The 576,716-nt window shown below is 44.9% G+C and overlaps 9 protein-coding genes, 4 long non-coding RNA genes and 2 pseudogenes across 43 annotated transcripts in view; 8 read left to right on the forward strand and 7 right to left on the reverse strand.

Moving 5' to 3' along the window:
* PCBP2 (poly(rC) binding protein 2) overlaps positions 1–114 on the reverse strand; it is a 25,598-nt gene extending 25,484 nt beyond the window's left edge. For 14 of the 19 annotated variants that reach the window (XM_080994758.1, XM_080994757.1, XM_080994756.1 and 11 more), the window contains exon 1: positions 1–113. This exon is cut by the window's left edge and continues 42 nt beyond it. The gene's annotated coding sequence lies outside the window, so the exon portion shown is untranslated. The other 5 variants (XM_080994762.1, XM_080994761.1, XM_080994760.1 and 2 more) reach the window with 2 other exon arrangements.
* A 9,563-nt stretch (positions 115–9,677) lies between these two features.
* PRR13 (proline rich 13) lies at positions 9,678–20,930 on the reverse strand. 2 transcript variants are annotated; one of them, XM_080995501.1, is made up of 4 exons: positions 20,819–20,930; positions 17,230–17,276; positions 14,146–14,561; positions 9,678–12,106 (listed from the first exon to the last, which is right to left on the reverse strand). In XM_080995501.1, exons 2-4 carry the CDS (start codon positions 17,246–17,248, stop codon positions 12,068–12,070), a joined length of 474 nt encoding a protein of 157 aa, XP_080851627.1. In that variant the 5' UTR covers positions 17,249–17,276; positions 20,819–20,930; the 3' UTR covers positions 9,678–12,067. The 2 variants fall into 2 exon arrangements, with proteins under 2 accessions (XP_080851627.1, XP_080851628.1); XM_080995502.1 differs by having other exon boundaries at positions 20,829–20,902.
* Positions 20,931–25,177: 4,247 nt separating this feature from the next.
* AMHR2 (anti-Mullerian hormone receptor type 2) lies at positions 25,178–60,834 on the reverse strand. Its single transcript, XM_080994699.1, has 11 exons — positions 60,217–60,834; positions 52,912–52,998; positions 46,443–46,523; positions 41,330–41,469; positions 37,471–37,698; positions 36,739–36,853; positions 35,103–35,263; positions 33,785–33,932; positions 29,112–29,248; positions 26,485–26,676; positions 25,178–26,334 (listed from the first exon to the last, which is right to left on the reverse strand). Exons 1-10 carry the CDS (start codon positions 60,470–60,472, stop codon positions 26,548–26,550), a joined length of 1,482 nt encoding a protein of 493 aa, XP_080850825.1. The 5' UTR covers positions 60,473–60,834; the 3' UTR covers positions 25,178–26,334; positions 26,485–26,547.
* Positions 29,942–66,868, forward strand: LOC308471154. Its single transcript, XR_013982717.1, has 4 exons — positions 29,942–31,543; positions 46,434–46,611; positions 59,777–59,886; positions 63,725–66,868. It is a non-coding gene; the product is annotated as an uncharacterized lncRNA (long non-coding RNA).
* On the reverse strand, positions 64,232–92,974 carry SP1 (Sp1 transcription factor). Of its 3 annotated transcripts, none has more exons than XM_080994507.1 (6): positions 92,843–92,974; positions 90,301–90,389; positions 88,011–89,454; positions 74,788–74,956; positions 73,086–73,285; positions 64,232–71,471 (listed from the first exon to the last, which is right to left on the reverse strand). In XM_080994507.1, exons 1-6 carry the CDS (start codon positions 92,847–92,849, stop codon positions 71,158–71,160), a joined length of 2,223 nt encoding a protein of 740 aa, XP_080850633.1. In that variant the 5' UTR covers positions 92,850–92,974; the 3' UTR covers positions 64,232–71,157. The 3 variants fall into 3 exon arrangements, with proteins under 3 accessions (XP_080850633.1, XP_080850634.1, XP_080850632.1); XM_080994508.1 differs by lacking the exon at positions 92,843–92,974 and adding an exon at positions 92,289–92,424; XM_080994506.1 differs by lacking the exon at positions 92,843–92,974 and adding an exon at positions 91,640–91,755.
* LOC308471099 (leucine-rich repeat-containing protein 3 pseudogene) lies at positions 87,429–314,280 on the reverse strand (annotated as a pseudogene). The gene is made up of 4 exons (XR_013991575.1): positions 313,851–314,280; positions 307,232–310,606; positions 210,032–210,058; positions 87,429–87,688 (listed from the first exon to the last, which is right to left on the reverse strand). The product of XR_013991575.1 is annotated as a leucine-rich repeat-containing protein 3 pseudogene (transcript).
* LOC308472441 (small ribosomal subunit protein eS21 pseudogene) lies at positions 165,278–165,635 on the forward strand (annotated as a pseudogene). Its single transcript has one exon. The product of its transcript is annotated as a small ribosomal subunit protein eS21 pseudogene (transcript).
* SP7 (Sp7 transcription factor) lies at positions 224,138–228,313 on the forward strand. The gene is given in 2 exon segments (XM_080994834.1): positions 224,138–224,224; positions 224,226–228,313. Coding segments are annotated over 2 exon segments (1,224 nt in total). The 5' UTR covers positions 224,138–224,164; the 3' UTR covers positions 225,390–228,313.
* On the forward strand, positions 248,049–248,626 carry LOC308466636. Its single transcript, XR_013980922.1, has 2 exons — positions 248,049–248,258; positions 248,290–248,626. It is a non-coding gene; the product is annotated as an uncharacterized lncRNA (long non-coding RNA).
* LOC308471138 (rho guanine nucleotide exchange factor 11-like) lies at positions 266,730–279,811 on the forward strand. Of its 4 annotated transcripts, XM_080995129.1 has the most exons (7): positions 266,730–267,587; positions 269,825–269,920; positions 270,701–270,780; positions 270,934–271,059; positions 272,094–272,258; positions 275,559–275,630; positions 276,450–279,811. In XM_080995129.1, exons 3-5 carry the CDS (start codon positions 270,718–270,720, stop codon positions 272,238–272,240), a joined length of 336 nt encoding a protein of 111 aa, XP_080851255.1. In that variant the 5' UTR covers positions 266,730–267,587; positions 269,825–269,920; positions 270,701–270,717; the 3' UTR covers positions 272,241–272,258; positions 275,559–275,630; positions 276,450–279,811. The 4 variants fall into 4 exon arrangements, 3 of the variants coding, with proteins under 3 accessions (XP_080851255.1, XP_080851254.1, XP_080851256.1); XR_013982705.1 differs by lacking the exon at positions 266,730–267,587 and having other exon boundaries at positions 269,275–269,920; positions 270,934–271,112; XM_080995128.1 differs by lacking the exon at positions 266,730–267,587 and having other exon boundaries at positions 269,277–269,920; positions 275,556–275,630.
* Positions 283,119–306,505, forward strand: AAAS (aladin WD repeat nucleoporin). Its single transcript, XM_080994664.1, has 17 exons — positions 283,119–283,249; positions 285,879–286,005; positions 286,898–287,025; positions 287,838–287,950; positions 288,324–288,415; positions 288,732–288,778; positions 289,766–289,864; positions 291,528–291,671; positions 293,035–293,155; positions 294,149–294,273; positions 294,753–294,813; positions 295,401–295,491; positions 298,753–298,846; positions 300,469–300,536; positions 302,868–302,949; positions 303,957–304,041; positions 306,071–306,505. The coding sequence occupies exons 2-17, from the start codon at positions 285,883–285,885 to the stop codon at positions 306,212–306,214; spliced, it is 1,617 nt and encodes a 538-aa protein (XP_080850790.1). The 5' UTR covers positions 283,119–283,249; positions 285,879–285,882; the 3' UTR covers positions 306,215–306,505.
* Positions 314,281–319,150: 4,870 nt separating the features above from the next.
* Positions 319,151–332,495, reverse strand: MYG1 (MYG1 exonuclease). Its single transcript, XM_080994902.1, has 7 exons — positions 332,296–332,495; positions 329,949–330,061; positions 327,588–327,747; positions 325,689–325,838; positions 323,966–324,088; positions 322,174–322,355; positions 319,151–319,419 (listed from the first exon to the last, which is right to left on the reverse strand). Exons 1-7 carry the CDS (start codon positions 332,455–332,457, stop codon positions 319,233–319,235), a joined length of 1,077 nt encoding a protein of 358 aa, XP_080851028.1. The 5' UTR covers positions 332,458–332,495; the 3' UTR covers positions 319,151–319,232.
* A 3,097-nt stretch (positions 332,496–335,592) lies between these two features.
* On the reverse strand, positions 335,593–424,279 carry VDR (vitamin D receptor). Of its 3 annotated transcripts, none has more exons than XM_080994801.1 (11): positions 424,217–424,279; positions 408,327–408,420; positions 380,681–380,752; positions 376,378–376,528; positions 370,073–370,203; positions 350,831–351,015; positions 345,621–345,732; positions 345,139–345,301; positions 343,961–344,112; positions 342,562–342,678; positions 335,593–339,724 (listed from the first exon to the last, which is right to left on the reverse strand). In XM_080994801.1, exons 2-11 carry the CDS (start codon positions 408,334–408,336, stop codon positions 339,465–339,467), a joined length of 1,353 nt encoding a protein of 450 aa, XP_080850927.1. In that variant the 5' UTR covers positions 408,337–408,420; positions 424,217–424,279; the 3' UTR covers positions 335,593–339,464. The 3 variants fall into 3 exon arrangements, with proteins under 3 accessions (XP_080850927.1, XP_080850928.1, XP_080850929.1); XM_080994802.1 differs by lacking the exon at positions 424,217–424,279 and adding an exon at positions 424,190–424,208; XM_080994803.1 differs by lacking the exons at positions 408,327–408,420; positions 424,217–424,279 and adding an exon at positions 402,758–402,900.
* Positions 424,280–453,846: 29,567 nt separating this feature from the next.
* Positions 453,847–463,429, forward strand: LOC308471216. 2 transcript variants are annotated; one of them, XR_013982803.1, is made up of 4 exons: positions 453,847–456,428; positions 456,714–456,927; positions 460,751–460,875; positions 462,672–463,429. It is a non-coding gene; the product is annotated as an uncharacterized lncRNA (long non-coding RNA). The 2 variants fall into 2 exon arrangements; XR_013982802.1 differs by having other exon boundaries at positions 453,847–456,927.
* A 6,496-nt stretch (positions 463,430–469,925) lies between these two features.
* LOC308471163 lies at positions 469,926–478,687 on the forward strand. Of its 2 annotated transcripts, none has more exons than XR_013982730.1 (3): positions 469,926–469,938; positions 474,786–474,879; positions 477,513–478,687. It is a non-coding gene; the product is annotated as an uncharacterized lncRNA (long non-coding RNA). The 2 variants fall into 2 exon arrangements; XR_013982731.1 differs by lacking the exon at positions 469,926–469,938 and adding an exon at positions 470,353–470,698.
* Positions 478,688–576,716: the final 98,029 nt, after the last annotated feature.

Below are 576,716 nucleotides of genomic sequence, written 5' to 3' on the forward strand. Positions count from 1 at the left end.
TCCCTCGCTGGGGCGGGGAAGGGGACGGGACGGGGGGGAGCGGGAGGAGGGAGGGCGGGTGGTGCGCGGGTCTCCGGGGCGGGCGGAGGGAGCGGGACGGGGGGAGGGGAGGAGGAGAGAGCCGGGGCGGGCGGGCGGGATGGCGGCGGCGGGAGGAGGGCAAGGGCAGCGGGAAGGGGCTGCGGCAGCTGCTCTTGCGGCGGCGGCCTCGGCGGGTCTGGGAGGGGGAGCTGGAGAGCGGGGCGATTTCAACCCCGCCTTGACCCGGAAACGATAAGAGCCCTCCCCTCTCCTCCCCCGTGCAGACCTCTTCCGCGCTGGAACGACAGAGACGCCCCGGCCAGCGCGTCTTTTCCCCGGCGGACGTTGCAATGCCGACCAGAGAGAGGGGGCCGTTGGAAGCGAGCCGGGGGCGCTGGCTAGAGCGTCGCCCAGCGAAAGAGCGGCGAGGTACCCCCTGCAGGCCGCGTGCTGCGTAGTCTTCCAAAAGCAGCGTGGCTCCAGTAGGGAACTATGGAGAAGAGGAGGAGGAAAGGGACGGAGGGAGGAAGAAAGGAGGCAGCCATCTCTCGCGCGCTGCGCTTGTGCATATGCAGATACAAAGGCTGTTCCCAACATCCCTTCAGGACTTCAGCATAATTGAGAGAGAGGAACCAGGAGGAGGTGGAAGGGGCAGAAGTGGCTCAGAGGAGCTCCTGTTAAGTTTTATAGGACAAAGTAAACTGACAAAAAGAGCTGGGACGGAATCGGATTGGGGGTTGAGAAGAGTCCCTCGCCCCCGGCCCTGTTCTCCAGGGCGCCCTTGTCAGTGCCTTTGCTTCCATTAGGACATGTGCTTTGGGACGCCTTTGTGAGGGGGAAACCTGGGACCCCACCGACTCACGTCCCCTTGTGACATATATTCCACACCCATCACCATGACGGTGTCTCTAGTCAAAGCACACAAATTTTACCATTGACTTTTACACATGTGATGTACAGTGGTACCTCGGGTTACATACGCTTCAGGTTACAGACTCTGCTAACCCATAAATAGTACCTCGGGTTAAGAACTTTGCTTCAGGATGAGAACAGAATTCGTGCAGCGGCGGTGCAGCAGCAGCGGGAGGCCCCATTAGCTAAAGTGGTGCTTCAGGTTAAGAACAGTTTCAGGTTAAGAATGGACCTCCAAACGAATTAAGTGGTACCACTGTATCTGAACTGTATGTGTGTGTAGATGTAGTCTGGCTTACTCAAAAGGTTTGAGATTGGTAATGCGATTTAAACAACATAAAGCATCTGAATAAAACGATACAGTAAAAATCTACCACCGCCAGCCATTAAAAGAAGCTCTTCAATAAATGGGTCTTGCAGTGCTTCTGAAACATTCTTTGTCGTTTAGTCGTGTCCAACTCTTCGTGACCCCATGGACCAGAGCACGCCAGGCACTCCTGTCTTCCACTGCCTCCCGCAGTTTGGTCAAACTCATGCTAGTAGCTTCGAGAACATTGTCCAACCATCTTGTCTTCTGTCGTCCCCTTCTCCTTGTGCCCTCCATCTTTCCCAACATCAGGGTCTTTTCTAGAGAGTCTTCTCTTCTCATGAGGTGGCCAAAGTACTGGAGCCTCAGCTTCAGGATCTGTCCTTCCAGTGAGCACTCAGGGCTGATTTCCTGAAGAATGGATAGGTTTGATCTTCTTGCAGTCCATGGGACTCTCAAGAGTCTCCTGCAGCACCGTAATTCAAAAGCATCAATTCTCCAGCGATCAGCCTTCTTTATGGTCCAGCTCTCACTTCCATACATCACTACTGGGAAAACCATAGCTTTGACTATACGGACCTTTGTCAGCAAGGCAATGTCTCTGCTTTATAAGATGCTGTCTAGGTTTGTCATTGCTTTTCTCCCAAGAAGCAGGCATCTTTTAATTTCGTGACTGCTGCTTAGGCTCTGGCTAATCTCCAGGAGCTCTGCCTTTTAGGGAGCAGGGTGCACAAGTTGGCTACCAGTCATCACATTTTAGAAGGAGAGGTGTTTCCAAGGATCAGGCCTGCCAAGAAGCCACATTCTCTGAAACTGACCTTGGAATTCCACCCACATTCCCACAGTGTGCTTTGAATGGGATTGCTCAGTGACAAATGAGTTTGGGCAGAATCTGACATTTGGAAACATAATCCAAGCCATGTTCTTCATGAGACTTGACAGCCGCCCCCCCAAAATACCTGGTCTTGTAGCCTTGTTCTGCTGGCTTAGTACACAGATGGTAGTGTTTTCAACTTTGCACAAAAATATGGATGGACTTGAGCCATCTCTAGCCATTAGCCCCTTTGACAAGTAATTGAGATATTACAACTAGAGAGCTCTAAACTTTGAAGGGTTTTTTCAGTCATGGTGCCCCAGGCAGGCCAGCTAACATAGTTGACTATTCCATGCAATTTTTGAAGATACCGTATTTTTCGCTCTATAAGACGCACCAGACCACAAGACGCACCTAGTTTTTAGAGGAGGAAAACAAGAAAAAAAATATTCTGAATCTCAGAAGCCAGAACAGCAAGAGGGATCACTGTGCAGTGAAAGCAGCAATCCCTCTTGCTGTTCTGGCTCCTGGGATAGCTGTGCATCCTGCATTCGCTCCATAAGACGCACACACATTTCCCCTTACTTTTTAGGAGGGAAAAAGTGAGTCTTATAGAGCAAAAAATACGGTAATTGAAGCTGCTGTGTCTTAGATGGCTTCCCTCCCCCTTCTTATAGTATTTTAATGTTTTAGGAAGAGCGACATAATTATTTTGTTGTGTTTACACTCAGTATGTACATCACCTTAAAGGTAAAGGTAAAGAACCCCTGACAGTTAAGTCCAGTTGCGAACGACTCTGGGGTTGCGGCGCTCATCTCGCTTTACTGGCCGAGGGAGCCGACATTTGTCCGCAGTTTTTCCAGGTCATGTAGCCAGCATGACTAAGCTGCTTCTAGTGAAACCAGAGCCGCGCACGGAAACGCCGTTTACCTTCCTGCCAGAGCAGTACCTATTTATCTACTTGCACTTTGACGTGCTTTTGAACTGCTAGGTTGGCAGGAGCTGGGACTGAGCAACGGGAGCGCACTCCGTCGCGGGGATTCGAACTGCCGACCTTCCGATCGGCAAGCCCTAGGCTCAGTGGTTTAGACCACAGCGCCACCCGCGTCCTTGTACATCACCTTAGGCAAGTGTAAAAAAATAAAACTAAATAATTAAAGAATATTGGGTTGTAGCCAGCATTAATCACACTCACAATAAGCCCATTTAAATTAATGGACATGACAAATTTAGGCTCACTAATTTCAACAGGTCTATTCTAAGTAAATGTTAGTTGGCTACAGTTTTATATGAATCAGTCTGACGCAGAAACACTGTCCCCAAATCCCAGATTTATGAAGGGCAGCAATGATTATGCAGTGATGAAGGAAATACTTCTTTAAAAAACAACAACCCTAAGGGACATTGCAGAGAGGCAAAACAGAATCTGTGAATTAGCCCTAAGAAAAAAGATAATTTGTCCACACCATGGAACAAACACTTCCTTTGACTCATAATAAAGGGTTCAGTAACAAAGTACTGATGGAAGTGTGCTCTGATCCACGAAAGCTTCTGTCTCTTAGTCTTCAAGGTGCTTTTTTGTGGCAATCACTTCAGTAGTTCTTTTTGGGGGGAGAGGACTGAAAAAAGCCTCTGTGTTTCATTGTGCTGAACACCTTCGTGTGCAATTGCAGCAAAATAGACATCCATGTGATCTGTACTCTTGCTGGTATACATTCGTTTCCCTATGTGAACGCTGCATCCTTGTAGGAAAAAGTCCTCAGTTTGCTTAGTTGTGCAAACCCGGGGGTGAATGTGTAGAAATACATGAAGGAAACTGACAGTGGCATAAAACAGATCAGAGTGTGAACAGCCTTCTTTATTTTAACAGGTGTTAACTCTCACACAATGTCGGTGCTATTTCAATTTGCTAATTTATTCTCAATCTCACAGGAACATTCAGCTATTCAAGGATACAGAGGTAAATCCTGCTCTGTGTCCTTGTTGCTAAAGAAAGGCTGTACCTGTCTTTATGACAAGGATATGAAAATGATCCATTAAAAAAAACAGCTAGGAGAAGGAAGTCCATGCTTCATAATGTGTATGCAAACAAGCCCTTACTATGTCTGCATATGGAGAAAATTATTTTAAGTTGACACTTGAGAGACAAAGGGATCTAAATAATAAAATTGGAACAAGTGCAGTTAAAAAAAGAAAACTGACTATGGTTGTGCACTTGCTTGTACCTTTAAAGCAGTTTCAAAGCTCAAAGAATTCTGGGCCCTGTAGTTCACCTCTCACAATTTCCAGGTGCCCCAAATTCTTTGAGGGGGGAAATGTACCGGTACTTTTAATCTGTTTTAAACGTATAATGTGTAAGGAACGTAAGAGATAAACTAAAACTAACCCCCTCCTTAGTAGCATGTAAGCATGCTTCCATGGACTATTCATTCTGATTTGTTTGCAGGGAGATTAGCCAACTTTGGCTATTTAAGGAGCATGCACTCAGGGAGGTGAGGTTATTTTGCATCAAAGCAAGTCCGTTCCAGTACAGTACATTTTTCCACAGAACTTTACCTATCACAAAAAGTCCAATCTTTTGAGGAAGTGAGTTTGTTTCACAAGACTGCCTTATCAACTATAATTGCTAACCTGAAATGTCCAGTACAGTATGTGGCTGAACCCCAACTGAAAATAGTGAAGAGTCTGGAAGCAACCCTGTTTGGCAAGAGCTTGTCTAAATCACTGCATCTCCATCTTTCTGAAAAGCAATTGAGTATGACACTGATGGGCTTCTGTGGAGTGTGAATACAACAAGGGCACAACTACCAAAATATTGAATTGGTTAAAAACAATATGTGCAAAGATGTGTTTTTATTTTAAATAGGGCTCATAGCTGTAGCCAAATCAATTCCAGTCTTCCCTGTTGTGTGAAAAGATAGTTCAATTGACTCAGCTTCCCTTTTTTAACATTCTGGGTGGAGGGTAGAAGAAAAAGAAGGGGCAGTTCTTTTCAGAGCACTTGAAAACAAAGTCTCCCTCCCATCCCACTCAGCTTCCTCAATACCCAGGATTGTCGCCAGCAAGAACTCCCAGTTCCCAGACAGAGCCACACAATCAAGCCGGCTAGAGAACACGCCTCACCTTGCCTTCATTTGCAACACCTGGCAGATCACAATGCCTTGCAGGTGGGCTGTGCTTCTAACTTGGATGGTTTTCCAAAGGTGGGTGGGGAGCCTTTTTTTCACTCCAAAGGTTGCATTCCCTTCTGGGCCATCTTCAGAGGACCACTTCCCATTCATTGGTCAGCAGGGACAATTAAAGCAGATTTTACATTTCTTTTACAGTGAGCCTGTGTCTATACACACTGTGCTCCCCTCTGCATCCTCCATTGAGACAATGAGAGGTATTATCAGAGAGTTCAAGGACACATTCCAGCCAGGCAAAAACAGCTGGAATGGAGCAGCGCCAGTGAGGGAGGGATCAAGGGTCAGTCAGAAGTTGTGGGGGCTGCCTTTCACGTCTTGAACCCGAGGTTCATCACCCTTGCTTTAAAAGAAAATTCCTGATACAGTTTTGCCAATAGCAGCTAATAACGATGGCTATGGAATACAGTAGTACCTCCAGTTACAGATGCTTCAGGTTACAGACTCTGCTAACCCAGAAATAGTACCTCGGGTTAAGAACTTTGCTTCAGGATGAGAACAGAAATCCCGCGGCGGCAGCGGGAGGCCCCATTAGCTAAAGTGGTACCTCAGGTTAAGAACAGTTTGAGGTTAAGAACGGACCTCCAGTACGAATTAAGTTCTTAACCTGAGGTACCGCTGTATAGAATACAGTGGTACCTTGGTTGTCAAACGTAATCCGTCCGGAAGACTGTTCGACTTCTGAAACATTCAACAACTGAGGTGCAAATGGCAGTCAGAAAAATCAGTGGAGAAAATTGAAACAAACGCAGCGGAAGCCGTTCAGCTTCCGAGGTGTGTTCGAAAACGGAAGCATTTCCTTCCGGGTTTTTGAAACCTGGGCGTTCGAAACCCAAAGCGTTCGGCTTCTGAGACGCTTGAAAACCGAGTTACCACTGTATACATTCAAAACACCATAATTAACAGGAAACTTAAAATATTGTCTTAAAAGATGTCAAAATAAAACATAACTGAAGGAGGTCAAATATAGAATGCACCTTTAAAACAGCACAGTGGCTCATGCCTTGGTAACCTCAAGGCTTGATTGCTGTAACATGCTTTTTTGTGGGGCTGCCCCAGTTTCTGGTTCAGAAGCCGCCATTAGCCAAGGTGCTCATAGGAACAGGGGGCTGGCAACATGTTACTTTGCTGATGAGCCAGCAGAGCAGAGCAGACCAGGGGGTGTGGGGTTCCCCACACCCCCTGAGGGTCACTTGGCTATCACTAGGGATCGTGCCTTGAGTGACGCAGGCCCTGCAGTGTGGAACTCCCTAAAGTTGAGGGCACGGGTGGCACTGTGGTCTAAACCACCTAGCCTCTTGGGCTTGCTGATCAGAAAGTTGGTGGTTCGAATCTGCACGACGAGTTCCTGTTGCTCTGTCTCAGCTCCTGCCAACCTAGCAGTTCAAAAGCATACCAGTACAAGTAGATAAATAGGTACCACTGCAACGGGAAGGTAAACGGCGTTTCCATGCACTCCGGCACTTGTCACGGTCCTCCGTGCACCAGTAGCAGTTTAGTCCTGCTGGCCACATGACCCAGAAAACTGTCTGTGGACAAATGCCGGCTACCTCGGCCTGAAAGCGAGATGAGCGCTGCAACCCCATAGTCGCCTTTGACTGGATTAACCGTCCGGGGTCCTTTACCTTTTACCCTTAGCAGAAACTACCCGGTCTTGCATGCCTTTACAGCACGCTCTCCCCAGAGAGGCTCACCTGGTGCCATCATTACATGTCTTTAGGCGCCAGGCAAAAACATTCCTCTTTCCCCAGGCCTATGGCCGTTAAATCATCCGTGGCCTGTGAAAGTGTGGGGAAGAGGAGTGTTATTAATTATTTTACTATCTGTCCTTCTGTCAGTATGCTTTTTACTATGTTTTTATTACTGATGTTCTGTAATGCGTTTTTAATGTTGTGCACTGCCCTGGGATCTTTTGAGAAAGGGTGGCATAAATTGAATACATGATAATAATAATTATGATGATTTTCTAATTAATTTGAAACCAGTCAGTATTGATTGATGTTCTTAGGGTTGTTGTTTTTAAATAGCCTTATATGTTGTACTGCACAGCTTAGATGAGCACCTTGCTATTTTTTCGTTAGCAAACAAATAAAATGAAAGGGAGGTCTTTGGGTCTGATCAAGCAGGACTTTTCTGTTGCTGGGGGGTCTCAAACTGAGGAGGCCTGCTTTAGGCACTCGGCTGTGGTAGCAGAGGAGCCTCTCAGCATGCTTTTCTATTTTCGTCCTGCTATTTAAAGTGTGTGTGTGTGTGTGTGTATATATATATATATATATATATATATATATATATATATTCATGTCATCAGTCCCTTAATGTGACTTAAAAATTTAAGCCGCTCTAGGGAGAACAGTTCAAAAAATTGGGAATACCATTTACCCATCCAATAGAGTCCGCCTTTTGAAAGGCTAATGTCAATGACCCGTTTTTCTAAACAACACAAGTCACGGGGGAGCAGGTTTTTGAGCTGGTGGTCCGCTGGGCTGGGCTGGGGAAAGAAGGCAGCTGTCCGCAGCGAAGAGGCGAAGGTTGGCAGCCAGCCATATGTATATGGAGATTGTACATCCATGCCACATATTTTGATATTATATCAGTTTAACAATCATGGCTTACCCCCAAACCTCGAAGTTTGGTGAAGATGTTGAGACTATTCTGCTAGAGAGTCATTAGCTCCTTCTTGAAGGAAGAGGGAAAGGGAACCTCAGAATTAGGACCCAAATGTAGCACTTCCTATGTCCGCCTTATCTGGCCCCTGGGAGTCTCCCTAGGTCACCCTCTCCCCCTCGCCACACCCCTCACCCATCCCAATTTGCACCATCCTTGGCCTGGTTTGGCATGCGCCCTTTGCCATTCATCTGTTTGTTGTGCTGCTGCAATGATGGTTCGGCTTTGCGTTTTGTCTGAACCCAGACCCACGGTTTAGCTGTCTCCAGAAAAAAACACAAGCTACAACCAAGGTTTGTTCCGGAAGACACAAGACTTACCCACACTGGAGGAATGGCAGATGAAACTGATGGACTATATGGAATTGGCGGAAATGACTGGCAGAATCCGAGACCAGGGAGAAGAGTCGGTGGAAGAAGATTGGAAGAAATTTAAAGACTATTTACAGAAATATTGCAAAATTAATGAATGTTAGAATGATGTTGGATTGAAGTTAAGTGGTTTCTAGCGGTATAGGTACAAAAGAATATGGAAAAATTGGTTTTTAATATGTAAAAATTTAATCTTATAATATATCAAGATTAAAGATTAGGATTAAAAAGGAGGGAAAGGAATTGTTGGATTAACAAATTGAATTGGAATACAAAAGAGGGAGGTATGAGGAGGTCCGGGAAACAAGTAAACGTAAAAGAAGTGAAGAAAAGATGGAATTGTTTTTAACTGTTTTTTCTTTTTTCTACTTTGTATTTTTTCTTTTTATTGTTAATTTTTTTATTAATGTGATTTTTCTTCTTTTGAAACTTTAATAAATATTACTTAAAAAACAAAACAAAAAAAACCCAAGGTTTGTTCCATAGTTTACCGCTCATGGGGTTAAGAGAGAGCTAAACCACGAGTCTAGGACCAGACCAAATGCTAAACCAAACCATGGCTTAGCCACGCCGAGGAGGAGCAAGCCAACAGCCACCTCCTGTTTAAAGGTAAAGGGTAAAGGTCCAGTTGTGGCTGACTCTGGGGTTGCGGTGCTCATCTCGCTTTATTGGCCGAGGGAGCCGACGTACAGCTTCCGGGTTATGTGGCCAGCATGACTAAACCGCTTCTGGCGAACCAGAGCAGCGCACGGAAACGCCGTTTACCTTCCCACCAGAGTGGTACCTATTTATCTACTTGCACTTTGACATGCTTTCGAACTGCTAGGTGGGCAGGAGCAGGGACCGAGCAACGGGAGCTCACCCCGTCACGGGGATTCAAACCGCTGACCTTCTGATCGGCAAGCCCTAGGCTCTGTGGTTTAACCCACAGCTCCACCCGCGTCCCTACCTCCTGTTTGGGAGCCCGCAAATTTGCAGCTTGTTCATATTAAACCATATCTGCAAACAAGGTGGTGCAGCCAGAGCCTTTGTTTTCATAAACACAGTGCTTTGCATCGGTTACGATAGAACAGCAGCAGAGGGCTTTGGGCATCCCTGCCATTCCCCTTCTCCCATGTCTGACGTGGTACAAATATCTTCTGGAATGGGCCTGCACAAACTGTGCCCCATCAAGCCTTGCACAGCCCCCCAACTCTGTGCAGTGACCCACTAGTGGCCAAACAAACCTGCCTGGGCTGCTACCCTAGAATGGCAAATGGAGGCTGTCAAAAAGGCAGCCAGTCATGCTACTCGGCGGTTGGGCCAAATGGTCAACAGTGGCGCTGGTTTGTTTTGGAAGAATCACAAGACCTTTTCATTCAGATAATGTTTTGGGCAGCTTTGCCAACACATCCACAAAAGGATACTATCCCCAAATAAAAATGTTTATTAGCCTGTTTACCCACACACATCTGTGTAAAACGTATACATATTGAACCTAAAAGCAGGGGTCAGGTAGAGAGAACAAATGTCTTCCTTAACAAAAGCTGGATAAGCTTGCCTGGTTACCTGGAGACAAGTCTAACTCCCCACAGGTCATTAGGCAAATTGACTCTTTACAAGCCTAATTTTAGGAGGGGAAAGGGGATTTCAACTTTCATGTTGAAATATTCTAGCCTTTCAGTCCATTACTTTTAATGCTTCCTACTGCTGGACCTTTGGATATAAGGCAAGATAGAAATCTAAACGAATAATTATGCACTTCCCATTCTGGCTCCACAAACGAGCCCAAAGGGTGACATTTGCATTTATTGGACCGGTTTTAAGAGACTGACGTGGGGAAGGCACAAGGCAAATGTACTTTTTATCCACAAATGTTGTTGTTTGTCAGCAAGGTCCGCGTGTGGAGATTGTGTCAATGTACAAAACAGTATCTGCTTTACCCCAGCACAGGATTAGGCCCAGGATTAGCCTAGTCATTTTTGTAACTGCCGTTATTCAGCTGCTGAATTATAATAGCAAAATGTCAAAAGGAAATAAACAAGCAGAAGATGATTCATCCCGATACACAGTAATTAGCATGTTGACAATTATGATCTGCTAATGTGCGCTGGATATTGCACAGCGATGCTCCCCCTTTCCTTTGTCGAACAATCTGGAGAATCCCTGACACGCTTAAACTTGCTGTTTATACTCCACAAAGCTTTCCCTCGCACTCTCAAAACATGCACCAAGATATTAAAGAACATTTTAAAAAATGATTTATTTGGAACTTTTGTAACCCGCTCTTCCTGCAAAGATCCCAGGGTGGCCTTTAATATGCATTTAATACATATTAAACTAAAATACTAAAACACTAACAATTGTCAGAACAAGGAAGAGTTTTAAAGGATAGCTGTGTGAAGTCATTTTGCTTGGAATCTCTTTGCACTTTTTAACTGGTTGGTCAACTGCAACTTGTTCCTTTTATTCTCCAAGCACATCTGATTGTTCCCTAAGTAGCCCCTTTCTGCAGGGAAAAAGAGCAATTGTGAGTTAAAAAGAGAACATGCTCCCTCCAAGTGCAGCGGCTTAGAGTCTTCTATCATTACAGGGAAGGATGTGCGATTCTAGTTTTTTTGGCAATTCATTAAGATACTCCAGCCATCTTGGATCAGATACCCACTTTAATCCACCAAAAACTGTGCCCATGGTTATAGCATTACAATCAAACATGACGCAAACGACCGATGTGTTATTTCCCCATGTTTAAGTTCAGTATTTAAGCTTTCTGAAACACGCCCCTAACAAGATTTTCCTCCTCAGTTATATTAAAAAAATGAATCATGCCTCTGAAATAATGTAATAAAGCTACTGAAATGTTTGCACAATGGAGCATAATCATCCCTGATCAAGCACATTTTATCTGCAATATTAAGAAACCTATCATTCAACCTTATATTAAATAAGCAACACACACTTTCCGAATCTCTTCGCTTCTATCTGCCATTTCCCCAGATAGCACAGGAAAGACGATCGAATTGAGGAGCGGGAGCCATTTTTTGAAATTCTTGGGCCAATTTGGATCCATCACCTCCCGTTCAAACCTCAGCCGAAAGTAAGGGTGGCTATGCTTTGGCACTCTAGATCAGGGTTTCCCAAACTTGGCCCTCCAGCTGTTTTGGGACTGCAACTCCCATCATCCCTAGCTAGCAGGACCAGTGGTCAGGGATGATGGGAATTGTAGTCCAAAAACAGGTGGAGCCCCAAGTTTGCAAAACCCTGACCTAGATGTTGTTGCAACTACAATTCCCATCAGTCCCAGCCAGCATGGCCAATGATAAGGGATGATGGGAGGTCTAGTACAACGCCATCTGAAGGCCCACTTCTTTGTCACTTAAAGCACATCTTATCCATTCAATTGGACCCCAAGTGCCTGAGGAAGCCAATCAGAAAGCTTCGGGGTGCTTGAGAAGCAACCTGATTGGCTGCCATTTTGAACAGCCTACATTTCAGAAGAGCAAAGGCATTTGCAGATGAACTTTACTTAAGCCAATTGGTGGCCTCACATTCTGACTTTCTTAAGACTCATTTGCTGACCCCACCAACCCTGCTTAAATCATCAGCACCAGAGTTCCCATCAGACTTTGCAGGAGGTTGCGCATGCCGTTGGGATAAACTTTGGCCAAACCCTGTAAATAATGGGTGACCCACAAGCAGCCCTCATTGTTATCTGGTGACAGTTAAGTAGATCAGCGCTTGTTGGAAGCAGGAAAACTGGCGCAAGGGTCAGCGTTTGCGGGAAGAGGATACGTCTGGGAGGTAGGAACAGGCCTCAGTCGGAGTCGCTGCTGCTGGAAGAGGAGGAGGAATGCTGTAAACAGAAGAAGAGGGAGGCTCATGAGACTTCAATTCTGACTCAGTGTAACTGCTACCGAAATCTAATCAGGGCTTTAATCTATCCCAGAGCTCAGCTCAAGAAAATGTCAATTGGGGATATTAATGCCTCATTATCAGCTGAAATTACTGTTTCCTATACACACAGATTGGATGAAGGAAAAGACAGACTCTGAACAAGTACTGCAGGGGAGGGGAAACTCCCCCCCCCCCCCACTGCGAAGGGCCGTTTGCCATGGACAAAGACAACTGGAGTTTGCAGCCGATGGTGGGAGAAGCCGGAGTTAACGGGAACTTGCAGCGTTGAATAGTGCTCCCCCCCCAGTGTCACTATTCGGCTGCTGCCTCCCACCGCCCTCCATCATGGTCCATTTTACTGACCCATCCCCAGTTAACAAGCGGTCCAAACTGACTACTTGCAAAGGACTTTCCCCACCCTCTTCATCACTCTGTTTGGGATCCATTTCCATTTTGCAGAAGGCTTTCCCCCACCCTTTCGGTTCCATTTTTTTCTTCTCCCATTCTCTCTCTCGGGACTCCTTTTCCCACCAACTGGCACAATTGCTCCTTTCTGAAGACAGCCAATACGCATGTCCACAATTTGACTGAGGACCAGGCTGTCAGAGGTCAAAGCTCTTCCCTGCAGAAAGGAGTACCTCTCCCCAACCACGCGATGTACCCTCCTCCAGCATCACTCCCCATAATTTACAGCTACACCCCAAAATAATTCTAATCATGAACCCCACAGACCCTGTCTAGCTCATGGTTGAAGGCCCAGCGACCATTTACCTCAGACCACCAGGCCTTCTCTCCTCTACCTCCATGGCAACCTCCCTCAACATAATGCCCCCCAGTAGGGCAGGGCGATACCTGGTTTTCAACGTTGTGATATATCGCCAGCTAAACATCGCAATGGGATGCGGGTGGCGCTGTGGGTTAAACCACAGAGCCTAGGACTTGCCGATCAGAAGGTCGGCGGTTTGAATCCCCGCAACGGGGTGAGCTCCCATTGCTCGGTCCCTGCTCCTGCCAACCTAGCAGTTCGAAAGCACGTCAAAGTGCAAGTAGATAAATAGGTACCGCTCCGGCGGGAAGGTAAACGGCGTTTCCGTGCGCTGCTCAGGTTCACCAGAAGCAGCTTAGTTATGCTGGCCACATGACCCGGAAGCTGTACGCCGGCTCCCTCAGCCAATAAAGCGAGATGAGCGCCGCAACCTCAGAGTCGGTCACGACTGGACCAAATGGTCAGGGGTCCCTTTACCTTTTAAACATTGCAATATACTGATATAATCGCAATGCCTGTAATAAGGATGGAGCTACGTAGAGGCATTGGCTGGCTTCACAGTTTTTCCTGCATCGTGATTTTTGCAAAGCACACACACAATCATGATTTACAATATACAACCAGGTCAAATATTATGAAGCTGATATCACGATATGGAATTCAAACTGGCTTTGGACAATACATTGCCCAGCCCTAACATATATAATGACTCATGTTATATCGCAAGGTCAAAAATTATGAAGCTGATATCACAATATGGACTTCAAACCAGTTTTGGACGAAATATCGCCCAGTCCTAGCCCTTAGATGTTACTGAATTCCAACTCCCATCAGCCCCATCTAGCATGGACAACAGTCAGGGATGATGTGAATCCAGCAATCTGAAGAAGAAGAGTTTGGATTTGATATCCTGCTTTATCACTACCCTAAGGAGTCTCAAAGCGGCTAACATTTTCCTTTCCCTTCCTCCCCCACAACAAACACTCTGTGAGGTGAGTGGGGCTGAGAGACTTCAGAGAAGTGTGACTGGCCCAAGGTCACCCAGCAGCTGCATGTGGAGGAGCGGGTAATAAAACCCAGTTCACCAGATTATGAGTCTACCACTCTTAACCACTACACCACACTGGCTCTCTGAAGAGCACCAGATTGGCTAGCGTCTTGAGACACAGCAACAAGTAAAGAAAGTCCAAGTTTCCTGTTCTTCCCCAACCTTCCCTTCCTCTTCCACACACCTTCCCATGCATCTTGTGGTGCTTGTGTGGCTTGTTCATCTTGTGCGCCTTCTTCATCTTCTTCTTCATCTTCTTCGCTGCCTTCTTATCCATCCCATGGGTCCCCATGGCCACAGCCCCGGGCAGCAAAGGATTCACCCCCATCCCTCCAGGCATACCCGGGGCAGGTGGGGGGTAAGGACCGCCAGGGGGGACAGGGTAACCAGGTTGGTGCCCAGCATATGGCGGCAGGATAGAATGACCTGGTGGGTATGCAGGTTGCCCGGGGATCCCTGCTGGGGGCCCAGGATATGGGCCAACAGGTACTGGACCGGGGGGAAAGGCAGGATTCACAGGAGGGGGGTGGGCAGGGTTGAAGCCCGCTGGATAAGAAGGGTTGGGAGGATAGGCAGCTCCTGGGTAGGAGCCTGGCTGGCCTAAAACAAAAAAGGGAGGGGTGAAAAAAGAAAATCTTATCAGTTGCAAGGCTAAATGAAACATGCAGCAGTGCTTCAGTCAACCTGAAGCATCTTACCATTCCATCTACGTCATGGGTAGGCAACCTAAGGCCCAGGGGCCGGATCCGGCCCAATCGCCTTCTAAATCCAGCCCACGGACGGTCCAGGAATCAGCGTGTTTTTACATGAGTAGAATGTCTCCTTTTATTTAAAATGCATCTCTGGGTTATTTGTGGGGCATAGGAATTCGTTCATATTTTTTTTTCAAAATATAGTCCGGCCCCCCACAAGGTCTGAGGGACGGTGGACCGGCCCCTGGTTTGCCTACCCCTGGTCTATGTATACTAGGCAACACGAGCTCAAGAAACCATCTCCACAACATAGGAAACGGTCTTATACCAAGTCAGAGGAGTGATCCATCCAGCTCAGAATTTTCCAAACAAAGGGGTCTTTGCAAGGCCTACTTGGAGCTGCCATCATGGTATTGCATACAGAGTTTGGCTCCCTAAGAATCTCAGCTTTCATTTGGGTCGGGGTGCAAGCCCTTATGAATTGTGAAGACATAGCTGAAACTGTGTGGGGCGCATTGGGCTAGTGATTTTGGGTATACAGTGGTGCCCCGCAAGACGAATGCCTCGCAAGACGGAAAACCCGCTAGACGAAAGGGTTTTCCGTTTTGGAGGTGCTTCGCAAAACGAATTTTCTATGTGCTTGCTTCGCAAGACGAAAATGTCTTGCGAGTTCCTGCGGGGTTTTTTCCCTTCCCCCCCCCCTTTTTCCCAAGCCGCTAAACCGCTTATCAGCTGATGGCTAAGCCGCTTAACAGCTGATGCTAAGCCACTTATCAGCTGATCGTTAAGCCGCTTATCAGCTTATCGTTAAGCCGCTTATCAGCTGATCGTTAAGCCGCTTATCAGCTTATCGTTAAGCCGCTTATCAGCTGATCCACTAAGCCCGCTAAGCCGCTAATACAGTACTGTAGCACTAATCCGCTAATGGGCTTGCTTCGCAAGACGAAAAAACCCGCAAGACGAAGAGACTCACGGAACGGATTCTTTTCGTCTTGCGAGGCACCACTGTAATATCCAACTTTCATCTTGGGAAAAGTTGTGGAGAGAAGAAATAAAATTTACAGCATGCTGTGCGTTGAAAGAAAATCACATGAAAATGATGACCATTGGTATCTAACACCAAGTAAGATTGCAAAAATGTATAAAACTAAATCAAATGTATGTTGGAACTGTAAAGAGAAAGAAGGTACTTTTTCCATATGTGGTGGTCATGTTGTAAGGTAAACAGCTTCTGGGAAAGGATTTATAATGAATTAAAGAAAATGTTTACAAATACATTTGTTAAAAAACCAGAAGCCTTTCTTTTAGGTTTAATAGGGGAAGAAGTAGCAAGAGAAGATAAAAGACTTTTTATGTATGCAACGACGGCAGCGAGAATGCTACTGGGAAGAAGAAGCATTACCAACAAAGGAAGAATGGCAAACAAAATTGATGGATTATGCAGAAATGGCGAAACTGATGGGGAAGATCAGAAACCCAGGATCTTCTGTTTGCAAAGCCTGGGCTCTGCCAGTGAGCTATAGATCTCCTACAACAGTTCAGCTGCTCCCTTAACTGGGCACATCTACACATGTTCCGCTACCAACCTCAGCCCATCAAGCTTGCAAGGAGAAGCAGTTCTTCTTCCTTCCACATTCCTGCATGTTCTCTAGAGGAGCATTTCCCAACCTTGGGTTTCCAGCTGTTTTTGGACTACAACTCCCATCATCCCTTGCTAGGAAGACCAGTGGTCATGGATGATGGGAACTGTGGTCCAAAAACTGCCAAAGACCAAAGGTTGGGAAACACTGCTCTAGAGGAGCAGCCCCTGCGCTTTTGGCCACACAAGTTTCAACTTCAATCAACCCAAGGACCTCCAACGTTCAGAAAGCAAGTCTCCACTAACGGGAGAAGGAAATTCGGATTCAGGAGGTCCAAGGAGGCCATGTGGTTGGCCGCGGAGAAAGCACAGGGTCTTTCAAAAGCAACAACACATCACTAGTGACAGCTAGCAATGTCAAACTGAGCCTTCTGCTGAATCGCTGAGGACAACTCACAGGCAGTGAGGTCAGGCAAAACAAATGGCTCTCCTTGACTTGAGACAACCTAGTTCTGTTGCAGAAAGCAAGACTGGCCCAAGCCAATTGTGACTGGACTTAAAATGCCTTCTGTTTTTCCACTTGGCAGGACTTCCCTCACAGAGAACTTGCAAGATCTTTGCCATCCAGGTGAGTTTTAATGCTGATTAGGTACACCAGCACAATGGCATGAGAGGTGCCTTGGGAGCTACCAAGTCAGCTAACTCTCTTTTCTTTTCTTTTCTTTTCTTTTCTTTTCTTTTCTTTTCTTTTCTTTTCTTTTCCTTTCTTAAAAACATAGTGTGGCAGCTATTTAATGCATGGATACAGGCACATGACTCAGTGCGCAGAAAGCACTCAGGGCCCTTTCTGGAGGCAGCCAAAGCCTAGTAAAAAAATGCCCTCCTGCCCAGGGGTAGCTCACATGCAATATAATAGTTGCCACCTCTGTGCCCATCCCTATGCATATTCCCTAGAGAGGTACCCCAGATAAACCCATCAATCCTTCTTCCCACTTACCTGCATTGGGATTCCACATGGTTCTCAAGGAGAGGAGAATGTGTCACCTGGGTAGGGAAAGATATTGTTAGCATAAACCACATAAAGTTAAAGGCCATCAATTACTGCATAAACAAGCTCATAAATCAAGTAGGCGGGAAAGATTTCTACTCATAACAAAGTCCATACCATAAGGTCAAATTGCAAAAAGACAAGCGCTACAGGCTACACAGACAGAGCTACACAGATTCTACTACAGAGAATTTAATTTAAGACAAGGATTATCCATGGACAATAGTATGCGGTACACAGACTGAAATTCAAGTTTCTGACAGCTTGTTTTTTAAAATAATAAGTCCCTAGCCGTCATGAATATGGATCTAGTTATGTATGTTTGAAAGCATGTGAGGGCCCACACTAAATTATTGGAAGGCAAGAGAAAAGTATAACCATGTGTATTTAATTTTTCCCTTCCAACTCACGTTTTTTCTAATTTGATTTTTCCATCTTTAAAATCAGTATGAAATTAGGTTTATCTGAATCTTAAGTATCTAAATAAGGTTATTTTGGAGATCTAAACCATACATCATCACTGTGTTACTCATACAAGATTCAAAACTAGATAGGTCAATTATATCATTTCACGTTTATAATTTCCAGGCTGTCTTTCCGTCATGCAATCCTCAAGGTTTATCTACATTTTAAATATGAAGTTTTTAAGATAATATTTTAGCTTCCTGTTAATTAAGTTGCTTTGAATGTATACTTTATATTTGATTTTCTTTGGTAATGTTATATTCCATATTGTTTTATTTGGTGTTTTAAACCTCTCTTGAGTTTTTTTCTTAAAAACATAAAGTGGTATAGAAATGGAATTAATAAATAATAATAAATATGGTTATTTTACAAAACTAAACAATCTATCATCAGTGTGTTGCTCATGAGATTAAAACATTCAAACGATGTTACAAAGTTACTGTTATTAATTCTAAGTGCAGCAATATTTCAAGAGATAATGGGGCACAAGTGTATAACCAACCAAACTGCCTGAGCTAAAGGAAGTTTCCATAAACGCTAACTGACTTATGATCAACAGGAACTTAACAGAACAAATTATTATCCCACATCTGGTCCAAGAAGGCCAAAATCCCCAGCCTTGATGCGTACGAAGTGGCCAGGCTCTCTTTCATTCATATATAGAAGTATGGTTTAAAGATGATAATAATAATAATAATAATAATAATAATAATAATAATAATAATTTATTTATACCCCACCCATCTGGCTGGGTTTCCCCAGCCACTCTGGGCGGATTCCAAGACAATATTAAAATACAGTAATGCATCAAATATTAAAAGCTTCCCTAAACAGGGCTGACTTCAGATGTCATCTAAAAGTCTGGTAGTTGTTCTCTTTGACATCTGGTGGGAGGGCGTTCCACAGGGCGGATGCCACTACCGAGAAGGCCCTCTGCCTGGTTCCTTGTAACTTGGCTTCTCACAGCGAGGGAACCGCCAGAAGGCCCTCAGCGCTGGACCTCAGTGTCCGGGTAGAACGATGGGGGTGGAGACGCTCCTTCAGGTCTACTGGACCGAGGCCGTTTAGGGCTTTAAAGGTCAGCACCAACACTTTGAATTGTGCTCAGAAACATACTGGGAGCCAATGTAGGTCTTTCAAAGCTGGTGTTATGTGGTCTTGGTGGCCACTCCCAGTCCCCAGTTTAGCTGCCGCATTCTGTATTAGTTGTAGTTTCCGGGCCACCTTCAAAGGTAGCCACACAAAGAGCGCATTGCAGTAGTCCAAGCAAGAGATAACTAGAGCATGCACCACTCTGGCAAGACAGTCTGCGGGCAGGTAGCTTCTCAGCCTGCGTACCAGATGGAGCTGGTAAACAGCTGCCCTGGACACAGAACTGACCTGCGCCTCCACGGACAGCGGCGAGTCCAAAATGACTCCCAGGCTGCGCACCTAGTCCTTCAGGGGCACAGTTACCCCATTCAGGACCAGAGTCCTCCACACCCGCCCGCCTTCTGTCCCCCAAAAACAGTACTTGTCAGGATTCAGCTCCCTTTCATAGGGTTTCTGAACATGCCCCTAAGTGGTGGGCCCGGCAGCAAGGGGGAGGGCAAAATGAGTGGGATAGCATTGCTGTCATCTCCACAGCCCTTCAACACACCCTCTCCTGAACACCCAAGTCTCATCTTAATGGTTCTTCTTTCCTCCCGCTTATCAATGTCTCTCTTTCTATCTTCTCTGCCTAACATTAGAGTCCAGTCACACTAAGCAAGAAGGCACCCAAAATAATTTGCATAGCCTGTACAGACAAATGGGAACAGCAACCAAATGTTGCAGTGTTGAGTGGTCCTGTTCAGGGTTTCAACCAACCAGCTAGCTATTCCTTTTCCAGGATACTCTATTCCATCCCCACCCCTGTTTTCCAGTCGTTGTCCCCCCAACAACCAAGTCAGCAATGCGTTCTATGCCTACTGAGCATGCTCTTCACTGAATTGTTTGTGGGTGTCCACATCCCCATTTATGAGTTCTCTCCCCCTTTAAAATGCTTGTACAGTGGTACCTCGGGTTAAGTACTTAATTCGTTCTGGAAGTCCATTCTTAACCTGAAACTGTTCTTAACCTGAAGCACCACTTTAGCTAATGGGGCCTCTTGCTGCTGCCGCGCCACCGAAGCACGATTTCTGTTCTCATCCTGAAGCAAAGTTCTTAACCTGAAGCACTATTTCTGGATTAGCGGAGTCTGTAACCTGAAGCATATGTAACCTGAAGCGTATGTAACCTGAGGTACCACTGTACTCCTGCAGATCTTGGGATTTGCCCACAGATGGTGCCATTTTGGCTACAGCCCAGACTCATCGAGGATGAGTCTGCTATTAGTATTCAGCACTGACTAAAAGCTAAGAGTCTCCGAAGTGGTCCAAGAAGATCCTGATTCGAGTCTCACCTGCATCACAAACCCACCAGATATCTCAAGCCTTAACACCACTGAGGCAAGTGAATGGAAAACGTTCCCACACTACATACATACAAGTGATGTGCCCTTTTATGTATATGCTATTGATGAGCATTTTAGGAGGCTTTTAACTCTTATTTTTAAAAGGCCTTCTCGGTGGCGGCCCCCACCCTGTGGAACGCCCTCCCATCAGATGTCAAGGGGATAAGTAACTACGCAACCTTTAGAAGACACCTGAAGGCAGCCCTGTATAGGGAAGGTTTTAATGTTTCATTACGTTTTTTATATATGCTGGAAGCCGCCCAGAGTAGCTGGGGCAACCCAGTCAGATGGGTGGGGTACAAATAATAAAATTATTGTTAATAATAATGTTAGTTTTTGTAAGCCGCTTTGAGTTCACCTCAAATAAACTCACAAATAAAACAACAATAAAAGTAAAATTATAAATGGAAGACGAAAGATGGGATATTGCTCCAATCGTAAATTCACTGCCGTGCAGCGAATGCTCCAGCATGAATACCCCTTAAAAGTTTAAACTTTTTACAGCCCATTTATACATCCAGACATAGAAAACCCTTCCACAAATTGCAAAAATTGCAAGAAATCCTACCAGATTGCAAGGATCCCGTCCCACCCACCTACCTTCCTTCACCTTTGCAACCTCTCTCCGCCTTCTGCCCTCACTCCCTTCCAAGTTCTGCAGCAGCAGCAGCAGCTACTTCCTGGAAGCCTTCCTGGCGGCTGGGCTCCGTTTCGCATGTCCCTCCAGCCCATTGGCTCTCGGCCGCCACCGCCACTTCCCATAGGAGAGGCTGCATGTCCATCAGAAGCTGCGGTTCAAGCAGGCGGGAGAGGCGGCGCCTTCCACCAATGACTGCTCGGGCGCGGGCTGCAGATAGGGAAGGAAGGGACCAGCCTTGATCTGGGATTATTCCAGACCCTCCAAGTTTCCCTATTTTCCAGGGACATCCCTGATTTAGAGAAGCTGTTTTTGATTTGATCCCGGAATGTCCCACTTTCCCTATTTTTATTGGAGAAATGTTGGAGGGTATGGTAGGATGTCCCTGTTTTAATTGGATAAATGTTGGAGGGTGTGTTATTCCACTTATTATTTCGGCCTGCAAACTTAAAAGAATCTTTCATTCCAACTGAGACTCTTGTTTCTTTTCATATTTGTAATAATTTTGGCATGCAGAATACACTTGGTCAATATATTTGCATGCGTTCATCTGAACGTTTAATTTTTAATTTTTATGTAATGGTTGCAGTCAAAGATGCAACTCAGTGCAACTAGGCTAAACAGTTTAAAGATGAAAACATTCTGTTATACGGAGTAGAAGTAAACTTATTAACTGGGTTGTGAAGTTCTTTAAAAATGCTGCAGCTTTGAAACTTTAAAAAGGCAGCAATGGTTGTCTCAGGGCACCTCTCTTGACTGTCTCCCACCACTTCCAGGGATTCAGGCACTTTTGGTTTGCTCAATTAAATTGGATTAATTTATTATTTATTGAATTATATACTGCCCTATACCCGGAGGTCTCACGGCAGTTCATAGAAGAAAATCAGCAATGATTTGCCTTAGCACAACTAATCCATTACAAACGGGATCAGAGTTGTTTGCGTTTTGAAAAGTTATGGGAGGAATGCACTGAAAAGTGTGGGATGAAAAATGGTGGGAAAATATATGAATACCCTAGAAGTAAATTAGTCTTATTGTCTTAAAACTGCCCATCAATAAAGGCTGGATATAGCATATCCAACTCTATACATTATACATACACAATAAAAACCATGTAAAAAAATTAAATCACAGATCATCAGCTAACTATTACAGTGGTACCTTGGGTTACATACGCTTCAGGTTACATACGCTTCAGGTTACAGACTCCGCTAACCCAGAAATACAGTGGTACCTCGGGTTAAGAACTTAATTCGTTCCGGAGGTCCGTTCTTAACCTGAAACTGTTCTTAACCTGAAGCACCACTTTAGCTAATGGGGCCTCCCGCTGCTGCCGCGCCGCGAGAGCCCGATTTCTGTTCTCATCCTGAAGCAAAGTTCTTAACCTGAGGTACTATTTCTGGGTTAGCGGAGTCTGTAACCTGAAGCGTATGTAACCAGAAGCGTATGTAACCTGAGGTACCACTGTGGTACCTCGGGTTAAGAACTTTGCTTCAGGATAAGAACAGAAATCGGGCTCCGGCGGCGTGGCGGCAGCAGGAGGCCCCATTAGCTAAAGTGGTGCTTCAGGTTAAGAACGGACCTCCGGAACGAATGTTTTCTTAATTTGTACAGATGTTTTCTTAATTGCAAGCATAAGCCTGGCAGCACAGACAAATCTTTGAAGGTTAAAATATAAGATGCCTGCTGAAACTTTATTAGGAGAGCATTCCACAGGACTGGGCAAATGACGCTAAAGACTTGGTTTTCTGCTGATGCGAAATGAGCTGCACCAACTTGTGGGATGGCCAGTGATGCTCCAGATGGTTTCAGCAATTGAGCTAGGATATAAGGGCTCAGGCAGTCCCTAAGGTACCCCGGAACTAAGTTGTTCAGGGGTTTGTAAATTAATACAAGACACCCAATTGCAGGGATGCAGTTGAGTCACTTTGCATCTGGCTCAAAGCCCAGCCACTATTTTGCATGTGAGTGATGGGTGGATCTCTATTAAAAGAACAGGGGCAAAACTGGTTTTGCAGTCCTGAAGTCTATCCAACTCTCTCATGTTGCTTTCAGGATGGGCAGCTGTACACGCCAATATTTGTTTGCTTCTTTCTTTGTTTAAAAGATTAATAAACTATCTTTTAGAGTAGCTACCATAGAAGGTAGCTTCTAAAGTATAACCTCACGGAAACGCCGTTCACCTTCCCACCGGAGCGGTACCTATTTATCTACTTGCACTTTGACATGCTTTCGAATTGCTAGGTTGGCAGGAGCAGGGACCGAGCAACGGGAGCTCACTCCGTCACGGGGATTCGAACTGCCATCCTTCTGATCGGCAAGTCCTAGGCTCTGTGGTTTAACCCACAGCGCCACCCGCGTCCCGATATATTGGTTTACCTGGTGATATATCACAATCTTGAGAACCAGTTATCGCCCAGCCCTACTCCACATCTTCAGCTGCAGAACCAGGGTGGGGGGAAAGAAATGGGTGACATAATGATGCCAAGTTGCATGTTTCCATAAGTTCACAGTGCGGAGTGAGGAGGGAGAACATGACACAGGGCTGCCATTTTTAGTAGCAACCTTATGTTCGTTCGTCATTGCGTCTAGTTATGCCCTTAGAATATGCCCTCTACATCACTCTTGATCAGCTTCCCGAACATTTAAAAAAATGTTCATATACAACCTTTAAATAGTGTTTGCCTAACATCGTCCCAAATAGCAACCATTGGGGGGGGGATCACTGTGTGGAAAAGGCTCTAAGTCAAGTTTCGTTTAAAAAGTGACTAATCGACCTTCCCAGCTATAAATAAGACGCCGGGCTCCAGTGTGCAGAGCCGAGCCTGTGTGTGCAAGTGAGCACCTGTGCCAAGGACACAGGCCATGCACTTCTGACAGATTCTGGCATGCAGCCAAGCAGCTCGGTGCATAATGTAGGAAAAAGCCACCCTTTCTCTTCTGATGAGGCTGCAGGAATGCAATTCCGCTTGACAGCTGAATGTCAAAAGGAGAACATCGCTGAGCAGCAGAAGCTTCTGCTCTCTTTATTTCGAGCGCTTGAAGGAGATCACAAACAGATCCTTTATTTGATTCCATTTGTATCCCCATCCTCCCACCAAGGACACATTTTTATTTGCACAACAACCCTGAGAGTCAGATTTATTGCAGATATTAATATTGCACACTTTGATGCATGAAAACGGACTCGTTTTTTGGGAAATAAAACATTGTCAAGGCCCATAAGTTTAATTAAAGCCTTACTTGCAGAACATTCATCATAACATAACAGAAACATCCAAATAACTCCATAAGACATATGGCAGTCCAAGGCATAAACTCAGCATCTTCTTACAAAATATGAAATAATTCCAACAGACCTAGAAGCAGAGATCTGTTTCTCCCCGCAGTCTGCATCCTGCCTTAGGTTGTTTACCTGGAGAACTTCATTTTCACCCACACTCTCACAGTCTGGGAACCAAGAACTTCTTCCAAGATGGCGAATTTGCAATTTAATACCTTTCATGTGATCTAAGGTTAAAACACCACGTCATAGCTACCTGAGAACAAAAATAGTTAAGTATCAACCTATCAATGAGTTCAGAGAGTCCTTTTTGCTCTTAATTTATCTGCAATGGAATCTTCCAGTTAAACTCTTTTACCAATATACATAGCCATTCCCATTTCAGTGTGAATTAAATCAATTATACTTACCAAGATTAGGCTGACCTTCCCAAAGCTACTCCAGTGTGGTTCTTGAATGAGTGAGGATTTGAACCCAATTATTTCCTTTGCAAGTTTAAAACTCAATCCAGCACACCAGCTTTTACCCTGACTTGTGTATGGAAAGAGGCAAAATAGATCCACTTCCATTAGAGTCCATCTTGAAAGCAACTGAATTTCCATGTAACAGGGCTGTCTTTGGGAAAATGTTTATTATCTTTGCCCCACTTACTATGTTTATTGCAATTACTGTATGAAATAGTCTTGTACAAGTGCCGCAGCCACTTATTGGCTAGTGCCTGTAACATCATCATGGCAAGCTAGCATATGCCCACACCATTTTACGTACTTTCTTAAAAGTGTATTGCCATTGTGAATGTAGTATAGTGGCCATGAGACTGAGCTACGAACCAGTTCCAGGCTCACCTCTCTCACGAACCCTGAGCAGGCATTAGTCTCTCTGTCACAATCTGTATTATGGGGATAATAGCACTGACCAACCTACGGTACAATGCAAGGAATGCGTTGTAATTTTATTACATAATTTCATTCCGGGAACATAAGCTACTATCTGGCCATAATATATATATACTTAAATAAATAAGATGATGCATGTGAAGGACTTTGTATATTTAATATTTTATTGATTTTGTTTTAAAAAGTGCAAACATTACAAAAAGAGAGTAAACAAAGAATAAAAAATGTAAACCATAAAACGTCACAGCCAGGAGGGACAAAAGCACAAAGATACAGCTCAGCTTCAAAGGGATAATAATAAAGTACTGACTCATAGAATGATTCCCTTTACAAGATATATAAAAATAAAAGTACTCTCCACCTGGGAGTTCCATCATTATTAAGAATCAAGGTTCCACAAAGTCTCAGATGAGCCAGGCATTTTGCATATACCAGTAATACTGGGGGACAATGTGCCTCAATATTTGTATAAGAAATAAAATCATGCCGTATAGCAAAAAATGGTCATTCGAGCTCTGCCCTTTGGACCCGTTTAGATTACAAGATACCTGTTCAAAGAGGGCAATTTGCCAAACCTTTGAGTACCAGCAATATGTGAAGGACTTTGAAGTCCTGGCAGCAGTTATGTGGGGTATCAGGCCAAATGCCTTGTATAAACTTATTGTGTGTGTGGCAAATGTGCATATATTTGTTTTATTGCTACTGGACAAAGAGCGGCAAGAAGCTCCACTGAACACTGAAGCCCACCCATCAGCCCTCCCTTAACTAGCCATTGCACATATCCTTTTAAGCCTATTTTTACTGCATGAAAGGATAGGGACTTGTATTTTGCTTGACAGAAAACAGACATTCTTAGGATCCTGAATTCTGTGCCCAGTACCAGTTTCTTCATTTTGGGCATCTTACACGGCAGTCCTATGTAAATCTACTAAGAAATTAAGTCCCAGTGATCCGTACTCCTAGGAAAATATGCCTAGGTTCCCAGCCCAAGTCATAGTATATAAATGGCTTTTGCTGTGCTGCAGGAAGTGATGTAGGAATGGGAAGATTCAAGTGATTGAGAGCCCAAGAATGGCTGGATGAGACAAGATGCAGGTTGGGACCCACTGGTAAACAAGTGCAATTCAAGTTGACTAAGTGGACAGAGCTCATTGAGTTGATTAAGTGGACAAAGTTTATAAAAACAAAGGAAAAGAAACACATCCATTCCACTCTGATGAGGTCCAAAATCATGGTGAGAAGCCATGCTTGGTGGGACTTTCCTTCATGGCCGCTTATTCTTGACAAAAGGCAAAAGAACTACCCGTATTTTTCGCTCTATAACACGCACTCGACCATAACACGCACGTAGTTTTTAGAGGAGGAAAATCCGTAGGCATGCCACCCGTAGGCATTCCCTCCATAACACGCACAGAGGAAAAAAGTGAGTGTTATGGTGCAAAAAATACGGTATTTTAAGCAAGGGCTGATGTCTCGGTAAACAGACTGTGAAGAATAATGTGTTTCAGCCTTGTCACAACTCTTTCACAAGGCCCTCAGCATACAGCTTCTGCAACCTCTGATGGGCACATTCAGCTTGCAAGCGAGCCTCTGGTTCAGGATCCCAGCAGTCCTCGAGGAGCTCCTGTAGACAGGCAGCAGCCTAGGGAGAAACACAGAGAAGCGGCAATGGGTGTCAGGAGACACAGAGAACTGGAAGAATCATTAGAGTGGGAAGGCATTGCAGGGGCAGATGTTTGGAACTGTATGTGCTCCAGAAGATTAAATGTTGCCTTTAAACATGACTGCAAAAAAACAACAACCTATTTGTCTGCAAGTGAGATGGGCCTCTTCACATCCCTCCACTGGCTTGCTTCCTCCTCTCACCTCCAGCTCAACAGTCCTTGCTTTTGCCTTCAAGGTTTTCCTCAGGCTTGCCACACCCTCTTCCCATTCTTATCTCCGTACATATCCCTGCCTTAGACCTTCGCTCCCAGATCTCTGCCATCTTCAGCTTCCGAAAGATCTCTGGCTGTCTTAAAATGAATGCTCTTTTTGCTGACCTCAAGCCGACTCCAAGGTTTTGTGTTGGCCCCCCTGCCAGGGAAAAGGTTGGAACAGGAGATCGCTGAAATGTCCGGGGAAAATCTGGACATATGGCAACTGATGTCAGAAGTCTAGATGTCTAGGCTTTGGCGGATTTCGAGTTTTGCTCAACAACTTTGTGTCCGGATTTTCACTTTTTCAAATATGACAACCCTACTTTAATGGCTAGCAAGCAGGCTTCTAAGTAACACAGTGGCTGACATTTTATATATTTAAAAAGACTGGCAGCCATTTTGTCATCCCCTTTGCAGTACCATAAACGACTGACAGGGACGCGGGTGGCGCTGTGGGTAAAACCTCAGCGCCTAGGACTTGCCGATCGTATGGTCGGCGGTTCGAATCCCCGCGATGGGGTGAGCTCCTGTTGTTCGGTCCCTGCTCCTGCCCACCTAGCAGTTCAAAAGCACCCCTAAGTACAAGTAGATAAATAGGTACCGCTTTATAGCGGGAAGGTAAATGGCGTTTCCGTGTGCTGCGCTGGTGCAGGTTCGCCAGAGCAGCTTCGTCACGCTGGCCACGTGACCCGGAAGTGTCTCCGGACAGCGCTGGCCCCCGGCCTCTTAAGTGAGATGGGCGCACAACCCTAGAGTTGGACACGACTGGCCCGTACGGGCAGGGGTACCCTAAACGACTGACATACTTCCATGTGGGCAGACAATGTTTTCGTTTCAATCATCTGCTAATATCGGTAGGCTGATTCACAAAGTTGCTATAAACTGCGAGAGATTCCGAGTCTTTCTGCCTCCGTATTAAAAACACTTCCCTCCCTCCTCTCCCACCTGCAGTTCAAGTTTTCATTATCATTCCTTGACCAAAAATGACTCTGCCGCACTGGGGCGAGATTTGTTGCCCTAGAATGACAGAGCTCTTTGAATCCACTTTAATTGTGCAAACCCAAAGTTCTGCTTCGCAACTGAATCGCTCTCGCAAAATACTGACGTTCTGGAGGCGTCTCAAGATTTCAAAACCCTTAGCAGATTCTCAAGCAGGACCCTTTGGGAGAGTGTTGTAAACAAAAATTGCCCTTTTCCCTTATGGGGTATCCAAGAGCCCATATAGAGTCCTTACATAGGTTCCCTATTGGTAGGAGAAGATAACAGAGGCCAACCAGAGAATATTGAGAAGCAAAGCAGCTAGTAAGCCTGATCTTTATTGATCTGTTGCAACAGGGTGCTCCCCTCACCCGCAGGAGAGGAGGAGGAACCCCGAAAAATGGTGCGCAAGGCCTTATAAAGACTTTTGAAATTGCCACCCTGTAGATGGCACCCCCAGAAATATCATACATACATCACAGAAGGGGTGTAACCTAAGACCACCCCTCAAATATATCATATCTACATCACAGAAAAGGCGGTCTTAAAACAGAAATTTGAATGTTGTTTTTCTCCTGTCATTGTTTATCTCCTGTCTGGCAGGTTACTTGATTGGATTGCCTGGGTAGCCTGGCCAGTCTTTTGTAATGATAAATACTTCGTTCCTGGGCCAGGTCACAGGCTCACACCCTATTCATATCTTAAATGTGCCCTTAAGACAGGATTTCTGAGGAAAGATACAATGGGAGGTTTCCCACTTTGACCTTGCAGAGAAAACATTTGCTCACTTTAGGAATCAAAATGGTTCCAGGTCGGTCTTCCTGTGCTGATCTATGTACGTGCTTGGATGGTACGTGTTATGTACTGAAGTTCTCACCCTGGGCCAGCAGGGGGATACTGTAGATAGTTATGCAAATAAGGGATCGAAAGTGACGTTCAGTGATTGGATAGTTTTAGAAAATTGTTACAGTTACGTTGTACTGGAGCTCTATATAAGCAGGCTGACTGAACCCTTCAGTTCAGTTCTGTTCTGGCCTGTGAATAAGCAAGAGCTGTTTGAAGAATCGCTGTGTCGTCTGATATGTTCGCCCACAACTTAACAGTACACTTATGAACATTTAACATATATCTAAGACCTCAAAATTCCTATCACAAGAGCAAAGACCTTTCTTTACCTTACCTGCCCAATTCTCCTCCAAGCAGCTGGAATGGCCGGCCGACCTCTTTCCACAACAGCCAGACTCCGCAGTTGACTATATGTAGGGTTGCTGCCCAGTTCTGCTTCATAGGCCAGCTGGAACTCAGGAACCCTGTTTTCTGGAGAGAGGCAGAAGCCGGTGAGGTTGAAGACGGGGCTCACTGCACTACCCAGCATCCCACAATCTAGAACCTGTTCATACTTCAGAGCCCCCGTTCAGAGACTGCTAAATATTATTTCTGCATGGCAGCTGTAACGTCTGAAACGGCTTTCAGTGAGCTCAGCCTAGTTGTGTGAGGGCGAGTGAGTGTCCATGCCAGCATCTCTCAGCCCTGCTGTGAATTAGGTCAAATCACAGAGGTTATCCAGTGTTATAGTTAGTGTGTTGAGTCCCACCAAGTGGAAAGGATTTTTTTTTTTTAAGCTTTCATGCAGGAGCTCCATAAAGTGCCTGTAGTCTAGATTTGGAGGCTTAATCACTCTACTAACCCAAATATCAGTGGTAGATACAGGACTGGATTTAGGTTTGATGAGGCCCTAAAGCTACTGAAGGTAATGGGGCCATTTATATGTCCAGCTGTCCTTCTGTCAACAACAAATTGTGTTGAATATATGCTATATGGTAATTTATGGACCTAAAGCTAAAGCCATTTGCTTTAATATCTAAATATTAAATATCTATTAAATATTATTAAATTTAAATATCTATTAAAGCCATTTGCTTAATATCTAAAGCCATTTGCACACAAAAAATAATATGTATTTTATCAAAGTAATTGTTGAACTGAAATACAATTGGAAATGTGCACCCAGGGTTTTTTTCCTTTAATTTTTTGGGGGGGCCACAAGAGAGTGGAGCCCTAAGCTATAGCTTATTTAGCTTATACGTAAATCCAGCACTAGGTAGGTAGAACCAAAAAACAGACATCTTCCCTCACGGAAGCACTTCAGCTTGGAGGATACGGCATGTTCCCAGCATTCAAGCTCCAACATATTTACTGGGGGGGTGGGGAGTCCTTCTTTGCCCAACTAGTGGAGCTGCTGTGTATTGAGGTTCCTGTCTTGAATATCTTTGGTGAGTGTCATGAACAAACATTGGATGCTACCTTTGATAGTGTGGCCTGAAGCAGGGTGGTGTTGCTTACTGCTGGTAACCAAGAGGCAAGGAATCCAGTGCGGTGTGGACACAGCAGCAGACCCAACTAGGTACTCCTGCCACTGCGCTCACACCACACAGACACCCCAACCGCCACTGCTTTGGGCCCTGATCCCTCTTAGCTACTCGCAACAACCTGAACATGGGGAAGCTTGATGAGCACTACCATACGACTGGCCTTTGACATCACTGATGGCATCCCTGCCCCTCCTGGGTAGACACTCTGGGCCAGCTCCAGTTTTGAGAGGACAAAGTGCTCTCTTGGGATCCCTCTGCTTTGCCAGTGAACAGGCCCAATGGCAGGCTTACCTGGTGATGATGGGCAGCAGCTCATCAATGAGAACCAGGTAGTGTGGAGCTGCCGTTTAAATCTGCTACAATGCCCTTCCCATAGCAATCATTCTGGGTCACTGTAGGAAATTTAAGAGGCCTGCAGATATAGGGCAGTATAGAAATTTAATGAATAATAAATAAATTTAAATGGTGGCTCCACGCTTCCTGGTGCTCCCTGTGTGGGATGGGTTTTCATGGGCAGAAGAGGATCTATTAATTGCAACTTATCCCTTCAGGCACCTATGTGTGCCGGTTGAATAGTTTCAAAATCCCATCCTTGGCAGCAAAATTAAAAGCACAGGAATTGTTTTGAGCACGTGAAGCTAAGAAAGTAATCTGGTTTCCTTCCCCCTTCTCACCCTGCTTAACAAAGAATTAGGCGAAAACTTGGAAAGTAAGTTTAAAATTGAGATTTACTTATATGCATCAGTTCACAGCAATGGCAGCAGTAAAACCTATGCAGGCAAAATACTTATGTTTACAGTATAACCAGTGTCAGGCATGTGCCAGGAGATGGAGCAAGCACAAGACATGGCTGCCCTCATGGCTGGTCAAAAGGAAGTGAGAGAGGAACAGGAAGCACTATATGCTCCTTCCTTTCCAGGAGAGAAGGGGAAATGACATCACACAGAGCCCTCTCTACCAATTGTATTTCTATAGTCTGAGTCTATATATTATAGTCCGCCTATCAGCAATACAGCTCTGTAGAACTAACTCCTCCTCGTGCTAACTAGCAAAAATATGCATTCTTAGGTTTGGCTGTTTCCACACCTTAAGCACTGTAAAACTGAGGCTCAGGGCAGGCTTTAGCGGTGGGGCCCCAGCCCCCGGGCCCTAGGAACAGGCCGGGGACTCCAGGTGCCAACCATGTTGTGACTCAGCAAAGCCATGACTCATAAGGCTGATGAACAGGACAACTATCAAGGTAAAGTGAGAAGGCTCTTGTCAGGAACAATATAAATGTCTGAAGAATAGAGAGAGGGAAAGGATCCAGAAAACTGTGTGAGAATGGGAGATAGTGTGAATACCAGGATACAGTCATACCTCGGGTTGAAGTTGCTTCAGGTTGAGTGCTTTTGGGTTGTGCTCGCACGGCGACCCGGAAGTAACGGAACGTGTTACTTCCGGGTTTCACCGCTCACGCATGCGCAGACGGTCAAAACGACGTCACACGCATGCGCAGAAGCGGCGAACCGCAACCCGCGCACGCACAGGTGTGGGTTGCGTTTACTTCAGGATGTGAACGGGGCTCTGGAACGGATCCTGTTTGCATCCAGAGGTACCACTGTATAGGGCTGCCATATTTCAAAAAGTGAAAATCTGGACACAGCTATTTTAAAGGAAATTCACCAACATCTACACTTCTGACATGGTGATTTCCAATTCCCGCCAGGACACTGTTTCCGGCTATGTCCTGGAAATTCTGGGCATATGGCAACCCTCCCAAGATACCCTCACGCCTGGAGCTCAATCCCGTCCCAAAAGCTGAGTGCGTGAGCAGAAAACGCTTGTTTTTCATCAACAGCATGCCATGCCCTGGAACTGTCACCAGGTGGTAGCACAATCCACACCATCACCCTCACTTCAGAAGCCATCCTGTTTCCCTGCATCTGGCAGTGGGACCTTGAGATGGAAGTTGAGGCCACTGTCAAATGGCGGAAGCATCTGCAAACCAGGTGACAGTATGCCTCAGGGAGCAGAACCCACCTCCTAACTGTGCCAGCGGATCAAATAGCTATAGATCAGGAATGAGGAATCTGTGGCCCTCCAAGTGTTGCTGGAGTCCATCATTCCTGCCCATTGGCTCTGCTAGCTGGGGCTGATGGGAGATGGAGCTCAACAGCAACTGGAGGCAGGGCCGGCTCTACCTAGAGGCAGAGTGTGGCAGCTGCCTCAGGTGGCAAATTTTGAGGGGTGGAAAGTCGCTAGAAAGGTGCATCATGTAGTCTGCCCTGCAGCTCCTAAGCTAGCTTGCTGCCCTGGCATGGCCAGTGCACCAGTGAAGCAACCCTCCTCAGGCAGCATACTCCTGTCACCCCACCAGGGTGTGGGCCCAGATTTTGGGGGCAGGGGAGCACTGCTGGCACATCTTGCCTCAGGCACCAAAAGGTCTCAGGCCAGCCCTGTCTGGAGAGCACACAGGCTTGTCACTGACGCTGCTGACGGCCAGTGTGCAAGAGAGCCAGACCACTCTGCAGCCATGGGCAAGGGCTTTAGGAGTTAAAAGAGCACTTGTCCCATGAGAGCTTTTTGAACTCCCCAAGGTGGAGCAGGTGGGGAGTGAGCCAGAAGCTGCTACAACTGCAATGCTCTGTGCTCAGCCTCACCATTTGTTGGCTTGTTGCATTTGTGAAAAGCTACAAACATTTTTTGTGGAATGACAGAGGCTGCTTCCAGATGACCTGTTTATTGGGCCTTCCCCCAAACTTGTTTGCAGGGAGATTAGACAACAGTCAGCTATTGGATTTATTTGCAGTGAGGTTAGACGATGTGTTATCCTCCACTTTCCTGCTTGTTTCCCTGTGACTTTCCTTATTGCAAAATGTCTAGCCTTTTGGTGGCTCTGTTGTGACATACCCTTCTCCCCAACTCTAACTGCACAATCCAAATTTGCCGGTATGTGACTGAATCCCACCCAAAAATAGAGACAGCCTGGAAGCGCCCAGAAATAGGAATAATGTTGATAAAAAAGATGCATGGGGTGATGAAAAAAGGTAAAGGACCCCTAGACGGTTAAGTCCAGTCAAAGGCGACTATGGGGTTGCGGCGCTCATCTCGCTTTCAGGCTGAGGGAGCCGGTGTTTGTCTCCAGACAGCTTTCCAGGTCATGTGGCCAGCATGACTAAACCGCTTCTGGCACAACGGGACACCGTGACGGAAACCAGAGCACACGGAAATGCTGTTTACCTTCCCACCACAGTGGTACCTATTTATCTACTTGCACTGGTGTGCTTTCAAACTGCTAGGTTAGCAGGCGCTGGGACAGAGCAATGGGAGCTCACCCTGACATGCGGATTCGAACCGCCAAACTTCTGACTGGCAAGCCCAAGAGGCTCAGTGGTTTAGACCACTGCGCCACCCGTGTTCTGTAATGGGGTGATGACCTTTGGGGCTGTGGATGAGCAGTACTAGGCTGCCTCTCTCATCCTCTCTTTCGTTTGCTCACCTGGGAAGAGTGCAGAGCATCTCATCAGGCTTTCCCACAGCACCAGTGCCATGGAGTAGACGTCAGCCTGCCTCAGTGCCGAGCCCAAGTCTTGCAGGTTCAAGCTCTCGTCCAGAATTTCAGGAGCCATGTAGCGTGGAGCCCCTGCCTAGGGAGAATGTGGGTGAATTATGACACCAGCTGCTTAATGCAAGCTTTGGATAGGAAATGGTAATGCTCAGAGTTGGCACATCCTGCCCTTGTACACCCTGGGCCAAAGCTAAATGGAAGGAATTGAAATCAAATTTGCAGGTGACACCTAACTGGGAGGGGTAGTTAATGCTGCAGAAGACAGAATTAGAATTCAAAATGACCTTAACAGATGGGAGAACTGGGCGCAAGCTAACAAAATGAATTTCAATAGGGACAAATGTAAGGTTCTGCACATGGGCAGGAAGAACCAGGTGCACAAATATAGGGTGGGGGATACCTGGCTTGCTAGCAGTACATGTGGAAAGCATCTAGGGGTTTGGGTGGACCACAAGCTGAACATGAGTCAACAGTGTGATGCAGCAGCAAAAAAGGCTAATGCTATTCTAGGCTGCATCAGCAGAAGGATTGTGCCCAGATCAAGGGAAGTAATAGTACGCTCTATTCTGCCTTAGTCAGACCACACTAGAAATACTGTGTGCAGAAGAGGGCAACCAAGATGATACAGGCATCATGTTTTAGAGTTCTGTCTTCCAGCCAGAGAGAGACTTGACTTCAAACCCCTGCTGAAATGAATCACATGGTGATGATGGGCCTGTTCTGCTCTCTCAGCCTAAACTACCTCACAAGGTTGTTGTTGCTGTTATCACTACAATTTATTACCTGACCTTCACCCTAAAGTCCCAGGGCAGGTTGCAGCAATTAAAATACAACAGGAGAGAAAACTGGGACAACCCTGAGTGGCTTGGAGGAAAGGTGGGGTGTAAATGTGAGAAGGAAATAAATTCTGTGAACTGAATAAAGGAAGCAGACTTTGCATATTTTGAGCAATTTCCTTAGCCAGAGCAGCAGGCAGTAAGTTTTGCAAAGCACTGAGGACTCCCTTGCCCTACGCAGCCCAGTTCCAAGGCAGCTTATAGAATCAATATTTATGTCATGTGGCACATAGCTGTGTCCTCTATCGCTTTGCTGCTGCTTTGTCCCCGCAACATCTCCCTCTGTCTAATGGTTGAGCAGCCCTGCAATTGCCACCCCCACAATCTTCTTGTACCCCGATATTGCCAAGCCTTGATGCTACCCCTATCCAAACTGCTTCTCGTTCCGTTCAACCCCTTAGCGATGCAGGTACCTTGCGGACAATGCCTTCCGTGGGGCCCTCTCTCCACGCCTCGTGGCGCGCAGGTAAAGTCATGGCGAGGCCGAAATCCGTGATGACGCAGGTCCTGTCCTCCCGCACCAGCACATTCTGGCTGCTCAGGTCTCGGTGTGCCACCCCAGGTTTATGCAGGCCTGGTACCAAGACAAAGGGTGTTAGCGGTGGCATGGCTGACCCAAAGCTCAGGCTTCACCCACCATGAATTTATCAAGACAATGAGCAGCGGGGAGAAAGCAGAGAGAGGAAGAAACAGAGCACAGGGTTGCATGGGAAAAGGTTTGACCCCCCAAGCATTCCCACTTAAAAGATTTCAGGTAGACGGGCGACTTTCCCAGGTTGATGAGTCCCATCCGACTGTTATAAGAATCTTAAGGTCTCAAACACAGAATATTCATAATGCACACATATCTAAATATATGAACCATGTTTCTGAAATAGCATGGGAGAGCAATCCTGAAGCCATTTTGACTCTCCCAATGACCTCAAATATTCCTCTGCAGTAAGGGAGGCAAATGGGGAAAGCCTACCCATTGTCTTTTTGTTTGCAAAGCCTGTTTTAAGGGCGTATTTGCGTATGAATAAGGTGAGTCTGTGACCTGGATTCAGGAGCTAAAGTATTAACCATCACAAAAGAATGGCCAGTCAGCCCAGGCAATGCAATCAGTGACCATTATCAGGTATCTTGGCAAGCAGGATTTTTGCTGTAGACCGCCTCCTTCTGTGATGTATGTATGATATTTAGGGGTGTTGGTCTTGGGCTGCAGGGTGGGCAATTTCAAAAGTCTATAGAAGTGCTTGCGCACCATTGTTCAGGGTTCACCTCCCTCCTGCGTGTGGTGAGTGGGGACCCTGTTGCAACAGTTTAATAAAGATCAGGCTTACTAGCCGCTTTGCTTCTCAGTACAATGGTACCTCGGGTTAAGAACTTAATTCATTTTGGAGGTCCATTCTTAACCTGAAACTGTTCTTAACCTGAGGTACCACTTTAGCTAATGGGGCCTCTTGCTGCTGCTGCGCCGCTGCACGATTTCTGTTCTCATCCTGAAGCAAAGTTCTTAACCCGAGGTACTATTTCTGGGTTAGTGGAGTCTGTAACCTGAAGCGTCTGTAACCCGAGGTACCACTGTATATTCTGGCTGGCCTCTGTTATTTTCTCCTACCAATAGGGAACCCACTTAAGATCTCTATACCGGCTCCAGAATACGCCATAAGGGAAAAGGAACAGTTTTTCTTACAACATGACCCTCATTTTCCTCTACAACTCGTGCAGAAAGCGCCTTCTTGTCCATTGGGCCCACTATTGGTCTCACCCACTCCTTCCACTGGAACCTGTCCTTGCATGTAGGGGAATCCGTAACTCACCGTTTAAGACCCATCAGTTGCCCTCACCTGGTTTAGCCAGCTAGTCACAGCTGTTCCCACGGGGTGGCTGCTGTCGCTCACAGCTTCTTGGAGCCACAGATTAGAGCAATGAGAACATTGGTGGATAAACTACCCAGAAGGAGGACAACATGTTCCCCACCACAGGTACCGCCCCTTCCCATACATCTAAGGAACAATAAAACACATGATGATGATGATGAGCACCCCTGGGCCCACTGCCTCTTACCTTCCTTCCACAGCTCCTTGTGTAAGAAAGCAAGGCCCTTGGCAAGGGAGGACCCTAGCTTGAGAGTGACGTCCCAGGAACAAACATGTTGCATGAGGAAATGCCGTAGGGACCCCTGTGAAGAAAGCACCATGCAACTCAATGCACATAAACTAGAGCAGTCCGACAACTGCAAATGTGTGAGAATTGCAGAACTGAGAAGACTGCTGACTGTGAGAATAAGGCTTTAGCTGGGGACTACTGTACTCCTTTAGAGGGATGCAGGTGGCGCTGTGGTCTAAACCACAGAGCCTAGGGCTTGCTGATCGGAAGGTTGGTGGTTCAAATCCCCGAGACAGGGTGAGCTCCCTGCCAACATAGCAGTTTGAAACACATCAAAGTGCAAGTAGATAAATAGGTACCGCTCCGGCGGGAAGGTAAATGGCGTTTCGTGCACTGCTCTGGTTTGCCAGAAGCAGCTTAGTCATGCTGGCCACAGGATCCGGAAGCTGTACGCCGGCTCCCTCGGCCAATAAAGTGAGATGAGCGCTGCAACCCCAGAGTCGTTCCAACTTATAGAACAAGAAGGTAAGCACATAAAATGCACCGTGCTGTGCTTGTAATCAGGCAAATAATGTTTGTGCATTATTTTATGCAGGCAAATATTTGCTCCAGACACACATGTATAAATTGCCACTTGTGTGCACCATTGCCTGGGCACAACCTGAATCATATCACTAGTATGGCACTCACCAACGGGTAGAGTGTCAGCACCAGGAGGCCCCCCTGTTCCTTGTGTGGTCCTCCACACCCGGCAGCCACAAGCTGCACAACGTTGTCATGGCTCATCAGCGGGAGGCTGTGCACAGCCCACTCGGATGCAAATTGCCGGTAGCACAAAGCAGGGAAGGCTTTAATGGCCACAGGCTGCTGGCGGAATGTTCCTTGCCACAGCTTGGAGAACTGCCCCTCATGGAGAACCTGTGGGGCAAAAAGAATTTGGGTGAAAGAGCCTTCCTCAACCCGGCGCCCTTCAGATGCTTTGGAATACAATTCCCACCACCCCCATCTGGCATGAGCAATAGTAAGAACCGACCTGGCCCATCATCGGAGGCCCTTCTTTGTGTGCCTCCTCCATGAGAGGTCCATAGGGCAGCAACAAGAGAACGGGCCTTTTCTGTGGTGGCCCCCTGGTTGTGGAATGCTCTCCCCAGGGAGGTTCACTCGGTGCCTTTGTTAGATATTTTTAGGTGCCAGGCAAAAATATTCCTCTTCTCCCGGGCCTTTGTGTGGTGTAGAGCCAGGGTGGTGTAGTGGTCAAGAGCGGTAGACTTGTAATCTGGTGAACCGGGTTCGCTTCCCCGCTCCTCCACATGCAGCTGCTGGGTGAACTTGGGCTAGTCACACTTCTCTGAAGTCTCTCAGCCTCTTTCACCTCACAGAGTGTTTGTTGTGGGGGAGGAAGGGAAAGGAGAATGTTAGCCACTTTGAGACTCCTTCGGGTTGTGATAAAGCGGGAGATCAAATCCAAACTCTTCTTCTTTGCCTAATTAATTAATTATAAACTCGTGTGTGTGTGTTATTGTTTTAGTTTGTTACTGTGCTATGTATTTTTGTGTTTTTATATTGTAAACCACCCTGGGATCCTTGGATGAAGGGCAGTATAAAAATGTAATATAATAATAATAATAATAATAATAATAATAATAATAATAATGCTGCAATACATCTGGAGAGGACCAGTTGGGGGAAGGCTATGGCAAATTTTAGCATACACTTCCTAACTCTAAGCACAGCCCTGTTTGTTGTTGTTGTTTAGTCGTGTCTGACTCTTTGTGGCCCCATGGACCAAAGCACACCAGGCACTCCTGTCCTCCACTGCCTCCCGCAGTTTGGTCAAACTCATGCTGGTAGCTTCAAGAACACTGTCCAACCATCCCATCCTCTGTCGTCCCCTTCTCCTTGTGCCCTTAATCTTTCCCAACATCAGGGTCTTTTCCAGGGCGTCTTCTCTTCTCATGAGGTGGCCAAAGTATTGGAGCCTCAGCTTCACGATCTGTCCTTCCAGTGAGCACTCAGGGCTGATTTCCTTAAGAATGGATAGGTTTGATCTTCTTGCAGTCCATGGGACTCTCAAGAGTCTTCTCCAGCACCATAATTCAAAAGCATCCATTCTTCAGCGATCAGTCTTCTTTATGGTCCAGCTCTCACTTCCATACATCACTACTGGGAAAACCATAGCTTTTACTATACGGACCTTTGTTGGCAAGGTGATGTCTCTGCTTTGCCCTGTATAGCAGATCCCATTATTCTTGAAATGCACAATTTAAGTTCAAAAAGCTGTTAATCTGGAAGACATTTTGAAACTGAGCATACCTTGCTTTCTACCCCATGTGATCGTCATCTCACAAACCGTGCAAGCTTCTAGTCTTTGTGGTTAGAGTGGGGAAAGACAGAAGGGCAGCGACCCTCAGGGCATAAATACAAGCTTAACAGCAAAGGCAACCCCTCTCCCCCACTTCCTAGAGAATAATTCTGGGAACTGTAGTTTTTTGCCGGTATTCAGAATTCTGAGTTTAGCCGTTCACAGAATGCCTCCACACAGATGAACCTTAAACTGGATTTTGCTCCAATCAGTTTGCAGCACAACTGTTCACAGTGGTTGGAATATATAATCAGTTTAAAAATGGCTTTCTTCTGCTTTCTGTACCAGATGAACAACTCTCATACACGGCACAAATAGCACACTAGTCATCAAAGGGTGCTTTCTTTCCTTCCGGGTGTCTGTTGGGACAACACTGCCATCACAAGTCAAGCCTTCTCTTTTGCAATCATGACAAAGAAATACAACAGCAGGGGTGTGGGGGTGTGGAGCTACTTTTATGCCATTGATGCGTCAACATTAGATAGATGGATGTCAAACAGGAAGTCGAGGAGAGCCTTTATGAGTAAGGCAAATGGACATTCCTCTGGCCCATATCAGTTGTATGACAATAAGGTTACCAGATTTTTTTCAAAGAATTCAGGGACACTTTTTAACTTCAATGGGTTTTGTATGGGGACTTATTTGTAAATCCTGGGGCTGTCCCCGGGAAACGGGGACGTCTGGTAACCTTATATTACAAAGCAATTAAGAAACAGCCCCTTTAACTAGGGCTGCTATATGTCCGGGATCTACCGGACATAGCCAGGATTCGTCCATCAATAATGGTGTCCAGGTGGAATTTCAGAAAAGCCACCACAGTGTCTGGGGACTCCCGGGCGTATGGCAGCCCATATTGGAAGTGTTGATTTTTTGGTGAATTTCTGAAAAAATAGTTATAAAGCTTAAAAAAAAATGGAGATCTTTCTTTCTATTTCTTTCTTTCTTTCTTTTCTTTCTTCATCTTTATTGGAAGTACAAAAAGTGCATAATTATATGTGCACTAAACATGGTGAGACGTAAAGAAAAAGCAAAAGAGAAACAGAAGGGAAAATAAAGGGGGGAGGAACCCAAAACTATATATTTTACAAGGTTGTTATTATACTTCACCTGATCTTAACCTATTACAGTATTTTTAAGAATGGATTCCAAATGTGACTGAATTTGTCCATGGCAAGCCTGCGTTTATATGCAAGTGGTTCATATGTTGCAAGTTTGTATAAGCCTTCAATCCAATCGTAGAAGGGAACTGCGTTTTTTATTTTTCCAATTCATCGGTATGAGATCCAGCGCCGAGGGCCTTCTGGTGGTTCCCTCATTGCGAGAAGTGAGGTTACAGGGAACCAGACAGAAGGCCTTCTCGGTAGTGGCGCCCGCCCTGTGGAACATCCTCCCTTCAGATGTGAAGGAAATAAGCAGCTATCCTATCTTTAAAAGACATCTAAAGGCAGCCCTGTTTAGGGAAGTTTTTAATATTTAATGCTGTATTGTTTTTAACACTTGATTGGGAGCCGCCCAGAGTGGCTAGGGAAACTCAGCCAGATGGGCAGGGTATAAATAATAAATTATTATTATAATATTATTATTAATATATTGGTCTTTTTGCTGTGGTAAGGGCATGGAGATTGTCCGGATTTTCAGTTTTTGAAAAACGGCAACCCTACTTTAACGTAACTTGAAGCAATTGGGATTGTAAGGAGAAGGCAAAAACGACACAGGAGCGTGCAGCAAGGTCAGATGCAAAAGAGAACAGGGCTACTGCACCAGAGCCTGCCCACCTATGAAGCAAAGTGAGGCAACTGCCTCAGGCGGCAGGATCCACATGAGCAGCAGATCTGGCCTCCAAGAAATGCACTGTCTGCGCTGCCATGGTGCCAGCAACAGCTGCAATGCACTCCTTGGAGGCTGGATCTGCCGTCTCCTCAGTAGTGTTCCCTCCTTTTGGAAAAGAGGAGATGCTACTGGTCTGCTCCCACCCTGTTCCTCGTGTTTATATTTATTGCCTGCTTGTTACTGACGTAGATCTTCCCTCATCCCTTCTTCCCCTGTGGGGAGGAGCGCCATTTTGTGTTTTGCCTCACGTGCCCAAATGCATTGGGCTGCCTCCGAAACCAGGTTGGCGTTTCCCACGGATAAAGCAAGCAAACTAGGGTGACTCTCAGTGGGCCCATGGTCCCCCACAACTGATACCTGAAGGAACTGGAGATCTGGAAGCTCCTGTGTGGGCAGTTTCCTCTCGGTTTTTGGCTCCGAGCTCGTAGTCACCTTGGTGAGCTCACCGCTTTCTTCTGGGCTCAGGAGCACAGCAAGGACTTTCCACTGCCTTAGAACTACAAGGAAAGAAAAATATATTTGCTCCTGCAGCAAGACACGCGTCCCAAAATTATCAAAGTCCTGCACAAATTACGCAGGCGTTCATATGTTTGCCTAATTTGTACTGCTGGTCATGGGGAGGGGCAAAGGCAACGAAGAGCCATGATCCCTGGCCACTAGAAATCCTGCTCAGCCTTTCCTCACCCAAACTTGAAATTTCAGTGAGGTATGTAGTGGTTTTGGGACGCGGGTGGCGCTGTGGGTTAAACCACAGAGCCTAGGACTTGCCAATCAGGTCGGCGGTTTGAATCCATGCGACGGGGTGAGCTCCCGTTGCTTGGTCCCAGCTCCTGCCAACCTAGCACGTCAAAGTGCAAGTAGATAAATAGGTACCGCTCCGGCGGGAAGGTAAACGGCGTTTCCATGCTCTGCTCTGGTTCGCCAGAAGCGGCTTAATAATGACCCAGAAGCTGTATGCCGGCTCCCTCGGCCAATAAAGCGAGATGAGCACCGCAACCCCAGAGTCGGCCACGACTGGACCTAATGGTCAGGGGTCCCTTTACCTTTATGTAGTGGTTAAAGTGTCAGACTAGGACCTGGGAGCAGCCAAGGTTCAAATCTTCACTTGACCATGAAGCTCACTGGGTGACTTTGGGCCGGTCACTGACTCTCAGCATAACCTACCTCACATGGTTTGTTATGTACTAAGCTTAGATCCTAGAACAATAGGCAAGTAGGATCGTAGAATGCAACAACTGATTGGCCTGCAGGAAAAGACCAATCAGGCCCCAGGAAGGAAGCAGAATCAGCCATTGTGTAAATAATGTATATAAAAGCCTGAGGTTTGGGGGGCAATTAAATCACTGTTTTACAAGCTGCAATAAAGAGCATGAAATCACTACAGGATTCCGAGTATATTTCAGGGTTGTTGTGGGAATTAAAAGGGGATGGGGAGAATCACACACCCCACCTTGAGCTCCTCAGAGAAAAAGGTGGGGCATAATAAATAATAAATACATTCAGGGCTTTTTTTCAGCCAGAACTCACAGGAACTCAGTTCCAGCACCTCTCAGGTGTGCGCCACTGCCTTTACAAGACAACAAGTTCACGGTGAGTTCTGGCACCTCTTTTTCTAGAAAAATAGCCACGAATACAATGCATTGCTCCCATATCTTGGCTACTTTTAAAAGATCACATTTGGTGAAGTCTTGGCTTGTGGCTGCTACATGAGAGTGTGTTTGCTTCTCAGAAATAAACTACACACACATACCCATTCCTAATGTAATGCCTGTAATAATGACAAGCACAGCGTGTGAGAGATCCTTTGAGAGGATCTAAGTGCGACAGTGTTCGGGATTGTGCCAGGTTCCAGATTCTGTGGAAGCCTTTGTACGTACTGTATTTTTCGCCCTATAGGGCGCACCTAGGTTTGGGGGGGGGGAAATAAAGGAAAAAAATTTATTTCCCCCCCCCCCCAGGCTTGGGGCTGGGGATGCCCGAGCTTCCCCTGACCCTAGCCCCCAGAACAGGCTGCTATCTGCAAGCCTTGGAAGCCCGGCGGGAACTCCCGCCGGGCTCTCCAGGCTTGCGTATATCTGCCCGAAGCCCGGGGTGCGCTGCTCAGCGCACCCCAGGCTTCGAGGTGCAGGCTGCTGTCCGCAAGCCTAGGGAGCCCGGTGGGAACTTCCGCAGGCTCCCATGGCTTGCGGATAGCTTCCTGAAGCCTGGAGAGCGAGAGGGGTCCGTGCGCACCGACCCCTCTCGCTCTCCAGGCTTCAGTGAAAGCCTGCATTCGCCCCATAGGACGCACACACATTTCCCCTTCATTTTTGGAGGGGGAAAAGTGTGTCCTATAGGGCGAAAAATACGGTATGTTTGTACACACAGAACTCCTCTCAGTGCAGACTGTTTGGGCCGTAGGCATGGATATCGGAGTCAGGGCTGGTCAGCACTCCCTACTGGTCTAGTCAGCACCGCCCTGCTCCTGCCTCTCTAAATAAGAACACCAGAACAGCTGCTGGATCAGGCCAATAGTCCACGTACTCCATGGTGTTCTCATGGTGGCCAACCAAAAGCCTGTGGAAAACCCACAAGCAGGATCCAAGCGTTCTGCTGGCTTCCAGTGGTACAGTTGTACCTTGGTTCTAAAACACCTTGGTTCTCAAACGCCGAAAACCCGGAAGTGTTCTGGTTTTCGAACGTTTCTCAGAAGCCGAACGTCCGATGCAGCTGTCAGCTATTGTTTCCGGGGCGTCTGCACCAATCGGAAGCTGCGCCTTGGTTTTCAAACATTTTGGAAGTCAAATGGACTTCTGCAACGGATTAAGTTTGGCGCTTTTGTTTTTGCTATTTATTTTGCGTTTTTGAGGCTTTTTCGGTTAATTTGTTTTTGTGACTATATGAAACCCAGTTCAGCTACTGATTGATTGATTGATTGTGTGACTGCAGAAATGGATAAAAGCGCTCCCCCCCCCCATCCAAACAACGACTATCATCAGTGCAGGTAATAAAAAAGTTTGATTTTAATTTTTATCATCTACAATACTGTCTTATTTATTTTATAGTACAGTACTTTGATTATTACTTTCATTTTATGGCTCAATGGTCTCGCTAGATAGTAAAATTTATGTTAAATTGCTGTTTTAGGGGTTGTTTTTAAAAGCATGGAACGCATTAATCCGTTTTGTATTATTTTCTATGGGAAAGCGCGCCTTGGTTCTGGAACGCTTTGGTTTTGGAATGGACTTCCGGAACGGATTAAGTTTGAGAACCAAGGTACCACTGTATTCAGAAGCATTGTGCTGCCTCCCATAGACTTCTCTTCCATGCGTTTGCCTCATTCTCTTTTAAAGCCATCCAAGTTGGGAGTCATCACTGCCTCTCCTGTGGGTGGGAGTTCCATAGTTAAGCCATGTGTTGTGTGATAGGAATTTTATGGTCTTAGATATATGGTAATGTTCATAAGCGTACCAACCAAGCACGTACATAGATCAGCACAGGAAGACCAACCTGGAACCATTTTGATTCCTAAACTGAGCAAATGTTTTCTCTGCAAGGTCAAAGTGGGAAACCTCCCATTGTCTCTTTCCTCACAAATCCTGTCTTAAGGACACATTTAAGATATGAATAGGGTGTGAGCCTGTGACCTGGCCCAGGAACTAAGTATTTATCATTACAAAAGACTGGCCAGGCTTCCCAGGCAATCCAATCAAGTGACCTGCCAGACAGGAGATAAACAATGACAGGAGAAAAACAACATTCAAATTTCTGTTTTAAGACCGCCTTTTCTGTGATGTAGGTAGGATGTATCTGAGGGGTGGTCTTAGGTTACACCCCTTCTGTGATGTATGTATGATGTTTCTGGGGGTGGTCTTGATCTACAGTGTGGCAATTTCAACAGTCTTTATAAGGCCTTGCGCGCCATTTTTCTGGGCTCCTCCTCTCTCCTGGGGGTGAGGGGAGCACCCTGTTGCAACAGATAATAAAGATCAGGCTTACTAGCTGCTTTGCTTCTCAATATACTCTGGCTGGCCTCTGTTATTCTCTCCTACCAATAGGGAACCTATGTAAGGACTCTATATGGGCTCTTATCCAGTCCATATCACTAGCCCAATCTGCATTGCTACCCAGAAGACAGCAAAACAGAAGTCACTGTTTACATGCTTGGAGAGAGCTGGCTGGAGGTAGTGCAAGGCCAGTGGGTTTGGGGGGTCATCACTGGAGCCCCTGCTGAGTTTTGGGCATCAGCTGGTGCCCAGCAATGCTGACTCCTGGCGCCCATTCTGTGCGTTTGGGTTTTCTATGCAAGGCAAGCAGAGAGTATGCTGTCGCCGTTCTCTGAGCAGCCTGCAGATGTGCTCCCTTCTTCCCTCACCTCTAGCTGAATGTTGCTGTGTAGCAACCCTTATTGCAAATGATATACAATGAATTGAAGAAAATGTTCCATTTAACATTTGTTTAAAAACCCGAGGCATTTTTGTTGGGGATCATAGGGAAAAACCTGCCAAAAAAGTTGAAAAACATTTTCATGTATGCGACAAAGGAGTTCTGGTAGCACAAGGATGGAAGACTGAAGAAACCCCAACTAAAGAATCATGGCAAGAAAAATTGACGGACTATGCAGAACTGGCAAAATTGACATATAAGCTACGGGACAAGGATAACTGTGATTTTAAGAATGAATGGGAACCTTTCGCAAAGTATCTGAAGACGCAACAAAGCGAACTGGACTCCTTGGCAGGTTTTGAATAAACATTCACAATTTTTTTACTGATAATAATCAGCTAAACAGTTTGAGGATCTATACAACTTTGTAACATGCAGAAAATAGCATTATTGGAGAAACCAAAGACTGGAACTGAGGGAAGTCGGGGGGTGGGGTAGGGGGTGGGTTCTGTGGGGGGGGGCAGGGAGGAAAAATGGGGGGGAATGATATGTTTTTGGATAATATGTTTTGTTATAACTTTGAATTTAAAAAAAAAATGTTTTTTAAAAAAGCAAATGCCTTGCTCCCACCCAGCGGCGTAGCGTGAGTTGTCAGCACCCGGGGCAAGGCAAGTAATTTGCGCCCCCCCCCCAACCCCTAACCTGCCGATCTGAGTCGAGTTGCTGCTGGCGCTGCCGCCCAAACCACGCCGCTTGCCCGGAGGAGGAGGGGGGCAGAGAGGCGAGGAAAATGCAACATGGCCCAGCAGCTGCAGCAGCAGCAGCGGAGGCGGGGCTGTGAGGAGGGGCTGCCTGGCACGTCCTCCGCGGCCCTGACGCGCGGGGCTGAGAGCCGCTGCCTGCCGGACGCCTTCAGCCCGGGCGCGCGCACAGCTCGTCGGTTCCACGAGACATGGGGCTCTGCTACAGCCTGCGCCCGAGGCTCTTCGGCGACTCTGGAGGCAGCGAGCGCGCCCCCCCAGATGTTGCGCCCGGTGCGGCCGGCCCCCCTGGCACCCCCCACGCTACGCCACTGCTCCCACCCCCACCCCCAAAGTCACAATACCTAGAAACGCCAGACAGCCCAGGAAGAGCAGAAGAATGCAGGAGGTAATGATCCAGATGTTCCCACTGGGCAGTGACGCAGCTGCAGAGATAAGAGGGGAAGGTGATCACAAACATCTCCACTGCGGTGGGAGAATCGGTTCAGCGCGTTCCACATTTCGGAGGAGGCGGTAGGAGAACAATCTCTTGTAAACCCGTTTCCCAGGGTGTGCACTCCCAAGCCTCTTGGCTCCAAGCCTCGGGCTTCGATCCCACCAGCCGCTCCTCCTCCCTCCCTCCAGGTGCTCTCGGGCCTCTGGCATGTCCTTCTCCAAAACCTCTCTGCCCAACCCTGGCATCAGCTTCCCTCCATCTCCACGGCACTTTCCTCTGATGTTTTAATTAAAATTAAAATTGGGCAGGGGGGGAAAGGACATCTCCCACTCCATAGGCAGCCCCCTTCTCATCTCGACAGCCAACATTCCTGCATCCTCCCTGTTGCCTTCCCACTTTTGAAGGCCTTGATGTGGTAACTACATTGCTCTGGCAGGGAGAACCAGGAAAGGCAATCGCTGCAACACTTTGTGCAAACTTGTGCAAAAGAAGCAACAGTGCAAGGCCCGTACACATTCTATCTGGGGCTGGTGGGAGTTGCACATGGCCGCAAATAGCTGGAAGGGACCTGCTAGCAAAGGCTGCAATCGATTGTAAAGCTTCTTGAGGGCAGGGGCCTGCCTTTTCCTTGCGCTATTCTGCAAAGAGTAGAACATATACCAGGGCTCAGCAAACTTTTTCAGCAGGGGGCCGGTCCACTCTCCCTCAGACCTTGTGGGGGGCCGGACTATACAGTGGTACCTCAGGTTACATACGTTTCAGGTTACATACGCTTCAGGTTACAGACTCCGCTAACCCAGAAATAGTGCTTCAGGTTAAGAATGGTTTCAGGTTAAGTACGGACCTCCGGAACGAATTAAGTACTTAACCTGAGGTACCACTGTATTTTGGAGAGGAAAAAATGAACGAATTCCTATGCCCCACAAATAACGCAGAGATGCATTTTAAATAAAAGCACACATTCTACTCATGTAAAAACACCAGACAGGCCCCACAAATAACCAGAGATGCATTTTAAATAAAAGGACACATTCTACTCATGTAAAAACACCAGGCAGGCCCCACAAATAACCAGAGATGCATTTTAAATAAAAGCACACATTCTACTCATGTAAAAACACACTGATTCCCAGACCGCCTGTGGGCCAGATTTAGAAGGTGATTGGGCCGGATCCGGCCCTTGGGCCTTAGTTTGCCTACCCATGGTGTACACTGTATAAAATAAAATGCAGCCTGGGTTGCACTCTGCAAAGATATCTTCAGTTTCGCGAAGCAATGCTTAATTTGTTTCCTTTCTTTATCTGGCCAAGGCCTAGTGTAGCACTCTTGAGGTGAAAAGAGTGTCCTGTGTAGTCTAGTTTCTCTGAGGGAACATGGCTGTTTTCTTTTCTCATTCTTTTGTCTCTGGGGATGTTTGCAAAACAGTTTGCTTTCAGCAAAGCTATACTGCCAAGACGAGAGAGCCAGGTTCAGTTCCTCCCTCAGCCCTGACACTCAGAGGATGGTTTGGGTCAAATGCTGTATCTCAGCCTAAGCCAGGGGTGAGCAAAATGTCAGTCTGCTGCTGACATATTTCAGGGTGATTCGTACTCAGTGCTTTTTTCTATTAAAAAATGTTTAGGGGTACTCTCATTTTGACTCAAGAAAATCATCATTTTATAGTTCAAATTGGGGAACATAAATACAGTGGTACCTCAGGTTACATACGCTTCAGGTTACATACGCTTCAGGTTACAAACTCCGCTAACCCAGAAATAGTGCTTCAAGTTAAGAACTTTGCTTCAGGATGAGAACAGAAATCATGTGGCGGCAGCAGGAGGCCCCATTAGCTAAAGTGGTGCTTCAGGTTAAGAACAGTTTCAGGTTAAGAACGGACATCCAGAACGAATTAAGTACTTAACTCCTTCAGTACCACTGTACAGTAAATGGACAAAAGTACAAAGATTCACAAAATGTTTAGGGGCATGCGTACCCCCAGAAAAAAAGCACTGTTCGTAGTACAGTGGTACCTTGGGTTAAGTACTTAATTTGTTCCAGAGGTCCGTTCTTAACCTGAAACTGTTCTTAACCTGAAGCACCACTTTAGCTAATGGGGCCTCCTGCTGCCACCGCACCACCGGAGCACGATTTCTGTTCTCATCCTGAAGCAAAGTTCTTAACCTGAAGCACTATTTCTGGGTTAGCGGAGTCTGTAACCTGAAGTGTATGTAACCTGAAGCGTATGTAACCCGAGGTACCACTGTAGTAACTGTTTCTGCACTCCCAATTGTTTAACAATAGCAACAACGAAAAGATTGGTTTCCCCCCAGAGTTAGGTGGCTGAAAAGCAGAAAAAATGGGAAGTGGAGAGGGGGAAGCAGGAGTGGTTTGTGTGTGAAAGGGCTGGGAGGTCATGTCTGGTTGCAAAAACAAATTCCTGGACTGAGCATGTCTTGTGAGACACCCTTAATTCTAAGCATGCAGAGCTCCCCTGTTCCGTCGCGTTGCTTCTGTGACTGGTTAGTGGATTTAAGAGTTTTAGTAAAACAAAAACAAAAAAACAATGTAGGTACGTCAAGCTTGAAATCTGCCTACTCCTGGCTGAACCCACCTCACAGGGTTGCTGTGAGGATAATATATTAGGCCACAACAATGCACACCTCTCCAAGTTCCTTGGAAGGGCAGGATAGAAGTATAACAAATGAATAAATACTCAGATTCCCTGAGATTCCCTGCTCATTTGCGTACATTATACAGTCATACCTCTTGTTACGTTTGCTTCAGGTTAAATCTTTTCAGGTTGCGTCCTGAGGCGACCCGGAAGTACCGGAAAGGGTTACTTTCGGGTTTCGCCGCTTGCGCATGCGCAGACGCTTAAAATGATGTCACACGCATGCGCAGAAGCAGCAAATCGCGATGTGCAAATGCGGGTTGCATTCTGCTCATGTTGCGAATGGGGCTCTGGAACGGATCCCGTTCACAACCAGAGGTACCACTGTACTAGATTTGGTTCAGTTATGTCCATAAAAGTAGTGGCTTCGTTTCGGCCAGAAGGAGGCAGTGTTCCCCATTTTCGCAAACTGCAAGTTTACATCTTGTTAAAATGGCACAAGAACAAGCCAGGAATTTTTTTACTCCTGCTCTGGGGGATCATATACAAACCAATGGCTTCAAGTTAAGAGAAAAGAGATTCTGACTGAACATCAGGAAGAACTTTCTGGCTGTAACTGTTGTTCGATAGTGGAATGGTCTCCCTCCGAAGGTGGTAGACTCGCCTTCCTTGGTGATTTTTAAGCAGCAGTTGGATGGTTCTCTGTCACTGATGCTTGAGCTGAGATTCCTGCATTGCAGGGGGTTGGACTAGATGACTCTTGGGGTCCCAACTCTACGATTCTATGATACTAGTCAACTGGCAACTCTAAGGCCTCTAAATACACCTTATTTCTCCCTTCACTCTCTCCATCCGCGTGCTTTGAACAGCTGCCCACCAAGAGAACATCGTGTGAGGCAAACAGTTTGTTGTTCTATGATTGTTACATTGAGGTTGCATAGATGTTTTATGAACAAAGGAACCAACTTTGAAAATCCCTGTGTTACAAGAGTTCAAGGTCAAATTCAGGTTCAAAAGAACTCTTGAGGTAGGGACCCTTTCAGGATTAAAAAGCAAGGGCCACCACATCTCAAGGAGTGGCTGTAATAATGTGTTGACATTTATATCAACATATTTAATGAATATTGTTATAGATTTGGGGGGACCCCCCTAAACCCTAGAAAACCCTGGTAGGATTTTGATTAATTGGGATATGGATGAAAGTACAAGCTGCAGAGGAATCTCTGGGCTGGCTTAAGTAAACCAGCCCGGCTGGCCTGGTGAAGAGGAAATCTGTTAACTTGACAAAAGGGATTGGTGGGCCAGCCAAGAGGAATCCTTTGGCCTGGGGAGACAGATGTTGCCAAGGCGATGGGATGTGTGTTTGAAGTGACAGGAAAATAGAGTTTTTAGCATGATGTTCTGGAAAGAAGGAGGAGGAAGAAAGACTGGGATCCATCTTGGGCAGGCTGGCTGAAGGCAGGCTGGGAGAGATGCCTTTGACTCCAGGGCTGCACGACTGTCTCAAATACCAGAGTAGGACCGACAGAGAAAAGATGTACTTTCACACTGTACATATGGTTGTCTGGGAGCCATGGCCAAGCCTAGCATTCTGTGCCTTGATCCCATGCAGGCGTTAAGCACTGTTGCTGTTGTGTACACATCAAATCGGAAGGAGTACATAGAATGTAAGACCCCATGTGCACTATACATTTAAAGCCGAATCATACCACTTTGTGAAGTCATAGCTTCCCCCAAGGAATCCTGGGAATGTAGTTGAAGGGTGCTGAAAGTTGTCAGGAGACCTCTATTTCCTGCACAGAACTACAGTCCCCAGGTTCTCTGGGAAGAGGGGTTGATAGTTAAACTACTCTTGAGAACTGTAGCTCTGTATACGTCTCAAAAATTTAATGGGTGAAATGCAGGGCCGGCCCAAGTCATTTTGGCACCTGAGGCAAACTGCAAAATGCCACCTCCCTCCCCCACAGGGAAGAAGGGGTGAGTGAAGATCTATATTGGGAACAAAGGGAGAATAAAGTTCTACATCGGAATATGTAGCCCCTTTGTATCCTGCTGCCTGAGGCAGGATACACTTAACCTTGCCTCATGCTTGGGCCGGCACAACCATGGTTCTAGGACTCAGGCTTAGAATGTGTGCTCTTGTTGTGCTTACCCATAGACACCCCTGTGCTTCCAGCGCTAGAAAACCAGAGACTTAGAGCCAGTTCTGCCCTCCCTTCCATGTGAACCCCCATATGGGTTCAGGACATTTCTTGGAGGAGATGTTTTGGAAGGGAGCCCTAGTCCTGCAATCTGATGGTTCCCATCGGAGCAAGCAGCTCCCGCTTCTCCAAATTGTACTTATCGGTCTGACTCAGAAATGTGCTGTGCGAGACTCTCAAGGTCTTTGCTGAGTGAGTGGGTCACCCCCACCCCTGATATGCAGGAGTGCACCTGTGGGTGGGATGTGGGAGGGGAGACACAACTTTTCTCACAGGGGTTTGGAGAAAGCCTGGGCAGGAAACAGCAGCAAAAAGAAAAGAGAACTGTAAAGGAGGAAGAAAAGACATGGGAAGGGAATACAGTGGTACCTCAGGTTACATACGCTTCAGGTTACAGACTCCGTTAGCCCAGAAATAGTACCTAGGGTTAAGAACATTGCTTCAGGATGAGAACAGAAATCGTGCTCCGGCGGCACAGCAGCAGCAGGAGGCCCCGTTAGCTAAAGTGGTTTTCAGGTTAAGAACAATTTCAGGTTAAGAATGGACCTCCAGAACGAATTAAGTTCTTAACCCAAGGTACCACTGTATTAGGGACGCGGGTGGCGCTGTGGGTTAAACCACAGAGCCTAGGACTTGCTGATCAGAAGGTCGGCGGTTCGAATCCCCGCGACGGGGTGAGCTCTCGTTGCTCAGTCCCTGCTCCTGCCAACCTAGCAGTTCAAAAGCACGTCAAAGTGCAAGTAGATAAATAGGTACCGCTCCAGCGGGAAGGTAAACGGCGTTTCCGTGCGCTGCTCTGGTTCGCCAGAAGCGGCTTAGTCATGCTGGCCACATGACCCGGAAGCTGTACACCGGCTCTCTCAGCCAATAAAGCGAGATGAGCGCCGCAACCCCAGAGTCGGTCACGACTGGACCTAATGGTCAGGGGTCCCTTACTTCATCACTGTATTAGAGTTACACCCCTATGGTTGCAATCCTAACTTCTCCAAAAGAATCCCAGGAACTGTAGCTACAATGCCAAGCATCCTTAACAAAGTATGTTGCCCAGATTTTTTTGTAGGGTAGACAATGCTTTAATGCATGTTGTTAGGATTGTGCTGTTTGTTTCTATTCTAGGGTTGCTATAGATCCGGAATTTAAATGCTGGAAGTAGTATTTGGGTGGGGGGACTGGGAAAACTGGGGAAATGTCTGAATTCCCCCCCCCCAAAAAAAGCTCAGCAACTTCCCCCCAAAAAAGCTTCTTTTGTGCCCGGATTTATCTCACTTTAATGGTCCTAACATTTGCCGCTCAGTTGCAATCCATGTCCTGCCTCCTTCTCCTCCTCCTCTCGACTCCCAGGCATCCCCAAACTCCGCCCTCCAGTTGTTTTGGGACTACAATTCCCATCATCCCTGACCACCGGTCCTGTTAGCTAGGGATGATGGGAGTTGTAGTCCCAAAACAGCTGGAGGGTCGAGTTTGGGGGTGCCTGTTCTATCCTGTAACTCCCCACCGACCCCTGACCCCATAGACCTCCTTACCCTTCCTCTTTCCAGGCCCAACATGGCTGATGTTAGCATTACACAAATCAGATCTGCACCTACAGGACAAAGTAACCGTTTTGGCATCCTCAGAAGATCGAGACTCACAGGCTGCAGAATCGCAGGCATCTTTTTCACTGATCCAGCAACCTGGATGGGCAGAAGACAGGGAGAAGAGGGAGTTCAGATAAACAGTTTAATCAGGGGAACATCGCATCTCCGTAACCTTGAGAGCTAGATTCCAGGCAGACCCTCCTTGTATGCCAGTTTTATCTGCTTTGTTTGCATAGTTTAAATGTTATTTTGTTTTTCTGCTTTTCACGGATTTGCAAGTGCCCCAGACAGCTATAAATTTAACAGAAAAACATGGAAAGGGGGGAAAACAACATTAGAAGCAGCAGCATACAAATACAGAGAACAATGAGAAGGAAAAGGGGTTTCAAATTCAGCCTGCAGGTCCTTCAGTGTCTTAAAAATATATATGCCACTATGAAATTAACACCGTAGAAAATAGGAAAGGGACCAAGAGAGAACAGCTTCTTCAAGGCTATCCAAGGAAGCCCATAATTGTGCTGGGATTTGAATTCAGGATCTGATTTCCACCGTTCCTCCCATTTCCCCCAGCCAACCCTCACTTAGTCCTTGTGGGACCTGGGGTCCTCCCCCCACATATTTTGTAGGGACTAGAATTCAAATAAATTGAATTTTTGCGTCTCGGTCCTGTATACCTGAAGGAGTGTCTCCACCCCCATCGTTCAGCCCGGACACTGTGATCCAGCGCCAAGGGCCTTCTGGCAGTTCCCTCCCTGTGAGAAGTGAGGTTACAGGGAACCAGACAGAGGGCCTTCTCGGTAGTGGCGCCCGCCCTGTGGAACACCCTCCCTTCAGATGTGAAGGAAATAAGCAGCTATCCTATCTTTAAAAGACATCTGAAGGCAGCCCTGTTCAGGGAAGTTTTTAATATTTAACGCTGTACTGTTTTTAACACTTGATTGGGAGCTGCCCAGAGCAACTGGGGAAACTCAGCCAGATGGGTGGGGTATAAATAATAAATTATTATTATTATTATTATTATTATTATTATTATTATTATTAACTATTGGCCCATATCCTGATTCTCACCCTGCATTTGGACATTGCATTGTGGGCATGCGTCTCTCATCTCCAAGCATCCACACTGGTTTGCCCTGAATTAGTGCCCAGCCCACACTAATAACCATGAGAGAAGCCTCCAACTTGAAAGAACCCATAGCAGCATTCTATGGAAACCAATAGCCCAGGGCCAAAGAGCTGGGTGCAAAGTTGTGCTCAATATTGGTCTCCCCTGAGCTACTGCTCCACCTCCTTTGGTTGCTGCCAGGGCCTCCTTGCAGAGCCAGGCAGAGGCCCAGACCAGGTAGATAATGTGCCCCCCCCCTTTTTTTACCCTGGGGATAACTGAAGACTTATAAATAAGTAAGTCCAATGGTACCTCAGGTAACATACGCTTCAGGTTACACACTCCACTAAGCCAGAAAGAGTGCTTCAGGTTAAGAACTTTGCTTCGGGATAAGAACAGAAAACGTGCTCCAACAGCACGGCAGCAGCGGGAGGCCTCATTAGCTAAAGTGGTGCTTCAGGTTAATAACAGTTTCAGGTTAAGTACGGACCTCCGGAACGAATTAAGTACTTAACCCGAGGTACCACTGTATATAAATAATTTTCACAAAAGTTATGCTGGCAAATACCGTATTTTTTGCTCTATAAGACTCACTTTTTCCCTACTAAAAAGTAAGGGGAAATGTGTGTGCGTCTTATGGAGCGAATGCAGGCTGCGCAGCTATCCCAGAAGCCAGAACAGCAAGAGGGATCACTGCTTTCGCTGCGCAGCGATCCCTCTTGCTGTTCTGGCTTCTGGGATTCAGAATATTTTTTTTCTTGTTTTCCTCCTCCAAAAACTAGGTGTGTCTTATGGTCTGGTGCGTCTTATAGAGCGAAAAATACGGTGATTTTATTTCAAGGCTTGAACCGCATCTGCATATAAAGACATTATGGAAAGTATAGCTATACAATAGTGCTTTTTAAAAATACATAGGGGAAAGGATTATTTTAAGTATTTACATTTAAAAATGCTTTCCTAGCTTTCTTTTCTGCGAATTCTTGAATGACGCAGGAAAAATCAAGCAACTTCACCTTGAATATGCTGACTGAGGCCCCCTTTGGAATTGGAGGCCCGGGCCAAGTGGCCTATATGCCCCCCCCCCCCCTTTCTGGGCCTGGTTGCTGCTGGCCCACAGCCTGCAAAATCTGCCTGTACTTTTAAAATGTGTTGGGGAGGAGGGGGGGATAATTGGGTGGTTCTTGTTCCTATTATGCATTTTGTGTTTTAATCCTGTGATTTTATCTTGTGAACTGCCCTGATATCTGTGGGTATAGGATGGTATACAAATTAAATCAATCGATCAATCAATCAATCAATCAATCAATTATAGCAATAGTAATAATAATACTTTCACTACTGCCCGCCCCCAATAGATGCTAACAAATAACAAAACTGAAAAAAGCTCAACAACTTTGGTGCCCCCCAACAAGAACAAAAATCCTGGCTACACCCATGTTCCTCACTGGCCCTATTTTGCATTCTGTATATTTTTGCTTGGCTGGAATGTGCCCTTGAACTCTGATAGTGCCTTTTGCTTCTCTGGATGGAGGAAGAGAAGAGAGACAGAATGGTACCTCAGGTTAAGAACTTAATTCGTTCTGGAGGTCCGTTCTTAACCTGAAACTGTTCTTAACCTGAAGCACCACTTTAGCTAATGGGGCTTCCCGCTGCTGCTGTGCCGCCGGAGCACAATTTCTGTTCTCATCCTGAAGCAAAGTTCTTAACCCGAGGTACTATTTCTGGGTTAGCAGAGTCTGTAACCTGAAGGGTCTGTAACCCGAAGTACCACTGTAGTAGTCTACTGAAAAAAGATATAGAGTGGTACCTCGGTTTAAGAACAGGCCGGTTTAAGAATGATTTGGTTTACAAACTCCGCAAAACTGGAAATAGTGTCCCGGTTTGAGAACTTTACCTCAGTCTAAGAACAGAATCCGAACGGTGTAAGGGCACCGGTGGCAGGAGGCCTCATTAGGGAAAGCGCACCTTGGTTTAAGAACTGACTTCCGGAATGGATTAAGTTGGTAAACCGAGGTACCACTGTAATTCGCACCTAGTGCTTTGCCCACCGATTGCCTCTGGCCCCACTCACTACTGGCATGTGGCCCTTGGAAGGCTGCCTAGCAAGAAATGTGGCCCCCAGTTACCCAGCCCTGACGCAAGGTTTTGCTTCAGGCCTGCTCTCTCTCACCTGCCATCAGATTTAGGGAGATGCCCCTCTTTCCTTGCAGCGGCTCTCTCTCTTTTTTTTTTAAAAAAATATTTATTCCAATTTTAAAATTACAAAAAAAGAAAAAAGTAGAAAAAACAAACAAATCACATACATCTTACAAAAAACAGACAGTAAAAAGAGAAATACAAAAGACAAAAAATCACAATAGAAAATAACAAAAATCAATTAAACCATTACAACCGTCTTCCCATTTACTTGTTTCCATGACTTCCTCTCACCTCCCTGCTTTGTATTCTAATTTGAATCGTATCTCCAGCAAATCCTTCTAACCTTCTTTTCTTTTACTTATTTTAACATTCGAAAGTATTTAATTCTCCTCTATCTTTATTTTACACTTCATATTTACTTATTCCATTATACCCTGTCTGCCAATACGGTCTAATATTCTTCTCCAACCTTTTCTAACATTCTTTTATATTACAGTGTTTCTGAAGATATATTTTACATTTTTTCCAGTCTTCTTCCATCAACCCTTCTTCCTGATCTCGAGCAGCGGCTCTCAACCTGTGGGTCCCCAGATGTTGTTGGACTACAACTCCCATCATCCCTAACTAGCAAGGCCAGAGCTCAGGGTTGATGGGAGTTGTAGTCCAACAACATCTGGGGAGCCACAGGTTGGGAACCGCTGCGAGTCACATGCTCTCCTTAACATCCTTGGGAAGTCTGGGGTTGTGGGGTGTTTTTTTTTGCAGAGTTGAGCAGGAGAACATCACAGCCTACCGTATTTTTCGCTCTATAGGGCGCACCTGACCATAGGGCGCACCTAGTTTTCAGAGGGGAAAATCAAGGGGGAAAAAATGATCGCTTCTCCCAGACCTTTTCCCTGCTTTTGCGGGAGGTGGGGGAATTCCCCCATCTCCCGCAAATGCCCACAGGAGCCGCGCACCCTTTAAGGAGCGCACGGCTCCTGCGGGCTTTTCGACCAGGAGGGAGAAGGGACTGACACGGCCAGTCAGTCCCTTCTCCCTCCTCGGGGAAAAGCCTCAAAGAGGTCGGGGAGTAGCGCAAAGGCGGCGCGCCGCCTTCCCGCTGCCCCCCGAGCTTGTGGGGCTCACGGTGGCTTCGCGTTGCTATCGCTGAAGCCAAGGAGCCTGCATTCGCTCCATAGGACGCACACACATTTCCCCTTAATTTTTGGAGGGGAAAAAGTGTGTCCTATAGAGTGAAAAATAAGGTAACTAGCCGAGGAGTGAAAGCAGGTGGGATTCTGTGGTGAGGAAGGGAATGCCAGGCTCCCAGCGGGGAATCCGCGACTGGTGAGCTCTCACTCTCAGCCACAGGTAGTTGCACGAGTGGCAACGAAAAGGTTCCTCTCCCGGCCAAACTGCAGGAGGAAAGGTGGGAGTTGCTGCTTTTTTGGTACACGCTCGCGCAAGGTGCACTCTGACCTCATCTTCCTCGTCTCTCCCCATAGCAACCGCCAGCTCCCCAGCCCTCTTTGGAAGGGAGGGAAGAAGGGTCAGCGTGTGAGAACGCTGGCCGGGAGCTTTCTCTTCGTCTTTTAAAACTTCTCTTTTATCTTTTCAAACAGCTACAATGAGGGACTAAAGGCTTGTAGCGATACATTTCATAAGCTGGAGTCTGATATATGTTGGCTGGGAGCGATTTCTAAGGCAAACACCCCCAGCTATCTGTTCTCCACTAGTTTTTTTTTCTGCTCTCATATTCTGAGGAAGGAAGGAAGTGTGGCATAGTGGTTAAAGTGCTGGACTACAGCAGAGGAGAACCCAACTTAAAATTCTCACTCAGCCCTGAAGCTCAGTGGGTAGCCTTCAGCCAGTCACTGTCTCTTAGCCCATAACAGGGTTGTTGTGAGGATAAAACAGGGTAGCTGGAGAAAAATGATGTTCTTGGAAAATAATGGGATGGAAAATGCAATATATAAATAAATGAGGGCTCCAAGTGATCATTGGGCAGAGCCACACCACACTTTTAAGGCGCCATTCAAAGCCCGTGACTTACCACAAATATTCGTGGGAACTGTAGTTTTCCCTCACCCTCCCCAGCACCCTTAACAAACTATGGTTCACAGGATGTTTTGAGGGAAGCAACATGCTTTAAATGTGCGTTGAATGTGCATTAAACGTGTGGTGAAGTGCAACTCTTTCTGAGCATAACGTGGTTCATGCGCAGTTTGTTTTGGGAAGCCTAGATACCAAAATCACCACACAACGTAAAACTGAATACGCAGGAAATGTTTGGCATGCTTGTAAGGTAAAGGTAAAGGGACCCCTGACCATTAGGTCCAGTCGTGGCCGACTCTGGGGTTGCGGCGCTCATCTCGCTTTATTGGCCGAGGGAGCCGGCATACAGCTTCCGGGTCATGTGGTCAGCATGACTAAGCCGCTTCTGGCGAACCAGAGCAGTGCACGGAAACGCCGTTTACCTTCCCGCCAGAGCGGTACCTATTTATCTACTTGCACTTTGACGTGCTTTCGAACTGCTAGGTGGGCAGGAGCAGGGACCGAGCAACAGGAGCTCACCCCATCGCGGGGATTCGAACCGCCGACCTTCTGATTGGCAAACCCTAGGCTCTGTGGTTTAACCCACAGCGCCACCCACGTCCCTGTTCGTGGAAGCCTAGGTACCAAAATCACCACACAATGTAAAACTGAATACGCAGGAAACATTTGGCATGCTTGTAACCTGCCATATATCAGGGTGGGTGAGTCCAGGCAAGCATGTATACAAATTGAAAAAGCCTTTTCACATTTTTAGTTAATCTGAAGGCTCTGCCTTAGCCCCTCAGCTGTGATCAGTTGCACCGACAAGCCGTTATGTGACAGTACTCATTCCTACATTGGATGCTTTTGCTGAGATTCCTGCTTTGCAGGGGGTTGGACTAGATGACCCATGGGATCCCTTCCAACTCTACAGTTCTGTGATTTCATATCTTCTCACTTATTATCAAGCAGAGCACTGCGACCGGGTGGTGGTGGAAGCAATTCACTCATTCGGCTGCAAATCATCCAGCAAATGAGACATCGGATGATGAATGTGCTTGCAAATCAGCCAGTAGAATCTACCATGTACACACAGAAACAGGCTCCATACACACCATACATTTGAAGTGCATTCCCCAACCCAAGACACCTGGAAATTGTAGTTTTACACACACCCCCGAGCTACAGTTCCCAGCACCCAGCCACAAAGCTATGGTGCAGAGCTGTTCTTCCACTAGCCCCTCAACCCCTTCTCCAACAAATCAACCTGGGAAATCCATCAAATCCCGGAAGCAGAAGGCAGCACACTCCTCTGAAGTCACTATAAAAACTCTCAGATCATTTGTGCTACAGTCCATGCTGCAAGGAATCACTTTTGATGAATTTCCGTGCCTTTTAATTTGGCAGAAATCAACAGCAGCGAGTAGAGGCTGCTGCTCCCTTTCTCCCTTTCTCATGGTGCTAATTTCCCAGGCTTCATTTCCACCCCGGTGCCAATCTATTTTTGCTTGAACATTCAGTCTAGCACAGTAGTTTTTAAGGGGTGGCAGGGAAGAGCTCCTGCATTAGGGACACTCAGGTATACTTGATGACCCTTTGATCTCTCTCTTGCAGGCTTATGGATCTAGAGATGAAATGTGTGCATCGCTGGGGAAGACTGTAGCTCAGTGATAAGAGCATCTGCTTTTCTTGCAGGTCCTGGGTTCAGTTCCCAGGATTTCCAGGTAAGACTGGGTGAGAACCGTGTCTGAAATCATGGAGAGCTTCTGCCAGGCAGTATAGACAATACTGAACCAAATGGACCCATAATTGGACATGGCATAAAGAAAACCCCTTTGTTCTAAGCTTGTAGAGTCCCCACCATCTCATTCCCACACCATGCAGCAGAGTCCTTGTCTATGTGCTCTAAAATCCCACCTCCCTTTGGATCCGAAATCACGTGAGCTTTGGGCTTTCCGTCTTCCTGCAAACCACCACATCCCATCCTGCCTCCTTTCCCACCCGACCCCTAAGAATGAATTGTAGCAGCTCCTCCGTCCACCTTTGGTCCTCACCTTGCAACTTGGCTTGGAGATGTCCTTGGGTCAGGTTCCAGATACCAAAGCAGCACTGGTTGTGAGGGCACTGGATGGTTCTGTTGTGACCGTCCTCTGAAATTAAGCCCTTGAGATGCTCCATGCCTTCCATCAGGGCATTAGATCCATAGGAGACGCAGCTGCGGTTTTTACTCAGGGCACTCGTGCTCACCGTTTGGCATCTCAGTAGTATTAGCCAGGCAGACAATCTCCAAAGCAGCCTGCAGGGCCCCATCTACCCTCCAAGAGCACCTGAACTGGATATGCAAACCTAGCTTGCCCGCCTAGGAGTTCCTCCTCCGGGCCCAGGTGGGAAGGACTTGGCTGGCTTCAGCGTGTGGGATGGGGCTGGTTGCTGTCAGCGAGTGACCGCAAGCGCTGAAGCAGGCGAGGGAGGCAGCACATCTAGGCAAGGAGGGACAAGACAGATTTCCAGTGGGTCTGCCTTCATGCCTAAGCAGATTGGGTATAACAGCTTCCAATGCCACCATACAAAAACACCTCCCACGAGACAGCAAAACAACTCCCTGCAAACTCCAGGAGGGAGATCTTAGATGCCCTAGCCTGGGGTGCCCCCCTAGGCAGCTCAAGGACAGAGTTTCAGATTTGAAGAATATTGTTATGGGAGGAGGGGGAGAGACAAGGAGGTTTGAAGTGGGTGGAACAAGATTCTCAGCAATATTCATTCAAGGTCCATTCGAATGGGTATGTTCAACATCAAACTGAATATGTGCAAAAGCACTCAGCACTGCATGTCGAGATACTGTTGGGGTCATTTTTGTGCTTTGTTAAAAAAACACAGAAATGGGATCACATCAACACCCTCCTCCCCCACTCCAAGGGAAGGGATCTGTGCTATAGGCATTAATATATAGTGTGGGTAGGTGGACAGAGGTGGTTAATTGGCAGAATTGTGTGCTTACATCCCATTGAATTTCCAAGAGGACAAAAACTTTAAATAAGAACGGGGGGAAATTATATTTTATTTAAAGAGACCACTGCAAGCAGATGAAAACATTAGCAGGATTTTAATCTCACTTGTAATGTAACAAAATTATGGACAATATGGATTAATATAAAATATAGACTATGGAATAAAATGCAATTGTAAATGTTGACAATAGGACCCATGAAGGGGATGGGAGGGAGGGGAGTCCCAAGATTCAGAGTAATCTCTGTATATGGATATGCATTTGGATAGTTATAAAATTATATTTGTAAAATCAAATAAAAGTGATTTTAAAAAAAGAATTTCCTTTTGTGGGGGTGGACATATCAGCATCCTTGAGGCCTTCCTTCCAGATGTTCAGGAGAGGGTTTACTTTTCATTTGCGATGGTATGACAGTGCTAGGACAGAGCGCATGCTTTGCATCCAAAGTTCAATCTTCAGCATCTCGCGTTCAAGGATCTCAGGCAGTAAACCAGGAAAAGATCTTGAGAACTTATGAGAACTGCTACCCGTCTGAGCAGATCATATTGAGCTGGTAAGGGGTTGAATCAACAGTCCGACTCAGCAAAACACAGCTTCATATGGTCACAACACAACCCACTTGTAAATGCAACCCAATGAATGAGTGGGCTAAACTTTTGTGAGCTAAAGGATCCAGGGGGCAGTGGGGTGGGGGACTCACTTGGGGCCCAGTAGATGGAAGCTTACATCTCATGCAAAGTGTCTTGCCCTCTATGTCACCACCCCTGGGCTGGCTGCAGGCTGCTGTTTTGTTCAGAAGACCACCTTAAAACATACCGGTGTCTCCACCAGACTAAATATCGAGCAGATGAAATGATAAAAGCTTCCGCTTTGATGGCATAGATTAACAATCATTTTGCCAACTTTCTCACCCGGGGCAGAGCAATTAGAAGATGCAAAAGCTCCTCAGCCTTCCGCTTGAATATAGCTCAGTTGGTAGAACATATGACTCTTAATCTCAGGGCTGTGGGTTTGAGCCCCCTGTTGGGCAAAATATTTCTGAATTTCAGGGGGTTGGACAAGATGAACCCTCCTGGTCCCTTCCAACTCTACCGTTCTTATGATTCTATATTTAACTACCACCGGTACACGTGAGCAGCACTGGCAGTATTTGGTTGCATAAACAGTTCTGCTGGTGGTACTGAGACTGCCAGCACCGCCGTCAGGACTGCGGTCGACAACTTCAGCCTTGTTTTCAACAACCAGGCTGATAAAGGGCTCTCTCTGTAGACATAGCAAAGTCCACTTCCTGGATGCCTCTTATCTGCTCAGAAACAAGAGATGTCAAGTAGGTGCATTAGCAGTACAGCAGATATAGGCTTCCAATCTTCATAGTCCATGACTGTGCTGTAAATTTAAAGCAGGAGTGTAGACTCAAGATCTTTGGTCACAGATTATCTATGCTTTAGCTCTTAAGTGACCCTGCCTGTGCATTCTTGCTTAAAAGCATTAGCACCATGTTCATGCATTCAAAAACACCCCACATTTTATTATTATTATTATTATTACCCAGCCCATCTGGCTGGGTTTCCCCAGCCACTCCGGGCAGCTCCCAACAGAACACTAAAAACAGAATAAAACTTCAAACATTAAAAACTTCCCTAAACAGGGCTGCCTTCAGGTGTCATCTAAAATTCAGATACAGTAGTACCTTGGGTTAAGAACGTAATTTGTTCCGGAGGTCCGTTCATAACCTGAAACTGTTCTTAACCTGAAGCACCACTTTAGCTAATGGGGCCTCCCGCTGCTGCTGCCGCGCCGCCGGAGCCCGATTTCTGTTCTCATCCTGAAGCAAAGTACCCGAGGTACTACTTCTGGGTTAGCGGAGTCTGTAACCAGAAGTGTCTGTAACCTGAGGTACCACTGTAGTGGTTTATTTCCTTGACATCTGATGGGAGTGCATTCCACATAGCAGGTGCCACTACAGAGGCGGCCCTCTGCCTGGTTCTCTGTAACCTCATTTCTCGCAGTGAGGGAAATGCCAGAAAGCCCTTGGAGCTGGACCTCAGTGTCCGGGCAGAACGATGGGGATGGAGACGCTCCTTCAGGTATCCTGGGCCAAAGCCGTTTAGGGCTTTAAAGGTCAGCACCAACACTTTGAATTGTGCTTGGAAACGTACTAGGAGATAATGTAGGTCTTTAAGGACTGATGTAATATGTTCTCGGTGGCCACTCCAGTCACCAGTCTGGCTGCCACATTGACGCTCAAATATTCAAACACGCTTTTGGGAACTAACGGCTTTTAATGGAACAGCTAAATGCCTTGTTTTTATTGTAATTATTTATATTGTTTTATTAGTTTTGTGTGTGTCGTTTTAATTGTATCAATGTTTAATTGTTCTTTAATGATCTCCCCATGTATTTAGCTGTTCTTATTTTTATCTGTAAGCTGCCTTGTGTCAGGGAAAAAGGTGAGGTATAATTAGGGTTGTCATATTTTAAGAATTGAAAATCCAGACACAAAAGTTGTTAAGCTTTTTTTTAAAAAAATAATAATAAAATGCTGCCCTTTTCAGTTAATAAGAATGCAGAGAAGCAAGCCACAAAAGGTTCGTGCTGAGTGTCCACAGATATGGATACATTGTTGAATGCGGAAGGCCAGGCTGCAGCAATGGTCAGAAGTGATTTATGTCAACTTTGTTTTGCGAGAAGGTCACAATCCGCCCACTCTCCCCCTGGATTTTCACTAGTCCTTTTAACACTACATGGGTCTTGCAGGAGGAACATCAAAGGGCAAGGATGGAGCTAAAAGGATAGAGAGTCCTGCTGTCAACATGAATCTTGACCTAACACGTGAGGACTGGAAAAACAGGACTAAAGAAGCCTGAGAAAAAGGTTAGAAATCAGAGTTATTCAAGGCGGAATGATTGGGGGCTAAGCACGCATACCATAAAATATTAAAGGAAGGCACATGTTTATGTTTGTGTGTGCAATATATACTGCTCGTGTGACTAGGCAGATTAAAAACAAACTCTGTAAATACTTGTTTTATTCCTTTCATTTAAAAAAAATTGTAATCAGTATACAAAGGAGCCAAACTACTTTAATCTTTGTACAAAAATAGCACTTTTAAAAAGTGTTTCAGACATCATTACATCGGGAATTGGATTTTTTTTTTAAAAAAGAAGCACATACATTATTACAAGATAAAACAGTCTTTTACACAGCTAGACAAGAATTATTTTATTGCCAGTGTTACAGGTTGGCTTTAAGTGTCTGCAGAACTGTGCTGTTAAGCACCAAAGACGACTTAGATTGCTACCCACCTTCCCCCTTCCTGGGAGAGGTGACAGAGGCAGCCAGGTTACTAAGGAAGAGGATTACAAGCCACTGAACATAATGAAAAACGTTTATGAAACGTTAGCGGAACCTGGGAATGGCAACTGGGCAGAAACTCTCATTCCCCTCCACAACCGCCCCTTTCCATTGCAGAGCATGCAAAAAGTCAGCGCTCTCATCCTTTTACCTTTGGGTTGGTGGGTGGGGGAATAAGTTAACTGCTGAACTCCAGCTGCCCATTTAGACTGGACTGTGACAAGATTAAAGCTAGACAAAGCTGTTCGAAGGCACAGAACGCGACAGAAGAGCCACTGAAGGCTGATGGCACTGGCTTGGCTATATAGAACCCTTGTATATAAAGGAAAAGGCACGTCTGATTCCAGAAAGAACATTGTAAGTTATTTTAAGAAAATATAAAATAATAATAATATACAGTCGTCCCCCCCTCTCCTTTCGCTTTGCACGTTTCGGATTTTGGGCCACTTTACACAAAATCAGAGGAATCAAATAGTAAAGCTTTTCCTAGATCCACTTTGCAGTTGCATCTCTGAATGATTCTCCACAAATAAAGCCACCCGAACCTAAAATTTATTTAAAGTAACAAACAAAAAGCCACAAATGATCCAGCATGTCAGGTGTGGATTCCTCTCCTGGACATGCTAATTTCCTAAAGACGTGGATCTTCCTCCGCCCTCCATTGGGGGAGCAATCAATAAGGCAATTCTCCAACACACCCAAACCCCATCAGCAGCCTGAAGAGGTAGCCCAGGGAAAAAAAAACCAACCACTTGTGACTTGTTTCGAGTCTTTTGTTTTCAGTGTGCATACAGCAAATGATGCTTCTATCTAAGTATGCCACTAGGCAGTGTGTGTATGGGCTCAAGCAGTGACAAGTCATGAGAGACCCTCACAACCGGCACAGACAGGCAAGAGTCACGGTGCCATTCTGGCATAGGTCATAATCCTGCACTAGCCATAAAGCAGACACATGTGGCAATTTGGACTGGCGTTCTCCAGCCTTGAGGTCCCTAGATGATGTGGGGACTGCCGCTTCCATCATCCCTGAGCGTTGGGCTACGCTCATCTGGGGATGGGGGGAGTTATAGCCCAATATTGTACTGGGGACCCCAAGGTTGAAGAACACTGGTGCAGACGAATCCCTCACAGGAAGTTTAAGATGCTTCCGGTCTCTCCCCACCCCACCCTGTTGTGCCACAGAAGCAGGCGGTGTGAGCAGGCATGGCTAGGAATGAAGACTTCCGGAAACAGAGCCCTGACCTGTGTGGGGGACAGGGAGTAGACCAGGGGTCGGCAAAGTTTTTGTGGCTTGGGCCGGTTCACGGTCCCGCAGACGCCATGGTGGGCCTGAGTGCGAGTGTGCGCAAATGCTATTTCCAGCGCTCCTTCCGGTGCGGAGGAGGCGTGTGCAGCTTCCCATTGGCTGCAGGAGCTTCCTGCAGCCAATGGGAAGCTGGCCAGCATCGTGGAAGGCAGCCTCCGCTCTGCTCCGCGCCGGTTTAGCGTGGCGCACGGGAGCCAAGCGGGTGGGCGGCGGGGGTCCATGGGCCGGTTAAACGGCCCCCATGGGCCTTAGATTGCCGACCCCTGGAGTAGACACTAGGTAAGTAACATCAACTCCAGCTTGGCAACAGGAGAAGCAGGAGAGATGCGGAGGACACAGGTGGAAGTCCATGTCTCCTGGGCACCACTGGCACGATGCAACCACAGCACGATGCTAATAAAATAGTGCCACTCTGTCCTTTACCAGGCTGTCTCAACTTAACAGCCACTTCCATGAGAAAACTAAAAAGTTTTAAAAAGCAAGCGTCATTTTAGAACTCCCCACAAAAGGCACCCATAGTATGTCTTTTTCCTTACAGTAAAACTTTTGCTGCTGCTTTGCTTAAAGATGGGGCACGATAACACATTTCAGATAACTTGCTATATTGAGAGGACAGGTAGGTGGGATACTACCTGAGTGGAGGGCATTTTCTAGGGAATGGATGGATGGATGGATGAAGCAACATACTTGGGAAAAACAACATAAGTCTGGTAAGAGAGCAACCCTGGAGGTTCTGCTAAATATTTGGAATACTGCCGCAGATAAAGCCACTTTGGAAGATGCCTAGAACACCTTGGCTTGTTTTGGACTTCAGTTCTTGCAAACAGATGAACAGAGAGAACCAGTGGCATTCTGCAAGCAGGTGCAACAAACTGCTGCCCCTGGGGCATCTCAAGTTAAGGCACCGTTTGTAAAACATTGGGAGAAAATTAATACTGCATTCTACCAAGGGATCTAGAATTTCCGCTATTTCCAAAACATTACCCTTCCAATGCATCTAGTTTTGAAAGATCATTAAGATTGTTGGTGTTTTGTTTTTGTTTTTTTAAAAAATACAAATACTTTCAATAAAGTAGAGGGATTTATAGCAAGAGCTACTTCCTTCCTTAGGGTTATAGCCAATGCCAATCATACTCAGAGCAGAGCCACTGAAATTCATAAACATGACTAACAGGTCTATGCATTTAAATGAGTGTACTTTGAGCAGGACTAGCATTGAACAAAACAACCCTTAGTGTTCAAGTTTCACAGTTTTCCTATACTTCTATCACGGGCTGAAAACACCTGGTTTCTACTTTGTGACCCCTGTGGTATAAGCTGGACAATATTGCTCTTTAAAAAGAAAAAAACACTGCGAAGATTCAGCAAGTAAGACCAATATATCCTTTGGGGTGGGCAATTTGCTACACAACACTCCTGATATAATTGACAACATGACAAAATTCCAGCTATTGGCTACCAATGGATTCTTCTCCTATGCCACACTGAGCCTGAGATTGAACAAACCACACTCAGAATAAAGAAGAAAATGTCCTATGGATTTTAAAAGAAAATAAGTTTCCTTAGCTGCAGAAAATCTGTACAAGAAGATGAATAGGCAAGATGAATAGATTGACAAGGCAGCAGACCTATAATGCAGTCCACAAGGATGACTGGGACAGACCACAGCGATGCTCACTGTTTTCTAAACAGTGAACATATGAAGTTCCATTAATTCCTTAAGGAAAAGCAGCTTGAAAATGGGTGCTGAAGACAACTGATTAGAAACCAACACCTTCTGGGCATTCTAGAAGACACAACATGGCTTTCTGGCAAAAGGGGAAGCATTCAATGTACAGCGTATTAAAAAGAGATCCTTACCATCTCTGTCAATATAAATTTGAAGCACTGGGACTGAAATGGCAGACCCAGAAAAAACTAAAATTAAGGACCAGAGGTTTCTGTATTATTGCTTATCATGTGGTATTTTACTTACCAAGGACATATCCTGTCTCCACCTTCCCAAAGCCTGTGTTCAGTCATTTCAGTAACAACATGGTTAACCTGACTTTCATGGAACGCTTAAGATCCATCACTGTAAAAGCAGACTTGCTCAGAATAAACAGCCACTCATACTTTTAAAATCCTTACTTCCTTGGGACAATCTATCTCTGACCTGACTGTACCCATAAAGTCCTTTTGGCACAGAAAAACGTCTTGCTTTTGAAGCAACACTGGTTTGGAAAAGGTGCCATATAAGCTGATCTTGCAGCAAGATCAATCTGTTTGCCAGATCAAATCCAGCAGAGATACTAGAACGTTTTCAAGAGACAGTTTTCATTCACTCATGCTGAAATAAAACCCCTTTAAGCCATAACATTTACTACTTACAATTTCACTGGTCTTTCTACAAGCGAGTGAATGCATAGCGTGTACAAAGTGATAATCATACTTGCTTTCACACTGGGGCGCAAGTTTTACAGGTGCAATTCCGAATCTTATAAAACTTGACAGAAGGATGTTTCTAGCAGAGGCTCATCAATTTATTTTGATGCGCATCTCTGAGGATTTGGTGCATACGCACTGAAGTGAAAATCTAATCAAAGGTTTTTCACTGGTATGGAGGAAGAAGCCAAGGTACTGGCATGCCAATGCCTCGTTTTCTATGCTGGCACAGGAAGTTCCTATTTAATAATGCTCAAAACACGCCCACAATTTCTGGCATGAACTGTTTCGTATGGTACAGCCCTGCTCTTTGCAACCCAATATCTGCATGACAAGATATAGTGACTGAACTAAGAGCAAAATGATAAAAGCACCAAGCTTCACAGAACCATAAGCAAGAGAGGGGAGTCCTTAATACTTTTGTCTCAGTGAAAAGAAAGCTAAACCGAAGAGCTAAGCTCACAGGCCAAAAAAACTGGATAATTCATCTGTGCTGCAGAACTCATAACATAATCTCATACCAGTTCCTTTTTTTCCTAATACGGACAGTTTCCTGCCTTATACCTTTGATCTAAAGACGGGTTCCCATTCTCCCTCAGCTCAACAAATACTGCAGGCCATGCAGGAGATGTCCTTATGTTCTGAAACTGCATATCATTAAAGCATGGCTCTGTGCACCAGGGGCCTTGCAGACACAGCCACCCGGTCAGCAGCAGCAACTACAAGCTTGATTCTGGCAAACTCCTGAGGAAGTGAGATGGCAGAGTCATTTCCTCCACCTCTGCCCAACAGAAACACAGCTCTATGCCAGTCTTGCTAAAACACGGCATGCTAGCATCAAGAACTGATGGCTGGAATAGGGACAGAAGAGAAACTGGCTGGTAATTTAGAGCATAGTGCGTATTTTCTGGTGCTACTGGTGTGCAGGGGGAGGTGGCAAAGTGAAATAAAGCTGGAAGACAGAGGTAGAACAAGGCAGAGAAAGGAAGGCAGTTGGGGGTGCCGGAGAGTGGAAAAGCAGGTAGAAATGATGTGACTTGGCCACTGCTCGTGAAAAGAACATTTTAGGCAGGACTTGGGGCCATGGAAATGGCAGCCAAACATAATGGCTGGCTACCAAGTCACGGACCCCTGTGAGCACTCTAAGGCAAAGAAGGGTGGCCTAGGCACTGCAGGAAGCATCATTCTCCTGCTGAAGGATGTTAAAAAGAGACAGGATGCCTGTAAAAGCTGTCACCTTCCTGAAATTCAGTATTTGCTATTTTCCCTTCACTACTTGAAGCGAAAGCAGTTTGCTTCAATAGCCCAAGGGGAGAAGAGATGACTTTTAGTTAACAGCTGGGTACGACGAAGAGGAAAAAGAAAGGGTAAGGCACTGGCGGAGTATGGCCAACTGTGGTGCTGCATAGAATGTCAGGCTGGTTCACACTGAAGCCCAGGGCTCTGGGGAAATGTCCAAATACTGCTAAGATCAAAAGGCCCTGTTGCTCCTCAAAAGGCACCCTCTTCCTTCTTCATTTATTTTGGCTCTCACACATCTTCTGTAGCTTGCTGATAGCCAACAACATCCAGTCCCAGCTGCTGCATTTCCTATTCATACTGCACCCACATGGGGATGCACAATATTGCAAGGGAGCTGAATGCTACCAAAGGCAGTTTAAATAGAACCGGAGAAGTGCAATGCATTTGCTTGAGGTTTTAAAAAATAAACACAAATCCAAGATACCCATCTTCTTTTCCTATTTGGTATAGCATTCACCTACCAAACAGACAAAAACACAACGGGATACAAAGCTCTAGATCTATCTTGTCCCACAGTACACACTTCCTTGGCTGAGTATAGAGCTCACCCTTTCAAAACACACACCACCATATATGTAACATGCTTGGCACATCATCTGCATGTGTACCAGGTTACTTGGGCCTCAGTTCCATTGCAGGTTTTATTATATGAGATTTTGACTGATTCAAATCAGAAAGTGAATAGGGCTTGTGCCAAATGTACAGGCCTAGAAGTGACTGCAGCAGCAGGATACATCTTAATTGCTTACCTCCTGCAACAAAATCAGAATAGAACATGTTTCAGGTCATGGACCCTGCCACATGGCGGCGTGCGGGGTGGGGGGAATAGCTGATGTGCACAGATGCACTTCTCTCCAAAAGGAGAAAAATAAGAATTAAAACCAAACAAAAAACAAACCCAAGGAAATAAAGTTAAACAAACAAACAAAAAAAGTACCCAAATTATTGTTTTTTCTTTAAATGGGGGTTGGAGAGAAGAAAGACAAACCTAAAAGCCAAGCATACAAAAAGCTAAATTTATGTTTTTATACTTACAATGTAAAATGCAATATAGCATCTGAACATAGGCTTGAGCACCACCTAACAGCTCAAGGAGTTCCAAGTTAAGGCATCTGAACAACGACCAAAGACTTTGGTCACAGCAATTTTAACCTCTCATCAAAATGAACATATTTTATAGCTTTATATAATTACAATAATAATAATAATAATAATATAGATTTTTTTTCTGCTAAAAAGTATTTCAATGATCATATACATTTAGAACCAAGGCATGATGGCATGTGGGGTACCTAACAAGGGGGTGGACTTTTATGGGGGTGGGGGGAGAGCAAAACAAAACGAGTCAAACAGCTCAGGGCCATCTCCATCATTTCCCCAGGTAATCACATCAGGCATCTGAGGGTTGACCTGGACAGCAAGCAGGCCTTATTTTGCAAGCAGTATTCCTGGGAGACCACAATGGGGGTTGGAGGCTGGGTGGTGCAGCTGAGTCCCTAATCTTTCACCTTTTGTATAATGAAAGATCTCATCCCTTGGACCCATTGCTACCTTGAGTATCCCACGTTTGCACAACACCTCCACCACGCAGTCCGCGGTGCCTCAAAATCCATTGCCGCTGATGTTGATTGACTGGAGATCTGCCACTTGCATGACGTTGATGCCGCTGCTGGCAAGGCGCGCAATGCTTTCGGAGCAGATTGCCTCCATGGCCACCATGTTGGTCGCAATTAGGGTCGAGGGTGTTGCCCCACTAGTGCCCTCTGCTGAAGCACCGGTGTCCATGGAGACGGCAGAGACGTCCATGGCCACGTTGTTGGGCCCCTTCTTGTTTTGGTGGGTCTTGATGTGCTTAGAGAGGTGGTCGCTCCTCATGAAGCGCTTGGGGCACTCTGGACAGGCAAACTTCTTCTCCCCTGCAGAAAAGAAATGAGGATGAGACTGCATAGACCTCCCTCCACACTCAAAAGGCTAGAGATCAAAGCCCTTCCACCAGCAAGCACTTGCTTATAGCAAGTGAGCAAGTGGTACTCCAAACCAGCTGGAATCTGGCCCCTACCACCATCCATGCTCTTGTGTCCTTGTCTGGATTACTGTAAGACACTCTCAAAGTGGCCTTTGAAGATGGATCTAAAGCTTCAACTAGTGTGGAATGCAAGTGCTTGTGTGTTGACAATGTCTAGCTATACACAGCACCTATTTTAGCAGATGAAATTCTTGCCCATTTCCTTCTGTGTCCAAGTCAAGTGCTGGTTATTACTTTTATGATCCTAAATAACTAAGAACCAGTGTTGTCTCAAGAGAAGCCTTATCCCAGCAAACTTCCTTAAGATCTGCAGAGAGGGCTTCACTTTGGGGAACACCCATGTGCAAAGTGAGATGAGCTAGCACGCAAGGCATGGCCTTCTCTGAAACAGCATCCATTCTAACTGTCTTTCTCAGTGATATCTGCCTTACACCATCTGCATATGCCTGTTGCTGGGTGTGGTCTTTTTTTAAAAAACAACAACAACATATTTTCATAAGTATTTCCATTATTGCTCAAGTTTATTTGCTGATTTATAGTAACTTTCATCTACCATTATAGGAAACACGTTTTTAGTAGCGTTTGTTTTAGCTTCAGCAAATTTTGGAAAGCAACTGTGTTTTTACAAATGATATGCAAAGGAGCATCTGAAAAAGAAGCTTCTAAAGGAATGTGCGTAGTGCAACATTTAAATTGCAATGTTCTGGCATACAGTTACTCCACTAGCTGTAGTTCTTAATGTGTTATATTTCTGCTCTAATTGGGACACAGCTGAAATGTGGAGTGAGCAAGGGTACGGATGCTATAAAAATAACATCTCCCCTTTTCTTAAACCTGGGCAATATCCAACGAATGTGTTCTGTCAGCACAATGATTTCTGTTTGTGCAACAGAACTTCCCCCAAATCTGTTCTAGGGAATCCCCCAAATCTTCCACAGCAGATTTAGGGAGGATGCAGTGTATGGGGGGGAGGAGGAGGAAAGTGGGGGGATTCCTCACTGCACAAGCAGTAATCCTTGTGCTGGCAGGACACATTTGCTGGATACTGTTCCTGTGTTTGTGAGACCATAGCCTGAAGACTCACTATATTTTAGTAAGATCTAATTTATATATTTTTAACTGCTGCTCTATCTGTACTGTCCCTGTTATACCGAACTGCAAATTTAAATGTATCCCTATTGTGTTTCATGACTTCCCTGATTTTGTATGCGAGCTGGAACTGGTCTGTGACCAAAATAATTAATTCATTCATTCATAGCCTGAAGAAGGGTCTTCAATCCACAGCAGAGAGGATGACTATCTGCCCTTTAGCAAGGACTCTGTAGCAGCTGGAGTCCGGAGTTTATAAGAAACACATCACTAGGGAATTCTGGGGTTCCGCTGGATGAGATCAGCCTTGCATTCACGAAGGGTTCCAACATTCCTACAGCACTTGTTCCAATCATTCCTTTGCCCTGAGCTGATGGTGCTGCTTGTTCAAACCACACCAGATCCTTGCACTTACCTGTATGTGTCCGCTTGTGTCGCTGCAGTTCATCGCTGCGTGTGAAGCGCTTGCCACAAAACATCCAGGAACACACAAACGGCCGCTCTCCAGTATGCCACCGAAGATGGGCACGCAGATGAGATGTCTTCCCATACACTTTCCCACAGCCTGGGATGTGGCAGATGTGCTGCTTCTTTTTCCCTGGATCCCCAGTGCCCCTAAAAATAGTTCCATACATAGAATCCTTTTAGTATTTTTTGCAAATACTCAGTGTATTTTCACTAGACATGTCTAAGTGAATAAATCCCAGTTATATTAATGTGCTTTCTCAGTCTCTTACGTCTTCTGAATCCCTTCCCAATTCTGTCTTTACCTTGAGACCAGCATCATGTTACATCCTGCAAGTCTCTAAAACGTGTGTGTGTGTGTGTTTTGTGTACTTCTAACCCACTTTAAACCAATAAAATAATATAACAGGGATCTCCCTTTAAAATTAGATGCTTTACAGCTACACAAATAATAAGGCCAACGAGACCACTTACTATCAGCCTTGCAATCAGATTCCCACACTAGTGGACAGTTATTTTTCAAGTCTCTCGAGCAGATTTATAGACCAGCCTGTTCTAAGAGATCAGGAAGAGAGTCAATAGCTCCTGTAACTACAAGGAGACAATTCCCTATCTCAAATACGTGTGCTTTAAATTTTTCTTTGCTGGTTTAAGTGATGGTTATTTCAATTGAAAGCCACCTTGAGAGGCCTCTAGTGGGCTGAAAGGCAAAATGCTGAACAAACATATCTAAGCAGGTGCTCTCTGCTCATCTATGGCTAATATTTTAAACAATGGCCATAAATTACCTCATTCCCACCCCTACCTTTACTTTACACTAATTGCTTGTGCAGGTTTCATGTCCTGAATACAGGCAGTTTATGTTTAATTGCTACAACAAGGAAGTTGAGTTTCTGTAGCACAGTTAATTACGCTCATTCATTGGATTGGTATAGGCAGATGCTACATTATTCGGCTCTGGAAATGTGATTTATTTATTTTAAGCCCAGATCCATAATTGGGCGGGGAAATGTAGGAAATAAATGGGACAGCAAAATAAACGCAGATGGTAATGGAGGAATCGTGCTGGAGAAGAGGTGGAGGAAAGAATCCATGGGTACTGTTGGAAGGCTCCCCATTGGTTCCTAGCACCCAGAAAATGAACACCTCATTTCCCATGAGCGCCAGGAGATGCTTGATTTGGTTAGTATTGCAAAGGCAACATAAGCAAAGGCAACATAAGCCTGATTGTAGCTCCCCGTCATGTAACCCTGGCAAAACTTTGGTCTACATGGAGCTACAAGATGCACAACTTCGCCTGAAACCACCAACATCCTACCCAGGCAGCTCTAAGCACTGAAATCTTGCAGCAGGGTGAATGTGGCTAAGACTCTTGTCACAGCAAATAAAATGGTTGAACAAATCATTCTCTCCCACCCCATCCACATGGAACCCAGGAATTTTGGGAGGGAACAAGGAGGGCTGGCTACCCTCCTGCAGATATTTCTCCTCCTCCTCAAAACAGTTCCCAGTATTCTTTGAGGATGTATACTTGCTGCTATGAAAGTCCTGAATGCAAAAGGTGACAAAAGAACTCCAAACCAACTCCATCCCTCACTTGCACCACAGCGCACAACACTTTAATGACACATGCTATGCCTGCACAACCTTACCTTCCTTCGTTGTCTTTGCAGTAGGGGCAAGTGCATGCTTCTCTGCGCATTCTTCGACCTTGCTGCGGCTGAGCGTCGGGGCTGGCCTCTCCTTCTTCAACGGTTGCCCCATCATCAGCCAGCCCGTCGCCACCGGTGCCATGAAGGCTGAGGTGGGTGTTATGATCACCTGCGGGAAAACAATTTTGCTTTGTATTTCACTATCAAAATGGCAATGGTACATACAACCTACAGAAAAAGGACAATCCGGTTAAAACCAACACCACATTTAGCTTTTCAGTTTAGCTGTCTGGGTAGTTTCTCTCCCCATCCCGCCCCAAAGGAAATGAGAAAATTACTCTTTGGAGAGCAAATGGAGAGCTTTCACATTTTCCAATGAGGAACAGTTCTTGCATCTCCCACAGGCAACTTCCAAAAAAATTCCCATTCGCATGTTGCCCAATGGTTCTTTCCCCTCCTCTCCCCTGCAGCCCCCATGCACTCTCAAAATCTGCTATAGGGGCTTGGAGGTCCCTCCAGAGCAGATTCCGAGTGCTTGTGCAAGGAGGAAGGCAAAGTCCTGCTGTGTGCACAGTGCTTCTCTGTTTGACTAACTGCAGTTCATCATTAAGCTTGAAACTGTGGTTCATCTTAACTAAGGTTTGTCAAAAGTTAGCTACCTTCATTTAAACCACAGCTGAGATTAACCGCAGCTTCTTGGGTTCAGAAGACACAAACTGCTGCTGATCCAAAACGAAGTGAACACTTCCTAACTCCTTGTAGCCACCCTGGAGGACAAAGCAGTACTTACTCAGTACTGTTGTCTAAGAATATGAAAAATATCTGAAGCTACTAAATCCCCACCACTACAGTAGGTTGCACTGGGGCCTAGATTCTTTTGAAGTTGAAAGTTTTCACCTTATGTATTACACATTACAGCTTTGTTCAAGTTTCTTTGTTTGGGAACTTACAAAGTGCTGGGCTTAACAGAAAGATTTTTTAAAGTATCCGTTTAACGGGAAATGATTGTAGTAGCACCCGGGGAGCTAATCTGCAAAACAGATGCGAACCATCCCAATAATAGAGAGAGAAAAGGCAATAAATACAGCAGGCTGGGAGAGAGAATAGTTTAAGTAGTGCTTCTCCTAAGGAAGATATCAGGGGGGTTTTTTTCCTGGGAGCCTGCTAGCTGGCTAATTACTATGATCACAGAAAGCATACATAAAGTTGAAAAATCATCTGTTAACAGCCCATGCACCATATTCTTTCCTCCTCTCTCTCAAAAGCCAATATCCAATTACAAAAACCATAGGAATTATAGCACAACACTGATGAGTTTTCAAATGCAGGCAAGGATATAAAACATTTTGTAAAGGGAGGGGAACCCTGAATGAGTGGGACACTTTCAAGCCTATCAATTTTAGTTTCCATTTTATTGGGCCATTCTTATGCTGTCATCTAATTGCTTCTTCCATAACTCCCCGCTACACTTCCCAAATAGTTTATTTTCCTACAAGCTTCGCTGCTTGATTATTTTCACGCATTGGGGGGAGTGAGGAGGGGAGAGGAATATCACGCAAATCGTAACAGATGCAAAACGCAGCAGGCTGAGCAATCTGTTTTCAGAGGCAATTAGCATATGCCAGTAGTATGGTCCAGCTCACTCATTTCCATCGGACCAAGGCATTCATAAAGCCGTTAGGAGTCTGCAATACAAATTGCGCAGTTAGCTCTGCAACGCGGCTTCCATTTAAAAGATACACAATCGCTCCTTAAAGCCATTGCTGTCAATCAACCTGCAATGCATATGCCATCACAGTACTCAAGAATATGGGACAAACATGCACCGTTGTCTAAGGTGGGTGTGATTCTCAGGTAATGCTTGGGGGGGGGTGACTATGCCATAGGGGTTATCTAGTAAAACGCACACACACTCTGGTCCCAGGTTAGACACTCAGCATGTTATATAGTGTTTTGAAGTTTTCAAAGTATTTCAAATGAATTATCTTGATAATCTTGTAACAGCACAGGCCAAGGCTAGTGTATTATTCTACACTGAAAAGGGGGTGGAGGGCTGAACACCCTCACAAACAACTGGTGCATTATACAATTGTGAACTAGGCGTTAGGACACTCATCTCCACTGCCAGCTATCAACAGCTACCTCTGACAACCCTTTGTTGTGGAACAACAGAAAGAGAAGGCTGCTGCCCTCATGCCCGGGCATCTGAGCTTACTAGAGACATCTGGTGGGCACTGTGAGGAACAGGATGCTGGCCTGCATAGATCTTTGATCTGACCCAGCAAAGAATATTTGTTTATGCCTGGGGATTTTTTTGAGGTGGGGGGATTTACTGAATACAAGGGTGTGTTGGAAACATAGAATTGTAGCGTTGGAAAGGATCCCCTGAGGGTGATCTAGTCCAACCACCTGCACAAAGCAGGAATCCTGCGCACAGCCATCCCTGGGTGGACTCGAACCACCAACTTTCTGGTTAGTAGCCAGACACACTGACCTATTGCACCACTGGAATTATTTTATCTCTTCAATGCATTTTGGTCTAAGTAACATGTTCTCGCCTCCCTATTAACAAGCTTATGTGTTGCCCTGAGTAGTCACATGCCGTACAAGGAAGTTCTGACATCGGTAACACCGGATAGTTGCGCAAACATGAGACCTGCTAAACCAGTATGTCTGAATTGTAAACTGGACTAAAGTACAACTCTCAAGTTTTTGTTTATTAGCTCGCCACACTAAAGAAAAATCTGGTTCCAGGTGGAAATTTAAAAATGGTACAATACCAGGACTGTAAGCAAAGAGACATGGGATAAATGTGAGGAAATGACGCATTAAAATAAATGAAGTACTGGTGATGAGGCAGAAGATTTACATTACTACATTAGCTGCCCTGAGCCCAGTCTTGGCTGGGAAGGGCAGGGTATAAATAAAATTTTATTATTATTATTAATAATAATACACTATTTTAGGAAGAGGCAAGCATATGAAAGAAATACTTATTGCTGTGTAAAACTTTATTCTGTTTACTCTGTGAATAGTAATAATGAGCTTCAAATCTAGTTTGATTCATGTGCCAAGTAAATTGCAATATTAGGTACCGGGATCCAACATGAGTTAAAATGTGCCCATTCTTTTTTATTTGCTGTTTCTTGTAGACATAGAAACATCTGACAAAACTAGTGGAGCTAGTTCTGAGTAAGATTACTTCACTTTAGTTACTGAACCTTTTTTTGAGGACTACACTGAGATTTGAGACCTACTGAAGACAGTGGCGTTGTCATACACCAGTCTTCAGAATCTGTGCTGGGCTTCTAGCTCTCAATAAAACTTATATGTGTCCAGATGCCTGACTTAATTTACTTCCAGTTAGGACTATGAAGTTTCTCAAGATTGCGTATCTTGTTTCTAACACCAGGGGAGAGTTTGGGGGGCGGGAATCTATGGAAAATGAGAACCTGACGCTGGCTTCTAGGAATCTGAATTCTGCCCTCCAGCGTCTGTTGCTGTACACTTGTAAACAAGTTGCATTTTAAGGCTTATTTGCCTTGCCTTTTGTCCCCACATTACCTTACATTAGAGGCAGGAACCTTTTTCAACTTGAGGGCTGTATTTCCTTGTGAGTTACTTGGTGGGGAGTGCATGCCAGTGGTGGGCGGGCAGGGCCAGAATAAAGGCTGCATTCCAGCCACAGATGTTTCTACACACCTCTCCATCCAGGCAAGCAAAGTACTTAAGGAGGGCTGGTAGCAGATATGGATTGGAGAGAATCCTAAATGCCACATACACAATTGTGGAGGGCCATGCCTGTCACCTGCTCTTGCACCTAATGTTCTCAGTCCATGCCTTTGGTGCAGATGGTAGTTGTTTCTTGACAAATCCTCACTTATCTCTGGGCAAATTGCCCCGGATTGTCTCTTTTGTTAATTCTTATTTTGTTGAGAGTTTATCTTGAAGTCAAAACTGGCAATGCCCTCTAGCAGCCAAGGGATAAAGTGCAGTGTCTGCACAAGCCCTGGCATGCCCCAACTCCCGTTTCAATTTCCAAGCCTCAAAATAAGATACGCAAAGAGGGATACGGAAAATTCTAGATCCCACTTATTCGACTACCTTCCAGCACTAAAGTAGAAGTCACAGGTGTTCTCTTATCAGGCATTTGCTCTTCTGCTTTTCACAGAATGCCCGTGTTCATCTGGACAATAATACACCTCACTTCCTTAAGGTTCCCTATACCAGCTCACAATCCAGGTCCAATTCATTGCAAGTAGCAAAGATGATGGCTGAAGAAAAAATATTATGAACAAGCTTTAAACCACAGATTAATCAAAGCTTTGGCTGATTCATCTGCAGGGGCAATTCTAAACAAAGTGAGGCTGAGAGTTAAGGGCACACACATTTTTATTTCTTAAGGCTATTTCCATTACATTACATCATCACTAAATAGAATGGAGACAATATTATGCCCTCCACTCAAAAACTATGTGATATTCTTTGCTTATAAAGTCCCCAGTTCCCTTTCTTTTTAATATCTCAAAAGGAACCTATATTGAAGTCTGACTTGTAAGAGGCAGATGACAGATCAGTTAATTTTTTTTTCCAGGTGACAGCTCTATGGAAAAACTCCATAGTTTATAATCAATGAGAACGAGAGAAACTACCAAGTCAATTCATGTACTTTTCAAAACCCTCTGTAGAATTCTGTGACAGCCAGAATACTCTGACTGCAGCAGATTTTCTACACCCATCAACCTTGAATTACCTGCACCATCAAGGCAAAATGAGTGGATACCACAGTTTGCCACCCAGAAAAATTTAAAGAATAAAGAAGCTAGGAAGTGCCCACATGGCTATCAATTACAGGCGAACCCTTCCAGCAACGTCATGGATAGTTTTTGGCTAGCTAGACCAAAGTAGTAGCAAATGGCTAATTGGACAAAAAACAGATTCAATGCAACTGGAGCTGGAAGAGAAGCAGGATGCCCTAGGGAAGTCTGAACTCTAACCTCTTAGGGTGAGGTGGGGCTACGGTTAAATCCAACAAGGGCATCTGTAGAGTTGGCCACGGTGCAGGGAGGGCTGCAACTTAAGGCCTTCAAAGGCTACAGCTGCTAGCTTGGGGAGGTCAGGAACAAGCAACTTCCCCAGTCACTGAGGCCACTTCTCTTGTCAGGCAAGCTGAAACCAGCTAATCCTCAAAACCAAGAAGCCTAATTCCCTCCCTCTCTCATGGTGTCTTTCCTGCTTATCATCCACTGAGCAGAGAACTGAAAGGAGAAAATGTGGGCATGCTAAAGAGGGCAGTTCTTGCCCAAGAATCCTCTGGTCGAAGTTCACAAAGTTGCTAAACACCGATCTCTCTACTTTATTGCATACACACACAAAATTAACACTTTCTTCATTCTGAATGAAGTGCTAGACTCGAAGCTTAAAAGTTTGCAGAGTCATCAATAAGAAAAATTTGGTAACTTGGGACTAAAAGCCAAAAACCTGTCAACGCTGTGTCAAATGACTAGATGTTCTGAGAACCTCTCCTCCAAATAAAGTGAGTTTTGCTCAACTGCTTTATTTTAGGGTTGGTGCCAGCACACATGTTCACAAAGTAGACTGGAGTGTTACAACAACAAAAGAAGCCAATATTGCCCCATACTTCAAGTATGAGTTAAGGAAGAATACAAGAGGAAGGATTAAAATGTGTCAGGTTGTTATTTTTTTTACCATGTGTTACCAGGATTCCTTTAACTTTTTGTTTAATGCGGTGATCACGGCCAGCCGTTTTGGAAAGTTTGCCATGAGCAAGACAGCACGAATTCAGTGCTTGCTGTGTTATATACGAACTCCCCCCCGCCAACTGCCATCCAAGACATCAGGAGAGTAAGGTAAAGGTAAAGGGACCCCTGACCATTAGGTCTAGTCGCGGACGACTCTGGGGTTGTGGCGCTCATCTCGCTTTATTGGCCGAGGGAGCTGGCGTACAGCTTCCGGGTCATGTGGTCAGCATGGCTAAGCTGCTTCTGGCGAACCAGAGCAGCACACGGAACGCCGTTTACCTTCCCGCCAGAGCGGTACCTATTTATCTACTTGCACTTTGATGTGCCTTCAAACTGCTAGGTTGGCAGGAGCAGGGACCAAGCAATGGGAGCTCACCCCGTTGCGGGGATTCGAACCGCCAACCTTCTGATCGGCAAGCCCTGGGCACCACCGGCATCCCTATCAGGAGAGTAGGTGGGGGCAATTCTGTGTCAATGCAAAGCTCATGAGTCTCTCCTGCACTCCAATCCAAGGGAACCATGTGGCTTCCCATTGATGAACTTACCCAAAGCACATCCCTTACAGAAAGCATAGAATCATAGCATTGGAATTGACCCTGAGGATCATCCAGTCCAACCCGATATGCAGCTGTTTCATATGGGGATCAAATCTGCGACCTTGGTGTTATCAGCACTATGCTCTGACCCAGAGGTATTCAACCTTTTTGAGTCCACAGCTCCCTTTACCAACTGCATTCTTTCTGTGGCACCCCTATGAGGCTCAGGAGCCCAGTTATGTCACCCCTTGCCTGCACAGCTGACAGCCTCTCACCCTTTTTCGAACACCCTCCCTTGTGGAGTGTTCCCTCAGCCTCCTCTCCCTTCTCCTTGGGAGTCCTCTGGGCAGCTACTGCTGCCGCCCCTGGTCTCTGAACTGCACCCCCACCCCCACCCCAAAGAGAGGTGCCTCCCAGAGACATCATTCGTCTGTGGAGCTTATAGCCAGGGCTGCTGCAATAAACAGCTGTGCAAGCCTTTGGGAGACAGAGATGTGAGAAGGCTTCAGAAGAGGGAGGGAAGGAAAGAGGGACAGAGGCCAGTGCTGCCCGTGGCACCCCTGACCATCATTCAAGGCACCCCAGGGTGCCATGGCACACTGGTTAAAAACCACTGGTCTAACCAACTTAGCTATCCAGCTGTGAAGAAATATCTATGCCAAGATAACTTTTTAAAGTCCCACCCCTTGCACAACAGTTTTACAAATAAATGTCTTCCACTGGACTATCAACACGATCAAATGCCAACATTAGCTTATGGGAGTTGTAGTCCAATAACATCTGGAGGGTCACAGATTCCTAGTCACCTTTGGGTTGAAAGGAAGCAAGCACCCAAACTGGAACACAGTCATGCAATTTTCCTTAGTGCCTTGTTCATGGCCTAACGGCACAATGAACGTTTGTGCAGAGCCACTGAAAGAACAGAGTTGTCTTCGGGCCTAGACATTCTGTGTACTCAAACACTCTTTCCTTATTTAAAAAAACATTTCACTTATTAAATATCTTGTGCACTAAGAAGAGGCAAGAGCCCCACATCTCGCCACAGAGCAAGTTGAAAGTTGCACTGTTAGCTCCTGAACAAACAACTTGATTTCAGAAGCTTAACTTTCTAGCTTGCTTTATTTGAAGAACCATGCCAGAAAGAATTAGGACACAACACGTATGTGTTGTGATCTGCAAAACTTGCTTATTTTTTTCACAAGCATGATGAACTGCAGCTCATATATATGCTCCCTTTGATGTATTTTTTTAGTTTTTAAATAAAACATAATAATTGTTCTAAACCTCACACATGGCTACCATGAATTATCCCTTAGAATACATTTGCTCTCTAGTTGAGCAGAATGAATTAAAGATAATTTTTGCCTTTTGGCTCACTGTTGTTTCTTTAACCAACATCCTCGTCTCTCTTCAAACTTGCCATTCAGTGTGTTTTAATTTCGCAAACTAGCTCAGTGTTGGCTAATCACCATGCTGAATATTAGTAAGTCATACTCAATGTGGTGTTCTATCACCGGAAGTGGCCTGGATTACACTAAAACAGTAGTTTGACTAGTCTCACCTACATGATGAATCACAGCTTAAGATGGCCAAAAGTGACAGGTGGATGGGACCCCAAATTTGGGTCTCCAGCTCTTTTTGGACTACAATTCCAATCATCCCTGCTAGCTATGGATGATGGGAGTTGTGGTCCAAAAACAGCTGGAAACCCAAGTTGAGAAACCCTGCATCAGGGCAATAGGATGCTGGCAACTCGAAGGGAAGTCAGAGAAGAGGAAAGGAAATGAACGGCTAAAAGCAGCTATAACATGAAAGACTGTGTCAAAACAAGCATTCAAAGAAACCAAAATAAGGCATGTACTGGAGGCACGACAACCATGCCCTGTTCCCAACTACCCCATACTCTACCATCACATTCAGTAGGCTCAAAACGGGCTGTGCACATGCAGGAATGCAGAAAAGTGGCAATGGGCATTGAATTCAGCTTTGTAGGGAAATGAGCTCTCCCCCCCCCCCCTTTTTATAACAAAGGTGTTTTAATCTACCCCTTGCGGCTGTGAAGATATGTTTGAAGTGTGTGGGCAATGCCTGTAGAAATCTCAGCAGCCAGACAAATTGCTCAATAAGGCTTCCTGTGGTCAGAAGGCAGAACTTTACTGCCCTGGAAACATCCTTGCCCACAATTTACAGAATGAGAAACTGTTAATCAAAAATAAATTAAGTAAATATGCCATTTTTGTGAGCTACAGAATTTCACTTTTCTTGGTGCAGAGTTCAGACTGCCTCAACGTATTTTTGAGGACACAATATTCTTATAATAATCTGAATGTGATCTAGCCCTCTCAGCATGAAAATCTGATACACCACAATGTGAGAGAAGCAGGATGTACACTAAACCATGACTACTAATGAGGGACACATTTGCAAACAAGCAGCTATGTGGAAAGATGCCAAGAACAAAAACCTCACCTGCAGTTCTGCACGTTACAAAAACAGTTTCCCCAAAGCAGCTTAATTACCCTTTGTGAAAGAAAGAGAAGCTAAACTAGGCAACACTTAAAAATCATTCTCTGGTTCTCCAACTCACTGGAGAGACTTCTTTTCAAATGCACTACTTAATGTTTAAACATGCACCATTCCCAGAAACCAATGCAAAATAGGAGCAAGAACAAACAAGACAGGCTCTCCAAACAGAATTACTTTTTCCAAGCAGTATTAGATCTCTTTCAAAACAAGGCTGCACATTTTGAGTGCCAACAGCTAGTTTTAGAGTACCTTCATACAAATCTATGGCCTTGTTTTTAATCTACTGTCTTAAGAGTAGACTGTTTGCAACAGAATCATGCTTTTTGCTCACCAGTGGCCCTTTGTAACAAATGGCAGCCTTTGTGCCATTCTGAATGCTACACATTTCAAGTGATATCATAGCCATACTACATCCTTCCTTTGTCTTTCTAAATATACATTCAAACTACCTCCACACTGTATAACTGTGTAAAAATCTCCTTTATCTTATTTATTTACTTACAGCATTTGTACCCCACACCCTACCCACAAGGTGACACTAGAGGGACAGGGAGGGAAGAGGAAAATCTAAACCTGAACTAAGGCACCAATTATTAAACAGCTGTCTATTAAACAGCTGTCTATTATGATGACCAGCTGTCAGTTCAGGGGCAGGAGGTGCCTGATGGAGCTGGTCTCTCACCCCAGAACTGATGGAGTGAGCAAGAAGGCCTGATGGAGTTGGCCTGTCCAATATGGTTCTGGGGCTGATAGGAACTGTAGTTTGAAATATCCGGAGGGCACCCAGTCAGCAAAAGCTGCTGTATGCAATGCCCTGTCTGTGCTGGACTGATTATGAATCCAATTGGTGGGGTTCAGCTATGAGTCAGCCGTTCCTAGTTCAAATCTCAACTTAGCTCACACAACTATCCTTTGTCCAATTGCCTAAGAGACTTGTAGGAGAAAGAGATAGAAACTGCACAGCTCAGGACCAGTGGTGTCCAAATTTTTTAAAAAGAGGGCCAGATTTGATGAAGTGAAGGGCTCTGAGGGCCAACCAAAGTTTTTGACCTTTTTTTTAGGGTTGAAGTTGTCGAGGGTTTTTTAGGATTTTACCCCAGGAAATAAACTGCCACAGGAGCCAGATTAAACCGACCGGCGGCCAGATTAGCCCCCCCCCCAAACAGACTTTGGACATGCCTGTACTACTGGAAAACTTAAGGTCAGACACTTCAGTGGTGGCCAAACTTGGCCCTCCAGCTGTTTTTGGACTAGAACTCCCATCATCCCTAGCTCACAGGACCAGTGGCCAGGGATTATGGGAACTGTAGTCCCAAAACAATTGAACGGCCAAGTTTGGTCAGCACTGCTTTAGGGTTTATTTTGTCTACAACAAAAAGGGCTAAAACACTTTATTCTCATTTTTAAGAAATGCAAATGCAAAACAAGGGTTGTATTTGCAGATAATGTGACACAAAAACCCAGTTATTACCCACAACCTGACACCTATCATATGTAACAGGCAGGCTGAGGCTGGACTGCATTGCAACCAAGTGTTATTTATACCCACATCTGCATTCATGAGGGCAATGCACCTACCAGCTACATCTTAGCAATAGCAACCTTCCTTGATTTCTGTGCATGTTTCAGAGCAAGGGTATGGAACCTTTGGCCCTCCAGATGTTACTGGGCTCCAGCTCCAATCAGCACTAGCCAGAATGGCTAACAAGTCAGTGGCGATGTAAATTGGGAGTCCAGAAACATCTGCAGATGAAATGATTCCCCATCCCTGTTTAAGCATTACAGATCCTGGGAGTAGCCATGGCCAAGGACAATGAGCTGTTGGTTCACACATTATTTTGCTTCTATGATTGAAGACATAGGTCAGACATCTACAACAACAAAGAGCGTCACAGTGGCATGTGGTCTATCCTTGGACTATCTATCAAGGTCTGGTGAAGGACATAATCTTTTTTTGGTAAAAGCAGCACTCCCCTCCAGCCGTGCCCCTGGAGCTACTCCTCCTCAAAAAGAGGAAAACTTTTTGGATTAAACCACTTTAAGTCCACACGTTTTTCCACTTATAATCAATAGCAGCTGAGGTGTTTGAGTAATAGCTGAGTAGCACTAAGGCAGGCACCCCCAAACTCAAGCTGTTTTCCCCAGGCTGTTTTGGGACTACAACTCCCATCATCCCTAGCTAACAGGACCAGTGGTCAGGGATGATGGGAACTGTACTGTAGTCCCAAAACATCTGGAGGGCCGCGTTTGGGGGTGCCTGCACTAAGGTATATGGGAGATTATATCTCCCTCTCAGCAGCCCATACCTCAGACTTTAGAAAAGGGGAATTATGTTAGGAACTCTAAATACTAAGCTTCACTGTAACATGCAGTTTAGCCCTGTGTCAACAGCATACAATTTATTCATTTTAAAAGCTACAATTCTGCTGCTTCCAAGTCCCAGAGGTCTCATCCTAAAGTAAATGTAATAAATATCTATTATCTTATGGTTTCAGATCTTTTGAATTCCACATCACGTCACAAGAATGAATGTAACACAGCCAGGCTACAACCCTGGACACACTTATTTGAGAGTTACTCTGAGCTCATTGGCATTTGTGACTCAACACAGCATGTTTATTCTTTTCCCCCACCCCTCCTCTTCAGCTTCTGGAATTTCTCTTATGCCCAGGCCACAAGGGTTTTACTTGCACATTCTTTGCCATCCACTGATATCACTGAGCAAGGGAGGAGTTCACAATGCATAAAGCATCCTCAGTGAACTTTGGAAACAGTGATCTCAGAAAGCGGGAACACAGTGACTGGATCCCTAACCAGTGGCTGTATTTATAAATCTTGTGTTATACTGTTACGTTACATGAACAAAGGGAGGGAAATTCCACATTTAAATGACTGATTGTACACAGGGAGCCTCAAAAAGAATAAATAAACCACAGCTTGGTTAATGCAACCAGGTGGAGAGCCAATCACTTATGGCATCAATTTCTCCCCATGCCCTCAGACCCTCCAAACATGGCAAAGCCTAAGACATTCAGCCATCTCTGTAGATCTTGGGGGCAAGGGTTTGCTTTAGGACATTTTCTGCAGCTGGGTGGAAGGTGTTTCCCTGTAGCACTACTTAATCATGCTGTGGTGTGTGTGTGCTGCAGCTTTGTGGATCCAGCCAAACTTGAGGGTCTTTTCCATCTGGTCATCACTCCACCAGGAAGGAGGGAAGTGACTGGATGGAAAAGATCTAGGTGTTGGGTTCAGATTTGGTATTTACACATTTTGCAGCTACATGAGATCATACTACACAAAAGCAGCTTCTGTGGAGAAATAAATAAGAGAAGCATTTTTTTACACTCCTCCACAACTCCATTATTTCAAAAATGGTTGCTGGAAGTGTGCCAGATCTGCTTTGCCACTTGGCTGGCCACTCCAGAAATGGCCAGCTCTCTACATAGTCGCAAGCATTATAAAGTATATTTATAGGCAGCCAGCCATCATAGCATTAACAGCAATCTAAATCTACCTAGAATATTAATGGGGAAACCCAGCCAGATGGTCAGGGTATAAAGAATAAATTATTATTATTATTATTATTATTATTATTATTATTATTACTAGTGAAATAAAATGAGAAGTAATAAATAGTCTTCTGTATGGAAGGTCCCAACGTAAATTTATGATGTTATTATAACTGGCATTAGTGCCATGGTATACTGCAAGATGAGGGACGCGGGTGGCGCTGTGGGTAAAAGCCTCAGCACCTAGGGCTTGCCGATCGAAAGGTCGGCGGTTCGAATCCCCACGGCGGGGTGCGCTCCCGTTGCTCGGTCCCAGCGCCTGCCAACCTAGCAGTTCGAAAGCACCCCCGGGTGCAAGTAGATAAATAGGGACCGCTTACTGGCGGGAAGGTAAACGGTGTTTCTGTGTGCTGCGCTGGCTCACCAGATGCAGCTTGTCACACTGGCCACGTGACCCGGAAGTGTCTCCGGACAGCGCTGGCCCCCGGCCTCTTGAGTGAGATGGGCGCACAACCCTAGAGTCTGGCAAGACTGGCCCGTACAGGCAGGGGTACCTTTACCTTTTATACTGCAAGATATGGACATTCTACATTTTTACATTTTTAAAACTTTCTGAAACAGTGGTCCTCAAATATGAAACAACCTGCAACTGGGCATACCGTAATAGTACGGCAAAGCCTTGAAAATTCTGATACACTGAATTGGACATTCTCAGAACTGGAAAGGCAACTGTACGTTTTGTAGTTTGCGTCCTCATTTGCAATCTTCAGCATGTTTGCACTGACACTTCCAATGCATTTCCACTAGCAATGAAGGGCAGAAACTTGCCCTTCTAAAATAGAAACTGATCTCAACCCCAAGCATATGCCTTACTAAAATCTCCCACTTACCTGTGGCATTTGTTATAGTGAGTGGAAGCCCTTGCAGCTGATGAAGCTGGATCCCAGATCCCAGGGCCCCCAGGTTAATGGTCTGAAGGCCTGGCACAGAGGAAAGCTGAGCGGCATTTACAGTGACAGTGCCACTGGGCAGAGAGGCAGAAGCGATGGGGGTCAGTGTCGTGTTGGTGCTCCCTGTCTGCCCCAGGGAGACTCCTTGCACGGGAGCCAAGGCGATTGTCTGAGCTTGAGGGTTCTGAACCTGGAGATTCTGCAGCTGAATCGTCTGCCAGCTCACCTGCCCATTTGGCCCCATAGTGGGTGTTCGAATAAAGATTGGACCAGTATTGGGGAGAGCCTGGATCTGCAGGTTCTGCAAGGCATCTTGGGTAGTAAAAGTCTGGCCAGCTTGCCCTCCTTGAACAAGCTGAGGCTGCACCAGAATCTGCTGTTGTTGCTGCTGCTGCTGCTGGTTTTGATCAGCATCTTTCTGCTGCCCTTGCTGGACTGTCACTCCAGCCAACTGCAGAGCATCAGTATTTTGAGCACTTCCTGTCCTCTGAGGCGCCTGCACCTGAACGTTTGTTCCCAGAGTGCCGCTGGTGGAAAAATTCATGATGCTCAAATTACCTGTTGTGGTAGTGGTATTGTAGCTGTTGGCATTGGTAAAGAAAGCGGCAGAATTGGCCTGGGACACAGCCGTGCTGGAGGAACTGACAGAGGCGCCAGATGTTGCTGGTTGAGAGCCACTCTCACTAGAGCCAGAGGTGCTTAGAGTAACCGACTGAGAAGTGGGTGCCAAACTGGCTGCAATGCTATTGACAGGCAACAAAGTGATATTGCCATTCAAAGCCAGTGGCACATTAGTGACATACTGAGTCTGCCCTGACAGGGCATTCACTCCCTGAATGGGGACAGCCTGCTGCAGAAGATTTGGCATGGCAGCCAGGATATTGCCTGTCCCCGACTGATTTGCAATGAGCTGCTGGTTCGTCCCAGGGATAATCTGCAATTGGCCATTGGCATCCTGTTGGACGCTGACTTGGGTAGGGGTGGTGGCAAACTGCAACTGTTGGCCATCCACAGTTTGAAACTGGGGAATCACCCGGTACTGAATACTGGGTATCATTCCTGGCAAGCCCGTGAGGACTTGCTGGCCCTGCATGTTAGGGGTGGTAGTAACCACATACTGCCCTGTGGTAGCAGGTCGGTTTTTGGATGACGAATCATTCTCATCATTGCTTGTGTTCCCTTGGTCTTTGGGGGAGTCAGAAGTCCCAGAGGGAGTAGAAATTAGTTGCCAGCCATTTGCATTCTGGGAGATGTGAGTTGCAGCAGTGAGGTCCAGTTCATTTGAGCCTCCTTGTTGTCCCTGTGATCCATCAGCATTCTCATTGGGAGATTCAATCCTGCTGCATGTTGCAGCCAGCAGAGCCAGAGGGGAAGGCTGGGACTCCTATCAGGAAACACAAGACAGAGAGAGGAGGAGTCAGGCACTTGCCTCACTTTCCGGGGGTTTGTACAAAACAAGGAAAAGCTAAGGAGGAGCATACAAGCAAGGCAGCCTATTGGAAGCTGTTGAACCACCCACTACAAGCAGCAGAGACTGCAAACATCAGACTCACAAGCACAGTACAGATCAGCTGCAGGGAGAACAGCTTTCACCTCCAAGAAGATTTCTAACAAATACATCCTCCACCACGGTGTGACTTTCAATCACAAACAGCCTTCAAAACCCACAGAAGGCAGTGATGGCCACCAACCTAGATGGCTTTAAAAGAGGATTAGGCAGATTCATGGAGGATAGGACTATCAAAGGCTACTAGCCAAGATGGCTATCCTTTGCCTCCACAGTTGGAGGCAGCAATACTTCTAAATACCAGATGCTGGAAGCCATCTTCTTGTGCTCAAATCCTGCTTGCTGGTCTCCCACAGGCATCTGATCAGACACTGAACCCACAAACCAAAGGCACCCTGGGCAAGACAGCTGCACAGTCCAACAATTCTTAAATGAGGAAGTTCAAATTATAAAGCTCACAGGGGCACTGCTAGAATTTGGAGGAGCAGCCTTTAATTAACCCACCATCTTCTATGACTGCAAAAATTGCTCTCTATTTCCCCCCTACTCAGTCTCCAAGCACAAAAGGCTGCAAGAATTATAACATTTTAGAGCATGTTCATGAGGAATGCAAATGAAACTTCCATCCAATGAAACTGAAAACGAGAACGTTTCATCATAATATTCATCAAAGCTCCACGCATACACACAGAAACCGTTGCCTATTTTAGAACCCACACTTACCTGGCCCTCACAGTTCCGTCCATCATTACTGCAGCTTTCTTCTACCTTCTCAGTTTTGACAATAACCATTTCTTCTGAAATATCATGGTCTGCATGGGAATTGGGGGTGCAGGAAGGAAAAAAGAAAAGAGTGAAGACAGAATGGTCAAACACGCACTACAAAGCAAGCAGCTCTACCAGGCGGAAGGACACAGTTTGAAAATACAGATTTAAAAAATAGGGACTTTGAGCATTCTAAGTACGTAGTTACTGTTAAGTAATTCACTTCACTGCAGACAACTCAAAAGTATTATGGTTACGCACCTGGTGTTGTATTGGATAATGGAAAATATAAGTACCTTGCCTTTGGAAAATATGCTGAAAAGCATCTAGCACCCTGAAGAGCTAACCCTGAGTTAAGATCTGGGGGCTGGGGAGCAGAAGAAAGAGTGTGTGTTATGGGGCAGATGTTAGAGAAAACAGAGAGCACTAGTGTAGTGAACAGTGCTGGGATTGGACCAGGAAGACCCATACGCCAATTCCTGCTTAGCTACGAAGTTTATGAGCGTCCCTGAGCAAGTCTCAGCTTGACATACCTCACAGAACTGTTCAGAGGATGAGAAGGAATGATATCATGAACTCCTTCAAGAAAGGGCAGGGTACAAATGCAACAGTAACATCTCAGTTAGCCTTTAAAGGGCACCAACCAACATACCAGAAGGGGGTGATATGCATCATGTATCATCAATGAAAAATTAAGTCAGATGGAGGTGGCAGAGTAGTGGGAGGAGAAGCTGCTGTCACATATGTGAAAATAAGATGGCCTCTCCTCACTGAACCAAGCTGTTGTTAATCATAATTGTTGCTCTACAAACTCACAACCACCACATAAAGCAGGCTAGGCAAAGAAATGGTGACTCAAGCATTGTCATATCTCTTGCACCACAAGGATCACTTCCTCCTCACTACTGGTATAGAAGCAATTTTTCAAGCTCTAGAGACGCACATTAAATAGCAAATCTGGCAAACAACTCAGGCTGAAAGCCATGTGGAAAACAATCTTCTTAGCAGATCCAATAGACTCTGTGCTCCCATACTACCATATACAACATGAACAGCTTTTTCCCTGTTTCAGTATTTAAAACTCAGTTGGGAATACCACCCAGTATTCTCAGAGTGCCCTTTACATCTGCATATTGGGGGTTTTTTGCCCCCAAGGGAAATTATCAAGCCTATTTTTAACAGCCTTCCCCATAACATGTCACTAAAATTATAATTTTCAGTGGCATGCTGCTATAAGAAAAACACACTTCTTTATTTGGTAGTGATGTATCAAGATACCCTGGAACCCCCTTCATACCTTTCAGGTATGAAGCCATAAAAAAAAAAAAATCATCTGTCTGGACCTGGGGAAGCAGCTGCATGAGTCAGTCCCAAGTGGCGCAGGAGTTATGCAAACTTCTGACTTGCAGTTGACCCAACAAGGAGCTCTGCACTGCTCTAAGCCTTGCATACGCTTAGTGTATAGCAAAGCTTGCCAAGCAAAGTTTTATGTCCTAATCATCGAAAAGTTCCAAGTGAATACAACCTTATTTTAAGGCCCCAAACAGTTTATGGAAAAGACAGCACAGGAGAAATTATCTGGGAAATCCAAGTGTGCATGGGTTTGTTTTAAAAAAGAAGCAGCAGTAAGTTACTGAAGACTGCCTTCCTATATTTAGGAGATGTGTGTCTGGCCTATGGGCCTAGGCCTCTCTTGAGTTTCTGTCAACCAAATCGTAGAGTTGGAAGGGACCACGAGGCTCTCCAGCCCAAACCCCATTGCAATGCGGGAATCTTTCGCCCAACGTGGGGCTCGAACCCACCACCTTCTTGCTCCACCTCGGAAGCAAAGTGCTTAGCCCAGCTATACTTACTCCTGCCACCCTCCCCCCGCCCCATGCGGGCAACCTCGTGAGGGAAAGCAACTCTGCACATGCTCAGGAACGCTCCTCCGCTCCTTCACTAACCTCGGTTATTCTGAGAATTACCGCAGCTTGAGCCCCAGCTCAAGTCGCGCAGTGAAGGAAACCTATTTTCCCTTTCTTTTAAACACAAGACAAGCGCCTGCTTCTGCCTCACGGCTTTGGGCCGCACGGCGACGGAGGCTCCTCCGGTGGTGGAGGAGGAGCGGCGGCTGCGGCTGCTACGGCGGAGGCTGCTCCTTCCTTCCCGCCGGGAAATTCCCACCCCCAGCCGTATTCCTGCCCCCACCTGGTCCCGCCCTGGACACCCCCCCGGCACACCCGCGCGCTGGGCCCTGCCCTGGTCCCTGAGGCGACTTGCCGCCCTCCTCCTCCTGCGCTTCCTCCACCCCCCAATGCACTAGCCCCGCTCCCCTTCCCGCGGGCCCCTCCCCGAAGGGCTTCCCCTGCCCTCGGCGGCTCCCGCCCGGCTTGCCCTCCCCTCAGCCGGGCTCGTTACCCCTCCCCCGCCCGGGTCCCTCCGCCCGGGGGGCTGGGCGGGGCGGGGCGCGGGGCGGGAGGCGGCGCCCCCCGCCCGCCCGCGATGGTCCCGTCCTTACCGCTCATGTTGGCCGACGGGGGGAGGCGAACCCAAGTGGCGCCAGAGGGGTGGGCGGGGCGGGGGGCAGCGAAGTCGGTGACGAGGCAGCCTAACCCCGCCGGTGACCGCCAAAGGGTTGGCGAGGGGAGGGAGCTGGCGCCGACACGGCCCCGAACTCGAGGGCACGCCTCCCGCCGCGGCGCCCAATCACGGAGCCAGGAGGGGACGGGGGGAGGCGGGGGTTAGCCCTGAGTGGCGTGACGCCCGGCCATTAGGGCGGAAACGAGGCGGGGTTTTGTCGCGGGGCGGGAGGGGGAAGTGAGAGAGGAGCAGGAGTAATTTACGAAAAGCTCCGCGGCGGTAGGCCTTTCGGGAAACGCCTCTAGGTGAGGCCCCACCCAATGGCGGGAGGGCGTGGGAGGCGGGGCTTGGCCGACAGCTCTTCTGAACTAGCTGTTCCGAGTGGGGCGGGCAGGAGGCAAAGCTAATAACAGGCGGCGCCTACGGCCAATCGCGGGAGGGGGGTTCTGAGGCCTGAACGGGCGTGATGAAATTGTGCGGCTTAACTCGTGATTGAATTGCCTGTAATCCAATCACGGCTGAGGCTCTCCCCTCCGCCCACAAGACTGTTTCGCAAAGTGGGTTTGGGGAGGCCTGGGATAATGCGGGGAATGGCACGGAATGTAGCCAATCAGCTTCCGCAGAGAGAATGGTGAGGGGAAGACGCGTTTCAGAGTGATGGAACGCTTAGCCAAACAGCGCCAAGAAGAGACAGGAGAAAAACAGTCTGCCCCAATGAGGAAGAGGGACCTCCTTAAATTGGCCAATGGGCGAGGCGGTCCCTGCGGTGTGTGGTTGTTTTTTGAGGAAAAGGTGACGGATGTTGGCGCCATTTTAGCTCAGGCGCAGAGGGCGACGTCCCGCCTTTTTCCTCCATTTAATGAAGCGATTATGTAACAAGTGACGCGAGTGGGGTTTTTTTTTCTTCCTGGGAACTGGCGAAAGGTCTCACATCCGGTCATAACTTGAGTGGCTGGGCGAGACGGTTAATTTTGTTTTTGCGCTAATTGCCAGCGAAAAGAAGATGGAGACCCGGGGAAGAGGAAGGGTCAGGTGTTTTTCTTTTCTCACGTGTTGCGCATAACACGCTTTTTAGAGCAGCAGCCACAGAAATTAGAAACGGTGCCCTTCAGAAAAGGAGCGGGTCAATCTGCACGTGCTCAGAGGCACGTGAGTTTAAGGGCCAAGGTTTCTAGGCGGATCTGGTTCTTCTGTATTATTTTTGTTACCAAAATCAATAGTTAAAGGTGTTCGTTTTCCCCACAGCCTCTTTTTCTCCTGGTTTCATCCGTGTTCTGGTCTACACTGAAACTCCACTGTTGTCAGTGGAAGCTGAATTTCAGTTCCACACATGTTTACCCAAATACCCAGTGGGTCAGTTACAGGTGACACTTAATATCTGTCATGCAATTGTAAGAAATCAATCTTGTAGTGTGGCAGCACCTAAACTTTGGAACTCGCTGCCGGTTGACATCAGGCAGGCACCTGCTAAAAGTATTTTGGGTTAGACAAACCCGCATTGCAGGGGGTTGGACTAGATGACCGTCAGGATCCCTTCGAGCTCTACAACTGCTTCTACACAAATGTCTGTTTTGATTTGATTTTAGTTTATCACTGAATGTTGTTTTGAATAGCTGTTTTTAACTGTTTTGCCAATACAGTAATTCATTTCATTTTAGGTTTACAATCAAGTTACATCCAATCAGAGCTACCTTGTGCAATAATTTCCTTTTGGTCTTAACTCTGGCTAATGCAAACTGGTCAGTGTAGGGTGAAAAGGTCAGCAAAATGAAATCCATCTAAGCAAGTGTTTAGATAACCAGACCCTCAAGGATTGCATAGAGTTTTCCATATAATAGGAACAATATCTTCAAATAAAGCTTTAGGTGTTGGTCAGATAACTCATGTCTGAATCCTGTATCTGTTATCTCACCTTAAGAATGTAAAAAAGCTGCTGCTGGACCAAAACAAAGACCCATCCTGTTCTCAGTGGCCAGCCAGAAGTCTATAAGAAGCCCAAGAGCAGGACCTGAGTGGAATAGCACCATCTCTACTTGTAATTCCCAGCAATTTTTATCCAGAGATTGCCTCTGGCACTAGACATAGAGCCATCATGACAAGTAGTCATTGATAGCTTTATCCTCCATGAATTTGTTTGATCCTCTTTTAAAGCCATCCAAGCTGGTGGCCACCACATCTCATGGAAGCAAGTATGCACTGTGAAAAAGTACCTTCTTTTGGCTGTCCTAGATCCATACCATGCATTGTCTTACAGACTTCTATCATGTCCCACCCCCTGTTGTTTTCCAAACTAAAAAGTTGCAACCTTTCCTCCTAGGGAAGTTGCTCCAGCATTCCCCCCCCCCCTTTCTGAATCTGGTAATCCCTTCTTCCTCCAAATTGAAAGGAGGATCTGACCAAGTGTCCTGCGTTAATCTGTAGCTGGGATTTCCCTGGTTGGACCCACTTTGCCTTCCTCTTCCATTCCAGGGATGGATAAATCATTTCACATGGACTTAGAGAAACTTTTTATACCACAAGGTCAAATATTTTCATCTCTGGATAAGTTAAGGGAGGAAATGTTGAGCTAAGAAATAAATATCCATGCAGGCCTTCATTTGCACCCGTGTGAAAACAAAATAAAAGTGAGGCTCTGGTGCCCTGCAGCAAAAAGAAATATAAGCAGGATATTTACTGCTTCATAAACTTTATAACGCAGATGAAGTGAAGTTATTTTTCCCCTTGTAAGTGTTGGAAGCTTCAGGAAAGACGCAAAGGATAGGACAAAATTCTGCTATTTCAGTGTTGCACTGGATATCCTCTTGGAGAAAGCCCAAAATGAGCGTGAGAGCAGCTGCTGTCTATGTTAAACCAGCAGCTGGAAAATTCTGCCTCTACCAAGTATGACCTCACGCCCCCATTCCCATCCGAGGGAATTGTTTTCATTTCACTTCTGGAGATCAGAGGGCAACCAAAATAACAGTGTTTCTTAGTCAACCATTCAAGTTTTGAAGAGAAGGAAAAGCCTCTAGACAGAAATTCAGAGGATGCAGAACCCATAAAAGCAAAGAAACAGCAGCTACAAAAAAACAACATGGAAACTTCTGCTGCTGCCTGGTTTCATATCTAAGTGCTTTGAAGAGTTGCGAGGGGCAGGGCTATAGTTGCTGATCCAGAGACATCATCGAAAAGCTCTTCAGCAGGAACTGGAGCCACTGGTTAAGTGGATATAAGCAGATCTGCTTGAGCTGCAGGCCATCTTGATATTCAGGATCCACTTTGCCCTGTTGGTTTCCTGGGTAGAGGGCCCTGTGGCGCAGTTGTACTGTCCCCAGTTTGTCATGTTAAGATCACCCAGCCCTCCATCATGTATAAGCAAAGCAGAGGAGTCAAGTGCCCAATACACAACCAGAAGAAAGGCTTCTGTCTCACACAGTGACAGCCCCTACCTCCTGGCATTGTCACGCTTCTTGCTTCATCCCTGAGTGCCCCCTGGACATCTTCCAGACTAGGTGACTGCCTGGAAAATGACACCTGTCAATCAGCACCCACCTGGGCCATGGATCTTGAAAGTCACTGATTACCAAAATACCCATATTCTGGTACTGTGTTTTATTTCAGTTTTTATCTACATACTTGCTATTTCTCCCCATCTTCCTTATTACCTATACTTTTGAATAAACTGATGGATTGGATTCTCGAGGTGTACTGGTTTCTGGACACACTCAAGAGCTGGTTGTCCTCCCACATTCCTTAGACATCTTGGGCTATGTAACTGGTAGTCACACAGTGCTGGGAGAGCAGGAGGGGAAGCAGACTGAAGTTTCTAAGCAGGAGATTTGGAATTCAGCTGTCTGTTAACATACCATAACCCCTTGCTGTGTGTGACACATAAGCAGGTAGTGGCAGTAGCAAGAATATGATGGGTCACCCAGTGCCGCTAGGCTACCTTGTAGGCTTGGTGCTGGAGCGGGGCCACCCTACCATTACAGCACAAACACAATGAGCACTCAGGTTGGTTGGCCAGCTGGCATCCAATTACCATGCAACTCTGGTTCAGTAACTTGTGTCTGACAGACTTCGAAATGGATGATTTCTTGCAAAGGGACTTATGCTTTTCTTTATTAGCTTGCTTTGGACTCTCAGCATCTGGTAGGATTGCAGTTTTAAAAAGATTTGGTAGAATGCTTGTGCCAAAAAACAGCATTGCAGGCAAAAAAGAACAACAGCTTTTCCTGGCATTGCATGAGGAAGGGGGAGTTCAACTTCATGTTGGTCTGTCATGCAGCTTTTAAAGGCACAGAACCCTTGTTTTTGGAAGGAGATTGCCAAGATGGTTTGTAACACTTCAGGATTACTGCCACAAGAACTATTGAACCAGTTGCTGCATAATCCTGGGCTGAGGCCTAACTCAGGCAGCTACCTAGAAGCAGGTGTGCTTTGGTCCCAGAGCTTCCTTTGGGTACAGAAAGGAATATAACCTCATCCAAGAACTGGAAAGGAAAACTAGGATCTAGAAATTGGAAAGGCCTTATATACCGTATTTTTCGCTCCATTGGACGCACCGGACCATAGGACGCACCGGATCATAGGAGGGGGAGAACAGGGAAAAATTTTTTTTTCTTGTTCTCCCCCTCTAAAACAAGGTGCGTTCAAGGTACCTTCACCAGAGCTTGTGGGGCTGGCGGTGGGGGGAAGCGCTGCTTTCCCCCACCGCCAGCCTTAAAGATCCCTGAAGCCTCTGGAGCGCAGCGCCCCGCTGCCCTGCACAGGTTTGCGTGCAGCTGTCCCCAAGCTAGAGCAGCGAGACAGAGCTCTCCGTCTCGCTGTTCTGGCTTGGGAACAGCCTTGCTAGCTTCTACAGGACAGCGGGGTGAAGGCACCCCGCTGCCCTGCAGAGGTTTGCGTGCAGCCGTCCCCAAGCTAGAGCAGCGAGATGGAGCCCTCTGTCTCGCTGTTCTGGCTTGGGAACAGCCTTGCTAGCTTCTGCAGGACAGCGGGGTGAAGGCACCCCGCTGCCCTGGAGAGGCTGAGCGCGCAGCCGCCCCCAAGCTAGAGCAGCGAGACGGAGCGCTCCGCAGTGCTCCGTCTTCCTGTTCTGGCTTTGGGCTTAGCGGCGCAGCCTGCATTCGCTCTATAGGACGCACACACATTTCCCCTTAATTTTTGGAGGGGGAAATGTGCGTCCTATAGAACGAAAAATACGGTAAATAATATTTCTTCTGCCCTTGCCTTGTCAAAATGGCAAAGAGTTCTGTTCTTCAAGCACCTAGAATGATGAATCTACACCCTAGGTCCAGTACCTGGTATGGCTGCCTATGGCCCTTACTTGGACTGGCCTGGATCTCGACCAAAGTAACTTCTATCCAAGTTTCACTGGCTGCAACTAGATTTTTGCTTGTTTCATAAGAGCCCCACTGGATCAGACCAAATGCCAATCAAGTCCAGCATACCTTCAGATGAAAATAGGGACATTCTATTCTCCACCAGTAATACTGATGGCATCCTGTTCTTATGGTGGCCAACCAGATATGTACGTCAGTTGTTCCCAAACTCCCCCTTCCCCACAGGCCACCTGAAGGTGGCTGAGGGTCTTGACGAACCACTTAAGGGTTTTCCTGCTCGTCATAGCAATTGCAATGTGCTCTGCTAGACGTTGCATGATTTTTAATTGTCTTCGGTGGACATGCTGCAAACCACGCAAATGAAGCTCATGAAAGACCAGCAGACCACAGTTTGAGAACCCTTCACCGATGGGAAGCCTGCAAAGCAGAACATGAGCACAACAGCACTCTCCCTGCTTGGGATCTCCCAGCAACTGGTATTCAGCAATATAGCAAGCAGCAGAAGGCACGAGAACAGATCATTCGAGCATCATCTGAGCACTAGGACTGGTGGGGGCTGCTGCTATCTCTTTTCTCTGGGTCAGTAATTCTGCTGCTATCTCTTTTCTCTGGGTCTTGTAATTCTGCTGTAGAACTGCCCCATTGACAATTCCAGCTTGGGAATGAGACGCTTAAAGAACATTTTGTCATCTAGCTTGCGGTTAAGTAGCTTTTATATTAGTCTGGAGCCAATGAGTCATAATTACAACTAATTGCCTGTTTACTGAAAATGCAGATTTTACTCAGCATCTTCTTCAGCAACTAGTTCTCACCAGGGAGGCGGTTCAGAAACTTAACTGATTTTAGTTATCTTCCTCTGTTATTATTACATTAAATAAATATAATTGAGGAAAGGAAGGATGCCGTCTGTGTAAAAGAAATGGGAATCAGCGGACCACATCCTGTTCATCTTCATAGAGGTGAGAGGGAGATTAACACATGTATCCATTTTTATTTAAGTTGTACTGTATACCAACTTTGTATTTCAAGAACTCACAAAGCAATTTACATCTCAACAAAAACCAAAGTAGATTACATATATAAAAATACAAATTCTACACAGCAGATGGCAATAATAACAAAAACAGCATTATACATTTTAAGTAACAAAATTGAGCAATAAATCTCTAAACATTGGGCTGTATCCAACATTTTCTGTCCACTAGCATGGATAGGTGAGTTTTAATGTTCTGCTGGTGGAAACTTGTTGTGCAACAGATTGCACAATTTATTGTGCAACAGAGTTACCAGCAAACTGCTTATGCAGTCTCTTGCACAACACATTTCTGCTGGCGCAAAAATCCATAGAACACGTTTACCATTAAGTGACTTTAATGTAGCACTACATTGGATACAACCCAATATTCATGAGTATGCAAGTAAAATGAACGCAAAAGTGAATCATACCAAATAAAGAAGCAAGAGCGTACAACATAATTACAATATATAGCTTTTAAAAGTCCCTGAATATTGCAAAAAAGCATCCTCACATTTAATAATACAAATCAGGAATTCAAGAACCATAGCAAGAACCCACTCATTAAACAATCACCTTTCACCCACTCACATTTTATTGACTTATTTATCGCTCCTCTCAATTCTCACTTCAGCAAACCTCTCAAAGATTCAACAGCCAATAAGCATGCCCAAATCCAACAGGTGAAAACAACTCTCACCTAGGGAGATCAGGAGCCCTTCCTCCTTCAACCCACTGTCACCCCAGGAGGATTTAGCCGTGGCCAGCAACAAAATTCTGGGTCACAAGCTCACGAGGAGCATCTCAGTTGATCAAACAGCAATAAAGCATTTCTCTGTTCAAAGAACAATAGTGCCCCAAGGAAAAAAGACATTGGCAAAGGACAAACCCTAGCAGGACTAATCTTCACGCCATTTATAATCCTTTAATCTTGTCTATGACTAGAGACTGGCTGTGGTTGTACTAACTCAGAAGCTACTTGTGAAAATTCATGGAAAATACAGAACTACATTTATTTAATTGTAAATAAATGTACAGTGGTACCTCGGGTTAAGAACTTAATTCGTTCCAGAGGTCCGTTCTTAACCTGAAACTGTTCTTAACCTGAAGCACCACTTTAGCTAATGGGGCCTCCTGCTGCCACCGTGCCGCCAGAGCACGTTTTCTGTTCTCATCCTGAAGCAAAGTTCTTAACCTGAGGTAATATTTCTGGGTTAGCGGAGTCTGTAACCTGAAGCGTATGTAACTTGAAGCGTCTGTAACCTGAGGTACCACTGTAATTGCAACTTGAATTGTCCTATTATTTTTGCTTAAATGATAATGTGGGTGTCTATACCGGTTCTGGATCTCACCGCATACAACTCCAGCATCTTCCCAGCTCCTGAATCTAACCCAGATTTTCTTCTTTCACAGTGTGGTTATGCAGGGTCATTAGATAAGAATAAACACTGTGACGCGCGTCTGAGTGAGAGAGACCTGTACTGTGAAGTGGTAAGTGAATACCCCACTAAAAATTATGAGAACAGCTTCAGAATTTAATACTCATTTCATTTATTCATCTTAGGACTGGTACGCAACTTTTCATTTTTTTAAAAATGAAGACTGAAAATATACTTTAAATTCTCAGTTATGGTTTTACTTCATAGCAATCACCCCCCTATGAGATAGGTCACTGATATTCCCATTTCACAGATACGCGAGGTTGAGAACCAGTTGTGGTGTAGAGGTTAAGTGTGTTGGACTAGGACGACCAGGATTCAAATTCCTGCTCAGCCGTGGAACTCACTGGGTGTTCTTAGGGCCAGTGGCAATCTCTCTGCCTAGCCCACCTCACAGGGTTGTTGAGCGGATTAAAACGGGAAGACAACCATGTCACACACCACCTTGAGCCTGGAGGAAAGGTGGGCTAGGAATGCAATAAAGAAACAAACAAACAAAAGATGACCTAACCTAACCTGGGGAGAAAACAGCAAAGACCTGATGAAGAGAGCACAGCAGAGGTTATATTTTCTGAGAATCCTCTGGAAAAACAATCTCTCAAAGGACCTGTTGATGGCATTTTACCATTGCACTGTGGAGAGTGTATTAACTTATGGTCTGTGTGTGTGGTTTGGGAGCTGCACGGCCAGCAAAAAAACAATGCTGTCCAGGGTTGTAAAGACTGCAGAGAGAATAATTGGGTGCACTCTTCCCAGCTTAGATCAAATCTATGCTGTCAGGTGCCATAAGAAAGCGGCAGAGATAGCGCAGGATAGTACGCACCCCGGAAATGATCTCTTTCAGCTTCAGCCTTCTGGAAGAAGGTATAGGGTTATAAAGGCCAGGACTAGCCGCCTGAGAAACAGTTTCTAGGCAAATGCAATTCTGGTTCTAAACGCAGCATAAGGGGTCTCTGTAGTATAGTGTATTTTAAAATGGGGTTTCAGAGTTTTTAGGAGGTTTTGAATGTTTTATGTAGTTTTTCAATTTCATTGTTCTGCATGGGACAATGACAATAAAGATATCGTATATCGTTTATGAGTATGCCCATTGAATACCAAAGACAGAATCCATCCCATGAGAAGCGTAGCGTGAGGATCTTTATCAGAAAAATGTCACCTGGGCAGGTTGGGGGTGGGTGAGGGAGTAATGTTGCACTCAAGCCCCTCTGCCTATGGTGTTCCCCGCCTTAACTATTAGCAGCAGTGATGTGGGATGAATCACTTTTTTTCAGCCGGAACTCAAACTCCTTTCCAGTACCTCTTAGGTGGGTGCCATTGCCATTATAGGAGAGCAAGGAAGGCGTTCATGGTGAGTTCCGTCACCTCTTGTTCTAGAAAAATAGCACTGGATCAATCAGTGGAAAAAGCAGCTCTCACAGCACCTCCGTGAAGTTTTAAAGAGTTTGTTGCCTAGGGCAGCACAATACCCCCCCTTCCCATGATCCATGCAATCAGTGGCCATTGTCAGGTATCCTGGCAGACAGGATTTCTGCTGTAGACCACCTCCTCTGCTGTAGATCACCTTCTGTGATGTATGTATGATGTTTTAGGGGGTTGGTCTTGGTCTACAAGGTGGGCAATTTCAAAAGTCTATATAAGGGCTTGCGCAGCATTGTTCAGGGTTCTCCCTTTTGCGTGTGGTGAGTGAGGACCCTGTTGCAGCAGTTTAATAAAGATCAGGCTTACTAGCCATTTTGCTTCTCAATATACAGTCGTACCTTGGAAGTCGAACGGAATCCGTTCCAGAAGTCCGTTTGACTTCCAAAACATTTGGAAACCAGAATGCGGCTTCTGATTGCAGCCAGTCAGAAGCCACGTCGGACGTTTGGCTTCCAAAAATAGTTCACAAATCGGAACACTCACTTCTGGATTTGCGGCATTTGGGAGCCAAAATGTTTGAGAACCAAGCTGTTTGAAAACCAAGGTACGACTGTATTCTGGTTGGCCTCTGTTGTTTTCTCCAACAAATAGGGAAGCCACTATATGGGCCCTTGGATACCCCATAAGGGCAAGGAGCAGTTTTTCTTCTTCTTATAACACATGCATTGACTGAACGGGAAGCAGCATCACATCCACTGACCCCATCCCTGACCGCCACGCATTCACCAGAAGGTGAGGTTCTATATGTGCACATCTGTCCGTGCGCAGAATCCTCTGTTTTGCCACCTTCCACTGTGTAGAGATGGGACAAGACAGTGGACAAAGTCTATTCCAGTATACCTGAAGGAGCGTCTCCACCTCCATCGTTCTGCCCGGACACTGAGGTCTAGTGCCGAGGGCCTTCTGGCGGTCCCCTTGCTGCAAGAAGCCAAGTCACAGGGAACCAGGCAGAGGGCCTTCTCGGTAGTGGCCCTGTGGAACGCCCTCCCACCAGATGTCAAAGAGCAAAACAACTACCAAACTTTTAGAAGACATCTGAAGGCAGCCCTGTTTAGGGAAGCTTTTAATGTTTAATAGGTTATTGTATTTTAGTGTTTTGTTGGAAGCTGCCAGAGTGGCTGGGGAAACCCAGCCAGATGGGCGGGGTATAAATAATAAATAATAATAATAATAATAATAATAATAATAATAATTATTATTCCACCTCCATGCATGATGACAGAATTGGAGGAGGAGACTAAGTGGTCTGCTTTTGAGATGGCACTTGTACCCAGATCTTTCACATACGAGCCCAGCTTCCTGCCTCTTCTCAGATCCTAGAGAAATAAATTCTAAATTCTCCCCAGTCCAAGGGAACACAAACCAAGCTGCTGGCTTCTCCCTGTGAAAGGCCTGTAATTTAAACCAGCAGTTCAGATCTATGGCAATTCTCTTCTCAGGAAGAAAACAGACCCATGTCAAAGCAGAGCCAGCCCACAGAGAGGAGGGCGGCCTCGTTTAGGGGTTGAGCTTTCTCAGTCAGCTACCCTGGTGTGCCCTGAGTTGCGCTTAGGAACGTCCCTCTGGGGTGTGGCTTGTTTGCCCGATCTGCTCCAACTTGCCCAGGGAGAGGCTTGCAGATGTGGGCCGGCAGCTACTGGGTGGCCTAGGAGCTATTTTAGGGAGGCTGTTTTGTTAATGTTACCTTTCAGAATGAGGGAAGGGCGTACACAGCACGCCAACCCCAGCAAAATTCAGGCATAGAATGTGCTTGGCAGCCAAGCTCGGATTCCTATCTGACAGGCATAGGCTTGTGTTTGTCCCCATCCACTAGACTAAAGTTACCAGATCAACAATTTGAAATAAGGGAAGTTAGCAAGCTGCGGCGGCGCCGTGACCCGCCATACCATTGCAATAGAGGTTCTGTAGGCAGTAGTCCTAACCCCACTTCCCTGGGAGTTAGTCTCCTTGAATTCAGTGGAATTTCCTTCTGAGTAGGGCACATACCCTTAAATCCAATTGGGAATCACTGGGGTTCGGCCTGGAACAGTTCCTTAAGGGTCGCAAGCTAACAGAGGCACGCGAAAAGTCACAGGCTTTTTCATTTTGTGTGGAATCACTTTTGTGCTCGCCTTAATCACACATACAGCAGACCCACCCGCTTGCATTGGCTCCTGGGCCAAGTAAAACAAAGCTTGCCTCCTTGACTCTGGCCCCTTAGTCCAAGGGCTGCATTTCTGAAACGAAGACCCAGCTGCCCTACTAGCAGCGGTGGGTTAGCAGTCAGGGGATGGAGATACATTTGGGCTGGTGGAAGAGAGTGCAGCCAAACCCCCATGGCCTGGGGAAGGGGCTTGTGCTGAGCTGGCAGGGGAGCTTGATACACTCAATTTTAGCTCACTAGTAGAGCATAGAGCTGAGATGGACTTACATTGTGCTTTTCAGAATTGTTCACGTTTTGAACCAATGCTGTTTTTAACACAGTAGCCTACTTACCGTATTTTTCCGCCTACAAGACGCCCCCATGTATAAGACGCCCCCTATCTTTGGGGACTCTGATTTGAGAAAATGGGGGGAGGTACTATCCATGTAGGGACGCAGGTGGCGCTGTGGGTTAAACCACAGAGCCTAGGACTTGCCGATCAGAAGGTCGGCGGTTCAAATCCCTGCAACAGGGTGAGCTCCCATTGCTCGGTCCCTGCTCCTGCCAACCTAGCAGTTCAAAAGCACGTCAAAGTGCAAGTAGATAAATAGGTACCACTCCGGTGGGAAGGCAAATGGTGTTTCCGTGTGCTGCTCTGGTTCGCCAGAAGTGGCTTAGTCATGCTGGCCACATGACCCGGAAGCTGTACGCCGGCTCCCTCAGCCAATAAAGCGAGATGAGCGCCGCAACCCCAGAGTCGGTCACGACTAGACCTAATGGTCAGGGGTCCCTTTACCTTTACATTTTACTATCCATGTATAAGACAAGCCCAGATTCTGAACGTTATTTTAGAGTAAAAGAACGTAGTCTTATACGCGGAAAGGTACGGTAATTGTTTTTTAAAAATATTTACAACTGGTGTGTTTTTAGTTCTTAAAAAGGTAAAGGGACCCCTGACCATTAGGTCCAGTCGTGACCGACTCTGGGGTTGCGGCACTCATCTCGCTTTATTGGCCGAGGGAGCCTGCGTACAGCTTCCGGGTCATGTGGCCAGCATGACTAAGCTGCTTCTGGCAAACCAGAGCAGCGCACAGAAACGCCATTTACCTTCCCGCCGGAGTGGTACCTATTTATCTACTTGCACTCTGACGTGCTTTCGAACTGCTAGGTTGGCAGGAGCAGGGACTGAGTGATGGGAGCTCACTCCATAGCGGGGATTCGAACCACCGACCTTCTGATCGGCAAGTCCTAGGCTCTGTGGTTTAACCCACAGCGCCACCCGCGTTTTAGTTCTTACCTGTTTTTAATTCAGGTTGTCAGGCACCTTGGGTCCTGCACAGGGAGAAAGGCAGGATGTAAATAAAAACAAAAAACAAAAGCACATACTAAAATGCAGGTTTCAGTTTCCCCCCTTTAAAAAAGAAACACTGGTTTGAAAATTGTGGGGAAATGCACTGATGCAGTTTGGAAAGGATGTGGAAATGTATGTGGGGCAAGCAACTAAGAGGAAGTCTATATATAAACACCCTGCAAGTAAATCAGAATGAATGCTCAGTAAACAGGTCATCAATGGTGCTTTAGCCAAAGGCATACAGAAATGACCCATGTTGTTTTGGAGGGAGTAACTTATCAAAAGAGAAGTGCTGGGGTTCAGCCTGCATGGACTCAGGTGCAACCTGACTGCTTTGAGGTGGGCTTCACTCCCAGTCTCCTCCTGCTCCCAGTTCAGGCAGGGCATTTGCCTGGAGTTCAATCTCAGCCTAAAGGATGTTGCTGATGGGTCCCAGGGCATCCCCTCTTCTGGAGCTGTGATATTTTGTGGGTTGGCCGCTTCACTGGGGTTTGTTGCTCAGGAGCCCCTGACATGAACCACTCTGGCAACTTTCTCGATCACTGGCGCCTCGCTTTATAGCTCTCTCAGCCACTCCTCTCTCCTGTTAATCAGCAGCAGGAAGGGCAGGCAGGAGAACGGATCCAGCGGTCTTATCTTCCCCCAGCACAGGACCCAGGGTGTGGCATGGACTTCCCCCGTCTGCCGAGGCTGAACATGCCCTCCCCCTGGCCTGAAGAGAAGGAACCAGGGAGGCTGGCTCAGAGAGAGGCGTCCTGCCCACCAACCATGTTCCTTCTGCGCTCTGAAAAATGGTGAGGCCTGCTCCCGCTCCCTGCTGGATTTCAGAATCTTTAGCGCTGTTGCTCTGCCCAAACATCAGGCTCTCTGTCCTTGAAGCTTGGGTGCTTGAGCCGGAAAGGGGAATGCAGGTGCCCAGCACAAAAGCACTCCAGGCATGCTCAGAGGAGCTGGTTTTCTTAGTGTAACTTTTAAAATTATTATTACATTTTTCAAGGCTGCTCCTAAGATTGGAAAAGAGGTGTGGTGGTTTTCCAGGAGAACTCCTTCTTTGCATACCTCAGCTTCAGTTGCAGAGCAGGAAGCCAGGCAGGCTTTGGGAAGGTAGCAGGAGGGCTCTTGGACCCTGTCAGATCCCTCCAAAGCTGGACAGAAGCTTCCAGGGCTTTGGGAAGGAGCTGCCAGGGGAATGTTTAGGGGACTAGCCTAGTCCCCCTAGTCCACTGCCTGCACACCACTGTTTTGAAGGATGGTATGCAAAGTGGGAGGGACGCGGGTGGCGCTGTGGATTAAACCACAGAGCCTAGGACTTGCCGATCAGTAGGTCGGTGGTTCGAATCCCCACAACGGAGTGAGCTCCCGTTGCTCGGTCCCTGCTCCTGCCAACCTAGCAGTTCGAAAGCACATCAAAGTGCAAGTAGATAAATAGGTACCGCTCCGGCGGGAAGGTAAACGGCGTTTCCGTGCGCTGCTCTGGTTCGCCAGAAGCAGCTTAGTCATGCTGGCCACATGACCCGGAAGCTGTACGCCGGTTTCCTCGGCCAATAAAGCGAGATGAGCGCCGCAACCCCAGAGTCGGTCACGACTGGACCTAATGGTCAGGGGTCCCTTTATCTTTACCTTTTTATGCAAAGTGGAGTGGATTGTGTGGTGGCAAGAGGCATTCCATGAGGTTTAGTTACCAAAAGGTTATACAGTAGAGTACACCCTAAGGCAGGTGTACTTTATAAGGTGTACTAAGACGCGGGTGGCGCTGTGGTCTAAACCACATAGCCTTGGGCTTGCCGATCAGAAGGCTAGCAGTTCGAATCCCCGCGACGGGGTGAGCGCCCATTGCTCAGTCCCAGCTCCTGCCAACCTAGCAGTTCGAAAGCACGTCAAAGTACATGTAGATAAATAGGTACCACTCCGGCGGGAAGGTAAACAGTGTTTCCATGCGCTGCTCTGGTTCACCAGAAGCGGCTTACTCATTCCGGCCACATGACCCAGAAAAACTGTGGACAAATGCCACCTCCCTCGGCTAATAAAGCGAGATGAGTGCCGCAACCTCAGAGTCATCCATGACTGGACTTAACGTTCAGGGGTCCCTTTACCTTTACCTTTAAGGCAGGGTAGCCTTAGTTTGGAGATGTTTTGAATTACCACTTCTATTCGCCTCATTCAGCATGACCAATGATCAGGGGGGTCTGGAGGGCAACATGCCCTGAAGCAAGGTAACGGGCAGGCTTCAGGTTTGCAGGACCTACCTTGCTTTTTTGCTAGAAATCACCAAATCCAACAACTGGAGCCAGGCTCCTTGGCTACACCCGTCACACAACAAAGGAACTGTAGAACTGCTCCATCCAACATCTTTAAGAAAAGAGGTCTTTCCACTTTAAATGGCAGACTATTATTATTATTAATAATAATCAATTCCCCTTATTTCCATTTTGCAGCTTCCGAGTAAAAAAACCCTTTAATCTAACTCGCTCCCAAATCTCTGTTCTCTGGATCCCGGCCATTCCTCTTCCTCCCCCAATTCCATGTCCTCTCCAAAACAGTAATCGTTGTTTGCAACCATGGAATGCCAGGTGGCCTGATTTGTTCTGCCCCACGAATGTTCACACAAAGTTAGACTCTAGTTGAAGCTACCACAGAGTTCCTGGTCTGGAGCATCAGTGCATTGATGGGGGTCTCTCTGGATGGGGAGCGATGGAGGGGAAGCAACTTCAATGCGAAAAGGATGAGCCTCCCGCTTTGATCTCGCGCCAGAGTTGTAAAGCATCTGGGGCTGCCTTGTCAGCTTCCTCCTCTCCCCCTGCCATTTTTTGTGTGGCTCTGTTCAGTCTCAACTTAGTTTTGTAGCCACAAACATGCTGGCAATATCAGGGGAAGTTGCCCTGGGACTGAACTACGTGTGACGGCCTTGGCAGACCTGTTGTGTGTCTGCATCAGTTAACGCTCAGTGATGAGGGGGTTTCATTTAAAGAACAGAAGGGGGATATTGAGTTCTTGAGTTAAGGGGGACCAGAAGCGACCTGGCTCCCTTATTTTTCTTGCAGTGGTGCCATCAGGGCAGACGTCCAAGGCAGAATAAGAGGAGGGCCCCCAAACACAGCAGAGCTGGCTTAACATACTGTGAGGAAGTACACATTACCATGTAAAGAGGGTGGCCCTAGGTAAAGGTAAAGGGACCCCTGACCATTAGGTCCAGTTGTGGCCGACTCGGGGGTTGCAGTGCTCATCTCGCTTTATTGGCTGAGGGAGCCGGCGTATAGCTTCCGGGTCATGCGCTGTCTGGTGAACCAGAGCAGCGCACGGAAACACCGCTTACTTTCTCGCCGGAGCGGTACCTATTTATCTACTTGCACTTTGACGTGCTTTCGAACTGCTAGGTTGGCAGGAGCCGGGACCGAGCAACGGGAGCTCACCCCGTCGCAGGGATTCGAACCGCCGACCTTCTGATCAGCAAGTCCTAGGCTCTGTGGTTTAACCCACAGCACCACCCGCGTCCCTTCGGGTGGCCCTACAGGATAATTAAAAACAGGGGTTATCACTGTTCCCATAGGTGCCAGGGTATTCATGAGCACCTCCTACGGCACCCGCAAAATGTTTGAGTAAATGTTCCTGTATACCTGAAGGAGCGTCTCCACCCCCATCGTTCAGCCCGGACACTGAGATCCAGCGCCGAGGGCCTTCTGGCGGTTCCCTCATTGCGAGAAGGGAGTTTACAGGGAACCAGACAGAGGGCCTTCTCGGTAGTGGCACCCGCCCTGTGGAACGCCCTCCCTTCAGATGTGAAAGAAATAAGTAGCTATCTTATCTTTAAAAGACATCTGAAGGCAGCCCTGTTTAGGGAAGTTTTTAATATTTAATGCTGTATTGTTTTTAACATTCGATTGGAAGCCGCCCAGAGTGGCTGGGGAAACTCAGCCAGATGGGCGGGGTATAAATAATATATTATTATTATTACTATTAATGAATACCCTCTCAAAAATCCACAATGCCATACCCCACAACATTTCTCCAATGAAAATTGGGACATCCTATTCAATCACCACCACCACCACCGTCATCATCATTATTATATGTAATAATAATAATAATAACAATTTATTATTTATACCCTGCCCATCTGACTGGGCTGCCCAAGCCACTCCGGGCAGCTTCCCACATATATAAAAACATAATAAAACATTAAGCATTAAGAAACTTCCCTACACAGGGCTGCCTTCAGATGTCTTCTAAAGGGTGTATAATGTATCTCCTTGGCTCAGGGGCACATAACTCCATACCGTCCAACTTTTCTCCAATGAAAAAGGGAAAGTGGGGCATTCTGGGATCCAATAGAAACCGGGATGGCTTCTGTAAATCCGGGCCTGTCCCTGGAAAATAGGGGCACTTGGAGGTCTGCAATGCATGAGAGACTGTTTACTCTTCCTGTTCAGTTTCTGTTAGCTTAGCAGCGACTTGGTCTCTCTTGCATTGAACATGCTCCCTTAAACATGGCCACATTCCACTGGATGCCATGACTGGATGCCCACCTTCTGAACAGACGAGAGGCACAAAGAGCTTCTCTTTGTGAGCAAGCGTGGTGATAGCTGATGTCGGTGCCCTTCTCTGCATTGGTTGATGGGGGAATGTGACCATACAATGTTGTGGCCTTGTCACTTCTTTGGCTTTTTTTAGATGTGGCATTCATTTTGTGTTATGCCACAACCTCCGCAGCAGCCATTTCGTGACTTGCTCCCATCCCCCAAATTATATATGTCGCCATTGGCCCAAAAGAAGGTTGGTGATCAGTGGTCTGAAAGATCACCACTGGTATGGCTTTCAAAAGCTACAAGGGAGCCATGATTTGGACAAAATTGCAGGAACGATGCTTGTAGATTTAATTACGAATCCCCTCCCATCCTAATTTGAACACAGGACACGTGGGTGAGAGCTTCTGAAGAAATGCAGTCCATTAGGGCAAACAGGGCACTGCCCTATAACCTCAGACAGCCTCCACATGCCTGCCTTCTTATTTACCAATCTAGAGGAAGAATCTGTCTTGCTTCACCCTTAGGCTGTGTCCATACCACACCTTTACAGCACATTCAAAACACTTTCTTTCCTTCAGAGAATTCTGGGCACTGTAGTTTGCTGCTGGGAATTGTAGCTCTGTGAGGACTAAACTACAGTATCCAGTATTATTTGAGGGGAAGAATGAGCTTTGAATGTGCTTTAAATGTATAGTGAGTACAGTGGTGCCCCGCAAGACGAATGCCTCGCAAGACGAAAAACTCGCTAGACGAAAGGGTTTTTCGTTTTTGAGCTGCTTCGCAAGACGATTTCCCCTATGGGCTTGCTTCGCAAGACGGAAACGTCTTGCAAGTTTGTTTCCTTTTTCTTAACACCGTTAATACAGTTGCGACTTGACTTCGAGGAGCATCTCATAGAACGCGGTATGGTAGCCTTTTTTGAGGTTTTTAAAGACTTTGGTGATTTTTGATGCTTTTCCAAAACTTTCCTGACACCGTGCTTCGCAAGACGAAAAAAATCGCAAGACGACAAAACTTGCGGAACGAATTAATTTCGTCTTGCGAGGCACCACTGTACTCAGTCTCAGCCTCATCATACCCATTGTCCTCTAAACATCAAAGCTAAGAACACAAAGTTCATACCACGCGAGTAATGTAGGTTGCAATCCTAATTGTGCTTACTGGCGAGGAAGCCCCAGTGGATTCAGTAACACTTAGCTGTGTGTAGTCGTGATTAGCATTTCACTGTTACTTATACATGCACTTAAAAAATAATAATAGCAGTACACCAATTCTCATACGCTATTAACATCTCCTAAAAATAGCAGCTGCAAGATTATTAAATGACACCCTCATTCGCCAGCTGAACACATCCCTCAGTCAAACCCTCCCTCCTAAAAGGGGGAGCCAACACATTTCCAAATAGCTGTTAAACAGATAAGTCATTCTTCAGGTAGCCACATGCCTGCATTCTAATTTCAACGTATAGCCAATAGATTGCTGTTAATTCAGCATCTAAAAAGTGTGTGTGTGGTTATATTCCATATGCTCAGTTGTGGGGTGTCAAAACATGCATACATACAGGGCTTTTTTCAGCTGGAACTCGCCGGAACTCAGTCCTGGCACCTCTCAGGTGGGTGCCATTGCCATTCTAAGAGAAGGGAGGCGTTCAGGGTGAGTTCCAGCACCTCTTTTTTCCTAGAAAAATAGCACCGCATACATATTAGTTGCCCCACAAGATGCATACTATAGAATCTACTCACATTTTTTCCTTGTTAACTGCATTATGAAATAATCTAATCCATGGGTAGGCAAGCTAAGGCCCAGGGGACGGATGCAGCCCAATTGCCTTCTAAATCCGGCCTGCGGAGAGTCCGGGAATCAGCATGTTTTTACATGAGTAGAATGTGTCCTTTTATTTAAAATGCATCTCTGGGTTATTTGTTGGGCCTGCCTGGTGTTTTTACAGGAGTAGAATGTGTGCTTTTATTTAAAATGCATCTCTGGGTTATTTGTGGGACATGGGAATTCATTCTCCCCCCCCCCCCAAAATATAGTCCGGCCCCCCACATGGTCTGAGGGACAGTGGACCAGCCCCCTGCTGAAAAAGTTTGCTGACCCCTTATCTAATCTGTGTTCCACAGGAATAATGCTCCAGGGCTGAAGCAGACATTGTGAAAACTAATTTCCCCCTCCCACATTGGTAAAGAGTAAATTCAATTAACTGTGGGTGTAGCCATGAAAACACGCAATTTAAATGTTTGGTCACACCTTGAAACCGAGCAAATGGGTCAGCTGAGCCTGCAATTATTTTTGTCCAATGGGAGGAAGCCTCAAGGCTTAGTGGCTGGCACCCTAGGAAGGGACACAGAAGATTTGTCTCCTGCACTGAAGTGCTGGATGGCCTGGGGCTTTCCTCCTCCTCAGCTTATGCTTCTCACTACTTTTATATTTGTCTCTTCAGCTCTGCTTTCGCGAAGCTATAAAGTGAACAGGCTGCAGATTCATGAAGCTTAATCCAAACAGCTCTGTTGAAGACAGATCTGAGTTAATGGTTATCCACAGTTACCTTTCCTCTGCTCTTTCCGGTCCATGATTTAAAGCGCCGTATCCGAGCGCTTCACCCTTCTCTCTTCCTCTCCCTCTCTCCCCCCCACCGGAGCTTTCCCCACAAAAACCCACTCTCTAAAGCTCAATCGGAGTTCACAGCAATCCACGGAAAACCCGAATAGACGTTTGCTCCGATTTAGCTTTAAAGAGCAGATTTTCACAGGGAATGCTCAGGGCAGCAAACCACACACATGTTAAAGAGCAGGCCCCTGCCTGGAAAGAAAGGGGCAAATGGTTAGTGTGAATAAGCCCCCTCTCCTAGGCATGAAATGATTTGCTGCCACCTCGGGTATTGTACGTTGCTATCATAGGCTGGCCCCTTCTGGTGCCTGGCATTTGGGTATGGCTAATGCTCCCTTCCAGAACAGGCTGAGTGTGGGGGAGCCTGCAGGAAGAAAGCATCATCACCCAACCATATTTATATTGTGTCCTCCATACGACAATCACAGGGCAGAAATACATAAAAACAAAGCAAAATGGTAGTACTGTTAAAACGTGCATAGTAAACATGAATTCCATACAAAACAGCAGCAGGAATTAAAAAAAAAACCCAACAGTCCAATATACCTCACCCATCTCCTATGCATGCATTCCTCTTTGTCATTTGCATTTATCCTTGTTTTTATTGTTCCTATTGTTTTGTTGGCTGCCTTGAAGCACTGCCTAGCCTGTCTAGATGTGGATGTAAATTTCTATAAGAACAGTTAACAGCTTAGATCCTAAGCTATTTTAGTAGAAACAATCAAAGAACCTTACAGACTAACAAATTTTGTTGCCTAACCATTGGGAGACTTAAACCCAGGCATATAAAGGAGGTGGGAGTTGAATGGCAATGAGATGCAAAATTTATAGCCGGTGATCATTAGAGCTTAAAGCTATGTTAAATAGGTCCACCTTTGACCTTTTATGTTGGCTGATAAGGGATGATTGTTGACTTGATTGTATTAACACTTGTAAGGGGTTAGCTAACCATCTGCACGAAGCAGTCATAGATGGCAAAATGCTGACTGGATCAACCTCATTTTTCCTCCAGGACCAAGTTTGAAGGGGCTCTGGACAAAGTGTCCTCCATGAGCTCCTTGCTAGTTGGTTCTCACCACCAGAGATGGGCTTCCCTAGCTGCAGCAATGGGGCAGCTACAAGCATCTATTTAAATGAGAGAGAGAGAGAGAGAAAGAAGAAGAAGAAGAAGAAGTGGAGGAGGAGGAGTTTGGATTTGATATCCCGTTTTATCACAATGACAAACCTAGACAGCATCTTAAAAAGCAGAGACATCACCTTGCCAACAAAGGTCCGTATAGTTAAAGCTATGGTTTTCCCAGTAGTGATGTATGGAAGCGAGAGCTGGACCATAAAGAAGGCTGATCGCCGAAGAATTGATGCTTTTGAATTCTGGTGCTGGAGGAGACTCTTGAGAGTCCCATAGACTGCAAGAAGATCAAACCTCTCCACTCTGAAGGAAATCAGCCCTGAGTACTCACTGGAAGGACAGATCTTGAAGCTGAGGCTCCAATACTTTGGCCACCTCATGAGAAGAGAAGACTCCCTGGAAAAGACCCTGATGTTGGGAAAGATGGAGGGCACAAGGAGAAGGGGAGGACAGAGGGCGAGATGGTTGGACAGTGTTCTCGAAGCTACCAGCATGAGTTTGACCAAATTGCGGGAGGCAGTGGAAGACAGAAGTGCCTGGCGTGCTCTGGTCCAGGGGGTCACGAAGAGTCGGACACGACTAAACGACTAAACAACAACAAAAGGAGTCTCAAAGCGGCTAGCAATCTCCTTTCCCCTCCTCCCCCACAACAAATACTCTGTGATGTGAGTGGGGCTGAGAGACTTCAGAGAAGTATGGCTACCCCAAGGTCACCCAGCAGCTGCATGTGGAGGAGCGGAGACGCGAACCTGGTTCCGCAGATTACGAGTCTACCGCTCTTAACCACTACACCACTCCTTCATGACCTGCACTTTAGTACACAGACACAGAGGAAAGACTCAGGCGACAGCATCCCTTGGCATGTCTCCTTTTTGTGGACCCAGGAATGAAGGTGCTCTGTGCTGATCTGGAGATCAGTGGAACAGGGCAGCTGTAACACACAAGAGGTCTTGGTTTTGACCCCTGGCTAGGGTCTCCCAGAATGTGCACACCTGAGGCAAGGCAGTGTGATGACAGCCCATCTCCCTAGAGGCCTGGTATGAAAGCAGTAGAGTAGACTTTCAAAGACATCAACTGGAGTGTTTATGCCAGGAAGATCCAACCCTTTTGGGTCCAGGGTCACATTTGGGAATCAAAGAAACTGTCATGCATGGGCATAACCAGGATTTATGATGGGGAGGGGACGGTACAGGACACCCGCCTGACATCATCCTCTGTCTGGCTCTGTCTGGCAGATTCGAAATGAAATGTCTCAGTGACAGTTTTAAATTGCTTTCTTTTGACCCCAAGTGCTCAGAAAAATCTGTCAAAATCTTTCTACAATTTCTACTTTAGTTAATTATTTTTATTTACTCACTTGATTTAGTGGGGGCAGCTGCCCCCCATTCCCTCCCCCCCCCCGGCTATGGCCATGCTGTCATGGACAGCACAGAACACATGTTTCACAGAAGAAACCCACCTTCCCCCCCCCAAAAAAAACCCCCAGGCAAAACAAATAAAACAGACAAAAAAAGTGAGCAGTACCTGACAAGAATATGGGGACGTGGGTGGCGCTGTGGGTAAAACCTCAGTGCCTAGGACTTGCTGATCGTAAGGTCGGCGGTTCGAATCCCCGTGGCGGGGTGATCTCCCATCGTTCGGTCCCAGCTCCTGCCAACCTAGCAGTTCGAAAGCACCCCTAAGTGCAAGTAGATAAATAGGGACCGCTTTATAGCGGGAAGGTAAACGGCGTTTCTGTGTGCGGCGCTGGCTTGCCAGATGCAGCTCCGTCACGCTGGCCACGTGACCCGGAAGTGTCTTCGGACAGCGCCGGCTCCCGGCCTCTTGAGCGAGATGAGCACGCAACCCTAGAGTCGGTCACGACTGGCCTTCGGGCAGGGGTACCTTTACCTTTACCTTACCTGACAAGAAACAGAGTTCCCCAAACAAGCAACCAAAAAAAGGAAAATCACTCATTAAAAAAAAAAATGTTGAGCAGGAAAGCAAACATATGGTAGCCAATCCCTAGGGGCTGAAGTCTCACTCCCCCCATAAAATGTTTGAGGTGACTGCCCCCCAAAGTTGATGGGCACTGCCATTCCAGTGGTGTGTGTGCTGTGTCTTGCAATCAGTTACGCAAGGCAGGGCTTACCTGCCCCCCATACTTTATTGAAAGTTGGCACCTCTGAAAGCAGATATCGCTAGGCACCAATTAGGGGGCATCTGCCATTGTGCCCACAGACACCACGCTGGGGACCCTCAGTTCAAGTTGTGCCTCTGCCTCACCTGTATTTTTGTAAATAAACTCAAACTTTACAAAATGCCCGTAAGCCTCCCGTGAGCGAACTCCTTCCAAAGGGAACCGAACCTGGATGAATGTGACAACTTCTTGGGGCTTGGAGATGTGGGGTACACATAACTATATGCCAAAGGTTTCTTCTGAAATCTGTGGGGCTTAAAAGCACTTAATACGGGCTGGATTGTGCGCTATGAGGAATTGTGTTTCTGCTATGAACATATTTTGCTAGAGGCTGGTGTTTTCCTTCAAAGCTGAGAGGGAGGGGTGCCTCCCACTCTTCTCCCCCTGTTAATTTGAGGAGGGCATGTGCGCATATATATTTGCATTGTTTGATCTCTAGTGTCATCCATTTTTTAGTGTTATCCACTTCATCTCAGAAAATCCTCCCCCCTCCAACCAAAGAGTTTTGGAAGAATTCTTTGAAAGCTGCTTGCTTGAGCTCCCAGACACTCCTCCCCAAAGCTGGCAGGGGGATCAATGAGCTACTCAGCCCTGCCAGATCGATGGTTGCATTCATGTGTCTGGGCTGGGACGGAGGCCCGCTTGCACTTGGCTCACAGAGTGGCGCCACAGATGGATCCTCCTTCAGAGCTGTCTGCGCACAGCCAGTGTTTATGAAAGAAGGGGGGGAAGTCTCCTGGAAATTGTGCAGAAAATGAATTTGGCACAAGAGGATGTGCCACCGTGCTTCTTCCAGGCCAGTCCCTGGCTCACATACAAAGTGGGCAGTGCGCTGCTATCCTCCAAATTGCCGGGGCAACCCATAAATTCATTGGCGGGAAGAGAATTGAGCACCTGCCTCTGTTTCCCCCGCTTTCCAAAATGCTGACCAAGTTCAGGAGAGAAACAAACCAACCATAGGAAAGGCAGGTCAACAGAGCAGCGATATTCCTCATGCGACAAAATGGCAGCTGTCGTACAATAGCTTGGTTCTGCAAAATGGCTGTCACAGATAAGCCCTCCTGGGCAGAGTTTTCTTATCAGGGCAAACATACGGTATTCGCTTTATTTGTCCTAAAGATCTAAGGAGAGTCCACCCGGCCGGAATAAAACTTAGTCTAGTCCTGTTTTCTATCAGTGGGCCACCAGACAAGGGTTTCTGGACAGCTTACAAGCAGGACATAAAGGCAGCTGGTTCCCCCTGTGACTTGTCTTTTGTGCCTGGTATTCTTCTCTTGAGCATGGAGGTTCTACACCATGAGGCCAGTCGCTGTAGCATAGCGATTGGAAATAGTAAAGGTAAAGGGACCCCTGACCATTAGGTCCAGTCGTGACCGACTCTGGGGTTGCGGTGCTCATCTCTCTCTATAGGCCATGGGAGCCGGCATTTGTCCGCAGACAGCTTCCGGGTCATGTGGCCAGCATGACTAAGCCACTTCTGACGAACCAGAGCAGCGCACAGAAACGCCGTTTACCTTCCCGCCAGAGCGGTACCTATTTATCTACTTGCACTTTGATGTGCTTTCAAACTGCTAAGTTGGCAGGAGCAGGGACCAAACAACGGGAGCTCACCCCGTCATGGGGATTCGAACTGCCGACCTTCTGATCGGCAAGTCCTAGGCTCTGTGGTTTAACCCACAGCGCCACCCGTGTCCCTAGCGATTGGAAATAGCTGGGTCCAAATCTGGACTCAGTATCCATGAAGCACTCTCAGGAAGTCATTATCTGCCTGAGCCACCATGCCACACTTCATCCTGTTCCTGTTAAACAGAGAGGTGGAATCTGTGACCTTCCAGCTGTTGTTAAACTCCAACTCCTATCCGCCCCGGCCAGCGTGGCCAATGGTCAGGCATGGGAGGCTGGACGGCCATCTGTCATGTATGATCTAGCTGAGATTCCTGCATTGCAGTGGGTAGGACCCTGAAGACCCCCTTCCAACTCTACAAGTCTACCTTGAATTTGTAGTCTAGCAATGTCTAGAGGGCTACAGGTTCCCACTCCCTGCTGTTAATATCTGGGGCCGTCTCTAAAAGGGTTTGCTCTGCCAGATTCCACAATGTCACAGAAGACTACAGTGGTACCTTGGGTTACATACGCTTCAGGCTGCATACTCTGCAAGAGCCTCCCTGGTCTTCTGCTGAGGTTAAGAACTTTGCTTCAGGATGAGAACAGAAATTGTGCTCCAGCGGCGTGGCAGCAGCGGGAGGCCCCATTAGCTAAAGTGGTGCTTCAGCCTCTTGAAATGTAACTTCCTATATGGAAAGCTTCTGGTGTAAGTCCAGTACAGTGGTACCTCTGGTTGCAAACGGGATCCGTTCCGGAGGCCCGTTCGCAACATGAAAAGAGCGCAACCCACAGCGGCGCATCTGCGCCCACGCAGGTTGCGATTCACCACTTCTGTGCATGTGCGAGCGGCGAAAACTGGAAGTAACCCTTTCCGGTACTTCCGGGTCACCGCGGGACGTAACCTGAAAGAACGTAACATGAAGCGGACATAACATGAGGTATGACTGTAGACTGTTGTGGCTGTTTTGCTTTTAACCATTTGATACTCGATAAAAAAAAACCTGCCACCAAACGGCAGCATAATCATCGCTATTTTGAAGAGAGAGAGTAATGAATGTAGTCTAATGGGTTTCTGAAAACTGTACAGTGGTACTTCTGGTTAAGAACTTAATTCGTTCTGGAGGTCCGTTCTTAACCTGAAACTGTTCTTAACCTGAAGAACTTTAGCTAATGGGGCCTCCCGTTGCTGCTGCGCCGCCGAAGCACGATTTCTGTTCTCATCCTGAAGTAAAGTTCTTAACCCGAGGTACTACTTCCGGGTTAGCGGAGTCTGTAACCTGAAGCGTTTGTAACCCGAAGCTTTTGTAACCCGAGGTACCACTGTATTTTGTTATGCGTCACATTGACAGCAGCCTTGCCTTCAGATCAGTAAAATTTGGCAACTAGGCGCCATCATGAGTCCTAAACGCGGTGCTGTTCAGTGGTGGAGGCAAATAACATTTGACTCACACTGCGTTGGGCAGAGGAAACAGCAGTGTAATTGAAACAAAAACAAAAGCAAGGTCTGGTGGGGAAATATTATTTTCTAGCCATATCCCATGGTTTCAGTGACATCTACTGGTCAAGGTCTAAAACTAGCTCTGAACAATTGAACGTATCTGAAATTCCTTTTTGTTTATCCATTGTGGAACTCGAGTCAAGAAAAATAAAGGGATGGGGGAAAGAAACCGAGAGCGCCTGAAACAGGAGGTCAGCATTTGTTTTTGTTTTTAGGAAGACATTTTTGGGAACAGTTTATTAAGAAACCAAGAGGAAATAAGCTGAACACTTCTGGAAGTAAAGTGATGCAAGAAAAGCCAGCAGTTTGCTTCCCTGCCCTTCAGGAGAACCTACTATAGACAAATTTTTTTTCTTCCTTTCCTTAGCCCCCGCCTCAAGGACTAAACCAAGAGGTGGAAGAAAGAGGGAACCAAAAGTAGTTTCAGACACAGATAAAAAGGCACAAACATTTTAAGGATAAACTGGAAAAGGTTCTCGGGAGAAGCTAGAGGTGATATTCAGCTGCTCAGAACCATCCGCACCAACTCTTCATAGTGAATGCAGCCATTGCTGTCTTCATGGCCAGCCACAAGCATCTCTACTTCTTCCTCGGTCATCTTCTCCCCCAGGGTGACAAGCACATGGAGTATCTCCGCTCCCATGACCGTCCTGTTGCCCTCCTGGTCAAAGACCCTCAGCCCCTCCACCTAATCCTCAAAGCAGCCTTGATCCTTGTTCTTGGCAATGGTTTGCATCATGGGCAGGTGAAATATACTCGGGAGTCGAGTGTGGATTTCATGCTCTTTATTCAGCTCATAGTAGTGAGGAATGGAAGTTTCCCCGAACTGTCTGGTTTATATACATTATTTACACAATGGGCCCCACATGATTGGTGGCTAATTCCGGGATTCTCCTGTAGGCCAATCAGGTTGCGGATTCACTTCCACCTGGAGTTGGATTGGGTGGTTCCTGCTGCATTCTGGATCCTATTGCTCTAGGACCAATCAGACTGCTGCATTCTGGATCCTATTGTTCTAGGACCAATCAGACTGCTGCATTCTGAATCCTATTGTTCTAGGACCTATCAGACTGCTGCAGTTTGGATCCTATTCAACTCAGTACATAACAGCAGGAATTGCTCGAAGCTCAGGGTCTTTACATTCATTTCATCACTCTTAAGGTAAAGGTAAAGGGACCCCTGACCATTAGGTCCAGTCGTGGCCGACTCTGGGGTTGCAGCGCTCATCTCGCTTTATTGGCCGAGGGAGCCAGCGTACAGCTTCCGGGTCATGTGGCCAGCATGACTAAGCCGCTTTTGGCGAACCAGAGCACGCACGGAAACGACGTTTACCTTCCCGCCAGAGGGGTACCTATTTATCTACTTGCACTTTGACGTGCTTTCGAACTGCTAGGTGGGCAGGAGCAGGGACCGAGCAGCGGGAGCTCACCCCGTCGCGGGGATTCGAACTGCCGACCTTCTGATCGGCAAGTCCTAGGCTCTGTGGTTTAACCCACAGCGCCACCCATATGCCCCTGATATTTGCTTTAATTTTTAAAAAATAAAACACCTCTGAGTGGTTTGCAAGAAATATTAAAATTATAAATAAATGAGGAACAATCACATGCCATGCCTCTTTTAAGAGCTGTTGTATGTCTGCAGCCTTACACTGTTGAAGCAATCCTAGAAATCATAGGAAATCATAGGAAATCATAGGAAGACTCATAGGGACCGATCCTAGAAATCATAGGAAAAATCATAGGGACTGAGCAGCGGGAGCTCACCCCGTCGCGGGGATTCGAACCGCCAACCTTCTGATCGGCAAGTCCTAGGCTCTGTGGTTTAACCCACAGCGCCACCTGTGTCGCTCTTAGGATTCTTAGGGTTCTTAGAACTCTTAGGGTTCCCCAGAACTTTCATGACTTCAGCATTGGCAGGTTTCTTGCCCAGGGCTCTCATGACATCACCAAACTGGCTGTACAGGATCTTGCCATCTTCAGTTCTGTCAAAGAAAGCCTCCTTGAGCTCAGAGGTCTGATCTTCCGAGAAGTCACACATAATTCAAGCTGCTCGCAGTTCTCTCAGCCTGGTGCTCTGACACTTCCCTCCTTCGGCCCTGAATGCGTGCAAAGTCTTTCTGCTGGTTGGGCTCTGAGGTCAGCAGGCAGACACTCGCCCCGGATTGGCTGACGCGTAGCAAAAATGGATCGACTGAAGGTCAGCCTTTGTGTAGTCGTAGAGAACGAAGAACACAGCCGCACAGCGCAGAGATAACATCTTCCATTTGACATCCTGATGTCGCTGAACGCCCGGCTCCACGTTCGGCCTGAATAGTGGGGGCCCCTCAAGAAAATATTGAGGGGCCCTAAAGAGCCTCAACCCCCTGGAGATGGTGCCTATGAGCCCCTTTCACCTCCCTCTCTGAAATCATCCCCACTGCTTTACAGCAGTTCAACACAGCCTACATTTTAAGAGACATTTCCTGTGACGGTCATGTATATTGGTTACCCAACCAAACAGCTTTTCCGACCCGGACCAACAAGACACAATTCCCCTGTGACCTGAACTAAGCATCCCTCCATTATTTTGGGGGCTACATATGAAGTGGCGTTGGGAACAGGCGCATGGCGGCTGCAAGCCTAGATGCACCTGAGAATAGGGCCCGTGGGGCAAAGTGGGACTTACTGCTGAGTTAGCAAGGATGGGATCAGGCTGCACAGCTTAACTACCGTATTTTTTGCTCTATAGGACGCACCGGACCATAGGACGTACCTTGTTTTAGAGGGGGAGAACAGGGGAAAAAAATCTCTCCCTCTCTGCTCAGCGCCCCTTTAGCGAAGTGGCAGGAGAAACGGAGCCCCTTCCATTTCTCCTCCCGCTTCGCTGAAGGGGTGCTGTGCAGAGAGGGGAAAATGGGCAGCGCCTCTCCAGCGGAGTGAAGCCTGGAGAGCAAGAGGGATTGGTGTGCACCGACCCCTCTCGCTCTCCAGGCTTCAGTGAAGGCAACCCGAAGCCTCCAGAGCGCAGCAGGAGTTCCTGTTGCACTCGGGAGGCTTCAGGCGGCTATCCCCAAGCCTTCGGAGCGCAGCGGGAACTCCTGCTGTGCTCCGAAGGCTTGGGGATAGCTGCCTGAAGCCTCCAGAGCGCAGCGGGAGTTCCTGCTGCACTCCGGAGGCTTCAGGTTTCTTTTGCTGAAGCCAAGAGAGTCTTGTTCTCCCGGCTTCAGCAAAAGGAACCTGAAGCCTCTGGAGCGCAGCGGGAACTCGCGCTGCACGCCGAAGGCTTCAGGCGACCATCCCTGAAGCCTGGAGAGCGAGAGGGGTCGGTGCGCACCAACCCCTCTTGCTCTCCAGGCTTCAGCGAAAGCGATGCGAAGCCTCCAGAGCGCAGAGGGAGCACTCCCTCTGCGCTTCGGAGGCTTCATGTTGCTATCGCTGAAGCCAAGGAGCCTGCATTCGCTCCATAGGACGCACACACATTTCCCCTTAATTTTTGGAGGGGAAAAAGTGCGTCCTATAGAGCAGAAAATACGGTATTTGCTCTGGTAAATAGAGATCTGGGTTCAAACCCCACCTCTGCCCTGGGCCTGTTAAGCGCTCTTGGGTAAATCATAGCTCCTCGGTTCCCCATCTGCGAAATGGGAATAATGGTGATCCACCTCAGAGAGAAGGTAAAAGCGACAAAGACAGCTAAGTATCTGCGGGATTAAAGGTTCTATATATAAATGGCTAGAAAGGATAGAATTATCCCAAACTTTATCCTGCCAATATTTGCAATTGGAGAATGGGTTGAAAAGTAAGCCTTTGCTGCCACCTAGTGTACAAATCCTCTTGTTTTCACTTTAGAGCATACAAGATAAGAACAGCAATACTTTGTCGTCGTTTAGTCATGTCCGACTCTTTGTGACCCCATGGACCAGAGCACTCCAGGCACTCCTGTCTTCGACTGCCTCCTGCAGTTTGGTCAAACTCATGCTGGTAGCTTCAAGAACATTGTCCAACCATCTCGTCCTCTGTCCTCCCCTTCTCCTTGTGCCCTCCATCTTTCCCAACATCAGGGTCTTTTCCAGGGAGTCTTCTCTTCTCATGAGGTGGCCAAAGTATTGGAGCCTCAGCTTCAGGATCTGCCCTTCCAGTGAGTACTCAGGGCTGATTTCCTTCAGAGTGGAGAGGTTTGATCTTCTTGCAGTCCATGGGACTCTCAAGAGTCTCCTCCAGCACCAGAATTCAAAAGCATTAATTCTTTGGTGATCAGCCTTCTTTATGGTCTAGCTCTCCCTTCCATACATTACTACTGGGAAAACCATAGCTTTAACTATACGGACCTTTGTTGGCAAGGTGATGTCTCTGCTTTTAAAGATCCTGTCTAGGTTTGTCATTGCTTTTCTCCCAAGAAGCAGGCGTTAGAATCTTATAATTAAACTGCTCGTCGTTTTGATAAGTGGAGCTTGCAGGGGAGAAAGTCCCGGGTATTACAGTGATTCCTGGAGGGTTGTTGCAGTGCCTAGGAAGACACCCCAAACCCATTTGCAGATAGCTCAACAATGTCAGGGGTGGAAGCACATTTTGCCCTTACTGCAGTGCAGTGATCTATTTACCCCTGCCCCCCACACACACAACAAACCGATACCAGTCAATATGAGTGGCTGTACACACACCCCATATTTAGGCTGTATGCACACTGTATCTTTAAAGCCCACTCAAAACCCATTCTTTCCTGCAAAGAATTCTGGGTGCTGTAGTTTGTTAAAGGCTGCTGGGAATTGGAACTCTGTCAGGGGGGAACTACAGTGTCCAGAATTCTTTGCAGGAAAGAATGGGCTTCTTTAAAGGTATATCATGTTTAGACAGCTTAAGGCTTCTCTCAAAGAGGTAAACTACAGTTCCCAGGATTCGAGGCGTGTGCTTTAAATGTATGGTATGCTATCAGAGTCAAGTCTGCTTCTTTTTACATAGCAGTATCCCAGATTCTGGTTTGCCAGAAGGTGGTGGCATGTTGTGGAAACTAGCTTTAGATAACAACCACCCTACTACTAGCAATTGAAATACTTTATTGTCACCTGTACAACTTGTATACAGTGAGATTACACGAGCACCCCCCACTCAGCTCTCTTAGTCTTAATTCCCCTCGTTTACTGACGCACACCCACCAAACCCGAAAGTCAGTTGCCCTGTTGTTATCTTTTCGTTCAGCAGCCTAACAGCCCACGGATAGAAGCTGTTCTGTTGGTGCGACTAATCATGCTTCTATATCTTCTGCCTGAGGGTGAATCATCCCTGAGAATTTTCCTCACTCTCCTGAGGCAACTTTCTTCCACGATGTCATCCAGCGGATTCACGGGACAGCCCATAATATCTTGTGCTGTATTCACCACCCTCTGTAGGCACTTCCTATCAGATGATGTCAAACCGGCGTACCACACCGTGATGCAGTATGAAAGGACACTTTCTGTTGTTGACCGGTAGAAGGAGATCATCAGATGTTGATTGACATTGTTCTTCCGCAAGACTCTGAGGAGATGGAGTCTCTGTTGGGCTTTCTTAACCACCTGGGTTGTATTTATTTTCCAAGTAAGGTCTTCACTGAGATAAACTTCTAGGAATTTAAAAGAAGAGACTCTCTTCTCTATAGTATTAAGTTCTATACCACTATCAACATGCTTTACAGAGCAACATGAATTAAAAAAGATCCATGTTCCCTTGCTCCTAGGAGCTTCCAGTCTAAATTTTGCCATGAGGGAGGCAGCAGAGGCAGAGTGGGGAGATGGACAGTCAACAGTGGATATTCTGTGCACCTCTCAGTTCAAGAACTGATTGACAAGGCCTCACGCAGGCCAACTTCAGGGCAATGCATGTGCCATTCAGCAAACACTGGATTGCTTTTAGGGTTGCCAACTGACTATACAAAAACAGGCCCAGCCTGTGCTTCTGCTTTTAACAGCAGCTTGATCGGGGGGGGGGGGGGAGGGAAATCCACAAGCAAAGCTTTTCACAGCCTGGAAAGAAAGTTTATTGCCTGCTGACATCAATAGCCATTCAGCAACTTTGAGGCAAGGAAGACGCCATTGGTAAAAGCCACACATTGTTTCAAGCAATCAGAAAGTTGACCTGGAATCCTCTTACGTGGGTCAGAGAATATCGGAGCAAGGAAGTTTGCTGGGCTAATATTTATCCCTCGCCTTCAGTTTAGCATGGGCTAAACCCTGTCTGATCCTCAGGAAGCTCAGTTCCTGACAGCAAGAAGTTAACATCTCAAGCTTCTCTTGGCCTCAGATGGTGACCAGAGAAAACAGACTGAGGTTTCTCTAGGATGTAAAGATGATCTAATAGGATTAATCCCACAGGCTTGGGGGTTATGTCACTGCTCAGCAACTGGAAGGAATTCCAAGCCGAGGCCAGAAAGATTAGACCGCGGGGCAGATTTAGGGGAGAAATGAAGTGGCCCTTAGCCATCTCTGAGTTGTCCTCAGCAGTGGAATATGTGAAGCTTGTCGTGGTGGAAATCAGGATGCTGAGCAGGGAATTTCTCATGTCAGGACCTTGCTGAAGCTTTGCACTTTTTAAAGAAACTAGAGACCATCCAGAGAAACTGTGGGATGCAGAGCAAATGGGGTAGCTAGCTTTATTTGCTGATTTTTATGAACAGGGTGGCCAGGTGCCCCACTTTGTGTAGGACAGTCCTCTGTGTTGATGGCGCACTCCTCTGTTTGAACACACCCTCTGTTTGAGGGCTATCCAGTCCAAGTCTGTTTTTAAGATGAGGAATGATAGAAAGTGAGAGCAGGAGCCACAGAGTTGACCACCGACAGTAAGGCTGTGTAGACACCAGAAATTTTATTCTAGAATCAATGGAAACTTCTTGTTTTGTGTGTGTAGTCCACACACTAGATCCATTTCGTACCCTCCAACATTTCTCCAATGGAAATAGAGACGTCCTATTCAATAGTTATCATAATAATTTTATTCTTTATACCCCAACCACTCTGTGTGGCTTCCAACATATAAAAAAAGATAATAAAACATTAAACACTAAAAAAAGCTTCCCTAGACAGGGCTGCCTTCAGATGTCTTCTAAAGGTTGTATACTTACTTATCTCCTTGGCTCGGGTGTGTGTGTGTGTGTGTGTGTGTCACGTAACTGATATATTTTATAATTTTAAATCCAGGAATCATAGGGGATGAAATATTCTTGGAGTCGAGAGTGGATTTCATGCTCTTTATTCAGCTCATAGTGGTGAGGAGGAATGGAAGTTCCCCCAGAATGTCTGCTTTATATACATTATTTACACAATGGGCCCCACGTGATTGGCTGATTCCGGGATTCTCCTGTAGGCCAATCAGGTTGCGGATTCACTTCCACCTGGAGCTGGATTGGGTGGCTCCTGTGCTCTAGGACCAATCAGACTGCTGCATTCTGGATCCTATTGCTCTAGGACCAATCAGACTGCTGCATTCTGAATCCTGTTGTTCTAGAACCAATCAGACTGCTGCATTCTGAATCCTGTTGTTCTAGAACCAATCAGACTGCTGCCTTTTGGATCCTATTAAACTCAGTACATAACAGGGGATATGAGTTTTAGAGGAGGCAGCAGCTGTAATGGCTTTATAGAGCAAGACTGTGATGGGCTCTGCTGCCATTTGCCCTGGGGGGAGAGGAGCCCTGCCCCATAACACTGGGCTCCTCCAGGTGACCTATTTAGGGAAGAGCTATAGCTCAGGGATAGAGCACCAGGCTCCCGTTTCAATTCCTGGCATCTCCAGGTAGGGCTAAGAAAGATTTCTGCCTGAAATCCTAAAGAGCTGCTATTAGTCATTGAAAACAGTACAGACCTAGATGGACCCAGTGGCCCGACTCTGTGTAAGGAAATTCCCTATGTTATTATGTTTAGAGAGTTTTCATTCTGATTTGCTTACTTGAAGGATACAGTGGTACCTCGGGTTAAGAACTTAATTCGTTCCGGAGGTCCGTTCTTAACCTGAAACTGTTCTTAACCTGAAGCACCACTTTAGCTAATGGGGCCTCCTGCTGCTGCCGTGCCGCCAGAGCACGATTTCTGTTCTCATCCTGAAGCAAAGTTCTTAACCCGAGGTACTATTTCTGGGTTAGCGGAGTCTGTAACCTGAAGCGTCTGTAACCTGAACCCGAGGTACCACTGTATATCCTTCCAATTACTTCCAATCTTCCCACTGTTCATCCATTCATCCCGCACTTTTCAGTGTGTTTCCCCATCACTTTCCTAACCTCAAAAGGTCCATTTTTATTTTTTAAGTGGATTTGTTGTACTGAGGTGGCAGATCCCTTTAACCCACTTCAACTGCACAAACCTACATTTCCGGTATGTGCGTGTATCCCTCCTGCAAAAATACCGGTCTTCACACGACCTCTTAAGGGTATGGGGATTGCCTGTAGTAGCTCAGTGGTCCAGATAAAGCCACTCTGCACATGCTCGGAAATACTTTTCCTCTATGTAAAAGGAGGATCTCGTGCTCCTTTCTTTCTTTACGGAAGTGGTGTGCCCACAGACGGGACTGAGTTATGATCAGTGGGTGTGGCTAGAGGAGGAGGGGCGGGGCTACAAGACAAAGACTGACAGCCCTTGCCAGAGATGCCTCTTACCCAACCCACTGGTTGCAATATGCATGTATTCTGTATATATCGCAAGGCATGCACCTCTGGTTAGAGCACTCTCTGCAGAGATTTCTCCCACTGGCTGCCTTTGCATTAGCGATTTCCTATGCATGTCGAATATTAGTGCCTGCCTGTGTGTGTGTGTGTGTGTGTGTTGTCGTACAAGCTTGTCCCCCTCCCTGTCGTCTCCCTGCCCAGCCCACCATCTGGCTTTGATCACCCTCCCCTCCCCGCTGGCGGCGGGGGCCCTCTCCTGTGGTTTCGGATGTAGAAAATGTTCCAGGAAGTGGCTTCTCTCTTTGGATTGATTCAGGCAGCCCAATCGGAAATTGTTACAAAGGCAAAAGGGGTGCAGAGTGTGGCCTGCTTGGCGGCTCTCCCCGGCTCATGCACTCCTCATGGCTTGTGGCCTGGGCTGCTGGTCTTCCCCATTGGCCCAGGGATTGTGGCTCTGGAAAAAAAGCTATTCCCCTTGGCGTCAGTGCAAGGGAACTCAGGGGAAGGGAGCAGAGTATGGTTATAGGACCCAGACCAAGCGTGGGGTGGGCAGCCCTGGGTGGCAGTCCTCCCTGCCCTCCCTCTTTGGGTGGTAAAGCAACACTACAAAGCCAATCTGTTCCTTTACCATGTTTGGATCTTATCGGCTACCTCCCAGAAGATCTCCGGTCAGCAATTTATTCTGCTGGCCGGCCATTTTGCATATTGCAAAGATTGAAGTGGTGATGACCCCCTAAACCAGGAGTAGGCAACCTAAGGCCTGGGGGCTGGATGCGGCCCAATCGCATTCTCAATCCGGCCCGCGGACGGTCCGGGAATCAGTGTGTTTTTACATGAGTAAAAGGTGTCCTTTTATTTAACATGCATCTCTGGGTGATTTGTGGGGCATAGGAATTTGTTCATATTTTCCCCAAAAAATATAGTCCGGCCCACCACATGGTCTGAGGGACAGTGGACTGGCCCATGGCTGAAAAAGGATGCTGACCCCTGCCCTAAACCACAGAAATTAATACAGTGGTACCTCTGGATACGAACGGAATCCATTTCGGAGCCCCGTTCACATCTAGAAGCGAACGCAACCTGTGTTTGCGTGGGTCACGATTCTCCGCTTCTGCACTTAGTGTGACATCATTTTGACCATCTGTGCATGCATGAGCAGCGAAAGCCGGAAGTAACACGCTCCGTTACTTCCGGGTCGCTGTGGAGCGCAACCCGAAAATACTCATCCCGAAGCTACTTCAACCCGAGGTATGACTGTAAATGCTAGGATTTTGAGTTTTGGGGATATGAAGGAAGGAAATAATCTGCAGAGGAATTCCTGGGCTAGCCTATGCAAAATGACTTGGGCAAGCTAGGGCCATTAAGGGCCACTGAGGGCCATTGACATTGCAAGAGAACTGTCCTTCCCCCCCTTGTCCTGAAGTGTGAACAGAGACTCAGTTTGGAAGGTTGCCAAGGTAACTGAGTGTGATGTGACAGGAAAAGAGAGTTTTGAGGAAGGGTTGCTGGGAAGAAGAACGAAGAAGGTATGGGATCCATGTTGGGCAGGCTGGCTGAAGGGCTGGCTGCATGGCTGTGAGGGACAAACCCTTCTTGAAATGACCACGCTGTAAGATGGTCTGTTTGTGGTCTAGGTAGCTCTCTATAATCGGTGGTCTTATGAAGCAGATGGAGGACAGATGAAGATGCACCCATTATCCTAGATGGCAGGATATGATAGTTCACCATGGGTATGAGAGTTCCAATGTTACAAGCCGGGCGAGTACTCTCAGAAAGTGGAATTGCTTTTTCTGAATTATAACCAAGATAGATGGTAAATGGTGAGCCAATTGCAGGTAAGCCAAGAGGAATTTGCCCACCATCAGGTTTTAGTTATAAAATGCGGTGCAATGCGGTGAAGAGTAGCTGATTGAAACTGACTGTTTCATTGTAACAACAACAACAACAACAACAACAACAACAACATGTTTTGCTACTGCTACTTCCAGCATGAATTTAGGAGTAGCTATGCTGCAGACTGCACAGGAAAGAAGGTTTCAGGCTGAGTTACGTCATCAGCAAACTCCCTGGATGTAATTGATGCTAGACACCTTATTGCTATTGCTATTGCTATTTATTATTATTATTTCTTGCCCATCCTTCTCAGTCCAGCCCAACAAATAAAGAAATAAATATACAGTGGTACCTTGGGTTACAGATGCTTCAGGTTACATACGCTTCAGGTTACAGACTCCGCTAACCCAGAAATAGTACCTCAGGTAAAGAACTTTGCTTCAGGATGAGAACAGAAATCACATGACGGCAGCAGCGGGAGGCCCCATTAGCTAAAGTAGTACCTCAGGTTAAGAACAGTTTCAGGTTAAGCATGGGCCTCTGGAACGAATTAAGTTCTTAACTCGAGGTACCACTGTAGTTTATATACAAATATAATAAACAAGTAAAGCAATTCCAAACAAAAGCAGCAAAGTGTAGTTGAACCAAAACAGCAGTCTGCTTTTGACTGCAGGTGTCAGAGTCCAGGCAGTCAATAAATACATCATGAGATTTTGCTGATCATGTAGCTCAGGTCATGTAGCCCTCCATAAGGATATTTAAAAATGTTTACAACAGTCCATCAAGCCCAGATTCAGCTTAGAGAAGTGTTTTCATGTGTGAGGGCTTAACATCTCGCTTACTGTTCTTTGCTTTTCACACAGAAAGTCCTTTCATACTGATTGTCACGTGGATATCTAATATACACCCAGCTCCCCCATGCAGGAACGCTTCAACTGAGAGTGCTTCCAGACTGTTCCTACTTTCGGGTGGGATTAAGTATCGTACTGGCAAATGCAGGCTGCGCAAGTAGAGTTGACCGGGCCTGGGGCTCCCAGTACGTTTCCGAGCACGATTCGAAGTGTTGGTGCTGACCTTTAAAGCCCTAAACGGCCTCGGTCCTGTATACCTGAAGGAGCGTCTCCACCCCCATCGTTCAGCCCAGACACTGAGATCCAGTGCCGAGGGCCTTCTGGCGGTTCCCTCATTGCGAGAAGTGAGGTTACAGGGAACCAGACAGAGGGCCTTTTCAGTAATGGCGCCCGCCCTGTGGAACGCCCTCCCACCAGATGTCAAAGCGATAAACAATTACCTGACATTCAGAAGACATCAGGGAAGTTTTTAATATGTAACGCTGTACTGTTTTTAACACATTGATTGGGAGCCGCCCAGAGTGGCTGGGGAAACTCAGCCAGATGGGCGGGGTATAAATAATAAATTATTATTATTATTATTATTATTATTATTATTATGGGGGTGATCTTGCGCAACAAACCCACTTCCCCCAAAGACTGGACTTTTTGCAATAAAGGAAAGCGGCAGAAGAATGCGCCGGAAATGGTGGTGTTGCGCTTGCTTCGATGGGACATCAGCTGACTTCCTTGCAAACAAATCAGAATGGGATGGTAGCTCAGAGGCGGAGCAGAAGGCCCCAGGTTCCATCCCTGGTGGCTGGGTACCGGTACTTGCCCTACCTGAAATCCCAGAGGGCTGCTGTCAGTCAGAGTAGACATACTGAGCTCACAGGTGGACCAATGGTCAGATGGATGAATGCTCAATAAAGAGGATGTTTGGAAGCGCCCTGACTGTGGCTTGCAGGCCTGCGACCAGTGCATGCACTTGAAGAGAAGAAAAGGTCCCTGATGTTTGTTCCTGCATTGCAGGTGTTTGGACTAGATGACCCTTGGGGTCCTTTCCAGCTTTACCATTCTATGATTCTATATCTCTAGGTAGGACTGGGACTGCTGCTGTCAGTCAGTGTCAGAAGACAATACTGGACAACAGAGACTAGGGGAGTGACTTAGTCTATGCAAGACAGTTCTTTTTTAAAAAACACAAAAAACAACCTTTTTTTAATTGCGTTTCACATTGCACATTTAAATTCAAACATTAAACATCATCATCATCATCATCATCATCATCATTTAGGATTCCCTCCACCCTTCCACAGTTACCATTTCCAGTCTTTTTCAACTGCTTCACATATTTTCTCTATTTTTCTTAAATCATCCATTTTTCCTTAGTTTTCAGTTCATTACAAGCGTTACTCAAATCCTACCAAAGTTTTTAGTTGTTTACAGTGTTCTCTTAAGTATATTGTAAATTTTCCCCATTCCTTCTTAAAGTTCCTCTCTTCCTGGTTTCTGATTTTCCCGGTCATTTTCGCCATTTCAGCGTAGTCCATCACCTTCATCAGCCATTCATCTCTGGTCGGGACGATCTTCTTTCCATCTCTGGACCAGTAGTATCCACGCTGCTGTCGGCGCATACATAAATACAGTCATACCTCATGTTACGTTTGCTTCATGATACGTTTTTTCAGGTTGCATTCCGTGGCATCCCAGAAGTACCGGAAAGGGTTACTTCCGGGTTTCTTCCGGGATTTAGCAGAAGCGCTAAATCGTGCTTCGCGCATGTGCACAAGCACCAAATCACGCCGCGCATCTGCGCAGATGCGGCGCTTCAGGTTGTGGGCTTTTCATGTTGCAAACGCACCTCCGGAATGGATCCTGTTCGCAACCAGAGGTATCGCTGTAATTGCTTCTGCTCCTTTGGTATCTCTGCACCTAAAAAGGCATCTGGTTTTTTCACAAACGTTATTTTAAACATTGTTTTCAACTCATTATATATCATTTCCCAGAATGCTTTTGTTATCTTGCACGTCCACCACATGCGGTAGAACATGCATGCAAGGCAGTTCTTAAGCTCTTGATAGCTTTGCATCTGCAGTGCCCAAAGGAAGGAACTCTTAGCTTTCTTGGTCTAGCTAAGCGCATAAACAAAGAAGGAGCATGTGCAGACCAGCCAATCCCCCACAGAGGCCCGTCACTCACAACCACTCGATTTTAGGCTGATAACCTATGACCCTCCAACTCTCATCAGGCCCAGCCAACATGGCCAATAGCAGGGGGGAGTTGTCATTTGATGGGAGTTGTCATTCGACAGCTTAGTAGCCACCCTTAACTCACAGAATATACCTGCACAGCTGGAGAGGCTGTTTGCACTCATGTGCCCCTGAGCTCCTTCTCTGCAACGAGAGGTAGGGCAGCAAGCACACAGAGGAGGATTCGCTGTTGCAAACTGGGGGGACCCTTTCCCATTATTTGAAAAGGAGCCTGGGGGGTGGGAGGGAGGGAGGGAGGGAGAATGCCTGGTACCGGGGCTGTAACCACCAAAGGCTGGGCCGTGGGCAAGGCAGCGCCATTGGGCTCCGCCACTTGGTTCCAGCAATTTTGGTTAGAACCACAGAAATGCAGTTCCTGGATATATCAAGAGTCAGAACCCCTCCCCTGTGCTGCTGTTGGCAAGAGTTACGCAGGGGGGTGCGGAGAGAGGCAGCCCTGAACCCAGTCACTTTAACTTTCTCTCTCGTGAGCACAGAGAGAGGACAAGGCCTCTCGCACATCTGGAGACCAAAGAACCGTCTAGAGAGGGAACACCTCTCCCAGGTTGGAGGCCCGTGGGAGGAATAGTCACTGTTGCTGCACACACAATGGCATTTAGATATATGCATCTTTAAAAGGACGGAGGGGAGATAGCTCTGCTGGTTAGTGTGTGGTGCTGATAACGTCAAGGTTGCAGGTTCGATTCCTATATGGGACAGCTGCATATTCTTGCATTGCAGGGGGTTGGACTAGATGACCCTCTGGGTCCCTTCTAGTGCTACAAAAACAGCACTAATTATTATTATGGCATAGGACGCTCCTATTTTCATTGGGTAAATATCGGAGGGTGCAGTCAAACCTCGGTTCCCGAACGCCTCCATTATTGTACGCTTCGGCTCCCGAACACCGAAAGCCCGGAAGTAAATGCTCCAGTTTTCGAATGTTTTTCGGAACCCGAATGTCCGACGCGACTTCCGCTTGAGGGCAAGAAGCTCTTGCAACCAATCGGAAGCTACGCCTTGGCTGTCGAATGTTTTGGAAGTTGAACGGTCTTCCAGAACATACAGTGGACGCTCGTGTTGCGAATGTGATCCGTGCATTCGCAACCCTCAGCGTTCGCAACCCTCAGCGGCGTGTCTGCGCATGCGTGGGTTGTGATTCGGCACTTCTGCACATGCGCAAAGCGCAATTTAGTGCTTCTGCACATGCGTGACTGCCAAAACCCGGAAGTAACCCATTCCTCTACTTTTGGGTTTCGGCGGGTCCGTATCCCAAAAAAACCGCAACCTGAAGCATCTGTAACCTGAGGTATGACTGTATTACGTTGGACATCCGAGGTTTGACTGTATACTGAAATAGCCTTCTTGCTGCAAAGTTAGCTGAGCACTTCTTCGCTGCTGAGATCTCGCCATGCACGCTCCCTCCTCTTCCTCCTCACCCCACACCATCACTGTCAGGCCCATCTTGGGGGCTTGAAGAGCTGGGAAATGTGCTTCCTTGAACGTGAAAGCTGAGATTCTTGGGATGCAGGGTTTTGCACGCCTCCGCACCCCCCCGAAGCCCAGTTCCTCCTGGGAAGGGGCCTGGCTCTCGCTGACAGGCTCACAGAAGCAGCCCATTGTCAGAAGAAGGGGTGGAAAGCTGCCAAGGGAATGCTATCTTGCGAAAGGAAAGTTGCAAAGCGTTGGGATTAACACGCCGGAGAGGGACACGCACGTGCGGGAGTCTCTGCCTGTCAGCATGTGGCTTATAATTGCAGGCTTCGCTCTCTTCCTGACATCGGCACTCCTCTTAGCCGAACCCTTCAGGCTGGCTCTCGATCCGATGTGTTACAGCGCGAGCGTGCCTCAGCTGGCGAAGGCAGCTTCAGATGAGAAGGGTGTCAAGCCTTTGATCGCATGGCATTCGTAAATAAATGCGGCGGCACTGCAGAGGGGCTAGAGAGGCTCAGGGGATTGCCACAGTCAGGGCCGGCCCTACCGTTAGGTAGAGTGAGGCAGCTGCCTCAGGCAGCAGATGCTGCAGGGTGAGCAGAAATGGGAAGACACCTGAGCACGTTACACAGACAACCCTAATCTAGCCAGCATCTCTCGGATGTAGCGGAGGACGCTGCCCCGTCGACGGCATTGAAGTACAACGCAGCTGCTTGCCTTTTGCGCATGGACTAGGGTTATCTTGCCCTGCGCCTCAGGCGGCAAAATGTCTTGGGCTCTGCGGAATTGGTTGGTATGAGAAGGCATATATAATGTCTGATAAAGAGTCCCTATGGCCGGCTGAAGGTATTTTGTCGCCTGAGGTGGAAAAACACATGCCTTCCCGGAGTTTAGGTGCATGTTATAATATGCACCTAAATTCAGGGAAGGCATGTGTTTATAGATGGCTATAATTTCTGACCCCAGAAGTGGGGGCAGTAAATTTAGGGCATGATGACTGTGGCATACTTTTCAAGCCATATATATATATATATTTGCATTTGCTTATTTAGTGAGCAAATAATAAAGCTATAAGCTATCGTGTTCTTATCGCAATCATGTGCATGTATGCATAAATAAATAAATAAATAAATCTAAGAACTGGGAGGACAGATCCTGAAGCTGAGGCTCCAGTACTTTGGCCACCTCATGAGAAGAGAAGACTCCCTGGAAAAGACCCTGATGCTGGTAAAGATGGAGAAGGGGATGACAGAGGACGAGATGGTTGGACAGTGTTCTCGAAGCTACCAGCATGAGTTTGACCAAACTGCAGGAGGCAGTGGAAGACAGGAGTGCCTGGCGTGCTCTGGTCCATGGGGTCACGAAGAGTCGGACACGACTAAACAACTAAACAACAAGAACTAGTAGCTGATCAAAGCAGAAATTGCAGAACATCAGTCAGCCTTCCTTCAGCAGTAGGAGTCTTTTGTTGTCTGATTGTCCCCGGCCCAATCTTAAGGGAATGGGGGGGCATCTGGAGTTCACGGCTCTCCAATAACATATGCAGAATAATTGGTGCCCATGTATTTGTATTCCACATACGCCTCTCATTTGAGAAAGCTTTTTGGTACTTAATCTAGATAGGGAGATAGAAGGTGAGACACAGGATGAATCACAACAGCAAGAGTGTAAGGGAACCCAACCATTTAATGTACCTACACCGTCTAGATGAGGAGAGAATAAGCTTTGGCCCTCTGGATGTTGCTGAATTACAACTCCCATCTGATGGGAGTTGTAGTTCAGTAACATCCATGAAATATACTTGGAGTCGAGAGTGGATATCATGCTCTTTATTCAGTTCATAGTGGTGAGGAGGAATGGAAGTTCCCCCAGAATGTCTGCTTTATATACATTATTTACACAATGGGCCCCACGTGATTGGCTAATTCTGGGATTCTCCTGTAGGCCAATCAGGTTGTGGATTCACTTCCACCTGGAGCTGGATTGGGTGGCTCCTGTGGACCAATCAGACTGCTGCATTCTGAATCCTATTGTTCTAAGACCAATCAGACTGCTGCATTTTGGATCCTATTCAACTCAGTACATAACAGTCCAGAAGGCTAATGCTTCCCTGCTCCTCATCTAGACGGTGTAGGTTCAAAGCCATGTGGTGCAGATTCAAAACCAACTGGTCCTGTACATGTATATGCAAAAAAAATCCCAATCCATGCTTTTTGTGCATGGACGCGGGTGGCGCTGTGGGTTAAACCACAGAGCCTAGGACTCGCTGATCAGAAGGTCGGCGGTTCGAATCCCCGCGACGGGGTGAGCTCCCGTTGCTCGGTCCCTGCTTCTGCCAACCTAGCAGTTCGAAAGCACCCATAAGTGCAAGTAGATAAATAGGAACCTCTCCGGCGGAAAGGTAAACGGCGTATCCGTGCGCTGCTCTGGTTCACCAGAAGCGGCTTAGTCATGCTGGCCACATGACCCGGAAGCTGTCTGTGGACAAACGCCGGCTCCCTCAGCCCATAGAGCGAGATGAGCGCCGCAACCCCAGAGTCGGTCACGACTGGACCTAATGGTCAGGGGTACCTTTACCTTTTTATGCTTTTTGTGCACTTCTGCCTGTTACTGGAAAAATCCGAGGGCTCCCTTGGACAAAATAAAGACACCAACCAGGATAACTTGGAGCAAAACAGCAGCCTGTAGGCTTGGCCTTTATTGAACTGTTGCAACAGGGTGTTCCCCTCACTTGCAAGAGAGAGGAAAGACACAGAAAATGGTGTGCAAGACCTTATAAAAACTTTTGAAATTCCCATCCTCTAGGTCAAGCCCACCCCCAGAAACATCATGCATACATTACAGAAAGGAGGGGTTGAGGGAGGAGTTGTGGTGGTAACCTGAGTGTCCTGTCACCTGGCTGGTTCCTCCTTTCCCCCTCCCCATGAGTCACTTCCAGGAGACAAAGGGGAGTTGGCAGTTTCCTGCCCCCAGAGGGAAGATCTGATCATTGTCCTTTGTTTCAGTCCATGCTGAATCCACTCCCATATGCAAGTTCTTTGTGATCTTGATGGTCTTCTGTCTAGGACCATCAGGGTTGGCATAGCAACTGGGCAGGGCTCCTGTGGATGTGCTGGGATGGTGAAGGGATTATGGCTGACCAGAACCAAGCCACCCCCCTTTGATAGTCCTTGTCATATGGAGTAAAATAAAAATGGAACAGTGCAAATCCGATGTATGGTTGATTTTTCTATGAATTTATAACAGAAGTGTGGCATATGTAGTGTGTGAGTGTGTGAAGTTTGTACAAACTGAATGATTGGGGTGGGGGGTTCCTGCTACATGCCCTCTATAGGAAGTTATTACACTAGCTCAGCTGGGTGCAAAGGAGGCAGGCAAGCATGCACCAATGTGAGAAACAGTGCTTTTGTGCGTCGGAGTGGACCTCTAAAAAATTTTAGAACAAATAGGGGTCCGTCTGGCCCCCCCCCCCGAGGATGCAATGTCCCTTTATGCGGGCGGTCCTGGCTCCCCATGCAAATAGTTTGCCAAAATGAGCCTAGGTGTGCCTGGCCACACGGGGCAGGACAAAAGGCTGTAGACTCAGGAAACACTGTGTGTCAGGTGTGCACCTGGGCAGGTGTGCAGCAGCTAGTGAGAGGCTTGCTTGCCCCGCCCCGCCCTGCCCCATCCCACCCCCCTGCAACAACAGGCCCAGGACCCAAATACAGTAGGAGCAGAGCCAGGGCAAGTCAAGAGGCAGGAAGAGGGAAAGTGGCGTTTAACGCGAAACCCCCGTGCCAAGAGGAAATGATTTGATTTGCACAGCTTAGGGAAAGCTTCACATTTTGCCAGGGTAACTGACTAGCATGCACACAGTGTGATAGGAATTTTGAGGTCCTAGATATATGGTAATGTTCATAAGCGTACCAACCAAGCACATACATAGATCAGCACAGGAAGGCCAATCTGGAACCATTTTGATTCCTAAACTGACCAAATCTTTTCTCTGCAAGGTCAAAATGGAAAAGCCTCCCCATTGTCTTTTCCTTCACAAATCCTGTCTTAAGGACACATTTAAGATATGAATAGGGTGTGAGCCTGTGACTTGGCCCAGGAACTAAGTATTTATCACTACAAAAAAATGGCCAGGCTCCCCAGGCAATCCTATCAAGTAACCTGCCAGACAGGAGATAAACAACAACAGGAGAAAAACAATTTCTGTTTTAGACCGCCTTTTCTGTGATGTAGGTGTGATGTATCTGAGGGGTGGTCTTAGGTTACACCAGTTTTGTGATATATGTATGATGTTTCTGGGGGTGGTCTTGATCTACAGGGTGGAAATTTCAAAAGTCTTTACAAGCCCTTGCATGCCTTTTTTCTGGGTCCCTCCTCTCTCCTGCGAGTGAGGGGAGCACCCTGTTGCAACAGATCAATAAAGATCAAGCTTACTAGCTGCTTTGCTTCTCAGTATTCTCTGGCTGGCCTCTGTTATTTTCTCCTACCAATAGGGAACCTGTGTAAGGACTCTATATGGACTCTTTGATACCCCATAAGGGAAAAGGGCAATTTTTGTTTACAACAACAGAAGCACTCGTTTCTTTATAGCTACTCCACCCGCTCCAAGATACAGTGTGGCTTGCTCTAGTGAGAAAGGCGGCGAGCAAACGACCTCTGTCAGTCGCTCAGGCGCCGTTGATGGGCAACCTCAAGATCTCCCTGTTCTCTCTTTGTATGCTGTTGATCTTTTAACTGGACTAGTTAGGCAGCCCTTGAAAGGGAAGAAAGCAGGGCTACTCTATCTTCCTTGCAAACATTAAAAAAAAGCCCAGAAAAACTGCAGGGAGAGAAAGTTCTGTCTCAGCCCTTTTGCTTAGTTGCTTTTCTATCTGCAGAGCATTTTTAACCTGGTGGGGAATTAAAACAGGGTGAAGGAGTACCACTCATTCTGCCAGCTCAGCACTTTACTATGTTGTCGGCTTTGCTGCTGATATTGTGGCAGTCTAATGTATTTAATGTATTTGTTTCATTTAAAGTTGTGATCGTTACTCCCTTGCGATGGAGGGTGTCCAGTCCATCAGTGTTGGATTAAACCCTGTGGAGGCCCCTAGGCTAAGGTTACCAGACGTCCCCGTTTCCCGGGGACAGTCCCCAGATTTACAAATCAGTCCCCATAGAAAATCCATCGAAGTTGAAAAGTTTCCCTGGATTCATTGAAAAAAATCTGGTAACCTTATCCTAGGCCAGGGGTCGGCAACCCGCGGCTCCGGAGCCGCATGTGGCTCTTTTACACCTTTGCCGCGGCTCCAGGGCGGATACTAGCGAGGGGAGGAGGCGCATTGTGCGCCCCGACACTCCCCACTGTGGCGGGCGCTGTACTGGCTGTGACGTCGCATGGGGGCGGTGCGTGCGTTAGTCACGCACCGTCCCGACGTCACCTTCCCGCCCGCCCGCTACATTGTAAGGGGCATGTACGCTGGTCACTGCATTGAAAGGGGGCATGTACGCTGGTCACTGTTTTGAAGGGGAGTGAAGAACACACACCAAAAAAAGGTAACTTGTGAATTTAATGTTTATTTCTATGAGGAGGAGTAATTCTGAGGGGTCAAACAAAGAAATAATAAAAAAGTGACAAAAAAGTTATTTTTATAATGACGAGTTTTGTGGCTCCCAGATTTTTTTTCCTTCGGAAACGGGTCCAAGTGGCTCTTTTTGTCTTAAAGGTTGCAGACTCCTGTCCTAGGCAGTTGAAATCTCAGGGAGTGGGGCTTGCAAATTATCTCCTAATATATTTTTTTAACCAACCAATAATAAAATAAACTAATTTCATTACACAAAACAACCATTAACAACCATTAATGTTATTAAACAATTTGACATACAGTGGTACCTCGGAAGTCGAACAGAATCCGTTCCGGAAGTCCATTTGACTTCCAAAACCAAGGCGGGGCTTCCGATTGGCTGCAGGAAGCTCCTGCAGCCAATCGGAAGCCGCGGAAGTCGCATAAGATGTTCGGGTTCCAAAGAACGTTTGCAAACTAGAACACTCACTTCTGGGTTTGCGGCGTTTGGGAGCCAAAACGTTTGACTCGCAAGGCGTTCGGAATCCAAGGTATGACTGTGTTACGTTATTGAACATAATTGTATTGTCATTTTCTTTCAAGATCAAATCAATATTATTTTGATCTGTTGCCACGGGGCCCCTAAAAGGTCCATAGGCCTATTTTGTTCATCCAGCACCAATTTCCATGTTTTGGAACAGAAATACTTTAACTAATAACAGTGGCGTAGCGTGGGGGGTGCAGGGGGGGCCGGCCGCACCGGGCGCAACATCTGGGGGGCGCGCGCTCGCACTCGCAGCTCTCTGCCCCTACTAAAATCCACGGGTTAGGGGGCGCAAATCACTTGCCTTGCCCCGGGTGCTGACAACCCACGCTACGCCACTGACTAATAATGAAATATATGCCTCCACTTTCAGTTGCATGGGTGGAGGCCAAGTTCAAAGGATGGCATTCATGCTCATCAGAGAGGCTGTGTGCTTCCAGAGCGAGGCCTTCAGTGCAAATTCTGCTGGGCATCTGGTTTAGAGGTCAGTCTGATGTTACTGAGGTCAGCGGAAGGATGGCAATTTGCCCTCCTGAGGACAGTTTCGGACTTGGGTCAGGAAATTTTCTCAGCAGGGGGCCAGTCCACTGTCCCTCAGACCTTGTGGGGGGCCGGACTATATTGGGTTTTTTGGGGGGGAGGGGAGAACGAATTCCTATGCCCCGCAAATAACCCAGAGATGCATTTTAAATAAAAGCACACATTCTACTCCTGTAAAAACACCAGGCAGGCCCCACAAATAACCCAGAGATGCATTTTAAATAAAAGGACACATTCTACTCATGTAAAAACACGCTGATTCCCAGACCGTCCATGGGCCGGATTTAGAAGGCGATTGGGCCTGATCTGGCCCCCGGGCCTTAGTTTGCCTACCCATGGTTTAGGTTAAGTCCAGCTAAGCCACTGTGAAAGCAAAATGAGTTCCGCAAGTGCAGCAGAACTCCCCCTTCTTTCCGTCTCCTCCTCTCCTCTCCCTGCACCTCCCCAAATCTTCTCTGGATTTTCCACCATCCCTCCAGAGCAGAATTCTTTTTGGGGGGGCACAGGGGCACATAGAAGGAGGAGAGAGAAGGGAAGTTCCATAGTGCAGACAAAAGTTATTCTGCTTTCACCCTGACTTAGCTGGATTCAGTCCTCTTAGTGTATGTGTGTGATCACAACATAAAAACACATTTTAAAAGCCATAGAATGTTAATCGGCCAAAGGCCTGGTTATAAGAAAACATGTTCACTTGGCACCTGGAGATATGTAATAAAGGTGCCAGGCAGGCCTCCCTGGGGAGAACATTCCAGAAACAGGGAGCCACCACAGAAAAGGCCCATCCTTGTGTTGCCACCCTCTGGACCTCTCGTGGAGGAGATCAATGAGGATGGGCCTCAGAACATGATCACAGAGTCTGGGTTGGTTCATAAGAGGAGAGGCAGTCTTTGAGGTTGTGTGGTCTTGAGCCATTTAAGGCTTTATAGGGTAGAATCTACACACTACAAGTTTCAGGGAACCAGGCAAAGGGCCTACTCGGTAGTGGCACCCACCCTGTGGAACACCCTCTCACCCGATGTCAAAGAGAACAACTACTACCAGACTTTTAGAAGACATCTGAAGGCAGCCCTGTTTAGGGAAGCTTTTAATGTTTGGTGGACTACTGTATTTTAATATTTTGTTGGAAGCTTCCCAGAGTGGCTGGGGAAACCCAGCCAGAAGGGCAGGGTATAAATAAATAAATTAATTATTATTATTATTATTATTATTATTATTATTATTATTACATATTAAAAAGTTGTGAAAATGCTTTTTTAAAAAGCTTTTTGAAAAATGCATTAAATTTGGCACAGCTCACTTTCGCCATCTAGTGTCACATTTGTATACTGCACTCTACAACACATTTTATTTGCAGCTGTGTAGCAGAGTCCTAGGCATAGCTGTCAACCTTTCCCTTTTTTAAGGGAAATTCCCTTATTCCGAATAGGATTCCTCGCAAGAAAAGGGGAAAGTTGACAGCTATGGTCCTAGGTCAAAAACAGCACTTTGAATTGGGCCCAGAAACTAATTGGCAGACAGTGCAGTTGGGCCAGGATCAGCGTAATACGCTCAGACTGTCTTGCCCCTGTGAGCAACCAGACTGCTGAATTCTGCACCAGCTGAGGTTTCTGAACCGTCTTCAGAGGCAGCCCTGCATATAACGTGTTACAGTAATCTAACCTTGAGGTTACCAGAGAGCGTAGACAACAGTAGTTAGGCTATGCCTGTCCAGATAGGGATGTAGCTGGGCCACCAGCCGAAGCTGATGGAAGGCACTCCAGGCCACTGAGGCACCTGAGCCTCAAGTGACAGCAAAGCATCCAGAAGTATCCCCAAACCGTGTACCCGCTCCTTCCCAAGGCTACAAGCAAGGCTACAAGCAGAGAGAAAGTGCACATGCAGAGATTCTTGTTACGTGTGAAGCTCCTTTCCACATGCTTTTACAAAGAAGCTGTTGCAAGAATTCTAAGGTCAAATATAAATGACATGTTCATAAATGTACAAGGCAAATACATACATAAGTATATAAACCATGTGCCTGAAATAGTATAGGAAAGCAATCCTGAAGCCATTTTGACTCTCCCAATGACCTCAGATATTCCTCTGCAGTAAGGGAGGAAAAATGGGGAAAGCCTTCCCATTGTCTTTTCACTTACAAATCCTGTCTTAAGGGCATATTTGTTTATGAATAGGGTGAGCCTGTGACCTGGATTCAGGAGCTAAAAATATTCACCATCACAAAAGAATGGCCAGGCTGCCCAGGTAAAGCAATCAGTGACCATTATCAGGTATCCTGGCAGACGGGATTTCTGCTGTAGACAGCCTCTTTCTGTGGTGTATGTATGATGTTTTAGGGGGGTGGTCTTGAGCTACAGGGTGGGCAATTTCAAAAGTCTATATAAGGGCTTGCACACCATTGTTCTGGGTTCTCTCCTTCCTCCTGCCTGTGGGGAGTGGGGACCCTGTTTGCAGCAGTAATAATAATAATAATAATAATAATAATAATAATTCATTTATATCCCACCCATGTGGCTGAGTTTCTCTAGCCACTCTGGGCGGCTCCCAATCGAGTGTTAAAAACAATACAGCATTAAATATTAAAAACTTCCCTAAACAGGGCTGCCTTCAAATGTCTTTTAAAGATAGGATAGCTGCTTATTTCCTTCACATCTGAAGGGAGGGTGTTCCACAGGGCGGGCGCCACTACCAAGAAGGCCCTCTATCTGGTTCCCTGTAACCTGACTTCTCGCAGGGAGGGAACCACCAGAAGGCCCTCGGTGCTGGACCTCAGTGTCCAGGCAGAACGATGGGGGTGGAGACGCTCCTTCAGGTATACAGGACCGAGGCCGTTTAGGGCTTTAAAGGTCAGCACCAACACTTTGAATTGTGCTCAGAAACATACTGGGAGCCAATGCAGATCTCTCAGGACCGGTGTTATGTGGTCCCAGCGGCCACTCCCAGTCACCAGTCTAGCTGCCGCATTCTGGATTAATTGCAGTTTTCGAGTCACCTTCAAAGATACCCCATGTAGAGCGCATTGCAGTAGTCCAAGCGGGAGATAACTAGAGAATGCACCACTCTGGTGAAACAGTCTGCGGGCAGGTAGGGTCTCAGCCTGCGTACCAGGTGGAGCAGGTAGACTGCTGCCCTGGACATAGAATTAACCTGAGCCTCCATGGACAGCTGTGAGTCCAAAGTGACTCCCAGGAAACGTACTGGGAGCCAATGCAGATCTCTCAGGACCAGTGTTATGTGGTCCCAGCGGCTACTCCCAGTCTAGCTGCCGCAGTTTGGATTAATTGCAATACTGGACTCGGGTGGCGCTGTGGGTTAAACCATAGAACCTAGGACTTGCCGATCAGAAGGTCAGCGGTTTGAATCCCTGCAACGGGGTGAGCTCCCGTTGCTCGGTCCCTGCTCCTGCCAACCTAGCAGTTCGAAAGCACGTCAAAGTGCAAGTAGATAAATAGGTACCACTCCGGCAGGAAGGTAAACGGCGTTTCCGTGCGCTGCTCTGGTTCGCCAGAAGCGGCTTAGTCATGCTGGCCACATGACCCGGAAGCTGTACGCCGGCTCCCTCAGCCAATGAAGCGAGATGAGCGCCGCAACCCCAGAGTTGGTCACGACTGGACCTAATGGTCAGGGGTCCCTTTACCTTTTTACTTTCTATTACAATAAAGATCAGGCTTACTAGCCGCTTTGCTTCTCAGTATACTCTGTTATTTTCTCCTACCGATAGGGAACCCACTTAAAGGATTCTATATGGGCTCTTGGGTCCCCCATAAGGGAAAAGGAGCAGGGTTTTTTTCTTATAACAATGCCATAGCAGCAGATAATCCCAGTTCCTAAGAATGCGGATGGCAGTAGGTCCTTTAACCCTTTCAACTGAGCTGCTTGGATGTTGTAGTCATCTCTCTCTACCCCCGCCCACCCCAGTCCCCCCCCCTCTGCTGCGTATGCAGCTTGTTGTGCACAGGGACCGTGGCTTTGATGAGGTCTTGCAACCACAGCTCAATCACTGCCACATGACGTCTGCGATGGGGGTGGGGTGGGGGCCGCGAGCCAGACCCGGAGAGCCTCCGCTTACCCCGGTGTCGCTTCTCATGTGGCTTGCAGAAGCCTGGCCCGGCCGCCTCTCTTTGGAGCCTGCAATTAGGGAACCATTCTCAGCATGCGGTGAACCCTGAGATGGGGCTGAATGAGTGTGGCTTGGAAGCCTTTTTTTTGGGGGGGTGGGGTGGAGAGAGAGAGAGAGATTGCCTCAGCTCTAACTGACTGATCTCACTTCTGCTCCCCCTGTGTGTTCGCACCTTTTGAAAGCTGATGGTCCTAAGTGTGTCGAACGCACAAAAGAATTGCAGCGCATTTAAAATCTGTAGCTAGTTTGTGAGAGATTGGAACGCAGTGCATACCCTCCCACATTTATCTGATGAAAACAGGGACATCCTATTCCTTAATAATAATAATAATAATAATAATAATAATAATAATATCCCAGCCGTCTGACTGGATTACCCCAGCCACTCTAGGCAGCTTCCAACATATATAAAAAACATAACACATTAAACATTTTATAAACTTCCTTATACAAGGCTGCCTTCAGATGACTCGGGTCCATACCCTCCAATATTTATCCGATGAAAATAGGAACATCCTAAGGAAAAGTGAGGGATGCAGATGGCGCTGTGGGTTAAACCACAGAGCCTAGGACTTGCCGATCAGAAGGTCAGCGGTTCGAATCCCTGCGATGGGGTGAGCTCCCATTGCTCGGTCCCTGCTCCTGCCAACCTAGCAGTTCGAAAGCATGTCAAAGTGCAAGTAGATAAATAGGTACTGCTCCGTTGGGAAGGTAAACGGTGTTTCCGTGAGCTTCTCTGGTTCTCCTGAAGCGGCTTAATAATGCTAGCCACATGTATGCTGTACGCCGGCTCCCTCGGCCAATAAAGCGAGATGAGCACCGCAACCCCAGAGTCGGTCACGACTGGACCTAATGGTCAGGGGTCCCTTTACCTTTAAGGAAAAGTAGGACATTCTGGAATCAACTCAGAAACCGTGACGGCTTCTGTAAATCTGGGACTGTCCCTGGAAAACAGGGACACTTGGAGGGTCTGTCAGTGGAGTCAAACCCCCACCCTTCTAATGTAGGGCTTCTCAGGAGAAAGTGCAGCTCTAAGGTGTCTTTTCAGGGGCACCTTTTGTGAAAGAAATTTTGGGAGGGAAATTAGGCTTCTGTGTGGATGGTGGCAAATGCCAGCCTTTTCTGGAGCTCAGTGTTTGGGGGATGTTTTTACACATATATCATTTGACTTTTCTGTACTCAGTGACTGGCGGCTGAATGTGTGAAATGATGCCACTGAAACGCAATGTACCTCAGGTGCTGTGAAAGTCTTTTCTGCCATATTGGATCAGCAACAGCCAAATCATGCAAGTCATCCCCTGACATTGGCATATATTATTCTGTGACTCAGCTCAATGTCTTTCCCTCATTCATCCTAATTCTCCTGAGCAACCCTTTTGAATGACTCCATTTAGCAAGCTGATTGGCCTAAAGTTGCTCGGCTCTGTACGTGGTCCTTTCTTATGTATTAATACAATCAACGCAGAGCTCCAGCTTGAGGGAAATTTTGCTGTTTTGTTTATATGCGTGTAAAGTGCTGCTAAAAGTGGGATCCACCAATCTTTGTTTGCTTTGATGACATCAATGGATATAAGGTCATCACCGGGGGCCTTGCCTGCTTTAAATCGATCTATGAGAGTTTCAACTTCAGGGCATGTAACTGGGTTCCAATCGGGCAGGGCTTCCGGCTCCACCGTATCTCCGCAGGCATCGTGAGCTGCATACAGATCGGCGAAGTATCTTTCCCAAGTGTCCGCTGAGATGTGGGGTTCTATTCTTGCAAGCGGCCTACCCAGGTATCTGGAAATTAACTGCCAAAAAGAGGCTGGATTTCTATTCTCTGCAGCTATCAAGAGGTTGTTCCAATTTTTCCTTTCTGCCTCGAGCTTCTTTTCCTTTAGTAGGGCTTTATAACTTCTCCTGAGGGTGATAAGACGGTTATTTGGCATGGGGTCATTTGATGCTCTGTATGCCAACCATTCATTATACAGATGATTCTTGAAGTTTTGGCATTTCTCATCGAACCATTTTTTGTGGAAAAACTGTTTACCATGCTTTGTGGGGGACCGAGCAAGTGTTGGTTTTAGAAGTTCGCAAGACTATAATTGACTGTATTGATATGGGGCTATCTGTTTAGCCCATTTTAGTGTTGGCTAAGTTTTAAAATCTCCCTGGATGTTTTAACTGTGTATTGATAAAATGTACTTTTTTCTGACTGACGGTCGAATAAAAATAATGATGATGATGAATGACTCCATCATTTTGTCAGCTGGCAGCAGATGGCATATCAGGTTGTTAGCAGATCTTGATTGTTCTCCTTGAAATGTTTCCATCCTGGCTTATCATTAGGACAACGTGTAACTAAGACCTTGAATCTGAGTTTGCTCATCTCCTCCTCCCTCCCCAATCATTTTCCTTTTGTGCTGTTTTTAGATTGCGAACTTGAGGGCAGCAGCCACCTTCCCCTTCGGCAAAACTCTCTGTAGAAGGGTCTGTCGCTGAGACAGATGATTTCAGGGCAGGTAAAAAGGACAAAGGAAAATAAGTATTTCTTCACACAGCAGGTGGGTGTTTGGGTTGGCAAGCAGAGTGGGGAGGGGCAGCAGCCTCTAGTTTTGCCATTAATTGTAATGATTATATCTGTTTAATAATAGTAATAATTTATAGACTGGCTTATATGCCAAAATGCCAAAAAAAAATGCGTTTTGCGTTGCAGTGTTTCCCTAGGACGTTTTGGTGAAAGGCAGGTAAGAAATCTAGCTAAATAAAGAAACGTGGGTTATGGTATCTTCTCCAGGAGGAAAAAGAGTTTGGTTTACTTTTTTCGTTTGGAGAAAAATATGTTTAAATAGGATAGATGTACAAAAAATTATAAAGGGTGTGGAGAAAGGGTATATATATATAGAAATGCACCCTCCCTCTCTCATAATACTAGACTGTCAGTTGCCCAATGAAACTAGCATGGGGGGAATCATAGAACTGTAGAGTTGGAAGGGACCACGAGGATCATCTAGTCCAGGGGTCTGCAACCCGCGGCTCCGTAGCCACATGTGGCTCTTTTACACCTTTGCCGCGGCTCCGGGGCGGATACTAGCGAGGGGAGGAGGCGCATTGTGCGCCCCGACACTCCCCACTGTGGCGGGCACTGTACTGGCTGTGACGTCGCATGGGGGCGGTGCGTGCGTTAGTCACGCACCGTCCTGATGTCACCTTCCCGCCCGCCCGCTACATTGTAAGGGGCATGTACGCTGGTCACTGTTTTGAAGGGGAGTGAAGAACACACACACACAAAAAAGCTAACTTGTTAATTTAACGTTTATTTCTATGAGGAGGAGTAATTCTGAGGGGTCAAACAAAGAAATAATAATAAAAAAGTGACAAAAAAGTTATTTTTATAATGACGAGTTTTGCGGCTCCCAGTTGTTTTTTTCTTCAGAAACGGGTCCAAGTGGCTCTTTTTGTCTTAAAGGTTGCAGACCCCTGATCTAGTCCAACCCCTTGCAACGCAGGAATCAAGAGTCTCATGCTCTGCTGACTGAGCTATCCAGTGAGCAGCAGCCGTGCGGCTGCTAACTATCAAATGCACTGCTGTAAGTTGCAGTGCTGGCCGTTGGGTGAGATGCCTTTCATAGGGCTGTCAGTTAGGCATTATGATTTCATTGAGCCTCCATATTCGGAGGCAGTGTACACAGGGCAGTCTTAAGCATATCCAGCGCTCCCTCCCTTTCCCAGAATTTAGAACTCGGGGCCCAACTTGCGGACCACATTGTAGCCCCGGGAGTCACCGCCCATGAAAGATGCCGCCGATGTGGTGGACGCGGCACGGCTGGCCAGACCGCTGGAACCCCGTGCTCGCTTGCGAGGCTCCGGGGCGCCTCCTCCGCTGCCTGACGACAGCTCACTGCTGGCGTTCTCGCTGCTGCCCAGCGGCCCGAAGGCCTGAGGAGCAGGGGGCGGTTGCCACGCTTCCGCCTGTGCCCTGGGGATTGGTGGTGGTGGTGGGGCAGCGGGCACCGGTGACACGGAGGAGGAGGAGGAGGAGGAGGAGGAGAAGAAGAAGAAGAAGAAGAAGAAGAAGAAGAAGAAGAGGAGGAGGAGTAGGAGTAGGAGGAGTTTGGATTTGATATCCCGCTTTATCACTACCCGAAGGAGTCTCAAAGCGGCTAACATTCTCCTTTCCCTTCCTCCCCCACAACAAACACTCTGTGAGGTGAGTGGGGCTGAGAGACTTCAAAGAAGTGTGACTGGCCCAAGGTCACCCAGCAGCTGCATGTGGAGGAGCGGAGACGCGAACCCGGTTCACCAGATTACAAGTCTACCGCTCTTAACCACTATACCACACTCCCGTCACCGCTGGTCCCGCCGCTTCCTCAGGCGACGACGACAGCAGCTTGCGGGTGGCGGCTGAGGGGATTCCCGTGGCCGAGGGATAGGAGGCAGTGGAGGAGGAGGAGGCGGCCCGTCCTTGACCGCCGCCTCAGAGTCGAGGAGCGGCTCCTCGTCCGCCGCCGCCCGCGCTGCCACCACAGATCACTTGTGAGAGCAGCGCCAATGCGCCTGCCCGCAGAGGGAGGCGGGCCGAGGAGGGTAGGAAGGAAAGATAGTTGGCAGTGTGCAGCTGGCGGTGTGCAGGGAAAGGGGAGGCTGCCGGCAAAGCCGCACAGCTCCCCCACTCACTGGGGCACCCCTAGAGGCCGGCGCCCTGGCGCAACGAGCCACTAAGCCCTATGGGAAAGATGGCTCTGAGTGTACATCTGAATAACAGTTGCAGTTTGAGGAGGGGGGTTGTTGCCTTCTGGCTTCCCAGAGACATTTGGCTGACCCCTATTGGAAACAGGATGCTAGGCAAGATGGGTCCTTGAGTTGGTATGTTTTCAGGAAGAACAGGCAGAGGATGAGAGAGGTGGTGCCATTCAAGGTGAGTTGAATTTTCGCCAGTGGAATGACAGTCTGAGGTCACAGCCACACCTTACATTTATAGTGCTCTTACCACCTCAACAGTCATGACTTCCCCCAAAGAATCCTGGAAGCTATAGTTTACCCTGCACAGAACTATAATTCGCAGCACCCTTAACAAACTCCCCCCTCCCCCTACTGTATCAGAAAAGGAAAATTTACGGGCTCCCAAAGCAGATATATCAGTCTGGTACTTGAAAGAATCTGTATCGTTGTTATCCATAAAGGAAATAAAGTCTTAAGGAAATAAAGTTTTAAGAGTGCTTTAAATGTACGGTTTGGGTGTGACCCGAGTCGCTTTAGCTCACTTCGGCCCCCAAAGCAGCCTGCAGTGTGTTTGCTGAGGTAAATCCTCAGCTATTCCCCTACCCCCTCCATTCCTCCCTCCGTCCAAGACTGAGGAGCCAGGATGAGCTCTGCTTCTGACTTCTCCTCAGAGGGAGAGATTCTGTCTCCACAGCGGCTACGCTGAACAGCCAAGCATCTCCTCCTGCGCTGCCATCTCTCTCCCAGCTTCTAAGTCTCATAAATCTCCCTGAGCTTTATTTAAATAACTGGAAAGTGAAGCGAAGCCCTTTGTTCAGAAAATAGCTGTGTGGAGCAGCCCGGGTGCAGATAATGAGCCGGGGAGCTATATTGGTCAGTAACATTCGCCGAACTTTCCATATTTATATTCCAAAGCTAATTATGGTTTGTGTGTTCACTCAAAATGATGATTCATCTAAACCAAGCCTAGGCCACAGAGCGATGGCAGGACCAACACAGAAAAGGGACTGCCCTGGCTTCTCCACCAAAAAAAGAAACATACCCCCTGCCTCCCCTCCCCACCCACTCCCAGGTCTGCACAATAAACACACCCACTTCAACACAGCCTGCTCACCAGTTTCCTTGTGCTGAAAATTAAAAGGGTCCCAGGATTTAAAGGAGGATAAGACAGATAAATAACAGCAATTCGATAACATTTTTTGTTGGGTGCCCCAAACAACTTGCATATATTATCTCAATCTGTACAATAACCCTGTAAGGTAGGTTTGGTGTCCATATTATAAAGGTGAGGAGCTGAGACTAAGAAGAGCAGTTTTTCAAAGATAACATGAACGCCCGAGATAATATTTGGACAAGCTCTCCCCCCCCCCCATTTAAGCATTTCCCCAAAATCTATCTATCGGCTCAGCTGAAGAGGGATAGGAATCTTTAAAAAGCCTAAATGCTAAACTGTGAGGTGCTTCTCTGCAAGTCATGTTTCTTTATCAGAAGCCTTTTCCCCGGACATTGAAACCAGATTCCAGGGTGAAGTTGTGATAAGCCTTGGCTCAAAATGATAGACAAATAAATAGGCAGATAGATAGAGACACTGTTCCACAACTGATGTAATTTACTGCTACAAAATGTGGCACCGGATCAGGGGTTCCCAACCTATCTGGGCATGGGGGCTCATTTGACAATCAAAGAAAGTGTGGACACCACAAAATACCCATTTCACAGAAGAAAGACTAACACTCACTCCCCTCCCCAAACAATAGGTAAAACACCTACATCTCTCCAGAAAATAAATAAAACACAGGCAAAACAACCACAAGAACCAGGCAAGCTCCTCAAAACCAAATATGGTGGTACCTCGGTTTAAGAACAGCCCGGTTTAAGAACGATTTGGTTTACAAACTCCGCAAAAGCGGAAATAGTGTCCCGGTTTGAGAACTTTACCTCGGTCTAAGAACGGAATCCGAACGGTGGAAGGGCACCGGCGGCGGGAGGCCTCGTTAGGGAAAGCACACCTCAGTTTAAGAACGGTTTCTGTTTAAGAATGGACTTTGGAACGGATTAAGTTCATAAACCAAGGTACCACTGTAGAAAAAAACCACCTTTCAAAAGCACCATGGGTGCGTGGAGCTGGGTGTCTGAGGCTGTCTTGGTGCCCACGGGTGCCAGATTGGGACTCCTGGTGCTAGAGCATGTTGCGTGTTTTTTAAAGCCTAGGGCAAATTTGTTAATAACCACAATCAGATACAGCAAAATGGAACCTCCATTGACAGAAGAAGTATGCTTCTGAATACCAGATGCTGAGAGGATGAAATAAGGGAAGAAGAATATCTTCATGACCTGCTAACTGAGCACCCAGAGACATTGGCCTCGCTGCAGATGGGCAGATATGCTGGACTAAACGCAGGGCTGTCTTAAGTATATCCGGCGCCGTGGTGCAAAGATCCCTCCAGCGCCGTGCCCCCCATTTCTCAGAGTTGCCCACCTTTTTACGGAGCTGCCAGCAGCTTTGTGGGGCTGGAGGAGGCGGGCAGAGGCTGGAGGGCGGCTCCTCCGGTGGGGAAGAGGCGGAGGCTCCGGGTGTGGCACTGCTTCAGCGAGGAGGGCGAGGGCGGTGAGCTGATGCCAGGAGGCACCGCACCCAGCCTCTGCCTCTTCCCTGGCGCCCTCCAGAATTTGGCGCCCTGGCACCCCGCGCCACTTGCCTCTATGGGCAAGATGTCCCTGACTAAATGGCCTTTTAGCTTGATCTAGAAAGGTAAGTATTAACTCATCCTAAACATCTGTTTGGAAGTCTCACTGGAAGCTTCCACATGAGAATGTCTCAGGCTTTGACTGTGGGCCTAAGTGCAATGTCTCAGCGACGTCTATACTGGCTTGGTCATTATTATTATTATTATTATTATTATTATTATTATTATTATTTATACCCCGCCCATCCCATGGGTGAATATGCTCCCATGGCAGAGACCCCGTGAGGAGCCTCGCTGCAGCATTCTGCACCCTCTGGAGTTTCTGGGTCAGCTTCAAGGGCAGCCCCGCGTAGAGCGAATTACAGTAGTCAAGCCTGGAGATGACCGTCGCATGGATCACTGTGGCCAGGTTGGGGCGGGAAAGGTAAGGGACCAACTGCTTGATGCGGCGAAGGTGGAAAAATGTCGCCTCGGCTGTTGCTGTAACTTGCGCCACCATGGAAAGGGAGGCGTCAAGGATTACACCCAAACTCTTAACGGAAGGCAATGGCACTAATTGGGCCCCCGCAAGAGAAGGGAGTTGGTCCCTCATCCCCATGCCATCCCGACCCAGCCATAGGACCTCTGTCTTCGAAGGATTTTAGTTTCAATCGGCTCCCACGAAACCATCCAGCCACAGCTTCCAAGCATCTGGTCAGTGTGTTCGGGGCCGAGTCGGTGTGGCCATCCATCAGCAGATAGAGCTGAGTGTCATCAGCATATTGGTGACAGCCCAGCCCAAAGCTCCGGATAATCTGGGCAAGGGGGCACATAAAGATGTTAAAAAGCATCGGGGAGAGAATTGCGCCCTGCGGCACTCCACACACCAAGGAATGGCGCGACGACATTTCCCTCCCTAGTGCCACCCTCGTCCCCGACCAGAGATAAAAGAGCACAGCCAGTTACGGGCTATGCCCTGTATCCCCACGTCTGCGAGGCGGTGGTCCAGAAGATCATGATCGACCTTGTCAAAGGCTGCTCACAAATCTAAAAGGATCAGCAGTCCTGACCCACCTCGATCCAGTTGTCGACGGAGATCATCTGTTAGGGCAACCAGAGCCGTCTCTTAATGTTGTCAAGCTGCTTTTGAGAGTCCTGTAAAACAGTGGGAACTGTTATCCATCGATTGAGATTGCTCCTGTAAGCTTGTTCACATGTTATACTGAATACACGTGCAAGCTGTCACCACACACACTGACGTTCTTTCTTTGCACAGCTCAGCTACTGTGTACACAGCCACACAGACTGCACACTCCTTAAACTTGACCTGCGAACAACTGCCCAAGTGTACAGCTCAAGTATCTGTGTGCACAGTTTGTACGCTTACTGAACGCAACGTGGGAACGCCCTTCTGGTCAGAGCTGCTTCGTAAGGCGCACCCAGAGCTCTGCAGCCTCTGTCCATGTGCCTTCTGAACCAAGGCTGGAATCCTGCAAACACCCCAGGCTGGAGGACAGCGAGAGCCAATGCAAAGGGACAGAAATAACTTCAGTGGTGCATGGCTTTGTGGCCGTTTGCAATCTGCCAGGTTGGCATGGGGAGGGCTGGGTGGGTCTCACCCACTCCCCGTGGTGACCACACAGCCTGCAAAACAAGAAAGGAACAGAGAGGAGCTTGCCCAGCCCTGCGCTCAAAGGTATTTTTAGCCCCAGGCCTTGGTGCTAATTAGACAGTAGGTCAGAGGGAATCAGGGAAGGGGAGCAAACCACAAAGTTCCAAAGCCCAGCTTCCAGAACTTCAGAGGCTGCATCCAACCTGCTGACGGACAAGTGTGGCAGCCTATGAAAACGCACCTCTGCAAAGCACAGGGAGTTGGTGAATCTGTCCTGGGCGTTGGTGGATGCTGAGGCTGTTTTTTGAGTGTGCAATGGTTTGTGCCTGACTCGGCATGCATCCTGAGCACATGAGATGCTGCAGCCCAATGAAGTGGTGGTTCAGAACAGGGAGGGGGAGAACATAAGACTCCCAGTGTCTGCTAGGCCAGCCTGGGCTCTGGAGCCGGCCTCCAAAACACCCATGGCGCTAGGGTGGTCAGCTCCCGAGAGAGAGAGGGAGCTGTTCAAGGCCTATCAGTTGCCCACGTTTCTACTTTTATTTCCAGAGGTTACATGGGAGAATAGGAGGCATGTAAAAAAAGGAACGCTTTTTAAAAAAGCAACAGGGCTCTGCTTGTTAATTAAAGAGGGAGTTGAGCCAGAGGTTTTGGAGAAAGATCCGAGCCAGCTCTGGCCAAACCATCTGCGGATTTGCCATGGGAGAGGCAAAAAGGGATACATTAGTAAAAAGCAAACAAAAAGACTCAGTGTGGTCTGGTGGTCAGTCCCCCCCTGGCCCTAGGCCCCCGAAGTCCGACTTTATGGCTTTGCCCCTACCCTCCGGGTTGACTTTGGGGATGCCTATTCTGCCTCCTGTGCCAGAGGACACACAGCCACAATTTAGGCTGTGTGTCCACCCATATGACTTGACAAGCGCACACTGGTTTTGTGCATCAGTCATAGTCAAACCATGAAAAAGGCAAAGGCCTTTGGGGACATGGTAAAGAATGAAATAAAGGGAAAAAATTAAGTGACTTCCCTAATCTTTCCTGCTGGGGATACTAGACAGCAAAACCCCAAAGGAAGCCTTAACTTTGGTATTTATGTATATGACTACAGTGGCAAAGATTATTTATGCACAGAAATGGAAGGAGGAGAGAACGCCCTCAAAGGAAGAATGGTTGGTGAAAATCTTGGAATATGCAGAGATGGCAAAATTGACAGCATTGATAAAATGTAGAAACTTTTAAAGGAGACTGGAAACGCTTTCTAATCTATCTAAAATGTTATTTTCCATATGCGAAGACCACAGTGGGGTTTGAAGCGCAAGAAAACAGCAGAATATATTACAGAAGATGAAATTAGATAAGACGCAATTGTACACAATTTGAGTTATAAGCATCAATGTTGGGTAAGTGGGAAGTCACTAGTTTTCTTGAACTGGAATATAATCGTCGAGTAACAAATGTAACTTTCTCTATGGAAAAAAAAGAATAAAATATTATTACTAAAAAAAACCTGCAAGGGACCACACATTGCAATGTGCATCGACTTTGCATCATCATGATCTCAGTATCACAGTATCATGCTCAGTATCATGCTGGTAGCTTCAAGAACACTGTCCAACCATCTCATCCTCTGTCGTCCCCAACATCAGGGTCTTTTCCAGGGAGTCTTCTGTTTTCATGAGGTGGCCAAAGTATTGGAGTCTCAGCTTCAGGATCTGTCCTTCTAGGGAGCACTCAGGGCTGATTTCCTTCAGGTTTGATCTTCTTGCAGTCCACGGGACTCTCAAGAGTCTCCTCCAGCACCATAATTCCAAAGCATCAATTCTTCAGTGATCAGCCTTCTTTATGGTCCAGCTCTCACTTCCATACATCACTACTGGGAAAACCATAGTTTTAACTGCACGGACCTTTGTTGGCAAGGTGATGTCTCTGCTTTATAAGATGCTGTCTAGGTTTGTCATTGCTTTTCTCCCAAGAAGCAGGCATCTTTTAATTTTGTGACTGCTGTCACCATTTGCAGTGATCATGGAGCCCAAGAAAGTAAAATTTCTCACTGCCTCCATTTCTTCCCCAAATGGGAAAAGCCACATTGGTTGCAGACCCTCCAAGTGCCCCTATTTTCCAGGGGCAGTCCCAGGATTACGTCCATTTCTGATTTGATCCCGGAATGTCCCGCTTTTCCTTAGGATGTCCCTATTTTCATCAGAGAAATGTTGGACGGTATGGAATTACGCGACCCTCAAGCCAAGGAGAGAAGTAACTATGCAACCTTTAGAAGACATCGGAAGGTAGCCCTGAATAGGGAAGTTTTTTTAAAAAAAAATTAATGTTTTATTCTGTTTTAATGTATGTTGGAAGCTGCCCAGAGTGGCTGGGGTAACCCAATAAGATGTGTGGGGTATAAATAGTAAAATTATCATTATGGAATGGGACATCCCTATTTTCATCGGAGAAATGCTGGAGGGTATATGGTTGCCACACCCATTCCCCCCCCCCAGCCCAGGCCTGGCATGTGGCCCCTGGAAGCCAATGTGGCCCTCGGGTAAAGAATCATCCTGGTTTAGGTTGTGAGAGGACAAAAAAAGGATGTCTTTGCGCAGCCAGTGCCTTTGAGCCTCTCTTGTGTGTGTTGTTCATGCGCACAAGTTGACGGGCTGTACCGATCTAGTCCTCTGGGTCAGAGGGCAAATGTGCGCTTCTTTGTTTACAACTTAAGCCCTGGCCCAGGGCTGTAGGTGAACCTCCTTAAGCTCCTTCAGGGATCCTGTCAGCTCCCACACGGTGCATTTGCGTGCGTCCTTGCAGGAAGCCCTTTGCGGAACGAAGTTGTTCTTCCTCTCCTTCGCCTCTGGCACCCTCCCTTGCCCGGTATTTTTGTCCTTGCTCCAGCAGGGAAGAAAGCGATGGGAGGTAGCTTCCACATGCTTGTGGCCTTCCCCATCCCCTCCGCTGCTGAGCTGTCTGGAGCCCAGTGGCAGCTGGCAAAGGCAAGTGGGGCTTCGGGTGGAGCGAGCGGCCGCCACAGCCCACACACCCATTAGAGGAGCTTATTTCAGGGCCTCTGACCACAAGGGAAACATCCGGGGCTGAGGGAGGCTCCTTGGACGGCCAGGGATTGGCCTTTTTCGGAGAAAGAGGGAGAGAGAACGCAAGAGAGCCGAAGGGGAGGACAGGCAGGCAAAAAAAGATGCAGGGATTAAACAAGATGGAGGCAGCCTGCATCTCACATCGGGCAGATTTGTATGGCCATAGGATGCTTTTCAGTCTGGACAATTAACTACGAAACCCAAAACTTTTAGTCTAAGGGCTGAACTAGGCTAGGAGTGATTTGTATGGCCAGATAAGACTTTTTAGTCTGCATAATTAACTCCCAAACCCAAAATGTTTAGTCTTAAGGGCTGGACTAGGCGTCATGTCACACACTTCTTTGTATTTAATGTGCAAGTTGTTTCCCCCTAAAAATGCACGTGGGTGGGAGGGGGGAATTAATAATTGGTGGGGCTAGAGCAGGCATGGAAGGGGGAGGAAGTACCCCTCCTGCTGTGGTCTGGGGGGAAATCCCACCTCTGAATCTCATCTTAGAATTGGGAGGAAATTCCCTGTTGACTCAGAGACACGCAGTCCAGAATAGCTCCATGCCTTTTAGAGTCAATCAAGCAGCAGCCCTGGAGGTATTTTTTATCTGGCCTCTGATGGCCCACCCACCAAATTTTAATCACCTTTCCCCCACCCCCTCAAAAAGTAAAAAGTTTGCACATAAAGAAAAGGAGGAAATGTTTTCCAGTTGTAGGAAACAGAGGCACCATCCTAATGTTCAATGTTACATCCATCGCTTGCCCTTCGCTTATCTTTCGCTTATTTGTGGGGCATAGGAATTTGTTCATTTCCCCCCAAAAAATATAGTCTGGTCCCCCACAAGGTCTGAGGGACAGTGGACCGGTCCCCTGCTGAAAAAGTTTGAAAACCCTCTGATTTGTTAAGGTATCCACAATTTTCCTCCCTTTATTTGCCCTGGGTGAATGAAGAAGAAAGGGGGGGGGGGAGACTGTGACCTTGGACAACATCGCTGGGCAGGAATGGACACACACTGAAATATACTCGGAGTCAAGAGCGGATTTCATGCTCTTTATTCAACTCATAGTGGTAAGGAGAAATGGAAGTTCCCCCAGGACGTCTGCTTTATATACATTATTTACACAATGGGCTGCACGTGATTGGCTAATTCCGGGATTCTCCTGTAGGCCTATCAGGTTGCAGATTCACTTCCACCTGGAGCTGGATTGGGTGGCTCCTGTAGACCAATCAGACTGCTGCATTCTGGATCCCATTGTTCTAGGGCCAATCAGACTGCTTCATTTTGGATCCTATTCAACTCAGTACATAACACACACACACACACACACACCCCTTGCTGGCATCACCTGCATCTGTTTTCAAATGGACACACTGCAGGGGAATGCAGAATCAATCTGCAACAAACTTTTATTATCAGAATGAAACCAGTTTATCGGCTCCCACATCTCCATAGCAGATTTTCTTTGTGTGTGCTCACATGCAAAGACACACACTTCGGGGGGCAACGTTCTGTTCCCTGCCTCCCCCTAATTATTTGCTTCTCTTTGCCATATTCTCTTTCCCTGATTCTTGGGTGGGACCCATCCTGCCCGGTGCCTTGTGGCTTCCACGCTCCCCTCTACCCATCCCAGGAGCCTTTCTTACTCCCCACCCCCCAACTCCTTCCCCTAAACACACACATACACACAGCAACCTCTGCACATGGAACTCATTCTACAGTTTATTTTGCTTCCTCTTTGAAGGAGAAGCGCCTGTTCGGGCGAGGAGTTCCCTCAGATCTTTAGCCCCTAGGGGTAAGATGGTTGGAGGGAGCCCCTCCTACACACACACACACACACACACAGAGAGAGAGAGAGAGAGAGAGAGAGAGAGAGGAATAACTCCATCATAGTCTTCCTATGATTTCTAGGATTGCTTCAACAATGTAAGGCTGCAGACATACAACAGCTCTTAAAAGAGGCATGGTATGTGATTGTTCCTCATTTATTTATAATTTTAATATTTCTTGCAAACCACTCAGAGGTGTTGCTGCAATCAAGTGGCATACGATTTTATTTTTTAAAAATAAAAGTAAATATCAGGGGCATATGGGTGGCGCTGTGGGTTAAACCGGAGAGCCTAGGACTTGCCGATCAGAAGGTCGGCGGTTCGAATCCCCGCGACGGGGTGAGCTCCCGTTGCTCGGTCCCTGCTCCTGCCCACCTAGCAGTTCGAAAGCACCTCAAAGTGCAAGTAGATAAATAGGTACCGCTCTGGCGGGAAGGTAAACGTCGCTTCCGTGCGTGCTCTGGTTCGCCAAAAGCGGCTTAGTCATGCTGGCCACATGACCCGGAAGCTGTACATCGGCTCCCTCGGCCAATAAAGCGAGAGGAGCGCCGCAACCCCAGAGTTGGCCACGACTGGACCTAATGGTCAGGAGTCCCTTTACCTTTACCTAAATATCAGGGGCAAGGAATTTGTGGTGTTCCAGATGTTTGCTGGACTACAGTTCTCATCATCCCTGAAGCGCCAGCCTTGCTGGCTGGGGTGGATGGGAAATGAAGTCCAATCAGAGCTGGAGGGCCTCAGGTTCCCCATTCCTTATGTAGATGCCTGTGTCTTTTGCCCTACTATCACTTCTGGTCAAACAGGTTTTCCAAGTTTTTAAAGCACCACAAAAGCCTGAAAAACCTGTTGGCCAGAGAAAACATCAAGACCAGTGTACACAAGCAGCAATGCCCACTACAGGCCCCCATCCAACTGTCTGGAGAAGGTGTTGTCTGCTTGCAACTTAAGAGCTGCATCTGCTGTGAGGAGAAGAGCTAAGATATCTGAGTGATGTGCTTGCTTGGCAGGGCTACATACACCAATATAACCCTTGTTTGGAAATCTGGTCTCCCGTGTTCATTAACCACAACTCTTGAAGGTTAAGCAGGGTCCCTAAGCCATCAGCGGTTTAGGACTTTGACCAGGGACTGGGCGGACAGTTGTGTATTTCTCAAAGTCGCTGGGCTAAAGAGTCAGCTGCAGATTCTGCACCAACAATTGATGCCTCCTCAGGTTTCCTAGGTAAAGGTAAAGGGACCCCTGACCATTAGGTCCAGTCATGGCCAACCCTAGGGTTGCGGCGCTCATCTCGCTTTATTGGCCGAGGGAGCCAGCGTACAGCTTCCGGGTCATGTGGCCAGCATGACTAAGCCGCTTCTGGCGAACCAGAGCAGCGCACAGAAACGCTGTTTACCTTCCCGCCGGAGCGGTACCTATTTATCTACTTGCACTTTGTGCTTTCGAACTGCTAGGTTGGCAGGAGCAGGAACTGAGCAACGGGAGCTCACCCTGTTGTGGGGATCCGAACTGCCAACCTTCTGACTGGCAAATCCTAGGCTCTGTGGTTTAACCCACAGCACCACCTGCTAATTCATTAGTAGGATTAACTTAGTAGGATTAACTAATTCATTAGTAGAATTAATTTAAAACAAGCGGTTAAAAATATAATGGAGATAAACAGAAGATTAACTTAAAAATGGAATAAAGTAGAAGATGCAGTGTAAAAAACTAAAATTAACAAAGAAACCACAAAAGGGGGGAGGGAAGTCAAATATGTATTTGTATTGGATGTATGCAGTGCTTTTTTTCTGAGGAATGCAGGGGGACGCATACCCCTTAACCTTTTGTGAATCTTAGCTTGGCCTCATTAAGGGGCAGTATTTCAATGTTTAGAGAGTCCCCCTAAACATTTTTGTAAAAGAAAAAAAGCACTGGATGTATGTGTTTGTTGTGTGTCTGTTTGTAAACTTATGAAAACTTTTATATATATCTATAGATCTATATACAGTCATACCTCGAGTTACAGACGCTTCAGGTTGCGTTTTTTCGGGTTACAGACCGCCAAAACTCGGAAGTACTGGAACGGGTTACTTCTGGGTTTCGGCAGTCGCGCATGCGCAGAAGCGCTAAATTGGGCTTTGTACATGCGCAGAAGCACTGAATCGCAACCCGCACGTGCGCAGACGCAGGTTGTGAATGCTGCGGGCTGCGAACGTGCATCCCACACGGATCACGTTCGCAACCCGAGTGTCCACTGTGTGTGTGTGTGTATAATGTGTTAGTGTTAGTTGCTCTGACCTCTGGCCTTGCACACCACTGGCATGTGGCTGGCCCCTGGAAAGTTGCCTGCAAGGGAATGTGGTCCTCGGACTGGAGAGGTTGCCCACCCTTGATGTAGATGGATGTGTGTTGCATCTCTCAATAATGTCTTGTGGGTACCACACGGTAAGTGCCTTTCACACTCCTGCAGCCACCATAGACACAGCAAGAGTCCAAGAATAAGTAAAAGTCCCACCTCCCGGGAAAGATGCACCCATTTACCAGCAACTTGGGTTAGCTTTTTTGGGGGGGGTGAAGGGGCTGGTAAACAGGATATCCTCCATACATTACCGCAGCCACGTGGAGCCCTGAGCACGTGGAAACGATTTTTGGTGGAAGTGATTATCGGCAGCAGCTACGCGGTTGAGATAACATTTGGATTTCCCCTCAGCTGCTTTTAATTTCCCAGTTTAAGAAGCAGAAGGAAAAGCATTCGTTGCAATCTGCTACTGTGGGTGTCTTCATAGAGGCTTTGCCAGTTTTCTCCTGCCTCCCTTTTATTTCGCTCGGCTGCTGGTGTGTAGCAACATGCGAAGCTGTGACTCAGACATCATTCCTGCTGACGGGGGGCCAATGCCCAGATGTGCGTGGACTTCATTTGCCGCCTCCTCTGAGAGAGGGGCTGGAGGTACAAAAAGAAGGCGCCAATGTGAAGCGTAAAATGTTCCCTGTCAGCACTGTTTTTTTAAACAGTTTCGGGAAGCTTTTAATATTTGATGTATTATAGTATTTTAATATTCTTTAATATTCTTTTTGGAAGCCGCCCAGAGTGGCTGGGGAAGCCCAGCCAGATGGGCGGGGTATAAATAATAAATTATTATTATTATTATTATTATTATTATTATTATTATTAACCAGCCCTGTTCCCATGCAGCTTGAGACACTGAAACATTCTTCCTCTGTTGCTTAGCTTATGCCCATTGCTCAGACAAGCTTTCCTCAGTGATGCCATCAGGGGGCAGGACTTCAGGGCAGAAATCCAGGACTCTACACACACACAAAAAGCAGAAGCCACGCCCCAAATTTCAGAAGCTGAAGAGGTAACAGGGCTTAGTGAGCTTGGAGAGTCTGTGACAGAGAACAGCCCAGAATCAGAGGCAGAAGCTGAAGAAGGAGAGTGGGTGAAGGGAGGCCAAGAGGCAGAGAGGAGTCAGGCTGGGGAAGAGGCAAGGGTATCTCTCTTTCTTGCTGCAACAAGCTCCCCTCCCCACTTGTCTCCCAGAACCAAGAGAGGCATGAAAAGGGCGAAAGAGCTGCTTGGCTGCATGTAGGCTCAGTCTCTGATTGCTTGGAAAAAGCCCCGAGAAGGTGGGGAATTTTAGTCTCGGCATCTGATTTTCATGCAGGAAGACTGCCAGTAAGAAGCTACTCTGCTCATTAGGCCTGACATTCAATCCCATCTATGGAGATCGTGTTTTTGCTAATAAAAGTTAACTCTATCTTTGAACTGGGTGATTACTAACTGGCAGGCTCCTGTGACATCTAGGCAGCCAGAGTCGCAGGCCTGGGGCACAAATGCAGCCCAGGGAGTGGATGGGCTCCTAGCCTTTCCAAGCCAGAGTAGAGAGGCACAATTTTGATGCCCCGTTAGTAGAGGCCAAACTGGCCAACCCTTAGTATGCCCCTGCTCTCAGGCTGGAATTTGAAGCTGATCTCACTCAGCTGCTGCTTTAAACTGAAGCCCTCATAATCCGGCTCTAGCTGTCTGCATTGTGTCCCATTAACACAAATATGGAGAAAGGGAAATGGAAAGGTGCATCAAAATAATATATATTTGCACACAGCTAACTAATTCATTGACGAATGTGTTGGCTTTTGGGAGTCACCTACCTGCTGGTCTCTTCTCTTTCCCCTTGAGACCCCCGGAGGGGAGACAGAAAGAGAGAAAGTGAATGTCTGTTCATGCTTTCCCAAGGGATCTGCACTGAAGTCACATCCAGTGGAATTAACATGAACCTTGAAAAGTGCATAGAGTTGAAAAAAGAAGCACGAAAGTGCACCACTCTTTCAACTTCCTCCTCCTGCTCTATGTACTTTTCAAGGGAGAAAAAAATAAATAACCACCGCTACCACCAGATGACCAAGGGGGCAGTGATGGGCAGCTGAGAAGCTTTTGGGGCACCATTGTAACCCTAAATGACCCTAATTTACAGGAACATAAAGGTAAAGGTAAAGGGACCCCTGACCATTAGGTCCAGTCGCAGACGACTCTGGGGTTGCGGCGCTCATCTCGCTTTATTGGCCGAGGGAGCCAGCATACAGCTTCCAGGTCACGTGGCCAGCATGACTAAGCCGCTTCTGGTGAACCAGAGCAGCACACGGAAACGCCATTTACCTTCCCGCCGGAGCGGTACCTATTTATCTACTTGCACTTTGAGGTGCTTTCAAACTGCTAGGTTGGCAGGAGCAGGGACTGAGCAACAGGAGCTCACCCCGTTGCGGGGATTTGAACCGCCGACCTTCTGATCAGCAAGTCCTAGGCTCTGTGGTTTAACGCACAGCGCCTGCCGCGTCCCTTTGATAGGAACATACACTTTGCGAAATAGAAAAATGGGGTACTGAAAATTCAAGATTCAGGTTTTTCCAAGATTGGTAGGCTGTGTTCAGCTCAGTGGGTCACAGACTTGTGCAGGAATGTTTTAAGCACGCATTGCTAGTGGCAGCTCAGGTTGCCAGTGAGCCCTGCAGGATTATTCTGGAGCCTCCAAGAATTAAAGATTCATTTCCAGGGCCCTATTGCTACTTAGAAGAATTAAAACCAGTGGAGGGAATTCTCAGAATGAATACAAACGGAGAATCAGATCGACTTTTGTTATCAGCAAAAAAAATCTGATTGCTGCTCCACAGCAAATTCGTCTCTGGGTCTCTTAGTCTCTGAAAGACATTTCTTCATGACACAAAACCTCTAGGAAAGCATCCAAAAAACAGGGTTGCCAAGCCCAGTGGCAAAGCTGGGGATAAAAGCCCAGGAATCTTCCCAACTCTCATTCTAAATATCTAAATCCCGCTTCCCTTCCAGGGCTTTACGCCATCCTGTTCTAAATGATTATACTTAGTTCCTTTCTGAGAGCTTAGAAATACAACCCCAAAATCTCTAACCACCAACTTCCACTGCACAGATATCCCGGTCCTGAACATATTCAACGGTCTCACTGGTTTCAACAGAAGTTTCTTCCAAGTAAATGCAGTTTACATCAGAACAGTAAGCCAGTTTTCATTCATGGTCCTTGTTCTAATTCTGTCTCTTTGGAATCTTTCATGGAATGGGAATAATCAAAGAGTCTCTTCGGTCACTGAGCTGTAGAGCTGGAAGGGACCCCAAAGTCCATCTAGTCCAACCCCCTACAATACAGGAATCACAGCCCGAGGTTCCCCATTCCTGCCCTACGTGATTCTCTGAGAGATGGTGCCTTCACTGTCCCAAGAGCTACCCATAGAATAAGAGAATTCTAGACTTGGAAGGGACCCTAAGGATCATCTATTCCAACCCCCTGCAATGCAGGAATATGCAGCTGTCACATACGGGGATTGAAACTGCAACCCTGATGTTGCGTGGCGAGTTCCCGACCCCCCCCCCCAGGTGGAAATAATGACACATGGCACAATTATTAAGGTTAATGGGCTAAAAAAGGCCACAACTTTATTGGTTACAGGTGATGAGCGGTATTGGCTTAGGCATTGGTCCTAACCGACTATATCCGACTCCAGCCCGTCTGCTTGAAGTCCGGGAAGGGTTAACCACCAGTAGGGGGAGTCCTGCTGATGCACATCAACTAGGAACTCCCCTGGAGTCACCAACAGGGGGCGTGCCTTAGGCCCTAACCTCCCTAGTCTTCGGACAGGGCCACGCTTTTAGCGGACTACCCTTCAATATGTGGGGCAGGTGATGGTGCTACCCCCCCCCCATTCATCTACAGAACTAAACCAATGTCTAACTGCCAATACCCAGTAAGTTGTGACGATTTGCTACAAGGTAGGCGAAAACCAAGGGGCTGGTGCCAATTTGCCAAGTGGAAAAATTCCTACCAGGCCCCTCAACGGCAACCAACCAAGGTCCATAGCAAGGTCAAAAAGAAAACCTTATAGGACGGCCGCGTCCTGCCTTTATAGGGCAGGCCCTGCCCCCGAGCTGATTGGCCAGCTAGGAGTGACGCGGCCAGGAATCCCCCCAATCATGTGTCGCACGTCGCACGTGTGGAGGGACCGTGAAGCCCGCAACCCTTCCTCCTTCTTCATGTGGAAGTGGCTTTATCAGCACCACACTCTAACTAACTGAGCTGCCCAGGCATTCCGGCCTGGGCTCGCGGCGTGTGAGGAGCAATTTCTGGTTGCACGTCACTTGTGGCAAACCCCTAGAAAAACACAATGCAGAATGATGCTGGGGAATTTGTGGATCTCTACGTTCCTCGTAAATGCTCTGCTAGCAACCGGATAATTGGTGCTAAAGACCATGCCTCCATCCAGATGAATATTTCTGAGGTTGATAAAGTCACAGGCAGAGTAAATGGCCAATTCAAAACGTACGCAATTTGTGGAGCAATTCGCAGAATGGGGGAATTTGATGACTCAATCCTGCGCCTTGCAGAGAACGATGGTAAAATATCCAAGAATTTCTAAAGCATGATGAAGAAGCATGATGTGAAATTCGTTATAAAAGGTCCGTATAGTAAAAGCTATGGTTTTCCCAGTAGTGATGTATGGAAGTGAAAGCTGGACCATAAAGAAGGCTGATCGCCCAAGAATCGATGCTTTTGAATTATGGTGATGGAGGAGACTCTTGAGAGTCCCATGGACTGCAAGAAGATCAGACCTCTCCATTCTTAAGGAAATCAGCCCTGAGTACTCACTGGAAGGACAGATCCTGAAGCTGAGGTTCCAATACTTTGGCCACCTCATGAGAAGAGAAGACTCCCTGGGAAAGACCCTGATGTTGGGAAAGATGGAGGGCACAAGGAGAAGGGGACAACACAGGACGAGATGGTTGGACAGTGTTCTCAAAGTTACCAGCATGAGTTTAACCAAACTGTGGGAGGCAGTGGAAGACAGGAGTGCCTGGCGTGCTCTGGCCCATGGGGTCATGAAGAGTCGGACACGACTAAACGACTAAGCAACAACAAGCTTCTCCAGTTCCTACCTCATACTCCCTCGCTTCTTTCAGGAGAAGCCCTGATCCCTGGATATCACAAATGAAAGGATTGCCCTCCCTAAAACGAAGTGATACATTTATTAAGAAACCAGAAGCCTTTCTACTTGGAATAATAGGATTGGAATTGCCCAAAAAAAGATGGTAGACTGTTTTTGTATGCCACTACAGCGGCTAGAATTTTATTAGCAAAAAATTGGAATTCGCAAGAAATACCAACAATAGAAGAATGGCAGATGAAGATGTTGGACTTTTTGGAGCTGGCTGACCTGACTGGAAGAATCCGTGACCAGAAGGAAGAGGAGACATAAGAGGATAGGAATTAATTCAAAGAATATTTAGCTAAATAATAATAATAATAATAATAATAATAATAATAATAATAATTTATTATTTGTACCCCGCCCATCTGGCTGGCTTTCCCCAGCCACTCTGGGTGGCTTCCAACAAAGATGAAAAATACACTAAAATATCACATATTAAAAACTTCCCTGAACAGGGCTGCCTTCAGATGTCTTCTGAATGTCAGGTAGTTGTTTATCACTTTGACATCTGATGGGAGGGCGTTCCACAGGGCGGGCGCCACTACCGAGAAGGCCCTCTGCCTGGTTCCCTGTAACTTGGCCTCTCACAGTGAGGGAACCGCCAGAAGGCCCTCGGAGCTGGACCTCAGTGTCCGGGCAGAACGATGGGGGAGGAGACGCTCCTTCAGATATACTGGACCAAGGCCATTTAGGGCTTTGAAGGTCAGCACCAACACTTTGAATTGTGCTCGGAAACGTACTGGGAGCCAATGTAGGTCTTTCAAGACCGGTGTTATATGGTCTCGGCGGCCGCTCCCAGTCACCAGTCTAGCTGCCGCGTTCTGGATTAGTTGTAGTTTCCGGGTCACCTTCAAAGGTAGCCCCACATAGAGCGCATTGCAGTAGTCCAAGCGGGAGATAACCAGAGCATGCACCACTCTGGCGAGACAGTCCGCAGGCAGATAGGGTCTCAGCCTACGTACCAGATGGAGCTGGTAAACAGCTGCCCTGGATACAGATTTGACCTGTGCCTCCATGGACAGCTGTGAGTCCAAAATGACTCCCAGGCTGCGCACCTGGTCCTTCAGGGGCACAGTTACCCCATTCAGGACCAGGGAATCCTCCACACCTGCCCGCCTCCTGTCCCCCAAAAACAGTACTTCTGTCTTGTCAGGATTCAACCTCAATCTGTTAGCCATCATCCATCCTCCAACCGCCTCAAGACACTCACACAGGACCTTCACCGCCTTCACTGGTTCTGATTTAAAAGAGAGGTAGAGCTGGGTATCATCCGCATACTGATGAACACCCAGCCCAAACCTCCTGATGATCTCTCCCAGTGGCTGCATGTAAATGTTGAAAAGCATGGGGGAGAGGACAGAACCCTGAGGCACCCCACAAGTGAGAGCCCAGGGGTCTGAACACTCATCCCCCACCACCACTTTCTGAACACAGCCCAGGAGGAAGGAGCGGAACCACTGTATGACAGTGCCCCCAGCTCCCAGCCCCTCAAGACGGTCCAGAAGGATGTTATGGTCGATGGTATCAAACGCCGCTGAGAGATCCAGCAGAACTAGGAAACAGCTCTCACCTTTGTCCCTAGCCCGCCGGAGATCATCAACCAGTGCGACCAAGGCAGTTTCAGTCCCATGATGAGGCCTGAATCCCGACTGGAAGGGATCGAAATGGTCCGCTTCTTCCAGGCGTGCCTGGAGTTGTTCAGCAACCACTTGCTCAATCACCTTGCCCAAGAATGGAAGATTTGAGACTGGGCGATAATTGGCCATCGTGGCCGCATCTAAAGATGGTTTTTTAAGAAGCGGTTTAATAACCGCCTCTTTCAGCGGGTCTGGGAAGGCTCCCTCACGGAGGGAAGCATTCACCACCCCACGAAGCCCATCGCCCAGTCCTTCCCGGCTAGCTTTTATAAGCCAGGATGGGCAAGGATCCAGGAGACAGGTGGTTGGCTTCACTCGTCCAAGCAGCCTGTCCACATCCTCGGAGGTAACAGATTGGAATTGTGATATAATAATATTGTGATATAAGATAAATAGAAAATTTTTGGAAGTAACAAATAGGCCTAGGGGTAGAATAAGATTAGGCAGTAGTGAATATTAAGGATTGGAATTAATAAAGGAGAAGAGGTTAGTAAATGAAAAGAGTCAATATTATTAGAAATAGATGGAGGGCACAAGGAGAAGGGGACGACAGAGGACGAGATGGTTGGACAGTGTTCTCAAAGCGACCAGCATGAGTTTGACCAAACTGTGGGAAGCAGTGGAAGACAGGAGTGCCTGGCATTCTCTGGTCCAGGGGGTCACGAAGAGTCGGACACGACTAAACGACTAAACAACAGCAACAACAAAACTGTTGGAAAGCAAAACAAAAAACAAAAACTGAGCTGTCCAGGCTCCTGAGCTTGAAGACCAGTGGGGCGGACATGCTTAGAACCCCAGATCAGACAGAATTGGGCCCAGCCCCGACGGAAGAGGCATGACATGGCAGCTATGCATTCTGAGAAGCGGTGCGGCTTCCCAAGCGGTGCTGCCCATGCGCCTTTTGATTGCCTTGAGCATGTCAGTCGAGGCTGAGGGAAACGCAATGGCTTCACTTCACAGCAGGGCTTGTTTCCCCCCTCCCCAAATCTGCAAATGCCCCACTGAAGCCATTGCTAAATCAAACCCATCCGCCTTGCAAGCTGAGCTGGCTGGCAGTTGCCACAGAATGAACATTAGAAGGTGCAGGTAATCGAGTTAGTAGCTGTCAAGCCGGCGCTGTCTGCTCCAAATTGGATTCCACTAGAAATCTAATTTACAAAGTATACCCCGCACAGAACACTCCCTTCAATTATATTCCCTTCCCGCGCCACCCGTCCCCCCCCCCCGGGCCCCCTACCACCCAAAGATGTACCCTCCACAGTCCTTGCCTCCCCTGGAGAGACCGGAAATTGACAAAGAGGGAGGAAGAAAAGTCTATTCATGGTTGAAACCAGAGAGTTACATTTGAAAAAGCGGACAGAATTAGGGCATATCGGATATGCACATCCCATGCATGGGTTGAAATGCCACATTTTGAAAAATAAGGGACATATCAGAGGTGATTCGGGCATCTGTGATAAAGGAGATTCACTGAGTTGTATGAAACTGCAGAAAACCAGTGGCAGAAATGTAGTCTGCTAAGGGTGCCGGGAATTGTAGCTCTGAGAGATGTAAGCGGCAGTTCCCAAGATTCCTTGGGGCAAGCCATGTGATTTAAACGGAGTAGCTGTGATCCAATTCTTGCTCTAGTGTCCTCTAACAAGCCTTGGCAGAGCAGAAGCTTGGGCAATTATTTTGGAGACTATAGTGGGAAGAGAAGCAGCGTCACTTGCCACTTTGAAACAAGTCCCGGTCGACAAGATGTGCAATATAAACACACACACACACACACACACACACACACACACACACACACCCTGCCTGGACAGAGCTTTGCACAGATGTAAAGTTTTCATGAAAGCTGCTGCAATACATACAAGTACTTTATCCCTGAACCATTTGAAGTTCCGATGAAGATGAGTTTTTGACACGCTTTCATCTAAACCTGGGAATAAATCCCCAATTCCTTATCCATGAAGGGACCTGAAAGCTCATTCGGCAGATGTGGATGTCCTTTTGTTTCTTAATTATGCTTTTCTAGTTATCCCCTTGCCGAAATGCGCCTAGAGCCGCTTTATTAAAAAGAGGGGAAATATCTCTGAAAATGTGTGCATAGCCTCGCCTTCCCATTGCTGCTCAGGATACTACCTCCCCAGTTCATCCTTGTGTTAGTCCCTTGCAGTCGATTCCTTTGGGAATGACCTTTGGCCTGACTTTGACCTCTGGTACTGCTTTCTGCCTTTGGCCTGTTTCTAGTACCTGCCCAACTCTGTTGAAATTTAGGACGTCGAAACTGGAAAAAATATATAAAACTGGTGATAAATTATGCTGGAAGTGCAAGATTAAGGAGGGCGATTTTTATCATATGTGGTGGTTGTGCGAGCCTATTAGAAAATTTTGGGAATCTATTTACAATGAACTAAAAAAATCTTTAAATATACCTTTATAAAGAGACCTGAAGCCTTTTTGCTGGGGATAATTGGAGAGGAAATCAAAAAGGAAGATCAAACACTCTTTCAGTACGCGACAGTGGCCGCCAGAACTCTAATAGCGCAGAATTGGAAGACACCAAGAATCCCAACCATAAATGAATGGCAATCGAAACTACTCGACTATCTAGAATTGGCAAAAATGACACAGAAAATAAGAAATCAAAAAGACACAAAGTTTAATAAAGATTGGAATAAATTCATGGCATACATGGAAACAGAGGTAAAAAAAACTAAAAAACACAGTAGGTGCGATATAACACTTGTGATGTAAAGAATTTTTTTTTGAGGAAAAGAAACTGCAGATAGAAAAATTTTATAACACATTCCGAAACCGAGATGAAGGGAAGTCAGTCAGTGTTGTGTTTTATGTAGTTAATGTAGTTAATTTGTTGTTGTCTTATGTCAGGAGTATATATATATATTTTATATATATATATATATATATATATATATATATATATATTTCTTTATTTAGTTTTTTTTGGTGTGAATGTGTTGTGTTTGTCTTTTTTGTTTGTATGGTGTTATAAAATAAAATTTATATATAAAAAAAAAACAAAGAAATTTAGGACGTCGATGCACATAATGCTTTTGATTCCAGAATGGGGCTGTTGTACCAAAAGCAGAGGAGAATTGTTATCTTTTGACTGAAAGTCTACATTTTACCCTTTCAAAAAGTTGCGCTTTAAGAAATTTAAGGCAGAGGAAAAATGCAACAGTACATTTAAACATCACTTGTGAATGTAGCCTCGTTTCTCTTGGTGGCTGCTGTGAGGATTACAGCTAGGTCTGGCAACGCAGGGCACGCCATGTTGTTGCTGTTGTTGTTGTTGAAGACGACCTACTTTTCGCCCTTAGGTACCAGGGTGGATTACCACCAGCTTAAAATACAATTTAGAAACAATTTTTGAAATATACTCCGAGTCCTGTAGTGATTTCATGCTCTTTATTTCACCTTGTAAAACAGTGATTTAATTGCCCCCCCAGACCTCAGGCTTTTATATACATTATTTACACAATGAGTCCCATTTGATTGGCTGATTCTGCTTCCCTCCTGGAGCCTGATTGGTCTTTTCCTGCAGGCCAATCAGTTGTTGCGTTCTATGATCCTACCAGCCTAATAGGCTGATTAACTTCCTCCTGGAGCCTGATTGGTCTTTTCCTGCAAGCCAATCAGTTGTTGCATTCTAGGATCCTACTTGCCTATCGCTCTAGGATCCAAGCTTGTTGTTGTTTAGTCGTTTAGTCGTGTCCGACTCTTCGTGACCCCATGGACCAGAGCACGCCAGGCACTCCTGTCTTCCACTGCCTCCCGCAGTTTGGTCAAACTCATGCTGGTAGCTTCGAGAACACTGTCCAACCATCTTGTCCTCTGTCGTCCCCTTCTCCTTGTGCCCTCCATCTTTCCCAACATCAGGGTCTTTTCCAGGGAGTCTTCTCTTCTCATGAGGTGGCCAAAGTATTGGAGCCTCAGCTTCAGGATCTGTCCTTCCAGTGAGCACTCAGGGCTGATTTCCTTCAGAATGGATAGGTTTGATCTTCCTGCAGTCCATGGGACTCTCAAGAGTCTCTTTCAGCACCATCATTCAAAAGCATCAATTCTTCGGCGATCAGCCTTCTTTATGGTCCAGCTCTCACTTCCATGCATCACTACTGGGAAAACCATGGCTTTAACTATACGGACTGGCAAGGTGATGTCTCTGCTTTTTAAGATGCTGTCTAGGTTTGCCATCGCCTTTCTCCCAAGGAGCAGGCGTCTTTTAATTTCGTGACTGCTGTCACCATCTGCAGTAATCATGGAGCCCAAGAAAGTACATAACAATTTTTAAAACTCATATTGTATAGACATGCTATGGTTTGGAAGCAGCAGCATGCCTTTCAAAATGAAATCACAAGTGGGGAGATAACTGCCTTGCTTGTGAGCTGCCTATCATAGGGGCATCTGGTTGGCCACTGTGAGAAATAGGATGCTGGACTGGGTGAGCTTTCAGCCTGACCCCACAGCGCTCTCCTTAGGAGGGGCATCTGGTAACCTCATCCTGTGAGTGACACCTCCGTTTTGGAGCCTGTCAGCCCGTTACTCTCTTTGCCTCTATTGGTTCCAGACATATTCGTCACTGTTGTCACATCTGGCCACATTTCCATTCATTCTATGACCAGATACTTTCTCTTTTGTCTTGTGACAGAAGCACTGCTTTGGAAGGGGGGGGGGGAGAAAGAACCAGAGGAAATCCCTGGCCCCCTCCAGACTGTTCTTTTTTGTAGATGTATTAGCATCATGGGACGTGGGTGGCGCTGTGGGTTAAACCACAGAGCCTAGGACTTGCCAATCAGAAGGTCGGCGGTTCAAATCCCCGCGACGGAGTGAGCTCCTGTTGCTCGGTCCCTGCTCCTGCCAACCTAGCAGTTTGAAAGCATACCAGTGCAAGTAGATAAATAGGTACCACTCTGGCGGGAAGGTAAACGGCGTTTCCGTGTGCTGCTCTGGTTCGCCAGAAGTGGCTTATGGATGCTGGCCACATGACCCGGAAGCTGTACGCCGGCTCCCTCAGCCAATAAAGCGAGACGAATGCCACAACCCCAGAGTCGTCTGTGACTGGACCTAATGGTCAGGGGTCCCTTTACCTTTACTTTATTAGCAACATGCCATTGAAGCCATAATAGTGAACTAGCGATGGATTTAGACTGAGCTCTCCACACATCATTCAGCCTTATCAGTTGTTCTGCGATGCTACCCCAATGCTATCACGTTGTCTGCAGGGGCCACAGTGCAACAAAAGCAGGGCAGAAAATAAAGAATTTGGGGCATAAAAATTAGAGGATTTCATCAGGAAGTTACAAGAGGCACACTGACCAGAAACAAACCTGCCTCTCCGCCCTAAAACATGTTGAGAGTGGGAAGAAACCAGAAGCTTTTTTTTTAGGAATGTTATGTGCGGAGATACCGAAGGACCAGAAAAAACTGTTTATGTATGTGACCACAGTTGCCCGGATGTTGTTAGCCCACAGATGGAAGGAAGATACAGTCAGGAAGAATGGCAGATGGAAAAATTGGACTATGCCAAAATGGCAAAACCTATGGGAAGAATTAGAAACCAGGAAGAATCAATTTTTCATAAAGGAGAAAGTATATGATCTATTTGAAAAATTACTGTAAACAATTAAATTCATTAGGAGGATTGATTTAAAATATGTCAAAGGGGAGTCAAAGGGGATACATGTATTGTTTTCTGCTTTTATTTGATGTTTGCAAAATTGAAAAATAGAACAATAAAAAAGAGTGTGGGATCACATATAACTGCCTCAGTACCTTCATGAGCACAATTAATCATGAACACAGAATAAAAAGGACTTCCAACAGTTCCAAATATCTCTTTACTGACATGGAACAACAGTATCGAGATAACTGAGATTGGCTTTGCTCGTGGCCCTGGGAGTCGGGTCACCCAAAACACAAGATGCTAAAATAAGAGAGCAAGTTTCCTGCACAGCCAGACTGCGGCTCTGCCCTGTAATCAGCCAAAGGACCTAAATGCTGTGTTTATTTATAACCCTTTCATTTCTCCTCAGCTCACTCCCTTTGGTCGGGTGACCGCAAAACTCTGAATGGACCAAAGGGTCCCATAGGAATCGCTGTTGGGGGCGGCCATCTTGGTTGAAGTTCTAGGTGGAGGGAATGGCAAGAGGTGCTAGGGGACTTATGGAGGATAAGGGCCTCGAGGTCTGATTGGCAGAGTTGTACCTAGGGGCCCTTGTGCCCTTGGCCCCCCACTCCCAGGAAAAACCCTATTTTACTGTGATAGCCACATAGCTAGGCCCTCAACACACTCTTATTTTATTGCAATATAACTAGACTGAGGGGAAAACCACACAGTAGCTGCAATTGGAAGAAAACTGCAGGAGCCTGAGGCCAAACAGCATCAACTTAACCTTTTAGCATACACAACAGCGACTGGCCTCAGGGGTACCAGCTTGAATGAAATATTTTTATTAAGTTTTCATTGCATAATATTTAAATACATCCTTATTATTCACATTAATTTCGCTCATACGAGCTGATCAACTTCGCTCCCTCCCACCTCATGGTTTTCATAATTCCTTTCCAAGACATAGCTTTTGTTCCTCTTCCTGTTTATCTTTCAATCATTCCAATTATCACCTTTTAAAATAAATATAAAAAGGTATAAATCATATATAAGTCTTCTTAAATCAATCCTGCTAGTGTTGTTAATTGTTTGCAATTGTCCTTCAAATGTTGTACAAATTTACCCCAGTCATTTTGGAAAGCTTGATCACGCTGGTTTCGGATTTTCCCGGTCAGTTCCGCCAATTCTGCATATTCCATCATCTTTGCCTGCCATTCTTCTAAGCTTGAATAAAATATTGGGGGGGGCCAGGTAAGCCCCTCTTGCATAATCGATCACAAGGTGAGGTGCGTACACGTCATTTGAATGGCAATGCCTATCAACTTTGGGGGTGCCTGGCCCCCTCAATATTTTACTGTGGGGGGCAAATGGATCTTGGGCCCTAGGAGTTGGCTTCTATGACTGGCCTACTCTTGAGTGGTAGCAACTCTGAGGTGACAACTGTTTTCCTCCTTGTGGCAGAGGACTGGGAGCACCCTTCCCCATCACCTCAGGTGAGATGTGGGAGCATCAAACCTACAGGCCCTTGTGCAATGAGCCCATTTGTGTGATAATTCACGTGGCAGAGAGAGAAGCTGTGCAACCCTTTCTCTAGCTTAGGAAGGCAACATGGTGCCTGTTGTTTTTATTAGTTAGTGTTTGGTGTGTGTGTGTGTGTGTGTGAGAGAGAGAGAGAGAGAGAGAGAGAGAGAGAGAGACCCAGCTTCTGCTACTTGATTTAATCAGTTAAACCATAAGCAGGTTGCAATGGTTAAAGGGCATTAGGATGTAACTAAAAGTAAAGGTAAAGGGGCCCCTGACCGTTAGGTCCAGTCACGGATGACTCTGGGGTTGCGGTGCTCATCTCGCTTTACTGGCCAAGGGAGCCGTTGTTTGTCCGCAGACAGCTTCCAGGTCATGTGGCCAGCAAGACTAAACCGCTTCTGGCGAACCAGCGCAGCACATGGAAACACCGTTTACCTTCCCGCTGGAGCAGTACCTATTTATCTACTTGCACTTTGACATGCTTTCATGTCAAAGTGCTAGGTTGGCAGAAGCTGGGACCAAGCAATGGGAGCTCACCCCGTTGCAGGGATTCAAACCGCCGACCTTCTGATCAGCAAGCCCTAGGCTCTGTGGTTTAAACCACAGCGCCACCCGCGTCCCTAAGATATAACTAGTCCAAGCTAAATTGTTCTGAGTGCACCCCTTTAAAGTAAAGTGGCCATTCTACTTTACAGAGAGCTCAGTTTGAAAGGATGTCAGTCCTCTGTTTAACAAAGACTTCTAATTGAAAAGCTACCCAGTCCAGGACCACAAGGCAGGAGAGGCCTTGAAGTTGCCCATGAACAGTAACTTAGCAGCTGGACAGCAAACTGAGCAGGGAACACAGTTCGCCTGCACAGTCTTCCTCGCTATAAGAGAGAGATGCATTTCTAAAAACTGCATCTATGCATATAAATTAACATATTCAAACCTGTGTCCTCTTTTTCTTTTCTTTTTCCCCATGATGCACGGCCTGTCTTCTTGCTGAAATGTTTTTACCTGAAGGAGCAATCCTGACTTTAAAAATGAATAAGAACTTTCTTCACACCACCAGCATCCTCTGCAAGTTCCTCAAAACGCCCTTAGCTATTTGGGAGATATTCCTTTATTAGCTGCTCTGCTCCCCAACCTCCCATCCATCCTTTTGTTAAGCAGGAATGTGTCTTTGTCATGCATTTTTGCCCAAGGCCTATCTCACCTGTGGAGCCTTTTGTCTTCTACCTCCAAAACCAGGAACCTGTGAGGAGGATGGATTTTCCTCATCCAGGACCTTGTTGCCATGGCGCTAGCACAATGAAGGAGGGCATGGAAAGGGGAGGGTTTGAGTAGAAGGGCCCCACAGCAAACAATGACATCCAAATGAGGTTCCTTGCAAATGTTGCCACAGGAGGTAAGGGAGTTGGTGGTTTCAACTCCTGAGGACACAACCTGAAGAGTTACACTCTCAAGCTATGTGCAGAGTAAGCATGTCTGTATTATCTTAAGCCTGGATGGATCTACCATTATCAAAGTTTGGTTTGCACTCCAAGGGTGCAACTAGAAATATAAAGAAGGAGGGTTAGTCTAAGGCTTCAAGAAGACCAGCCCCTGCAAGCTCCTTAAATCACACCCATTTAACTTGCCATCTTTGCTGTGCCCATTCTTTCAAAGTAACAATTTAGCTCCAAAAAGACTCAGAACCAGAGACAAAACGGTCCCACGCCTTGCTTGCTCCACCGAGAAAATGGGCCTATTGCAAAAAGCAAAGACATCACCTTGCCAACAAAGGTCCGTATAGTTAAGGCTATGGTTCTCCCAGGAGTGATGTATGGAAGTGAGAGCTGGACCATAAAGAAGGCTGATCGCCGAAGAATGGATGCTTTTGAATTGTGGTGCTGAAAGAGACTCTTGAGAGTCCCATGGACTGCAAGAAGATCAAACCTATCCATTCTGAAGGAAATCAGCCCTGAGTGCTCACTGGAAGGACAGATCCTGAAGCTGAGGCTCCAGTACTTTGGCAACCTCATGAGAAGAGAAGACTCCCTGGAAAAGACCCTGATATTGGGAAAGATGGAGGGCACAAGGAGAAGGGGACGACAGAGGACGAGATGGTTGGACAGTGTTCTCGAAGCTACCAGCATGAGTTTGACCAAACTGCGGGAGGCAGTGGAAGACAGGAGTGCCTGGCGTGCTCTGGTCCATGGGGGTCACGAAGAGTCGGACACGACTAAATGACTAAACAACAGCAACAATTCAACAGCCATGCCTGAAGAGTCATATCAAAGGTGGACGGTTGCCAAAATCTGTTCCGCTACCTAGAGGATATTTAGAAACAGGCTTTCTGTAGCCCTGATCAGAGTCAAGTGGAGGCACACAAAGACACAAACACATGTTCCCCAAAGCTGGTAATTTCTGCCCTCCCTTCCCCACAGGTGGGCGGGGTTTGCGGCACCCAGCGGGGCTCACCTGGGCAGGTGCCACCCACCTGCTTGGGCTGGCCTTTGACCCACCCTCGGCCAGGGAGGACAATGGACGACTGGCCGGGGGTGAGGCTAAGGTCAAAGAAAAGAGGCTGACCCTGTTGTCCAAGCTTCTTTTGGTGTTCTTCCTTCCAGGATCACCCACCTACCCTCCCTCAAATTAATAATTTCTTGCCTCTATAATTTCATCCTAGGTCAGCGGTCTTCAAGTTAAAGATACTTTTCCTTACAGGCTAATATTTTGCGTTCCAGGTCAGCGGGCGCTGCTGCGGTCGTAAGATGGTTGCTGTATTCAGAACTGGGAAGGAATTTTCCCTGCATTGGCAGGTTTCACCTTCCCCGTAGCATTTCGTCACAACTTTGGCGGTTTTAGGCCTTGGCAAGGTATCCTTTAGTCTAACATCAAGTTGGGGGGGGATGCCTTCATGCTCCCTCCCCATGCGGCAGCGCTTGCAGGGCTCGTTAAAGGGAAAAACCGGGAGTCCCTGGCCCTAGAGCGGTGGCATGTAGGTCAAACTCCCGGGAAGAGGTCGGTGGAAGGGCATGCTGTGTAAGTTTGCTGGGCTTCAACTGCCTGCATATCCTTAGCCAGACGGGCTGAGAGGGTTACCTGCCAAAGGCTGTGCCAAGTTTCCCACTTCTGAAGCTCAATAAAGTTGTGGCCAATTTGAACCCATGCTCTGGTCTCTTGTCTCATCATTTGGTGAAAAGGGGTAGGCAGAACAGACAGGGTTTAGCGCGTGTGCCCGCAATAGTAGTTACATACCACCTCTAAACTTTGCACTGGTATTCTGGCACAACCATTAAAAGATGTAATGAATGGGATATTAAACACAGGGAGGGTGACAGATTCTTGGAAAGACGCCTATATCACACCTATCCTGTATTTAACCCCTGGCAAAATTAGCTAAAATGTATTAAACAAGATCAACTACATGCTGGAAATGTAAGGAAAAAGGGGGCACCTTCCATAAGTGGTGGACTTGCAAATTGGTAAAAGAATTTTGGGAGATGATATACAATGAATGGGGGGGGGGTGTTTAAGATAACCTTTTCTAAAAAAAAGAAAGCTGGAAGCCTTTCTTCTAGGAATTGTAGGTGCTGAAATTCCAAGTGACCAGAAGAGACTTTTCATGTATGCGACCACTGCTGCCCAGACACTATTAGCCCAGAGATGGAAAGAAGGCAAAGTCCCTACCAGAGAAGATGGAAGATTAAACTGATGGACAAAACTGGAGATGGCAAAACTGACCAGAAGAATTAGGAATGAGGTAGACCAAAATTTCAATAAGGAATGGGGGAAATATATAATTTACCTAAAAGATTAGTTGTAAACAATTGAAATTATTAGTAGGACTGGAATGATGCTTGCAGTTAAATGTTGGACGATGGTTTTATTGGAGATTTAATAGTATTGGATGCAGGAGAAAAAAGTTAACATAAGGACCCACAAAGGGGAAGGAGGAAGTGCAAGGGAACTTATGGAAATTATTTTATTTGTTTGCTTGGTGATTGTTTGTAAATTTAAATAAATTTAAATGAATTTAAATGAATTTAAATGAATAAACTCTGCACTGGTTCCCTTCAAGGACTCAGCAGGGAGGAGGATGGGAACACATTTTGTTGGTTCTGCCTGTCATTGCTTCAGGCTGCACCTACCACTGGCTCTGGCGCCACCTACTGTTGGGCTCCTAGCCTTCTGCCCTAGCAGCACTGTTCGGCTTATTACACCAGCAGTAACTGGGCAGAGAGGAGGCAGAGAGGCATCAAAAGCCTTGCCCCAGCTACTGCACCAGTGCCAAATCTTTGGACACAACACAGATCCTCAGCCTGTTTTTCTTAAATATAAGAAAAAACTGAATACCAAATAAAATATCAAAGTTATGATTGCGCAGGGAAGAATAATAAAGAGTTAATGTGATTCGGCTTACATGACTTGGAACAGCTGCATAGATATTAAATACTGGGGCAAGATTGTATTGATTATCTTCATTTTGTTCTGATGTTTACAGAATCTAATAATGATTTTTATAAAGTATCGGGTACATTTTCTGCCTTATATGGATGCCTTTTGGGAGTTTTGCCATTTCAGCAGTTTTCCAAACCTTGCATAACTGTTCTTTAATACTTAAGTTGGGAGTTTTAGATGTATCCTGTTTTGAGGCCACTGGTATATTAGATTATGTTTAAGTCCCAATCAGATTGTGGTGGTATCTTTCCCCCCCCCTTTTTTTCCTGCTACTCCATCCAGAAGGCCTGGTACAGCGTTTGTGTGTGTGTGTGTACTCCAGTCTTAGCAGTGCCACAGAGAATCCTTGGGTTACACCAGTTGGACAAGGATATGATCGTATGCAAGCCTGCCACTTCACCTTGCGTCATACTAGCTGGAAAATAAACTATGCCAGGGTAGCCAATGGTGTTGCCTCCATTGTTGGATGCCAACTCCCATCAGCCCCAGCCAGCAAGGTCAAAGGCCAAGAAATCTTGATCTCCGTCAACAATTCATTGTGGGCTATCTTTCGGCTCCTTACTGAGGCTTGCTTCTTGCTGGCTTTCAAAACTGTATCTATATACTTAAACAATAGTCGACAATTTTTATACATTTTTAAAATCTGTCCGCATGTACAGTCATATCTCATGTTACGTCCGCTTCATGTTACGTTCTTTCAGGTTACATCCCGCGGCGACCCGGAAGTACCGGAAAGGGTTACTTCTGAGTTTCGCCGCTTGTGCATGCGCAGACACGTAAAATGATGTCACGCGGATGTGCAGAAGCGGTGAATCACAACCTGCGCATGCGCAGACGCACCGCTGAGGGTTGCGCTCTTTTCATGTTGTGAATGGGCCTCCGGAACGGATTCTGTTCGCAACCACAGGTACCACTGTAAAGTGGTACCTCGGGTTACGCACGCTTCAGGTTACAGACTCCACTAACCCAGAAATAGTACCTCAGGTTAAGAACTTTGCTTCAGGATGAGAACAGAAATCGTGCTCTGACAGCGCAGCAGCAGCGGGAGGCCCCATTAGCTAAAGTGGTGCTTCAGGTTAAGAACAGTTTCAGGTTAAGAACGGACCTCCGGAACAAATTAAGTACGTAACCAGAGGTACCACTGTACAAAGTCAAAGAAAGGCCAGACTATGATATTCCATTTGGTCAAAAGATACCCCTTCTGTTACTGACTTTCTTTGCTACTGCTGCAATAATGTAAATCCACACAAATTCCTGCAATCTCAGTTTGATTTAAAAAAACCCCAAAATCCTGGAATATTGCTTTACCGATAAAGGAGACTTCTTTTTCAAGCAGCTACTGAAGAAAACAATTTGATTTCTTGAAAAACATTCTCCGATTACCAATCTTTGCAATGATAATTTTAAAGATAAAGTATAGCCATATGCCTTTCCTCCTACCCCATGTTGTGAATGCAGTCTGGTTTTATCCAGTTTATTTTCTTTCTTTCTTTGTAAATATTTGTTGCTCTCAACATTCCAGCACCACCAGCAGCCCTCCTCCTGCTTTCGTAAGTTACAGGTTTTGGTAGCAACATGACTTTGGCTAATAACTTATTTCCTTCTTTTTTACTCCTCTGTGGACTCACATGTGATATTTCCCATGAGTGTGCCTATATCATGCCAGATTGATGCTGCCACCCCAGGTGCTGGAGGAAGGGGGTGCGTATTAAACCAGCAAGGCTCTGTGTTCACACACCCTTCCCCCTTGGTACTGCCCTCAGGATGGAGAAGGCAGATCAAACTGATTAGCTGGGAGATAAGCCCATGGAGGAACCAGTTTACTGTTTATCCTTACATCAGTGGATGGGGAAAGAGGTGAGAGAGCAATGGGGAGGTCTCCTTTACCCAAAGGTGCTACTGCTGCTCAGCAACTCTTCTGCACTCTGTGCTCTTCTAAACTCAATCTTTCCAGCTCGCAACCACTTCGGGGCTGCCTTCACATGCCACCAGGATAAGCCATAGTCAATGGTTTATTGTACATGTGCACGTGGTTCCTCGGACACGGGTGGCGCTGTGGGTTAAACCGCAGAGCCTAGGACTTGCCGATCAGAAGGTCAGCGGTTCGAATCCCTGTGACAGGGTGAGCTCCTGTTGCTCGGTCCCTGCTCCTGCCAACCTAGCAGTTCGAAAGCACCTCAAAGTGCAAGTAGATAAACAGGTACCGCTCCGGCGGGAAGGTAAACGGTGTTTCCGTGCGCTGCTCTGGTTCGCCAGAAGCGGCTTAGTCGCCGGCTCCCTTGGCCAATAAAGCGAGATGAACGCCGTAACCCCAGAGTCGGTCACGACTGGACCTAATGGTCAGGGGTCCCTTTACCTTACCTTACGTGGTTCCTGTTCCAATCCTTCCATAGCAGCAGTGGTGGGTGTGGCGCCTAGCGCGGGCGGGGGAACAGCAGCGATGGCACCCCACCGGGATCACGCTGCCGTGGGCGGTGCGCTCCCCCCGCACTCCTCTTCCTCTGCCAGTGCCTAACAGGAGCAACAAACCATGATCCCTGGCTTAGTGCTACTTCCGAACCAGAAAACTCCAGACAAACCAAAGTCAAGTGGCTGCCGTATTGTGGTTGGTTGCTTCTGCTCACGCTAGGAGAGCAGCGAAACGGAACCAATCTCCTTGATCACGGTCAAACCATTAGCCATGGTTTACTGCAGGCATCCCCAAACTCGGCCCTCCAGCTGTTTTGGGACTACAACTCCCATCATCCCTGATCACTGGTCCTGTTAGCTAGGGATGATGGGAGTTGTAGTCCCCAAACAGCTGGACGGCTGAGTTTGGAGATGCCTGGTTTACTGTAACCTGCAAATGGGGCCTTTGTCTCTTAGGTCGCTTACAGACAATCTGTTTATTGAGCAATCCTCCTGTTTTGTTTTTTGCGGAGAGGTTTTTACAATGCTGGCTGTAAAGGTTTTAACCAACATGCAACAAATGAACAGTGCAACCTGAATTTGCCGGTATGCAACTGAATTCCGCCACATAAGAGCAACAGTCTGGAAGGGGCCTTATTCCGGGAGTTCTCCCTTGTCCCAGTCAGACCTGCAACTCCAAATGGAGGCTCCGTCATCCTGGATTTCAAATTCCATTCCTCCCTACCGTCTCTGCCCTTTTTGACTCATGCAGAAAGCAAAACCAACAAAGCTAACATGTACTCAGTTGCATCCTAACATTTTTTAAATTACATGGTCCAAAGGTATCTACTTAACAGGTACAGTAATGATTTTTTTAAACTATGGAAAGGGTTGTTGTTTATAAACATGGAAGGAAATGGCTTTCCTGTGTCGTTCCATTGCAGGTCCAGACCAGTGGATTTCATCATCAGCTGTGGGGCACACTTGCATGCTAACTCCTGCTCCCTTCCTGGAGAAAGGGGTTGCAGACAGAGGACCTTACCCATATTTTTTTTAATAAAAAAAAAAGATGAGGGGTCAACACACGAAAACTAAATAAGGCAAAAATAAAAATAAAAGCCAACCCTCCAACCAAGAGCAGGAAAACTAAGCTCACAGGTTGAATGGGATAAATTTGCACAAGGGAAACTCGTCAAGAGTCTCAAATATTTAGGCTGTAATCCTAACCCTGTGTACCTGGGAATAAGCCCCGTTGTAGCTAACAGAATTTACTTGGTTAGGATTTACTGTATTTTTTGCTCTATAGGACACACTTTTTCCCCTCCAAAATTTAAGGGGAAATGTGTGTGCGTCCTATGGAGCGAATGCAGGCTCCTTGGCTTCAGCGATAGCAACGCGAAGCCTCTGAAGTGCAGAGGGAGCACTACCTCCACGCTCCAGAGGCTACGCGTTGCTTTCGCTGAAGCCTGGAGAGCGAGAGGGGTCGGTGCACACCGACCCCTCTCGCTCTCCAGGCTTCAGGGATAGCCGTCTGAAGCAAGACTCTCCTGGCTTCAGCAAAAGGAACCCAAAGCCTTTGGAGCGCAGCGCAAGGTCCCGCTGCGCTCCGAAGGCTTCAAGTGGCTATCCCTGAAGCCTTTGGAGTGCAGCGGGAACTTTGGGTTCCTTTCGCTGAAGCCGGGAGAGCAAGACTTCAGCAGAGAGGGAGAGCTGCGCAGTGCCCCTTCAGCGAAGCGGGAGGAGAAATGGAAGGGGCTCCGTTTCTCCTGCCGCTTCGCTGAAGGGGCGCTTCGCAGAGAGGGGGAGATTTTTTTCCCCTTCTCCCCCTCTAAAACAAGGTGCGTCCTATGGTCGGGTGCGTCCTATAGAGCGAAAAATACGGTACATGGTTAGGATTGCACTGTAAACTGCTGTGGAAATGGCATCTTTTAAATATGTTTTTTGTGGGGCACGGCTCCTCCAGATAAATCAATGAAGAAAAGGGTGGCCAGCAGCACCATGCCTGCCCCTCCCAGTTCTCTCTTCACACAATGCACAGCTGCCCAGACGCAGCCTTCCCTCCGAAGAGCCATTTCCAAAGGAAGAATTGGTCTAGTTCCTTGCAGTGGCCAATGAGTTGTGCTATGGTCACTTCCACGCTATCCTTCTAAAGCACATGGTTTCTCTCAGTGTATCCTGGGAACTATAGTTTGTTAAGGGTCCTGGGATATTGCAGCTCTGTGAGGGGTAAACTGAGGTTCCCAGAATCCTCTGGGGGAAGCCGTGTGCTCTAAAGGTATCGTGTGGATGTGTCCGTAGTCTACATGAATTCAAATTGTTGCTCAGTCCTGGGTAGCCTTCAGCCAGCCACCCTCGTTCAGCCTAAGCTACCTTGCAGGACTGTTTTGAAGGCAAAGTGTAGGTCTTGTCTGCTGGGATCTGGGACCATTGTAGGCAGGGCAGGATTAAAATACAGTGGTACCTCGGGTTAAGTACTTAATGAGGTCCGTTCTTAACCTGAAACTGTTCTTAAACTGAAGCACCACTTTAGATAACGGGGCCTCCCACTGCCGCTGTGCCGCCGGAGCACGATTTCTGTTCTTATTCTGAAGCAAAGTTTTTAACTCGAGGTACTATTTCTGGGTTAGTGGAGTCTGTAACCTGAAGCATATGTAACCTGAAGCGTATGTAACCTGAAGCGTATGTAACCCGAGGTACCACTGTACAGCTCAAATATATGTTGCCTTCGGTGGCCGAAGCACAAAACTTTTGTTATGTATTGAAGTTCTCATACAACTTTTATTCGGCTTTTGAGTAAATAGAACACATAATAGTTCAACTCCTTCTTTCCCAACACGCCACAAAGCTCTCCAGGAAAGTGTTGAGTGGGCAACAAGAGCCTGGAGTGGACCGTGTTTGGTAGCAGCAGTGGTAGGGGATACAACTGAAATGAGTATTTCCCACTCTGTCAACGTGTTCCCTGGGCTGGGTAGTCCCCATCTTTGCCTTCCTGGCTGTTCTCTCTCATTCTCTCTCTCTCTCTCTCTCTCTGTGTGTGTGTGCATTTTTTTTTTTAAGGCTTTAATGTCATGCTGGAAAATCAATTTGAGGTCAGGAGCGCATGCCACTGTGATCTTTGATTTCTTTTTCCTTCCACCAATCACTGCTCTCCCCGCCGCCGCCGTCCCCCCTCCAACTTCAGATGCACAAAAAACTAAACACTTCCAAATGTTAGCAAAGCGCAGACTCCAAATGACCACAAGAGCTGCTGTATCTTTAATTAGTGGCTTTTTCTTTTCCTAACTAAGGAGAAAATACAAGCAAAGGGAAGGCTCATTGGCTCCATAGCAAGGTCTCCTGTGTCAGGCAGAGGGGATGAGGGTGAGAGGGGGAGAGAGGAGGGGAAGAAATGTTATATTGGTTAGTGCTGCTCATACATGGCGACTCTGAATAGGAACATCCAAGGGACTTTCAGTTCATGTTAAACTAGAAGGGAACAGTCCCCCAGGAAATTAAGCTGAAACGTGCCAAATATACAACGGAAATTATTATTGCTGCTATGCTACTAATATCCCATGAATAATCATTATTATTACCTGCGCTGTGCGAAAAGTCAAGTTGGCTTCACCCAAAGAATCATGGGAACTGTAGTTTACCCCTCATAGCGCTATGATTCCCAGCACCCTTAACAAACTACCTTTACCTTTTTACATGCTTTAAATGTGATTTAAAATGCGGAGTGCAGGTGTGACTTACACTGGGGAGAATCCCTGCTTGGCCAGGACTGTGCTTAGACCTATTTATTTATTTAAAATATGTATAAGCTGCTTTTCAGCATAAATACCCTCTCAAGCCTCAAAGTAAGCCCCCAAATGCAAGAAAACCATAATACTAAAAATGAAAAACAGATAAGAACCATCCATAACACTAAAAACACAGCCAGCCCAATTAAAGCACAGAGATCCTATAAAGTATCTCTACTAAAACAATGTTGTAAATTCAGCAACCTTGTAAAGAGAATGCAATAGAAAATAAACAAGCCTTCAGGACCTTTTCAAAAGACCTGCAGTGACATAGTCCTCTTTGCAGAGCTTTCCACAAATGTCCAAAGACATACCCTCCAACATTTCTCCGATGGAAATAGGGATGTCCCATTCCATAATTTGACTATTTCTGTCCCACACATCTGACTGGGTTGCCTCAGCCACTCTGGGCAGCTTCCAACATATATAAAAACATAACAAAACATTAAACATTTAAAATAACTTCTCTATACAGGATTGCCTTCAGACAACTCGGGGATCGGATAACTCCATACCCTCCAACATTTCTCCAATGAAAATAGGGACGCCCTAATGAGAAAAGGGGATTCAGGTGGCACTGTGGGTTAAACCACAGAGCCTAGGACTTGCCGATCAGAAGGTCGGAAGTTCAAATCCCCGCGACGGGGTGAGCTCCCGTGGCTCAGTCCCAGATCCCGCCAACCTAGCAGTTCAAAAGCATGCCTAAAAAGTGCAAGTAGATAAATAGGTACCGCTCCGGTGGGAAGGTAAATGGTGTTTCTGTGCACTACTCTGGCCACATGACCTGGAAAAACTGTCTGCGGACAAATGCCGGCTCCCTCGGCCTGTAAAGCGAGATGAGCGCTGCAACCCCAGAGTTGTTTGTGACTGGACTTAACTGCCAGGGGCCCCTTTACGTTTAAACCATATTTGAAGGCAACCCCGTGTAGAGCACATGGCAGTAGCCCAGCCTGGGTGTCACGGTCCATGGAAAACTGAAGATCACTGGGTAACCCTGGTGCAGTGACTATTTTTTCAGGGGTGTTGTTGAGGATAAACAAGGAGAACTATATACAGCACTCTGAGATCATTGGAAGAATGATGGGACATAAATTTAAAAATATCATTTGCCGTTTTAGCCTCTCAACAGCCCTGCAATGTAGATCAGGAGATAGCAATTACCAGTAGCCCCAAACCACCAAATGAGCAAAGAAGCGGCTGATTTGAATTCTAATCTCCCTGTACACTGTGGGCAGAGTTCAGCTCTAAAGGATCAATCAATCTATTCCTATTTACTAGAATCCCAGGATCCACAGACTGGAGCTAGGCTACATGTTGTTGTTGTTTAGTCGTTTAGTCATGTCCAACTCTTCGTGACCCCATGGACCAGAGCATGCCAGGCACTCCTGTCTTCCACTGCCTCCCGCAGTTTGGTCAAACTCATGCTGGTAGCTTCGAGAACACTGTCCAACCATCTCGTCCTCCATCATCCCCTTCTCCTTGTGCCCTCTATCTTTCCCAACATCAGGGTCTTTTCCAGGGAGTCTTCTCTTCTCATGAGGTTGCCAAAGTATTGGAGCCTCAGCTTCAGGATCTGTCCTTCCAGTGAGCACTCAGGGCTGATTTCCTTCAGAATGGATAGGTTTGATCTTCTTGCAGTCCATGGGACTCTCAAGAGTCTCCTCCAGCACCAGAATTCAAAAGCATCAATTCTTCGGCGATCAGCCTTCTTTATGGTCCAGCTCTCACTTCCATACATTACTACTGGGAAAACCATAGCTTTAACTATACGGACCTTTGTTGGCAAGGTGATGTCTCTGCTTTTTAAGATGCTGTCTAGGTTTGTCATTGCTTTTCTCTCAAGAAGGAGGCGTCTTTTAATTTCGCGGCTGCTGTCACCATCTGCAGTGATCATGGAGCCCAAGAAAGTAAAATCTCTCACTGTCACACTGCCTTTAAGGCCCATTCAGAGCACATTCCCCCCCCCCCCCCAAGAATTCTGGGCACTGTCATTTGTTAAGGGCTGCTAGAAATTGCAAGTCTTCTGTGAATTGTAAACGGCAGTGTCCAGAATCCTTGGGTGGAAAACATGTGCTTCAAATGGACTTTAAGGGCATGGCGTGTATGCAGTCCCTGGTACAAAACAATGTGCTTGTGTGCCTGTGTGCTGGAGCCAGATGTGACCTGCATATACAGGTACAAAATCTACAACTGAGTTACCGCAGATCAAAACCTCTAGCCCAGTTTAGAAGGGAGGGAGAGCCTCTTTGTTGCTGTGATTGTTCCTGAGAGTTTTTTTTAAAGAAAGAAGCCCTTGTTGATTCTCTGCAAATCATGCACCGCCAGTCTACCACCAATCAGTTCCCTGAGCATCTTCCTTCTGTGCATCCCTCCATACATCAGACTTCCTATGAAGAAATATAATAATAATAATAATTTATTATTTGTACCCCGCCCATCTGGCTGGGTTTCCCCAGCCACTCTGGGTGGCTTCCGCAGAGACCAAAAATACACTAAAATGTCACACATTAAAAACTTCCCTGAACAGATGTCTTCCCTTAAGATGTCTTCTGAATGTCAGGTAGTTGTTTATCGCTTTGACATCTAATGGGAGGACATTGCACAGGGCGGGTGCCACTACCGAGAAGGCCCTCTGCCTGGTTCCCTGTAGCTTTGCTTCTCGCAATGAGGGAACCGCCAGAAGGCCCTCGGCGCTGGACCTCAGCATCCGGGCAGAACAATGGGGGTGGAGACGCTCCTTCAGGTATACTGGGCCGAGGCCGTTTAGGGTTTTAAAGGTCAGCACCAACACTTTGAATTGTGCTCGGAAACGTAATGGGAGCCAATGTGATGTTTAACTTAATACTCTCTTCTAATCTGAACCCATTGCCTCTTCCTCTTAACAGCTTTTCTCTAGGATGAACATACCCAGAGCGTCTTGCTTGTCTTCAGGTCCTCTGTTCTCCGGGAAGCTCCCTTCTGAATCTTTGGACGCATCTTCCTGGAACTGTGATGCCGAAACAGCAATTACGGTAGTAGCAAAAGCTCCAGGCAGCTGCAGATGACAACTTTTAAACTGGCCCTGCTGCCACATTTATTTTCTTTTCTTTTCCAAACAGCCACCCAATGTACATGGATTTAGATCACACGAACCCATTTTCTACTCTTGTTTTTGCTTTATTATGCATTTTATGTTCTCATTTTGCATTTCTGTGATCTTCAGATGAGGGGCGGTATACAAATTTAACAGATAATAAAATAATAGTCATAATCCTTCTACTTTGCTTGGCCGAGACCACGAAAGAGTTCAGCTAGAGAGGGTTTCCACACTCCTGAGATTTTCTTTTCTTTTTAAAAGGTTTTTTATTACTAAAGATTTTCTTGTGCAACAAGCAAAGAAAGAAAGAAAGAAAAGTACATATAGTATCTCCACTTTTGATTCGTAGAGTCTTTTTCACAATCCATTTACATTCAGTATGAGGCTGCTGGAACCTGGGACTCTCTGTACTCAATCTCCCACTGAACAATGGCCCACGAAATTGCAAAGGTTTCCCTAGAAGGTAGATCAAGCAAAGTTTCGCCTGCTAAGTGTCTCCATATCAAGCTGCTGGCCGGTAAAAAAGAAAAGAAAAAAGAAAAAAAGCCAGCTGAGGAATATCCTTGCCAATCAACACAAACAATTGTATTTGTGCTATGGCATTACTGATTATGCCAAGTGGCTGGCTCCGTCCCAAGGCGGAGAAGTTGAGAACATAAAAAGCTGCCTTATACTATGTTGGACCATTTGTCCAGTTTAGTATCGTCTACTCTGATTGGCAGAGACATCACCTTGCCAACAAAGGTCCGTATAGTTAAAGCTATGGTTCTCCCAGGAGTGATGTATGGAAGTGAGAGCTGGACCGCCGAAGAATTGATGCTTTTGAATTATGGTGCTGGAGGAGACTCTTGAGAGTCCCATGGATTGCAAAAAGATCAAACCTATCCATTCTTAAGGAAATCAGCCCGGAGTACTCACTTGAAGGACAGATCATGAAGCTGAGGCTCCAATACTTTGGCCACCTCATGAGAAGAGAAGACTCCCTGGAAAAGACCCTGATGTTGGGGAAGATGGAGGGCACAAGGAGAAGGGGATGATGGAGGACGAGATGGTTGGACAGTGTTCTCGAAGCTACCAGCATGAGTTTGACCAAACTGCGGGAGGCAGTGGAAGACAGGAGTGCCTGGCGTGCTCTGGTTCATGGGGTCACGAAGAGTTGGACACGACTAAATGACTAAACAACAACAACAACAACAACAACTCTGACTGGCAGCATCTCTCCACACAGAAATCTTCCTGGTCCTTCCTGAAGAATCTTGGGATTAAAGGCTTTCTGATGGCTCTCTGTCTTTTAAGAGTGGACAGAGAAGAACAGATTGCTGAGCTCAAGGAACAGAAGAGAAAAAAGGGAGAAAACCTGCATTTTGAAATGTTGGAATGGAATTTGTTTATTGCCTTACAAGAGCATGTAGGCAATGAGTGAAGCTCTAGGTTCAAGCCTCAGCGTGAACTCACTGGGTGGCATTAGGCCTTATCTGTAATAAGGGGGTAACAAGACTGGTCTACCTCACAGGGCTGTTGTAAGGAATACAGAAAGGTTGCAGATAATCAGTTATCAGGTGCAATCACAGTGCAACTTTGGCTGAGAGCCCAACATTGCTCACCGATGGAGCCACCTTGCGGAAGCCATGCCTGCTTGGGTCTTGTCAGTGCCTGAATGGAAGACTGCCTGGGAATCACAGCTTCACAGCTGCCTTAAAATTCCACGATGGAAGAAATGTAGGAAAATTGATGTACTTTAAAAAAAATTAAACCATCTTCAGTGCGAGCCGTCAAAAAGATCTACCGAAATAAATATACAGTGGTACCTCGGGTTACATACACTTCAGGTTACAGACTCCGCTAACCCAGAAATAGTACCTCGGCTTAAGAACTTTGCTTCAGGATGAGAACAGAAATTGTGCTCTAGTGGCAGCAGGAGGCCCCATTAGCTAAAGTGGTGCTTCAGGTTAAGAACAGTTTCAGGTTAAGAATGGACCTCCAGAACGAATTAAGTACTTAACCCGAGGTACCACTGTACTATGAATAAATCTGTTTATTAGTCATTGGAGCTGCAATCTTAGAATCATAGAATTGGAGAGTTGGAAGGGACCCCAATGGTCATCCAGCCCAACCCCCGGCAATGCCCGAATCCTTCCCACAGCCATCCCTGGGTAGATCTGCCTCTGGTAGCTTTCTTAGCTACCTGTCCTGCTTGGCCACTGGCGGGCTTCCTCGCTCCCCCTCTTGGACCCTCTTTTTCCTTCTTTACCTTTCCAACGTTTCGCCCTTTGCTCCTTTTCCTCCCTCCCTGTGCTTTTGTTTCCCCATTCTTCTCTTTTTAATCCCTCTCTGTGCCTGCTCCCCTCCTCTTTTTCTCCCTCCAAAGTCTGGGGGAAGGAGGGGTGGTGGTGGTGGAGGAGGAAAACCCAATCTGAAGATGTTGACTACATCCCCTTCTGCACCACAGTTCCTCCTCTTTTATTGGATACTAGCGGGTCCTCAAAGGCTCCCAGGCTGTAATTAGAGGGTGGATCTTGTAAAGCAGAGGAGCTCTCTCTCTCTCTCTCTCTCTCTCTCTCTCCCCTCTCTTTTCCAACTACAGACCAGCTCTCTCTCTCTTTTGCTTGTCTCTCTCCTTCCTCCTCAGAACTCCGCAGCAAACCCCTCAGGCTGGGACAGCGATGGCATCGCCAGTGCTGGAGGTGATCTCCCTGCTGTGCGGGATCAGGGGCCCCAGAGAGCCCTGACTTGAAGAAGCAAGAGGGATCTTTTGTCAGACCAGGTGGGAACCAAAACCCAGAGACCTCAAGGAACTCAGGAAAAAGTAAGGAGCAATTTTACTTCTGTTCCCTCCACCCACCCACCCGTTCCCTCCTCCGTTTCCTTTTATTTGCAGCTTTCTAAATAACGCAACAGACAGAACCTGGAGTTTAAGGGGTTGGGGGAAGGTGTGCAATTGGGCACAATAAAAGCGAGAGTCGATCAGAGGTTAGCAAAATAGAATAAGGATGGGTTTTTTTGCCTGAACTTTTATATAGAGTCCATTTGATGGTCTAGGGGTACAGCTCTCCTGAGCTGCCTAGTATTTGTCATCTGTATTTAGTTTGTCATGAAGGGATACTTGAAAAAAACACAAAAACCAACTATTCCATTTCCTGATGTGTGTTTATATGTGTGTTGTTATTTCCTCGCCACCAGCAGCACCAAAAAAAAATAATAAATAAAATAAATAGACTGCAAATGTTTCACCAATCTGATTTTGAAAGAGAGGAGTTTTGTTCCAGAGAAATTGATTCTGTTTTGAGATATCTCTCCCCCCCCCCCATAGCTTCTGGAGTGAGGATTGAGAAACACGCAGAAGAAAACCAACTGTTCAGCCACTGTTCACAAATATTTAGGTTTCGGCTGAGGACAGAATCTTAGTTCAGGGCTATTTTCAGATTTTATTGGCTACAGATATTTTCTTTCCCCCCCATCCTGCTCTTCTGTTTACAACTTTGTTATTAAGATTTGTGGGTGGTTTTTATATATATATATATATATATTTAAAGATCCAGCCATGATGCAAAGTAAAGGTTTGGAGTTTGAGGACCTGAAAGGGTTAAGATGATAACAAGCCATTTAAATTAAAAATGGAACTAATGATTGACTGGAAAATAAAACCAGCACTGAGCAGTTCTTTTTTTTTCTTCTAAAGGAACGGCAAGTTGTTTGAAGTTTGATTTTTTTTAAAAAAAAGAAAAGTTGTGAGCAATACAGTCTGGAAATAGGTGCATTAATAAGGTCATGTTCCACATTAAAGAAAAGCCTAGAGACAGACGCCCCTTCCTTCAAGGCTAAAATGTGCAACTTTGGGAAATGGAGAAGAAGGGGCGATGGACTTCATCAAGGTAGTGGCATTTGAACGGCCACGATTCCATTCTTTGATTTTTGTCTTAGGTGCTCCAAGTTAAAAAGAACGGCTTGTTTCAGGGAACTAAATAAAATTATCTCGTAAGTATTAGGACTCTTAAGCGATCACTAAAAACATTTTAAGTCCACATTTAGTGGACATTTTAAGTCCACTTAAAAAGCTGCACATTTAACCAGCTCTGGCATAGAAGATGGTTCTGTGAAGGATCCTTGTACACACACAAACATTTTTGAAATAATGGTATGAATCGTTGAAACCACTCAAACCATTCAGAAATCTGATTTTAGTTATCAGGATTATGTCTGTATGGTTGGTCCATTTGGCTAAACCATCTCTCTCCTTTCCAGAGGTTATTATGTGCATTTCAAACACCAATAATCCGTAGCATCCGTACAACAACCCTGTAAGCTAGGCTAGTATTATTTAACCTCTGAGTCGAAGATGGGGAACTGAGGCTGAGTGATAGCAGCTTGCCCAAAATGGACGTAAGATTTAAGCGGGAGTTTTTCCTGTCCCACGCAGATCAGCTCCTCTGCATCTCTAAACTCTGCAAGGAAGGAGTTCTTAGTGCTCAGTTGAGGGAGCAGGCCAAACGTTTAAGTATAAACCAGCAGCATGCAACAGGAGACGCACAGACTGCGTCTAGTCCACGGGCTGATGGTGATCCATTCTTGGTTCACTGGAGCGCCAGATTACTTGTTGTTGAAGATCATAGTATCTCTGCCGAAACTCAACCTAATTAAGAGGTGGCTCCAAGATTTTGTGAGTTCAGCGCCTCCAACCCGAAAAGAGTGAGATGCAAAGTGAGGCTGCACTGGATCTCCTGTGAAGTGGAGATGGTGCTGTTGTTAGGATGGTGGTCCCTCTGCTGGTCTTGGGGACCTGACAAATGCCCACCATTGCCACCTTCTGTGGCTGCTCCTGTCTTGAACAACCACTGAGGGTTTTTTGAACATCTGGTGTCTTGCACTGCATCAAGTCATTGGTCTTTATAACCCCAGAGCTGTCTGCTCCGGCTGGTGGTTTCTCTCAGGCAAGGCTTTCCCCCAGAACTTGCTACCCTACCTGATCACGAGCTGGAGACATGGAGGACATGGAATACACCTTCCGAGTATCCGTTTTCCAGGGAAAGTTCCAGATTTGCAGAAGCCATCCCGGTTTCTGATTTGATGTCCCGCTTTTCCTTCGGACATCCCTATTTTCATTGGAGAAATGTTGGAGGGTATGGAGTTATGCGACTCCGAAGCCAAGGAGATAAGTAACTACAGTCGTACCTTGGTTTTCAAACAGCTTAGTTCACGAACAACTTGGAACTCGAATGCCACAAACTTGGAAGTAGGTGTTCTGGTTTGCGAACTTTGCCACAGAAACTGAACATCCGACACGGCTTCCACTGCTTCCGATTGGCTGCAGGACACTCCTGCTGCCAATCAGAAGCTGCGCCTTGGTTTTCGAATGTTTCGGAAGTCAAACGGACTTCCGGAACACATTTTGTTTGAAAAACAAGGTACAACTGTATAAAACATTTGGGAGATATCTGAAGGCAGCCCTGTACAGGGAAGTTTTTTAAAATGTTTAATGTTTTATTATGTTTTTATATCTGTTGGAAGCTGCCCAGAGTGGCTGGGGCAACCCACTCAGATGGATGGAATATTATTATTATTATTATTATTATTATTAATATTATTATTATTATTATTATTATTATTATTATTGAATAGGGCATCCCTATTTTTACTGGAGAAATGTTGTAGGGTATGTCAATGTGGGTCATGTCCATAGCACACATTTAAAGCGCATAACTTCTCCTAAGGAATCCCGAGAACTGTTGTTTGTTAAGTGTGCTGGGAATTATCGCTCTTTGACAGGCAAACTAGGGTTCCCAGGATTATTTGTGGAAAATCATATGCTTTAAATATATGGTGTGGGTGTGACCTAGGGATCATCTATGTGCAAACACATACTCTTCCAGTGAGCTAAGGACCCTCCCATCGATATTCCCCCATTTCAACGTGAGGTGAACAATTTACTTTGGAGCAGAGTCCTTCAATAGCAGAAATTGTTCTTTTTCCAAGGGAATTAACTGGTGGTTGAAAGTGGCTTTGTTCTCTTGGTGTCCGTGGGGCTAAATCAGCCGCCGTGGTAAATTGCCCTTATGTTAAGGCCGGTTTTGCTTTACTGGAACCAATGGTAGCAATGTGAAGTAGCTTCTCTTCTCGCTGTAATGAACTAGATGATAAAAAAATGAAATCACTGCAGTGGAACCAATAAAACCCTTTGCTTCAATACCGATTTCAGGCAAAACTAGACATTTTACTTATTATCGCATTAATATGCCACCTTTTCTCCAAGAAACTCAAGGTGGTGTTCATAGCTCTCCCTCTCTTCATATCATCTTCACAACTACTCTGTGAGGGAGATTAGGCTGGGAGCGAGTGACTTAGTTAGCTTTATGGCTGAGGGAAGATTTGAAACACTGGTTTCCCAGGTTCTTATTAAACCTGGCACGGTTTTGTGGGTTTGTGTGGGTTTTGCTGCCTGTCCGGCAGCGTGTGAACTGGTTTGGACTGTGCTCTTGGAAGAAGAAGGCCTTTAACTCTTTACGCTGCCACGGTCCTAATCTAACTGGGTGGGTATGTGGTTCCACACCTGATGTTTGTTTCCATCAGCAGCACTCCTGTCAAATTCCTTGGAAATAGGACACAGTGCCCTCCAGGATAACACAGTCTGGGTCTGAAGTGTGTCTTGAGGGAGGGGGTGATGGAAGTGGCAGCCCCAAGTGGGGTCTTCTTCCCCAATACAGCTTTGGGATTGTGCCCCACAGAGTGTCCACGAAACAGTCTTCTCAAAAGCAGCACATCATTCTAAATTTTGTTTTGCATTCTGCGCCTGGTTCCTTCTGGGCAGACTTCCTCAACCTCGGCCCTCCAGATGTTTTGGGACTACAACTCCCATCATCCCTGACCACTGGTCCTGTTAGCTAGGGATCATGGGAGTTGTAGGCCAAAATCCTGAGGTTGAGGAAGCCTGTTTTTGGGATTCCGATGCTAACCATGTGAGTTGTGCAAACCCTTTCAGGTTTCTAAAGATATATGCAGGTTCAATCCTTCCAACCCTACAATTCTATGATTACCGTTGCTGCATCTGCTAGGCTCGTCTGCCTGGGAGTTGCTGTCATGGTATTTCTTCTAACTTCCCATGGGTTACTGAGGTCCAGGCGTTCTAGAGCAGTCTTCTGCTGCCCTGCCTTAGATATATGTGGAGGGCTCATGAGGAGGGAGATCAGAAAGAGACTGACTCTTGGGGATATATCACCTAATTAGGACTAATACCTACCAGCTCCTTTGAATTTACCACTTTCTGAAATGTTCCCTCATGAAAATAAACACTGGTATTATTTTTGGGCTGTTTGTAACCTGCCTCAGCAACACGTTGAAGGGCAAGGTAAAATAAGAAACACTGATTTATTTCATAAAATGTATACACCGTTTGACTGTAAAAAATAAAACCTCAAAGCAGTTTACAAAAAAGAGAGAACAATAAAATCAATATACGGAGGGAACCAGTTTTGCCACCCCTATATGTGTAGCCTGCCCTCCGCCCAAGGGTCTCAGGGCAGCACACAGTAAAAATTAAAGTACCGTATTTTTTGCTCTATAAGACTCACTTTTTCCCTCCTAAAAAAGTAAGGGGAAATGTGTGTGCGTCTTATGGAGCGAATGCAGGCTGCGCAGCTATCCCAGAAGCCAGAACAGCAAGAGGGATTGCTGCTTTCACTGCTCAGCGATCCCTCTTGCTGTTCTGGCTTCTGAGATTCAGAATATTTTTTTCTTGTTTTCCTCCTCCAAAAACTTGGTGCGTCTTTTGGTCTGGTGTGTCTTATAGAGCGAAAAATACGGTAATAATTAACCATAAAAATAAGCCACGCAGTATTGCAAAATTTATAACAATCACAGATAAATCAGACAGCAGAAGCAAATGATCACCATGTATTTCACCCCTCCTCAAAAGGTCTAGGCAAACCGGTGCATCTTTAAGAAAGCATGCAAAAAAAGAATCAGGTTGTCCATTTGGTCATTGTCCATTTAGTCAACACACTCCTGAGAGTGATGGCCACCAAGCTGGATTAGTCAAATTCGTGCACAGTAAGGCTATCAACGGCTACTAAACCTGATGGCTACGTTCTGCTCCCACTGTCGCAGACAGTATGCCTCTAAATGCCAGGTGTTGTGCTAAGTGTTTCCTTAAGGCTCAGGTTGTGACCACCACCAATCAAATTGCAAGGGGAAAGTGGCTACTTACCTGGTGGAAAGCAATGTGGGAACCAGATGCTAAACCACCGCATAGCTGGCATCTGGATGGCTCCAGACTCCCCACTCCTGTGATAGATAGAGGTGTATATGGTGATGAATGGTGCAGAGGAAGAATAGTGGGAGAAGGCACCTCCTTGTCCCTCAATCCCTGAACTCAGGGCTTAGCCACACTTACGCTTGGCTGTTGCTCACCGCTGCTCCCCACCTGACTCAGGGGAAACTGCTCTTTAGCGCTCAATTGGAGCAAACAGCAATTTTGATTTTCTCTGGATTGACGTTTGCTCCAATTTAGCACTAAAGATTGAGTTTTCCCTGGGAAAGGAGCGGAGCAAGGAGGAAACTGCTTGGACCCTTGCCTTGTGGGCACAGGACAAGTGGAAATGCTCACCAAATCAAATTGCCCAGCAATGGCAGCGGTCAAGGTAAAGATAAAGGGACCACTGACCATTAGGTCCAGTCGTGGCCGACTCGGGGGTTGCGGCGTTCATCTCGCTTTATTGGCCGAGGGAGCTGGCATACAGCTTCTGGGTCATGTGGCCAGCATGTCTAAGCCGCTTCTGGCGAACCAGAGCAGCACATGGAAACGCCGTTTACCTTCCCGCTGGAGTGGTACCTATTTATCTACTTGCAGTTTGATGTGCTTTCGAACTGCTAGGTTGGCAGGAGCGGGGATTCGAACCGCCAACTTTCTGATCGGCAAGTCCTAGGCTCTGTGGTTTAACCCTTAGGTAATTTTTAGGTGCCTGTCACTGTTTTGTGGAAGGGATTCAGGTGCATCCCGTAAAATTTAGGCTTGTGCAATTGAAGCGGATTAAAGTGTTCTGCCTTCTCCTGTAGTGTGCATGGATTGACTGGCTGGAGGCACCTAGAACAACTTCCCTGATCTGACTGTCCCATGAAAACCTTGCTTTCTTCTCACGCACTCTGTGGTCTGAGTTGTATAGGCAGATAATGGTCGTTGGCCCTGTATTTGGGGCCTAGGTTTGACTAGGGAGCCACCGCCATTTTTATCCCTTTCATCTCCTATGATTATGTGATTCTGATGAAGGAAGGAAGCCTCTTTGAACTCACTGGGATTTACTTCAAAGGGGACATGCTTGGAGGATGGGTCAGGAAATCTGATTGAAACTCACTAGATGGTTGAGGTAAACATAGTCCTGGGAATCTGGGCTGCTACAAAGTGATGGTAGAGGAAGGGGGTAATTTGGAGAAGAAAGGAGTACACGCAGAGACCCCGCCTTGTGGGAATCCCTTGCAGTGACCACAGTGTTTGGAGACAGACAGTCAGGTGGTGCATCCATAGCAGTGACCAGAAGAGGAATGACCGCTGGGAGGAGCACAGAGAGAAGAAATGCCATTGCGCATCTGCAGCCGTAGCATCAGTAGTAAAGGTAAAGGTAAAGGTAAAGGGACCCCCTGACCATTAGGTCCAGTCGTGGCCGACTCTGGGGTTGTGGCTCTCATCTCGCTTTATTGGCTGAGGGAGCCGGCGTACAGCTTCCGGGTCATGTGGCCAGCAGGACTAAGCCGCTTCTGGTGAACCAGAGCAGCGTACGGAAACGCCGTTTACCTTCCTGCCGGAGCGGTACCTATTTATCTACTTGCACTTTGACGTGCTTTCAAACTGCTAGGTTGGCAGGAGCAGGGACCGAGCAACGGGAGCTCACCCCGTTGTGGGGATTCGAACCGCCGACCTTCTGATTGGCAAGCCTTGTGGGTTTAACCCACAGTGCCACCCGCGTCCCTTACCATCAGTAGAGCTGGGTGATGAATCAAGAAATTCAGATCACTATAACGGTTTCAGACTTTTCCAGCTGCCGGTACATCGCAGCTCCCCAGCCGCCACCAGCACAGTGCGCCTCACTCCCATCTCCCTGCCTGCCTGCGTTGTGCTGGCGCTGGCCGGGGACCTGTGGTGTATCAGCAGCTTGAAAAGTCCACCTGTGCGAAGGCTGCGCACCTGCTGCCTCTCAGCTGATCTTAGTGCGAGGTGGGGGCTTCCTTAAACTGCTCCGCTGAGGGTCTGCACGCCCCCCAGCTGAGTGGTTTAAGGAAGCCTCTCACCTCCGGCTCCTGAGAGCCAGAGTGTGGGGCTTGATCAGCTGAGAGGTGGTGGACATGCAGCCTTCGCAGGATGGGCAGGCGGACTCTTCCTCTCAGTTGGTCACTCCTGGAGTGACTGACGACTGGCAGGAACAGGTTGCTCGGCCGCACGACTGCCTCCGCCTTCTCCCCATCCCTCTGGCTTCTGGTTTAAGAAAGCACACACCCCTTCTGGCTCGTGTGTGCCAGATTTTTTTGTGGGGCAGCAACAGTGGGGCATGCGAAGCTGCCCGCCCCTCAGTTCACCCAGTCTGACTTGCTCAGGCGAGTCAGAGCAGTATGGGGTTGGGAACGTATCTCACCTGCTGCTTCTTTCCTTAAAGTGGCGAAGAAGAGGCCAAGATACATTTCCGACATTGTGATATATCAGCAAATCACGGTGTTTAGCTGCTGGTGTTTAGCGCGGGTGGCGCTGTGGGTTAAACCACTTTGCCACTTGGGATTGCCGATCAGAAGGTCAGCGGTTCGAATCCCTGCAACAGGGTGAGCTCCCGTTGCTCGGTCCCGGCTCCTGCCAACCTAGCAGTTTGAAAGCACGCAGTGCAAGTAGATAAATAGGTACCGCTCCGGCGGGAAGGTAAACAGCATTTCTGTGCACTGCTCTGGTTTCGCCAGAAGCAGCTTAGTCATGCTGACCACATGACCCGGAAAAAACTGTCTGCGGAAGCAGACAAACTCCGGCTCCCTCGGCCTGTAAAGCGAGATGAGCGGCGCAACCTCAGAGTCGTTCGCGACTGGACTTAATTGTCAGGGGTCCCTTTACCTTTACCTTTATGACACAATGTTAACAACCAGGTATCACCCGGCCCTAACAGCCAGACACCTTCATTTGCCCCGGCCGCAACAAAACATGTCTGTCTGGGATCAGTCTCTATAGTCAGAGCAGGTGCTTTAACCTTCTAACAGTTTGACTTCATCCACAAAGACACACTCCTCCATGGTCTGCCAAGATGGATGCCAACCTGGGCATATGGCCATCCTGTCTGGGGCTGATGAAAGTTGAAGTTGAACACCATCTGGAAGGCCATGGATTCCCCATCCTTTGATGTTGTCCACTGGATCTTTCCACATTTCAGTATATATCTATTACACAGGAGCACAGCTCTTATATATCTGCCTACATAGTTTTTTCTCTTTTGTCCAGAGTGTTCAGCAGTTGATGGTGGCTACAACATCACCCAGATTTAACTGTTCCAAAGAGATTTCCAGCAGAGTAGTCTGTTGTTAAGCTGGCGTTTCTCCTATGGAGGTACACATTATGCATTTAAAGCACATGACTTTCCCCAAAGAATCCTAGGAACTGTAGCTTGGTGCTGGGAATTATAGTTCTGTGAGGGGTTAAACTGCAGTTTCCATGATTCTTTGGGAAAAGTCACGTGCTTTAAATGTTTGGGATGCACAAAGCCAAACACTCCTTTATGGGGATTAATAAAATCAGTGCCTACAAACATAAAAATATATATAGAAAAAGTAAAGAGAGACCTGCCATTTACACTGTCTCTTGAGAAAAGAAGCAGAATGACTTTTTAAAAAGCAAAGAAGCAATTAACCTGTGAAACTCCTTGTTACAGGGTTTTGTGACATATAAAATAGTGTACCAAAGAGACCACTAAAGGCATGGAATATAGGACGATAAGGAACTCTTGACCAAAAATGTGAAGAGACAGAAAGCTGTTCTCAAAGATCTGATTTCTGCAAATGGCAGCAAGCAAAGGGAGGAGCAGATCTCTCCCTAAATGTTAACAGTCCATCGAGTGTGATGGATTGTTTGGTCCATCCCTACGAGAAACCCATCCTGTTGTTCTTCTGAAGTGAATTGGAACAGTTGAGCACTGCATAATCATCTCAGTGTGGATCCAAAGAATGCTTTATTTTTCTCAAATAGCAGCCTCTCTCGGCTGCATGGCAAACTGTTTTTGAAATGAAGGGGGAGTTTCGAAAACAATTCGTGATATGGCACGATGGCCAGCTGTTCAAAGGAAAAGGAGAAAAATAAATTCTGCTGGGGTAGCACAAGGCCCTCGTGTCAACTTAAGCTGCTCTCTGGCTCCTGACCTGTGTCATGAATACATTCATATGAATCGTCCGATTTCTCTGCATTTGAGATGTTGCTCTATCTGTGTTGATGGGCAGCTGAAATTGGGAACTCTGTGTCTGATGTGATGTAAAAATCCTGTCTGTTGTGTTGTGTTCTGAATGCCACAGTCATAGGCAGCGGATCACTTGATTTTGCAAGGTACTGAATGATCAACAGATCCACACATAGGACCCAGTCTTATGTCTTTATGTGGTGCAGTTCTGCAGTGATAAGTTTTTTTGTCTTTTTAAGTCCAAACAAGTAGTGACTGGCCATTTCCCCCCTTTTCTCAGGGCATCTTCTTGTTGTTCACCTTCCTTTTGATTTCTTGAGATGGAGAGCTCCAGGCTGTTTAGGAGGTCAGAGGTCAGAGCGCAGGTGTGAGTCTATTCTCCTCACCCCACACCCCATCCTATAGACACCTCCCTTTGATCTCTCTCACAAATTTCCCAGCACAAAGAGTCGAAGGAATTCCCCAGGGAGCAATGGCACCATCCCTTCTTGCCAAGATTTTAGAAGTGGGTTTCTCAACTCACGGGTCACAGACCAAAAATGAGTCAACAGGATGTGAAAAAGGACAATGCTTGTTGTGTTTTGTTTTCCCCAATTCCTTGGCTGTGAGAATTCGGCTGGGTTTTCTACGCGGTACCTGACTCCAGAAAAACAAAGATCAGCATTAAGTGGTCTAGATTCCAGCACAATTTGATGACACTTGAATTAAGTTTCATTCAGGGCAATATACTTAAGTAACATCGTCTCAAGGAAAGCTACGGTAGAAATTTTTGCGAGGGTTGGCCCCAGTCTTTAGGCTGAGTGACACAGCCTGCCACAGATGGTGGATTTTGGGGGAAGCATTAAAGACCAGCACGTTTTTTATGGGGGGTACTATTATTTACAGTAATCATATTCATGTTTACTCACGACTACGTTCCACTGAACTTCCAATTACTGTATAGGGAGCCGTGGTGTTTTTTATTACATTTTACTGCCACTGGAGGGGGCACCATATGACTTCTGGCTCACCAAACTTTCTTGGGCTTGCCTCTCTCTGAGGACCAAGCAACACTCTCTCAAATTGGACTCCAAACAACGAGGAAAAGCACACGTGCCCTTTTTAAAATGAGAAAAGCTCCTCGTTTCAAGTGTGGATTGTGACCTCATGAGATGGTTGGGTTTTGAACCGTTCCCAAGGAATTTTGGTTACAATCTCAGAACTGGACACAGAGACTTATTTAATACCTAGACAGAGTCCCTACCGCGAGCCAGGAGGAAAGAAGGATATAGGTAGCATGTGAAGTAACCCCTGTCAGTGTAGAGAATACAGTCGTACCTTGGTTGTTGAACACCTTGGTACTCGTCTGTTTTGGCTCCCGAACGTCACAAAGCCGGAAGTGACTGTTCCGGTTTGTGAATGTTCTTTGGAAGCCGAACGTCTGGCGGGGCTGCCGCGCCTTTGTTTCCGAACATTTTGGAAGTCGAACGGACTTGGCTTCCTTTCGAATGGCTTCCATTCGACTTCCGAGGTACCACTGTACAGTGGTACCTCGGGTTACATACGCTTCAGGTTACATACACTTCAGGTTACAGACTCCACTAACCCAGAAATAGTGCTTCAGGTTAAGAACTTTGCTTCAGGATGAGAACAGAAATCGTGCTCCGGCAGCACGGCAGCAGCAGGAGGCCCCATTAGCTAAAGTGGTGCTTCAGGTTAAGAACAATTTCAGGTTAAGTACAGACCTCCGGAACGAATTAAGTACTTAACCTGAGGTACCACTGTACTGAGTTAGGTGGACCTAATGATCTGATTCAACATAAGGCAGCTTCTTATGAAAACCTAAGTGGTTTGGCTTTGGTACTCAAAATGGCTGGAACCTGGTCAAGAAGAATATGAGTCCTTCTGTACATTATATCAAGTTTCACCACATTCTGTTTCAAAGCACAGTACAGAGAACATCCTGTGAGGAGACTAGACAATGCAGTCTCCTCATACTAAAACTGCAGCTCTGAGGGAGGATCTGTGTTAGACAACTTGCCAGAAAAAAGGCGTGACATAAATATTGCAGTAAAGTTGCAAATCTATGGCAGGGATAGACAACGCGGTGCCCTCCAGATGTGTTGGAATATAACCCCCATTATGCTTGACCGATGGCTGGGGTTGATGCGCTTTAAAGCCCACAATTTCTGGCCTTTGGCCTAAGGCTTTTCTATATAAGAGCTTGCAAGCTTGAAAGTTCATTGGCTCAAGGGAGAAAAGTGGCAAAGGATAAGGACCATAGCTCTAAGAACAGACTACATTTTTTGCATGTAAAAGCCCCAGGTTCAATCCTGAACTTCTCCCAGTTAAAAAGAATGGGAAAGACCTCTGCAGAAGAGACGCAGCAAATCAGGATAAAAGAAGGGCATTTTTTCAGCCGAAACTCCATGGAACTCATTGGGCGCCATTTGCATTCTAAGAGAATGAGAGAGGTGTTCATGGTGAGTTACCACGCTTCTTTTTCTAGAAAAATAACATGGGGTAAATGGTACAAGGGGAGATGGAACAATGGTCTGCCTCTTAAGACAGCGCCTTTTATCTAGGACCTGTAAAAAGGAGGTCTGTGTAGCAGGCTGTGCTGCCTTTCCCGTTCCTCTGATCAATGATGATGATGATGATGATGATGATAATTTATACCCCACCCATCTGGCTGGGTTTCCCCAGCCACTCTGGGCAGCTCCCAACAAAATTAATGATGATGATGATAATGAAGGGATAAAACATCAGACATGAAAAACTTCCCTAAACAGGGCTGCCTTCAGATGTCTTCTAAAAGTCAGACAGTTGTTTATTTCTTTGACATCTGATGGGAGGGCGTTCCACAGGGTGGGCGTCACTACCGAGAAGGCCCTCTGCCTGGTTCCCTGTAACGTCGCTTCTTGCAGTGAGGGAACTGCCAGAAGGCCCTCAGAGCTGGACCTCAGTGTCTGGGCTGGACGATGGGGGTGGAGACACTCCTTCAGGTGTACTTTAGGGTTTTAAAGGTCTACTGCCTGGACCAAGGATGGGGTGTGTGAGAGACAGATCTGCTCTGTTGCTGTGTGGCTTGAATATGCCAAATTATACCTGAGCCTCATCAAAGGCTCTCTGAGGAAAGGTTTGCTTGCACTGGAAGTTACCTAATTCTACCTGCTTTGGATGAGTTGTGCTTTAGAAGGCGGCCTATTCTATTTTAAAAATAAAACAATAGTATGATTTGGGTTCCTTTGGCTGAACTGAATATCTGCCTTTGGTTGTCTGCATCTGCTCTGTGTTGTTCTTCCTTATGTTCATATGGGGTATAGATCCCCCCTTTGTTTCTTTATAATCTTTCAGAGGACATGTGCCTCTTGTGCGGCTTGCAATACAACTAGCATCTCAGTGCCAAATTCTTGCTGCGGAAGCAACTGGGCTTCTCTCCCCACCCCATCAGGTGGAAAATAGATTCACCTGGGCATATATATAAAGTCCTGATTAGTTCAGTAAGATTTACTCCCTTGTAGGTGTGTAGAAAGGGACGCGGGTGGCACTGTGGGTTACACCACAGAGCCTAGGGCTTGCCAATCAGAAGGTCGGCGGTTCGAATCCCCACGACGGGGTGAGCTCCCGTTGTTTGGGCCTTCTCCTGCCAACCTAGCAGTTCGAAAGCACGTCAAAGTGCAAGTAGATAAATAGGTACCGCTCCGGCGGGAAGGTAAACGGTGTTTCCGTGCGCTGCTCTGGTTTGCCAGAAGCGGCTTAGTCATGCTGGCCACATGACCCGGAAGCTGTACGCTGGCTCCCTCGGCCTATAGAACGAGATGAGCGTGCAACCCCAGAGTCGGTCATGACTGGATCTAATGGTCAGGGGTCCCTTTACCCTTTAACCTTTTTAGGTGTGTAGAAGTTGCCTTTTAACTTACACTGTTGGAAGAAAGACTAGTAAAGTAGTAAAGTTTGTGCTTTTCTTTGGAAATCGGGCATTGGCATATGGGTCCAATTTGTTTTAGCTTAAATGGAAGGGGTCAAGAGGGAAGGGTTTGGCCCACTGATACCCAGGAGTCCCTGGAAACCTGAGGCTGGCTCTGCATGCTTCTCTATGTGAAGCGTTTGGAGATTTTGTTGGACACCTGTCAAAACGTCATAAAATCATTGAATTGTACAGCTGGAAGGGAACCCAAGGGTCATCTAGTCCAGTCCCCTGCATTACAGGAATTCTGCCCACAGCCCTCCCAGGGTGGACTTGAACCACCAGCCTTCTTAACAACCAGACACACTGGCCCATTGCGCCACAGAAGGGCACATCGTTATAACATGGATCCATTGTTCGAAATTCCCATTGTTCTAGGCACATTTTGCAATGGGGAATTTCATTAGCATGAGCAGTTTCTGAGCTCTGGGCTCAGTACTGTGGCTAAGATTTTAGATTAAAACTGCAGAGTGGAAGGAAACGAGGACCTTTTTCTGCCTCCCCACTTCCAGCTGCTCTCTGAAGACTTGAGAAGAGACCCTCTTAAGACTATTAGGGGAGTGGGCAAAGGAAAGACTAGACCATGTGAAAAATAAACATAATATTTTAGCTGCAGTTCATTTGTTTTCAGCTTTGTATTCTTGTTATTAAAAAAGCGTGCCTAGACATTCCGTTGTTACGCCCATAACCCAGGCTTAAGGTGCCATTTCCCTCCTTGCTTTCATATCTAACACTGCACGGATCCTATCTGAGTCAGGTGAGCCACAAAGTGTAAGTGGCCATATTTATTTTGGGTAAGTTCCCTGTCTGAAAGGCCCTTGCTGATTCAGTCAGTAGGAAGAGGTTGTATCTTCCAATATCCTTCTGTTTGTTGATTGGAAATACAGTGGTACCTCGGGTTACAGATGCTTCAGGTTACAAACGCTTCAGGTTACAGACTCTGCTAACCCAGAAATAGTACCTTGGGTTAAGAGCTTTACCTCAGGATGAGAACAGAAACCGTGTGGCAGCAGCAGGAGGCCCCAGGTTAAGGACAGTTGCTTCAGGTTAAGAACAGTTTCAGGTTAAGAACGGACCTCCAGAATGAATTAAGTTCTTAACCCGAGGTACCACTGTAGTGCTGGGAATTCTCTGTCGGAGATCTTTAGGCTCACCCCTGCTACAGAACGATTGTTCCTAAAGGAGACAAAGTGATAGTGGAACCACTTATCTGTAATGCAGACAAAGTGACAGATGGTTCCTTGTGTTCTAGGCAAGAAATGAACTAGACCAGAGGTCACCATTGTGGTGCCCATGGGTGTAATAGTGCCCTTGAGGTCTTCCCTTGGCACCCACAAAGGCTCTGAGACCCCCTCTCACTGCCCTTGCCCTTTTCTCCCTTAAAAGGGGCATAGAACTGAAGGAGGAAGTTGGAAGAGTGACCCGCTTTCCCACTTCCTCCTTCACGTCTATGTGCTTTTTGAGGCTCGGGTTAATTCTCTTGGATCCGACTTTTACCTAGCTCCCTTGGAAAAGCAAAGCAGATTCCCACATTGTTAAGTTGTGGGTGAACATATCAGACGACACAGCGATTCTTCAAACAGCTCTTCTTTATTCAGATGCCAGAACAGAACTGAATTGAGGAGCTCAGTCAGCCTGCTTATATAGAGCTCCAGAACAATGTAACTGTTGCCATTTTCTAAAACTATCCAATCACTGAACGTCACTTTCGATCCTTCATTTGCATACAAACTATCCAATCACTGAACATCACTTTCGATCCTTCATTTGCATAACTATCTACAGTATCCCCCTGCTGGCCCAGGGTGAGAACTTCAGTACATAACACACATAGATAAGATAAGATAAACTTTATTCTCATTAGCCAACAGCCATAGCAACATAAAACAAGCAATATATACAAATAAAATATATAAAATATATACAGATAAAAAAAGACATCAGTGGGTAAAAAGGGCAATCAAATGGCCAAGATTATCGTTCAGATAGTGGCCCTTAATCTCATTGCACCCTCGATAAACCTAGCAACCTTTGCTGTTGTCTGATCATTTTGGTCTGATAAAAGAAAGAACAATGTGGCCTCAGATGGGTGGCCTGGGATGGTAAGTATGAGTGGGTTAGTGATCTCATTCCTCAGATCTTTATAAAGCGGACAGGACAGGAGAACATGAGCCACTGTTTCCAGATTGCCATCTCCACAGGGGCAGAGTCGTTCCTCAGTTGGAATCTTTTGGCATCTGCCCTCAAGTACGGCAGAGGGCATCACATCCAATCTGGCCAGTGTGAAGGCACGTCTGTATTTTGGGATAGTTAATTTATACAAATATGGTGCCAGGAAATCAATATTTTCACTCTTTCTCTTATGGGGAGAGAAGTAACAAGAGGGGATGTGACCTGTGGCACTTTCCCCCCAAATCCAGTTGTGCCGATGAGCCTTAAATCTTGGGCGAGCCCTGGACCAAACTCTTCATGCCATCCTAGTGTGCCCAAGTGCCTTCATATTTTGTGAGTAACTGGGAGTCCTGGCGTTTCTCGCTTTTCCTAGGGCTGAAAGGGGAGGCAGTGGTGCTTCCTTGCTTGGCACCTTGCCCAGCCCAGTAGCCAGTAAGATGTGATAGCCAACCTTCCCCAAAGCCATTTTGGCCTACCTCCGGCCCCATTGGCTTGCCTGTGATCCGAAGGGGCTTCTGTTTTTTGCTGCAGAAGCCAGCAAGAATCTCCAGTCTGTTTGAACAGGCCACATTTGGCTCGGGAGAAGCAGATTTCGGGAGTGTAAGGCTAGGAATGTTTGCAGAGAATCCCAAGACGACGACAACAACGCCGGCAAATTAAAACGGCGCTGCCAAAATTGTGGGACACCAGACCTGTGTGAATAAGCCTGGCACTGAATGTCCCAGGAGAGTCTGTAGCCAGCAGGACTCTATTGATCTTGTCTGTGGTGAAAGCAAATGGATGCTAATGCCTCCCCACTCCAAGAAAGGTCCTGTCTCCATTTGCTGGTGATCTCGAGTCTGGGATGGGCTTGCTGTCTCCTCTCTTGGTTTTCTCAGAGTCCAGGAATGTCTCCAGGACACTGCAGAAAACCCACAAGCTGAAACCAACGAGCAAAAGTGAACATGACCTTGTTAGAAATGTAGCTGGTTCTACAGCTATGGGATTTGAAAGAAGGGCATAGCGATGCGGAGGCTGTTGCCAGGGAGCACATCACTCGTTCCGACTCCTCCCAATCATGCCTTCATTGGATCAGGAGGGCAATCAGTGTTCATTGATTTATTCGTCATTTAAATGCTACTTTCTCTGCCACGATGGTGGTGCGAAAATCAGGGCCTCCTGTGCCTTCAGGGTACGGTTTGTAGGCACTTGAGGCTATTGCCCACTGGATAAGAAACCAACTGGATAGCTCAGTTGGTTAGGGGATGGTGCTGATAAAGCCAAGGTTGCAGGTTTGATCCCCATATGGGACAGCTGCATATTCCTGCATTGCAGGGGGTTGGTCTAGATGACCCTCAGAGTCCCTTCCAACTCTACAATTCTGTGATTTATGATTCTATGAAACAAGCCTTGCTGAAGCTTGGCAGGTCTTGGCCCGGTCAATGCTTGGATGGGCGACCACCTGGGTGCTGTGTTTATGCTGCCTTGGGCTCTGTGATGGAAGGAATGTCAAATATAAATGCAAGAAAAATGTTTAATAAATAAATAAAACATCAAAATCAATCACCAGGGACACTTTTTACAGTTTAAAATTGGTATCAAAATAAACACAGCCCAAAAGACTCCAGCAGAAATCCTGGCCAACCCCACTACCCAAACAGTTCCAATAGTCCTTAGCCAACATGCAGCTCCTTCTGAAAAGTCATGTGACCAGCTTGTGTCAAAAAGCCAGTAGAGACGTAGCCAAAATCGCTTCCGTTGGCACTGGATTCTGCAAAGTAGGTGCTGCTACAGAGAAAGCCTCGCTCCCTAGCGGAGATGGGGGATCTGTATCCCTCCAGACGTTCTTGGTCTCCAGCTTGCATCAGACAACATGGCAAATAGCCAGGGGTGATGGGATTTGGAGTTCACCAACATCTGAAGAGCCATAGTCTCCTGATCCCTATGGAAGTATCAAGTTCCCAAAGAGGTCCCAAAGAATGAGCAGATTTATACTGCTGTCCAACTCTGGTCAAAGACAAGAGGAACCTATGACTTTCCAGATTTTGTCAGACTATAACTCCCATCATCCTTGATCACTGGTGATGCTGGCTTGGGCTCATGAAGACCAGCAACGCCTGCAGGGCCACAGGTTCCCTGCTTCTGCAATTTCAGCCAAAGCGATTTCAGTCCCCAAACCCTCCTCTGAACTCTGAGGCTGTTTCAAATCGAGTGTTGAATGTGCATTGTTTGTTGACTTGATAATGTCAGTGTATATTTTATTGCTGTGGTTTATCGAAACATTTTGTGAACCGCTCTGGGACTTCTGGCACGGAAATTTCATAAATGAAAACGCACTACAATAAATGCTCAGAGAGAGGCAACACCAGAAGATGTGGACTATGAACAACAAAAGAAGGCTGTTGCCTTTGTGTCTTGCTTGTAAGCTTCTCAGAAGTATATGTTGGGAAGAGAAAGCTAGACAAACCTTTGGTTTGTTCAAGAAGGCCTTTTCTAGTGTTCTTAACACTCAGTCAGTTGGGTCAATATATTGGCTTTAAAAGCTGGGAGGTGAATAAGTCATTCCTTCACTCTTCCTTTCACACAAACACCAAGTGATCTACTAAGCCTCTAACCATAGTTTCCCACTTCCACCTGAATCAGGAAAATGTGGGTAGCAGCTTCGGAATAAGCCAGGATATTAATCCAACTTCAAACCAGGGGTCAATACCCTATCTGGTTACAAAGCTTCCTGATACAGTGGTACCTCAGGTTAAGTACTTAATTCATTCCAGAGGTCCGTTCTTAACCTGAAACTGTTCTTAACCTGAAGTACCACTTTAGCTAATGGGGCCTCCTGCTGCTGCCGTGCCGCCGGAGCCCGATTTCTATTCTCATCTTGAAGCAAAGTTCTTAACCTGAAGCACTATTTCTGGGTTAACGGAGTCTGTAACCTGAAGCGTATGTAACCTGAAGCGTATGTAACCTGAGGTACCACTGTATAGATAAACTGGGTTAATGGAAAACTTCTAAGTTTGCTGGCACATGCTGTGAAAGGAAGATCAAGTGGGCTGTGTGTTTGCCTCCCTATTGATTTGCTTCCAGCTTTTCAGAGGACAGGCTGCTCAGTCCAGGTTCAGTTTGAAGAACCCTAAGAAGGGAGCAGTGGTCATCTAGCCCAACCCCCTGCAATGCAGGAACTTTTTGCCCAATGTGGGGCTCAAACACACAACCTTGAGACTAAGAGTCTCATGCTCTACCGACTGAGCCATCTCACTCACCAGCGTTTGGGCTCCTGGACAGTAGGCTGAGCAGGAACACAGTTCACCTGGTCACACCTGGTGAGCTGTATTGCATCTCTACTTAAATTCTATTAATTATTTCTAAATGTGCCTCTTTCTATTTAATTTCTATTAAGTATTTTTAAATGTGCACCTAGACATATAAATTAGATTTTGCACATTTTATACAGATTGTCCTCTTTAGGGGTGATGCGTTTCCTAAATAAGTGGCTATGCTAGGACTGTACTACTGTATCTCCTTTCAGGCTATACCCAGCTTACAATGTAAGCCACATTTATGGGTCCCTACTGAGGCCAAGGGACGCGGGTGGCACTGTGGGTTAAACCACAGAGCCTAGGGCTTGCCGATCAGAAGGTCGGCAGTTCGAATCCCTGTGACGGGGTGAGCTCCCGTTGCTCGGTCCCAGCTCCTGCCAACCTAGCAGTTCGAAAGCACGTCAAAGTGCAAGGAGATAAATAGGTACCACTCCGGCGGGAAGGTAAACAGCGTTTCCGTGCGCTGCTCTGGTTCACCAGAAGCGGCTTAGTCATGCTGGCCACATGACCCGGAAGCTGTATGCCAGCTTCCTCGGCCAATGAAGCGAGATGAGCGCTGCAACACCAGAGTCAGCTACGACTGGACCTAATGGTCAGGGGTCCCTTTCCCTTTCCCTTTACTAAGGCCAAGTCTCACTGCGGTGATAAACTTATCCTTCCCCCTCACATTTATTTTTCACAGGGACAGGCTCATATAGCCCAGGTTTCCCACCTCACTAGGCCTAAGTTACTGAAAGCTGGTCAGCCAGATGGTAGGGCTGTAAAAAGGAATTTGTTGCATTGCCTCTTCTATGCTTGCCAGAATCTGCACCCACATTCTGAACAAGCCAGTCTGGTTGAACAAATTGGCCATTGGGTGATTGAGCAATGGGGTGTTTTGATGAGTACATTATCTGCTTTTCACTAAGTTGTTGCTGCAGTGACCGAGGTCACCTGGCAGACTGCGCTCCACCCTTAGTTGCATTGTCGTTTGAGAACCTTATCTCTAATCCTGGGGTAAACAACTTTCTTTTGGCTGATGGTCAAGTTAGGATTTCTAAGTCAGTGCCATGGGCCCACACTTGACCACACCTCTCTCCCTTCTCCCAGCTGAGCCACCACGGAAAGAGGGAAAGTGTGCACACAAATGTCACTTTTCCAAGGGATCTGGGCAAAAATCAGATCTAGTGAAATGAACCGGAGCTTTGAAAAGCATAGAGATCTGAAAAAGGAAGCAGGAAAGAGTTTACATTTACAGTGTTTACATTTCTTCCATTGAAATCAGTGTGACTTTAAAGAGCATAACACTTTTGGCTAGGTCTTGCTCCTAGCTTTCACAGTTGATTTCTCCTTGTGTTGACCTTGCTCGAAAGATTCACTGACAACCCCTGGTTTTTAATTGGTGTGTGTCTCTGACGCAGGAGGCGGGCTTGAACGATGAAGCCCATCTGCGTTTTGCCTCACCGTAAAACTGCTACCTTTTGACCAAAAGTTTTACAAAGTCCGTTTTGCAAAACAACCCAAAAAGCGCATTTTCCAGCTTATTGTGGGCCCTGTTGACTTGTTATGGTTGGAAAAGACAGCCTACCCTGTCAGCATGACCGGAATCCTCATAAAAACAGCCCCAACTCAGGGAGAAAGAGAGGGAGAAAGGGATGGTATAAACCACAAATAACGAAATATGAAACATAGAAAAACACAGCTTCTAAGATGACAATTTCTCTTCAGGAGCAAACAAATTCCGAGCCAACTACACAACGAGCAGGAATAGAAATTACACTCCGCTGCTCCAGCAGGGTAGGAATCTACTAATTGATTTCAAGGCAAGTCGCTTGCTGGCTTTTGCAATAGAAGGCCTATGACTCATTGCTCATATTTGCTAGGCTGTAGCCCTAGTTCGAAAAGTCCCGAGGCAGTGGAAGAAGTTGCCACTGCAGAGCCTTCTGTCCTGTTCCCTTCCCAGGCTCTGTTGCTCACTGTCCTCCCACAGCTGCCACAGGCATTTAAAGTCCTGTTTGGCTCAGAGGATGGAGGAAAAGTAAACAGTGGGAACCAGGAAGGAATTGTGCAGAAGGCACAGTGATGGCTTCCCACTCAAGGTAAATGCCAGTTCTCTGGATTCCTAGCCCAACCCAGCAGGGCAGGCTGAGATTCTGGCAGGACAGCCTTCGCCAACCTGTTGTCCCTTAGGTGTTGTTGGACTACAACTCCCATCAGCCTCAGCCGTCCTGGCTGATGGGAGTTGTAGTCCAAAACAGCTAGAGGGCACCAAGGTGGTGAAGGTTGTGCTAGGTTAACAATCTTAAAGAAGAGCTAGTGGTTAAGTACTTAATTTCTTTGACTGAAACAAAAATAAAGACTTGGGTTTGTGCTTATTTGAAAGTCCAGGTCATCTCAGACCACAATGGCCTTCCCTTCTAAATGCAGATAGGTAGGGGCTTCCACAATCCATGGTGGTGAATAGTTGACATATTAGATGTGTCTTCGTAGGCTCCAGTGATGAACTCCTTCCATACTAAACAGTCTTTGGTACTGATCCCTGGGGACGCGGGTGGCACTGTGGTCTAAACCACTGAGCCTCTTGGATTTGCCAATCAGAAGGTTGGCAGTTCGAATCCCCATGATGGGGTGAGCTCCCATTGCTCTGTCCTGGCTCCTGCCAACCTAGCAGTTTGAAAGCATACCAGTGCAAGTAGATAAATAGGTACCGCTGCGGCGGGAAGGTAAACGGCGTTTCCGTGCGCTCTGGTTTCCGTCACAGTGTTCCGTTGCGCCAGAAGTGGTTTAGCCATGCTGGCCACATGACCTGGAAAGCTGTCGGTGGACAAATGCCAGCTCCTTCAGCCTGAAAACGAGATGAGCGCCACAACCCCTATAACCGCCTTTGACTGGACTTAACCATCCAGGGGTCCTTGACCTTTTTTTTACTGATTCCTGGCCAGTGGCGTAGCGTGGGGGGTGCAGGGGGGGCCGGCCGCACCGGGCGCAACATCTGGGGGTTAGGGTTAGGGGGCGCAAATCCAAGGGTTAGGGGGCGCAAATCCACGGGTTAGGGGGCGCAAATTACTTGCCTTGCCCCGGGTGCTGACAACCCACGCTACGCCACTGTTCCTGGCTCAAATTCAAGCATTGCTTGTTTAACGTCAGATCACTTGCTTCCCTTGAGCTACACAGACTTCCTTTCCATGGCTTACAAGGCCTTCCATTCCTTCTGGGGCGCCCATGTGTTCTACTTTATAGAGAACAGTCCTCTATTTGAAGGGCTGACAGGGGGACAGTCCTCTATTTTTCTTTCGTTCTTTCTTAACCCTTTACTCTCCAAGCAGTGCACAGTAAGATAAAATAGAGATAAAATCGGCTAAAACTGATCATAACATTGAAAAACTGACTTAAGACAACTGCTGAAGTTTTTTTGAGGCCTTCAGCATTTTTAAGGAGTCCTGTATTTGAATGGCTGTTTGCTTGAAGGCTGTTTCAAAGATATGGAACCCTAAAGAAGGGAGGAGAGCAAAAATGGGATTTTGAAGTTGTCCATCGACAGCCAACTGAGCAGACACAGAGGTCACACCTAGTCAGCCTTTCCCACTAGGATGTTATACAGGTATTCTAGTAATTATTTCTACATTTGACTCTGTGAATATAAATCAGCACATGCAAAATTTATGCAAACATCTCGTTTTGGTGACACAAAACTGGACAATTTAGTTCTTCATTTGACAGCGCAAGGAACTGAGACTCAGTCAGCACCTGACTTGGAAGGGATCTGGCTTCCATTCAGCAGTGCCTGACCAACAGTCTATTAGGGTTCTTCAGGACTGCCGTCACCCAGTTCCTAGGTGCCGATATCCAACAACTGTAGCCTGGATCCAAAAGGGATATTCACACATAGTTCCGATTTGATACCACATTGTGCCACTCAAAAGTTGGCATGTGAAGTTTGGATTTCAAATTTTGTTTTGGATAGTGGCATTTGTTATCTCAAAATGTGAGTGTGTTGTTGTACACTTGTCAATAACATTGTAAAGACCATGAGCTCTTGATTTTTACCTCTCTATGATTCTGGGATTGTCAATCTTGGTGCGCAGTATTTAAAGGCATATGAAGATACACAATATGAGGGCAATAAATATTTCTTGTAAGAAGTGCTGGCAGCCAACAATGGCAGCCCTATGTTAAGTTCTCCCTCTCTCCCTTTGGATGTTTTGCTGTGCTGTCCTGGCCGGGGCTGATGGGAATTGTAGCCCAAAACATCTGAATGACAGCAGATTGGCAAAGGCTGACAAAGTGCAATTTACCTAGTATCCTGACAACCCATTGGTGGCAGCTAATAACATTGAGTTGGGCTAGAGAATCACACAACTTAACAATGTTAGGACACAAGGGATTCGTTCCTACATGTTATTTTTTTATGTTGAAACACTTTGGAATGCCTTGTGCTTGTACTTGTGGATAACACATCTAAATCTTTAAACAAACTCTTAGTAATGTCCCAGAATGTTTATGAACTACGAAAGTGGTGGTGTTGGCCAGTATCCCTGTGGGTCATGACCATCTCCAAAGTACTTTTTGTAAGTTGGAATTGAAAGGTCATCTAGTACAGTGTTCACCAACACTGGGTTCCCAGATGCTATTGGACTACAACTCCCATCATCCCTTACCATTGGTTAAGCTGGCTGGGGATGATGGGAGCTGGAGTCCAAAGCAACATCTGGGAAATCAAGGTTGAAGAACACTTATCTAGTCCAGGCATGTCCAACTCCCAAGAGATTGTGATCTACTCCCACTATAAAAAAACTGGCAGTGATCTACCCAAGATGGTGGCTAACTGCCCAAAGTTGTTGAGTTGTTTTTTTGGGGGGAGAGGCCACAATTTTTTCAATTTCTTGCTGGGGGGGGGGAAGTTATCACTTTCTGTCATCCCACAATCTACCTGCGACACCCCGGTGATCTACCTAGGACAGCCCAATGATCTACCAGTAGATCGCAATCTGCCTGTTGGACATCCCTGATCTAGTCCAAATCATAATAGACACTCCTGCATAAATTAGCCCACACCCTTGCTGCTTTGTGCGAATTATGTGCCACATGGTCAAAGAAGGGTGCAATATGAACTGGGCAATGTATCCCTTCCTGCAAGGAACTGCTTCATAAAAGGAAACTTGAAGGTTCCTTCCTTGGTGTAACTAGACCCAAAACGGTAGTCCTACACAGCAGGCAACTCTGAGACACATCAGAACCCAACTCACCCAACTGAAGCTGCTCCTCTTTTCCTGACATCTTCTGAGGACTGCCTTGGTCACAGCAGTCTCCTGAGCCACTAGGGAACATAGCTATCAACTTACAGATTTGAAAATAAGGGACCAGCAGCTTCAAAAATAAGGGATCAGCAGCCAAAATAAGGGATTTTAGTCAACCAGCAGCCAAATGAAGCCTCAAGTGGTGGTTCCCATAGCGCAGCAACCCGGCAAAGGGGATGCAGCAAGGAAAACCACCATCACCTCTCTGCTGGGAAGCTCTGAGCAAAGGCAACGTGGCCGATTTGATCGGCACAAGGCATGCAAGCTCCACCCCCAAGTTGTTCTTAGACTCCTTATTGGGTGAGCAACACAGCCAAGCAACACAGTTGGAGCCTCCCTCCTCCCTGGCCGGCAGGGAGGGAGGGAGGGAGAGGAGCTGCTTCCTTTGAATCCCGGGAAATTTAAGGGACATCATCCATAAGGGACAGCAGCGGGACATGGCGCTGGGATAAGGGACTGTCCCGCCAAATAAGGGACGCTTGACAGCTATGCTAGGGAAACATCCTTCTTCCCCCAAAGATTGACAGATGGGTGGTGTTGCTATAACTCGCGTGTTTTGTATGCAGGAAGTTCAGTCTCCAGGTGGGTCTGGGAGATAACCCTCTCTGATAGCCTGGATACTGTTGCCATCAGTGTAGACACTACTGGGCTAGCTGGATCAAGGATCTGACATGGTACCTGTGTACCTAATGGAACCCAGAGAAGTGGGCTTCACCATTCAGGTGAATGATGCAGAGGGAGATGGTCCAGCTGATGTATCCTCCACATCTTCCTTTCCAGGTTCTGCCCCCTCATCCTCTACCTCCATCTGCTCTTGTGGCAATAAAAAACCCTTTTTGGGGTGTTTGGAGGGGAGGATGAGTGGAAGGACTAGAATAGGTGGGAGGGGCAGCATTTACCACTCTGCCACTAACACTGAATGTAAAGTCCAGTTCCCCAGTATGTGACCTGGGAAAGCAACCCAATGCAGTTTAAATGGGCCCAATCCAGTTTCAATGTGAAGGAATATATTCCTCTATTTTTGTGCCAGTGCTCAAGTTAACTCCTATCTGGTAAAGGGAGTTCTCATGAATAATAATAATAATAAATAATAAATTTTATTTATACCAAGCCCTCCCCGGCCAGAGCCGGGCTCAGGGCGGCTAACAATAAAAAATACAGTAAAAACATAATGGGGAGGTGGGGGAAACAAAAAAACAAAACCAGTTTAAAATACAGGTTAAAATGCAATTTAAAATACAGCTTCATTTTAAAAGTAGCCCATAGATCACATAAAGGGAGGGAAACAGGCTGAGTCCAAGCCAAAGGCCAGGCGGAACAGCTCTGTCTTGCAGGTCCTGCGGAAAGAAATCAGAAATGAGACAGAGCGTTCCACCAGACTGGAGCCAGTGTTGAAAAGGCCCTGGCCCTGGCTGAGGCTAATCTGACTTCCTTAGGGCCCGGGACTTCTAGGGTGTTGCTATTTATGGACCTTAAGGTCCTCTGTGGGGCATACCAGGAGAGGCAGTCCTGTAGGTAGGGAGATAATGAACTAGTATTATTTTAGGGAAAGGGAAAGGGAAAGGGAAAGGGACCCCTTACCATTAGGTCCAGTCGTGGCCAAATCTGGGGTTGCGGCACCCATCTCGCTTTATTGGCCGAGGGAGCCGGTGTACAGCTTCCGGGTCATGTGGCCAGCATGACTAAGCCGCTTCTGGCGAACCAGAGCAGCGCACAGAAACACCATTTACCTTCCTGCCGGAGCGGTACCTATTTATCTACTTGCACTTTGATGTGCTTTCGAACTGCTAGGTTGACAGGAGCTGGGACCGAGCAACGGGAGCTCACCCCGTCACGGGGATTCGAACTGCCGACCTTCTGATCGGCAAGTCCTAGGCTCTGTGGTTTAACCCACAGCGCCACCCACATCCCAGTATTATTATTTAATTATTTATTAAATTAGGAAGAATATTTCGTCACGGAAATGTTCTAATTCTAGAAGAGGCTTCTCCTCTCTTGCTCATGGAAATGTTTTAAACACAAGCCTTGGTGACGGGATAAAGGGACTCCAAGCAGGGAGGCTCTCTAAGCCAGGGCTGGGTCCCCAAAATGCCAATGAATTCCCCGTTTACTGAGGCCAGCAGGACGAATGATCAAGGATGTTGGGAGTTGGAGTCTGGCCATATCTGGAGGGCCACAGGTTCCCAGCTCCTGCTTTTTAAGCCTTTGAGGGATTAACTGAGAACAGAGCGCATTTGATGTGTTTGATAATAGTAATAATAATAATAATAATAATAATAATAATAATAATAATGTGGTACCGCATGTCGGTCTTGGAAAACTGCTCATGTGAAACACCAGACTGAAAAACATAAAGAGGGCAAATGAAGAGGAAGTTGTTTGTGGGAGGGAAAGATCTTGGTTTAAAATGCCACAACATAATTTAATTAAAAGAAGCCATTAAGCGGGGCAGTGGGGGGAGGGAACCTGGGGAGATTGAAAACAGGAGTTGCTCAGAAGTCACAATAATAATAAGATGTTCAAAAGGAAGATTTAGATGGGTTACGATATAACTTGGCATCCCCCCCCCTTACACACTTACTGTTTGCTAGCACGGAAGTGTGTTTTTGAGCAGAGAGAGAGAGAAAGAGAATAGCTTTGAATAGGACAGTTACTGTTATAGGATTTTGTGCCATTTCCAGCCCCACAAGTTCTGCCGATCTCTGCATTGGCATTAGATGCCTACCTGAAGTAACTTAAATATTATTTATCTAGGCTTGCCAGCTTGCAAACCTGAGATTTCCTTCTCTCCTGCTAAACCTGATGATTAAGCCAGAGACGCCGTGGCCTCAGCTTCTCCTGCGTGTTCCTCTTATCCTTCCCTCTTCCTCCACTTCTTGTGGTCAAAATTGACCATACAACAGCTATTGCCTTGCTTGTTTTCTTGAGTTCCTCTTGTTCTCTGGTGTACAGTGATGACTTTACAAATAATGTCATGTAAATTGCATGGTTGTCTTAGTCTGTTCTCATCATTATCTTGAGCCTTGTTCTGCGTCTGTGAAGTTACACTGAGTTCTTTACTCTGAGAGGTTTTTAAAGCAGATGCATATGATTAATTCCCAAGGGCTAACATGAACCACTTATTGAAGAGGTAGAAAACATGGTCCCTTCCAGATGTTGCTGGACCAACTCCCATAAGCCCCAGCCAGCCCAGTCAGTGCTCAAGGGTGAAGAGTGCTGATGTTGACTGTCCCTAACTTACCATATTTTTCGCTCTATAGGATGCACCCAACCATAGGACGCACCTTGTTTTAGAGGGGGAGAACAAGAAAAAAAAATTCTCCCCCTCTCTGCTCAGCGCCCCTTCAGCAAAGTGGCAGGAGAAACGGAGCCCCTTCCATTTCTCCTCCCACTTGGCTGAAGGGGCGCTGCGCAGCTCTCCCTCTCTGCTGAAGCCAGGAGAGTCTTGCTCTCCCGGCTACAGCAAAAGGAACCTGAAGCCTGCGGAGCGCAGTGGGAACTCGCTCTGCGCTTCGGAGGCTTCGTGTTGCTATCGCTGAAGCCAAGGAGCCTGCATTCACTCCATAGGACGCACACACATTTCCCCTTAATTGTTGGATGGGAAAAAGTGCGTCCTATAGAGCGAAAAATACGGTAGGTCATACCCACATCATATGGGGAAGGCATGTGACTTCCCCAAAGATTCCTGGGAACTCTACTGCCCATCAGCCGATGAACAGTAAAACTGAAATCACAGCACACAGTGATGCCAGGCGTTTGACAGATCCACCTTCCAGATCCACTATCCGCCTTCTAGGCTAGAATCTGATCAGGATCTGGCTGGCAGACCCAAAAAATATTTTCCACTCCTACATTAGAGACTCATGATAGTATAAAATTGTGGAAGTTGATGGGTTGCGCTGGTTGTTTATTTGTTAAATTTGTATCCCACCCTTCATCCCAGGGCAGAAAACAACAAGGGATAGAGCTGTTGTAAAAATCTTAAAAACGATTTTAGTACAGATGCAGACTGGAAAAGGCTGGTTAAAAGAGGAAGATCTTCAGTAGGCAAGCGGAGGGCAGCTGCCATAATGCGAAGTGTCCAGCGTGGTGTAGTGGTTAAGAGCAGTGGACTCATAATCTGGTGAACCGGGTTTGATTCCCCGCTCCTCCACATGCAGCTGCTGGGTGACCTTGGGCCAGTCACACTTCTCTGAAGTCTCTCAACCCCACTCACCTCACAGAGTGTTTGTTGTGGGGGAAGAAGGGAAAAGAAGATTGTTAGCCGCTTTGAGACTCCTTGGAGTATTGATAAAGCAGGATATCAAATCCAAATCCAAACTCTTCTTCTTCCTACATTGTGTGGAACAGGTCTCTGGATAAGATGTTATGAGGAGCATGCACATTGTTGTGGTGAGAGGTAGGAGAGTGAGACTGCACTTGCTTATGGTCAGAACATGCACATGCTTTTCCTATGCCTTCATCTGAAGAGATACCAATGGCTGTGATCCCATGTGTGAATGTTCATCATGATGTACGAAAGAGGCTCTTCTCATTGGCTCCTCAGTCTTTCAGTCTCTGCTCGCCCAGTGGCAACTCTTTTGATGCAAACTGAGCGACGCCACTCATCCCCAATACCTGATCATCTTCCCCACCCAATATGGGATTGAGAACACATGCATGAGAGTCAGAAAAGGGCGAGTGAGATGCCTGTAAAACCCACTGGCAATTATCCCGCACACCATCACCATCACCAGTCAAACCTGTCTGCATCACCCGTACCGACTTCTGTGGCCCTCCTGTCTAAGCATAAGCTGAGGTTCTTTGGGTGCTGGTTTCTCTAAAAGGTAAAGGGACCCCTTACCATTAGGTCCAGTCGTGGCCAAATCTGGGGTTGTGGCGCTCATCTCGCTTTATTGGCCGAGGGAGCCGGCGTGCAGCTTCCGGGTCATGTGGCCAGCATGACTAAGCCGCTTCTAGCGAAACAAGAGCAGCGCACGGAAACGCCGTTTACCTTCCCACCAGAGCGGTACCTATTTATCTACTTGCACTTTGACGTGCTTTCAAATTGCTAGATTGGCAGGAGCAGGGACCGAGCAACGGGAACTCACCCTGTTGCGGGGATTTGAACCACCAACCTTCTGATCGGCAAGTCCTAGGCTCTGTGGTTTAACCCACAGCGCCACCCTGCTAGTTTCTCTACCACTCGCCAAATGCCATACATGTAAGGAGCAGCCATGGATGCTCGGAGGACATGGCACCCAGGGTAGAACTTCTTCAACCAGTGCTTTGTGTCAGCACGTCATGTGCAAAATGAAAGTGCAAATGCCTTCAATCTGATCAAGAGGCTCTGGCCTAAAGCCAGTGGTCTCGATCTCATGCTAATGAAGCAGAAGGCACAAATACAAATAGTGCGGCTGCGTAACCCACCCAAGAGAAACCATTGCAGCAGGGAACACAGTTGCCCACTGTTAAGATGTGCCAAGCACGCTCTCTCCCAACGTTTGTGGTTCTCCTGAAAGCCTGGCCTTTTGAAATGGAGATGTTTCGTATCGGCCTCAGCAACTTAACCTTTGTACCATTTCAACACAGTCTTTTTTTAGTCAGTGCAGTGGCCGCTACAAGCTTCGCCATGCAAGACAAATTAACGTAGCCCCCAAATACATTATCTTTCCCCTGCTGTTGTTGATCTTCCAAAGTTTTCAAAATACTTCTGTAGTTACTCCCTGTCTTGCAGAACCTTACCATGAGAATTGAGTTGGAGGAAGGGCCAGGGCCAAATTCAGGACGGGTGCCACACAGGGTGCAGAGTTGAGGGGGTACAAAACAACAACAACTACAACCCTATATTTATATGGGTACCTGCTGAGAAGTTCCATAAAAAAGCAACTGTACCAAAAGGAATTATTGTAAAAATAAAATTATTATTTTCCTGGGCGGAGGCAAGTTTTGTCCTTGCTCAGAATGCCATGGTACCAAAATCCATCTCTATATGGGGCTGTAAAATGCAAGTTTATACCAGGTCAGATTATTTGTCCATCTCACCCAGGGTTGTTTACTCTGAGTAGCACTGGATCCAGGATCACTAGCAGAGAGTCCTTCCCATCACCTGTTGCCCAGTCCTGTAATCCATAGGTTAAAGGGATTAAATATGGAATTAAGCATGAGACTTTCTCTATGCAAAGCATGCATTCTAACACTAGACTACAGTCCCTTCTTCCCTGTCTTGTAGTCTAGCAACATGTCTTAATGAGTGACCAGCCATAGTCTCAGGGAAGTATATAAGCAATGTGTGCCTTATCTCAAGGATAGCGAAATTTTGTCTCTCCAGGTGTTGGTGGACTGCAACTCCCATCATCCCTGACCATTGGTCATGTTGGTTGGGGCAGATGGGAACTTCCCTGTACCTTCTTTATACCTTACCGTCAATTTGGAAGAGATTACAGTTCAACTAATTGAAAATGGTTTTCATTTAGACAACGTGCTGTGGGTGTTCATAGTGTGGTCAATTCAGTCTTAGTTGGGTTGGGTGAATGAAATGAACTTTGTAGGTACATGCTAGAATTAAGAGTCAACAGTTTTTAAAGATAAAATTCATGCATTTACCCAGACTCATTTCTGATGTCAAAGAGACAGACGACAGACAGACAGAGACAGACAGACACTGTAATAGTATTTTTCCTTGCTTTTAGAAGCAGGGATTGAATTTCACCTCTGGCTGTGATGCCACAAGGTGAGATTTGTGAAACAGCCAGAATGAAATGCAAAACTACTTGAATTTCAAGTCTTTTCCAATTTTGTTTCTGGATACGAAATGGGGACCTTTTCCATGATACAGGGCATGAATTTTTCCAGTAAACCCAAAAAGGCCCTCCCTTTACTACCACAGTTATGTAACAACTAGGCACTGTATGGAAGCAGATTGCTGTTCCAGACCATATGGCTTACCATCTAATTGAAACCAACAGAACAAAGGGAAGGTGTGGACAGAATTTAACACAGCCAGCAGCCCAGAATAGGAACGGGAAAATTACCTGTTATGTAATGGTTCTGATTCTCTTGGTGAGTGTTGTTGGGGTGTGGAAAACATCTCACAGGAAGGTTGAACCCCATGGCGAATGTAGCTCACTGCTCAGTTCCAAGAAGGGGGAAGGTGACAGAAAAGCAGGTTATCAGCAACTGCAAAAACAACGAGACTAGTTTAATCCAAGTGAAGTTGTGCAAAAACGCCACATGTTTTCATGGCTCATATTCGTTTCAATAGGGTTTGCTCAATGACTTATCAGTATCATCACACAGTAGTAGCCTTGGCTGCACATCACTTAAAGCCATAAGCTAAACTAAAGATTTAAACTTAAGATGCTAGTGCATCTTGTCAAAATCGCAGGTCCTTTGCTCCTCTTCTGCTCTTGCTTCTGAAAGTTGTGTGCTAAGCCATGGTTTTATCTAAACCCGGCTCATGGTTTGTTTCTTTCCAAACAAACCATGAGCTGTAGCTAAGTCTTGTTCTTGGCTTACCGCTCCTGCTTTCGGGGAGACAAACCACAAGCCAAAGTTCAGACATCATGCTGAATAGTAATTTGTTTAATTTATTTATTTCATTAAATACGTACCGTATTTTTCATCCTATAGGGAGCACCGGCCCATAGGACGCACCTCGTTTTTTGGGGGGGGGGAAATGAATAAAAAAAAATTATCCCCCCCCCCAGCCGCGGCTGCAGCCCCAAGCCTTGCGGACACCCGCCCGAAGCACGGGGAGCCCTCCGGAGGGCTCCCCGTGCTTCAGGCGGCAGGCTGCTGCCCGCAAGCCTTGTGAGCCCGCGGGAACTCCCGCCGAGCTTGCAAGGCTTGCGGATAGCTTCCTGAAGCCTGGAGAGCTAGAGGCATTGGTGCGCACCGACCCCTCTCACTCTCCAGGCTTCAGCGAAAGCCTGCATTCGCCCTATAGGACGCACACACATTTCCCCTTCATTTTTGGAGGGGAAAAAGTGTGTCCTATGGGGCGAAAAATACGGTATATACTGCTCTTCCTTGAAGATCTCAGGGTGGTTCACAGCGTAAAATTACAAAATAAAAACACAGTACAGTAATCCCAAACAGTAACCACAAACTATATACAGTGGACGCTGCGGGTTGCAAACGTAATCCATGCGGGATGCATTTTCACAACCTGCAGTGTTTGCAACCTGCGTCTGCGCACACGCGGGTTGCAATTCTGCGATTCTGCGCATAGCACGATTTAGCGCTTCTGCGCATGCGCGACCGCCAAAACCCGGAAGTAACCCGTTCCAGTACTTCCGGGTTTCGGCGGTCTGCAACCCAAAAAAACGCAACCTGAAGCGTCTGTAACCCGAGGTGTGACTGTATTCAATTTCTCTTTGCCAAAGATTTTTGCTTTCTTTTTCTCTCTTCCCCACCCCCCTCCCACATCTAGGAAGAAAATTCCAATGGCTCCAGCCCCCTGGGAATGTTGACGGACACTTGCCACAAATTGGATTTGACCCTGTTGGGAAAAGCGGAGGGAAAGCTTGGGGAAGAAACCTTATCTTCTGGGTGTGGAGCCTTTTGCTCCAAAAATCTGGAGCGCGGAAGGCATGGGAGATTCCTATACGGCCACTTTCCCTAACGGGAATGGACTCCTGTCTCCTTCAGCAAGCCCTCAAGCTTCCACCACTTACAGCAATGATTACAGCCCGTTCTCCCATTCCTTCCCAGCCTCCCCAACATCTCAAGACCCATCATCCCTGTTGGTATCCAAAGGGCACCCTTCCTCCGACTGCCTCCCCAGTGTCTACACCTCTTTGGACATGGCACACCCTTATGGCTCCTGGTACAAAGCTGGCATCCACCCGGGCATCTCCACCGCCTCTAGCAACCCCACGGCATCCTGGTGGGACATGCACTCCAACAGCAACTGGCTGAGCTCCCAGCCCCAGTCAGATGGACTTCAGAGCTCCTTGCAGACCATGCCCAGCCAGGCTCCCATCAGCCCCCAGCTGCCCAGTTACACTTCCGAATTCACCACCTTAAACCCTGCTCCATACCCGGCTGTGGGCATCACTTCCTCGTCGCACCTTCTCCCTTCAGGTCAACATGTGCTGCCCCAAGAGATGTACAAGCCCAAGCCGGTGGCCAACAACTCCCTGATGGAAGGTGGGATCGGACTGAAGTCCGGAAGAGGCGGCTCCTTTGGGAGTACGGCAGGCCGGTCGACCTGCGACTGCCCCAACTGCCAAGAGCTGGAGAGGCTCGGGGCCTCGGCAGCCAGCCTGAGGAAGAAGCCCATCCACAGCTGCCACATCCCGGGCTGTGGGAAGGTCTACGGGAAGGCCTCGCACCTCAAGGCCCACCTGCGGTGGCACACCGGGGAGCGCCCCTTCGTCTGCAACTGGCTCTTCTGCGGCAAGCGTTTCACCCGCTCGGACGAGCTGGAGCGCCACGTCCGCACCCACACCCGGGAGAAGAAGTTCACCTGCTTGCTATGCAATAAGCGCTTCACCCGTAGCGACCACCTCAGCAAGCATCAGAAGACCCACAACGAGATGGGGGTAGGGAAGCCCCCCGAGGGTGAAGCAGAACGGGAAGAGGCGGCCGCAGTGGCCGGTTCTCCCAGCGCTGCCTTGCAGGACGGCCTCCCTGGAGACGATAAAGACGCCACCAGCCCAGAGCAGAGCAACCTGCTGGAGATCTAGGTCGCTGGTGCTGAGGGCTCCACCTTTGTTGCGTCGTACCACCGACACCCTTTTTTAAGACCTCTGAGCAAAATAATTTATTTCCCAGGGGAAAGCCCAGACACAGACCTCGTGCCAAACTTCACTTCCCCTCCAACCCCCCAAACGAACTTCGCTGAGAGAACCCTGAAGGTCCACGACTTTGTGGCCAAAGACACAAATATCCGAGCCAAAATCTTGAAGCTAAGTCTCCGGTCATCCTCTGGATGGTTACAACCAAAGCATGTCCCTGCCTTGGTCTTGGCATGGTCACTCAAGGGAATGGACAAGAAATCTGAAGTCGTGCCATGCAGAGTTGGCCAAATAGCAGGCCGGGCAGGAATAAAGTGGGTTTTTCTCAGGGTATGTATAGGAATCGCCTTTTGTCTAGCGTAACCCACTGAGGATTCAGTTGGAATCACCTCCTCTAACTTTGTGCAGTGAGCAGCAGTCTTGCAGCAGGTGGAGAGAAGAAGACGGTGAGAGGTCTGGAGCAGCTTTGAGACTAAGGTGGAATACCTGTCTCCACAGAACATACCCCTGGTCCAGAGCTCTTAAAGAGGCAAGCGTGATCTCTAGCTCAGGATATGGCAAATAGGCTTTATAGGTCCAGATTCGGAAGGGGCTGCTGTTCCTTTAAGAATGGCAAGCTGGGCAAATTCCACTAGAGGCGGCTTTTCAGGTACACTGCAGCACTGATAAGAAAAGCCATAACTGGTGGTACTCTTATAGGTACAGAAGCCACCTCCGAGTCTGGACATGCAGTTGACAGTGGGACTAATGGGAAGTAGAACTGACTGGTGGAGCATGAATAAATTTGAAGCCCTTTTATATGCAATTGGGAGCCATTGGTCGGGGATTTGTACAGGTAATGGGAGCTTTGCCATTAAAATCCCATTCAATTTAAAATGAAGCATGTTGCTCTTGGGCAGTAGCAGGCAAGTTCAGAGGACAGTTTTGAAGGGGGACGGATGGGCATCCATTTACACAACCATCTCTCCGTTCTTCACACACAACAAGGGCTCCATCGCTCCCTCTCCTGTCAATGCAAGTCTGGCAAAGGCCATGCAGTCTGGATAGCAGAGTGTTGGTGGTATAACAGCACTCCAGAGATTGTGTCTGCCTTTTGCAGGCACCAGCCATGCCTTTGCTTCTGGTTTTAGAATGCATGTACCAAGCTGAGGACCATGGGAATGGAAGCCGTCCACATGGATAAGAGACTATATTCAGACAGTTGGCAGACATGGCGCCATGCTGTTAAAAACGGGACTCTCTTTCCATTGAAATCCAGAGAACGTGGAAATTTCTTCTGATGCACTCTGCTAGATGCACAGAGGTAAAGAGGGTTGGAGAGGAACGAAGGCCAACCACTCTGTAGAAGTCAAGAAGGGGCAAGTTGTCCCGCAAAGGTGCTACAAGACCCTTGGAGCTCCCTCTCCCCATGTATTTAATCTAGAAGTATATTTATGCCTTAAATTATGATGACAAATTAACAGAGGGAAGGAGGCAACTAGGTTCTCCAAGAGGCCTCGTTAATGTGAGGCATCTGTTATCTTATCAGGGTGGTCTCTCTGTTAACTGGGGGACTTGCTCTGTGCAAAACAGCATGATCTATAACTTGCTCGGTTTCTTTTGTTTTTTGTTCGCTTCGTAAGGTGAAAAAAAAATGGAGTATTTATAATCTTGAAATGCTTTTTTTTTTTGTTTAAGTTCTGTGTCGTTTTTTTGCGATCCATTGGGATTTTGAAAACCCCTTGTTAATATCAGAAATACGGAGCCAGATTTTCAATTTGCTAAGTGCACATATTTCGGGGGAAAGGGTTTAGTTTGCTTTAAGACCTCTGGCTTAATCATCAGTGATGGGGAGCCACTGGCACAAGCCCCTATTTTGGGGGTGGGCAGAGCTGGTCTAAGACATTTTGCCGCCTGTGGCGAAGAACAGAACCGTGTCCCACATTCCATGTTCAGAAGCTGATTTGACTGGCAGGTGAATCTTATTTCAGTGCTGATGGTGAGCGTTCACCATACCTGAGGCTCAGCAGGCTAATTTTTGGGGTGTAGGACTGGCCATGAGGCATACACAGCTGACCTCCAACAGAAGACAGTGGTCAGAAGTAACAAACAGGGGCTATCTTTGACATATGCCACCTCTCTCTGCCCAACGGTATGGCCAACTCTGATTTGGGGGCAGTGCCTTTCTGTGGACGCATATTGCTGAACTGCTTCCATTTCCCTTAGATCAGCCTGCTGTTTCGGGGCTTTGGAAGTATGACACATTACAAAGAGGCTGCCATGAAAAATTCCTTTTTCGGGTTGTGACTTTATGTTGGGTGTTTCTTCCCACATTGTTCATTGGCTGGAAGAGGGTACACATCATTTGATGGTGTCAGCATGCCAAAACATTCTTGGGAGAGTGAGGGATGCCCATTATTAAGCAAGTAAACCAGATATGCTTCAGCATCTGTGTAAGGAGAGAGGTAAACTCATTTCAGCAACAGAAGTAAAAAATTTTTTTTTAAAAAAACAAACTACATTTTGCCTGCTCAGTGGCACATCTCACATGGATTTTTTTAAAAAAAACAAAACAGTTTGGACTTTGCTTGTTTTTAATTTAATTAAGAATAAAATATAAGCTATGTTGTGGGGGAAGCTTAAAGAAACTCGATTCTTATGTTTGGAGGAAAGCACAATCCAGTGCTTCTGTACCACAATTCAAATAAAATTGCACTCCTAAGGCTGGCAATGTGGCTATTTATGGGTTGGGCCTTTATAGTTGTAAACAGCCTCACAGTCATGCTGGGTAACCCTGAGGTCTACTTTTATTTATTTTTAAAAGCTGCCTTTTGGTCACAAAACAAGCAGGAGAGTTACAACACACCATTCAAAAATCACATAATAAATCAAACTTGCAACTCACAAGATGAAAAGGGGAAAGAGTCACCGTAGTGGATCTTCCTCTGCAGGGCACAGCTGCAAAGTTTGTTGTGACTTTTAGGAAACGGATACACAAGGAGCACACCTATTGGAACGTTACAGACCAGTTTCCGGTGGAGCACCTGGTGTCTGCCGGTTGCTAGGGCTTCTTGAAAGGATGCTGGACTAGGTGAGGCATGTATCGGTATGTTCGTAAGAAGACTTCGCACTCGGGATCTATTAACACAGACTAGGCGTGCCTCAAATGTTTAAGAGCTGCTTAATAGTGCGGCATTCATTCTTGCTTTGTAAATTTAAGACCACATGGGAGGACCACAGGGATTCTAGAAAAGAAGACTACACGATACTGAAGTCCCCTCGCCCCTGATCTGTGGTATTCTGTCAGTTCACGACGGGCAAGTCCAGGGGTCAGCAACCTTTTTCAGCTGAGGGCCGGTCCACCGTCCCTCAGACCTTGTGGGGGGCCAGACTATATTTTGAGGGGGGGGGATGAATGAATTCCTATGCCCCACAAACAACCCAGAGATGCATTTTAAATAAAAGGACACATTCTACTCATGTAAAAACATGCTGATTCCCGGACTGTCCGCAGGCCGGATTGAGAAGGCAATTGGACCTCATCTGGCCCCCAGGCCTTAGGTTGCCTACCCCTGGGCAAGTCCCAGTTCTTCTGCATGTGAACCGAGTGTCTACCCTTAAACATGCCCCCACAATCCCCTGAAATACAGCGACATTCAGGGCCAGACATCTACAGATTCCTTGGTAGATGTTCAACTTCCAAGGTGTCTAGCAAATTGGGGTGAGCGCACAAAGGAGAAAACATTAATGCCAATTTTATTTTTTCATGACTTTGAAAATGGGACACAAAGGCATCCCAAATGGGACAGGGGACGCTGCTGTTTCTTAAGGGATGGGTGGGGGCAGAAAGCAGCTGTAGTCCCAGCACTTTTTGGAGCTGTAAAAAAATAATAATGGTAGCAACTACATTGCCTCATTAGCCTGAGAATCCGTCTGCTTGCCTGTAGGTAACCTCAGTGACTATGAGGTAGATATTGCCTCTGGAGGTCAGCCGGGGGGGGCCATATGGGATTTTCCTGCGTTTAGTTCCCATAGCGGAGAAGGAATCACACTCCCGCAGGGCAATCATCGCAAAGCCCCCAAACTGTTGTTTGGGAAATGGTGACTACCAGAGATCCCAGCCCCCCTTGGAACAAAGGCCTTCTGTCAGCAAGGCTTTCGCAAAGGCACAATGGACCTTTGTGAAGAGACAAGCTCCCGTCAGAAGGAGCAGCAATTACAGCTAACACCAGCCAGCCTTGACTTTAACTCCTTGGGATTCACTATATTGTCCTAGCCCAGCCTAAAGGGAATATAAGATGCTCAGCAGCTCCTCTTCCTCACAAGTGATAACTGGGCGCCATTGTGGCAACACTGTTGTGTTGCTGTCTGAAACCATCTTTAAAAGGATGGAAGAAGGGTCTTCAGCTATTCTGGGCCAGTGGGCACATTTGGAACTCTGAGAACGTGCCATGGACACTTACAAATGGCTGCTGTGGACGTGGGCCCATTCACAATATGGCAGTGCCCATTTCGCAGAATCGTGGTGAGGCCAAAAGGTAAGTAACTTGCCCAAGAGCCTGGGTATAAAGCAGATGTGAGGTTCTGAGCCCCAAAGCACAAAATCACTTCTCTGAACTTACATCAAATAGGAAGATCATTCTCAAACTAACTTTCCACAAACAAAGGCCGCCCCCTGTGAAGTCTGTTGTGCTAGCGGAATAGAAGCATTGGCTATGACCTAAGCCAGATTTCTTCCTCACCTCCGCTGATGTTTCCTCACAGTTAAAAGCACTGCTCCTCAATGACTGGTTCTCCACAGTATGTCAGATGTTACAAGTCCAATATACAAAGCCCGTCATAAACTATGAAGCGATCCCCCACCAAAAAAGTACACACTTCTCTTCCCCTCTTTTCCTGCAGCCTGATCTCCTTTAGCTGCTGAGACAGATCTGGGGAAAGCAAAGTGGGAAAGTCTACTGAAAGCCGATCAAGAGGAGAGCACAATACCATTACCAGCAGAAAGGCACTGCAAGATTTTTACTGGGTTCATTTTAATTATACTGTACATCCAGGATACTTCCATGTGGCTCACATATAATATGGTTCCAGCTGAAGATTTTGCGAAAACAGGTTCAATTTCTGGCTACCTCTCCCCTGTTTATTTTGGTTTTCATTAAGAGCAGATGAAGACCCTTGCTAGATATGACCAAGATCCCATCTAGTCCAGCATCTGCAGCAGCCGTTCCAACAGGATATACAGTTGTAACTTGGAAGTCCGTTCAACTTCCAAAACATTTGAAAACCAAAGCGCGGCTTCTGATTGGCTGCAGGAAGATCCTGCAGCCAATCGGAAGCCCCATTGGACGTTCGGCTTCCAAAAGAACGTTCCAAAACCAGTGTAGTCACTTCTGGGTTTCGATCATTCAAGAGCCAAAACGTTCGAGAACTAGGCTGTTCAACTTCCAGGGTATGACTGTATATATAGGAAAGGGAGAGAGATGGGACTGCAGAACCTGTCCGTCAGTCCTGCTGAAGGCTAGCAACTCATTTCAAGAACTGAGTAAACAATAACTAGTGTATGAGTTGGCTCTTTTCCTCCTCACTCCCAACCCTTTTTCCTTTTGTGTCGTGTCTTTTAGACTGTAAACCTGAGAGTAGGAAAGGGCTGTCTCATCACTGATACTTGTAGACTGAAAAGCAGGATAAAAATGCTTTGGTGAATTAACGAATTCATCAATTAATATAAATTAAGGCCATAGCCCTCTCCTGCTGTCACTGCCAGCTGCTAGCATTCTGTCTCTGAACGTGAAGACTTCGCGTAGCTTCCATTGCTAATAGCCACTAACAGACCTATCCTTCATGATTTTTTTTTTCTGGTCCCCCTTTGAATCATTCTCAGGTTGCAACACGTACAAACTTACATGGGGGGAATTCACACTGAACTCCAGCAGAAAACAAACTGCCTTGGAAAGTAGTGGACTTTCCTTTGTTAGAGGTTTTCAGGCAGAGGCTGGATGATGACCACCTATCAGGGATGCTGTAGCAAGGGAGTTCCTGCATCAGTAATAGCGGGTTGGACTAGATGACCTTTGAGTTACCCTCCCACTTCTATAATTTTATGTCCTATTTCTGAGTACGCATAGGACTGCAGCATGAGCCGGTGGATTCCAAAAAACATGCATTGTGTGAAGTGCTTTATTTTGTCTTTCCTGGATCTACAGCACTACCAATTGATTTCACTGGGTGATCCCATGCCCACTAAATTCTGTTGGCAGATATATAAATTAACTTGGAGTTTTCATCCTAACATTTTGTAACTGCTATTAGTACAACATATGGGAATAAAGGAGGTGGTGAGGCTTTTCATGGAACTGAAGAGACTTCAATGAAGAAAAGGTGAATTTTGTTGAATGTTTAGGGAGGCTTTTAATGTTTGATGTAGTACAGTATTTTAATATTTTTTTTGGAAGCTGCCCAGAGTGGCTGGAGAAGCCCAGCCAGATGGGCAGGGTATAAATAATAAATTATTATTATTATAATTTAGGCACCATTCAGGGCACATGGAAAACAGCCATATTTCAAAAAGTAAAATCCCCCAAAAGTTTTTGAGATTTTTTAAAGCCCCAAAGTTCTTTTTTTACAAAAATGCAAAAAGACGTGATTTTTCCAGTTTCACTACCTTCCACCTTTCAAATCCCAGTAACGTCTGGGAAAATATGCCACCACTAGCAGGGAGGAGGTTCAAATGTACTATAGCATGGGTAGGCAAACTAAGGCCCAGGGGCCGAATCTGGCCCAATCACCTTCTAAATCTGGCCCGTGAACGGTCAGCATGTTTTTACATGAGTAGAATGTGTCCTTTTATTTAAAATGCATCTCTGGGTTATTTGTGGGGCATAGGAATTCGTTCTCCCCCCCCCCAAAAAAAATAGTCTGGCCCCCCCCAAGGTCTGAGGGACAGTGGACCGGCCCCCTGTTGAAAAGGTTTGCTGATCCCTGTACTATAGTACTGGGGTGTGTGTGCAATTTTTCCACTGTTCAGGACTGCGTCAATATGCCCCCATGTGGCAAAAACAAGAAATCTAAGTATGCCAGGTACTGAAACCAGGGGAGCCAAATTGCATGCACATTTCACAGCTCTATTCTATCAGTGCTTACTCAGAAGTAAATCCCCTTGAGTTCAGTGGGACTTAAGGGTAAGGGTAAAGGGACCCCTGACCATTAGGTCCAGTCGTGGCCGACTCTGGGGTTGTGGCGCTCATCTCGCTTTATTGGCCAAGGGAGCCGGCATACAGCTTCCGGGTCATTATTAAGCCGCTTCTGGTGAACCAGAGCGGCGCATGGAAACGCCGTTTACCTTCCCGCTGGAGCAGTACCTATTTATCTACTTGCACTTTGACATGCTTTCGAACTGCTAGGTTGGCAGGAGCAGGGACTGAGCAACGGGAGCTCACCCCGTCACGGGGATTCGAACCACCGACCTTCTGATCGGCAAGCCCTAGGCTCTGTGGTCTAACTCACAGCGCCACTTTAACTCACAGCGCCGCTTTGGGACTTATTTCCAGGTAAATAGTTATAGGATCACATCTTAAATTCCTCTTAATCTTAATGTTTCCTTTACGCCATTGGACAGTAGCAACCTTACTTAAGATGGGCTGTGCCAGTAGCATTATAACTGCCTTTTGAAGCAAGATTAATAGAGAGGGAGAAGGAATGAAAAGGACAGAACTAGGCAGAAAGAGTAAAGGTGACAACAGAATTAAATAAATGAAACAGGGGTCACATGCTGCAGCCTGGGATTAAAAGGAGGTTCTGCATTTGGAAAAAATTAAGTCCGCTGCTTCAGTCTTTACCCTGAGCTCTCCTTTTGCCTCCTTTTCTGGACACGATCCTGCCAATACTTCTCTTTGGTCCAGATCCTGGAAAGTTTTACCAACTTTTTGGGTAGCTCATGCCCACACATGTCGATGTAACAACACGGGCAAAGAGGCAAAAACAAACAAACCAGGACATGTTTATTTGAGGCTTCCAATCTACAATGGGAATTAAGTCTCTGACATTCAGACGTGCCCCCAAATACTACCCAGTTCCATGGGACAAAAGTGTGGAAAAAAACGCTCTTCCTATAGTGGCAGGCTTGCCAATTTTTAATATTTGTTCTGTCCTTTCAGGGTGGTGGTATAGAAATCTATGGCTTTTGCATGGCGAATGTAGCCTTCTGTATAAAACTGGAATCACATCCATTTGTTCTGCCCATTTTTAGCCTCAGGTCCCTCTGGCATGTTGTCAACCTGGAATATTGCCCATCAATGCAGACCCCAGGTCAAATAATAATAATAATAATAATAATAATAACAATAATAATAATTTATTTATACCCCACCCTCCCCAGCCAAGACCGGGCTCAGGGCGGCTAACAACCAATAATAAAAACAAGTTGATTAAAATACAATTTAAAAGAATTAAGATACAACATTAAAACAATTAGGGAGCAATCTCTTCATAGGAGGAGAAAGGAAAAAGAAAGAGGGGGAGGGAATCAAACCGATTCTGAGCCAAAGGCCAGGTGGAACAACTCTGTCTTACAGGCCCTGCGGAAAGAGATCAGGCTGGAGCCAGTGTTGAAAAGGCCCTGGCTCTGGTTGAGGCTAATCTAACTTCCTTAGGGCCTGGGACCTCTAGGGTGTTGCTATATATGGACCTTGAGGCTCTACATGGGGCATACCGGGAGAGGCGGTCCCGTATGTACGAGGGTCCTAGGCCGTGAAGGGCTTTAAAGGTCAAAAGCAGCACCTTAAATCTGACCCTGTACTCTACCGGGAGCCAGTGCAGTTTGAAAAGCACTGGGTGAATATGCTCCCATGGCAGAGACCCCGTGAGGAGCCTCGCTGCAGCATTCTGCACCCGCTGGAGTTTCTGGGTCAGCTTCAAGGGCAGCCCCGCGTAGAGCGAATTACAGTAGTCAAGCCTGGAGGTGACCATCGCATGGATCACTGTGGCCAGGTCGGGGCGGGAAAGGTAAGGGACCAACTGCTTGATGCGGCGAAGGTGGGAAAATGTCACCCTGGCTGTTGTTCCCCACTCCTATTGTAGGAACAGGGACAACAATCTTTGAAAAAACCAGTCCTAAAACACATTTCCGCGAAGGATCATAGAATTGCAGAGCTGGAAAGGACCGCAAGGGTCGTCTAATGCAACCCCCTACGATTCAGGGATCTTTTGCCTAGTGTGGGGCTCAAACACACAACCCTGTGATGAATAGTCTTGTGCTTTACCAACTGAGCTATCCCTGGCCTTTAAGGGAAGTTGCTCTGGAATGCATGGAGCGAATGGCATGGCAGCAAGGCCAGTTTGCAAAATTAAAAAGAGCAAACTGGCAATCGTGCGCAACGATGAAAAGGAAAATTGTCCTGGTTCTGAAATCTGTGCAGGGCTTTTGGCCAGAAACCCCAATAAGCAGGAGGACAACAAGCCACAGCAGAGCTGGTTTACTACAGTTTACACATTGCTATATAATACGGCGGGGGGGGGGGGAGAGGGGGAGATAAGATCATGATGCTTAAGAGTCTAACATTACCAAACTGCACCGCCTGATAAAATGCTTCCCTCGCACCTCCAGAAAGAAGACTCTGGCTTAAGGCATCTGCTGCCTGCAAACGCCGCCCAGCCTCCCTCTGGGGCGAAGTCTCCCATGGCAGTTCCAGCAGCCTTCAAAGCGCTCACCAGAACGACCTCTGCGTGGACCACCCACCGTTAATGTACAGTAGCCAGGCGCAGCTGGGAGCACATCTGTTCTTCCTTTGCCTTATGCGAAAACACATGGCCACGTGCAGCCCTCGCCTCTAACCCCACGGAAGCCCTGAGCTGGAAGGAAATCGGTACATCGTCAAGGAGTCCAACCCACGGCCTTAAGACAGGATATCCTAGCTCTAAAGCATCCCTGACAGATGCCTGCCCAGTTCCCTGCCCCCAGCCCAAATTCTTGAGGAAAAGAAGGCACAGAAACTCCCTAAGCAGCTTCCAACTCCATTCCACGGGATAAACCCTGCTAATAATAATAATAATAATAATAATAATAATAATAATAATAATTTATTATTTATACCCCGCCCATCTGGCTGAGTTTCCCCAGCCACTCTGGGCAGCTCCCAATCAAATGTTAAAAACAGTACAGCATTAAATACAATGGTACCTCGGGTTACAGACGCTTCAGGTTACAGACTCCACTAACCCAGAAATAATACCTCGGGTTAAGAACTTTGCTTCAGGATGAGAACAGAAATTGCACGGCGGCAGCAGCGGGAGGCCCCATTAGCTAAAGTGGTGCCTCGGGCTAAGAATGGTTTCAGGTTAAGAACAGACCTCCGGAACGAATTACTGTAAGTTCTTAACCCGAGGTACCACTGTATTAAAAACTTCCCTAAACAGGGCTGCCTTCAGATGTCTTTTAAAGATAGGATAGCTGCTTATTTCCTTCACATCTGAAGGGAGGGTGTTCCACAGGGCGGGCGCCACTACCGAGAAGGCCCTCTGTCTGGTTCCCTGTAACCTCACTTCTCGCAATGAGGGAACCGCCAGAAGGCCCTCGGTGCTGGATCTCAGTGTCCAGGCTGAATGATGGGGGTGTAGACGCTCCTTCAGGTACAGTGGTGCCCCGCAAGACGAATGCCTCGCAAGACGGAAAACCCGCTAGACGAAAGGGTTTTCCGTTTTGGAGGTGCTTCGCAAAACAAATTTCCTATGGGCTTGCTTCGCAAGACGAAAATGTCTTGCGAGTTCCTGCGGGGTCCCCCCCCCTTTTTCCCAAGCCGCTAAGCCGCTTATCAGCTGATCCGCTAAGCCGCTAAACAGCTGATCGCTAAGCCGCTTATCAGCTGATCCGCTAAGCCGCTTAACAGCTGATCCGTTAAGCCACTAAGCCTCTTATCAGCTGATCCGCTAAGCCACTTAACAGCTGATTGCTAAGCCGCTTATCAGCTGATCCGCTAAGCCACTAAGCCGCTTATCAGCTGATCCGCTAAGCCGCTAAGCCGCTTATCAGCTGATCCGCTAAGCCCGCTAATAGCGCTAATCCGCTAATGGGCTTGCTTCGCAAGACGAAAAAACCGCAAGACGAAGAGACTCGCGGAACGGATTCTTTTCGTCTTGCGAGGCACGACTGTATACAGGACCGAGGCCGTTTAGGGCTTTAAAGGTCAGCACCAACACTTTGAATTGTGCTCAGAAACGTACTGGGAGCCAATGCAGATCTCTCAGGACTGGTGTTATGTGGTCCTGGCGGCCACTCCCAGTCAACCGTCTAGCTGCCGCATTCTGGATTAATTGCAGTTTCCGGGTCACCTTCAAAGGTAGCCCCACGTAGAGCGCATTGCAGTAGTCCAAGCGGGAGATAACTAGAGCATGCACCACTCTGGCGAGACAGTCTGCGGGCAGGAAGGGTCTTAGCCTACGTACAACAACAGGCTTCTTCCACAACACACAACACCCTAATATTTATACTATGTACAGTATTTACTAGGGTGGAGCTCCATCGCGCTTTTTTAAATAGGATGTTTTGCAAAAGGGGGAATAATTTCAGCGACATGCAAACACGGGTGGAAGCGTCTACTGCCCTTAAAGCAGGAATAGGGAAACTCCATCTCTCCAGGTGATGCTACACTACAACTCCCATCATCCCTGGCCATTGGCCATGCTGGCTGGGGCTGATGGGCAGTGGAGTCCAACAATATCTGGCGGGCCGCGGTTTCCTTGCTTTAGAGCAGTGGTTCCCAAAGTTGGGCCTCCAGCTGTTTCTGGACTACAACTCCCACCATCCCTTGCTAGCAGGGATGATGGAGATTGTAGTCCAAAAATAGCTGGAGAGTGTTTTTGCTTTAAAGTGTCATGGTGACACTGTGAAGGAGGATAATTGACAAAATAAAAGGAAGGATTACAATTTTGCAGCAGAAAAAGCAGGTCCTCCCCTCCCTCTAAGGCATGGGTAGGCAAACTAAGGCCCGAGGGCTGGACCCGGCCCAATCGCCTTCTAAATCCGGCCCACGGACAGTCTGGGAATCAGTGTGTTTTTACATGAGTAGAATGTGCCCTTTTATTTAAAATACATCTCTGGGTTATTTGGGGGACATAGGAATTTGTTCCTTCCCCCCCAAAAAAATATAGTCCGGCCCCCCACAAGGTCTGAGGGACAGTGGACCGGCCCCTTGCTGAAAAAGTTTGCTGACCCCTGCTCTAAGTGGCTTCATCGGACTTAAATCAAACTTAATGCACTCCCCTGCCCCTTTCTCCAGAATGGAACTTCTCAGTGTGAAAAATGGAAGCTTCTGAAAACTTGGTTCAACCCTTCCACCTATCTTTCTGCATTTTACCCCTTCTTGTGTGATCCATATGGCAAATTATTTCTTTAAAGAAATGTTTGGACAGTCAGATCCCTCCTCCCACCATCGCACAGATCATCCGCAAGGATTGTGGGAGATTTGAAGCCAAATCTAACGATGCATATTCTTGCGAGTTAGCATGTAAAGGAGCTGATAGGCTCCTTGCTGACAGGCGGATTCCGACCATAGAAACATAATTGGTAGAGAAGGCCCTGTGTGACGTCATTTCCCCTTCTCTCTTCAAAGAAGTATTTCCTGTTCCTTCCCTCTCTTCCTCTTCGACCAGCGATGGGAGCAAACATATATCCAGTAGCCTGAGGCTGCTTATACTGTTGATGTAAGTATTTCGCCTGCATTTATTTTGCTGCTGCTGCTGCTAACAAATGCATGACTGCGAGTAAGTAAATTGCATTTTTAAACTTACTTATCAGTCTGTCGTCTGATTCTTTGTTACGTGGGATAAGAAAGGGGGAGCCGGCTTGCTTCACAGCTGGACTTAATTAAAAGAAGGCGTCACAGCCGATTCCTCTGCTTTCAACTTTTCTGCTAAGGAGGGGACTTTGAACTTTGCTCAGCCCCACATTTTAAATAAAGTGGTAAGCTGATCTGTTTGCATGATCAACCCACACATGTGGGGGCCTGGAGGGATAAATTGCAATTCATATATTCTCTCCCACCTATTAAAACTCATCTCACAAGGAGAGGCTGCAGCTCAGTAGCAGATTACGCACGTTACATGCTAAAAGTTCCCAGGTTCAAGCCCTAAAATCTGTAGGTAGGGTAGCTAAAGAATCCTGTCTCAAACCCTGGAGAGCCACTAGAAAACACTGAGATAGCAAAATAGTGCGACTAGGTACAAGGCAGCAGCAGGTTAATTGCTCCGCCCACTTTTGCCTCCGGACCCACCCACCTCCAGAATACGGCCCCCAGGAATCAGACCAGAAGGGAATGTGGCCCTCAATCTTAAAATAAGGTTCCTTGCCCCTGATTCAAAAGATTCATGTTGCCCTTCAGCACAGGTCAGGGACATAAAAATATATTCGCCTGGTGCCAGAAATACATCAAACTAGGCGCCAGGTGCCGCTCCTTCAGAAGAGCATTCACCACGAATGGGGGCTACCACCGAGAAGGCCTTGCTGTTCCAAACCCCCGCCACACCTGCCCTCCATCCCCGACTGTTTTTCCCCCATTTTTTTTAATTGATTTTCAACATTTATCTCCAAAAATGACATAACAAAACACACAACATAGAAAAACATACAACACTACAACAAACTAAATACACACACACACAAATTATCTCTTCAAATACCCAACTCTCATCACATTGATAACTGACCTCCTCAAGTCCCCTCTAACTGAATTTCATTATATCACTTATATAACAGTTCTTCAAATTCATATTTCTAATAATATTGACTCCTTTCATTTACTAACCTCTTCTCCTTTATTAATTCTAATCCTTAATATTCACTACTACCTAATCTTATTCCACCCCTAGGCCTATTTGTTACTTCCAAGAATTTTCTATTTATCTTATATCACAATATTTAGCTAAATATTCTTTGAATTAATTCCTATCCTCTTATGTCTCCTCTTCCTTCTGGTCACGGATTCTTCCAGTCAGGTCAGCCAGCTCCAAAAAGTCCAACATCTTCATCTGCCATTCTTCTATTGTTGGTATTTCTTGCGATTTCCAATTTTTTGCTGATAAAATTCTAGCCGCTGTAGTGGCATACAAAAACAGTCTACCATCTTTTTTGGGGCAATTCCAATCCTATTATTCCAAGTAGAAAGGCTTCTGGTTTCTTAATAAATGTATCACTTCGTTTTAGGGAGGGCAATCCTTTCATTTGTGATATCCAGGGATCAGGGCTTCTCCTGAAAGAAGCGAGAGATTATGAGGTAGGAACTGGAGAAGCTTGTTGTTGCTTAGTCGTTTAGTCATGTCCCACTCTTCGTGACCCCATGGACCAGAGCATGCCAGGCACTCCTGTTTTCCACCGCCTCCCGCAGTTTGGTCAAACTCATGCTGGTAGCTTCGAGAACACTGTCCCACCATCTCTTCCTCTGTCGTCCCCTTCTCCTTGTGCCCTCCATCTTTCCCAACATCAGGGTCTTTTCGAGGGAGTCTTCTCTTCTCATGAGGTGGCCAAAGTATCATGCTGGTAGCTTCGAGAACACTGTCCCACCATCTCGTCCTCTGTCGTCCCCTTCTCCTTGTGCCCTCCATCTTTCCCAACATCAGGGTCTTTTCGAGGGAGTCTTCTCTTCTCATGAGGTGGCCAAAGTATTGGAACCTCAGCTTCAGGATCTGTCCTCCCAGTGAGCACTCAGGGCTGATTTCCTTCAGAATGGATAGGTTTGATCTTCTTGCAGTCCATGGGACTCTCAAGAATCTCCTCCAGCACCACAATTCAAAAGCATCAATTCTTCGGCGATCAGCCTTCTTTATGGTCCAGCTCTCACTTCCATACATCACTACTGGGAAAACCATAGCTTTAAATAAACGGACCTTTGTTGGCAAGGTGATGTCTCTGCTTTTTAAGATGCTGTCTAGGTTTGTCATCGCTTTTCTCCCAAGAAGCAGGCGTCTTTTAATTTCGTGACTGCTGTCACCATCTGCAGTGATCATGGAGCCCAAGAAAGTAAAATCTCTCACTGCCTCCATTTCTTCCCCTTCTATTTGCCAGGAGGTGATGGGACCAGTGGCCATGATCTTCGTTTTTTTGATGTTGAGCTTCAAACCATATTTTGCGCTCTCCTCTTTCACCCTCATTAAAAGGTTCTTACTTCATACCAAGTCAGGCTATGGAGCTGCCTGGACTCTGGAGGCACTTGGAATTTGAGGCCTGTCAGGCAAAAGATGGTGCAAAGCAGAACTGGCGAGGGGTGAGGCCTAGACTAGAGAAGAGCCCAGAAGAGTGCCAGATAATGAGGCTTGAAAGACCACATTCGGCCCCCAGGTCAGAGGTTCTCCACTCCTTTCGAATAAATATATACCGTATTTTTCGCTCTATAAGACGCACCAGACCACAAGACGCATCTAGTTTTTGGAGGAGGAAAACAAGAAAAAAAATATTCTGAATCTCAGAAGCCAGAACAGCTAGAGGGATCGCTGAGCAGTGAAAGCAGCAATCCCTCTTGCTGTTCTGGCTTCTGGGATAGCTGCGCAGCCTGCATTCGCTCCATAAGACGCACACACATTTCCCCTTACTTTTTAGGAGGGAAAAAGTGAGTCTTATAGGCAGGGTGGGTGGGGGGTAGTGCTATGCTTTTTCTCCTAATGTTTCTCCTACATCTGCCTCTCTGTATTTTACTCTCTCTCTCTTTCCCCTCTTCCCTCTGGCCTGTTTCAAATCTCTGAACGTTGCTAGCATATTCCCTCTCCCTTCATATCAAATTTCCACATGCCTCGTGCCTCAAAGCTCAAGATGGAAGCTACAAAATGCAAGGCGTTTTTTTTTATAGCAACGTATCACTTGCGGAACTACCTCCAGCGAGATAAGATACCTCCTTTCTCAGTGTAAGATTCCTGCATTGCAAGGGGTTGGACTAAATAATTATAATATGGTCCATTCCAACTGTGCAATTCTATTATTCTTTCTCCCCAAAATCCTTTGCAATAATATAATACGAGTGTTTGGTTGTTGTTGTTGTTGTTTTTAAACGTGCTGTTGTTTATGCTTTCGTTTTGTTTGGAAATATTGCTGATTGTATCACTTTAATGGATATTTTATTGTTCTGCACTTGTTTTCTGTGAGGTTGTGACCTCATTTTATGGAGAGAGCTGAGCTATAGATAGAGTAAAAAGCAACAACCAAACAAAAAACATTTTCTTTAGGACAAACGTACCCAGTTTATTTGGCTTTTCCTCATAAAATCTTATTGCCAGACCTCAAGCTAGAGATCCTGCCGTTACGTTTACAAATTCAGAGACGGCCGAAAGGCATAGAGTTACATTTCTGAAAGAAAGGCATTCAGAATACAGTTCCAAAAAAGGCACAGTAAAGATTAGCACTGCTGTCTGTGGAGAAGTATTTTGTGTATTTGCTTGGGAAGAGAGTTGCTACATCCCATAAAACCCACTTTGCTTACATACGCCAGTAGAATGGACCTTCCTACTTCTCACAAATATGCTGTGAACCACCCTGAGGTGGGTATAGGGCGGTATACAAATATTATTATTATTATTATTATTATTATTATTATTATTATTTAATTTATACCCCACCCATCTGACTGGGTTTCCTCAGCCACTCCGGGAGGCTTCCAACATATATAAAAACATAATAAAACATTAAACATTTTAAAAAACCCACTTCCCTATACAGGGCTGCCTTCAGATGTCTTCTAAATGTTGTATAGTTACTTATCTCATTGGCTCAAGGGTCACATATCTCCATACACACCAATATTTCACAGATGAAAATAGGGACGTTCTAAGGAAGAGTAGGGCATTCTGGGATCAAATCAGAAACTAGATGGAATCTACACACTTAAAAAACACGCTGTAGAATTTTAATAATAATAATAATAATAATAATAATAATAATAATAATAATATTTTATTTATATCCCGCCCTCCCCAGCCAAGGCCGAGCTCAGGGCGGCTTACAAGCAATAATAAAAACAAGTTGAATGATTACAACTTAAAAACAAAATTAAAATACAACATTAAAATATTGAAACATTAAAATATTAAAATATAAAAGGTTTTGAAAAAGACATTGAATTTGGCATAGCTCACTGTCGCTATCTAGTGTCGCATTTGCATATTGCGCTTCACAACACATTTAAAACATTTTATTTGCAGCTGTATAGCTGGGTCCCGGGACAGGACTGCCCCTGGAAAATAGGGAAACTTGGAAGGTCTGCTGTGAACCATGAAGCTCTCATTTTTAATTCATTCCCGCCCCCCCCTCCCGCCCCCACATAAGGTCCTGTTGTTATGGCCTTATAAGGTGGCGTTTAAAGGTAAAGGGACCCGTGACCGTTAAGTCCAGTTGCAGACGACTCTGGGGTTGCAGCGCTCATCTCGCTTTACAGGCCGAGGGAGCTGGCGTTTGTACGCAGACAGATTCTGGGTCAGGTGGCCAGCATGACTTAAGCCGCTTCTGGCGAACAAGAGCAGCGCACGGAAACGCTGTTTACCTTCCCACCAGAGCGGTACATATTTATTTACTTGCACTTTGATGTGCTTTCGAACTGCTAGGTTGGCAGGAGCAGGGACCGAGCAATGGGAACTCACCCCGTCGCAGGGATTCGAACCTCCGACATTCTGATCGGCAAGTCCTAGGCTCTGTGGTTTAGGCCACAGCGCCACCCGGTGGCGTATACTGAATTCCAATAGAGTACAGTGGTACCTCAGGTTAAGTACTTAATTCGTTCTGGAGGTCTGTTCTTAACCTGAAACTTTTCTTAACCCGAAGCACCACTTTAGCTAATGGGGCCTCCTGCTGCCGCTGCGCCGCCGCTGCACGATTTCTGTTCTCATCCTGAAGCAAAGTTTTTAACCCAATTTACTATTTCTGTAACCTGAAGTGTATGTAACCTGAAGCGTATGTAACCCAAGGTACCACTGTATCTCTCTCTCTCAGACTCCCACCCACCATATTATTTTAGAATGGTATTTTAATATTTTTTTGGAAGCCGCCCAGAGTGGCTGGGGAAGCCCAGCCAGATGGGCAGGGTATAAATGATAAATTATTATTATTATTATTATTATTCTAAGCTGGCCTACCTTTCAGGGTTATCGTGCAGATTGAATGAGTACAGGGGTGCCCCGCAAGACGAATGCCTCGCAAGACGAAAAACTCGCTAGACGAAAGGGTTTTGCGTTTTTTGAGTCGTTCTGCAAGACGAATTTCCCTATGGGCTTGCTTTGCAAGATGAAACGTCTTGCGAGTTCTTGCGAGTTTGTCTCCTTTTTCTTAAAGCCGCTAAGCCGTTAGTAGCCGCTAAGCCGCTAATAGCCGTGCTTCGCAAGACGAAAAAACCGCAAGACGAAGAGACTCGCGGAACAGATTAATTTCGTCTTGCGAGGCACCACTGTACTTTGAACACCCTGCAGTGTTACATATGAATTGCAAACGTTAGATGGAGAGGCTGAATGGTCTCTGCCACATACCTGGTAGATGGGGCGCAACATCTCTGGAAATGTGACGTGCGCCCCCTTCCCCATCCTTGGCTAAGTTTTTCAAGGCCTCCTCCAAAGTCAAGCTTGTGTGCTGGGTGGCTCCATAGGGGCTGAGCCGTGCCAAGCGAAGTTTGCCGCAGGCCGGCTCTTCACAGCGCCTTGGGCTCCAGCCAGCCCTTTGATCTGTGGGAGTTTCAGTTTGGGGCTTTTTTGGTTTCTGAAAGATTAAAAAAGAGAGAGAGAGGCCTTCAATTCATCAGCATCTCTTTCTGCCAGTACAAACACAGAAGAGGGAGCGGGCAAGGGCGGTGGGGGGGCGACTGCAACGCTGGCTAGGCTGCAGCGGCGAGACACATGCAAATGGTTACAACTGCTGCTCCTGACTGGCGATAGGATTCCCTGGGGGATGCCCTGATGCAGATGACAGGCATCAAATTCTTCTCTCCTTCCTCCTCTGCTAGGTCATAGCACCGTTATGGCATTACGCTTTGAGCATGTGCTCCTCCAGATGTTTATTTGCACACAAAAAAGGTTGTTTGTTATCTCTCTCTCTCCCCCCCCCCCACCGCCACCCTTTTCCATTGGTTGCCTGAAATATACTCAGAGTCGAGTGTGGATTTCATGCTCTTTATTCAGCTCAGAGTAGTGAGGAATGAATGTTCCCCCAAAATATCTGCTTTATATACATTATTTACACAATGGGTCGCACGTGATTGGCTAATTCTGGGATTCTCCTGTAGGCCAATCAGGTTGCGGATTCACTTCCACCTGGAGCTGGATTGGGCGGCTCCTGCAGACCAATCATACTGCTGCATTGTTCTAGGACCAATCAGACTGCTGCATTCTGGACCCTATTGTTCTAGGACCATTCAGACTGCTGCTTTTGGGATCCTATTCAACTCTGTACATGACATTGCCGTTCCACAATTTCTGGTGCAATCATCCCGTCCCTTTGCTAGCTGCAAAAAAAAAAAAAGAGAGCCAGTGTGGTGTAGTGGTTAAGAGCGGTAGTCTCGTAATCTGGGGAACCGGGTTTGCGTCTCCGCTCCTCCACATGCAGCTGCTGGGTGACCTTGGGCCAGTCATACTTCTTTGAAGTCTCTCAGCCCCACTTACCTCACAGAGTGTTTATTGTGGGGGAGGAAGGGAAAAGGAGATTGTTAGCCGCTTTGAGACTCCTTAAAGGGAGTGAAAGGCGGGATATCAAAACCTTTGCTAGCTGCAAAAAACGTTGATAAGGAAAAGTGACAGAAAATTGCACTGGAGATGGGTGACCAAATCTCAAAGATGCTAGGGAGTTATGCGCTTTTTATTAATGCCCATTTCAGGACGAATGCTCTGTGAATAGGTGACGTCACATAACCTTTGTGCAATCCCCCCACCCAAAACATTATCTGTCTGAATGCTCAACAAACTAGAAGTGCCTTCAGCACTGCCCAGCAGTTGTTTATGATGTCAGACAGGAAAACACTCGGTGTGATGATGTCACAGTAATGACACAGGCTGAATAATACTGCATGTTACAATGACAGAGGGAGCGCTCATGTTTTTTGTTAACAAATTGTGGCTGTTTGGGATTTGTCTTGAGCTATTTGAGATTACAATCTGAGCTAGGATTGAACACAGGACACTGGTTTCCACAGCAGACCCCTTTTGAACATGATATCTACTCTCACCCATACCTTCAGTTGACATAATAATAATAATAATAATAATAATTTATTTGTACCCCACCCATCTGGCTGGGTTTCCCCAGCCACTCTGGGCGGCTTCCAACAAAGATTAAAAATACATTAGAATGTCACACATCAAAAACTTCCCTGAATAATAATATTCATATATCTTTAAATTCTGGCTAAGAGCCAAACAACACTTGACCTCATGATGTTAAGTGCATTTCTGCTTAACTCAGCATTTAAGGTTTTTTTTAAAAATGCATATTGTATCAGGAGGTGTGTGTTTGTGTGTGATAATTAATGAGGTCAAAGTATTAAAAAGTGTAGATTTTAAACAATGGCAGAGGTTTGAGTCGAATGAGCAGGGTGTGAAACTGGCAGTTAAAAAAGTTTGAGTGCAGCGAAAAGTGAGTTGAGAAAGGCTCTGTCGTGTTAACTTTTTGGTGTTAAAACTGGTTTGTCTAAAAAAAACCCAAGCTCCTCAGTGTCCTTCCATCCCTGCTTTATTCTGTCCCTGTTTAAGTGCAGTGAGAGTGGAGCAACACCAACAGGATAATACAGATATAGCAATAATATACCTGTATGTTTACTGTAATGGGGCAAAGAGCAGCTGGGATGGGTAGGGAAAGGATTCAGATCAGGAAAACCTACCCATCATAATTCTTAATGCTCTGTTACTACTATTAAAATAAATTTTAAAAGAGACAAGAGATCCACTCACAGATTTCCAGAAGACACACAGTTTTGTCCTTAACTACTACAGGTGAGAGACCTCACCTTAAGGTCTGTTTTAGTGAAGCTATGAGTGGGGTTTTCATGGCTGGAGCCCCTATTTGTTATTTCTGAGAGCGCGGCACTAGGATGGACATGTGCAAAATCACCTCTCCATCCACAGCTGCGGTGGGCAAAACATATGGGCTTAATAAATTATATTTTGTAAAATTTATTTATGTAACTTTTTAGAATGTTTCTATGGCACCCGTCAGTTAAAACTCTTAGGGTAGCAAGAGTGGCTGGGGAAACCCAGCCAAATGAGTGGGGCAGAAAAAATAAAAGTAATGAGGCATCTAATCATAGCCTGCATTTTTATCAAGGCTTATAGTTTGATTAGGGTCTGTATTTTAAAATGAGCTTAAAGATTTTCAAATGTTTTATGCCAGGCAGAAGACCAGCTGCCTAAGTACTTTGGCAAGATGTTTATCCTCCTGGACAAGGGGGCCCCCTGATTTATAGCAGAAAACAATTCTCAAAGTCGTAAAAAGGGAATTACAGGCTGAGGGCAAGGTTACACCACCCTACATAATTAAGAGTTGGTAAATAGTAAAAACCATTAAACTTGAGCCATATCTTTCTAAGGTTAAAGGCCAAGAGCAACTGGCTGGAGAAGGAGAAGTGTAAACAGAAAAAGAGGCTTTTTCCTATTTTATTTTGAGGCTGTAAACTGATTCCTTCCTGTTACTTTGAGAAGGTTTATTCTTGTAAAAAGCTATCTATGATAATGTATGAAATATACTGGCTTAAATGTAATTATGCAAAGGATCTAGAAAGAAAGAAATGTTAAATTCTTATTTCATAGAGTCATATTGCTGTAGGAGACCAGAGGGGCAAATGAGCCCAGCCCCCTGCCAGACAGGAGACGCCATCGAGCACTCCTGATATATGGTTGTCAGGCCTTTGTTTAAAGACCTTCAAAAAGGAGATCTTTCATTGATGATGCATGAGAATGTGAACCCAAGATCTCTGACATCTGTTTAAGATAAAAATTTAAAATTATTAACCATCTGTTTTGGAGGGCAATAGGGCAAGGAGGGCAAGAGGTGAGCTGGTAATTAAGGTTCCTTGTTGAGACAAATGTAAGATATATGACTACTTATTTGTCATTTATAGATAGAAGAATATATAGCTTTTTGTATCCCATAAAAGGCAATAGGAAATGGGTGTATCTTTTAGGATTGGTTGTAGCAATCAGCCAATAGGAAATTCAACCAGGCTGATTGGACAGAGGCAGCCAAAGGAGGAGCAAGGGAGCTGGGCTGAGGGAATATAAGTGCTGGCCATAATGGCAGGAGACCAGGCCAGAGCTTGGTAACCATATACCACTGTGCCTCTCATTTATTTGTCTGACAAATAAATTATTATTTTAATTTCTCTATTGCTGCGTTGAATATTTCATTCCAGCTAAGCGTTAACCACAAGCAGGGTGCTACATTTTATGGTGCCTGCGACTCGGATAAGTGGTCTGCTGGAACGCAGCCCCTTCGCCTTACTGGGCAGGGTACAAGAGAGAGGACCACTCACTGCTTACCCAGCGCGCACTGGGAAGTTTTTTTTCCAGGGGAACGCAGAAGTCTCGTCTGTCTGATACCCTGCCCACCGACGGCGACGGACCGGGGGGAACCAGAGAAATAAACAGGCAACCAACTAAGGGTAAGTGCACTAAGGGGTTTTTGGCCCCTCCAATTAATTGGGAGGAAGAGAAGTCTTGATCAAACTTCTGCGTCTCAGTAAAGGGGAACTGAGTACGCTAGGTGGTTGGGTACATCAGATGGTGATCTGGTGTAGGGAAAGGAAAGGTTGGGAGGTAGAGTATGGTGAAGTATCCAGCGCATTGTATGTGTGAGAAAGTACAATTTGTAGCTGACCTGAGTGTGGAGTGGGTAGTACTTCGGTTCCCGGTAAGGCGACTTCACCCGGGCAAGGAATCTCACGAAGCGTGTGTGTGAGTGACTGAGTGGATACTTCACAGGGCCATACAATGGGAGTTGGGGGTTCAAAGGGGGAAAATACACCTCTTGAATGTATGTTAAATAATTTTAAGAAAGCCTTCTCAGGGGCATATGGAGTCAAAATGACGCCAGAACGCTTGAGAACGTTATGTGAATTAGAGTGGCCGAAACAAAATACTGAATGGCCATCTCAGGGAACCTTTGATATAAATTTAGTAAGCAAACTTTGGTCTAACATCGCCAAAGAAACTGGAGGGTGCCCAGAACAATTTTCATATATAGATTCTTGGCTGAGCACATTAAATAAAAATCCTCCATGGATAAGGGAATGCAAAATCAAACGATGCAAATTGTTGGCTGTAAAAGCCGAAGCTAGGAAAGGAATCTTGCCAAATAAACTCAAACCCATTTTTGAGGGACCAGAGGAAGAGGTGCTTCCACCTCCACCCTATGCTCCACATCGAAGGGAGCCTAATCCAAACACTCCACCAGTTGTAACCCCAAGGCAAGAAAGTGGAATGAATAATGGGGCTGGAGTCACAGAACTCGATTCCTTGATAGATTATGATAAATATCTTCAGGAGGCATTGGAGGCCTATAATAAAGCCCAAGCAGAAGTGGTTATTCCACCTGTGAGTCCCAGTAGAACTCCATCTACAGTCTCTTTTAGTGGAACAACTGATTGCCTACCCCAAACCCCTGTACATCCAAGTCCTAGAGAATTATTACAGAAGTTACAGGGAGACCTTAATCGGTCAGCAAGCAATACAGCCAGGCGTATAAGGCTGCTAAAAGAACGCCTTGGGACAAATACCATCCCCTATGATTTGAGGCCCCTAGAGCAAAGCGAAGAGAAAGATCACGTAGTAGCCCCTCTCAGAAGAGTATTTGATGCACTTGAGGAGCCTGTGCTGGTTAACGGGCAACTCGGACCACGGCCACCTCGAACTTCGACCCTCCAGTACATTCCATTCACAACTACGGATCTGATGAATTGGAAAACACACACCCCATCTTTTGCAGAAAAACCTCAGGCTATGATGGACTTGGTGACTTCAATAATAAATACTCATAGTCCTACTTGGACAGATTGCCGCCAGCTCCTGAATACTCTGTTCACCACTGAGGAAAGGAGAGACATAATTGAAAAGGCACAGATATATTTGCGTGAGCAGGCCAGAGTGGGAAATATTTTAAATGTTGACCGTCATCTCCGGGACAACTTTCCCTTGGAAGATCCTAATTGGGATCCAAACAATGCAATTCATCTGGCCAGGCTTACCACCTACCGCCAGACGCTTGTGCAAGGTATCCGCAGGGCATGCCAGAAGCCCACTAATATGTCTAAAGTCTCAGAAGTAGAACAGAAACCAAATGAGAGTCCAGGAGACTTTTTAGAGAGGCTGCAGGAAGCCTATCGTATATGGACTCCTTTTGACCCTGAAGCCCCTGAAAACAGCAGAATGATTACTGCTACATTTGTGGCCCAGTGCGCTTCTGACATTCGTAAGAAAATTCAGAAATCAGAAGGATGGGAAGGGATGCTGATGAGCCAAATTATGGCCATTGCACGCCGAGTTTATCGGAATAGGGATGAGGCTGAGAAGCAAGAGAAGAAGAAGTGGCAGAAGGAAAAGATGGTAATGTTAGCCACAGCAGTGAAGCAAGACTACCGCCCCTTAAATGGAGGGAGAGGGCGGGGAAGGAATCCACCACTGGGAAGGAATCAATGTGCGAATTGCAAGAAGGAGGGTCATTGGAAGCGGGAGTGTCCTGAACCCCTGAGGTTGGAAGAAGTACGCCCAGGCCCAGGCCCAGGCCCAGGCTCCGGCCCAAGAAACCAGGGACGGGGACGGGGAATGATCCGAGATGGAAGATATCAGAGACCTGGACAAGGACGGAGTAGGGACAATTTCATTGGACTGGCAGAGGAGAATTTTACCCAAGACTAGGAACGACCGGACTCCATAAAGTTAGGCTTCCAGGAGCCCACGGTCACGATTCAATTAGGGAGCCATTTAATAGACTTTATGATTGATACTGGGGCTGAATACTCAGTACTCCCAGAACTATTGCAGAAAAAGGCATCCAAAAGTGTAGTCATTAAAAGTGCCACTGGTCAGTCAGCTAAGAGGTCTTTCCTCCAACCTTTGGAATGCCAGATTGGGGGACATCGTTTAACCCATCAGTTTTTGTATATACCTGAGTGTCCAATACCTCTCTTAGGTAGAGATATGCTGTCCAAATTGCAGGCCCAAATCACCTTCACTCCTCGAGGTCCAGAAATGAAACTGCCATCAAAGGCAGCAGGAATAATTTCCCTCTCAGTACCTAAGGAACAATCATGGCGCCTAATGTCAGCCCTGCAAGTCCAACCCACATTGGATACAGAGTTAAACAAGCTCCTCCGAACCCTACAGGTGCCACCAGGAGTATGGGCCGAAAATAGCCCACCAGGAATGGCTAAGAATATAGCTCCAATTGTAGTAACCCTAAAACCTATGGCTACCCCTGTATCTGTAAAGCAATATCCTTTACCCCGGCGAGCAGCAGAGGGCATCCAGAAACATTTGGACCGCCTATTAAAATATGGTCTGCTTAAGCCCTGCCAATCAGAATGGAACACACCTCTATTGCCTGTTCGGAAACCTGGGACAGATGAATACAGGCCAGTACAGGACTTGAGGCTCGTAAACCAGGCTATCGAGACCTTGCACCCAAATGTACCAAACCCATATACCCTGCTGAGTTTGATCCCACCAGAAGCAACATTTTTTACTGTATTGGACTTGAAAGATGCATTCTTCTGTTGCCGGCTGGCACCACAGAGCCAACCTATATTTGCCTTCCAGTGGGAAGACCCTTTAACAGGAACAAAAGGCCAGCTAACCTGGACGAGATTGCCCCAGGGATTCAAAAATTCCCCAACTTTATTTGGCACTGCCTTGGCGAAGGATCTAACAAGTTACCCCTCAATACCTGGAGAAAAGGTGGTTCTGCAATATGTAGATGACCTTATATTAGCAGCAAAGGATTTTGATACCTGTAAAGAAGGGACAGAGGAACTGCTCCACTTGCTCTGGGAAGCTGGCTACCGAGTTTCCCAGAAAAAGGCACAGTTATGTTTAGAAAAGGTCAAATATTTGGGCTTTGACATCTCACACCAACAACGAGCATTGAGGCCAGAGAGGAAAGAAGCTATTTGCCTTATCAAGGAACCTACCACAAGGAAACAACTCAGAGGATTCCTGGGAACAGCAGGGTTTTGTAGACTATGGATACCTGATTTCAGCAGTCTGGCCAAGCCCTTACATGAAAGCACTCGAGGTGCAGAAAAGGACCCATTCGTATGGGGACCTGAGCAGCAACAAGCCTTTTTAGTTATCAAACAACGACTTATGGAGGCCCCAGCCCTTGGACTGCCTAATTCGGAAAAACCCTTTCAGCTGTATGTACATGAACAGAATGGGATTGCAGCGGCAGTCCTGACCCAGAGATTAGGAAGTTGGAATCGTCCAGTAGCTTATTTGTCAAAACAATTGGACTCAGTAGCAAAAGGATGGCCTCCATGCCTAAGGGCAGTAGCGGCCACTGCAAGCCTTGTCAAAGAAGCTGATAAATTTACCTTCGGCCAGACGATGTATGTGAATGTACCTCATGCTGTTCTGACACTCATGGAATATAAGGGTAGTTATTGGCTAACAAACCCAAGGATGGCTAGATACCAAGGCCTATTGTGTGAAAATCCCAGGATTCATCTACGAGTAGTGAATATGCTCAATCCAGCAACTTTGCTGCCCCTACCAGAGGTAGATGATGAAGAATCACATGATTGTCTCCAAATAATGGATGAAGTTTATTCCAGTAGACCCGATCTGAAAGATGAACCATTGAAAAATCCAGATGTTGTATATTATACTGATGGTAGCAGTTACCTGCATGAAGGTGCCAGACGAGCAGGATATGCTGTGGTCACCAATGAGGAAGTTGTGGAAGCTGAAGCTTTGCCTGCTGGCACCTCAGCACAAAAAGCTGAACTTATAGGTTTAACTAGAGCTCTGCAATTGGCAGCCGGATGTAAGGCAAACATCTATACTGATTCTAAATATGCCTTCTTAACCCTGCATGCACATGGTGCTCTATGGAAAGAAAGAGGTCTAATCGGAGCCCACGGGAAGGCCTTGAAATATGGACCTGAAGTAGAAATCCTGTTGGAAGCAGTATGGGCTCCAGAACAGATTGCTGTAATGCACTGCAAAGGTCATGGACGTGGAAGGGATCCAATAACCAGAGGAAATCATGCTGCTGATAAAGCAGCCCGAGAGGCAGCCCAAAAGCCTGTGGGAGGATTTATAGCAGCCCTCATACCAGAGGTAGTTCCAGGAGAAGTTAAACCTCACTATACCCCAGAAGAGAGGAAGTGGGCTGAACAGGAAGGAGCGGTTGTGAAGGACGGTTGGATGATCCTGCCGGACAATAGGATTTATGTACCTCATCACCTAGCAGGCACAATTGTAAGAAATTATCATGAATCTACTCACCTTGGCGGTACTGCAACCAGAGAGAGTCTCAGTCGGAAGTTGTATATTATTAACCTATCACAATTAGCAACTTGCATTTCACAGAAATGTGTTCTTTGTGCTAAAAACAATCCCAGGCAGGGACCGGTACAACCTCCTGGAATCCAACATGTGGGATATGTCCCCATGGAAAGCCTAATTGTGGACTTCACAGAGCTGGTCCCTTCTAAGGGATTCAAGTATCTCCTTGTGTTTGTAGATACTCTTACCGGATGGGTTGAAGCTTTTCCCACCCGAACTGAAAAGGCACGAGAGGTAACTAAGAGACTCCTCACTGAATTGATCCCGAGGTTTGGGTTACCTAGATGCATTGGAAGTGATAATGGGCCAGCGTTCATTGATCAAGTAGTACAAGAAGTATGTCGAGTCCTACAAGTGAAATGGAGACTGCATGCAGCATATAGGCCTCAGAGTTCAGGGAAAACTGAAAGAATGAATCGGACTCTGAAAACCCAATTGGCAAAATTAACCCAGGAAACGGGATTAGGATGGGTGGATGTGTTACCCATAACACTGTTTCGTGTTCGGTGTGCACCCACAAAAAGACTTAAGTTGTCACCTTTTGAGCTCCTGTATGGGAGGCCGCCCTCCTTTGTTCAGGATATTCCAGCTGACCTCAAACAAATAGGAGACCATGTGACACAGGAACAAGTGCAATCTCTCTCCCGTGTTTTTGTTTCTCTTAACAGGTGGGCCCTCGAGCGCACGCCGTGCAGCATTGCCGAGCCGATTCATCAGTTCCAGGCTGGCGATAGCGTATGGGTGAAAGAGTGGAAACGAGATCCACTTGCACCTAAGTGGCGTGGACCTTACACCGTCTTGCTCTCTACTCCAACAGCGGTGAAGGTAGCTGAGGTGACCCCCTGGATTCATCACTCCCGTTTGAAGAAGTCCGAAGGCAGTTGGACGTGCAAAGGTGACCCCTCTAATCCTTTAAAACTGACTCTCTCCAAAAACCCCTGTATCTAGCCCTACGGGGAACGGGCTAGGTCACGGGCAACATTAGACGACCGGCCTGCTGCAGCCACAACCTGGAAGCTGGCTGACCTGCGCACGCCTGAAGCTTGAGGAGCGTCTAAACCAGCGATTGTGAACGGGAAGATTCTCTAATACAATTAATTGACTGCCCCCCCTTGTGGAACAATTATCAAGGATATTACTCATTGGGGATCCTTGGGATATATGTTTTGGTCTTGGTGGTTCCCCATTTCTGTCACTGGGGGAATTATATTGGGGCTAATATTTTTATGCTATCACAATAAGGTAATCTTTTGTGGAAGGAATGCATATACTACACATCAACATGATTTTATTATTAATCCTGATCCCTTGGGAAGGGGAAGGGTCCTTGAATCTGACCAAATTTACTAAATATGGATTCCGCCATGACCACAATATGTGGGTAGGCTTAGCTGAGATGGTAGCCAATGTTGCAAATAGGACCAATTGCCTTGTTTGCTCTCTTGGGCCAGATGATTCAGAGGGAGGTATGCCCTTATTACCGATACCATTAAATGCCATTGGTATGGTAAGCGAAATGCCACACCAAACAGAAGTACAGAATTTCCCCGGATGGAACTCAACTAAACCAATACGAGTTATACCTGTGCAAGGGGAATTCTGTGTACATAAATTATCAGATGCAGCTGATTCTACCATGATAGGCTCTTCTCATTGTCACTATACTTGGGATTATATTAAGAATAGTCAAACCTGGGTAAACGGTACTACCTATCGAACTCGGAATACCTTGCCCTGTGCACCTCCTTTTATTCATGCATGGAAAGTGGTATGGAACATAACTGTGACAGAAAAAGGCAATCTAACATACTGCACTGTGAACTCTGTACCCCTTTTGATATTTCGCCTTCTGCACTCCACGTACCAAAAACCTCAGACCCGATGGTTGTGGTGGATATGTGGAGAATGGGCATACAAGAAGCTCCCTTCCAAATGGAGTGGGACTTGTTTCCTGGGATGGGTATTACCACCAATGTGGATTATGCCCACTAATTCGGCCAAGCGTACACGAAGAAACGCTGATATTTCTCATATAGCAGGAGGAAGTACCCAAAGTTGGAGCGATACTGATGATTGGCCACCAGAGCGCATTATAGCCTATTATGAGCCTGCCTCCTGGAATCCTGGTGAGCTCATACAAGGGGCACGGGATCCTATTTATAATCTAAACAGAATAATTCGATTGCAAGCAGTAGTGGAACTTGTAACCAATGCAACGGCCCAGAGTTTGAGACTTATTGCACAACAGCTGGATGAAAGTAGAGCCGCCATTTTGCAGCTGAAAATGGGAATGGATTATGTACTTGCCAGGCAGGGAGGCCTATGTGGAGTCTTGAACTTGACAGGGAATGCCTGTTGCTTTAACATTTCTGATAATGGTGAGGCAATCCGTGTGTTGGCCACAAAGATGGAGAGTATAGCACACGTCCCAGTACAAACATGGGAAGGATGGGATATGGGATGGCTCACCAACTGGTTACCTAATGTTGCGGGACTCAAAGGGATACTATTGTCTTGCTTGTTTTTCTTGACGGTAGTAATAATGGTTTTATGTATGGTGCCATGTATCATTTCATGTTTTAGAAGTACAATTAGCAAGATGATTTCGAATGAAACTCTACCTCATATCATGGCCCTATATAGAGCTTTACCTCAGGAATATGATGAAGGTCAAGCTATCAAGGACACTTGGGATGAAGGTCCTTGAGCTTGAAAGGGGGGAATGAGGCATCTAATCATAGCCTGCATTTTTATCAAGGCTTATAGTTTGATTAGGGTCTGTATTTTAAAATGAGCTTAAAGATTTTCAAATGTTTTATGCCAGGCAGAAGACCAGCTGCCTAAGTACTTTGGCAAGATGTTTATCCTCCTGGACAAGGGGGCCCCCTGATTTATAGCAGAAAACAATTCTCAAAGTCGTAAAAAGGGAATTACAGGCTGAGGGCAAGGTTACACCACCCTACATAATTAAGAGTTGGTAAATAGTAAAAACCATTAAACTTGAGCCATATCTTTCTAAGGTTAAAGGCCAAGAGCAACTGGCTGGAGAAGGAGAAGTGTAAACAGAAAAAGAGGCTTTTTCCTATTTTATTTTGAGGCTGTAAACTGATTCCTTCCTGTTACTTTGAGAAGGTTTATTCTTGTAAAAAGCTATCTATGATAATGTATGAAATATACTGGCTTAAATGTAATTATGCAAAGGATCTAGAAAGAAAGAAATGTTAAATTCTTATTTCATAGAGTCATATTGCTGTAGGAGACCAGAGGGGCAAATGAGCCCAGCCCCCTGCCAGACAGGAGACGCCATCGAGCACTCCTGATATATGGTTGTCAGGCCTTTGTTTAAAGACCTTCAAAAAGGAGATCTTTCATTGATGATGCATGAGAATGTGAACCCAAGATCTCTGACATCTGTTTAAGATAAAAATTTAAAATTATTAACCATCTGTTTTGGAGGGCAATAGGGCAAGGAGGGCAAGAGGTGAGCTGGTAATTAAGGTTCCTTGTTGAGACAAATGTAAGATATATGACTACTTATTTGTCATTTATAGATAGAAGAATATATAGCTTTTTGTATCCCATAAAAGGCAATAGGAAATGGGTGTATCTTTTAGGATTGGTTGTAGCAATCAGCCAATAGGAAATTCAACCAGGCTGATTGGACAGAGGCAGCCAAAGGAGGAGCAAGGGAGCTGGGCTGAGGGAATATAAGTGCTGGCCATAATGGCAGGAGACCAGGCCAGAGCTTGGTAACCATATACCACTGTGCCTCTCATTTATTTGTCTGACAAATAAATTATTATTTTAATTTCTCTATTGCTGCGTTGAATATTTCATTCCAGCTAAGCGTTAACCACAAGCAGGGTGCTACAGTATTATTATTAATTTTAAAAGCCACTACAGGGTGAAGAAGTGAGGATCAATTGTCTTGCTTGTGTTTGTTGAGAAAAGTTGAAGAACTATTCCAAGGAGAAATGTATATAGTGTAAGTTATTGACCATTTTGACCAACCCCCTCAAAGACTCCCGTTTTTGTTTAAAGAGTGGTCTGTTTTGTGTTATATTTTCCTTTTTGTTGCAGATAGGCAAAGATTAACAAGAATCTGACTGGTTTCAGACCCTGTTTCTGGCACTCACCATAACCAAGGCAGGTTTGGTGTAAAATATCTGGAATTCAGCCTTAGGGGGGTTTAATTTAGACTAAAGTCCTACAGTACAGTGGTACCTCGGGTTACACACGCTTCAGGTTATATACGCTTCAAGTTACAGACTCCGCTAACCCAGAAATAGTGCTTCAGGTTAAGAACTTTGCTTCAGGATGAGAACAGAAATCGTGCTCCGGTGGTGCGGTGGCAGCAGGAGGCCCCATTAGCTAAAGTGGTGCTTCAGGTTAAGAACAGTTTCAGGTTAAGAACAGACCTCTGGAACGAATTAAGTACTTAACCCAAGGTACCACTGTATTGTTGTTCAGTGGACAAATTAAAGCTGTATGTCTTTCTAGTGCTGTACTCTGTTATTGTTACAGGGGCAAGTAAATCACTTTGGCAGAAGTTAGTTCTGAAATGTACAAAACCACACAATGCAGTAAATCACCACTGTTGTTTTATGCGTCTCTGCAGCATCATGTGATGGTGTGTGGGGTTCAGTCATAGGTCAACAACCCGTAAATTGCAAGTCATAGACTGTGACCCGTCCCCCCAGAATTATTTCTGCAGACTCATGGCAGCTTACTACAGTCTTAGGACTACCTGCAATCATCAGAAGTAAGTCCTATTAGAGTTGGTGAGGCTTACTCCAAGGTTTATGTGGGATGCAGGTAGCGCTGTGGTCTAAACCACAGAGCCTAGGACTTGCTGATCAGAAGGTCGGCGGTTCGAATCCTCGCGATGGGGTGAGCTCCCGTTGCTCGGTCCCTGCTCCTGCCAACCTAGCAGTTCGAAAGCACGTCAAAGTGCAAGTAGATAAATAGGTACCACTCTGGCGGGAAGGTAAACAGCGTTTCCGTGCGCTGCTCTAGTTTCGCCAGAAGCAGTGTAGTCATGCTGGCCACATGACCCGGAAAAACTGTCTGCGGACAAACGGCGGCTCCCTCGGCCAGTAAAGCAAAATGAGTGCTGCAACCCCAGAGTTGTCCACAACTGGACCCAATGGTCAGGGGTACCTTCACCTTTACTCCAAGTTTTAGGATTGTAGCCTCAATCTGGATCAAACTCACAATACTTAATTTGGCCAGTCCTCGCCTGCTTGAGGCTCCTTACATTTTCCAGGGCAGTTCATTTCTTTTAGAAATCTTACCTCAAGGTTAATAAAGAACATCCACATTCTTCTTCTTCTTCTTTTACTCTTGGTAATTTGTGAAGCTGGTGAGCTGAGGGGAATCAAAACTCAGGCAAAGTCTCCAAAGCTTTTCTCTAAATCTCTCGTTCACCCTTCCCTTTGTTTTGTTTTTTTCCTAGAACCTTGGCTCTTCCAAAGAACAGGCCTGTGCAAGAGGGGTTGGGAGTGAAGGAGGGAGAAACTCATGGCTCCCTGCCCAATTTATGTGGATGATGATTCGTGATTGACTTTCTGGGAGGTCGTCCTTTAATCGGACCATTCGGTGTGTTTTGATGGTGTGTAGACTCTTCCACTAACCACACTCGCCTGAGTGGCTGTTGTGGGTGGCAGCTGGGGGAGAGGGGAGGTCTTCGCCCAAGGTCCAAGGCAGCTGCCTATGAAGTGGTTCCCTTTCTCAAATGCTTTGCAGTTCATTCCTTGGCTTTTTGTGGTAGCTTGGCAGAAAAAAAGGGGGTTGGGAGGGAGAAAGCAGCAGTGCTATCTATCTTTGAGAAATGTGTGAGTGTTCAGTCTCTGCCATTGCCTGTCGGAATAATTTCATTCTGGTGTGTCACTGGAATGACGGCGAAAAGAATATGGCTTTTCTTTCCCCCCAGATTTCACACATTTTACTCCATGAAACAAAAGGAGGTTCATTATCCAAAATTCCGTTGGCGATAAGGAATGATATGTTCAGTTAATGTGCAATTACATCGGAACCAGGGCCGGATTTAGGTTTGATGAGACCCTAAGCTACTGAAGGTAATGGGGCCCTTTATATGTCCAGCTGTCCTTTGTCAACAACAAATTGTCGCTGTTTTTTGTTTTGAATATATGCTATGTGGCACTTTATGGACCTAATAGGTATCTAAAGCCATTTGCACGTGTTGCTATGCAACCAGTCCATGCAGAATGTAGGTACCCTATATATAGAAATGAGCGAACCAGTGATATTTTAGGGAGCAGGGTAGCAGACAGGGTTCATTATTTACAGCATAGGAGCCTACTCAACACAAAACACTGTTGCTGTATGTAGGTTTTTTTACTTGGTTTTTATCTTATATTTTGGAAATGTACATCCAATTTTGTTTCTTTAATTTGGGGGGGGGGGCCCAAGAGAGTGGGGCCCTAAGCTATAGCTTGTTTAGCTTATATGTAAATCCGGCAACTGATTGGAATTTATAAGAATAAGTTCACCTAGCAAAAAGAATTCTCAGGAGGAAAGAGGCGTGAGAGTTGGTAAGAGAAAGAGGGTATCATCTTGCCACCAATGTTCCAATAGCTTTTGAAAGGGGATCACTTTTAACCATGAGTTGCTAGCCAAGGATGCTTGTGAAATTAAATCTTTGTGAATTCCGATATGAACAGATCTGGTCCGCACCTCGCAGACCAAGGTGCAGATGGGAACTTAAGTTATATACTGGTTTTATTTATACTTCTCTGAATGTGGCAAGAAAGTTATTGGCAGTTTAAACATATTAAAATGAGGCATACTTGAGGAAGTTGATCGGTCCGTATTTCAAAGTGCGTTGACCAGCTCTTGCACCTCCCAAACTAATGTGTGGATTGGAATGTAGCAATCCTTTTGATTTTGCACTTTTCTGATTTTTGCGGTGCAGCCTTTGAAAACTTAGTGTTGCAAGGTGGTCTGTCTTAAAAAGAAAGAAAAGATTTCTCCTTCCAGATTATAGCTTCTCCTTCTTCCGGATTACAGCTTCTCTAAATAGCTATAACTCCAATTTTGATATGCTTGCAGGCAACTTGAGGTGTGTACATCCTTCTGTTTACTCTGCATCCCGTTTGCGCCCACTGCTCCCTTGGGAAGCAGTGTACAAATGACATTAGTCACAATCCGTATCAATCATATGTATCCATTCCACAGTTTCTCATAGAATGCTGTGTTTTGATGCTTTCCTCTACCCCCAAAACCAGGTTCAATCAAAGATTGAGAAAAAGCATCATCTATGTTTTAAGCTGGTGGCGTGTTCACAGCCTTGGGATGTTTCTGTTATTGAAAGCTGTTGTGGAATATTGCAAATAGTTCTGTTTTTTTAAATGATACATATTTTAGACACAGAACAATTTGGGTGTGCGTGCTTAGAAACACTCTGTCAAATTAAGTTGTTGGTTGCTAATTTTTAAAACAAACAATGTTGGTTCCCCATCCATGGGGAAAACACTCAACATGAGATACCAGAATCCATTTTGTTATAAGAAAAAACTACTCCTTTTCCCTTATGGGGTATCCAAGAGCCCGTATAGAGTCCTTAAGTGGGTTCCTTATCGGTAGGAGAAAATAACAGAGGCCAACCAGAGAATATTGAGAAGCAAAGCGGCTAGTAAGCCTGATCTTTATTTAACTGTTGCAACAGGGTCCTCACTCATCACATTCAGGAGGGAGGAGGAACCCAGAACAATGGTGTGCAAGCCTTTATATAGACTTTTGAAATTGCCCACCCTGTAGTAGCCCAAGACCACCCCCTAAAACATCATACATACATCACAGAAGGAAGCTGTCTACAGCAGAAAAACATGACAGGAGGCGGGCTACAGCAGAAAACCTGTCTGCCAGGATACCTGATAATGGTCACTGATTGCTTTACCTGGGCAGCCTGGCCATTCTTTTGTGATGGTAAATACTTTAATTCCCGAATCCAGGTCACAGGCTCACCCTATTTATACACAAATATAGCCTTAAGACAGGTAAGCAAAAGATGAGAGGCTTTCCCATTTCCTTCCTCCTTGCAGAGAAATATTTGAGGTCAATTTGAGAGTCAAAATGGCTTCAGGACTGCTCTCCTGCACTATTTCAGACGCGCAGTCCACATACTTATGTATATGTTTGCCTTATACATTTATGAGTGTTTATTTTATATTTGGGACCTTAGAATTCCTATAACAATTTGGAAAGCAAAAACTGGAAACCCCAGTTGTCAAATATCTCCAGATGGTCTGAAACAGACGGAGACAGATGGATCTAGGTTGAAAAAAGGGAGGCAGGCAGGCTTGGAAGCCCTTTCCAGACCACCGTAGGGGATGGCCTTGGGCAAGATGGACTCATAACTTTTAGAGACGTCCTTTTGTTACCTTGCACACCTATCTGTATGGCAGTCTGTCTCCTGCTTCCACTCCCATAACAAAAACAAGAAGTTTGCCTTTGCCTGTGATGACCTAGCATTCCTTCCCACATATCTGGCTGCTCCTGCTTTCGGGTGGAGAAATGTGGAACCCAGGGAGACCAGGAGACAGGTAAGATTTACTAGATGTTGCAGTTTGGGTGGTGGTGGAGCGAGTCAAGCAGCTGCTATTTTAGGCAGCAGCCGTGCATCTCATTTGACCCCAGCCTGGTGTTGCTTCTGACCAGCCAGTAATCCTCCAAGCTTCTGAAAACTTTGCCTCCCTGGGGAAGGGAGTCTGCACCACTTCCTGCCCCACTCCTCCCCACTGACTACCCCTTGACCTCCTTCCCAGTTTTTCCAACACAGACTATATAACCCTCTGGAATGGGAGCGCATCATTTCTGTATATTGCATATACAATATACAGTATACCACCTGGCACACACTGGGTGCTAAATAATTAGCAGTTTTCGGTACTAGCTTCCTAATGGTGTTATCTGACTAGGGGAAAGTGTCACGCCTCTGATTCATCATCATCTCTCAGCCAGGCACATACTGTGTGTTCCCTTTGACTCCCCGCTCTTCCCGCCTGCCTTTTGCCTATGTTTGTGTCCAGACACCAGAGAACTCGAGCCAGGCTTGTGGTGCTTCTGATCTCTTCAAGGCTAAGGCTCCATCTAAACAGACACAGCTCCTATCGAGCCCTTCCTGTGCGCGCTCTCTTTCTCGCTCTCTCTCTTTCTGATGGGGCAGGAATTTTAGGTTTTCTGGGCCCTGGCCCCCCCAGCCACAGCGTTTATTTAATATCCTGAAAAAATTTAAAATAACTTCTGCGGCCGCTAGGAAAAACAAAGATAAATATAATAAAAGTGAGACGAAAATATAGCCCCAGAGAAGGGACTGGAAGCTTTCCTAACCAACGGCTGGGATCCAGGAGGGGCGTAAATGGAACAGGGATCACACACTCACATGCACAAGTAGGTGCACAAATGTGGGCTTGCACGATGAAGTGAAGATCATGTGGACGGTGCCACAATATTCACATATGACTGCACAAGAACGCTATTGCATTCGACTCGCATGACCTAACCTGTACAAACCTGGATGCATGTACACGCATGTTCACATGCCTGTACACACTTTAAAATAGGGTTGTGTGGGCACAACAAATATGGACAACCAAAGCTGCTGCATGTAAATCCTTACCCATCAGAGCAAAGCGCTGGAAAGTAGAAGAAACAAATCTGCAACAAAACGTTGCAGTGTTTCTCCTGTCTGAGTGCTTTCCCCATCCCACAGTTGTTGTTGTTGTTTTCTTTCCTGTCACTCTACAGCATCTCTCTCCAACCTGATGCTCTTGACATGTTTCGGCTGACTCTGATGGGAGTTGTTGAAAAGATCTGGAGGGCACCATGTTGGGGAAGACTTTTGTGCAGTCTGTGGCGGGCGCAGCTGTGTGTCTTCAGTCCTGTGTGGGCTATTTGGGGCCAGGAAAGACGGCCCCTTAGGTGTTTTATTTTTTAAAGCTCTTTTTTTTTTGGCACTACTGCAAACCTTTGGGTTCCACAAGCATGCTGATAGCTCTCCCTTGTTTACTCAGTAGCCCTGTTTTCCCTACAAGTCCTGTTGGCACTCATCACATGAGTTTGCTACTGGAAGGAGTGACTAGCTGTCAGGGACTGGGCAGAGAAGGAATGGTGGAGACTGCCTCCCCAGCCTGACCCTTCCAGGGAGGAGGAAGAGGAAGGCAGTTTAGATTTATAACCGGGCTTTGCGGGAGGTCACAGCTCAGAGGCAGATGGGGGGGGGGAGTTGGGAAATAATAGGAGAGGAGGAGGAAGCAGCAGCAGAGGGGTGACAGCCGACGGACATGGTGTCTTTAGAAAGCATTTCAGACCCCACCCCACCCAGAACCTGGCAAGCTTTGAAAGTAGGAGAGCAAAGAGCTCAAAGACAGGGAGCATGTAGCAGCACCTGTAGAAGTGATGAATGAGGAAGTGGGAGAGACGGGGGGTAGAGATTTGCTCGGGACAATGCCATTGGGTTGGGGGGCTATTGGGTTGTTTTTATTTTTATTATGTATTTTGTGGTTTTATATCTTGATTTTAGGGACGCGGGTGGTGCTGTGAGTTAAACCACAGAGCCTAGAACTTGCTGATCAGAAGGTCGGCGGTTCGAATCCCCGCGACGGGGTGAGCTCCCGTTGCTCGGTCCCTGCTCCTGCCAACCTCAAAGTTCAAAAACACGTCAAAGTGCAAGTAGATAAATATGTACCGTTCCAGCGGGAAGGTAAACGGCATTTCCATGCGCTGCTCTGGTTCGCCAGAAGCGGCTTAGTCATGCTGGGCACATGACTCGGAAGCTGTACACCGGCTAATAAAGCGAGATGAGCGCTGCAACCCCAGAGTCAGTCACGACTGGACCTAATGGTCAGGGGTCTCTTTACCTTTTATCTTGATTTTATTCTGTGAACTGCTCTGAGACCCTCGGGTATATAAATTAAATTAATAAATTACATTATATTATATTATCCAAGAGGCTGGGTTCTATAGCCTATGTAAATACTGAATAAAAAAGAATGGTAAGAAATCTCCCTTGTCTTTATACTTTCCTGGCAATCAGCTGGGAGTTGCTGACAGCATCCTGACACTAGATTCATCAATAGCTGTTGCCTATGATAGCTAAAGTGGAATCTACATACTGATATCCAGATGCTGAGGGCAAAGAGTAGGAGGAGGAAGTCTCCGTCACTGCATCCTGCAGTTGAAATTCAAGACGCATTTGTCTAGCCAAAGCTGAAGACAGAGTGCTGGACTAGAGGACCATTTGTTTAGACGTAACAAGGCAATCCCTGTGTTCTTTCATTCAGGTAATGAAACAGAGTAAGTCACTGAGGCAGAGGCTTCATATGTGCTTTTTTGGGTGAATTGCTGGCCCTGTGGTCTCCAAGTTCTAGAACCTTCCAAAATATTACTGGCGTTGAAGCTCAGAGTTTTGAAATGTTCACTGCTGGAAACCCAAGCACACAAGAGTGGCTGTCTTAAATTGTGAGGAAACTGTAGCTATGTCATGGAGTCATCCTTGAGAAGGGAGATGAAAAGACGACGACTCTTCACAAGAAACTAGTTGCCATTTATTGCGTTACTGGAATGCATTTTGTAGACTAAATGTAATTCCAGGAAATGGCATTGCTTTAAAACAAATCCCAATTTTCCTGGAAGTCAAAATTGAAGAAAAGATTTTGTAAAATAAAAGGGGAAAAATATTTATTTTCATTCTTCTTCTTATTATTATTATTTTGTGTGAGTTTTGTATGGGATGTTTGGGAGGAAACAAGACGGTAAATAACAAATAACAAACAAAATATTGATGTATGTAATTTTTATTTCTCAATTGTATTTTGTGGTAGTATGGTTGTAATGTTCTTTTGTAATATAAAATCATTCAATAAAAATTATTAAATAAATAAAAAAAAACAAATACCAGTTTTCCTAATGAAGAATATGGCATGATCCCTACTTCCCAGCATGTGTAACTGCACCCATGGGATTGAATTGAACCCTTCCCACTGACCCAGAGCCAGCCCACCCATGAGGCAAGGTGAGGCGACCGCCTCAGGCGGCAGGATCCACCGGTGCAGCATATCCTGATGTGCATCTTTATATCCCTCTGTGTTCCTGATGTAGATCTTCATTCCCCCTTTCTTTCTTGGTGGATTTGCCTCACGTGCCAAAATGTCTTGGGCTGGGCTGGCCCTGGTGCCTCCTGGTGCCAGCCCTCAACCAGGCAGGCTAACAATTTGTCAGACTTATTGTAATGTTCCTGTTGGCCCTGTAATAATAATAATAATAATAATAATAATAATAATAATAATAAAATAATAAAAAATTATTTACCCTGTTTCCTCGAAAGTAAGACATCCCCCCAAAATAAGACCTACTTCCAGTTTTGCCTCTTGTTGTAATATAAGGCCTCCCCCAAATATAAGGCCTCCCCGATAATAAGGCCACCCCGGAATATAAGGCCCCCGAAGCTACCGTAAGACGTTGTACCGTATACAGGTAATAAATTTCCTCTTTTTTTTTGTTCAACAATAAATGTGTACCGTATTCTTCTTCATGGAAAAATAAGACATCCCCTGAAAATAAGACCTAGCGCATTTTTGGGAGCAAAAAGTAATATAAGACACTGTCTTATTTTTGGGAAAACAGGGTATACCCCACCCTTCCCGGTTCTAAAACTGGGCTCAGGGCGGCCAACAACAAATTTAAAACACTTAATTGTAAAAGCAGCATAAAATACAGTATAAAAACATGAATAACAATAAAATTCAAAGTTCAGAAACCAATTTAGGGGAAATCCATCTAATAAGCATTAGATAGGGAATGTAAGAAGGTGAAGGGTTTCTGGGAGATGATATATAATGAACTGAAAAAGATGTTGAAATATACATTTGTAAAGAAACCAGAAGCTCTTCTGTTAGGAATAGTAGGAAATGAAATAAATAGAAAGGACTGTAAACTTTTCCAATATGCAGTTACAGCGGCAAGAATATTAATGGCCCAAAGATGGAAACAGGAGGAATTACCGACCCTGGAAGAATGGAGAATGAAAATGATGGACTATGCAGAACTGGACAAATTAACTGGGAAGATTAGATATCAACGAGACCATAAGTTCATCGAGGACTGGGGAAAATTTGTAGAATATCTGAAAAATATATGTGATGAACAAACAACGTTCGTGGGATTTCAAGAAGCTCTGTGAAAGGTTGAGGAGTATTGTAAAAAAGAAAATAAGATTAGAAAAGCATATAAAAAGGCAATATTAAATTTAGGAAATGCGTAACTAAAATTTAATTACGGATGATTGGCAGATAAGCTGAAGGAACTCCATAATATATAATTTGTGATAAACCTTTGATATGGTATTATATGTATATTGTATTGAAAATTAATAAAAACTTTTATAAAAAATAATAATAATAAGGATTAGATAATCACCAGGGCTAGTTGGCTGAATTGGTCCTACTTGGGCCAGCGAGGAGGCCAGGGGAGAATTAGCTGTGGGGTCTCAGAGCAGGTAATTTTCATAAAAGGGGAGGGGGAGGGAAGAGAAGGGACATAAAAGATCAGGCTAAATTCAAATTAAAGGCCAGGCGGAATAGCTCTGTCTTACAGGCCCAACGGAAGGAGGTTAAATCCTGCAGGGCCCTGGTCTCATGGGACAGAGCATTCCACCAGATCGGAGCCATCACTGAAAAGGCCCTGGTCCTGGTGGAGGATAGTCTGACTTCCTTAGGGCCCGGGACCTCTAAACTATGGTTGCTCATGGACTTTAAGGTCCTCTGCGGGGCAGACCAGGAGAGGCGGTCCTGTAAATACGAGGGCCCTAAGCCACAAGTGCTTTAAAGGTCAAGACCAACATCTTGAACCTGACCCTATACTCCACAGCAGAAGAATTAAAAGTGCACACACTGTGAATACATCTTCATAAAAGGGGAGGGGGAGGGATACCAGTGGTGGGAGGCCTTCAGGCACCTTCCATTTGCTAAAGTGCAAGGCTGCCTGAGCTTTCTGCTTGGGGGTAAAGGCAGGGGTGGGAAAGGGGTTTGGCAGTTGTCTGAAGTCGCCCAGTGGTGCCATGGGTTTGGCGGAGGCAGTGTTCCTGGAGCCCAGAGCCCATGCCAGGCTCTGACATCACAACCGGCGGCGGAATCCTGCTGCGGAATTCCGTTTCCTAGGAGACCACTTGGAATTTTTTGAAAGGCTCCTTAGTCAGTTGAAAGTCAGTTGGAACAGTTGAAAACCCTTCGGATTAGCTGACTTTGTGGACATCTTCTGTCTTCTACCCCCATGGCACAATGTGGCGCTGGTTGCACAGAAGGCAAAGTCATGGGCAAGAGGGGAGGCAGCCTGAAGATTCATGCCCCAAGCACATGACCAGTTTTTAAAGATGCTCTTTGGTCCTTCGACCTTTCTAAATCTCACGCTGGGTGTTACGGGAGCCAGCAATTTCCCCAGGGAGTTTTTTCTGGTGAATTAACTGAGTTTCCCTTTTTTGGTTTACCATAAGGTTACCAGATTTTTTTTCAATGAATCCGAGGACACTTTTCAACCCCAATGGATTTTGTATGGGGACTGCTTTGTAAATCCGGGGACTGTCACTGGGAACCGGGGATGCCTGCTAACATTAGTTTACCATCAAAACTGGAGCAGAATGACTCTCTGCCTCAGGTACATTTCTGGCATCTTGAATCAGTTTCCCAACTCCCACCAGCCCCAGATAGCAGGCCAGGGGGGCAGGGGGAGGGAGAGGAGGGGAGTTGGAGTCCCATAGCAACATCTGGAAGGCACCACCATTTGGGGGAGGCTTGAGGTAGAAAACATCAGGGTAATTTGGCATCATGGCCCTGGGTGACTAGTCAGGACTTTATCCTGGCCCTGATGAGTAGCCAGAATTAGTCACTCGCTGTCCAATGTGAAAAGTGGAGGAAAGGACTTTGTTAGTCATCTGTAGGAGAACAGCCCTGGGGATCCGCTCTGCACTCTTTGGAAAATGAGACGTAACTTGTGGTGCCTTTTGTCTATTAAAAAAGTTGTACAGTGGTGCCTCGGGTTACATACGCTTCAGGTTACAGACTCCACCAACCCAGAAATAGTGCTTCAGGTTAAGAACTTTGCTTCAGGATGAGAACAGAAATCGTGCTCCTGCGGCGCGGCAGCAGCAGGAGGCCCCATTAGACAAAGTGGTGCTTCAGGTTAAGAACAGTTTCAGGTTAAGAACGGACCTCCGGAACGAATTAAGTACTTAACCCGAGGTACCACTGTAGTGACTTGGCACAGAGTTAGTTCGGTGAGTTTTTCCTTGAGGAGAGGCAAAATGCCCTCAAAATGTGTGTGTGGCTGACAGGCACTGACTGTATTTTTCGCTCTATAAGAAGCACCCGACTATAAGACGCACCTAGTTTTGGAGGAGAACAAGAAAAAAAAATTCTCTCCCTCTCTGCGCAGCGCCTCTCCAGCAAAGCTTACTTTTTAGGAGGGGAAAAGTGTGTCTTATAGAGTGAAAAATATGGTAATCTGCAAGGAGGATGGAGAAGGAGGAGGCACAGAGCAGGGCGGAGAGGCTGGTGGTGACTGGGAGGGTCTTTCTGTGGCTCTTACCTCAGGTCTTAGAAAGATTTTACTGTGTGAACAACACAGGGGAAATGCTGCGTTCCCACCCAAGCTGCTTTGCGTGCCGAGGTCCCCCAGGCCACCCCAAATAACTCACACTTCACACATCAATTTTTGTTTAAGGTTTTTGGCATGAATTTGGCCACAACTTTATTTAAATACACACATGTGAGTGGTTGCTTAGGCATTGGTTCCGACTATCTGTCCTTGCCCAGGGACAGAACTGACTTCCGGATTCCAGCGCAAGCCAGTGAGGGAAACAATTTTGGGGTGAAAATGAAGCTGGGCCTCAGTCCCTCACTTCTCACCCTCATGCTCCTGGTGGCTTGCCCGGCCCAAGTCCGATGCCAGGGAGAAGGATGAAAAGAATGGCAAGCCCCTGGATTCCTTTAACGGAATTCCCTTGGAGGGGTAGGCACTTACCCCTCCACCAACCAATTTAATAATAATAATAATTTTTATTTATACCCCGCCCTCCCCAGCCAAGGCTGGGCTCAGAGCGGCTTACAAGCAATAATAAAAACAAGTTGAATGATTACAACTTAAAAACAAAATTAAAATACAACATTAAAATATTGAGACATTAAAATGTAGCCTCATCGCAGGAGGAGAAGGAAAGGAAAAAAGAAAGAGAGGGAGGGAATCAATTTGACTCCAAGCCAAAGGCCAGGCGGAACAACTCTGTCTTACAGGCCCTGCGGAAAGAAATCAGATCCTGCAGGGGGCCCTGGTCTCATGAGACAGAGCGTTCCACTAGGCTGGAGCCCTGGCTCTGGTTGAGGCTAATCTAACTTCCTTAGGGCCTGGGACCTCTAAGGTGTTGCTATTTATGGACCTTAAGGTCCTCCGTGGGGCATACCAGGAGAGTTTAATGTATTCCTGGGTCACTGTCCTTTCTTTGCAGGGATGGGGATCTGATTCCTCTCCAGATGCTGTGGACTCTAACTCCCACCATCCCCATCCCCTCTCTTGACATTAGCCATGCTAACTGGGTCTGATAGGAGTTGGGAGTCTGACAGCACCTGGAAGGCCACAGGTTCCCCATTCCTGCAGTTTTATTTGTGGCTCATAAAATGTGATGGGGGTCTGTGCGAATTGTCCAAGCCCATTTCTAATCAGTGTATGACATAGCATTCACTCTGCCAGTCTATGCTCTGTTGGGACTCTTTGAACTGTGGGACTTGGCTCTCAGTATCAGTGTAATTCAGCGCTTTGTTTCTGTTGATGTGCATAGGATTGTGTTCAGTATTTTCTCTTTTGCCATCCCCTGTATTCTCTCTGCTCACATATCAAAGATGCCAAATGGGTGTCAGGTGGCCAGGGCTTCTGCCTATGAATCTTGAAGCAACCAACAGACTAAAACCCCTGGAAAGCCACCACTGTGGAACAAGGTAGATTATATTAGATTAGGTGGACTATTGGTCTGAGTCTGTGCAAGGCAGTGTTTATATGCTCGTATTGCTAACTCAATACTGTGGAATTTGAGTCATTGTCATTCTATTGTGTTTTATTGTGGGTTGGGGGAAAAACATTTTGATTATCAATATTTTCCTATTTCAGATGTACTTATTAAAATGTCAATGAGCAGGATATTATCAGCAGATCCTGCAGGGCCCTGGTCTCATGAGGCAGAGCGTTCCACCAGGCCGGAGCCAGAGTTGAAAAGGCCCTGGCTCTGGTTGAAGCTAATCTAACTTCCTTAGGGCCCAGGACCTCTAAGGTGTTGCTATTTATGGACCTTGAGGCTCTCCGTGGGGCTTACCGGGAGAGGCGGTCCCGTAGGTACGAGGGTCCTAGGCCGTGAAGGGCTTTAAAGGTCAAAAGCAGCACCTTAAATCTGACCCTGTACTCTACCGGGAGCCAGTGCAGTTTGAAAAGCACTGGGTGAATATGCTCCCATGGCAGAGACCCCGTGAGGAGCCTCGCTGCAGCATTCTGCACCCGCTGGAGTTTCTGGGTCAGCTTCAATTTGAACCAATGCCTAAGCTGCTTTCCCAGGTAATGATCCCAGAGCATTAAGCGGGATGTAAATGACATAAATAAATGAGACACAGTGTCTCTCCACCACTGAGCACTCAAGTGGCACTCAAAACAGAGCAGGCCATTTCTGTCCCCCTTCTGTCCCTGCCTTGCTCAACCTCCCCTCCCATGTATCTTCCCTCCCCTCCCAGGCTCTCTGTTGGGGAAAATGAAGGATCTCCAGGAAAAAGAGCCCCTCATTGAGGAGATCTGGGACCTCCTGCTTTCCCAGGTAAGGATCCCAGAGCAGGGCTCAGAGGCTGGTGGCAACTGGGAGGGGGCTGCCTGTGGGTCTCCAGTTGAGTTGGGCGCCTTGATTTCCTGATGCTCACCAGGCTTGTTTCCTCTCCCCTGCCCCCTTCTTTCTTTCCTTCCTAACCCCCAGTTTGACGTGGGTGCAAGCAAAGAGGTCCAGCAGTCCGTCATCAAATTCAGCTTGCAGCAGGCCAGGGCCCTGCAGTTCCTGCGGACCAAGCAGTGGAAGGATGCTCACTTGCAACACTTCATCCAGGTAAGCTGCGTGAGAAGAGGAGTTTGAGCTCACGGAAGGGGCCTTCTCTGCTGGTTTGCCACTCTCCTGGGGGGCTATTTTCCCATTCTGGGGGAGGGGGCAGGAGGCCTGTCCGCTTCTCCCTGCTCTTCACTCCTTGGGCAAATGCCAGAGTGCAGAAGAACCAGCCAGATGATGTTAGTTAGGGATCATTCCACGCCAGATCACCTGATTTTAATACTCGACCGTGCTCTCACAACTCAGATTTACTTCAAAAAAAATTTAGTGTGTAGATGCCTATGAGGTAGCCTTAAATTAATTTTTTATAGATTTTTTTTGTCCAAAATTGGGCACAGGAGAAATTTTTTAATAATTCTATTTTCACATGATTTAGGCTAATGCAATTTCTGCGTCAGTTTAGAAAAAAACCTCCTGTTGTTTTTTTGTCAAGCAATTGGGCTTATTTTGGTATCAAAATAAAGCTAATTTTGGTCTCTATCAAAATAAGGCATAAAAATGGTATTAAGTGCCACAGTAAAGGGTTTTGAGACGTGTTTTATTAAATAATTAATAAAGCTTACTTTTTAAATATTTTATAACCACAAATACACCCTTCTTATTTTTAAAATATAACAAGTTCATGGTTAGCCCATTCTACAAAAAAGTATGATACGTGTGTTAGTTGTGGTTTGCGTGCTATGGCTTGTTGAACCTACCAAGGTACAAAATGACTCAAATTCACTTTGAACGGTCGGTGACCCTTTTCTGTGGCTCTTGGGTGCTAAACTATTGTTGGACGCCACCGCAATCTCCAGGTGGCGCAAGATTCCAAAGGGATTCAGGGGCTTTCCCTAGGTTTGGTTTCCTTGGAATGAGGGGAGCCTCCTGTTCTGACAGCAGCCGTCCAGCTGCCCCGAAGGAGAAGCCCCATAGCAAGCAGGAGCTGAGCAGCAAGACTCACCCCACTTGCTTTGCGGCTTGTGATCCTGGAGGTGGCCGACTCTCTGCTGTCCAGAAACATGTTGTCTGTCTGCTTCCTTCTCTGCCTCTCCCAGAAAATCGAGAGCTGCCCTGAATGCCACCACTGCCAACTAAAGGATTTCCTTGAGTCTGAGATGAAGCACCTGACCAGCTACTCTCTGCTGCTGAATAACACCATCCAGCACACTGATGGTCTCTCTGATGGTGATGTCCAGCCCTAACAAAAGGATCATATAAGCGTAAGATGTTTGCCTCTTATTCTCCCCCCTCCCCTTCTCCCGGGGTGAATTACAACCATTCAAGCAGTTTAAAACAAGTTATAAACACAGAAGTGAGATCTATTTTGGGAGGGACATACCTTAAGTGTCAAAAAGTAGGGTAGAGGAATGTGTGTCTTATAGATAGATAGATAGATAGATAGATAGATAGATAGATAGATAGATTATATATGAAACATATATGAAATAAATGTGGGGTCACACTTTGGTTGCCTGCCTTTCCAACTGGCGAATCAAAGCCCCTCCTCTGGGGCTTTAAGAGAATCGCTCTGTCTCCCCTCCTCCTGCTTTTCCTGGCAGGTGGCTGCACCATCTGGAGAGGGTGCCAAAACCAGCAGGCAAACCATTATTCTGCCCTGCAGGCAGCCCCACCAGGTGCCATCTCCCTGAGGTTTCCTGGCCTGGGGTAGAATTTAAGCAGGTGTGCAATGGGCTTTTGGGCATGGAGAACAGGGCTGGGTGGTGGGCACCAGTTCCTCGCTCATTGGGATTGCTTGGCCACCCAGGGAACTCCTGGGCCCCGTAGGAGGCAAGAGTAGGTAACTTCCTGGGTAGCAGGCTCCCTGTTTGCAAAGAGCCTGGAAGCATCTCAAAGGCTGACCTTTATGATAAATTTATTGTCATTGTCCGTATATACACAGTATACACAACAACGAAAATCAAACACCCACCCAAAGACTGGGTTCACATACACATTTGCACGTATCTCCAACACTCTCATCCTATTCAGACATAATCTATAAAAACATATCATACTCCAGAATGTAACATAACCTATTAAAAGCATAACATAACCTAAAAACCTGTCTCATTCCTTCCTACTCCCTGCTTGCTATTTCTTGCAACTGGCCCTGAGATCATTATTTAGTGCAATCAGAGCTCTTGGATAGAAACTATTCAGAAGGCGTGTGGTTCGTGTTTTCATTGTCCTATATCTTCTGCCCGAAGGTAACAGTTCAAAGAAGTTGTGAGCAGGATGGGTGGGATCTCTCAGGATATTGTGTGACTTCTTCAAAGTGCGAGACGTGAAGATCTCATCCAGGGTTGGTAGTTGGAGCCCAATAACATTCTGGGCAATTTTAATTATTCTCTGTAAAGCTTTTTTATCCGTTTCAGAGCTGCTCCCATACCACGATAATATACTATAGGTTAAGACACTCTCGATGGTACTGTGATAATAGGACAGAAGTAGGTGCTGAGATAGATTCAGTCCCCTGAGCATTCTCAGGAAATACAACCTCCCCTGCACCTTCCTCACAACCATATTAATATTTGCAGTCCATGAGAGGTCCTCAGAGATGTAAATGCCCAGGTATTTAAAACTACCAACCCTCTCCACCTCCTCGCCATTTATGTGCAATGGTAAAAATACACTTTTCTTTCTCCTAAAGTCAATTATGAGTTCTTTGGTTTTTTTGGTGTTAAGCATAAGATTGTTTTCTTTACACCATTGAATTAACCCCTGTACTTCTTTCCTATAAGCAGTCTCATCGTTCTCACTAATGAGCCCCACCACTGTTGTATCATCCGCAAATTTGATGATTGTGTTGGACTTATACAGTGGGGTGCAATCAAATGTGTACAGGGAATAGAGAAAGGGACTTAGCACACATCCCTGAGGGGCTCCTGTGCTTAATACTAGAGTAGAAGAATAGTAAGGGCCCATTCTCACTGTCTGCGGCCTATCAGTCAGGAAATTCCTTACCCACAGACAGATCTTCTGATGTATACCCAAATTGGTCATTTTAAGAAATAACCTGTCTGGCAGAATTGTATTGAAGGCAGAACTGTAGTCCACAAACAACAGCCTTGCGTAGGTTCCCTGTCGTTCTAGATGACTCAGTACAGTATGGACAGCGATGGAAATAGCATCATCAGTAGATCTATTTCTTCTGTATGCAAACAGGAACGGGTCTAGAGTGGATGGAAGACCAGCCTTAATATGATCTAGCACCAATCTCTCAAAACATTTCATAACGACAGATGTTAGGGCTATTGGTCTATAGTCATTGAGAGATACCACCACTGACTGCTTGGGGACTGGCACTATAATCGATGTCTTCAGGCAGGTAGGGACAGAACCCTGCAACAGGGATAGGTTAAAAATGTCCGTAAACACACCAGCTAATTCTGCAGCGCAGTCCCTAATAGCCCGTCCCATGATTCCATCCGGTCCAGCTGCCTTCCTAATGTTAATGCTCCGAAAGGCACGTTGTACGTCACAGGTCTGTAATAAAAATGGTTGTCTATCAGTAGTAGTTTCTGATGATGTGCTGGTAGCCAATGCTGTAGTGACGGTAGTTCCAGTTCCCACCTCAAAGCGACTAAAAAATTGATTCAGTTGATCAGCCAGGTGCGCACTGCTGCTAGCCAGTTCGTTTTTAATATTTTGCCCTGTAATTTGTCGCAGGCCTTGCCATACTCGACGAGGGTCGGAGCTCTCAAAATGTTTTTCGATCCTCCGGCAGTACATAGCTTTGGCGTTCCTAATGCCCTTTTTCAATTTGGCTCTGGCTTCTCTATACTGTTGCGCATCACCAGAGTGAAAAGCAGCATTTCTTGCCTTTAACAGAAGATACACATCCCTGTTTAGCCAGGGCTTGTTGTTAGGGAACACCCGTATTTGTTTGGTGGTAGTGACAACATCAATGCAGCTTTTAACGTAGAACAGTACTGTTGAAGCGTATGTGTCCACATTATTCTCCACAAAAAGCGACCACTCGGTGCTCCGAAAGCAATCTTGAAGTTGCTCAGATGCACCTACTGGCCACACTCGTATCTCTCTAGTTGATGGTCTAATTCTGCGTACGAGAGGTCTATATGATGGTATCATAAGTAAAGATATGTAGTCTGACTGCCCCAAATTGGGCAAGGGCTTGGTCTTGTATCCATGCATGATGTTACTATATACTCGGTCCAGGGTATTTCCCCCCCTAGTGGGACAATCAACATACTGGTGGAACTTAGGGAGCACAGTCCTTAAATCGGCTCGGTTAAAATCACCAGCAACCACAAATGCTCCATCCGGGTGGGCCCGCTGCTGTCTGCTAATAGCAGTTAGCAGGTGGCCCATAGCTGTAGTAGTGTTTGCATCGGGAGGTATATACACCGCTGTTATTATAACAACATTAAACTCACGTGGCAAATAAAAAGGGCGGCACTTCACCACTAGGTACTCCAAGTCAGGAGAGCAATGCGTGTCCATTTGTTTGATGTCCGAGCTCCAGTTTTTTATACTGATGGTTCCTTGTCTCTCAGCAGAGGTGGAGCGGCTAAGAATAAAGAACCCAGAGAATCCCAAGGAACATCCCAAGGAAGCTTGAGAGGCTGGAGGTGAGGAGTCAGGCGAGAGGGTGTCCTAGCAGGCCAAAGACACAAAGGTGGGGGCAGACCCTTGATATTCCAGTCCCATTTCCTCCTCTGAACGCTTTCCAACATCTGCACATGGCCTCTGCTGTGGGAGGCAGGGCAATGAGTTGAATCTTGTGTCCAAACCCAGAGCCTGAGAGGATGGAATAGTGTAAGCTTTGTGTGTTTGTGTGAGTTGGAGGGGGAGGACCAAAGTCAAAAGGGTGAGAGAAAGCAGGCATGTAGGGGTAGGGTCTCCAGCCTTGCCAGCCCCTCTTTGCCCACGCAGACCAAGAAAACAAAATAGATTTCCACTTTGAGCTCCATTGCCATACCCCTCAACCGCCCTTGCCACGCACCCCACTATTTCTCAGTTCTCGACCACCCCACGCCCACCTGGAGTCACAGGCAAGGGAGAAGGAGCTGGTCCAAGCCTCAGAGGGCAACGTCTGCCCCTGGAGCAAGAAGCAGCTGGAGGAGGGAGCCAGAGGAGGGGTCTTTGAGAGACCTCTCAAAGTCCTCGTATTGACGCCACACTCCACTTAAGGGTCTTTGCCTGGCTGGACCACTTTCCTGATAAGAGGCCACATGAGCAGAGGAGGTGGGGTGGGTGACTTTTGGCCTGGCTGGACTGTAGCCAACAGGGCAGAAGTGGGAGCTGCATCCATGGCTGCTAATCTTTGGGCCTTGGCCCCTCCCACTGTCAGCAAGAAGTCCCCAGGAGGTTTCCCATGGGGGCATGTGGCGGCTGCCCACCTTCTCAGGGGTACCTAACCCCTCCCCACTGGACTCCCCCTTTTGCAGGAGATGAGGAGAAGCAGTGGGAGCATTACACAGCCTGTGAATTGCTGCAAAAGAGGAACATCTAGCAAAAACCAGCTGGGTTGAAATCCCTTCTACAGCATCTTCTCATATGAGCACCAAAAAACCCACCACCCTGTTCCGATAGCCTCAGATGGCAAGTGCCTGTTTTCCTCCTCAAAACTCTATGTTGCAGAAGGGAGTTTGGATCCCCCCCGAGGCTAGCCCCAGAGGCTTGTTTAAGCGAGGAAAGCAACTATTTTGCTAAACAGAAGTTCAGAAGGGAAAGAAAGTGTTCTGAAGATATTGTGTTATTCAGTGGTTGATCTTCTCCTTGAAGATGACTCAATTTGTCCGGCAGAAGTTCCTTTTTTGGGGCCAATATTTATTGGGGTCCCCCCCCCAAATTTTTAACAAATCAGTGCCAAATTACATCAAATTTAAGACAAAAAAGTTAACTTCCGGCTCTAGTTCCTTGTTGCATCCCTGTTTCCCCCCTGTTGCAGTTGATGTAATGTACTTATCTTTGACAATTTATTTCTCATCTTCAGTTCCTTATCCAACAGCTGTTGGTTTATCAATTCCTGCTCATACGGTCAGGCAGAAGTTCCATTCAAGTCTCCTTGTCTAAGCTGGGCCCCTGACCTCCCGGCACCACTGCTCAGGACTGCTGTGAGGATCCTTGTCTTTGCTTTTATTTACAATGTTTTGTTCAAGCTGGCACCCATAGGTGCCATGTCCAGGGGGTCCAGGCACCATCAAAATTTGCCCCCTGCCACCCACTCCGGTGACTGGGCCTGTGCCTCTACCATGTGTGTGTGTTTTGGCATGAGATGTCATTTCTTCCACATACCAACAGTCTTCTTGCTGATGCGCAGCTGCAGAGGCCCCTCCTGGATTATGTGGTGCTCCGTGAGGTCAAGGTTCTGCACAGCAGGGGCAGAAAAAGGCAGCATTTCATGCAGGGGAAGAGCAGGACAAGGCCAGGGATTGGAGGGGAGGGCAAAGAGGAGGCCCTACCAGGAAGTGCCTGGCCAGTGGGCGGCTGCCCTTGCGTAGGGATCGGGCATCCAGGGACTGTTGGTAGGCTTGCAGCCATAGGTGGTTCTCTGCCTGCCTCAGCTCCGCCTGGTCGTCCTCAAGGATCTCCTTGCACTCACTGCGTGCCAGGCAAAGGTACTGGTGCTCCCAGCTCGCCCCTGAGCGAAGAAGGTGCAGAGCGAGAGGGTGATAGAGAGAGAGACATGGGCAAAGTTGGTTTCGTTTTAGTTTGAAACCCAAAGCAGCTCCCAGCGCAAACCATTAGTGTGCTGGATGGTGTTATTCAGCAGCAGAGAGTAGCTGGCCAGGCGCCGCAGCTCACAATCCAGGAAATCGGTCAGCTGGCGGTGGTGGCATTCAGGGCTGCTCTCGATGTCCTGGGAGAGGCAGAGAAGGAAGCAGACAGACAACATGTTTCTGGACAGCAGAGAGTCAGCCACCTCCAGGATCACAAGCAACAAAGCAAGTGGGGTGAGTCTTGCTGCTCAGCTCCTGCTTGCTATGGGGCTTCTCCTTCGGGGCAGCTGGACGGCTGCTGTCAGAACAGGAGGCTGCCCCTCATTCCAAGGAAACCAAACCTAGAGAAAGCCCCCGGACCCCCTGGAATCTCGCGCCACCTGGAGATTTGGGTGCCGTGCAACTAGAGTATGTCACCTAATCTACACCACCTGGCTGGTTCTCCTGCATTTGCCCAGGGATTGAGCAGCAGGGAGAAGAGGACAGGCTCCCTGCCCCCCCCCCCCCCAGAATGGGAAAAGAGGGACAGTGCCAAGCCAGCAGCTGAAAAGGCCCCTTCCCCGAGCTCAGCCTCCGCTTCTCACACAGCTTACCTGGATGACACACCTCTCTGCTGCTTCGATTGAAGGAACTCCAGGGCCCTGGCCTGCTGCAAGCTGCATTTGGTAATGGCCTGCTGGAGCTCCTCGCTTGCAGCCACACCAAACTGGGGGAAGGAAGGAAGGGGGCAGGGGAGAGAGGAAACATGCCTGGTGAGCATCAGGAAATCAAGGGTCCAAGGATACTGAAGACCCACAGGCAGCCCCCTCCCAGTTGCAGCCAGCCTCTCCGCCCTGCTCTGGGATCCTTACCTGGGAAAGCAGGAGGTCCCAGATCTCCTCAATGAGGGGCCCTTTCTCCTGGAGATCCTTCATTTTCCCCACAGAGAACCTGGGGGGGAAGAGACATGGGAGGTGAGGTTGAGCAAGGCATCTGGGAGTGGGGGAATAAAGAATAACCCCTGCAGGGAGAGGAGGGGGACGGAGATCATCCTGTTTTGTTGTTAGTGTCACTTTGTCAGTGGTGGAGAGATAATATGTCTCATGTGTGACATAACTAAGTAAAAACTAAATTTGGATCTACAATGTAATGGAAAATGTGAATGTATAAATACAGTACAGTGGTACCTCGGGTTAAGTACTTAATTTGTTCTGGAGGTCCTTTCTTAACCTGAAACTGTTCTTAACCTGAAGCACCACTTTAGCTAATGGGGCCTCCTGCTGCTGCCGTGCCGCCGGAGCACGATTTCTGTTCTTATCCTGAAGCACTATTTCTGGGTTAGCGGAGTCTGTAACCTGAAGCGTATGTAACCTGAGGTACCACTGTATTAAAAAATCCAAGAGAATGCAATAGAAAATAAACAAGCCTTAAGGACCTTTTCAAAAGACCTGCAGTGACATAGTCCTCTTGGCAGAACTTTCCACAAATGCCCAAAGACATACCCTCCAACATTTCTCCCATGGAAATAGGGATGTCCCATTCTATAATGATAATTTGACCACAGTGGTACCTTGGGTTACATACGCTTCAAGTTACATACGCTTCAGGTTACAGACTCTGCTAACCCAGAAATAGTACCTTGGGTTAAGAACTTTGCTTCAGGATGAGAACAGAAATCGTGCTCCGGCGGCGTGGCAGCAGCAAGAGGCCCCATAGGCTAAAGTGGTGCTTCAGGTTAAGAACAGTTTCAGGTTAAGAACAGACCTCTGGAACGAATTAAGTACTTAACCTGAGGTACCACTCTACAGTCATACCTCGGGATGAATATGCTTCAGGATAAGCATTTTCGGGTTGCACTCCGCGGCGACCCGGAAGTAACGGAGCACGTTACTTCCGGGTTTTGCCACATGCGCATGCGCAGACCGTCAAATGATGTCACACGCATCCGCAGAAGCACCAAAACGCGACATGCACAGACACGGGTTACATTCGCTTTGGGATGCAAACGGGTCTCCGGAACGGATCCCGTTCGCATCCCTAGGTACCACTGTATAGGAAATATGAAATTCTATGTAAATATTATGTATATGCACTGGAACATCAATAAATGGTCCATGAAAAAAAATATGTGTGCCCAGGCCCCCCTGGACCTGGCACCTATGGGTGCCAACCTGAACAAAATATTGTAAATAAAAGCCGTCCGTGGCTGCAGCCGGCCCCAACAGATGACTCCAGTGAGCAGGAATTGACAAATAGATTGAAAAATTTAATCTTAAAATTTGGATTGAAGATTAACAAAATGGAACATTTTATTTTAATGTTTACAGAGTTTTTTATTCATAAAAGTGAGTTTATAGGCCTTAATTAATAATGTTATTATTTGGTGGGTGGGGGGGTGGGTTGTTTGTTTATTTTTTGTTCATGTTGTCATGTATTTAGTGCTTTTATATTGCATTTTTATGTTGTCAGCACCCTGAGTTCTGTGGATTAAGGGCAATGTACACTTTTAATAAATACATTTAATGATAATAACTTCCACAAGGTGGTGTCTGCTGTTTGATGGATGAGGTGCCGACAAGCTATTCTGCAAAGGTTTTGCAGAGCCTAGCCTGCTACTTGCACAGTTTTTCCTAGAGAGACCAGCTGTTCCTAAGGGGATTTTAAATTTAAAGGGCAACTCGCATTTTTCCACAGCGCTTTCTTTCAGGGTATGGGACAGTATTTGTGCTTCTGTATACTTGTAGGCATGCACTTAGCCACACACCTTATATTCATGACCAAAGGATGACACAGCCCTCCAGAAAGGGTTAATGCATGCCTGTCTTTAATTATTCTATGGCTTGGATTGCTGTGAACAGCTTCCATGAATGTGTGTGTGTGTGTGTATGAGACAAAGCAGTATAGAAATAATTTTATGAATGAATGAAGTGTCCCTCTCTTTTTCTTTTCATTTCAGCCCAGAGGCTGCCAGGAAGACCCTTAGGGCATGCAGGTCCTCCTAACCCCCTCCCCTTCCCAGGTCCCCCCACGAGGGAAGGGGGCAGTTAACACCACAGCCCCCCAGGAGAGATGGGGGCAGCTTCCACCAGGAACACCCCCCCTAAGAGAAGGTGCGGTCCTCATGTCATCCCAATAGAAAGGCAGCCCCAAACCCTCCTTACACCAAGAGAAGGAGCAGCCTGCTGCCCAGTCCCCACAACCCAAAATAGGGGCAGCCCCCACCCTTTCTACAAGAGATGGGGCCACCCCATCCCACCATCCCAAACTCCCCTTATCCCAAGCATCCCAGCAGGTCTGTGAGCTCTTAGAACAGTGAAATATACTCTGAGTGGAGAGTGGATTTCAGGCTCTTTATTCAGCTCATAGTGGGAGGAGGAATGAAAGTTCCCCCAAAATATCTGCTTTATATACATTATTTACACAATGGGCCCCACGTGATTGGCTAATTGCAGAATTCTCCTGTAGGCCAATCAGGTTGTGGATTCACTTCCATCTGGAGCTGGTTTGGGTGGCTCCTGCAGACCAATCATATTGCTACCTTGTTCTAGGACCAATCAGACTGCTGCATTCTGAATCCTATTGTTCTAGGACCAATCAGACTGCTGCACTTTGGATCCTATTGTTCTAGGACCAATCAGACTGCTGCATTTTGGATCCTATTGTTCTAGGACCAATCAGACTGCTACATTCTGAATCCTATTGTTCTAGGACCAATCAGACTGCTGCATTTTGGATCCTATTGTTCTAGGACCAATCAGACTGCTGCATTTTGGATCCTATTCAACTCAGTACATAACAAACAGGATGCTGCAATTCCTAAGATGCAGCATGGGTTTCTCAAAGGCAAGTCATGCCAGACAAATCTCATTTCTTTTCCTGATGGAGTTACAAGCTTGGTGGATCAGGGGAATGCTGTGGGCATAGTGTATCTTGATTTCATTCTTTCCTAGTTTCTCCCTGGCAGGGCCTTGAGTATGGAGCATTCCTTCACATTAACTTCAGACAGGTGAAGCTTTCCCCACCATTTATATCCCTGGCGGGAAAAGCTTCATCAGTTCTAAATTTCCATACTCCAAGAGCAGGGCCTCTAGAAAAGATTATCTCGTTGTCACAAAAGAACTGCAACCTCTCTGGGACATTTATCCCATTTTATGGGTGGCTTCACAACAGTGTTTCCCAAGCATATGGGCCCCTGGCCACCCCCAAGATATTCCAAGGGGGCCACAGGTGAAAATCACATAAATGGAGACCCACGACATGGGACTAAGAGATCACAGTGGGAAGTGAGAAGTGAAGAAAACAGAAGTGACTGAGAAAAGAAAACAGAAAAGAAAATGATATAGAATGAAATGAAAAGGATGTTTAAAATAACCTTTGTAAAAAAAAAACAACTAGAAGTTTTTCTTTGGGGAATTATAGGGACAGAACTACCTAAAACATATACAGTGGTACCTCGGGTTAAGTACTTAATTCATTCTGGAGGTCCGTACTTAACCTGAAACTGTTCTTAACCTGAAGCACCACTTTAGCTAATGGGGCCTCCTGCTGCTGCCGTGCCGCACGATTTCTGTTCTCATCCTGAAGCAAAGTACTGTACTTAACCTGAAGCACTATTTCTGGGTTAGTGGAGTCTGTAACCTGAAGCATAAGTAACCTGAGGTACCACTGTAGAAACATATTCATGTATGCTACTACAGCAGCAAGAATGTTACTTGCCCCCAAATGGGAAGAAGCAGAAGTCCCAGGCAAGGAAGAATGGATACAAAAACTTACAGAGTATGCAGAAATGGCGAAACTTACCAGAAGAATAAGAAATCAAGATAACAATTTTTAAATAAAAGAATGGAAATGGTTTATTGAACATTTACAGATAAATTATAAACAGATAAAAACATTGGCAGGATTATCGTAATAACCTGCAGTTTTATAAGAGTGTATATTTAAAGATGAATAAATGAGCAAATTAAGAATTTAAATATGCAGAAGATATTAAAAATAAATTTAAGGAACTGTAGAAGGAGGGGGAAGGAAGTCAAGTTTTGAAATGTCAAAATGATTGCAAAATTAGAGAAATGCATAAAATTTGTGAAATGTATAAACTTGAAAAGTACAAAATAAAAATGCAGAAAACAGAAAAACAGCGGGGGTGGGAATCCTGGCTATGCCCATGCATGCAAGTCTTACTGCGAAAGGAGGTATGTTGCAGCGCACGGCACCACATCACCTGGGCTGGGAGACCGGCCCTTGAATTCAATAGTATCAGCCTGCAACCCGCCAGCCTCTTGTGTGTGTTGCAACCGGGCGTCGGCCCCTTTAAGAAAGCACCGCGCGCCGGACTGGGGAAGAGAAGCCCGCCAGAGCCAGTAGGTGGCGAGCTCAGCCATATGGAAGCCAACGCTCTCCCCTCCTCGACTGCGGCTGCGCGAGGCGTTCGCTTGCCGGGCTCTTGTGGCGCCTCGCGGCTCCCGTCGCCGCTGCCCGAACGGCGCCCGGGAAAAGCCAAAGTCGGCTGTGAGGAGTTTGCGTCGAAAGCGGCGGGCCTGAGGGTGAGTGAGGGCCGCTTCCGAAGCGGGTGGTGGGTGGGCAGGCCTATTAACCCCCTATTAATCGAGGAATGGGGCTTTTAAGCGATGAGTTGCCAGCCCCGGGGTCAGGCAATCCCGCACCTGTTGAATTTCCCCCTTCTCCTTCTCCTCACCTGTGGAAGTGCAGGCGTCGCCGCTGCCCTCTCTTTCACCAGCCCGCCCTGCCTCCGCAGCGCAAGGCCTCGGCATCTCAGGGTCGTAGAGTCGGAAGGGACCCTGAGGGTCATCTAGTCCAGCCCCCTCCCCGCATTGCAGGGATATATAGCTGCCCCATATAGGGGTGGCACCTGCCCCCTTGGCGTTATCAGCACCACGCTCTGGCCAACAGGAGCAGCTTGCTATTTCTTCCCGCTGCTTTTATTGCACTTTGTACATGGCATTGTGACGTGCATGGGAGGCAGCCAATACAGTGGTACCTCGGGTCACAGACACTTCGGGTTACAGACTCTGCTAAGCCAGAAATAGTACCTCGGGTTAAGAACTTTGCTTCAGGATGAGAACAGAAATCGCGCAGCGGCAGCAGCGGGAGGCCCCATTAGCTAAAGTGGCGCTTCAGGTTAAGAACAGTTTCAGGTTAAGAACAGACCTCCGGAACGGATTAAGTTCTTAACCCGAGATACCACTGTAAATAATAATGCTCCCCTGGATGCCAAGCAGCATTTTTAAAATCCTGGACTAAATCCTGCATTAAAGTTGACAGTTTTCTGTGCCGCCCTTAAGGGTATTCGCAGTATCACCACCACAAGCGAACTGAACCCTGAAAGTTAAGTTTTAACTTGCTCTTGATTTACATCGACAAAAATAGGAAGCTGTATCTTTGGGTAGTGTAAAAAAATTAAAGAAGCTCTGGAATAAGTATGTCGTCGTCATTTGTTGAATTTGTTAGTTACTTTATCTTGGGCGACCCAAAGCAACTTAACAACCAAACAAGGGCGACCGAGATGATCAAGGGTCTGGAAACCAAGCCATATGAGGAATGGTTGAGGGAGCTGGGTATGTTTAGTGTGGAAAAGAGGAGACTCAGAGGAGATGTGGTGGTTGTTGGCATCCATCTGTCTGAAGAGACAGTGTAGGAGTGTGCTTTGGGGGTTAAAGTCAAACTGTTGGGGAGTCACAGCGCCTGCTGTAGAGAGCGATACAGGAGAGACATGTTTTGTTGCAGATGGAGGTATCCAGTTTCACTGTTGCAGGTGCACCATGGCGTTTCCTCTCTCCCCACACTCCTCCCAGTGTTCATATGGTAGCTTTCTTCAAATATCTAAAAGGCTACCACATGGAGGATGGAGAAAGCTTGTTTTCTGCTGCCCCAGAGGGTAGGACCAGAACCAATGGATTCAAGTTAACCGGAATGGAGATTCCAACTACTGTAGACATCAGAAAGAGCTTTCTGACAGCAATAACTGTTTGACAATGAAACAAGCTCCCACAAGAGGTGGTGGACTCTCCTTCCTTGGAGGTTTCAAAGCAGAAGTTGGGTGGCCATCTGTCATGGATGCTTTTGCTGAGATTCCTGCATTGCAGGGATTGGGCTAGATGGCCTTAAGGTGGTCCATTCCAACTCTACAATTCTATAATTTATGAAATGGACCAACAAGGGTGGCGGGAAACAACCCACCCCACGCAGACACATTAAAACCAAAACGAAAAAGAAATGCAGTAAAAACACGCTACCCACTTCTAAACAGCCACAGATAGTTGAAGGCCACAGTCCTGGTTATAGAGGAACATTTTTGCATGTTTTAGAAGCATGTTCCCCCAGCTTTTAGTATGTTACTAGGGACAAAATCCTCTGGTTGAACTTTTCATTGCAAAATATATATACACGGAATCAGACCTATGGCATAATGTTCTGGGGGCTACTCACCTGGTTGACATTGCCCCTGCATTTCAGACGCTTGCTATTTACAATTTCCCTTACTTAACAAAAGTGGACGGTGGCCCCTCAGACTTTTTCTGCAACGTGTCTTTGACAAAACAATAGTGCGTTAATGTTTTTTGTTGAATCTCTCTTTAACGCCACCTGAGAACACTTAGAACCCGATCCTGTACATATTTGGTTGGATGTAAGTAACACTTTATACAGGAAAATGACTCACAATTGTATATATTCATAAGCATTTTATCTCTTTCTTTCTTATACTGCACATGCCCAATCCAGGAGCTGTAGCACTGGCTAGATCACTGTTGATAGCACCAATTCAGCAGGAGGAGTCTGGATTCATTCAGCCCTTTCCCACTAAACATACTGTATACACTAGTCAATGTTTTTATGTTCTCCCTATAAAGACATGCAGAACATACTGACTGGGGTGGTTGGACTTGTTAGGATACCTCCTAATGAGCACATATATCTTCTAAGACATCTCAGTTCCTAGAAGAATCTGAAAACGACTCCCCTTCCCCTCAAAAATGAAAGTCCTGAAGTACTTTTGAAGTGGTGGTTCTTCCAAGCTGCCTGGAAATTCAGTAAACTTATAGTCCAATCATACTGATTACTAGAAAAATATGAAAATGGTATATTTGATGGCACTGAACAAGCAAAATCTTTTCTCTCTCACTGCAACTTGTGGCTTTTTGTCTGGATCCCCAGGAGGATGTGTTCCCTAGCGCTCTTCCCACCCCCTCCGCCTCCGGGAGACATCACGCTTTATGAATTTAATAATGCCCTGGTTTCTGGCCGCAGCTTTGAGAAGCTTCCACTTTCTTTCCAAGGACAGGTAAGCAACAGTTTTCAGTCACAGGAAGAAACTAATGTTAGGTAGCGATGAGAGAATAGATGTTCTAGCTTGTACTTGAGTCATTTTGGCTGTCAAAAGGCTTCCATAACTACTAATTGAACATGCTGTTTGTCGCATAAATGTGCAGCCAGAAAAGGAGCAGTCAGCCAGAGAAAATTATTGAAAAGAATACTGGTGGGCATATTTAGTAAACAAATATAGGCAACTCCCTATTTACGCAGGGGTTACGTTCCAGGTCATGGCATGTGTCAGTGGAGTGCATGTAAGCTTCTTCCGCCCTCTTCTGGTGCTGAACATGGTGTGTGGATCCATGGTTATGCATACATCAAACATGCACAAGATGGAAGTTGCCTGTATCATGTCCTGTATCATCACAGTCGACTGGTTGGACATCACTGATGTACTAGATACTTAAAATAGGAGTAAAAAGTTACGTTCCACACCTGAATTCTGTGACCTATATATCTTATGCAGATTTGCACATTTATTTTCCCAATTCATTCTATTTCTGCTAGTCATAAAGAAGAGCAAAGTTCTATGCAGCGCATGAAGCTTCACACCTTTAATAAGAAAAGTCCTACGTAGACCCGGTTTCTGGCTATTTTTGTTTCACTATGTGTTGCCTGCACATTTTCCAGTGCTTCAATCAGCTTGAAGGACTAGAAATGTGCTCCTCTTCTCCCACAAAGTGCGAAATTTTACCTATTCTGAATTCTGTACCCATGAATTCCAGTTACTGCATCTGTGGAATGCAGTGTAAAACAAAACTTTTGTTTTGGTTGATTGTCTTTCCTAGTTTTGTTTGTTTGTTCAAGCATCCCCCCCCCCAGGCCTTTTCACTTACTATTGATTGTCTTGGTTGGCTGTACAGCTAGAAGACTTGCCTGTCCTGACCATCCCCAAAGAAACTCTGAAAGCTCACAGTCGACAGGAACACAGCACTAAACCTGCCTTCATCCATCACCGTGAGTCACTATGGAAGAGGTGCATCAATGCCTGGTGAGTATGGACCAAATTTGATCTGACCTGGGAGTTAAAACATTGATCTGCCCCAGTCACATAGTAAAAGGGATGAGCCGAGAAGGCTGGGGAGGGAGGAAGAACCCAGTCTTAACAGCAGATGGGGCACAGAGGGGAAGAGTGCAAATTCCTCCTTCCTTCTGCTCACTGATTGCCTCCCCACAGCCCACCATGCAAAGCTTTCTCACTTAGGCAAGTACTAAGCGACGCAGGTGGCACTGTGGGTTAAACCACAGAGCCTAGGACTTGCTGATCAGAAGGTTGGCGGTTCGAATCCCCGCGACGGGGTGAGCTCCCGTTGCTTGGTCTCTGCTCCTGCCAACCTAGCAGTTTGAAAGCACGTCAAAGTGCAAGCAGATAAATAGGTACCGCTCCGGCGGGAAGGTAAAGGGCGTTTCCGTGTGCTGCTCTGGTTCACCAGAAATGGCTTAGTCATGCTAGCCACATGATCCGGAAGCTGTACGCCAGCTCCCTTGGCCAGTAAAGCGAGATGAGCGCCGCAACTCCAGAGTCGGCCATGACTGGACCCTAATGATCAGGGGTCCCTTTACCTTTACCTATGCTGCTATCAGAGCACCACTGAGGAGAAAGCACCTTTGAAGAGCAAGGTCAGACTATAGGGAAATAACTGGTCCCTGGGAGGAAAGTTTTGCACTCCTTACATGCACCCCCCTTTTGCTATTAAATAGCATATTTGCCCATTAGTAGCTTGCACAATGAAAATAACATTTGCACAGCGCCACCTCCCCCCGTTGATGTGCAGGAGATTTCACAAAACGCTCTGCCCCTAGGCGTGACGTTGGAATCGCTGGAGTGCTTGAAGAGCTTGCATATGCAGAGGAGGATGGTGACTTGGACCAGGAGATGGATGAGCTGCCTTGGACAGATTCTGCAAAGGAGCTAGGTAGCTTTCAATACAGTTGTACATATTGGACCCATTGCCCACTTTAAACCAGGTACAAGGGACTTGAGGCCACCAGATTTTATTGGACTCCAACTCCCATCAACCTCGAACATTGGCCATGCTGACTGGGGCTGATGGATGCTGTGATGCAACAACAGAGGGAGGGTCACAGGCTCCCCATCCCTGCTTTAAACTCACTGCAAAGATGTTTCGATGTCACACTGTCTTTTTCTTTGGGGCTGCTTTTAATCCCCCCACCCCATCCGGGGTACAGGATTAAGACCCATTGCTTGCCAAATCCTGTCTTGAGGCTCCACACTGCTTTGACAAATGGCTCAGATTTCTTCCACCATCTCCTTCCTTGCCTTTGCAGCTCTCCGATGGATGAAAGCAGGATCCCGCTACACATTAGCACTCTGCTGTTGGGTCTCCTCTCTCCATGGCTCCTTCTTTCCCCATTTGTCGGTGAGGCTTGTGCAAAGTAGGCCTGAGCAGGACCGAAGAACATTGGCAGTTGGTAGATAATCTAATGGTCCACACTGGGAGCAGGGGGGAGGGAGGACAGCCATGGCAACTGAACACTAATTGCATGGTTACCCCTCCCCCTTATTTCTAGAAGGAATCTTATTCCTCACCCCATTCATATGTTGGCCACCCACCAGTTCCCTTGAAACTGTGTTCAAGACGTAGCTTGCTTCAGATCCAGATTTAAAGCTGGGTCACATCATGAGCGGCTGCTCTTAGAAGTACTAAATTTTTCTGTCTATCATTTCCTCCAAAGCTGCAAAGTGAAGACATGATAGCACAGTTCTCCCAGGCTGTGGATTGGTAAGTTATCTCCCCACCTGTGTTTGTTTGTGTGTGTGTATGTATGTGTACGCTTCTTGGCATGCATGTAAGGTTTTGAGCAGTTTCCCATTTACTTAGGTGCTAGGCAGGGGACAGCAATTTTTCGCTGGCTTTGACTGTCCAAAAAAACAGTTGCCATCAGGGCAAGGATTGCCCCTGACCTTATGCTATATCTCAAATTCAGTTCTAGGGGGAAATTGCCTTTCAGCTCTGAGTTTAAAGCTGTGGGGTGCAGAAAACAAGCCCCCCTCCAACAGCTCAGAGGCTTGCTCTGCCCCTGTACAGAAGGGACACTGGGAGCATCCCTCGGCTGTAAAGGCAAGCTCCCTTCTCTAGCTTGGAGCTAAAGAGGAGAGCTGGAGATGGCTCAGCTTCCTCTGCCTCTTCCCCCCAAGCTTCAAGTACCCAGTGGGTGTAGAGGAAAGCTCTGCTTCATCTTCGATCTGAAGCAAGGAGGCAGTGGCACATTTGTTTACATCTTCCTGTACCTCTTGGTGAGATTGAACCTTGGATCTAGGCACTAAAACTGTGCAGTATAGGTATGAATGACTTATTCCCAAGCGGTCCCTGCGGGATGATCTGCACCCATACAAACATGCATTGGCCTTTTCCCCACTCTTATATTCACTAGATTGATGAACCTGGAATAACTACCACTCATTGGTTCTTCATTTATAATTATTAGCACAAACAAGGATCCTCACTTCACCTGCAGTTATGCAATGAAATATTGGTGATGGAGGAGCTCCTCCTTTAAACCAGTACTCAGCCATCCTGCTTATGTATACAAGATGAATATAGTCTGCTCAGGGGTGAGCATTTTGCATGTAGCCTTCCTTGAGTGTGTACTCTGGGTCCCATCCACCCAAATGTGTCTAGCTTCCACATACCTTAGCTGCCATCTGACTCTTTGTGTAATGAAACTTGCCTAATGCTCCCTTACCCTTTCCTGTCTTCACCCTCCAGGGCAGGCTGCTCAATCCGAGCCTTCGCGTGGCATCCTCACACCAGCAAGTTTGCTGTGGCCCTGCTGGATGACTCCATCCGTGTTTACAACGCAAGCAGGTGAGGGGGTTGGGGTTTTCCTCTCCGCACCTGAGCAGCCAAGTTTCTGTTAGGATTGGCAGGGCCCCATCTATCTGCTCACAGGCAACTCTGAACAAAGCATGCCATAATCTCTCTAGCAGTGTGCAGCAGCAGCAGTGCAACCTAGCATAATGGTTTGCAAATTTGTCATCTCAGGGCAAGGAAAATAACTGAGTTAAATACAAATAAGAGTAATCTTGTTTTTTAAAAAAACAACAACAACCCAATAAGCGAGTTGAGCCTTGAAAAAGAATACAGGCGCCCCCTCCCCTATTTACACGGGGGTTAAGTTCTGTGCCCCTGCATGCATAAGTGAAAATCGCGTAAGTGGGGAGCACCCTTTAAACATCCTCTCTGCTGCTCTCCCTTCAATCTATAGCAAAAAATACTGTATTCACAACTAGAGTTGAAGCTCAGGGGCCGGCAAAAGGCTGAAGGACACACAGGAAAGCGGCTGCGGCTGCTGTGCTAACTCTCACATCACCTGTCATGTGGGGAGGTTGAGCAGCATAAACAAAGCCCCCCTGGGCTCTTCAGGGCTTCCTCCACCCTCATAGACATCATCTTTGGGCTCCTGGGAAGGTCTCCACAAGAGCCATGAGGACACTCCAGCTCTCTCCTGCCATTTCCAGGTTTGAATTGACTTACGTAATTATTTCCCAGGCTATAATAGGTTGGCAGACCTCAGTGCTGACATGGGACTAAGCTGGCCAAGGGTGTTGGGGACAAATACGAGTTAAAATTCCCAGAGGAGTGTAATCTGCCATATGGGTGCTCTGACCTCAGTCTTGCACAATATATATACAGTAGTACCTCTGGTTACGTACTTAATTCATTCTGGAGGTCCGTTTTTAACCTGAAACCGTTCTTAACCTGAAGCACCATTTTAGCTAATGGGGCCTCCTGCTGCTGCTGCCGCACCGCCACCACACGATTTCTGTTCTCATCCTGAAGCAAAGTTCTTAACCCGAGATACTATTTCTGGGTTAGCGGAGTCTGTAACCTGAAGCGTCTGTAACCCGAGGTACCACTGTATTTTTTAATTAATCCAGTGACCTCATGGCCCGTGGATGCGTTCTGAACTTTACAATGCAAGAGTACATACATCAGATCTCCTGTCAGTTAAGCATAAGTTACCAATGTTAAGTGCTCCTGAGTGTGCACTCCTTAGAAAATAATAAGTGTCTTGCTGACTGGGTCAAAGCCAGATTGAACTAGTCCAGCATTCTTCCTAGGATCCTAGCAACCTGCAGGTGCTAATTAAATCCCCCTCCAGGAACAGACCGCAGGGGACTTCTGCACCATCTTTTGCCTGTGCCCTCTGTAGAACTCAACACCATTGACCATAGCACCATTGGCCATTGTAAACAAGGGGCTAAAAGTAGTTGTCATGGCTGTGCTAAGTGGCATAAAGGATGAACAGAGGTCCAGTCGACCCTGTGAACCAGCAGAACGCTGTGGCCAAAAGTTTTGGGCTTGAATGTGACTTCAGAATCCTTGGCTATGAAGATCACAGGGTGGTCATGGGCCAATCAGAGCTGCCAGTTCTTGTTCTGATATAGCCCATGATATATCTCCTTAGCTGGAAAGTTTCTGGTTCAATTTCTTCTGTGGTTCCCTCTTCCCTGCTTCTCTTCTGCAGTGCCACCATCCCGATCCTGAAGCATCGCTTGCAGAGGAACGTGGCATCAGTGGCATGGAAGCCACTGTGCGCATCTATCCTTGCCGTGGCATGCCACAGCTGTGTGCTGGTTTGGCATCTGGACCCCACTTCGCTTTCCACCAGGTAAAGGCTGCAGGGCCTGTCTGAAGTTTGAATGGCCCAGTGGCTGCTTGTCGCCACGATCTGAGCTGTAAAGAAACACTCGGCAAGCAACATATGAGGCCTTCATATGTTGCTTGACTGCAACTCTCAACATTCCTAATCATCAGCAATGCTGGCTGGGGCTGATGGGAGCTAGGAGTCAGCAATGGGAGAGCCCCCACAGTTTCCGCCATTCCTGACTTAGCAGGTTTCAGGTGCTTGAGATCGTCAGGGATTCCTTTCTCACCCTGGGCTCTGTCTTTAAAGGCTATCCTGTTGTTGTTAATTTGTATAGTGCCCTATACACACAGGTCTCAGGGTAGTTCACAGCATAAAATCACAATATTAAAACACAAAATACATAATAAAAACAAAAACAGAAAGAACCCAATAATTCCCCTCCTCCCAAACACATTTTAAAAGGGCATCAGATGTCAATCAGCCAAAGGCCTGGTTAAAGAGGAACGTTTTTGCCTGGTGCCTAAAGGTGTATAATGAAGGCGCCTGGCGAACCTCACTGGGGAGAGCATTCCACAAATGGAGACCCACTGCAGAAAAGGCGTGTTCTCGTGTTGCCACTCTCCGGACCTCTCATGGAAGAGGCACATAAAGAAGGGCCACAGAAGATGCCAAGTAGCTGATCTTCCCCCTTCCACAACCTTTATCCACCTGTTTTTCCACATTTTTCAGAAAACTGTCTGTACCTCTCTTAAGCGCCCCCCCCCCATCCGATCTGATAAGATGGTGCAAGCAAATCAGTACACTTTTGCTCCCCTTGTGGGGTGGATACTTTGCTGAAGGTTGGATCAGGGGTGGGGAACCTCAGGTCTGTGGCCTGAATGTGGTCCCCCATGCCTCTCTATCTGACCCTCAAGATTATGACCCCCTCCCCAGGCCTCAGCTCTCAGTGACCCTGGTGTGTGCCCTCCACTTGCGGTTCTTCCTGGCTGGAATGTACTCCTCAATGCTCATAATAGCTCTTGCTTGCCTGGATAAGGATGGGGATCATTTTTGCTCTGACTACACCCACCACTGTTATGTGGCCCCTGAAAGGTTGCCCACAAGAGAGAATGGCCATCAGGGTGCGAAAGGGTTCCCAACCCCTGCTTTTGATGTTCATCTCTGCCTTCTCTGGCTCCTGGTATTTCACTTGGCAATGTACATGTTGTCGATTTCTATAGCTGCATATACAGTCAAAGCAAGCATTCTCAGGATGATGGACTGCAGGACAGCTGTGTAATCTCAGGTGTACAGAATATACATAGCCCTGCTTATTACTGCTTCTTTGTTTGCATTCCTTCTGCCTGTGGAGAAATGATATTGTCTCTCTCCTGTCCCCCAACAGGCCTTCATCTGGCTGCGCCCAGGTACTCAGCCACCCTGGTCACAGCCCCGTCAGCAGCCTGGCCTGGGCACCCAGTGGAGGGTTGCTCCTCTCAGCCTCACCTGTTGACACTGCCATGCTTGTGAGTAGGGCAGTTCATTTATTTACCAGATGTGTTACTTGCCTGCTCCCACAGCCTTTAGATGATGTACAAATGAAATGTTAATAATGATCCAATAATGATATACCCGTTGGTCAGTAGAAGCAACACACTGAGCCAAGCAGCTAATACCTCAATACTAGAGAAGGAATCACCATCAGTTCACAGGGGGAAAGCAATATAGCAAATAATAAAGCAGTTTAAACAGTTTAAACGACTTGGGAGAAAAGAGAAGTCCTTTCATGGCATGGAAACAACATTAATGCAAATGCCAGGAGGGCCTTTTTTTGGGAAAGAGTATTCATCAGTTGGGGCCATTACTAAGAAGACTCACTCCTTCATTGCCACCCTTTGCACCTCAGAAAGCCCTTGGAGGCACAGGTGGGAAGACACTTTCTGTCAGATACTTGGAGTCATTAACCATGTAGGGCTGTATAGACTAAGAACAGCATCTCCAGAAATTAATGTAGAGCCAGTGCACCTAGTCCCTGTTGACAACCTAGCCACCATATTCGGTGCCATGGGCTATTTCTGCCTTTATGATGCAGGAGGGAGACCACAAAAGCGGTGGCGGACAGAGCATGTAAAGCTGTGGCCATGCAATGACCTCATGTGCCTGTAGCTCACAACCACAGGAAAAGGATGAGAGATTACTGGGCATCGGCTGTGGAAGCAGAAGGCCTTCCAAGCTATCGAAGGAATGATAACTTATTCCTGCAGACATGCATTGTGTTAAAGCTAGACAGAAAATAAAAGTCCAATACTGCTAAGTGCAGGCATCCCCAAACGAGGCCCTGCAGCTGTTTTGGGACTACAACTCCCATCATCCCTAGCTAACAGGACCAGTGGTCAGGGATGATGGGAGTTGTAGTCCCAAAACAGCTGGAGGGCTGAGTTTGGGGATGTCTGGCTAAGAACGATGGCTGTGGTTCTCCTTCCAAAACAGCTTCCTCTGTTTGACCTTGTTCCCTTTAGGTGTGGGATGTATCCACAGAAAACTGCATCCAGTTGCAGTGGTTTGGAGGAGGCGGGGTCACATACCTGGCTTGGTCTCCTGACGGCAGCAAAGTATTAGCAGCCACACCTTCAGCAGTCTTCAGGTGAGTAGAGTGTGCCTGGAAGCCAGCAGCATGGGGTCAACCCCAGGAGAGGCTGCTTCATTAAAATAAATGAGGCACATTGTGCCACCAGCTGCAATCTGTCCTCAGCCACCCCCCACCTTCCTGCCTTCTTACTTGCAACCAGTCCAGGGGTTGGTCCTGCCTGCCAGTTTCCTCCTCCTTAGTCTCAGAGTTGCCCTTGGAAGAATTGAGCAGAGAGGATGGGAACAGAACTGGAACTCCTTCCATTGGCTCTAGCGCCACCTGCTGTTGGCCTCCATGCTTTCCAACGCCACCAATCCCAGTGGTTAGCAGCCACCATTGATCAGCCCTCTGCGCCTTGTCTAGTGCTGGACCATGGCGGCAGGTTAAAGTGGAGAAGCATTCGTTGCCACAGTTCTCCCGTGAGCGTTTCCTTATACTGAATTGCACTCAAAGTAACTCTGCTTCTTTCTACCCCCTCGTGCTTCTCTTTGCAGAGTATGGGAAGTTCAGATGTGGACTTGTGAGAAGTGGCCGACCATCAAAGGTCCTTGCCGGGTAAGTCAGGGAGGCAGCCTGGGGGAATAGGTGGACAAAAGCAACCGGAAGTCCAGGCCCTCTGATTTTTCTATTGTTTTCTCTTTCAGAGTCTGTGGCCCTGCAGATGTTGCTGGACTACAACTCCCATCAGCGTGAGCACTGTTCAGGGATGTTGCGAGTTGTAGTTGAGCAACACCTGCAGGGTTACAGGTCCCTGTCACTGTTAGAATAATCTATATAGGCTATTATTTGCTGTGGAAACGTAGAGTAACTTGTGCCCAGCGAGTTTGTAGCTTTGCTGAGAACCCCACCCCCAACTTAGGCCTCCTAGGTGTGGATCCATTTATTACTTGCTTGACCATGTGGGTTTTCTTCCTAGCCCCACTTACAGCAACCTGACTCACCCAAGCCTCACTCTGACTCCCCTTGGTTTTTATGAGTCAGCCTCTGAAATATCCATGGCTACAACAGTCCTGACCAGGTCCCATTTGCTGAATGGGGCATTTCTCACCTTGAAAGTCATATTATGCATTTAGCACAGGATTTTTAGACCCTCCTTGACCCTTGCCTAAGTTAAATGTCTGTTTATGTGTCTTCCCCCAAAGACTGGCTGTTGGAGTCCGGACGGCAGCCGCTTGCTCTTCACGGTCCAGGGGGAATCGGTCATATATTCTTTGTCTTTCCTGGAATATAGCGGTGAGTAACTTGAGCGGCCTGTAACTAGTAAAGCTGTGTGGATTCTGCAAATGCGGAAAATGGATTCCAAGCCCACCACTCTGCATCTTCCTGTCTGTCTCAATAAGTTTCTAAGGTATAAGCTAGGGTTTCCCAAACTTGAGTCTCCAGTTGGTTTTGGACTACAGTTCCCATCATCCTTGACCGCTGGGCCTGCTTGCTAGGGATGATGGGAGTTGTAGTCTAAAAACAGCTGGAGACCCAAGTTTGGGAAACCTTGCTATAAGCCTGGGGTCGGCAACCTAAGGCCCATGGGCCGGTAGTGGCCCAAGAGGCTTGTCTAACCGGCCCATGGCGACCCCTGCTGCTGCCTGCTCTTACTGGTGCGGTTCAGCGCAGGGACCGACTTCCGGGTTGATGGCACCTGTCCTCATGCGCACGGGCTCTTCTCCGACCCAGATGTGCACTGGAAATAGTGTGTGTGCACACGTGCGGGACGGAGAAGTGCCCGTGCGCATGTGCACACGCTATTTTCGGCGCACTTCTGGGTTGGAGGAGTGCTGGAAACAGCGTGTGCGCGTGCTCTTGGGCACTCCTCTGACCCGGAATAGCACATGTGCACACACACTCCAGCCCATCCTCCGACGGACAGAGCATTGACCGGCCCATCCTTGGATAAGGTTGCCGACCTCTGCTATAAGCGCTACAGAGGGAGGCTTTGAAATCCTGCCTGCGACAGGGACCTTTGCCCCCTGGCAGCCTCCAATTCTGTGCTATCTAGCATCTTGTATGTGGGCTGTCTTTCACCTAAGGACCTTGAGTTAGCTTCATCCTTACAAAACCTGTGAGGTGTGGGAGGCTGAGAGAGAGGTGATTTTTTTTGTAAGGCTACCCAGTAAACTCTGTGGTTGGTTGGGGGTTGGATGCAGGCATTTATCTCCTCTCAAAGTTGCTTGCAGATGTAATGCTCTCCCTACCTAGTACTTACCACAAATAACGCCACCCTTTAATTTCAGACCTTCTTTATTTTTGGTACTCTGACCTACCGCACGCAATTGTTTATTGTCGTGTGTATACCAGCACTTCCCTCTATTTAAAAGCTTCCTTCTGGCTCCCCTCTACCTCCCGCTCCAGACTACTACTAGAGGAGAGACTGTAGCTGAATGAAGCTGTGCAATACCTGGCCACTTCTGGAAGCAGCGGTGTAGCTAGCTGGTCGGGTGCCTGGGGCGGCACGTGTGCCCTGCACCCTGGAGCAGAGCGAGCCACTCACGGGGACGGGGGGAGCTATGTCAGGGTGCTCTGTGTGGAGCCTTGCTGCTGCCTCCTGCTCAGCTGTACGGCGGCAGCCTGAGGGAGAGGTGGCAGGCAGACACAAGCCCCATGCTGCAGTTTCGTGCAGTGTGGAGCCTGTAGGCGCCTGAGCCACCACGTCAATCCCAGGAGAGATGCGTGGCTTGGGCACACTGCAGGTACCGCGGTAAGTGCCGCCCCCCATGATGTGGCGCCCAGTGCCCCCCCCCACCTATGCCTCTTGTCTGGAACTTTTGTCTGTCTGTGTTTTAACGGATCAGGTAGCAGCTGCTGGGGAAGAGCATCCTCTGCCTGAGACCCTGGAGAGCAGCTGCCAGTCATGTTTTATTATTTATTGAATTCCTGCTCTAATTTTCATTCAAATGAATCCCAAAGCTGCTTACAAGCAGTAAGTAACTACAAGAACACAGTAGTAGAACACCACAAATGTCGCGTAAATCACACAGAATCATTCACGAATCGTCAGTGAAACAATTGCAATCTGTAAAACGCTGTTCATAGAATTGTAGAGTTGGAAGGGAACCCCAAGGGTCATCTAGTCCAACCCCTGCAATGCAGGAAACTCAGCTGAAGCATCCATGACAGATGGCCATCCAACCTTTGCTTAAAAACTTCCAAAAAAGGAGAGTCCGCCACCTCTCGTGGGAGTTTGTTCCATTTCTGAACAGCTTACTGTCAAGAAAGTTTTCCTAATGTTTTGTCAGAATCTCCTTTCTTGTAACTTGAAGCCATTGGTTTGAGTCCTACCCTCCAGAGCAGCAGAAAACAAGCATGCTCCCTCCTCCATGTGACAGCCCTTGAGATACTTGAAGATGGCTATCATGTCTCCTCTTTTCCAGGCTAAACATAAGGCTTAGTTTCCAGACCCTTGATCACCTTAATCTCTCTCCTCTGCACACGTTCCACCTTGTCAACAAAGCAAATAAGCTAAACATGAAGGAAGAGTCCTATTATATGATTAACAAATCAATACAGCATTTATAATCTATAAAACAATATTAACTTCATCTACAAAATAGCAACCAAAAGGTAAACTAAGCCCTATTAAGTTCATACACACACTTTCCACACACCCATGACTCATAATATTTCACTGTTTCACTGCTCATTAAAATACAGCGGTACCTCGGGTTACATACGCTTCAGGTTACATACGCTTCAGGTTACAGACTCCGCTAACCCAGAAATAGTACCTCAGGTTAAGAATTTTGCTTCAGGATGAGAGCAGAAATCACAGCGAGGCGGCAGCAGGAGGCCCCATTAGCTAAAGTGGTGCTTCAGGTTAAGAATGGACCTCTGTAATGAATTAAGTTCTTAACCCGAGGTACCACTGTACACATCATGCCTGTGGCAGCAACTCCCTTCTGAAGGTTCCTTGGGCTGGAGTTGGGGGCAGCAAAGGTGAAACCAACCACCCCCCAATGGCGAACAGAGTCTCCCCTCCCAGTTCTTCCTCTGGAAACAGCTTTCTTATGAAAGCTCCTAGGGCGAGGCAGGTGGGAAAAGCCATTACCTGCTGGCCGATACACACACTCCTTCCCGCAGGTGGACAATACTGGATTAGAGAAACAAATAGTTAGATTTCCTGTAAGGCAGGAGTGGAAAACCTTTCTCAGCCTGAGGGCCACATTCCCTGCTGAGGGCTGCATATCAGTGGTGGGTGGGGCCAGAGCAACAAATGTGATTACTGTATTAACTTTGCACAATCAGCTTACACACCCCTCCATCCAGGCAAATGAGAGGCATTATCAGAGTGACACAGCCATGCAAAAGCACTCAGGGTACGAAGAACAGCCAATGAGGTGTTTGGTCTGGGGATAGGTCCAAGGGCTAGGTAGAGAGGCCCTGTGGGGGTCCATTTCCCCCAGGCTTCAGGTTCCCCATACCTGCTATAAGGAAATGTTCTATGTTCTTCCTTCTCCTATTGTTTTGTTTCCCTTGGAATGACTTTTTCCATCCTCTTCTCAGGGGAACAGCAAGGGCAGGTTGGTGGGTCGAAAACAGCTTCCATCGTGGCTGATCTGTCGGAAACCACTTTTGAGACCCTGTATGGAGAGGAGAGGTGAGAGGAAGGGAGAAAAACATGTGTCTTGTAAGTGCCGCACAAGCGCATAACTGAGTGTTAGTTGGTGCAAGATTCTAGCCCTTAAAGGCTGCTAAAGATAGGATTCAGAACGTGGACGATGTTGTGTGAAATCTCAGAAAGGGAGTGGGGTTGGGGTCTTCCCGAGCAGAAAGTCTTATATTGCATCCCCTTCATCATTAGGAGCAGAATCAGAGAGACTGGTGCTGTGTTGTTTTCAGAGAGTTCACCCCACCCCAACACGTGATTATTTATTAGATGTTCTAAAAATCCATGCTTTTATTACCCTGAAAATGCATGAGCATTTGCTTATCTTGCTGGATTCTCATTCTGCCAGTCACATGCAAGAGGAGGGACTAAAAGTTATATGCTGTGGTTTTGAAGCCTTACCAAACTCTCACTACAGGGAACTCTGCTATTCCCAACCAGCTTCTGAATTTTTCCAGGCATTGCTTATAGCCTAGAAAGTGAAGCTCCCTTGTTAATTTTGCAATTGGGTGCTGCATGTTGTTTAAGTAATCTTGTTATATTTATAGTATAAAAATGTTTGTTTGTTTTTTTGGTATGTTGCTATATTTTTGTTTTGCAACGTTATTGTCAAATTATTTTTGTAGTGTTTGTTCAAAATGTCCTGTTTCTTTGTTGTAAGCCGCTACGAGCATAATTTTTGGCATACAAATAAAACGAATGAATGAAAGTGTATCTGTGTAGTCTCGGAGGGCTGGAAACCTGCTTTTTTAAAAATAACAATAGGAACAAAAGTAACAAGATGTTAAGTTTTATACCCACTGCTGAATACACACGAGCCAGGAAATGAATAAAGGCTTTAGCATTTTGATTATTTTCTTGTTTATCTTAAAAGCCCGTCTTAATAATCAGTGTATGAATATGCAAAAGTCCAGCCCTGTAGCTATCATTTTTGTTGGTTTATTACATTTATATCCCACCTTCCCTATAAGAAGCTTCAGGCGGCGTTCTTCCCCTTCCCATGTTATCCTCACAACAGCTCTGTGAGGTAGGCTAGGCTGAGAGGTAGTAACTGGCCCAAGGTCATCTGGTGGTCTCCTAGGCCTAAAGGTAAAAGGTAAAGGTACCCCTGCCCGTACAGGCCAGTCGTGTCCGACTCTGGGGTTGCGCGCCCATCTCGCTTAGGCCAGGAGCCAGCGCTGTCCGGAGACACTTCCGGGTCACGTGGCCAGCGTGACGAAGCTGCTCTGGTGAGCCAGCACCAGCACAGCACACGGAAACGCCGTTTACCTTCCCGCTAGAAAGCGGTACCTATTTATCTACTCACACTTTTCGGGGTGCTTTCGAACTGCTAGGTGGGCAGGAGCTGGGACCGCAGACGGGAGCTCACCCCGCCGCGGGGATTCGAACCGCCGACCATGCGATCGGCAAGCCCTAGGCGCTGAGGATTTACCCACAGTGCCACCCGCGTCCCTAGGCCTAGTACTCGACAAATACTGTACCACTCCCCCCCCCCCAAGTGTCATCATTCCACATCCTGATTGTGATCCCCAACTCTTCTCTTGGCTGGAGTATGGATGTCTTACCTTGAGTGTTTCTCCATTGGCCTTTCATTTTGTATTCTTGTGTTCCAGGATTGGCGGGGAGGTTCTTTCCATGGTCTGGGACCCAAGTGGCGAGAGGCTTGCAGTTGTCATCAGAGGTAAAGTCCTCTACAGTCAAAACTTTTGACGAGATAGGGAGAGCTGGGGAGGCTGGGTGCGTTTCTCACAATAAGCCAGTACATACAGTAATGGCCTGAATATAAGCCACACTTTTTTTCCAGATTCCGACCGTGAAAAGTTAAAAGTGCGGCTTAAATTTGCCACCTTAAAAATTGTCTTTTACGTTTTCTTCCACATTTGCCATTTGTGGGTGTGAGTGCCTGCGGAATTTTAAGGGAGCTGCTTATATTCGGGTATTGTCTTCCCGCCCCCCCTTGAATTTTAAAGGTATGGCTTAATTGCGAGTGCTTCTTATATTCGGCCCAATACGGTAATTTTTATTCCAAATCAGAAGACAACATTTTTTTGGGGGGAAACCCATTCCCCTCAACCCCAATAAAGAACCCCAATAAAGCATTGCTTCTTATTTTACTTTTTGGAGCAACAGATATGCACACTCAGCCACCTTATGCAGATGTGTTTAGTCAAGTGAAAAATGTGTCTGCCTCTTTTTTGTTCTTTTCAAATGCATGCAAGTAGTGACTGACCCTTTTCCCAGTTGCTCTCTGTGTATTCGTTTTAATGGACAAAGGATACATGCGCACATACTTCTCACTTGTAAGTTTCTAGTCCTCATGGTTTGGTTTTTGTTGCACTTGCGTGGCTCTCCTTGTCCTACCCGGTTTCTTACCCTGTGAGGTAAAAGAGACCGAGAATGAATGGCAAGCCTAAGGTAAGGTTGCCATATTTCAAAAAGTAAAATTCCTGACACCTGCAAAGTTGTTGAGCTTCTGCACCCGAAAACCAGGATGTCCATCCCTTCCTTGCTCCCAAAAGGAAAACGAGAACCAGCCCTTTTTTTCACCCTGTCCTGTTGGAGAGATGGCAAGTGGCTCACGTGTAAGCTTAAGAGCACGAAATGGCTTGTGTTTGGTAGTGCTTAAAATAACTCTTCTCTAATCTGCATTTTAAAGCATTCTGTGATCCTCTCTAAGGCTGGGGCTTCAGAGAAAGGGAGGGAGAGGTCCAGGCTGCACCTTGGTTCAAAATTCCTAACATGGGGTTCCGAATTCTAAACCAGGCAGTTTTTTGTGTGAGCCCTGAATCTTTTGAAAGAGCGCGGGAGGGACGATAGCAGTTAGCACTAGTTTGCAAGCACACGGGCTCCTTCCTCGTGGCTTCGTATTTGATGGGAAAGACTTGTTTCAATGGGAAAGAGACAACTGTGGTTTTCCTACTGAAGCAGGCCACTGCCTGGCCCAGGCAACACCCTCTGTTCAGCCACACCTTCCGCCAGCCCTGCTTCGTACCCTCCTTGAGTGTTTTTGTCGCCTGGCTAGAATGTGTCTGCCTGCCCTCTTAATGCCATTTGCTTCACTGGGTGGCAGGTGGCAAGAGGTTTGTGAGTGTATGTAGAAACCAGCACACAGTGGTACCTTGGCTGTCAAGTGGCTTGGCTCCTGAACGCCGCAAACCCAGAAGCGAAATGTCCGATGCAGCTTCCACAGCTTCTGATTGAGTGCAGGAAGCTCCTGCAGCCAATCGGAAGCCACACCTTGGTTTTTGAACGGTTCTGGGAGTCGAACGGACTCCCAGAATGGATTAAGTTTGAGAACCAAGGTACCACTGTATTACCTTTCTGCAGGGAGTAAACAAACACCATTCCAGTCACATTAGTTGGTGTATCCACTTTTGCTTTTGTCTCCTCCCATCGCTGACATGGTGCCCCTTGGAAGATTGTCTACAAGGGCACACGACCCTCGGTCTGAAAAAAGGGTCGCTACCCTTGTTGCAAAAGATAAACATAACATAATATGTAGTGTACTTCCATCTCTGCAGTCTGAGCCCAGTCCATTATCCAGATGTTCTAGAAGCCTCAACAGAAACACCAAGGGTACTGAACCCCTACCCACCTAGTATCCTGCCCTCAGCAGACTTTGTAGATTGCATTGGAAATACAGTGGTACCTAGGGTTAAGTACTTAATTCGTTCCGGAGGTCCGTACTTAACCTGAAACTGTTCTTAACCTGAAGCACCACTTTAGCTAATGGGGCCTCCTGCTGCTGCCATGCCGCCGGAGCATGATTTCTGTTCTCATCCTGAAGCAAAGTTCTTAACCTGAAGCACTATTTCTGGGTTAGCGGAGTCTGTAACCTGAAGCGTATGTAACCTGAAGCGTATGTAACTCGAGGTACCACTGTACTTTTTAAAAAGCCTATCATCATGGCCTTAAAGGCTACAGACCAAAAACAGTAGGCTCTGTCCGATTTCTGCGCATAAATTCTACATGTCGCTCTGTTCCCTCACCTTTTTCTGTTTTCTTTTGGCAGGAAATCGTGATGCTCCCGACTGCAGGGTCATCATTGCCGTGTTTCGCACCCGCAACAGCCCTGTGTTTGAGCTCTTGCCATGGTTTGTATTGACATGCTTTGGTACTCTGGTTGCTCTTAAACTGGAAATGAAATCCGTGAGCCCCGCGTCATTCCAGCCTCTGTGCTGCTGTAGTTGTCAAAATGTTAGGAAGGTGCCTTGTAACCTGGTCAGAGTATATGACCCTCTAGATCAGCGGTTTTCAACCTGTGGGTCCCCAGATGTTGTTGGACTACACCTCTCATCATCCCTGAGCTCTGGCCTTGATAGCTAGGGGTGATGGGAGTTGTAGTTTAACAACATCTGGGGACCCAGAGGTTGAGAAAGGCTGCTGTAGATCATTATTGTCTATTTGTGACTGGCCATGGCTCTCCAGAGGGTTAGTCAGAAAGCAGACTGCCCTCCTTAGCACAAAGGCCATAGGAGGTAGGAGACTGGCAAGCACAGTCTCTCCACTGTTGGTGGTGGTAACAATACTGCCAAAAAGATTCTCCCCATCACAACTTCTTCCCCCTGTGATGCCTGCCCTTCTCTTTGCACGTGCCCCAGAAATGCAGCCCCTGTCAGCTCTCTGATGCCTTTGAGAAAGCAGTAGTATTAGGGTTATACCACCAGCGCACATGGTATTTTATAGGGTTAACGTAAGCAAAAGGTTCTACGGCTCTCCCTTAAGAGGGTAGATTCTTTTGCCAACCTGGTGCCCTCCAGATGTTGCGGACTGTCGTTCTCATCAGACCCGCTGGCATCGGAGTTGTAATCCAACGCAACCTTCTCTCGGTTAATCTGAATGGTTAAAATAAATAAACCTAAGGAGGAAGGGGGAAATAAAAGAAGGCTAAAGGGTTAAGCCCAATGGCCTTGTGGGAGTTTAAGGCTGAACTCTGGGAGGCAGTTTCAGACATAAGACAGCATCAAAGGCCAATGGGCTGTTTTTTGTCCTAAGACTGTATTGGAGCCTAGGCCTGCAGCATCACATCACAACAGCCTATGAGTGTCCCTTGTAATTATAATATCTGTATCTCTCTTTCCCCCACCCCTCCTTTCTTCAGTGGTTTCTTACAGGGAGAAGATGGCGCTCAGCCACAACTAGTTGCTTTCCACCCTTGCTTTAAGAAGGGAGCTCTTCTGACAGTGGTAAGTGTTCAGCCTTCGCCAAGATTTTGAGGAGCATTTGCTATAGCCTGTGGGAATGCTGATAAGGGCTTGTTGTTGCCCCAGATAGGAGCTGCTGGAATGACTTCTAACTTGGCTAAGCAGCACCTAGACGGGGCTGTGGACTAGTAGGAGAAAGGGATAACAGTAACTATAATGCATGTTGGCAAAAGTAAAAGTAAAGAAACCCTTGACCATTAGGTCCTGTCGTGGCCGATTCTGGGGTTGCAGTGCTCATCTCGCTTTATTGGCGGAGGGAGCCGGTGTACAGCTTCTGGGTCATGTGGCCAGCATGACTAAGCCGCTTCTGGTGAACCAGAGCAGTGCACGGAAACAGTGTTTATCCTATTTATCTACTTGCACTTTGATGTGCTTTCGAACTGCTAGGTTGGCAGGAGGAGGGACCGAGCAACGAGAGCTCACCCCGTTACGGGGATTCGAACTGCTGACCTTCTGATCGGCAAGTCCTAGGCTCTGTGGTTTAACCCACAGCGCCACCCGCGTCCCTCATGCATGTTGGTATGAGGCATTAATTGAAGGACTCAACATGCTCTGCAGTCAAACACAGGCACCATAGCACACCTGGATTACTGCTAGACTAACATGAGCTCCCGTTGCTCGGTCCCTGCTCCTGCCAACCTAGCAGTTCAAAAGCACGTCAAAGTGCAAGTAGATAAATAGGTACCGCTTCGGCGGGAAGGTAAACGGCGTTTCAGTGTGCTGCTCTGGTTCGCCAGAAGCGGCTTAGTCATGCTGGCCACATGACCCGGAAGCTGTACGCCGGCTCCCTCAGCCAATAAAGCGAGATGAGCGCCCCAACTCCAGAGTCGTCCGTGACTGGACCAAACAGTCAGGGGTCCTTTTACCTTTTTAACATGAGCTATGCAGTAACGGTGGCCTAGTTCCTGTTATCAGCTCAAGGGTTTTGCCTTGGTGAAAAAGCTGAATAATCTATTTTACTCACATTTGGGTTAATACCAGTTGCAGGATGCATTTTGCTAATGTTTGGAATGCTACCAGTAACCTTATTTAGGGTGGGTCAAAATGCTCATGGGCTGTGAAACACATCTTGTCTTGTTTGCTTTAAGGATTCTGGTATCATTGTTGAGCATGTACTGTTGTGATTTTGGCAGACTGTGTGTCTGGAGGGCAGAGGCTGATCTGTTCAGTTGGGTTCTGGGTGTCTTGTGCACCACTCAGGTTTGTGTATACTCTACGATTCTGTCCTGGACTCGGCACAGAATTCAACAATCCACAAATCTCAAGCTTTTAAAATTGAGCTTATAGCCCGTGAGACTCTTTGCCCCAACCTCTGAGAGCCCGACACATACGTACGTCCCTCTTAAGAGCTGAAAAGGTTTAGAGTATAAATTGCCCACTTTTATTGGTGCTCAATTCCTGTGCTTCTCGTGAACTGATTTGGGCATACTGCTTTAATGGAGGAAGTTAAGCTCAGAGGAGCAACTTAACTCAGAGATGCAAGAAAGCACCTCTTTTTGAGAATGGGTCACTGTTGCATCGCTTCATAGGATGGCAGGGGCAGCTTCCCTCTGTGATTGGATGTTCTAGGGCTTCCTTATTTTTTTGTTACATGCCAGGAGTTTTCTTATGGTGTGCTAGCTTGCCTAGGACAAAGTTTGGGAACTGCCGCTTGGGAGCACAGGAGAAGTGTGTGCCCCGTGCCATTTCAGAGGCCAGGTCCAGGAGGGAGGTGCTCCTTCCAGCCATGAGAAGCAGATGAAATGATGCAACGTAGCAAGCAAATATGCCAAGTTTTGTAATATCTATAGGTGACAGAACCCACCTTTTCTTGGAACAAGGTTCCTAGTGCAGGGGCGTGTATATGCAGTGGCTCTGCTAAAGGGCCCTCTGTGTTCCATCCCACCATAAGTATCCCCTCTTCTTGAGGGCCAAACAGTATGACTGAGAAGCCTGGAAGGTCAGGGCAGGATATGCAAAAGGTGATCTTCTGCTCCTACTTCATTTATTTATTTCTTCTCTCTCTTCTCAGTGCTGGTCAACAGGAAAGGTCAGCCACATCCCCTTCTTCTTTGTGGTTGCCCAGTTTCCATCTTTCAGCCCTGGGCAGAGTCCCCTCATACCCTTGGGCAGTAGAAGCAGTACACGGGAGCAGCCATTGTTTTCTGAACTCTAAGGGTCAACATGCTGGGCTTCCTCCCTGCTGGCCTGTGTGCCTTCAGAACATTGCAGATACCTTCAGAACACTGGAGATACACACTGCGAAGGCTGCTTCTGCCCAAGTCCAACTTTGGAGAGCGCCGTCTTCTTTCTGTCAGTTGCAGTTGAGGCGTTGATCAGCTGACACGCTGATAGTGTTAGTAGGCTATCCACAAGCAGCCTTTGAAACCAGAAGAACGTCTGCCAGAGATGGACCACTTTGTAGTTTTCGCATTTGAGACAGAAAATAAAAACAACAAAGGGTGAATGTTTTATTCCTTCAACGTTTCCAAGCATAAGCACTCTTGGGGCTTTTACATCATCAGCTTCAGAGGGCATCGTATCTCGGAAATTATCCTAAGTCAACATCCTCCATCCGCACAAGCAGCAGTTCCTGGATATTTCAATTATTTCTGCTTCCTCCCCTGCAAGGATCTTTTTCACAGATCGTTGTGCTGCTTATGGATCTGCCAATTTTGCATCCCTTTCCACTGGGATGAAAGAGGTGTGAGGGCGGCCAGGAGACTGAAGTTGGGCAGGGCCGTGGCTAAGTGACAGAGAATATGCTTTTGCATGCAGAAGGTCCCAAGTTCTGTGCTTGGCAGTTCCAGGTAGGCCTGGGAGGGTCCTCTGTCTGAAACCTTGGAGAGCCACTGGCAGTCAGTGCTGTAGGCAATACTGAGCGGAATTGACCAATGCTATCTGTATCACTTCATAAAAGGGGGAAACATATAATGAGAGATCAAGGAGCCATAGCTCAGTCGTAGAGCATCTGCTTTGTACAGTGATACCTCGGGTTAAGTACTTAATTCGTTCCAGAGGTCCGTTCTTAACCTGAAACTGTTCTTAACCTGAAGCACCACTTTAGCTAATGGGGCCTCCCGCTGCTGCCGCGCCACCGGAGCACGATTTCTGTTCTCATCCTGAAGCAAAGTTCTTAACCCGAGGTACTATTTCTGGGTTAACGGAGTCTGTAACCTGAAGCTTCTGTAACCTGAAGCGTATGTAACCCGAGGTACCACTGTATGCAGAAGATCCTAGGCTCAGTCCCTGGGATCTCCAGATAGGGGGTGACCCCAGAAGACCTTGCCAGTCAGTGTGAACAGTACTGAGCTAGGTGTGGCGCAGATTCTGTATAAAGGCAGCTTTCCCTTCCAGCATATTATCTTAGGGGCAATATAGAAGTTAAACTGTTGCACTTGTATCCTGCGCATAGTGGAGCATATATGTGCCATGATCCCGGTATTGTGTGCAGCTGTCAAAACATCTAAGCAGTTGTGTGCACAGCTGTCAAGTGTCTGGGGGCTTTTGAGAGTTATAAAATTATGAATGGTGTTGAAAGACCTCTTTTTCAGCAGGTAGTTTTTAGTACCAATGTTAAGACGACAGCACCTGCTGAAATCCCCCCTTTTGCCACCTCATCCATCATCCTGTGCATTTGTATTTAAAAGTCTCCCGTTTTCAGCAACAGCTGACTCCTTAGTGTGTGTAGGGTGGGTTGCAGCCTTTATCAGCTGCCTCTGCCCAATGTTGAATCTGAGCCTCCCTGCTACAGACTTTTTGCTCAAGTGCCGTGTGATTACCATAATTGCAAAGGAAAAAAAAAAGTTCTCTAGAGCAGTTCCAGTCTTTAATAACCAGAAGAGTTATTTTAAGATAAGAAGGCATGGCCAGCAGTTTGCCATGCAAAGGAGAGAAACAAAGGCCTCTTTTTTGAAAATATGAAAATAGATTCGGTTCAGTTACTTAAAAGGCTCGGTCAATTAAAAGTGGCTAGGAACAGAAGCACCAGGGAATAAGCAGAAACGATGAAATCTGAGGACTGAAATTGAACAGCCTCTTCTTAAAGATCGCCAAAGGCATATTTAGAAGGAAGGACCAAGCTCCATGTTATTGGGTTTCTTACATTTTATTTTGTGTCTTTCAGAAGTCTCATGAAGGACAGTTACATTTTTAGAACCAATGTTATAAAAGGGGACATTTAAAGCAATCCAGTAATAAAAATAGATTCTTTTCGCTCCCTCACCCCAATGCCCGGTTTGAGTCTTGGGCCTTGCATTGCTCTCAGAAACACTCTGGCTAAGTTTCAACCAGTGATCTTCTGAGTGAGCCTACCTGTACACCTTAAGATCATACCCGCCTGCTATCTGTGTTCAAAGTGTAAGGATCCGGAATGCTTACAAGAGTACCTGATTGTAAAGAGATTGCCTGCCTTAAATCTGTTTCAGGCCCAAGAAATGTGAATCATAGAATTGTAGAGCTGAAACGGACCACAAGGGACCATCTATTCCTTCTCCTGCAATGCAGGAATCTTTTAGCCATCCCAGCTATGGAGTCAACTTCCTTTTTGATACTGAAATAAAAAGTGGCCGTTTTATGGGTTCTTAAATCTCCTAACTTCCTGAGTTTGGAGGGTCTTTTCCATGGAAGCTCCCATTGAGTAGCCTCTGCTCCTCTGCAGAAAACACTTTGCATTTTTGGAATGGGACTGAATAACCACGCAGTCTCTGCGTCTTTATAGTGGTGACTGCTTGTGAAAATTGATTTCTTACAACCTGGAAAGTGGAGACCTTATTTACACACACTGCTTTCATTTGAAGCTCTGGTCCAAGTTGTTTAAAGTGTGTGTCTGTAAAATGTAATGTGTGAGTGGAGGAAATGTGTGTTTGGAAACAGGTTTCTTAGCTGCAGCCCAGAAAGGAGAAAGGCTGCAGCTCTGCCGTAGAGCAACTGGTTTGCATGCAGAAGGTCTCGGGCTCAATCCATCTCCAGGTAGAATTGGGAGAGAACCCTGCTTGGAGCACTGGAGAGCCACTCATAACCAGTTGAAACCCTGGAGAGGTGCTGCCAGCCAGTGTAGACGACACTGAACTAGATAGACCCAAAGGTCTGACTTCGTATATACGTTCTGCAGTCACCAAAGAGGCAGGATTAAATGCAGCTGTTCCGTCTGCAGGTTTCCCTGCCACACAATGTGGAGAAAAGGGGACTGGAAGGAGGCAGAAAAAGCCACTGAAAGGGAAGTGGCTGCAGCAGAACAGATGGGGCAGAAACGCCCCAGTCAAAATAAGGGATTAAGAGAACAGGGACTTATGATTGTTTCATGGTTAATCCCCCTAGCATTAAGCTGTAATATCTTTGCCTAAATCCCTGGCAAATGGGGAAAGAGAAGCTTGAGGACTCTCTGCGAGGGGCGGGGTTGGGTTTGCTGCATAGGAGCAATGCAGCCTGTAATTCAGAAAAAAATGTATTGTGCAGAAAGGGGAAATCGGATTTTAAGCAACTCATTTTTGGCTTCCAACCAGCATCACCTGAAGGCATATGGGGCTGGCCCTCTTTCATTTGCTAGGAGGTCATAGGGTTAGGGAAGCGAGAACTGGGGTCCAAGGGCCATTTTAAGGGGGAACCAACCCACCAAGGTCCTCACTCACACACCTAATTCCCAAGTTTCTTGATGGGAAGAAGCTGACAACAGTTAAGTTTTATAACCATTTTCAAAGCAGTTTCTGTTTGTTTGGGGGTGGGGCTCCTCAAAACCCTCGGTTCTCAGAGGATGGTGCTGAGGGTGTCTTCTTCCAACTCCTCCGGGCTGGGCTGCTTGCTGGGCAGGGGCAGAGACTTGAGATACTCCAAGTGGCGTCGGGATTCTGCTTGGTTGCGTCGGACGTAATAGATGACGTAGGTGATGACCACAGCGAACCAGCAAAACATGGTGAGCAGCATGGCCAGGTCCGTGTTCCTCTGCTGGCCCAGGCAGAAGTTGACGCCGGTGTTGAGCAAGCGAGCTAAGGTCTTCCCGGTGTATTCCTCCCACTCCGCAGTGGCACACACGACGTCCTCCACGGTCTCTGCGTCCAGAGGAAGAGCCTCCACCAGCTTCTGCAGGGAGCAGTCGCAGTGCCAGGGGTTGTCGTACAGCTCTAGCCGGACCCAGGTGAGCATGGCAAAGGGGGCAAACTCCATCCTCTCCAGCTGGTTGCCGGAAAGGTCCAGCAGCCTCAGCCCCCCGCCCAGGCCGCGGAAGGCCCCCGGCGCTATGCTCTCAATCAGGTTGTCCGCCAGGTGAAGCTCCCGGAGCTGCTTCAGGCCGTAGAAGGCCCCGTTGGGGACGTGGGTGATCCAGTTGGAGTCCAGGTAGAGGACCCGGGTGTCGTGGGGAATGTCGAAAGGGATGGTCACCAGGTCCTTCCGGTTGCACCACACCACGCCGCTCCCCGGCGGGCAGTCACAGCTCTGCGGGCAGGGGAGGCCGCCGTGCAGGATCAGGACCAGGAGGAAGAGGGGAAACGATGCTGGCATCTCTGCATTGCTCTCCTCTCTCTCTGGGTGTGGCGGGGGTCACGAGGCGGTGAAGGGCCCAGAATCTTACCTGAAAAAGAGGGCAGGGGAGACAAAAATGAGCCAGTGAGAAAGGGCCTCCTAACACATCCCATGGGTTTGATTTAACAATATTACCACACCCAGTGCTGTTACAGTAAGTTACCGGGATGCGAGTGGGGCTGTGGTCTAAACCACTGAGCCTCTTGGGCTTGCCAATCAAAAGATTGGCAGCTTGAATCCCCGTGATGGGGTGAGCTCCTGTTGCTCTGTCCCAGCTCCTGCCAACCTAGCGGTTCAAAAGCATGCCAGTGCAAGCAGATAAATAGGTACCACTGTGGCGGGAAGGTAAACGGCATTTCCGTGTGCTCTGGCTTCCGTCACTGTGTTCCGTTGCACCAGAAGCGGTTTAGTCCTGCTGGCCACATGACCCAGAAAGCTGTCTGTGGACAAACGCTGGCTCCCTTGGCCTGAAAGCGAGATGAGTGCCACAACCCCATAGTCACTTTTGACTGGACTTAACCGTCCAGCGGTCCTTTACCTTTTTTTTTTGTTTAACCACAGTAAGGACCAGCCCTTGAGTACCCCCAGAAAAAAGGACTGACCGCACTAGCATTTTTTTTAACAAGGCTTCAACATCTGCTCCAGGTATGCGCTGCAGTCTGCATCTCACCTTGATTTGCAATCTTCTTGTTTTTAAAAGTGGAAATTGGTTCTTTGTAGTGATCTGATCATTACCATAGTGATCATTTGGGACAACTGTTCTCTCTCTCTCCCTACCCCCCATGGCTCCCCCTTTTGCCCCTCCCAGCACTTTAGCTTCTCTAAAACTTATTTAGCGTTTCTCTCTCCAGATTTTAAATCCTGCTATATGTCGCAAAGGCTGCTGTGCTCGGTTCTGCACCCCTAAGTTTTGTGTTCCTTGAAAGGAGCCTCTTTCCAAATTTGCTTTATATTTTATTCTTGACACATACCTTCCGACAGTATAATCTGTTTAGGGGGGGTCTTTTAAATGCCCATGCCATGCCCCTTCAGAGTTTTCACATCCCCCTCTGATTCAGCAGCAAATAAAATGGGTGTGTAGCTGAGTATGGGAAAATTGGAATGACAGACACACAATCACAGCTAAACCGGCTTCGGCAGTGGAAATAGTCTATTAGAATAATACTTGGGGTGCTGGCGGTGAATGATGTTCAGTGCTTATAAAATGTGTGGGAGCAGTAATAAGAATAACACTAAAAACTCATGGACTATCTAACTTTCCACCACGTAGCAAGAATCTTGATGATCAGTTCTAGAAAAGTGTCAACTAATCTGAAAAAGCGAAGGATGAGTGGGGGAAGACTATTCAGACTGTTGAAGTTATAATTAGATGTCAATTACTTTTAAGCCCATTGTTGATTATTCTGGGATATATGGAAAAAGATGCAGTTCTGAGCATGTCATTCTGGTAAGAAATTTTATTATGCATCACTAGCTGCCAAATGGCGCCCATCTCAAATACCAAGATTAAAAAAGACTGGATTATGAAAGGATACCACTTTACAACGATGGTGAAATTAACTGAATTTACCAGAATGAGGGGAGTCAGAAACAAGAACAAACTGAAAGATTATGATCTCCCTTTTTTGTCATGTATGGAGACGAATTACCAAGATACAACCATTTAATGCCGGACTAAACAACCTGCAAAGTCTTTTCCAGCGATGATTCCTTGAGTAAGAAAACCATTGCTCACCCCCTTTGCTTCTATATGAGTCACTGTTTTGGTTATGCTTCTTCTGAGGGTGAGTAAATCTGTTGCACCTCTGCACTGGGATGGTATAACCTGAGTTGTGCGTGTATCTTTTACTAATTACACACCTGCCTCCAAAAGAGGGTGATCCAAAGTATTTATTAAAAGCTGTTCTATCACTCTGGTTCCTCCAGACGGTCACAGTTTTCAGAGATTCAAGTGCATAGTGGAATTTTAGGTTTGTGTACTAAAAGTTTATTAAAGCGCCCTGTCGCCCTAGCCCAACAAATCAACTTAAATAGCGACAGACTTCTTGCAGTTTGGAAAATTACAGGGAAAGGCCCTCAAAAGTGTAGGTTAAATGAACAATAAGACATGTAAACAATCCTCAAGCAAATCGGGAGGACTGCTTATTGTCATATAACCACCCCACAAAAGGAAATAAAACATTAAAGACCTGACCTTGTTCAACTACCATCTAAGCTTTGTGCGATCAAATCAGGATGATGCACAATAAGGTCATCTGGAGGAACCCTGGGTTTAATATTTCCTCCTGCTGGTGCCCTAGTTTCTCTTTTTCAAGGTTTCTCTAGCAAGCCATGCTTTCCGTCCCTTAGGATTAAGCACCCAGGTGACAGAAATACAGATTTAGAGTAAATAAAGGCTCGTAATCCTCTGCATGCTTACCTGAGGAGAGCAATCCCCATTGAACACCGTAGATCTTACTTCCAGGTAAATAAACGTAGATTTGTGCTGTAACAGTGCATTCCCTTGGGGCTCACTCATGCAGGTTAAGCAGGGACGGGATTGCAGCCGCAAGGATGAAAAAAACGCTCCTGGTATTTCAGGACTGTATTAATTTGCTTAGCTACCGCATCCCAAAAAGGGCTCGTTCAGGAACATTGCCAAAACTTGTATGAAGTGGGTTAGTCTGTACTGAGTGACTTATTCAACAGTTGACTGTGTTTCTTAAGCCATTTGCTCAGTTAGGGTTGCCAAATTTCTAAGCAGCCTCTGCACAATGCCTTTAAGAGCTGCATGCAGACGTTAGCAGGTCATCTTGTTTGGTTTGATGCTGTGAAAAAGACCCCCTTGCGAATTCAGCCTGCTCTTCAAGGGTGTGAGAGCAGGCCCACACACCTTCCCAGTTTGGGAACTCAAAACCTCAGCGTTGTGTAATGGTTAGAGGACCTGGGTGGGCAGGGTTCAAATTTGGCCACAAAGCTCGCTGGGTGACCTTGGGCCAGTCATTCTTCTCAGCCTAGCCTACTTCACAGGGTTGCTGTGGGGACTAAATGAGGAGGGGGAGATCCATGTAACCCCACCTTGAGCCCCACCTTACAATAAAAAAACCCTTACCCTAGCAGGATTTCCTGCTAGATAATCTTCTAGATTTTTCAAAACCACAACAATCAATTGAATACAGTGCTAGGGAAAGCACAGTCCGTTGAGTTTCTGTCTCGGACTGCTGTCAAAAGACCACAGGAGTCTGTTTTAAGCCTTTTAACTCTCACCCTGCACCCCCAGCCCACCCCTGTACGTCTCATTGCTCCAAACACACCTGTGTGAACAGCGCTCTCGTGGTCAGTCTGGTCCGAAACAGGTCCGGTCTGACTGTGGCTCCAGGGACCATCTCAGTAGCACCCGAAACATCTGCTGGGCTTCCTTTGGGAGCATGTGGGCAGGTGGCAGAAGCCTTGGGGGCAGGATTTTAGGAGTGCATCCTCCTGGCTCAGCTTCTCTGTCTACTGCCCATCAGCAAAAGAGCTTGAGACACACACAAGCGCTGACAACTGAGAGGGGACAGCCTGCCCCTGCTGGACTGCACGAGGAGCAGCAGCAGGGACAGCTATACTTGCGCAACTCAGTTCTGCTGTACAGTGGTACCTTGGTTCTCAAACGCCTTGGTTGAATGAATGAATGAATCTTTGTTTGCGTCAGCCATTGGCCATAGCAATAAAACAACAATACGATATACAAAGAATAGAAATAAAAAATCCATTATATAAAATACATTTTAGGGTTTTGAATCAATAGTCAAATTGTGGATCTTATTCTGATTGCCCCAGCTAAAAACCTTGCAACGTTTGCCGTCACCCGCTCATCTTGATGTGCCAAGAGAAAGGAGACTGTGGCAGTGGTTGGGCGACCCGGAATGGACAATAAAAGAGGGGTGATAATCTCATTCCTCAAGTCTTTATAAAGAGTGCAAGCCAGGAGGGCATGCGCCACCGATTCAGTACTGCCATCTCCACAGGGACATAAGCGTTTTTCGTGTGGAATCTGTTGGAATCAAACACCTTGGTTCTCAAACACTGAAAACCCAGAAGTAAGTGTTCCGGTTTTTGAATGTTTTTCGGAAGCCGAAAGTCCAATGTGGTTGTCGGCTATTGTTTCCGGGGCGCCTGCACCGATCAGAAGCTGTGCCTTAGTTTTTGAACATTTCAGAAGTCAAACACTTCCAGAACGGATTAAATTTGGAGTTTTTGTTTTAGAGGCTCTTTCAGTTCATTTGTTTTTGTGACTGTGTGAAACCTGTTCAGCTACTGATTGTGTGAGTGTGGAAATGGATAAAAGCCCCCATCCAAACAATGACTATCAGTGCAGGTAAGAAAAAAATTCAATTTTATTTTTTATCATCTACAATACCATCTTATTTATTTTACAGTACAGTACAGTGGTACCTCGGGTTAAGAACTTAATTCGTTCTGGAGGTCCGTTCTTAACTTGAAACTGTTCTTAACCTGAAGCACCACTTTAGCTAATGGGGCCTCCTGCTGCCGCACCACCGGAGAACGATTTCTGTTCTCATCCTGAAGCAAAGTTCTTAACCCGAGGTACTATTTATGGGTTAGCGGAGTCTGTAATCTGAAGCGTCTGTAACCCAAGGTACCACTGTACATTGCTTTCATTTTATGGATCAACCGTCTCGTTATAGTAAAATTCATGTTAAATTGCTGTTTTAGGGGTTGTTTTTAAAAGTCTGGAACGGATTAATCCGTTTTGCATTACTTTCTATGGGAAAGCAGGTCTTGGTTTTGGAACGCTTTGGTTCTGGGACAGACTTCCGGAATGATTAAGTTTGAGAACCAAGATACCACTGTATTTAGGATTGACCAAAATGTCTCAATTGCCCAGAATTGAACCCAGAGACTGGGCATGTTGAATGCATTGGATGAGGAGAGGCAAAACGGCTTAGGAGGCATAGATGCAAGCAAAGGAGGGTGAGAAGCCAAATAATGCAGCGAAGTCCCTAAATTTGGATGCAATAAACTTCAGCGCAGAAGCCACTAATCAGGGTATGAAGAGTATGGCTGCTGTTTTGTTAGTCCATCTAGCTTGGATCTTTTCCATCAGGGGTGGGGAAACCTCAGACCCAGGGGCCAGGCATGGTCCTCCAGGCTTCTGTCTGGTCTTTCCACACCCCTCACAGACCTGGCTTTGCAGCCTCCATCAATGTTCTTTTTACCACATTTGCCTGGATGGAGCATGTGTGGGAACTATTAAAGGTAAAGGGACCCCTGACCATTAGGTCCCGTCGCTTTATTGGCCGAGGGAGCCGGCGTACAGCTTCCAGGTCATGTGGCCAGCATGACTAAGCCGCTTCTGGCGAACCAGAGCAGCGCACGGAAACGCCATTTACCTTCCCGCCGGAGCGGTACCTATTTATCTACTTGCACTATGACTTGCTTTTGAACTGCTAGGTTGGCAGGAGCAGGGACCGAGCAATCGCGAGGATTCGAACCACCGACCTTCTGATCGGCAAGTCCTAGGCTCTGTGGTTTAACCCACAGCGCCATCCGCGTCCCTTCTGTGGGAACTATTATTGCTGCACAAAGGCAAAATTCACCTTGGTTGCACTGCCCGCTTTGCTCCTGGTCCAACACCACGGGCATGTGGCCCTCCAAATTGCCCAGAAGGGAACGTGGAAAAGGCTCCCAGCCCATTTCTGATCCTAAGGTTGTAACCTAGAAGCTTCAAAGCATGTAGGCAATGCCTGCCTAAATCTGAAGCCAGCAAACTGCCCGAATGAACATTTGCAGCAGGTCAGGGCCCTGGGTAGCCAGCCCTGTCCCTATCTCTATGGTTGGTAAAAGCAAACCACAAAAAAGGATTAAAAAATTAGTATTATTATGCAAAGTGAATTGCACAGCTTTGCATGATTTATTCAGTTTTAACTTCCTGGGCAGAGAGTTGTCATTGTTGTGCCAGCCTTTTCCTCTTGTATTTGCTTCCAAACCCATCACTTTGATTCTCTACTTCCTGTTTCTGTGCACAGTTCAAAGTACTGGGTTTGACATGTGGAACTCTGCATGGCTTAGGCTATCTGAAATAGCATTTTCCCTCCTATGAAACTGCCTTGGTGCCTGGGCTCCAAGATCATCCGCAGATACTCTTTGCTTAGTCCTGCCACGCTCATAGGCACGTTTGGTGGAGAAACGGGAGAGGGCCTTCTTGGTGGTGGCTCCTCCCAGACTTCAGAACGCCCTTCCCAGTGAGCCTTTCTTTGTCCTTCCTCTGGCAGGTGAAAACCATTTTCTTCTGAAAGGCTTTTGGGAACTGACTTTTATTTTAAAAGGGCTTTGAATAGTGCTGCCGTTTTCACAATCTGTATTTTAAAGATTCGTTTTTATATTGTTTTAATTCTATTATAGCGTAATTACTTTTAAACCGGTCTCTTCTATGTTTTTAGTGTTCTGTTTTCTATCCATGTTGCTTTCATTTCGTAATAATAATAATTTATTTATTTATACCCCACCCATCTGGTTGATTTTCCCCAGCCACTCTGGGTGGCTTCCAACAAAATATTAAAAATACAAAAAAAAGTCAAACATTAAAAACTTCCCTAAACAGGGCTGCTTTCAGATGTCTTCTAAAAGTCAGATAGTTGTTTATTTCCTTGACATCTGATGGGAGGGCATTCCAAAGGGCGGGTGCCACTGCTGAGAAGGCCCTCTGCCTAGTTCCCTGTAACCTCACTTCTCGCAGTGAGGGAACCGCCAGAAGGCCCTTGGAGTTGGACCTCAGTGTCTGGGCTGAATGATGGGGGTGGAGATGCTCCTTCAGGTATACTGAGCCGAGGCTGTCTGGGGCTTTAAAGGTCAGCACCAAACTTTGAATCGTGCTCGGAAACGTACTGGGAGCCAATGTAGGTCTTGTAAGCCACCTTGAGTTCCAGTCCAGGGGAAGTAAAAGGTAAAGGTATCCCTGACCGTTAGGTCCAGTCGCGGATGACTCTGGGGTTGCGCGCTCATCTCGCTTTACTGGCTGAGGGAGCCAGCATTTGTCCACAGACTGTTTTTCTGGGTCATGTGGCCAGCATGACTAAGCCGCTTTTGGCGACACCAGAGCAGCACATGGAAACGCCGTTTACCTTCCCGCCAGAGTGGTACCTATTTATCTACTTGCACTTTGATGTAGTTTCGAACTGCTAGGTGGGCAGGAGCAGGGACCGAACAACAGGAGCTCACCCCATCACGGGGATTCGAACCGCCGACCTTCCAATAGGCAAGTCCTAGGCTCAGTGGCTTAGACCACAGCGCCACCCGCGTAGTCCAGGGGAAAGGCGGGATATAAATAAAAGCCCCCAAAGCCTGGGTTATCTTCCCATGTGCCCAACTCCTGAAAGATTCTGGGAAGAGCAGGCGAAGCTTTCAACCCGTTCCCAAAGGCTTGCTTTCATTTGTTGTCCTGCTGCGGCTTTGAGGGTTTACCTCTTACCTACGTGTCCCTTTCAATACTTATGGTGCCCACAGAACGGTCTCTGTAAAATATACCCAGAAAAATCTGCACTGCACAAGAGGCTGTTTGCTCTTCCTGCTCAGTTCCCGTTTGCCCTTCCTCAGCCTCTCCTTCCTTGAACGTGCCCACAAATATTTCATTGGATGGCAAGATTGAATTCTACGAATGACTGTGGGGGCAGCGGCTTATGTCAATGCCTTTCCCCCCACTTACAAAGCAGTTGGGGAAGGGGGCTGCCCACACCCTTTTGCAATCCCGTCTCATTTCCTTCTCTTGAAGAAGTGACCGCCATTTTGTCTTGGGTCATACCCCACCACGCGTACTGCAGTTGTCTTGCGACTAGCACCCAATAATAATGCTTGCTTCCCCAAAATTCCAAACGCGCTTACTAGCCCCCCCCAAGTTGGTGATCCTAATAAATAATAATAATAATAATAATAATAATAATAATAATAATAATGTGGTACCTTGGGTTAAGAACTTAATTCGTTCTGGAGCACCACTTCAGCTAATGGGGCCTCCTGCCGCTGCTGGAGCACAATTTCTGTTCTCATCCTGAAGCAACGTTCTTAACCCGAGGTACTATTTCTGGATTAACGGAGTCTGTAACCTGAAGCATAGGGACGCGGGTGGCGCTGTGGGTAAAAGCCTCAGCGCCTAGGGCTTGCCGATCGAAAGGTCGGCGGTTCGAATCCCCGCGGCGGGGTGCGCTCCCGTTGCTCGGTCCCAGTGCCTGCCAACCTAGCAGTTCGAAAGCACCCCCGGGTGCAAGTAGATAAATAGGGACTGCTCCAGTGGGAAGGTAAACGGTGTTTCCGTGTGCTGCGCTGGCTCGCCAGATGCAGCTTGTCACGCTGGCCACGTGACCCGGAAGTGTCTCCAGACAGCACTGGCCCCCGGCCTCTTGAGTGAGATGGGCGCACAACCCTAGAGTCTGGCAAGACTGGCCCGTACGGGCAGGGGTACCTTTACCTTTACCTTTACCCTGAAGCATCTGTAACCTGAGGTACCACTGTAGTAATAATAACAATAGTAATAATAATGATATTATTTATATCCTGCCCATCTGGCTGGGTTTGCTTCTACCAACAATTTCCCTCACAAAAGATACAAAAAAGCTGCTTTTTAAAAAATCAAAATTTATGGCAAGTCCACAACCTGTCCCCGTCCCCCTGAGTCCAACTGTGTGGGGCTTCGCGCCTCATGAGCTGCATGCGCCGGATTCGACCTGCCGCGCCAATGTCTTCCGCGCCATTTCTAGCGCCCCCTCCTTGGTGTGGTTCCCCCCGATGAAGCCGCTGGAGTGCACAAAGACGCAGCCGGGGATCCCGCTGGCCTGAGAGAGCTCCTCGTCGCGTAAGCCACACCATTCGGCCAGAAGCGACAACCTGATGGGAGGAAGAGCGAGAGAGCCAAGAGTGACTGAAAGAATAATAATAATAAAATTTAATTTATATCCTGCCCTCCCCAGCCGAAGCCGGGCTCAGAGCGGCTAACGACAGTAAAATAATATCACATTCTAAAATCAATTCATTATAAAATCAGTTCAAATCAAAGTAATGGCAACCATTGGGCTAGAGTTCTGTGAGGATTACCAAAGGATTCTGCCAAAGGCCTGGCAGAACAGCTCTGTCTTGCAGACCCTGCAGAAAGATGTCAAGTCTCGCAGGGCCCTAGTCTCTTGTGACAGAGAGTTCCACCAGATTGGAGCCACAGCTGAAAAAGCCCTGGCTCTGGTTGAGGCCAGCGTAACCTCCCTGTGGCCTGGGACCTCCAAGATGTTTTTGTTTGAAGACCGTAAGGTCCTCCGTGGGGCATACCAGGAGAGGCGGTCCTGTAGGTCCGAGGCGGTATAGGGCTTTAAGGTTAAAACCAGCACTTTAAACCTGATCCTGTACTCCACCGGGAGCCAGTGCAGCTGGTATAGCACCGGGTGAATGTGATCTCGCGGCGAGGACCCCGTAAGGAGTCTCGCCGCGGCATTCTGCACCCGCTGGAGTTTCTGGGTCAGTCTCAAGGGCAGCCCCACGTAGAGCGAGTTACAATAATCCAGTCTGGAGGTGACCGTCGCGTGGATCACAGTGGCTAGGTCAGGGCGAGAGAGGTAAGCAGCCAACTGCTTAGCTTGGCGGAGATGAAAAAGTGCCGCCTTTGTTATAGCTGCAATCTGCGCCTCCATGGAGAGGGAGGTGTCGAAGATTACACCCAAACTCTTAACGGACAGTGCTGGCACTAATTGCGCCCCCACAAGAGATGCCAATCCCGTATCGTCCCGATCCAGCCAAAGGACCCAAAGAAAACCAAAAGCTTTGAATCTAATATTATTTATCGTGTTTATAACCAACCTTTCCTCAGAGGAGCTCCAGGTGACGTACAAAGTTCTTCTCCCTATTTTATCCCCCACAACACCCCTGTCAGGTAGGCCAGAGGCTGCAACTGGCTCAAGGTCACCCAGCGAGTTTCGTGGCCGAGTAAGATTTTGAATCCTGGTCTCCCAGGTCATAGACCAACACTCTGACCACTATGCGCCACTAGCTCTAGGAAGGGCATCCGAAGAAAATGGGAGGGATGGTATCCAACAAGAGGAGGAAGAGGGCAATGGCAGATGAAGTCGATGGACTATGCTGAAATGGCTAAAATGATCGGAAGATGCGGGAGGAAATGATTAAATTAGGACCCACAAAGGGGAGGATGGAAGTCCAGGAGATTCCTTGGAATCTTGTTTTTATGATTTATGTTTGATATACGGTGGTACCTCGGGTTAAGTACTTGATTCGTTCTGGAGGTCTGTTCTTAACCTGAAGCACTACTTTAGCTAATTGGGTCTCCCACTGCCACCGCTGCACAATTTCTGTTCTCATCCTGAAGCGAAGTTCTTAACCCAAAGTACTATTTCTGCGTTAGCGGAGTCTGTAACCTGAAGCGTCTGTAACCTGAAGCATCTGTAACCCGAGGTACCACTGTGTATCAGATAAATTTCAATTTGAAAAACCAATAAATTTGTGGGGGAAAGGAAGAGGAAAAGGGATCTGCTTTGATTTTTTTTAAATTGTCTTCACTGACAATGAAAGGCTTTCTGGGGGGAATCTTTCCCAGTTTTACCTGAATATGACTGGGATTGAACTTGGTAGTTCAATGCAAGACGCATACGCTGCCAGAGCCCTCTCCCAAGATACTTCATAAAGACTGAAAACGGACAGGAAGCCTATCAGGCGCGTAGCTGCATTATGTTTGCTACAGCAAAAACACCAGTTTTTGAAAAGATGACAACTCATTGCAGTGCCCGCTTACAAGGGCTGTAGCTCACTTCCTCAGACGCCCATTTAGGTGATCACTTCACTACTTGAAGAAGTTGGTTCCAGCTTTATGTCGTATTCATTAGCCCGAGGGAGTAGACTCTCGCCCATAAATTCATGCCACAATGAATTTGATAAGTCTCTAAGGTGCCACAGAATTCTCTCCTGATCTGGCTGCAACAGATTGATAGCAGGGGTAGCCAGCGTGAACTACATTTCCATCATCCTTGAGCATTGGCCATGCTGGCTGAGGATTATGGGAACTGTAGTTCAAAACATCTGGAGGCTGCCTCATTGATCACCCTTTAAAGGGATAGAATTATTAAAGGTAAAGGTAAAGAGACCCCTGACCATTAAGTCCAGTCATGACTGACTCTGGGGTTGCGGCGCTCTTCTCGCTTTACTGGCCAAGGGAGCCGGCGTACAGCTTCCGGGTCATGTGGCCAGCATGACTAAGCCGCTTCTGGCGAACCAGAGCAGCACACAGAAACGCCGTTTACCTTCCCGCTGGAGTGGTACCTATTTATCTACTTGCACTTTGACGTGCTTTCAAACTGCTAGGTTGGCAGGAGCTGGGACCGAGCAATGGGAGCTCACCCCGTCACGGGGATTCGAACCGCCGACCTTCTGATCGGCAAGCCCTAGGCTCTGTGGTTTAACCCACAGCGCCACCCGCGTCCCTAGGATTATTAGTCAGGTTTAAATAAAAATGTAAGTCTAGGGTGCAAGGGTGAGAGATGGTGTCCTGAATTTGGGGGCCCCCAAGAGCTATGGGATTTCAAAATGCTCTCCCCATCCCACAATACAGGACACAAGTGGGGGGGGCATTTCGGAGCCCTTGCTCACCTGTTCTGGAAGGTGTGCAGCCCAGCAGGAACACACTGGACCCGCCACTGGCCTCCCAGATCCGTGTACAGGACAAATTTGAGAGGCTTCTTGATGCCCAGCTCTTGCTCTAGGTTGAAAAGGTGCTCCTTCCATGGGCAGCCGCCCTGGGCCAACACCAGAATCTCACCGCTAGGGTCAACCTGCCAAGGAAGGAGATGCATGTCATTCATAGTCACCAACTGTGCCACCTGAACGAGAGACATAGGAGGACTATGTGCAAGAAGGTGAGAGATGTCCGCCAGGTAAGATTGTTCCAGACTCTTGTGCAAAACCTAGGGGCACCATCAGGCCGCTGGAGGTCTTAACCTCTCCTCATTCTTTATTTCTTTTAAAGATTCTAGTCTTCAATATTACGTGCTCTCTCTGCTTACGGCTCCACAACTGGAGGGGATGCAAAGTGAGCTTCTGCCAGGGTGGAAAGCAAGAGGCACAGCTGTCCATGGAGGCACAGGTCAATTCTGTGTCCAGGGCAACTGTTTACCAGCTCCATCTGGTACGCAGGCTGAGACCCTACCTGCCTGTGAACTGTCTTGCCAGAGTGGGGCATGCTCTGGTTATCTCTCGCTTAGACTACTGCAATGCGCTCTATGTGCGGCTACCTTTGAAGGTGACCCAGAAACTACAACTAATCCAGAATGCAGCAGCTAGACTGCTGACTGGGAGCGGCCGCCGAGACCACGTAACACCAGTCTTGAAAGACCAGTACGTTTCCGAGCACAATTCAGAGTGTTGGTGCTGACCTTTAAAGCCCTAAATGGCCTCGGTCCAGTATACCTGAAGGAGAGTCTCCACCCCCACCTTTCTACCCAGACACTGAGGTCCAGCACCAAGGGCCTTCTAGCGGTTCCCTTGATGCAAGAAGCCAAGTTACAGGGAACCAGACAGAGGGCCTTCTCGGTAGTGGCACCCGCCCTGTGGAATGCCCTCCCACCAGATGTCAAAGAGAAAAATAACTACCAAACTTTTAGAAGACATCTGAAGGGAGCCCTGTTTAGGGAAGCTTTTAATGTTTAATAGGTTACTGTATTTTAGTGTTCTGTTGGAAGCCACCCAGAGTGGCTGGGGAAACCCAGCCAGGTGGGCGGGGTATAACTATTATTATTATTATTATTATTATTATTATTATTATTATTACTGTGTACCAGTCATTTCCACACATGTCCTCCCACCTGCTAGGAACACAGGCCGCTGATCCATCTAGGCCAGTATTGTCGACGCTGACTGGCAGCAGCCCTCCAGGATTTCCAGACGGGGGGACTTTCTTGGATCCCACCAGCAGCTGCTAGGAATTAAACCCTGAGACCTTCTGCACACAAAACAGATGCTCAGTCACTTAACTATGGCCCTTCCCCTTCATGCAAACACACAGCAAGATGTGCACACATCATGAAATTGAAATTGCAGTGTACACCCTTCTCCTCCTTGGGGAGCCCCCTTGAGAGATTTCATCTCACGGGAAAAGAAGCACATTCAAAGATGTGTTCAGAGTACAGTGGTACCTCGGGTTAAGTACTTAATTCGTTCCGGAGGTCTGTTCTTAACCTGAAACTGTTCTTAACCTGAAGCACCACTTTAGCTAATGGGGCCTCCCGCTGCCGCTGCACGATTTCTGTTCTCATCCTGAAGCAAAGTTCTTAACCCGAGGTAATATTTCTGGGTTAGTGGAGTCTGTAACCTGAAGCGTCTGTAACCTGAAGCGTATGTAACCCAAGGTACCACTGTACTTTAGCCCTCCTCTTGGCAGTGGTACCTCAAAGCGCTGCTGGATGGCCTTCTCCACAAGGGTGCGCGCAGGAATCCAGGCACGGTAATAGTAATCGAGGCGGTCCAAGAATTCGTTGCCTACCAGCTCCATGGCCTTCTGGAAACCAGGCTGGGAAACAAAACACAGGGTTGGCAAATTATCTACTCCGAAGCCATGTGGAATCGCTCCCTTGGGTCATGTAGCCCGCCCCACACATGCCTGAGCTACTGGCCTGTTTGGAGAGTGCAAAGTGGCGGCCCTGGACAACCTCTCTCAACACCATTCGAGATAAGCCAACAACTCGGGTTTTTAATCTTGCTGCTGCCTCTTTGCTCTTTATCAGCTGAGATTTGCTCCAGCGGGCAGCAGAGACACGTCCTAGCCAGTGATGGTCAGGCAAAGGCAGACACCAGGCCACAGACGCCACAAGGAGCCTGGCCTTCGAAGGAAAGAGATTAGGGCGCTGAGCTGCGGTGCCAGGCCCCTGAGTACTTGAACCCGAGTTGGCAGCAAGGGGTGGAAAAAGCCTTTGGGAAGTTGGAACGGACGTCCCAGTACAAATTGCCGGTCGCTTTGAGACGTTGCAAAGCTTGACCAATCTGGGGTACGCACTCACACAACACCTTGAGGCCCTCTGCTCACAACTGCTTCATGCAGATTAGAAGAGGCACCGGTGCCAATCTAAACTGTTCTTCCATAGATCTCCAGAATTAACCGCCGAGGTCGCACTCTGGTTCTTAAGGATGCAGCGCCATCATTCAGAACCAGCTCCTCGTTTAATGAAAGGCACAAGTTAACAAATGTGTCTTATTACCGTATTTTTCGCTCCATAGGACGCACTTTTTTCCTCCTAAAAAGCAAGGGGAAATGTCTGCGCGTCTTATGGAGCGAATGCCTACGGATGGCGGGGGGATCTGCTGCAGTCGCGAGCAGAGGATCGATGGTTCCCCTTCCTTCCCTCCTCCGTCGCTCGCTTTGAAGCAGCCAAGCGGGTGTACACGAGTGTAAGCGGCTCCTGTCCGGTTGGTTTAAAGCGAGCATGCTCTCTTTCCCTCCTTCGCTCCCCGCTCAGCTGGCTGAATAGCAGCAAAGCTTTTCAGCTCGCTGAGCCGGGGAGGAGGGAGAGAAGGAGAGCCCGCTTGCTTTGAAGGTGCAAAGCAGGAGAGGAGAGGAGCCACTTACAGCGGCTCCTGTCCGGTTGGCTCCTTTAAAGCAACCGTGCTCTCTTTCCCTCTCTCCCTCCCCGGCTCAGCGAGCTGAAAAGCTCCTCCACATGCTCCTTGTCCTGTCAGTGTTTTTCCTTCCCTCCCCATAAACCCCTCTCCTGCGTTGTTAGCTGCCTCCTTCTCCCCCCCCCCCCAAACTCGTGCTCCTTGTCCCTTCAGTGCTTTTCCTTCCCTCCCCACTTAAAACGTGGTTACAAAGCATGGATCCACACGGATTCTCAGGATTTTTGCATTGGGCTACCCCAAACTCACCATCAGATCACATGTCTGTGGTCACAGCATAAACCACAAAAATCATACATCCACTGTTTTGTTCAGAATATTTTTTTTCTTGTTTTCCTCCTCTAAAAACTAGGTGTGTCTTTTTGTCAGGTGCGCCTTATGGAGCGAAAAATATGGTATTTTATGCCTAAATCTACTTGGAGGTCTATTTACTCCACTCCTTCGTTTTCCTAACTGGGACACAGAGAGCTGGAAAATACAAATACAATCCAGATCCCTACCTCGGTGTCTTGATCCTTGTCATTCCAGCGCGGGTTCAGGTAGGCAACTCTGGAGCTCACATTGGTGGTCATGGCATAGCGAGGTTCCCCATCCCACTGGGAGATGCCGTTGTCTATGGCGTCAATCTCTTCCACAAAGTTCTCGTACAACTAGAGGGAGGGAGAGAACAAGAAAGTTCAGTTTACTGACCTGCCCTGGAAAAGTAGGTTTTGTGGATCACAGAGCGGTTGGAAGCCAGGTAAGATTCAGCCCCCGTGCCTGCATACTTTAGGGGCATGGCAGATACTTCCCAAGGTCACATGCAGCAGAGAGGGCATCAAGGGAAAGCCCCACAGATATATGCATACTGCAGCAGTGCTGGATCAGTACCACCACAGCCAAGGTGGCTAACCTGTGGTCCTCCTGATGTTGTTGGGACTCCAGATCTCACCACCCCAATCATTGTGGCCACAATAAGATAGCAATACCCAAGTCTAGCTCTGCACCCATTTAATAACAGCGTCCTGCTGTGATGACCTCATTTGGCGTTTTGTATTGGCTCCATTTGACGGCGCTCTATAGAGCACACAGCCTCCAGTTAGATTGCATGTTCAAAACAGTGACTCACGCAGGAACAAAGGGGGCCCGAGGCAGATGGTTCTTGCTCTTTCATTGTTTAAAAATAAATATTTTGGCCTCAAGAGCGAAATGTACCTCCTGTCTTAATTCAGAAATGTGGGATGCATTGTGCTTCTTACACCTTGGCCCAGAATACTTTGGAATACACCAAGGATCTTTTGCAGGACTCTCAAGCAAGGGTGGAGATGCTGTGGCCCTCGACACCCAACAACAACAATAATAATTAATTTGTTGTTGTTTAGTCATTTAGTCGTGTCCGACTCTTCATGACCCCATGGACCAGAGCACGCCAGGCACTCCTGTCTTCCACTGCCTCCCGCAGTTTGGTCAAACCCATGCTGGTAGCTTCCAGAACACTATCCAACCATCTTGTCTTCTGTCGTCCCCTTCTCCTTGTGCCCTCCATCTTTCCCAACATCAGGGTCTTTTCCAGGGAGTCTTCTCTTCTCATGAGGTGGCCAAAGTATTGGAGCCTCAGCTTCACGATCTGTCCTTCCAGTGAGCACTCAGGGCTGATTTCCTTAAGAATAGATAGGTTTGATCTTCTTGCCTTCCATGGGACTCTCAAGTGTCTCCTCCAGCACCATAATTCAAAAGCATCAATTCTTCGGCGATCAGCCTTCTTTATGGTCCAGCTCTCACTTCCATACACCACTACTGGGAAAACCATAGCTTTAACTATACGGACCTTTGTTGGCAAGGTGATGTCTCTGCTTTTTAAGATGCTGTCTATGTTTGTCATTGCTTTTCTCCCGAGAAGCAGGCGTCTTTTAATTTCGTGACTGCTGTCACCATCTGCAGTGATCATGGAGCCCAAGAAAGTAAAATCTCTCACTGCCTCCATTTCTTCCCCTTCTATTTGCCAGGAGGTGATGGGACCAGTGGCCATGATCTTCGTTTTTTTGATGTTGAGCTTCAAACCATATTTTGCGCTCTCCTCTTTCACCCTCATTAAAAGCATCTTTAATTCCTCCTCACTTTCTGCTATCAAGGTTGTGTCATCTGCATATCTGAGGTTGTTGATAATTAATAGTAATACTTTATTATTTATACCCCACCTATCTGGCTGGGTTTCCCCAGCCACTCTGGGCGGCTCCCAATCGAACATTAAAAACACAATACAGCATTAAACATTAAAAACTTCCCTAATACCCAGTGGGCCACAGGTTCCCCATCCCTGCAAGAAAGAGGCAAGGGGTTGAGTTCATTCATTTCCCCCATTGTTCCAGAGGCTTTTGCTGTTGGGAAGGGATCTCACAGATATGCACACATGCAAGTACCTTGTCATAGAGCACACGCACGACAGGATCCTCCTCCTTGAGGCCCAGCTGCTTTGACAAAATCTCAGAGCCAAAATGGGCGTAAACTAGCCCTGCACTGCTCAGTTTGGTCTGCCAAGGTTTATCAGGCTTCAGGCTGTGCATGGACTCCCCAAATGACCTATGGGAACAAGGTGGGATCAGGGGAGTCAATAAAGAAGAACCTGAAGGAGGGAGGAAAGCCTGGAACACTCCCCTTTCCCAGCAAATAATACCAACCACAAGGAGATGGAAATTTCCCAGGGCCCCAGACCCAAAACTAGGAGACCCTCCCTTTCATATACAAACTACTGCAATTAGTGTGTGCTATTAATGGGACGCAGGTGGCGCTGTGGGTTAAACCACAGAGCCTAGGACTTGCCGATCAGAAGGTCGGTGGTTCGAATCCCCCAAAGGGGTGAGCTCCCATTGCTCGGTCCCTGCTCCTGCCAACCTAGCAGTTCGAAAGCACGTCAAAGTGCAAGTAGATCAATAGGTACCGCTCCAGCGGGAAGGTAAACAGCGTTTCCGTGCGCTGCTCTGGTTCGCCAGAAGCGGCTTAGTCATGCTGGCCACATGACCCGGAAGCTGTACGCCGGCTCCCTCGGCCAATAAAGCGAGATGAGCGTCGCAACCCCAGAGTCGGCCACGACTGGACCTAATAGTCAGGGGTCCCTTTACTTTCACCTATTAATAGGCAACTCTTGGAAACAGCAGTGCAACTGGAATATTGTAAGGAGGGAAGTGCATTATATATCTGGAACAAGCTGTTTAAGGAAACGAGGAATGTGAAAGGGAATTAGGGGCACCTAAATAGGCATGTCAGTTTGCACAACTTTTTCAAGTTACCAAGGTTTTCTCCACTACAGAACTCTCCTTAGTTAGGGCTGAACCTCTTACAGCAAATATGGGGAGGTTGTGGCCCTCCAGATGTTGTTGGACTACAACTCCCATCATCCCTGACCACTGGTGGTGCTGGCTGGAGCTGATGGAGCCCAATATCTGGAGGGCCACAAGCTCTCTGTCCTGATGTAGGACATGATGTCTATCCTGATGTCTTCCTGTCTCTTTGCTCCTGGGCTTGTTGTCTTTCATCCTTTCGGTTCTACATGGACTGCACAGCAGATGAGAGGGTGCTGGGCAGCACTAGATAGGATAGGACTAGATTTGAAAGGTCCAAAGGCTAAGGGTTTCTAGGAAATGATATACAATGAATTGAAAAAGATGTTGAAATTGACCATTCCCCAAAAACCTAAAGCCTTTTGGTTGGGGATAATAGGGGCGGAGATTCAAAAAACAACAACAACACCCCTGACTAACCTTTTTATGTATGTAACAACTGCAGCTAGAACTTTATACTGTACACATAGAAATGGAAAGACAAAGAGACTCCCCACAATGGAAGAATTGTTTATAAAACCGATGGGCTATGTGGAAATGGTGAAACTGACTGCTAAAATAAGAGGACAAACTGATATCTTCATAAAAGAATGGAAGCCATTGGTGGATTACCGATCAAACTATCATTCTTCTATGAAATCACGTGCAGGATTTGAGATATGAGCAATGGAAGAATGTGGAGAATGGATTTGGGGGGCTTAGAAAATAAATACAGTCAACCTCGGTTCCTGAACACCTCCGTTTTGGCTCCTGAACGCCGAAAACCTGGAAGTAACTGCTTCGGTTTTCGAACGATTTTCAGAAGCCGAACGTGCTACGCGGCTTCCGTTTTGAGTTTCCCTATTGTATTGTATTGAGGCTTCCACTTTCAGTTTTCGGTTGTCAAACATTTCAGAAGTCGAACAGTCTTCCAGAACTGATTACATTTGACAACCAAGGTTTGACTGTATAGATGTGTTTTAATGCAGCTCTTAAGGGGGAATAATAATAATAATAATAATAATTAATAACAACAACAACACCACCACCAGGGAAGGAGGAACAGGAAGTCAAGAAGAAAATGTGTGACAAAAAAATGAGATACAGTCATACCTCGTTACGTTTGCTTCAGGTTAAATCTTTTCAGGTTGCGTCCTGCGGTGACCCGGAAGTAACAGAACGGGTTACTTCCAGGTTTCGTCACTCGTGCATGCGCAGATGCTCAAAATGATGTCACGCGCATGCGCAGAAGTGGCGAATCGCGAACCGCACATGCGGGTTGCATTCTGCTCAGGTTGCGAACGAGGTTCTGGAACGGATCCCGTTCACAACCAGAGGTACCACTGTATATATTTGGAGTTATGTAATAATTTGGAAGATTTAATAAAAACATCATTTGTGGTAACCTTGCTATTCCACTAGCTGCCAGCACTGGGAGAAAAGGCTGCAGGAATTCAACAGTACCTCTGGTGATGGTCGTAGCGATGCTTTTGAGGGTCATACTCGCCTCCAACGTCCACAACCACATCGCACTCTGACAGCAGCTGAGCATCCCGTGTCCGGATGATCTCTGCATCCTGAGGGCACAGCAGGGCGACAACAAACAAAAGCCGTGAAACAAAACGTGCCCCAGTGCTATTCCAGGCTGTCCACTTTGCAGTTTCTGATCTCTATCCCTTCACCATTCCTTGGTGCCTTCAGGTGAAAAAGATACACCAGGTGGGCAGGATGAACAGCTGTGACTGGGACCATTTGCTCCTATATGCAAGCCCTTGAGTTGATCTTCATGAGGTGTGTGTTTCTGCATGTAAAGGTAAAGGGACCCCTGACCATTAGGTCCAGTCGTGACCAACTCTGGGGTTGCGGCGCTCATCTTGCTTTATGGGCCGAGGGAGCTGGCGTACAGCTTCTGGGTCATGTGGCCAGCATGACTAAGCCGCTTCCGGTGAACCAGAGCAGCATACGGAAACACCGTTTACCTTCCCGCTGGAGCGGTACCTATTTATTTACCCTTTGACGTGCTTTCGAACTGCTAGGTTGGCAGGAGCAGGGACCGAGCAACGGGAGCTCACCCCGTCGCGGGGATTCAAACCACCGACCTTCTGATCAGCAAGTCCTAGGCTCTGTGGTTTAACCCACAGCACCACCCACGTCCCTTTGTTTCTGCATGATGATGGCTTTAAAAAACAAACAGTGAACAGTTTCTAGCTCTCACGACACTGAAGACAGTATTTAAAGTATCTCGGCAACACCTGGTGACATCTCAGAAAGCAAGGAGAAGGCTCACCCCAACTTCTGTCCCCCGCCCCCTCCAAAGCTTGATATGAGAATCTGTATAAATTATGGAAACTGCAAAACTACTTGAAAATTTGCATAATCTATATAGGTTCGCTGGTGCAGAATTCTAATTAAGTGCAAAATACACCAAGTCCTAATAAGATGGAAATCCTCAAATTGCCTTTCTGTATGGAGTAAACCAGAACCATTCCAGTCACACAATGCTCCTCCTTCCTGCCTTTATGCTATTAGGACTTGGTGTGGTTTGCAACAAATTAATTGCAACAAAAACTACAGTGGTACCTCGGTTTACGAACTTAATCCGTTCCGGAAGTCCGTTCTTAAACAGAAAGCTTTCTTAAACTGAGGCGTGCTTTCCCTAATGAGGCCTCCCGCCGCCAGTGCCCTTCCACCGTTCAGCTTCCGTTCTTAGACCAAGGTACAGTTTGCAAACCGGGACACTACTTCCGGTTTTGCAGAGTTTGTAAACTGAATCATTCGTAAACAGGACTGTTCTTAAACCGAGGTACCACTGTACAGGGTCTTGTGGCACCTTAAAGACAAACAAATTTTATTGTGGTGTAGCTTTGGTGAACTTCAACAGCTGCACAGAGTGTGATCTTCAGTTGTCAGGTATAAATAGGATGTAAAGGGAAAAACTGCCTTGCCCTCCTGGCCTGGGCACTGCCATCTATTCTGCTCCTGGATCTTTACGCCCAGAACAGCCACTGACAAGAACTACAATTTAATAACTTGTGCTTGCTTTTGCTGTCTTGACCAAAGGGAAGGATACAGTGGTACCTCGGGTTAAGTACTTAATTCGTTCTGGAGGTCCGTTCTTAACCTGAAACTGTTCTTAACCTGAAGCACCACTTTAGCTAATGGGGCCTCCTGCTCCTGCCACCGCCGGAGCCCGATTTCTGTTCTCATCCTGAAGCAAAGTTCTTAACCTGAAGCAATATTTCTGGGTTAGCAGTGTCTGTAACCTGAAGCGTATGTAACCTGAAGTGTATGTAACCTGAGGTACCACTATATAAAATACCGCAAACCAAACAAGCTACATTCTCTGCTATTTACCTCCAGGTTTTACACATGCGCAAGCAGAGATATACGCCCACGTGCATTTATACCGGAACAGCTAAAGATCGTATCTCCACGCTGCTGTCCCAACCAGGACGAGACACGCCCCCCAGACCCCCAATTTATAAATAAATGCACACTCATTCTAATTGAACGGATGGTGCAATTAGCTTAGCAATTCAAATATTTGCGCAAGTGCACTGCCCGGGGGAGTTGCGTGGCGCGCAGGCTGCCGCATCCACGCAGTTGCTGGTGGACCCAAGATCAGGCCCTGCAAGAGCCCAACACGGGGGTGGAACGTCACGTGTGAATTGAATCTGGGGTGTGGGAGAGGCTAGCCGAAAAGGCTTCCGAATCGGAACCGGATTAAGGAGGTCGCAACACACGTGCGGGGAGGGGAGGGGCGTTACTTCGGAGTAAGCGGCCCGTGCCTAAGAAGCCCCCAGCTGCGTACCTGGTAAGAGGGCAGCAGCCGCAGGAGGAAACACGCCAGCGCCTCGTCGCAGTGGAAGGTGCCGCCGTGGGTGCCGATGCGGGCCGGTCGGGGGCGCTTCGGGCCGGGCATGAGGCTGCGAGTCAGGCGGGGAAGCCCAGCGAACACGCGGCGCATGCGCATAGCGATGGAACGCCAGCCCGGGAAGGCGATTTGCTTCCTGCCTCCCCCGCGCTCGCCCCGCCCACGTCTACCGTATTCCTGAGACTCCAAGCGCACTGCGAAGTCCTTGCATCGTGTTTCCCAAACTTGGGTCTCCAGCTTTTTTTTGGACTACAACTCCCATCATCCCTAGCTAGCAAGACCGGCGGTCAGGGATGATGGGAATTGTAGTCCAGAAATAACAACTATAAGTTTGGGAAATACTGCCGGGGATGAAGGGGGGGCAGGTTATAGAGGAGTGAAAAAGCGGGCAAATAGAAGGGGAAGAAATGGAGGCAGTGAGAGATTTTACTTTCTTGGGCTCCATGATCACGGCAGATGGTGTAAGCAGTCATGAAATTAAAAGACGCCTGCTTCTTGGGAGAAAAGCAATGACAAACCTAGACAGCATCTTAAAAAGCAGAGACATCACCTTGCCAACAAAGGTCCGTTAAAGCTATGGTTTTCCCAGTAGTGATGTATGGAAGTGAAAGCTGGACCATAAAGAAGGCTGATTGCCTAAGAATTGATACTTTTGAATTATGGTGCTGGAGGAGACTCTTGAGAGTCCCATGGACTGCAAGAAGAACAAACCTATCCATTCTGAAGGAAATCAGCCCTGAGTGCTCACTGGAAGGACAGATCCTGAAGCTGAGGCTCCAATACTTTGGCCACCTCATGAGAAGAGAAGACTCCCTGGAAAAGACCCTGATGTTGGGAAAGATGGAGGGCACCAGGAGAAGGGGACGACAAAGGACGAGATGGTTGGATAGTGTTCTTGAAGCTTGACCATACTGCGGGAGGCAGTGGAAGACAGGAGTGCCTGGTGTGCTCTGGTCCATGGGGTCATGAAGAGTCGGACACGACTAAACGACTAAACAACGAAAAAGCGGGCGGGGAGTTGGCGCCATCAGCCTCGCAACGCTTCTTCGTCGTGTCTCATAAAAGTAACGTGAGGAGTGCCCAGGCATGGTCTCGGGGCGCGTTTCTCAAATGTTTAAAGCCCAAGCTACATGAGCCCGCGCGCCCCTGTGGTGGGTTGCGTGTCGTCTTGCACAGGACCTGAGCTCAAATGCTCCCTTAGCTGCGCATGCTCACTTTGGGCCAGTCACTCCTTCCCTCTCAGTCTATCCATAGCTGTCAACCTTCCCTTATTCCAGCGCCGTTTCCCGCTGCTATCCCGGATGGTTAGATATCCCGTAGACTGTCCCCGGGACAGGTGAGGCTGCTGATCCCTTATTTTCGAGGCTGCTAAGCCCTTATTTTCAAATCTGAAAGTTGACAGCTATGAGTCTATCGTGCCTTATAGGGTTGTTGTGACCCTCCTTAAGGAAGGGTGAAGGTTGTTGAGTTGTTTTAAAGCCGTAATTGTCCTACCCACCCGCCTTCATGAACACAAATAGAAGCCATGTGTATGTATATTTAGGGGACAAGCATTTGATTCTTTTTCTTTCGCATTTTCTTTCCCAGTTTGAGAAACCTCATTCCAAAAAAGGCAGTTTTCACCCCTCTAGATGAGCGAAAGAGTCTGCAGACCACACAAAGCGTTTCCTGCTCATGCAGAGTGTAACAGGGACTTCTGGCAGCTGTCTACCAGCTCCACCTGGTATGCAGGCTGAGACCCTACCTGCCCGCAGACTGTCTCGCCAGAGTGGTGCATGCTCTAGTTATCTCTTGCTTGGACTACTGCAATGCGCTCTACGTGGGGCTACCTTTGAAGGTGACCCAGAAACTACAACTAATCCAGAATGCGGCAACTAGACTGGGGACTGGGGGCGGCCGCCGAGACCACATAACACCAGTCTTGAAAGACCTACATTGCTTCCCAGTACATTTCCAAGCACAATTCAAAGTGTTGGTGTTGACCTTTAAAGCCCTAAACGGCCTTGGCCCAGTATACCTGAAGGAGCATCTCCGCCCCCATCGTTCTGCCTGGACACTGAGATCCAGTGCCGAGGGCCTTCTGGCAGTTCCCTCACTGCGAGAAGCAAAGCTACAGGGAACCAGGCAGAGGGCCTTCTCGGTAGTGGCTCCCGCCCTGTGGAACGCTCTCCCATCAGATGTCAAAGAGATAAACAACTACCTGACATTCAGAAGACATCTTAAGGCAGCCCTGTTCAGGGAAGTTTTTAATGTGTGACATCTTAGTGTATTTTTTGTCTTTGTGGAAGCCGCCCAGAGTGGCTGGGGAAACCCAGCCAGATGGGCGGGGTACAAATAATATATTATTATTATTATTATTATTATTATTATTATTATTATCATCATCATTATTATTCTGGCAACGCTTCTCCCTATTTTCTAATGTTTGGTACAAATGAGGATGGCAGAGAGCAGTGATTTTGAATAACCTTGTGCTAAAGTGTGTGTGTGTAATTGTGCAGTTGAAAAGCTTCCCCAGGGTCATCTAGTCTAAGGTTACCAGACGACCCCGTTTCACAAGGACAGTCCCCGGATTTACAAATCAGTCCCCTGATAAAATCTATCTATTTAGTAGGAAATTGAAAAGTGTCCCCGGATTCATTGAAAAGAATCTGGTAACCTTAATCTAGTCCCACTCCCTGCAATGCAGGAATCTCAGCCCACAGCCGCCGCCGCCACCCCCCCATCCAATTAGAATACACGCTGTTTCAGTGTTTAAAAGAAACTGCGCAAACCATGTTGAAACACCTTATTTGGAGACAGAAACTCTTCTTTGTTTTCATCTTCAGGCATGTTGCATCTTTGAAAATATCCTTGAAGTGCTCCTTTACTGTGTCTGTTAGTTACTGAACTAACGCATGTTCCTAAATGAATTGTCACTATATAGTAGATAAGAACTACAGACTCCTATGGAGACACCACCACGACCGGTGCAAGAGTGGAGCAAAGCTCTGTGTACATTTGGATTTTCTTCTTCTTTGAAGTGTGGGGTATATAATGGGGACTTGGTGCAGCCAGAAAATCTGCTTTTAAAAACCTGGTTATGAGCAGCTCAACTTTGTCCCAGAGAGAATGAAGTGGCAATCCTATTCTACTTGCCTGGGAGAGTAAGCCCCTCTAAACTCAATGGGATTTAATACTGAGCAGACATGTATAATAGGATTGCCCTGTAAGTAAATCACTCGAGTCAAATGATTTTTTTCTCACAAAGCAGTACGTTTTTATTAATAAGGTAACAGCATTCTACACTTACAACTACGAAAACAGTATTCAATCATTCTTTGTCCTGTCAATAAAGCTCTGGAATAGGTTTTGGTTTTTTAAATATTAGATCCATTTATCCATTAGAAAAAAAGCCCAAAGATGTACAGAGGAATAAAAAGATAGCATTCGCCTCTAGGTCTTCATCATATTTACCACCACTATAATTAAAATATAGATTTGTCTCTTTAAATAATTCTACTGATTTTTTTATAAAGTGCATTGCATGATTTAAATTACACAAGGCAACAAGAGATGATTTGTGTTTCACATTTGGAAAGAAGCTACTCCTCTCTTATTGTACAGGTTTGGCTTTCACATGCAGACTTGGCAAAAATAAACCCCAGCATCTCTGAAAAAAGAGCAGCTATGGTTCAACTATCATTGTCCTTAAAATGTCTAAAATCCAATTTACATTTTACAATAGACCATTTCCAACCCATATTAAATAGCTATTTACACATTCAATTATACCACAAAACCTGGTGCAAATTGTTCAGCATAGGCATCATTAATGGATTTAACACAGGAGCTGGGTATTTAAACCACTCTCCCAAGCTACTGGGAAAATACAGCAGCCTGGTTTGTTTTCCAATGACTGCAAACAGTCTTCTATCCTCATGGCTTAGGGCAGACAACCAAAAGACAACCCCCCAAAAAACCTTCTTTTTTAAAAAAAAGAATCAGAGGAAAAACAGCAATAGATCTGTGTGAAAGATTCACAATAGAACTAAGAGCTGGCTTGGCTTTAAAAAATGAAAAAATAACCCAGGGCTAGCTCATCTACAAGCAGTTTAAAATAACACACGGTTTGGGGGAGCAGGTTAGGTTCCACTCTTCTCCACATTGACAGAACAAGCATATTGATACCTCCATCCCTTTAGGCTTGAGGGTTATTTCCTGAGACAGGATGGAAATCTTGCACCTAAGACTGTGATTCCTACAAATGTTATATGCCTTTTTGTTTCAGGCAAGTCCCAATCTCCCTCCACCCCTTAAGCAAAGAAAGAATGGCAAGGAACTGCTAATTTCTCCCTTACAAATAAGCCTAACAAGCAAAGCTACACACAGAAACCTCTCTCAGAATCGGCAGCGTGCCCTCTAACTTAGCACAACTGCTTCTCACATTTTGGGAGGCGGGCAGGCTTTGCAAAGTGCATCCACTCAATAATGTTCTCCTGGATAAGCAGCTGGGCATCTTTCAGCACAGCAGCGCATGCCAGGGAATTGCCACAACTCCCTGGCGCATGCCCGTGTGTGCGCAGATACACATCTCCCTTTCAAACCGTATGGCACTCGTGGCAACATCATGAGGCTGAAACACTGCTAACCATGTAAATGGCTGTATGGTTACATGCAGTCAGGTTGCAAATGCCACTACAGTATCCAAAAAACCCTCAAATATCTGTTTTATTAAAAACATTTGACAAGCCTTTCTGAAGTAGCTGGATAAAGTGGCTGATATTTGCCCCTGCAACTCAAGTGGGCTTTGAAAATGAGTTTGGAAGGCTTGCATTACAAGTCTATCTATCTTAAGATACATGTACTTTCTTTTTGTCCCCACTGCCAGGCTGCAAAGGTCTGTGAAAAGGGAAATAGTTGTACTGCTGGGAGGTTGGGGGGGGGGGGGACACCACAGACTTACTCCATGTGGGTGGGCTGCCCTTGTGCCAACTCTCCAACGAGCATAGAAGGAAGTTAAAGACTTTGATGAATCCGACCAAATCCTAGTAATTAAGACTAATTTTAGAGTAAGAGATTCTAGCCATAACTTTGGGAGGAACCGATTCATTGCTCTGGAGCAGACTCAAGGCACTTTGCACAATAATTACTTTCTACCCTACCCTATTACCCTACTGACACCTAGTGAGCAAGAGGGAGATTTCAATCCATGGAAGCTCCCTTCCCTGCCCTGATTTATTCCCATATTCAAAACCCTACCAGCACAACCCCAAAGGATTTGTTAAACTAAGGGGTTCAATGTGACCTTCCTTTATTCACGGAACTGATTTCTCGTCATCTCACCAGACATTTTAAGTGACAATCTGTAGCTGTGTATACAGTGTGCAAATTGCAGCTATTGCAGTAATAAAAAAACCCCACACAAATACAATAACATATTGGTGAACGTACACTGTGTGTTTGAAGAGAGTAGTACACTTGTACGTATTTGATGAATAGGCCACTACTGAGCGACTAGGAGAGAACGTCTATATTCATCTTTGCTCTCTCTCTGTTGTTGACAGTTAATTTTACATTTCTGTTTTGTTCAATTGATAGTTATGTATCCTCCAATCTTACTTTTGGATTCTGTGGGACCAATGAAGCTACAACTAAATATCCCAAGCATGTTCTCTGCAAAGAAATTATTTTAATATTGGCGATGAATTACCTCCCTTTTCAGCACACAGCTCCCATGTGCTTTGTTTTTCCAGAGGTCATATACAGTAGTCCAGAAGTTGTCAAACTCACAAAATGTCACTTTCAGCCTCCCTGAGTGTTACTAAGGGCTGATTATGGCTCCAGCATGGAGACATCTGAAAATCACCTCTGCAGAGTACTTCTCAATATGATGGCTGGAATATTTTAGGTGGTACTTTGCATGTGGCTTATCCTGATAAAGGGTGTTTCCCCCTTGCCACTCCAAAGTAACCCAAAGTGATCCTGAACAAACTCAAGCCTGCTGGCTTGATGAGAAGCCAGTTCTGTACTCCTCTTGGCAGCTGGCCGTGCTTGAAACAGTGTAAGAACTAACGCTGCAAACAGTACATGAGTTGTTAGCAGGCTTATTTCTTGGGAAACAAGGCTGCGCACCAGGCAGGGGCTTGGCTATTAGGAAGTCAACTCCCAGAGTGTCACACCAGGTCACAGGTCAAATATAATTTTCCTCCCGTTACAAATTTATTTAGTGACAACAATGTGCCAGGCATGTTTATACACACTAAAAAAAGTCAGAAAGATGACACAGGTTATTTATTCCTGTAAACCTGGCTGTGTACATGCCCCCCCCCCATTTTACTCTGCAGCCAATGCACTCCCACCACTGGTTTCGGAAGAGGTGTACATACGATATTATCTTAATCCGTATCTCTCTTCCATCTCTCCTGCATTTTGATGTATTTCCCCCCAAATCACCTTTGATCCAAATTAAGGAAAAGAGCAACCTAGCTGCATTTTAAGCTGGTAATGTGTACACAGCCCGTGTTTTTCCTGTTTATTCTTAGGTTAATAAATACTTTTTATAGTACTGAAGAGCTCTGAGGTTTGGCAGAAAATTATGAGAGGTGAGGGGGGTTGACATTTTGCACCGAGAATAACAGTTACTCTTCCCTGCACGTTACAGTCATTCTGAACCAAAAGCTCTCAACGTGTTAAAAGAAAGAATATCCCATGTCCAATCCATCACAAATCTTAAATTCCACCCGTTGTTATTCAACCATTCACCTTCCATTTAAGACACAGCACAGACGTTTCAGTTGCTGGCTTGAAAAGCTCAACATTGAAGAAAGCAACAAGCGGTTTCATCATGGCAAAGCAACAAGTGAGAAAGCTCTTTAGTTTTGATAGGCAGGAGAGAAGGGGTTGGCTTGCGAATTGCTGCTCAGCAGCAATGCAAAATATGAGGCTGAAGATATACAAACAAGGCAGCCCCCCTCTGGTAGTGTGGAAAGGAAAAAAAAAATCAAAACTCTTGCCGACAGAATATACAAAACTTCAACTTGGGCCAAAGCTCTCAGTTTGCCACCAGCGGGAAGCTGGGCTGACTTCTCCCTTTACTTCAACAGGTTTCATTCCCAGTCACCGAGTCAGGAGATCTCATTGCCAAAGACTTCAAGGACCAGCGGAGTGAGCTGCATGCTGTGCTCCGGAAGAAAGGAGAGGCAGCGATATTGCTTGGAATGCTCCTCGTTCAGGCTCCGGAGGTCTGCAAGTTTCTGGATCATCTTGGGATAGAGCAAGCGGTTGCCCGGAGGAGGGTGTCTGCAGAGAATGTATGTCTGCAGGATAGCTGAAAGATGATCTTGGATGGACTCCACCAGAGCAGTGTCCTGAACGCCAGGGCGGTCTAGGAACAGAAAACATAAACACACCTCCAGTGACCAGGGTAGGCAAAAAGACAAAGACAACAAGAGTCTTCTGTTCCCTCTACTTGTGGTTAAGTTTGACTTTCCCCCGCTTTTGTGTTCTGAATACTAGTTCCCGACAATCGGCCCATGCTGTCTGATACAGTGGTACCTCGGGTTACATACGCTTCAGGTTACATACGCTTCAGGTTACAGACTCTGCTAACCCAGAAATATTACCTCAGGTTAAGACCTTTGCTTCAGGATGAGAACAGAAATTGTGCTCCGGTGGCGCAGCGGCAGCGGGAGGCCCCATTAGCTAAAGTGGTGCTTCAGGTTAAGAACAGTTTCAGGTTAAGAACGGACCTCCGGAACGAATTAAGTACTTAACCCGAGGTACCACTGTATTAGTTTCCTATTATAGGCATCCCCACAACTACTCTCAGAGCTACTAACTTGGCTCTTAACATTGCTCAATTTGCACAGTTACACTCACACATCCTATAATATGTTTCATGCCAAAAGCAAAGGCGTGAAATGGAGTATTAAGATCCGAGGATCGTGAAATACCATGTTTCATTTCTGCTAAAATAAAGCAGCGGAAGATATCAGCCCAGGTCTCTTTTGCATGGGGAAAAAATGAGCATCGAGCCTTTAAGAGCAACAGTTCAGATCACTGAATGTAGCTTAGGTTGTGTTTTATGCAATTATCAGAGCTGAGGCTCATGCGGCTTCCTTACTGCCCCTGCTGCTTGTTCTTAACTTATTGAAGAAAGCAGTCATCTCCTTCCTTCTGCAGCTTTTATAGCAGGTGGGGAACCTTTCCCAGCTGCCATTTTTCCTCTGGGGAACCCATGACATTGGCAAACAGCAAAAAAGTGGGTGGAGCAATGGATGAGACTCTTACTTTTGTAGAGCAGTTTACATTCCAGCCATGCAAAAGTCAGAGGTGACTCTCTGCATCCAAGCAAGCAAGCAAGTGGCACCATCACTGGTTCAAGGAAACATTCCAGCCCAGGCAAAAATACTCAGAGAAGGTGCGGAGCAGGGACAGGGCAGACAGAGAGGCCTCGACAACTGAATTTGGCCTCTGGAGGCTCCCCACCCCTGTTGTGTAGGCAGCAAAAGAGACCCCTTGCACCACTTGCTGGACTTTTTCTTGCCTTGTGCTTCTGGCAAGGAAAACTCCAGGGGTTCTGCTGCTCTTTCGTTGCAATCCCAACATTCTAGCAACATTTTTAAAAATAAGGGAGAGGGGGAGGCTAGGTGCTGATGATGTTGAAGCACCTCCCTGTGCTGTCAGGCAAATGGCTGATTCCCCCTTGGATGTTCAGGAAAAGGCAGCCGCTCAAAATGAGGCCCTACTTCAGCAGACTCCATTTCCTCAGCTTTATGCGCTAAGGCAGGGGTCTGCAACCTTTAAGACCAAAAGAGCCACTTGGACCCGTTTCCGAAGAAAAAAAAACTGGGAGCCGCAAAACCATTGCAACATTTAAAACAAATATATCTCCGGAGCCACGATCTGACAGCGGGCGGGAAGGTGACGTCGGGATGGTGCGTGACCAACGCACGCACCGCCCCCATGCGACGTCACAGCCAGTACAGCGCCCGCCACAGTGGGGAGTGTCGGGGCGCACAATGCGCCTCCTCCCCTCGCTAGTATCCACCCTCGAGGCAAAGGTGTAAAAGAGCCACATGCAGCTCCGGAGCCGCGGGTTGCAGACCCCTGCGCTAAGGAAACAAACTAGTAGGAAATCAGAAGTAGCTAAATTCAGTCCTCCACATTTCCACATCAGTTTGCATTTTTATAAAAAGCCATTGTGGAAATTCATCAGAAATTTGCTACAAATTTCTCCTAATATACTTCTTTTGCAATTTTTACGTAAACATTTCTGCAAAACAAGTTTCCCTAGTATAATGCATTTTTATATGTCATTTTCACTGACACATGCATGTTTAGGCACACTATGCCCCAGTGTATGCATTCCTGTGACCCACAGTTCCAAGAGAAAGCCAAATGAGGTTCCTCCTAGCGGATAGGGACAAGGATGTTACTGCCCCAGTGGCTTACTTTTTAACCTCCATCTTACCCGAAAGGGTTCTTAATGAATCATCCCTCTAGGGAATAGACAGGGTGAAGCAGAACAATCGAGTACCGTGTGATCCTCGACAGCCTCATCCCTGTCCCTTTTAAATTTATCCTAGTGTTTTGAAATGTTTTAACTCGTAATGCCAATAAAGATATTTGTATTTGTATTTATTTGCATTCCTGCACATGTTACCTGGCTGGATAATTTTATTGCAAAATTTGTGGAGTCACACGGATTTTGAAGGATGGCTATGTTTCAGTTTGTGTGTTGTATGGGAAAGTGCAAATTGGGTAGAGATGCCTATGAATGCAAAATGAAGAGAATTTCTCTCCCCTCCCTAAGTGTCAACAAATGATTAGGATCCTGAATAATCATAATAAAAGAGTAGCAAAGACTCCTGCATGATCAATGAAGGAGGCTACAGCTTCTCAGTATTTGCCAAAGGGTAAGGATACATTTGTGGAAGGTATATTGTGCTCTGTGGAAGGTATAGTAAAAAAAACCCAGAACAAAATCCAATCTTATGGCTTATATTTTTCCTTCCATGTACACCCATCACTCAAAATGTAATTGTGGCAAAGCAGATGCTTGCATTCTTTTCACACAGGACAGCATACACCACTGTGAATGTTATTTCCTATATAGAAATTATATCCCAGAAGTGGCTGGCTTGTAGATGCCACCCGTGGTTGGTGCTGGTTTTAATCTACAATTAAAACACAGCCGGAAAAGGCAAAAGTTTCTCTTACCAGGAGACAGGATGCAGATGGCCATGAGGAGAACATGTTCTTCTTCATGCAGGTTCAGCTTCTTCAGGTTGATCTGAAATTTAACAAGGGGCTCAAGCAAGTCCAGGCTATGCCCAGCTGAAACAGAAACATAAAAACCCTTTTGAGAGGCAGGCTCTAGATTCTTGATAGATTTATCAGCTAACGTGAAACAGAGCAAGAAGCAAAATTAAAGATAAATTCACACGTGGATTGGTCAGCCAATCCTGCCTGGAGACCTCACAAAAGAGACGAATTCGCTCATGCTCAGTTGGCATGATAATACTATCCTCTTTTCAGAACAGGAAATGCTCCAGTCCTGGAAACTTTGTATCTGAACATATGTGGAAGTTTCCGTTTTTACTCACACGTTCAGGAACTATTAAGGGTCAAGAGCTTTCCCTTCTGATGCAAGTGCTGGTGTTTGCACACTCCCTCCACCAAAATGAAGCACAGTCAGCCTGCAAGTCACTCAGGTATGATTTCACTAAATTATCTCCTGGCCATTTCAGGGCTGGCTAGCAATGATAATTCTGACACCTCCAGTTCTGTGACTTTGGCTCCATTTTGCAAGTGCCACGGCATCTTCAAATAACTAGGGGTTTGAGAATTATAAATATGATGGATATGATGGGCTGCCGGCACTTTGGTTGTTAATGTGAACAGAATACCCAAACTGACGATTCACCCATTACTTATAAGGACCAATTTATATGAATGCTTTTTGAACTTCCCACTTTCTCCATGTTGGAGAAGTTACTTTTGACTTTCTGCAGGTGGAGAACAGAGACGGCAAAGTGGTTGTCTGAATGCTGAAACAGGCACCCAGTTTTTTATTGAACACATCACACAACACTGTTTTTTGTTGTGTTTGTAGTGGCATGCTAAAAGCTGGAACTGAGTCCATTATGAAGCAATGAAATGGCCCGTCTCCCTACCCAGTTGCCTAACTGTGATGACTCAATTGTGTCTTCACAGTTGGGAAAAAACCTGAAAAGGCAATCGCATGAATTGGTTCCAAAATATCAATAGACTAAGTGAGAAACACAACTCTCCCTCATTCTTGGATTCATCACCTAACTTCCATTATTTCTCAAATTATATTTTCCAAACCATTTTGCAGAACCCAAAAAGCAACATATTAATATTTTAATCACTAAATTAAGCAGATCATTGGACCACTACCTCACGGATTGTACTTATCCTAACTTTTGCATTACTTTGGCCTTCTGTAGGCCTTGAGTTGTATCTTCTAGGGATAATGATACCTAATATTAATTGTAAGCAAATCAAGATGAGACAAGCTCATTTCGGTGGCTGCTCCAGAGCAGCCTTGTGCTTGACTGGAATCTTATACCATTCACACCTAAAACTACTGTACCTTGAGTGACATCGCTGATTTTGTATTTGAAGTCATTGCTGCCACAGGTCCAGGACATATCGTCCAGTGAAAATGACTGATTTGAACGGAGCATAATTACTTCAATGACGCTGGATTTCAGTAGAGCAATCTGGTCCTCCGCTGTTAGATCTCTACATTTAGGGAAAAGAGAATATATATCTGAAACCTCAAAGCATCCAGCATCATAACACTCCATTATATAGGGGTTAGAACTGATTATTTGCTTCCTTCCAGCACTACAGTTTACTGTGTGATACTCAAAGGAGCTACCTCAGTGAACAATTGTGCACTTTATCATTTCACTGATCTCATTTACTCAACCCTCTGAATGTCAGCCTCCAGTCTCCTCTGAAGAACCATGTGCAAAACACTATGGGTTGGTTCACCAGTTTGTGCCCATAACACATTGACTGTAGCATATGTGAATTGTATCCCCCAATTCTTGTACAACACTTTTCAATGTAAATAGCCCACATATTGGGTTAAGAGCCATCAAGTGCTGAGTAATCCATGCACAACTCATAAACTCCAACTGTGAGCTCAGTTAAATTTCCCGGCTAGACATGACCATTGCTCTTCATTGTGGGAGTGCAGTGCTGTCCAGTAGATAGGAACAGCTTAAGTTCAATCATGTCAAGTCATAACTGATGCACATCCTGCAATGTTCGGGCAGATAAAAGCTGAGGAAATCCTCATTCAACTGAGCCATGTGTCAGAATGATCATGTAACAGCTCCATTAATGCTCAATTTACGACGAGATTTCTTAATAAGCAACCTCACTGCAGGCTAAATGGATGAGGAGAGCGAGAAGCAGAGGCAATAATGACATTGATGTTCTGGCTCACAGCCATATTGAAGGATTTACTCAAATTACGTCTGGATAGAAGGCAGCTGGGAAAATGTATTCTAAGTTCCTAAATTTATTGAGTTGAAAAATACCATTCTCCTGGGGAAATGATTTCCTGTATGTATTTATTAATACTGTTTAGTTGTTTTCAGTTTTTTATTTTTGTTGCAACCAACCCAGAAGTCTCCTTCTGGAAGCTGTGTGGTGTGGTACAATTTTTAAAACGAATGTATTAAACACACACACACACACACAAGGGAAGGAAAACGCACCGAACCATTCTGAAGAAACCAAAGCAAGCATCCTTACTTGAACCCTGGAATCATTTTTGCAAATCCAATCACTTTTTGGATGCTGTAGCTAACAAGGTCGGCCACGTGAGGCAGCATAGAGAGGTGTGAGAAGTCCATGGACATGGTTGCACTTTCATCGCTGTCATCACTGAGCTCCACACTCGATAACATCCTGGGCTCTGCAAGATAGAGGGGAAAGCACATAGATTAAAATTTTAATTTCAGGTGTAGGGCTTTTTTTGTTTCTTAAATCAAAAATTAAGGCTTTAAAAAAGCCAGATCTAGCAAATGTATTACAGGTTTCTGTGAAGGAGGATTCAAGTTCAGCAACTGAGCCACAAGATGAGAGGGGGTGGGCTGTGCATCCTAAGGAGCTCTGATCTACAAGACAAAGGGGAACTGAATCTGGCAGATGAGAAAACAAATCCATAGCTGGAGATAACATTCCTGGATTTGTTTGCTGTGGGCCTGGAGGTCATTTGGCAATCTTCACATTACCTGGGGAAGAGCTGAAAGTGTCTGAAGAGTCTTCTGAAGAAGAGAAACCTTGTGACATAAGAGAGGAAGATCTGCTTGTGCTTCTTCTGCCTGAATCAAGTCTCACAGGAGGCTGAAACAAAAAAGCGTACCATTCCAACTATTTGTCAATTGCTCTTTTCAAATAACATCTCTGTCTGACCCAAACACTTTAGTTCTATTTGCTGGTAAATTTGTGCACTGACAAGGGCCCCTTGCTAAGGAAAAAAGAATGGTTTTACACAGTGCTTTTTTCTAAAAAAATAAATAAATGTTTAGGGATACTCTCATTTTCCTACTCATATTGAAATACTCCCCCTCAATGAGGCCAAACTTAGATTCACAAAATGTTTAGGGGTCCCTGCGTCTCCCCAGAAAAAAAGCACTGGTTTTACATCTCTAAAATATCCTTAGAGCTTTCCCACCAATTAACTAAATGGGAATTGGGGCCAGATTGATACAGAATACTTTTATAAAGTCCCACCCACTATGTTTTACTTCTTTTAAATTTCGCCTAATTCGTTTACCCTGTCAACCCATTTCCTTAAGATTAACGGTTCCCCCTAGGTAAAAATGTTTCTGATGTACCATGATTTCCCCCCAACATGGCTAATTTCTACAGTAATGTAGAAAGGCAGACTTAGAAAACACACACACAGAGAAAAATCATATTATGAGCCAGAAAGCCGCAGCAAATATGTATTTAGCATCTTATGTATGTGAACATTGAAAAGGCATCTGCAAATGCCAACTCACATCATGTAAGATACTTAATTATCACATTTGTGTCATTTTCAGGGTGGGGCCAGGAGCTGAAGGGTACTTGGAAGCTATAATTCCACGGTGGAGACATTTGTTTTGCTTAGAATATTAACAGCTGGCAGAGAGAGGAGAGGCGGAAGTCTATTGGGAAGTAGCACAAAACAACAAGTGTTACCAGCTCCAAGTTGTCAAAACCATGAGTCAGACAGAGCTGGTTCTCTTTCCCCCACTTCTCTCTCTGCCCCAGCCCTTCTCCCTAGCTCTTACGTGCGTCACTCAAACCCCAAAGCTGAGCTCTAGTTCCCAGCTGTTTCACTAGTTCTTACCAAACAGGAAGGAGTTGTGGCTGCCTCAGCCACAAGTGCTTTCTCCTCCCTGCTCTTTCTTCCTCAGAACTGAGGAAAACAGCTGTTTCAGGACGTGAGTGCAGCTGAGGAAGATGTGCCAACAGGTGGCTAAATGGTACACCCGCCCACCAGAAGCCTGGCATTCTGGTATCCACACCGTCCAATGGAATAAGTGGCTTCAGAATTAGGCCTTCAAAGACAAGTAGCAGGCTCAGAGGCTAAGAGATTTGAAAGCACCTCACCCGCAACCAGATCATATTGATTCAGCGCACATGTTAATTATGGCATTTAACAAAGCACAAAAAAAAAATTACGAATGCCACCGTTTCAAAAGCTTCTCTTAAAGGTAAAGGTAAAGGGACCCTGACTCTGGGGTTGCGGCACTCATCTCGCTTTACTGGCCGAGGGAGCCGGTGTTTGTCCGCAGACAGCTTCTGGGTCATGTGGCCAGCATGACTAAGCCACTTCTGGCGAACCAGAGCAGCGTACGGAAATGCCATTTACTTTCCCGCTGGAGTGGTACCTATTTATCTACTTGCACTTTGATGTGCTTTCGAACTGCTAGGTGGGCAGGAGCTGGGACCAAGCAATGGGAGCTCACCCCATTGCAGGGATTCGAACCGCCGACCTTCTGATCGGCAAGCCCTAGGCTCAGTGGTTTAGACCACAGCATCTGATAGCCACCTGCCAGTTCTGATAGCCACCTGCCAGTTCCAAAGGCAAAGGTAAGGAAATATCATATACACTTCCGGGGTGGCGCCATCGGCAATGGCGGACTCCCTCTGATCTGGAGGGACTAGCTCCACGCGAAACGGGTCTTTTCCGCTACGGCGAAGCGGGGACCCTTTCAAAAATCACAGGCGGATGAAGCCTGTGACCATGGGACTCGGCGGGCACCTTTAGCGCCCCCCCAACCCGCAAAAGAACCCACTAACGGGCTCCGGAGCGAAGAGGGGGAAGTGGCGCGGTGCTGAGAGTTAACTGCTTCTTCCGTGGAGCAAAGCCGCACAGCCGTTGCCGGAGAGCGCTGCCTTTTCCCTGGGACAATTTGGCTTCTAAAATAATCACCCGTGAGTACCTAAATTCGGACAATTGGACTTTAAATAAGGACTTGTGAGCAGAAAGGAAAATTGGACTTAAAAGTTTACCTTAATTTGGCATTGAAACGGGAAGGTCTAAACGGGAAGTCAGCCTTCCGTTTCTTTGTAGATAGATTAAAGCAAAGCAAAGACATGGCAAACTAGAGCTCAGAAAATCGCTTACAAAAGATTAACTTTCACCATTTAAAATTGTTGAACCCCCTTCGGAAGCAGGGGAAGAGGGGGGATTTTTCCGGACTGTTTAAACCTGCAGATGTGAGTGTAAAGTAAAGTAACTTTCCACCGTCCTGATCCTGGAGCGGGGTGTCAGGACTGACGTTTTTTGAAGCTCATTGACCAGAGACAAACGTTTTTGACAGATAGGCGGCATTTTTTCATCTCCGCCAAGCTAAGCAGTTGGCCCCTTATCTCTCTCGCCCTGACCTAGCCACTGTGATCCACGCGACGGTCACCTCCAGACTGGATTACTGTAACTCGCTCTACGTGGGGCTGCCCTTGAGACTGACCCAGAAACTCCAGCGGGTGCAGAATGCCGCGGCGAGACTCCTTATGGGGTCTTCGCTGCGAGATCACATTCATCCGGTACTATACCAGCTGCACTGGCTCCCGGTGGAGTACAGGATCAGGTTTAAGGTGCTGGTTTTAACCTTTAAAGCCCTATACGGCCTAGGACCCTCGTACCTACGGGACCGCCTCTCCTGGTATGCCCCACAGAGGAACCTACGGTCTGCAAATAAAAACATCCTGAAGGTCCCAGGCCTCAGAGAGGTTAGGCTGGCCTCAACTAGAGCCAGGGCTTTCTCGGCTGCGGCTCCAATCTGGTGGAACGCTCTGTCACAAGAGACTAGGGCCCTGCGGGACCTGACATCTTTCCGCAAGGCCTGCAAGACAGAGTTGTTCCACCAGGCCTTTGGTCAGGGCCCAGCCTGACTCCCTCCTCTGGCAACCTGCACAGAACTTTGCTTAACGGTTGCCATTAATTTGATTTTAATTAATTTTTATAATGAAATGTTTTAGAATGTTGGATTATTTGATTGTTTGATTATTTGTTTGTTGTTAGCCGCCCTGAGCCTGGCTTTGGCTGGGGAGGGCGGGATATAAATAAAATTTATTATTATTATTATTATAGCTATAAGAAGAGAAACATTGATTCCATTGTCCCCCTTCGCTTTTTAAAGGAACAAATATTGACAAAATATCTGAAAAAGGAAACTTTGTTGATAGACCTGTCTTTAAAAGAAAGAACAAATAGAAGTTTTCCCCCTAGAGGGAGACTGTGAAACTGTAACCAACTCCGGGGAGCTTGCAGCTGTTACAGATTACAATCGTGGGAATAGACTTCTGACCTTGCAGGACAATGTATTCAGAAGCTCTATTGTGTGCTTTCTCTAATGCCCTACTGGAACAGCTACATGAAAAGACGGATTTGATGACTGATGCGATTAGAAATTTTGACCAGGCAGTGGGAAATTATATGGAGCCCACCCAGGAATTAAATCAGGAGTGTGCCCTGACGGAACAGATGAGGGAAGAGGATGCTGCTGAATCTTGGGCGCCAGAGACGGAGGGAGTTGTGGCCCAGCAGGAACATGAGCTTTTGGATTTGACAAATGAACTTGGAAAAAGCCAGATTTGGAAAGATAAAGTTTGGTTTGGTTTGGAAATGGGGGGTTGGATAGACCCCCTATGCAGGGATATTTGGACTTTGCAAGTCTGGCAATGGGCCGTGAGATGTTTGGGGTTGTGGGGGCTCTTAATTTTGGAGGGTTTTTGAAACATGTTCTCAAATACCACATGGAGTTTAGTGTGGACTATGGAAAAGGGGCTGATTTGTCGAGAAGGGTTAAAAACATTGTTAAGCTGGAGTTCCCACGAGTGAAAGGAGCAGGAGACAAAGGAAAATACAGTTATAAATATGAAGAAGAGCCGCGGAAGGGACATGGAAGAGACTTAAGGGCCTCGGATACAAGGTTACCAGGTTAATGCGCTAGATCGATGGGATAATAAGGACTGACAAAACCCGGGACCAGGAGGAAGGGACGCTGGATGAAGATTGGATTGTCTTTATTTCATATTTTATTATTATTAGGATTGTTTTATAAAATTGATGAATGTTAGAAGAATGTTGGAACGAAATTATTTGGCTTTAGCAAAAATGTTTAAAGAATTATGTAAGAATATTATGGTTATGAGAAGTTGGTAAAATTAAGATTCAAGTTTTAAGTTTTAAGGTTCTTTATAGTAAGATAAAATTAAAATAGATTAAGGTAATGTAATGACAGAATATTATGAAATATGGAAAGGATTTGCTGCGATAATTAACAACTAGGATACAAAAAAAGGGAGGAGGAGGAGGTCAAAGAAAGAAGGCAATGACAGTTGAGGATTCGAGAATGATGGATTTGTTTTCGAGTGTTTGTGGTGTATTTTTGTTTTTTGAATTTGTATTGTTTGATGTGGTTTGTTTTTTCCTTGTTTTTTCTTTTTTTCTGCTTTGTTCTTTTTTGTAATTCTAAAAAACTTTCAATAAATATCATTTAAAAAAAAAAAGGAAATATCATATACAGTGGTACCTCTGGATGTGAACGGGATCTGTTCCGGAGCCCCGTTTGCATCCTGAAGTAAATGCAACCCGCGACTGCTTGTGCGCGGGTCATTTTGAGTGTCTGTGCATGCGCGAGCGGCGAAACCTGGAAGTAACGTGCTCCGTTACTTCCGGGTCACCGCGGAGCATAACATGAAAACGCTCAACCTGAAGCACATTTTACCCGACGTATGACTGTAGTTCACTCACAGCAGGTAGATTGCGGGTCTACCTAACTGGCTTCAGTTTGCAGGCTGCATGTTACTTTCTTCCAAGTGAGAAGGGAGCAAAGGTTTCGCTGATTCAGAACTACTGCTTCAATTTACTTATTCCACCAGCAGGTGTCCTACTAGTCACAGCCATAATGAAGTTAGAAGGAAAGTGGGGCCTGAAGCTTACCCGGAATTGGTTGAAATCAGAGTATGTGGAATCATAGGTCTTGCGGTGGGCTTCCAGGAGGATATCGATGGTCCGCTGTTGCTCCTCCAACAATTTGGGCTTTAGGCTCTCTTTCAGGGCTTCCTCTTCCTTCCTCTTCATTATCATCTCTCTTTTCCTCTGAACCTCTTCATCTGTCAGAATAACTGTCAACAGATGGAGAGATGCCAAACACGTTTAACACTTAGAATCCATCTGCTAGAACAAGCCGAAGAGTCAAGAAACTCCAGGGCAGTCTTTTATAAAGACTCGGAGTGATTAGCACAGTGACACTAACGTCTGAGAAGAGAACAAATAATTGAATAGACAAGAAAACCAACGACAATCGGTGAACCTTAAAACTTCATGAAATGTTCACAACTCATTTGCCAAGCGGGAGCAACATTTGCGCGTTACACATCTGAGCAAGATGCTTGCTGGTCATAGAAATCTATCTCTTAATCTATCCCGGTATGCCCCACGGAGAGCCTCAAGGTCCATAAATAGCAACACCCTAGTGGTCCCGGGCCCTAAGGAAGTTAGATTAGCTTCAACCAGAGCCAGGGCCTTTTCAACACTGGCCCCGGCCTGGTGGAACGCTCTGTCTCATGAGACCAGGGCCCTGCGGGATCTGATTTCTTTCCGCAGGGCCTGTAAGACAGAGTTGTTCCACCTGGCCTTTGGCTTGGAGCCAATTTGATTCCCTCCCCCTCTTTCTTTTTTCTTTTCCTTTCTCCTCCTGCGATGAGGCTACATTTTAATATTTCAATATTTTAATGTTGTCTTTTAATTGTGTTTTTAATTTGTATTCATTCAACTTGTTTTTATTATTGCTTGTTAGCCGTCCTGAGCCAGGCTTTGGCTGGGGAGGGCGGGGTATAAATAAAAATTATTATTATTATTATTATTATTATTATTATTAAGTGTGCATGGCCCAGTCAAGACTCATACCCATGACTGCATCTGATCGCCACTGTGAGAACAGGAAACTGAGCTAGATGGGCCACTGGAATGATCCAGCAAGCTCTTCTTATGTTCATATGCATCTCACAGATGTCAAGGAAACAGAAAGCCAACAGCATTTCTTTCCCTTGTACAATGATGCACACTCCAAAATGGGCAATGCATTTTCCATGTATACAGCTGTAAATAACTAGTGGAACAGTGCAGCGCAACTCCTTGAACATCAAGCAACTGAATGGTTGTGGATATATTTCCATCGCTGAGTATTGTGGCATTAGGGCTACCAATACCAACATCTTGAGCATTTCACGATAGGAAGAGGTCATTTCAGAGGACAACGTGGCCTCTTGTGTCACAACGCTATCAGAAAAACCAAGGTTTTGCAGCCTGTGTAGACCTTGCAGTTACCGTGCATGTAAATTAGTGCTGGTGGGAAGGCAACTACTGTTGAGTAAAGAGGGGCTGCTACAGATGTTCACACAAGATGTGTGTGTGACATTAATAGGCTATCGGGCATATTTTCAGCAAAGAGAGACAAGAGGTGGTGACCAAACAATTCAGTAGAATCAAAGTTAACTCCAAGCAGACTGGTGTGACTGTTATGGAGAAGAAGATGCAGGAACGTGAAGTGCTTTAGTGTGCAAAAATACACAAATTTCAGCAGAATTCCACAATATGCTGCTTTTTAAATACAAGATGGGAAATACCCTGTGCATGTTCTGCAGAGTAAGATTTGAAGGACTGCAAGAAAATGGACTTGCATGCAGAGTGACCACACCACACATTATTTTGTACATAAAGTGGGCAGGTGTGTCTTGTCTGCTCTTCAAATCAGATGGGTTAATTAGCTCTGGTTGTTTCAATGATTGCATACATGTTCTGAGGAATTACCGCATTTTTCGCTCTATAGGACGCACTTTTCCCCCTCCAAAAATGGGAAGGGGAAATGTGTGTGCGTCCTATGGAGCGAATGCAGGCTTTCGCTGAAGCCTGGAGAGTGAGAGGGGTTGGTGCGCACTGACCCCTCTCACTCTCCAGGCTTCAGGCAGCTATCCACAAGCCTTCTGAGCGCGGTGGGAGTTCCTGCCGGGCTCTGAAGGCTTGCAGATAGCAGCCTGCAGCCTGGGGAGCACAGTGCCAACTCCTGCTGCGCTCCCCGGGTTTCAGGCAGCTATCTGCGGCTAACAATCTCCTTTCCCTTCCTCCCCCACAACAAACACTCTGTGAGGTGAGTGGGGCTGAGAGACTTCAGAGAAGTGTGACTGGCCCAAGGTCACCCAGCAGCTACATGTGGAGGAGCGGAGACGCGAACCCGGTTCCCCAGATTACGTGACTACCGCTCTTAACCACTACACCACACTGGCTCTCCTCAGATTCTTGCACACTGCGCATTGTAGAAAAGATATTTACTGATTTTTCATGGGAAGAATAGGAGATACTGGTGGGCATACTGGCCCCCACAGGTGCCATGTTGGCAACCCCTAATTAGAAAATGGTGGACTTAAATTATTTCAAAAAGATGCTCTGAGACAAAATGACAGCGTGGCAGATGTCCACACTGGAAAGAAAGTTGGACTTAGAACCTGGGAAATTGGAGCTCATATCTCTCTCCTCAGCTATTGGTAGCCTTGAGCAATCAAGTTTCTGTGCTTGGAAACTGGAAAAAATGACCTGTAACCCAGATGCGAGGATTAATGAGACAGAGATTAGGAAGCCCCCTGCACGCTAAAAGTGTTACAAGGGTCAGCCTGCAATGCATCATGTGCAGGCATGAAAGGACACCAAACTGAGTTTTGCAGCTCAAGCCACTCTGTGTGTGTACACTAGAATTGCAGGGCTCTTTGAGTCTTTTTATCTTCTTAGCTAGCGTGCAGGTATGAGTTGTTGAAGAAGAATGTCAGGCTGGGATCCATCCTGCGGTTGCAGCTGGAGCAGAACCTGTTATGGTTTGCAAGAGGCCAGCACATATAACTTGCTATAACAACGGTCTCAATGCTGCTAGGATTCCAGCAACCAAAGAAACACAGTTGAGATGGGTATACACATCATGCCCACTCCAGGAATGCCTACTTCTGATCAATTTCAAAACTGTTGCTGATACATTTTTGATTAAGTTGTGGTTATATTCTGATAGCAACACCTGAGGCCAAACCTTTAAAATCTGAGAACTGGGGCTGAGTGGGCAGGGGAAGGAAGAGGATTCTGAGCCATTAGGTTACATGAGGGTGGTTCTTTTCCTTCCTCCACCCCTCCCACCACAAAATCAGGATAAGCCCAGACAATATGTCTCAGATATATACAGTGGTACCTTGGGTTACATACGCTTCAGGTTACAGACTCCACTAACCCAGAAATAGTGCTTCAGGTTAAGAACTTTGCTTCAGGATGAGAACAGAAATAGTGCAGCGGCAGCAGGAGGCCCCATTAGCTAAAGTGGTGCTTCAGGTTAAGAACAGTTTCAGGTTAAGTACGGACCTCTGGAATGAATTAAGTACTTAACCCGAGGTACCACTGTATATATTTAACAGTTATGCTGGAAAATGCCGATGGCTGGCACAAGCTGCAAAGTATATTACTCTATGTTGCATAACACTTATTCTTCAATCTCATCTGATTTCACATAATGGTTTATTGCTCCATAAAAAATAATAATACAGCCAGATTTGTGATTAACATACCTCATGCATTACTCAAAATAGTATCTATTTAAGAGAAAGGGAAGTATGTGAAAGATCAGAGTCTCAGCTCCTTGTTTAGAAAGCACAGGCATTTTATTTCAAAGGGAACTAGGAGGGTGACCAAACTCTCAGCAAGCTGTTTACCAGAGACATATTATTCCCTTTTCTCTGAATCACATGCATTACTTCTGGGAAATTTGCACAATACTAGTCACGTGCATGTAGAAATATTTCTACAGGAAAAAGATCACAAACTGCAGTTTCCTAGGAAATCAATGCCACACCCTGATGCATATTTACAACCAGAAAACATGTGGTTACTGAATCTTCCAACCCCATTAAACTAAATGCCATATAGTCAACAAGCTATTTATATATATATAAAAAGAAAGTAGGAGAGACATCTAAAAGAAATAATAAAGTATATGTGCAAATCTGTGCAATATGTATAGGTATTATGATACAGCAGCTCTTAGATAAGGTGTAAGAAGGCACATCCAGGCTGCAAACTGGTTTGTTCATTATTATTTTTATAAGAGCCCAGATTTAGGAATCTGAAGCTGAGGCAATTCACTCAAGGCCTTCCAATAATTGCAGCTGAAACAAGGCTGGTATCTAGGCGCTAATCTAAAACCACAGTAATAAAACTTATTATTGCTCTATATTGCATTCAACTTTATGATTCTATTACTGAGATTCCCAGATATAAAAAAACCTCTTAATTAGTTTCAGTAAATCTAACAATGAACAAGGAAACTGTTTTTGGGCTCAATTCTGAAAGCAGGCAGATTGGAGAAGGATAGTAAAATCTGAAAGAGGTGCAGAATACAGAATGGTTGGGGCAACCCGGCCAGATGGGTGGGGTACAAATAAGAAAATTACAAGTTATTATTATGTTTGCTGTATTCAGTAATGGAACAGAATGCATAGATTAAATCAAAGGTAAAGTTGAGTTTCAGAGTTCAACAAGAAGAAGTGTTTGCCTTGGGATCAGTTCACAGCACCTATTTTTACCCGGCAAGCCTTCTGTGAGTTAAGCAGTCTCATGAACACTCTCACAAGTTGAGACTTTGGGGTTGGCATTTCTTAGAAACATGCTTAAACTAGGCAGTGCAGGCTGGGACAACGTGCCTGTCACATTTACAGGGCAGCTATACTGTCAGGAGTCAGCTAGTCTACAATGTGGTCTTTATGTATACACTGTTTAAATGGTCAATGAATCTGCCCTGCTTTAATGGTTTGCCCTCTTGGCTATGGCTCACTGAGACAAGACTCTCTGTGTGTAATGTAATAATACAAACTGAAGAAAATATTCTCATTTGACGCAGGTTTCGGCCAAACTAGCACCATCATCGCATGTCGGTTGCTAATGTGTGCCAACACCAAATTCGTACATGTGAGATTTGCATTTTTACATTCAGTGTAGGATTTTTCTTCTACCATTTGTGCACTAAAAGCTACAGTCAAGCATTGAAAGACCCTTTTAATGCAACTACAACTCAGCAGCACACTAGTAAAAGAACTTGCAGCCAACAATAACGTTGCTTTTTACTAAGACACTAGCAACCTTAAAAAAAAAAAGTGAGTAACAATTCACAAGAAAGCATTCATCATAGGACTGGGATGTTGTTTTTGCAGACACTGGGCAGAAGGAACATTTTACGGTTAAGGTGGGGTTTGGAATGAGAGGTCTGGCAAGGAAAAATAAAAGCACCTAGGTCATGTGCTGTAGCAGCATACATGCGTGATGAAAAAGCAAGTTGCTCTGCTATGCAGCCTGCAGCTACTTACAGCTGAGGGTTAATTAGCCGCTAGTGTTTTTCCAATACAAAAGTTGCACAACTCTATGCATGCCTGAAAATGAACGAAAAGATCAAGGTGGTGTCCAGCTGTGTGTTTCAAGGCTATGAGGTGGCTAGAGTACCAACATTCATTTGGGGAGGTAATTAAGTTGTGAGTTATATAACTGTGTAAGCATTTTTTATGCTTATCCTCAAAATAAACCCAAATAAAGCAATAAGCAACACCCACCTTCCCACCCCAGCTCCTTTAGCTTAATGGAAAATAAGCACACCCCTTCAGGCCTCTATAAATTAAATAAATAACCAGAGTGCTCAGAGTAGGAAAACTCTCACTGGGTAACAGAGCTTCCAGTGGGAATACTCTCGGTTTGGCTGTCTTGAATGGAAGCTATTTAATCCAGATTTTATTCTTTAGAAAGGATCAGGCAAATATAAAGTCAACCCATGCCAAAACTGCTAGGACAAAGAGTGTTGGTGTTAGAACCTAAGGACCCTAAGTAGCTATCACAAACACCCAACTCACTGGCCATGCTGCCTGCAGCTGATGTAAGTTGTAGTCCACAACATCTGGGTAACATCACATTGGCTATGCTTGGTCCAGGGAATTATGTTTGCCACAGGCTCTCTCGCCTAAGTGGGTGCCGTTTTGGAAGGAATACATTTTCAGTTCTTTACAGACATAACCCTAATGGTATAGCCCCTGCCCCCTGCACAAATTCAGGCACCACCTCTATTCAACATGCAGTTGTTGCAAACGTGTGCACTGCACATTTGGATGGCTGAGCACTGATGAATTAGGTGTAAAATAAACACCCCTGGGCATACATAGCAAATGTTGTGGGGGCTGGGAGACTGAGGGGGAAGCAGCAGGGGGACAGGCAAAGAATGTAAGCATTCATGGATTGAGCCGAATGGGAGTGGTGTTCATATGTGTGTGTTTAAAATCTGGCTTTAAAGTCAAAACAGTTTGTTTGTTTTTTAATGCACTAGGCTGGCACGATTGCAAACTTTCTTCTGGAAGGCTATGGGGATTGGATTGTACAGGTTGCCTCATATACTCCTTATGACGAACTCGGTCAACTTGTTAACAGAGAGGCGATGTTTGTTTTGGAGACTCTTAATGTCTTCTAGGAAGCGATTAGCAGCCTCTTTACCACTACACTTGGCACGGATAAGCTTTGTTTAAATGCTTACAATTGAGGGGGAAAGGTTCTTTACAGCACCTGTCACAAATGGATTAACTTTAAACTTTAATTCTATTCCCGGGATGAAACAAAAACACCTGCTTTCAATATTCGCACTTGCATGAGACTGAAGAGCAAAGGAGTTTCCGCACTTTGCTTCAGCCAACGTAGGCATGCTGACAAATTCACGCTCCACATTTTAAACTCCTTCCGGAACCCAGCCAGTTTTTTCCTCTTCCTACAAAACAGTGAAGCAATGACTGCCTCATTAAGACCACCACATGCTGTATCTTTTGTAGAAAGCGTTTTGCAAGGCCAGTCAATGATATCTACTGAAAATCCCAGTCAAATCTCTCACTGAGAAACACTTAATCTTATTTATTTCCTAATGGCTTGCACTATCCAGCAGACAAATGCTGTAAAACAAGGGTAGGCAAGGTGGTGCCCTCCAGACAATGGTCAAGGATGACTGGGAATTGTAGTTTAGCAACATCTGGAGGGTACCACATTGGCTACCCATGCACTAAAGCAGGGGGCCCCAAACTTGGGTGTCCAGCTCTTTTTGGACAATAATCCCCATCATCCCTGACCACTGGTCCTGTTAACTAGGGATGAGGGAAGTTGTAGTCCACAAACAGCTGGACACCCAAGTTTGGGTAATTCTGCACTAAAACATCTTGACACTTCTTTAACCAGTCACAAGAATCATGATCTACCATCCGAAAAAAACACTTCTCCTCCTCTTGAGGTACATTGGAGGTTTGATCTCCAAATTAGGTTGCTTAGAAGTAGTTCTGGCCATCTGTTTCCAAAGTGACTCAAAGACACTTTTTAAGAAAACAAACCTTTTTCTTTTAATTACAAGCTCATATTCTTTCTTTTTAACACGCTGCCTTCAAGAGCAAAGGTTTTTATTTCCTTCTGTGATGCAAAATATTTAAAGATTCTTAAAAGAGGAAAGCTGGGGGTGGGGAAGATTTGCTTTGGGAAATGTTTCTGAAGAAAACCTTTAAATAAATATAAGTATTTTGAACAGGGTTGGAAAGCCTATTGCAACAGCTTGTGTACTAAGAACGTAGGAAATGAATCACTGTAGCTTCCCATGCAACCAATATGTTATGAAAGATTAAATGATGTTGTAGCATATCTTCAGATAATGGAGATAGTAAAATTATTCAAATTATTCATTTGGATTCCTAGCACCCAACACTGGTGCTAGTCCATACTATATCACTACTTTGCAACCAGCTCAACAGCAGACACAAGGGCTACCAAGCCTGTTGCTGATGTATGCTTGCATGCAATGCATGGCTGTAGAGCAAAAAGGCATAAATGTGTTCAAGTCCAGGTAATCAGTCTGATTCCCCACTAGGGCAACATGGATTTCCTTCCCCTCTGCGCCTCCCCCAAATTCACTCTGGAGGCTGAGAAGCCCCAGAGCAGTCTGTGGGGAAGGAGAGGGGAGTTTGTTTCATTGGGAAAACAGAAATCACCTTCGCGTTAGACTGGCATAGTGTTAATTTTTGCTTCTGCTCAGAATGCAAATCTGTGAACATTCCAGAAAATACATGTGATTCGTACAACATCAGGCAACGGAGAAAAGAGAGATACAACTTACCACAATATCTTCCTATTTTGTGTATCATGTCTAATCTAAGATGCTTTCATGAGTAATGATTTTGAGCAATACTTCCACCCTGCACCATCTGATATTTATGATAAAGTCGAGCATCTTCAAGATAAGACAAACTGCTTGCTAAAATCTAACAAAAATCTCTACAAATGTGAAATGTAATAATAAAATGTGGTTTACGTGCATGTAAGCAATAGCAACTTAGGCTGTATACACACCATATATTTGAAACACATGGCTCCCCCCCCCCCCAAATTTTGGTAACTGTGGCTTGCCGCCCACAGCGCTACAATTCTCAGCACCCTTAACAACCTACAATTCCCAGGATTCATTGGGGATGCTGTAAATTTATGGTGTGTATGCAGCCTTAAACAGGAGTGATGGCAGCTGATCCAGAGCTTTCCCCTACATATAGAGGGTGTAGAATTGCGACTAAAAAGAGTATTGCAGCACTTTTTCAGGTTTAGCTACTTTACTGCAGTTTGATCTTCAAAAGACAAGAGCCTATTTCATTCAATGTTATGAAGTGGACCAGGAAAGAGATCCACTCTCTTTTTTAAAAAAACAAAAACACGCGAACAATAGCAATTGAAAGAACCATTACAATTATAATGTATTTTTGTAAAACTAACTCCCAGAAGGTTTTTCAAGCTGTGCTTGAAAATATAAATCTATATAGTTCACTCAAACCACAGGATTGCAGGCTGCAGCCTATATTTTACAATAAAATATACTCACATGAGTCCTATGGCCCCTAGATTCTGGAGAGGGTAATAACTGCAACTGCTCTAAGATTTTTTTATCATGCAGAAGACTTAATACACTGTTCTTTCAGAGCACGGCACATTTTTCTAGAGAGCACAATGAATACAAGGTCACTTTTCCTATAAGCAGAAGGGTGGAGATGTCCTTGCTTGAACTGAATACTGATGGAGACATGCCACATCATATATTTTCAGAAGGAAGGAATGCAATTAATTTTTTTTGTAGTTCTGAATCAAACAATGCATAACAATTAATAAATGGCCACAAAAAATAATGAAAACCACCATGGGTACCCAAGTGATTCACCATTAACGGAGAAGCCAGTGGAATTGTATATTAAAGGAAGTTTCAGTATGCTGACCCAGGCAAAATTATAAACAGGTGAATCATCTTTCCTCAGATCCTGGTCTGCATGATAGGGCCATTTACAATGTTGCTACCGGACTGTATGTACTTTGGGCTCCCTGACCGCCCCCACCCCATATTCCATATACAACTAGGAATAAAATGATCCCTTAATTACCTAGTCCTAATCTGACCCCAGCACACAGCTTCATAAGGTAGCTCAGTCAGAAGAAATAGATTGCAATAGATCTACCTCTGCACTGCTGGCATTGACTGGCATTGGCTCTCAGTGTTTCAGGACGGTTTCTCTCCCAGTCTTACCTAGAGATACCGGGCATTGAACCTGGGACGTTGCGCATGCAAAACAGATCTTCTCATCACTGAGCTAAAGGCATCCGCATTTTGAAACCGCAGTTTCAAAGTGTTGCCAGTAGCCCAGTGTAAACCTCCCTTAGACTGAGCAATGGCAGACAGCAACTGCAGAAAGTACTACTTCCATGCCTTGTTCCTTTTCCAACCAGTTACAGCATATGACTTTCTTCTACTTGCTTTTCAGCCAAATTGAAAAATGGCACACTGAGAAAGTTGACAGTAGCATTCCTGGCACTGTTACAAAGGGCTTTTAGGCTGCATGCATTTAACGCACGTGAGTTTTCCCCAAGTATCCTGGAAACTGATTTTTTACCCCCCCCAGCATGCCTCTAAATTTGGGCAGCGAAAACAGGCACAGCATGGCTTGAAAAAGGTAACGATCTGGTCGCAAGTGTTTCACTCTGTGACCGTGAATGGAAACGTGTTCTGTTCAGAGTAAAACCTTTGGGTCCAAGCCCCCAAAATACTGACTTACTGTGTTTGTTTCATCAGTCATTGACTCCAGTTTAACTAAGCCATAATTTGTTGTTCTCATCGACATAGGAATTGCAATGAATGGCACATACATTCTTTACAGAGTCACACGTACTGTGGCTGCTGCTGCTGCTGCTGCACTGTTTGTTCATGAGAAAATCTCTCATTGCCACATCTTTAGTTGCTTGCAACAAACAGTCCTTCAATAAAACTCATCTCAGCATTTGTTAGGAGGTAGGAAGAACTCTCAAAGAACATCAAAATTATACATTAAACTATAAATTAGAACTATAAACACACAGACCAGATCACTGGTTTGGGATACTCCCATATAACCTCATTCATCCTTTGTCGAGAGAGGAGAAATAGGGTATACAAGTATACGTGTAAACAGTGAAGAAACTGTCTTACTCCATTTTCTTAAATGCAACCTACGAAAGTGCTAACAGTGTTTCGTGTTTAGCTAATTTTATTTTTAATGCCAGAACTTAAGATGTCCCTAACCTCTTCGTCTCCCCCATGGGGGCTTCATACAGAACTCAAACAACGAACTGTAAGCACCAAACTAGAACACAGGAATGGTTTGAATTAGCAGAAGTGTGGAATTTTACCAAACATAGCAAATCTCTTATATGCTCAAGTTCTGGCTCTTAAAAGGTTAAGATAAACGTTGCATCTCAGAAATTGCTAGGGCCACAGATGTTTTTCTGTTGGAGTGGCCTTGGCTGATTTAAATCAGATGTATATAGCAGTCATGGGAACCTGGTTTCTCTTCACATTAGGATCATTATCAACATACACAAAATTCCTACAACTAATGTTTACACATGCTACCTTCAGAGGTGGTGGAGTCTTAAGTCACACAGAGCTATGCAGGTGTGAGTGATGGGCACAGGTATCATTAACACAGCAATTGTCCCTATAAATAAAACAATGAGGCCAAAGCAGCCTGTGTGCAAACAGAAAACTCTACTGCACATCCATAGCTGCAGGCTATACTTCCTTTCTTTATTCATTGCAGGTTATTCCTCAGCCAGCTTCCCTTTCCAACTGCAGCATCCCATAATATATCAAATGGTCCTCTAAAAGTTCCCTCAACTTCCAAGAGTGACTTTGGGTCTGTGCCCTTGCCCCCACACCCTCAAAAAGTCCCAGTGCAATGGAGTGTTCTGTACACAGCTCTTTGGACTTCACCCTGGAAGTCCAACACAAGTAGATGGGAAAATAAAACGTAAAGTCAAATGTTTGAAATTTAGGAAGGAAAAAGTATTATGGCTTGAAACACCTATGGTTTTCTGGATTGTTAAGCTGGAAAAAAGTGGGCAACATCAGACCTCAAGGTGACAAAAATCAGAAACAAAGCCTCAAAATGATACCAAGATATAGGAAACTTCGTATTTCTTATCAGAAGTTTAATCTTATATCTGATTTCCTACATCTTTGCAGCATTTTGAGGCGTTGCCTTTTTGCCTCCCTATACTGTTGGCAAGCCAAACACGAAATACAGCCCTAAATATAACAAACACTATGTTATTACAGCTTTTCTCCGTAACCACCATTTAGAATTTTATTTGCTTTTGCACAACACCATGACAGTGATGGCGTATTGTGTTTTATATTGGTAAACATAGATAATGCAATCTGGAATAGGTTTAGATTACAGAGAGATTTTCTTAATTCATACAGCACTGTTGTCTTTTCTTTCATATTTTACATTTGTACCCCTTAGTTAAAATGTTTCAAAGTAGACATATAAACACTCCTCACCCAAGCGTTCCCCCCCGGCCTGGAAACACACTATATGTTTTTATATGGGCCTGCCATTTATTTATGTCAGGCATAGGCAAACTCGGCCCTCCAGATGTTTTGGGACTACAACTCCCATCATCCCTAGCTAATAGGACCAGTGGTCAGGGATGATGGGAGTTGTAGTCCCAAAACATCTGGAGGGCCGAGTTTGCCTATACCTCATTTATGTAAAGATGGAGTGGGGGAGCCAAATACACTGAATGCATTTACAAGACTATGTTCCACACGAATCTCCCCTGTGAAGGTTTTCATTTAACAGTGCGCAAAGCAGGCAGCTTTGCATGCTGGTACTGCCTGTTGGGACGCAGGTGGTGCTGTGGGTTAAACTTGCCAATCAGAAGGTCGGCGGTTCGAATCCCCACGAAGGGGTGAGCTCCCATTGCTCAGTCCCTGCTCCTGCCAACCTAGCAGTTCAAAAGCACGTCAAAGTGCAAGTAGATAAATAGGTACCACTCCAGCGGGAAGGTAAACGGTGTTTCCGTGTGCTGCGTTTCCGGTCTGCCAGAAGCGGCTTAGTCATGCTGGCCACATGACCCGGAAGCTGTACGCCGGCTCCCTCGGCCAGTAAAGCGAGATGAACACCGGGACCCCAGAGTCGGCCACGACTGGACCTAATGGTCAGGGGTCCCTTTACCTTTACCTTACTGCCTATTTTATATGGGGTTTTCACTGCTCTACATTCCTAAGTAAACAGGCTCATCCTTTACATAGGCTTTATCACCTTTATGCTCTTTCCCATTAACATCAGGTTGTTCCTGCAGCCATATATTCTGTCAGCTCTTTCACCATCATGCTATCATAGGATTTATTCCCTTTCATACTTTCCAGTGTTTTCACACTCTTCCCCTCCCCGCCCCACTGCATCTCAATTTTCAGACATGAGACTTACATGAGAAAATACATCGTCAGAATTACACAAAATCACCTGTGTTGCTCCTTAAAATCAAACACAAGTCAAAAATTGATTCCATATCCAGTCACACAATACCAGAAAGATGCATCATATATGCATTTTTTTGTTGAATTAGCATAATATATGAATGCTATTAGTCAGTGAGGGGATGCAGATCAAAATTAACATGAAAACCCAAGGTAGTTTTTACTTCACATTCTAGACAAATTGAAGTAACTTGTCACACACACACACACACACACACACACACACACTTCATAAACAGCCCAGGTCCTGCCCTTGTTGATATCCATATGTCTCAAAAGACAATGGAGTATGCCTCCAGGGGTGAAGTAAGACCAGTGCATTAGCAGCACTGAAGTGACCTTCCCAGGGTGCAAAGTCTTGGCAAGGCAAGACCTCCTGTGAAAGAGTCCACAACCTCCTGAGGGAGACCATTCCACTGTCAAACAGCTCTTACTGTCAGAAAGTTTTTCCGGATGTTTAGTAGGAATATCCTTTCTTGTAACTCGAATCCATTAGTTCAAGTCCTACCGTCCCGAGCAGGGGGGAAAATAAGCTTGTTCCCTCTTCCATGTCACAGCCCTTGTTATATTTGAAGATGGCTATCATATCTCCTCTCAGTCTCCTCTTTTCCAGGCTCCTTCAACCATTCCTCATAAGGCAAAGCTTCTTTGCACCTCTTTTGTAAACCTCCTGTAGCATGACTTGTCCAGTACCTGTCAACTTGTTCAAGAGCTCCTGTCTTCATCCTAAGTAGACTTTTTTCTGTTATCTATCATGTCCTTGAAAAAGGCTTTATGTCCTGCTGCTGACTCAAAATATTTCCCATTGGCAGACTTTTCCTTTGTCTAGTCTTGCATGTTCCAGTACAGTACAGTACAGTAAATCCAAATCTCTTCCATCCCTTGCTACAACATAAGGTTGATCTATGTGTGGGATTCGGGTGGTCAAGGTGCCTGTGCAAAGGAATGTAATTAGGTGAACCCTTCAAGGCCCAAACTTTTCTGGCTGAAGCTGAGGGAGCACTCAGGCACAAACTCACAGTAGACAGGCTGCTGTCAAAACAAGCAAGGCCAACGATAGTGGCAGATTAACAAAGTCACTCTTGTTTACTATTTAATTAGGATGTTTTGAGAACTGCCAGCCTTGAAAAGAATTAGCGCTACGTTAGTGCTCGTGGAAGGCTCTTGGCTGATGGGATGAGTTTGTTGGATACAACCCTTAGTTCACAGAAGTGGAATGCTAAATCCAGGATGTAGTATGGATTGCAACAGCTGCTTCCAGGTAAAAAAAACAACCCTAGCTAGTTAGCACCCTAACAGAGAGCACGACCCTTTTAGTAATTTGGCCTAGAGCTCTTTGAAGCACATTCTGTTCCCATTCATTTAACTAGCGGACAGCCGGGAAAGGCTATTTTTAGCTGGAGTCAGTTAAGGTTTCCTTAATCATGTAACTATTTCACTAAAAGAATAATTTATTTATTTATTTATTGAAATAATTTTCATTGAAGATTTTCATGAACTACAAAGAACGTGCAATGCCTTTCACTTTTTTTCTTGATCATATTACAAAGTCTTTCAGTTACGTTCAATGTAATATGTAAAACAATATCCAAAGGTGGGGAAGAGGGTAGAGGGACACCCCATGCCGCTACTGAGGTTTAATGGTAGCCTTGCCAAATTCACGAACTAGGCAAAGTAAGTGCAGTTCCACTGGAGGACTGGAGGAATCAAAGTCCTCAGCTCTCTTCAGGGCTTGATATGCACAATTATTCCAAGGAGGCACAAAGGCATCGACTCCATTTAAATGCTACCTGTCTAATGAGTAGCATTTGGGTGGGTGGGTTAGAGGGAAACACTGTTACAGGAGAATGGTCTCTTGCTATTGAGATTGTTTGTTTGATTACAATACAGGGTAGCTTACAATATACAGTGGCACCTCGGGTTAAGTACTTAATTTGTTCCGGAGGTCCGTTCTTAACCTGAAACCTGAAGCACCACTGTAGCTAATGGGGCCTCCTGCTGCTGCCGCGCCGCCAGAACACGATTTCTGTTCTTATCCTGAAGCAAAGTTCTTAACCTGAAGCACTATTTCTGGGTTAGCGGAGTCTGCAACCTGAAGCGTATGTAACCCGAGGTACCACTGTCTGTAACTCTGAAGCATATGTAACCTGAGGTACCACTGTAGAAACACAAAAATATACAGCACGATAAACAACGAAAACAATGCCCCACAACCGTTTAAAGCAGGGGTCAGCAACCTTTTTCAGCCGTGGGCCGGGTCCACCGTCCCACAGACCATGTGGTGGGCCGGACTATATTTTTTTTTGGGGGGGGGAATGACGAATTCCTATGCCCCACAAATAACCTAGAGATGCAATTTAAATAAAAGCACACATTCTACTCATGTAAAAACACCAGGCAGGCCCCACAAATAATCCAGAGATGCATTTTAAATAAAAGGACACATTCTACTCATGTAAAAATACACTGATTCCCGAACCATCCACAGGCTGGATTAAAAAGGCGATTGGGCTGCATCCAGCCCACGGGCCTTAGGTTGCCTACCCCTGGTTTAAAGGGTCATAGACTGTTCACCGTATTTTTCGCTCCATAAGACGCACCTTTTCCCTCCTAAAAAGAGATGTTTGTGCGTCTCATGGAGCGAATGCAGACGGGAGGCTCTGTTCAGCGCTCCCTTTAAAGAGCCGCGTGGAGCGTGTGTGCAGCTCTTGGGGGCTTTTCCCCGAGGAGGGAGAAGGGCAGCCCGTAAGTTCCTTCTCCCTCCTCGGGGAAAAGCCCCCAAGAGCCGCAAACACGCTCCACGCGGCTCTTTAAAGGGAGCGCTGAGCAGAGCCTGGGATGCATACAGGCTCTGCTCAGCGCTCCCTTTAAAGAATATGTTTTTCCTTGAATTCCCCTTCTAAAAACTAGGTGCGTCTTATGGTCAGGTGCGTCTTATGAAGCGAAAAATACGGTAATTCTCCCGGGTAAGGCCTGGGAGAAGAGGACTGATTTTGTCCGGCGCATAAAGATATGTAACAAAGGCGCTAGGCGCACCTCTCTGGAGAAAGCATTCCACAAGTGGGGAGCCACTGCAGAAAAGGCCCGTTCTTGGGTTGTTGCCCTCCAGACCTCTCACGGAGAAGGTACGTGAAGATGATTGCAGGGTCTGGGTAGGTTCATACGCGGAGAGGTGGTCCTTGAGATATTGCGGTCTTGTGCCATTTAAGGCTTTATAGGTCAAAACCTGCACTTTGAATTGAGCCTGGAAACTAACTGGCAGCCAGTGCAGTCAAGCCAGGATTGGTCTTATATACTCAAACCGTCTTGTCCTGGTGAGCACCCTGGCCACTGAATTCTGCACAAGCTGAAGGTTCTGAACTGTCCTCAGAGGCAGTCCCAAGTATAACAAGTTGCAGTAATCTAAGTACAGTCATCTAACTGGGCGCCACAATTTATTGACAAGCTGCAACATGTGCAGAAGAGGGCAACCAAGATGGTCAAGGGTCTTGAAACCAAGCCATATGAGGAACGGTAGGAAGAGCTGGGTATGCTTAACCTGGAAAAGAGGAGACTGAGAAGAGATATGATAGCCATCTTCAAATATCTCAAGGGCTGTCACATGGAAGATGGAGCAAGCTCGTTTTTTCCTGCTCTGGAGCGTAGGACTCAAACCAATGGATTCAAGTTACAAGAAAGGAGAGTCCAACTAAACATCAGGAAAACTTTGTTACTAAGAGATGTTCGACTATGGAATGGACTCCCTCAAGAGGCTGTGGACTCTCTTTCACAGGAGGTTTTTAAGCAGAGTTTGGATGGCCATATGTCTCAGATGCTTTAACTGAGATTCCTGCATTGAAGGGGGTTGGACTAAATGACCCTTGGGGTCCCTTCCAACTCCATTACAGTGTTTTGATGGGAAAGAAAATCCCTTCTGTCTCTTCTGTGTGCTCTGCTGATTGGCAGAATAGTGGATGGGAGCAGTGCTTTTTTCTAAAAAAAATGTTTAGGAGTACTCTCATTTTCCTACTCATATTGAAATACTGCCCCACAATGGGGCCAAACTTAGATTCACAAAATGCTTAGGAGTTTGCGTACCCCCGCGTACCTCCAGGAAAAAAGCACAGGGTGGGAGTGTGTATCTAAATAAGTATGTGTGTCAGCTTGAGTGTCTGCAAAGAAGGTAGGGGATGTATGAATATGTGTGTGGGCTTGTGCATGCATGCACACAAGAAACAGCGCCTGAATGTGTGTGAATATTTGCGTACCTATGGCAAGTGTGCACTAGTAGTCCACACCTCCTAGAAACTTTTTTTAAAAACTAACACAGAATGGCTGCTATAAACTTGTCATCCCTCCTAAGTTAGAAAGAGGAGAATGGAACAGCCCTGGATGAGTTATGCTTCCTCAGAAGGGGAACAATTCCAGTAAAGCAGCAGTCTGAGTCATAAGGAAAGGAAGTGCTTCTATTATCACAGCAACTAACAGCTCAAAATACCATTTTAAAAATTATACTTTCACACATTATATTGCTCTAGTTAAACAATAGCACATCTACTTTGACTGCCAGCAAAGTAAAGAGGGCACTTTCTCTGGAAGAGAAGGAAGAAATGCTACATTAATCTGACCACAGTGAACACAAACTGGGCAAGATTACATGGACTCCTTCCAATCACTAGTTTCTGCAGTTAGTTAACTAATAATTATGTGCTAGGGAGTTGATGTCCAAAATAGATCTTGGTGTTACAGTTTCAAATGACTGCTGAGTAAGGAAGATTTGGCTGCTTACAAAGGTGAAAGGAAACAGAATGTTGTCTCCTGCTAAATTAAAATCAGAGGAGACTCACTGAAATTAATAGGCCTAAATTAGTCATGTTCATTAATTCCAGTGGATCTACTCTGAGCATAACAAACACTGAATACAATACAGAATACAAATCAAATCAAGGATACTGCCAGTTCTAAGCCCAGAAAGCACAAGAAGGGCCAAGAATCTCCATCAGGAGTACCCAACATGGTGTCATTCAGATGTTATGGACAACAACTAGGGATGTTTTTGACAACCGAATCCTGACTATGTCTGGGAAATTCCAGACATATGGCAACCCTACTGCAACTCAAACCAATCTCAAAGAGTGGTAGTCAAATACTTGTGTAGCATATTACATTGCCTACCCCTGATCTACATAGTAGAGCTGATGTGGGGGACCTTTGGCTCTCCAAATGTTGCTGAACTACAACTCCCATCACTCCCGGCAAGCATGGCCAATGGCCAGTGATGATATGAATTATAGCCCAGCAACATCTGAAGCACCCAAGGTTCCCCATTGTTATATTAGACACTGATAATTTCTTGCCAGTTTCTTTAACACAGTACAGTATTTCTGGGTAACGGAGTCTGTAACCTGAAGTGTATGTAACCCAAGGTACCACTGTAATGCCATTTGCCAGGAACCTAGCCCACACCAGGATGTCAATGGATTTTAAGACTATGCACCACCACTGAAGATTAGGCTGCAGGAAGGACCTAGAAAAAGACTAGATGGGAATTATGCCAGAGTTCTTAATGTGATACTCCCCAACCCCTATAAAAGTTTCCAGGTGAGTGAACAAGTTTGGTTACAGCAGCACAGAGACTCTGTTGATCTATACCCAGTGGTAGATCTGCCACCAATTACTTTGTCCCCACCTCTCCCTGCCCCAGACTTAATGGGAACTCATAGAAGTATAGGCAATAAATGTTTTCTTGTTTCAAGTTTTGCTAGTTTGCTAGCAAATGGCCTAAAACAATTCTAAATTCTAAACAGCCTATCAATGATTTACTACACTTCCATCATGACAAGACTGCATGAGCCTCTCTCTTACCCTCTTGCCTAATAATCTTCTTAGCCAGACACTGAAAAGGTGAAGGGACACAAATACCTTTCAGATACTACAAACACACACACCTCTTTTGCCTAGGTATACACATGCTTTAACTTTTGTATTAAGTGGAGTTTAGGTATCTAAATTATTTTTTTTAAGGCAGGGGAACACCCACATATTGACAAAATACGACTATTGGGGAAATCTAGGTAAAGGAACCAACTTTCACCTCCTCCTTTAAAAAAGTGAACCAAACATAATAATAATAATAATAATAAATTTTATTTATTATAAATAAATGGAGGATGGAATTTTCAAAATGTTTTTAAGTGAATCAAAGTGACTTGAGGAAGTGATCTGGATTCTCAGACTCTTGGATTATTGCAATGTTTCTATCGTGCTACATGTTTACTCACACTCTTTCATCATGCCTATGTCAACGCAGCGCTTCAGCCGGCAGGCTTGACAGTGTCGCCGGTTATCTTTGGTGATTTTACAGTCGCCATTGAAAGGACATGTGAACATCGCTTTCCTTTTCATGCTCCTCCTGTGGGGGGAAAAAGCCACACAAAATATATAATCTTTGCTTGCTTGCTTTTAGGAAGATACATCAGTTTTGCATGGATACCGTTCAGAAAACAAACAGTGTGGCAAACCTGCATACAAAACGAGCTAAATGGGCAACATACAAGTATTTACCAGGCATGGAATAAATATCCCCTACATAGCTACTGTTCTGTTTCTAAGAAATCTGGTTATTTTATTTAAAAATCTGCCCTGTTACTATACTTTGAAAACAGTAACCATCTGCACGTCTTCATGATTTTCTTTCTAAAAAGAACTTAATATTTTAAGGAACACAAACAGAAAAACACAGTTTCTTGTCCAACAGATGCAACTTGTACCATAAACAGGAAAACATTAACCACAGTCTGAATGGCTCAAATAGAGCCATCTAAAGTTGGAGAACTATTTAGGAACTGAATAGAAGAAACAAACAAACAAACAAACAAACCCAGAATTCAACTCAAAAACAAAGATGTAGCATTTGACAATTTTCAAGCATTTCTGATTACTTTATAAATCTGAGGAAAAATAGCCCAAAGCAGCAAAATGAAAGAATTTCCAGAAAAGACTAACTGGTTTGCTCCATGAGTTTCCATTGGCAAAAATCAACAGCAGATACACAAAGTTGACAAAGAATGTGGTAGGAGCATAGATACACAACAGTCTGCAAAGGTGACACATATAGACTCAGAAGAGAAGCCTGAATTGCCTAGTGTTTTTCTTTACTTAAAAGACTCGTGAGACCCTGATAAAGCAAACAGCTTGGATATTATCTCAATGGTCTACTGGACAAAGAAATTCAGAAAATGACAAGAGGCAGTATCAAAGGAGCAGGAATCAGGAGCTTTCCCATACTGCTGTAGCCCAAATACGTTAGCTCCTGGATTGTAGCTTCTTTGCTACCTCCTCCCCGTTTTGTTTCTGCGCTGTCCTGAGCTAAGTTATAGTTTGGCTTACTGTGCTGTCTGAATCTGGCTCGTGGTTTCCCTCTCTCCAGACTAACCATGAACTATAACCAAGGTTTGCCATTTGGTTTATGGCTCATGGTTTTTCTGGGGAAGCTAAACCACAAGGAAAGGCTCAGATGACACATGAAGGCAAACTATGTCTCAGCTCGACACAGCAACAAGATGACCAGGGACAAGCAAAACGGCCATAATCTCCTCTCTTGGAGCCTATATGTTCAGACAAAACCATAGCTTAGTATGCTGTACAAACAATGCCACCATGTAATCTTGGAAGAATGGCAATCTCCTTTTCTTCACTGTTTTATGAAGTCATTGAGAAAAGTAAGTCTCTCTCCTTAAACAAGGCAATTGAAAGCAAATGTCCTTCGCTGTTGTTGCTGTTAGGAAGCATTTGACATCTCTACCTTTCCCCTAGTTGCACATTTCTGTTTATGTAAATAAATGTAATTGGGTATAACATTTAAAAAGGCTGACTAGACTGGGTGGACTGGTTTAAAAACTAGCTAGGTGTTAAATGCATTTTGCCTTTGCAGATTTTTCTTGGTCTGTCTTTTAACGAGTGGGGGAAGTATCTTTGAAGGGACTCCTTTGCCTTCCATAGAATGTACTCTTCATGCAGTTACGTAAGCAAATGATGAAATACTGTACTTACAAGAGTGAGCTTGGTATGCTTAACATGGCATAAGCCAGCAGGCAGATGCAGGACGTAAACTGCCCATCTCACTGATCCACAGTGTTATAAGATCGGTAGTGAGATATTCCATCACAAGATATTTTGGTAAAGTGAACAGTATACTAGCTTTTGAGCGACACATGAGTTACTAACGAGGAAAATGAGAAGCAGCTTGCTATACTTCCAAAGGACTGCTGAAAAGGATCAATACCCTAAGACTGCTCCAATACTAACAGCAGGGGCAAGGGCAACTGAATGTGGAAGTTCCTTATTTTAATCTTGACCTGTTAAGAGCTGAATCACACTTTACATTGCAGGGGTGCTACACACAAGCCCAGGGTTTGGAGCAGCATACGTTGTAAAGTATAAAGCAGAAATGCATGTTTGTAGTAATATAGTAGCCATGCACTAGGGAGCTGAAAGTGGCCACAACTGTTTAGCTTATGTTCACTGCATATTTAGAAACATGCATTTTTGCTCCATGTTTTGCTGTTCTACTTATTGTTAGCATATTCTTCATATTGTATAAATGTGAATCAGCTCATATTAGCAAATAACCCTGGTAGTTAACAATAATCACTGCCCAAAAGCAAAACAACAACAACCCCAAACCCCAACTGAACCTAAACCAAAACAGAATATGTCGAAACTAATGAAATCTAAATAAATAAAAAATTACTTTGAGATTTAAGATTGAAAATAAAAATAAAAAATTCTGCCACCAAGAGGGTAAGTTTTTCTTATGAAGTAAAACTGTTTCCTAACACATACAACTATCTAGTGCAGCATGCCTCAGAACAGATCCCCATGCTTCTCATTAGAATAACCCATAAATAGAAGTGTCTCTGCTGCACATCTACTGGTCCTGTCTTTGGCCAGAAGTTACCTTATTTTCCAGGAATCTGAGTTGCCTTATTTTCCAGGAATCGGAGTCCTCTCCAATCAACCATTTGGTTGCACCTGCTCCTAACTTGAGAGGTCTTACTTAAAGTCACACCCTCTTCTCCCCAGCCACCAGATAGACCTTATACACTCTCTACTTTGCCAATCAGGAAGTTCATTAAAGTTGCTCAACGGTCAACTATATTTTGCTTGAATCTCTCATGCACTAAGCAAGATATCTGGCATCTTCCACTGCCAAATTGGAAGAGAACCCACACCTGCTTAGAAAGAGGACTCTGAACCTTGGGGAAGGGAAGGATAAATTAAAGACGGAATAACAAACTCTAATGATGCAAGAAAGAGCCAAAATTATAGCTCCAGGGCAGAAAAAGGTGGAGGGAGTCCTTCTTCAATGCACACTGTCACAGAGGTGGCAGTTGCAAGGAGAACAACAGCAATGACACTGGTCGGAACTGCGGGCTTGCTGACTGCACCAAGACACCAACTGCACATGCCTTGAGAGTTAGCACAGTGTGAAGGAAAGTCCTCACTCTTATTTAGGTTCAGGAGAAAAAGAGAAACTTCCCTCAATGCTACCACCTCTCTCATTACATGCTATATGTTAGCAGGGTGGCTATATGACATTGTCAGCATTTGGTTGTTATCCTGCATGAGATAATTACAGCACATAGTGCAGGACAACCGTATTTTTTTTCTGTGGACCAACAGCCCATCTGGAAATGTCCCAGGACCCCGTAAAGAAACACACACACACACACCGACTGATATGAATAAACAAATCAGCAATGCTACATATAAAATGAAGAAATGACACCCAGTATTTCATATTCAGTACATTGCAAAGGTATTAATTATCTAGTCTAGTTTCTACAATTCTTATCAGTATTTAAAATTTCATCATAGATCTCAGACCCGTAACAACCAATCCAATATGAACAAACTTCAAGAGGTGTCAGAGGACACCGGGAAGGCAATGCACTCTAAAGTGTCTGAAGATTATATTTCCCAATAGAAGAGAAACCACTGAAAGGCCAATACCAAATGGCTTCCCCAACTTTAGTTTTGCAAAACATCTCGAGAGATTTGCCATGAAGGACCAAGTGGACTATATTCTATTTTGATCAGCCAGTGTTTGTGAAGCAGTTGAGAACTTTGTTGTTTCAGGTTTAAAATGCAGTTACTCAAGTGTTCCCTAACGAGACATGCACATTTCTTTAAGAAGGCCTTCACAGAAAAGGTGAAAGGCAAACTCTTTGAATCATGCTCAGGAGAGGAAAATGTCCAGAGGGGGAAGTAGTTATGCGACAGACATCTCATTTCTAACATCCTGGTTTGGTCTCAAGATGTCATTATTGTTGCTTTGAAACAAAATAGCCTAGTGCAAGTTTCCCCTATGTGACCTTTTCCATTCACCTCCAAGGTCAGATAATGCTGCAGGGATTTTCAGGCTTAACCCCGTGCATCATTCATGCCATTGGCGTCCCTGCAGCCACCACTGTGTCAAGCAGAGCAACTGGCATTTGCCTTCAGCACGTTTTCAGAAAAAGATCAAGCGCTGCTGGTCTGAAGTCATGGAAACTCCAGCTTCCTTGGCAACTTACCTCAACTATTGTGCCACATTTAATGGGCCAGAACTAGATGTTCCAAGAGATACGGAGCAGCAGCTGCTCCATGTCTCTTTCTGCTCTCTTCCTCGTAACATCAAGCATAACACAATGCATGGCGTGACATCATTGTGCTGTGAATTTCCCATCCTAGCTCCTTCTAATCAGCCTCCTCCGAAGGCAGATCATTCTCCTGCTTGACTGCATTGGTAGAGAATGAATTGTCCAGTTGCACTCAATGCAAAATGGCCTGCCATCAGAGGAAAACTTTCTTTCAGTGTCTTTGCTCCAGGTCTGCCTTCTTCCAACCTTTTGGGGTTTAAGAGAGGGGTGCCTCAAATTTTAATCCAAAAAAGGCATCCCTCAGATATCAGAAATTTGGAAAGCATTGTCTTATAAACCTGGTTTCCAGGAAAGGAGAAGATCCTCCTTGGCCAGATATTTGAGTATAAGATTTTCTGACAAATTCTGAAAATGTTTCAGATTTTCTTAACATTTCACTGGGAGTGTGGTACACAGCTCACCAGGCCTCACTCATTACCTTCTAAGGTTTCTTAACAGTGATCCTTGGAATAGATGTTCCATGCATGTGTCCTTCAAAGTTGACAAATGGCATGCACTGACGTTTATCTTGTCCAGGGCACACAGCGCATGACTGATTAGCTGAAGGCACTAACCTTGTATGTGGAAATATACCTGTGAAAGGTGAGCTGCTCATTTAAGCAACAGTAATTGAAGAAAATCTTGTTGTTCTAGTTAGCCAGGGTGCACTTTAGCCCAACTGGAAAACTGGCTGCAAGGCGGATGGTATGCAAAACATCCCATCTCCAACAATCTAGCAAGAGTGGATGTGTCTAGTTTACCATAGAGATGCTGAAATAAGGGAGTTATGTTGGGAAGATATGGTCCTTGCGGACCTGAAGTTTACCTTATGTCCACACAAATCCTATACCTGCGTTACTGTCCCACTATAGCATTTAGTACATGTGAGTTTTCCTCTAGTTAGTCACATAATAGCTGTTAATTACATCTGTTATTAGTCATCTGCTTTTAACCAAGAGTTCCCAGGAAAACGTCCCACGTCACCATTACAGTAATTTACTTTATGAAAGATTGACACTTCATTTGTGAGATATGCTAAACTGCTGATAGTTCTTGGAATTGTTTGGGCTACTGCAGATGGAATACTGGCTCCTTCTTAATGTGGTTTAAGAGGAAAGTGGGAGACAGCTGCCCTCTGGCTTTCTCTATGCCAGTATTGTGCTCAGTATTCATAAACACCCTGCTTGTCCATATAGCAGGGGTAGCGAAACTCAGATGGTGCATGAGTATGCGCAGTTCCATGAACCAGAAGAACAGCAAATTTCTGTATGCCCTAAGCAAGAGCTGATAATTGGAATCCAAACTGCTGCTTAAGTAAGGGATGTTCCTATCCTGGGTTTGAAAAAGGAGCCATTCTCAAGCAGCAGGGGAATTCCCACACAGTGACATTCCAAAATGTTTTAAAGTAAAATTGTAATAAGATAAACTCTCATTTAAATATAATAAACACCATGTCATTTCTCCAAAGTCAAGTTATTAATTACATCTAAAGTCTGTATAGACAGAGACAGTAGTTTAGAGCAGGGGTTGGGAAATCTGTGCAGCAAGAGGGCCCCACTTCCTCCTGAGCAACCTTCCAAGGACATGTCAGTGGTGGGTGGGGTTAGAGGCTTCTGAAATGTTCGACAACCGAGGCATGGCTTCCAATTGGTTGCAGGAGCTTCCTGCACTCAAGCAGAAGCTGCGTCAGACATTTGGCTTCCGAAAAACGTTAGAAAACTGGAGCATTTACTTCTGGGTTTTCAGCATTCGGGATCCGAGGTTTGACTGTAGAGGAAACCTCTTTTGCTGATCTGCTTTTGTGCTCAAAGTAAACTGCTGGCCCAAGTAAAGCTGGGTTTTCTTGAGGGCAGAGGTCAAAATCTCTTATGAATAATTTACGTCAAATGCCAGGAGTCACATACCTAAAAAATCCTTTGCAGCCTTCGCAGGTCATAGCATTAAAATGAAAGCCAGTAGCTTTGTCTCCACAAACACCACAGATACGTGGAATGTTCCTGTCAAACTCGCTGGCTGGATCCGGAAATGCTGAGCAAGGTGCCATGGTCTCCATTTCTGTGACAGAGAAAAGTGCAGTGTTTATAAACCTCAATACAACAGTCTTTTCAGCTATAATCTACGTGGTAATCATAATCAAATATCATAATCTATGTAGCAAAGACTCTGCAGAAGCTAGTAAGAATCCCCACTCCATTTTCTGATCTGCTTAAGAATACTCAATTGGAATATAGCAAAATCCTTAATTCACGATATACGGTACATGTCATTGATAAACATCCCCTCCAGAACAATCAACAGCTAAGATGGTTTCATTTTCTCATCTTCATCTAGACCACTGTGTTACAGATAACACAGGTTGCAGCGAAATCCAGGATTTTGGGGGGATTGAACATCAAAGTAAAACACGCTTGGGTGGAAGGCTCACATCACACCTTGTTTCAGCTGTGGTGAGTTAGGCTGCCAAAGAAGACTGCAAAACAAGGATGCTGTTTTGCCAACCATCCTGCACTCAGCATGGTATGCATTCAGCGAAATGATAATCCCGACACTCTTATCATCAGATGACAGTGAAGAGAGGAGAGCTGGTGTCTAAAAGATCAGCGGACTTTAGGTGCAGAGATGACGACAGCTTCCATCAACCCCAGTGGTTTGTCCCTGGTGGAGCTGATGGACTGGTCTGACAGGGTAGATGAACCTCCTTTGACATGTAAACTTACTACAGTAGAAGTAAAGAAGTTCATTGGTGAGACTATGCAAGTTCCACAGTGACCCTGCCATGCTCAGACTTTAGAAAGGTATGTGAAACAAGTCACAGAGGCAGCAGGCAGGGTGTATACATATGAGAAATGTGAGGACTACACACCAGAGGTCAAGAAGCAAGTTGGCAGCTGATGTCTAAGCATGAATCAGGACTTGATGAAACTTGTAATTTAAATTTCCTATTTACTTTCTAATGTTTTATGTTTACAGGGTAACGTTGTATGTTTAGTCAGTTATGTTTTATGCAGAGAAACTAAATTTATAGCATTATCTGACATAGTCACTGTCAGCAGGTATAATTAAAATTCTTTGCTTTTGTGAGAGCAAAGAGGATGTGCTTGCAGGCTTCCCACAGGCATATGGCTGGTGGCTGTGAGAAAAGGATGTTGGGCTAGATAGGCATTGGCCTGATCCAGCAGGCTCTTGTGGATGGCATGCTCAGCTGGTAAAATGTACCTATATGCAAGGATGGAATTCCAATGATGATGTGACCCTGGCAGAATTGTTTGATCAGACACAGATCTGCCCCAATCACACATAAAATGTATGGAGGATTCCGAATGTTAAGAGCCAGTGAGAAGAGCTAAACTCTCACTTTGTGCTTTTCAGTTCAGGTACTATGGAGAAAAACACCTGGGTGACAGACTCTGACTGTAAGGAGATAAGCCCTGAGGTTTCAGTGAATTTCTTTTGGTCTAAAAATGGTTTTCCACCTTCCACTTTGTACATGGTTGGGGCAGACCCAGTTTTAAACAATGGGTTTGCTACAATCACATGTAGTTTGAGCAAGAAGACTCTAGTTGCAACAACCCTTTATCCCATGACATGCATTTCAGGGGCTTCACATTCTTACTCTTAAACCTATTATTCTTCCTCTATTACATTCAGTATTCTGCTGATGGGGTCTGGCTAAGAGTAATTGAAAACTGTTTTTAAAAGAAGAAGAAATGGATGAACTTACTGAATCAACAGTTCCCTTTTCCACTTTAAATGGAAATTCAGATTTATTCTTGACTACAGACCTAACCTGACTCCTTTGCAAGTAAGGCAAACATTGACAGTCTGCCCAAATAGGAAGTGCACTTATTAGTTACTATGTTAACTGCATGTCTAAGTTTGTACTAATCAATGATGGGCTGTTGACCTTTGAATGTCACTATTTCCATTTAAAACTTAGACTTAATATCTGAAACAGCACGTTAACATTCAATAAAGTTATCTTTCCTCTTTCATAAATTTAACAATGCTCAGATAGCAGGAAGGAGTGTTGCTTAGTTACCGTGCTGGTGGCTAAGAGGGGGACTTTCTAAAACATGATATTTATCACTTGTTTGCTTTCACTACTGACAGAGAAACAATTATATTTTGCAACCAAAATGGGATTGTCAGATAATGCTTTGTTAGCTGGGTAGAAACAAAACAGACTGCTACAGTCATTTTACTTAATAAATGGAACATAAGATATTAAAGCCTTAAAGGGGCACAGCTCTTTGAGCTGGCTATATATTTTTTCATTCAGATAACTGAAACTAGCCCAACAAAGGCTATAAAGGTAAAGGTAAAGGGACCCTTGACCATTAGGTCCAGTCGTGACCAACTCTGGAGTTGCGGCGCTCATCTCGGTTTATTGGCCGAGGGAGCCGGCGTACAGCTTCCGGGTCATGTGGCCAGCATGACTAAGCCACTTCTGGTGAACCAGAGCAGCGCACGGAAATGCCGTTTACCTTCCCGCCAGAGCGGTACCTATTTATCTACTTGCACTTGACGTCCTTTCGAACTGCTAGGTTAGCAGGAGCAGGGACCAAGCAACGGGAGCTCACCCCATCGCATGGATTCAAACCGCCGACCTTCTGATCGGCAAGTCCTAGGCTTTGTGGTTTAACCCACAGCGCCACCCGTGTCCCAACAAAGGCTATAAAACAGCTCAAATATCACCTCAGAACGTTAAATGGCTTTTCTGGTGTACTGCAATAGGTTCCTTGTGGAAGCCATGCCAGTCATATAACCCAGGATGGCGGATTAATATTCCAAATTGTTATTAGCTTTTGCTAATATCTCATATTTTTGTTTTATCTCCTCAGGGTTGATTAAGGGTTGATTAAATATTGGCAGCAAATACAAAAGGAGCCAACAAAATCTACAAAAGGAGCATATCCATTTGGTGTCTTACTGAACCGGTAAATTGCTAGTGTAGAAATACATCTGGAAGATGAAAGGTGAATTCATGCTCTACAAGAAAGAGCAAAGCTGGTTACCAATATAGACAATTAATCATTTCAAACGGGCAGCAGCCCAATTTGTAAGTTTTTCAGCACACACTGTAAACTGATCAGCTGCAAATTTCCAGTTATTTAAATGATCAAATAGGTAACTTGATTTTGGAGTCTGAACAATAACTTTGAATACTCTACTCACTGATAGGTGTTCATACGTGCCTGTTTGAGATGTGACTAAATACTTGCATAAGAAACCAACACTACACTATGTATTTAGATTTGTAGCCAAACCCATCCTAACAGCAGCCATGATGTAATAAATCAGGACAAAATCCAATTCCCCCATCCCCAAACCTGTCGCCTCAGCTGCCCCCCAAACTAAGATAAACTTTAATTACTGCCCCCCATCCTCCACAGATATTCTGCAGAATAGCAAGGTGGGGAATGGGGAACCTCTTCAAGATTCACCAGTCTTCCTAACAAGGATACACATGTTAACAACGTTTACTTTTTATATAGCACACCAGAGGGTATTCAAAGCATTCTGATTACAGTGCTGCAGTTAGGTTTATAACAAAACAAATGTTAAGGCATGTCAATGTTGTTGTCTGCATTTTGCAGATGAAGGGCCAATGCCAAAAGAGAGACAGAGAAAGAGAGAAAGGGATGCCAGTTCATAGCAGATAGAGGTCACCACACCATTTAAAGTGCACTGCTTTCCCCAAAGAATCCTGGGATCTGTAGTTGACCGCTCAGAGAGCTACAATTCCCAGCACCCTTAACAAACTATAGTTCCGATAATTCTTAGGAGGAAATCATTTGGGACTTTAAATGTATGGTGTGGATGTGGCCTGAATTCATAGCAGAGGCAAGACTGAAGACATGCTGATCCTTAGGTCAGTCTCTTTGCTAGAAAAGCATTAATGTAACTTGAAAGCTTGCACACTTCTACTTCAACAAATAGCTAGTCCCATCTGAAATGCCACTACTTTTTAATCAGATACCAACCCAACATAATCTGCAGAGAAACAAGACAAAATGCATGTGAGAAGTGGATAGTTCAGACAAGCCTCAAGGAGCACATTATTTTTTATTTTGTTTTCTTCAGATTTTTTTAAAAGCCAAGATGACATAATTTTAATAACACACAATTCTCCCTTCGCTGACCGAGGGAAAGAGACAAACTTATTAAAATCGAATAAATAGTTTGAAAAGGAGTGATATACTTTACCAATATCCAGGTCATTTTGTATACTCTGCTGGTATAATTCCCACGAGTTCTGAAACTGCGACATTGAGCCACCTGCAACCCAAAAATATTTAAGTTTGATTTAATATCCAACGGCTGTCAAGGCAGTTTGGAAATCTCACACTCTGCTTAGAGTTTGGAAACTTACTCTAGCTTTCAACTCTCATCTATTGACGTAAGCAACATACATTAAAAAGTGAGGCGTGGCACTCTGCAAACAATCCACCACACCCAATGGGATTCATTAAACAGAAGGTGTCATTTCAGTACAGCTTCTCAGGAACTTAGAGATAATGCTAACCACATGGTACATTATTCCCAGCACCATACCACATAATTTAGAAGAATTTTCAAGAAGAAACTGCATTTACACATGGGGGTCTTTGCTATGGGGGCAAGGGAAGAAAGACTTTCCCATTTCAGATCACTGCCACTTAACAGCTAAAAAGAAAACTCATGCCAATGAACTGAAGCATCTCTCAGAATCACGATTCATCTGATAAATATTTTTAAATAGGATTTTTGTAATGATAAGGAAACAGTACAGCACGCCTCTGTAAAGATTGGCATTTAAGGGGTTTTCCCGATTTTACCTTACATAACCACAAAATCATAAAATTGTAGAGTTGGAAGGAACCCCAGTGGTCATCTAGTGCAATTCCCTGCAATGCAAGGACCACAACTAAAGAATCCCAAATGCTAATTAATCAAGATTTGTAGGCAAGGTAGAAAATGTATGGCATTTCACCCATGCTACTACTTTAGCCTGCTCTGAATTTGACTTAGGTTTCTCACAATATCCATGGCTGCCAAGCTACAGCAAGGTAATACACTAGAAGGTTTTGACAATGTTCAGGCAACATCCTGTAGCTGTTTGTATTTGTGTATGTGCTGTACATATGTGGTGTGCATGCATGTGCTTGTGTGTGTGCATATTGCGTATACACATACACACAAGACTCACTATCACCAAGTTCATCCCAAATATTTAAAACACTGGCATCTAGGAATCTGAAGACCTTTCAGGACCCATGTTTTTGCAAATTTTAGATTTTAAAATCTTTATTGCAACCCACTGATAAGACAGAGTAGTCTTCATTTCTTCTACCTGCATCTTGATGATAATACTTTCCAAAAGCAGCACAAAATTCAAACAAGTATTATAACAAAGGACTTAATGCATTGTGTACTGACCATCTCTCATGAGTACTCTCTCCCCTTTTTTGTTTTGCAGGATAGTCAAAGGAAAGCACCATCTTTCAATGGCACTAAAAAGCTCCTGCTTATTCTTCATCTAGATTCTAGAAATCTGCTCTATTTCTCAGTACAACATACATACTACTATGTATCAATTTAACTCACTTTAATCCCTCCTGACCATGCTATCAATTTGTGTCGACAGACAACCAAGAAGCCTGATAAAAGAGAGGCAAGATGGCTACTACTAATCTAAGCATATTTCAGTTGGATCCATCATACCTCTGACCTAGGACAAACATTCAATGATTACTTTTTAAGGATAGCACAAAGGTCACACCAAATAAATGTTGTAAATCTGAACAGGAAAAAAATATCTTTTTTTCTGAAAGATATGATTAAATGTATGGAAACTATCTTTCTGCAAAAGACACACTGCAAAACAAACTGCCTCCATCAGGAATTGGGGCATCTGTTCTCAATTGTTGAGCTCTTTCAGCTCCACAAAATCAAAGCCCTATCTCATTTTGGAATTAAGGAACACTTTCTCTCAGTTACTGGGCAATATGATACCAAGTAATGTTTAAATACACAGGGTGTAACATTCAGGTCCCACAGAGCACAATGTTTCCTCAACCACCACCAGATATATTTAAATTTGCTTTTGAAGCTAGCACTTGCAAAGCCTGGCATCCATTAACGGACTTTGAGCTGGTTCACTGGATGCAAGAAAACCAAAGTTATTGGCCTAAGTTCTCAAATTCCAGCCCTGCCATTCTAGGGTCAACACACTACCCAGGAGCTGGGTCAATGTAGAGCACCACAGAAACTTTGATTAATTGGTGCTGATATGAACTACATTAAAGTAGGAGCCTTTCAGATCATTAGTACACTGTCCTTAAAAATTTCAGGAACCAGGGCCTCACTTGTGGTGAGTCCAGTAATCAGACATTCCCTGAACAATCAGACATTCCCCAAAATGCCATAAATTGGACCACAGTTGACTTCTGTATTTGACTGGCAATGCTTTAAAGTAATAGAAGGGGAACTTATGTAGTAGAAATGTACTTCAGATAACATCAGAAGGCACTCTTTGTAAACCACCTTATGCATGTTGCTTTGGCTTAAGGAGGTTTTTTTAAAAGGTCCAACTCTCACAACACAACTATTCCCTTCTTCCAGGAAGGGCACAATTAATCAACTTCTTTTAATAAGTACCGTATTTTTTGCTCCATAACACTCACTTTTTTCCTCCTAGAAAGTAAGGGGAAATGTCTGTGCGTGTTATGGAGCGAATGCCTATGGATGGCGGGGGGATCTGCTGCAGTCGAGAGCAGAGGATCCATGGTTCCCCTTCCTTCCCTCCTCCGTGGCTCGCTTTGAAACAGCAAAGCGGGAGAAGAGCCACTGAGTGGGGAGAAGAGAGGGACAGAGAGCCTGGTTACAAAGCACGGATCCACATGGATCCTCAGGATTTTTGCACTGGGTCACCCCAAATTCACCATCAGGTCACATAGCATATCCATGGCTACAGCTTGCACCAAAAAAATCACGCACCCACTGTTGCCTGGGGCCACAGTGGTGCAAAAACGTGGTTACAAAGCATGGATCTACATGGATCCTCAGGATTTTTGCATTGGGCTACCCCAAACTCACCGTCAGATCACATGTCTGTGGCCACAGCATGAACCACAAAAATCATACATCCACTGTTTCGTTTAGAATATTTTTTTTCTTGTTTTTCTCCTCTAAAAACTATGTGCGTGTTATGGTCGGGTGCGTGTTATAGAGCAAAAAATACGGTAGTTCTGGTTCTGGTTCTAGCACCTCCAGGTCACTTACCCTTCCCTTGGGCCATACTGGTCCTGGTAAAATTTTGTTCTCTATCATGGTCAAAACAGATTGCATTAAAGATAACGGGAAGGTTTTCACAACCAAGGTCAAAGCTATCTACAAAGCCTTCAAATGATTTTACTATAGGGCCTGCTGCTTCTTTTCCTGTAATAGGTGAATCTGGTTGAGAGTAAGACTCTAAATCTTAGGGTTGTGGGTTCAAGTCTCTTACTGAAGTATCTTACGAACAAGCATTTTAGATAGTTTATAATCCTTGCATTAAAACTGGAGAAGCTCATGGGCCGCCTCCAAAACCCCATCCTAGGTAACATAAGAGCATCTTCCATGAAAATCTTTAAAGGAGTGATGGGAGTGGAATGATACGTACACTTGGAGCAAACAACTGGCAATGGGTTAGCTGCATGCCAACACACACACACACACACACACACACTGCTAATAGGTTTCTGTAACGATAAATACGCTTCAGGATAAGTATTTTCGGGTTACGCTCCTCGGCAACCCGGAAGTAACGGAGCTCGTTACTTCCGGGTTTTGCCGCTCACACATGCGCAGGTGGTCAAAATGACATCACGAACATGCGTGGAAGCAACGAAACACGATCTGCGCATGCACAGACACACTGTCGCATCTTACGTTCTGTTCAGGATGCGAACGGGGCTCCAAAATGGATCCCGTTCGCATCCCGAGGTACCACTGTATCTGTATAGTATTGGCAGTGAAAAATGACATGTTCTGTTGTTTCCAGTTGCCCAGAGCCGCATGGGCATTAGGTGTCTTCCGAAAGTGGCCTTCCTGGATGGCTGAAGGGATGGCCTGGCAGCAGTGAAAGCCCTTCACTGTTTTGGAATTTGAAGGTTGGTTATATATGGCATCCATAGCTGTCAACGTTTCCCTTTTTTTAAGGGAAATTCCCTTATTCCGAATAGGATTCTTCGCAAGAAAAGGGAAAAGTCGACAGCTATGATGGCATCTGGGAGATGTCTTCTAGTTTCACTGATTAAAATTTTCAGAGACCTGGGTAGATCTGCTTGGAGTTTGAGATCTTCCACACACTGTTGGATGGTGTGTGTTTTTGCTTATTCATACCCCATGTTAAGTAGGATCTGAAGCCTAGAGTTGTGGTTATGTTTATCATTGCACGTTTCCAGTCGTTTGGAAACTGTCCTTAATAGCTAAGGGAGCAAGGCCAAGCAGGAGGAGGGATAGTCTCAGCCAGTAATTAATATAATTTCTGTCTAGATGCAACTTAGATAAATACCATGGGCTAATTATAAGCATTGCAATCAGGATGGCATGATACTTCACTATGATACATATATTAATGCTAAAGACCAAAAGGCATATGGATTTTCCCAGCACACAATTATGACAATGTCACTAAGCCATGACTAATACAGCTTTCATATGGTTTCCCAAACAGGCACCTACTATGGCTGCATGGGATTTAATTGTCCCCTTTCATTGTAGCATCTACAATTCATTTCCCTTTTGATGACTAAATAAATATGTATTTGACGTAGCAATCCTGCAAAAATTATCAGCTAGTCAGGAAACAAATATTTTACTCATTGGAAAGGCCTGGTTCTTTTGGTCCTTAATTGAAATGCTTTCTTTTTCTTTTTAAAAACCATACATTGTCAAGTTATACACCGGAATCAACATTACGCATTTCTCGGGAACATAGGAAACTGTTTTATACTGACTCAGATCAATGGCCCATCTAGCTCAGTATGTGTGCACAGGCAAGTCCCCTTTGCTTTGTTCCTGGGCCTGATTTATAGCATTGGTTTTGACCCTTAAAACTCTACATGGTTAGGGACCATGTTATCTGAAGGACCACCTGAATGAGCCTGCTCATGCCTTAGAATCAGCTACCGAAGCCCTGCTTATATATATTAGGTTGATAGGTAACAGAAACAGGGTTCTTCGGGTGGTGGCTCCACACCCCAAGACATACATGTTGCCCATCCCTGGCAATTTTTAAGAAAAATACTTTAAAAATGTTTCTTGCTTTGGTCCGCTTTTTATTAATTGCTGTGATTCATTAAGGCCTGGCCTTTCTCTTTTACACCTCATCAAAAAGGCATTAAGAAAGGAGTATATCAGGCCTCCCAGGGGAGGAAGTGACATAATATGGACTCCACAATTTAAAATGTCTGTCCCACATTCCCATCAGATGAGCCTCTGAAGTCAATGAGAAATGAAACAAGGTCCCCGATGACACGCACAACACAGACAGGTTCAAGTGGGAGAGGGTATTCCTTCCAATAACCTGGTTCCAAAGTATTCAGGACCTTCCTTCAGGTTATTAGCTTTTCTCAATTTTCAGTCTCAGTAAAAATAACAACAAGAAGAAGAATAGACACAAACTTATATCACTTTCCCGCCACTTCTGAATTTTTCCTGTACTGTGAAGCTTATTAACCTTTTAAACACAGCTGTCGTGTGAAAGGCTTATTAAACAGCTTTCAGTGTGACAACTGGGCTGCAATGAAACAGCAAACTAGTGCAGTAAATGTGAACAATTACTAGTACAGCAAAGAATTACTACTACAGTAAGTGTGAGGCTCCTTTCCCATTGTTAGGTTATAATGAAAAGAGACTGACAAGAGGTAAGACTGATGACTGGTTATGGTGAATTTCACACCTCTTTTGCAATTCGAAGTCACTTATGTTTCTAAGTGTGAATTAATCTGGAGAGGTTCCTGAAATACCATGAGAGTTTTTGTTATTACTGTAAATAACTTGATATTAAACAACTGCAACAGGTGGACAGTCTCTTCTACAAAACGTGATTTCCTTTAGGGGGCTTTTGGCAAGCTCAGTAATCGGCCGTATTTTTCACTCAGACCCAGTTTTTCAAAGACATTTTCCAGACACAGCTGTTTTATAGCAACACCACTTATGAACTATTTGTAAATTGCTTCCTGGACTCCGGACTCTCCATTAATACGTTCCTTCACCCATTCTTCCTTTCTTCCCTCCACTGAAAATCAACAGGTAAATTTGCCTATGCAGCTTGAGATGTTCCCCACACAATTACCAATACTAATTTGTTGTGCTGCATTTTTTGTAGAAGTACTGAGCACCCACTGTTAATGTCACACTGAAGTATTTTGGGCAGTATTTAGAAACACCAGAAACTGTCTTATACTGAGGCAGGCAACTGGTCCATCTACATTAGTAAAGGTAAAGGGACCCCTGACCATTAGGTCCAGTCGTGGACGACTCTGGGGTTGCGGCGCTCATCTTGCTTTACTGGCCAAGGGAGCTGGCGTTTGTCCACAGATAGCTTCCGGGTCATGTGGCCGGCATGACTAAGCCGCTTCTGGCGAACCAGAGCAGCACACGGAAACGCCGTTTACCTTCCTGACGGAGCAGTACCTATTTATCTACTTGCACTTGACGTGCTTTTGAACTGCTAAGTGGGCAGGAGCAGGGACTGAGCAACGGGAGCTTACCCCGTCGCGGGGATTCGAACCGCTGACCTTCTGATTGGCAAGTCCTAGGCTCTGTGGTTTAACCCACAGCGCCACCCGCGTCCCATCTAGCTTAGTGGTTGTTGTTTCTACAGACAGACAGACAGCGGCTCCAGGTTTTCATGCAGGGGACAATTCCTATCCCCTTGCTTGAGATGCTGAGGAAGGATTGAACCTGTGATCCTTTGCATGCAAGGCACAGGGTGTGCCAATGAGCTATGGCCCTTCTTCTACTTCCATCAGTCCGCCATGGCTTGATACCAAGCTTCCACATTATGAGGTAAGGCAGCAGCCTTGTTGAAGAGGGGCAACTGTCCTGCGGCCTCTCCTAACATATTAGTAAGCTGCCTGCTGCTTCAACAGAGAGGGAGAGGGAAGACAGCACTGTAGGAAGCTGTGAGGAAAGCTGCAAAACATAGCAGCTCTAAACACAGCCATGAAGAGCATTTCCTCAATGGCACTTTTAAAATTTGGAAACACAAAGATCTAAAAATATATTAAAAGTGGGTGGCGCTGGTGGTGGCAGTCAATGGGAGGAATAAGGGAGTACTGATCCTCAGCTCATGTGCTCATGAGTCTCATGTAACCACATGCTGTTTACAAAAGCAATCACAGATTTTTCCACAAGAAATAACACATTTTCTCCAACATTAATATATGCAGTCTGGGCTCTGGGATAAGTGAGTTATGCCTAGCTGCCCCTCCAGAAGTCGCTTTTCATGCTTTAAAAAGGAACAATGGGATAATGCACCAGCATTTAATGTCTACTTCCAGTATTTTGTTTGCACATTAGTGTGTCTAGAGCAGGTTCAACAAAACAAACAATAACCAATTGGACATAACAATTCAATGACAGATAATGTTCATTGTTGGAAACTGCCCTGAGAAGAGGAAGTCCTTCTTTCCATTTTTCCTTTGTGCACCCCTCTCTGTGGTTAATTTGAAGGTATGTTTCATAATTCTAGTCAATAACTAAAATGAAGAATACCTAAAATTGCTGTTCCTTTTGCACACAAATTAATTAAATTTACTACAGAAGTGCAACAGACCACTGCAGTGCTTTATAATTAATTTATTTATTTTTGTACACAGGAATGTACCTTTTATTTAAAAAACAATAAAGACAGAAATCTATTCCAGTTCTCTTTAAGTGGTATAAACAAACAAAAATATAATTTATGATACAATTAAAATGCTATGTTATTTTCTCTATTTTATTTTGAGAAGTGGCTTAGGATAGAATTGACCTCAGTTAGCTTAGGCATTTGGTCATTTCAGTTTCTCATTCACTTTAACAGGGGTAAATCAGACCCTGTGGGTTAGGGGAGAGAGAGAGAGAGAGAGAGATTAAACACTACGACTACTGACCCCATAATTGTTCCAGAGTACATGGAATATGAAGTGGTTCAGGTTTGCTAAAAATGTTTTACACCTATTTCAAAAAACTGTTGAGGACCACAGCGGCACTACTTGTTTGGGAGAGTTAAACAAATCAACAGAAGCAGTGTCACTATAAGTAGTTCTTTTACAGTCCTAATTTGAGAGCAAACTGTTTCAAGCTGTCCATTGCAGTCAAATTATAGGTTTATGAGAATCCCAAGAGTCAGTTTGTGTGGCATTCAATTTAACATTACGAAAAAGTGGAACTGTTTATTCAGTCTTAACTGTGTCTTGTTGAGCAGGTTCTAGCTACAAGATCCTGAATATTACTTTTATACTAGCACCAGGGTTCACACTGGCTCCTATTATGCTGTAGTGCTTGGGATTACAGAAATTTTAGGGTGGAATGTGCATGTGCAGAGGCAAGGCAGGGCAATTTTTTGTTTGACTTGTAAGACTGAAAGGTTTGAAATGCACACTGTATAATAATTTTGTTACATTGGGGATCTTTATTCCAGTTGGTTTCTCTTTGCTTAATATCACACTGTTTTCATGTTGCAGCTATTACACTAGGGACATCTAAAGCAATTCCAACTAATACTAACTTCTCCAAGCTATCTAAGCTAATGCCATCCTGCCTTGTGGCACTGAATCCCAGGTACTAAAATATAAAAAATCCTAAAACTGGAACATTTCCCCTTCTACAGAGAAGCGGTTTGTATTCAAAGTGCTTTTAATTTAATCTGCTTCCAAGATTGTCTCTCACTCCCCGCCAAATGCCCGTTTCTAGAGGAAGCTTGCAAAGATCCTTGGGCAGTGGCTTTGAAAGCTCTGGGCTTGGCACTTGGAAAACACCAAGCTCAACAAAAAAAATCAAATGAAAATTTAAATAAATAAATAAATAAATAAAGGAAAGCACCAAGCACAGGGTTTCGCAAGCAGCAAGAATCAGTTGTGACTGCTGGGCATTTGAAAAGTGCTGTGCAAGGTGCTTTGCAGGCACTGCTTACCTGCAGAGACCCATTGAACCAAGCCCCACCTTTCCATGCCCCGCACAGGAAGAATGCATGAGGTTTAGATTTGTGCTCTTGCCATTTCACTCAGTAGCATGAATGGGATAATTACAAAATACAGTGGTACCTCTGGATGCAAATGGGATCCGTTCCGGAGCCCCGTTCGCATTCTGAAGCGAATGTAACCTGCGTCCACATGGGTGCGGGTTGCGATTCACCGCTTCCGCGCATGCGCGTGACGTCGTTTTGAGCATCTGCACATGCGCGAGCGGTGAAACCCGGAAGTAAAGCGCTCTGTTACTTCCGGGTCACCGTGGAGCGCAACCCGAAAATGCTTAACCTGAAGCTACTTCAACCCGAGGTATGACTGTAACTTCAAAACTATACTGCACTTTTAAGTGTTCCCATCACCTCACATTAATATCTCAGTATGTCTTACATCAGCTCTGCACGATAGGCCAGAGTTATTCAGCCAAGGTTACAAGTGGACGGCTTGTTCGTGGCTCTTTCAGAACCGCAGCATGCATATTCCTTCGTTTAAGGGACGTTGCATCATTCACTGGATTCTTCCATCATTGCCATCAACCAACCCCAGCTGCAGTTGTAACCTCTTGCTTACTAGCTAGCTAAAACTGCAAATCATTGTGGAATGCTGAGTTTCAACTGCACAACCAATAAATCCAAAACTTACATTACAGGGTGCTATTTAACAGGGACTCTGCCAGGATCATGCAACTCAATCCTCTTAAAGGGACTGGTGGACTCTGCCACCGTGGTGTTTACTTCAGCACTCTTGAAAGCCTTTGATGCTGGAATGATTATAGAAGATATGACCTGCATCGTGCCAAAGGTCAAGCAGATAACTAGTGCCTTCTGGTAAACTCTGAGTAATTATCTATCTGCCCAAGGCAAAAATCCCAGAAGTCATGTTCACTATATACCTGTATTAGGTATGCTTGAGGATTCTGATGTACCAAAATTCTGAAGAGCGCACACCTGATCCACCACTTCCAAAATCAGTATGCAACACCCCATGTGTTAGGGTGGTTTCTGGTTGAGATGGTTATGTCTGTCTACTTTGTCTGTGTTCTATCACTGTGATCAGAGGTGGTTTAAGGGAATTATGTGCCTGGGTCAAGGACAGGGGGATGAGGGGAATCAGGCTATAATCCCTTTGATAGCAGGCTGGGGGGGGGGGGGTACGGAGGTGGGTAAAGGTATGGTGGGGCTTGTAACATCAGTCCTTGCTTCTTTTGTTTCAGCCACTTAATCTCAGAATCTGGGGGTGTTGGTTTGACGACTCTCTAGTTTGGTGCTGCTGCTAAATGCCATGTTTAACCAGAATAGAACATCTATTATCCACAAGCTGATAACAGATGAGGGGGCCGATGGGCTAGGTGGCCCTGTGCTAACCAAGGTTAGCATAAGGCCACCTGTGTAGCACCAGTCCAGGTAAGAAGGGCCAGGGCAGGGAAGGTAACTATCATCCATTAAAAAAAATTAATCTCCCTCACCAGAAGATCAATCCACACTCTTTCTGGGTTTATTTGTCATGTTGGGACAGAGCGGCAGAACGGGGATGTTTAAAGTGTACATTTCACCCATCTGAATTACAACTTCCTTAACTGTGCTGGTGGATGTAGCCTCAGATGTAGTGCTAGAGAAGTATTGGGGGACGTCAACATTTATGCTGTGGCTGCCTCAAATGGGCCACCTCAGGACTTCAGAGCCTCTATGAATATCTCAGTGCATCACTAGATCCAACATGTATTGCTGGACATACCTTTGACCGGGTATTTGCCACTGCTCATCATAAGTCTGTTGTCATGAACAGACATTAATTCACCATTTTTTTTTAGAAAACAGCTGTATTGCACAAGGGAAAACAACACTATCCAAAGATTACTGGCCACAGCTTCCACTTTTCATCATCAACATCTCAGGTGAAAAATGTGCATTCTCCTGGATTTTGTCTTGTAGTTATGGTTTTGTACACACTTTCAAGAAAAGAGAGCACAAAAGCCTTGCTTATGCAGAGGGGAGGGAAGGCTTCCACGTAAGCATCTTTATGCAGGGTAGTAAACAAGAGTAGAAGACTTTGATATACAATATCTACATAGGATGTTTCCAGATGGCGGCTTAATATTGTTAATGGAATAATTCCTGAAATTTCTGCTAACATCCGTTGGGGGGGGGGGGGAATCAACTCTACATTTTACTTTGTTGGTTTGTAATATCACTAAAGAGTTTCTACTTACAGAATGTAGTGAAGCTGGCCTAGAGACACTGCATAGTAGTAACTATATATTAAATGAAGAATTTAGCAAAGCTGCCAAGTACAGAAAGCAGCGTAGCTACTGGGAATACTATGTCCTGCTAAAAACACAGACATGTAGTACTGCCTTCCATTCTGTCTTTAGTTCCAAGGTATACATGGTGCAAAGTAACAGTCTATTTTTAGTTTCTGAGCCTAGATAATGATACGGATACGTACACACTGATAGGCATGTGTTACTAATTCAAGAAATGTGATTAGGAAGTTTGCTGGTTGTTACATTTCTGATTCAGTTAGTAGTTTAGTAGTAGGTGATCACAGTGCACATATAAAGCAGAAAAAATAAAATGTTCATAAACAAACATCTCATTCCACTGAGAAAGGCTACCAAGATTGCATCAGTTCACACAATGAGAAAGGAAGGATGGCTGAGACCACAGGTACCCACACAAACTTACTGTAATCATCACTTGCCTAGTCAACTGGCACCCTGGGAAGCATCTTGGGAGTTAACGCTTCACCTGTGATTTACCATGCAAGTTTGAGATTTGGCAATAGAAAGCCAGCTTTCAATTTATCAAAGAGGGAAAGGGGACAGTTCCAGGCCCTGTGGCTGCAAAGAAAAGTATGAAAGCACACACAAAAATGGCGAAACTCAGAAACCAGGCACACAAGTTCCTCATTCAGGTCATCTGCTCCTAATCTCTATGTCATCCCCCTCCCCTCATTACCATGCTTCACCTCAGACCTCCTGCACGCTCTGTGCTGGTGTCTTTCCTTACCAGTGTTGTGTCTGCTCTGGGCCTGTGCTATGTACATTTAAGATTGCATCCATTTATTTAATAAAACAGGCCTGACGACATTGCACCCGTGGAGGCTGCTTTATCTAAGTATTTTATTCCTAATGGTTTTTATCCAATAAGCCAGCTAACACAAGCACTTAACCCAGTACACAGCTACGCAGAACCCTGAGTTAGGCACTGAAAGGATGCATGTTCCAAGAAAGCCACCAGCACATGTCAGGAACTGGACAAGTTCTGTTGTACTGTAAAGTACATAGTTTTTTACACTGAGGTCCATCCCTCCACACACTCTTAAAGCATTGGAAGTGGTAGGTGGGTGGGTGGGTGGGTGGGTGGGAGAGAGAGAGAGAGAGAGAGAGAGACAGAGAGAGACTGGTTTCCTTTAGGCCAGGGGACTGCAACCTTTAAGACAAAAAGAGCCACTTGGACCCATTTCCGAAGAAAAAAAACCTGGGAGCCGCAAAACTCGTCATTATAAAAATAACTTTTTTGTCACTTTTTTATTATTTCTTTGTTTGACCCCTCAGAATTACTCCTCCTCATAGAAATAAACGTTAAATTAACAAGTTACCTTTTTGTGTGTGTGTGTCCTTCACTCCCCTTCAAAACAGTGACCAGCGTACATGCCCCCTTTCAATGCAGTGACCAGCGTACATGCCCCTTACAATGTAGCGGGCGGGCGGGCGGAAAGGTGACGTCTGGACGGTGCGTGACTAACGCACGCACCACCCCCATGCGACGTCACAGCCAGTACAGCGCCCGCCACAGTGGGGAGTGTCGGGGCGCACAATGCGCCTCCTCCCCTCACTAGTATCTGCCCCGGAGCCGCGGCAAAGGTGTAAAAGAGCCACATGCGGCTCCGGAGCCGCGGGTTGCAGACCCCTGCTTTAGGCTAAGCAGAGTTGTGCTATTGCCCCTTCTCCCTCAAAATCTAATGGCAAATATATTTTCTTCCAAAGAGCTGAGGTTCTTTTGTTTGTTTTTAAGGAGGAAGATATTTAAATTTGCACATCTATTTTCAGAATAAAACCTGTTTATCACTAATGTGTGTTTTCCATGTCATTATGCTGACATTAAACAAGACCGGCTCTAGCCATTAAAGTAAGTCACCCATGTAAATGTTTTAGAAGCCCAATACAAATGCGGTAATAAGGAGTTCCAATTACTGTTGCATAGAAATAGCAAGAAATAGATTTGGTTTCCACTTCTTATCTGGAACCATTATTTCTAGAAACTGCTTCCTGCCTCTGCCCACAAAAGCACAGCTTTTCGCTTAGTCAACATGATTTCCATATTGATACCACGATACTGTTAACTGTACCGCCATGGCACTGCACCATGGCAAGTAGCACCACCGTATTGGATTCCAGCTTAATACAGCAAACAGAGGACACAATTAAAGCCGGCACTTACAATCACATCTTCTCTACTCCTTAACAAATCCAAGATGGGCAGAGACCCACAAATACCAGCTACAGCTGGGATTACCATTCAGCTATATATAGTAGAAAGCATAGTCCACATCGTCAACCTCTCACCCCATTCAGCATGACTGTAGCATGGCTAGAAGTAGTACCTATACTTAATTCAGCTCTAAGGCTTCCTTTAGAATTTCATGGAAGCTTAGACTAAGATGAAGGGCTGTAGCTCGTTGGCAGAGCATATGCTCAAGTCCCAGCATCTGCAGGTAAGGATGGGATGAAATATTGGATAACCACTGCCATTCAGTATAGACAACATCAAACTAGATGCTAGGGCTGGGCGATATCTGGTTTTCATCATGATATTATCACCAGCTAAATATCGTGATATACTGATATATCACAAGGTGTGAAATAAGGAGAAAGGAGGAAATAAGGTGGAGAGGAAGAAGCAGTTGAGATACATCACCCAGCCCTAGTTGTAATCTGCCCCCTCCATTGGCCCTGCAATAGCCAGGCAGCTACAAAGCAGGGTTCTCAGCTCCTGTTGTGCACACACAGTATGTGGGCAAGCATCGTGTGGCCTTGCAGGGCGCAAACTGAGGCAACACCCAGGAATGAAATGCATGGTGCTGGCAGCTGCCAGTGGAGTGAGCCGTGATTCGAGATACATTTCCAGATCAAAAATCATGAAATCGTTATCATGATCTGGCCTACAAACAGGTTTTGGACAATGTTTCGATAGATCACCCAGGTCTAAGATGGACCAACGGTCAGGCTCTATATATGGCAAATTCACATGTTCCTATGAAAACTAGTATCCACTATTCCAGGCATGTTAACTTATACAGTATAAGAAACAAACAAAAACCCATACACACAATTCAGAACGCTTGCCTCTGTGTGAACACAGAAAAATAAGTGTGGCAATTTATCCAATACCAATACTATTTTGATCCATCCTATTAAACCAAATAATTAAACAATTGCGACATAATTGACAAAGGAAGTAAGGGATAAGGAGGGAGGAGCGACCCAATGAATATTCACACTTAAAAGCTAATATCAAGAAGGTCATAAGCACTTTTGAATAACTAAATTCTCTTAGGAAAATTCTCTTAGGCCTTCTCTTAGGAGAGTTTCTTCAGCTTGGCTATATAGTATATTATTGCCCACAAAGCTGTAGCCTAAGAGAGTTATGCTTAGCCTCAATGACAGCTATAGTTCTTGTGAAATAACATTTTGCAATCACAGAACAGACTCTTGAAGCAATTTGTGAGGCTGTATTCATGTGAAAATATTTTCTCTGAACTAGTCATCAATGCAATCTATTCAGACAATAATATAAGTAGAGGCTCAACCGATTCCTAGATATTTTGTAAGCTGCCAACTAGAATATAAGAGATTTGCATTAAATAATTTGTTTGCACCCACTACTTTGCATTCTGGAACTACCCCATGCACATAAACTTTTAACATACTTTGTAAGAAATATATTTTCAAATTAATATAGAGCATGTTCAGACCACTGAACCCAGTGGTCAAGTTTTCTCAGTTTTCCTGAACCTTTTCAGCTGCCTCTAACTACATGTGCACAGATGCTCCACTCACAACACCCTTCACAATTCTACCCCACCACACACATTTCAATTGTTCTGAAAATGGTGGCAACCATCTCCAATTGCTACTCAAAACCATTATAGTGCTCACAACCGTGGACCTCCTTCTTCAACCTAAAACTTTCTACAGGGACAAGATGCTGCTTCTTCTGAGTCAGACCATTTCCCCATCTACTCTGGCATTTTTTTTTTATGAAAAGCACTTATTCAAAGTCTCTGGTTTAGATCCTTCCCAGAGATCTTTGTAACAAGGAATGCCAGTAGCGGTGGTCTGTACAACATTTAGCTACAGAATGACAACAACCTTAAGTATTAGCTTTAAAATTAAAATATTTAAAAACCACACTCTCAGAACACTGTGAAAGATGTGGACAGAGTTTAATTTCTAAATAGAGATGTGACAGGGCTGCGGCCTATATACGAACCCCACTACATGCCCTGGAGTAAAGCCCTCCTCTTTAGTTCTAAGTACATGGGACAGACTCAAGATGCATAGAGGCATTCTATATGATTTTCTGAAGATGATGCATAGCCAAAGATGGGAGAAGATCGGTGCTAAATAGGTACAGCTGAAAGGAAGAGGGTGGACCTACAAAACTAAGACTATTTGTATCTGCAGGAGATTTTATTTATACTACAGAGCTAGGTACTGAACCTTGAATCTTGTACTTTTCCACTCTTAGAGCCTATTATTGCTTATATAAGATGTTATTATTTCAGATAACATTTCCCACTAGCCTTCATGCAACAAGAGAAACAGGCATGCTAATTCTCTGGAAGATAACTCCATCTGAAGAAAAAATAGTTCTAGTTCTCTTTGAAATATACTTTCATTTCTCAGCAAAAACTGTGGTGGTTCTCAATGGATTCCTTATTTCAGAGACTTTGGTTCCCAGTTACCCCTCATATTTAAAGAGTTTCCATCTTCTTTGACATCCAGGGTTCAGGAGTTTATTATGTTCATGTTGTTTCTATAGCTCCCCTGGGCTGCAGTGATGCTATGGTGTAGAGCTAACAAGGTTGGTTAAATCTTAATACATTTTTTACCTTTTAGCACACAATACAAAAATAGTTGAAAAGCAAGTCATTCCCACTGGTCTCAATTCATGTCTAGTGAAATCAAGAAGTTGTAAGTTGTTGGTAAATCAATCCAGATGAAGAATGTGGTCTTGTTACACAAACACAATTGGGAGGGAAAAGAACAGCTGTGTCACAGAAGGCATACACAAAACCTTTGGGGAGCAAAACTTCACAGGCAATTGGGACAGAAAAGCAGCAGAATATTTAAGTTTGATTGGTTTCAAATGGCTGCATCAAACATTATAGCTTATCTCTAGGCAAACAAGTTAGAAGGGAAAGGAAGCACTCACAGTAAAACCAACAGGTACAGATAGAACCAGGTCATTAAAAACATATTTAAAAGCCATTTCCAAAGTAGGTAATGATGCAATGCTTTTATCCCCCTCCTGCTCAAGGCACAACCTGAAAGATCTTCTGTTATAAATAAAAGTAACAAGAAAGTGGATGCCAAGGCCTGTAAAACGAGGAAAAGGCTCCATAAATTGACAGCAAGACCATGCAGCAAGGCAGTGCCAAGACAGTCAATTCATTCCAACAGTTCTAAATACAGATTCACAGTTTATGAGGGCTGTTATATTTACTGCATGCACATTGCCTGTCTCTCAGTCAACAGTATGAAAGTGAGATGAGTCTCTAAACGTGCTGGTTCATGCAGTGGACCTGCAGACAGACAGTGCATTGAGGGTTTCCCCCACTCCTCTTCACTCAACACACAAGCTGTGATTATTTGAATTCCTAAATAAAACAGTCAGATAATTTATTGCTATGCTGGAATGGAAGATCAAGGCTGAAAAGGGTATTTGGGGAAATCAACGAACTGCTGGATGTTGGTGATTAATTTTAGTCAAGTTTACTGCTAGTCTCTTATATATTATAGTGAACAAAGCAGCAGTTTCTGGGAGAGTACAGCACCAATATAATTCCTCACAGGTTGAATATTGACACGACTGTTGAAATCTTTTATTGTTCATTTTGCTATATCCATATTTTGAGACAAACCTTGAAGCTGAATGCATAAGTGAAATTCACCTGTCTCACTTATACAGCACCGTATCTGCAGGAATTCTCGGGGAAAGGGTTTCTAACAGAACTGATGGGAAATCTGCTAGGGAAATTTGATAACTGGTCCTTCCAAACAGAGGCATACTGCTCATGCACACAAGCTTTCTGTACCTCCCATAGGTCACTGCTGCCATCAAAATGCCTGCTCATACTTCTTTTGCTACATTTAATCTGGATTTCCTCTTATCAAGGAAAATGCATTAAGGAAAAACAACTTGTTATACTCCAACAATCACCACTGGTGTGAAAGCTTGTTAGCACATTTTTGGGGTGAGCAGTTTGTCATGTGCACAGTAAATGTTTTGGTGGGTGGTGTCAATCATCATACCCTTACTGTTTGTTGCTTCTCATCAGACCACAACCTAGTCATTTCGTTTCTGTCAGTCTAAACGATATGAGCATGACCATTTCCACCTATTGCTGCATGCTGAAGGAATGCTGGAATTTCAGGAGCTCATCTTGCATGATCTTTCAACATATGTGGTGAAACTACCTTGGAAACTAACTCAGGACTGTGTGCGTTAATAAATAAATACAGAGCTTTTACATAAGACCTCTAACAGAATTTTGGAATAGCTGAATATTAGTCTTGAATAAGACCTCTATTGTTAAAAAGGCTCCCAATGGAAACTGCTCCTCCCACCCTCAAAAGCACAAGCCTGCATATTGCCCATTGTGAAACATGATTATTAGATTATCTAATCTTGTTCATCTCCTGTGATTTTTTTTTTAAACAAATGCATGCATGCTCAGAATGGGAAAAGGCAGTGAAGGACGGGAAATGGTTGAGGGGGAGGGGCCAGAAAACAGCACAGAAACATTTCATCAGGGACCACTGACTAAACAGTGGAAAATCTAAGACTAGAGAGTTTTTCAGAGAGCACTCAACCATTTGAAAGAGAGATCAATGCTCACTGTGGAACCCGTATCCTGTGTTTGCCTCCAAGGCTCAAATGGACAGTGGCAGACCCATTTGTTAAATTCAGGACTTCACACACACACACACACACACACACACACACAAACACACACACACACCTATTTAATAAAACTGCAAGACTGTAGTCATGCTGCAGTTCACAAGACCACCAACAGGCCAAATCACTCTCTGAAGTGACTCCAAGACAAGCTGTGAGGGGAGCGGGTTTGGGTGAGCTATGAGGGGAGGGGAAGAAGAAAGAAGAAGAGTTTGGATTTGATATCCCGCCTTTCACTCCCTTTAAGGAGTCTCAAAGCGGCTAACATTCTCCTTTCCCTTCCTCCCCCACAACAAACACTCTGTGAGGTGAGTGGGGCTGAGAGACTTCAAAGAAGTGTGACTAGCCCAAGGTCACCCAGCAGCTGCATATGGAGGAGCGGAGACGCGAACCCGGTTCCCCAGATTACGAGACTACCGCTCTTAACCACTACACCACACTGGCTCTCAAGGTTTGGGTGAGCTATGAGGGGATAACTGAGGGGGTGGATGAGGTATAAAGGGAGGGGGATTTGGTCAGGTGTGGGGAAAGAGTGGTTGGTTCATTGGTGGGCTTGGTGAGCAGAGGCAGTAGCCCCGCGTGTGTGTGTGTGTGCGTGCGCGCGTGTGTGCGTGCATGCACATACACACACAAACACACACTCCACTCTATTGTAGTGGAGGTCCAACTTTAAGAGGAAAATGAATATTTATGTAAGAGTAGCTGAACTGTTCCATGGTCCCATAACTTAGTTTACCCAGCTCATCCCTTCAAGGAACTTTTCTCCCAGCAAGGCTCCATTCCAGTATCACAGCGCAGCTGGGAAGGAAACTGACTTTGAGAGATGATGGGCTATAGGGAGGCACACTATGGAAGGTGGAATGTTTCAGCTAACTCATGACATCCCTTTTCATCTTAAAAAGTGTCACATCTCCAAACTCTTCAGATAGGATTTAAAGGCAGGCTGCTCCAATCAACTCTACCCTGATAGTCAGGGTTTTGCATGATTTCAAAGCATATACTGTAAACCCTGTCTGTCTAAGCCATGGCAGTGCGACAAAAAAGTAGTGTACTGTACATTATGGAAAACAAAGCCATCATCAAATGATTTTCAACTCTTGTCTGTCTCCAGACAAGCGCTTAAAGTGTATGACTTAGGCAAGTCAGCTACACATGTAAATCTTGGCTGGGTAAGCACAGTGTCCTGCAGGGCATGGAGATAGGGTTCCTTTCCCTGAGTAGTGGGATCTCCCAGAGGATTTGAGCCATTAGAAAGGATTTGTTAACAACCTGGCCTACTATCCAAGGGAGGGGAAGGATAATTCTATTTTTGTCTCTTACTGCTTTCATGGTATCCCTTATTTGTTGAATGACACCCTTTACTTTCTGCATCTGCTTCAAGTTGAAAGGTTGTTGTGTGTTTGTTTTTGTGTGTTGTACAGTGGTACCTCGGGTTACATACGCTTCAGGTTACAGACCCCGCTAACCCAGAAATAGTACCTCGGGTTAAGAACTTTGCTTCAGGATGAGAAGAGAAATCATGCTGCGGCAGTGTGGCAGCAGTGGGAGGCCCCAGTGGTGCTTCAGGTTAAGAACAGTTTCAGGTTAAGAATGGACCTCCAGAACGAATTAAGTACGTAACCAGAGGTACCACTGTATCTAACATTCAAGGCTCTCAGCCCCTTACCCAATAGCCACCTGAGTTGCCTACTCTCATTTTCACCTTTGTATCTTCTATTGTTATTCTTGCTGCACCTGGAACAGTCTCTTCTGTTCTATCCAAGCCATCAGTGCAATCACATCATCCATACCACTCCACACGCACACACATATCACTTCTGCAATTTTTTCCTGAATCATGACAGCACCTCACCCTCTAAGCTGTCTGCTGCTGATTAACTCTCTCAGCAATCCTTGGAAAATTCAATCAAAAACTGTTTCCCCCCCCCACACACACACTTTTAGAGCAAAACAGGTATACATGTATTTGTCACACATACATGTTCCCATCCCACAATGCTAACATGATACAGTGGTACCTCGGGTTAAGAACTTAATTCGTTCCGGAGGTCCGTACTTAACCTGAAACTGTTCTTAACCTGAAGCACCACTTTAGCTAATGGGGCCTCCTGCTGCTGCCACACTGCCAGAGCACGATTTCTGTTCTCATCTTGAAGCAAAGTTCTTAACCTGAAGCACTATTTCTGGGTTAGCGGAGTCCGTAACCTGAAGCGTATGTAACCTGAAGCATATGTAACCTGAGGTACCACTGTATATGCACAGAAAAGTCATCATGTGTGAAAAGGCCTTTAGATTGCAAGTTCTCTAGGAGAGGGATTAGTTCTATATAAAGCCGGATTTGTGAATGGCATTGTGTACAGCAGCATTAATAAAAAATATTACTGTTTATAAAGTGCACTGGAAATCTAGGAACTGTATAACAAATCCAACTGGTGTCCATCTAAACCAAACCTCCAGCTCTCCTCTTGTCCAGCAGCAAACTTTACCGTAATTATGCCTATGAACATATAGCTTTGATAGTTGTGCTCGATACTATTTCAGACTTAAAGGCAACCTCTAAAGTGCAATATAGAATACTACAGGGACAGTCATGGATGTATGTTGTCATTGAGTTGGAAGGGACCAGGAGGGCCATCTAGTCCAACCCCCTGAAATGCAGGAATATTTTGCCCAATGTGGGGCTCAAACCTACAACCCTGAGATTAAGAGTCTTAATCTCAACCAACTGAGTTATCCAAGCTCTGCAGTGGAATTACTTTCTTTATTCAAAACATTTTATCATTCACATGTATCATCTACAGCTTTATGTTTAGACTATGCACATTGCTCCAAACTTCCTGCAAAAAAGCCATCATTACAAGCTTTAAATTATTGTGCACAGATCAGTTTTAACAATGCATAAACACTGAAATTGTCATAATAAAATCTGATTTGCCGATTCTAATATACAAGATTCCCATTAGTAAGTTCTATTGAATTAAGTTTGTGAGAAACACTCTTTTAGAAGTGTTAAAACAGTGCATCCAAAAGCCTTGCCCTCTAATGGACAATATTTGGGGAAAGGGGGGGGAATCCTCACTGAAGCCAGCAGAACACTCACAGCTGAAGACACGTGTAATTCTGTATACTGTTGGCTCAGAACCTGCAAAATCCAGCCACTCTCCCAAAACACATGCATAAGATTTCTGACCTACTTATAAAGGCAAGTGCTTCACATCTGTTGGGAATTTCTTAGAAGAGCGTCAGCTCACTTTCAGCATTCCCCCATATACTGGGCTCACATAAACTGGATCTGGCATGACATGCAAGTAACATTTTCTTGCTTCGAAAAGCCTTAAAAATTACTTCAAATTGGTAGTAAAGAGCTGACTTCTTAATTTAACTACACAAAAGGTTTACTTTCCCCTAGAAAATCAACTCAGAAAAGACCATAACAAGCTAACTAAAGTGTTAAAAACTTTGTGCTTTATCACAGCTCTCAGGATACTGCACATCTTTGCTGACAAGAGATTTATCATCCTACAGTTCATTTTACAGAAACAAGTTGTCCTGCCTGATCAAAAGAAGCAGAGGTTTTTTCCTCTTTTTTTAAAAAGAAGAGAAGTGTTTATACCTAATTATTATATCAAAGATTTTCAAAAAGACAAGTTAATTAACATCCATATGGAGAGAAAGGGTAAAATTAATTGCTAAAGCTATTAAATTACAAATGATTAGTGATGCTTTACTTTTAAAAATGTCTTATAAGGATTACTGCTTTTTGCCAGAGACCAAAAACCTGAGCACACTAACAAGAAAAGTCAGCTGAGTTTTTGCTAAACTTTAAAGCATTTAGAAAGGCAGGAAACTAATCTAAATATTAAATCAGCAAAGCAAAAATGATACAGAATATTTACCTGTAGTACTTGTTTGCTCACAGCACCTAGGCTAGAGGAGATCCTAGCTCCCAGGGTCTGTGCCTTCAGCGAGTGACTGGTTGATCCAACTAGTGAACTGACAATTTAGACCCTGCAGTCACATGACTCACAGGCACAGCCAGAATGCACCCGCTTCCAATTGCAAGCTCCTTTTCTAGCAGTACCGATAACTCTGAGGAAGTTAAACTGATTATATTATACTCAATGCCTTCCAAGGAGAAAAGAATCCCAGGAGTTTTATTCCTCCACTCAGTAAAAAGAGGGCTGCCACTCTTCATGAATAAATGCACCCATAGCACCTGCATATTTTGCAGTTTATCAGTGGTAAGTTGACCAGAATTCTGAAAAAGTTCTGAAAAACTATATTATACACACATACATAACTTCCAAACATAGTAAGGAAGTCCTTTCAGCCCTAATGCCTGAAAAGCATGTGACTTCATTCACCATAACGAGTTTCTATATGCTTTTGCCAACCCACCCTTCAAGAAGTGTGCAGATCCCAACTGTGCTTACTCAGAATTAAATTCCACAGAGTTCAGTGGGGTTTACTTTCAGGTAAGCGTGCACTGGATTGCAGCTCTCACAAGACAATGGCTAGAACCCACCAACCCTCCTGTGTGCCTGATCCAGTATAGATGTACCCCAGGCCCTCTGCAAACATCTATTTAGCTTCATATCAGCTGTCAACATTTTGCAAAAGATTGAACAAATCCTTACAAAATGCATTAGTCACTCACTGAAAATTGCATGCCACGCTAAAACCAGTTTGAACAAGTTCATTTTGCAATATAATTTGTTTTCCTTTTTATGCTTAATCACTTACCAACATGAGAAGTTAGTTTACTTATTCATCTCCTCGTCTTTAGCTTCAGTAATGCAAATAGTATCAAGCTAAGAGACTCAATGGGCTACATCTTTACTACTAAAACTGTTACTAATCATCTCCAAAGTTCCCAAGCTGTGAACGGCATTACAGTACTAGAGATTCCTGTTCAAATCCTGAGAAACTCAAAAGCATAAAAGTAACAACCACCACCACCAGGCTCCAATAGATTGTCAAGTGTATATCTGCATATTCTTTCAGCTCATCTGGCCATGATCATACACGGCTGATTACTTCTGATCAATAGCCTTACAGGATATGGCCTTAGTTGTGGAACACTGGAGTTTCCCCTTTGCGTGAGTTTTAAATGTTTTTCCTTCCTTCCTCTGGGGTCTGAATGACTGCCATATCCAATCAAGAAAGACCTACTTTCCCCAAGGTCAGATAGGTTAGGGACCTTGAAGGGATTTTGCTTTTCTTTTTGCTTTCCCCTGTAGCATGTGGTTTGGCTCATTGAACAAGTCAGCTTAAGCTATTTGGCTCTGCATGTATTTTCTTGGCACTATGCTTGTTCGGTATATGCAACACACTGGGGTCTAAACTGCTCAATTATCCTATCTGCTACTGCAAAGGTTTATTGGAAAGTGTGGTGGTGGCGTTTAAAATGAACACAGTTCCTTCCCTCCTTGTTATTTGTTTTTTTAACCAAAAGTGGCTGCTGGAGGCTGCAGTGTTGAGCAGAGTACCAGCAAGTATGAGGGTGTACTTAACTAAGTTAACTCTTTCTGCTTCGGCTGCATTCTCCACTCTTTCCCCTTCAGCTGTTTTCCATTACTGCTATTAGTTATTATTTTTAACTTACACACAACTATATGTAACATGTAGTTTGTGCCTTAGCCTCATATTTCTTCAAACATATTTTCATCTCAATGTAAACTGCAAATAAGATCTTATAGTGGTGCACAGAAAACTGAAAGAATGCCCAGAAAATCTTAAGGGGCCATATAGTTGGCTTTTCATGCAAATAGACTATTGATAATCACACAAGAAACAACACAGTCCATAATGCATGGAGTGATAGCCACTAATGCAGATATCTTTAAAAGAGCAAAATTCATGGAAGAGGGCTACTAATGATGCCTGATGCCTGCATGGACTTGCAGGCAGCATGCTACTGGATACCAGCAGCTAAGGGGCAGCAATGCAAGTCCAGGAGGACTCTTACATGCAGTGAACCATGGCGTCAACCCTAAGGCTGCCAAATGCTTATTGGTTTAAGCAAGTAAAAACAAATAGACACACCACCTGCTGGCCATCTCATCTCATAGCAAGGATCCCCCGCCCTCTCCCCATCTGAAGGGTACTGTGATGTGAACCCTGTTCATTTTTAATTCAGTGGGTGGGGGGGGGCAGAGGATGATGAACGGGATATTTGAAGAGAAATTGATTTTGCAGCAGAATCTGCGTGGGAATTTGACAAACTTGCTTTGCGTGAAACGTAAATTCTAGTATAGTATTCACACACACATCCCCCCCAAAATTACACATGCAAGTTTATGACTTCTGTGCACTGTGTCTATTGTAAAGCAGCATGCAATCCCAGCACAATTTTTTTATTCAGGTTTGCATGGGATCGCTCTGCCAGCTTCTATTAGTATGCTTTTTCACTTTCCTCTTTGAAAAGTAATGTTAAAGTTTGTTTACGTAATAATATTTCTTTCTATATTATCAGCTATAAAACCTGTACCTAAAAGGGGTAGGTGACATTCAAATCCAAAAGCCATTATTTGCAACCTGTGTGCCCTTCATTGCCTCTTCTGATAACACAATCTGGAGAAAATTTGCCTGCCCCTTTAAAAGCAATTGAAATCCATTACAGTGGTACCTCGGGTTGCATACGCTTCAGGTTACAGACGCTTCAGGTTAGATTCGGCTAACCTAGAAATATTACCTCAGGTTAAGAACTTTGCTTCAGGATGAGAACCGAAATCGTGCAGAGGCAGCAGGAGGCCCCATTAGCTAAAGTGGTGCTTCAGGTTAAGAACAGTTTCAGGTTAAGAACAGACCTCTGGAACGGATTAACTTCTTAACCCGAGGTACCACTGTACCCATGTGTAACTTTGGGGAAGGAAAGATTGCAGGTACTAAAATAAGCTTTTGCAGTTGTGGGAAAGACAAGTGAAAAGTTTGCTTGTATTTGTTAGCATCCAAGGACTCATTGACAAATAATCTAAACACTGAGAATTACTGTTCTATAACTAGAAACTCCTAAGACTGACACATAAGCATGGGGCGGGGGGGGCGGTCCAAAGAGACACATGAAGTGCTTTGTCCAAGGCTATGTTACACACAGCAAAAAAATGATTTGGGTTCAAGGCCTATTCAGCGATTGTATTCTACTACCAACAGTGAAATGAGTGCAACATTGTGAACTTTTTTTTTTAAAGGAAGACAGATTATATACTATAAAAATAAATCTTATCCCATGTGAGCAATTGAAAAATTACAGCATAATTACAGTCCAAACTACAAGTATGCTATTTTTAGTTCTTAACAGATAAAAAAGGTTTGTGCATTTATAGTCCCAGGATGAATGAGTGCCAGGAAAGGAGCAATACTAGCCAACATGCAGATAGATAAGGTGCAGAAACATACCAATAAAATGTTTAGAATGTGAAGATTCTGCACATGGAATAACTTGAGGGTGCTGCTTTTTTGTGACAGCCAACAGACCTACACCATTATTAATAGGACAACTAAGACAGTGGTGCAAACTGCCCAGTGAAATTTGTAATTATGAGTTCTATAAGGAAGATGGTGTTCAAACTGTTCTGAATGGAACTGTAACCCCCAAACCAAAAGCATCAGCTCCTCAGTTGGAAGTTACTCCTTAATCTAGTTTTGCTGCCAGAAACACAAATGGCATCAATGGCACAAAGCACCTTTTCACCAGTTCAGCCTGATATGCCAGCTGTCATCCCTCCTCCACAGAGATGGCTGGACACAGTTGTTCATATCCTGAAGGAGCGTCTCCACCCCCATCGTTCAACCCGGACACTGAGATCCAGTGCCGAGGGCCTTCTGGCGGTGCCCTCATTGTGAGAAGTGAGGCTACAGGGAACCAGACAGAGGGCCTTCTCGGTAGTGGCGCCCGCCCTGTGGAACGCCCTCCCATCAGATGTCAAAGAGATAAACAATTACCTGACATTCAGAAGACATCTGAAGGCAGCCCTGTTCAGGGAAGTTTTTAATATGTAACGCTGTACTGTTGATTGGGAGCCGCCCAGAGTGGCTGGGGAAACTCAGCCAGATGGGCGGGGTATAAATAATAAATTATTATTATTATTATTATTATTATTATTATTCACCAATAATTAACAGAACAGACGGCTGCAATGCATTGTATGTATGCCTACCCTTGAAGGCTGCTCAAAAGCTTAAGTTACCATATTTTTCCGTCTATAAGATGCCCCAATGTATAAGACACACCCTATTTTGGGGGACTCAGATTTAAGAAAATGAGGGGAGATGTATCTGTGTATAAGACACCCCCTAATTTTTGACATTATTTTTTAGGGGGGAAACCTAGTCTTATACACGGAAAAATACGGTAGTTCAGAATGCACCCAATAGACTTTAATCATTGGGAAGTTATATAACCAAAATAAAGCTTCACTGGCATCCAACCCATTTCTGAGCACCCTTCAAAGTGTTTGTGCCAGCCTTTAAAGCCCTACACAGTTTGGGATCCAAGGGACTGTTTTCATCCACATCAACCTATCTGAGGCCCTCTCCCAGAAACCCCTATCAGATGAGATGAGGCGGGAACTGAGCCAAGAGAGGGCTTTTGGGGGCTGTGGTGTCACAGTTGTGGATTTTCCCTCCAGGGAGGCTTGCCTGGTTTCTAGGCACAAGAGACTTGTATGTCACAGCCTCAACTGATGTCACATTGATAAAAGCAATGGGTTGAAAATAGGAACCCCAAATTCAATTCTCACTCAGTAATGAATCCTATATGTTTCCACTTAACCTGAAAACAACCAAATAATCCCATATTCTTGAGAGTTCCTTGAAAGAAGGGTGGAATAAAATTGTGACAGAAAGCTTACAAATCCTTGGGCCTTACAGCTGACTGCTAAGGGGCAATGGGAAGTGCTTTATTTTAATTCCCAGATCCATGAGTTGCTTATGTAAAATTGAAAAATAAATACTGAACACAAACCATGAGAGCTAACTAGTAAACAGTCTCAAAGGGATATAAGACAGAGAGCATTTGATGCTTATAAATTGTCCTTATGTGAGCTGCCTCAGAGACAATCAGTGGAAAGGCACATAGACGAATAAAACACAAACATGTTATTCAAAAAAAATACAACCTATCTGTTTATATGACATTCATTTTCTTATACCAGTTTGAAGCCAAAGAACACATGCCCTAAATATCACTTTGATCCATCAATACCAAAAAGGCTACAGCCAAATCACACAAGCATTCCTTCGTATTCCTCTGCCTAGATTAAGGAAGATTACATGGGTGCAGTTTACACAATTCTTTTAGAGTTATATGAAAAAGCCCAAAGCAGAACAAAAAAATTGAGGCTGCAATGTTAAAGAAAGAAGAAATTGGGGGGGGCGGGGCTAGAAGTGTTTTAGAAACTACAACAATACTGTATGAGTCTACTGTAATAAAAAAAGAACGAACATAAACAACAAGCTTCTTACCTATGTCCATTTGAAATTTTTTGGAGAAGAGACGCAGTGAGTCGCTTGGCAGCTTCCAATCTGAGCTAGTGTTGTTATTCAAGGTGGGCAAGCTCTAGAACAAAGAAATAAAGATTAGGCATTTATTTCATTAGGGTTTCTGTATTACACTTACCATTAGAGGCTTATGAAGGGTACTATGTATTCATTCATCTAAATAGTGCATTCTCTCATTTCTGTGGGATATCACTGGAACACCAAAACCCTGATCAAAAGATCCTCAAGTGCAGCAACAGATTAAGGTGTGCATGCACCAGAACAATGGTAGCGTCTGACAACATTGACAGTTTTGGCTGGGGAAGAAGGGCACTGGCACCAGTCACACTTACCCTAGGGATGAAGACAGGGGAGACAAAGGGAGCCAGCTGCTCTAAACCTCACAAGGCCGAGGGCTTCCAACATATTAGCTCAAAATTGTGGAAGGTTAGTGGGCTGCGCCCATCAGCCCTTTTACCTTCAGGGCATTCGCTTAAAAGCAAGGTATCTATCCATGCTTTCATCTTCAGTGCAGTGGCTTACATAGTCACAAAGGAATCCTGATAGCCACTGTATACAAGTTGCAACCCAACAACGGGCACTGAACACCCAGCCTCAGGTGATGGATATAGCAATCTGGCAAAAGAGAATGAAGCCAAGGATAAAAACTGCACTCCTGGATGTTCATCACCCTCACTGGATTAGAGTAATGGTCCCCACATCTCCTATCTTATGAGACTTCTAAGCCAGGTTTGGAGAACCTGTGGCGCTCCAGATGTTGCTGGAATACAACTTCCAACATCCCGGACCATAGGCTATGCTGGCTGGAGCCAATGCTGGCTGGGGCCGATATTACTGTTAGTGTCCAACAACATTTGGAAGGCCACAGGTTTCCCACCCCTCTCCTAAGCTAACAAGGAGCTTGAGAATTCCCTACGACAGCTTGACAACTGATATCAAGCAGGTAACACCAAAGCTGCACTAAAATTCAAAGAAAAGAAGAGTGCAAATTGGCTTTAAAAACAGCAGCAACATCACAGTAAATTCAGACAAATACTAATGAAAGCCTATCTAAGAGCAAAGAATGACAGCAGTGGTTTCTTTTGTTGTTGTTTTAGTTCTAGATTCAGAACTTGTTCAAAGAAGGTCAAGGAATGTACACTACATGATGAGTTTAAGCATTGGTTAAATTTGAATGTTTTGTAGATAAGAACGTAAGAAACTGCTTATACCAGGTCAGAGGGGTTTTCGACTATTCTGATGGACACCAGGCTCTCTGGGACCTCAGGCATGGAGTCTTTCCCAGCACCTGCTACCTGATGTATTTTAAACTGGAATTTATGGGGGTTGAACCTGGAACCATCTGGGACCATCCGCATGCAAAGCATTTGCATCTAGCCCCTCTCCTACCTTTGCTCATTTGTGATATCAACAAGTTTCAGTGTTTGCTGAAACAGGCAGTATGCTACTGGTTTGAACAACACTGCAAATAAACAACTAAAGTCATGAACTCTTATAATCATGTATTAAGTCAATGGGTTTACAGTCTCTCAAAAAGTGTTAAATTTGAGTTCATATGCAAGTCAAAGAAAACAAGTATGGAAAGCTCAAAAACACGAGCTCTTCCTTGTGTGAAGCCATCCAATTTCTTTGGATAGTTCCCTCCTTTGATCTTATCCCCGAGAGACAGCCACTTTAGTCAAACATCACACTTCTAAAAACTCAGCCAACACAACACCTATGGTATTAATCATTTCAGCTACTTTTTCTATCACTTACTATCCTATGTGGTTATAAAACCAGGACACCAAAAACCACAATCAGAGAAAGTGGAACTCCTCAAAACACATTACTTGATGGATTAAATCTTAAATTATCTTTATGAGACAAGACTATAAGTTCAGAACCAAGGATGACCAGCTTTTGTATTATCGGGGACCACTGTATTCTCCAGACAGCAATCCAGGCAAATGGATCACCTCACCCAGTTGACAGATGCCATAAAAACAATGCTGCCTTCTTGCAACAGGGCAAGAGTAGGGCATATTTTTGGCCCAGCAGGCCAGATTTTCTCTTCCCTTACCCTACAGGTCAACTTAGACAGATGGGCACAGTCATCCACCTGCTAATCATCTGATGTCATCATGACATCAGGTGACTGATAGGTGAGCAGTCCTGTCCATATCTTAGTTGATTTGCAGGGAGGAAGTGAGGTCTGCACATTTAATGCGGCTGGCAAAGAAACACCAGGCAACATGAAATCTCCCTTCCCCACCCATCAGATAACATCAGCCAGTTGAAGTTTGGGGAAATGGCCTCACAGGCCAAGTTGGACCACCTGGCAAACCAACACTGGCCCATGGGCTGGAGGTTCCCCACCCCTGCAATTGGTCCTTTCTCACTGAACATGAACAACACAGAAATATATAAATCTGCATACAAAACAGAGAAAGATCAGTAACGTAGTGTGTGTGTGTCTATTTCTCACTTCTTGAAAACTTTTTCTGTTTTTTGCTACTGAAATGAGGGACTAACCTTTTACCATATTTTTATTTAGCTCTGGAAGCCTTCCAGATATCAACCACTGTATAAGCAGAAAACTTTCTGTACATGGAAATCATTAATGGATTTATTTATTTTTAACAAGGAACAGCACCGTTGCTGTTTCTCAGGTCAAATAATTTATGATTTTTTTCCCCTGACCATAACTAATACTCCAGGGTTAACAAATGTTAACTCTGGTAAGCTACATATCCCATAATGATCAATACACACAAATTTCAAGCTCAAAATGAACATAGCACAGCTTGTATTATTCCAAAAGACATGGTTTCCCAACTATCAGGTACGTATTTTCAACTGATAACCTGGCCAGTATTCTCAAATTGACCCAAAACATCCAGAGATACTGAATTCCCAAGCCAGGTTTGTCCAGCTTCTATTCTCTGTCACTGTATGTCATAAAGCAACTCCAGGTTAGAATTATACATCAAAGTAGATTTTTTAAAAACCTACAACAGTCTTTGCCCTGTCTTATCTGGTTGGACTTTTGTTCTCTCTTTATCGCACCATTTATATTTCAGACAAATAATTCCTCTCTCCATTCTTACAAGGACAGACAGTTCCCAAGCCTGCTGATAATATCCTGCTCATTGACATTTTAATAAGTACACCTGAAATAGGAAAATATTGATAATCAAAATGTTTTCCCCCCAACCCACAATAAAACACAATAGAATGACAATGACTCAAATTCCACAGTACAGTCGTACCTCGGGTTACATACGCTTCAGGTTACAGACTCTGTTAATCCAGAAATAGTGCTTCAGGTGAAGCACTTTGCTTCAGGATGAGAACAGAAATCGTGCTCCGGCGGCGCAGCAGCAGCAGCAGCAGGAGGCCCCATTAGCTAAAGTGGTGCTTCAGGTTAAGAACAGTTTCAGGTTAAGTACAAACCTCCGGAATGAATTAAGTACTTAACCTGAGGTACAATTGTATTGAGTTACCAATACGAGCATATAAACACTGCCTTACACAGACTCAGACCAATAGTCCACCTAATCTAATATAATCTACCTTGTTCCACAGTGGTGGCTTTCCAGGGGTTTTAGACAGAAACAAAGCGCTGAATTACACTGATACTGAGAGCCAAGTCCCACAGTTCAAAGAGTCCCAACAGAGCATAGACTGGCAGAGTGAATGCTATGTCATACACTGATTAGAAATGGGCTTGGACAATTCGCACAGACCCCCATCACATTTTATGAGCCACAAATGGATACATAAAACTGCAGGAATGGGGAACCTGTGGCCTTCCAGGTGCTGTCAGACTCCCAACTCCTATCAGACCCAGTTAGCATGGCTAATGTCAAGAGAGGGGATGGGGATGGTGGGAGTTACGAGTCCACAGCATCTGGAGAGGAATAAGATCCCCATCCCTGCAGAGAAAGGACAGTGACCCAGGAATACATTAAACTCTCCCGGTATGCCCCACGGAGGACCTTAAGGTCCATAAATAACAACACCCTAGTGGTCCCAGGCCCTAAGGAAGTTAGATTAGCCTCAACCAGAGCCAGGACTTTTTCAACACTGGCTCCGGCCTGGTGGAACGCTCTGCCTCATGAGACCAGGGCCCCCTGCAGGATCTGATTTCTTTCCGCAGGGCCTGTAAGACAGAGTTGTTCCGCCTGGCCTTTGGCTTGGAGTCAAATTGATTCCCTCCCCCTCTTTCTTTTTTCCTTTCTCCTCCTGTGATGAGGTTGCATTTTAATGTTTTGATGTTTTAATGTTGTATTTTAATCTTGATTTTAAGTTGTAATCATTCAACTTGTTTTTATTATTGGTTGTTAGCCGCCCTGAGCCTGGCCTTGGCTGGGGAGGGCGGGGTATAAATAAAATGTATTATTATTATAAACAGACTTATGCAGCGGACTGTCCGTGGATGCCAGGTGGATGCAGAGGACCTTCTGCTGCTCCAGGACCTTCAGAAGCTGCAGGTGCTTACTGGAATGGAAGCTGCAGGTGCTTCCCCTGTTTTATAGCCAGGGGAAAATTGAAAATTTCAACATGGATGAAGATCATATTGCTCTAGTCTACCTTACAGGATGGCCACAGGGAGAGGAGTCCCTCTCCGAAGTGGACTTCCAGCAAGTCATGATAATAGCTGCCATCCTTTCCATAAATTTCTCTTGCCTCTGGTTAAGCAGCTGGAGCCTCCAGCTCTTGATCTCCACCCAATTAAAACACAAGGGCCACCCTCAAATGAGAAATAATGCTCGAATTCTTTCCATTAAAGTTCTGTAACTTTAACTGGCAGACAGCAATAATTCCATCAGTTTGCAGAAAACTGGGGGTAGGACAGAGAGGAAGCAGCTAAAATGCAGAAGCAGGTTTGGTGTTTGTTTTTTCCATTTTTCTTTCCAAACCAGAATGCATTCTATTTCTTGCTGTCCTTGTTTCCTCTATTTCACATTCCGAAGAGACAGGCCTATACACAGCTAGTAAAAAGTGTCAAGATTCTGAGGTGCCAACATATAATTTTAAGTGCCCGAGCTGTCCTGAAACTTTAGCCCTGAAATTGAAGACCAGAGGCCAAGCTGACATACACGCTGAATTTTAGTGGCAACCCTGTCTGTTCTGTGGGTGGCAAATTTCCCGCAATTTTGAAGACGCTCCAAAATAAAGCTGAATGCTAAAACAAGTCTCTTTCAGTAGAAAATGAAGTGGTTTTTTGTTTTTATTTCCCCGAACAAGTTGCTGTTGCAACCGATCCTGTAAAGGAAGATGAGTCACTAGTCGATATATAGCGTGGGAGGAACGCCACAGAACAAAGCAAACCCTGGGAACATCTCTATCCAAAAAAACTCATTTCTCTGAAATTTGGGCTTCATTCTATAGGATCTTTGATACAGCCTAGAAAGATGAGAAAGGGAATCCAGAGAGAAGGAAAAGGATGCTGCTTTCCTTACCCATAATAAGCAGAGTACTCTCTGCTCACAAAATCTTCTACAGAAACTCCACCCTCTCATTTCACCAGAGACATACCAAACAAACCACAGAGATGCCTTGCCCTTTATACACACATCCTAGGCAGCAGCATGAAAGGACACATAGTCAACTGCCATCTATCTCCTCTGCCCATTACTTGGCATCTAAGGCTCATACCTACTCCACCCTGCTTTAAAAGAGGAAGGAAAACTCACCCTGCCTGCCTGTTACAAGGCCTAAAACCTTTTAAAATCCTGTAGGGTATCTTGAGCTACAGGAATTGTGTGCATTTCAGAGCTGGTGCATCATAGACTAGGTTACGAATCAGAAAATCCCTATTTTTCGCCATGAACTCACTAGGGTGGAGTACCCAACATGGCCCCCTTCAGGCAGGTGTTGGTAGACTACAACTCCCATAATTCTTGACCACTGGCCACACTGGCTGAGACTGATGGGGAGGGGAGTCCAACAACATCTGGAGGGCACGATGTTGGCTACCCTTACAAAGGGTTTAGGCAAGTTCTTCTCTCAGCCTCAGGCCCCCACCCCACCTGTGTTATGCAATAATACCTCACAGGTTTTTTTGTAAAATTACAAGAAGTTCACTAAGCACCCTGAACACCCTAAAATGCTATTATTCTTTCAGATATGACTTTATGACAGCACCCAACTCCCAACTGGAGAAATCTGATAATACTTATCATTTAAATAACACTCTTCTCACTATGCTCCACATACAGTAATCTCTGATTCTTACAACCTAATAAGGATATTAGGTTATCTCCATAATATTTACAGATGGGGACTAAGTCCAAGGCAAAAATGCCTTGAAACAGGAATGGGTGTGGGCTTTCTGCTGCAATGCCAGCTCTGCACCTTCCACCCCTGTAAAAACACATATAAAAGCTTCTGGATCCAACACTGTTCCCCACCCTAATAATAATAATAATAATAATAATAATAATAAATTTTATTTATATCCCCCCCCCCGGCTGAAGCTGGGCTCAGGGTGGCTAACAACAATCAAAATAATCCAACGTTCTAAAAACATTTCATTATAAAAATTAATTAAAATCAAATTGGTGGCAACCATTAAGCAAAATTCTGTGCAGATTGCCAGAGGAGGGGGTCAGGCTGCGCCCTGACCAAAGGCCTGGTGGAACAGCTCTGTCTTGCAGGCCCTGCGGAAAGATGTCAGGTCCCGCAGGGCCCTAGTCTCTTGTGACAGAGTGTTCCACCAGATTGGAGCTGCGGCCGAGAAAGCCCTAGCTCTAGTTGAGGCCAGCCTAACCTCTCTGTGGCCTGGGATCTTCGAGATGTTTTTATTTGCAGACCGTAAGTCCCTCTGTGGGACATACCAGGAGAGGCAGTCCCGTAGGTACGAGGGGCCTAGGCCGTATAGGGCTTTAAAGGTTAAAACCAGCACCTTAAACCTGATCCTGTACTCCACCGGGAGCCAGTGCAGTTGGTATAGTACCGGATGAATGTGATCACGCAGCGAAGACCCCATAAGGAGTCTCGCCGCGGCATTCTGCACCCGCTGGAGTTTCTGGATCAGTCTCAAGGGCAGCCCCACGTAGAGCGAGTTACAATAATCCAGTCTGGAGGTGACCGTCGCGTGGATCACAGTGGCTAGGTCAGGGCGAGAGAGATAAGGAGCCAACTGCTTAGCTTGGCGGAGATGAAAAAATGCCGCCTTTGTTATAGCTGTAATCTGCGCCTCCATAGAGAGGGAGGTATCGAAGATTACACCCAAACTCTTAACGGACGATGCTGGCACTAATTGCACCCCCGCAAGAGATGGGAGTTGCCCCCTCAATCCCATATCGTCCCGTCCCAGCCAGAGGACCTCTGTCTTCGAAAGATTTAACTTCAACCGGCTCCCACGTAACCATCCAGCCACAGCCTCCAGACATCTGGTCAGTGTGTCTGGGGCCGAGTCAGGATGGCCATCCATCAACAGATAGAGTTGGGTGTCATCGGCATACTGATGGCAACCCAGCCCAAAACTCCGGACAAGCTGGGTGAGGGGGAGCATAAAGATGTTAAAAAGCATCGGGGAGAGAATCGCACCCTGAGGCACTCCACACACCAAGGAGTGGCGCGATGACAATTCCCCCCCAAGCGCCACCCTCTGTCCCCGACCAGAGAGAAACGAGCGCAACCATTGAAGGACTGTGCCCTGGATCCCCACGTCGGCAAGGCGGTGGTCCAGGAGTTCATGATCGACCATGTCGAAGGCTGCTGACAGGTCTAGAAGAATCAGCAGCCCCGACCCACCTCGATCCAGCTGCCTGCGGAGATCATCTGTTAGGGCAACCAGAGCCGTCTCAGTCCCATGACCAGCACGGAAGCCGGACTGGAATGGATCCAGAGCCGATGTTTCATCCAGAAACCTACCAAGCTGTTCAGCAACCGCTCTCTCAATCACCTTACCCAGGAATGGAAGATTCGAAACCGGGCGGTAATTGGAAAGATCTAAGGGATCTAATGATGTTTTCTTTAAGAGCAGGCGCACCACTGCCTCCTTCAGTTCCCCTGGGAATATCCCGGTGCCAAGGGACAAATTGATGATATCACCCGGGGGGGGGGGCCACATCTCGTCTGGACACGCTTTAATCAGCCAAGACGGGCACGGGTCAAGAGGACAGGTGGTGGGCTTTCCAGTTCGGAGGAGTCTGTCCACATCGGCTGGGGATATCCGGTCAAAGTGGTCCAATACTGGACCCGAGGACAGTCGAGGGGCCTCCAGTTCCTTTATTGTATCCAAATTGGCAGGGAGGTCATGGCGGAGCAACAGGACCTTCTCCGCAAAAAAACTTGCAAATGCCTCACAGCTGTGTGTCAAATTGTTCTTTAAATTTGGCTGTCCTTCAAGGGACGTTAAAGACCTAATTATACTAAATAATTGCGCCGGGTGAGAGCTAGCGGAGGCAATGGAGGCCGAGAAGTAGGACTTCTTAGCGGCCTTCACTGCCATCTCGTAGGTTTTCATAAAAACCCTATAAGATGTTCTTGAGGCTCCGTCACGGGCACCCCGCCATACTCGCTCTAGCCGTCTGAGGTCCCGCTTCATTTTCCGAAGCTCCTCGGTAAACCAGGGAGCCTGGTTTCTGCGGGGTCGCAGAGGGCGCCTAGGTGCAATCTCATCGATGGCTGCTAGGAGCTGGATATTCCAGCCCTCAACAAGCTCAGTCAATGAGTCGCCAGGGGGAGCAAGGTCCCGCAAGGCCTGACGGAATCTATCAGGGTCCATCAGCCTCTGCGGGCGAGCCCAAATTGGCTCGCCACCTAAGCAGGGTGGGGGTGGAAAATCAATCCTGGCTTTCAGAGCGAAGTGATCAGACCATGGCACCTTCATCGAAGGAGACATGATCACATCTATACCGACGCCAAAGATCAGATCCAGCGTGTGGCCTGCTTGATGTGTGGGACCCGAAACAAACTGGGAGAGCCCTAGTGTTGCCATGGAAGACACCAGGTCCAGAGCCTGTGAGGAGTGAGTGGCATCAGCATGGACGTTGAAGTCCCCCAATACCAATAGGTTAGGGGACTCCAAGGCCCAGCCGGCCACCACCTCCAGCAGGCCTGACAGGGTGGCTGCTGGTGCTCTAGGTGGCCGGTACACCAGCCAGACAGCCAAGCTCACCTCGGAGCCCCACACTAGGCCAACACATTCAATGCCGGGGATCGATGGCGATGGTAGAGCCCTGAAAGAACAATCTTCCCGGATTAATAATGCCACCCCTCCCCCCCCGGCCCACAGTCCGCGACTGGTGGAGGACGGAGAAACCCGGGGGCGCCATCTCTCGTAAGGTAACAGTTTCCCCTTCGTGCACCCAGGTCTCCGTCACACAAGCCAGGTCAACCCCCTGCGAGGTGAAGAAATCTCGCAGGGTGGCGGTTTTGTTGCCTATAGACCTGGCATTGCACAACACCAGTGACGGAGTTGAGTAATCCTTGCTCACCCTACCCTCGTCCCTCGGGATGGGGCGCAGATTGGAAGGGGTACGCGCATATTCATATCTCGATCCCCCTCGCCTATAACATCTGCCCCCACCGCCATACCTCCCTCGCCCCACCACGGTAGCAATCCCAAGCCTCATACCAACCTCCATTTACAAAATAGAAAAACAAACCAAACCAAAAACAATTATACCAAACAAAACCAATCCCCACCCCACTCAATATCCAACCCCAAACCAAAATAAAACGGAACAAAATAAAAATACATCAATAAAAACCACCGTTCACGGTGGTACAACAAAGTAAAAAGTAAAAACCCCATGCTTCAGAAAAACTGTCTGCTTTGTTTTCAAATACCTTCTATGTTTATCTGTTTTAATTTTTGTTCAGTATTTTATGTTTTTTACCTAAAAAAAGCTTTTTAAACAGCTTCATTGCGACTAACACAACGGCCCTCAAATCCCTGCTCCGAGAAGGGAGGGGGGAATGTGAATTTGTGAATAACAGCAGAGCTGGCCAATTGATGCTGTGCAAATCTAGTTTCTGCTAGAGGCAGAACAGGTTTCTCTTGACCCAGGGAAGAAGGTTGTATGTGTGCTTATTGTGGTCTGCTTGCTTCCACAGTGCACTTACTGTCAATGTTATACAAGTCTCCATACACCTTGAGAAACAGCAGCAGGACTAAGATGACATTAGTACTACAGACGTCTAGCTAAGAGCTCATGTTCTTAACCAATGAAGCAAACCAACATTCATACAGCATATGAATGTATGAAACCTGTCAAAATATTTTCTGGGTATAATTATCAAAACACTGGCATACAGTAAGGGAGAACTGCCCAGCCTAGAAGCAATATGACCAGAACCAGGCATAAAGCATGGCATGTGCCTTGCTTCTACAAGCAATAGCCTCCCCCCCCCCTTTATTTTTAAACATAGGAATTACAAAGAGGGAAGAGTTAAGAACATAAGAAGGGACTGCTGGATCAGGCCAGTGGTCCATCTAGTGCAACCTCCTGTTTCCACAGTGGCCAACTAGAAGTCTGCGAGAAGCTCCCAAGGTGGACCCAGGCACAACTAGACTCTCCCCTGTTGAGAGCAGCATGTAATGTGTCTTGGGAAAGGTTGCTATTGGGAAAAGTTAGACCTGCTGTGCATGTGCAAGTCTTTGCATGTAATAATAATATTAATTAATTAATTAATAATAATAATAATAATAATAATTTATTATGTATACCCCGCCCATCTGGCTGAGTTTCCCCAGCCACTCTGGGCGGCTTCTAATCAAGTGTTAAAAACAATACAGCATTAAATATTAAAAACTTCCCTAAACAGGGCTGCCTTCAGATGTCTTTTAAAGAGAAGATAGCTGCTCATTTCCTTCACATCTGAAGGGAGGGCATTCCACAGGGCGGGCGCCACTACCGAGAAGGCCCTCTGTCTGGTTCCCTGTAACCTCACTTCTCGCAATGAGGGAACCGCCAGAAGGCCCTTGGCGCTGGATCTCAGTGTAGGGGTGGAGACGCTCTTTCAGGCATACAGGACCGAGGCCGTTTAGGGCTTTAAAGGTCAGCACCAACACTTTGAATTGTGCTCGGAAATGTACTGGGAGCCAATGCAGATCTCTCAGGACCGGTGTTATGTGGTCCCGGCGGCCACTCCCAGTCACCAGTCTAGCTGCCGCATTCCGAATTAATTGCAGTTTCCGGGTCACATAGGGCCCCACATAGAGCGCATTGCAGTAGTCCAAGCGGGAGATAACTAGAGCCTGCACCACTCTGGCGAGACTGTCCGCAGGCAGGTAGGGTCTCAGCCTGCGTACCAGGTGGAGCTGGTAGACAGCTGCCCTGGACACAGAATTAACCTGCGCCTCCATGGACAGCTGTGAGTCCAAAATGACTCCCAGGCTGCGCACCTGGTCCTTCAGGGGCACAGTTACCCCATTCAGGACCAGGGAGTCCTCCGCATCCGCCCGTCTCCTGTCCCCCAAAAACAGTACTTCTGTCTTGTCAGGATTCAACCTCAATCTGTTAGCCGCCATCCATCCTCCAACCGCCTCCAGGCACTCACACAGGACCTTCACCGCCTTCACTGGTTCCGATTTGAAAGAGAGGTAGAGCTGGGTATCATCCGCATACTGATGAACACCCAGCCCAAACCCCATGATGATCTCTCCCAGCAGCTGCATGTAGATGTTGAAAAGCATGGGGGAGAAAGTCTGCTAGACTGTGGCCAATGCATTAATAATAGTTGGTTTTCTATCTAAGTATAGAAACTACATAAAATTTAAAAACTGGGATTTATTTTCTTTTTACTGAAGTACCCACTACTTCTAATGTATGTAAAATAATTAGTTATTCATCTTCCTGAAAACTCTATGAGGAATGTTTAAGCAGAAGCAATGAAACCTTCCAAGGCCACCAAACAAGTTAATAGTGGAGCAACGAGGCGGCTCTCACTAGGCTAAGCTAGTTTTCAGAACTTTTATTATTTAGACAACCCACAGAATGAGAAGTACAGCAAGCACATGATGAAAATATGTTTTGTACAAATATATAAATCAAGTACTCCACAGGAAAATGAAATAAAGCAAAAGAATTAAAAGAGTGGGCCTACTCTTTCACATCCATTGTTCAGAGGCTCAAACCAAAAGAGGCTCAAACCAAAAATTTGACTTGAGGGGAAAGTACTTGGCTGTAGCAATCATGGGAGAGAATGGGCAAATAGTAAACTGCTACACAGCCTCCTGCCTCCCCTATGTCAACAGTTTCTGCAGTTCCATTACCTGGCAAACAGGTGTTTGGGAAACACAGGGCTGGACAAAAAATGGAGTGCAGAAGTCCAGATTCCTATATGAAGATGCTGGAAGAGGCTCTATTTATATACAGTGGTACCTTGGAAGTCAAACGGAATCCGTTCTGGAAGTCCGTTCGACTTCCAAAATGTTTGGAAACCAAGGCGCAGCTTCCGATTGGCTGCAGGAAGCTCCTGCAGCCAATCGGAAGCTACAGAAGTTGCATTGGCCATTCGGGTTCCAAAGAACATTCACAAACTGGAACACTCACTTCCAGGTTTGCGGCATTCGGGAGCCAAAACGTTCGACTCGCAAGGCGTTCGGGATCCAAGGTACGACTGTATTTCCTTGAGTGATATGATTCTCCCATGCCACTTCTGCCAGAATGGTACACAAGGCTGCGATCCATCCTAACTACAGTGTAGATATAGTCAAGTCTTGGCTCAAACTAGGTAGGAAAATTAAACAGCACAGATCTGAACTAAGCAAGGAGTGATTAGTGAGCAGGAAGAAATCAGGGAATGGACTTTTAAAGTATTAATAAGGCATTGTTCTCTTATTGCATTTTTTTGCAGGGGCAAGCGACCTAACTCCAAGACTTAACTAGACTTGCCAAGGCTCAACCATGAAGATGAAACCATGATAAAGAAGACAGTGACATTGGCATATACTTGATTTGGGGACTGAAAATCCTAGCTTGAGCTGCGAAGTTCACTGGGTGACCTCAGGCTGGTCGCTTTTTCTCAGCTGAACCTAGCTCTGCAAATAAAGAGGGCAACCCCGTCCAGGAATGAGAGGAGCTCCATGAAGGGTAGGATATAAACATGAGGAAATAATAACAAATGTACAGAGGAACAAATGTTCCATACATCTGAGATTGTGAGGAAGAGTGTGTGTGTGTGTGTGTGTGTGTTTAAAAAAAGCAACTTCATTTTCAAAATTAAGCACTGCCTAAATCCCCAAATCAGATTTGTTTGTATGGAACTACTAACATGAGGTCAATGGGTTCAGACACTAACCTGAACAGCATGTGCTATGCAGACATTTAGAGCTCTCTACTGTCAGTGATGCTGGCACAGAGCCAGGGTAGGTAGGATTAGAGATTTGATGCTGTTGTAGCACTTAGGCTAGACTGTACACAAAATGGTATCTTAAGTAGCCATCTCTAAACTTCTGTTTAGTTCATGTACAAATATTTATTCAGCAAACCGGGTCTCAAACAACTGTTTTTAAAAGGTGGGGAAAGCCAAGCCAGGGTAACCATAGACTCATAGAATCATGGAATTGTAGAGTTGGAAGGGACCAGGAGGGTTATCTAGTCCAACTCCCTGCAATGCAGGAATTCTTTGCCCATGTGTACTTATTATACAAGTCATCTCTAGTTTAATTCAATTCTGTCCTCCAAGTAATCACACTTCTATGGAGGAAAGCTCTAAAAAGTCTTCTTTACACATTACAGCACCAAAGTGTTCAGGAAGACATGATCATCACAAGTGATCACAGACAGATCCTTGGCCTGTGTTCACTGTCTGATATGTCAGATAAATACGTCCCCCATTGCATTACTCTGGGTCTCATAAATAAGGCCTCAGTGCTCTTTAAAAGAGATAGAATTGTCACTAGAACAGAGACAGTAGGTAATAAATTAGGACAATGCCACATTCAAGGAAGAACTGGAAGACATTGCAACATTTAGTAAAATAGAAGTGCAGTCTGGATCCAGAGGATATTTATTCAAGAGCCCCATCGTAGGGGACGTCTGAAGTTACCGTAAACCTAGAGCAGTTCTCATTACCATATAGCAAAGTGATATCAAATGAGTCCTGTGCTCCATCAGTGCCTGCCCCCTCAGCTTTACCTGATAGCGCTAGGCAACAGTGTGCAGCAGCAACTGCATCCAGGGTCGTCCCTAGGAGCTGGTCAGGTTGGCCACCACCAAGAGGGTGCAAAAATTGAATCACTCTACTCTGGCATGGAGTGGCTAGGAGCCCGTCCACCCATCTGCAAGCTCCCCAGGCAACTTCTCTGCACAGCCAGGTGAGGCGTGCAGCCTCCGCTGGGTGCCTTGGCAGAGAAATCCAGTCGTCGGCATGGGCCAAAGGTACAACTCCTTCCAAAAACACAAGGGAGTCTAGGTATGCCTCTGGCTGTGCCTAACTGCCATTTTAATGTAGCCCTGGATGCTACATCAGGAGCATTGTGGGAAATTAACATGGCAGCTAGACCCAGCTGACCAACATAGTTAGAACACCAGACTGGCTTCTTCAATGGGTTGGGCAGAGCAGGTGTCAGCAATGGATGCTGGCTTGTCCACACATGAGCTCAGATTCTTTGAAGGAGAAAGGAAACAAGTTGAATAGCAAAGAAAGCCTCCTCTTAGCACAGCATTTCACACCCCTTCCCATAACTATGACTGGCCACAGAGCAAAGTGATACCACAGGTCAGAGTGGCACTGCCTATCCACCAGGAAGTTCAGAGACAATGTGGATACCGTAATTAAATCTATAGTCATAGGCCACATCCACACCATACATTTAAAGCAGTATTATACCACTTTCGGCAGTCATGGTTTCCCCCAAAGAACTGGGAACTATAGTTTGTTAAGGATGCTGAAAGTTGTGAGGAGTAGACAACTCTACACACAAAGCTACAACTCTAAGCAGCTTTAACAAACTACAGTTCTCAGCATGTTTCGGGGATGATGATGATGATGATAATAATAACAACAATATCAACAACAAATTATTTATACCCTGCCTATCTGGCTGGGTTTCCCCAGGGAAAGTATGCTAAAGTGGTATAAGACTGCTTTAAAGGAATGGTTTGGACGTGATCTAACCACGCTTTATAGCAGCTGATCACAAAACAAGCAGAGGTAAAACACACTTGCAAAACTCTTAACTGACGTATGCACCCACCACATCCTCCTTGCACCTACACACCCAAAGTACATCCAGGAATACACGTGCCAAAGCGTCTCAGTTCAGTTTACTGTGTTCCAGGTTCCTGTTCTATTTATTTGGAATTACGGTATATCCCACAGTACCTAAGTTTAGAACTTTGTATTTTTAGGTGTTTGGCTTATAAGGCGTAGTAGGGATAGGCTCCACAAACCAAGAAAAAGCCATTCAGCAGAGCAGGGGAGAGGAGACAACCTCCTTAGGTTCAGAAACACACAACAGTTGTTGGGGGGTTTTTTTTGGGGGGGGGGGGGATAATAATTATATTTTCCTTCAGTTTTACCTCACATAGTACCCTAGCAGAGCTCGATATTAAGTGTGAACCATTTGGAACAGGTTAGTGAACCAGTTCGGAGACTTTATAAATGCAGATGAATGGTCGTTAAGAAAAGTGATTTGTACATATTTTAAAAGAAAATAATAACAAACCCCTCACCTCCCCCTTCTCCCACCCCCCCACCCCGCGTCACCAAACTTTCCCTCCCCCCCACCTTAGTCATATTCACTTTTCTTCACACACACAGTCACAGTCCCCCAACTTCCTTCCTTCCTTCCCTTCAGCCTCGGGCGCTTTGCCCCCTCACGGTGGGGACTCGCGCGTCGTCTCCCTTTCTGCCACGGCACCCTCACGAGAACCCACCGAAGCCCTCACACGCTCGCTCCGTACCTTCGCTCCCTGTCCCGGCTCTGCCACTCACTCGCGCGCGCCACGCCTCCCGACACAACCCCATTCCGGCAACCGCCCTATTGACTGGAAACCCCCCGGCCCCGCCTCCTGCTCGAAATTCCCCGGACCTCGTCCAATGGGGAAGCGAGGCTCTTCCGCGCGCCCCAATAACTTTCCGAGGCACCGGGTTCTAAACCCGCCCCCGCTGCTTCCCGGGCGAAGCTCACGCGCCCCCTGCCCCGCCCTCGCGTATTTAGAGGCAGGGCGCGTGAAGCCCGACTCCTTGTCCTTCCTCCTCGGCTCTCGGTTCACGTCGCTTACGCCTCACACGTCCGGCAGCCGAGGGGAGTCACGTGGCTCTTTGCCCTCAGACTCTCACCCAGGTTGTGTGAGGTGATGGGCGCGTCGTGAGGTAGAGGGGAGGCTGTCGGTCTCTTCCCCTTCTCACGGCGCAAGCCTAATAATATCTATATGTCTGAGTCCCAGCCAGTCCAAAAAGCACTTACTCCCAGGGAAATATGACTCGGGCAGTGGCCTGGGTTGCTGTTGCAACATCAACTTCGTTGGACTGGTCATGTTGTGCAGATGCCCGATTATCCTCTTCCAAAGCAGCTACAGTGGTACCTCGGGTTACATACGCTTCAGGTTACATACACTTCAGGTTACAGACTCAGCTAACCCAAAAAATAGTACCTCAGGTTAAGAACTTTGCTTCAGGATGAGAACAGAAATCATGTGGCGGCAGCAGGAGGCCCCATTAGCTAAAGTGGTGCTTCAGGTTAAGAACAGTTTCAGGTTAAGAACAGACCTCCGGAACGAATTAAGTACTTAACCCGAGGTACCACTCTATTCTGAACTTAAAAATGGAAAGCGTAATGCTGGTGGTCAACAAAAGAGTTTTAAAGACTGTCTCAAGGCAAAACTAAAAAAATGTAGTGTAAACACCAACAATTGGGAAACACTGACCTGCGAGCGCTCCAGTTGGAGAACAGGCTTTACCAAAGGTGTCATGGGCTTTGAAGACACTCGAACTCGGGACGCAAGGGAGAAATGTGCTAGGAGGAGGGCACGCTTGGCAAATCCACACCGTGATCAACCCGCTGCCCGGAAACCAGTGTCCCCACTGTGGAAGGATGTGTGGGTCGAGAATTGGCCTCCACTGTCACGGACTCACTGTTAAAACTGTGTTTATGGAAGATAATATTACTTGGCTATGAGTGATTGCCAAAGAAGAAGAACTCATCACTGCTGGCTTTCTCATATATGGTTGGCTTGGCCAGCCCACCCATGAGGGTGGGTGACTGCCTCAGGTGGCAGAATCCCAATATGGCGCTTTATTGTCAGCCATGTCCCTGATGTAGATCTTTGCTCACCTCTTCTCCCCCAGCGAGGAAGGGGAGACACCATCTTGTGGCTCGCCTCAGGTACCACATTGGCCCTGGTCGGTGGACTGCCAACTCCCACCAGCATTCCAGAGACTCTGGAAGAGACAGGTCCCCCCGAAAAATGTGGAGGGCCCCCACTCAGCGATATACAGACAAGTTGCTTCTGATGGGTCGCAAGCAGTGCTGGTTGTGGGAGCAACCAGACATCCAGACTCTGAGGTTGGTAATTCAAAGAAAGAATTAAAATCAACTGTAAGCTGAAAAGAGATTAAAAGGCATTCTGCGTGTGTGGATAAGCTTGCATATAAACAAAAATGTTTTAAGCAGGTGCTGAAAAGAGTAAAGGAGAAGGCAGGGAGTTTCAAAGTGTAGTCAATAGGCAGGGAGTTCCAAAGTGAAGCTGTTGCCATGCTAAGATGTTGATTTCTTACAGGTGCGGGACCCATATTGTATGGCACCTGTAACAGTGCCACTTGAAGCAGTCAGGTGGGCACATATGGGGCTTGGCGATCCTGCAAATAAGCTTGCAAGTCTTTTAAGGGTTGTATATCAGAATAGTAACAGCTTGAACTTGACCCAGTAGCAAATTGGCACGCAACGTAGATCTCTGAGCAGAGGTGTTAGATGTGCCAGTAACCATGCTGCAGCATTCTGCACCGACTGCAGTTTCAAGAGCAAGCGCAAGGGAAGCCCCACATAGTCATACAGTCTTGAAATCACTAATGCCTGTACTACTTGCGTCAAGATATAGATATACCGTAGATAGTTTTTCCATTATTTAGTATCAGCTAATCCAAAATCAATGCAATACTTTCTTCTGTTCTTTTCCCACTTTCCCCTCTGTGTTCCAAACTGTAGTACAAATTACAAATTTTTTTTGAATTGCATACTCAACTATTAGCCTAAGATTAAGAGAAAGTAATATTAGTCACTTTTCACATATGAAAATCACTACTGTATCATGAAAAGTTTTCCTTGTGAAACAGAATCATGCTGGTTCAAGTGTCCTAAACCTGTTTCTAATTTTTTGTTGGTCTGAACTAGCACAGTGTCAGCTGAACTAAGAAACACATTACTTGCTTTTCTAGTTACAGCTATATCACTTTTGTAATACGTTACATGCAGACCAACAAATTATTTCTCTTTGATTTGACAAGTTGCTATATTATAAATTCCCCAAGGAGCCCAGAGCAGCACATGTAGGGTTCATCTTCTTACGACAAGCTTGTGAAGTAGGCCACTCAGAATCTTTTCATGCTTGGGGGGGCAGTCCTAGTTCATCCGTGTTTGCAGCGATAAATGCACAATGGGACAGGGAGACATATTTAAGTGGGCACATTCTAAGAGTCCCTTAGTTTAGAGATAGACATCTCTTCTAGGCATTTTTAATGTCTGTCACAGCAAACACTGATCAAACGTTCTGTCCAGACTGCCGTATAATCTATGAAATAATGTAATTTAGAGGTAGGAACATGGTGCCCTCCAGACTATTATTCCCATCAGTCCCAACCAGCATGGCCAAAGATCAGGGGTGATGGGAGTTGTAGTATATGTTTGCTACCCAGTTCTCAATGGGCAGGGATTTGAATCTGGATTTTCTGCCCAACCTCAAAACTCTTCCCAATACATAAAAGGGGATATATATGAAGTACAGTATTGGACATTGTGTGAGGAAGGCTAGTTGATTATCTTGGAGTTCATATCTCATTTTTTTTCTACAATAGGACAAAACAGACATTTAAGGCACCAAATGTGCTTCCCCACTTTCTTATTCCCCTTAACCCTTACAGGGCATCTTTATGTGAGTTCTAGTTTGAACAACCAAAAGCAACTTTTAGGTTTCTCCCAGGATAGCATGGGAACATGGCCTAGGTCAAAGCTTAATGACTACGTAACCATTCCAAATTTGTGCAGTGAAAACCCATAGCAGCCCTGATTCCATTTAGTTTGATGCTTTCTCTTCTGAGATTGAAAGTACTTGATTTGTACTTGCTGTATGGAAACCAACAGATTAGTGAGGTAAGCAGCCTACCCACGTGCGTACCGCCTTGTCAGGAAGGAAACAGTGTGTCAGCATAGAATGTGCACCAAACAAGAATCCAGGGTATTTAGCCAAAAGAAAAGGCAAAGGATTGTTTACTTTTGGACAGCTCATACATTGTTAACAGTCTGTGGTTTAAAAAGAAAGATAAATATTACTGAGTCAATTCCGAAAAGTCGGGGCGGGGGGCGGGGGAATAGACCATTGGATTTATTCCATATTATCCTCCTCCCAAGGGTGGCGCTGTGGGTTAAACCACAGAGCCTGGGACTTGCTGATCAGAAGGTCGGCGGTTCGAATCCCCCAAAGGGGTGAGCTCCCGTTGTTTGGTCCCTGCTCCTGCCAACCTAGCAGTTCGAAAGCACGCCAAAGTGCAAGTAGATAAATAGTTACCGTTCCGGCAGGAAGGTAAACGGCGATTCCGTGCGCTGCTCTGGTTTGCCAGAAGCAGCTTAGTCATGCTGGCCACATGACCCGGAAGCTGTACGCCGGCTCCCTCGGCCAATAAAGCGAGATGAGCGCCGCAACCCCAGAGGCATCCGCGACTGGACCTAATGGTCAGGGGCCCCTTTACCTTTACCTTATCCTCCTCCCAAATCCCAATATAGTCCCCTTCTTGCTCACCCCCACATCAACTGCACAGGCTTGGGGTGGGTATTTTCCAGAGCCATGCTTCTCACAGCAGTGCAGGAGTAGTAGTAGTAATAATAATAATAATAATAATAATAATAACAACAATAATAAATTATGCCACCCATCTAGTTAAGAATGGGGTGATAATGGAGATGTGAAGACAATGGAGATTTAATTATATTCTGCTATTGAAGAAAGCCTATGGAGGCTAAGATAAGGCTCTTCATTGTCTCCGATCTGACTACTCATCAGATCCTCGAGGATCTACGCCATGGCTATAGGACTTTGGTAGCAACTAGTTTTCTGTGGGAGCCACGTTTGAGAAGCCAAGTGAGGGCCAGCAGAGGGTCTGCCAACACCTAACACCCCTTGCCCGCAGTTGTCACATGCTTTGCATAGATCCCAGGTTTAGTAATCACAGGCGGCATCTAGCTATTCACTCAGCCCCTGTCAGTTCAGACTCCATGTGTGTATATGTGAAATTAAGATTTCTTTTTGCCCCAACATGCATCATTTTACACTTGTTTACATTTAATTGTGTTTGTCATTTTACTTCCCTTTCACTCGGTTTGTGGGGGTCTATTTTTGTTTTAACGACCCTGAACAATTTAGTATCTTCGGCAAATGAAGGCTGTGAATGACAATGAATATATATATATATTAATTTTTTACAAATTAAAAATTGCACTGTAGATGCAGATATAGTCCAGGGTTACAGTACTCAATATTGCTGAGCTGGAGAGCATCTTGCAACAGCTCTGCAATGTTGTTTGGTGTCTTTATCAAACAAAAACAAAGGAGAGGGCCTGTAATTGCACAGAAAACACAAATAAAGGCAATGGGATTCATAAACAGTATACAGTATGGCTGTGTACATTTTAGCAGTTAAACATGCAGAGAGTTTGTTTCCTTTTAGTACGCTTCAAGTTGCATTTTACCTTGCTGTGTGCACCAGAGAGGAGGTGGGGATGTCGTCACTGGATGCGCATTAGCTGATGTGTTTCCTTGGGCCTGCAAACCACCAACCAGAAGTTGTCATCTGCACATGTGCAACAGCTGTCTTAAATGTACACACCTCAACTTAACTGCTAAGTGACTGTGACTTATGTTTTCAGTTTGGATGGAGCCTGGTTTGAGGGGGAAATGCATCAAGCTGCAGGATAGATATGGATTATGGCCATAGCTGTCAACCTTCCCTTTTTTTGTGGGAAATTCCCTTATTCCAGCGCTGTTTCCCACTGCTTCCCGCTGCTATCCCGGATTGTTAGATATCCCATAGACTGTCCCCGGGACAGGTGAGGCTGCAGATCCCTTATTTTCGAGGCTGCTGATCCCTTATTTTCAAATCTGAAAGTTGACAGCTATGATTATGGCTAAAGTCAAATGTACTAGATTTCAAACAGCAGTGGTGTGAGCGCACCGGAGCCTGTGTAAATGATAATGTGTGCACAGGATGTTTTTGACAGAAAGAGCAATACAATATTGTGTCTGTGGTTCTGGTGTTTTTATTCACATGTCAGAATAGGCAGGGGGTGTCACACCCTTCATATCACCACTGAATCAGATCAGGACTGTGGAACTCTCTGTGCCATTTTCCCAACAAAGATAGCTCCCCTCATCCAGCTGCTGAAACAGCATGAGTGATGGAAATGTTCCCCCAGAATGGATAATTGCATATAAGTGAAAGAGTACCCAATCACCTACTCTGGATGATTACCTAAATCAAGTATAGGAGGTAGCCTGTCTGTATGGTTAAACCATGGGTAGGCAAACTAAGGCCCGGGGGCCGGATCCAGCCCAATCACCTTCTAAATCCAGCCCAGCGATAGTCTGGGAATCAGCGTGCTTTTACATGAGTAGAATGTGTGCTTTTATTTAAAATGCATCTCTGGGTTATTTTTGGGGCATAGGAATTCATTCATACATTTTTTTTCAAAATATAGTCCAGCTCCCCACAAGGTCTGAGGGACAGTGGACCGGCCCCCTGCTGAAAAAGTTTGGGTTAAACTGACCAATATGATTTCAGAGCGTGATAGAGAAGTCAGGATTATGATCATTTTGTTGAAAATTTACTTATACTTTTATTATATATAAATTACAGGAAAATATAAACCCCCATGTGTTGCTGGGAGTGCTTTGAGATTACATATCCGATTAAATTTAATGTAGTTTTGGGAGTAAATACTACCTAGGTTTTGCAAATATATTTTCTGTTATTGCTGTATTGGTTTGTTAATGATAATTGTATTCTTTTTATTTTTCTCTCATTTTATTTAGTAGTTATTCTATTTTTTGCTGTTTTTCTAGCAAAAGAGGTGCCGGAACTCACCATGAATGCCTCCCTTGTTCTTGTACAATGCAATGACGCCCACCTGAGAGGTGCCAGAACTGAGTTCTGGTGAGTTCCGGCTAGAAAAAAAGCTCTGGTTATTCTGATTATTAATATATTAATGTGGTACTACTGCCGCATGATGTTGAAAATGTCATTGTGATATCACTGATGCAGAATGCTAAAAATGTTAAATAAATAAATAAATATGCCAGTTCAGTTTCCCCCTCAAAAATCTACTCCCATCCCCACCTCAATGCTACCAGCTAACTGAATGCAGATGTGCTGTGCTTTTACTCACTAACAGCATAACATGAATATCCAAAGTCCAAATGAAAACCAATCTCTGTGGCTTAGAATGAAGGCACATCTGAGAGAAGGGGAAATAATACTTTAATCTTTTACCTAGACTTCCAAAAATACCTAGTACTGGTCTTTTATTAACTTTATTTGAGCTTAAATACATGTACTCTGTTTACCCACACAGCTGTTCTGAAATGGGCCGGACTGAAACTGTGACTCAGAATAGGAATCTGAATATTCCACACATAGTTGTATAAAAGGAAGGAATTCTGGAGAGCACTAAGCGAGGAACAGAAACAAAACAATGGCGAGACATTTTATATCGTAATGGCAAGAGCTGTAGAGTTCAAATAAAGGCACATTACAGCATACTCCTATAGTACAACTTATAAATTGCACAAGTTATAAATTGCAGCAGATAATGTGAGGGACAGCATCAGATTTTTGCACAAAAACATGTGTTACAACTAAGGATGGGGAGAAATTTGATTCAGTTCTCAGTTAAACACAAACCTATCAAAAGTTGTGCTTCCCAAAACAATATGTGAAGCGAAACATAGCCATCCTTTGAAATCCACAGTTTTCTTAATTTTGCAGCCAAGTAATGTGTATGGAAATTCATATGCTGGAGAAAAGTATGCATAAAACTATATATATTAGTAAAAACAAGATACAAAAATGCATTCTTTTAGGGGAACTTGCTCTGTGAAAAAAACATGCATATTAGGAGAAAGTCCATTAAAAAAACTGATTAATTTTCATGAGAACTTTTTTTAAAATCACAGATTAATGTGGAACTGTGAAGAGCTGAATTTATGATTGGAAAAATGAGAAACTGAGAGAACCTGAAACTGACAGATTCGCACCTCCCTAGTTACAACATTGCCACACACAGACATGTCGCTATTGTGATATCTCTGAGCGTGCAACATTTCTGGTTCTTCCACTGTAACTGTCTAAATAGTCCACAGTTGGTCAATCATTTCCTGCCAGGCGGCCATTCCTTTGAGAGGGAAATTGCATGTGCACTGGGACTATATTTCTTAGTATTCTGTGGTACAGAAGGAGGACACAATACAGGGATTTCTTAGTCATGAAGGCAGAGCTGTGGGACCTCCTATAAGAAGGCCAACTGACTCCATCTCTGTAGGCCTGCTGCTGCCTGGCTACTTGGGATAGTACCTGAGGGAAAATCTGTTTAGTGGATAGTCTTTATTCACATTTCTGCTGAGGTGTGTTCCCCCCCACCTTTAAAAAAAAAATATTGATGGTGCTTAATCAGGGTTGACTCAACATCTGGAAACCTTGGGCAGCTTCCAGAACCCAATCCACTGGCAGGGCCCACTACTGATGTCTGTCTTGGGTGATCCTTAATTTCCTCTCCGGTGCAGCATTCTGAGTTGTGCTTGGCAGCTGTATTGAGTCACTATTTTAATTTCCCATAGTGCCCTTGGCAGAGCATCAATTTAGCCTCCCAATGCTTCCTGCAGCCTTCGTATCACAGCCAGACAAGCCAATCAGGGCTCACTGATAGAAAAAGGAACCTATCAGGGTACATTAACTGCTGGGGGGCGGGTCCTTTTAGACAGGCAAGTGGGGTATACTTATTATAATTAATAAAATTCAATTGGCAAGAAAGTAACTTTTTGAAAGCAGTTTTTTTGCAAGCTGTCACACAAATACTACTGAGAATATTGTTAGTGCCAGTTTAGAACTACTACCAGTCTTAAAAAACCAAAAACCCGACACCATGAATGTGGGACTTTCTGAAAAGACATAACTGGGGATATGTCTCTTCATGTCCAAATGGTTCAGCCCAAAAATTGTTTCACAGTTCAGTTATACAATTTCCCACAAATTGTAAAGATTCAGGTCAAAGAATCCATATTATATGTAGATGGTTGTATTTCATAGGGTGATACGTTGTATATAATTTATATGGCTTCATACCACACATCTAACAAAGCTTCTCTCCTGCTTCTCTTTCAACTCCTACTTCTTTTTGGGCTCAACATTAAAGGGAGCAATTAAGAGGGATTATTTAATTAGTGTGACCTAATATTTTATGAAGTCAGATCAATTAGGTTTTATCTTTGTTGAAAGACATAAAAGCCAAAAAATGTGCTGATCAGGACAATTAACACACAGGCATCAGCAAATACTGCAAGTCTTTTAAGGCATAAGCACACGTGCTGGGTCTGTGCCCTGAGCCCAAAGAAAAGGGATAAGCTCTGGTCAGTTCACAGGACCATTTTGCATATGAAAGCTATGGGGAACAGTGGTACCTGAATGGTAGAGCATCTTCAGGTAGGGCTGAGAGTGACTCCTGCCTGAAAAGCCAGACAGGCACAACTAGTCAGTGTACACAATTCTGAGTTAGATACAGCAAGCTATCTAACAAACAAATGCTGGCTCCTTTGGCCTGAAAGTGAGATGAGTGCCACACCCCATAGTTGCTTTTGACTGAACTTAACTGTCCAGGGGTCCTTTACCTTTCACCTTATATAGAGCAATGGCCTGACTCAGGATAACACAGCTTCCTCTGTTCCAGTGGTGGGGCTCAGGGTTAAGAGGCTGAAGTTCATTATTTTCTGGAAAACCTTCAAATTTGGGTTCAGTCAAGAGGTGATGAGATAAACTTGCAATAAAATTTGGATCCTTGATGAAGTCTTTGTGCTTTGCAACTCCAGTTCAAGGCAATTTCTCCACAGAAACAATAGTAGTAGAAATCATATCACAATATATGAGAAGGAGCCTTGGGAATCTCTGCTTCCCAAAATCATTTACATGCAGATCCTAACCATATTTACAACGAAATAAGTTCCCCTGGTTTCAAATAGGACTTCATTTGAAGGCAGCAGGGCATACCTAGAACTAGTATAAAATGCACATTTGGGCAATGGTATTATCAGGAGAATCAAAATGTTACAAAATAGTGTGCAAGCTTTGGAGTTCCCCAGAACTCTTAATCAGACAAGGAATTAAAAATGCAAATGGCGTGTTTGTAGGGGGAGGAGGAAACTGTTGGTGTCATTCACATCATCATTGTCTGATAAAATTCTTCAGGTGGTGTGTGGGAGGAGTTAGCAAACATTCAAACAGAGTCTTTTCAGATGCTTGATTCAAATTGCACCCTGGCTTTCTGAGAAGGAGAAAGCACAATATGAAAGATTTCCCAATCTCTGCAAATAGAACAGCCAGCAATTACGCAGTTCTGGCTCCTTAAATATAGTGTTTATTCCTGCCCTTAAGATACCTTGATTACTTCCATTCCAGTGTCACAACAACTGGACATTGGACTGGTCTCAACAACCTTGAGAGCTTCAGTCAATACATTTTGCTCCTGAAAATGGCTTCGGTGTGGATCAGCCACAGAGGAAATTCATGTTGGGTATAGCAGAGTGGTTAATGAGACAACCCACACACCATTCAAGCTTGCAAATAAGCTAGACTGGCTGCATTGAGACCAATGAGATGTACACTTCAATTTCCAAGGTCTGCTTCATACCATATGGAAATAACCAGAGCTTGCACTAAGTGCCACATCTTGAGAATTTCAGCTGAAGCCATTTTGAATACCAGAGCCTCACCTTGCAGTTTGTGAATCACAGACTAAGGCTGATGTTTTAGTTTGGACCATATTAAACCACTGCTCATTTCCACCAGGTGCTCTCAGTGTGGCACCCTGCAAACCCCTGCTCATATATGACCCTGAATTAATAACCCTTTATTAACAGGTCTCCCATGTTCTTTAAATTTTATTCCCCCAAAGTTTTTGCTGGAAGGCCCATTGGGCTGAAGCTGCAGTTAAATCTTGTTGTTGCCCGTCAGTTTACCATAGGAATGTGAATTGTCTTTTGGCACAGTATAGGAAAGGATGCATATCAAGTGTTAGAGCTGGGTTGCGGACAGTTGTTGGCTTGGAGGCTAACTGATGTTTTCACAAAAATCATAGGCGCAAAGAATGGAGAATTCTACAATTCTGCAATTGCACCCTTAAATGCAATCACAGGTAGATTCCAAAACTGAAACTACTTCATGGGGCAGATTTTAGAAGAAGAAAAAATGTCCTCCTTCTCTGTTTGCAAGGAGGAGAATTTGACAAGACTAGAGCGGAGCAGAATATCTTTCAGATGTTCGGCTTTAGCTCCCGCCATTCCCAACCAGCATGACTAACGGTCAGAAAAGGGAGCTGGGGTACATTCAACAACATATGGCAGGCACCATGGTTGGCTCTCCCTGATCTACAGTGAGCAAAATGGCAATTAATATATTAAGAGGCAGTGAAGTTCATCCCAGTCTCCTGCTTTTGCATGGCTCCCCAATTGACCTTGGGAGTTGCCAAACTGAGCTGATTTTATTATATGGGGAATTTCATTGCATGTCTCTGATTTCTCTGGTAGAAATTCAAAAGGCAAACCTCTGAAGTCTGTTGCTTCTTCCTCCAGGGCATTGAAGATCTAGTTATGTTCTTCTTCTTTTTTCATCTGGCCACCATAAATTCAGTGAATTCTATAGCCAAAGTTCAGGACAAGTGAAAAGTTGGCTGAAATATCACCATCAATTTAGTACAAATATTTATTAAGCAGTAAATCCACCTGTCTCTCAACACATTGGTCATTGATTCATTCAACAAGGCTAGGGTGTGTTCTGCCTATCGCTTAATGTGCTGCTGGGAATCCTACCAATGTGCAATTCATTCTTGATTCATTCATGCTTAGTGAATGTTGCAAAACCTACCAGTTGTTTCAAACATTAAAAAGAATATGTAAACAAGATGTGTAAAGATCCAAATAAATCAGAGGGTTTATTTATTTATAGAGGGGAAGTATCCAGTTTTTCCACAGCAGCTTACATGTTGAACAAAACACTGCAGTGCAACATATTACAAAGCAGGGCATCCATCCAGCCAAATAAAAAAGCAGCACATCTTTAACTCTCTGTGCTACAAATGGAAAAATAATGTGGGAACTCAAAGCATATAATATCAGCCATTGGTAAATCAACACATTGCTCTACTAAGAGCAATGGTCCTAAAAGTGACTAAACTGAACGGAATGCAGTGAAGTTGCTACAAGTTTGCGGAAAATGTTTTGCCAAATGTTGGGAGATCTCCCAGGGGCTGGATGAGTCTCCCCCACCCTGATGAGTTTTTCCCTGATGCAGAAGATTCTGTTGCAGAGCGTAACAACTTTCGTCTTACATACAAGTAGTTGGGCAGAACATCCATTTCAAAGGTAGCATCCTCAGTGCAAGGGAATGAGTTATAGCCAGCAAAAATACATGGAGCTCCCTGTCACTTTAAAGATCAAACACATTTATATTTTAGTAAAGGCTTTCATGAGCTAGAGTTAAATGGTCCTGCAGTGTACATTCCAAGTCCAGTTTCTGTACAGGCTCGACAAGTAGAAGGCGAAGCAGAGCCACACCATGGGCCGAGCCCCCAACATCCTGTCCTTCCCCACCCTTTCACACTGATGCTTTGAGTTTGGATAGCTGAAGAAGGGAAACCTACAGACAGATGCATATCCTTCCATGCAATCTGGAACTCTGGTTGTGCAGGGTTCCAAATAACTTGGAAGTCTATGCACATAGAACCCCACATATGAAGTTTCCCTTCCTCAGACATGGCCATCAGAGGGCCAGGAAGGCAACTAACATTGGGGGCAGGGCAAACAGTGTGGCCCCCGCTTCCCTTTCTACTCATGGAAACTTCTTAACTCCTATATAAGACATGAAGGGCAGAGGCAGGGAAAGGTGGGTGCGGTGGGTGCTGTCCGCCCCAGGTGCCATCCCTGAGGGGGGGTAACATCATCACGCTGCCCCCTGATGCCCACTGTGGGCGGTACACTCCCCAGGAGGCTCGCAGTGGGTGACGCACCCCCTGGGAGGCACACAGCGACTGGTGCACCCCCCGGGACGTGCACCCAGCCCCCCTGGAACGCTCGCCCCACCCCATGGGCAGCTAGCTCCACCACAGCAGGCGGCTAGCCCCACCCCCTGGGTGCACACCACTCCAGGTGCCGCAACAGCTAGCTCTGCCTCTGATGAAGGGGACTCTGGTTTGTCACTAAAAGCCGGTGTGATGCAGCTTGTTAAGGGTGCTAGGAACTGTGAATCTCAGGGGCAAACTACACCTCCCAGAATTCTTTGGAAGAAGTTGTGTGCTCTGTATGGAATGTACATAGCAAAGAGAGCAAACCCAACACCCTGAACTTTGCATGCAGGAGGGCGTTTGTTGTTTAGTCGTTTAGTCATGTCCGACTCTTTGTGACCCCATGGACCAGAGCACGCCAGGCACTCCTGTCTTCCACTGCCTCCTGCAGTTTGGTCAAACTCATGCTGGTAGCTTCAACAACACTATCCAACCATCACGTCCTCTGTTGTCCCCTTCTCCTTGTGCCCTCCATCTTTCCCAACATCAGGGTCTTTTCCAGGGAGTCTTCTCTTCTCATGAGGTGACCAAAGTATTGGAGCCTCAGCTTCACGATCTGTCCTTCCAGTGAGCAGTCAGGGCTGATTTCCTTAAGAATGGATAGGTTTGATCTTCTTGCAGTCCATGGGACTCTCAAGAATCTCCTCCAGCACCATAATTCAAAAGCATCAATTCTTCGGCATTCAGCCTTCTTTATAGTCCAGCTTTCACTTCCATACATCACTACTGGGAAAACCATAGCTTTAACTATACCGACCTTTGTTGGCAAGGAGATGTCTCTGCTTTTTAAGATGCTGTCTAGGTTGGAGGGGGTTAGGATATGGTAAAGTTGCTCCGCCTCTGACCTTGGTCAGCCTCTGCTGTTGATGTGGAGACTGTCACTGCAGAGGTCTCTGCTGTGCCCATGAGAAGTGCAGAACATGGACACCTTCCACAGGCAGCAGTCAATACATGCTCTGGAAACAGGGCATTACAGGTGTGGGGCACAGGAGAAGCAGAGCCAGCCATGGACCTGCTGGATCCTTAGCTACCCCATTCCCCCGAGGGGCCTGAGCTGAGCTGCCACAGCAAAAAAGAAGCTACAGCACCCCCTGCCATTCGCCCCCCCTGGCTGGCACAAGCTTACAGAGCTTTGGATACACTCGTTGATCTGTTGGTTTGCTACTCCCTGATAAAAGTTTGGATTGCTCTTTGTAGCCATCTGCTTCTGGGTACAGCCAGGGCTTTCTGGTCAGGATGGGGACAGAGCAAAGTGCTTCTCCCCAGTAGTTTATTCCTCCACTGTAGGGGCAGCGGTGGATGAATAAACTACACAAAAAGCAAAAGCACACGGTAATTCAGACAGAGGTAATGTGGGGGCAGCAGATGGCGGCTGTTTAAAATTGTAGATGCAAATGCTCCTGAGTAAACTTAATAAAAGTTAATCCAAGGCTCGCTGCTTTTAATGACCGTGTGGCAAACATAATTGTAACATTAGGAAATCGACATTATTTGGAGGAATGCTAGAAACATTTTCTGTGATTCAGGGGTAGCTAGATGGGCACCAACAAGTTGTCTTCTTTAATCTCACAGCTATCCCACTTCACATCGCAAGGCATCTTTGTGGGAGGAGCAAGATCTTTCTGGGTCAAGATCTTTGGTTGTTGGGCCGTTTCTTCAGGTGGGCTACACTGAATGGTAGGTAGAGAGGTGAGGCCTACAACCACGACCCAAGCCCCTGCTAAATCCCCTTCTTGTTACTTAAAAGGAGTGTGCGAATGGGGTGAGAGCCACTCTAAAAAAGGAAACTTTTAAATTTTGTATAATAACAAAAATGACCCTGAGTTCACATGATTTTTTTTCTGATTCATCTGATTCATGTTAGAGCAGGTGTGGGGAATCTTTGGTCTTCCAGAAGCTGGTAAACTACAACTCCCATCATCCCTAGCCAATGGCCATGCTTGTTTGGGATGATAGGAGTTACAGTTCAGAAGCATCTGAAGGGCCAAGCATTCCCCCTGCCTGTGTTAGTGGATACACATTTTCTAGATCTTCTATCTCTTTTTGTAAGATGTGTGATATCCCATCTCTTGCGGGGGTGCAATTAGTGCCAGCACCGTCCGTTAAGAGTTTGGGTGTAATCTTCGACACCTCCCTTTCCATGGAGGCGCAGATTGCAGCTATAACAAAGGCGGCATTTTTTAAACTCCGCCAAGCTAAGCAGTTGGCTCCTTACCTCTCTCGCCCTGACCTAGCCACTGTGATCCACGCGACGGTCACCTCCAGACTGGATTATTGTAACTCGCTCTACGTGGGACTGCCCTTGAGACTGACCCAGAAACTCCAGCGGGTGCAGAATGCTGCGGCGAGACTCCTTATGGGTTCCTCGCCACCAGATCACATTCACCCGGTGCTATACCATCTGCACTGGCTCCCGGTGGAGTACAGGATCAGGTTTAAGGTGCTGGTTTTAACCTTTAAAGCCCTACACGGCCTAGGCCCCTTGTACCTACGGGACCGCCTCTCCTGGTATGTCCCCCGGAGGACCTTACGGTCTTCAAACAAAAACATCTTGGCAGTCCCAGGCCACAGGGAGGTTAGGCTGGCCTCAACCAGAGCCAGGGCTTTTTCGGCTGTGGCTCCGATCTGGTGGAACGCTCTGTCACAAGAGACTAGGGCCCTGCGGGACTTGACATCTTTCCACAGGGCCTGCAAGACAGAGCTGTTCCACCAGGCCTTTGGTCAGGGCACAGCCTGACTCCCTCCTTTGGCAATCTTCACAGAACTTTAGCCTAAAGGTTGCCATCAATTTGAGTTGAATTAATTTTATAATGAAATGATTTTAGAATGTTGTACTATTTTATTGTTGTTAGCCGCCCTGAGCCCGGCTTCAGCTGGGGAGGGCGGGATATAAATAAAATTTATTATTATTATTATTTTGACCCTTCCTGGCCCTCAGGAGATATTTGCCCCATCTCCTTCCATGTGGAGACAAACAGTGAACCTAAAGGAAGAGATAAAATCTGAAATAAGTGTAGAAGAGGCAGCAACACAGATGAGCCATCTTTACCAGGCTCGACAACTTTAATTTGCCTGGAGGAAAATGTTTTGCTAAATGTTTTAAAATTGACTTAATGGGAGCAGATCAGGAAAAGAACGTGTTATGAAATTTTGATCTCTTGTTTAAAGTCAATTTTAAAGTGCTGAACTCTGCAGTCAGCTGAAATGAAGAATACTGATGAGTGTGACGCACAGACTTTGTGAGAAGTCTTCCTAAAAACATTTCAGGGCACCAGAGAGTCAAGGTCAGCCTTTCCAACAACTGGGCAACTTTAGCCAGTGAAAATTCCTTGGAAAGAGTGCTTCTGTAGATGGGAGTTAGGGTTTACAGATTGCAATCCTTCTGGCTCCCACTCATTTAAACTTTTATATTAATGATTTGGTGCCGTATTTAGCGAATGCAAACTCCGCCTCTCCTGTAATTAGGAACAGAAAGATCTCAATCTTGATGCATGCAGATGATTTAGTGTTCCTCTCTCTTTCCCGATCAGCCCTTAGAAATCTCTTGGAAGTGTTCAGTACATACTGTAAATAGGAAAACCTATCAATAAATTACTCTAAGACCAAGATTATGATTTTTGGCAAACACAGTCCTATGTATAAATGGTGTTTAGGACAGCAAGTTACAGAACAACCTCACTGATTTAGATACCTGGGTGTACTCTTTAGCAAAACCCTCTGTTGGAAGTGTTATATGAAGGCAGTGAAAGTCAAAGCACAGAAAAACATAGGGGCATTGATGAACTTCTATTACAATAAGGGAGGGCGGCTGATTGAGCCTGCCCTAAAGATATTTGGTAGCAAAGTGCTTACTCAAATGCTCTATGGTGTTGAAATCTATGGTTCTGATTCGAAGTCCATAAACGTTTTGGAAACTGTGCAGAATTTTTTTTGAAAGCTATACTCTCTACCATCAGGAATAGCAGCTCTTCTTCATACAGAATCTGGGTGACCATCAGTTAAGGCAAGAGCTGAGTGCACTTGATTAAAATATATTAAAAGTATTGCTACTATGCCAGCTGAGTGTTTTCCTGTACTGTGCTATATGGAATTGAGTAATAACCAACTCTGGAAAACAGCTTGTTGAGATGTTTTAGGCTATTATTATTATCCAAAACTGAGCACTGCTTTGAGTTTGAATAAGTGTCAACTAAGGAACTGACTCTTCTGGATAGAATCTATTCTCTTTTGCTCCTTTTCTCTGCCCTGATGTCATGCTTATCCGGAATTGTGATGTGGTACTAGAAATTCTCCAATACGGGTTGTGTGATGACAGCCTGACATTTCTATGTATGTAAGAAGATGTAGAAAAATGATCTCCATAAAAATAATGTCCAAAAAGAAAAGAAAAACAGACAATAGCTTTTTCAGAGAATTGGAAGCTTCTCAGAAGAACTGCTATTGTTCTCCGTACACATGTTCATCTTTCCTGCTCTTACTGCATGGAATCCCATCAAGTACATTTTATTCCACTCTGGGCATTCTTTAGAAAAAGCCTAATTGACATGTACATACACATCTTAAGCATGAGTCACAGGCTTCAATATGTTCAGGGTTTTTTAAGTGTGCAGTTTGAAAGAAAATTCAGAGTTGGGGGGAGAATTGTGCAGTTGGAAAGCTGATAGTGTGTCGTTTGAATTAGACACATTAGACCTATGTGTTTAGTAAGCACTTAAATGACAGGCAATGTGAGGGGAAGAATGTTGTTGTTGTTGTGGGCATCCGTTTGTCTCTAGAGGCAATGGAGTCTGCCTCCAGGGGTGAAGTCAGATGACTGCATTAGCAGTACCAAAGTGACTTCCCTGGGGCACAAGGCTGGGCAGTGTGTGTAGGTCCTGGGCTCCCCAGATGACAAGCCCCCCTCTTGTCCTCCCTGATGTGGTCCAAAGGAAAGCAGAACAAGATGTTTGGCACAGCTTGGCTGCAGGAGTTGTTGGAAGGAGGTGCACAAGGCACCATCTAACCTTCTTAGGGACTCCAGATTTGTATACGGTTTACTCTTTAGCCTTTTCTCTTCCTGAAGATACCCCACAAGGCAGTGGAGGTTTAGGATCAAAGTTGGGCTACCTTCCCAGGTTGATGAACCTCATTTGCCTCTTACTTCCCTCTACGGCATGTGCAGAAACCGCCTTCTTGACCCCAAAGCCATAGCTACGGGGGGGGGGGGGGCTAGTCAGGTTTTTTGCCCCGGATAAAGCCTCCAGAGGGGCACCATCGAGGCTCCCAGCCTGTGTGTGTGTGTACGCAAATATGCATGGAGGGGGTGCCAAACTGGGTCTTTGACCTGGGTGAAATAAAGCCTAGTTTTGCCCCTGCTTGACCCACTATTGATCTCGTATGCTCAGTGTGCCAGAGCCTGCCTTCACATGCAGGGGAAGTCCCTTACTCACCGAGAGTTTGAGACCCTTCGGCTATCCTCACCTGGTTTAGCTGGCTGGTCAAAGCCATTCCTGGGGTGTGGTCGCTGTTGCATGCTGATACCTTCTAGGAGCCACAGGTGAGAGCTGAGTGCAGGGTGGGGACCAAAGGTAGACAAACTACCCCCACCAGAGGTACTACCCCTCTCCCAACACCCATACACCCCAGGGAAGCATGTACACAGATTATATAAGAGTATAATGTCCTCAATTTCTGAACTAAGACAGATTCATAAATGAATTGTTCCTGTATAGTAGATAAGAACTATGGAGAAACACGTACTGAAAAGCAAAGAGCAAAGCATGCTTTCTTTTTCTCTTTCCTTTTTTAAGTGACGGGGATTTTGTGCAGTTGGCAAATCTGCTTTTTAAAAACCCTGCTATAATTAGTACATAAATGCAGTGGCTTGGCTTGTAAGTTGCCCATCCATTTGGACCAATTCTCTCCTCCATCTATAGCCTCCAAAACATTCCTAAAGGCCCCCCACACCCCAGGAGCAGATTTGTAGGGGGCTGCAGAAGGAATGGAGAGGCATGAAAGACCCGTTCTATGCATGGGAATTCCATTCAGGGAAGGAAAGTTAGGATTCACGCCAATGCCAGGAGCTGCTGGAGAACTTGTTAATTTTGAACAGTAATAACATTAACATTAATCATATGAAACGATGAGCACTTATGCTGCTATCTGTGCTCTCCCTTTCAGGAAAGGGAAAGTGGCTACAATTAGGAATTAGGACAGGGGTGAGAAAATTAAGACTATTCCCCACCTTCCCCACCCACCACCCCTGCTGCAGCAGTAATTTTTTCAGTTATCAAAGCACCAAAAATAGCATTAAGGAGGCAGTTTTCTCCCACTGATCTTTGGAAAGATTGATCTTTGCAGTGTCCTAAACTCACCCTTCCATTTAAATCTGTGGCTGTAGGAACTGTTTACATACCCTGCAATGTTTCTCCGATAAAATTAGGGATGTCCTATTTAAGAAGAAGAAGAAGAAGAAGAAGAAGAAGAAGAAGAAGAAGAAGAAGAAGAAGAAGAAGAAATATTTTATTATTTATACCTGCCCATCTGATTGGGTTGCCCCAGCGACTCTGGGTGGCTTCTAACATATATAAAAACATAATAAAACAAACATTTCAAAGCTTCCCTATACAGGGCTGTCTTCAGATTCTTCTAAAGGTTGTAAAGTTAATTATCTCCTTGGTCGGGGGTCACATAACTCCATCCTCTCCAACGTTTCTCTGATGAAAATAGGGACATCCTAAGGAAAAGCGGGACATTCCAGGATCAAATCAGAAACCAGGACGGCTTCTGTAAATCTGAGACTGTCCCTGGGAAAAAGGGACCCTTGAGCAGAATGTTTCGTGGGACATTTTACCAGCACCATCTGCTCTCAGACTACTTCTAAGTGCTCATTCACTGGCCACCAGCACTGTCAATCAGCACAAACAGGAAATGGTGAAGCAGGTATAGCATATACACACAGTTCTCCATCTTGCACTGCCTAGACATTTGTGGATCGATATTCTCATCCCTTTCTCAAAACTGCACAAGTGTTCTTCATGCAAGGGTACCCTGGAGTAGGGCATTTAAGAGACCAGGAGGAGGCTGTGCACTCATAACTCTGAGTAGCTCCCTAAGGGCTTTCCCATACTTCCTCTTTTCCTGCTGCTTTGCCCCAGGGAAAACTGTTCTTTAGTGCTCAGTTTGGAGCAAACAGCAATTTGGGGTTTTTCCAGATTCATGTTTTCTTCGGTTTAGCACAAGAGAGTGGGTTTTCCTTGGGAAAAGAGCGGGGCAAGGGGGGAAAACCTCTCAGACCCATGCTTTCTAGGCACAGGAGAAGCGGAAATGTAGATTATTCCTAAGTTAGATCCCATATGTGGTGTATCTAGACCCTGTGAATTGTTCCTTTAAGGACAACCCAGCTTTGAGAGTTGCTCCTTCCCCTCTTTCCTGCGACTCGGCAAAGCTCTGATGCAGGCCTGTGTTCGGAGCTCAAGAAGGCTGTTAAACAGACACCTGTGCTCAAGAACTTACTTAGTGCTTAGTTCAGTAATATATACACACAATAATATTGAATCCAATTCTTTTTTGTGTGTTTTTTTGTTTTTTTTAATGGTGCTGGTACTTGAAAAAAGTGATGCGGGTGTAGTCAAAGATTCAACAGGCAACACATACCTTCCTGAGTTACTGCATTCACAGCCCCCAATCTTGTATAAACACAACAGGTTTGAGTCCCTATGCTTTCAGAATTTATGCGATGAGGAGGAAAATCCATTGGACATAGTATATATGAATGGTTAGATCCAGATCAGTTTTACTCTGAGGACAGACGTTTCAAGTCAATGAGTTCATCTCTAGAGTGAAAGCATCCCCAAGCCAACATTTATTTCTTTTTATGAATTACTTCTCATAAAACATCTTGAAGCAATTTCACAATGAAAACAATTACACAATTTTGTATAGAGACACAATGGCAGCAATTAAAAAAGCACTAAAATGTATAAACAACTTCAAATCCTAAAAGTGACGTTGCCACAGATTGTAAACCTGGATTCTTAATTATTGACACCCCCTGCACACACTAACAAAATAGATAAAGTTTGAAGCAACCCCAGTATAGTGATCCCCCGTGTTCAAAGAAATGAAGCCATGATTTCAGCTCCTCTCCTGATGTCAGCTACTTCTATCACCTCAATAGATTTATGACACTGCAATTAACTTCCTTCCCAGATCAACTGTGAAGACTGGAAAAGTGACATGTAACAACAGCACCTTGTTCTAAATTGCATAGATGGCCTAATGCCGAGGCTCATGAGTCACTCTTGACAGATGTGAATTTTCTTCTGGCATAGACCGATAGCGAGATGATGCGATAGAATCTTAGATAATATTCCTGAGAAATCTTTCACCACGGCCCTGTGATGTAAGCAACCTGTTCTAGGGAAATGTAGCCCATGTTCCCATATTCTCTCTGAGTACAAAATCAACTTAGGGAGGGGGATTTTGAGCAGGTTGAGCAACGCTTAAGGCAGTTGCTTCCCAACTGGTCTTCCACTCCAGCTCACAACCTCTTCTTGAGGCTGTGCTTGGTTAAAACAAAACAAACAAACCAAAACGGCGGGAAGTTCCACACAACTGCATGCAACATCTGTTTGCTTCTTCCCTAATGATTCTTCCCATCTTGCATCTGGAGACAAGAAATGCCATGTTACATTAGAAAGTTGAGTCTGGGAAGACACATGTTCAAGAGCTGGTAACTCTCTCTCTCTCTCTCTCTCTCTCTCTCTCTCTCTCTCTCTCTCTCTAACTTGCCTCACAGTGTTGATGTGAGGTTAAAAGGAAAGGTCTATGGAGCCAGTGTGGTGTAGTGGTTAAAAGCAGTAGACTCGTAATCTGGGGAACCGGGTTTGCGTCTCCACTCCTCCACCTGCAGCTGCTGGGTGACCTTGGGCTAGTCACACTTCTCTGAAGTCTCTCAGCCTCACTCACCTCACAGAGTGTTTGTTGTGGGGGAGGAAGGGAAAGGAGAATGTTAGCCACTTTGAGACTACTTCGGGTAGTGATAAAGCGGGGTATCAAATCCAAACTCTTCTTCTTCTTCTCTTATTGCGACATTTATAATATTGCATTATACATTTAATTTAATTATCAGTGCTGGGCCCAGTGCATTGATTATTCATCCAGGCCAGCACCAACACCCTTCAGCAGCTGCCTTTAGGGCAAGGCCCACAGCTGTTGCCCATACTGTGCACCTGGTCTGGCGGCCACCTGCTATTTTTAGTTCTGCTGTAGCCTGTGATGGGACCGTGGAAAAATGTTGTAGGAAATCAAAATGGCAGTCAGTGTATTTGCAGTGCTGCTCTTACTCCCCACCAGGTTAGCCCACTGTGACCCCACCGCTGTAAGAGCAGGGCCGCAAGATGCAACTGCCCTTTGTCTTTAACTCAGTTGCACAAATGTTAGTGGCTGTGTCTCATTTTTGTCTTTTTTGTTGCCTGTATGGGCCAACACTGGGTTTTGATACAGAGCTTCAGCCATGTTACTCTTCTGGGTACAGAATCCATAGGTACCAGCCCTAATATCTTGAAATAGCAAACAAACAGTGGTCCGTGAAGCCTGACAGACAGGCACAGACCAATTTCTAAACAACCGAGAAACATGTTTTTTGCCCTGTTACAGTCAGAAAATCTAAAGAGTTTGTGATCAGACTTGGTTGTTCTTTTAAATTTTAAGGACTCATGAAGAAGGGATCATTCTTTTCTAGAGAGGACAATGTTCTCAAACATGCAGGAAGATGGTACTGCACATTAGATCTATTTTCTATTGCTGAATGTTACCTCTCCAAGTTGATTGGGATAATATTGCTTGTTATGTAGGTGGGTTATATTGGTGTTATATTGCAGCATGATGTTTGATAATGATCCTACAGTTATACAGCCACCATTATTAAGTGGCACTTGCAGGAAATTTAACAGTTAATTTAAGAGAAACTCTGTACGGGAGTTATTCTGCCACTCTAGGCATTCAGAGGTGAATGAGGACAGCACCGGGGTCCAAATAAGTTGGGGTTGTGCCTGTTTTGCAGGAAAACTAACAAAGCAGACACTTTTGTGTCCTAGACTGAGCTCTATAAAGGATTCTGCAAGCATGCATATAGATGTGTGTGTGTGTATGCGTGTGTGCATATATATGCCCAATGCCATGGGCCCAATGTCATGGTATCTACTGGCTAGAATTCCTCACATAATAAATATTACTCTTCTTCTCTCATGGCCAAAGCACTTTGAAAACTGTTTTTGAAATATTCCCTTCTCTGTTTTTGGAACAGGAAGGATGGATTTGGTAAGAGAATACCCTCCAACATTTTTGTCCCCCAAATTGGGAGATCAGGAGGGGCACACCTTCCAGTCTGGTTCTCTGATGATCGTCAGCAGGGTTGTTCCAGAGCACTGGACCAGAAGATGGTTTGGCGCAACCTTGCTAATGATCAACAGAGTGCTGGACCAAAAAACAGAGCATTCTGGGATTGGGATTGGCTTCTCTAGACTTATAATTCCCAGGGTTGCTGGGAATTATACGTCTAGAGCAGGGGTGCACAACCTGTGGCCCTCCAGATATCTCTGTACTACAACTTCTGTCACCCCTGATCACTGTCTTTGCTGGCTGGGACTGATGGGAGTTGTAGTCCAGAAACATCTGGAGGGCTGCAGGTTGTGCACCCCTGGTCTAGAGGGATAAACCATGGTGCCCAGAATTCTTTAAGGGAAGGAATGTGCTTCAAATGTGTTTTAAAGGTATTGTCTGCCCACAGCCTAAGGCTCACACAATTTACCTGTCCTTAAGTGTGAGCAGCTGCGGACAGACATAAGATGAATGTGCATTGCCCCACAAACCTGGCACTTTCAATAGGGACTACTGGAGTAAGTGAGAAGTCATTAGTGATTTCAGCAGGAGGAAACAAGTACCGGTAGTTCAGCTGGTTTTAAACTTAAGTCATTTAACTTATTAGAAGAAGAAGAATAAGAGTTTGGATTTGATATCCCGCCTTTCACTCCCTTTAAGGAGTCTCAAAGCGGCTAACATTCTCCTTTCCCTTCCTCCCCCACAACAAACACTCTGTGAGGTGAGTGGGGCTGAGAGACTTCAAAGAAGTGTGACTGGCCCAAGGTCACCCAGCAGCTGCATGTGGAGGAGCGGAGACTCAAACCCGGTTTCCCAGATTACGAGACTACCGCTCTTAACCACTACACCACACTGGCTCTCATGCCACACACACACACACACACACACACACACACACACACACTTACTATGAGGTCAAATGGACACTTTAGGCAACAGATTTGGGGCCACCTTTAAAAAGCAGCCAAATGGCAGCTATGTGACACAAAATGAAACTGTACCATAAAACAGATGCATGGTATGCAGGGCAAATATACATCATAAAGTGGGTTGGGGAGAAATCAATGTGGAAGCTGCCATTTTCTTCATAATGTACCCATCTGCTCTTTGGCGCTGTGTCTTTTATCCCTTGGGGAAATCATTTACATTTCTGTCTCAGGGCGACAAAATATCTTGGGCCAGCCTTGGTTGAACTGCTTACCAAATACCCCCGGTGTCTTTGCAATCATTTGCCACAGCCTGATGAGTTCTGCAAAGGTGGCATGGAGACTAAGGAGGAGAAAGCTGACGAGCTGTAAGTTAGAAGGCAGGAGATGGGGACTGGCTGAGGGCAGACTAAAGTTGTTGGTTTTTTTGCTGGAGATGCAAGATACAAAAAGGAACCTTCTACCATATGTGGTGGACATGCCCCGAAATTGGGAAATTTTGGAGCATGATCCACAAAGAAATAAAGAAAATATTAAGAATAGCATATAGTAAAAGGCCAGAGTCATTCATTTTAGGAATTTTAAGTGACGATATTCCAAAAGACAAAACTAATTTTTTCTTATATGTAACGTCTGCAGCAAGAATCCTGGTGGCTAAGTATTGGAAAGGGAATCAGTTACCCACTAGGGGAGAGTGGTTATGTAAGCTTTCAGAATACTTAGAATTAGCCAAATTAACAGATATAATAAGACAAAAACCAAAAAGTGAAGTAAAAAAAGAATGGGAGTGCCTAAATGAACACCTCAAAAGTCAAGGTTTGAGGACAGAAATCTGGCTGAGTCTGGAATAACCTTGTGAAGTGAAAGGATATACTGCCCAATACCCAAGGGTTTCAGTTTGAAGACAGGAAAAAGTTGGTTTATGGAAAAGTATAAGAGTTGAATGTTATTATGGAGTAAGAATTTTGCATATGTTTTTAAAGCTGATAGAGAATCAAAAGTATTTTCTTTTTCTTTCCTTTCTTTTAGTCTTCATGTTAAAAAAAAACTTGTTATTTGATGTTGACTTCAGAATATTGTTTTCTTTGTTTTTCTTTGCTGTAATAAAAATAGCTTTACAGACAAATGAGACCTCAAAAGGTGGGAGGCATTTTTCACTCAGCTCCAGTTTTAATTCCTCTTCCAGCTAAATGCAGAAAAACATCACTCAAGGGTGCAAACCTGGAAGCAACTTTACTCTGTGTGCATAGTATTTGTAGCTTTACTGTTTATTTAACATGAAAGCTGAAAATTCAGGAAAGGGGGAAAGCTTTTAGGGTGACTTTGGGGTTTTTTAGGCTCAGTGCTCAGCTCCAGTACTGGCATCGCCACCATCGTATATAGACACTGGCGGAGGAAGAGGGGGCAGGGCAGGGCAGGGCACCGCCCTGGCAGCGTGATCCTGGTGGGGTTCCATCGTGGCTGCCCCCCTGCCCGCGGTGGGCACCCCGCCCCCGCAGGCAGCACGCCACACCCCCAGAACGCGTGCCACACCCCTGCATGCAGCAGGCCATGCCCCCAGGTGGCATGCCACGCCCCCGGGGTGCATGCCCCGCCCCCACTTGCTCTCCGCCCCCAGTGCCAGAGCATGAAACTCCGCCATTGTATATAGATTATATACTTCCAAAATGCAGGCATCTGTATGCATATCACTCTTACTGGTTCTGAATCCAACATGCAATTGCCTCATTGCTTTTGTGGATTGAGTAAAATACCAGCCTTAGAATCACTCCAGCCAGGAGATGGCCCACAGAGATCAAATCAAAAGCAGGTTTTGCCAAATAAATAGACCCACAGGGCAGTTGAAAAAGTTCAGATTGGACCAATGGGCTGACTACCCACACCTCTTGCAAGGAATACAAAAATCCCAGCTGGGATTGAGATTTTGTCTGTTGAAAATCTAAGTTACTTATTTACATTGAACATCCTATGCAAATAATACTATGTAAATTCTGTCACATTTATCAGTTCTATATGTGTGTGCGTGCGCGTGCACATGCTTCTGCGCCTACGGGTTTTGGATGCTGCCCAGGCTATTTGGATAGGCAAGTTGGGACTTCAATCCTGCAGATAGTACTGGGCAATGTTCCTAGATTAGTTTTGGTATGGAGTGCACAAGATATTTAAAAAATATTATTGGTCTACAGAAAACTGCAAGGAAAAACACACTTGAGACGCATTTAACCTATGATTATTGGACAAGCATGTCTGGATACCACAAATCACTCTGGAGCCTCCAGATGACCTATTTATTGAGCATTCATTCCATACCCTCCAAGTGTCCCTATTTTCATCAAGAAACGTTGGAGAGCATTTGCTTGCCTAAAGTTTGTGCAGATAATATATCTGCTATTTATTGAGTGTTGGCTGTGATTTCTTTGTGGGGAGATTATACAACAATGCACATTAGTCCTGATTTACTTGTGCAATGTTTATGTATCTTGCTGTCCATCATTAATTCATCCCACATGCTTTTAGTGCATTGCCCCATCTCTAACTGCATAAAGTCGGTTTCTATTCAAAATCAGATTTATTGTACTAGGGTGACAGAGCACTTTAATCCACCCTGATTGTGCAAACCTACACTTCCCCATACGCACCTGAAAACCTCCTGCAAAATACTGGTAGTCTGAAGGCACCCTCTGGTTTCTGTTGATGTCTGAAGAAAGAGTCTGTGTAACTACTTCAAGGCCTAATTTGGAAAAAGGAGAGTATTTGGCTGGTGTCAGGCAAATACCAATTTATTTTACTTGCACCATCTAAAAGAATAATGTGGCCGGTATCACATTCAGTCAGCTTTGCTATCTCAGTAGATCTAAAAGTCATTTGGACGTATCTGAAAAGGATTGAAACATCTCACCAGTGTTAACACCCGGTGATATGAATGGCCAGACTTCAGCTGTGCCCTTATTCAAAACCAAAACTTGGCAGGTATAAAGCTGCAGAAGCACTTTGAAGTCCCATCACCAGGCACTTTCAGTAGTTGGCTTGTAAGCAGCTGCGATAAGCAACCAGTATTATTCCACTGCCTGAGATAGCACTGTGGACCCTGAACAGATCGATAGAAACCAACAGCACAGCAATGGATAAGCAGCAACAGTGTTGTGCCAACACAGATCAGAAGCTTACTGAGGGCTTTATATACTGTGGCAGATACACATGTGTGTGCTCAGTTGCCCTCCCTGAGGAAGAACAACACACAGTTCTAGAGAAAGCACTTTGTTTCTGTTGCATGCAAATGCTGATGCCAATCGTTTGCCCAGCACAGGGATGCATGAATCAGCTTTCCTTTTTCTCAGTTTCTCATTTTTCTAATCTTAAGTTCAGTTCTCCGTATCTGTTTGATAATTATGTTTTTATTAGTTTTTATTAAATTTTTGTGTTACAAAACGAACAGATAAACAGGGAAAGGCACACCGATTGCCTCCACTTTCAATTCATAGTCTTATTCACAGCATTTAATACACACATTCCTGCATGCAGTTTTGCCTAACAAACATTTTGGCAAGCATTTCCCCCCAATATTATGACTTTTTTGTATGTTATTCTTCACTAATATGTGCATTTTTTGCACACTTTACACTGGTATGTCTGTTTGACTGGAGGGCTGCATTGCAAAACTCAGAGATGTGTGACTTTTAAAGGTTCACATATTGAAACAGTTCATGTATTGTTTTGAGATGTGCAAGTTAGGTAGATCCGTCTTTGAATGAGAAGTGAATGAAATTTCTCCCCTGCTCCTGACCTGCTGTCAGTAGTGCAGCAAGATAATTTTAGACTCTGGACTGAATGGTCTTATGGGGGAGGCCCTCTTCGGGTGTTAATGTGGATTACTTCACTTTCTTCAAAATGTGCTAGATTTGGGGCCCATTCTTCTTGTTCCCTGGATATCTGCCTGAAAGTACAGTGGTACCTCGGGTTACATACGCTTCAGGTTACATACGCTTCAGGTTACATACGCTTCAGGTTACAGACTCTGCTAACCCAGAAATAGTACCTCGGGTTAATAACTTTGCTTCAGGATGAGAACAGAAATCGTGCTTTGGCGGCGCAGCAGCAGCAGGAGGCCCCATTAGCTAAAGTGGTGTTTCAGGTTAAGAACAGTTTCAGGTTAAGTACGGACCTCCAGAACAAATTAAGTACTTAACCCGAGGTACCACTGTATTACACTGCCTGCCACCTCTGAGACTGGTATGGTAGCAATAGCCACATGGTTCCTGCCGGTGGGGGGGGGGGCGTGTTTCCTCTGTGGAGGTCTCTGAAGAAGATTCTTCAGCAACGGCTTCCTGAAATAGTCCAGGGAGAAGATCTTCGCCACGCTTAGGTGTCTCCATCTCCCAATAGTCCTGGGAGCATAACAGAAATGCAGTGAAATGGCTTGAACAACTGCTAATAGCAAGTAGTGCGGACAGAGCCTTTACTCGTAGTGTCGCACGTCCCAGTGGAAGGGATTATTGAATGTTAATTCACAAAGTCGTTTTGCCCTGAGGATGATTCACACAATGCAAGAAGAGCCCTAATGGATGAAGCCCAAGGTCCATCTGGGTCAAGCCAAAGGCCAACTAGATGGCTGTGGGAAGCTCACAATCACAACATGAGCAAAACAGCACTGCCTCCATTTCTGTTCCTCAGTAACTGGTATTCAGAAGCATACAGAGACCTCCTCAGACAACAAAGGTGCTAGGTATATAGTCATCACAGCTAATAGCCATTGATAGCATCCTCCATCTATTTATCACTTCAAGTTGGTGTTCATCACTACACCTTGTGGGAATTAATTCCATAGTTTAACTGTGTACTGTGTGATGAAGGCTTTCCCTTTGTCCTGCATCTTCCAAATTCCAGCTTCATTGGTTCTGTCATTAGGACAGAGGGAGAAAACATCTCTTTCTGCTCACCATGCATAATTTTATGCACCACTGTTATGTGTCATCCTTCCTGCACTTGCCTTTTTACTGAACTAAAAAGCCCCAAGTGTTGTAACCCTTTTTCGGAAGGGAGCTGTTATTTTACATGGCGAGGCTGACTTTTTCCAGGTCGTTTCAGCGCAGTGGCATGGTCTTGGAAATCATTCGGTGTCAACTGAGACTGTGACTCACCAGGTCCTGCCTTGGCCTACTGTTCAGGGAAAGCTTTCTAGGATGTGGAAAACAAGTCCTAGTCCTGTGTCAGAGTATTCGTAAGACCCATTAACTCCCTTCTGCCAATATCCCCAAGAACTCAAGACTCCTTCAAAGCTGGATTTCCTTTATTTTATTTTTATTCATTCACTTAATAAACTGCCCTTTGGTAACAAGACTCTTGGGGTGGCATATAATTTAAAATCAAATACAATCAAGTCACAAAAAGAAAAGGGTAAAACCACAGAATCACAGAGGCTCTAGCAAAGCTCACTAAAAATCCAGTATAGCTATAAAACAATGGTAAAGCCATCTTTACAGTAAATCCAGGCTAATATTGCTGGGCATTTTGTTGTTGTATAAAGAAATGTTCCGTCCCCAAAAGGGCATACAAATGTGTGTCAGGAAGTCTTCTCTGGCGAGGGCATCTCACAACATTCCTGTGTCTTCTAAAAGCAGTAGCTAATGGGACTGTTAGAAAATGTAACAGTCCTAGGCTCTTTTATTTTTATGTTGTGAACAGTATACTACTACTACTACTATTACTACTACTACTACTAATAGTAATAATAATAATGCCTTTTCTTATTAGAGCAGGGATAGGAAACCTCTGGTCTATGGGTCATTCTTGGCACACCAGGGGCTGCCTTTGGTTTGCAAGGCAATTTCCCCCAAACCATGCTTAGCTGTCGTTCACATGGGCAAGGAGCGGGTTCAGTTCTGTGTTGGCGCACAGCCGAATGTAAACCCCACTCCTCATTCTTCAGCAGATGAGCTTTTAAAACAATTGCTTAAAACAGAGTTTGCCACCTTCTGAGGTAGTGCATTCCACTGTTGAACAGCTCTCACCATCAGAAAATTCTTCCTAATGTTTAGGAATGTCTTATCCTTTCTTGTAGTTTGAATCCATGGGAGCTGCAGAAAACAAGGTTGCTCCATCTTCTAGCTTCAGATATTTGAAGATGGCTGTCATATCACTTCTCAGTCTCCTCTTCTTCCAGGCTAAGCATGCCTATCTCCTTCAAACACTCCTCATAATGCTTGGTTTCTATACCCTTTATCATCCCTTTCATATGGGTTCCAGATTGTCAATATCCCTTCTTAAACGGTGGTGCCCAGAACTGGACACTGTACTCCAGGTGGGCTTCAGAATCCTTTAACTCGAAGGTTGGTGGACCTTGGGATTCTAGTAGAAAGCAAAGTAGATCCCACAAGCCTGAAGTCTGCTCCTCTCTGCCTGGTGGGACAAATGCACCCTTAACCAATGTCTCTCTGTATAAACCACACCCTCAACAACAGCCCTACTCTCCACTGTCAATACAAAGCAGCCTGAAGCTCTTTAAAGAACCTTTGAAGTTAAGAAGAAGCAAAAGAATCTTGAACTCAAACGAACCTATGAATGGGACCGACAATTTACCAAAGTCACATTATGAAACCAATACCTGAGGAAATTACAGTACCTCTCACAGCACAATCAACATCTTGATTAGAGAGGTGCGTGGGAGGGCAATTCCACCGAATAAAACTGCTTTGATGGAAATTACTGATGATTTTAAGAGAGGCAGCACTTCTGAAGCATAGTGTGTCTGTGTGCGCAGAGGGCGCATGACACCTGATCCTTCTCCAAAGGCAAAGGAAGCCACAGCAAATCTAGCAAACCCAACAGAAAATTGTGCGCTCGCACCTGTCGTGAAGACAGAAGAGCCGTTCAAACAACTTCATAAAAGTTACTGCACCATAATATATTTTAACTGGGCCTACACATCTGCCTACACAAACTTGGGTGTTAGTCATTTGTGGTACCTTGTAAACCTGAAAGGGCATGGGAAAGAAGTGACTTTTCTCAGCTGACAAACTGAGTGCCAATTCACATTTATGGCAGTCCCCGTATGATAAGACTGGAAACAGCGACCAGTTTTGCCAGGGCATGTGCCCACTGAGACTGGTGGGGTGGAAGTCAGAGCAGTGCCAGGTTTAGGGTGGCACAGCAGATCCCCTACACAGGGCGCTAAGACAGGGGGGTACATCATCACCATCACCATCACCACCACCACCACCATCATCATATCCTATATTTGTATAGGTACCTACTGAGAAGAACCATTTAAAATGCAACTGTACCAAAAGGCGTTATTGTGAAAATAAGAAATGGGGGGAGGGGATTTTGTCCTTGCTCGGGGCACCATATTACCAAAGTTCACCGCTGGTCAGGGAGGCCAACAGAATAAGTGGAGGCTGAGCCAGTGAAAAGCAAACCCAGCTAATTCAAGTTTTGCTCCCAGCCTCCTCCCTGTTGTGTTCCATGAGGGGCAAAAATGAGGCGGCGGAGGAGGAGGAAGCTGACATGTGATGCTAACCCTTGGGCTGGATTTAAGGAAGGAGGCAGGTAGAGGGGGCTGGCTGAGGTTGGTGGGGTTGTGCCCCAGTTATCCTAAGGTACCAGTCTCCACTGCATAATCATCATCATCGCCACCTGCCCTGGTTGGTGCATGCAGTGGGGCTGTGAACGCAGTGGTAACATCACTTGAGGACACCCCTATGTAAGCATCTTCTGGCGCCTGTCCTGGTTTCCATGGCAACAGGATGCTGCAACAAAGGGGTGACTGGCATAGCAGGTACCGTAATACCAGAGGCTGAAGAGGGCAGAAAGCATGTCAACCTTGACAAGACCTTTGTACTGCTAACCCGTACTGCCACCAGAAGCAGTAGCCTCTCCCTTTTCTTTTGCTTTGCACCAAGTGTTTTTGCGTGGTTGGAATCTGCTTGCTAAAGCCTCTTGCCAGTGGTGTAGCATGGGTTGCCAGCCCCCAGGGCTGTGTGGAGTTGGAGGGAGAGAAACAGATGGAGTTTGCATGTCCATTCAACTGCCTAACGGTGTCTGCGTCACCCAGGAGATTGCAGCTGCAGAGAAAAGAAGAGTCGTTCTGTTGTCTGGAGCGGTCACTTCCTGGTTCGCATGGAGAAGTCATTTTCAATTAAGCCCAGCTACAGAAGCATGCAGTTGTATTGTGGCAGCACCAGGGTTGAAATTTTGTGCCCCCTAACAATGTGGTACCTGGGGCAACCACCTACTATCTCTTGTCCGTCTGAATGGAGGAGAGTGGAGAGGGGTGTGTGAGCATTTGTAGAAACTAGAGATGTAGGTAGAATTTACATTCATTGCCCCACCCACTTTTGCCTCTGGCCCCTCCCCCAACGGCATGTGACCCCTAGAAATTTCCCAGAAGAGAAGGCAACCCTCAGGTCGAAAACGGTTCCCCACCCCTGTAGTAAACGAAAACACAGGATCTGATGTCATCTTGTTTCCATCTTGTCATCTCAAGTTTCCTTGAGCCCCCCCCCCCCAACTTTATAGACTGGCATCAGTAGAAGCAGGAAAACACAGGCGCAAGGTCACACCATAGTGTTTTTGTTGACTGCCTAGATATTGCCTGGAGACAAGGGAAGGGGAGAGGAGACAGTGGATTGCTTCTTTTGGCTGCTGCACAGAGATCTCCACAATGCCTATTTCTAGACTTAGGTATGGGAAGCATGCACAGCCCACATTCAAAGACAAACCAACTGTGATTACCAGATGCCTGGAGAAAAGAACATGATGATTATTGGGTGCAGAGATTTTTGACCTTTGATCCAACAAGGCAAGTTTTATGTTCTTTTGCACAGCTCTGCCCTTTCAGGTTATTGTTCTGCTCTCTCCTTCCAATGTCTTGGCTGTTTGTGCTATTAAATAAGAATATGACATACTTATTATTTACCTTAGTGTAGTGCAAAGATGGGCCAGGCTGGCAATACATTATGAGCTGGGTTGCCATTGTTAGCCAAATACCTTAATTGCACGTAGTAGTTAGCAAACCTGCATTGTATTTTCAAGAACCCAGCTATAATCCTGATTCACAGCTGTTATATAAAAAAGAGAGGTGCCAGCACTCAGCTTCCCTGGAAAACATCGTCCTCTTACCTTGAAGCGCACACACAGATAAACACACACACATTCATACAGGGGCCGCTTTTAATATTTTAATAAATATATTAATATTTCTGCTTCGCTCTCTCCTCTTCCCACAATTTCTCATTATCGTTCTCAATGCCCTCTCCACTGCTTCTCTAATCTTTCTCTTTTATTAGAGCAGAAGGGTGGAGAGGGCATCGAGAGAGAGAAGGAAAATGATGGAGAGGGAGAAATGGAAAGATGAATATATATTCATTAGAAGTGGCCCCCATATAGATGTGTCTTCTCAGTCCTTTTCTGCTGATTTGCCAGGTCTCCAGGACAGTAGCATAGGATGGGGGCAGTTGCCCTGGGTGCAGAATTGTTTGGGGCACGAAATTTCAACACCCAGTGCTGCCTCAGTAGAGCTGCACATTTCTGGGGCTGGGTTCTGTTGAAAATGGCTTCTCCATGCAAACCAATATATGACCTCTCCAGACAATGGAATGACTCTTCTTTTCATAACTGTGGCTACAATCTCTTGGGTGACGTGGACGCCGTTAGGTAGTTGAATGAGTATGTGTACTCCGTCTGCTTCCCTCCCACTCACCCCCTCTGCATGACCCTGGGTGCTAGCAACCTACGCTCCGCCACTGCTCCAGGATATCCAAGTGCTGACATCTCTGGAAAGTCTAAAATCTGAAACCTGGAAGCATAGTTTCAAGGGGCAGAGTCCAAATTTCAAAGCTTAACTTAGCAGAAGGCAAATAATAATAATAATAATAATAATAATAATAATAATAATAATAATTTATTATTTATACCCCGCCCATCTGGGCGGCTTCCAACAAAATATCAAAATACCATAATACATCAAACATTAAAAGCATCCCTAAACAGGGCTGCCTTCAGATGTCTTCTAAAAGTCTGGTAGCTGTTGTTCTCGTTGACATTTGGTGGGAGGGCGCCACTACCGAGAAGGCCATCTTCCCTGTAACTTGGCTTCTCGCAGTGAGGGAACCGCCAGAAGGCCCTCGGCGCTGGACCTCAGTGTCCAGGTAGAACAATGGGGGTGGAGACGCTCCTTCAGATATACTGGACTGAGGCCGTTTAGGGCTTTAAAGGTCAGCACCAACACTTTGAATTGTGCTCAGAAACGTACTAGGAGCCAATGTAGGTCTTTTAAGACCGGTGTTATGTGGTCAATCCAGTTTGGTGTAGTGGTCAGACTGCTGGACTACAACCAGGAAGAACAAAGTTTTCATCTGAACTTCACCATGAAGCTCGCTGGATGACCTTGGGACAGTCCTTGTCTTAAGTTGTGTGATATTTGGATCATGCAATTACACTCCTAGAGGATTACCTGCTTTTGGAGAAGGCTGCCTGTTGCATATCTTAATGAACCAGTCAGGTGGCTTGCCCATAGCAGTAACTCACACAGAAGTGGTGTGGAGAGAATGAAGCAGATCTTTGATTCAGAAGAGGCATGCCTCTGTAGTTTGTGAAACACCAACCTATAGGCTAGATCAAACTGTAACTGTTCTTGTAGCATAGGAATATAGCTGGAGTGAAGAACTTGTGCCTCTCTAGACCTTCTTGGACTCCAACTCCCATCAGCCCCAGCCAGCATAGCCAATGGTTGGGAATGAAGGGAGTTGTAGTCCAACAGCATTTGGTGGGCCACAAGTTCCTCACCCATAGAATATAACCTATTACATCCAGAATATGGGACTTCCTTGAGCAGATTCATAGACCAATGCCTTCATTGGGGTTTAATTTGAGTGACAGCACACCAGGACTCAGCTCTGGGGTCCGTTCTAAATGCCAAATCTCAGCCTTCGAACATGAAGAAAGGTGCATATGCAGAGTGCCTCTTCCTCACTACTGAGCAACTAGATGGGGACAAGGCTTTCATATAAGAGAGCATGCCAGAATCACATTTAATATGCCTTGTATATTATTACTGTTATGTGTATATTTATGTGTGCTTTAGCAATTCACTCACGCAGAAATGAGCCAGCATCCAGCTACCATGTTCTGAGAGCTAATGGATTTCCAAGAAAACTCATCAGAGTGGAATCAGGGTCTGCAATATGCAGCACAATAGACTGGGTTGGAACCAATAAGACTCTCAATGACTGATTAGGTTGCGCATCCATCTTGGTAATTGCTTTTCCCATCTAGATGAACAGTACAGGCAGCCTGTTCTCAGGTGGTCTCACAGTGGGGTTTATTGATACATAAATGCAGTGGTTAATTGCTAAAATTGAGAGAAGCTGGGGCCCAAATTGGTTGGGATGCAATATCCCTTAACAAAGACACTGCTCAACCCTAGATGAGTATGGGTGTGATGGCTTGATTGATATTGGAGAAAGGCCTTGTATACATGCACTGTGAAATCACTCCGCCTTCTTGTTTTATTATCTAGATATCTATGTGATTTCTGTTCTGTCCCTCCAAAGGAGACCGGGGCAGCAAGCACCAAAGTAATAAAATAGTATTTTTAAATGCCATACATTTAAAAACATTTTTGAACATTAAGAACATGTAAAAACAAGCCAATAGTTTCAAGGTTGCCAGGAACAACTACAGTGAGGGGGGAAAGTATTTGATCCCCTGCTAAATTTGCCCGTTTGTCCTCTGACGAAGAAATGACCAGTCCATAATTTTAATGGTAGGTTTATTGTGAGAGACAGGTGCTTCTAAACTCAGCTTGTTACATACAGTGAAGATACCAAGTAGCTTGACACCTGGCTGGTTGATAGGGGATCAAATACTTATTTCACTCATTATAATGCACATCAATCTCTGACTTTTGTCTTCTGGGTTTCTGGGGGTTTTCCTGTTGTTATTCTGTCTCTCACAGCTACAATAAACCTACCATTAAAATGACTCTTCCTGCATTTGACACTTCTAGAAAGGAGTTCAGAATGCCTTCCACAGGTTAGAGAGTTTGCAGTTGACATTTCTGAAGTTTTGCATTTGATTTCATAGGGAAGGGGGGTTTCTTTGTTACTAAATTGTCCCTGGCGTTTTTAGCAGGTGCATTATGCAAATTTAGCAGCAAGGGTGGATAAACTATGGAAATTGGTGTGTTAAAAAAAAAAAAAAGACAACAGAGACACTTTGTAGCCCAGGGATCAGGTGCTTCAGAGATTTTGAGTTTACATGGAAAGCAGCCTGAGTAACTGAATATTCTTTGGGCATCAGACATTGCTGCACACACTTTATTTAACCAACCCGGCTAGTGAGTTCACACTCCTCTCCATCTTCGCTAAAGTAAATTGAACCCAATTCTAGTCCTGCTATTACGTCTTTGGTTCTGTAAACACAAATTTCAGAAAAGCAATTATGTTTGACTCATGGGAGAGGGTGCATATACCTGTAGAGATGCAGGAGTCAAAAGAAGGAGGCTGGTGTACTTGAAAAATCGTGCCACAATAAACCACGACATCTTTTCTCTATCGAATGCATTTTGGCCAATCCCTAACATACGGCAAAGTAATATCAACCTATTATTGCCTGTTCCACAGATAAATAATAATGAACAGTCTAGGGAACAGTGGATTGCACAAGTATGTACTGTCCAAAGGAAGGATGTTTGTGCAATAGCGAAGACAAAAGGACAACAAGTTAATCAAAGAAATATATAATCAAGGTAAGCATTCCGTATCCCTGACCATTTCTGAAGCACATAAGATGCTATACACAAGTGGACACAGTAAATTAGTCAATAAAAATGAAGAATCTGTTTAAAAAAACCTTGCAAACAAGATTGCCCCATTTCACCAGCTGAGTCCTCAGTGGATTTCAATAGTTTCCGGTTGCAGATTCGCTGGATTGATGCAGAGACAGTCAAATGTGTTTTACATGTGAGCGCTCTGGAAAAAAGAGCTTACCAACCAAATGGGACTGAAAGAACTTGTGCAGGTGTATCACAAAATCTTATGTAGGATAGAGATAGATGTGTCACTCTATTCTGGTCCAGGGCAGGGAATAGGCCTGACTCTTACCCTGTGCAGATGGTCAGAGCTGGAATCAAGTAGTACAGGATGTGTCAGGATGTTTGTTTTGATCTCACATTGTTTTTTGTTAGAAGAGACTTCTTTCTTTTGTTGATAATTCACTACAACCACATTTGTTTCATTATTTGTTCGTTAGGCTCATATTTATTTTCGTTATTCTATTTCTTTTCATTACCACTGTGTGATGGCAGCAGTAAAGCTCATTTTGGCAGCCGTTCTTGGTGGTCACCATTTTATTTCCCCATAATACCCTGCACATAGCATTGTATCAGGGCATTCTAGAGGGAAATAGCAACTTTTAGACAACAACAACAATTTTATTATTTGTATCCCGCCCATCTGGCTGGGTTGCCCCAGCCACTCTGGGCGGCTTCCAGCATATACAGAAACATAATAAAACATCAAACATTAAAAATGGCCCTAGTTCCCTAGCTCTTAGTTTCTTATGGCAGCCTTTATTCCACACCCACACACAGAATGACCCAACACGACGCATTCTGAGGAAATAAAATGTAATTTGATGCATTACTTATTCACTAGATTCCCATTTGATTCATATCTGTTTTCATTTCTCCCCATTTTTCTTTTACTTTTATGTTTCACCATTCTGGTTGATCATCATTTTATTTCCCCAGAATGGCCTGGACACTGCATCATTCCAAGGCATTCTGGTAGTAAATAGCAACTCATGTGGCAGCCTTAATTTCCTCTCCACACCCTCAAAGAATGCACCAGCATATCCTTCAACACTTTGAAGCCAAAATCCGCGACACCACCTTCCTGGACACCATCTCCCCATAGTTTAAGGGTTTGGGGCTGCATGCAACATCACAACCCCCAAAAAGCACGTTTCTTGGGGAATCATGCCACAAAATCACATGAGATCACAGCAACCAAAATGGCTGCTGTTCTCTTGCAATAAAAAACAGGATGTCCCATTTTTTTCCAGGGCTCTGCTAATGACATCATGTAGGTGTCAAAGTGAGAGTTTCACAGATATGGATAACATGTTTAGGTGGCATAACATCATCAACTGGGGAGGCCTGAGGACCACCCAAGGGACAGACTGACCAGGGATGGTGGTGACTCTTCCATGGCCACCCATGGTGTAGGAAAGGAAAGGAAAGGAAGACATTCAGTCTGCCTTTAGTCCAGAGGTGGGGAAATTGTATCTCTCCAGAAGTTGCTGGACTACAACTCCCATCATCCCTGACCATTGGCTACACCAGCTAGGGCTGATGAGAGCTATCTGGATGGCTACAGGTTCACCACCCTTGCTTTAGTCCAGCCCAAGTGTCACTAATCCAATCTCATTCTGCATCTTCCGAGGACCAAATCTGATTTATCAGTTCCTAGTGTTTGACCATACTGCTGAGTCATTCAAAACAAAGCGTGAATGATGCTCCTCAGTGTCCTTTCTCTGTCATAGCCTTTGATGCCTCAGAGGAAGCGGGCGTAAAATATGCCCAAGAACATAAGAAGAGACCCGCTGAATCAGGTTAGTCCAGCATCCTTTTCTCGCAGTGGCCAACCAGATGCCTATACAGTGGTACCTCGGGTTAAGAACTTAATTCATTCTGGAGGTCCATTCTTAACCTGAAACTGTTCTTAACCTGAAGCACCATTTTAGCTAATGGGGCCTCCTGCTGCTGCCGTGCCTCCGGAGCACGATTTCTGTTCTCATCCTGAAGCAAAGTTCTTAACCCGAGGTACTATTTCTGGGTTAGCAGAGCCTGTAACCTGAAGCATATGTAACCTGAAGCGTATGTGTTAGAGATATCTGGTGGTTGCTCGAGAACAATCGGGCAATATGCCTCAATACTCTGTTCTAAAGCTTTCTTATTGGTGGTAAAAACCTTTAGAACACAGAGCGCCTCTATTCCATGTCTTGCTCATTCACTGGCAGAATCTGAGAGTGGGCAGTCCTTAAATCTTCCCCAGCAGAGTAGTTTCTTGACCCCCAGTCTGCGCCTCCCCTCTCTGCGTGAAAGCTTACTGCGCAAGGAAGGCTTGGGTAACGGGGGACCTCCCTCCTCCCCGCTTTGCTCAGGCAAGGTGTCCTGGCACCGCCTTGCATCCTCCGAGCCCTGTGCCTCCTCCGCTGAGGAAGTGCTGCTTCCCATGATCTTTGGGGGCTCTCTGTAATCCATCTGCCTTTTCCCCTCTTGCTCCTGAGCCAATGGCAGTTCCCAGACAGTATGTAACCCGAGGTACCACTGTATTTTGGAAGCATTTATCCAACCAAAAAACATGTACATAAGTTTGTGTATGAGGGGAAAGGGTGCATGAAGGATGCATATATGTTGGTGAAAACAAAATACAAAAATGCCTCCTACTGGGGAAAACTGCTTGCCAGAATGAGATGAAATCATGTACAAGTAAGTAATGCTATGAGATTTGTTGGCTGGCATCCGTCTGTCTCGGGAGACAATGGAAGAGTGCTCCTTTGAGGGGTGAAGTCAAGCCATTGGAGAGTTACAGTGCTTGTCATGCCCTAAAATTCTGAAATTTCTTTTGTGAGGACTGTTAAACATAGTAGTCATAGGCTGCTGCCAGAATGTGGTGAATTGATGGAGAAATGAGAAGCCAGTGTGGAAGGATTTGCCCATCCCCACCTCCAGCCAAAGCACCTAGCTTTTCTCACAGGTGCTCTCCTAGAATCAGCTGGGGCAAACCAGTTACAGCCTGTTCTAGGTGGGTGACTCACACTCTAAATACTTGGAACAACCAACAGCCCCATTGTCCCCCACCTTAAGGCTGTATCAAAGGCTGAAGAAATCAGGTCCCCTTCCTTTACTTTCCATAACAGAGGAGCGTGACTCACAATGGTTCATTATAGGTGCACAAACATCAACCTCACTTTTCATTCTTGACATTCTGTAGACAATTCTGAATTATAGGTTAACTCGGTTGGCACTCAGGTAGCCAAGGTCAGGACATCCCAGGGATGGCAAATATGATGGGCTGCGTCTCAGCGAGATACCTGCTGTCCCTACTATTTTCATTCCAGTTATTTACATTCCATTCCCAGAATGCGCACAAAGAGACACTTGTACAACTCGGACGAAGCCTTAGGAGGAAGAGGGTGGTGACATCAGAACAGAGCTCCTGTTTTTTTGTTGACAGTAAGGACAGAGAAACCGTTGTTACTAGAGCACTCCATGAACATTTTTTGTTTTTTTAAAAAAATCCTTTCAAATTACATACCCCGCCAGGAACACTCCATTCTGCCAGGAACCTCATTGTTCCTACCTCATTGTTGGTAATTATAACCTACTTCTGTACTTGTTTTGAAACTTGGAGCCAAATATTGTTTTTCCTCAGAGGGTCATCAACACACATACCTCTTGATGAACAGGTAAGCCATCGCAAACAGAGCTATTTGTATGTCACACTCCATGCAGAAGCATAGAAAAACATCAATGGACAGTATATGAAACACTTTCTCTGGGATTCAGCTTTCTAGTTAGAATCTCTGTTTCCACTTTTTTAAAAAAAATCAAGTTTGAATCCTCAAGGTGATTATAAAGATACACCTGGCAACATGCAGGTAGTAGATTCTCAGAGATGACATGTAAGAGGATTAGGGGTTGGGTGGGGCTGCACAATGCGCTATATAACGTCTTGCCACAATTCACAACTGCCAGAAGCAGACTAAAATACTCCAAGTAGTAAAATGGCTACATCTATTATGAGAAAGTTAAGACATCATCGTGTGCATGCATGCCTACTTGCAGATCAAAGAACTCATCTTTTCTTTGAAGAGAGTTTTGGTATTCACACATATACTCCAAAGTCCACGGCTGGAGTACTCCAAAGTCTTCCCCTCCTCTCTTTCTTTGTGAAACACAGGGTGCTGCTGGCCTATGCTAAATCATGGAGGAATGCGTAATAGAATCCTTTTAATACTCAATTAATTTACCCACATGTTTTGAGCCTGGATTTTGTAATCAAAGGACAACACAAAGTGGGGGGAGAGACCTATATTGAGCTCTTTGGGATTTTCAGAGATTTTTGTGGGAGTGGGGAGGGTGTTACTAGATGCTGCGATATGGAGCACAGAGCCAGATGTAGGCTGAAGAGCAGAAATGAATTCTTCTTGTGGTTTTCCGTGTACGAGATCCATCCCAGTATATAAGCACTACGGTTTGGGAGGAGGCCAGTTGTTTGGAAAGCACAAGGTCTACAGAAAAAGACACCCAGACTTTTGTGGACTGTGGTAGATGAGGACAGGGGGAGACTGCGATTTGGGGAGAGTGTATCTTGTTCTAAGTAAAGCTTAATTCCACAGAAACAGAAAAGATGTTTGACTTTCTAGGAAATGGCACTGCTGTTCAGATTGCAAGTTACTCAACCTCACAATTACTTAGGGTCATGCAAACAGACCGATAGCCCATTCTAGTCCAAAGCACTGATGTCCACAAAAACCGGACGGATGATTCAAGGAAGCTTCCAGGCAGGGCATGAAGGCACTTAGCTCTTCCCCGCTTTGTTTTGATCCTGCAAATGCATCTCTAGCTCATCTTTTTGGTTAACTGTGCAAATCGTTCCTGGCATCCTGAAAACTCAAAGAGTTACAAAGGCACTTCTCCAGTTGTGCACTCTGTGGAGAATTCTGCTGCAAAAACCACCTTTGAAATATACTCAGGGTCGCAAAGTGATTTCATGCTCTTTATTCAGCTCATAGTGGTGAGGAGGAATGATGATGTCCCCTCAAAGTATCTGCTTTATATACATTATTTACACAATGGGCTGCACATGATTGGCTAATTCCGGAATTCTACTGTAAGCCAATCAGGTTGTGGATTCACTTCTATCTGGAGCATGATTGGGTGGTTCCTGCCAACCAATCATACTGCTGCATTGTTCTAGGACCAATCAGACTGCTGCATTCTGAATCCTATTGTTCTAGGACCAATCAGACTGCTGCATTTTGGACCCTATTGTTTTAGGACCAATCAGACTGCTGCAGTTTGGATCCTATTCAACTCAGTACATAACAGCCTTCATGCCTATAGCTACCTAGAGTGATGTGCAGAGAAGATGTTAGGATCTTCCAAATAACTGCTTCAAGGGAGCATCTGAGGCCACTGTAACTGTTTTTGTTCTTCAGGAAATGATATAACCACAAAGCCAGGATTCCCAAGAACTAAAAGGGTGGAGATCTTGGAGGGTGATGGAGAACTTGGTGCTGCTCCCTTAGGTTCCAATATTCCCAGAAACTGCAGAGAAGGAGGAGCCAGGAGATTTGGCATATTACCAAAAGAAAAATACAGCAGATGAAGGGCTTGTGGCGGGGGGGGGGGGGGACCTGGCACCCTACTCTGCTACCTATTTGCACAATTCATGTAGCAGTATAGAGCATTCGCAGCAAAACCTCACTGCCTTTTGCAATACTACTTTTGCTGCTTCCCGTTCAATACCACCAGCCTAGTCCCACACAAGTTAGGGAGGGATCCATGCATGTGGAAAGTTACAAGTTCACTCCTCTATACCACTGGTACAAGCAACCATTCAGTATTTCCCAACTCACTACAGTTTTTCTGTTCCATTTTTCCAGATTCCAGATCAGGCTAATGCAGCCGCAAAGGCTCCACTTGCAGTTGCAGGCACTGATTCTAAATCTATCATGTGTGCACAATACATTGAAAGCACAGTCCCCAAGAATCCTGGGAACTGTAGTTTAAGGGTGCTGGGACCTCTACATGTGAAGTGTAAATTACAACCCCCAAGGTTCTTTGGGGGAAGCCATGTACCTTTAATGTATGGTGTGGGTATGATGTAGTCATTCTCTGCACTGGAGAAGAGACTCTTAGAAGGAGATAAGAAAACATTTCTCTGAGTTGGCATTTTGCTTTCAGGAAGGAAAAACCTAATGAGACAGAAAGTTTCCATCAGTGATTTGTGATTTCCCACTAGAATGGAAAATGCTTATATATGCGCGCACCGTATATATATGGTCTGGGCACGTGAGAGAGTTTTCTTGTACAGTAATAAACTACATTTTAAAGTTTTGGCAAAGCCAGTAGAATAGCAGAGCAGTTGAGGCTGGTGTCACTGCATGAAGCAAACTGTTTCCTTGGAACTCATGTTTCCAATTGCCTAAAAGCACTTGTTTATGTTATCTATTAGGCTTTCCCTTCAGATGCGATGAAATTATGAAATAGCCAGCCAATGACTCTAGGAAACGTAGTGTTTTGGGGCACATAGCACATTTGAGTTTGGGGCTGTGTGTGTGTTTTAAGCCTATTGATCCTTTCACTGACTGAAGATCCCTCCAGGAAACCCCTTGTTTTTATTCCATGCCTCCCAATTGCACCTGAGGCTGCTACCACCCCACTGGATTATTCCAGCACCTCCCAGGGCATGGTATGGCCCTAGCCCTAGCTTTCTCCATGAGTTTGATGGCTGAGGGGAGGTTTAAACCCTGGAACCCGAGGTCCTATTCCAACATTCTTAACACTACACCATACTGGCTTTCACACTCACAAACAAGCACACACACCAGCGGGAGTGTCGGCATTGGGGGTGTAGATTTCACCCTAACATTTTGTCCAAAAAAACCTATCCCCCAGGAGTGACAAACCGCTCTCAACCTAGGCATCAGAAACAGAGGCGTTCCTGTATTTTATTTCCAGTAGAAGACGCCAACCCAAACTCTTCCCCTGTTGCCTCTGCAAGAACTTTCCAGCAGTAAAAAAGGGAGGTTCGAACAATAAAAGAAATAGAGGGGGAGGGCAGGCCTTCTCAGGCCATAAAAATTATATTGGACGTCAGCTCAGTGAATGAAGATGCTGTCAAATGACTGGCAAAGGAAACATTGCCATGTTTCTTCTCATGTTGAGATCATGCGACTTACCTTTAAAGCCAATTCTATTGGGATTGTCCTCTTCACTCCTTTAAACACACTCTAAACAAAAGCTACAGAATTATTCCTGGTAGTCGCATGTAGTTCTTTCTAGGGAAATATTACCTCTATACTTGTCAACACTCCTAGGAAAGGGTGATGTAGTAAATGAACAGAGGTGTCATAAGTAGGTGAGACACGCGGCAAATCCAGTGAATGCTATAGTAAACACATGGGCTGTGCACACACCATACATTTAAAGCCCATTGTTCCCCCCCAAAGAACCCTGGGAACAGTAGTATACCCGTCATAGAACTACAATTCCCAGCACACTTCACAAACTACAGGCGTCCACAATTTTGGGGGGTGTGCATAGAGGGCACATACCAGTGGCTTTTGGAGCTGCCGGGATCTCCGTGGATTCCAACACCTTTTTCTTCTGTTAAGCTTTGGGGTATCCTCCAAGGAGACACAGGGGAGGGGTCCACCAGAGGATACCTCATCCGAGGCTCCCTCAGACCCACAGCTCTGTGGCTCATATAGGGATGACTGAGAGATTTGATTCAGTTTGCTTTTTAAAATTTGCACTTTCTAGAACAAGATGCAAACTGAAACACAGGACATTGCCATATCTTGCAGTGCACTGCTTTGGCCAAGCAATGTGTGCAAAACTACACATGCTAGTGTAAATGCGCCCAGGAATCCATATATTTGTGAAAATAACATACAAAAACGTGTTACTAAATGTTAGGGGAAATGGACATATGAGGGAAAATATGCCTTGCACATTATCCTTGCATGAGAGTCATAATTACATCTCTGGGTAGGAACTGGAATGTTTATATTCGGTGCATTGTCCTCCTTGATCTCTCTGTGGAAACAGCAATGACAACTTTGATATAACTACCGCTGCTCAAGCGACGCAAAAGGAAACCTCCAGAAGGCTTTGTGAAAACACTGGGTTCTCTGCAAAAATTTAGATGTACGGGGAAGATTATGCAACTGGGGCATGTGTGTCCATAAAGGTGTGGTTTGTTACTAACACAGGGACAGTAGCTCTTCAGTGAACCGGAGAACCGTTCAATCCGCGTTCACCATGCAGCCATCAATCAGAGGTCCGTGGAACGTTGCAAGCAGCAAAAAAACGCCTCCACCGGGTGCTCCAGCCGTCCTTTGATGTGCCCTGTAGCCACAACCATCCACCTTGCTACCACTTGTTGGAAAACTTGCCCCCTCGGGAGAGGCTGGCCCCTCTCCCCGGCTCCCGGGGCTTGTTTGCCGGTGATCTACCCTGGCTGGCTTCCCCGTAGTCCAGGAAGATCTTGATAGGCGACATCTCCCTGCGTGGAAGATGCACACCCCCTTTCCCCTTGCATACCAGCAGGAGAAAGAAGAAAGTCAGAAAGTCTGTTTCATCTACGGTTTATTTCTGACTGTACAACTGCACAAAACATGTCCGTTCACTCAGACTTCTCTCCGAGCAACTGCACAAGACTTCCTTCACAAAAACAACAGGAAGGTCTCAAATTACACAAAGAACAAATCCCTGTGAATTCCCTGGAGCTTCCGGTCTCACGGTCAGCTCCACCATGTGATGTAAACATCGAGCTGCTAGTTTGCAGCTGCGTAGTACTCATATCCCAACAGTAGGAGCCCCACATGCATGTTGCTCTGGGGTAACTTTCAACATTCCTGTGCTAAATTAGGCCATGGAGGCTGGTATTTAAAGACAGATTTAGGGCCCCACCAACTTCAGCCAGACCCAACCTGATTAAAGCATACCCACACCTGTCTCAGGTGATTCCATCTGTACAGTACAGTGCTCATCTGTATTAAAAGTAAAGCAAGAGTAAGTAAACATCTATTGCCTGTTCAGTTGAATGGAGGCTTTTTGTGGAGAAGGGTCAGTAGATTGCTATATGGAGCCTCCAGGCTGAGAGGCAGACTACCTCTGAATATGCTGAGTAAGTTGGGGAGACTACCACAGAAAAGAGCTTAATCAATCTTCCCCTCTCTCCAAGCAGCCTTTGCATTTCAACCAAAGCCTCCAGATGTGCTGCTGAGGCATCCTCAAAGGAAACCTGCAGGCCATGTCTTCTGCCTTCGAAGAACATGAACTGAAAATCATGTCCCCTATTTTCTCTCTCACACACACTCAGATGCAAGCTGGCTAGGGAGGGAATCAGGGGTGAGACCTGAGAGAGCAAGCAGACCCATTAAGAACACATGGTTCTGATGGACTTTGGTAGGGTGGGTGATCAGAGCCCTCCCCTACCTTAATTTTTGTGTCTGAAGACTTGCTTGATATTTGAGAGAGAGAAAATGTCAAATGGACTCTTAAAAGGGAAAAGCAAAGATCTGTCTGGTATAGAGAGTAAAGAATCTGATTGTAATTCATAGACACATATTACTCAGGCATGAGCCAAGGGTGGTGCAACTTCTTTTCTGCTTATTTATTTATTTTGTCACCATCCTGAACATTTCCCAGACACCCTCTGGTTTTCACAGTGCTGATGTTAGCTTGCGGTGATGAGAGAGGATCGTTCTGTACTGAACGAAGAAGCGCACAGGAAGAGAATTGGCCACAGATCCAGGAGCTCCTCACCGCAGTTGGGTTTGCAATCTATCCTCTCTACCCTGTGCTGCTGGCTCTTTGTCCAGGCACCAAAACAAAACCTTCAAAACCTTGCTGTGTCTGTTGTGCCTCTTGGGAAGTCTGTGGCTTCTGCCTCCCCTCTTGTGGGGAGTGCTTGTGGGGAGCCATTGTTGTCCGTCACTGATGGGGACACCGCGATCAATCATGCCGTGGAGCCGTCCCAAACAACAAACTCGACACCGCAGTCTCACTGTGGTCTTGCTTAGAAGCTGCAGTATATACTCTGGGATGTACACCAGAGACAATACCATGCCGGTTTAGACCTTGAGTCTGCATTTCCTTCCAGTAGCTGCCATAGAAGGAATACAAGGGATTTTCATCAGCTTGCACAGCTCAATCTCCTAGTGAGCAGCATCCACGCCAGTCAGTCTAGCAGTGATGTGGATGACCACACCTTCTGGTCATCACCCCTGGCTTCGCATGACCACGGAAGTACTATGGTCATGAGGCACAAAGAAGTATTGTTGCTTGCATTTTTCAGCAGCACCTAAGCCACCAAGGTAACGTCTGAATCAGCCCTCTCTTGTCATGAGGAAGAATTTTTCTTTTCCTTATTGGGTCAATGCAGCATGATCACAAAGTTAAGGTTCAACTCAAGAGGTTGAATCCAACAAAGCAACAGGCAAGGAGAAATATTTCCATTCCTGCAACAGAACTTGCCCTCTCTCTCCTCCTGCATGCAGCCTCCCACCTCCCCCAAAAAAGTGCTCCACAAAGTACTCCAGAGCAGATTGTGTGTCTTTGTGAGTGTGTGTGTGTGAGAGAGAGAGTATAGGCAATGTAGGGTAGTTCTGCTTTGTGAGCAGTTGTGCTTCTGCAACAACTTTGTTGGACATTCAACCAAATGGTTGGCATCAGAGCTGGCTCAATACATTTTGCTGCCTGAAGTGGAACAGCAAATCTCTTCCTCCCCATCCGCCACTATCCCAGGTGTGCCTCATCTTTTCCTCTGGGTGGTGAGGAAGTTTGGGCTCGCTGGGGGCATCTTGGCCAACAACTCCCCATCTCTACCCTGCAAACACAAAAAACCTGGAGCTGGCACAGTCCAAACTAGTAATACCATGTTTGGGACAGCTGCTTTTTGAGACAACTGCCACCTGAATTTGTCTTTTCATATATATTTGTATATATTCCCCATTTCCCTTTCCCAACCAAAAACATGAGATCTGGCAATTTGCCTTCTCTGTTTGTAGCGCCAGTGTTTTCCCTGGCAGCTGTCTCTGTCATTTTCTATCTTTAGTTTTGGATTTCAAGCAGTGGTTGGGATGTTTACCCATCAATAGCCCTAGATTCCTGGAGGGAGGAGCATAAATTATCCAGACAAGACAAGGCAGGCACATCGTAAGCTGCACACTTGCCAGTGTTGAGAAGAGGATCCTACTCCTGGCAGGCACTAAGTAAATAACAGGCTTTGACTTGGAGCTTCATTCCCACCGCTGATCTCAGTAGCTCTCATAATTAACAGACGAACTCACTGACCTCAGTGGCTCCTTGTCAGGCTGAAACATGAGTCATTCCCAGCCTGTGTGCTGTGAAATCTTGTGCACACTTCCCTGGGAGTAGGTCCACAGTGCAACTCAACTTCTCGGGAGATGCATATAGAATCGTATCGAAAATCATTTAAGCAGCAGCTATCAGAAGTTTGGAAGACGTTGGTTTATGGCGATAGCATCTGGAAATAGCACGGAGATGAAAGTACAGATTGTGGAGACCTTGAAGTCCAATCTTCAGTTCCTGGGGCAGTAACACAAGATGGCTCCCCCCTTTGCTTGAATGTATAGGGGGATGTACACAGAAAGATAGAGTTGCCTCTTACATTAATCGGGGAGGCCCACTTGTAACAAATCAGTGCCACCCTGAATTCACTTGGAAGGATGGGGTACAAATTTAGCAAATAACCATAAAATAATAAAATGTATTGGGGCATGCACGAGGATCAGGTAGCTTGGTTCTGTTGAAAGTCATGTTACTTTTATAGTTACTATGTGAGATATTACCGTATTTTTCGCTCTATAGGATGCACTTTTTCCCTTCTAAAAAGTAAGGGGAAATGTGTGTGCGTCTTATGGAGCGAATGCAGGCTGCGTGGCTAAGCCCAAAGCCAGAACAGGGAGACGGAGCACTGCGCAGTGCTCCGTCTCGCTGTTCTAGCTTGGGGTGAGCTGCGCAAAGCCTCCGCAGGGCAGCGGGGTGAAGGCACCCTGCTGCTCTGCGGAGGCTTCAAAGGCTGTCCCCGAAGCCAGAATAGCAAGAGGCTATCCCAGAAGCCAGATCCCTCTTGCTGTTCTGGCTTATGGGGTTCAGAATTTTTTTCTTCTTTTTTCCTCCCACCCAAACTAGGTGCGTCTTATCGTCCGGTGCATCCTATAGAGCGAAAAATACGGTATTTCTTTGTAGAAAAGACTGAGGAAATCTGAATCTCAATTCCTGCTGTGCATGCAGGAATGCACAACAGGGATCTCAATTCCTCAGTTCTTTTACCTGTGAAATGGGAAGGACAAAGTTCATTAGCCCTTTTCACACTTATAACTGCTAATTGTATTAGCAAGCCCCACTTGTTTTGTGACATTTCATCAAAGCATGCTTGTTCTGTTTCTCCACCTTTATATCTTTGCATATGAGGATGGAAGTACAATTATTTCACCTGCTGTTCGCAGCAGTGATGGGGCTAAAGGGGCACAAAAAGGAGGGCTCTGCTGTCTCTGCTGCCACCATGCACTCCTGGCCTCAGGAAAAGGGAGATGGGTAAGCATTGGGCTCTGTGCTGGCACCTGGGCCTTGGCACATTTCCAGCTGGACCACTGACACTGGGGCTAACGGATGCAGTTACTGCATTAGCAGTTAACCCGGCTAATTTGAAAGGCGACATTTTCAAGGCAGAGCTTTTTATTGCTATCTTCCAGTAGATGGTGCCATCTACTGGAAACTGGGTGAAAGCGTAATGACCATTGTATGTGAAGGTAGAATTCACAAGTCAGTAAAAGGGCTCGTGCAGATCCTTTAAAAAAAATAGAATGAAATTAAGCACTCAACCTGATTTGCTTGCACAAAATTTATGTGGAGGTTAGATGATGCCAACTCTATTTAGCATTCATCCTGATTTGCTTCTGAGTTCCACCATCAGTAATTTACCCTATACTTTTTAGTGCATTGCCCTGTCACTCCCCTAACTGCAAATAAGTCCTTTAAAAAAGTGGATTTGTTGCACCAGAGTGCTTTAATTCTGCTTTAATTGGGAAAACTGACATGGTCAGCATGCAACTGAATCGCTCCTGCAAAACACTGACCACAGTCCCTTCCTCTCATAATTGGCCTGTCATGATTGAAAATGTATCGCTTTCTCCCTCCTTCTTTTGGCTTACACCAATGACTTCAGGAGCTTGTCTTCACTCTTATTTCTTTCATGACTGAAGTTTCCCAAGCAAAAGCATTAGCGATCAGAATAAGTGTTGCAAAATCTGAACTGTTACATAAAAACAAAACACCTTGAAGGAGCTCACTGCCTTTGCTTGTGAATTAACCTACATGCAGGGAGCGGCCTTCACGCCTCACAGTGGAGTGATGTTCCTCCAGCCTCATGAGGAGCCTCTTTTGTGGGGCTAGCGAGTCTGGACCTAGGCCATGTGGAAAGGGTCTAGCAGGGTGCGGCCTTCACGCCCCACAGCCAGGCAAATTTATTTCATACCACACCATATGGCAGCCATTTTGTGTTTTGCTATGTTCTCATTGGTAGCCAATTGGTGGACTGACCCATGTAGCACTTTCCCAAAATTGGCCTGGCTCCGTATAAGGCAGCTTCCTCTATTCTTATCATATGAAATACCCCACTTTGTATATTAATAGGAGCACAGGATGTTCTGCATTTATATCCTAAAAGGTGGGGGGGGGGGCGAATATCTTGAGCGATATGTTCAAATGTGTTTTTACGCTTGGGGGGCTGCTGCGTCGCTTATTCCTGAACCTTTTTTTCCTTCCAAATGCCCTGAAGATCCATTGCACACCTTGACTTGCATGAAACCTCCTCTCTCTTATTTGCTCAGTGAACCAGACGGGGAGAAGGAAAGAATGAAGGAAAACAGAAATCCGGCCTGATTACGGAGGTCCCTGTCAAGAGAATGGCCAAGATCTCCTCAGGTGAGGATGAAAGGGGAGGCAGGGAAAAGCAAAGAGCCCCTGAAAACATCCCCCCACTCGGGAAGAACTTGTCGGCCAAACCCCTGCACGGAAGTGTATCTGCATGAAGACGGTCAGCACCTTTCTATTGGATGGGTGTCACTGAGCAGAGTTTTCAATGGAGATGGTGTATCCGGATTAAGTGGGGGAAACAGAACGGGGGAGCATTTGGGTGTGGATGATGTCATGCAGATACAGAACTGGACTTGCGTCTTTGACATAGCAGTTCGAAAGCACGTCAACGTGCAAGTAGATAAATAGGTACCGCTCCGGCGGGAAGGTAAACGGCGTTTCTGTGCACTGTTCTGGTTTTGCCAGAATGGCCACATGACTCGTAAAAACTGTCTGCGGACCAACGTCGGCTCCCTTGGCCAGTAAAGCCAGATGAGTGGCACACCACCACCCCGAGTTGCTCGTGACTGGACTTAAGTGTCAGGGGTCCTTTACCTTTACCTTTTTAAAAGCACTGCACACTACCATGTGATGTGAAAGTGCTTCATCTTATCAATGGTCACAACTCCTGAAATGAATGGATGGCTCCAATTCTCCATTTGCTGCCTTCCTTCAAACATTAACATTTGTGTATGTTCTAAGATGTTTAAAATAGCCAAGAAGATGACAGCTTTTAATTCCTCCGAATTTGATATCTACTTTAGATTTTTAAAGGCTGGCTCCCAAAGTTATTTCAGGTGAAATAGATGGATTTAGGCCCATTGCTTGGCCGAATGTTAATCACACACACACACACACACACACACACACACACTTCAGTGGAAACTGCATGCAGCTGAGCAGCTCACATTCGGAGCATCAACACAGAAAGGAACAGAAAGAAAGCAACACAAATATTTTGACGGAAGTGTCTTAGGAAAGCGATTTTAAATCATGGACACCTAGGTTCTGAAAATGGTATTGCCTGTATTGGTGTGAGGGATGGGGTCCCATGGCACAAATTCCATGTTGTCCCAGTGCAAAGGAAAAGAGCTAAGATCTTCTCCCTTACTATAATGTCCAAACAAGATGGGATGGGGAAGAAGAATGAGAGGTTTGTAGGGAGTCTTCAATAATTTTGCCAAGGAAATTCTTATGGTTCAGGGCCTCACTCTATTAGCCTTTCTTGTACATGGAGATCCTTTATGAAAGGCATTCAGGCCCATCAAACAAATCTGTACTGAGATACACATACTGTATCACCATTTTTACTGCTGGAACTGCTCTGAATCTGACTTCAGGAAGAACGTGTTTTAACTGCGCAGTGTCCTGGAAAAGACACTCTGTATTGGGAAAGAAAGGAACTGAGTTCCCTCCCATTTTACACTTTCCTGATGTTCCAAATGACCAGTACCTTGGAGTTATGATTTGTGTTGTTGTCAGGATTCTAACTGGACTGTAACTGACCTAAGAATTCTGCAGAGCAGTTGCTGCTGTGGCTGGCCGGCTGCTCAGGCGAACGTCAGCTCAGTGGCCAACAGCTCAGTCTACTTGAGGCTCAGGAGCACCTAGCAAATACCTGCTCTGTTCCTGGCACGCTAGACTCTAGCTGAGGAAGGCATTTCACGTAAGTTTATGGATTAAACATTCCTCACTATGCCATCTGGTGTGTTTATGCTCAGTGGAAAAGGATAGCTGCAGTAAAGGTAAAGGGACTCCTGACCATTAGGTCCAGTCGAGACCGACTCTGGGGTTGCGGCGCTCATCTCGCTTTATTGGCTGAGGGAGCCAGCATACAGCTTCCGGGTCATTATTAAGCCGCTTCTGGCAAACCAGAGCAGCACACAGAAACGCCGTTTGTGTTCCCGTTGGAGCGGTACCTATTTATCTGCTTGCACTTTGACGTGCTTTTGAACTGCTAGGTTGGCAGGAGCAGGGACCGAGCTCACCCCGTTACGGGGATTTGAACCGCCAACCTTCTGATCGGCAAGTCCAAGGTTCTGTGGTTTAACCCACAAAACAGCGAAATCATGAGCAGCTTCCCATCCACAACAGGTTGCTGAGGTTCTGGCCATTTTCTCAGGAACTGTTGTGTATTGAGTCAAAGGATTTTATATCTGTATTATTATTGTCTGTATTTGCATTAGGGTAAAGTAACTGCCTTTTGGTTCCAGAGGGTACAGCTACTATTGGTTCATTTAAGCTGCTGTATTTGGATCCTCTGTCTTATTGGTTCCCTCCAAAAGGCAGGACTGTGATTGCCTGATATTGTTCCCTCCAAAATGTATCCTTTCTTGCTAGTTCCCTGTCCCTATAAATGTAGCTTTCCTCTCCCCAGTCTTCAGTCTTGTGCTTTAATAAAGAAGTGTTACTAGAGAACTGTCTCCAGCATGTTATATCAGGAGAGCTGAAATCACAAACCCCACGTCACAACAGGAACAATGCAACAGTAGATTAAATCAGTAGCAGTTTGCTGGAAGAAAGTATGTGTGGATCAGATGTCTCTACCTAACCAGGGGGTGGGAGAGAGCAGGGGAACTCTCTCTTTTGCTGCTTCTTTCTGTGCATGGAAGGAAGAATGCAGGAGGGACGATGTCCTTCAATGACTAGGCATGCTTGTTATTCCCTCTCTCACTGCATCTTGTCTTCTCTTTTGTTTCCAGGATGTCTGCCAAGGTCTCCCCTGGTCCCCTCCTCTCCAAACCCCCCATGCAGGTGAAAGAAGGCTCCCTGGTGGTCAGGTGGCTGAGATTAGTGTCCGGTCTCCAGTTGTGTGCATTCCTGATAGATATTGTGGCCTGGATTTTGTGCATTGCCTCAACAGCCGTTGTCAACTGGCGAGTGTGGCATGTGGAAAACATCAAGGGGATTGGCTCTGGAAACATCTGGATTGGAATCTGGCAGGTCTGTTTTTTGAAAGACCCTTCTAACGACGGAAACTATTATTACCATTGTGAAGAGCTCCATGAACAACATCCAACCCTCCCGAGGGAAATTTTTATTGCTCAGGATTTAATGGCATTAGCTGCCATTATGAATTCAGTGGCCCTGGGATTAATTTCATTTGCCTTGTACAATGTGTTTAAGCCCAGAAAACATAAGGATTTTCTCTTAACCTTTTTTGGGCTTGGAGCTCTGCTGAACTTACCAGCAGGGATACTCGTCCTGATTTCCGTGATATGGAACATGTCTGCCGTCTTACAAAATGGGGAAATTGGCTTCCCTGAAACTTTTGAATTGCCTCAAATTCCCAGCGAGCAGCATATTGGACCTTCTATTTATCTAGGCTATATCGCTGCAGGTTTCCAGCTGCTGAGTGCAGCATTGGTTGGGATGGAGAGATGTTGCATCAGGACCACCGCAAGCAAGAGTCTAACTACTTGTACAAAGTGTGGTTCTCTCCTGGATCTCTCCTCCGCAGTTGAGATGGAGGAAAGCTGTGCAAGTGATCTTGTAATTCCAGAGGACTCCTGCGTAGTAGAGATGGAGTAAAGCCGTATGCCCCAAAGCTCACCTGAAGGACATCAAAGCCAACCTGATGTCCCCAAACATACAATTATATATGTGATTCGCTTCAACTGTAAAGACTAAACTATCAGATCCAGATCCACACAGATCGCTCCATACACGCATGGATCTGCGTGGATCAGGATATGATAGTTTTGGGACTTCAGGTGGGCTTTGATGTCCTTCAAGTGAGGAGGCCTCTTTTTTATGACTAGTAGTTATTTATTTATTTATTTATTTGTTAAAGATTTTGTTGATTTACAAAAGTGTGCAATGTCTCTCTCTCATGTCCCCCCCCCCCATGTAACACTTTTACAAATCATTTTCATTTGTTGAGGGGGGGAAAGATGGGTGGGGGTGGGGTCGGGTGGCGATTCTTCTATTTTACTTACTATATGTAGGGTTTGGTGTCAGCGTTGTTTGTGCAGATTCTTTGCTGTTTGCTTGTAATTAATAAACCAATTAATAAACCAATATTAATTAAAATATTGACTCTGTTCGCATGATCTTGGCCAGTCTTAATGCACACTCTCGTCCCGTTTTTCAGAGCCTCCTCCAGAGGAAACCCACTAAAGCCTAACCAGTGGGTCTACTCCTGTGTAGTATTCGGCTCTTGATAATTGTGCACTTGGGTCTGGGTTAAAGGCGGATCTACATGGATCCTCCACTTTTTAAAAAATAACTCCAACAAATGCAGTGTCAAATCACACCTGGAAGGCACGCCTACAGACTGGACTATCAAAAACGTGGATGCAGCACCACAAAAACATGGACTTTCTTCACCGCCTCTATTGCATCTGAAGAAAATAGTAGCAGGAGACTCTTTCAGGTGGTTTGCAATTTAACGGAACCACCTTTACCACCGGGGCCTTGTAAAGACCCCAAGATCTCCTGAAACGATTTTGCAAATTTTTTTGCAGATAAAGTCACTCATATTTGGAAGGAGGTAGACACCACCGCGGGAGCAGGGCTGGGGCGGGAGAATGCTAGAGCCCTGTCTGGTCAAGTTGCATGGAATCAATTTCAATCCGTTACCCCCGAGAATGTGGTCCTGTGTGAGTGCTTGGAGGCGGTTGGAGGATGGATGGCAGCTAATGGATTGAGGTTGAATCCTGACAATATGGAAGTACTGTTCTTGGGGGACAGGGGGTGGGCTGCTGTGAAGGACTCCCTGGTCCTGCATGGGGTAACTGTGCCCCTGAAGGACCAGGTGCACAGCCTGGGAGTCATTTTGGACTCACAGCTGTCCATGGAGGCACAGGTCAATTCTGTATCCAGGGCAGCTGTCTACCAGCTCCATCTGGTACACAGGCTGAGACCCTACCTGCCCGGAGACTGTCTCACCAGAGTGGTGCATGCTCTAGTTATCTCCCCCTTGGACTACTGCAATGCGCTCTACGTGGGGCTACTTTTGAAGGTGACCCGGAAGCTACAACTAATCCAGAATGCGGCAGCTAGTCTGGTGACTGGGACCTGAAGTAGACCTGAAGGAGCGTCTCCACTCCCATCGTTCTGCCCAGACACTGATGTCCAGCACCAAGGGCCTTCTGGTGGTTCCCTCACTGTGAGAAGCAAAGCGACAAGGAACCAGGCAGAGGGCCTTCTCAGTAGTGGCGCCCGCCCTGTGGAATGTCCTCCCATTAGATGTCAAAGAGATAAACAACTACCTGACATTTAGAACTACCTGAAGGCAGCCCTGTTTAGGGACATTTTTAATGTGTGACTTTTTAATGTATTTTTATTTCATTTTTTTGGAAGCCGCCCAGAGTGGCTGGGGAAACCCAGCCAGATTGGCAGGGTACAAATATATTATTATTATTATTATTATTATTATTATTATTATTATTACTTTGTAGGATTTGATAATCTTTATAGGTTTTTTAAATTTCTAATCTATATCTATCTATCCCCTCCCCCTTTTCCCTTTCTGTACCTCCCTATCCTTATAAAATTGAATATATATATATTTTTAAAAATTACAGCTCCACAGTTTTCTGGGTCTCCCCATATTCATTACCCAACTACCTATGCTGCTTATGGCCAGATCACTTTGGGGCACTGCCATGCTGTAAAAAGATTCTCATGAAGCACAGATCCCCATGGATCCTTAGGTTTTTTATGTTTGGTCACCCTGAAATCACTATCAAATCACACATGATGTATATATATGAACACAGAATGAACCACAAAACCCACAGAGCACAGCCAAGGAACAAACACTATATTAAATACTTTAATCCACATGGATCGTCATGATTGTTAAATGGACTCCACCAAATTATATTGTAAGATCACACCAATGTCTATGGAATGACCGAAATAAAAACTCTATCTGAATGGTTCTGCATTAGCAAGAACATTGTATTAAAATGACATTCATATTCATAGCTTCCACTGTGAAGAACTGCACCTGGAAATTTTTGATGCTGCTAAACTTCAAGAATATCCAAGGCAGAGATTGTGATGATCTTACCTGTGAATGTAAATTATCAAACCAACTAGATGGAGACCACCAAAGTAACCATGAAAAACAATCACCTGTCTTGCGTCAATTCAGCTACAAATGGTTTTGGGACAAAAGTTGGCTGCTTTGCGGGGGGGGGGGTAATTATAAATGGAGGTTTAACTGCAAGTTTTCTTGCCGACAGATTTTGTCAGTGCAAACTTTGAAATAGGGGGTCTCCAACGTGGTGCCCATGGGCATCATGGTGCCTGCTGACAGCTTTCCTGGAGTCCACCACATGTTTTTAGAAAAAGAACAGGATTAGTGGTGAATTGTGCCCAGCATGACTTCAGATTGTTCATAGTACATTTGATTGGCTGCAGGGGCATACGAAGAGGCAGCGGGGTGGTGGTGCCCTGGGGTGCCATGCTGGGGGGAGGGTGACAGTACGGTCGCTGTACTGGCTGCCGCTCTTGCGGCAACTGTACAGGCAGCCCCTCTCGCAGCGACCGTATGGGCCCTACGGGCAGCTGCTCTTGTGGTGACTGTACAGGCTGCTGCTCGCGTAGCGTCCGTACAGGCAGCCCTTCTTGTGGCAGCCATACAGGCTGTACAGGCAGCTGCTCTCCGGGCGACCATACGGGCGGCCGCACGCGTGGCGTCCATACGGTCTGCCATGCATGCACAGTCTGTACAGGACATTGTGTGCGCGCCCATCATCCAGGACTTGTTACCATATTTTAGCTGCCACAAAATCTATTGGCATGCCACCAGAACCAGGGAAGCCTTGCCAGTTGCAGCTCACACAGTTGAAGCGAAATAAAAGAAAGAAGAGTAGATTGGGAAGAAAGTTCCCCAGACTGCAGGAAAAGATAACAGTAGCTCCAGCATCTGATTCAGTACAGGCTGCTGAGGGGTTGGACTCCTTAAGATCACCAACTGACTATGAGACACCTGGAAAGCACTCAACCTCAGATGACCTCCACTCCACAAAGTGGGAAAGAGGATTTGACAGTGACCAATATTGATTCTTTTGATAGCAGCCCCATATTCTCAACACAAAGTGAGAAGTGTTTGGACAAATCACTGATTTGTACATCAGTTCCCCCATGGCACAACTGTACCTTCCCCACACTCAGTCTACAAACCATGGGACTTGTGGGTTCAGTTGGCAACATCTGTGTGTATGACTATGACATAAACACACTGAAAGGATCAAACTGGATAAATGACCGCATAATAGATGCCTTTCTTGCCTCCAGGGTGATCATGGCCAAAGAGCTAGGTCACGATGGAACAATTTCCCCACTTACTTGCTACTTCATGCAGATATGTCAAAGATTGCCAGTGCAAGCTCTGAAGAACTGTTTGAGATTTGGAGTGCTAAAGGAAGATGTTTTGATTATTCCAGTAAATGATAGAGAAGTCCACTGGATACTGATAGTAATCATTTTTCAAAGGAAGACCATGCTCTACCTAGATTCCAAACATAGATTGAACCACTCTGTGATTGATGGAATAACATCCTTCTTAGAATGTCTGTATGAGATGGATTCAAAATATCCCTATAGTTTTGCGGACTGGTCATTTTTTGCACCAACTGATATACCCAGGCAAGGTAATTCCAGTGACTACGGTCCTTTCACATGTACCATTGCCCATCTGATTGCTTCTGCTGCCCAATTACAGTTCATACAAAAGGATATGGATGCCATTAGACCCTGGATTGCAAAAGAAATAAAACAGTACAGTGGGAAAACCTATTTTGAAGGACAAGACAAATATTTTCAAGTGGAAATCGATGCTGTTCCTCCCAAGAAGAGACAAATCTTGAAAGAGAGTCACATTACTGTGTCTCAATCATGCCCAGAGGGATGGAAGGATACACTAACCTGTTGCTCAGATATTTTACCTTCCTTGTTTGAAGGCTGCTGGTCACTATGTTTTTTGAAGGAAGGGGGCAGGAGGCCCACTGGTGACCTAACTGTGGTTTACTGTGAAGGAAACTGCAAGGACTGGTACCACTGCTTTCGCATAGGCATTGATTCAAAAGATCTTCCAGAGGTTTTCATGCGTCCAGACTGTCAATCCACTGTGGCCAAATAGATTTTGAAACTGCGAACTGTCATATTCCACAGGTTGGTATAATACAGCAAAATCCAAACACATAGTTTTCATCATCATGGCAGGGATGGTCCTTTTCCATAGAATCTTATTCATGGAGTTGGTTTTTATATCCTGCTTTTCTCTACTTGAAGGAGTCTCAAAGTGGCTAAAAATCTCCTTTCCCTCCCACCCCCACAACAGACACCTTGTGAGGTAGGTGGGGCTGAGAGAGTTCAGAGAGAAGTGTGACTGGCCCAAGGTCACCCAGCAGCTGCATGTGGAGGAGCGGGGAAGCGAACCCAGCTCACCAGATTAGAGTCCACCGCTCTTAACCACTACCCCACAGAAACGTATCTCTTAAAACTCTGGAGCAAGCTGTTCAGTTCAGCCTCATAATGATACTGATTTGCGGAGGGAAGGTTGGTGATGAGCAAGATCTGTTCCCATTTCCCAACACAGAGACCACAGAGCAGTTTCTGTTGGGGGCTGAACCTGCAGAGTGTTTCTGTTCAGAATTTCCGTGGCAGAAATCGGCTAAGTGCCTTTATAAACATCCAGCTTCTCAAATCGAACCCCATCATGAATCTTTCAGGTGTAGCTGTTGGAGGTGGAGGGCAGAGAAGGTGCTAGTCCTTTAAAAAAATCCCTAAGCCGTGCGGTCATAATTTCAGCAAAAATCTGACGTTGTGCAATTCACTCAAAAATGGTGCCAAACTGTTGCAAACGATTCCCTGAAAGGTATATTAGTGGAAACAAATGGGTTTTTATCATTGGAAACAGAATTAGCCCTCAAAGTCTGAACAATATTTTTTTTAAAAAAACCCTAAGCCGCGCCGTCACAATTTCATCAAAAATCTGGCGTTCTGTAATTCACTCAAAAATGGTGCCAAACTGTAGGAAACGATCCCCTGAAAGGTTTTGCGGTGGAAACAGATGGGTTTTTATCATCGGAAACAGAATTAGCCCTCGACGTCTCAAAAACATTTTTTGAAAAATTTCCTAAGCCGCGCGGTCGCAATTTCATCAAAAATCTGGCGTTCTGCAATTCACTCAAAAATGGTGCCAAACTGTTGCAAACGATTCCCTGAAAGGTTTTTCGGTGGAAACAGATGGGTTTTTATCAGCGAAAACAGAATTAGCCCTCAACGTCTCAACAACTTTTTTAAAAAAAAATCCCTAAGCCGCGCGGTCACAATTTCAGCAAAAATCTGACATTGTGCAATTCACTCAAAAATGGTGCCAAACTGTTGCAAAAAATCCCCTCAAAGTTTTTTCGGTGGAAACAGATGGGTTTTTATCATCGGAAACAGAATTAGCCCTCAAAGTCTGAACAACATTTTTTTGAAAAAATTCCAAACCGCACGGTCACAATTTCAGCAAAACTCTAATGTTGTGCAATTCATTCTAAAATGGTGCCAAACTGTTGCAAACGAACCCATGAAAGGTTTGTCGGTGGAAACCGATGAATTTTTATCATCGGAAACAGAATTAGCCCTCGACGTCTGACCAACTTTTTTTTGAAAAAATCCCTAAGTCGCGCGGTCACAATTTCAGCAAAAATCTGACATTTTGCAATTCACTCAAAAATTGTGCCAAACTGTTGCAAAAAATCCCCTGAAAGTTTTTTCGGTGGAAACAGATGGGTTTTTATCATCGGAAAAAGAATTAGCCCTCGACGTCTCAACAACATTTTTTTGAAAAAATTACAAACCGCGCGGTCACAATTTCAGCAAAACTCTAATGTTGTGCAATTCATTCTAAAATGGTGCCAAACTGTTGCAAACGAACCCCTGAAAGGTTTGTCGGTGGAAACCGATGAATTTTTATCATCAGAAACAGAATTAGCCCTCGACGTCTGACCAACTTTTTTTTGAAAAAATCCCTAAGCCGTGTGGTCACAATTTCAGCAAAAATCTGACGTTGTGCAATTCACTCAAAAATTGTGCCAAACTGTTGCAAACAATCCCCTGAAAGTTTTTTCGGTGGAAACAGATGAGTTTTTATCATCAGAAACAGAATTAGCCCTCAAAGTCTGAATTTTTATTTTTAAAAAAATCCCTAAGCCGCGCGGTCACAATATCAGCAAAAATCTGCCGTTGTGCAATTCACTCAAAAATGGTGCCAAACTGTAGCAAACGATTCCCTGAAAGGTATATGAGTGGAAACAGATGGGTTTTTATCATCGGAAACAGAATTAGCCCTCGACGTCTGAACAATTTAAAAAAAAAAAAATCCCTAAGCCGCGCGGTCACAATTTCATCAAAAATCTGGCGTTCTGTAATTCACTCAAAAATGGTGCCAAACTGTAGGAAACGATTCCCTGAAAGGTTTTTCGGTGGAAACAGATGGGCTTTTAACATCGGAAACAGAATTAGCCCTCAACGTCTCAACAACTTTTTTTGAAAAATTCCCTAAGCCACGCGGTCACAATTTCATCAAAAATCTGACGTTCTGCAATTCACTCAAAAATGGTGCCAAACTGTAGCAAACGATTCCCTGAAAGGTATATTAGTGGAAACAGATGGGTTTTTATCATCGGAAACAGAATTAGCCCTCGACGTCTGAACAATTTTTTTTAAAAAAAATCCCTAAGCCGCGAGGTCACAATTTCAGCAAAAATCTGACATTGTGCAATTCACTCAAAAATGGTGCCAAACTGTTGCAAAAAATCCCCTGAAAGTTTTTTCGGTGGAAACAGATGGGTTTTTATCATCGGAAACAGAATTAGCCCTCGACGTCTGAACAACATTTTTTTGAAAAAATTCCAAACCGCGCGGTCACAATTTCAGCAAAACTCTAATGTTGTGCAATTCATTCTAAAATGGTGCCAAACTGTTGCAAACGAACCCCTGAAAGGTTTGTCGGTGGAAACCGATGAATTTTTATCATCAGAAACAGAATTAGCCATCGACGTCTGACCAACTTTTTTTTGAAAAAATCCGTAAGCCGTGTGGTCACAATTTCAGCAAAAATCTGACGTTGTGCAATTCACTCAAAAATTGTGCCAAACTGTTGCAAAAAATCCCCTGAAAGTTTTTTCGGTGGAAACAGATGGGTTTTTATCATCGGAAACAGAATTAGCCCTCGACGTCTGAACAACATTTTTTTGAAAAAATTACAAACCGCGCGGTCACAATTTCAGCAAAACTCTAATGTTGTGCAATTCATTCTAAAATGGTGCCAAACTGTTGCAAACGAACCACTGAAAGGTTTGTCGGTGGAAACCGATGAATTTTTATCATCAGAAACAGAATTAGCCCTCGACGTCTGACCAACTTTTGTTTGAAAAAATCCCTAAGCCGTGTGGTCGCAATTTCAGCAAAAATCTGACGTTGTGCAATTCACTCAAAAATTGTGCCAAACTGTTGCAAACAATCCCCTGAAAGGTTTTTCGGTGGAAACAGATGGGTTTTTATCATCGGAAACAGAATTAGCCCTCAAAGTCTGAAATTTTTTTTAAAAAAAAAATCCCTAAGCCGCGCGGTCACAATATCAGCAAAAATCTGCCGTTGTGCAATTCACTCAAAAATGGTGCCAAACTGTAGCAAACGATTCCCTGAAAGGTATATGAGTGGAAACAGATGGGTTTTTATCATCGGAAACAGAATTAGCCCTCGACGTCTGAACAATTTAAAAAAAAAAAAATCCCTAAGCCGCGCGGTCACAATTTCATCAAAAATCTGGCGTTCTGTAATTCACTCAAAAATGGTGCCAAACTGTAGGAAACGATTCCCTGAAAGGTTTTTCGGTGGAAACAGATGGGCTTTTAACATCGGAAACAGAATTAGCCCTCAACGTCTCAACAACTTTTTTTGAAAAATTCCCTAAGCCACGCGGTCACAATTTCATCAAAAATCTGACGTTCTGCAATTCACTCAAAAATGGTGCCAAACTGTAGCAAACGATTCCCTGAAAGGTATATTAGTGGAAACAGATGGGTTTTTATCATCGGAAACAGAATTAGCCCTCGACGTCTGAACAATTTTTTTAAAAAAAAATCCCTAAGCCGCGAGGTCACAATTTCAGCAAAAATCTGACATTGTGCAATTCACTCAAAAATGGTGCCAAACTGTTGCAAAAAATCCCCTGAAAGTTTTTTCGGTGGAAACAGATGGGTTTTTATCATCGGAAACAGAATTAGCCCTCGACGTCTGAACAACATTTTTTTGAAAAAATTCCAAACCGCGCGGTCACAATTTCAGCAAAACTCTAATGTTGTGCAATTCATTCTAAAATGGTGCCAAACTGTTGCAAACGAACCCCTGAAAGGTTTGTCGGTGGAAACCGATGAATTTTTATCATCAGAAACAGAATTAGCCATCGACGTCTGACCAACTTTTTTTTGAAAAAATCCCTAAGCCGTGTGGTCACAATTTCAGCAAAAATCTGACGTTGTGCAATTCACTCAAAAATTGTGCCAAACTGTTGCAAACAATCCCCTGAAAGGTTTTTCGGTGGAAACAGATGGGATTTTAACATCGGAAACAGAATTAGCCCTCAACGTCTCAACAACTTTTTCTGAAAAATTCCCTAAGCCACGCGGTCACAATTTCAGCAAAACTCTAATGTTGTGCAATTCACTCAAAAATGGTGCCAAACTCTTCCAAACGATCCCCTGAAAGGATTTTCGGTGGAAACAGATGGGTTTTTATCATCGGAAACAGAATTAGCCCTCGACTTCTGAACAACTTTTTTTTGAAAAATTCCCTAAGCCGCGCGGTCACAATTTCAGTAAAAAAGTGACGTTCTGCAATTCACTCAAAAATGGTGCCAACCTCTTGCAAACGATCCCCTGAAAGGTTTTTCGGTGGAAACAGATGGGTTTTTATCATCGGAAACAGAATTAGCCATCGACGTCTGAACAATTTTTTTAAAAAAAAAAATCCGTAAGCCGTGTGGTCACAATTTCATCAAAAATCTGCCGTTCTGCAATTCACTCAAAAATGGTGCCAAACTGTTGCAAACGATCCCCTGAAAGGATTTTCGGTGGAAACAGATGGGTTTTTATCATCAGAAACAGAATTAGCCCTCGAAGTCTGAACAACTTTTTTTGAAAAAATCCCTAAGCCGCGCGGTCACAATTTCATCAAAAATCTGGCGTTCTGCAATTCACTCAAAAATGGTGCCAAACTGTAGCAAATGAGCCCCTGAAAGGTTTTTCGGTGGAAACAGATGGGTTTTTATCGTCGAAAGCAAAATTAGCCCTCGACGTCTGAACAATTTTTTTTTGAAAAAATCCCTAAGCCGCGCGGTCACAGTTTCAGGAAAAATCTGATCTTGTGCAATTCACTCAAAAATGGTTCCAAACTGTTGCAAACGATCCCTTGAAAGGTTTTTCGGTGGAAACAGATGGGTTTTTATCATCGGAAACAGAATTAACCATCGTCGTCTCAAGAACTTTTTTTTGAAAAAATCCCTAAGCCGCGCGGCCAGAATTTCATCAAAAATCTGGCGTTCTGCAATTCACTCAAAAATGGTGCCAAACTGTTCCAAACGATCCCCTGAAAGGTTTTTCTGTGGAAACACATGGGATTTTATCATTGGAATCAGAATTAGCCCTCGAAGGCTCAACAACTTTTTTTGAAAAATTCCCTAAGCCGCGCGGTCACAATTTCATCAAAAATCTGGTGTTCTGCAATTCACTCAAAAATGGTGCCAAACTGTTGCACACGATTCCCTGAAAGGTTTTTCGGTGGAAACAGATGGGTTTTTATAATCAGAAACAGAATTAGCCATCGACGTCTCAACAGCTTTTTTTGAAAAATTCCCTAAGCCGCGCGGTCACAATTTCATCGAAAATCTGGCTTTCTGCAATTCACTCAAAAATGGTGCCAAACTGTTGCAAACGATCCCCTGAAAGGTTTTTCGGTGGAAACAGATGGGTTTTTATCATCGAAAGCAAAATTAGCCCTCGACGTCTGAACAATTTTTTTTTGAAAAAATCCCTAAGCCGCGCGGTCACAGTTTCAGGAAAAATCTGATCTTGTGAAATTCACTCAAAAATGGTTCCAAACTGTTGCAAACGATCCCTTGAAAGGTTTTTCGTTGGAAACAGATGGGTTTTTATCATCGGAAAAAGAATTAGCCCCTGACGTCTGAAGAACTTTTTTTTGAAAAAATTCCTAAGCCGCGCGGCCACAATTTCATCAAAAATCTGGCGTTCTGCAATTCACTCAAAAATGGTGCCAAACTGTTGCAAACGATCCCCTGAAAGGTTTTTCTGTGGAAACACATGGGATTTTATCACCGGAATCAAAATTAGCCCTCGACGTCTCAACAACTTTTTTTGAAAAATTCCCTAAGCCGCGCGGTCACAATTTCATCAAAAATCTGGTGTTCTGCAATTCACTCAAAAATGGTGCCAAACTGTTGCACACGATTCCCTGAAAGGTTTTTCGGTGGAAACAGATGGGTTTTTATAATCGGAAACAGAATTAGCCATCGACGTCTGAACAATTTAAAAAAAAAAAAAAATCCGTAAGGCGTGAGGTCACAATTTCAGCAAAAATCTGACGTTGTGCAATTCACTCAAAAATGGTGCCAAACTGTTGCAAACGATCCCCTGAAAGGTTTTTCGGTGAAAACAGATGGGTTTTTATCATTGGAAACAGAATTAGCCCTCGACGTCTCAACAACTTTTTTTGAAAAAATCCCTAAGCCGCACGGTCAGAATTTCATCAAAAATCTGGCGTTCTGCAATTCACTCAAAAATGATGCCAAACTGTTGCAAATGATCCCCTGAAAGGTTTTTCGGTGGAAACAGATGGGTTTTTATCATCGGAAACAGAATTAGCCCTCGACGTCTCAACAACTTTTTTTGAAAAATTGCCTAAGCCGCGCGGTCACAATTTCATCAAAAATCTGGCGTTCTGCAATTCACTCAAAAATGGTGCCAAACTGTTGCAAACGATCCCCTGAAAGGTTTTTCGGTGGAAACAGATGGGTTTTTATCATCGAAAACAGAATTAGCCCTTGACGTCTCAACAACTTTTTTTGAAAAATTCCCTAAGCCGCGCTGTCACAGTTTCATCAAAAATCTGGCATTCTATAATTGACTCAAAAATGGTGCCAAACTGTTGCAAACGATCCCCTGAAAGGTTTTTTGGTGAAAACAGATGGGTTTTTATCATTGGAAACAGAATTAGCCCTCGACGTCTCAACAACTTTTTTGAAAAAATCCCTAAGCCGCACGGTCAGAATTTCATCAAAAATCTGGCGTTCTGCAATTCACTCAAAAATGGTGCCAAATTGTTGCAAACGATCCCCTGAAAGGTTTTTCGGTGGAAACAGATGGGTTTTTATCATTGGAAACAGAATTAGCCCTCGACGTCTCAACAACTTTTTTTGAAAAATTGCCTAAGCCGCGCGGTCACAATTTCATCAAAACTCTGGCGTTCTGCAATTCACTCAAAAATGGTGCCAAACTGTTGCAAACGATCCCCTGAAAGGTTTTTCGGTGGAAACAGATGGGATTTTATCATCGGAAACAGAATTAGCCCCCGACGTCACAACAACTTTTTTTGAAAAATTGCCTAAGCCGCGCGGTCACAATTTCATCGAAAATCTGGCTTTCTGCAATTCACTCAAAAATGGTGCCAAACTGTTGCAAACGATCCCCTGAAAGGTTTTTCGGTGGAAACAGATGGGTTTTTATCATCGAAAGCAAAATTAGCCCTCGACGTCTGAACAATTTTTTTTTGAAAAAATCCCTAAGCCGCGCGGTCACAGTTTCAGGAAAAATCTGATCTTGTGAAATTCACTCAAAAATGGTTCCAAACTGTTGCAAACGATCCCTTGAAAGGTTTTTCGTTGGAAACAGATGGGTTTTTATCATCGGAAACAGAATTAGCCCCCGACGTCTGAAGAACTTTTTTTTGAAAAAATTCCTAAGCCGCGCGGCCACAATTTCATCAAAAATCTGGCGTTCTGCAATTCACTCAAAAATGGTGCCAAACTGTTGCAAACGATCCCCTGAAAGGTTTTTCTGTGGAAACACATGGGATTTTGTCACCGGAATCAAAATTAGCCCTCGACGTCTCAACAACTTTTTTTGAAAAATTCCCTAAGCCGCGCGGTCACAATTTCATCAAAAATCTGGTGTTCTGCAATTCACTCAAAAATGGTGCCAAACTGTTGCACACGATTCCCTGAAAGGTTTTTCGGTGGAAACAGATGGGTTTTTATAATCGGAAACAGAATTAGCCATCGACGTCTGAACAATTTAAAAAAAAAAAAAAATCCGTAAGGCGTGAGGTCACAATTTCAGCAAAAATCTGACGTTGTGCAATTCACTCAAAAATGGTGCCAAACTGTTGCAAACGATCCCCTGAAAGGTTTTTCGGTGAAAACAGATGGGTTTTTATCATTGGAAACAGAATTAGCCCTCGACGTCTCAACAACTTTTTTTGAAAAATTCCCTAAGCCGCGCGGTCACAATTTCATCAAAAATCTGGGGTTCTGCAATTCACTCAAAAATGGTGCCAAACGGTTGCGCACGATTCCCTGAAAGGTTTTTCGGTGGAAACAGATGGGTTTTTATCATCGGAAACAGAATTAGCCATTGACGTCTAAACAATTTTTTTTTTTGAAAAAATCCGAAAGCCGTGAGGTCACAATTTCAGCAAAAATCTGACGTTGTGCAATTCACTCATAAATGGTTCCAATCTGTTGCAAACGATCCCCTGAAAGGTTTTTCGGTGAAAGCAGATGGGTTTTTATCATTGGAAACAGAATTAGCCCTCGACATCTAAACAACTTTTTTTTGAAAAAATTCCCTAAGCCGCGCAGTCACAATTTCATCAAAAATCTGATGTTCTGCAATTCACTCAAAAATGGTACCAAACTGTTGAAAACGATTCCCTGAAAGGTTTTTCGGTGGAAACAGATGGGTTTTTATCATCGGAAACAGAATTAGCCCTCGACGTCTGAAGAACTTTTTTTTGAAAAAATCCCTAAGCCGCGCGGTCACAATGTCATCAAAAATCTGGCGTTCTGCAATTCACTCAAAAATGGTGCCAAACTGTTGCAAACGATCCCCTGAAAGGTTTTTCTGTGGAAACACATGGGATTTTATCATCGGAAACAGAATTCGCCCTCGACGTCTCAACAACTTTTTTTGAAAAATTCCCTAAGCCGCTTGGTCACAATTTCAGCAAAAATCTGACGTTCTGCAATTCAATCAATAATGGTTCCAAACTGTTGCAAACGATCCCCTGAAAGGTTTTTTGGTGGAAACAGATGGGTTTTTATCATCGGTAACAGAATTAGCCCTCGACGTCTAAACAACTTTTTTTGAAAAAATCCCTAAGCCGCGCGGTCACAATTTCAGCAAAAATGTTACGTTGTGCAATTCACTCAAAAATGGTGCCAAACTGTTGCAAACGAGCCCCTGAAAGGTTTTTCGGTGGAAACAGATGGTTTTTTATCATCGGAAACAGAATTAGCCCTCGACGTCTCAATAACTTTTTTTGAAAAAATCCCTAAGCCGCGCGGTCACAATTTCATCAAAAATCTGGTGTTTTGCAATTCACTCAAAAATGGTGCCAAACTGTTGCACACGATTCCCTAAAAGGTTTTTCGGTGGAAACAGATGGGATTTTATCATCGGAAACAGAATTAGCCCTCGACGTCTCAACAACTTTTTTTGAAAAATTGCCTAAGCCGCGCGGTCACAATTTCATCAAAAATCTGGTGTTCTGCAATTCACTCAAAAATGGTGCCAAACTGTTGCACACGATTCCCTGAAAGGTTTTTCGGTGGAAACGGATGGGTTTTTATAATCGGAAAGAGAATTAGCCATCGACGTCTGAACAATTTTTTTTTTTGAAAAAATCCGTAAGCCGTGAGGTCACAATTTCAGCAAAAATCTGACGTTGTGCAATTCACTCAAAAATGGTGCCAAACTGTTGCAAACGATCCCCTGAAAGGTTTTTCGGTGGAAACAGATGGGTTTTTATCATCGGAAACAGAATTAGCCATCGACGTCTGAACAATTTTTTTTTTTGAAAAAATCCGTAAGCCGTGAGGTCACAATTTCAGCAAAAATCTGACGTTGTGCAATTCACTCAAAAATGGTGCCAAACTGTTGCAAACGATCCCCTGAAAGGTTTTTCGGTGATAACAGATGGGTTTTTATCATTGGAAACAGAATTAGCCCTCGACGTCTCAACAACTTTTTTTGAAAAATTGCCTAAGCCGCGCGGTCAGAATTTCATCAAAAATCTGGCATTCTGCAATTCACTCAAAAATGGTGCCAAACTGTTGCAAACGATCCCCTGAAAGGTTTTTCGGTGGAAACAGATGGGTTTTTATCATCGGAAACAGAATTAGCCCTCGACGTCTCAACCACTTTTTTTGAAAAATTCCCTAAGCCGCGAGGTCACAATTTCATCAAAAATCTGGCTTTCTGCAATTCACTCAAAAATGGTGCCAAACTGTTGCAAATGATCCCCTGAAAGGTTTTTCGGTGGAAACAGATGGTTTTTTATCATCGTAAGCAAAATCAGCCCTCGACGTCTGAACAATTTTTTTTGAAAAATTGCCTAAGCCGCGCGGTCACAGTTTCAGGAAAAATCTGATGATCTGCAATTCACTCAAAAATGGTTCCAAACTGTTGAAAACGATTCCCTGAAAGGTTTTTCGGTGGAAACGGATGGGTTTTTATAATCGTAAACAGAATTAGCCATCGACGTCTGAACATTTTTTTTTTTTGAAAAAATCCGTAAGCCGTGAGGTCACAATTTCAGCAAAAATCTGACGTTGTGCAATTCACTCAAAAATGGTGCCAAACTGTTGCAAACGATCCCCTGAAAGGTTTTTCGGTGATAACAGATGGGTTTTTATCATTGGAAACAGAATTAGCCCTCGACGTCTCAACAACTTTTTTTGAAAAATTGCCTAAGCCGCGCGGTCAGAATTTCATCAAAAATCTGGCATTCTGCAATTCACTCAAAAATGGTGCCAAACTGTTGCAAACGATCCCCTGAAAGGTTTTTCGGTGGAAACAGATGGGATTTTATCATCGGAAACAGAATTAGCCCTCGACGTCTCAACAACTTTTTTTGAAAAATTGCCTAAGCCGCGCGGTCAGAATTTCATCAAAAATCTGGCATTCTGCAATTCACTCAAAAATGGTGCCAAACTGCTGCAAACGATCCCCTGAAAGGTTTTTCGGTGGAAACAGATGGGTTTTTATCATCGGAAACAGAATTAGCCCTCGACGTCTCAACCACTTTTTTTGAAAAATTCCCTAAGCCGCGAGGTCACAATTTCATCAAAAATCTGGCTTTCTGCAATTCACTCAAAAATGGTGCCAAACTGTTGCAAATGATCCCCTGAAAGGTTTTTCGGTGGAAACAGATGGTTTTTTATCATCGTAAGCAAAATCAGCCCTCGACGTCTGAACAATTTTTTTTGAAGAAATCCCTAAGCCGCGCGGTCACAGTTTCAGGAAAAATCTGTTCTTGTGCAATTCACTCAAAAATTTTTCCAAACTGTTGCAAACGATCCCTTGAAAGGTTTTTCGGTGGAAACAGATGGGTTTTTATCATCGGAAACAGAATTAGCCCTCGATGTCTGAAGAACTTTTTTTTTAAAAAATCCCTAAGCCGCGCGGTCACAATTTCATCAAAAATCTGGCGTTCTGCAATTCACTCAAAAATGGTGCCAAACTGTTGCAAACGATCCCCTGAAAGGTTTTTCTGTGGAAACACATGGGATTTTATCATCGGAAACAGAATTCGCCCTCGACGTCTCAACAACTTTTTTTGAAAAAATCCCTAAGCCGCGCGGTCACAATTTCAGCAAAAATGTTACGTTGTGCAATTCACTCAAAAATGGTGCCAAACTGTTGCAAACGAGCCCCTGAAAGGTTTTTCGGTGGAAACAGATGGGATTTTATCATCGGAAACAGAATTAGCCCTCGACGTCTCAACAACTTTTTTTGAAAAAATCCCTAAGCCGCGCGGTCACAATTTCATCAAAAATCTGGCGTTCTGCAATTCACTCAAAAATGGTGCCAAACTGTTGGAAACGATCCCCTGAAAGGTTTTTCGGTGGAAACAGATGGGTTTTTATCATCAGAAACAGAATTAGCCATCGTTGTCTGAACAACTTTTTTTGAAAAATTCCCTAAGCCGCGCGGTCACAATTTCATCAAAAATCTGGCGTTCTGCAATGCACTCAAAAATGGAGCTAAACTGTTGCAAACAATCCCCTGAAAGGTTTTTCGCTGGAAACAGATGGGTTTTTATCATCGGAAACAGAATTAGCCCTTGACGTCTCAACAACTTTTTTGGAAAAATTCCCTAAGCCGCGCGGTCATAATTTCAGCAAAAATCTGGCGTTCTGCAATTCACTCAAAAATGGTGCCAAACTGTTGCAAACGATCCCCTGAAAGGTTCTTCGGTGGAAACAGATGGGTTTTTATCATCGGAAACAGAATTAGCCCTCGTCGTCTGAACAACTTTTTTTGAAAATATCCCTAAGCCGCGCGGCCACAATTTCATCAAAAATCTGGCGTTCTGCAATTCACTCAAAACTGGTGCCAAACTGTTGCAAACGATCCCCTGAAAGGTTTTTCGGTGGAAACAGATGGGTTTTTATCATCGGAAACATAATTAACCATCATCGTCTCAAGAACTTTTTTTTTAAAAATTCCCTAAACCGCGCGGTCACAATTTCATCAAAAATCTGGCGTTCTGCAATTCACTCATAACTGGTGCCAAACTGTTGCAAACGATCCCCTGAAAGATTTTTCGGTGGAAACAGATGGGTTTTTATCATCAGAAACAGAATTAGCCATCGTCGTCTGAACAATTTTTTTTGAAAAAATCCCTAAGCCGCGCGGTCACAATTTCATCAAAAATCTAGCGTTCTGCAATTCACTCAAAACTGGAGCCAAACTGTTGCAAACGACCCCCTGAAAGGTTTTTCGCTGGAAACAGATGGGTTTTTATCATCGGAAACAGAATTAGCTATCGTAGTCTCAAGAACTTTTTTTTGAAAAATTCCCTAAGCCGCGCGGTCACAATTTCATCAAAAATCTGGCGTTCTGCAATTCACTCAAAAATGGTGCCAAACTGTTGGAAACGATCACCTGAAAGGTTTTTCGGTGGAAACAGATGGGTTTTTATCATCAGAAACAGAGTTAGCCATCGTTGTCTGAACAACTTTTTTTGAAAAAATCCCTAAATCGCGCGGTCACAATTTCATCAAAAATCTGGCGTTCTGCAATTCATTCAAAAATGGTGCCAAACTGTTGGAAACGATCACCTGAAAGGTTGTTCGGTGGAAACAGATGGTTTTTTATCATCAGAAACAGAATTAGCCATCGTTGTCTGAACAACTTTTTTTGAAAAATTCCCTAAGCCCAGGGGTCATAATTTCATCAAAAATCTGGCGTTCTGCAATTCACTCAAAAATGGCGCCAAACTGTTGGAAACGATCCCCTGAAAGGTTTTTTGGTGGAAACAGATGGGTTTTTATCATCAGAAACAGAATTAGCCATCGTCGTCTGAACAACTTTTTTTGAAAAAATCCCTAAGCCGCGCAGTCAAAATTTTATCAAAAATCTGGCGTTCTGCAATTCACTCAAAAATGGTGCCAAACTGTTGCAAACGATCCCCTGAAAGGTTTTTCGGTGGAAACAGATGGGTTTTTATCATTGGAAACAGAATTAGCCCTCGTCGTCTCAACAACTTTTTTTGAAAAAACCCCTAAGCCGCGCGGTCACAATTTCATCAAAAATCTGGCGTTCTGCAATTCACTCAAAAATGGCGCCAAACTGTTGGAAACGATCCCCTGAAAGGTTTTTCGGTGGAAACAGATGGGTTTTTATCATCGGAAACAGAATTAGCCCTAGTCGTCTGAACAACTTTTTTTGAAAAAACCCCTAAGCCGCGCGGTCACAATTTCATCAAAAATCTGGCGCTCTGCAATTCACTCAAAAATGGCGCCAAACTGTTGGAAACGATCCCCTGAAAGGATTTTCGGTGGAAACAGATGGGTTTTTATCATCAGAAACAGAATTAGCCATCGTCGTCTGAATAACTTTTTTTGAAAAAATCCCTAAGCCGCGCGGTCACAATTTCATCAAAAATCTGGCGTTCTGCAATTCACTCAAAACTGGTGCCAAACTGTTGCAAACGATCCCTTGAAAGGTTTTTTGGTGGAAACAGATGGGTTTTTATCATCAGAAACAGAATTAGCCATCGTCGTCTGAACAACTTTTTTTGAAAAAATCCCTAAGCCGCGCGGTCAAAATTTTATCAAAAATCTGGCGTTCTGCAATTCACTCAAAAATGGTGCCAAACTGTTGCAAACGATCCCCTGAAAGGTTTTTCGGTGGAAACAGATGGGTTTTTATCATTGGAAACAGAATTAGCCCTCGTCGTCTCAACAACTTTTTTTGAAAAAACCCCTAAGCCGCGCGGTCACAATTTCATCAAAAATCTGGCGTTCTGCAATTCACTCAAAAATGGCGCCAAACTGTTGGAAACGATCCCCTGAAAGGTTTTTCGGTGGAAACAGATGGGTTTTTATCATCAGAAACAGAATTAGCCCTCGTCGTCTGAACAACTTTTTTTGAAAAAACCCCTAAGCCGCGCGGTCACAATTTCATCAAAAATCTGGCGCTCTGCAATTCACTCAAAAATGGCGCCAAACTGTTGGAAACGATCCCCTGAAAGGATTTTCGGTGGAAACAGATGGGTTTTTATCATCAGAAACAGAATTAGCCATCGTCGTCTGAATAACTTTTTTTGAAAAAATCCCTAAGCCGCGCGGTCACAATTTCATCAAAAATCTGGCGTTCTGCAATTCACTCAAAACTGGTGCCAAACTGTTGCAAACGATCCCTTGAAAGGTTTTTCGGTGGAAACAGATGGGTTTTTATCATCGGAAACAGAATTAACCATCGTCGTCTCAAGAACTTTTTTTTGAAAAATTCCCTAAACCGCGTGGTCACAATTTCATCAAAAATCTGGCGTTCTGCAATTCACTCAAAAATGGTGCCAAACTGTTGGAAACGATCCCCTGAAAGGTTTTTCGGTGGAAACAGATGGGTTTTTATCATCAGAAACAGAATTAGCCATCGTTGTCTGAACAACTTTTTTTGAAAAATTCCCTAAGCCGCGCGGTCACAATTTCATCAAAAATCTGGCGTTCTGCAATTCACTCAAAAATGGCGCCAAACTGTTGGAAACGATCCCCTGAAAGGTTTTTCGGTGGAAACAGATGGGTTTTTATCATCAGAAACAGAATTAGCCATCGTCGTCTGAACAACTTTTTTTGAAAAAATCCCTAAGCCGCGCAGTCACAATTTCATCAAAAATCTGGCGTTCTGCAATTCACTCAAAACTGGTGCTAAACTGTTGCAAACGATCCCCTGAAAGGTTTTTCGGTGGAAACAGATGGGTTTTTATCATCGGAAACAGAATTAACCATCGTCGTCTCAAGAACTTTTTTTTGAAAAATTCCCTAAACCGCGCGGTCACAATTTCATCAAAAATCTGGCGTTCTGCAATTCACTCAAAAATGGCGCCAAACTGTTGCAAACGATCCCCTGAAAGGTTTTTCACTGGAAACAGATGGGTTTTTATCATCGGAAACAGAAATAGCCCTTGACGTCTCAACAACTTTTTTTGAAAAATTCCCTAAGCCGCGCGGTCATAATTTCAGCAAAAATCTGGCGTTCTGCAATTCACTCAAAAATGGTGCCAAACTGTTGCAAACGATCTCCTGAAAGGTTTTTCGGTGGAAACAGATGGGTTTTTATCATCAGAAACAGAATTAGCCATCGTTGTCTGAACAACTTTTTTTGAAAAATTCCCTAAGCCGCGCGGTCACAATTTCATCAAAAATCTGGCGTTCTGCAATTCACTCAAAAATGGCGCCAAACTGTTGGAAACGATCCCCTGAAAGGTTTTTCGGTGGAAACAGATGGGTTTTTATCATCAGAAACAGAATTAGCCATCGTCGTCTGAACAACTTTTTTTGAAAAAATCCCTAAGCCGCGCAGTCACAATTTCATCAAAAATCTGGCGTTCTGCAATTCACTCAAAACTGGTGCTAAACTGTTGCAAACGATCCCCTGAAAGGTTTTTCGGTGGAAACAGATGGGTTTTTATCATCGGAAACAGAATTAACCATCATCGTCTCAAGAACTTTTTTTTGAAAAATTCCCTAAACCGCGCGGTCACAAGTTCATCAAAAATCTGGCGTTCTGCAATTCACTCAAAAATGGTGCCAAACTGTTGGAAACGATCCCCTGAAAGGTTTTTCGGTGGAAACAGATGGGTTTTTATCATCAGAAACAGAATTAGCCATCGTTGTCTGAACAACTTTTTTTGAAAAATTCCCTAAGCCGCGCGGTCACAATTTCATCAAAAATCTGGCGTTCTGCAATTCAGTAAAAAATGGAGCTAAACTGTTGCAAACGATCCCCTGAAAGGTTTTTCGGTGGAAACAGATGGGTTTTTATCATCGGAAACAGAATTAACCATCGTCGTCTCAAGAACTTTTTTTTGAAAAATTCCCTAAACCGCGCGGTCACAATTTCATCAAAAATCTGGCGTTCTGCAATTCACTCAAAAATGGTGCCAAACTGTTGGAAACGATCCCCTGAAAGGTTTTTCGGTGGAAACAGATGGGTTTTTATCATCAGAAACAGAATTAGCCATCGTTGTCTGAACAACTTTTTTTGAAAAATTCCCTAAGTCGCGCGGTCACAATTTCATCAAAAATCTGGCGTTCTGCAATTCACTCAAAAATGGCGCCAAACTGTTGCAAACGATCCCCTGAAAGGTTTTTCACTGGAAACAGATGGGTTTTTATCATCGGAAACAGAAATAGCCCTTGACGTCTCAACAACTTTTTTTGAAAAATTCCCTAAGCCGCGCGGTCATAATTTCAGCAAAAATCTGGCGTTCTGCAATTCACTCAAAAATGGTGCCAAACTGTTGCAAACGATCTCCTGAAAGGTTTTCGGTGGAAACAGATGGGTTTTTATCATCAGAAACAGAATTAGCCATCGTTGTCTGAACAACTTTTTTTGAAAAATTCCCTAAGCCGCGCGGTCACAATTTCATCAAAAATCTGGCGTTCTGCAATTCACTCAAAAATGGCGCCAAACTGTTGGAAACGATCCCCTGAAAGGTTTTTCGGTGGAAACAGATGGGTTTTTATCATCAGAAACAGAATTAGCCATCGTCGTCTGAACAACTTTTTTTGAAAAAATCCCTAAGCCGCGCAGTCACAATTTCATCAAAAATCTGGCGTTCTGCAATTCACTCAAAACTGGTGCTAAACTGTTGCAAACGATCCCCTGAAAGGTTTTTCGGTGGAAACAGATGGGTTTTTATCATCGGAAACAGAATTAACCATCATCGTCTCAAGAACTTTTTTTTGAAAAATTCCCTAAACCGCGCGGTCACAAGTTCATCAAAAATCTGGCGTTCTGCAATTCACTCAAAAATGGTGCCAAACTGTTGGAAACGATCCCCTGAAAGGTTTTTCGGTGGAAACAGATGGGTTTTTATCATCAGAAACAGAATTAGCCATCGTTGTCTGAACAACTTTTTTTGAAAAATTCCCTAAGCCGCGCGGTCACAATTTCATCAAAAATCTGGCGTTCTGCAATTCACTCAAAAATGGAGCTAAACTGTTGCAAACGATCCCCTGAAAGGTTTTTCGGTGGAAACAGATGGGTTTTTATCATCGGAAACAGAATTAGCCCTTGACGTATCAACAACTTTTTTCAAAAAATTCCCTAAGCCGCGCGGTCATAATTTCAGCAAAAATCTGGCGTTCTGCAATTCACTCAAAAATGGTACCAAACTGTTGCAAACGATCCCCTGAAAGGTTTTTCGGTGGAAACAGATGGGTTTTTATCATCAGAAACAGAATTAGCCATCGTTGTCTGAACAACTTTTTTTGAAAAATTCCCTAAGCCGCGCGGTCACAATTTAATCAAAAATCTGGCGTTCTGCAATTCACTCAAAAATGGAGCTAAACTGTTGCAAACGATCCCCTGAAAGGTTTTTCGGTGGAAACAGATGGGTTTTTATCATCAGAAACAGAATTAACCATCATCGTCTCAAGAACTTTTTTTTGAAAAATTCCCTAAACCGCGCGGTCACAATTTCATCAAAAATCTGGCGTTCTGCAATTCACTCAAAACTGGTGCAAAACTGTTGCAAACGATCCCCTGAAAGATTTTTCGGTGGAAACAGATGGGTTTTTATCATCAGAAACAGAATTAGCCATCGTCGTCTGAACAACTTTTTTTGAAAAAATCCCTAAGCCGCGCGGTCACAATTTCATCAAAAATCTAGCGTTCTGCAATTCACTCAAAACTGGTGCCAAACTGTTGCAAACGACCCCCTGAAAGGTTTTTCGGTGGAAACAGATGGGTTTTTATCATCGGAAAAAGAATTAACCATCGTCGACTCAAGAACTTTTTTTTGAAAAATTCCCTAAGCCGCGCGGTCACAATTTCATCAAAAATCTGGCGTTCTGCAATTCACTCAAAAATGGTGCCAAACTGTTGGAAACGATCACCTGAAAGGTTTTTCGGTGGAAACAGATGGGTTTTTATCATCAGAAACAGAGTTAGCCATCGTTGTCTGAACAACTTTTTTTGAAAAAATCCCTAAGCCGCGCGGTCACAATTTCATCAAAAATCTGGCGTTCTGCAATTCATTCAAAAATGGTGCCAAACTGTTGGAAACGATCACCTGAAAGGTTGTTCGGTGGAAACAGATGGTTTTTTATCATCAGAAACAGAATTAGCCATCGTTGTCTGAACAACTTTTTTTGAAAAATTCCCTAAGCCCAGGGGTCATAATTTCATCAAAAATCTGGCGTTCTGCAATTCACTCAAAACTGGTGCCAAACTGTTGCAAACGATCCCCTGAAAGATTTTTCGGTGGAAACAGATGGGTTTTTATCATCAGAAACAGAATTAGCCATCGTCGTCTGAACAACTTTTTTTGAAAAAATCCCTAAGCCGCGCGGTCACAATTTCATCAAAAATCTAGCGTTCTGCAATTCACTCAAAACTGGTGCCAAACTGTTGCAAACGACCCCCTGAAAGGTTTTTCGGTGGAAACAGATGGGTTTTTATCATCGGAAAAAGAATTAACCATCGTCGACTCAAGAACTTTTTTTTGAAAAATTCCCTAAGCCGCGCGGTCACAATTTCATCAAAAATCTGGCGTTCTGCAATTCACTCAAAAATGGTGCCAAACTGTTGCAAACGATCCCCTGAAAGGTTTTTCGGTGGAAACAGATGGGTTTTTATCATCGGAAACAGAATTAGCTATCGTAGTCTCAAGAACTTTTTTTTGAAAAATTCCCTAAGCCGCGCGGTCACAATTTCATCAAAAATCTGGCGTTCTGCAATTCACTCAAAAATGGTGCCAAACTGTTGGAAACGATCACCTGAAAGGTTTTTCGGTGGAAACAGATGGGTTTTTATCATCAGAAACAGAGTTAGCCATCGTTGTCTGAACAACTTTTTTTGAAAAAATCCCTAAGCCGCGCGGTCACAATTTCATCAAAAATCTGGCGTTCTGCAATTCATTCAAAAATGGTGCCAAACTGTTGGAAACGATCACCTGAAAGGTTGTTCGGTGGAAACAGATGGTTTTTTATCATCAGAAACAGAATTAGCCATCGTTGTCTGAACAACTTTTTTTGAAAAATTCCCTAAGCCCAGGGGTCATAATTTCATCAAAAATCTGGCGTTCTGCAATTCACTCAAAAATGGTGCCAAACTGTTGGAAACGATCACCTGAAAGGTTGTTCGGTGGAAACAGATGGGTTTTTATCATCAGAAACAGAATTAGCCATCGTTGTCTGAACAACTTTTTTTGAAAAATTCCCTAAGCCGCGGGGTCACAATTTCATCAAAAATCTGGCGTTCTGCAATTCACTCAAAAATGGCGCCAAACTGTTGCAAACGATCCCCTGAAAGGTTTTTCACTGGAAACAGATGGGTTTTTATCATCGGAAACAGAATTAGCCCTTGACGTCTCAACAACTTTTTTTGAAAAATTCCCTAAGCCGCGCGGTCATAATTTCAGCAAAAATCTGGCGTTCTGCAATTCACTCAAAAATGGTGCCAAACTGTTGCAAACGATCTCCTGAAAGGTTTTTCGGTGGAAACAGATGGGTTTTTATCATCAGAAACAGAATTAACCATCATCGTCTCAAGAACTTTTTTTTGAAAAATTCCCTAAACCGCGCGGTCACAATTTCATCAAAAATCTGGCGTTCTGCAATTCACTCAAAACTGGTGCCAAACTGTTGCAAACGATCCCCTGAAAGATTTTTCGGTGGAAACAGATGGGTTTTTATCATCAGAAACAGAATTAGCCATCGTCGTCTGAACAACTTTTTTTGAAAAAATCCCTAAGCCGCGCAGTCACAATTTCATCAAAAATCTGGCGTTCTGCAATTAACTCAAAACTGGTGCTAAACTGTTGCAAACGATCCCCTGAAAGGTTTTTCGGTGGAAACAGATGGGTTTTTATCATCGGAAACAGAATTAACCATCATCGTCTCAAGAACTTTTTTTTGAAAAATTCCCTAAACCGCGCGGTCACAATTTCATCAAAAATCTGGCGTTCTGCAATTCACTCAAAAATGGTGCCAAACTGTTGGAAACGATCCCCTGAAAGGTTTTTCGGTGGAAACAGATGGGTTTTTATCATCAGAAACAGAGTTAGCCATCGTTGTCTGAACAACTTTTTTTGAAAAAATCCCTAAGCCGCGCAGTCACAATTTCATCAAAAATCTGGCGTTCTGCAATTCACTCAAAAATGGAGCTAAACTGTTGCAAACGATCCCCTGAAAGGTTTTTCGGTGGAAACAGATGGGTTTTTATCATCGGAAACAGAATTAGCCCTTGACGTATCAACAACTTTTTTCGAAAAATTCCCTAAGCCGCGCGGTCATAATTTCAGCAAAAATCTGGCGTTCTGCAATTCACTCAAAAATGGTACCAAACTGTTGCAAACGATCCCCTGAAAGGTTTTTCGGTGGAAACAGATGGGTTTTTATCATCAGAAACAGAATTAGCCATCGTTGTCTGAACAACTTTTTTTGAAAAATTCCCTAAGCCGCGCGGTCACAATTTAATCAAAAATCTGGCGTTCTGCAATTCACTCAAAAATGGAGCTAAACTGTTGCAAACGATCCCCTGAAAGGTTTTTCGGTGGAAACAGATGGGTTTTTATCATCAGAAACAGAATTAACCATCATCGTCTCAAGAACTTTTTTTTGAAAAATTCCCTAAACCGCGCGGTCACAATTTCATCAAAAATCTGGCGTTCTGCAATTCACTCAAAACTGGTGCCAAACTGTTGCAAACGATCCCCTGAAAGATTTTTCGGTGGAAACAGATGGGTTTTTATCATCAGAAACAGAATTAGCCATCGTCGTCTGAACAACTTTTTTTGAAAAAATCCCTAAGCCGCGCGGTCACAATTTCATCAAAAATCTAGCGTTCTGCAATTCACTCAAAACTGGTGCCAAACTGTTGCAAACGACCCCCTGAAAGGTTTTTCGGTGGAAACAGATGGGTTTTTATCATCGGAAAAAGAATTAACCATCGTCGACTCAAGAACTTTTTTTTGAAAAATTCCCTAAGCCGCGCGGTCACAATTTCATCAAAAATCTGGCGTTCTGCAATTCACTCAAAAATGGTGCCAAACTGTTGCAAACGATCCCCTGAAAGGTTTTTCGGTGGAAACAGATGGGTTTTTATCATCGGAAACAGAATTAGCTATCGTAGTCTCAAGAACTTTTTTTTGAAAAATTCCCTAAGCCGCGCGGTCACAATTTCATCAAAAATCTGGCGTTCTGCAATTCACTCAAAAATGGTGCCAAACTGTTGGAAACGATCACCTGAAAGGTTTTTCGGTGGAAACAGATGGGTTTTTATCATCAGAAACAGAGTTAGCCATCGTTGTCTGAACAACTTTTTTTGAAAAAATCCCTAAGCCGCGCGGTCACAATTTCATCAAAAATCTGGCGTTCTGCAATTCATTCAAAAATGGTGCCAAACTGTTGGAAACGATCACCTGAAAGGTTGTTCGGTGGAAACAGATGGTTTTTTATCATCAGAAACAGAATTAGCCATCGTTGTCTGAACAACTTTTTTTGAAAAATTCCCTAAGCCCAGGGGTCATAATTTCATCAAAAATCTGGCGTTCTGCAATTCACTCAAAACTGGTGCCAAACTGTTGCAAACGATCCCCTGAAAGATTTTTCGGTGGAAACAGATGGGTTTTTATCATCAGAAACAGAATTAGCCATCGTCGTCTGAACAACTTTTTTTGAAAAAATCCCTAAGCCGCGCGGTCACAATTTCATCAAAAATCTAGCGTTCTGCAATTCACTCAAAACTGGTGCCAAACTGTTGCAAACGACCCCCTGAAAGGTTTTTCGGTGGAAACAGATGGGTTTTTATCATCGGAAAAAGAATTAACCATCGTCGACTCAAGAACTTTTTTTTGAAAAATTCCCTAAGCCGCGCGGTCACAATTTCATCAAAAATCTGGCGTTCTGCAATTCACTCAAAAATGGTGCCAAACTGTTGCAAACGATCCCCTGAAAGGTTTTTCGGTGGAAACAGATGGGTTTTTATCATCGGAAACAGAATTAGCTATCGTAGTCTCAAGAACTTTTTTTTGAAAAATTCCCTAAGCCGCGCGGTCACAATTTCATCAAAAATCTGGCGTTCTGCAATTCACTCAAAAATGGTGCCAAACTGTTGGAAACGATCACCTGAAAGGTTTTTCGGTGGAAACAGATGGGTTTTTATCATCAGAAACAGAGTTAGCCATCGTTGTCTGAACAACTTTTTTTGAAAAAATCCCTAAGCCGCGCGGTCACAATTTCATCAAAAATCTGGCGTTCTGCAATTCATTCAAAAATGGTGCCAAACTGTTGGAAACGATCACCTGAAAGGTTGTTCGGTGGAAACAGATGGTTTTTTATCATCAGAAACAGAATTAGCCATCGTTGTCTGAACAACTTTTTTTGAAAAATTCCCTAAACCGCGCGGTCACAATTTCATCAAAAATCTGGCGTTCTGCAATTCACTCAAAAATGGTGCCAAACTGTTGGAAACGATCACCTGAAAGGTTTTTCGGTGGAAACAGATGGGTTTTTATCATCAGAAACAGAGTTAGCCATCGTTGTCTGAACAACTTTTTTTGAAAAAATCCCTAAGCCGCGCGGTCACAATTTCATCAAAAATCTGGCGTTCTGCAATTCATTCAAAAATGGTGCCAAACTGTTGGAAACGATCACCTGAAAGGTTGTTCGGTGGAAACAGATGGTTTTTTATCATCAGAAACAGAATTAGCCATCGTTGTCTGAACAACTTTTTTTGAAAAATTCCCTAAGCCGCGGGGTCACAATTTCATCAAAAATCTGGCGTTCTGCAATTCACTCAAAAATGGCGCCAAACTGTTGCAAACGATCCCCTGAAAGGTTTTTCACTGGAAACAGATGGGTTTTTATCATCGGAAACAGAATTAGCCCTTGACGTCTCAACAACTTTTTTTGAAAAATTCCCTAAGCCGCGCGGTCATAATTTCAGCAAAAATCTGGCGTTCTGCAATTCACTCAAAAATGGTGCCAAACTGTTGCAAACGATCTCCTGAAAGGTTTTTCGGTGGAAACAGATGGGTTTTTATCATCAGAAACAGAATTAACCATCATCGTCTCAAGAACTTTTTTTTGAAAAATTCCCTAAACCGCGCGGTCACAATTTCATCAAAAATCTGGCGTTCTGCAATTCACTCAAAACTGGTGCCAAACTGTTGCAAACGATCCCCTGAAAGATTTTTCGGTGGAAACAGATGGGTTTTTATCATCAGAAACAGAATTAGCCATCGTCGTCTGAACAACTTTTTTTGAAAAAATCCCTAAGCCGCGCAGTCACAATTTCATCAAAAATCTGGCGTTCTGCAATTAACTCAAAACTGGTGCTAAACTGTTGCAAACGATCCCCTGAAAGGTTTTTCGGTGGAAACAGATGGGTTTTTATCATCGGAAACAGAATTAACCATCATCGTCTCAAGAACTTTTTTTTGAAAAATTCCCTAAACCGCGCGGTCACAATTTCATCAAAAATCTGGCGTTCTGCAATTCACTCAAAAATGGTGCCAAACTGTTGGAAACGATCCCCTGAAAGGTTTTTCGGTGGAAACAGATGGGTTTTTATCATCAGAAACAGAGTTAGCCATCGTTGTCTGAACAACTTTTTTTGAAAAAATCCCTAAGCCGCGCAGTCACAATTTCATCAAAAATCTGGCGTTCTGCAATTAACTCAAAACTGGTGCTAAACTGTTGCAAACGATCCCCTGAAAGGTTTTTCGGTGGAAACAGATGGGTTTTTATCATCGGAAACAGAATTAACCATCATCGTCTCAAGAACTTTTTTTTGAAAAATTCCCTAAACCGCGCGGTCACAATTTCATCAAAAATCTGGCGTTCTGCAATTCACTCAAAAATGGTGCCAAACTGTTGGAAACGATCCCCTGAAAGGTTTTTCGGTGGAAACAGATGGGTTTTTATCATCAGAAACAGAGTTAGCCATCGTTGTCTGAACAACTTTTTTTGAAAAAATCCCTAAGCCGCGCGGTCACAATTTCATCAAAAATCTGGCGTTCTGCAATTCATTCAAAAATGGTGCCAAACTGTTGGAAACGATCACCTGAAAGGTTGTTCGGTGGAAACAGATGGTTTTTTATCATCAGAAACAGAATTAGCCATCGTTGTCTGAACAACTTTTTTTGAAAAATTCCCTAAGCCGCGGGGTCACAATTTCATCAAAAATCTGGCGTTCTGCAATTCACTCAAAAATGGCGCCAAACTGTTGCAAACGATCCCCTGAAAGGTTTTTCACTGGAAACAGATGGGTTTTTATCATCGGAAACAGAATTAGCCCTTGACGTCTCAACAACTTTTTTTGAAAAATTCCCTAAGCCGCGCGGTCATAATTTCAGCAAAAATCTGGCGTTCTGCAATTCACTCAAAAATGGTGCCAAACTGTTGCAAACGATCTCCTGAAAGGTTTTTCGGTGGAAACAGATGGGTTTTTATCATCAGAAACAGAATTAACCATCATCGTCTCAAGAACTTTTTTTTGAAAAATTCCCTAAACCGCGCGGTCACAATTTCATCAAAAATCTGGCGTTCTGCAATTCACTCAAAACTGGTGCCAAACTGTTGCAAACGATCCCCTGAAGGATTTTTCGGTGGAAACAGATGGGTTTTTATCATCAGAAACAGAATTAGCCATCGTCGTCTGAACAACTTTTTTTGAAAAAATCCCTAAGCCGCGCAGTCACAATTTCATCAAAAATCTGGCGTTCTGCAATTAACTCAAAACTGGTGCTAAACTGTTGCAAACGATCCCCTGAAAGGTTTTTCGGTGGAAACAGATGGGTTTTTATCATCGGAAACAGAATTAACCATCATCGTCTCAAGAACTTTTTTTTGAAAAATTCCCTAAACCGCGCGGTCACAATTTCATCAAAAATCTGGCGTTCTGCAATTCACTCAAAAATGGTGCCAAACTGTTGGAAACGATCCCCTGAAAGGTTTTTCGGTGGAAACAGATGGGTTTTTATCATCAGAAACAGAATTAGCCATCGTTGTCTGAACAACTTTTTTTGAAAAATTCCCTAAGCCGCGCGGTCACAATTTCATCAAAAATCTGGCGTTCTGCAATTCAGTAAAAAATGGAGCTAAACTGTTGCAAACGATCCCCTGAAAGGTTTTTCGGTGGAAACAGATGGGTTTTTATCATCGGAAACAGAATTAGCCCTTGACGTCTCAACAACTTTTTTGGAAAAATTCCCTAAGCCGCGCGGTCATAATTTCAGCAAAAATCTGGCGTTCTGCAATTCACTCAAAAATGGTACCAAACTGTTGCAAACGATCCCCTGAAAGGTTTTTCGGTGGAAACAGATGGGTTTTTATCATCAGAAACAGAATTAGCCATCGTTGTCTGAACAACTTTTTTTGAAAAATTCCCTAAGCCGCGCGGTCACAATTTAATCAAAAATCTGGCGTTCTGCAATTCACTCAAAAATGGAGCTAAACTGTTGCAAACGATCCCCTGAAAGGTTTTTCGGTGGAAACAGATGGGTTTTTATCATCAGAAACAGAATTAACCATCATCGTCTCAAGAACTTTTTTTTGAAAAATTCCCTAAACCGCGGGGTCACAATTTCATCAAAAATCTGGCGTTCTGCAATTCACTCAAAACTGGTGCCAAACTGTTGCAAACGATCCCCTGAAAGATTTTTCGGTGGAAACAGATGGGTTTTTATCATCAGAAACAGAATTAGCCATCGTCGTCTGAACAACTTTTTTTGAAAAAATCCCTAAGCCGCGCGGTCACAATTTCATCAAAAATCTAGCGTTCTGCAATTCACTCAAAACTGGTGCCAAACTGTTGCAAACGACCCCCTGAAAGGTTTTTCGGTGGAAACAGATGGGTTTTTATCATCGGAAAAAGAATTAACCATCGTCGACTCAAGAACTTTTTTTTGAAAAATTCCCTAAGCCGCGCGGTCACAATTTCATCAAAAATCTGGCGTTCTGCAATTCACTCAAAAATGGTGCCAAACCGTTGGAAACGATCACCTGAAAGGTTTTTCGGTGGAAACAGATGGGTTTTTATCATCGGAAACAGAGTTAGCCATCGTTGTCTGAACAACTTTTTTTTGAAAAATTCCCTAAACCGCGCGGTCACAATTTCATCAAAAATCTGGCGTTCTGCAATTCACTCAAAAATGGTGCCAAACTGTTGGAAACGATCCCCTGAAAGGTTTTTCACTGGAAACAGATGGGTTTTTATCATCGGAAACAGAATTAGCCCTTGACGTCTCAACAACTTTTTTTGAAAAATTCCCTAAGCCGCGCGGTCATAATTTCAGCAACAATCTGGCATTCTGCAATTCACTCAAAAATGGTGCCAAACTGTTGCAAACGATCTCCTGAAAGGTTTTTCGGTGGAAACAGATGGGTTTTTATCATCAGAAACAGAATTAGCCATCGTTGTCTGAACAACTTTTTTTGAAAAATTCCCTAAGCCGCGCGGTCACAATTACATCAAAAATCTGGCGTTCTGCAATTCACTCAAAAATGGCGCCAAACTGTTGGAAACAACAGATGGGTTTTTATCATCAGAAACAGAATTAGCCATCGTTGTCTGAACAACTTTTTTTGAAAAATTCCCTAAGCCCAGGGGTCACAATTTTATCAAAAATCTGGCGTTCTGCAATTCACTCAAAAATGGTGCCAAACTGTTGCAAACGATCCCCTGAAAGGTTTTTCGGTGGAAACAGATGGGTTTTTATCATCGGAAACAGAATTAGCCCTCGTCGTCTCAACAACTTTTTTTGAAAAAACCCCTAAGCCGCGCGGTCACAATTTCATCAAAAATCTGGCGCTCTGCAATTCACTCAAAAATGGCGCCAAACTGTTGGAAACGATCCCCTGAAAGGTTTTTCGGTGGAAACAGATGGGTTTTTATCATCAGAAACAGAATTAGCCATCGTCGTCTGAATAACTTTTTTTGAAAAAATCCCTAAGCCGCGCGGTCACAATTTCATAAAAAATCTGGCGTTCTGCAATTCACTCAAAACTGGTGCCAAACTGTTGCAAACGATCCCCTGAAAGGTTTTTCGGTGGAAACAGATGGGTTTTTATCATCGGAAACAGAATTAACCATCGTCGTCTGAACAACTTTTTTTGAAAAATTCCCTAAGCCGCGCGGTCACAATTTAATCAAAAATCTGGCGTTCTGCAATTCACTCAAAAATGGAGCTAAACTGTTGCAAACGATCCCCTGAAAGGTTTTTCGGTGGAAACAGATGGGTTTTTATCATCAGAAACAGAATTAACCATCATCGTCTCAAGAACTTTTTTTTGAAAAATTCCCTAAACCGCGCGGTCACAATTTCATCAAAAATCTGGCGTTCTGCAATTCACTCAAAACTGGTGCCAAACTGTTGCAAACGATCCCCTGAAAGATTTTTCGGTGGAAACAGATGGGTTTTTATCATCAGAAACAGAATTAGCCATCGTCGTCTGAACAACTTTTTTTGAAAAAATCCCTAAGCCGCGCGGTCACAATTTCATCAAAAATCTAGCGTTCTGCAATTCACTCAAAACTGGTGCCAAACTGTTGCAAACGACCCCCTGAAAGGTTTTTCGGTGGAAACAGATGGGTTTTTATCATCGGAAAAAGAATTAACCATCGTCGTCTGAATAACTTTTTTTGAAAAAATCCCTAAGCCGCGCGGTCACAATTTCATCAAAAATCTGGCGTTCTGCAATTCACTCAAAACTGGTGCCAAACTGTTGCAAACGATCCCCTGAAAGGTTTTTCGGTGGAAACAGATGGGTTTTTATCATCAGAAACAGAATTAACCATCGTCGTCTCAAGAACTTTTTTTTGAAAAATTCCCTAAACCGCGCGGTCACAATTTCATCAAAAATCTGGCGTTCTGCAATTCACTCAAAAATGGTGCCAAACTGTTGGAAACGATCCCCTGAAAGGTTTTTCGGTGGAAACAGATGGGTTTTTATCATCAGAAACAGAATTAGCCATCGTTGTCTCAACAACTTTTTTTGAAAAATTCCCTAAGCCGCGGGGTCACAATTTCATCAAAAATCTGGCGTTCTGCAATTCACTCAAAAATGGTGCCAAACTGTTGGAAACGATCCCCTGAAAGGTTTTTCGGTGGAAACAGATGGGTTTTTATCATCGGAAACAGAGTTAGCCATCGTTGTCTGAACAACTTTTTTTTGAAAAATTCCCTAAACCGCGCGGTCACAATTTCATCAAAAATCTGGCGTTCTGCAATTCACTCAAAAATGGTGCCAAACTGTTGGAAACGATCCCCTGAAAGGTTTTTCGGTGGAAACAGATGGGTTTTTATCATCAGAAACAGAATTAGCCATCGTTGTCTCAACAACTTTTTTTGAAAAATTCCCTAAGCCGCGGGGTCACAATTTCATCAAAAATCTGGCGTTCTGCAATTCACTCAAAAATGGCGCCAAACTGTTGCAAACGATCCCCTGAAAGGTTTTTCACTGGAAACAGATGGGTTTTTATCATCGGAAACAGAATTAGCCCTTGACGTCTCAACAACTTTTTTTGAAAAATTCCCTAAGCCGCGCGGTCATAATTTCAGCAACAATCTGGCATTCTGCAATTCACTCAAAAATGGTGCCAAACTGTTGCAAACGATCTCCTGAAAGGTTTTTCGGTGGAAACAGATGGGTTTTTATCATCAGAAACAGAATTAGCCATCGTTGTCTGAACAACTTTTTTTGAAAAATTCCCTAAGCCGCGCGGTCACAATTACATCAAAAATCTGGCGTTCTGCAATTCACTCAAAAATGGCGCCAAACTGTTGGAAACAACAGATGGGTTTTTATCATCAGAAACAGAATTAGCCATCGTTGTCTGAACAACTTTTTTTGAAAAATTCCCTAAGCCCAGGGGTCACAATTTTATCAAAAATCTGGCGTTCTGCAATTCACTCAAAAATGGTGCCAAACTGTTGCAAACGATCCCCTGAAAGGTTTTTCGGTGGAAACAGATGGGTTTTTATCATCGGAAACAGAATTAGCACTCGTCGTCTCAACAACTTTTTTTGAAAAAACCCCTAAGCCGCGCGGTCACAATTTCATCAAAAATCTGGCGCTCTGCAATTCACTCAAAAATGGCGCCAAACTGTTGGAAACGATCCCCTGAAAGGTTTTTCGGTGGAAACAGATGGGTTTTTATCATCAGAAACAGAATTAGCCATCGTCGTCTGAATAACTTTTTTTGAAAAAATCCCTAAGCCGCGCGGTCACAATTTCATCAAAAATCTGGCGTTCTGCAATTCACTCAAAACTGGTGCCAAACTGTTGCAAACGATCCCCTGAAAGGTTTTTCGGTGGAAACAGATGGGTTTTTATCATCGGAAACAGAATTAACCATCGTCGTCTGAACAACTTTTTTTGAAAAATTCCCTAAGCCGCGCGGTCACAATTTAATCAAAAATCTGGCGTTCTGCAATTCACTCAAAACTGGTGCCAAACTGTTGCAAACGATCCCCTGAAAGATTTTTCGGTGGAAACAGATGGGTTTTTATCATCAGAAACAGAATTAGCCATCGTCGTCTGAACAACTTTTTTTGAAAAAATCCCTAAGCCGCGCGGTCACAATTTCATCAAAAATCTAGCGTTCTGCAATTCACTCAAAACTGGTGCCAAACTGTTGCAAACGACCCCCTGAAAGGTTTTTCGGTGGAAACAGATGGGTTTTTATCATCGGAAAAAGAATTAACCATCGTCGTCTGAATAACTTTTTTTGAAAAAATCCCTAAGCCGCGCGGTCACAATTTCATCAAAAATCTGGCGTTCTGCAATTCACTCAAAACTGGTGCCAAACTGTTGCAAACGATCCCCTGAAAGGTTTTTCGGTGGAAACAGATGGGTTTTTATCATCAGAAACAGAATTAACCATCGTCGTCTCAAGAACTTTTTTTTGAAAAATTCCCTAAACCGCGCGGTCACAATTTCATCAAAAATCTGGCGTTCTGCAATTCACTCAAAAATGGTGCCAAACTGTTGGAAACGATCCCCTGAAAGGTTTTTCGGTGGAAACAGATGGGTTTTTATCATCAGAAACAGAATTAGCCATCGTTGTCTCAACAACTTTTTTTGAAAAATTCCCTAAGCCGCGGGGTCACAATTTCATCAAAAATCTGGCGTTCTGCAATTCACTCAAAAATGGCGCCAAACTGTTGCAAACGATCCCCTGAAAGGTTTTTCACTGGAAACAGATGGGTTTTTATCATCGGAAACAGAATTAGCCCTTGACGTCTCAACAACTTTTTTTGAAAAATTCCCTAAGCCGCGCGGTCATAATTTCAGCAAAAATCTGGCGTTCTGCAATTCACTCAAAAATGGTGCCAAACTGTTGCAAAGGATCTCCTGAAAGGTTTTTCGGTGGAAACAGATGGGTTTTTATCATCAGAAACAGAATTAGCCATCGTTGTCTGAACAACTTTTTTTGAAAAATTCCCTAAGCCGCGCGGTCACAATTACATCAAAAATCTGGCGTTCTGCAATTCACTCAAAAATGGCGCCAAACTGTTGGAAACGATCCCCTGAAAGGTTTTTCGGTGGAAACAGATGGGTTTTTATCATCGGAAACAGAATTAGCCCTCGTCGTCTCAACAACTTTTTTTGAAAAAACCCCTAAGCCGCGCGGTCACAATTTCATCAAAAATCTGGCGCTCTGCAATTCACTCAAAAATGGCGCCAAACTGTTGGAAACGATCCCCTGAAAGGTTTTTCGGTGGAAACAGATGGGTTTTTATCATCAGAAACAGAATTAGCCATCGTCGTCTGAATAACTTTTTTTGAAAAAATTCCTAAGCCGCGCGGTCACAATTTCATCAAAAATCTGGCGTTCTGCAATTCACTCAAAACTGGTGCCAAACTGTTGCAAACGATCCCCTGAAAGGTTTTTCGGTGGAAACAGATGGGTTTTTATCATCGGAAACAGAATTAACCATCGTCGTCTCAAGAACTTTTTTTTGAAAAATTCCCTAAACCGCGCGGTCACAATTTCATCAAAAATCTGGCGTTCTGCAATTCACTCAAAAATGGTGCCAAACTGTTGGAAACGATCCCCTGAAAGGTTTTTCGGTGGAAACAGATGGGTTTTTATCATCAGAAACAGAATTAGCCATCGTTGTCTGAACAACTTTTTTTGAAAAATTCCCTAAGTCGCGCGGTCACAATTTCATCAAAAATCTGGCGTTCTGCAATTCACTCAAAAATGGCGCCAAACTGTTGCAAACGATCCCCTGAAAGGTTTTTCACTGGAAACAGATGGGTTTTTATCATCGGAAACAGAATTAGCCCTTGACGTCTCAACAACTTTTTTTGAAAAATTCCCTAAGCCGCGCGGTCATAATTTCAGCAAAAATCTGGCGTTCTGCAATTCACTCAAAAATGGTGCCAAACTGTTGCAAACGATCTCCTGAAAGGTTTTTCGGTGGAAACAGATGGGTTTTTATCATCAGAAACAGAATTAGCCATCGTTGTCTGAACAACTTTTTTTGAAAAATTCCCTAAGCCGCGCGGTCACAATTTCATCAAAAATCTTGCGTTCTGCAATTCACTCAAAAATGGCGCCAAACTGTTGGAAACGATCCCCTGAAAGGTTTTTCGGTGGAAACAGATGGGTTTTTATCATCAGAAACAGAATTAGCCATCGTCGTCTGAACAACTTTTTTTGAAAAAATCCCTAAGCCGCGCAGTCACAATTTCATCAAAAATCTGGCGTTCTGCAATTCACTCAAAACTGGTGCTAAACTGTAGCAAACGATCCCCTGAAAGGTTTTTCGGTGGAAACAGATGGGTTTTTATCATCGGAAACAGAATTAACCATCATCGTCTCAAGAACTTTTTTTTGAAAAATTCCCTAAACCGCGCGGTCACAATTTCATCAAAAATCTGGCGTTCTGCAATTCACTCAAAAATGGTGCCAAACTGTTGGAAACGATCCCCTGAAAGGTTTTTCGGTGGAAACAGATGGGTTTTTATCATCAGAAACAGAATTAGCCATCGTTGTCTGAACAACTGTTTTTGAAAAATTCCCTAAGCCGCGCGGTCACAATTTCATCAAAAATCTGGCGTTCTGCAATTCAGTAAAAAATGGAGCTAAACTGTTGCAAACGATCCCCTGAAAGGTTTTTCGGTGGAAACAGTTGGGTTTTTATCATCAGAAACAGAATTAGCCATCGTTGTCTGAACAACTTTTTTTGAAAAATTCCCTAAGCCGCGCGGTCACAATTTAATCAAAAATCTGGTGTTCTGCAATTCACTCAAAAATGGAGCTAAACTGTTGCAAACGATCCCCTGAAAGGTTTTTCGGTGGAAACAGATGGGTTTTTATCATCAGAAACAGAATTAACCATCATCGTCTCAAGAACTTTTTTTTGAAAAATTCCCTAAACCGCGCGGTCACAATTTCATCAAAAATCTGGCGTTCTGCAATTCACTCAAAACTGGTGCCAAACTGTTGCAAACGATCCCCTGAAAGATTTTTCGGTGGAAACAGATGGGTTTTTATCATCAGAAACAGAATTAGCCATCGTCGTCTGAACAACTTTTTTTGAAAAAATCCCTAAGCCGCGCGGTCACAATTTCATCAAAAATCTAGCGTTCTGCAATTCACTCAAAACTGGTGCCAAACTGTTGCAAACGACCCCCTGAAAGGTTTTTCGGTGGAAACAGATGGGTTTTTATCATCGGAAAAAGAATTAACCATCGTCGACTCAAGAACTTTTTTTTGAAAAATTCCCTAAGCCGCGCGGTCACAATTTCATCAAAAATCTGGCGTTCTGCAATTCACTCAAAAATGGTGCCAAACTGTTGCAAACGATCCCCTGAAAGGTTTTTCGGTGGAAACAGATGGGTTTTTATCATCGGAAACAGAATTAGCTATCGTAGTCTCAAGAACTTTTTTTTGAAAAATTCCCTAAGCCGCGCGGTCACAATTTCATCAAAAATCTGGCGTTCTGCAATTCACTCAAAAATGGTGCCAAACTGTTGGAAACGATCACCTGAAAGGTTTTTCGGTGGAAACAGATGTGTTTTTATCATCAGAAACAGAGTTAGCCATCGTTGTCTGAACAACTTTTTTTGAAAAAATCCCTAAGCCGCGCGGTCACAATTTCATCAAAAATCTGGCGTTCTGCAATTCATTCAAAAATGGTGCCAAACTGTTGGAAACGATCACCTGAAAGGTTGTTCGGTGGAAACAGATGGTTTTTTATCATCAGAAACAGAATTAGCCATCGTCGTCTGAACAACTTTTTTTGAAAAAATCCCTAAGCCGCGCAGTCACAATTTCATCAAAAATCTGGCGTTCTGCAATTCACTCAAAACTGGTGCTAAACTGTAGCAAACGATCCCCTGAAAGGTTTTTCGGTGGAAACAGATGGGTTTTTATCATCGGAAACAGAATTAACCATCATCGTCTCAAGAACTTTTTTTTGAAAAATTCCCTAAACCGCGCGGTCACAATTTCATCAAAAATCTGGCGTTCTGCAATTCACTCAAAAATGGTGCCAAACTGTTGGAAACGATCCCCTGAAAGGTTTTTCGGTGGAAACAGATGGGTTTTTATCATCAGAAACAGAATTAGCCATCGTTGTCTGAACAACTTTTTTTGAAAAATTCCCTAAGCCGCGCGGTCACAATTTCATCAAAAATCTGGCGTTCTGCAATTCAGTAAAAAATGGAGCTAAACTGTTGCAAACGATCCCCTGAAAGGTTTTTCGGTGGAAACAGATGGGTTTTTATCATCAGAAACAGAATTAGCCATCGTTGTCTGAACAACTTTTTTTGAAAAATTCCCTAAGCCGCGCGGTCACAATTTAATCAAAAATCTGGTGTTCTGCAATTCACTCAAAAATGGAGCTAAACTGTTGCAAACGATCCCCTGAAAGGTTTTTCGGTGGAAACAGATGGGTTTTTATCATCAGAAACAGAATTAACCATCATCGTCTCAAGAACTTTTTTTTGAAAAATTCCCTAAACCGCGCGGTCACAATTTCATCAAAAATCTGGCGTTCTGCAATTCACTCAAAACTGGTGCCAAACTGTTGCAAACGATCCCCTGAAAGATTTTTCGGTGGAAACAGATGGGTTTTTATCATCAGAAACAGAATTAGCCATCGTCGTCTGAACAACTTTTTTTGAAAAAATCCCTAAGCCGCGCGGTCACAATTTCATCAAAAATCTAGCGTTCTGCAATTCACTCAAAACTGGTGCCAAACTGTTGCAAACGATCCCCTGAAAGGTTTTTCGGTGGAAACAGATGGGTTTTTATCATCGGAAAAAGAATTAACCATCGTCGACTCAAGAACTTTTTTTTGAAAAATTCCCTAAGCCGCGCGGTCACAATTTCATCAAAAATCTGGCGTTCTGCAATTCACTCAAAAATGGTGCCAAACTGTTGCAAACGATCCCCTGAAAGGTTTTTCGGTGGAAACAGATGGGTTTTTATCATCGGAAACAGAATTAGCTATCGTAGTCTCAAGAACTTTTTTTTGAAAAATTCCCTAAGCCGCGCGGTCACAATTTCATCAAAAATCTGGCGTTCTGCAATTCACTCAAAAATGGTGCCAAACTGTTGGAAACGATCACCTGAAAGGTTTTTCGGTGGAAACAGATGTGTTTTTATCATCAGAAACAGAGTTAGCCATCGTTGTCTGAACAACTTTTTTTGAAAAAATCCCTAAGCCGCGCGGTCACAATTTCATCAAAAATCTGGCGTTCTGCAATTCATTCAAAAATGGTGCCAAACTGTTGGAAACGATCACCTGAAAGGTTGTTCGGTGGAAACAGATGGTTTTTTATCATCAGAAACAGAATTAGCCATCGTCGTCTGAACAACTTTTTTTGAAAAAATCCCTAAGCCGCGCAGTCACAATTTCATCAAAAATCTGGCGTTCTGCAATTCACTCAAAACTGGTGCTAAACTGTAGCAAACGATCCCCTGAAAGGTTTTTCGGTGGAAACAGATGGGTTTTTATCATCGGAAACAGAATTAACCATCATCGTCTCAAGAACTTTTTTTTGAAAAATTCCCTAAACCGCGCGGTCACAATTTCATCAAAAATCTGGCGTTCTGCAATTCACTCAAAAATGGTGCCAAACTGTTGGAAACGATCCCCTGAAAGGTTTTTCGGTGGAAACAGATGGGTTTTTATCATCAGAAACAGAATTAGCCATCGTTGTCTGAACAACTTTTTTTGAAAAATTCCCTAAGCCGCGCGGTCACAATTTCATCAAAAATCTGGCGTTCTGCAATTCAGTAAAAAATGGAGCTAAACTGTTGCAAACGATCCCCTGAAAGGTTTTTCGGTGGAAACAGATGGGTTTTTATCATCAGAAACAGAATTAGCCATCGTTGTCTGAACAACTTTTTTTGAAAAATTCCCTAAGCCGCGCGGTCACAATTTAATCAAAAATCTGGTGTTCTGCAATTCACTCAAAAATGGAGCTAAACTGTTGCAAACGATCCCCTGAAAGGTTTTTCGGTGGAAACAGATGGGTTTTTATCATCAGAAACAGAATTAACCATCATCGTCTCAAGAACTTTTTTTTGAAAAATTCCCTAAACCGCGCGGTCACAATTTCATCAAAAATCTGGCGTTCTGCAATTCACTCAAAACTGGTGCCAAACTGTTGCAAACGATCCCCTGAAAGATTTTTCGGTGGAAACAGATGGGTTTTTATCATCAGAAACAGAATTAGCCATCGTCGTCTGAACAACTTTTTTTGAAAAAATCCCTAAGCCGCGCGGTCACAATTTCATCAAAAATCTAGCGTTCTGCAATTCACTCAAAACTGGTGCCAAACTGTTGCAAACGATCCCCTGAAAGGTTTTTCGGTGGAAACAGATGGGTTTTTATCATCGGAAAAAGAATTAACCATCGTCGACTCAAGAACTTTTTTTTGAAAAATTCCCTAAGCCGCGCGGTCACAATTTCATCAAAAATCTGGCGTTCTGCAATTCACTCAAAAATGGTGCCAAACTGTTGCAAACGATCCCCTGAAAGGTTTTTCGGTGGAAACAGATGGGTTTTTATCATCGGAAACAGAATTAGCTATCGTAGTCTCAAGAACTTTTTTTTGAAAAATTCCCTAAGCCGCGCGGTCACAATTTCATCAAAAATCTGGCGTTCTGCAATTCACTCAAAAATGGTGCCAAACTGTTGGAAACGATCACCTGAAAGGTTTTTCGGTGGAAACAGATGTGTTTTTATCATCAGAAACAGAGTTAGCCATCGTTGTCTGAACAACTTTTTTTGAAAAAATCCCTAAGCCGCGCGGTCACAATTTCATCAAAAATCTGGCGATCTGCAATTCATTCAAAAATGGTGCCAAACTGTTGGAAACGATCACCTGAAAGGTTGTTCGGTGGAAACAGATGGTTTTTTATCATCAGAAACAGAATTAGCCATCGTTGTCTGAACAACTTTTTTTGAAAAATTCCCTAAGCCCAGGGGTCATAATTTCATCAAAAATCTGGCGTTCTGCAATTCACTCAAAAATGGCGCCAAACTGTTGGAAACGATCCCCTGAAAGGTTTTTTGGTGGAAACAGATGGGTTTTTATCATCAGAAACAGAATTAGCCATCGTCATCTGAACAACTTTTTTTGAAAAAATCCCTAAGCCGCGCGGTCACAATTTTATCAAAATTCTGGCGTTCTGCAATTCACTCAAAAATGGTGCCAAACTGTTGGAAACGATCCCCTGAAAGGTTTTTCGGTGGAAACAGATGGGTTTTTATCATCGGAAACAGAATTAGCCCTCGTCGTCTGAACAACTTTTTTTGAAAAAACCCCTAAGCCGCGCGGTCACAATTTCATCAAAAATCTGGCGCTCTGCAATTCACTCAAAAATGGCGCCAAACTGTTGGAAACGATCCCCTGAAAGGTTTTTCGGTGGAAACAGATGGGTTTTTATCATCGGAAACAGAAGTAGCCATCGTTGTCTGAACAACTTTTTTTGAAAAATTCCCTAAGCCCAGGGGTCATAATTTCATCAAAAATCTGGCGTTCTGCAATTCACTCAAAAATGGCGCCAAACTGTTGGAAACGATCCCCTGAAAGGTTTTTTGGTGGAAACAGATGGGTTTTTATCATCAGAAACAGAATTAGCCATCGTCGTCTGAACAACTTTTTTTGAAAAAATCCCTAAGCCGCGCGGTCACAATTTTATCAAAAATCTGGCGTTCTGCAATTCACTCAAAAATGGTGCCAAACTGTTGCAAACGATCCCCTGAAAGGTTTTTCGGTGGAAACAGATGGGTTTTTATCATCGGAAACAGAATTAACCATCGTCGTCTCAAGAACTTTTTTTTGAAAAATTCCCTAAACCGCGCGGTCACAATTTCATCAAAAATCTGGCGTTCTGCAATTCACTCAAAAATGGTGCCAAACTGTTGGAAACGATCCCCTGAAAGGTTTTTCGGTGGAAACAGATGGGTTTTTATCATCAGAAACAGAATTAGCCATCGTTGTCTGAACAACTTTTTTTGAAAAATTCCCTAAGTCGCGCGGTCACAATTTCATCAAAAATCTGGCGTTCTGCAATTCACTCAAAAATGGCGCCAAACTGTTGCAAACGATCCCCTGAAAGGTTTTTCACTGGAAACAGATGGGTTTTTATCATCGGAAACAGAATTAGCCCTTGACGTCTCAACAACTTTTTTTGAAAAATTCCCTAAGCCGCGCGGTCATAATTTCAGCAAAAATCTGGCGTTCTGCAATTCACTCAAAAATGGTGCCAAACTGTTGTAAACGATCTCCTGAAAGGTTTTTCGGTGGAAACAGATGGGTTTTTATCATCAGAAACAGAATTAGCCATCGTTGTCTGAACAACTTTTTTTGAAAAATTCCCTAAGCCGCGCGGTCACAATTTCATCAAAAATCTGGCGTTCTGCAATTCACTCAAAAATGGCGCCAAACTGTTGGAAACGATCCCCTGAAAGGTTTTTCGGTGGAAACAGATGGGTTTTTATCATCAGAAACAGAATTAGCCATCGTCGTCTGAACAACTTTTTTTGAAAAAATCCCTTAGCCGCGCAGTCACAATTTCATCAAAAATCTGGCGTTCTGCAATTCACTCAAACCTGGTGCTAAACTGTTGCAAACGATCCCCTGAAAGGTTTTTCGGTGGAAACAGATGGGTTTTTATCATCGGAAACAGAATTAACCATCGTCGTCTCAAGAACTTTTTTTTGAAAAATTCCCTAAACCGCGCGGTCACAATTTCATCAAAAATCTGGCGTTCTGCAATTCATTCAAAAATGGTGCCAAACTGTTGGAAACGATCACCTGAAAGGTTGTTCGGTGGAAACAGATGGTTTTTTATCATCAGAAACAGAATTAGCCATCGTTGTCTGAACAACTTTTTTTGAAAAATTCCCTAAGCCGCGCGTTCATAATTTCATCTAAAATCTGGCGTTCTGCAATTCACTCAAAAATGGTGCCAAACTGTTGCAAACGATCCCCTGAAAGGTTTTTCGGTGGAAACAGATGGGTTTTTATCATCGGAAACAGAATTAGCCCTTGACGTCTCAACAACTTTTTCTGAAAAATTCCCTAAGCCGCGCGATCACAATTTCATCAAAAATATGGCGTTCTGCAATTCACTCAAAAATGGTGCCAAACTGTTGCAAACTATCCCCTGAAAGGTTTTTCGGTGGAAACAGGTCGGTTTTTATCATCAGAAACAGAATTAGCCATCGTCGTCTGAACAACTTTTTTTGAAAAATTCCCTAAGCCGCGTGGTCACAATTTCAGCAAAAATCTGGCGTTCTGCGATTCACTCAAAAATTGTGCCAAACTGTTGCAAACGATCCCCTGAAAGGTTTTTCGGTGGAAACAGATGGGTTTTTATCATCAGAAACAGAATAAGCCATCGTCGTCTGAACAACTTTTTTTGAAAAAATCCCTAAGCCGCGCGGTCACAATTTTATCAAAAATCTGGCGTTCTGCAATTCACTCAAAAATGGTGCCAAACTTTTGGAAACGATCCCCTGAAAGGTTTTTCGGTGGAAACAGATGGGTTTTTATCATCGGAAACAGAATTAGCCCTTGGCGTCTCAGCAACTTTTTTTGAAAAATTCCCTAAGCCGCAATGTCACAGTTTCATCAAAAATCTGGCGTTCTGCAATTCACTCAAAAATGGTGCCAAACTGTTGCAAACTATCCCCTGAAAGGTTTTTCGGTGGAAACAGATCGGTTTTTATCATCAGAAACAGAATTAGCCATCGTCGTCTGAACAACTTTTTTTGAAAAATTCCCTAAGCCGCGCCGTCACAATTTCAGCAAAAATCTGGCGTTCTGCAATTCACTCAAAAATGGTGCCAAACTGTTGCAAACGATCCCCTGAAAGGTTTTTCGGTGGAAACAGATAGGCTTTTATCATCGGAAACAGAATTAGCCCTTGACGTCTCAACTACTTTTTTTGAAAAATTCCCTAAGCCGCGCGGTCACAGTTTCATAAAAAATATGGCGTTCTGCAATTCACTCAAAACTGGTGCCAAAGTGTTGCAAACGATCCCCTGAAAGGTTTTTCGGTGGAAACAGATGGGTTTTTATCATCGAAAACAGAATTAGCCGTTGACGTCTCAACAACTTTTTTTGAAAAATTCCCTAAGCCGCGCGGTCACAATTTCATCAAAAATCTGGCATTCTGCAATTCACTCAAAAATGGTGCCAAACTGTTGCAAACTATTCCCTGAAAGGTTTTTCGGTGGAAACAGATGGGTTTTTATCATCAGAAACAGAATTAGGCATCATTGTCTGAACAACTTTTTTTGAAAAATTCCCTAATCCGAGCGGTCACAATTTCATCAAAAATATGGCGTTCTGCAATTCACTCAAAAATGGTGCCAAACTGTTGCAAACGATCCCCTGAAAGGTTTTTCGGTGGAAACAGATGGGTTTTTATCATCGGAAACAGAATTAGCCCTTGACGTCTCAACAACTTTTTTTGAAAAATTCCCTAAGCCGCGCGATCACAATTTCATCAAAAATATGGCGTTCTGCAATTCACTCAAAAATGGTGCCAAACTGTTGCAAACTATCCCCTGAAAGGTTTTGCGGTGGAAACAGATCGGTTTTTATCATCAGAAACAGAATTAGCCATCGTCGTCTGAAAAACTTTTTTTGAAAAATTCCCTAAGCCGCGTGGTCACAATTTCAGCAAAAATCTGGCGTTCTGCGATTCACTCAAAAATTGTGCCAAACTGTTGCAAACGATCCCCTGAAAGGTTTTTCGGTGGAAACAGATAGGTTTTTATCATCGGAAACAGAATTAGCCCTTGACGTCTCAACAACTTTTTTTGAAAAATTCCCTAAGCCGCGCGGTCACAGTTTCATAAAAAATATGGCGTTCTGCAATTCACTCAAAAATGGTGCCAAACTGTTGAAAACTATCCCCTGAAAGGTTTTTCTGTGGAAACAGATGGGTTTTTATCATCAAAAACAGAATTAGCCGTTGACGTCTCAACAACTTTTTTCGAAAAATTCCCTAAGCCGCGCGGTCACAATGTCATCAAAAATCTGGCATTCTGCAATTCACTCAAAAATGGTGCCAAACTGTTGCAAACGATCCCCTGAAAGGATTTTCGGTGGAAATAGTTGGGTTTTTATCAGCGAAAACAGAATTAGCCCTCGACGTCTGAACAGCTTTTTTTGAAAAATTTCCTAAGCCGCGCTGTCACAATTTCATCAAAAATCTGGCCTTCTGCAATTCACTCAAAAATGGTGCCAAACTGTTGCAAACGATCCCCTGAAAGGATTTTCGGTGGAAACAGATAGGCTTTTATCAGCGAAAACAGAATTAGCCCTCGAAGTCTGAACAGCTTTTTTTGAAAAATTCCCTAAGCCGCGCGTTCACAATTTCATCAAAAATCTGGGTTCTGCAATTCACTCAAAAATGGTGCCAAACTGTTGGAAACGATCACCTGAAAGGTTTTTCGGTGAAAACACATGGGTTTTTATCATCAGAAACAGAATTAGGCATCATTGTCTGAACAACTTTTTTTGAAAAAATACCTAAGCCGAGCGGTCACAATTTCATCAAAAATCTGGCGTTCTGCAATTCACTCAAAAATGATACCAAACTGTTGCAAACGATCCCCTGAAAGGTTTTTCGGTGGAAACAGATGGGTTTTTATCATCGGAAACAGAATTAGCCCTTCACGTCTCAACAACTTTCTTTGAAAAATTCCCTAAGCCGCGCGGTCACAATTTCAGCCAAAATCTGGCGTTCTGCAATTCACTCAAAAATGGTGCCAAAATGTTGCAAACGATCCCCTGAAAGGTTTTTCGGTGGAAACAGATGGGTTTTTATCATCGGAAACAGAATTAGCCCTTGACGTATCAACAACTTTTTTTGAAAATTTCCCTAAGCCGCGCGGTCACAATTTCATCAAAAATATGGCGTTCTGCAATTCACTAAAAAATGGTGCCAAACTGTTGCAAACGATCCCCTGAAAGGATTTTCGGTGGAAAAAGATGGGTTCTTATCATCAGAAACAGAATTAGCCATCGTTGTCTGAACAACTTTTTTTGAAAAATTCCCTAAGCCGCGCGGTCACGATTTCATCTAAAATCTGGCGTTCAGCAATTCACTCAAAAATGGTGCCAAACTGTTGCAAACGATCCCCTGAAAGGTTTTTCGGTGGAAACAGATGGGTTTTTATCAGCGAAAACAGAATTAGCCCTCGACGTCTGAAAAGCTTTTTTTGAAAAATTCCTTAAGCCGCGCGGTCACAATTTCATCAAAAATCTGGCGTTCTGCAATTCACTCAAAAATGGTGCCAAACTGTTGCAAACGATCCCCTGAAAGGTTTTTCGGTGGAAACAGATGGGTTTTTATCATCGGAAACAGAATTAGCCATCGTAGTCTCAAGAACTTTTTTTTGAAAAAATCCCTGAGCCACGCGGTCACAATTTCATCAAAAATCTGGCGTTCTGCAATTCACTCAAAAATGGTGCCAAACTGTTGCAAACGATCCCCTGAAAGGTTTTTCGGTGGAAACAGATGGGTTTTTATCAGCGAAAACAGAATTAGCCCTCGACGTCTGAACAGCTTTTTTTGAAAAATTCCCTAAGCCGCGCGGTCACAATTTCATCAAAAATCTGGCGTTCTAGACTTCACTCAAAAATGGTGCCAAACTGTTGGAAACGATCACCTGAAAGGTTTTTCGGTGGAAACAGATGGGTTTTTATCATCAGAAACAGAATTAGCCCTTGACGTCTCAACAACTTTTTTTGAAAAATTCCCTAAGCCGCGCGGTCACAATTTCATCAAAAATCTGGCATTCTGCAATTCACTCAAAAATGGTGCCAAACTGTTGCAAACGATCCCCTGAAAAGATTTTCGGTGGAAACAGATGGGTTTTTATCAGCGAAAACAGAATTAGCCCTCGACGTCTGAACAGCTTTTTTTGAAAAATTCCCTAAGCCGCGCGGTCACAATTTCAGCAAAAATCTGGCGTTCTGCAATTCACTCAAAAATGGTGCCAAACTGTTGCAAACGATCCCCTGAAAGGTTTTTCGGTGGAAACAGATGGGTTTTTATCAGCGAAAACAGAATTAGCCCTCGACGTCTGAACAGCTTTTTTTGAAAAATTCCCTAAGCCGCGCGGTCACAATTTCAGCAAAAATCTGGCGTTCTGCAATTCACTCAAAAATGGTGCCAAACTGTTGCAAACGATCCCCTGAAAGGTTTTTCGGTGGAAACAGATGGGTTTTTATCAGCGAAAACAGAATTAGCCCTCGACGTCTGAACAGCTTTTTTTGAAAAATTCCCTAAGCCGCGCGGTCACAATTTCATCAAAAATCTGGCGTTCTAGACTTCACTCAAAAATGGTGCTAAACTGTTGGAAACGATCACCTGAAAGGTTTTTCGGTGGAAACAGATGGGTTTTTATCATCAGAAACAGAATTAGCCCTTGACGTCTCAACAACTTTTTTTGAAAAATTCCCTAAGCCGCGCGGTCACAATTTCATCAAAAATCTGGCATTCTGCAATTCACTCAAAAATGGTGCCAAACTGTTGCAAACGATCCCCTGAAAGGATTTTCGGTGGAAACAGATGGGTTTTTATCAGCGAAAACAGAATTAGCCCTCGACGTCTGAACAGCTTTTTTTGAAAAATTCCCTAAGCCGCGCGGTCACAATTTCAGCAAAAATCTGGCGTTCTGCAATTCACTCAAAAATGGTGCCAAACTGTTGCAAACGATCCCCTGAAAGGTTTTTCGGTGGAAACAGATGGGTTTTTATCATCGGAAACAGAATTAGCCCTTGACGTCTCAACAACTTTTTTTGAAAAATTCCCTAAGCCGCGCGGTCACAATTTCATCAAAAATCTGGCGTTCTGCAATTCACTCAAAAATGGTGCCAAACTGTTGGAAACGATCACCTGAAAGGTTTTTCGGTGGAAACAGATGGGTTTTTATCATCAGAAACAGAATTAGCCATCGTTGTCTGAACAACTATTTTTGAAAAAATCCCTAAGCCGCGCGGTCACAATTTCATCAAAAATCTGGCGTTCTGCAATTCACTCAAAAATGATGCCAAACTGTTGCAAACGATCCCCTGAAAGGTTTTTCGGTGGAAACAGATGGGTTTTTATCAGCGAAGACAGAATTAGCCCTCGACGTCTGAACAGCTTTTTTTAAAAAATTCCCTAAGCCGCGCGGTCACAATTTCAGCAAAAATCTGGCGTTCTGCAATTCACTCAAAAATGGTACCAAACTGTTGGAAACGATCACCTGAAAAGATTTTCGGTGGAAACAGATGGGTTTTTATCATCAGAAACAGAATTAGCCATCGTTGTCTGAACAACTATTTTTGAAAAATTCCGTAAGCCGCGCGGTCACAATTTCATCAAAAATCTGGCGTTCAGCAATTCACTTAAAAATGGTGCCAAACGGTTGCAAACGATCCCCTGAAAGGTTTTTCGGTGGAAACAGATGGGTTTTTATCATCAGAAACAGAATTAGCCCTTGACGTCTCAACAACTTTTTTTGAAAAATTCCCTAAGCCGCGCGGTCACAATTTCACCAAAAATCTGGCATTCTGCAATTCACTCAAAAATGATGCCAAACTGTTGGAAACGATCACCTGAAAAGTTTTTCGGTGGAAACAGATGGGTTTTTATCATCAGAAACAGAATTAGCCATCGTTGTCTGAACAACTTTTTTTGAAAAATTCCCTAAGCCGCGCGGTCACAATTTCATCAAAAATCTGGCGTCCAGCAATTCACTTAAAAATGGTGCCAAACGGTTGCAAACGATCCCCTGAAAGGTTTTTCGGTGGAAACAGATGGGTTTTTATCATCGGAAACAGAATTAGCCCTTGACGTATCAACAACTTTTTTTGAAAATTTCCCTAAGCCGCGCGGTCACAATTTCATCAAAAATATGGCGTTCTGCAATTCACTAAAAAATGGTGCCAAACTGTTGCAGACTATCCCCTGAAAGGTTTTTTGATGGAAACAGATAGGTTTTTATCATCGGAAACAGAATGAACCATCGTCGTCTCAAGAACATTTTTTTTGAAAAATTCCCTAAGCCGCGCGGTCACAATTTCATCAAAAATCTGGCGTTCTGCAATTCACTCAAAAATGGTACCAAACTGTTGGAAACGATCCCCTGAAAGGTTTTTCGGTGGAAACAGATGGGTTTTTATCAGCGAAAACAGAATTAGCCCTCGACGTCTGAAAAGCTTTTTTTGAAAAATTCCTTAAGCCGCGCGGTCACAATTTCATCAAAAATCTGGCGTTCTGCAATTCACTCAAAAATGGTGCCAAACTGTTGCAAACGATCCCCTGAAAGGTTTTTCGGTGGAAACAGATGGGTTTTTATCATCGGAAACAGAATTAGCCATCGTAGTCTCAAGAACTTTTTTTTGAAAAAATCCCTGAGCCACGCGGTCACAATTTCATCAAAAATCTGGCGTTCTGCAATTCACTCAAAAATGGTGCCAAACTGTTGCAAACGATCCCCTGAAAGGTTTTTCGGTGGAAACAGATGGGTTTTTATCAGCGAAAACAGAATTAGCCCTCGACGTCTGAACAGCTTTTTTTGAAAAATTCCCTAAGCCGCGCGGTCACAATTTCATCAAAAATCTGGCGTTCTAGACTTCACTCAAAAATGGTGCCAAACTGTTGGAAACGATCACCTGAAAGGTTTTTCGGTGGAAACAGATGGGTTTTTATCATCAGAAACAGAATTAGCCCTTGACGTCTCAACAACTTTTTTTGAAAAATTCCCTAAGCCGCGCGGTCACAATTTCATCAAAAATCTGGCATTCTGCAATTCACTCAAAAATGGTGCCAAACTGTTGCAAACGATCCCCTGAAAGGATTTTCGGTGGAAACAGATGGGTTTTTATCAGCGAAAACAGAATTAGCCCTCGACGTCTGAACAGCTTTTTTTGAAAAATTCCCTAAGCCGCGCGGTCACAATTTCAGCAAAAATCTGGCGTTCTGCAATTCACTCAAAAATGGTGCCAAACTGTTGCAAACGATCCCCTGAAAGGTTTTTCGGTGGAAACAGATGGGTTTTTATCAGCGAAAACAGAATTAGCCCTCGAAGTCTGAACAGCTTTTTTTGAAAAATTCCCTAAGCCGCGCGGTCACAATTTCAGCAAAAATCTGGCGTTCTGCAATTCACTCAAAAATGGTGCCAAACTGTTGCAAACGATCCCCTGAAAGGTTTTTCGGTGGAAACAGATGGGTTTTTATCAGCGAAAACAGAATTAGCCCTCGACGTCTGAACAGCTTTTTTTGAAAAATTCCCTAAGCCGCGCGGTCACAATTTCATAAAAAATCTGGCGTTCTAGACTTCACTCAAAAATGGTGCTAAACTGTTGGAAACGATCACCTGAAAGGTTTTTCGGTGGAAACAGATGGGTTTTTATCATCAGAAACAGAATTAGCCCTTGACGTCTCAACAAGTTTTTTTGAAAAATTCCCTAAGCCGCGCGGTCACAATTTCAGCAAAAATCTGGCGTTCTGCAATTCACTCAAAAATGGTGCCAAACTGTTGCAAACGATCCCCTGAAAGGTTTTTCGGTGGAAACAGATGGGTTTTTATCATCGGAAACAGAATTAGCCCTTGACGTCTCAACAACTTTTTTTGAAAAATTCCCTAAGCCGCGCGGTCACAATTTCATCAAAAATCTGGCGTTCTGCAATTCACTCAAAAATGGTGCCAAACTGTTGGAAACGATCACCTGAAAGGTTTTTCGGTGGAAACAGATGGGTTTTTATCATCAGAAACAGAATTAGCCATCGTTGTCTGAACAACTATTTTTGAAAAAATCCCTAAGCCGCGCGGTCACAATTTCATCAAAAATCTGGCGTTCTGCAATTCACTCAAAAATGATGCCAAACTGTTGCAAACGATCCCCTGAAAGGTTTTTCGGTGGAAACAGATGGGTTTTTATCAGCGAAGACAGAATTAGCCCTCGACGTCTGAACAGCTTTTTTTAAAAAATTCCCTAAGCCGCGCGGTCACAATTTCAGCAAAAATCTGGCGTTCTGCAATTCACTCAAAAATGGTACCAAACTGTTGGAAACGATCACCTGAAAAGATTTTCGGTGGAAACAGATGGGTTTTTATCATCAGAAACAGAATTAGCCATCGTTGTCTGAACAACTATTTTTGAAAAATTCCGTAAGCCGCGCGGTCACAATTTCATCAAAAATCTGGCGTTCAGCAATTCACTTAAAAATGGTGCCAAACGGTTGCAAACGATCCCCTGAAAGGTTTTTCGGTGGAAACAGATGGGTTTTTATCATCAGAAACAGAATTAGCCCTTGACGTCTCAACAACTTTTTTTGAAAAATTCCCTAAGCCGCGCGGTCACAATTTCACCAAAAATCTGGCGTTCTGCAATTCACTCAAAAATGATGCCAAACTGTTGGAAACGATCACCTGAAAAGTTTTTCGGTGGAAACAGATGGGTTTTTATCATCAGAAACAGAATTAGCCATCGTTGTCTGAACAACTTTTTTTGAAAAATTCCCTAAGCCGCGCGGTCACAATTTCATCAAAAATCTGGCGTCCAGCAATTCACTTAAAAATGGTGCCAAACGGTTGCAAACGATCCCCTGAAAGGTTTTTCGGTGGAAACAGATGGGTTTTTATCATCGGAAACAGAATTAGCCCTTGACGTATCAACAACTTTTTTTGAAAATTTCCCTAAGCCGCGCGGTCACAATTTCATCAAAAATATGGCGTTCTGCAATTCACTAAAAAATGGTGCCAAACTGTTGCAGACTATCCCCTGAAAGGTTTTTTGATGGAAACAGATAGGTTTTTATCATCGGAAACAGAATGAACCATCGTCTTCTCAAGAACATTTTTTTTGAAAAATTCCCTAAGCCGCGCGGTCACAATTTCATCAAAAATCTGGCGTTCTGCAATTCACTCAAAAATGGTACCAAACTGTTGGAAACGATCTCCTGAAAGGTTTTTCGGTGGAAACAGATGGGTTTTTATCAGCGAAAACAGAATTAGCCCTCGACGTCTGAAAAGCTTTTTTTGAAAAATTCCTTAAGCCGCGCGGTCACAATTTCATCAAAAATCTGGCGTTCTGCAATTCACTCAAAAATGGTGCCAAACTGTTGCAAACGATCCCCTGAAAGGTTTTTCGGTGGAAACAGATGGGTTTTTATCATCGGAAACAGAATTAGCCATCGTAGTCTCAAGAACTTTTTTTTGAAAAAATCCCTGAGCCACGCGGTCACAATTTCATCAAAAATCTGGCGTTCTGCAATTCACTCAAAAATGGTGCCAAACTGTTGCAAACGATCCCCTGAAAGGTTTTTCGGTGGAAACAGATGGGTTTTTATCAGCGAAAACAGAATTAGCCCTCGACGTCTGAACAGCTTTTTTTGAAAAATTCCCTAAGCCGCGCGGTCACAATTTCATCAAAAATCTGGCGTTCTAGACTTCACTCAAAAATGGTGCCAAACTGTTGGAAACGATCACCTGAAAGGTTTTTCGGTGGAAACAGATGGGTTTTTATCATCAGAAACAGAATTAGCCCTTGACGTCTCAACAACTTTTTTTGAAAAATTCCCTAAGCCGCGCGGTCACAATTTCATCAAAAATCTGGCATTCTGCAATTCACTCAAAAATGGTGCCAAACTGTTGCAAACGATCCCCTGAAAGGATTTTCGGTGGAAACAGATGGGTTTTTATCAGCGAAAACAGAATTAGCCCTCGACGTCTGAACAGCTTTTTTTGAAAAATTCCCTAAGCCGCGCGGTCACAATTTCAGCAAAAATCTGGCGTTCTGCAATTCACTCAAAAATGGTGCCAAACTGTTGCAAACGATCCCCTGAAAGGTTTTTCGGTGGAAACAGATGGGTTTTTATCAGCGAAAACAGAATTAGCCCTCGAAGTCTGAACAGCTTTTTTTGAAAAATTCCCTAAGCCGCGCGGTCACAATTTCAGCAAAAATCTGGCGTTCTGCAATTCACTCAAAAATGGTGCCAAACTGTTGCAAACGATCCCCTGAAAGGTTTTTCGGTGGAAACAGATGGGTTTTTATCATCAGAAACAGAATTAGCCCTTGACGTCTCAACAACTTTTTTTGAAAAATTCCCTAAGCCGCGCGGTCACAATTTCAGCAAAAATCTGGCGTTCTGCAATTCACTCAAAAATGGTGCCAAACTGTTGCAAACGATCCCCTGAAAGGATTTTCGGTGGAAACAGATGGGTTTTTATCATCGGAAACAGAATTAGCCCTTGACGTCTCAACAACTTTTTTTGAAAAATTCCCTAAGCCGCGCGGTCACAATTTCATCAAAAATCTGGCGTTCTGCAATTCACTCAAAAATGGTGCCAAACTGTTGGAAACGATCACCTGAAAGGTTTTTCGGTGGAAACAGATGGGTTTTTATCATCAGAAACAGAATTAGCCCTTGACGTCTCAACAACTTTTTTTGAAAAATTCCCTAAGCCGCGCGGTCACAATTTCATCAAAAATCTGGCGTTCTGCAATTCACTCAAAAATGGTGCCAAACTGTTGGAAACGATCCCCTGAAAGGTTTTTCGGTGGAAACAGATGGGTTTTTATCATCAGAAACAGAATTAGCCATCGTTGTCTGAACAACTATTTTTGAAAAAATCCCTAAGCCGCGCGGTCACAATTTCATCAAAAATCTGGCGTTCTGCAATTCACTCACAAATGATGCCAAACTGTTGCAAACGATCCCCTGAAAGGTTTTTCGGTGGAAACAGATGGGTTTTTATCAGCGAAGACAGAATTAGCCCTCGACGTCTGAACAGCTTTTTTTGAAAAATTCCCTAAGCCGCGCGGTCACAATTTCATCAAAAATCTGGCGTTCTGCAATTCACTCAAAAATGGTGCCAAACTGTTGCAAACGATCCCCTGAAAGGTTTTTCGGTGGAAACAGATGGGTTTTTATCAGCGAAAAGAGAATTAGCCATCGTTGTCTGAACAACTATTTTTGAAAAAATCCCTAAGCCGCGCGGTCACAATTTCATCAAAAATCTGGCGTTCTGCAATTCACTCAAAAATGATGCCAAACTGTTGCAAACGATCCCCTGAAAGGTTTTTTGGTGGAAACAGATGGGTTTTTATCAGTGAAGACAGAATTAGCCCTCGACGTCTGAACAGCTTTTTTTGAAAAATTCCCTAAGCCGCGCGGTCACAATTTCATCAAAAATCTGGCGTTCTGCAATTCACTCAAAAATGGTGCCAAACTGTTGCAAACGATCCCCTGAAAGGTTTTTCGGTGGAAACAGATGGGTTTTTATCGGCGAAAAGAGAATTAGCCCTCGACCTCTGAAAAGCTTTTTTTGAAAAATTCCTTAATTCGCGCGGTCACAATTTCATCAAAAATCTGGCGTTCTGCAATTCACTCAAAAATGGTGCCAAACTGTTGCAAACGATCCCCTGAAAGGTTTTTCGGTGGAAACAGATGTGTTTTTATCATCGGAAACAGAATTAGCCATCGTAGTCTCAAGAACTTTTTTTTGAAAAATTCTCTAAGCCGCGCGGTCACAATTTCATCAAAAATCTGGCGTTCTGCAATTCACTCAAAAATGGTGCCAAACTGTTGCAAACGATCCCCTGAAAGGTTTTTCGGTGGAAACAGATAGGCTTTTATCAGCGAAAACAGAATTAGCCGTTGACGTCTGAACAGCTTTTTTTCAAAAATTCCCTAAGCCGCGCGGTCACAATTTCATCAAAAATCTGGCATTCTGCAATTCACTCAAAAATGGTGCCAAACTGTTGCAAACTATCCCCTGAAAGGTTTTTCGGTGGAAACAGATGGGTTTTTATCATCAGAAACAGAATTAGCCCTTGACGTCTCAACAACTTTTTTTGAAAAATTCCCTAAGCCGCGCGGTCACAATTTCATCAAAAATCTGGCATTCTGCAATTCACTCAAAAATGGTGCCAAACTGTTGCAAACGATCCCCTGAAAGGATTTTCGGTGGAAACAGATGGGTTTTTATCAGCGAAAACAGAATTAGCCCTCGACGTCTGAACCGCTTTTTTTGAAAAATTCCCTAAGCCGCGCGGTCACAATTTCAGCAAAAATCTGGCGTTCTGCAATTCACTCAAAAATGGTGCCAAACTGTTGCAAACGATCCCCTGAAAGGATTTTCGGTGGAAACAGATGGGTTTTTATCATCGGAAACAGAATTAGCCCTTGACGTCTCAACAACTTTTTTTGAAAAATTCCCTAAGCCGCGCGGTCACAATTTCATCAAAAATCTGGCGTTCTGCAATTCACTCAAAAATGGTGCCAAACTGTTGGAAACGATCACCTGAAAGGTTTTTCGGTGGAAACAGATGGGTTTTTATCATCAGAAAAAGAATTAGCCCTTGACGTCTCAACAACTTTTTTTGAAAAATTCCCTAAGCCGCGCGGTCACAATTTCATCAAAAATCTGGCGTTCTGCAATTCACTCAAAAATGGTGCCAAACTGTTGGAAACGATCACCTGAAAGGTTTTTCGGTGGAAACAGATGGGTTTTTATCATCAGAAACAGAATTAGCCATCGTTGTCTGAACAACTATTTTTGAAAAAATCCCTAAGCCGCGCGGTCACAATTTCATCAAAAATCTGGCGTTCTGCAATTCACTCAAAAATGATGCCAAACTGTTGCAAACGATCCCCTGAAAGGTTTTTCGGTGGAAACAGATGGGTTTTTATCAGCGAAGACAGAATTAGCCCTCGACGTCTGAACAGCTTTTTTTGAAAAATTCCCTAAGCCGCGCGGTCACAATTTCATCAAAAATCTGGCGTTCTGCAATTCACTCAAAAATGGTGCCAAACTGTTGCAAACGATCCCCTGAAAGGTTTTTCGGTGGAAACAGATGGGTTTTTATCAGCGAAAAGAGAATTAGCCATCGTTGTCTGAACAACTATTTTTGAAAAAATCCCTAAGCCGCGCGGTCACAATTTCATCAAAAATCTGGCGTTCTGCAATTCACTCAAAAATGATGCCAAACTGTTGCAAACGATCCCCTGAAAGGTTTTTTGGTGGAAACAGATGGGTTTTTATCAGCGAAGACAGAATTAGCCCTCGACGTCTGAACAGCTTTTTTTGAAGAATTCCCTAAGCCGCGTGGTCACAATTTCATCAAAAATCTGGCGTTCTGCAATTCACTCAAAAATGGTGCCAAACTGTTGCAAACGATCCCCTGAAAGGTTTTTCGGTGGAAACAGGTGGGTTTTTATCGGCGAAAAGAGAATTAGCCCTCGACCTCTGAAAAGCTTTTTTTGAAAAATTCCTTAATTCGCGCGGTCACAATTTCATCAAAAATCTGGCGTTCTGCAATTCACTCAAAAATGGTGCCAAACTGTTGCAAACGATCCCCTGAAAGGTTTTTCGGTGGAAACAGATGTGTTTTTATCATCGGAAACAGAATTAGCCATCGTAGTCTCAAGAACTTTTTTTTGAAAAATTCTCTAAGCCGCGCGGTCACAATTTCATCAAAAATCTGGCGTTCTGCAATTCACTCAAAAATGGTGCCAAACTGTTGCAAACGATCCCCTGAAAGGTTTTTCGGTGGAAACAGATAGGCTTTTATCAGCGAAAACAGAATTAGCCGTTGACGTCTGAACAGCTTTTTTTCAAAAATTCCCTAAGCCGCGCGGTCACAATTTCATCAAAAATCTGGCATTCTGCAATTCACTCAAAAATGGTGCCAAACTGTTGCAAACGATCCCCTGAAAGGTTTTTCGGTGGAAACAGATGGGTTTTTATCATCAGAAACAGAATTAGCCATCGTTGTCTGAACAACTTTTTTTGAAAAATTCCCTAAGCCGCGCGGTCACAATTTCATCAAAAATCTGGCGTTCTGCAATTCACTCAAAAATGGTGCCAAACTGTTGCAAACTATCCCCTGAAAGGTTTTTCGGTGGAAACAGATGGGTTTTTATCATCAGAAACAGAATTCGCCATCGTCGTCTCAACAACTTTTTTTGAAAAATTCCCTAAGCCGCGTGGTCACAATTTCAGCAAAAATCTGGCGTTCTGCGATTCACTCAAAAATTGTGCCAAACTGTTGTAAACGATCCCCTGAAAGGTTTTTCGGTGGAAACAGATAGGTTTTTATCATCGGAAACAGAATTAGCCCTTGACGTCTCAACAACTTTTTTTGAAAAATTCCCTAAGCCGCGCGGTCACAGCTTCATAAAAAATATGGCGTTCTGCAATTCACTCAAAAATGGTGCCAAACTGTTGAAAACTATCCCCTGAAAGGTTTTTCGGTGGAAACAGATGGGTTTTTATCATCGAAAACAGAATTAGCCGTTGACGTCTCAATAACTTTTTTTGAAAAATTCCCTAAGCCGCGTAGTCACAATTTCATCACAAATCTGGCGTTCTGCAATTCACTCAAAAATGGTGCCAAACTGTTGCAAACGATCACCTGAAAGGTTTTTCGGTGGAAACAGATGGGTTTTTATCAGCGAAAACAGAATTAGCCATCGTTGTCTGAACAACTTTTTTTGAAAAATTCCCTAAGCCGCGCAGTCACAATTTCATCAAAAATCTGGCGTTCTGCAATTCACTCAAAAATGCTGCCAAACTGTTGCAAACGATCCCCTGAAAGGTTTTTAGGTGGAAACAGATGGGTTTTTATCATCGAAAACAGAATTAGCCGTTGACGTCTCAACAACTTTTTTTGAAAAATTCCCTAAGCCGCGCGGTCACAATTTCATCAAAAATCTGGCATTCTGCAATTCACTCAAAAATGGTGCCAAACTGTTGCAAACTATCCCCTGAAAGGTTTTTCGGTGGAAACAGATGGGTTTTTATCATCAGAAACAGAATTAGCCATCGTTGTCTGAACAACTTTTTTTGAAAAATTCCCTAAGCCGAGCGGTCACAATTTCATCAAAAATATGGCGTTCTGCAATTCACTCAAAAATGGTGCCAAACTGTTGGAAACGATCCCCTGAAAGGATTTTCGGTGGAAACAGATGGGTTTTTATCATCGGAAACAGAATTAGCCCTTGACGTCTCAACAACTTTTTTTGAAAAATTCCCTAAGCCGCGCGGTCACAATTTCATCAAAAATCTGGCGTTCTGCAATTCACTCAAAAATGGTGCCAAACTGTTGGAAACGATCACCTGAAAGGTTTTTCGGTGGAAACAGATGGGTTTTTATCATCAGAAACAGAATTAGCCCTTGACGTCTCAACAACTTTTTTTGAAAAATTCCCTAAGCCGCGCGGTCACAATTTCATCAAAAATCTGGCGTTCTGCAATTCACTCAAAAATGGTGCCAAACTGTTGGAAACGATCCCCTGAAAGGTTTTTCGGTGGAAACAGATGGGTTTTTATCATCAGAAACAGAATTAGCCATCGTTGTCTGAACAACTATTTTTGAAAAAATCCCTAAGCCGCGCGGTCACAATTTCATCAAAAATCTGGCGTTCTGCAATTCACTCACAAATGATGCCAAACTGTTGCAAACGATCCCCTGAAAGGTTTTTCGGTGGAAACAGATGGGTTTTTATCAGCGAAGACAGAATTAGCCCTCGACGTCTGAACAGCTTTTTTTGAAAAATTCCCTAAGCCGCGCGGTCACAATTTCATCAAAAATCTGGCGTTCTGCAATTCACTCAAAAATGGTGCCAAACTGTTGCAAACGATCCCCTGAAAGGTTTTTCGGTGGAAACAGATGGGTTTTTATCAGCGAAAAGAGAATTAGCCATCGTTGTCTGAACAACTATTTTTGAAAAAATCCCTAAGCCGCGCGGTCACAATTTCATCAAAAATCTGGCGTTCTGCAATTCACTCAAAAATGATGCCAAACTGTTGCAAACGATCCCCTGAAAGGTTTTTTGGTGGAAACAGATGGGTTTTTATCAGTGAAGACAGAATTAGCCCTCGACGTCTGAACAGCTTTTTTTGAAAAATTCCCTAAGCCGCGCGGTCACAATTTCATCAAAAATCTGGCGTTCTGCAATTCACTCAAAAATGGTGCCAAACTGTTGCAAACGATCCCCTGAAAGGTTTTTCGGTGGAAACAGATGGGTTTTTATCGGCGAAAAGAGAATTAGCCCTCGACCTCTGAAAAGCTTTTTTTGAAAAATTCCTTAATTCGCGCGGTCACAATTTCATCAAAAATCTGGCGTTCTGCAATTCACTCAAAAATGGTGCCAAACTGTTGCAAACGATCCCCTGAAAGGTTTTTCGGTGGAAACAGATGTGTTTTTATCATCGGAAACAGAATTAGCCATCGTAGTCTCAAGAACTTTTTTTTGAAAAATTCTCTAAGCCGCGCGGTCACAATTTCATCAAAAATCTGGCGTTCTGCAATTCACTCAAAAATGGTGCCAAACTGTTGCAAACGATCCCCTGAAAGGTTTTTCGGTGGAAACAGATAGGCTTTTATCAGCGAAAACAGAATTAGCCGTTGACGTCTGAACAGCTTTTTTTCAAAAATTCCCTAAGCCGCGCGGTCACAATTTCATCAAAAATCTGGCATTCTGCAATTCACTCAAAAATGGTGCCAAACTGTTGCAAACTATCCCCTGAAAGGTTTTTCGGTGGAAACAGATGGGTTTTTATCATCAGAAACAGAATTAGCCCTTGACGTCTCAACAACTTTTTTTGAAAAATTCCCTAAGCCGCGCGGTCACAATTTCATCAAAAATCTGGCATTCTGCAATTCACTCAAAAATGGTGCCAAACTGTTGCAAACGATCCCCTGAAAGGATTTTCGGTGGAAACAGATGGGTTTTTATCAGCGAAAACAGAATTAGCCCTCGACGTCTGAACCGCTTTTTTTGAAAAATTCCCTAAGCCGCGCGGTCACAATTTCAGCAAAAATCTGGCGTTCTGCAATTCACTCAAAAATGGTGCCAAACTGTTGCAAACGATCCCCTGAAAGGATTTTCGGTGGAAACAGATGGGTTTTTATCATCGGAAACAGAATTAGCCCTTGACGTCTCAACAACTTTTTTTGAAAAATTCCCTAAGCCGCGCGGTCACAATTTCATCAAAAATCTGGCGTTCTGCAATTCACTCAAAAATGGTGCCAAACTGTTGGAAACGATCACCTGAAAGGTTTTTCGGTGGAAACAGATGGGTTTTTATCATCAGAAACAGAATTAGCCCTTGACGTCTCAACAACTTTTTTTGAAAAATTCCCTAAGCCGCGCGGTCACAATTTCATCAAAAATCTGGCGTTCTGCAATTCACTCAAAAATGGTGCCAAACTGTTGGAAACGATCCCCTGAAAGGTTTTTCGGTGGAAACAGATGGGTTTTTATCATCAGAAACAGAATTAGCCATCGTTGTCTGAACAACTATTTTTGAAAAAATCCCTAAGCCGCGCGGTCACAATTTCATCAAAAATCTGGCGTTCTGCAATTCACTCACAAATGATGCCAAACTGTTGCAAACGATCCCCTGAAAGGTTTTTCGGTGGAAACAGATGGGTTTTTATCAGCGAAGACAGAATTAGCCCTCGACGTCTGAACAGCTTTTTTTGAAAAATTCCCTAAGCCGCGCGGTCACAATTTCATCAAAAATCTGGCGTTCTGCAATTCACTCAAAAATGGTGCCAAACTGTTGCAAACGATCCCCTGAAAGGTTTTTCGGTGGAAACAGATGGGTTTTTATCAGCGAAAAGAGAATTAGCCATCGTTGTCTGAACAACTATTTTTGAAAAAATCCCTAAGCCGCGCGGTCACAATTTCATCAAAAATCTGGCGTTCTGCAATTCACTCAAAAATGATGCCAAACTGTTGCAAACGATCCCCTGAAAGGTTTTTTGGTGGAAACAGATGGGTTTTTATCAGCGAAGACAGAATTAGCCCTCGACGTCTGAACAGCTTTTTTTGAAGAATTCCCTAAGCCGCGTGGTCACAATTTCATCAAAAATCTGGCGTTCTGCAATTCACTCAAAAATGGTGCCAAACTGTTGCAAACGATCCCCTGAAAGGTTTTTCGGTGGAAACAGATGGGTTTTTATCGGCGAAAAGAGAATTAGCCCTCGACCTCTGAAAAGCTTTTTTTGAAAAATTCCCTAAGCCGCGCGGTCACAATTTCATCAAAAATCTGGCGTTCTGCAATTCACTCAAAAATGGTGCCAAACTGTTGCAAACGATCCCCTGAAAGGTTTTTCGGTGGAAACAGATGTGTTTTTATCATCGGAAACAGAATTAGCCATCGTAGTCTCAAGAACTTTTTTTTGAAAAATTCTCTAAGCCGCGCGGTCACAATTTCATCAAAAATCTGGCGTTCTGCAATTCACTCAAAAATGGTGCCAAACTGTTGCAAACGATCCCCTGAAAGGTTTTTCGGTGGAAACAGATAGGCTTTTATCAGCGAAAACAGAATTAGCCGTTGACGTCTGAACAGCTTTTTTTCAAAAATTCCCTAAGCCGCGCGGTCACAATTTCATCAAAAATCTGGCATTCTGCAATTCACTCAAAAATGGTGCCAAACTGTTGCAAACGATCCCCTGAAAGGTTTTTCGGTGGAAACAGATGGGTTTTTATCATCAGAAACAGAATTAGCCATCGTTGTCTGAACAACTTTTTTTGAAAAATTCCCTAAGCCGCGCGGTCACAATTTCATCAAAAATCTGGCGTTCTGCAATTCACTCAAAAATGGTGCCAAACTGTTGCAAACTATCCCCTGAAAGGTTTTTCGGTGGAAACAGATGGGTTTTTATCATCAGAAACAGAATTCGCCATCGTCGTCTCAACAACTTTTTTTGAAAAATTCCCTAAGCCGCGTGGTCACAATTTCAGCAAAAATCTGGCGTTCTGCGATTCACTCAAAAATTGTGCCAAACTGTTGTAAACGATCCCCTGAAAGGTTTTTCGGTGGAAACAGATAGGTTTTTATCATCGGAAACAGAATTAGCCCTTGACGTCTCAACAACTTTTTTTGAAAAATTCCCTAAGCCGCCCGGTCACAGCTTCATAAAAAATATGGCGTTCTGCAATTCACTCAAAAATGGTGCCAAACTGTTGAAAACTATCCCCTGAAAGGTTTTTCGGTGGAAACAGATGGGTTTTTATCATCGAAAACAGAATTAGCCGTTGACGTCTCAATAACTTTTTTTGAAAAATTCCCTAAGCCGCGTAGTCACAATTTCATCACAAATCTGGCGTTCTGCAATTCACTCAAAAATGGTGCCAAACTGTTGCAAACGATCACCTGAAAGGTTTTTCGGTGGAAACAGATGGGTTTTTATCAGCGAAAACAGAATTAGCCATCGTTGTCTGAACAACTTTTTTTGAAAAATTCCCTAAGCCGCGCAGTCACAATTTCATCAAAAATCTGGCGTTCTGCAATTCACTCAAAAATGCTGCCAAACTGTTGCAAACGATCCCCTGAAAGGTTTTTAGGTGGAAACAGATGGGTTTTTATCATCGAAAACAGAATTAGCCGTTGACGTCTCAACAACTTTTTTTGAAAAATTCCCTAAGCCGCGCGGTCACAATTTCATCAAAAATCTGGCATTCTGCAATTCACTCAAAAATGGTGCCAAACTGTTGCAAACTATCCCCTGAAAGGTTTTTCGGTGGAAACAGATGGGTTTTTATCATCAGAAACAGAATTAGCCATCGTTGTCTGAACAACTTTTTTTGAAAAATTCCCTAAGCCGAGCGGTCACAATTTCATCAAAAATATGGCGTTCTGCAATTCACTCAAAAATGGTGCCAAACTGTTGGAAACGATCCCCTGAAAGGTTTTTCGGTGGAAACAGATGGGTTTTTATCATCGGAAACAGAATTAGCCCTTCACGTCTCAACAACTTTCTTTGAAAAGTTCCCTAAGCCGCGCGGTCACAATTTCAGCCAAAATCTGGTGTTCTGCAATTCACTCAAAAATGGTGCCAAAATGTTGCAAACGATCCCCTGAAAGGTTTTTCGGTGGAAACAGATGGGTTTTTATCAGCGAAAACAGAATTAGCCCATGACGTCTGAGCAGCTTTTTTTGAAAAATTCCTTAAGCCGCGCGGTCACAATTTCAGCAAAAATCTGGCGTTCTGCAATTCACTCAAAAATGGTGCCAAACTGTTGCAAACGATCCCCTGAAAGGTTTTTAGGTGGAAACAGATGGGTTTTTATCATCGAAAACAGAATTAGCCGTTGACGTCTCAAAACCTTTTTTGGAAAAATTCCCTAAGCCGCGTGGTCACAATTTCATCAAAAATCTGGCATTCTGCAATTCACTCAAAAATGGTGCCAAACTGTTGCAAACTATCCCCTGAAAGGTTTTTCGGTGGAAACAGATGGGTTTTTATCATCAGAAACAGAATTAGCCATCGTTGTCTGAACAACTTTTTTTGAAAAATTCCCTAAGCCGAGCGGTCACAATTTCATCAAAAATCTGGCGTTCTGCAATTCACTCAAAAATGGTGCCAAACTGTTGCAAACGATCCCCTGAAAGGTTTTTCGGTGGAAACAGATGGGTTTTTATCATCGGAAACAGAATTAGCCCTTGACGTCTCAACAACTTTTTTTGAAAAATTCCCTAAGCCGCGCGATCACAATTTCATCAAAAATATGGCGTTCTGCAATTCACTCAAAAATGGTGCCAAACTGTTGCAAACGATCCCCTGAAAGGTTTTTCGGTGGAAACAGATGGGTTTTTATCATCGGAAACAGAATTAGCCCTTCACGTCTCAACAACTTTCTTTGAAAAATTCCCTAAGCCGCGCGGTCACAATTTCAGCAAAAATCTGGCGTTCTGCAATTCACTCAAAAATGGTGCCAAAATGTTGCAAACGATCCCCTGAAAGGTTTTTCGGTGGAAACAGATGGGTTTTTATCAGCGAAAACAGAATTAGCCCTTGACGTCTGAGCAGCTTTTTTTGAAAAATTCCTTAAGCCGCGCGGTCACAATTTCAGCAAAAATCTGGCGTTCTGCAATTCACTCAAAAATGGTGCCAAACTGTTGCAAACGATCCCCTGAAAGGTTTTTCGATGGAAACAGATAGGTTTTTATCATCGGAAACAGAATGAACCATCGTCGTCTCAAGAACATTTTTTTGAAAAATTCCCTAAGCCGCGCGGTCACAATTTCATCAAAAATCTGGCGTTCTGCAATTCACTCAAAAATGATACCAAACTGTTGGAAACGATCACCTGAAAGGTTTTTCGGTGGAAACAGATGGGTTTTTATCATCAGAAACAGAATTAGCCATCGTTGTCTGAACAACTTTTTTTGAAAAATTCCCTAAGCCGCGCGGTCACAATTTCATCTAAAATCTGGCGTTCAGCAATTCACTCAAAAATGGTGCCAAACTGTTGCAAACGATCCCCTGAAAGGTTTTTCGGTGGAAACAGATGGGTTTTTATCATCGGAAACAGAATTAGCCCTTGACGTATCAACAACTTTTTTTGAACATTTCCCTAAGCCGCGCGGTCACAATTTCATGAAAAATATGGCGTTCTGCAAGTCACTCAAAAATGGTGCCAAACTGTTGCAGACTATCCCCTGAAAGGTTTTTTGATGGAAACAGATAGGTTTTTATCATCGGAAACAGAATGAACCATCGTCGTCTCAAGAACATTTTTTTGAAAAATTCCCTAAGCCGCGCGGTCACAATTTCATCAAAAATCTGGCGTTCTGCAATTCACTCAAAAATGGTACCAAACTGTTGGAAACGATCACCTGAAAAGTTTTTCGGTGGAAACAGATGGGTTTTTATCATCAGAAACAGAATTAGCCATCGTTGTCTGAACAAGTTTTTTTGAAAAATTCCGTAAGTCGCGCGGTCACAATTTCATCAAAAATCTGGCGTTCAGCAATTCACTTAAAAATGGTGCCAAACGGTTGCAAACGATCCCCTGAAAGGTTTTTCGGTGGAAACAGATGGGTTTTTATCATCAGAAACAGAATTAGCCCTTGACGTCTCAACAACTTTTTTTGAAAAATTCCCTAAGCCGCGCGGTCACAATTTCATCAAAAATCTGGCGTTCTGCAATTCACTCAAAAATGATGCCAAACTGTTGGAAACGATCACCTGAAAAGTTTTTCGGTGGAAACAGATGGGTTTTTATCATCAGAAACAGAATTAGCCATCGTTGTCTGAACAACTTTTTTTGAAAAATTCCCTAAGCCGCGCGGTCACAATTTCATCAAAAATCTGGCGTTCAGCAATTCACTTAAAAATGGTGCCAAACGGTTGCAAACGATCCCCTGAAAGGTTTTTCGGTGGAAACAGATGGGTTTTTATCATTTGAAACAGAATTAGCCCTTGACGTATCAACAACTTTTTTTGAAAATTTCCCTAAGCCGCGCGGTCACAATTTCATCAAAAATATGGCGTTCTGCAATTCACTAAAAAATGGTGCCAAACTGTTGGAAACGATCACCTGAAAGGTTTTTCGGTGGAAACAGATGGGTTTTTATCATCAGAAACAGAATTAGCCATCGTTGTCTGAACAACTTTTTTTGAAAAATTCCCTAAGCCGCGAGGTCACGATTTCATCTAATATCTGGCGTTCAGCAATTCACTCAAAAATGGTACCAAACTGTTGGAAACGATCACCTGAAAGGTTTTTCGGTGGAAACAGATGGGTTTTTATCATCAGAAACAGAATTAGCCATCGTTGTCTGAACAACTTTTTTTGAAAAATTCCGTAAGTCGCGCGGTCACAATTTCATCAAAAATCTGGCGTTCAGCAATTCACTTAAAAATGGTGCCAAACGGTTGCAAACGATCCCCTGAAAGGTTTTTCGGTGGAAACAGATGGGTTTTTATCATCAGAAACAGAATTAGCCCTTGACGTCTCAACAACTTTTTTTGAAAAATTCCCTAAGCCGCGCGGTCACAATTTCATCAAAAATCTGGCGTTCTGCAATTCACTCAAAAATGATGCCAAACTGTTGGAAACGATCACCTGAAAAGTTTTTCGGTGGAAACAGATGGGTTTTTATCATCAGAAACAGAATTAGCCATCGTTGTCTGAACAACTTTTTTTGAAAAATTCCCTAAGCCGCGCGGTCACAATTTCATCAAAAATCTGGCGTTCAGCAATTCACTTAAAAATGGTGCCAAACGGTTGCAAACGATCCCCTGAAAGGTTTTTCGGTGGAAACAGATGGGTTTTTATCATCGGAAACAGAATTAGCCCTTGACGTATCAACAACTTTTTTTGAAAATTTCCCTAAGCCGCGCGGTCACAATTTCATCAAAAATATGGCGTTCTGCAATTCACTAAAAAATGGTGCCAAACTGTTGGAAACGATCACCTGAAAGGTTTTTCGGTGGAAACAGATGGGTTTTTATCATCAGAAACAGAATTAGCCATCGTTGTCTGAACAACTTTTTTTGAAAAATTCCCTAAGCCGCGAGGTCACGATTTCATCTAAAATCTGGCGTTCAGCAATTCACTCAAAAATGGTGCCAAACTGTTGCAAACGATCCCCTGAAAGGTTTTTCGGTGGATACAGATGGGTTTTTATCAGCGAAAACAGAATTAGCCCTCGACGTCTGAAAAGCTTTTTTTTGAAAAATTCCTGAAGCCGCGCGGTCACAATTTCATCAAAAATCTGGCGTTCTGCAATTCACTCAAAAATGGTGCCAAACTGTTGCAAACGATCCCCTGAAAGGTTTTTCGATGGAAACAGATAGGTTTTTATCATCGGAAACAGAATGAACCATCGTCGTCTCAAGAACATTTTTTTGAAAAATTCCCTAAGCCGCGCGGTCACAATTTCATCAAAAATCTGGCGTTCTGCAATTCACTCAAAAATGGTACCAAACTGTTGGAAACGATCACCTGAAAAGTTTTTCGGTGGAAACAGATGGGTTTTTATCATCAGAAACAGAATTAGCCATCTTTGTCTGAACAACTTTTTTTGAAAAATTCCGTAAGCCGCGCGGTCACATTTTCATCAAAAATCTGGCGTTCAGCAATTCACTTAAAAATGGTGCCAAACTGTTGGAAACGATCACCTGAAAAGTTTTTCGGTGGAAACAGATGGGTTTTTATCATCAGAAACAGAATTAGCCATCGTTGTCTGAACAACTTTTTTTGAAAAATTCCCTAAGCCGCGCGGTCACAATTTCATCTAAAATCTGGCGTTCAGCAATTCACTCAAAAATGGTGCCAAACTGTTGCAAACGATCCCCTGAAAGGTTTTTCGGTGGAAACAGATGGGTTTTTATCATCGGAAACAGAATTAGCCCTTGACGTATCAACAACTTTTTTTGAACATTTCCCTAAGCCGCGCGGTCACAATTTCATGAAAAATATGGCGTTCTGCAAGTCACTCAAAAATGGTGCCAAACTGTTGCAGACTATCCCCTGAAAGGTTTTTTGATGGAAACAGATAGGTTTTTATCATCGGAAACAGAATGAACCATCGTCGTCTCAAGAACATTTTTTTGAAAAATTCCCTAAGCCGCGCGGTCACAATTTCATCAAAAATCTGGCGTTCTGCAATTCACTCAAAAATGGTACCAAACTGTTGGAAACGATCACCTGAAAAGTTTTTCGGTGGAAACAGATGGGTTTTTATCATCAGAAACAGAATTAGCCATCGTTGTCTGAACAAGTTTTTTTGAAAAATTCCGTAAGTCGCGCGGTCACAATTTCATCAAAAATCTGGCGTTCAGCAATTCACTTAAAAATGGTGCCAAACGGTTGCAAACGATCCCCTGAAAGGTTTTTCGGTGGAAACAGATGGGTTTTTATCATCAGAAACAGAATTAGCCCTTGACGTCTCAACAACTTTTTTTGAAAAATTCCCTAAGCCGCGCGGTCACAATTTCATCAAAAATCTGGCGTTCTGCAATTCACTCAAAAATGATGCCAAACTGTTGGAAACGATCACCTGAAAAGTTTTTCGGTGGAAACAGATGGGTTTTTATCATCAGAAACAGAATTAGCCATCGTTGTCTGAACAACTTTTTTTGAAAAATTCCCTAAGCCGCGCGGTCACAATTTCATCAAAAATCTGGCGTTCAGCAATTCACTTAAAAATGGTGCCAAACGGTTGCAAACGATCCCCTGAAAGGTTTTTCGGTGGAAACAGATGGGTTTTTATCATTTGAAACAGAATTAGCCCTTGACGTATCAACAACTTTTTTTGAAAATTTCCCTAAGCCGCGCGGTCACAATTTCATCAAAAATATGGCGTTCTGCAATTCACTAAAAAATGGTGCCAAACTGTTGGAAACGATCACCTGAAAGGTTTTTCGGTGGAAACAGATGGGTTTTTATCATCAGAAACAGAATTAGCCATCGTTGTCTGAACAACTTTTTTTGAAAAATTCCCTAAGCCGCGAGGTCACGATTTCATCTAATATCTGGCGTTCAGCAATTCACTCAAAAATGGTACCAAACTGTTGGAAACGATCACCTGAAAGGTTTTTCGGTGGAAACAGATGGGTTTTTATCATCAGAAACAGAATTAGCCATCGTTGTCTGAACAACTTTTTTTGAAAAATTCCGTAAGTCGCGCGGTCACAATTTCATCAAAAATCTGGCGTTCAGCAATTCACTTAAAAATGGTGCCAAACGGTTGCAAACGATCCCCTGAAAGGTTTTTCGGTGGAAACAGATGGGTTTTTATCATCAGAAACAGAATTAGCCCTTGACGTCTCAACAACTTTTTTTGAAAAATTCCCTAAGCCGCGCGGTCACAATTTCATCAAAAATCTGGCGTTCTGCAATTCACTCAAAAATGATGCCAAACTGTTGGAAACGATCACCTGAAAAGTTTTTCGGTGGAAACAGATGGGTTTTTATCATCAGAAACAGAATTAGCCATCGTTGTCTGAACAACTTTTTTTGAAAAATTCCCTAAGCCGCGCGGTCACAATTTCATCAAAAATCTGGCGTTCAGCAATTCACTTAAAAATGGTGCCAAACGGTTGCAAACGATCCCCTGAAAGGTTTTTCGGTGGAAACAGATGGGTTTTTATCATCGGAAACAGAATTAGCCCTTGACGTATCAACAACTTTTTTTGAAAATTTCCCTAAGCCGCGCGGTCACAATTTCATCAAAAATATGGCGTTCTGCAATTCACTAAAAAATGGTGCCAAACTGTTGGAAACGATCACCTGAAAGGTTTTTCGGTGGAAACAGATGGGTTTTTATCATCAGAAACAGAATTAGCCATCGTTGTCTGAACAACTTTTTTTGAAAAATTCCCTAAGCCGCGAGGTCACGATTTCATCTAAAATCTGGCGTTCAGCAATTCACTCAAAAATGGTGCCAAACTGTTGCAAACGATCCCCTGAAAGGTTTTTCGGTGGATACAGATGGGTTTTTATCAGCGAAAACAGAATTAGCCCTCGACGTCTGAAAAGCTTTTTTTTGAAAAATTCCTGAAGCCGCGCGGTCACAATTTCATCAAAAATCTGGCGTTCTGCAATTCACTCAAAAATGGTGCCAAACTGTTGCAAACGATCCCCTGAAAGGTTTTTCGATGGAAACAGATAGGTTTTTATCATCGGAAACAGAATGAACCATCGTCGTCTCAAGAACATTTTTTTGAAAAATTCCCTAAGCCGCGCGGTCACAATTTCATCAAAAATCTGGCGTTCTGCAATTCACTCAAAAATGGTACCAAACTGTTGGAAACGATCACCTGAAAAGTTTTTCGGTGGAAACAGATGGGTTTTTATCATCAGAAACAGAATTAGCCATCTTTGTCTGAACAACTTTTTTTGAAAAATTCCGTAAGCCGCGCGGTCACATTTTCATCAAAAATCTGGCGTTCAGCAATTCACTTAAAAATGGTGCCAAACTGTTGGAAACGATCACCTGAAAAGTTTTTCGGTGGAAACAGATGGGTTCTTATCATCAGAAACAGAATTAGCCATCGTTGTCTGAACAACTTTTTTTGAAAAATTCCCTAAGCCGCGCGGTCACGATTTCATCTAAAATCTGGCGTTCAGCAATTCACTCAAAAATGGTGCCAAACTGTTGCAAACGATCCCCTGAAAGGTTTTTCGGTGGAAACAGATGGGTTTTTATCAGCGAAAACAGAATTAGCCCGCGACGTCTGAAAAGCTTTTTTTGAAAAATTCCTTAAGCCGCGCGGTCACAATTTCATCAAAAATCTGGCGTTCTGCAATTCACTCAAAAATGGTGCCAAACTGTTGCAAACGATCCCCTGAAAGGTTTTTCGATGGAAACAGATAGGTTTTTATCATCGGAAACAGAATGAACCATCGTCGTCTCAAGAACATTTTTTTGAAAAATTCCCTAAGCCGCGCGGTCACAATTTCATCAAAAATCTGGCGTTCTGCAATTCACTCAAAAATGGTACCAAACTGTTGGAAACGATCACCTGAAAAGTTTTTCGGTGGAAACAGATGGGTTTTTATCATCAGAAACAGAATTAGCCATCTTTGTCTGAACAACTTTTTTTGAAAAATTCCGTAAGCCGCGCGGTCACATTTTCATCAAAAATCTGGCGTTCAGCAATTCACTTAAAAATGGTGCCAAACTGTTGGAAACGATCACCTGAAAAGTTTTTCGGTGGAAACAGATGGGTTCTTATCATCAGAAACAGAATTAGCCATCGTTGTCTGAACAACTTTTTTTGAAAAATTCCCTAAGCCGCGCGGTCACGATTTCATCTAAAATCTGGCGTTCAGCAATTCACTCAAAAATGGTGCCAAACTGTTGCAAACGATCCCCTGAAAGGTTTTTCGGTGGAAACAGATGGGTTTTTATCAGCGAAAACAGAATTAGCCCGCGACGTCTGAAAAGCTTTTTTTGAAAAATTCCTTAAGCCGCGCGGTCACAATTTCATCAAAAATCTGGCGTTCTGCAATTCACTCAAAAATGGTGCCAAACTGTTGCAAACGATCCCCTGAAAGGTTTTTCGGTGGAAACAGATGGGTTTTTATCATCGGAAACAGAATTAGCCATCGTAGTCTCAAGAACTTTTTTTTGAAAAAATCCCTGAGCCACGCGGTCACAATTTCATCAAAAATCTGGCGTTCTGCAATTCACTCAAAAATGGTGCCAAACTGTTGCAAACGATCCCCTGAAAGGTTTTTCGGTGGAAACAGATGGGTTTTTATCAGCGAAAACAGAATTAGCCCTCGACGTCTGAACAGCTTTTTTTAAAAAATTCCCTAAGCCGCGCGGTCACAATTTCATCAAAAATCTGGCGTTCTAGACTTCACTCAAAAATGGTGCCAAACTGTTGGAAACGATCATCTGAAAGGTTTTTCGGTGGAAACAGATGGGTTTTTATCATCAGAAACAGAATTAGCCATCGTTGTCTGAACAACTTTTTTTGAAAAATTCCCTAAGCCGCGAGGTCACGATTTCATCTAAAATCTGGCGTTCAGCAATTCACTCAAAAATGGTGCCAAACTGTTGCAAACGATCCCCTGAAAGGTTTTTCGGTGGATACAGATGGGTTTTTATCAGCGAAAACAGAATTAGCCCTCGACGTCTGAAAAGCTTTTTTATGAAAAATTCCTGAAGCCGCGCGGTCACAATTTCATCAAAAATCTGGCGTTCTGCAATTCACTCAAAAATGGTGCCAAACTGTTGCAAACGATCCCCTGAAAGGTTTTTCGATGGAAACAGATAGGTTTTTATTATCGGAAACAGAATGAACCATCGTCGTCTCAAGAACATTTTTTTGAAAAATTCCCTAAGCCGCGCGGTCACAATTTCATCAAAAATCTGGCGTTCTGCAATTCACTCAAAAATGGTACCAAACTGTTGGAAACGATCACCTGAAAAGTTTTTCGGTGGAAACAGATGGGTTTTTATCATCAGAAACAGAATTAGCCATCTTTGTCTGAACAACTTTTTTTGAAAAATTCCGTAAGCCGCGCGGTCACATTTTCATCAAAAATCTGGCGTTCAGCAATTCACTTAAAAATGGTGCCAAACTGTTGGAAACGATCACCTGAAAAGTTTTTCGGTGGAAACAGATGGGTTCTTATCATCAGAAACAGAATTAGCCATCGTTGTCTGAACAACTTTTTTTGAAAAATTCCCTAAGCCGCGCGGTCACGATTTCATCTAAAATCTGGCGTTCAGCAATTCACTCAAAAATGGTGCCAAACTGTTGCAAACGATCCCCTGAAAGGTTTTTCGGTGGAAACAGATGGGTTTTTATCAGCGAAAACAGAATTAGCCCGCGACGTCTGAAAAGCTTTTTTTGAAAAATTCCTTAAGCCGCGCGGTCACAATTTCATCAAAAATCTGGCGTTCTGCAATTCACTCAAAAATGGTGCCAAACTGTTGCAAACGATCCCCTGAAAGGTTTTTCGATGGAAACAGATAGGTTTTTATCATCGGAAACAGAATGAACCATCGTCGTCTCAAGAACATTTTTTTGAAAAATTCCCTAAGCCGCGCGGTCACAATTTCATCAAAAATCTGGCGTTCTGCAATTCACTCAAAAATGGTACCAAACTGTTGGAAACGATCACCTGAAAAGTTTTTCGGTGGAAACAGATGGGTTTTTATCATCAGAAACAGAATTAGCCATCTTTGTCTGAACAACTTTTTTTGAAAAATTCCGTAAGCCGCGCCGTCACATTTTCATCAAAAATCTGGCGTTCAGCAATTCACTTAAAAATGGTGCCAAACTGTTGGAAACGATCACCTGAAAAGTTTTTCGGTGGAAACAGATGGGTTCTTATCATCAGAAACAGAATTAGCCATCGTTGTCTGAACAACTTTTTTTGAAAAATTCCCTAAGCCGCGCGGTCACGATTTCATCTAAAATCTGGCGTTCAGCAATTCACTCAAAAATGGTGCCAAACTGTTGCAAACGATCCCCTGAAAGGTTTTTCGGTGGAAACAGATGGGTTTTTATCAGCGAAAACAGAATTAGCCCGCGACGTCTGAAAAGCTTTTTTTGAAAAATTCCTTAAGCCGCGCGGTCACAATTTCATCAAAAATCTGGCGTTCTGCAATTCACTCAAAAATGGTGCCAAACTGTTGCAAACGATCCCCTGAAAGGTTTTTCGGTGGAAACAGATGGGTTTTTATCATCGGAAACAGAATTAGCCATCGTAGTCTCAAGAACTTTTTTTTGAAAAAATCCCTGAGCCACGCGGTCACAATTTCATCAAAAATCTGGCGTTCTGCAATTCACTCAAAAATGGTGCCAAACTGTTGCAAACGATCCCCTGAAAGGTTTTTCGGTGGAAACAGATGGGTTTTTATCAGCGAAAACAGAATTAGCCCTCGACGTCTGAACAGCTTTTTTTGAAAAATTCCCTAAGCCGCGCGGTCACAATTTCATCAAAAATCTGGCGTTCTAGACTTCACTCAAAAATGGTGCCAAAATGTTGCAAACGATCCCCTGAAAGGTTTTTCGGTGGAAACAGATGGGTTTTTATCAGCGAAAACAGAATTAGCCCTTGACGTCTGAGCAGCTTTTTTTGAAAAATTCCTTAAGCCGCGCGGTCACAATTTCAGCAAAAATCTGGCGTTCTGCAATTCACTCAAAAATGGTGCCAAACTGTTGCAAACAATCCCCTGAAAGGTTTTTCGATGGAAACAGATAGGTTTTTATCATCGGAAACAGAATGAACCATCGTCGTCTCAAGAACATTTTTTTGAAAAATTCCCTAAGCCGCGCGGTCACAATTTCATCAAAAATCTGGCGTTCTGCAATTCACTCAAAAATGATACCAAACTGTTGGAAACGATCACCTGAAAGGTTTTTCGGTGGAAACAGATGGGTTTTTATCATCAGAAACAGAATTAGCCATCGTTGTCTGAACAACTTTTTTTGAAAAATTCCCTAAGCCGCGCGGTTACGATTTCATCTAAAATCTGGCGTTCAGCAATTCACTCAAAAATGGTGCCAAACTGTTGCAAACGATCCCCTGAAAGGTTTTTCGGTGGAAACAGATGGGTTTTTATCAGCGAAAACAGAATTAGCCCTCGACGTCTGAAAAGCTTTTTTTGAAAAATTCCTTAAGCCGCGCGGTCACAATTTCATCAAAAATCTGGCGTTCTGCGAGGAGGAGGAGCCAACATGGCGCCGAGGTAAGACGCGCTTACCGGTGCTCTTCGGACTTCTTTTAATCTTCTTTTAATCTTTTATACTTTTATCTCAACTGACTCAGTCAGTTTTTGAAGTATTTTATAATTGGTGCAGCCGCATACTATGGAAACTCTTTGAGAGATTTGGCCCTGCTCCAGACTGCTGCAAGCTGCTCTTTGTTTCTCTCGTATCAGCGGGCTGGTTTTAGCTGCTAAAGGAGTTGAGAACGCCATTAACTTAATTGCGTGTCAAGTGTTATGTTATTTTAAGAATCGTATAATCTCTGGCCTGAGGAAAGCATGGGTCAGAAAAAACGCTTGAGAGACTTTGACGAGCCCCTATCATCCCCTAAACCAAAACTATCAAGGTTGGTGCCACACCGGAATGAAGGAGGGAGTGACCATGCCGAGCAATGCTTTGCAGTGGAAACCCAAAATCGCTTCCAACCTCTAATTGATTTAGAAACTACTCCGATTCCGATGACTCAAAATGTTTCAAATGTAAAGCCTGTAAAGGAGAATACGAAAGAAAAACTCTCATCGCAGGAAGATGGTTTGGCATCTGTTATGGGGGAGTTCCCCAGTTGTGAGCAGTTACACTTAGTAATTAAGACCCTTCACTGTATTTTTAAAAGGCTGGACGAGATATCTTCACAATTATCCCATATCCTGCTGAAAATCGGAAAACTTGAATCAACAACACAATCTTCAGTTTGTGAGGTCAAAAACTTATTGCCTCACCCCCATTCAGATAAAATACTGGAGACTAAAACTAAATATGTCTTAAATTCCCAATTGAACAATCAGATATTAACTTTGCAACCCAAGAAAAGTTGCCTTTCTGTCAGGTTGGAAATAGGAAGATGGTCAACGCTAGAAGGAGCTAAAGACTGCTTAAGCAAACTTTTAAAAATTAAGAAACATCAGATTGACCTATATGCTGTGATGCCCCTTCCCCGGCAGACAAACTTCTTGAAGGTGATACTTGCGTTCCACTCTGAAAAAATACCATCTATTATTGTTAGGAGGAAAACGCTTTTGTCCATGGCCGACATTGTAGCAACGAGGGTTTTTACAGACAGCAAGATCAAATCCCTTCTATATAGGTGCCCTGGCGGTGAGGACATTAGGACAAGAGACTCTGCCTTACTTCAAAATACTGTCTGGCCCAACCGCGATGACTCTGCAGCGTGCCATCTGCGACCAAACTCGATACCCTCTCAAACTGCTATATATGAGGATGATAATCTGCAGACTGCCCTCGACGAAAGGGAACTTATTGATTCATTCAGAGCCCTCCCTCCGAAAGAACAGTCGGTGATGATGCAAAGATTTGACACGCTTAAATCTCAGCTTTTGCAAGTCCAACATAGAGGGGAAGATACTAACGATGTCTCAAATAATCCCACTTGGGCTCACCGGACAGAAGTGGTTGACCTTCTTCAGCTCAGCCCCACTCTGAATTCAAAAACCATCCGACAAGACTCAAATCTTCAAGTTGCTTCTGCAGCGTGCGCTACATCACGAGACGACCAGGCTCTGCCATCCTCACTGAACCTGCATCTATATTCATCAACCAACATACCTAAGGACGAAATTCTGATTTCCCTGCTTGACTCAAATCCCTCTTTAACTCACTCATCTATGCCAGAGCTAGAATCTTCTCCAGTTTCGTCCAGATATAGAAGTAGTCCACAAGTGATGCCCCTGAGAGAGTCTTCCGCAATTTCCATCCCCGTGATGCCCCCTCAATTACCTCCTTCAAAGGAAACTGCGAATGTTACACCTCGGGACCCGCCGTCAGAAACGATTGAAGACCCGATGGGACGCATCAATAAAATAATCCGAATGTCGGATGATAAATCTGCGAGAGGGTTTACCCCGACGGACTCAATTTCCCCCTACCTGGGTATTTCTCTGTCAAGTTGTACCAAGAATTTCGAAATGAAGAGACTTCCTGTTCAGAGATCTACTTTCAGTGGATCATCCACGGTGTGCCAACAGTCGAACCAAATTGTTAAAAACTTTAATTTGCAGGGCGCCTCACAGTTACCATCTTCCCAAAGTAAAATAACTGACTTTTTTGTTACATCTTCTGTCTTTAACAGAGAGTCTGCCCCCCCTCCGTTTTGACTGTTAAAAGAACAACATAGAAGTCCCCAGCTAGCAGTCCTAAGTTGGAACATTGCTGGCTGGAAAAGGAAAAGATTAGATCCCGAATTTCTGTCCTATATAAACTCTTTCCAGATAATCCTTTTGCAAGAAACATGGGAAGAAGATAAAATAGATATAAATGGCTTTGAACTGATATCACTTCCAGCTATCCCCTCCCAGAAAGGTGGCCGGTCCAGAGGCGGTCTTGCAATCGCCATATCGCTTAAAATGAGAGCTAAACTCTCGCTAGTTCATACCTTTCCTCCTTTTGCTTTTACTGGTCTGATTTCAAGTGAAAAATTCTCACTATTAATCACCAATGTTTATCTTCCTCCAGGTGGTCTGATATCAGACCTTCATTATAGATGGGATTCTCTGGAAGATCATTTATTGGCATGTTATGTTAAGTACCCTAATATTCCATCGATAATGGGTGGTGACTTCAATGCACGTACAGCTGCCAACTGGAATGGGATAATTAAGGCCAAGTGGTGGGTATCTCCCCCCTACCCAAAATCTGATTTAATCTCTTTCACATCAAGAAGATCTAAGGACAACAGAGTGAATGAGGCGGGAGTCCTTCTTTATCAATTGGCCATTCGTATGAATTTGAACATTCTAAATGGCAACTGCCCTCCGGACGTGCCAGGTGAATTCACTCATTTGGGCACAACATCAAATAGTGTCCTAGATTATCTTCTAGTCTCAGAAGACCTATTTTCAAACTTCTTTTATCTCAAAGTAGATAATGTTCAATCCAGTGATCACCTACCTCTAGCGGCCAAGCTAACGCTTGACTGGCACCCGGTTAGCGGAACACACCCAATTCATGTAGGTTTAAATGCCACAGCTCAAGTAAGAGGCATTAAATGGTCCATGAAACAGGCCCAAAAATATGCAGAATTCTTCCAGAGGAATAGCTCCGAATCCCTTATTGTGTTATTGGCGGAGCTGTCTGAACCAAATAGGATACTGGAGTGGTTCTTCCACTTCTCTGCAGATTTAACTAGCTTCTTTACGATGCCGGCTCACCTGGCTAACCGAGATCAACCCAGGTTCGGTGCACCTTGGTTTGATGCCAAATGTAAGCAAGCTAGACTCTCTCTCAGTTGTATCTACAACAGATATAAAGCCTCTGGAGCTGAAACTCTCCCCCCAGAGTACTTGCAGGCCAAAATTGCTTACAAACAGGCACAGAAGTCAGCCAAGCACGAGTGGCAGCTAAGACGTTGGCAAGCGCTGATTGCTGCCTCTAAGCTTCGCAGCTCTCGCGGTTTTTGGAATTTAATCAACAAAAGATCGAGGAAATACCCATTGACGGTTATCCCAGCCCCGACATGGGAACAATTTCTAAGAAAATATTTCTCCCAGACAGACATCTCTAACATCCAATCTGATACTCTCTCAAGTCACTTGCCCATATGGCCAGATACTGACCCGGAGGAAATAGTAGATTTAATTGCTAAACTGAAAACTGATAAAGCCCCAGGGCCCGATCTGATCCCGGCGGAAGCTATTAAACAACACCCAATATGGTGGGCTAAAATTCTTGCAAAAATCTTTGATGCAATCAATGCCACGGGCCAGATACCTGCATCATGGAAGGAGTCCATCATAATTCCTATATATAAAAAAGGACCACCAGAGGACCCAGGAAACTATCGTAATATCAGTTTATTATCAATCATCGGAAAAATCTACACTCGCTTCTTGCTAACCAGACTAACCCAATGGGCCGAAGATTCCAATCTGATAGGCCATGAACAGGTCGGGTTTAGACCAAATCGCGCTTCTATTGACCATGCTATAATTCTATATCATTTGGCGCGGAAGTATTCTTCCCCTACTCATGGTCTTCTATGTGCCGCTTTTATAGACCTGAAGGCGGCTTTTGACAGTATCTCTAGAGAGCTGTTATGGGAAAAACTGGCAAAGTGGGGCATAGAAAAAAGGCTGTTGTGGCTATTGATTAAATTACATGAAGGGACGGCCGCTAGGGTGAGGTTAACACCTGAGGGCGATCTCACAAACTCAGTTCCAATAAACAAGGGGGTACGACAAGGGTGTATCCTTGCCCCCTATCTTTTTAACCTTTATATTAGTGACATGAGGACGCCCCTAGCTGAGGCCCAAACCTCCATTCATGCACCCAGGCTTGCAGACTATCGCTGCCCCTTATTATTGTACGCTGACGATGCGGTGATCCTCTCTTATTCTCGAATCGGTTTGAGGAGGGCCCTTAAGATTTTTGCATCATATTGCCAAACAAATTTACTTACTATTAACCATTCCAAATCTAAAGTCCTAATTTTTTCCAGGAGTCGTAAACTGTATAGATGGGAACTTGAGGGGAAGCCAATTGAACAAGTTTACAAATTTCAATATCTAGGAATTTACTTCCAGTATAATATGGGATGGAAAGCGCATATCACATATTTACAAAACAAGGTGAAAGCCCTTATCTACGCTCTACTACGCTTCTTCTTTACTGAGGGGGCTATGCATGTTCCATCCGCCTTAAAAGTTTATAGTGCAAAAGTGGTTGCAACTATGGCCTATGCGGTCCCTTTATGGGGCGCCTTTGTAAACCTCTTGCCTCTGGTGACATTGCAAAATCTTTTTCTAAGACGCCTTTTGAAACTACCCTCCTGTGTAAGCAACTCTGCCATTCGCTTAGAACTTAAGACCCCCTCCCTTGAGATTCTGATGTGGAGACATGCCTTTAATTATTGGCTGTCCCTTTGGCATAAATTGCCAAACTACCATCTTATTCAGTGTCTTTGGAGAGATGAATTCACCAGCCCATGGGCAACAAAAATCCATTCCAAACTGTTGTCTTATGGAATCTCTCCTTCCGATATACTTAATTTAGATCTAATTACAGCTAAAAAGGTCATCAAACAAAGACTGGAGGAGGTAGATTTACAACAAAATCTTACCACAGGTGGAGGTACATGTTCCCCGATATATCAGGGCATTACATCTATGTCCCAGATACCTCGATATCTGTCTACTTTATCGGCTGCGTCGCATAGATTCGCATTTGTTAGAGCCAGATTTAATGTGTTCCCCTCAAATGTGCTGAGCAATAGATTTTCTAACGGTAAAATCTCTGTTTTGTGCGCATGTGACAACAAATCGATAGAATCCCTTTATCATATCTTGTTTAATTGCCCCTTATACAATGTTCCCCGATCAAGGATCCTGAGTTCAATCATTCTGGAAACTGCTGCTAAACCACCTGAATTACATCTAGCTTATCTACTCCAGGACATTGACTCTTATAGAACTTTACAGGTTGCTAGATTCCTGATCTCAGTTCTGTCATATAAAAGACTTCATGGAATGCTGCATGACTATTAAAAATTCAGTAAACTCTATGCACCATCTTTATCTTCAAGGCCATAACACGGTACATTTAGAGATTATGCATTGAAATATTTTAGTTGATATTTTAGATTGTAAAATGCTATTGATTTTATCTATTGATTTTTATCTATTGATTTGTTTTACCTTGTGGGCTTATAGCCGAATAAAGTATTATCTATCTATCTATCTGGCGTTCTGCAATTCACTCAAAAATGGTGCCAAACTGTTGCAAACGATCCCCTGAAAGGTTTTTCGATGGAAACAGATAGGTTTTTATCATCGGAAACAGAATGAACCATCGTCGTCTCAAGAACATTTTTTTGAAAAATTCCCTAAGCCGCGCGGTCACAATTTCATCAAAAATATGGCGTTCTGCAATTCACTCAAAAATGGTGCCAATCTGTTGCAAACGATCCCCTGAAAGGTTTTTCGGTGGAAACAGATGGGTTTTTATCATCAGAAACAGAATTAGCCCTTGACGTCTCAACAACTTTTTTTGAAAAATTCCCTAAGCCGCGCGGTCACAATTTCATCAAAAATCTGGCGTTCTGCAATTCACTCAAAAATGATGCCAAACTGTTGGAAACGATCACCTGAAAAGTTTTTCGGTGGAAACAGATGGGTTTTTATCATCAGAAACAGAATTAGCCATCGTTGTCTGAACAACTTTTTTTGAAAAATTCCCTAAGCCGCGCGGTCACAATTTCATCAAAAATCTGGCGTTCAGCAATTCACTTAAAAATGGTGCCAAACGGTTGCAAACGATCCCCTGAAAGGTTTTTCGGTGGAAACAGATGGGTTTTTATCATCGGAAACAGAATTAGCCCTTGACGTATCAACAACTTTTTTTGAAAATTTCCCTAAGCCGCGCGGTCACAATTTCATCAAAAATCTGGCGTTCTGCAATTCACTCAAAAATGGTGCCAAACTGTTGCAAACGATCCCCTGAAAGGTTTTTCGGTGGAAAAAGATGGGTTTTTATCATCGGAAACAGAATTAGCCATCGTAGTCTCAAGAACTTTTTTTTGAAAAAATCCCTGAGCCACGCGGTCACAATTTCATCAAAAATCTGGCGTTCTGCAATTCACTCAAAAATGGTGCCAAACTGTTGCAAACGATCCCCTGAAAGGTTTTTCGGTGGAAACAGATGGGTTTTTATCAGCGAAAACAGAATTAGCCCTTGACGTCTGAGCAGCTTTTTTTGAAAAATTCCTTAAGCCGCGCGGTCACAATTTCATCAAAAATCTGGCGTTCTAGACTTCACTCAAAAATGGTGCCAAACTGTTGGAAACGATCACCTGAAAGGTTTTTCGGTGGAAACAGATGGGTTTTTATCATCAGAAACAGAATTAGCCCTTGACGTCTCAACAACTTTTTTTGAAAAATTCCCTAAGCCGCGCGGTCACAATTTCATCAAAAATCTGGCATTCTGCAATTCACTCAAAAATGGTGCCAAACTGTTGCAAACGATCCCCTGAAAGGATTTTCGGTGGAAACAGATGGGTTTTTATCAGCGAAAACAGAATTAGCCCTCGACGTCTGAACAGCTTTTTTTGAAAAATTCCCTAAGCCGCGCGTTCACAATTTCATCAAAAATCTGGCGTTCTGCAATTCACTCAAAAATGGTGCCAAACTGTTGGAAACGATCACCTGAAAGGTTTTTCGGTGAAAACACATGGGTTTTTATCATCAGAAACATTATTAGCCATCATTGTCTGAACAACTTTTTTTGAAAAAATACCTAAGCCGAGCGGTCAGAATTTCATCAAAAATCTGGCGTTCTGCAATTCACTCAAAAATGGTGCCAAACTGTTGCAAACGATCCCCTGAAAGGTTTTTCGGTGGAAACAGATGGGTTTTTATCATCGGAAACAGAATTAGCCCTTCACGTCTCAACAACTTTCTTTGAAAAATTCCCAAAGCCGCGCGGTCACAATTTCAGCCAAAATCTGGCGTTCTGCAATTCACTCAAAAATGGTGCCAAAATGTTGCAAACGATCCCCTGAAAGGTTTTTCGGTGGAAACAGATGGGTTTTTATCAGCGAAAACAGAATTAGCCCTTGACGTCTGAGCAGCTTTTTTTGAAAAATTCCTTAAGCCGCGCGGTCACAATTTCAGCAAAAATCTGGCGTTCTGCAATTCACTCAAAAATGGTGCCAAACTGTTGCAAACGATCCCCTGAAAGGTTTTTCGATGGAAACAGATAGGTTTTTATCATCGGAAACAGAATGAACCATCGTCGTCTCAAGAACATTTTTTTGAAAAATTCCCTAAGCCGCGCGGTCACAATTTCATCAAAAATCTGGCGTTCTGCAATTCACTCAAAAATGATACCAAACTGTTGGAAACGATCATCTGAAAGGTTTTTCGGTGGAAACAGATGGGTTTTTATCATCAGAAACAGAATTAGCCATCGTTGTCTGAACAACTTTTTTTGAAAAATTCCCTAAGCCGCGCGGTCACGATTTCATCTAAAATCTGGCGTTCAGCAATTCACTCAAAAATGGTGCCAAACTGTTGCAAACGATCCCCTGAAAGGTTTTTCGGTGGAAACAGATGGGTTTTTATCAGCGAAAACAGAATTAGCCCTCGACGTCTGAAAAGCTTTTTTTGAAAAATTCCTTAAGCCGCGCGGTCACAATTTCATCAAAAATCTGGCGTTCTGCAATTCACTCAAAAATGGTGCCAAATTGTTGCAAACGATCCCCTGAAAGGTTTTTCGATGGAAACATAGGTTTTTATCATCGGAAACAGAATGAACCATCGTCGTCTCAAGAACATTTTTTTGAAAAATTCCCTAAGCCGCGCGGTCACAATTTCATCAAAAATATGGCGTTCTGCAATTCACTCAAAAATGGTGCCAATCTGTTGCAAACGATCCCCTGAAAGGTTTTTCGATGGAAACAGATGGGTTTTTATCATCAGAAACAGAATTAGCCCTTGACGTCTCAACAACTTTTTTTGAAAAATTCCCTAAGCCGCGCGGTCACGATTTCATCTAAAATCTGGCGTTCAGCAATTCACTCAAAAATGGTGCCAAACTGTTGCAAACGATCCCCTGAAAGGTTTTTCGGTGGAAACAGATGGGTTTTTATCAGCGAAAACAGAATTAGCCCTCGACGTCTGAAAAGCTTTTTTTGAAAAATTCCTTAAGCCGCGCGGTCACAATTTCATCAAAAATCTGGCGTTCTGCAATTCACTCAAAAATGGTGCCAAATTGTTGCAAACGATCCCCTGAAAGGTTTTTCGATGGAAACATAGGTTTTTATCATCGGAAACAGAATGAACCATCGTCGTCTCAAGAACATTTTTTTGAAAAATTCCCTAAGCCGCGCGGTCACAATTTCATCAAAAATATGGCGTTCTGCAATTCACTCAAAAATGGTGCCAATCTGTTGCAAACGATCCCCTGAAAGGTTTTTCGATGGAAACAGATGGGTTTTTATCATCAGAAACAGAATTAGCCCTTGACGTCTCAACAACTTTTTTTGAAAAATTCCCTAAGCCGCGCGGTCACAATTTCATCAAAAATCTGGCGTTCTGCAATTCACTCAAAAATGATGCCAAACTGTTGGAAACGATCACCTGAAAAGTTTTTCGGTGGAAACAGATGGGTTTTTATCATCAGAAACAGAATTAGCCATCGTTGTCTGAACAACTTTTTTTGAAAAATTCCCTAAGCCGCGCGGTCACAATTTCATCAAAAATCTGGCGTTCAGCAATTCACTTAAAAATGGTGCCAAACGGTTGCAAACGATCCCCTGAAAGGTTTTTCGGTGGAAACAGATGGGTTTTTATCATCGGAAACAGAATTAGCCCTTGACGTATCAACAACTTTTTTTGAAAATTTCCCTAAGCCGCGCGGTCACAATTTCATCAAAAATCTGGCGTTCTGCAATTCACTCAAAAATGGTGCCAAACTGTTGCAAACGATCCCCTGAAAGGTTTTTCGGTGGAAACAGATGGGTTTTTATCATCGGAAACAGAATTAGCCATCGTAGTCTTAAGAACTTTTTTTTGAAAAAATCCCTGAGCCACGCGGTCACAATTTCATCAAAAATCTGGCGTTCTGCAATTCACTCAAAAATGGTGCCAAACTGTTGCAAACGATCCCCTGAAAAGTTTTTCGGTGGAAACAGATGGGTTTTTATCATCAGAAACAGAATTAGCCATCGTTGTCTGAACAACTTTTTTTGAAAAATTCCGTAAGCCGCGCGGTCACAATTTCATCAAAAATCTGGCGTTCAGCAATTCACTTAAAAATGGTGCCAAACGGTTGCAAACGATCCCCTGAAAGGTTTTTCGGTGGAAACAGATGGGTTTTTATCATCAGAAACAGAATTAGCCCTTGACGTCTCAACAACTTTTTTTGAAAAATTCCCTAAGCCGCGCGGTCACAATTTCATCAAAAATCTGGCGTTCTGCAACTCACTCAAAAATGATGCCAAACTGTTGGAAACGATCACCTGAAAAGTTTTTCGGTGGAAACAGATGGGTTTTTATCATCAGAAACAGAAATAGCCATCGTTGTCTGAACAACTTTTTTTGAAAAATTCCCTAAGCCGCGCGGTCACAATTTCATCAAAAATCTGGCGTTCAGCAATTCACTTAAAAATGGTGCCAAACGGTTGCAAACGATCCCCTGAAAGGTTTTTCGGTGGAAACAGATGGGTTTTTATCATCGGAAACAGAATTAGCCCTTGACGTATCAACAACTTTTTTTGAAAATTTCCCTAAGCCGCGCGGTCACAATTTCATCAAAAATATGGCGTTCTGCAATTCACTAAAAAATGGTGCCAAACTGTTGGAAACGATCACCTGAAAGGTTTTTCGGTGGAAACAGATGGGTTTTTATCATCAGAAACAGAATTAGCCATCGTTGTCTGAACAACTTTTTTTGAAAAATTCCCTAAGCCGCGCGGTCACGATTTCATCTAAAATCTGGCGTTCAGCAATTCACTCAAAAATGGTGCCAAACTGTTGCAAACGATCCCCTGAAAGGTTTTTCGGTGGAAACAGATGGGTTTTTATCAGCGAAAACAGAATTAGCCCTCGACGTCTGAAAACCTTTTTTTTGAAAAATTCCTCAAGCCGCGCGGTCACAATTTCATCAAAAATTTGGCGTTCTGCAATTCACTCAAAAATGGTGCCAAACTGTTGCAAACGATCCCCTGAAAGGTTTTTCGATGGAAACAGATAGGTTTTTATCATCGGAAACAGAATGAACCATCGTCGTCTCAAGAACATTTTTTTGAAAAATTCCCGAAGCCGCGCGGTCACAATTTCATCAAAAATCTGGCGTTCTGCAATTCACTCAAAAATGGTGCCAATCTGTTGCAAACGATCCCCTGAAAGGTTTTTCGGTGGAAACAGATGGGTTTTTATCATCAGAAACAGAATTAGCCCTTGACGTCTCAACAACTTTTTTTGAAAAATTCCCTAAGCCGCGCGGTCACAATTTCATCAAAAATCTGGCGTTCTGCAATTCACTCAAAAATGATGCCAAACTGTTGGAAACGATCACCTGAAAAGTTTTTCGGTGGAAACAGATGGGTTTTTATGATCAGAAACAGAATTAGCCATCCTTGTCTGAACAACTTTTTTTGAAAAATTCCCTAAGCCGCGCGGTCACAATTTCATCAAAAATCTGGCGTTCTGCAATTCACTCAAAAATGGTACCAAACTGTTGGAAACGATCACCTGAAAAGATTTTCGGTGGAAACAGATGGGTTTTTATCATCAGAAACAGAATTAGCCATCGTTGTCTGAACAACTTTTTTTGAAAAATTCCGTAAGCCGCGCGGTCACAATTTCATCAAAAATCTGGCGTTCAGCAATTCACTTAAAAATGGTGCCAAACGGTTGCAAACGATCCCCTGAAAGGTTTTTCGGTGGAAACAGATGGGTTTTTATCATCGGAAACAGAATTAGCCCTTGACGTATCAACAACTTTTTTTGAAAATTTCCCTAAGCCGCGCGGTCACAATTTCATCAAAAATCTGGCGTTCTGCAATTCACTCAAAAATGGTGCCAAACTGTTGCAAACGATCCCCTGAAAGGTTTTTCGGTGGAAACAGATGGGTTTTTATCATCGGAAACAGAATTAGCCATCGTAGTCTTAAGAACTTTTTTTTGAAAAAATCCCTGAGCCACGCGGTCACAATTTCATCAAAAATCTGGCGTTCTGCAATTCACTCAAAAATGGTGCCAAACTGTTGCAAACGATCCCCTGAAAGGTTTTTCGGTGGAAACAGATGGGTTTTTATCAGCGAAAACAGAATTAGCCCTCGACGTCTGAAAACCTTTTTTTTGAAAAATTCCTCAAGCCGCGCGGTCACAATTTCATCAAAAATTTGGCGTTCTGCAATTCACTCAAAAATGGTGCCAAACTGTTGCAAACGATCCCCTGAAAGGTTTTTCGATGGAAACAGATAGGTTTTTATCATCGGAAACAGAATGAACCATCGTCGTCTCAAGAACATTTTTTTGAAAAATTCCCTAAGCCGCGCGGTCACAATTTCATCAAAAATCTGGCGTTCTGCAATTCACTCAAAAATGGTGCCAATCTGTTGCAAACGATCCCCTGAAAGGTTTTTCGGTGGAAACAGATGGGTTTTTATCATCAGAAACAGAATTAGCCCTTGACGTCTCAACAACTTTTTTTGAAAAATTCCCTAAGCCGCGCGGTCACAATTTCATCAAAAATCTGGCGTTCTGCAATTCACTCAAAAATGATGCCAAACTGTTGGAAACGATCACCTGAAAAGTTTTTCGGTGGAAACAGATGGGTTTTTATGATCAGAAACAGAATTAGCCATCGTTGTCTGAACAACTTTTTTTGAAAAATTCCCTAAGCCGCGCGGTCACAATTTCATCAAAAATCTGGCGTTCTGCAATTCACTCAAAAATGGTACCAAACTGTTGGAAACGATCACCTGAAAAGATTTTCGGTGGAAACAGATGGGTTTTTATCATCAGAAACAGAATTAGCCATCGTTGTCTGAACAACTTTTTTTGAAAAATTCCGTAAGCCGCGCGGTCACAATTTCATCAAAAATCTGGCGTTCAGCAATTCACTTAAAAATGGTGCCAAACGGTTGCAAACGATCCCCTGAAAGGTTTTTCGGTGGAAACAGATGGGTTTTTATCATCGGAAACAGAATTAGCCCTTGACGTATCAACAACTTTTTTTGAAAATTTCCCTAAGCCGCGCGGTCACAATTTCATCAAAAATCTGGCGTTCTGCAATTCACTCAAAAATGGTGCCAAACTGTTGCAAACGATCCCCTGAAAGGTTTTTCGGTGGAAACAGATGGGTTTTTATCATCGGAAACAGAATTAGCCATCGTAGTCTTAAGAACTTTTTTTTGAAAAAATCCCTGAGCCACGCGGTCACAATTTCATCAAAAATCTGGCGTTCTGCAATTCACTCAAAAATGGTGCCAAACTGTTGCAAACGATCCCCTGAAAGGTTTTTCGGTGGAAACAGATGGGTTTTTATCAGCGAAAACAGAATTAGCCCTCGACGTCTGAACAGCTTTTTTTGAAAAATTCCCTAAGCCGCGCGGTCACAATTTCATCAAAAATCTGGCGTTCTAGACTTGACTCAAAAATGGTGCCAAACTGTTGGAAACGATCACCTGAAAGGTTTTTCGGTGGAAACAGATCGGTTTTTATCATCAGAAACAGAATTAGCCCTTGACGTCTCAACAACTTTTTTTGAAAAATTCCCTAAGCCGCGCGGTCACAATTTCATCAAAAATCTGGCATTCTGCAATTCACTCAAAAATGGTGCCAAACTGTTGCAAACGATCCCCTGAAAGGATTTTCGGTGGAAACAGATGGGTTTTTATCAGCGAAAACAGAATTAGCCCTCGACGTCTGAACAGCTTTTTTTGAAAAATTCCCTAAGCCGCGCGGTCACAATTTCATGAAAAATATGGCGTTCTGCAAGTCACTCAAAAATGGTGCCAAACTGTTGCAGACTATCCCCTGAAAGGTTTTTTGATGGAAACAGATAGGTTTTTATCATCGGAAACAGAATGAACCATCGTCGTCTCAAGAAGATTTTTTTGAAAAATTCCCTAAGCCGCGCGGTCACAATTTCATCAAAAATCTGGCGTTCTGCAATTCACTCAGAAATGGTACCAAACTGTTGGAAACGATCACCTGAAAAGTTTTTCGGTGGAAACAGATGGGTTTTTATCATCAGAAACAGAATTAGCCATCGTTGTCTGAACAACTTTTTTTGAAAAATTCCGTAAGCCGCGCGGTCACAATTTCATCAAAAATCTGGCGTTCAGCAATTCACTTAAAAATGGTGCCAAACGGTTGCAAACGATCCCCTAAAAGGTTTTTCGGTGGAAACAGATGGGTTTTTATCATCAGAAACAGAATTAGCCCTTGACGTCTCAACAACTTTTTTTGAAAAATTCCGTAAGCCGCGCGGTCACAATTTCATCAAAAATCTGGCGTTCTGCAACTCACTCAAAAATGATGCCAAACTGTTGGAAACGATCACCTGAAAAGTTTTTCGGTGGAAACAGATGGGTTTTTATCATCAGAAACAGAAATAGCCATCGTTGTCTGAACAACTTTTTTTGAAAAATTCCCTAAGCCGCGCGGTCACAATTTCATCAATACTGGCGTTCAGCAATTCACTTAAAAATGGTGCCAAACGGTTGCAAACGATCCCCTGAAAGGTTTTTCGGTGGAAACAGATGGGTTTTTATCATCGGAAACAAAATTAGCCCTTGACGTATCAACAACTTTTTTTGAAAATTTCCCTAAGCCGCGCGGTCACAATTTCATCAAAAATATGGCGTTCTGCAATTCACTAAAAAATGGTGCCAAACTGTTGGAAACGATCACCTGAAAGGTTTTTCGGTGGAAACAGATGGGTTTTTATCATCAGAAACAGAATTAGCCATCGTTGTCTGAACAACTTTTTTTGAAAAATTCCCTAAGCCGCGCGGTCACAATTTCATCAAAAATCTGGCGTTCTGCAATTCACTCAAAAATGGTACCAAACTGTTGGAAACGATCACCTGAAAAGATTTTCGGTGGAAACAGATGGGTTTTTATCATCAGAAACAGAATTAGCCATCGTTGTCTGAACAACTTTTTTTGAAAAATTCCCTAAGCCGCGCGGTCACGATTTCATCTAAAATCTGGCGTTCAGCAATTCACTCAAAAATGGTGCCAAACTGTTGCAAACGATCCCCTGAAAGGTTTTTCGGTGGAAACAGATGGGTTTTTATCAGCGAAAACAGAATTAGCCCTCGACGTCTGAAAACCTTTTTTTTGAAAAATTCCTCAAGCCGCGCGGTCACAATTTCATGAAAAATCTGGCGTTCTGCAATTCACTCAAAAATGGTGCCAAACTGTTGCAAACGATCCCCTGAAAGGTTTTTCGATGGAAACAGATAGGTTTTTATCATCGGAAACAGAATGAACCATTGTCATCTCAAGAACATTTTTTTGAAAAATTGCCTAAGCCGCGCGGTCACAATTTCATCAAAAATCTGGCGTTCTGCAATTCACTCAAAAATGGTGCCAATCTGTTGCAAACGATCCCCTGAAAGGTTTTTCGGTGGAAACAGATGGGTTTTTATCATCAGAAACAGAATTAGCCCTTGACGTCTCAACAACTTTTTTTGAAAAATTCCCTAAGCCGCGCGGTCACAATTTCATCAAAAATCTGGCGTTCTGCAATTCACTCAAAAATGATGCCAAACTGTTGGAAACGATCACCTGAAAAGTTTTTCGGTGGAAACAGATGGGTTTTTATGATCAGAAACAGAATTAGCCATCGTTGTCTGAACAACTTTTTTTGAAAAATTCCCTAAGCCGCGCGGTCACAATTTCATCAAAAATCTGGCGTTCTGCAATTCACTCAAAAATGGTACCAAACTGTTGGAAACGATCACCTGAAAAGATTTTCGGTGGAAACAGATGGGTTTTTATCATCAGAAACAGAATTAGCCATCGTTGTCTGAACAACTTTTTCTGAAAAATTCCGTAAGCCGCGCGGTCACAATTTCATCAAAAATCTGGCGTTCAGCAATTCACTTAAAAATGGTGCCAAACGGTTGCAAACGATCCCCTGAAAGGTTTTTCGGTGGAAACAGATGGGTTTTTATCAGCGAAAACAGAATTAGCCCTCGACGTCTGAACAGCTTTTTTTGAAAAATTTCCTAAGCCGCGCTGTCACAATTTCATCAAAAATCTGGCCTTCTGCAATTCACTCAAAAATGGTGCCAAACTGTTGCAAACGATCCCCTGAAAGGATTTTCGGTGGAAACAGATAGGCTTTTATCAGCGAAAACAGAATTAGCCCTCGACGTCTGAACAGCTTTTTTTGAAAAATTCCCTAAGCCGCGCGTTCACAATTTCATCAAAAATCTGGCGTTCTGCAATTCACTCAAAAATGGTGCCAAACTGTTGGAAACGATCACCTGAAAGGTTTTTCGGTGAAAACACATGGGTTTTTATCATCAGAAACAGAATTAGCCATCATTGTCTGAACAACTTTTTTTGAAAAAATACCTAATCCGAGCGGTCACAATTTCATCAAAAATCTGGCGTTCTGCAATTCACTCAAAAATGGTGCCAAACTGTTGCAAACGATCCCCTGAAAGGTTTTTCGGTGGAAACAGATGGGTTTTTATCATCGGAAACAGAATTAGCCCTTCATGTCTCAACAACTTTCTTTGAAAAATTCCCTAAGCCGCGCGGTCACAATTTCAGCCAAAATCTGGCGTTCTGCAATTCACTCAAAAATGGTGCCAAAATGTTGCAAACGATCCCCTGAAAGGTTTTTCGGTGGAAACAGATGGGTTTTTATCAGCGAAAACAGAATTAGCCCTCGACGTCTGAACAGCTTTTTTTGAAAAATTCCCTAAGCCGCGCGGTCACAATTTCAGCAAAAATCTGGCGTTCTGCAATTCACTCAAAAATGGTGCGAAACTGTTGCAAACGATCCCCTGAAAGGTTTTTTGGTGGAAACAGATGGGTTTTTATCAGCGAAAAGAGAATTAGCCCTCGACGTCTGAAAAGCTTTTTTTGAAACATCCCTAAGCCGCGCGGTCACAATTTCAGCAAAAATCTGGCGTTCTGCAATTCACTCAAAAATGGTGCGAAACTGTTGCAAACGATCCCCTGAAAGGTTTTTTGGTGGAAACAGATGGGTTTTTATCAGCGAAAAGAGAATTAGCCCTCGACGTCTGAAAAGCTTTTTTTGAAAAATTCCTTAAGCCGCGCGGTCACAATTTCATCAAAAATCTGGCGTTCTGCAATTCACTCAAAAATGGTGCCAAACTGTTGCAAACGATCCCCTGAAAGGTTTTTCGGTGGAAACAGATGGGTTTTTATCAGCGAAAACAGAATTAGCCCTCGACGTCTGAACAGCTTTTTTTGAAAAATTCCCTAAGCCGCGCGGTCACAATTTCATCAAAAATCTGGCGTTCTAGACTTGACTCAAAAATGGTGCCAAACTGTTGGAAACGATCACCTGAAAGGTTTTTCGGTGGAAACAGATCGGTTTTTATCATCAGAAACAGAATTAGCCATCGTTGTCTGAACAACTTTTTTTGAAAAATTCCCTAAGCCGCGCGGTCACAATTTCATCAAAAATCTGGCGTTCTGCAATTCACTCAAAAATGGTGCCAAACTGTTGCAAACGATCCCCTGAAAGGTTTTTCGGTGGAAACAGATGGGTTTTTATCATCGGAAACAGAATTAGCCCTTGACGTCTCAACAACTTTTTTTGAAAAATTCTCTAAGCCGCGCGGTCACAATTTCATCAAAAATCTGGCGTTCTGCAATTCACTCAAAAATGGTGCCAAACTGTTGCAAACGATCTCCTGAAAGGTTTTTCGGTGGAAACAGATGGGTTTTTATCAGCTAAAACAGAATTAGCCATCGTTGTCTGAACAACATTTTTTTTGAAAAATTCCCTAAGCCGCGCAGTCACAATTTCATCAAAAATCTGGCGTTCTGCAATTCACTCAAAAATGGTGCCAAACTGTTGCAAACGATCCCCTGAAAGGTTTTTAGGTGGAAACAGATGGGTTTTTATCATCGAAAACAGAATTAGCCCTTGACGTCTCAACAACTTTTTTTGAAAAATTCCCTAAGCCGCGCGGTCACAATTTCATCAAAAATCTGGCATTCTGCAATTCACTCAAAAATGGTGCCAAACTGTTGCAAACGATCCCCTGAAAGGATTTTCGGTGGAAACAGATGGGTTTTTATCAGCGGAAACAGAATTAGCCCTTGATGTCTGAACAGCTTTTTTTGAAAAATTCCCTAAGCCGCGCGGTCACAATTTCAGCAAAAATCTGGCGTTCTGCAATTCACTCAAAAATGGTGCCAAACTGTTGCAAACGATCCCCGGAAAGGTTTTTCGGTGGAAACAGATGGGTTTTTATTCACGAAAACAGAATTAGCCCTTGACGTCTGAAAAGCTTTTTTTGAAAAATTCCTTAAGCCGCGCGGTTACAATTTCATCAAAAATCTGGCGTTCTGCAATTCACTCAGAAATGGTGCCAAACTGTTGGAAACGATCACCTGAAAGGTTTTTCGGTGGAAACAGATGGGTTTTTATCAGCGAAAACAGAATTAGCCCTCGACGTCTCAAGAACTTTTTTTGAAAAATTCCCTAAGCCGCGCGGTCACAATTTGATCAAAAATCTGGCGTTCTGCAATTCACTCAAAAATGGTGCGAAACTGTTGCAAACGATCCCCTGAAAGGTTTTTTGGTGGAAACAGATGGGTTTTTATCAGCGAAAACAGAATTAGCCCTCGACGTCTCAAGAACTTTTTTTGAAAAATTCCCTAAGCCGCGCGGTCACAATTTCAGCAAAAATCTGGCGTTAAGCAATTCACTTAAAAATGGTGCCAAACGGTTGCAAACGATCCCCTGAAAGGTTTTTCGGTGGAAACAGATGTGTTTTTATCATCGGAAACAGAATTAGCCATCGTAGTCTCAAGAACTTTTTTTTGAAAAATTCCCTAAGCCGCGCGGTCACAATTTCATCAAAAATCTGGCGTTCTGCAATTCACTCAAAAATGGTGCCAAACTGTTGCAAACGATCCCCTGAAAGGTTTTTCGGTGGAAACAGATGGGTTTTTATCAGCGAAAACAGAATTAGCCCTCGACGTCTGAACAGCTTTTTTTGAAAAATTTCCTAAGCCGCGCTGTCAAAATTTCATCAAAAATCTGGCCTTCTGCAATTCACTCAAAAATGGTGCCAAACTGTTGCAAACGATCCCCTGAAAGGATTTTCGGTGGAAACAGATAGGCTTTTATCAGCGAAAACAGAATTAGCCCTCGACGTCTGAACAGCTTTTTTTGAAAAATTCCCTAAGCCGCGCGTTCACAATTTCATCAAAAATCTGGCGTTAAGCAATTCACTTAAAAATGGTGCCAAACGGTTGCAAACGATCCCCTGAAAGGTTTTTCGGTGGAAACAGATGTGTTTTTATCATCGGAAACAGAATTAGCCATCGTAGTCTCAAGAACTTTTTTTTGAAAAATTCCCTAAGCCGCGCGGTCACAATTTCATCAAAAATCTGGCGTTCTGCAATTCACTCAAAAATGGTGCCAAACTGTTGCAAACGATCCCCTGAAAGGTTTTTCGGTGGAAACAGATGGGTTTTTATCAGCGAAAACAGAATTAGCCCTCGACGTCTGAACAGCTTTTTTTGAAAAATTTCCTAAGCCGCGCTGTCAAAATTTCATCAAAAATCTGGCCTTCTGCAATTCACTCAAAAATGGTGCCAAACTGTTGCAAACGATCCCCTGAAAGGATTTTCGGTGGAAACAGATAGGCTTTTATCAGCGAAAACAGAATTAGCCCTCGACGTCTGAACAGCTTTTTTTGAAAAATTCCCTAAGCCGCGCGTTCACAATTTCATCAAAAATCTGGCGTTCTGCAATTCACTCAAAAATGGTGCCAAACTGTTGGAAACGATCACCTGAAAGGTTTTTCGGTGAAAACACATGGGTTTTAATCATCAGAAACAGAATTAGCCATCATTGTCTGAACAACTTTTTTTGAAAAAATACCTAATCCGAGCGGTCACAATTTCATCAAAAATCTGGCGTTCTGCAATTCACTCAAAAATGGTGCCAAACTGTTGCAAACGATCCCCTGAAAGGTTTTTCGGTGGAAACAGATGGGTTTTTATCATCGGAAACAGAATTAGCCCTTCACGTCTCAACAACTTTCTTTGAAAAATTCCCTAAGCCGCGCGGTCACAATTTCAGCCAAAATCTGGCGTTCTGCAATTCACTCAAAAATGGTGCCAAAATGTTGCAAACGATCCCCTGAAAGGTTTTTCGGTGGAAACAGATGGGTTTTTATGATCAGAAACAGAATTAGCCATCATTGTCTGAACAACTTTTTTTGAAAAATTCCCTAAGCCGCGCGGTCACAATTTCATTAAAAATCTGGCGTTCTGCAATTCACTCAAAAATGGTGCCAAACTGTTGCAAACGATCCCCTGAAAGGTTTTTCGGTGGAAACAGATGGGTTTTTATCATCGGAAACTACCACTATTAATGCCACTCTTAAGATCCCGCCTAATTGGAAACAGAGCATAGTCATCCCAATACATAAAAAGGGGGACCCACAAGATCCGCGTAACTATCGACCTATCAGCCTGCTAGACATATCATACAAGGTTTACTCTAGATTCTTGCTAGAGAAATTAATCGAGTGGGCAGAAGAAACAAAGCTATTCCACCCGGAACAGGCTGGCTTCCGTAAAGGTCACAGCACATCTGGCCAATGTCTTGTTCTATTTACCCTGATTGATAAATACCTAAACAGGTTCAACTGCAAACTACACGCGGCTTTTGTGGACCTGACCTCCGCTTTTGACTCCATTCCCAGAGATAGGCTATGGCAGAAGCTTAGTTACACCAACATAGATAAGAGACTCCTCCTCCTTCTTATGGAAATTCATAATGACATATCGGCCAGAGTAAAATTCGGCCCTCTGGGAGCTCTTTCTGATTCTTTCCCTCTGAATAAAGGGGTCAAACAGGGCTGCCTCTTGGCCCCTTTTCTATTCAATTTCTATATCAACGACATCGTTACAACTATGCAGGCCCTAAATCAATCTGCCCCCTCTTTACAACAGCTCAAGATCCCCATATTACTCTATGCGGACGACATGGTGATACTGTCTTTAACCAAGCAGGGCTTAAACAACATGCTCAGAGGGCTCATGACATATTGTGATACCAATTCCCTCAAAATCAATTTCGCCAAAACCAAAATTCTTACTTTTGGCACGAAAACTCGGAAGTCATTCTGGAATTTTGAGGGCCACTCTATTGAATATTGCTCAGCATTCAAGTATTTGGGAATCACTTTTCAGCATGGGCTTAGCTGGTCAGCTCACCTAAATATGACCATCCTGGCTGCCCGTAGAACCATCAAAGCCTTGGAGAAATTCTTCTATGCAAAAGGCGGCCAGTTGGTTCCACCAATCAGAAAAGCATTTATCAGCAAAGTCCTCCCGATGTTACTGTATGGGGTTGAAATCTGGGGGTGGAATTTAAAAACACTACAACGGCTGGAGATTCTACAAAACTCTTTTGCACGAAAGATACTGGGTCTCCCCAAGGGCTCGGTTGCTGCACAGTTAAGAACAGAACTGGGCCTCCCCTCCATTGTTGCGAGAGCCCACATTAGAATTATTAGTTTTTATTGCAAATTAATCAATGCCCCAGGTTCCCTACTAGCCAGGCAAGCCTTTTTAACTTGTTCTCATTCCAACAAATGGTCCAAGGCCATGGAGACTATTACTGCACGCTACTCCCTCCCAGATCTCGACACGCTGTCATCTTGGGACCAACATAAAATCCGGGCCTGGATTCTTATAAGAGATGAGGCCATGGACCGGGCACAGTCCACCTCAGCTCGCCTCTCCATGTGGCTCCCTAAAGTGAAAGTGGTAAGATCACTTGCCAACTACTTGATAGACCTGACGGAGCCCAATCTGAGAAGAGCGTTTACAATGGCCCGTTTCCATTCTATACCCACGGCCTTCCTGCAGGGGATCTACTCTAAGACCCCTATTACTCAGCGTCTATGTCCATGCACAATGAATGAAGTAGAGGACTTCATACATTTCTTTTTCTACTGCCCTATTTATGACCCAATAAGACCTAAGCTCCTCCTCTTGATCCCGTCCTCCATTTCATCTAAGGAAGACTGTTTCAAAGCACTTCTTGTGGACGCAAATCCCCAAATTTCACGTGGGGTGGCAATCTTCATAGTGCAGGCTCTGAAACTCAGGGCTACTCTGACAGGGTAGTGTGTCCTAGTCCTGGACCTGTTTTAATTCTTTTATTACCTTTTTTAACTCAATGTGCTGAGCCTATTTTGGGGCCATTTTATGCTTTATTTATATCCGCATACTAGTTTTTTTGGCGCTGGCAACTAAATCTCTGTATTATTGTCTTAGGGTATTTTAAATGTCATTACGCCAGCAATATCGCTTTGAATTTTGCTTGGTTGCTTGTCTCCAACATTTTTGTATTGTCTTATTTTGCTATGGCTGTATGCTAATGCAATTAAATTAAGTGAGAAAAATCATCGGAAACAGAATTAGCCCTTGACGTCTCAACAACTTTTTTTGAAAAATTCTCTAAGCCGCGCGGTCACAATTTCATCACAAATCTGGCGTTCTGCAATTCACTCAAAAATGGTGCCAAACTGTTGCAAACGATCCCCTGAAAGGTTTTTCGGTGGAAACAGATGGGTTTTTATCAGCGAAAACAGAATTAGCCCTCGACGTCTGAACAGCTTTTTTTGAAAAATTCCCTAAGCCGCGCGGTCACAATTTCAGCAAAAATCTGGCGTTCTGCAATTCACTCAAAAATGGTGCGAAACTGTTGCAAACGATGCCCTGAAAGGTTTTTTGGTGGAAACAGATGGGTTTTTATCAGCGAAAAGAGAATTAGCCCTCGACGTCTGAAAAGCTTTTTTTGAAACATCCCTAAGCCGCGCGGTCACAATTTCATCAAAAATCTGTCGTTCTGCAATTCACTCAAAAATGGTGCCAAACTGTTGCAAACGATCCCCTGAAAGGTTTTTCGGTGGAAACAGATGGGTTTTTATCATCGGAAACAGAATCAGCCCTTGACGTCTCAACAACTTTTTTTGAAAAATTCCCTAAGCCGCGCGGTCACAATTTCATCACAAATCTGGCGTTCTGCAATTCACTCAAAAATGGTGCCAAACTGTTGCAAACGATCCCCTGAAAGGTTTTTCGGTGGAAACAGATGGGTTTTTATCATCGGAAACAGAATTAGCCCTTGACGTCCCAACAACTTTTTTTGAAAAATTCTCTAAGCCGCGCGGTCACAATTTCTTCAAAAATCTGGCGTTCTGCAATTCACTCAAAAATGGTGCCAAACTGTTGCAAACGATCCCCTGAAAGGTTTTTCGGTGGAAACAGATGGGTTTTTATCAGCGAAAACAGAATTAGCCCTCGACGTCTGAACAGCTTTTTTTGAAAAATTCCCTAAGCCGCGCAGTCACAATTTCAGCAAAAATCTGGCGTTCTGCAATTCACTCAAAAATGGTGCGAAACTGTTGCAAACGATCCCCTGAAAGGTTTTTTGGTGGAAACAGATGGGTTTTTATCAGCGAAAAGAGAATTAGCCCTCGACGTCTGAAAAGCTTTTTTTGAAACATCCCTAAGCCGCGCGGTCACAATTTCATCAAAAATCTGTCGTTCTGCAATTCACTCAAAAATGGTGCCAAATTGTTGCAAACGATCCCCTGAAAGGTTTTTCGGTGGAAACAGATGGGTTTTTATCATCGGAAACAGAATCAGCCCTTGACGTCTCAACAACTTTTTTTGAAAAATTCCCTAAGCCGCGCGGTCAAAATTTCATCACAAATCTGGCGTTCTGCAATTCACTCAAAAATGGTACCAAACTGTTGCAAACGATCTCCTGAAAGGTTTTTCGGTGGAAACAGATGGGTTTTTATCAGCTAAAACAGAATTAGCCATCGTTGTCTGAACAACATTTTTTTTGAAAAATTCCCTAAGCCGCGCAGTCACAATTTCATCAAAAATCTGGCGTTCTGCAATTCACTCAAAAATGGTGCCAAACTGTTGCAAACGATCCCCTGAAAGGTTTT

Source organism: Podarcis pityusensis (genome assembly GCF_964106645.2).
Source record: "Podarcis pityusensis genome assembly, chromosome: 2".
Lineage (NCBI taxonomy): Eukaryota > Metazoa > Chordata > Lepidosauria > Squamata > Lacertidae > Podarcis > Podarcis pityusensis.

Coding starts and splice junctions, on each gene's coding strand:
- PRR13 (XM_080995501.1), bottom strand. Junction 12,107..14,145: donor ACCACAAGATGCATGGGAAG/GTGTGTGGAAGA, acceptor TTCTGTTTACAG/CATTCCTCCTCCTCTTCCAG.
- AMHR2 (XM_080994699.1), bottom strand. CDS start 60,472: ATGGGGCCCTGCAGGCTGCTTTGGAGATTGTCTGCCTGGCTAATACTA. Junction 46,524..52,911: donor CAAAACGGTTACTTTGTCCT/GTAGGTGCAGAT, acceptor TTATCTCTGCAG/CTGCGTCACTGCCCAGTGGG. Junction 37,699..41,329: donor CAGATCTCCAGTTCCTTCAG/GTATCAGTTGTG, acceptor TTTGCCCCACAG/GTTCTCCATGAGGGGCAGTT.
- SP1 (XM_080994506.1), bottom strand. CDS start 91,703: ATGCAGCTGCTTCCCCAGGTCCAGACAGATGATTTTTTTTTTTTTATG. Junction 89,455..90,300: donor GACGGAACTGTGAGGGCCAG/GTAAGTGTGGGT, acceptor GTTTCCTGATAG/GAGTCCCAGCCTTCCCCTCT. Junction 74,957..88,010: donor CACTATAACAAATGCCACAG/GTAAGTGGGAGA, acceptor GTTTTCCCGCAG/GTGATCATAACACCCACCTC.
- LOC308471138 (XM_080995129.1), top strand. CDS start 270,718: ATGAAGGATCTCCAGGAAAAAGAGCCCCTCATTGAGGAGATCTGGGAC. Junction 270,781..270,933: donor GGGACCTCCTGCTTTCCCAG/GTAAGGATCCCA, acceptor CCTAACCCCCAG/TTTGACGTGGGTGCAAGCAA. Junction 271,060..272,093: donor ACTTGCAACACTTCATCCAG/GTAAGCTGCGTG, acceptor TGCCTCTCCCAG/AAAATCGAGAGCTGCCCTGA.
- AAAS (XM_080994664.1), top strand. CDS start 285,883: ATGTGTTCCCTAGCGCTCTTCCCACCCCCTCCGCCTCCGGGAGACATC. Junction 300,537..302,867: donor GCTTGCAGTTGTCATCAGAG/GTAAAGTCCTCT, acceptor TTCTTTTGGCAG/GAAATCGTGATGCTCCCGAC. Junction 304,042..306,070: donor AGGGAGCTCTTCTGACAGTG/GTAAGTGTTCAG, acceptor CTCTCTTCTCAG/TGCTGGTCAACAGGAAAGGT.
- MYG1 (XM_080994902.1), bottom strand. CDS start 332,457: ATGCGCATGCGCCGCGTGTTCGCTGGGCTTCCCCGCCTGACTCGCAGC. Junction 330,062..332,295: donor GGCTGCTGCCCTCTTACCAG/GTACGCAGCTGG, acceptor CTGTGCCCTCAG/GATGCAGAGATCATCCGGAC. Junction 325,839..327,587: donor TGCGTGTGCTCTATGACAAG/GTACTTGCATGT, acceptor CCCTCCCTCTAG/TTGTACGAGAACTTTGTGGA.
- VDR (XM_080994801.1), bottom strand. Junction 345,733..350,830: donor CTGATTTCAACCAATTCCGG/GTAAGCTTCAGG, acceptor TTTTTGTTTCAG/CCTCCTGTGAGACTTGATTC. Junction 339,725..342,561: donor CATCTGCATCCTGTCTCCTG/GTAAGAGAAACT, acceptor TTCTGTTCCTAG/ACCGCCCTGGCGTTCAGGAC.